Source organism: Cervus elaphus, chromosome 17 (genome assembly GCF_910594005.1).
Source record: "Cervus elaphus chromosome 17, mCerEla1.1, whole genome shotgun sequence".
In the NCBI taxonomy this organism is placed as follows: domain Eukaryota; kingdom Metazoa; phylum Chordata; class Mammalia; order Artiodactyla; family Cervidae; genus Cervus; species Cervus elaphus.
The window spans coordinates 58,530,594-59,067,551 of record NC_057831.1 but is presented as its reverse complement, the minus strand read 5'-3'; the positions used below and the strand labels follow the sequence as shown (position 1 = coordinate 59,067,551).

Below are 536,958 nucleotides of genomic sequence, written 5' to 3'. Positions count from 1 at the left end.
AGAAGATAATGGTGGAGAGTGATACATGCTAAACAGATAAAAGAGGAGAAGATCAACTATGACCTGGGAAGAGGGTATTGCTAACTGCAGATTGCCTCTCCACCTTCACCCGGGAGGCTGACCTGTGGTCCAGGCTCTGCTAAAGGGAGGGAGGGCAGGAGGTCTGCAGACTGGAGGAGAGGGCCATGGGGATGGTTTAGGTACCTCTTACTGCAGAAGGCTAGGGGATTGGCTGCTCTGCTCCACTCTGAGGAAGGTTGCCAGGCTGGGGCCCCTCCTTGGGTTCTCTGACGGTCTGTCTCCTCTTGTTGCACTCCACTTCCCCAGGCCCACTTCCCCATCTCATTCTGGTGTCTCGCCTGCCCACTCCCTGTTAATTGTCTCTTTTATTTATTTAGCTGCGTGAGGGTCTTAGTTCCAGCAGGCAAGATCTTTGATCTTCTTCGCTGGGGTCATGTGAGCCCTTTAGTTGCACTATATTGGATCTAGTTCCCTGACCAGGGATGGAACCCTGGCCCCTTGCATTTGGAGCACAAAGTCTTAGCCGCTGGACCGCCAGGGAAGTCCCTAATGGTCTCAATAAACTCTTCTCAGCCACCTTTATTTGAGCATGCCTTCTGTTTTGCACGAGAACCCGGCTGACGACCAAGGAAGGTTTTTCTGTCAAGATGACATGATGAGGTGACATGAATGAGAAAGACGTTAGCCATGCAAAAACCTGGAGAAACGGGTCCAGACAGGTGCAGAGGCCTTCAGATGGAAAGAAGTTTGGTGGAGGTCATAGGCCCACAGAAGACCAGTGTGACTGGAGTGTGTTGAGGAAAGAATCAGGCAGAAAAAACAGCATGGGAGAGACAGGTGAGAAGCAGGGTGTCAGACCACGGTGGACAGAGCAAGAAGTCCATGGGTGTCTCCGCAGCCAAGTGTCCTCCCTGTTCAGAGTCCAGGTTTCTTCTTTGTCCAATTCTGCTGCTGTAACAGGGGGATGGAACGAAAAAGCAGGCCTGAAATTCTACTCTTACTGGCTTTGGAGTCAGACAGGCTTCGGTTTATTTACTTTTAGAACACTCATATGGTGCTTGAATTGTGCCAGGCACTGTTTTAAGTGCATTACAAATAATTGACTAATTCATTCCCTATTCCAACCCTGTGAGATAGACTATTACCATTCCTAGGAAAAAACCAGGGGACAAAGATGGGTGTCACACAGCTGGTGAGCAGTGAAGCCCTGATTCAAGCCCAGACAGCCTGGCGCCAGACCTGCTCTTAACTGCACACCAAGCAGCCTTACCAGTCCCAGTCCACGCTCTGCCGCTGACAACACGTGCCTCAGTTTCCTCATCGCAGATGAGGTTGGCATGGCAACATTTCAGCAAATCATTGTGAGGAGCAAACAGAAGTTCTGAATGTGAAAGAACCAAAACCATGCCCGGCATATAATTAGGACTCAGCAAAAGCCAGCTGACCAGAAAGAACGGGAGGGAGGAGAAATTACAAAAAAGAGTGAAAACGGCAAGCAGAGGAAAAGGGTTAGTAAAATACGGTCAGAAGGTGACCTTGTCTCCACGAAGAAACATGGTGAAGTGAATAATTGAGAAAATGACCCAGCACACTGATACGAAACGCCACTTTAGGCAGATGCCACTGCATGGAGTGACTAGGCATTGAGAAAGCCCCTTGACCCAAATGACATAGCTGAATCCATGGACAACAAGCATTAGGAGTAAATCCACCATATCTCTGAAGTATCTGCTATCAAACTTGGTATTCAGACTAGAGCATGTTTTTTTTTCTTTCAGTGAAAATACTTTTTAAGTCTTTTAAGGTTTGTAATCAAGAAGTAACATTTGTTTTTCCTGAACTCTGTTACCAATAACAAAGTCAGGTAAGTTACCAAAGGACTTTAAGGACTTAAAACCATAATAGAATTCAAACCTAGTTCCATTATCAATAGTACTTACAAATTACTGCTAAGCACCTACTATGTGTAAGAGATTGTACTAGCATCAAATGAATCCACAAAGGGATTTCATTTCTGTATAGTCTGTTTTTCATATATAAAAGTAATATGTGCCAGTTGGAAAAAAAATCTGAAAAATATAATGAAGAAAACTAATCTGGAAGAAACCCTACAATTCAGAAATCATTGCCACCATTTTGGTGATGTGAAGCAACATTTCATCAGGAAAAAAAAAAAACTGTTAAACAATATACTGTATAATAAATGCCAAATTAGGGATATAAGGTATTTGAAGAGCATGGATTTTTGGTGGGGGAACAGATTTCTTAAAGTATCATTCACGCACCATACAATCCACCCACTTAGAGTGTATAGTTCAGTGTTTTTTAGGTATATTCACAGAGTTGTGCAACTGTCACCACATTAATTTTGGAGCACTTTAATCCCTCTAAAAAGAAACCGCATACCCTTTAGCAGTCATATGCCTAAACTTCCATGCTCCCAAGACCTGGCAACCACTAATCCACTTTCTGTACCTATAATATTGATTATTCTGGAAATTTCAAATAAATGGAATCATACAATATGTGGTCCTTTGTGTGTGGCTTCTTTCACTTGGCAGAATGTTTTCAGGATTCATCCATGTGGCATGTATCGGTACTTCATTCCTTTATAAGGACAAATATTAGGTTGATGAAAAAGTAATTGGGGTTTCAGACTGTGAATTTTAAATCATTATAACTAGGCTCAAACACATCTTTATTAATCAAAATAGGAATGATTACAATCAACACATTTTTGCCAATGAGAAATAAGTAATTTTATTCCCATAGCATAAAAAGTTTGTGTTTCAGGATTCCATGAACTCTTAGAAAGCATTTTCTGCCTCCTGCTGGCTGTGGAAGCATTTTCCCTGCAAAAAGTTGCTGAGATGCTTGAAGTAGTGATAGTCAGTTGACAAGAAGTCAGGTGAATATGGCAGATGAGGCAAAAGTTCATCGCCCAATTCGGTCAACTTTTGAAGCATTGGTTGTGCGACGTGCGGTTAGTCGTTGTCATGGAAAAGAATAGGGCTCTTTCTGTTGACCAGTGCTGGCTGCAAGCATTGCAGTTTTTGGTGCATCTTTTCAGTTTGCTGAACATACTTCTCAGATGTAATGGTTTCACCAGGATTCAGAAAGCTGCAGAGGATCAGATGGGTGGTAGACCACCAGTGCCCTTGACCTTTTTGGGGGCAAGTTTGGCTTTGGGCAGTGCTTTGGGGCTTCTTCTTGGTCCAGCCACTAAGCTGGTGGTCAAAGTGTATAAAATACACTTTGTCACACATCACAATCTGATCATGAAATGGTTTGTTGTTGTTCCATAGAATAAGAGAAGATGACACTTCAAAATGATGATTATTTTTGATTTGCAGTCAGCTCATGAGACACCCACTTATCAAGCTTTTTCACCTTTCCAGTTTACTTCAAGTGCCGAACAACCATGGAATGGTCAATGTTGAGTTCTTTGACAACTTTTCATGTAGTTGCAAGAGGATCAGCTTGGATGATCCGCTCAATTAATTGGTCATTGTCAACTTCCCATGGCTCACCACTGCGCTCCTCGTCTTCAAGGCTCTCATCTCCTTGGCAAGACTTCTGGAACCATCACTGCACTATACGCTTGTTAGCAGTTGCTGGGCCAAATGCATTGTTGATGTTGCAAGTTGTATCCACTGCTTTATGACCTATCTCGAACTTGAATAAAAAGATTGCTGAAATTTGCTTTTTGTCTAACATCATCTCCATAGTCTAAAATAAATATAAAATAAACATCAAGTAATATCATTAGCAAAAAATACATAATGCAAGAAAGTTAAAATAGCTCAGGCGTGTCTGACTCTTTGGGACCCCATGGAATATACAGTCTGTGGAATTCTCCAGGCCAGAATACTGGAGTGGGTGGCCTTTCCCTTCTCCAGGGGATTTTCCAAGGGATCTTCCCAGGGATCGAACCCAGGTCTCCCACATTGCAGGTGGATTCTTTACCAGTTAAGTCACAAGGAAAGCCCATAATGCAAGAAATGCACATTAAAATTATGTATAACATAATCACATTTAGTTAAGAAAGTATTACAACATCAAACCCAGAGTTCAACAATGCAAAACCGTAATTACTTTTGCACCAATGTACTAATATGCCATTGTATGGCTATACCATATTTTATATATCCATTCATCAGTTGATAGGTCCTTGGGTTGTTTCCATGTTTTGGTTATTATGAATAATGCTTCTGTAAACATTCATGTATACGTTTTTGTGTGGACATATGTTTTCATTCCTCTTGGGCATATGCCAGGAAGCAGAATTGCTGGGTTATTTGATAACTCTGTGTTTAAACTTTTTGGTAAACTACTGACTGTTTTCCAAAGTAGCTGCACCATTTTACATTCCCACTAGAAGTGTAAAAAAGGTTTTCCACTTTTTCTACCTCCTTGTTAACACTTGTCATTTTCCAACTTTTTGATTACAGGGACTCTAGAGGGTGTGACGAAGAAGGCAATGGTGCCCCACTCCAGTACTCTTGCCTGGAAAATCCCATGGACGGAGGAGCCTGGTAGGCTGCAGTCCATGGGGTCATGAAGAGTCGGACATGACTGGGCGACTTCACTTTCACTTTTCACTTTCAGGAGCTGGAAAATGAAATGGCAACCCACTCCAGTGTTCTTTCCTGGAAACTCCCATGGACAGAGGAGCCTGGTGGTCTGCCGTCTATGGGGTCGCACAGAGTCAGACACGACTGAAGTGACTTAGCAGCAGCAGAGGGTGTGAAGTGGTATCTCACTGTGGTTTTAATTTGCATTTCCCTGATGACTAATGATGTTAAGCATCTTTTCTTGTACATAATGGCCATTTGGACATCTTCTCAGAAGAAATGTCTATTCAGATCTTTGTCTTTTTGTAAATTGAGTCATTTCTCTTTTTACTATTGAGTTATGAGTTCTTCATATATTTTAAGTAGGAGCCCCTTATTAACTATATGATTTGCAAATATTTTCTCCCATTCTGTGTGTTAATATTTCACTTTCTTGAAGCTGTCCTTGAAAGCCCCAATTTTTTTTAATTTTGACAAAGGCCAATGCATCTATTTTTTCTCTTTGGTTGTTTGTGCTTTTAGTGTCATATCTAAGAAGCATTGCCTAATCCAAGGTCACAAAGATTTATGCCTGTGTTTTCTTCTAATAGTTTTATAGTCGTCATTCTTACATTTAGATACTTAATCCATTTTTAGTTATTCTTTGTAAGAGCATGGGTTTTGAGGTTGAACTTAGTATGACAGTCTGGGTCTTCTGAGAAGCAGAGGCAAGATGGAATTTAAAGTGCAAGAATTTTATTAGGGAAACGACTGTGAGAGAAAATGATAGAAAAGCAGTCAGAGCACAATACAAGTCTGACCTGAGAGAAGAGAGGGACCGGAAGGTCAGGTAGAAGCATTGTCGCAGCTGCCTTTCAGCGAGGCCATCAGAAGATCCATGAACCAAAGTCAGCTTCCAAAAGAGTCATGGGTGTCCCAGAACACGCCTGCCTTAGAGGCCCTGCTGTATCCCGGCTGAATTTAGTAACTGGCTGGGGGCAGCCCAGGGGGAGGTGCTGTTCAATGCTAACGTGGCAGTGGGCTTCAGAACACAGCAGCTGGGGCCCTTGGTCAGTTTAGCTCCCTGAAGGGCACATTTCATAGATGCCACATGTTACATAAGTGAAAATGCTATTTAACTTCCTGGAGTCTCAGTTTTCTTGATAAAGCATCTGTTTCTTTGCTTAGCACTTAGTAACCATGGGTTAATAATAGCTCTGATGATACTATGTATTAAAAAATATACCTATAAATATAAGCGTGCTTGCATACTCAGTCACTTCAGCCATCTTCAACTATTTGCGACTCTATGGACTGTGGCCTGCCAGGCTCCTCTGCCCATGGGATCCTCCAGGCAAGTATACTGAAGTGGGTTGCCATTTCCTATTCCTTATTAATATATACGATATGGTCAATCAATTGGACAAAGACTAACTCTAAATTTCACTGTGAATAATACTTTGAACTATGGCTGGTGGTAAATAAATGTGCTACACATCTCATCCTCCAAGATCTGACTCAAGTGTCACCTTTTTGATGACTTTCTTAGCCACCACATCAAAACTAGTCATCTCTTCCTCTGTGTTCCCATAATGTAGTGATTCTCAATGTAACAAAGTAGATATGAGAATCTTTATGAAGGGTTTTGAAAAATAGTCCAAATTCATCATAGTTTGATTTTGAAAGCCATTTGAATATAATGTGAATAACAATTTTAATTTTCCAGATGATGACAGGCTAACTTTCTTGCTGATTATAAAACTCATATAAATGCCACACAAAATATTTTTTTAAATTTTTTACATGACTGCTTGAGCTCAAAAGAAATTCTCAAGGATGCAAAATGGAGAAGAAACGGAAAACTAGAGCAGTGAGCTTGTGAATTAGCTCTCAGCTGTTCTGTGGAGAGACCTAGGAACTGCTTTCCAGTGGTTGCTAGACTAGTCTAGTGGGTTGCTAGACTCAGAATCCTAGGGCTGGGGTTTTACTCCAATATGTCCAGGCTCTGGATCTATGCTATGTAAAAAAAATGAAACTGAACAGCAACACACACATTCACACACACACACACACACACATTCACACACACACTCAATACTCCTGCAGAGAAATACAGACCAGAAAATATTCCACTACCACCATCGCCATAGAAGGAGACAATAAGGAAGCTCCTTTTTCTTGACCTCGTCTCTGGGTGGGAAGTGGGTGAATCTCCCCTGAGAATGTGTAAATAAAGGCCTGATCCATTTTTTGGACAACTTACACATGATCTGTGACCTCCCATGCTTAGAAATTAACTTAGAATGAGGTCTAGGACCTCTTGGGTACCTAGAAGATGCAAATGTAAAATCCTTGCAGAAGATATGCCTTCCTTCCAAGGCTCACAGGGTCTCCCAGACAAACTGCTGAAATGGAGTTTACCATCTAAAAGTACAAAATGCATGCAAAAACCATGCAATCTAAACAAAACTCAAGAGACTCAACAAAGAACTGATTAGTTTCCCCAGAACAACTAGAAAAATAAAGTTGTAAATGTAAAAGTCAAAAGATGTGTTACAGTACAGATTAGACACAGTGAAAAGAGAATTTGTGAACTAGAAGATGGATCTTTAGGGGAATTCCCTGGTGGTCCAGCAGTTTAGACACTGTGCTTCCAATGCAGGGGGCACAGCTTCAGTCCCTGGTTGGGGAACTAAATCCCACATGCCTCGAGGCGGCTTAGCCAAAAAAAAAAAAAAAAGTGTAGAAGAAGAATCTTTAGAAATTATACGGAATGAAGCATGGGAAAACAGGAAAAGGTGCTAAGAGAATATGAATATTCCATAAAACAGTTCCTAGAAGAACAGAATGGAGGAGAGCCAAAAGAGAATGGCTATAATCTTATAGAAGTAATGAAGTACATGAATCATCAGGTCCAGAAAGGATAATGTGTCCAGGATAAAGCAGTAGAAATTAAATTTTTCTTCTGGGGTGATGAAAATGTTTTGCATCTTCATGGGTGGTGGTTATAAAGTTATATAAACAGAAGTGAATGAGCTAAACACTTCAGATTTGTGCATTCTACTCTGTAAATTTTACCTTTAAAAATAAAATGACTTAAATAATACTCTTCCAATTGACAGTTCTCGTTAACAATTTTCCCATCAACATTCCTGTGGTAGTTATGTATTGCGTTTTATATTAACCTTTGTCATCAGTATTTCATGATAATTCAGCTGGAAATTTTAATCATAGAGATTCTGATAATGCTATATTTAAAATGATAACCAACAAGGACCTACTATATAGCACATGGAACTCTTCTCAATGTTATGGGGCAGCCTGGATGGGAGGGGAGTTCGGGGGAAAAGAGACACATGTCTATGTGTGGCAGAGTCCCTTCACTGCTCACCTGAAACCATCACAACATTATTAATCGGCTGTACAGAATAAAATACAATATACAAATGCAAAATTAAAAAGTTTTTTTTAAAAAAAAGAATAAAGGTTTGGAAGTCTCTGTTCTCAAAAAAAGAAAGAAAGAAAAATGTACAGTGTAGGGGCTTCCCCAGTGGCTCGCTGGTAAGGAATCCATCTGCCAACGCAGGAGACATGGGTCTGATCCCTGATCCAGGATCTCCCGCGGCAGGGAGCAGAGCCACAGCTGCTGAGCCTGTGATCTGAAGCCCACGAGCCGCCACTACTGAAGCCCTCGCAGCCTGGAGCCCGTGCCCCACAGGAGAAGCCGCGGCAACGAGGGGCCGGGACACCGCAGCCGGAGAGCAGCCCCGCGTGCCGCAGCCAGAAAAAAGCCCACACAGCAACGCAGACCCAGCACAGCCAAAAACAAGCAAATAAAATAATAACCACCCTTTTAAAAAAATGTACAGTGTGTTTATAATCGTATACACTGCATTAGCAAAACTATTTCTGTTAAATTAGAACTTCCAGGTTGACTAGAAGTCATTGAGAACCAAATCCTCCATCCATAACTTCATGAGTCTGATGATGGAAAGAACTTCCCACAGACTAACTCCTGGCTCCATTTCCATCTTGTTTCTCCCCCACACCCGCATCCCAGGGTGCCAGGCACCACAGGGCATGTCCTCTCTCTCTCGACCCCTGTGTATCACGATGCAGAGTGATTGGCATAGTGGGCAGCAGGAATATTACTGGAAGTTGTCCTTATACCAGGACAACTGCCACCCACATAAACACATCCCACTAAATCCATGTTTAGTGTATCCCTAACTCAACTGCTCCTTACCCAGATCCCCAAATACCCGGAGCCATCTCCTTAGCACTCAGTGGAGGGGACATCTCCTCGGAAAGTGACGCAAGCCCTAACTATTGCAGTTGAAACCTCTTTTATAAATGTTATCAAAATATATGACCAGGTAAACATTCTGAAGGCTCGCCTCAGGGTCTTGGAAGAGGCCAATGTGCAGGAGGGAACACAAAGCTTAAACTCCTCAGGCTCCCAGTTACTCCACCTCTGGATGTGAGACAGACGGAAGTGAATGAACTCTCTTCAGTCATTCATTCCAAAATGCATAGTACTCTCCAGAGTTACTTATTCCTCACATATTCAGACAAAATACATATTAATATCTTTTATCCCTAAAAGAAAACATTGACAGAAAAATCACATTGATTTGAATATCTATTTTTTTATAGGAAATGAAAATTGAAACAGTGATTTCTGCTTATCATGGGCTCACTTAGTAAAGAATATAGTTTTTGTGCTGGAGAACGCTAAAGCTTATTAATGATTTCCAGATTTCAGCAGTTAAATCCTTACTCTTTCTCATATCTGATACTCACAGACACTTAAGTGTATTTAAGCATGTACCTGAGTATCGTTTATAATCCTGTTATAAACTAAAGTTAAAGCACTTTAGGAGGGAATACTAAACATCTCTGCAGAGAATGGCCGAATAGTACAGTCCTTTCTGAAACTATGCTGATGGGGCGCCTGTTTCCTATTCAGTTCAAATGCCAGGCAGTATGGCTGCTTCCTCTGTTCCCATGGAAACCTCAGCCTTGCTGAAGTTCAAGTTAATTTCTTACTGCCATCTGCCTGTTGAGCTACAGGGCTTTCTCTTAGCTAATATCATGCAGAGGCCTGTTAGGAGAACGAAGTTTACTTAGGAACTCCCTGGGCTGTTCCAACAGGAGGTCAAGATTGAAAACAGATCCAGCGGAACCTCAGTGCAGCATTCGCTAGAGGATGAAATGACATAAAATATACTGCGTGAGGTTTTATTTAAAAATTAACCTATGTTTAATACCAACTGACTAGATGGGACATTAAAGAGTTCACTTTACATTGGACCAAGTTCGTGTCATGATTTCTCATCCCTTTAAACTCTAAAATTGCCACATTTCTATGTAAACTCAAATCAAAGGTTACAGACTGGTGACCAGTGAATCAGCTCTGGCCTGCTGACATGGTTTTTTGGCCCACACAGTGTTTTAAAACAAGGCTTGAATTATTTGCAAATTCTAGAAATTAGGAAGCCTCATGAGAGGGGGCAAAAAAAAGTGGATTTCCAACTTCTCTTTAAAAACCTTATAAGATGTGGCTGACTGCATCCCTGATATGGTCAAAGCCAAAGCGCAGTAACGGCCGGCCCTGGGAGGGGCGTGGCTCTCCCATCGGCCAGTCCCTGTCACTCCTTCCCCTTCCACACTTGCCTGCCTCATTCATTGGTAGTAGCTGTCAGGCCTCTATGACATGTGCATTCACAAGTCCTGCCTTAAATTCATGCAGTGCTCACTTCCTAACCCAGTCATGTACTGGTTCACAGAATACAGTATTTTTATCAGCCTAACACATAGCGTGGGGCTTCCCTGGAGGCTCAGTGGTAAAAAATCTGCCTGTCAATGCAGGACGCACAGGTTCGATCCCTGCATCTGGAAGGTCCCTGGATTGGGAAGATCCCCTGAAGAAGGAAATGGCAACCATTCCAGTATTCTTGCCTGGGAAATTCCATGGACAGAGGCAGCTGGCGGGCTGCAGTCCACGGGTCAGAAAGAGTCAGACATGACTCAGTCACTGAACAACAACACATAGGGTATCGAATAATCCATCCTTTTCACTCATCAATGATATCAGTCCCTTTAGTTTGCTTCTCTAGCTTAATTCTCTAGCAGAAATTACTTGATTTAAATAGTGTGCAATGCTGCCCAGCAAGTATCAAGCAGAAGACTGTTCTCTACCGAAGAATGGTTATTACTAATAATCAGCTGTATTTGTTATTTGCTTACTAAGTGGCGTCACTGTACTTTATAGCAACTCCATACAGAGTCATTATCATGTTCTGTGTTACAGATGAGAGAACTGAGGTTTAGAAGGATCAATAATCTGCCCAAAGTCATAACAGCTAATAGTTAATAAATTCCAGCTTCACTCAGTTCTTTCTGACTCTAGCGTCTGCACATTAAACCACTATGGTTTATTTATCCTCATTTTAGGTAAGTGTATTCACCGAGAGTTTCAATTATTCCTGTATTTCTAAATCTGTTTTTAGAATATGTTCAGAATGAAAAAAAAAATTCCGTGACACAATCCTTTTCTTCTAGGAATACAGAATTTCAATGAGAAGCATCACTGTTTTCGCAGGTTTTATTGTCTACACTCCTGGAGGAGGGCATGGCAGCCCACTGCAGTATTCTTGCCTGGAGAATCCCCATGGACAGAGGAGCCTGGCGGGCTGCAGTCCAAGGGGTCACAAAGAGTCAGACACGACTGAGCGACTAAGCACATTGCCTACACTGCCCACAAACAAATAAATATGCAATAATAAATGTTATTTATTATTATATGTTAAACATATAGCATACGTACAGTGTACATGTGTGTACAAATATGTTAAACATATGTACATATATGTTAAACACATAGCATAATATATGTTTCTTAGAGGGAAATAGAAAGACCTATGATAACGCATATCATTGAAACCAGGGATAGCTGGAAGAAAAAGTATGCACAAAGACATTTGGAAGTACATGAGAATATGGCGCTTTGGGAAAGTTGAAAGGAATTGGCCTGAGCAAAGAATAAGAAGAGGCATTTCACAAAAGGATGAGTACAACTGGCCAATAACGTGAAGGGATAACACTCTGAAATATTACCAGGTTTTTTTTTAATTTTATATTGGAGTATAGCCAATTAATAATGCTGTGATAATTTCAGATGGACAGCAAAGGGACTCAGCCATACTTATCCATGTATCTATTCTCCCTCAAAGTCCCCTCCCATCCAGGTTGCCACACAACAGTAAGCAGAGTTCCCTGAGCTGTACATTAGGTCCTTGTTGATAATCCATTTTAAATATAGCAGTGTGTACATGTCCATCTCAAACTCCCTAACTATCCCCCTCCCCTCATCTTCCTCCCCCTGGTAACCGTAAGTTCTTTCTCTAAGTCTGTGAGTCTGTTTCTGATTTATAAATAAGTTAATTCGTTTCATTTCTTTTTAGATTCCCCATATAAGGGATAGCATATGATGTCTCTATCTAGCAGGTGTTTTTAAATGGGTATTTTACTTTCTCCCTTTCTTCTCCCTTCCCAGCATCTCAACAGCTCAGAGTTCCATCCTGACGGCCTCAGGGAAGCGGTGGTGTGACTAGGCAGGCAGGTGGAGCCTCCAACAGCCTCAGGATCCCTCTCACATGCCAGCTTGTCACAGGGCAGCATAATGCCTGTGTCCCAAAGGGGGCCTCGGAAATGGCGGAGTGGGGCGTCAGAACTGAAATCTCTTGTACGGGCGTAAGGGGCACCTTGACATCTTTTTGTCTGATCCCTCAGGGACTGATGACCAAAGACTAAGTAGAAAGATAGCAATCTCATCCCAATAGATACTAGAGGGGAAGTGGCATCCCCAGTCAGCTGGATACCCCCAAAACTCACGCCAACACTCATACCTAACATCTTCACACTTAGTCTCCTGGAGTTCAACTGTGATCCTAGGGAAAAATGTGTGGACTGAGTTCCCATCTGCCCAGTGGAACGAGGCCCCAGAGACTGAGAAAACAGACTGAGCACAGAAAAATAAAGAAGCAGTGCCTTCTGCACGCCTGAACTGAGAAACGAGGGTCATAACAGTTTTTAGAAATCAGTAATAATCACAGAAACACATATTATAATAAAATTCCACTTGCTTTGCCTATCAGATTGACAAAAGCTAAATAGGTTGGTAGTTACTTTTGGCAGATTGTAGCGGGACAGACATTCTCCCTGGTGAGAGAGTAAAACCAACATAAACACTCTTGACATACCCATTTTAGCACCACGGAACCATTGTAAGGAAATCACTGGACATGCACTCAATGCATAAAGAAGAAGACTCATTTCAATGTTGCTTATGATAGTGAATAATTGTGATATATCCAATAAAAGTAGAGTTATTAAGTAAATTATAATAAATTATTAAAGTGGGACAACACATAGCCATTAATAAAATTGAGATAGTTCTCTACTTACTGACATATCTGATGCTTATAATATATAGAGAGAAAAGCAAGTTTTCAAATAATGTGTATATTATGGTCAAATTCTTGTAACCATAGAATTTTACTTGCATAGAAAAAAATCTGTGAGGATACGCACCAATGTGTTAACAGTGACTATCTTTGATTGATGTGATTATGAGTCATTTAAATGTTGTTTCCATCTGACTTCTCCGTGTCTTCTAACTGGTTTGAAATGGGCATGAATTACTTGTGTTACTATTTTCTTAATGCTATTTTAAAAAAGAAAGTAGCTGAGGATGATGATCACAGATAAAAATAAGGGTAAGAAATGGAGACGCGCCCAGGGATCAGATCAAGCAATCAAAGACCAGCATTTGTTCTGCCTTATACATCACATAGACATTTTTTTCCCACATCTCAGTAAACAACATAACTATAAACATGGCTGAGCCATTTCTCTCAACAGGCACCAAGAGACCTTTATAATTAATACTAGAGCCAATACCTTAACATTTTTATTATGGAAATGGTTAAATACAGATAACTTGTTTTCCCTTGACTACGTTGCCTAGGCAACAAAATATAGAGTGGCATGTCTTTAAGGTGATAATTATCTGCTCTCCATCCAATACACCACAATTATTACTTGTACTTCTGGTTCTCCTACTTTTATTCAGAGCCAGCCCAATAGGGCCCTATGGACTCCCAACAAAAAGGTAGTGATTTTTCAAGCAGCACCTGCTCCCCTGCTGGCCCTCTCCTCCCTGGAAAGAAGCTGCATTACATGTGATTCTAATGCCAATGTGATCTGCAAAACTTAATATCTGATACTAGGCTGAAGAATTGAAATCCAGGTGATTTCAAATATGTCTCCCCCAGCTGCTCCGTCCAATCCATACTGTTCTGTTGTAACTTGTCCCATCCTTTTTCTCGGTTTAACATTTGCACTGGTTTCCTAGGGCTGCTGTAGCAAATCACCACAAATGTGGGGCCTTACAACAACAAGAATTTATTCTTTCACAATTCTGGAGGCCAGAAGCCCAAAATCAAGGTATCAGGAAGGGGCTCTCCCTCCGAGGGCCCAGGCGAGACTCTGTCCTTGTCTCTCCCTTCTCAGGGCTTCCTGTTGTCCCTCGGTTGGGTGGGGCAGCACAACCTCTACTTCATCTTCACACGCCTCTCTCTCTCATTAATCTTCAATGAACATCTGTCAATGAATTTAAGACCCATCCTGAATCCAGCCTGCTCTCACCAACACTTCATTGCCTCTGTGAATAACCTTTTTCCTAATAAGGCCATATTCACAGGTACTAAAGGGTAGGATTTGGACATACTTGGCGGGGCGGTGGGGGTGTGTGGGGGGTGCACAATGCATCCTAGTGGGCTTCCCAGGTGGCGCTAGTGGTAAAAAAAAAACATGCCAACCAATGCAGAAGACATGAGAGATGTGGGTTCGATTCCTGGGTCAGGAAGGTGCCCTGGAAGAGGGCATGGCAACCTACTCCAGTATTCTTGCCTGGAGAATCCCATTGTCAGAGGAGCCTGGTGGGCTATAGTCCATGGGGCAAAGAGTCCATTGAGTCTAAAAGAGTTGGACATGGCGGTAGTGACTTAGCACACACATACGCAATGCAACCCAGTATGATGTCACACCCATATATGCACTTCTTTTTAGATGAGGAGCTAACTATCATTACAGCTAATGTTTATTGAGAACTTATTCAAGCATTATGTTTAGCATTTTACCAGCATTATCTCTATTAAGTTGCAAATATCTTTCCCCCATCCCACTCCTCCAATCCCCATATACAACACAAAATCCAGTTTCCATTATTTTGCCTTCTGGTAAGGAGAGTCGCATTTCAAACTTCCTGCAAAGGAATAAAGCAACAGCTTTCACAAGTGGGGAAAAATTGCTGCCCCTGGACAATCACTAGTATGACCCGTTTGGCCACTTTCTGAAGCTGTGCAGCTAGACTTACACGTGATTCTAATGCCAATGTGATCTGCAAAACTTAATATCTGATACTAGGCTGAAGAATTGATGCTTTTGAACTGTGGTGTAGAGAAGACTCTTGAGAGTCCCTTGGACTGCAAGGAGATCCAACCAGTCCATCCTAAAGGAAATCAGTCCTGAATATTCATTGGAAGGACTGATGCTGAAGCTGAAACTCCAATACTTTGGTCACCTGATGTAAAGAACTGATTCATTTGAAAAGACCCTGATGCTGGGAAAGATTGAAAGCGGGAGGAGAAGGGGACGACATAGGATGAGGTGGTTGGATGGCATCACCAACTCAATGGACATGAGTTTGAGTAAACTCCAGGAGTTGGTGATGGACAGGGAGGCCTGGCGTGCTGCAGTCCACGGGGTCACAAAGAATTGAACACGACTGAGTGATTGAACTGAGGCTCTTTTTAGGGCTATAATCTCTATCTGCTTCTCAATATATTTCAAGTGCGTGTGTCAAACTACAACATCATAATGCATGCTGTTTCTTTTTTCCAAAATTTTGTTTTGAAAAATTTCAAACACACACCAGAATTGAAAGAATTTTACAACACCCATATCCTCACTACCTGAAAGATACACTGACATTTTACTTTTCTTGCTTTGTTCTGTAATTAGCCAACCATCTATCTGATCTATCTATGAATCCATCTTATTTTTTCTCCCCAGTACTTCAGCATGCATATCATTGAATCAGAGCAGAACACAGGGTCTTCAATCGCAGACAGATCCCTTCAAAAAAGACAAAGGTAAGAGGTTAGCTGAGCATACCCAGGTTCTTCTTCCAGTGAACCAATGAAGTTGCTCAGTTGAGTCCTATGCTTTGCGACCCCATGGACTATAGCCTACCAGGCTCCTCCATCCATGGAATTTTCCAGGCCAGAATACTGGAGTGGGTTGCCATTGCCTCCTCCAGGGGATCTTCCCTACCCAGGGATTGAACCCAGGTCTCCCGCATTACAGGCTGTCACTTTACAGTCTCAGCCACCAGGGAAGCCCCAGTTTCTTCTTGCACACTGCCAATTAAACCAGGTCCTCCTTTTTCTGTGGGCAACAGTAAGAAGTGGCAAGAGAGGCCAAGGCTGTGACAGCAGGAATTTCTCTCTGCAAGGAAACAGAAGGAATGGGAAATAAATCCCCTTACAAAGAGTACACTGAGCGATTTAGTGGATGGGCATCTTCTGCAGCATCCAAATAATAAACACATCAGTCTTCCTCTTTTTTTAGAGGTAAAGAATCTGCCTGCAACGCAGGAGATGCAGGTTTGATTCCTGTAGGGAAGATCCCCTGGAGAAGGAAATGGCATCCCTCTCCAGCATCCTTGCCTGTAGAATCCCATAGACAGAGGAGCCTGGAGGGCTCCATAATGTCCATAAGGTTGCAAGAGTCAGACATAATTGAGTTACTGAGCACACACACACACAATAGCGGATTAACAATGTGATAGTTTCTGGTGAACAGTGAAGGGACTCAGCCCTACATATACATGTATCCACTCTCCCCCAAACTCCCCTCCCCTCCAAGCTGCCACATAACATTGGGTAGAGTTTCCTGTGCTATGCAGGAGGTCCTTGTTGGTTATCCATTTTATATGTAACACTGTGTACGTCCCAAACTCCCTAACTGTCCCTTCCCCCAACCCTGCCCTCCACAACCATAAGTTCATTCTCTGTGAGCCTATTTCTGGTTTGTAAATAAGCTCATTGGTATCATCTCTTTTTAGATTCCAAATATAATGGATATATGATGTTTCTCTTTCTCAACACAACAGTCTCCTGGTGTTCCTCACCCTCATACCTTGCAGCAGTTTGGACTTCAGTGGCTCTAGTGTCTTCCGTTTCTCACAGTTCTCCTGTGACTACATCCATTTCTGTTTCTCTCCGTTTTTTTTTCTCTCCGTTTTTATTTGCCCATCACTCTCATTCTCTCACACTCCAGAAGCTCTCCGAGCAAAGAGGTTTACAGCCGCCCATGGTGATGGACTTTACATCCCAAAAGAATCACTTATGTTTAGCTCCAAGCTAAAAAATTTCAGGAAAGGGCTGAAATTGGTCCACATTGGACCACATGTCTATTTTGGACCAAGCACTGGGCCAAGAGGCTGTGTGTCAACCCCTGTGTTCAAAGGGATGAAGTCCACTATAGAAAGCAGTTAGGATGCTGGGCCTCACTAGAAACACAAGGGAATTCCAGCATCCTAACTCTAATTTCACTCTTTTACCCCGAGGGCCACTCTGTCTATTAACTTCATTAAAAGTTGAAACTCCTGCGATGTTATAGTGAGAAAATCTCTTTAGCAAACATTTTTTACATTGTGACTTTGGTAGGGGGGCAGTGATCGTTTTTTAAGGATTTGTTTCAGTTGAGTGATTAGTGAAAAATTAATATGCTTTCATATCAAAGAATACTCATAGTTTTTATTCAGACCAATCTTGAAAGTTTTTATTCTTAAAATTTTCATTGAGTAACATTAAAAACTTTAAGGAAGAATTCAAATGTCTAAAGAACTTGGTATGAAGGGGAGAATAAACTGTTTAACCTCTGTTTAACCTTCTCTAGAATGTTTGTTTAAACATTCTGCCAATGTTGATATGATTCACCCAAGAATGTAACTCAGGTTATGTACAGTTAGATAAAATTTATTTACAGATCTGCAGAATTTTGGTTACATCTATAACAAACTTTCAGAAAACTGAATGTGCAACTGCTTTAATCAAATAGGGTCAACATGTAAAAGTAAGAACAAAACTGATACAATTCCAATCCTTAACAAGGACTTTGTTTTTCCAGCTCAGAGATTTGACCAGTAGCCAAACAAAGAGATATCAGAACAAATAACACAAGTCTAGTGTCTCATATCAAAATCTCACCCATTTCTCTAACTTTAATATCAATAATCTATTCCATCAAAATCAAACCAACCAAAAAACTCATTTTTGGGGGTGGGGGGAGGGAAGCTCAAGAAAAAGAAGATATATACATACTTATGGCTAATTAGTATTGTACAAAAGAAACCAACAAACATTGTAAAGCAATTATCCTCCAATTAAAAAAAATAAGTACATAATAAAATAAAACTTTCTCTTTCCCAAGCGGGGGATAAAACATTTTCTTTTGCAAAATCTACAATCTTCTTTTATGAAGTGTTAACAGAACTAAAATTTTAGGACTCATCTTTCCCAGCACATGGGTTTTAAAACCTCAAATACTTTTTTGTACCTTTTTTTCAAAGTACAAGGACTCAGTCCTACAAGGAATTGGAACTTGGGTAAAAATGTACTCTAAAATTCAGTCAAAGAAAGAAATGAAGTATCAAATGGCTCCCCTGTAAGATAGCTTCAGATAGTCAGTTTAGAGTTATTTCAGAGATGCTGAGTAAATGCTGACTTGATTCTAAGCCAAACGCTGGGACTTCACTGGTGGTCCAGGGGTTAAGAATTCACATTTCCGCTGCAGTGAGCACAGGTTTGATCCCTGGTTGTCCCGGGGAACTAAGATCCCACATGCCCCACAGCATGTCCAATAAATAAAGAAGTAAAAAAATAAAGTAAAATAAGAGAAAATCCCTCTTTCTTTTTTTAAAAAAATGCCCTGGGGACTCCCAGGTTGATTTCCAGAGTCCTCCGTAGCACTGTGATTAGACCCTTTCTGAGACTCTTTCCATTAATGCTCTGCTGCTGCCTTGCAGACCGCCTATCTGCCAGGGGAAACCCTGCCTATCAGTCCAAAAGGCCTGGGTGGGGTGTCACCACGACTGAGCTAGCCTGCTTCCATGGATCCTTTAGAAGAGAAGATAGATGAACTGGACAGTTGAAACATAACAGGAAAGCAGTTTCTCCAGGTTCCTGTACCAGGAAACAGCGTCTAGTGCCAGGACTCTAACTCCAATGCCAAGACTACAGTCATATGGAAGTTGACATTCTGTATTTAATTCCACTGCTACTAAAGAAATAATGCTTTGCAAAAAGCCATGATGTCTACAGGGCATCCTGTCCGGCATAGAGCCTTGAGCAAACACAGAAATCTTTGTCCCTGCTTCTGTCAAATGGTGGACAAAGACTACCAGTCTTAATTCTCTTCCCGTTCTCATCTTCTCAATAAATCCTTTTTTAAAAAATGGAAAATTAAAAGTAATACATTAGAACATTGGTACCACTGCGCCAGACTAGAGGGCAAGCCATTCAGGCCAATATTTTGGCTTTTTAAGAGTGAAGATTGACTATTTTAAGGAACAGTGTTGTTGCCCTTCATGATCTAAGCCCAAAAAGTATTGCTAGGTCTCAAATATCTCTAATTGCTCTTAATTACAGCCTACAAATCCTTGTAGACCTAACTCAGGCATATAACACACCTTTCACTGAGACAGATTATCATGGATCACACATAGTCATCACGCAGCATTTGAAGAGCTAACTCCTGAAGTTTCTGCTTCTTTTATTTCCTCCTCTTCAATTCTCCTTGAACATCCTTCAATTTTTCTTTTTTCTTTTTTTTGCTTAACCTTTTCTTGGACTGATGATCACCTCTTTTGGTTTCTAACCCAAAGTTCTGTTTCTTGCTTTGGAAACACTTATGTCCCTCAGACAGTTCTTTATCACAAACTTGATGTTGGGAGCCACGTTAAATATTTACATCACCGCTTCACCCAGGCAAGTCACAAAGAGTATGACGGCCTACCTTCAAGACGTACTCTTTGGTGGGTAAGGCGTTCCCCATAGTAGGGGCCCCTCCCCTTTATATTGCAGCACTTTTCCTTATTCACAGCAAACCACTTGGTTCAAGCATCTAAGCCTATAGTTTCCAACGCGCATATTAGAATCAAGTGAGATATTTTAAAGACCTACCTATACCTGTGTCTCACCCCCAGAGTCTAGCTTAATGAATGGAGGTTGCAACAGGGATTCTTCAAAGGTTCCAAAGTTGAGAACTCTTAGATTTGGAGCATACATTTCAGTTCAAGGCAACTTAACCTTCTCCACATCTGTCTTTACTGACTGAAAAATTTAAATCTTTTTAGTATGACTTCTTACAGAATTCTATCCTCTTGATTATTTTAACTGCTGCTCTCAAGTCACTAAGTTTGTGATGTTAATTTGGACAGGTGAAAAGAATAATTGATACCACCTGCAAGTCACAGCAGCTAGAAGCCAAGTGGATGGAAACAATCATATCGTAAGCTTCTCAAAGAACGGGACATGCCTTATCCATCTTTGTATTTCCACAGCATCCACCACGGTACTTTGATCAAAGTACGTGCCTAATACATATTTAGGAGGGAATGTAGGATAACCTGTATATAGGATCTGCTTCCAATTTTTGAAATATCTGTAATGTGTATGATGTGCATGTAGTTGGAAAATACATCATTTGGTGGGGAGCAACCAGAGTTTTTTCAATTGGCTCACTTTTTTAGCAGATATATTGGGGTATAAATCACATACCATACAACTGACCCTTTTAAAGTGTACAACTCAATGATTTCTCGTATATTCAGAAGGTTATGTAACCAACACTGCAATCAATTTTAAAACATTCATCACCTTCAAAAGGAACCCCAGCCCTATTAGCAGCTACTCCCCATTCCTCTCCAATCCCTTCTCCTCAGACCTAGGCAACCACTAATACACTTTATGTCTCTATAGATTTTCCTGTTCTGGACATTCATATAAATGGAATCAGACAATACTTGGTTTTGTATGTCAAGCTTTTTTCACTTCGTATAAATGCTTCCAAGTTTCAATCATGTTGCAGCATGTACCAGCACACCATTCATTTTTATTGCTACATAATATTCTGTTGTATGAATATAAAGTATTTTATTCATCCATTCATCAGCTGATGGCATTTTTTATTTTCACTATTGACTAGCACGAATAATGCTGGTATGAACATTTATTTTTGTATGGACCTACATTTTTACTTCTCTTGGGTGCACACACAGGAGAATTGCTGGGTCACATGGTAACTCTACATTTAACCTTTTGAGAAACTGCAAAATTGTTTTTCAAATTGGCTGCACCATATCACATGGTCACAGTCTATGCTACCCTCCTCCTCCCCTCCATTCAAGCAGTTAGACCTTTCTTCCATTGCTTCAGGGAAGGATGTAACCAGCAGAAAGGAAAACCAAAGGAGTGTTCCTGACTTTCATTTGCAAAAGCATACACCCTTAGGGGACCAGTAAAGACCAGCAGGACAGACAAAAGGATGAGACACAGGACTTCTGTCACTCCACTCCACCCCATCCTCAACAAGAAGTTTCATCCTCAAAGAAGTTTCCTCCAGGATGACACCACCCTTATGGCAGAAAGAGGAACTAAAGAGCCTCTTGATGAAGGTGAAAGAGGAGAGTGAAAAAGCCAGCTTGAAACTCAACATTCAAAAAAACGAAGATCATGTCATCCAGTTCCATCACTTCGTGGCAAATAGATGAGGAAACAATGGAAACAGTGACAAACTTTATTTTCTTGGGCTCCAAAATCACTGCAGGTGGTGACTGTGAGGCTGCGCCATGACAGGCAGCCTAGATTAGGAGTAGGCCTGGTTTTCCATGGTAACATGATTATCAGGCCACCTGGAGCCAGCCAATCAATATGCACCCAGTAAGGAAAAGGGAACCTATCAGGGGAAAGCTGAAAAGCCTGCGAACGCCCAAGTTTGAGAAAAGCCCGCGAAGGTTTGAGCCAATAAGATTACTTTGCAAACATGTAACCAATCCACTTAAGCCAGCTACCAACTGCTTATGCTCACCTTATAAATTGGGTAACAGCTCGGGCTCAGCGCTTTCTGACCCTGCACCACTGCGTTGGTTGCGGCAGTGAGCCCTGACTCGAGCCAGCAATAAACTTCCCTTTTTTGCGAGTTGCATTGTCTTGGAAGCCTTCTCTCTTCCCGCTCAGGGATTTGGACATCGGGCATAACAGTGACTGCAGCCATGACATTAAAAGACATTTGCTCCCTGGAAGAAAAACTATGGCAAACCTAGGTAGGCAACATATTAAAAAGCAGACATTACTTTACCAACAAATGTCCGTATAGTCAAAGCCATGGTTTTTCCAGTAGTCATGTATGGATGTGAGAGTTGGACCATAAAGAAAACTGAGCACCTAAGAATTGATGCTTTTGAACTGTGGTATTGGAGAGGACTCTTGAGAGTCCCTTGGACTGCAAGGAGATCAAACCAGTCAATCCAGAAGGAAATCAGTCCTGAATATTAATTGGAAGGACTGATGCTGAAGCTGAAGCTCCAATACTTTGGCCACCTGATGAAAAAAGCTAACTCATTGGAAAAGACCCTGATGCTGGGAGGGATTGGGGGCAGGAGGAAAAGGGAGTGACAGACGATGAGATGGTTGGACGGCATGACCGACTCAATGAACATGAGTTTGAGCAAGCTCCAGGAGTTGGTGATGGATAGGGGAAATACTGGAGTCAGTTGCCATTTCCTTCTCCAGGATATCTCCTGACCCAGGGATCAAACTCAGGTCTCCTGCATGGCAGGCAGGTTCCTTACCGTCTGATGAGAGAGCCCCAAACTGAGGAAGACTCAGTTCCTAACAGCATTTCAAAATACAAGCTCAAAGGTAAAGTTCAGTTGTGTTTGGGTAACGTGAAGAAAACTGTGGTTCTGAGTTAAACGCTGAGATGAGTGGGCTTCTCAGGTGGCACCATTGGTAAGGAATCTGCCTGACAACGCAGGACATATAATAGATGTCGGTGTGACCCCTGGGTCAGGAAGATCCCCTGGACAAGGGGATCCCCACTCTAGTATTCCTGCCTGGAGAATCCCATGGACAAAAGAACCTGGTGGGCTACAGTCTACAAGGTCGCAGAGTCGGACACGACTGAAGTGACTTAGCGCACACACACACACTGAGATAAGTACCCACCACATAAGACTGGAAGAAAGATTGAAAAGTCAATGTCCTATAAATATATGAAACAACTCACTGCTGACAATAGCCTGTGCAGCCAGGGTGTGGGACAGAGGGAATTCCTCTGAACTGCTGGTTATGATCAATGAGATCTACCACTTTGGAGAGCAGCTCAGCAGGAGTGAGTCAAATTGAACCCTGTAACCCAGTAATTGCTTTCCTCCGTTTGTAACCGAGAAATCTCTTGCACAGGTGTGCCAAAAGAGATGCAAAATACAAAAAATGCTCACCATAACATTATATTGGCTAAAACAAAAATTTACAGAGAAGCTAAAAGTCCATCAACAGGAGACTAGATGAATGAACCCTGCCGTGTGCATTCAAAGGAATACTATATAGTCCTTTCCCCCCAAATGTGATTCCTCACCAGTCTCATTGGCTCCACCTGAGAATTCCCCAACCAGACCAACCCAACCAGAATCTGTATTTTAACAAGATCCCCTGGTGATTATTGTGCTTGTTAAAGTGTGAGAAGTGCTGTTCTAGACAGCTAAATGAATGAACTAGGGCTGTTTGTGCCAGCCTGGATAACTCTTCAAAGCATAATATTCAGAGAAAAAATATGCAAGTTGCCAAAATGTAGTATAGCATGATGCCATTTAAATAAACTATGAAAACATAAGTGGTAATGCTATATATTTTTATGAGTATATTCATATGTACTAGGCATTAGGGCATGCAGAAAATTTTATAAATACTGAATCTGGATGCTGGTTACCTCTGGAGGGAAAGGGAGAGGGTCAGCAAGCTACAGAGGAGATGACTTCAGCTGCAATTATAATGATGACTTGTTCTTGAGCTCCTTGGCGAGTACCCTTGAGTTTCTTTCATCTATTTTTACAGGTCCCAAAATTTCATTTGAATAAGAAGCTTTTTAAAAATGGTATTCACTGGGAAGACCCAGAGGAATCGGGTGGAGAGGGAGGTGGGAGGGGGGATCGGGATGGGGAGTACATGTAACTCCATGGCTGATTCACGTCAATGTATGACAAAACCCACTGCAATGTTGTGAAGTAATTAGCCTCCAACTAATAAAAATAAATGAAAAAAAAAAAAAAGAATAGATTACGGAAAATAGCTTTGCATTCACCTAGGTCATAAAATGTCAATAGGCCCCAAGGCCAGAAGATAATGTACAAGACCCTCATAAACAAAGAAGTATGCAGAAAACATCCTGGTTTCGTGAAGAACAAGCTGATGTAATGTTAAACTATCTTCCCCTTAGAAATGTACTAATTTAGGGTATAAAAGCCACGGTAAAAAAATAAAGCATTGCCAGACTCTGCCAGACCCTGCAAAAAATAAAAATAAAAATAAATAAAAATGGTGTTTATATCTGGGTGGGTCATGTTTAGTTTTTTCTGAATATTTTAAATATTTTCCAAATGTTTACAATGATTATGCATTGCTTATATGGTCTAAAAGTCTATCCTGAAAGTAATGCTGAATTCTTTGTTTTTGATGAACTAGTCATCTTTTCACTTCAAACATCAAGTGAATTGCCAGTCTTATTGCTTTCTAGCCACTTCCTCCCATCTCCTACGTCACACCTTACTTTAACACACACATTGGGGTTCAGGAATCACTGATACCCAAAGATCTACCCAGAGTGATGGCTGACACATCGAGATGGAAGAGGATTCTGAATTGGAACTCTGGTGGCGGTTCTGCCTTTGTCACCTGAAGCAGCGTGGAATCTGGAAAAACATTTCATTTCTCGGGGCCTCTCTTTTCTTTAAAGTGGGGATAATAATCATGCCTGGTTTATCTTACAGAAGAAAAAAGGAGCAGGAAACTAGTTTTGAGTTTTACAATGCTTTGGGAAAGTCAAGTTCTTCCTCAACTACTCAACTCCATGTATTAGTCACCAGTCCTGGACTGCCGGGAGGTCACCGTAGCTATTCCTTTCAAGAGGGTTCCTAGCCTTCATTCCCTGCCTGGTTGGTGGGGTGGTCTATGGGGCTGCTCCCCAAATTTTCCTGGCTTCCCCCCTTTCTGGGCACACGGTAGGACTGCACTTTCCTGCCTTCTTGGAATTGGATATGGTCACATGGCTTGGTCTCTCCAGTAAACTTGGAGCACCAGTGATATGTGTCCCTTCCAAGAAAAAAACTTGCAGAGTGGTTTGGGGGCTCACCATCTCACTTTCCAATCACCACTCTACAGGGTGATGTGGAAACACCAGATGAGGTGGCCGCAGAGCTCTTGCACCTCTGACTGACCAAGATGAGCCGATATATACATACCTAGTAAACTTGTAATGGTGAGGACCTGAGATTTGGAGACTAAGTCTAGCCTGACAGATGTGATGGCCAAGGGGAAGTGCTATGTAACACAGGGAACTCAATACAGTACTCAGCACCAACCTGGGGGGCTGGGGGTGGGGGGAGGTCGGGAGGAGGTTCAAGAAGAAGGGGTCATATGCATCCTTGTGGCTGGGTCATGTTGCTGTATGGCCAAAGTCAATAATATCGTAAAGCAATTATCCTCCACTCAAAAAGAAATTTTAAAAAAAGAACCTAATACATGGGGGGAGAAAAAAGAAAAGAATGGATGACAATGACACAATTCTTCATCAGAAATAAAAGTAACAGGGGTATAACAGGATGTGGATTCATGATTCCCCTTCAGTTACTCCCTCTGTGACTCAGTAGAGCCTTTCGTTCGCATTTAAGACCAGGACAACAATTTTCAGGCTCTTTTCGACCCTTGCAAAGAAGTGCTCCTATCTCTTTCAGAGAGGGTTTTACACCCTGTAATAAATGGCCAGGTCAAGGATTGGCATGACAGCTATTAAAGCTGTTTGCCAAATATTTCTTGTTTTCCTCCTTTCCAGGAATATGGTAAGATTGTACCTCCTATTCCTCTTGGCACTGGGTGGGGTCATGTAACTAATTTGAGGCAATGAGTTATGACCAATTAGTTACCAGTGTAAAATCCTCCAGTTTTTCCCTCTGGTCTGGTGACCCACAGTGTGAGAGAAGGCAGCCGCTCCATCACCAGATCCTAGGTATGATGAGTCAAGCCCTCTTGCCCAGCCCAAACTGGACATGTAATATTACATGAAAAATTGTTTTAAGCCACTGAGATTGTGGGCTTGTTTGTTCAGAAAGCAAAACCTAGCCTTTTCTGCCTGACACAGGCAGAAATCCTGAGATAAAGTTACTGCTTCCTTTGAAATGATCACAACCACCATGACTCTCAAATGAAGTCATGCATTCCTCTCCATAAACCAGCCAACTGAACAAAAAATGAAACAGAAGAGAACACCAAGTCCTCCGAAGCTTTATAAATGGAGCTGTAGTCCTCGGAGGGCAGAGCGCCCACCCCCGCCCCCTGCTCCTTCTGCAAGCCTTAGGTCTCTTCCGCAGGTACCATCTCACCTGCGGCTTGATCACAGGGGCATCTCTGAAGCTGGGGACACAGAGCTCAAGAAAGAATGTTGCTCTTCCTCCAGCTTCCGGTTCCAAGGCTGAGTTCCCAGATGTGAGTTAGCAAGTGAATTTTCCTTATTCTTTTTTTTTATTATTATTGAGATAGAGTTGACATTTAGCATATTAGTTCCGGGTATATACAACATCATGATTTGATACGTGTGTTAATCGCTCAGTTGTGTCCGACTCTTTGCGACCCCACGGACTATAGCCCACCAGGCTCTTTGGTCCATGGAATTCTCCAGGCAAGAACACTGCAGTGGGTTTGACATTTCCTTCTCCAATGATTTGATATATGTATATACTATGAAATGGTCACCACAATAAGTTCAATTAACATCTATTCCCAAGCATAGTTACAATTCTGTGTGTGTGATAAAAACTTTTAAGACCTACTCTCTTAGCAATACGCAGTACAGTATGGTTAACTGTAGCCCTCACGCTGTAAGTTACATCCCCACGACTTACTTATTTTATAACTGGCAGTTTTCACCTTTTGACCCTCTTCATCCATTTTGCTCACCCTTTATCCCTGACTGGCAACCACCAATCTGTTCTCTGTATCTATAAGTTGGGGGGTTTTTTGTATTTGTTTTGTTTTTTTTTAGATTCTACATGTAAGACTATACAGTATTTGTCTTTGTCTATCAGACTATTTAACTTAACATATTGTCTTCAAGATCCTTCCATGTTGGATTCCCCTTGTTATGGCTGAATAAATATCCCATTGTATATATCCACCACATCTTCTTTATCCATTCATCCTTTAATGGACACTCAGGTTGTGTCCATGTCTTGGCTATTATAAATAGTGCTTCAGTGAACATGGCGGTGCATATATCTTTTCGAGTTAAGTTTTTGTTTCCTTTGGATAAATACCTAGAAGTGGGCATTGTTGGATCATACAGTCTATATTTAATTATACATAGTTCTATATTTAATTTTTTGAGGAATCACCATTTTCCCTGGTGGCTATACCAATTTACATTTCCACAACAGTGCATAAGGGTTCCCCTTTCTCCACAGCAAATGAATAGTTAAGGTCTGTTAGTGCTCATGAGCTTTTCTGATCTCTTTCACAGTATTTACCACTTACTCATTATTCCACACTTACATGTTTTCTTATAAAGGTGTTTGTCCTTCTGAGAAAAAGGGGGAAAAAAAAAACACCTAATGGAGTCAGGTGATCTGTTGCAGGTGAATAGCTGTTATAACTTTGACCTTGGAATCCCCTTAACAGGCCCTTTTTTTTTTTTTTTTTTTAGTTGCCTGTGGAAAGTACTTTATTTCACATGCTTGGAAGAATACCTGAAGAATTACTCATCCCATCAACTAAGGCTTTCAACTCAACCTGAAATACTTTTACCTCAGCCTTTATTTGGTTTTGTTTCTGAGACAACATCTCCGGAACTCTTGATTCATTGCCAAGCACATTCAAACTTTACTGATCCATGAATTTTTAAAAACATTTATTTATAAGTGTTTTCATTTGATTAAGGAGATAAAGAATGTTAATCACCAAAGAATATCCATCCATAGCAGGAGAAATATTTTGAAGTTGATGTTCAGATGTTGACACAAGAGGTAAAGGAAATGGTTTGCAGATTTTTAGAAACTTAACTGAATAGCTACATCGAGAAAAGAGAGAGGCCCCTCCAGATGAGGCTGTGGTGGGCATAGTCAGTTGTCAGAAGAAGCGAGGCTACTGTAAAGTACTTGAGATCTGGAATTCAAGTAGATTTGTGGTTCTTTCTTCTGCCTTCCCTCCCTCCTTCAGCTAAGTTACTCCACTCAACCACCTAGCCCCCTGCTAAATGTTGTTCCCTCAGCAAACCAGCCCTGAATCCTAATAGGCAGGCCCTTCATACTGTCTCTTATAGAGCTCTGTATACATCCATCCTAACTACATAATGACCACTGAACAAGCATTCTATAACTGCTCATTAAGTCTCCTCCATTACATTATAAGCTCTGTGACAGCAGTGATCACCTATGTATTGTTTGCCACTATTCCAGGACCAACTTAAAAACTCAACAAATATTCATCAAATGCGTTTCATGTGCCAGGTAGTGTACTAGTGGCTTGAGATGCTTGGTGAACAAAACAAAGATTCCTGACCTGATGAAACTTACATTCAAGAGTAAGACATCAAACAAACAAAAAAAAGAGTAAGACATCAAACAAAAGATGATTAACATAACAAAGTATATGACATATTAAAAGATGAAAAGCGCCATGGAAAAAAGAGCAAGGTCAGGAAGGGAAGCTGCTTGCAGTGTTGAATAGGGTGGTCAGTCTATTGAGAAGGTGGGATTTGAGCAGGACTTGGAGGAGGGAAGGAAGTTGGCCAAATGGATACCTGGTTAAGAGTGTTACTGGCCAAGTGTTGAGTAGAGTACATTCTTTAAGGCAGTGGGTGGTGCCTGCTTTATTCTAAAAACAGCAAAAGGCCAGTGGGACTAGAATGGAGTAAACAAAAGGGACTTCCCTGGTGGTCCAGTGGCTAAGACCTCAATGCTCCCAATGCAGGAAGCTCAGGTTTGATCTCTGGTCAGGGAACCAGATCCCACATTCCACAACTAAGATTTTGCATGCCACATCTAAAGATCTCTCATGCTGCAAAAAGACCCAGCCAACCAAGATCTGATGCAGACAAATAAATAAAAGTAAACATTTATTTCTTTAAAAAAGAGAGAAAGCAAGAGAGCCAAAGGTAAGGCCAGAAATGCTCAGTAAATGTTTGTCAAGAAAATGAATGAAAAAGCAAACACTTGTTTTTGTTTTTTGTTTTTTTTTGCAAACACTTGTTTTTAAAATGTGCTTCACAGGATTTTCACGTGCTTTACAGGATTTTTACATGCTTTGCATATTTACCTATAGGTGAGAAAAGTCTCTAGATTCATCTAGTCCACAAACTGTAATCTCACGTCTATGCAGACTCTAGAAGGCACTGTGTCCTTCCATTGCCAAAGAGGAAACATCTGGCTGTGTCAAGAGACGGCCCTGGGTCCTCTCAACCCTAAGTCCCTGAAGCTGGATTCACACAGCAGAGTCTGAAGCTGAGCAGATAAAGTTGATTCTATGACTCCACTCAGAAGGACGTGGTGCTGACAGGCCACTCCACCTTCAAGGCTGACGTGATGGGAACCAAAGTGAGACGGAGGAACCACAAAGCGTTCAAAGAGGCCGAGAAGTTTATCTCACTCAGCACATTGAGTAGATGGAGGTAGAAAGGAAAATGGGCTCTTTGTGAACAAATGGCTTCCCCTCACTGAATCTCCCTTTCTGAAAAGGTTCTGAAATCCACATACATTAATGGGATGTATCAGTGGTTTCCAAGCACCACTGCAGGAGCTGTTGTGGAGGAGCCTGGCTCACTCTGTCAGAATCTCCTGGGAAGTTTTCTCACAGTCTGGATTCTGGGAGATTATCTTTGGAAGAGCTGAATCAGTGGGTCCAGGTGGAGTCAGGAATTGGTACTTTTAAGAGCTTCCCAAGATATTATCATGGGCTTCCCAGGCTGGAATCCTCCAGCCAAGCAGGAGATGCAGGTTTGATCCCTGGGTCAGGAAGATTCCCTGGAGAAGGAAATTGCAACCCAATCCAGTATTTTCGACTGGGAAATTCCATGGACAAAGGAGTCTGGTGGGTTACAGTTCATGGGGTTGCAAAGAATTGGACACAACTGAGCACTTAGCAGTAGAAGCAAGAAATTGTCATAGCAGCCACGGTTGAGCAACACTGCCGTAGTGTTCTGATCACAGACCTTCATTGGGCCAGAAAACAGCTCTTGCTAATGGTGTAGGCCTCTAGTGCTGGAACTGCAGGCATCTGTGATCAAAAGAAGTTCTCATGTTGAGGTAATAGGCATGAGAAGGCTGCTTAGAATTTCTGTAATCACAGGCTTGAAAGGCCATCCTCACTGAGCAAATGTCCCAAGGGACAGCAATGGCAGAATCCGTCCTCTTCCCGTGCATCTCCTTGCCCCTGCCAGCAAGTTTTTCCAATGAGGTTATGGGTTTAAAAGCAGTTAAAATTTTTTGTGCTTATTGATAACATTTTAACAGGAGAAATGGGAAGTTTTGGAATCTCAGAATTTCTACACATATTCTAGTAAGAGGTGGTGAGGAAGATGGGCCAGGGCACCAGTCGCCAAGATGGCCCTCAAGGATTTGTAGCTCCTTGGGTAGTCTCATTTCCCCATGCTAGGGTTAATCCATGTGGACAATAGCATACAGCAGCAGTGATGGTATATTACTTCTACACTTAGGTTATTTTAAAAAACAACCCTGTGGCTTTCGTCTTGGACTCTCTTTCTCCACAGCTCTCTTGCTCTGGGGGAAGCCAGCGGCCATGTTGTCAGGATACTCGGGCATCCCGTGGAAACGGCCACATTAGGAGGAACTGAGGGTCCAACCAATAGCTGATGAGGAACGGGGCCTGTCAATCAGGCGAATGAGGGGGGAAGTGGGTCCTCCAGCCACCGTCAGGCTTTCAGATGACGAAAGCCCCAGTCAACAGTTTGAGTGCAACCTCATGAGTCACTCAGAGCCAGAACTACCCGGCTAACTCACCTCTGACCTTTCTGACCCTCAGAAACCATGTGAGATAACGTTTGTTGTTTTAAGCTACAAAGTTTTGGAATAATTGTTATATAGCAGTAGATAATATTATACAACAATGATTTCACAGATCATCAGAAAATTATTCATGTAATCCCAACTTAGACTTATTTCCAATTAAATCATAGAGCATTTCCATAAACTTTTATTGGAAGTATAATATGTATATACATATATATGTAAAAAATAGTATACAAATCCTAAAAGAATGCATTCCTTTATGGAGATGCAGTTTTGATGCCTGGGTCAGGAAGATCCCCTGGAGGAGGGCATGGCAACCCACTCCATTAGTCTTGCCTGGAGAATCCCACAGACAGAGGAGCCTGGAGGACTGCAGTCCATGTGGTCGCAAAGATTCAGACACGACTGAAGTGACTTAGCACAATGCATGCATATCAGAAAATAAAATATTACCAAATCCCAGAAGCCTCTTCAGACCCTCTTCCAGTTACATAGTCACCTTAAAGGTAACCCAGCATAGAACACGGAATAGTTTTGCCTGTTTTTGAACTTTATATGAATGAATTCATATAATATATACATTTTTGTCTGTCTTCTTGAGCTTACCATGTTAGTGAGATTCATCCACGTTGCTTTGGGTATTGAAAGTATTTGTTGAATTGGCGTATTGATTCACAAGAGTTAGTTATATATTCTGGATACCAATCCTCTGTCAGATATATAAAGTACAGGATGTCTTCTCTCATGTTATGGTTCTTACATTCTCTTAATGGGGTCCTCTAATGAAAGAAGTTCTTAGATTGAAGTAGTCCAATTATCACATAATTTGTGGTTTGTGATTTTGTGCCTTGTCTGAGAAATACTTGAAGAAATATATATGTATACTCAAGAAATACTTGAAATACACAAATACTTGCCTACATAATTTTCTTCTCTGTGAATATCCAATTGATTCAGCACTATTTATTTAAAAGACAATTCTTCCCTGGTGGCCCAGTTTATAAAGAATCTGCCTGCAATGCAGGAGACCCAGGTTTGATCCCTGGGACAGGAAAATCCTCCAGTATTCTTGCCTGGGAAATCTCGTGGACAGAGGAGCCTGGCGGGCTACAGTCCGTGGATTTGCAAAAGGCTTGGACACGACTTAGCAACTAAACCTCCAGAGGGAATTGGAAGAACAACAACAAAAAAAAAAACACTTGTATTTTATTGTCCCTTTGGCGTAAATCTAGTGACTGTATAAGGTCTGTTTCTGAACTGTCTATTCTGTTCCAGTCTCTGTCTATGCTTACATCATCACTGTCTTAGTGATGGTAAGTCTTGGTAACAGGTACAATCTCCTTCGGGATTGCCTTGATCACCTTAGTCTTTTGTACTTCCATATAAATTAGAATCATCAATTTCCTAGACACAAAATCTGCAAAAATTTTGGGGTCTGCCTGCAATGCGGGAGACCCGGGTTTGATCCCTAGGTCGGGAAGATCCCCTGGAGAAGGAAATGGCAACCCACTCCAGTATTCTTGCCTGGAGAATCCCATGAATGGAGGAGCCTGGATAGGCTACAGTCCATGGGGTCTCAACAAGTCGGACACGACTGAGCGACTTCACTTTCACCTCTAATCCATAGATCATTTTAGGGAAAATTGATGTTTTTCAAAAACAAAACCCATCAGTTCACAAATATGGTGTGTTTCTCCATTTATATCAGTCTTATTTATTTTGTTTCACTAATATTACTAGTTTCCAGTGACTAGCACTTTGTTAATTTTTTTCTTTTTATTTTGAAATAACTTTAGGCTGAAAAAAGAGTTACAAAGATAGTACAGAGCTCCCACACACCCGTCACTCAGCTTTGTCTAATGTTATCATCATAGTACACTGATCAAAACTAAGAAAATTAACATTGCTAAATATTACTAACTTATTATTAACTTACACTGAATGCTTTACTTAGATTCCCACCAGTTATCCCACTATCCTTTCTCTATTCCAAGATCCAATTCGAGTTACCACATAGCATTTAGGTGGCCAGCATGTTCAGAGAGCAGATTCCCATCTATGGTCAGTGTTGCTCATCTCCCTTCATTCCCAGGCACTCCCATCACCTCTGGAGCTTCGACTCTTCTTCTACAGGGCTTCCCCACATTCCCAGGGTCTATTTCTTAGCTTTGTTTCCCCTGTGTTGATCCCCTTTGATTCTGAGTTCACACCCCATCCCATCCCACCCCAACCCCACCATCAAACAATGGCTGCCAGTAGCTCCTGGAGTTACATACTTCCGATTCACAACCACAGGAAAAAGGCAGGAAACTCCTTCTCTGAGAACTCAAGGAAAAGCCATGAATTGAGTCTGATTGTCTCTGATTGGCCTGACTTGAGCTGTTTATCTGTGAGCCAATCTCTGACGCCAGGTTCTGATTAGTTCACATCTAGGCTGCATGCCCTCCACCGAATCAGAAATGCAGCCCCACCTGAAGAATAGGGGCTAAAGGTGGGAGGAGGGCTGGCCCCTTGGGAGGAATCAGGCCATTTGCCAGATGGTGAATGGATGCTGCAGAATGACAGAATAACAAATCCCCTTGTGACTCAGCTGGTAAAGAATCTGCCTGCAACTTGGGAGACCTGGGTTCGATCCCTAGGTTCAGATGATCCCCTGGTGAAGGGAAAGACTACCCACTCCAATATTCTGGCCTGGAGAATTCCATGGGCTGTATACACCACAGGGTCGCAAAGAGTCAAACACGACTGAGCAACTTTAAGAAGACTGTGCCATGTCTTTGGACCCAATAGTCTTTGTCCTTTTTCCACAGGACAGGCATTACTTTATAAGACTGAAGCCATTTTTTTTTTAATGTTAAGCCTACCTTGCTGGCTTTACTTCTGTAAAGCTCAAGTCTTTCGCAGATAGATCTATTCAGGTTCACAGAATCATTTAAGCATTCTTAAATAAATCTGTCCAGTTGTGCAAAAAAAAAAAAAACCTCTAACTGAAAAGAAGGGAAACAATACAGGAGAAGACAGAAAACAGAAAGAGAAACATAAATTGAAACTAGATGGAGAAAATGGAACAGGGAACAAAGCCCATGAGGAACTCCAACGTCCATTTGAATATTTTCTCCCTGCTTCTTGTGTTGGGTTTCCTAGTAACCAACCCAGGGAATGCTCTCAAGAGAAGAGCAAGGGAAGCAGAGGGCAGGGGGGACAGCGCAGCAAAGATGCCATCTCTCTCGAGACTAGCTTGAGTCTGATCCCACAGGAAAACTCTGGAGCACGAACTGTACCATCTTACACCCGGAGGTCAGGAGCAGCCTCTCACACGTGTGCTGTTCAGTTGTTGGGGGGATAGTTCTATCCCCCAGCTCCTATTTCAGCCAAGAGCAATTTTCTAGAGAACGCCAGCTGTGAGTTGCTATCAGCTGACACTCACAGCAGCTAGGGGATGGAGGACTGGCAGATGAAAAGAAAGGGGGAGGAAGCACCAACAGCACCCACTAGACCTGTGATCTGATTGTCACTACACTTTGCCTGCGACTCTCCTCTGAGCTTTAACACAACATCCCGTTATACGACTAATGCTCATGTTGGCTAACTACCTGCTCCTCTTCACTCAGACCACTGCTAACTGAGTTCTGCTTCTCACTGTCTATTCCCTAATCTCTAAAAACAGCCTCCTGGTTTTGTTGCCCCCCCCCCGCAAGAAACCATGCTTCCCCATAGTCACATCTTTGTGTTGTCTCCACCTGCATGGCTTTGACCAGTCAACTGTGGTAGAAATGACATTATGCAACCTCCAAGGAAGGCCTTGAGAAGACGTGAAGCTTCAGGTTGGCTTTCTTGGAATGTTCACACTTCAGTGTAAGAAAACACGGCCTAGACATTAAATGATAACCAACCACTCATGATTCAGGAGAACAGCATTGAGACCATGTGGATAAAGAGGTCTGTCCAGACCTCTGCCGACCTACTTTATGTGAGTGAGCCCAGGTGAGACTAGTGGAAAAGCCACCCCACTGATTCATGAAATTATGAGAACTAGATCATCACTGTTCTATTTGGGTTTGGGGCCATTCATGATAGAGTGATTGATAACTGAAACACTCACTTCTTGCTTTCATCCCCTCAACTCCATCTTCCACATTGCTTCCCAGTTCTTTCCAGAGCCTCCTACCACGTCTCTTCCCTATTTGAGAAAACCCTGAGGAACTTCTCTTTATAGAATCAGGTCTCAACTCCTCAGCCTGGCGTGTGGCCTCGGCAGCCCCTCACACTGTAGCCTTGCTTCCTGTTCCAGCCTCGTCTTCAAACACGAAAGCTGCCCTCCGGCCACCATGAACTCCCCCCCTTACTCTGGTCCCATCACGCTGTCACACGCCATCCCTTCCACCCTCCTTCACCCCCGACCCCGGTTCCGAGGGTAAACTCTCCTGCAGCCCACCTCAGCTCCTTCAGATGGAGCCCACCACGCCGGTATCTTTGCGCCTTTTATCTCCCTTACAATTCTTATCACGTTTGGCTTGTGCCCACCTCCTGCTCCTGACAAACCCCGTCATTGTAGGAGCCGCGTTGTATTAATTTGCAAACCCCCAGAACCTAATTCGATGCCTGCCATGTCGTTCAGCCATTGATGGCGGCTTACTTGACTGGAGCATTGCCAACTACATGCTTCTTGAGAGCAGGTGTTGCTGAAACAGGCTCGTTTTGCCCACCTCCCGACAAGCCAAAACGCTGAGAGGAAAGGTTTGCAGCAAAGAGACGGTTTGCTTACAAGGCAACCAGGTAAGGAGCAGGGAGGACAAGTCTTAGACCTGCCTCCCCAGGCCAGGGGCTTGGGGTGTTTATGGCATAAAGAACCAAGAAGCAGGGCGGCCAGGAGGTGTGGGGAGCATGGGGGAAGGTGACTGGGAAAGGTGTAGTAACTGCCTTTCTGCACAGGTGTAACTAGGTTCCAAGCCGCTGCATGTGAAAAAATAAAGGCACTTAGCATGATCCGAGGATAGAGTTTTCTGTCCTCTGGCACCAAAAGGTCACTGAGCAGACACTCACACATGCCTAGTTGGAGGGCCAGTGGTCCTAGCCAGTCCTAACCAGGTCAGCTTGAACTAGACTCAGCTGACTCCAAGTTCCCAGAATACAAGTTGGGCAAACTTCTTGTTTAGGTTATATGCTGCTTGGAGGACATGCCAGTCTGTTATAGCAACAATTAAAACGACCCTAATTAGTGAAGGTAAGTGAAATGAATCATTGACTAATGATTACCCACGATTTCACAGGCACTAAATCTTATTCATCTTGTGCTTGGTTCAGAGCCAGGAACATGACAGGTATTCACTGAGGATTTAATTGAATTGACTGATGGGAAATAGAAAAGGGGAGAACTGAGAAAGCCAGTGGATAGAAAACAACAAATTAGAAGGCAGCCAGGAGACAGGGTCTTCAGAAAGACAAAGTCAATAGAAAATCTTAGGGAGGAAGAGTTCTTACATTCGCTAAGCACTTTGACTCTAGCTGGTTCTCAGTTTATCCCTCTATTTCGTTTTGAACCAAGTAGTAAGTTTTAATAGAGGGTGAAGAGCCCTGTCATGTGGTCTGAGGGCTGGTATCACTGACTTTTCTCAGACACTTCCCCACAGAGGCTCTGGCACAGACCCTGCTCAGAGATTGGTTTGAGTGAGGCGGTGCCAAGATAGAGTCCAGGACGGCAGGAACCCACCATTCACACTTATTTCCATATGTTGTCTAATCTGCAACTATAAACTGGAGCCACTTCAGACAGGTCTAGAGCACACATCTTCCTGTCCTGTTGGCCGGGGGGCAAGGAGATGAGAGATTTTCCCAGGAGTTTTGCACTGGGCTTTATTGTTCAGAAAGCTCAAAGTGATTTCCATTTTCTATCATTTAAATCAGGGCTGAGGCATGGGTTTGCACTAATTATAGATCAGAAGAGTCCAAGATTGTGCCATTAGTGAGGAGGAAGATTGGACACTAGGATATATATAAATAAGTCCCTGGACCAGTTGTTCTCAAATGTTAGAATCACCTGAAAGGCTTGTTAAAACAGACCGCTGGGCTCACCTCCAGAGTGTGATCATTTACCTTCCTAACAGGTTCCCCGGTGGTGCTGAGCCAGCCAGCTCAAACACCACAGTTCGAGCACTACTGCCCTGGACCGTGAACTTCTTCTACAGAAGGAACTGGCCTTTTGTCTCTGGATGTGCTATGCCTAGCACGAAGGAGGTGTTCATGTCTGCTTTTTTATTGGAATTACATAAAAGTTCATTACAATTGTTAGAAAAGTTATTCAAAAAAGTCATTCTATCATGTGTCTGTAATGGCATCTTTTTGTATCTCTGGATTAAGTAAAACAAATCTTCATAGAGCTTAGTTCTCCCATTTTATCTTCACCAGCAATTTCTAATGAGAAGAGTAACTCAGATAACAGTTTCTAGCAACCACAGTCGAGAGATACAGATCATTCAAGTAAGTGCCGGAAAAAGAACTTTGCCTGGTGGTGACCATAAACTGTTCTTGATGTTGTTTATTTGCTTGGTTTCAAGTGATAGAAACACTTCTCTAAGCAACAGAGAGAGAAAGAACTTACTGGTTTGCAGAACTCAAGAAGAGGTAAAACAGCCAAACCCAGCAGGCGCCTGGCTGAGCTCAAGGCTGGACCTGGGGCCCTAAAACCAGCCAGTGGTCCTTTCTCTCTCATGGTCACTCTTCTTAGCCTCCCCGTTTCTGCTCTGTGGGTTGTCACTGTGGACTGGTTTTCCTCATAGTACAATAAATTCCAGGAAGAGACCCAGCTCAGCCTAGACCGGGGTGTGGGTTCACAGAAGGAGATGACGCCTCCCACAGTGGCCACGTGGGTGAGGAAGGGCCCCGCCTCTCATAGGAGTGGGTACTAGAGCTGTCAGTCACTGTTTCGGCCAATGAAAACCTATGTACGTGTTGAAAGGCCCTTTAGTAAATATTCTGCTAACCCTTCAGTACCAACCAGACGTAACAGCAGTCAGACACAAATACTAACAGATCACTGGAGCCAGCAGCCAAGAGAGAAGGCCACCCTGGAATTGAGATGTACTTGAGACACACCCAAACTACCAACGGGCTATTGCATCTTGGTGCTTCTTTAAATCATACTCTCAAATGAGGGGGTTATGAACTGCAAGGCAGAAGTTCTCTAATATATACCAGATCCTGCTCACTAGCAAACCATGTTTTAAAGGATGTCAGCACGGCTTTCCTAGCTCTTTGCAAGAGAAGGTTCTTTCTCTTCCATCTCCACATAGACCTGAAGACAGGACAAAAGATTTCCTCTACCTTTAGCTAACCTGCCTGAATTTTCCATATTGAAAAATCCTAGCATGTGAGGCAGATTCCCAAATAAAATGGCAGTAAATATGCCCCATTGTCTTTTGGACATACAAGAAAGTCAGGCCATTCTTTCTACTCTCTGCGAGTTGTGAGTGTTTCCTATTTTAAGTACAATAATGTCAGTTTTAGTTTAGATGAAGGCCCAGGGACAGAGATTCTTTAGGAAGAAAACTGAACTGTAGCAAACACTAGGATGCCACTATTAAGCACATAAAACACAAGTTCAAGCTTACTTTGAAAACGAGTAAGTTCTTTTTTCCCAAAGCGCTGACTCAGGTGCTAGGTTGGAAGGATGCAACAGCACAACAGCTATCTCTGCCAAAACAGGTCACCAGTGCCGATTCCAGCGGGCACCAACATTTTCAGCTGGTGACTGCTATGGTAGTTTCCCGTTGCATGTGGCAGTCAGTCAGTCAAAAACCTCGGAGGTTTCCTATTGTGTTTTTAGGCTGAAATTTAATGTTTACTTTTCTCTGTGCTCCACCTTCATATACTCTATTATTGTTGAAGATGGAAAGCTTGCGGGTAGATCAAAATGTGTTGATCTGAAGAGAAATCAAACTATGGATAAATAAAATTCAACAAATGAAAAATATGGGGGAAAACTTGACAATCAACAAAATAAAGTACATTATGAAAGGGTGAATTTTTTTTCAAATAGCATAATGGACAGTAGAACCAAAACTAATAAAATGATTAATTAAGTCATGTGAAGCAGATCTTAATAATTAACAACAGGAGTAGAAGTAGAAAGTGTTTATTTGATGATGGCGAGACCACTGGAACATAATTTGCAGGATGCAGATATACACACATCAAAATGCCTTGATTATTATCTGTGCAGCTGTTTATATTCCTTTTATAAATTTAGACTTACCATCATGTTTGTATTCCCAAAGAGACATGGTCTATTCCAATCATTAATTTTATCAACAATTATAAATCTCCATTCTCTGCCAAGCCCTTGAGGTAATTGCTGGAGATAAAACAATAAATAAAGCTCCTGTCTCCAGAAGTTCTCCATCTAGCCAGGAGACAGACACGTAAATAAGGAATTTGAAGGGAGATTTCTAATCCTTACAATATAATTGTCTCCTTCACAGCTAAGCACTTTCAATAACCTCTGAACTGTTGAACCCTACTTGCCCACGGCACCAAGATTCTAGGGACCAGAACAGGCAAGCCGTTAATACATAGGTTAATAGATAGGTACTGATGTGCGTTAGTGCTTTGGCTGGACTTCTCTTTGCCTGGATCTGGGATGTATTTGCTCTGAGGACTGTTGAAGGCCCTGTGGGACAACAGCCACGCCTGTGTCTATTTTCTCCTACACGTCCAGCGAAAGAGTATCTGGGGATTCCCTGGCTGTCAAGTGGGTAGGGTCTGGCATTTTCACTGCCGTGGCCTGGGTTCACTCACTGGTCAGGAAACGATGAAATATTATTCAGCCTTGAAAAATAAGGAAATCCTCTCATTTGTGACAACATGACACAATCTGGAAGACATATGCCATGTGAAGTAAGCCAAGCGAAGACAAATAGAGCATGATATCACTTATATGAGGGGGAAAATGTCCAACTCCTAGAAACGGAGAGTAGAAAAGCGGTTGTCAGAGGCTCTGAGGTGGGGAAAACAGAGAGGGAGGCTGGTTTAAAAAAAAAAAAGTACAAGTTTTTAGTTATGAGAAAAATAAGGTCTGAGGATCTGATGTATAACATACTAATTATATTTTTTAACAACATATGTGTAGTTGAAATTTACTAAAAGAGTAAAACTTGTATGTTCTCTCCAAAAAAAAAAAGGAAATAGGTGAGATAATGGAGAATAATATGTTAATTAACTCGAGGGGAGGGGTCCTTTGACAATGCATACATATAGCAAATCACCACATTGTACGCTCTGAAAACCTTGTAATTCTGTCGGTTATACCTCAATAAAACTGGGAGAAGGGAGAAAATAGGGACGGAGAAAGACAAAACAATGTCCACAATAATAATTCACCCTCGTTATTCTTCATACATAGAGGTAGTACCTTAAAGGACAAAGCTGTCTATGTTTAGACCCTACCCCAGAATCAGCATCTCTGGGAGAAGGGAATTTGATTCTTTAAGCCTTCAGAAGTCTTGTAGAAGAGCCAACCAATATCGAGGACTGAACTAGACAGTGCTTCTTAAATTTGCCTGGTTCAAAGAATCACCTGGGTAGCTTAAACCTGCTGAGTCCCATCTTTACTCTGGACACTCCCCCATGTTGGTTCCAGAATCGAGCTTAAGAGAGCTCCAAGAGTTTTTTTTTTAGATTGAGCAACTTTGGGAAGCACTAAACTAGACTGGATTTCCCAAACTTCTCTTGCAATAAGAATCACCTGGGGATCTAGTTGGAAAGAAAATTTCTTCGCTCCCAACAAGACCAACAGAATGGAAATTTCTGGCTCAGCATTCTGGCAGCCTAATTATTTAATAAAGACCTCCACTTGACTCTTATTATCTAAGAAATTGTAATAAAGGCTCACTGATTCCCAACTTTGCTTGTCATTAAAATCACCTGGGAACTGTTTGCATGTGTGTGTGTGAGTGTGTGTGTGTGTGTGTGTCTGCACATGTCCAGACACAAGCATGTGGGTGATTGCACGTATCTGTATTAAAATACACAAACATGAAATTTACACATAAGTGTCACATTTGTGACATTTAATACATTCACAACGTCATGCCATCATCACGCCTAGCTCCAGAACATTTTCATCACTCATCTAGGGATTTTTAAAACATCCAGATGCCTAGTCTGTACCCCAATCAAACGAATCAGACTCCCCAGGGTGGGACTCAGGCTTCAGTGCTCTTTAAAGCATTCCCGCTGATTACAACCCACAGTCAAGTCTGGCACCACTTGGGGTTCCTACTCTCCAAAAGCCTTTGTTAATTAGTCCCACCAGGGTCTCTCATCCTGGTCCTCTGCTCTCTAAGTACATCCTCACTTTGCTCTATGTCATTCTCTTTTTGATACATTTGAGTCTTATGCCTCAACCAGACCCTTAAATTCTTACGTCCTTCTCAGAAATGATGACCAGGTTTCCTATTGCTTTTGTACTCCTCCCAGGGGCCTAGTCACGGGCATGATTTCAAAGATTCACAGTCGAATGAATTTATTTAGAATAACCTTATAATGATATTTATAGGAAGGAATTATTTTTAACTAACTTGGTTAACAGAGATGGAGTACCAATTTGGTGCCAGGCATTGTGCTAGCCCAGGCCCTACTCTCACGGTAGGAACTGAGAAAAAAGGCAGATGTAGGACAAGATGGCCTAAACTGTTGCATTCCATCACAGCAAGATGAAAATGGGAATACTTCAACAGAAGTATCTAAACCAGGATCCAGAGACTTTTCCTGTCAAGGGCCAAGAATAGGTTTCTTTGCTTTTGGGGTTATGTACAATAGTCACACCTATTCAGTCCTGGCATCACCACTTTGTACAAAAGCAGCCACAGACAATACATATGTGACTGGGCATGGCAATGCTCCCAATCAAGTGGTGGGCTGGATCTGTCCTGAGGGCTGACGTTTGCCATCTCCTGATCTAAAGCATGCTAGAAAGGGAGGATGGAGAAGGCAATGGCACCCCCCTCCAGTACTCTTGCCTGGAAAATCCTATGGATGGAGGAGCCTTGTGGGCTGCAGTCCATGGGGTCACGCAGAGTCGGACACGACTGAGCAACTTCACTTTCACGCATTGGAGAAGGAAATGGCAACCCACTCCAGTACCTTGCCTGGAGAATCCCAGGGACAGAGGAGCCTGGTGGGCTGCCGTCTATGGGGTCGCACAGAGTCAGACACGACTGAAGCGACTTCGCAGCAGCAGGAAAGGGAGGAAGGTGTTTCAGGAAAATAAAACTGTTAGATGATACACTGAGACATGTTAAATTTTTCAATTATTTATCTGAGTAAAAATCTATTTGAATTGGGCAGCATCAAACCTGATGTGGTTAGGAGTGCTCTGCAGACAGGAGATGGGGCTAGACTTTACAGAGAAGATGCAGAAGAAAAGCAAGGAGATGGTTTGATTGGCTGTAGCTTAACCAGTTGCCTTCTTTAAGGGAAAGCCAAGTTGGCTGTTTGTGATTGTCTGCCCTTAGATATTGGTTTGCCCTTGTGGTCTGCTAAGGCATCAGAACACTTAGTCTAATGACCTCCTTCTTTAATTAATTTAACAATATCAGAAGAGGTGAAGTACTATTTGAAGTTTACTAGCAGAGATGGGGGAGAAAGATTCCAGGCAGAGAGAGACTGTCCCGCCAAATTTTCAGTTCACTGTAGCTAAGTCTGGGAATCTTGTGAAGAAGTAGGGACGGAGGAGGCTGGAGAAGACAGGGGCCAGATTATTAGGCTACGTATAGATTGTATGTGGAAGCAATAAACAGAGGTTTAAATATTTGTGAATGGACACCCTGGTCAGTGGATGAGAATGGATTAGGTGGGTCAAGGTAAAGCAAGTCTATCATTCAAGAGGTTGTAGTGTTGGGAAAATTGGATATCCACACACAAAAGGATAACACTGGACCCTTACCTAAACCATATATAAAAATGAATTCAAAATCGATCAAAAACCCAAAAGTAAGAGGTAAAGCCATACTCTTAGAAGAAAATACAGGGGGAAAGCTTCATGATAATTGGATTTGGCAATGATTTCTTATATGTGACAGCTAAAGCACAGATGACAAAATAAAAAGCAGAAAATTGGGAAACATCGACAATTTTAAATTCTGGGACTTCCCTGGCAGTCCAATGGTTAAGACTCCCATTGCAGGGAGCATGGGTTTGATCCCTGGCTAGGGAACTAAGATCCACATGCTACATGCTGCAGCCAAAAAAAAAAATATTTAATTCTGCTCATAAAGGACATAATCGACAGAGTAAAAAGGCAACCTCCACAAGCCTCAGGGAGATTTTAATTGTTGAGAATAGGGAATTTTCAGGATGAAAGTAGAGAGTGAGAGTGATATGGGAAAAAGGACAGTGTGGTGTTGATGGCGATCCCGGTCATCAGAGTGATGACGGAGCTGTGTCTTAAATGATGAGACAAAGTCTGTTTTTCAAAGGTACAGAGGAAGAGTGTATCAGATGGAGGCAACTTTACACACAAGAACTGAGGCGTGGATGGTCTCAGTTGGTTTCAAGAATAGGGAAAGCATAAACAAAAAAATGCCAATGGGGCTGCAGTCTTTGGACTTCTTATGTTTGAAGATTTTGATTAGCCTTCTCTATTCGAATTCATCCTCAGAACATGTCAGGGAGGCAGCTGGAGACGTTATTTAAAGATGCATCGGGGCAGAGGCAGTATGGGTGGATCACAGAGAATTTTTACAGCGATGAAACCACTCTGTGTGACACTATGATGGTAGACACATGTCATTACATGTTTGTGCAAACTCTTAGCATGTATGGCATTGACTGGACTCGAACGTAAACTATGGATTTGGGGTGATTATGTCAGTGTGGTCTCTCAGTTATAACAAAGGTACCACTCTGGTGGCGGGGGTGTGGACAGTGGGGGAGGCTGTGCATAGGGGTTGGGCAGGGGGGATCTGAGAATCTCTGTATTTCCTTACAATTTTGCTGTGAACCTAAAACTGTTCTTTTTAAAATATAGTCATTTTTAAAGCAGGTTGGTAAAAAGGGATTTAAGAGGCATAATTTTTTTTTTTTTTAGAGGCATAATTTTTTAAGACAAAATGATAGCATCTAGAGATGCACGCTTTGGTGACAAGAGGCAAGAAGGTGGTTATCTTTAAAGTTAGGATAACGGTTACTTTTTGGGGAAGGCAGAAAGCTGCGACTGAGATGGGGCACACAGAGGACTTTTGGGTGACTAGCAAAGTTCAGTTTCTTCACCTGGCTGGTGATTTCAAATGTGCTTGCTTTATAATAGTGCATCAGTAACCACCCAAGGACTAAGTCTACCTTCAGGGGCTTAGGACTTTGGGGACAATAAAAGATCCTGCTTTTTGACGGACAGCTGAAAGCTGTGCAAGACATGGGTGTCAGCTGGCATTGCATTTAACAGAAAATCAAGGACTCTGATACTTGGTATCCGAAAATATCCATTTCAATGCAAACAAGAAGACATTAAAAAATACTTGATCTGGTCAAGAGAGAAAAAGCAACCCCAGGTTCAGCAGCTAGACTGCTGCCCTTCAGGAAGAAGCATGGAAACGATCACATGTACGATGTTCTAAGGATGCCCGAACTTACTGTCCACCCCTGATGCCTGGAGAGTGATGGAACTTTATCACAGACCATCTCACTCACAGGTAACAAGAAGGGAAGGACCACAGGAAAGGAAAGAAAAGCCATCCAAAACACCTGGTACATCTCAATTTTACCTTGAACGAGCGCTGAGTCAGGTAAATAACATGTTAGAAGGGCAGGTTTGCTGTTAGAAATAAAAGATTAGGAAACCACTCATCATTTACAAATATTTGTCATCAAGTTGGACCATTATGTTATAGGTCTTTCTGTATTATATACTATAATTTAAAAGGTTTAAACAGTAAAGTATATTTATTCTAATTTTTTAAGTGTATTACCAGCACCCTCACCTTTAATCCTCGTAACAACCCACTAGTTAAGTATTCTCCCATTTAGATAATGATCCTGAGAGATTAAGTTGCTTGATCAAGGAAATGTATATACTTAATATCAGAAACAAAATTCAAGTCCAAGTCTTCCGAATGCGAAGTTCTTACTGACCTACACTGTCTCTCACTGTAAATTCCAAATAAAAACAGAGAGCATTCTAAAACAGGGTCTTCTAGATTCTATATATGTGTGTGTTAATATACGATATTTGCTTTTTTCTTTCTGACATTCTCTGTATGATAGTCTCTAGGTCCACTTCAGTTCAGTTCAGTCCAGTTCAGTCACTCAGTTGTGTCTGACTCTTTGTGACCCCATGAACTGCAACACGCCAGGCCTCCCTGTCCATCACCAGCTCCCAGAGTCTACTCAAACTCATGCCCATCGAGTCGGTGATGCCATCCAGCCATCTCATCTTCTGTCGTCCCCTTCTCCTCCTGCCCCCAATCCCTCCCATCATCAGGGTCTTTTCCAATGAGTCAACTCTTCACATGATGTGGCCAAAGTACTAGAGTTTCAGCTTCAGCATCAGTCCTTCCAATGAACACCCAGGACTGATCTCCTTTAGGATGGACTGGTTGGATCTCCTTGCAGTCCAAGGGTTAGGTCCACTTACGTGTCTACAAATGATCCAGTTTTGTTCCTTTTTATGGCTGAGTGATGTTCTGTTGTGTGTATGTACCACATCCGTTCTTCTGATGGGTATTCAGGCTGCGTCCATGTCCTGGCTACTGTGACTATTGCTGCAACGAACATTAGGCTGCATGCGTCTTCTGGCATCATGGTTTTCCCTGGGTGTAGGTAACCAACGAGAACCTACTGGGCAGCTCAGGGAACTCTATTCCATGCTCTCTAGTGACCTAAATGGGAAGGAAATCCAAAAAACAGAGGATATATGTGTACACAAGACCCCCTGGAGGAGGAAATGGCACCCCACCCCCGTATTCTTGCCTGGGACATCCTGTGGACAGAGGAGCCTGGAGGGCTACGGTCCTTGGGGTCACAAAGAGTCGGACACAACTTGACTTGGCAGCTGAGCACACACGTGCTGCAGACTCAGGGCTGAGAACGCTGAGAGTCTTACGCTCAGTGGCAGCCCTGGGGGGAGATGAGAGCTGGGGTGGGGTGGGGCTCTCGGGGCTGTGAACAAGCGCAGCTGTAAATACTGTATTTTCTTCCCACCAGAGAGAGAGATGGATGATCCTCCAGGCACCTAAGGTAGGAAGAACACCTCCCCGTGATGCAGTCAACACACCATCCATGCCTCGTGCAGAGGGACGGATGACTCTTCTATTAACATGGCGTTGGCCTTTCTACCCCTTTAAAAGATCTCTTACATCTTGTCTGTTTCCTGAGCTGCAAGCATAATCCTTGGTGTTGGGAACACTATCAATACAGGGCGCTGCTTGCCGCTCTGTCACAGAGAGTCTAGCAAACAGAAGGCAAGAAATGTGGCCTTGCCCTTTTGCAGCCATATAGAGTCTGCCGTTACTGCATGGAGGAGATTTACCTCGTTCTTGCCCTGCCGAGCCTGGCTTGCATTACTGGAGAAACCACCCAGCTGGAAACGCTCGCAGTAAAGGGCAGTGGCGCCAGGGCCCATTAACTGAATTTGATTCCGAGTCGCCCCTGATGGAAAAGCTGAGGGGCTGCCGCCTCTGTGAGGATCGCAGGTTCCATGGAAAACCAGCTGGGCTCCTTCCTCTGCTTAAAGCTCACAGCTCCCCTCTGCCTAGAGACGGAAGCCAGAGTCTCAAGCGTGGGCTCCCAAACCCTGCTGTTCCCACTGCAGTGGCCTCCCCTGGGCCAGCCGCTCTGCAAGCGCCTGCGGTTTCTGAGTCAGAAGAGCACGACCTCTGTCTCCCCTGTGCCCGGGACTCCGCCCTGCCTGGCCCGTCACCACCTTCTCCACTACCAGCTTTTCCTGGTATTCTCCTTCTCCTCAAGGCTTCCCTCAGCCCCCAGCCCCCAGAGTTAGAGACTCACTCTCGTCTCAAAGCACCCAGCCCTGCAGAGACCTGTGAGCCGTCGGGTCACGTCACCGCTGAGCTCCTACTTGCCTCTCCTTCCCTCCGTCTGTCGCGGTCTCTCTCTGTCTCTCTCAGGGACTGTGAGCTGCTATTTCTGTGTCTCCAGAATGAGCACCACGTTCGTGCATGACTTTACTGAAGATAAGAAAGTCGGGAAAAGGAGGGTGGGCTCCTGATCACCATCCCAACCACACTACCACCCCTAACCGCTGGGGTGTGTGTCTGTGGGAATGTGTGTGTGTTGGGGTGCATCTGTGTGTTGGCCGAAGGGCAAGGAAGAGAAGCAGACGTGAGAGGGAAGGTAGGCAGTGCCGGTTCTGTAACCTAGCCATTCTCATCCCGTTCAAACCTGGATAGCATTCACTGTGCAACTCCGTCCCCTGTTTCTCTCTCACTTCTCTCTGGAGAAGGAAATGACAACCCACTCCAGTATTCTTGCCTGGAGAACTCCATGGACAGAGGAGCCTGGTGGGCTACAGTCCATGGGGTCACAAAGAGTCGGACACGACTGAGTTAGACCTTTCTCTATAGTTCATTTTCCGCTGGGCAATCTGGGGGATTGTTTCACAACAAGAGCATACCATGTCACCTCTTAGCTTGAAATCCTGAAATGGCCTCTCAGCAATCACACAGAATAAAACCAAAGTCCTTACAGCGGCCCACGAGGTCTCCTGTGACCCGCACCCGCCCGTCATGTCTCTCCCCTTCACTCACTAGTACCCCGCTGGCCTCTCAGCACTGGCTCTTCCCTCGGTGCAGAATCTTCTTTCCCAGATGCTTTGGTTTTGCTCAGAGTCATTTTGTCAACGAGATCAACCTTGACTGCGTCATTCAACACATTCAAAATTGACCTTGACCTTTCTATTCAACCACGTGCCTCTCCCCCACCTCCTTACCAAGCTCTGCTGTTTAATTTTCTCTTTTTTCCATACCTTTCATCACCTTCTGGGCTTCCCAGGTGGCGTTAGTGATAAAGAATCCGCCTGCCAATGCAACAGATGTAAGAGACTCGGGTTGGATCCCAGAATTGGGAAGATCCCCTGGAGGAGAGCATATGGCAACCCACTCCAGTATTCTTGCCTGGAGAATCCCATGCACACAGGAGTCTGGTGAGCGACAGTTCATGGGGTTGCAAAGAGTCGGACAGACTGAAGTGACTTAGCATGCACACACTCGCCTTCTATCACACCAGATACTTGACTTACTTGTTTATTGTTTACCGTCTGTCTCCTGCCTGCACCAACTGCCCCCTCCAGATATTTTTGTCTATTTTGTGGTTATGTAGCTATTTGTGAAGTCTTTCCCCTAGTCAGTTATATTGCTTCCTTTTTCACTATAATATTGTGAAGAATAATATTTTACTACATAAATCTTCACATAGGCCTTTGATTATTTCTAAGAATTTGAGTCACTTGACCAGATGTTACATACTTATAAGACTTTTGATGCCTATTACAAACTTGATTTCCTGTCATGCTTTTTGTATAATATATGCTTGTTGAGAAGCAATGTTTTCCTGTTGGGGGCAGCCTATAAACTTAATTATGTGTCCCAGCAATTCCACTCTAGGAGTCTACCCACAAGAAATGAAAACACATCCACACAAACACATGGATATGACTGTTTAGAGCAGCGTTCTTCATCATAGTCCCCAGATGGAAATAACTGAGACGTCTATCCGACGGTTAATGGATAAACAAGAGGAGGTATTTTCATACCATGGAATACTACTCGGCAATAAAAAGGGCAGAACAATTGGTTCATGCTACCAAAAGAATGTGCTTGTGCTAAGTGAAGGAAGCCAGATGCAAGAAACTACATTTGCATGCTTCTGTTTACAAGAAATGTCCAGAAAAAGCACATTTGAGGAGACAAAAAGCAGATCAGTCATTACCTTGGGCTGGGGTAGGAGCAGGGATTCATTGCAAATAGACACAAGAAACATTTGGGGATGGTGGAAATGTTCTAAAACTGGATTTGTGGGGATGGTTTTATAACTCTATACAAATATAATAGAATTGCATACTTACAATGGGTTAATTTTATGGCACGTAAAACTACACCTTAATAATGTCATTAAGGGAATTGGGAATAAATATAATCAGAGGGAAAGATTAGGAAGAAATTTCATATAAAATGCGTGCTGTGATTTTAACAGTTTGAGGGAAAAAAAAGTATAGCATAAGAGAAAGAAAGAAAGAAGGGAAGGTGGGAGGAGAGAAGGAGAAGGAAAGGAAGAAGCGAGGAAAAGGAACGGAGAGAAATATCGTGCATGTACTACAGGGCCCCTTTTGTGGTGGCTCAAGACTACTAGAAGAGTCCCCACGGAAAATTCATGAAGCGAGTCGACTTTGCACAAATAATAACAAACTTACAGCCTCTATACTTCAGCAAGTGTCTTTAAAGAAGAGGTACATGGGCTCATAGTGTCCCACAGAAGCAAATAAAGTCACAGAGGTTAAAAAAAAAAAAAAAAACTAGACCTGGTTTCCTAGCCACTAACTATTATTATTTCAAAGAATTTATGGGTCTTAAATGTTAAAATCATAATTACTATAAAACTCTCAAAGGTGGCTTCCATGTTTTCAAAAGGAATTTTAAAAAGGGAGCCTTCTAGACTGAGGTGGTTCTGTTGGTGGCATTTCTGAGCAGTACTGTGGGGGCAGGAGAGGGAGGTGGGTGCAGAGGATTCCAGGAGGAGCTACAGATAAAACAGTCCCAGAGAGAAGCAGACAGCAGGTCACACTGGGAGGCCTGGGATTCTTCACTGCACACAAAATGAGAATTCTCAGTACCGTGCTTTATTTTTGTTTTTTTGGCTACAAGGCACATGTTGCGGGATCTCAGTTCCCCAACTAGGGATTAAACCCTGGACGCTGCAGTGAAAAAACTGAATTCTAACCACTAGACCACCCTGGAACTCCCAAGTACTATGCATTTTAAGGACATCATTTTAAAAAAATTATATTCATGCAGTTTGGGTTTTTGTGACCTTCTGTAGCAATGAGTAAAATGTACAGGTCAGATTCCAGTAAGTGATTGAGGTTACGCATCACCTTACCTGCTTGCAGGAGTGCTCAGTCATGTCTGACTCTCCGAGATCCCATGGACTATAGCGTGGAAGGCTCTTCTGTCCACGGGGATCTCCAGGCAGGAATACTGGAGCAGGTGGTCAACTCCTTCAGGGGATCTTCTCTTACCTCTTTATGTTTCACCAAACCGGTGCCTCCTGAGGACAAGTACAGGCAGAGCTGCCAGTGTGTTCCCGGGGCAAACTTGGGCTGCAGGCTGAGCCGGGGAACTGACTGACCACACACCCCAGGGAGGATGCAGAATATAAGGGAGGGCTGTCAGTTCCTGGAACATCGGCAGATTCTTCACACCCTTGTGCTCAGAGATGTGAGGAGGGCAAGGAAATGAGAAGAACCAATGTGATTTCTTCCTGGGGGTGGGGCAGGCGCAGGGGTCAGTGGTGGGGACCACAAAGGGGTGGTTTAGACAGGACAGTCAGGGCGGGCCAGAGACTCGCAAATGTGTTGCGTCGCTTATTAAATCATACCTATGTTTCCTTCTCTTGTTCAGTCACTAAGTTGTGTCCGACTCTGCAACCCTACGAACTGCAGCTTCAACTCTATGAACACCAGGCTTCCCTGTCCTTCACTATGTTCTAGAGCTTGCTCAAACTCATATCCTTTGAGTCGATGATGACATCCAACCATCTCATCCTTTGTCACCCCCCTTCTCCTCCTGCCCTCCATCTTTCCCAACATCAGGGTCTTTTCCAATGAGTCGGCTCCTCAAATCAGGTGGCCAAGTATTGGAGCTTCAGCATCAGTCCTTCCAAAGAATATTCAGGGTTGATTTCCTTTAGGATTGACAGCTTTGATTTCCTTGCTGTCCAAGGGACTCTCAAGAGTCTTCTCCAGCAAGATGATTCAAAAGTATCCATTCTTCAGCACTCAACCTTCTTTATGGTCCAGCTCTCACACCCATACATGACTACTGGGAAAACCAGAATTTCGAGCATACGGACCTTTGTCTGCAAAGTGATGTCTCTGCTTTTTTTTTTTTTCTCTTTTGCACATTGTGCAATTGCACATTGCACATTTATTTTGCAGAAAATACTTTCTGCTGATTGTCTTTGGCTAGTTTGTCAAAAGAAAAACATAAACAGTTGTAGGTTTAACAGTATGTCTCTGCTTTTTAATACACTGTCTAGGTTTGTCATAGCATTTCTTCCAAGGAGCAAGTGTTTCCTTCTGCTACATAACAAATTATACAAACTTAGATGCTTGAATCAACACCCATTTCTTAGCTCAGGGTTCTATAAACCCAAAGTCCAGCGTGGCCTGGTTGGGTTGTCATACAAGATGTCTTACACGGCTGAAGTGAAGGTAAGGTCTCACAAGGTCGGCTGTGTTTCTTTCTGGAAACTCTGGGAAAGAATCTGCATCCAGGCTCCTTCAGGCTCTAGAATTTAGACTCTCACTACCCCAGCGCCAGCCTAGGGGCACTCCCACCTCCCAGAGACTGCCCACGTTTCTTTGCCAGGAAAAGCCTAGTCCTTTTAAGGACTAGGTCAGGCCAACTGAGGATAATCTCTTAATGCCAATTAATTTGGGACCTTAATTACACCTGCAAACTCCCGTCAAACAGCACCTGGATTAGTGTTTGACTGAGTGCCCGGGAGAAGGTGCTGCACACCAGGGCCTGGGAGGCCTGGGGGCCACTTCTAGGTTTCTGCTTGCAGCGAGTTACTTAGGGAAGCTGCTCCGTGTAGCTAAGTGATCCTCAGAGCGGGTGGTACCAAGCCCTAATGGATGTTTTGGAAATTCCCATGCAAATATTTTGTTGCGGTAACAGGGGACAGGTTCCACCAGATTTGGTGCTCGCGGCCAGGCTGTGAGAAGACAGCCTCACACAATGAGGAATTAGGCTGCATGTTACTCAGCTTTCAAATGTCCCTCTAGGCTTTCGTGCCAATGGAAAATCTGTGTATTATTGTCTGAACTTCAACTTTTTTTTACACAGTGTGTGTGCTGAATTTTACATAAATACAGTAGTGGATGAGCCAGGGGAAGAATGTAATTGTTTTGTTTGGGACTTTAACAAGATTTCCACCACCGGGGCGGGGGGGGGGGGGGAAACTGCATGACCAATGACAAGGCTACTCGTGGAAACTGAGTCATCAGCGCACCATCCCTGCTCCACCTGCAGCTGTCACCGGCCCTGTCTTCAGGATTCCAAGTACCAGCCTCGTCTCACTTCACCTCTTCTCACGTGGCAATGCCTGAGCACTCACGTGTTGAAGCATTTTCCTGAAATTGATATCTTAAGATTATGTGTGTTGGTAGGTTATATTAGTATGAACCCTTTCGGGACGGTAAACAGGACATTTCAACCTAGTGGTTATGATGAGGGGCCGTGAGTCTGGAGAGCTGAGAACTAAACCTCTACTGCGTGCACCTCCTGAAGCTGGGAACGGCCAGCAGCGGGGATGGGGGCTCGTGATATGTAAGCTCTCAGAGGGGGAGGGACTTCTGCGAGCTTTGAGTCGATTTAATTACTTTATTTAAAAAAAGAGGAAACTAAGGTCAGAAAAGGGAATTAATGTCACCCAACTACTTAATGTTAATGCTGGCCCAGGCCCAGTTCTCTTAATGAAAATGTCAAATCCATCCACATGAAACTACTTGAAAGGGAATTCCCTGGTGGTCCCGTGGTTAGGACTGGGAGCTTTCACATCCAGCTTCAATTCCTGGTTAGGGAACTAAGATTCCGCAAGCTGCCCCACGCGGTTCCAAAAAAAGACAAAAGCTACTTGAAAATAAAATTAACATTCTGTAACTGAAGTATTGAGAAAAATATTTTGCTAAAGATCTATTATAACAACTTAATATTATACAATTAAATCCACTATTTTTGGTTAAAATGTTGAAAGCCAGATTCTACTAGATGTAGGGTTGATTATAGAACTGATTATATCAAATCAATTGTATTTGGGATACTATCTAACTCAATATCAGCAAAGGAAGCATTTATTTAATGAACTTGTGATTTGAAATTATTCCTGCTAATTTCTATTTACTTTTCTGATACAGGTTGATTTTGGCCAATCTATACCAAAACTAAGATCATGGCATCTGGCCCCATCACTTCATGGGAAATAGATGGGGAAACAGTGGAAACAGTGTCAGACTTTATTTTTGGGGGCTCCAAAATCACGGCAGATGGTGATTGCAGCCATGAAATTAAAAGACCCTTGCTCCTTGGAAGAAAAGTTATGACCAACCTAGATAGCATATTAAAAAGCAGACATAACGACAACCCTATATGCAAAACAGAAAAAGAGACACAGAAGTACAGAACAGACTTTTGAACTCTGTGGGAGAAGGTGAGGGTGGGATGTTGCGAAAGAACAGCATGTATACTATCTATGGTGAAACAGGTCACCAGCCCAGGCGGGATGCATGAGACAAGTGCTCGGGCCTGGTGCACTGGGAAGACCCAGAGGAATCGGGTGGAGAGGGAGGTGGGAGGGGGGATCGGGATGGGGAATACGTGTAAATCTATTGCTGATTCATGTCAATGTATGATAAAACCCACTGAAAAAATAAATTAATTAATTAATTAAAAAAAATAAAAAAATAAAAATAAAAAGCAGACATTGATTTGCCAACAAAGGTCCGTCTAGTCAAGACTATGGTTTTTCCAGTGGTCATGTATGGATGTGAGAGCTGGACTATAAAGAAAGCTGAGCACTGAAGAACTGATGCTTTAGAACTGTGGTGTTGGGGAAGACTCTTGAGAGTCCCTTGGACTGCAAGGAGATCCAACCAGTCCATCCTAAAGGAGATCAGTCCTGGGTGTTCATTGGAAGGACTGATGCTGAAGCTGAAACTCCAATACTTTGGCCACCTGATGTGAAGAGCTGACTCACTGGAAAAGACCCTGATGCTGGGAGGGATTGGGGGCAGGAGAAGGGGATGAGAGAGGATGAGATGGCTAGATGGCATCACCGACTCGATGGACATGGGTTTGAGTAGACTCTGGGAGTTGGTGATGGACAGGGAGGCCTGGCGTGCTGCGATTCATGGGGTCGCAAAGAGTCGGACATGACTGAGCGACTGAACTGAACTGACCTGACTGATACCAAGACTGGTTAGATGAATTCAAAACACTGGGCAAAAATGAGGCCAAATCACTATCACACTTCATCTTTCCCAGAGGGCCAGTCACCAAAAGCAACTGGTTTTTCTTTCCCCGCCGGACAGCACCGGACATTATATAAACCTACATGGTGCAGTCAGTAAAGAATCTGCCTGCAAAGCAGAAGACCTGGGTTCAATCCCTGAGGTTGGGAAGATCCCCCTGGAAAAGAAAACGGCAACCCACTCCAGGATTCTTGCCTGAAGAATCCCATAGACAGAGGAGCCTGTGGGCTACAGTCCATGGGGTCACAATGAGTCAGGATTGAGCAACTAACCCAGGGCCACCACCACCCCTGAGCTTTGAAGTTGCCATAAGCTTTCCTTTGCTGCCACCTACTGGATAAGACGAGCATAGTTTTAAACAGCGCGTTAATCTTCCTTCTATTGTTTTAAGGGACTTTCCCAGTGGCTCAGAGGTAAAGAATCCATCTGCCAGTGCAGGAGACACAGAGGACATGGATTCAGTCTCTGGGTTGGGAAGATCCCCTGGAGGAGGGAACAGCAACTCACTCCAGTATTCTTGCCAGGACAATCCCATGGCAGGTTAGTCTGTGGGGTCACAAAGAGTCAGACATCACTGAGAACTCTAAGGATTCAGGTATTGGTCACTCGATTTGAACTTCAATACTGAAGCACTGGACATTTAAATGTTGTTTCTTGTAATGACTAGAGATACTTATATGCGACCATAGTAAATAAACCTATGGATCTTCATTTTCAAAACCCCTCTTCTGTCTTTAGAAAGTTATACTTTAAAATTCAAATCATGCTTCCCTTCTTAAAAATCAGTGGCCTACAAGAGAGTAGACTTGTATTACTCATGTCTTGATGTGAAATAGAATGTACCCCACTCACTGCAAAGAATGAGGCAAAAATGGACGGACACGTGGTTGTCCTGTCTCCCTAGGCAACTCGTGGCTATGACTTATTCAACTAAAACCAATTACATTGATCCAGGTGCTACTACTTCAGCTCTGGCTCTTGACAATCCCCCTTGTCCACGGTCTCCTGGGGCTACTCCCGGCAGCATAGCTTGTGGTTGAGAGCTGAGGGCTGTGCCATCAGCTCCTAGCACATGACAATCCTTGTGAAGTGCTGGAATATAGCAAGTGCTGTGGTTTTAATTTTCATCACCACTTATCTTTGATCCATCTCTCCTTTTCCTCCAAGCTACCAAGTGTCCTTCATTTCCTGGGATAAGACCTTACTTCCAAAGCATAAAATCTTCTTTGAAGTAAATAAAGACTCCTGGCTTCCACTGAAGGATGTGTGTGTGAGTTTGATCCCTGGTAATGGAAATAAAATCCCGTACGCCGCATGCTGTGGCCAAAAATAACTTTTTTAAGGGGGGGGGGAGGGGGGATACTTAGCATCAGGTGGCTTCTCCTGTTGCCTGTTGAAAACACTAAAAAGTCACTTTCATTGTATTCTTGAACACCACATAAAAAAATAAACTCAAAATCGATTAAGGACTTAAATGTAAGACTGGATACTATAAAGTCCAGAAGAAAACACAGGTAGAACATTCTTTGACATAAATCACAGAATTTTTTTTTTTTTTTGGATCTGTCTCCTAAAGCAAAGGAAATAAAAGCAAAAATAAACAAATATGACCCAATTAAACTTAGCTTTAGCACAGCAAAGGAAACCATTAGCAAAACAAAAAGACACCTACTGAATGGGAGAAAATATTTGCAGATGATGTAACTGTTAAGGGATTAATATCTAACATATGTACACAGCTCATACAACTCAACATAAAAAAAAATTCCAATTAAGAATTGAGCAAAAGAACTAAAGACATTTTTCCTAAGAGGAAATGCACATGAAAAGATGCTTAATATCGCTTATCATTAGGGAAATCAAAACCACAATGAGATAGCACCTCAAACCTGTCAGAATGACTGCCATCAAAAGGAACACAAATAAGCCTTGCCAAGGATGCAGAGAAAAGGGAACCTTCATACTCGGCTGGGGGGAATGTAAGTTGGTGCAGCCACTATGGAAAACAGTACGGAGGCTTCTCAAAAAATTAAGAATTCCACTCCCGGAAATACATACAGAAAGGAAAAAAAACAACACTAATTCTAAAAGCTCATAGCAGCATTATTGACAATTGCGAAGATGTGGAAGCAACCTAAGTGTCCATGAACCAGATGAATGCATAAGGAAGATGTGGTGTGTGTGCATAAATATATGTGTGTGTGCTTGTGTGTACACACACATATATATACACACACACTAAAATACTCAGCCATTAAAAAAGTGAAATTTTGCCATTTGCAGCAATATGGATGGACTTGGAAGGCATCATGCTGAGTGAAATAAGTCAGGCAAAAAAAGTCAAGTATTTATAACATCATTTATATGTGGAATCTAAAAAATACAACAAACTAGTGACTGTAACAAAAAGCAGCAGACTCACAGAAAGAGGGGAGAGACGGTGTAGAGGTGGGGGATTAAGAGGTGCAGACTATTAGGTATAAAATAAGCAACAAAGATTCATTGTACAACAAGAGGAATGTAGTCAGTATTTTATAACTATAAAGGGAGTCTAACCTTTGAAAGCCATTCCCTTCTCCAGCATATCATACACCCTTAACTTACATAATATTATACAGCAACTATATACTTCAATTTAAAAAGACCAAAGTCACCTTCATGGCCAAAGATTAGTACCATTTTAAGGAATAAGCCAACTGGACATGATCCTTGATAAATCCGAGTCCTCAATAAAGAAGGCTCATTGAAGAAGCAGAACCTCCGAGTCCCACAGCTCCAGGAGGTACTGCCCTCACACTGAACACAAAGCGGACGGTACCTCCTGGGGTTACACATGGCTGAGGTCTCAGGGAGGGCAGTGGGGAAGATGCTGGTACTAGAAGGAAACTTCTAGAAGCCAGGCCCTTCCCAGACATTTTCACTCTGTGTTGTCCATTTTAACATGAAACAATGAATGAAGATATGGAAGATGGTAATTCCTGTGTCTAAAGTTACCAAGAGGCAGAGTGGAGTTATTGACTCCGAAATGAGGACAACTTCCTCTAGGTGGTCATTCCACAGCCTAAGTCCTGATTTTCCCAGTAATTAGCAGTAAGAACTTGGGCACGTAAACTAATGTCTGTGTTTCCTCAGTAAAAGTGAAATTTCTCTGCACCTTCAGGGTTGCAGCCACCCGCGTACATCAGCTATCATATGACCCTCCACGGTGAGACTTGCTAAGGTGTGTTTAGAGTTTGAGAGCATTTTAATGAATACGCTTCTCGTGCATAAAGTCTCACAGCTACATTTAGTGGTACAATTTGTATTTCTAAGACGAAAAGCAGTATTTTCACCAGCTTCTGTTAACGGAAAGGAGCCTTGTTCTGTTTCCTTTCTCCTAAGTCAATCTAAACGGTGGCCATGAAATTCACACACCAAGTCAGAAACTGAAAATGCATCACCCTGGTTTCAGCTCCAGGCACTTAAAATCACCTGAGTCACTGTGTATTTAGCTGTCTACATTAGAAGAATGTTAACAGCAGTGATCACTTTGTCCTAGGAACCAAAATATCCTTCACTTAGAAGCTGGAATCCAAAGTATCATCACCATAGAATAGTCAGAGCTGAAAACTTTAAGGCAGCTGAGACCCAAGCTACCTGGGCTTCTGGCAACAGACAAGATAAAGTGCTTCTGTGAAGATCAAACTAAGCGGGGATGGTCTAGGGTTTCTTCCCTGAGGTCCTGAATTCCTGCAACTAGAAAGGAAGTGCTATACTCAAGTATCAGTCGTTGAGAACAAATGTCATTTAACATTAATCCAAGCTTGTAAATTAGTGTACCCTTATCTACAAATTAGTTAAGGTTTCTTTTTATTTTTTTTTCCTACCAGGATCCTCCGTCCATGGGATTTTCCAGGCAAGAATACTGGAGTGGGTTGCCATTTCCTTCTCCATAGTTAAGGTTTATTAAAATGGCAAATACATTAGTTTTTTTTAAAAACCTCTGAAAAGAAATCACTAAGAAAAAAAAAAAACGTCATTGATTGAGGTATGTCAAAGGGACACAGGAGCCAACTGAAATAGCTCTCAATGCCCAAAGCTAGAACAGTTAGAACACGAGGTACTAGATGATAACCCAGAGTATAAAATATCCAGTTCATACTGATTACATAAACAGGCGACAAGAGACAAAGCTCCCTTACAAAAGAATTCTGAGTAATTTATAGATACTGCACCTTCAAGGAGAGACAGAGCTTAATCCAGCTCCCTGCTCCTACAGGGGGCGCTGTGCAGACCTTCTTCTACTATACAGTGGGGTCGGAGCGGGAGCTTTACTATGCACAAACGCAACCACTACCCAGCCGGGTGATCAAGGCCAACATAAACATGAGGCAAGCTGGTATGTACTCTTCATACGACATGATGAGACCAGCACTTTACCTGTGGTGTTCCACCGCCCAAACTCATAACCTTAGTTATGAGAATACTGGGCAAATCCCAAGAGGGGCATCCTACCAAACACTTGACCAGTACTCCTCAAAACTGTCAAGTCTGAGACACTGTCATAGCCAAGAGGAACCTTAAGAGTATTTTGGGTGCGATCCTCAAAAGGAAAAAGACAGTAAGTAAAAACAAAAGCAATTTGAATCAGGTGAGAACTTCAGTCAACAGTATTTTCAACGTGAAGTGAAAACCGTTCATGTCCTACTCTTTGCGATGCCATGGACTGTAGCCCACCAGGCTCCTCTGTCCATGAAATTCTCCAGGCAAGAATACTGGAGTGGGTAGCCGTTCCCTTCTCCAAGGAATCTTCCTGACCCAAGTCTCCGTATGGCAGGCAGATTCTTTACCAGCTGAGCTACCAGGGAAGCCCATATTATCAATCAGTTCATTAACCGTGACAAATGTGAAGATGAAATGGGGTAAATGGATGAGGGGGTATGTTAGTTGCTCAGCTGTGTCCACCTCTTTGCGACCCCATGGACTGCAGCCCACCAGGCTCCTCTGTCCATGGGAATTCTTGCAATACTGGAGTGAGTTGCCATTCCTTTCTCCAGGGGATCTTCTCCACGAAGGGAATGAAGCCGGGTCTCCGGCATTGCAGATGTTTTAGCATTTGCGCCAATGGATGAGGGGTACATGAGAACTCTAATATCTTCTGTTTTTCTTTAAAATTACTTATAGCATAAGGAACATGATCACTAACACTGCATTAACCTTGTAAGGGGACAGGTAGTTACTAGTCTTATCGTGGTAATCACTTAATGATGTATTTAAATGTTGAATCACTATGTTGTACATCTGAAACTAACAATGTATTATCAATTTATTTCAGTAAAAATAACTGCTCCAAAAGGTCTAATTAAAACAAAAAAAAAAACTATAGGAACACACAATAACATATACATTTGGGTAAACTCCAGGAGTTGGTGATGGACAGGGAGGCCTGGTGTGCTGCAGTTCATGGGGACACAAAGAGTCAGACACGACTGAGCGACTGGACTGATAGGAAAAAATCTAAAATCACACTGAACTGATAATATTTTCATGGTAATTTTATTCCCAGTACTGTATAAGTTCTTACACGGAAGGTATATATGTAATTGCTATGAAACTTTGGGATACATTGGTGGGAAGAAAAAATGAAAACCAGTTTAGGCTTATCTCTTTATCAGCAGAAAAATTTTATTCCTTTCAAGGACAAACCACATCCAAGGCCTTAACTTACAGACACAAACCAAAGTAGCCATTAAAGCGTGAGATACTGAGGTACAAGACACAGGGCGGGGAGCGCTTCGCCATCGCAGGCTGACGCCAAACTCGCTCCATCCACAGCCGAGCTCTGCCGGCCGGGGGCGCGGTGGAGGCTAATTGCTGATCTGCGGACCCGAAGGAAGACGCTGTGGTCTACAAGTACTGAAGCATTGCATACCGGCTTTGGGGGGAGACGCGTTCACAATGGAGGGAAGAGGGGTGAAGCAGAGTGCCCCCGCGGGCATTAGGCTGCCTTGCAGAGGGCCACAGCAGAGAAGCGAACCTCCCCCTGCTCACGCGCAGTGAATTCTCTGCAGACCTTGGCGGCGTCCTGAGGAGGAGAGTTGGGAATTCAGTTCCGAACACCACCAGCTCACAATGAACACTTCAAGGGAAAACGATCACTGAGACCCGCAAAGTGCACCCTGACCGACTTTAAACCTCCCAACAAACTTGAAAACCAGGGCTTAAGACAAGAGGGAAAAAAAACATCAGGTGATGGGAAAGACAAGGACCCACCCACATCACAGACGTGGCTTCGGAAGCTCTGATTGTTACCACGAGCAAATGCTCTGTGCGCCTGCCACCGTGGGCCTGGTTGTGACAAGTACGCCCTCTTTCCCTCAAATCCAGAGACAGAAAATTGGTTTCTCTTCATTAGGGAAAAGTAAACATTTTGGCGGTGGTATTGTGTCCCACTCTTGCGACCCCATGGACTGTAGCCCGCCAGGTTCCTCCATCCCTGGGATTCTCCAGGCACGAATACTGGAGTGGGTTGCCATTTCCTTCTCCAGGGAAAAGTAAACATTCTACAAAATTTAAATATCTGGTATTCCAGGTACAGGTAAATGATAACTGCTTAGATATTTAGGGAATGCCATGAATCACTAATTTTAAAACCCAAATTACAAAGAATAAGGACAGAAAATTGATCCCAATGTTACCTGCTGAATGCTAGGGTTTAAATGTATTGGAATCAGAATATCGATCATTGTTCAATTTGTAAAAAGTCCAGTAGAAAGCCCAACCAAAATATTAAATATAAGACCTTTAAGAGGCTATTGGATACCCTGACAGAAAACAACCATGGAACATCAGTTCCCAAGGTCTAAAATATCACCAACTTGATGAGTTTCGGCCCTTAAAAAGCATCAACCATATCCTGGTTTTCTTCCAGGTTTTGCACCACTCAGAAAAACTGTAGGGGATCTAAAGTAACATTCTATCAGAATTTTTAATACACTGGTATTACAGACTGCCTTCCCCAAGTCCACTTTCCTTTAGGACCCATAGTGTTCATTAACATGAAGAGTGTGCCTCTAAAGACAATAGCCAACTGCTACATACACAATAAGCAGTGACCTAATTCACTCCAATTTAAGATACTTGGGTTAAGTTTATGTATTTTCTCACCAGTTTAGCAAGTTTATTTGGAGTATAACCTAGGGCTTTTCCCTGACAGCTCGGTTGGTAAAGAACCCCCCTGCAACACAGGAGACCCCGGTTCGACTCCTGGGTCGGGAAGATCTGCTGTAAAAGGTAGAGGCTACCCACTCCCGTGTTCCTGGGCTTCCCTGGTGACAGTAAAGAACCTGCCTTCAATGGGGGAGACCTGGGTTTGATCCCTGGGTTGGGAAGAGCCACTGGAGAAGGGAAAGGCTACCCACTCCAGTATTCTGGCCTGGAGAGTTCCCTGGACTGTAGAGTCCATGGGGTTGCAAAGAGTTGGACACGACCGGGCGACTTTCACTTTCACTTAGATAACCTAAAACATCTTTAACCATATAGGACCAGTCTTAGGAAAAGAATTCCCACTGATTAAGATGCTGGCTGACTGTAATATAGCTTTTTTTTTTTTTTTTTTAACAAAAAGGTTTTTACCTTCCCCACACCTCATAAATTCTACTCGCAGAACAGTTTCAGGTACTCTATGAAGAGCACGTTTTATGGTACAGGCATACCGCATTTTATTGCACTTCACTTTACTGGGCTTTGAAGATACTGCCTTTTCTTTTCACACAAATTGAAGGTTTGTAACACCCCTACATGGAGTCAGTCTCCTGGCAGCACTTCCCCAGCGCATTTGCTCACTTGGCTGTGTGTGTCACATTTTGGTAACTCTCATAGTATTTCAAACTTTTCATTAATATTAAACTTGTTATGGTCGTCAGTAATCTTTGATGTTCCTATTGCAAAAATGCTGACTCACTGAAGGCTCAGATCATAGCAATTCTTAACAGTATTTTAAATTAAGCTCTGCATATTGTTTTTTTTTAGACATAACACTATTGCACACTTAAACATAGTTTTTATATACACTGGGAAACCAAAAAAATTCAATTTTATTTACTGTGATGGTCTGGAACCAAACCCACAATGTGAGGCATAGGATAACCTTAGGCAGGAGTTAAGTATACACCTGGGAAACTTTAATCCAAATAGGATCCAACGAGAATTACTGCCCCTATTCTTTTTCTCTCCCATAAGTGAATCCTAACTCTCATGCAAACCCCCATCCTGTTTCTCTAGGTCTATTTCTCATTCCATATCACCATTCTCATGTACCCCTGGTATATCCAAGGATTAGCTCTGACTCATCTCAGGTGTATATGAAAGCTGGCTAGAGAAAGTGACCCTCCCTCCAAGAATGGCATCATTTGGTCCACTGACACCTGGAGGTCAGCAGGCCATGTTCCAAAGACAGGTCTATCATAAAGGCAGTATCGTACAGTGGCTAAGAGCACAGACTCTAAAGACAGACCAACTAGATTTGAAGCTTGATTTGACAGCTTGTCATTGACCGTGGGCATCACTTACCTCTGCACTTCAGCTTCCTCATCTGTAAAATGTGAGTAACTACCTCAGAGCATCATTAAAAGGACTCTGTGAAACAAGTAATGTAGAACAGCATCTAGCCTGGAGTCGGCAAACTGCAATGTGTGGGCCAAATCCAGCCAGCTGCCTATTTTTGTGAATAAAGTTTAAGTGGAACACAGCCATACGCATTCATTTAGACATTGCCTATGGGCTGCCTTGGAGCCGTCACAGAAGTGAATACATGCAACAGAGCCCATATGCCACAGGAAGCCTAAAATATTTCCTGGCTCGTCACAGAGAAAAGTTTTTGCCAACTCCTTGTCTGCACATAAGCACGCAGAAGAGTTTAGCTTTGATTACGACAAATGAAGAAATTACATCTTAACATCATGTTCAATTTTATTACAATTAAGCAATTTCCCTTTATAAGAGCAAACTGAATCAACTCTAGATTCATTTTTAGGGTGAAGTGGACTAATCCGCCAGCCCTGTTTTAGAATTAAGAGCTGTCTGCAGTCACCTGTACCAGGATAGTTACACAGTGACCCTGGATCTTCAAGTTCTCTTCAGGCATGTTGTGAATTTGCTTCTTTTGACCTGTTAACAGTGGAGCGACCAGGTGGGAAGAAAAAACTCCAGAGTTAACTACCTAACCAGAATTCACAGTTCAAGACCGACCCACACTCAGCGGTCAGAGAGGGATAAGGCAAGGCTTGGGTTGCTGTTCCCTGAGTCTGAGTCACTGGCTATGATGTAATCTGACAAAAGGACAATTGTCACCTTAATCCCACAGGAAGTAGAATGACTTTCAGGCTAATTCTAACTGTGGGCTAAAGACAGAACTCGAGACAGATTATTAATCAGTGCCACTCTGAAGCATAAAATGAGGTAGAAAGAATTACTAAGATGATCTTTAAGCCCTAAAGACTGCTCTTATCCCAGATGATTGATGCTGGCTGTACCAAAAGAAAGCCTGCCTTTCAGAAGAGACAACTGGCTAACACAATGTGGGCCCCAGTGGAAATGGATGCCGAAGATTACCTGCAGCAGCGAGTCCTCTGAGCTGGTGCCATGGTTCACCGGGAAAGGCATCCGTCCATCTGAAACAGAGAAGCCAGGCACGTCGGTTCTCTCTGCGTGTTTTCTGGCCACTGGGCTTGTCCCACGTAAAGGCTAGCTTTAGATTCTTCCAAATACAACTACCCCTCCCACCGAGGGAAGGCTGCCTACAAACAGGCTGGAAATGAGGTTCAAGTGTTCCTAACATCCATCCCAGACATTCTAATCTACAAGCGCCAGGACCACACAAGCCCAACCTAGCGACCTAACATCTGGGCTTGTGGCCATCTCTTGGGGAGAACCACAGTGCAAAAGTTAGATGCAGTCTGTGAGATACAGGGAAGGTGGAGGCAAGACAAAGGGATCTTTGAGATTTCACGTGTCCCTCAACAACTGCTGAGTGGCCCAAGTTTTCTTTGCCCTTGCTTGCCCACAGGTAGTATCTTGACTTGAGATAACACAGGTGCAAGTCTTTCCCCATTAATAAAGGGGATGACTCCTAAAACAGAGTTGGATGATCTTCCTTGTTGCCTGTAAAACCAGCTCGTAGGAATTACCCCAACATATCTACATTCTTTTTACACAGATCAGGTCATGTTTAAGTATTTATTTCCTTCTAAAATCCTTGTCCAAAAAGGATGATGGTGGAGACTCTATACTGGTGATGCTACAGTAGAAGGTAGAAGACAGAATCTGAATGCGTATCTTAAAGCAGCTGACCAATTCTCTTCACTGGTTTGTGACTAAATCCATTCATTCTACTGGTCAGCTGCCTGAGGGAGGTACTCTGGGCATGACAAGGGTTAAATGCCCCCATAAGAATACCATGGTGTTCCAGCTTCTTAAAGATATACTAAGTGCGGCCATAAAGGCCCACACCAGTACTGTAAGAGGAACTGTGTGTGAGAATGCATGCAGTTATATTAGATTCCAAAAGTGAAACATACCAAGTTCATAGAGGTGGCCATCCACATTGTTAAACAGAATAAAATGGAAGTTCACTTTGTCATCTACCTGAAGAGAAACAAGACGTATTTTCGAAAATGAGAATTTTTATTGTTATATACTGCATTTAAAAATAAAGCTGAAAGAAAAAATTAAGATATAAATGGCATAACATTGCATAGTTTAAGGTGTACAATCTGTTGATCTGATATCTGTATTTTGCAATATACAATAAGCAGGACCTAATCTGTTAAAAAATAAAAGTCCCTAAGTGGAATATGCTTGAACCAACTTGCCTGTGTATTATTTTAAATGATTAGAGCTAATATCTATTTCCAATATATTAGGTTTTATTCTAAGACCATTAAAGTAGATACACAGTAACTAACAGAACTCTTAAGACTTGCTTTTTACTGAGGAGGAAATGAAGACTTCAGGAGGATAAGCATCTCACCCAAGGTCAAGACTAGATAGTGGCAGAGCCAACTAGGGTTGAACAAATTTAAATCTAACAGTTGACTCGAAGGCTCTGTTATTATTGGTACCTAAGTCATCTAGAAACTGTGAGTCCTTGCTGGTCTAGCTTGCTCTCCAACTAAGAGTATCTAAAATGTTCATTACTAAGAAGGGTGTTACTCACTCTACTAGACCCATTTGAGTCTACATAAAACATTATCAGCCTCAATTTACTCAAGACTGTGTCAAGTGCCAATCAGAGATTTTGCAGAGCCATTTTTATGAACAGGTCTGGTCAAGGCATTATTCTGGTAGAACTTTCTGGCATTCCTCGGCCTTGAGTAGACACATGTGCTGGATCCTGGGGAGAGGTTTTTGCACATGTTTCTGGGGAAACACAGAGGTCACCTGGATCGCCTGGCTTTAACTTGTATTTACCCGACATTGGCCTTCCTGTGCCACGGCATCGTGGGCTGCCTGAATGGCCTGCGGAAAACAGAGAAGAGTCAGCACAGAAACCTCCAGAGGACTAAAGATCAATGTTCTAGAAGTTCCCTTCCTACCTCATTCTTTTCAAAGCACTTTGCTCTATCTTCAGGGGACAACTTCTCTGTCTCAGAAAGAAACTGTTTCAGAACGGACCCATCCTCTGGGGAAAAAACACAAAATCATCATCAGTACAGGTATAGTGTGAACGGGTGCACGTTTACTGATGACCGAAGACATGGCATCCTTGGTCATGTTTGGCAACCTGCGATTTTACCATGGCCTCAAAAGACGGGAATGAGCTGTCCCCTCCCCAGCCTCTTTCTCCAACCACTCCCTTCTCACTGCATTCAAACCAGAGCACTCTCCCTTCTTCTAAGGTTCAGGCTCCTCCTTACATCTTCTCCCTGGCTCCCGAACCCCTTCATCTTCCACCTCACCCTCATCTCTTTGATCACATCTGTTATGGCACTGATCCAACTGTAGCACGTATCTGTGAGATTTTTGATGCCATGAAGGCAGAATTGTCTTGTCTAGTCCTCTGTCATCTACAGCAGCTACCAACGCATAATGCATGTTTACTACATACATGATGCAACATTCAAACCTAGTAATGGTTCTCAAACCAAGACTTATTTCAGGGCAAAGAAAAGCAATCTTAGTAATAGGGTTATCCAGATAGACATCAACCTAAAGACCTGAAATGCGCCTAACAGTTTGGCCTAGAAGAGCTGACTGGCCGATGGCTGGTGTAACATTTTTCCATTGCTCAGTGTGTATGAAGCAACAACAACTGGCATTTCTAAAGACCTTGCTTTCAATTTTCAGCTCTAAACTTCATCAGATTTGCTAAATGCACACCATTCAAAATTAGGAAGTCATAGGAAACTCCTCGTAACTTTATGAGGAGGACTATGACTCAGATTAAGCCTATCCGTCAGGACCACGTTTACAGAATGACAGTATGTGCAGGTGAGGGAATACAGCTTTCTAAACAAAATGATACTCACTGCAGAAGAGATAAAAAGGACCAAGCTACAACTTCTTAATATGACTATGCTGAGTCAATTATTTGAAAAAGTAGCTTCTCGAAGATCTGGTCCCTTTATGGCTGGATAACCCCCTCCTTTTTAATTTCAAAATTATACAGAGAGTAGAGAGTCTGGCCACAATTCCTTTGTTAAAAAAGGATCTGACCTGCGACAAACAACAACATGGACTCTTAGATGAAGTTATTCAGTTCTCAGCCACCCCCACCCCCCGTCTAAATCAGGAGTTGGCAAACTGCTGCTGCCTATCTTTGTAAATAAAGTTTTACTGGAATACAGCCGCATCCACTGCTTTACATCTTGTCTAAGGCCGCTCTTCTAGTGCTACAAGGGCAGAGAACATAGGGCCCTCAAAGCCTAAACGACTTACTCTCCAGCTTTTAAATGTGTTGACCCTCGGCCTAAATCATAATACAATGCCATGTACTTTAGCATTGTTAGCAGTTCAGTGAGCTTCTGCCCACTTCAGGGCTAAGACTCGTCTCTTCTATGCCCTCCACAGCACCCGCTGGAGGCAGGCTAAAACCCCTGATGCAGCTTTGTTCAGAGACGGACCTTTCAAGGTGCTGGGCTGTGGCTATGCGTCTGCAGGCTCTCCTGCTGCTTTAGGCCATGTTAGCTCTCCTGTTGCTTATGAGACACTGCACCAGTAAACAAAGGCCCTAAAGGCTGGTATTTTATGGCTTAACACCAACTCTAGCTCTTTAGAATTGTTGAGACTAGACCAGGAGCACATGAGAATCACAACAATTTGCTGTCTGTTCATGGGAGAGCCCAAGAGTCTGCCACTCCAGGTGGAGGAAGCCACACCATGCTTCTTAGAAAAGGAGCTTCCCTTCCTCAAAAGAGAAGGCACAATGAGAATTCACCTGCTGATCCTATATGCCTAAGTAGGTTTTCAAAAAAAAAGGTTAAGGCAATGGTTTTGCCGAGTAGACCCTTGCGAGTGTTGGAAGGAGGCACTGTGGTTAACTGAAGATCAACTAGAGGATAACTGGCCTCAAAACCCACTCACCGAACTCCAGCTTGTCCCGATTATTGGCCACCGCGTGAATGAGTCCGATGGTTCCACAGGAGTTGCCAATGGTCTGCTTCATGAAGTACACCTTGGGACTGACTTCTTGTCCCTTCAGCTCTTCAATTTGTTTTTTCCTGAAGTTCTCATGCTGTGAGTTCAAAAAGACATTTTTACATCTCAAAATGCAAACGCAAAGCACAGACGGCAGCACAGTGAGTTACAGGGCCTAAACGGAGACACAGGCGGGATGTGTGACCAGGAGTCTCGGTCCGAGGTGCTGGCCGGCACCCGGAGGATGGCCCGTCTGCCTCCCGTACCAAGTCAGCGCGTGGGGTTCTGAGAGGGGCAGACACCCCACCCCGCGGCTGCACCGCAGCAGCAGTCCTGGATTGTAGCCCAAGCTTGTCTAGACACCACTGCCACCTTTTAGCTTGAGATGGATGGCGTGATTAAGTCAGAAAAACAGACAAGTTCATTCTTTCCTTCCTTTTAACACCAACAACTGCATCTCACACATGCATTCCCATCAAGCACTGGTCAAACTGAAAGCCCAAGAGCACCAGCTAGTTTATACCTCGTTATTCTCTGAAGTTATTCTAGTCCAAGTACGTGTCACTTCAAAAACAAAACAGAACTATAGAAAGGAACAATTTAAAGAAATTCATGACTCCTTCATCTTTTTAATAAAAAACTGCCTGCAGTGCAAAGACACGGGTTTGATACCCAGGTCAGGGAGATCCCCTGGAGAAGGAAATGGCAACCCATTCCAGTTATTCTTGCCTGGGAATCACATGGACAGAGGAGCCTGGTGGGTTACAGTCCATGGGGTTGCGAAGAGTCGGACACGACTGAGCAACTAAACAACTTTTAGGGAGGAAAGACAACTGGTCTAGCATGCTGGATTGTGAGTTCACAAAAATTTCTCTGTAAGAAATCGGAGACACTTGTTTCTTTGCCAATTATACACTACAGAAACGCTAATTTTTACAACCAGTATAAATCGTACAGAACCCCAGAAGTCCATAGATTTCTAATTCTAGTAGCCTTACATTATTTCACATGGAATTGAAGTTTCAGCTTTGTCTGTGGTACCATCAGAGGAATAAGCTCTCTTGTCACATAAGATCAACAAACTCCAAGTAGTAGGAAGTTCTAGCATCATGTATCTACCTACTGTACTTGAATTGAGCTTCCATCGACTGTTAAGGATTTTCACTTTTCTAAAAAAAAGATTTAATTTTTCATAACGGGGTAGCATCATCCTTTATGGTTGTCTGAACTCTGGCATGGTGACACTTCTGTAAATATTTCATGATCATTTAAAATGTTTTATAAGTAGTCCATTTAGGATTTCACAATATTCTTGGACAAAATTAGATGCTTTCTAAATTAACATTAGCTTTTTGCAAGTCCACCTATAAACCTCAACTGGTTTTGAATTTGCTTCACTATTTAGCCCAGGAGGTGTTTTGCTTAGCCCAAGTGTTCTGCGTTGCAAAATAGGCATTCACTGAATCTGGTAGACTTAACTAGAGCTAAAGGAAAAAGTATCAAGCTCTCTCAAGTACAAAATGTTCAATCCAGAATGTTCTCTAGCCAAGAGCTGCTTGATCCAGCAAAATGAGACCAGTAGGCTTTTGTAAGACAAATACGCTTCTCCACTGCCTCCCAGAGGCCTTGCCTTTGAAGGCTGCTGCTCAAAAACCCCGAGTCATCATGGTTCCTCTAATAAGAACCCTCTGTGAGAGGCTCCTATGAGAGAAAACTGCATTCGATTTGATCTACAGGGAGCATACTTTGACTTGCAATCATCCGGGAACTCCATTTTCACCTAAGTGAAAATTCAGTAACAAACATGTCAGCGGGATTATCCTAATAGCTCTGAATAACTGTTTTTGACCCCCAATACTTGGCCCATTGGACGAACGCCTGAACTTTCCAAAGGTTTAATTTATGCTGAGGATGTTTCTAGAAATGTCGCTTTAGGACGCTGCTTGAGTTAAACTCACTGTTTGGAATGATGCCCCATAGGCTAATGCCCCCGGAGTGTCAATTAAGCAAAATTCAACCACTCCTAAATCAGGGATCCAGCGGCAGCACTTGAACACAGACAAAGCCATGCTCATTAGTGGGGTTCCGTACATCCAAGACCATCACCCTAGCTACCTTTTTATATCTGATACTCAGTCTTTGAGATACATCCATGCACACTTGCAGGAGGAAGACCACCTAAAGAGAAATGAAAAAGCATTTCCAAGACAGGCCTAATGTCCACCTGTTCAATGAGCTACAAGGTCAGCGAGTTAGAAGGTGATTTCCACACAGGAACCAGGCACAGTGATTAAGCTTTAGAAGAACACATAAGAGGGACTGAAAAACACAAGTGCGTAAGTTGTAGGGAGTGGAGGGTTGGGAAGAAACCCCTGCATCCACCGAAGGTCCAGGCAGAGGGGCGTAAAAATTAAAGAACCTATTGTTTCCTCGGGGTTTAGGCATGCCGGGATCCCTCCATTTTACACCAAGGTGGGAGTCTGAGACAGAACCCGACAATAAAACGACAGATCACAGGCCTTAAAGGCCAACAATCGGCCAGCCACTCCTTGGCGTGAAAAGCTAGGAAAAGCCTAGGTTCAACCTGCCTCACGAGTAGGATGAACAATCTTCCGGGATAATGAAGATGATGGAACTGAGATGCTGTTTCTCTTCCAAGTTGAAGGCAACGCGGATGGACGCGAGACAACGCAATAAACTCAATCAACAGGACCCCCAGGGAGTAGAACCACGAAAGTGTGAGTTCTCCCTCCATCCCCGACAAGGAGAAGGCAGTGTGCCAGGCCTGGGGGGCCGGGACGGGAGGAGACCCTGCGCCGTCCTCACCGCCTCGCTCGGGTTCGGGGGCAGCGCGGAGCCTGCGCAGCCGGGGCCCCACGCCCTACCTGCGCCGTGAGCGGGAAGAGCAGCAGCAGCGCGCAGGCCGGCGCCGGCACCGAGCCCAGAGACTCCTCCTCCAGGCCCAGGACGTCCTCGAAGCGCCACTGGCCGGCGACCCCCAGCCGGCTCAGCACCTGCGGAGAGGAGAGGCGGCGGCCGAGTGCGGAGACCCGCCGGGGCGAGCAGCGCGGGAGGCGGGGAGGCGGCGCAGCATCCCGCGCCCCGCCCCGGGCCCGGGAGGAGCGCGGCGCCGCCCCGCCCCGCCCCCGCCGGGCGCAGTGACACAGCACAAAGCGCGGCCCACACGTGGCTCCCGCGACGCCCGGGCATCCCAGCCCGCGCGCCCCGCGCCACGCCCTCGGGAGCGCGGCCTGGCGCTCGCCTCGGGGCCCGGCCTCCTCCAGCCCACCTCCCACCGGTTCCGCAGAGTCACCGCCGCCCCCCATGCAGCAGCAGGAGGACGGCGCCCGGGCCGCGCCCCAGCCCCGCCGCCTCTGGAGTGCGCAGGGGGCCGCTGGGTCTCCGCGAAACAGCCGAGGGCGCCTCGGCGCTCCCGGGGGGAGGGGGACAGAGGCAGCGCGAGACGTCACTCACTTTGTTCAGCATCTGAAAAGCAAATGCAAAGAAAAAAAAAATGCAAAGATAAAAGCAGTCAGCGATACGCTACCTAGCGAGGGCTGAGCCTCGGCCCTGCGCTCCCCGCCACCCCCGGGTAGCCGTGCACCTGGCGCTCACCTCGGGGTTAATCTCCATCGGTTTGAGCTGCATCTTCGCGGACCTCGAAAGGAGCACAACCCAGAGAAGCGAAAAAACAGCGAGCGGAGCCGCCCAGGCTGCCGCTATAAGGCGCCGGCCTGACGCACTGTGGGTGCCTGCGCAGGGGGAGCAAAGGCAAAACCAAGCGAGGGGAAACGGTCAGTCGCAGCCAAATGGGCACGAATCCCCCCATGCGCAGCACGAAGTGGTACGGCCTAGCCCCCAAACCTTGCAGTCTCACTTGCTGGTGAGATAATCTCGTGGTTGTGAAGATGGGTTTTGTTGGTAGGTGTTTCTTGCATGTGTGGATCAGTCCTTTTGATGCAGTCTAATTTTTTGCGAAGTTTCTGGAAAACCACGCTTTCGACCATCCCAATTACCTGAAAGCTTAGAGTCTCTGAAGCATTGAGAAAAAAACCAAATTCAACAGGTATATATTTAATATGAATATAAATATGTCTTCCAAATCTAGCTGCAGTTTGCATTTGACCTTAAATAATTCATCCTCCATGTTAAATCAAACAAGCACCGAGATTCGTTTTTAATTGACCTCCTAGAAGAAAACATAGTCTGTAATATAGCATTTATTGCATTAGTAATGCTGATGTAATGTGATTCCCGGGGAGGAATTGGTTGGTCTTGGGGAAGGGGTAGAGACGGGGGAATGTGACTGTAATACAAGACACAGAGAAGGCAGGCTGTCGGAGGCTTTAGAAAACAGATCCAGTGAAAAGACAGGTATGATTTGACGACAGGAGGCTGTAAAAGGAAAGGCATTTTTTTTTCTTTCAAGGAATGGGAGGCTTTGAAAAATAAAATGTTAAGTTCATGATACAATAGAAGAAGAAAGGTAATGGCAGCTAAAGAAACCACTGTTCTTTAATGATCTCAAGTGGGGTTTGGGTTTTTCTACCAGCATATTCAAAAGATGGAGACTACATATGCCTAAGAATGAATAAAAAGTGGAACAAAATCTGTAAGAATAGTACAGGAAAGCTTAACCTCAGAATGAATGAGGGCTTGCTGAATAGTAAGGAAACAAGAAGATTGGGCATTTTTTCATTTATGCTCAGAACAAAACAACGATAATGGTGAAAGAATAGACTTACCATTTAGGGAATTCAAGGTTAAAAGATGAGAGAGAAGGGAGGGGATCTGCCTTTTTTTTTTTACAGTTTTTTTAACCTTTACAGTGGATCTGATTTTTTGCATGTCATCTCACTTAACCCTTAGAGGGGACAGTGAAGAAACTCTTTTTAGTGCAGTTTTACAGCTCAGAATCCATGGCTCGGGGAGGGTAATTTCCTTTAAGATCACAATTGAAAGGGAAGACTCAGAAGTAAACCCTGGTAAACTGGGCTCAAGGAGTCCATTCACTATCCAAAACTCTACTACATTCCACTTCTATTTTCTTCCCATTTTTGCCATCAGAAAAAATTACCTTCACATGGGTAATAAGAGAGGAAAAGATATTTGTAAGAAGAACGTAATGGATGAATGTTCTTGTATGTAAATTATGCCTCAGTAAAGTTGCTTCTTTAAAGAAAAGACTTGGAAGTCAGGACAGATGAATGGTAGTGCGAGAAGAGCTGACTACATTAAACTCATTCTTGCCTTTAAGACAGGACCAATTACATCCCAATTTGCATCATTTTTTTCAGCAGGCACTGATTAAGCACCTACTGTGTGATGGGGATACATAGGTGAACAAAGTAGCTTCTGACATGGAGCTCTTATCAGTTAATAAGAGGGGTGTGGGAGGAAGTTGAGCTCAGGAGCACTTAGCCTAGGGAATCAGGAGGGCTTCCCAAAGGAAGCGACATTTGAGATAAGGCTGATGGACCCATACAAGTTAGCAGATGACAGTTATTACCAAAGTAAATAGTAAAAGAAGTAATGGTAACGTTTTGAGGAATCTTTATTAAAGGTATTCATTCATTCATTCAACAAATATATATATATCAGGGCCCTACTATGTGTCAGGAAGCATCAGAGCCATGAATGAAACAGCTCCCTGCCTACAAGAAGATGCCATAGGCTGGACATGAACAAACTGTGTTCTGATCTTTAAAAAACAAACAGTGATGATAAAGGGAGAATATATTTAGCTCTGGAGATTTAATATCAGTAGTTAGCCAAATTCTCAGACTCATAACTAATGAACTCTTAGGAAAAATAGAATGGGTGCATCTGGAACAAGTGACGTCCACCAGCCCTTACCTCCTTTTCTTTGGACTTGCTAGCCACATGGACTGGTAGAACCCTGCTCAGTGTCTTCTTTCTTCATACTGCCTGAGTTGCCATCCCTTGATATTGTAGCTGAAGTGGTTGTATAGCTTATTTAAGTTACTTTACCTTTAAAAAAGGAAGTACTGCTGAATGGAGTAGTCTCAGCCTGCAGCCACTTGGCAATCGTTCTGACCCCATCTTGTGCAGTTTTACTGGAGCCGAGAGAAAGTGCTCACATGCAAGCAAGAGTAAGCAATCTAAAAAAAAAAGAATAAGCAATCTAAATAGCAGAATTGTGAGGCTAAGAGAAATAAGTTAAAATGGTGACATCTGATAAAGATTTTTGGTTGTACAAAATGTTGTACACCCTATGAATATACCAAAAAACTTTCAATGGGTGAATATATCTTAGCAAAGCTGTTAAAAATATAATGGGGATATGTATGAAGCTCTGCACATCGATCATCACCATACAGTTGGCCTTTATAAATAGTCACTTGTTTTTGATTCTGTGGTTTTAAAAGTATGTAATTGGAAAATATCAAGTGAAAAATAAGTCCACAACATTTTGTTTATAATCATTAAAAGTTAATAGACAAAGATGAGAAGGAAAAATATGTTTAAAAATCAATTAAACATGCAGCATAAACATGGAACAGACCTGTTATAGGTAGAAAAATAAAATCAGTGAGTGGATAAGTTGTCCTTAATAACTAAGGATGACATTTCTGATTCACCAGAAGTAGGATTTTTATAAGTGGTTTTTGTTTTTAGCAACAGTGAAGATTTCGGGTGGACACTTAAAAAAATAACCTCTTTTTTATTTTGATCACTAATAAGACAGATATTCAAATGACCTTGGTAGAACAGTTCTAGAGTGTATGGAAGTCAGTCCTGAAGGCTCACCCCTAAGGTTAGTCCTTCAGCACTCCCAGTGATTTTGTAAACAGGTATTTCCCTGTATTAAGTCCCATTCTGCCTAAAATACCTACAGGAGTTTTGGACTCCTGCGTGGTATACTGCAGTCAGTAGCGGTACATGAAGTGATTTTAGGTGAATCACGAACATGGAACAGTTATTTGTTTTCAGGCACATCATAAAAGCTGTATGTTCTTGTGAAAGTGTAATGGTTAGTCGAAAGTGAAAGTCGTCAGTCATGTCCGACTCTTTTCACCCCCATGGACTATAGCCCACCAAGCTCCTCTGTCCATGGGATTCTACAGGCAAGAGTACCGGAGTGGGTTGCTGTTTCCTCCTTCTGGGAATCTTCCCAGCCCAGGGGTCGAACCCGTGTCTCTTCTATCTAACCTGCATTGGCAGGCAGGCTCTTTACCACCAGCGCCACGGGGGAAGTTGAAGGGGTAAAGTACACATTGTCTTTATGAAGGCACGTGGCTTGAGCCCTGGAGCAGTACTCCCCAAATATTTTGAGAAGTGGGTATTTCCGACTGAAGTCAGAAGTTATCCAAGGAGGGAAATGAAGATAGAAAGAGCACTCGCTTTTTTTGGTATACAATGGACATTGTATTTGTCATCCCCATTGAATCCTCAGGCCAACCCTCTGATGTTCATATTTCTACATAGATTTTGCAGGTAAATAAACTGAGGCCTTGGAGAGGCTGCTTACATTGCTAGAAGTCACACAACTACTAAGTGTCTGATTCTGGGTTGCAGCCCAACTTTATTTGGTTTAAAAACCTGTGCATGTTCAACTCTCCTGCCTACTTTCTTCTAAGGGCTAGCCTCAGAGCCTTAGCCATAGTAAGTGTGAAGATCAGCCTCTGAGAAGGAACTTAACTAATTTCCACAGTGTCAGGGCCAGAGCAAGTCACCCAACTCTCTGAAAAACGTGGCTCACTTTGAGGTCTAAGAGTTTAGTTTGAATTTATAATTAGCACATGAATTATTGACAGAGTACTGCCTCAACATTTTTTTTAACTTACTTGGCAATTCCTCTGTCAATAATGTTTCCCCTGAAGCAAAGTTCTGATATCCAGATATTTTAAAGTTAAAAATAACACAATAGAATTATATATAATGCAAAGACGTTACTGCAGTTAGTCCCTACGGTAAAGTCAAGTTTCCTCCCGTTTCCTAAAAGCAGTTCCCTAACTCTGTATTCACAAGTGTGTCCGAAGGGAGAGAAACATGAGGGAGGAGCATGCATGTCCTCACTGAATTATCCCTTCCTTCATAGAGTCATATTCATTCAACGCAGGTTTTCTTGAGCACCTACTATGTGTCAGACACCATACTAGGCTTACCTGGTTTGGGGGTTGAGGTTAGCAGATAATAGCCATAAGGCATAGACCATGCATTCTGGGCTTTTAAACATCATCAATTTTAAGATAAATTATCAATTTAAGAGCTTCTTTGGAGAGGGAGGGGGGATCCAGTGCATCAGATGCATTTATCAGTTGTCAGGCATCTCTCTTTTCAAAAATGTTTAAATATGAAAAACAAGTGTATCTTAGACACAAGGAAACACTGGCGTCTTTCCTTTCTTTTTTCATCAAGCTCTTCGTGATCAGTTTGTGTTCTGGAGAGCTCGCAGCATGCACTGTCCACAGTGAAAAATAAATGCTTATGTTCTTAAGGTATAGAGGAAGGGCTTTAGTACACAGGAGTAATAAGACACAGCTAGCACCCGGTAGCGGAGGACACGAGGACCTCAGGACCAGTGAAACAGAGACCTTGCCCTCCGGTTCCTCAGCCACTGTTTCTTGCGGAGCTGTGAAATCAGCTGGCTTTGGTGGGTTTAGATCAGCCATCAAATGTGTAAATAGTTTAATTAACTTCTTTGCATCCCAGTTTCCTCAACAGTAAAATGAGCAAAAAAAAAAAAAAACCACTAAAATTACATGAACACTACGATTTCTCCCAATCCTAGCATCCCAAGGAACTTGGACAGCAGAAAATGAAAGATATATAGTCCAAATCCTGTAAAAGCCTGGACTAACTATAGTTTCATCTCCAATTCCTTAACTTTATTATTATTATATTGATTTTATTTTATTTTAGGCTGCGCCGTGCCCTCCTTGCCGCGCTGGCTTTTCTCTAGTTGCGGCGAGCTGGGGCCGCTCTGGTTGCGGCGCACAGGCTTCCCACTGCTTGGCTTCTCTTGTGGAGCATGGGCTGTAGGGTGGGAGGGCTTCAGCAGTTGCAGCTCCTGGGCTCTCGAGTGCGGGCTCAATAGCTGTGGATCAGGGGCTTAGTTGCTCTGCGGCATGTGGGCTCTTCTCGGATCAGGGATCGAACCTGCGTCTCCTGCATTGACAGGCAGATTCTTTATCACTGAGCCACCAGGGAAGCCCCTAATTCCTTAACTTTAGCCATTAGGCCTGTTTTATGTGGCTAGGATATAATAAATAAGATTTATCTGTTAAAATTGGTTTATGAAGGGTGCTTCAGAGCTATTTGTTACATATATCCTTTTACCATGAGATTAGCATATGAGGAATATGCTAAGCAGAAAAAATTTATATCTATAAATATACCAGGAAGAAATACCTTCTCAAGAATACTGCTGAGTTTTAAGACCTAACCAGGCATCTTTTCCAGAAACTTTTGAGTGAATACATCAATTTATAGATGTCTAGTGTCTTGGTTTTACCTGGACATTTAGTTTCAGTGGCCTAAGTATATGAAGGAATTAAAACAAAAACCCTCAATTCATACATAAATTCAATACTCTAAGAAATTTACAGTTTCATTTCTCCATATATTCCTTCTGATACTCAGGCGTTTGTGTAGCAAACCCTGTTCCTACTGAAATTTATTCTCCTCTTCTTTCTAACTTGTATGTCCACTGTTTTAGCCCCAACTCCATACGGCTCTCTTATTAGACTCCAGCTCAGATCTATACTCTTCTGGGGGATTGTTGAGGGCAAAGAGGAGGAAGGGAAGCTGTTCTTGGAGAACTCCTTTGCCTCGTATGAGATCAGCAGTATTTCATATAGTGTTTCCGCGTAGTGTATCAGTAGACCTTCACTGGTAGGGCGTAGGTCAGCCATGATGCCAGAAGCATATACTCTGTTTCTTTTTATCAGCTGCCAAACTTTTATCAAGAGCCCCTACGTCTTGAAACCTGCCCTTGTGAAAACTGACCAAAACTGAACCTCACACCTATCAGTAAGAGCACCCCAATCACTTAAGGAGAGTGGGAAGCACACTGTATCTCAAGAAGGAAAAGTAAAAAGAAATCCACATTGTATCTCAAGAAGGAACAAAGAGAAATTTTTTAATCACCCACAAAGAAAGCATAAATGAAAATGACATCAGTCTCTTCAACCAAGAAAACCAGGAAACAGTGAAATAATACTTGACTCCAAAGTGCTGAGAGAGAATGACTGTCATCCTTGAACTTACTCAGCAAAACTGTGTTTCAAAAACAAAGGTGAAAAGTGAAAGTGAAAGTCACTCAGTCATGTCCAACTCTTTGCGACCCCATGGACTATGCAGTTCATGGAATTCTCCAGGCCAGAATACTGGAGTGGGTAGCCTTTTCCTTCCCTAGGGGATCTTCCCAACCCAGGGATTAAACCCAGGTCTTCCCGTATCGCTGGCAGATTCTTTACCTGCTGAGCCACAGGGGAAGCCAAGGTGAAAAAAATGTATGTATTAACATAAGTTGAGTTTACTACTTTGAGACTCATGCAAAATAAGCTTCTAAAGGATGTAATAAAAGAAGAAAGAAAATGACCCAGTAGTTGGTTTGAGATCCTCAGTGGGGGACTTTCCTGGTGGTTCAATGGTTGAGACTCTGAACTTTCATTTCAGGGGGTGCAGGCTTGATCCCTGGTCTGGGAACTAAGATCCCACATGCCACACTATGTGACCAAAAATAAATAAATAAAACCTGTCTTTCAAAAAACAGTATTAAAAAATAATAGCATACATGTAAATCTAAATATCAATAGATAGAATAGTGCTAAAATTCTATTTTGTATAATTGTATGATGTGACAAATGCAGGAAGAATGAAAGTATTCAAAGCTTCTTTATTGTTCTGGCAGAGGTTAAGAAATTATTTGTTAGGCTTTGGTAGGTTATTTAGTCATGGTAACATCTCAAAGAAAATTAATAAAGAAAATTTTAAAAAGCACATAAATCCAAATAATTAGAGATAAATGAAAGAAAATGATCCAGTAGATGGTCTGAGACAAGGGATTAAAATAATATGTTGCCCCCAACAAGCAACATATGAGGGGAAAAAACATGGAAAATCCAAGATAAATAGGAATAACAAGGTAAGATATAAAAATAGAAAAAAAGCCCCAGTTTGAAAATCATATTAAATATAAATGGACGAAACTTAGGTGTTTGATCAAATTAGGTTTTTAAAATCTAGATATGTGTCATTTTTAAGAGACATATCTAAAGCCTAAGGATATGGCAAGATCAAAAGTGAAAGGAAGGGAAAACTTTCCAGCAAAATTATTAACCAAAGAAACCTAGTCTAACTATATTAATAGCATAATGTATTGCTAAGACATAGCATGATTAGAGATAAAGGTTATCATTAAAATTATTAAATTCAGCAGGAAGATACAACAATTGCAAAGATGCATGCTCCTAATAAAGTGGCCTCAGATGTGTAAAACAAAAATTGATAGAACTACAGGGGAAAGTAGATAAATCCACGATTACCATGAACTCCCCTTTCTCAGTTATTTATGTCCAGCTGACAATATAGTGAGGAGTATGTGTGTGTGCTCAGTCGTGTCCAACTCTTTGTAACCCCGTGGACTGCAGCCCGCCAGGCTCCTGTGTCAGTGGTATTTTCCAGGCAAGAATACTGAAGTGGTTTGCCATCTACCCCAAGGGATCTTCCCAACACAGGCATCGAACCTGTGTGTCCCCTGTCTTCTGCATTGTGGGCGGATTCTTTACCACTGAGCCACCTGGGAAGCTAGCAAAGAGTGAGGAGTATAGTATCTGGTTTGATTTTGCAGGTCTGACCACAGGCAGTTACCAAGGCTTTGCCTGGCAGACCTCTTGGGGAAGTGTGCCATCCTACATCAGACTTGGGGCAAAGCCAGTGTATTTATTGCAGCCTCTGAGAGGAGTCACAGTCAAGGACTTGGGCCCCTCTGGCTGATCATGTTCTTTCGCATATTTGCATTCCTACACCTGAGCCTTTGTTTCTAAGCCTTTATCTAAGCCTTGGGCAGAGGTCTTTGGGTGCCTGGATTGAGGCCTCCTTATGGGGAGCAGAGGGGAACCCTCACAGGCGCTCTTGCTTAGGCTAACTCAGTAGTTTCCATGTCACACCCTTCCGTCCTCCCTCAGCCCTGACCCCAGGGGCCATAAACCTATTGGAGGCTTTTGTTCTAGGACTCGATCAGCAGTGGGATGATCCCCACATCGGCACTGACCCAGCTGCCGTGGACCAGAACCGGAGGAGACTGCGCTTGGTCCAGTTTAACCACTTGCTTGTACCAAAGCCTGAAGGGGTTAAAGGCTTACCTCTTTTATTTTTGGCTTGTTTTCATCAGCCACTCTGACGCCTAGCAGCTCTCTCCTCTCCCTCTCTCCCTGTCTCTCTCTGTCTGTGTCTCCCCCAGCTCACCTGAGTTTGTGACATATAGAAGATTAAAAAGCAAAATTAAATACCACAATAAATAGTCTTAATCTAATGGATGTATGTAAAACTCTGTACCCAACAATTTAAAAATGTGCGTTCTTCTCAAGCATTTGTGAAACCTTTACAAACACTGATTAAATGCCGAGTCATAAAACATGACTCAACAGATTTTAAAGAATCAGTATCATGCAGACCATGTTTTCTAATTGCAATGCAATTAATTCAAATACGAATACTAAAATGACAAGGGAGAGTTTTTAAATTAACTTTGGAAATTAAATGCACACTCTTTAATAAATCATGGGTCAAAGTCATCCTTGAAATTTGAAAATATTTAGAACTAAGCAGTCATAAAAGTTTAATGTCAAAATTTAGGAGATGCAATGAAAGTAATGTTTGAAGAAAATTCATCACATTAAATGCTTATATTAGAAAAGAAGAAATGTGGAAAAGTAGTGAGCTAGGCATCCAACTGAAAAGTTAGAAAAAGAACAACAAAATAGCCTCAAGGCAAGTAGAACAAAGTAAGTAATAAGGAGCAGAAATAGATGATGTAGGAAAATACAGTAGAAGTCACCAAAAGCCCTAACCCTAACCCAAAAGCTTTTAAAAGAGTAATAAAATCATCTGGATTATGGGGGTCAAAGAGATAATGCACAAAAAGACAATATTAAGGATATAGAGTGGGAATCACATATACATTATAAATTTAAAACAGAGGGTATACTACTATGAAAAATTTTATGCCAATATATTTCAAAACAGAGAAAAATTTCAAATACCTAGAAAAAAAATAGAAAACTGTATTGTGAACCCAAATAAAGCTGTCATTTAAAATCTTTCCAAGAAGAAATACGCAGACTCCCAGACTTAAATGCTTTTGTGGTGAGTCTTACCAAATATTTGAGGAAAAGATCATTCTATTCTTACATTAACCATTCCTGGGAAAATAAAAGAGGGAATGCTAGCTGATATATCAGGGAAAATGACAGTGTAAGAATGTCTGAAAATGTGCCCGTTTATAAAAGTGATTCCCCACATCTTCACCAACACTTATTTCCGTGTTGATTGCAGCCATCCTCAGATGTCAGGTGGTATCTCATTATCGTTTTGGTGTGTCTTTCCCTGAGACCAACTAGTGTTGAGCATCTTTTCATGTGCTTATTCTTCTTTGGAGAAACTTCTATTTACCGTGAACTTTTTGAATCCACTCCAATAATAGGTTGGCTCATAACACTCCACCAAAATTGACCTTGATACAGCCATTCCTTACTTCAAGAATGATTTTTTTCTCCCCACCTCTTACTTGAATGTCTAGCAGCATTCTCTCTTAAAAACATTGTGGTCAACCAGCTCTCTGGGAGTTCCTCTCTCCTCATTGCTACTCCTTTTCTGTCTCCTTTGCTGATTGCTCTTCAGCTCCAAGATCTCTGACTCTAGATGGCCCCCATGACTCAGCAGTTGAACCTCTTCAGTTATTTATACTCATGCCCTTGAAGAACTCATTCAGCCCTAAAGCCTTAAAACCCATTTTCCTACTGAAGACTCCCAAATTTTTATCTCCAACCAGACCTCCCCTCTGATCTTAAGTCCAACTATCCATTCCACATCTCCATGTTGATATTTAATACCTAAATTGTCCAAAACCAAATTCCTCATCCTCTCCTCAAATCTGCCCTTTTCACACTCTTCCACATCCCAGAAACTTCACAGAACTTCTGGCTCATGCCAGAAACCTCAGCCTCATATCTGAGTTCTCTTTCTCTCATGCCCCAACTCAATCTGTCAGCAAATCCTAGCCACTCTGTCTTCAAAACATATCCAGAATTCTTACCACTGAAAAAAATTAAAAGGCAGTCATTAAAAACAACATACAAGACATTTTACCATAAAACAGGGAGTGCAAAGTAGCGTGCAAGTCTTACATCCAATGTGATTCCAACAATGAAAATGTGCTTCTAATAAATGTTTGAAAGAAAGCCACAGAAATAATGTCCTAAAAAAGTCACAGAGTTATTTTCATGTTGTCCCCTATTTTTCTTTGAAAATATTTATCTGGCTGCAAAACTTCTGGGAAGATTTCAGTGTTGATAGAACTGGTGGATGTTTATGGGGTACAGTACCATTTTAAATGGCCCTCTGACATCAGTGGGGAAGGGAGCTCATATTTCTGGAGACTTTTACTTGTACCACATGCTGAGCTAATTGTTTTGTACATACTGTCTCATTTAACCCTCTCACCCTTTTAAAAAAATAGCTTTCTTGAGGTGTAATTGACAAACGGTAAATGTCCACAATGTTTAATGTGTAACTTGATGTTCTGGCGTACATGTACACTGGTGAAACCATCACCAAATCAAGATCACGGGCAGGTCTACCAGCTCAGAGTTCTCTCTGTTCCCCATCTTTCCCTGCTTCCTAGCTCCTCAAACAACCATTGATCTGCTTTCCGTCACTGTAGATCAGTTGGCATTTTCTATAGCTTTATATAAATAGAATCATACATTATGTACTTTTTTTTTTTGGGTCAGGCTACTTCTGAACCATTTCTTTATGTTTTATTCACATCTTATGGCTGAAGAAATCAATTCATAGAAGTTACGTAACTTTCCTAAAATCACAGAGTAATGAGAGGTGGACCTGGAATTCACCCCATGCCTGCTTGTCACCTCAACATGTAAAAAGTGAAGCTCCAGATGGTTATATGAATTGCCGAGAGTTATAATACCAATGAGTGGTCAAAGTAGGACAGAAACCCACTGTGCCACATGCCTCTTGATTTATGTGGCTATTGGAAAGAGCATTAAGTCTCCTTTTAGATTTCACTAAGACCGCATTTTTCAGAAGTCCTGGCCATTAACTTGACCTTGATGATGGCCTTGGACAGAAAATCCAATGTGGTATGTCTTGGCAAAAGCTCCCTTCAACACAGCATCTTTCAACTTGTCAGAACAAAGAAATATGTTTCTCTAGAAACTGCCTTTGATTTTCCTTGAATTGCTGTCCTCTTTAGAAGATACCTGAACTGAGATTAAAGGGAACTGCTTGTAGCTCGGGTCCTTCCCCTTTCATCCCTCCCTCCCTTCTCTGCTCCTTTTTCGTCCTTCCTTTCTTTTTTCTCCCCCCTCCAGTTTTATTCTTCAGAGTGTTCATTTGCAGTGAATCTTCATCATCACTTTTGTTACCACTACTTCCTATTCTAAGAGGCCTAGACTGCCAGAGTAATGCGTGGAACTCCAGTCAAGATGCTTGGTTGGTGATTTTCTAAAACTGCCACATAGTTACAGCCTGGTTTCCAATTAATATATTTATATTTATTCTTTATTTATATTTATTAGGCTTATGTGATGTCTTTGTATCTAAGAGCTCACATAAGTGTTAGTATCTGCAAAGTTTAGTTAGTCGTTTAGGAGTTGTCTACATATCAAAAACAAGCTTAAAAAGATGGAGAAGAATTTATATAATAAGCAATAAGATGATACCCTGAAAAATGTATTGAAATTATTGAACGCTTGTCAGAAAGACCTTCCAAGTGATGTTTTAAAATTTTTGTTGAAGTATATTTGATTTATAATATCATGTAAGTTTCAGGTGTGTGTATGTGCTCAGTCGTGTCTGACTCTTTGCGACCCCATGGATTGTAGCCCACTGTGCTGCTCTGTTCATGGGATTTTCCAGGCGAAAACACTGGAATGAGTTGCCATGTTTTCCTGCAGGGAATCTTCCCGGGGATCAAACCTATGCCTCCTGCATCTCCTGCATTGTAGGCAGGTTCTTTACCTCTGAGCCATTGGGGAAACCCAAGCTTCGAGTATACAGCACAGCAATTCATATATAGATATATTCTTTTTCATATTCTTTTCCTCTATAGATTATTACCTAATACTGAGTGTAGTTCCCTGAGCTAAGTCCTTGATGGTTATCTATTTTATACATAGTAGTGTATATATGTTAATTCTAGCCTCCTAATTTATCCCTTTCTTTACCCCCCTTTCCCTTTGGTAACTGTAAATTTGTTTTCTGTGTTTGTGAGTCTCTTTCTGTTTTGGAAAGAAGTTCATTTGTATCTTGTTTTCTTTTGGATTCTACATGTGAGCAACATCATAAGATTTCTGTCCTTCTCTGTCTGACTTATTTCACTTGTATGATGGTTTCTAGGTTCATGCATGTTGCTGCAAATGACATTTTTCATTCTTTCTTTAACTTTTTACTTTGAATTGGGGTATACCCGATTAACAATTGTTAATTGTTAGTTTCAGATGAACAAGGAAGGGACTCAGCCATACTATCCCATTGTGTGTATATATATACCCTTCCAGAGACTGTTCTTCATGGTGGCTGTAGCAGCTTACATTCCTACCGACAGTGTCAGAGCATTCCCTTTTCTCCACACACTCTCCAGCATTTATCACTTGTAGACTTTTTGATGAGGGCCATTCTGACCTGTGTGAGGGGATACCTCATTGTAGCTCTGATTTGCGTTTCTCTAATAATTAGTAATGCTGAGCATCTTTTCACGTGCCTCCTGGCCATCTGCACTTCATAGTGTTTTAAATCATCTGTTTAAAATTGATTTTAATTGTGTGTAACTATTGTACTGTATGCATGTAAACTTAAATGTTAGAAGCCATATGTTTTGAGAAAATTTCTGAGGATCTTGGCTAACTTACCTATGAAAAAAATAATGTTCTGTATCCACCAGGGCAAATTATTTAAGGAGATACAAGAAAGTGTGACAGCAGCTCCCAGATCACAAATGCAAGCTAGAATACTCTGGGGAAATATATCAATATGAACATTAATTGATACATGAGACTGGCTTATAAAACTGCAAGCTGGAAAGGAATAGAAATCATCTTTGGAGTCTAGCTAGATATGCCTCATATTCCTGGATTTATGCCCAGCAACTCAGCAGGGTAGGAAGAAAGTACTGAACCATTTTTTTAAAATGATATTGATGAGGGAGAAACAAGTCAACCCTCCATCCTTCCTCCTGTAAGATTTGAGGTTATAAGTTTGAGATTGTATTTATGAGATCTGAAACAGCATTTAAATCTTTTTTTCACAGGCAGATGAAAAGTATACATTGAACCTGGCAAATTTTTAAGAAAGAAATAAAATATTACCTTTACACAGAGATTCTTTATGACCTCTAGACTTGTGAAACGTGCTTATTCTTATCTCTAATATTTTCAAACTTATCTTTATTTTTACATAATATACCAGGCCTAAGAGGTTATATCCAGGGCAAAATTGATGCTGATGATAAGAGAGAACTAAATACAGCAGGGCAAGAGAAAGAAGGCAAAGCTTTCCATTTAAAATACCCAACTGAAAAATATAAAACTGAGAGAACAAAAACATCAAGTGATCATTAGGGTAAAAGATAGGAAATGAAATGTTCCAATTCAGGCAGGATTTCAGCCCTTTTTGAGTTCAGTGAGTGACATTTTATCCTGGGAAATATCAAGTTCCTGGCTCTCTCTATTTTTATATGTCCCACATTCTCAGCACAAAGAGTGGAGAAGACACAGCATGTGGAGGTGGATGCCAAAACCCACATATTTTCCAGTTCCCCTGGTGGTGATTTCACCTGACTGAACTTCCCTTTTCCCACATGTAAGTTGAGGCTGCTCACAGTACCCACCTCACAGAATGTTGCTGGGATTAGATAAGTTCATGCTTGTAAAGTGCTGAGCAAATAAGAAGCCCTCAAGCATGTTGGTCATGATAAAGGGAAGGAAGAGAAACATAAATTGGTTTGGTGGAACTCCAGTTCCTTTCCTTTTCTTGCCTTGTTCTGAGGATTGAAGGCTGTTTCCTTCTCTTGTGGAAAGTGAAAGTTGCTCAGTCATTGCCGACTCTTTGTGACCCCATGGACTATACAGTCCATGGAATTCAGGCCAGAATACTGGAGTGGGTAGCCTTTCCCTTCTCCAGGGGATCTCCCCAACCCAGGGATCCAGGTCTTCCACATTGCAGGTGGATTCTTTACCAGCTGAGCCATAAGGGAAGCCCCTTGTTGAAAGTAGCCATCACCAATTCTGCTCATCAGACTCTCTGACCTGCATCAAACTTTCCCACCTCAGCACCCCCCATAGAGAAGGAACTTGAACATGGAGGGGGGGCCTCATTGCCTGCTTCAGGAGAGACATGCCTTTTAAGGTCATATATTACATCTAAAATTTTTGCCCATCTTGTACTCTACTTCATAATACACGAAAGTGGAAATGTTAGTTGCTCACTCGTGTCCGACTCTATGTGACCCACAGACCATAGCCCGCCAGGCTCCTCTGTCCATGGAATTCTCCAGGCAAGAATACTGGGGTGGGTTGCCATTCCTTTCTCCAGGGGATCTTCCTGACGCAGGGATCAAACCCAGGTCTCCTATATTGCAAACAGATTCTTTACCATCTGAGCCACCAGGAAAGCCCTCATAATACATGTACATAATGTAAAATATTTACCCCAAATTTTCTAGTGACATTTGTCACTCCAGGAGGATGTGGGTTTATCTATGATTATCAACAACTCCTAGAATGTGGTTCTGTGTTCCCAGAGTATAAAAACCCAGATAGTGAAACAGACTGGCCCCCAGCCCTCAGGATCTGGTTAGTTAGAAAGAACTGATGAAGGCAGATCCTTCATCAAGAGCAGGAATTCAGCCTCTTTAGTCACCTGAGCAGGCACGCTTTCATTTCCTGATACTGCCTCTCTCAAGAGCATTTTCTGATGGGAGTGGGGAGGTTGTCTTATGTTGGGTTCTAAAAGAGCAGAGCCAGGAAAAGGAATTCAGTGCACCATAATTTGTTGATGGAAAAGCATTTCTCCAGGAAAAGCTTTTCAAGGAGGGAAGGAAGCAAGATAAACAAAGGGAAAGAGGGGCTTCCCTGGCAGTCCAATGGTTAAGACTCCACACTTCCACTGCAGGGAGCATGGGTTCAATCCCTGGTTGGGGAACTAAGATCTCTCATGTCTCAAGAAAAAGAAAGAAAGAAAGAAAGGGAAAGAGCCAGGCAAGGATGTGGTCTCAGGTAAAGTCTGACTCGGCCTGATGCACAGAGGAGAAGCTGGGGGGCATGGACCACCCTGCAGAACTGTTTGCCCTTTGGGACAAGAGCGGTCTTGGCACCTCTTGGGTGTCAGCTGTGCTGTCTGGCTGGGCCCTGTGAATGCTCCAGTTGGCCGTCAGCTTCCAGGTGTGGGTTGGAGCACAACCAGGGGGTCTCGCAGTTTTGACCTCCCTCCCACATTTCCTGGGTCTCCTGGCCTGCTGTCCCCACGCCAGGAGAAATCAAGCCACCCGTAAGTCCTCAGGCAGTGATGTTCAGTGAAGACTTGCCAGCATAAAATACCAAGGCATTCCAGTAGTACATGTTTGTTTCTATTAACATGAGCTCCTGGCGCTCTCAGGATGGAAGGGGTTCAGTGTGGTCCACATTCTGCCACCATGTGACTGGTTGGTCTCTGTTGGTAAAGGCACCATGTCAGAAGCTCATCAGAGCTTTAAGCCTGCCAGCATCTTGTGGTCATCTGGCCTTGTCAACATAATGTTGTCACTGTAATGGGTCAGTATGATGTCCTCTGGAATGTGCACAAAGTCTTCCCAGACCTCTTCACACTATATTTATTATGATGGAAGATGAGGAAGCATAGCCCTGAAGCTAAACCATAAGTATGTATTGTTGCCAGTTCTGTGTGAGTGCAAACCATTTCTGCCCTTCTTTTTTGGACTGAAATAGAAAAATACATGTTTGTCAATCAGTGACTGAGCACCACATACCTGAGGCCATGTTAATTTGCTCTAGCCGAGATACCACACCTGAGAGGCAGCTACACATACTTGTGGTCTTCCAGCATTCATTTGGTTTTTGCAGGGGTCGGACCAGTGAACTGGAGATAGGATAGGGACCTCCACTCCTGCACTCTTTGAATTCTGAAAGTGTTCGTTGTCCAGTCGTGTCCGACTCTTTGTGACCTCATGAACTGTAGCCTGCCAGGCTCCTCTATCCATGAGATTTCCCAGACAAGAATGCTGGAGTGGGTAGCCATTCCCTTCTCCAGGAGATCTTCCCTACCCAGGGATCGAACCAGTGTCTTTTGCATTACAGGCAGATTCTTTACCATCTGAGCCACCAGGGAAGCCCTTGAATCCCAAAGCATGCTGCTAGTCTATACCATCCCCCTCTCCCAGGCTATGCCACTGTTTTTGATTTACTATCTTAGCCAAAGATTATGGTTTCAGAACTCTTAGCCCACAGACCAAGGACTCCGTGAGGGGATTGCATGAGCAGCCAAATATATTAATTCCTATTTTGCATTTCAGAATCAGAAGACTGACCACTGGGTAGGTTTGCAAACCTAGTAGACCCACTGTAAACCAGGCCTTGGCCTGAACTCCTTTTATTACTCTAACGGGGGCTGCGATAAGGTAGCAATTCAATTCACACCCTGTGTCCAACAGTCCTTGAAATGTCCGGGTGTTACCTTTCCCCCAGTATACATTCATGTGTGTAAATATCCACGGGTCTCTTCTGAGGGACTTGGGTTATAATTCCCATGCATACTCACTGTGGTGCTACAGGAGCCTCATTCCTCAGCCTCAGGGTCTGAGTAGAGGTCTAAAGACACTCTGACCCTGAAACCAGACGAGGAATTGTAATGTCTTATTGTACCCTCTCTTAGGCTCATGCTCTCCTATCCTTGATCTCTTTTACTAGTAAGCAGTAGTCCCTGTCAATCATCCATCTATTTTGCTCCTAGGGAACACCATGTCCCATTGTCTCCATAAATCACTGCGAGTCAGACTGCTTCTTTACTGCCAATCTGAACTTACTAGTTATTATAATTGCAACCCCTGGCTATATACCTAAGAGTAGAATTGCTGAGTTAAGTGGTAATTTTCTGTTTAACTTTTTGATGAACTGTCAGACTGTTTTCCAAAGTGGCTGCACCATCTTACATTCCTGGCAGCAGTGTTGGAGGATTTTAGTTTCTCCCTGCCCCCACCGATACTTCGCATTTTCTTTTTGGTTTCAGCCATCTTAGTGGGTGTGAAGTGGCATCTCCTTGTGGCTTTGATCTGTATTTCCCTAATGGCTAATGATGTTAGTTACCTTTTCCTGTGTGTTTTGGCCGTTTGTAAATCTATGCAAAAATGTCTGTTTGGATCCTTTGCTGATTTCAAAAATTAGGTTGTCTGTTTATGATTGAGTTGTAAGAGCTCTTTATATATTTTAGATACAAGTCATGTATCAGATATATGATCAACACATATTTTCTCCCAACTTGGGGGTTATCTTTCTGCTCAGTCAACTAGCAGAGCCCTCACTTTAAAATCTGTTTATAGAGCATCTGGCAAATGACTAAAACTATGCTAGATGTCAGGAGTATGCAGGTCAAGAAGACATATTCCCTGCACACAAGAAAAGTGGAATAACACAAAATCAGGAACCTGAGGTCAGTTTCCTGATTGTCCTTAGTCTTCTGGCCACTGTTCATCTCTTTAGCCCTTCCAGCTGCCTCAGAGCTCAGTTCTGAACATTTTCATTTCCAATACTCTCATTCCCTCAATGATCCTATTTTTGGTGTGCATGCTCAGTCGTGTCTGTAGTCCACCAGTCTCCTCTGCCCATGGGATTTCCCAGGCAAGAATACTGGAGTGGGTTGCCATTTCCTACTCCAGGGGATCTTCCCAATCCAGGGATTAAACCTGTGTCTCCTGCATTGGCAGGCGGATTCTTTACTACCTGGGAAGCTTAATGATCTTACCTACCTGTAAATGATTCCAAAATGTGTAACTCCACCTTGAATCTCTCCCTCAAAGGCCTACTTGACATATTGCCCTACAGATCTAATAGAAATAGCAAAGTTAAATGACTAAATCTGAACTACTGATGTTACTCTCAAAATATATCTTACCCCTTGCCTTCTCTGTTTCATTAAATAGAGACCCCATTCTTTGTTGCCCAAGTCAAAAGCCTTGCAGTTATTTTTGACTCCTCTTTTTCCCTCACAATATTCCATCTGATGGCAAATAATAATATCTCTATATTCAAAATATATCTTGATTCTAAGAACTTATCACCTCACTCCATGCCTACAGCTGGATTTGAGTCAGTAACATCTCTCATCTGGATTATTACGTCAGCCATTTAATTCATCTTCCTGCCTCTGCCCTTATCTGCCTCCTACAGTCTGTTCTCAACATAGCAGCAAGAGTGAGCTCATTAAAAATAAGTCAGATCGTGTCACTCTGCTTATAACCCTGGCTTCCAATCTCAAGCAGAGAAAAGGCCAAATCTCCTCCAGTTATCTACAAGGCCCTACATGACCTTGCTGCTGTGGACAAAAAAATGTTGCCTGCCCTTTCAGTGAACAAAGGCTGTTGCCTGCCATTCTGGACACAATAAGTTACGCCTGCTGTCAAGCTATTAGGCACTGCAGCTACCCCAACACTGTGCCCAGTGGGGAACTGAAGATGCAGAAAAACAGGATCCTGGCCTTAGATAGTTAAGATGCACATCAAAGGAGTAATTTCAATGAGCCTACATCTTCCCATACGTAGAAAAGCATTAAAATCATTACTAGAGATGTGTGTGTGTTTTGTGATGTTTGATTTTTGTTTTCAGCAAAAATTGCTGGAAAAAAAAACAAACCAAAAACTGCTGTATATCCTGGCTTCTCCCTGGCTTCTTTAGAACAGCGCCTCAGAGCTATCTGGGAGGATATATTCCAGGTGATATAGTCCTCAATAATGTCCCCAGATAAAACATAGTTCTTAACTTTTAAGTCGTATATATTTGTTTCAGTAGATACTCTCTTCCCCTTACCTTTCTGATCTTATTTCCTCCTATTGTCATACATGCTCAGTTGTCCATGGACTGTAGCCCACCAGGCTTCTCTGTCCATGGGATTTCCCAGGCAAGAATACCGCAGTGGGTGGCCATTCCCTTCTTCAGGAGATCTTCCTGACCCAGGGATCGAACCTGGGTCTCCTGCACTGCAGGCAGAGTCTTTACCGTCTGTCCCCAGGGAAGCCCCGCTCGCTAACTCCACTAAGCCACACTGCGTCCTCACTCCTGTTCATGCCTCAGGACCTTTGCACTTGCTGTCCCTTTTACCTGGAACGTTCTTTTCAAGGTAGCCTCATTACCACTCCCTTGTCTTCTTCAGGCCTTGGCTCAAGTATCTTGGAACTGTCAGGGTTTAGTCATGGGAGAAGAACCACTGTGAGTGTTGTGAGACAAGAGATTTGTTTTAGAAACTGGATCTTACACGGCTGCGGGATCAGCTCAGGAAGTGAAAGTCTGGAAGGCTGGATTTGGAGGATCAGGCAGTCACTAACCAGTTCTCCTGAAGCCCTGGTCCAAGACAGAGCCTGAGGGGAGTCTGAGAAGCCGGGAACATTCAGCCACTAAAGTGGACCACAGAGGGGGAGTTTGTGAGGAGATGGATGGGAATCTGTTTTTTTCTGTGTAGTTTACAGCCTCTGTGATTTTCCAGCCAAGGGTCTGGTGGTGGGCCTGGGGCCATTCCTGGCTGTTCTTCTAAGCACATTTAATTTTCACATAATGATGGCAGCAAAAACATGCATCTGTTTAACTTAGTGCAACTATTTCTCAAACAACTGAAAACACAAAATTATACTTTATCCATATCATATCAGAGTTATTTACATCATTCTTCTTTCAACTGAGTCAAGCCCCTCTTTTATATTCTGTAACATAAATCCTGAGATTTACAGTTGACCATGATTAACATGGTTAACATGGTTACATTTAATAATAGGAAAATGGGACAGAAAAAAAAATATACACACACATATATTCTTATCAAGGTAAGGAAGAAATATTCATAACAACTACAGTCCTTGTTTCTGCAACTGATCATGTGAGCATTATTTGTAGCATTATGACTTCCTTCTTCTGTTCTTACAGTCCATAAGCACAGACTGAGCGACAGGAGGAAGTAGAAGCCATGGGATCTGGGTCACTTGCTCACAGAACTTACTCGTGCCTACAGGACCCACTAGAGGCCAGTCTTGACATAGCACTTAGACCTGATGATGGGGTGCTGCTGTGTGCATCTGTCACTGTGGCTTGATGGCTCAGCAAATACCCAGAGCATGATGGACAGCTCAGTTTGAATGGTCCAGTCTTTTCTATGGCCCAATAACAAGCCAGAAGCTGTTTCTCAAAGAATAGTTAACTACAGAGGATGACATAGCTTTCCTCAGAGTCCTAAAGGTCTGAGTTGAGGAGCCAGCCACAGACTTCATGGTGGTGGTGGTGGAGGTTTCGTTGCTCAGTCATGTCTGACTCTTGCAACCCCGTGGTCTGTAGTGCACCAGGCTCCTCTGTCCGTAGAATTTCCCAGGCAAGAATTCTTCATACCTCATCCCTATCTGTCACAGACCTGCTGATCACCTTGAGATCTACTGGATCACACAGCCCAAGTGGACTTTCACAGCAGCCTGGGCTTGTTGGAGAGCCATGTCTTTGTCTGTACTCCACTCAAAAATGGGAAAGACTTTTTGGTTGTTGGATAAATGGGTCAGGTAGCAATCCTAAGTAAGTATATTGTGTCTAAAATACTCTAGGAGGCATTCTGTTTTTTTCTCATTGATAAGGGGGCCATACCAGCAACTTGTCCTTATCCTTGGATGTCTTGATGTGGCCCGCACCTCTGGACTCGTAGAAATTTCACTGAGATGGCAGGCTCCTGAATTTTTGTATTTTCTACCCACCATCTGGCCCCATGTGCTCTTCCAAGGTGTCTAGGATGGTTGCTACTTTCCTACTTACGCAGAAGTCCAATCCCTGTGAAATCACAATCATATTCCCATTGCAGATTGAGACAATATGAGCTTCCTTCTCCTCCTGCGCCACCCCCGCAAATCCGAAGTTCTAAAAACACTCTCCTTTTACCGTTCTCTAAAGATGCGATGCCCTTACAGGCTTCTAAATGCCAATAACACTCTCAATATTGGATGTACCCTCCTAGTAAATTTCTGCTCTTTGTCCAAGAAACAACGGTAAAATGTCTCCTCTGTGAAGCCCATCTCTCACCCTCTTCCTCTGTGCTCCTGTAATCCTCTTTTATTCCTTGATGGTGCATTTATCACACTGTAGGAGAATGACCTGCTTCCATGTGAGGGCTTAGTGGCAGAGTCTGCCTTACTGCTCTTCCTATTGTAACCAAGCAGGACCCTGTGGGGCCTTCCCTGGGACGGACCCCCCCCTCCCATCCTCCACTTTAGCTCCTCTCTGAAGCACCTGGATAATAATATCTGATGCATAATTCCTGAGCTTTTATGTGCTTTCAAATGGGAGAAATTAACTACTTGATGACGATGAGCACAAAGCCCTGGACCCTCTGGCACCTAAGAACTGACTGCCATCAACCAATCAGAGAGCTGGGAGGCCCCTCTGTCACCTTGCTTTGAAAAATGCTTTGCTGTAACCCTTCGGCGTGTTGGGGTCTCTTTTCTCAGCCCTGTGATAATCCTTCTCTGCTCCAGACTCCGTTTCGGTGTGCTTGGCCTCACTCTGCGTCTGGTGTCTGGTAACACTATCTCCTCATCTGAGCATGCTTCAGTGCCCCAGTCGGAGCTCAGTCAATGTGTGCTGAATTAATTAAGCTTCCTTCTTAGCCAGCTGTCTTCAAAGTGACTGTGATTAGTACAGGGCAGTGCGAGGGATCTTAATTAACCCTTATCTTGCATAATTAATATGCTCAATTTTCTTCTTCTCATACGTTAATTGATAACTGCACTTATTACACATTTTGTAGACAATGCCTGGGAATGAGATCCCCACCATCTCTATTCCCACAAAGATTTCAAGATAAAATTTTACCTTATGTTTAAACAAGAGAAAACCCCGCATGTAATTCATCTTATGTTGGAAGAAAGCCAGATATCGTCCATAAACGTGAGAATGAGGAATGAGTTTGCCCAGAACTTCAGTTTAGGTGACCAGCAGGTCAAAGGAAGGAGACAGGATTAGAATTTGATTGTGATTAATATGAGCCTGGTATTCTGGTAAATTCAATCTGGGAAGCATGGCCTCGCATAGACCAGGAAGCCCCCAAAGGCAGAAGCAGGCAGGACTTTCCTAGCCCTGCCCATGCTGACAGCCTGACCCCTAAACTGGAGTCCTCCAGGGCCTGCGGCCGGGGTCCCCTGCTGCAGTTGCATACACACAGAGGCTGCTGGAACCTCGGGTCCTTAAGTTCTCACATCACACCACTCTGAACCTTTCTCCTGCTTCCCCTAGAACTAGCCAGTGACCTTCTGGTTGTAATTTGGTTTCTAATGCTCTGTCCTGGATGTGATAGTTGCAATTCTTACTGTAGATTAAGTTATCTGCCAGGGTGATAAATGTCGTTTACTTGTTAAGTCGTGTCCGACTCTTTGCAACCCCATGGACTGCAGCTGGCCAGGCCTCCCTGTCCCTCACTGTCTCCTGGAGTTTGCCAAAGGTCATGTCCATTGAGTCAGTGATGCTATCCAGCCATCTCATCCTCTGCCACCCTCTTCTCCTTTTGCTTTCCATGTGTGGCAAATATGAAGTATTAATTATAAGGTATTCTACCAAGACCCTGAGACTAACAGCTAAAACTCTGACCCAGGTTTGGCAGCCAGCCTGCTTCTACCCCTGGGAACATTACCTTCCCCTGTACCATCTCTCAAACCACTGCATGTTTGATGGTTTCCTAAGCCTTTGTTCTGTGCAGGCTCCCTTAAGACTCATATATTACACCGTTGTATTACTTTCTTTTTGAGCATCCATCTTGTCTCCTCCTTTAGATCAGTCTGCTTTAAGTATTTTTGACTAGCATGGACTATAAACAAGGTACCCGCCCTCACACATTTTAAAATTGACATCCAAATTTTTTTTCTCAAGTTTAAATCAATATAAAGAATATAATTTCTGATGCATTAGATTTATCTACAAAGTATTATTCTTTTAAATGTATCCAACAGAATTACATACCACAGCGATCTGATCCTCACTATCATGTATTTTTAAAATATGTAAGCTGGCTGTCCATTAGTAGATGGAAATTTTATATTGTTGCTTTTTGCTCTTTATCTCACATTTCCATTCTGTTTCTCCTAGAAAATTTTATCCAAATATAATGTATTTTTGTGCCTAACAGTATTTCATTTATCATTCTAGCATAATTCTCTACAATATAGAAGTTAATTTTTATTTTTATTTCCAGTGACCTAAGTCTGTAAATATTTTAAAATACCTCCTGGACGGAGGAGCCTGGTAGGCTGCGGTCCATGGGGTCGCGAAGAGTCGGACACGACTGAGCAACTTCCCTTTCACTTTTCACTTTCATGCATTGGAGAAGGAAATGGCAACCCACTCAAGTGTTCTTGCCTGGAGAATCCCAGGGATGGGGGAGCCTGGTGGGCTGCCGTCTATGGGGTCGCACAGAGTCGGACACGACTGAAGCGACTTAGCAGCAACAGCAGTTTAAGTTACTATCACTACCAGCAGATAGTTAAAGTATGTACACATGTTACAGATCTCATGGATAATTATTAAACACAAAAAAAATCTACAAAAAATAGAATAAAATAAATCTGTTTAGAAGTCCGTCTCAATGAGATGAAGGAGGCTCCATTCTTTAAAATTAGCTTTTGTATTTGAGGATGAATAAAGGTACTACCATTGTTAGAAGATTTAATAGTAATGATAATAAATCTTTTTCTTCTACTATTGAGACAGGGCTTAACATCAATTCCACTCCTGTTTGTCAGTGTTACAGATATAGCTAGGAGAAATCTTGTTCATGTGAAAAGAATACATGGAAATAGAAAGAATTTTGTTGTACCAATGCCACGACATTTTTTTGCGTTTCCTCTAAGTTAAATGCCAAAATCGTGTACAAATTATGTTCGGTCATCTGTTAGCTGATGTCTTCATTCCTTCTACCTTCAATTTTGTTCATTGCAAAGAGTCAGAATCCGCAGACTTGTGCGCCAATACGGCCTTCATAGACGTAGCTACCTCGGTGCTGTTGGCAGCATGTTGAACTGTACCTTTGCTTAGGTTGACACCTGAGGCGAAACATCAGCATTAGAATCAGCCTGGGACAGACATGTGCCTTGCTTCCGTAAAGAAGATGAAGCGTGGCTGTGAAAGGGAAGGTGGGAAGGTGGGAAGGAGGACCGGCCTGGCCCAGCTGCTCTCCCAGGCCGATATAGGAAAGATCTTACTCTCACCGAAGTGGCTGTGAGGATGAGGAGTGCAAGCACCTGTGCTCATCACAGAATTGCTAAGCTACTTTTGTTTTGTTTTGTTTTGGTTTTTTGCTAAGCTACTTTATGTGTTGACCCTGATTAAAAGAAGTGACCCACTTTAATTTTTTTTCTTTTTTTTTTTAACCTTTGTGTTAATCTCTCCTAATGACTACTTGTGTTTTCTCTAGTCTAAGAGAATTGGACGTATCTGTACATTAATATAACCAGCTAGGGAGACATTTAGTAGCTTGAGAGTATATAGGCTGTTTCTTCGTGTTTAACAGATGTAATTAGCTGACATTACTTTTAGAGGACGTTCAATTGTTTCATGTTGTGGACAGCGGTTGTTTTTGCCTGCTCAGCATTCATTCCCATTTTATTAACAACACATCCTTTTTAGGGAGAGGGGAAAGACCCTCACTAGTTCCCAGGCTTTGGCTTTAGTGGGGCTGGGCTCCCTCACTCCCCTGATGTATCTAGCTTCAAGATGGGCAGGAACCTTAAGCCAGGCTCTCAATTCTAGGACTTTGGCCAAAGCTGGTGGGGTTACTGGTCAGGAGAGTGGTCAGTGGAGTGGCTGGTGGCCACAATGGGAAGAGGCCCCATGATGAATTAGAGGGTGATTCATCCAGACAGAATCAAGGAGGCAGGACGTGGAGTTGGAGAAAGACCCAGGTCTGATGATATTCTTGGAATCCACTGGTCCCAGTCTTCACCAATCTGGTCCCCATCATCACCAACCTACACCAATCAGCCTCTCTAGTTATATGTGCCAGTGCCTTCCCTTTTCCCTAGCCTGCACTGGCCCTATAACTTGAAGTACCCTGACTAATAGGCTTCCCAGGTGACACAGGGGTAAAGAATCCACCTGTCAATGCAGGAGATGCAAGAGATGCAGGTTCAATCCCTGGGCTGGGAAGATCCCTTGGAGTAGGAAGTGGCAACCCACTCCAGGATTCTTGCCTGGAGAATCCCATGGACAGAGGAGCCTGGCATGGTCCATGAGGTTGCATAGAGTTGGGCATGACTGAGAGACTGAGCTTGCACACACACACACACACACACCCTGACGAATGTAGTAGGCTCTCATCTTTAATGTCTTTCTACTTCCCAACACCAATGAAAAAGGGAGAATTATTTTGTTAAGTATAGATTACTGTATTTATAGTATATATATATATATATACACACACACACACATTCTCAGATACAGTGAAATAGCATTATTTCTTATTTATTTTCAGTGTACTTCCTTAAAAAAAATTTTTTTAAACTGGGGTACGATACGCATAACATGAACTTTTCCTCCTGAACTGTATTGAAGTGTACAGTTCAGTTGCCTTAAATACGTTCACATTGCAGTGCACTCATCACCACTGTCCATCTCTAGAACTCTTTTCTTCTGGCAAAAATGAAACTCTGAAAACATAACTCCTTATTTCTCCCTCCTTCAAGCCCCTGGCTGCAGCTTTCATTATATTGTAGATATAGAAGGCTGTGTGAGGCTAATACCAGAGGGCAATTTGTACTGTAAATATGAGACATTTCTTGTGCCTCTCTTGTCACTGCAGATGACACTGGGGGATCCATTTATCAGATTTGCTGTTCATCCTACATATTGTTACAAAATCAATACCAAAATAAAATGGAGGTAAAATAACTCTGAGTACCTCTGGACCTAGAGAGGTAGCTTTTTTTTTTGGTGGGTCATCAATGTGTCGCCACAGAAAATGAGAATTGCAAGCCCTTTTTAGGCTTTATTTTTGTCTTTGATACCTTTGACAATCTCTAAAGTTTCAAGATATTATTTTACGTTCATAAGAATGTTTCTATATGGTGTTTATCTGTTCTGAAAGGTCTTTATTTGCAGTGGAAGGTGTATTCGTTTCTTAGGGCCACCATACTGAAATACCACAAACTGAATGGATCAAATCAACAACAGTTCTGGAGGGGAGATGTCAGCAGGGCTGGCTCATGCTGAGGTGGGCGGGGGCATGTGGAATCTGTTCTATGCTTTCCTCCTAGCTCCTGGTGTTCGAGGCTTGTCGATGGTCCCCTCCAATCTCTGTCATGTGTTTTGTTGTTCAGTCACTTAGTTGTGTCAGACTGTTTGTGACCCCATGGACTGCAGCACGCCAGGCTTCCCTGTCCTTCACCATCTCCTGGAGCTTGCTCAAACTCATGTGCATGGAGTTGGTGATGCCATCCAACCATCTCATCCTCTGTCGTCCCCTTCTCCTCCTGCCTTCAATCCCTCCCAGCATCAGGGTCTTTTCCAACAAGTTGGCCCTTTGCATCATGTGGTCAAAGTATAGCTTCAGCTTCAGCATGAGTCCTTCCGATGAATATTCAGGACTGATTTCCTTTAGGATTGACTGGTTTGATCTCCTTGTTGTCCAAGGGACTCTCCAACACCAAGAGTCTTCTCCAACATCACAGTTCAAAAGCATCAATTCTTTGGTGCTCAGCCTTCTTTATAGTCCAGCTTTCACATCCATACATGACTACTGGAAAGACCATAGCTTTGACTAGATGAACCTTTGTCAGCATCGTCTCTGCTTTTTAATACACTGTCTAGGTTGATCATAACTTTTCTTCCAAGGAGCAAGCATCTTTTAATTTCATGGCTGCAGTCATGATCTGCAGTGATTTTGGAGTGCAAGAAAAAGTCTTTCACTGTTTCCATTGTTTTCCCATCTACAAGGCATGAAGTGATGGGAACAGATGCCATCCATGATCTTAGTTTTTGAACACTGAGTTTTAAGGCAGCCTTTTCACTGTCCTCTTTCACCTTCATCAAGAGGCTCTTTAGTTCCTCTTCACTTTCTGCCATAAGGTGGTTAGGACTCAGTGTTTCCACTGCCGTGGGCCTGGGTTCTATCAAAGCTAGTGCAGGTGATGGAATTGCAGCTGAGCTAGTTCAAATCCTAAGAGATGATGCTGCGAAAGTGCTTTTGTTCTCATGTGTAGTTGTTTTTAAAACAGTTAAAACAGGAGCCGATGTGTTTGTTTTCTGATGACTGTACTCCAACGGGAGCTTTACCGCTCTAACACAGGTAATGTATAATGTTGGCTTTCTTTACCGTAAGCTCTGCCGACTTTTGGGAGTTTGTGTTCCAGCTTAGCTGACACAGTGAAGAAGAGTCTTCCTGTATTATTATCATGCATTTATTTTTAGTTGTGCAGGGCCTTTGTTGCTTCGTGGGTTTTTCTGTCGTTGTGGCGAGCAGGGGCTGCTCTCCAGTTGCCATGTTCGGGCTTCTCGTTGCAGGGGCTTCTCCTGCGGATAACGGGCTCTAGGGCGTGGGGCTTCCACAGTCGCGGCACATGGGCTCAGCCTCCGCGACCTTCGGGCTCTAGGGCACAGGCTCAGCTGTCGTGGCTTATGGGCTTAGTTGCTCCATGGCATGTGGGATCTTCCCGGATCAGGGATTGAACCCTGGTCTCCTGAATTGGCAGGCGATTCTTTACCACTGAGCCATCAGGGAAACCCAAGAAGAGTCTTAAAAGCTAACAAATCCCTTCAGTTCCAGGGATGCCAGTTAATAAGCTAAGTGCTAGCTGTAGGTACCTTTGGAAAACATAAACTAGTAATAGAGTTCAACAAAATGTTTACACCACCCGCCTAGGGTGTTTTTTTTTTTTTGCCTGTTCCTTGGCAGCTTGCGGGATCCCAGTTCCCTGATCAAACCCAGGCCCACGGCAGTGACAACAGAGTCTCTACCATCGGCCCAGCAGGGAATTCCCAATAAAATGTTTTCTGCACTAATGTTTCATCGGTATCACAATTTTAAAATACGGTTTGGAAACTGTGCATGATCGTCCCAGAGAAAACGGATTATTTTGGGGTAACAACCCCAAAATCCCAGTGGCCTGAAACAGCAGCGGTTTCCTCGGTGATCACACCATATGTCCACAGAAGGTCAAGAGGAGGCTCTGCCCGTGATAGTCCCTCAAGGATCCAGGCTGAGGTGGATACCACTTGGACATGAGCAAAAGGCATATTGGTTCTTAAAGTTTCCACCGGGCCTGGACCCACATCATTTCCACTCATACTTCATCAGACGAAGCAAGCCATACAGCCACTCCTGATTCAAAGGGGCATGGGAAGTGCAGCTCCGCCATATTCGAAGGGAAACAGCTAGAATATTTGTGGACTGGCCTAATGTCTACCACACCCCGAGTGGCAGATGGGTGTCTAAAAGCCAAAGCAGTACTGATTATTGGAGACATTCCAATTTAGTACTATAGAAAACGGACTTCAATGTCAGTTGGTCAGACTTTGGCGATGGGTAGCAGGTTCTCTAATGTCTTTCTTCTGCTTCACTATACTCTTGCCAAGTTATCTACGATCTGATACTTTATGTTCACTTTTTCTGTAAGAACTATAGGTGATTTTTAATGGTATGCATTATAAAATGTGTTCTACTTGTATATTCTTTTACAATAACTTCTGAAAAATTACAGTGGCTTATGAGTTCTTTAATCTAGATTCTACCTTCACTTTTCATCTCTCTCTTCCCACATCTGAGACTTTTTGTTTTTTTTAAGTAACCTCTAGCCAGAGAATTGCATAGAACTCATTTCTGCCCCTCATTTGTGTGCATTTAGGTAAATTACTTAATCAACATTATCAAAGCTCAACTGCCTTACCTATAAAGTCAAATAATAATTGTTCTTACCTTCCAGAGAGTCAATGATGTGATATTCATAAATTCTTCCTAATATCGATATTAGTTAAATCTTACAAAATGCTTATTAGATGTCAGCCCCTTAGTGATTCCTATATTATGACCCACTTAATTTTCATAACAACTGTAGGAGGTAAATATTACTTTTACCTCCATTTTATAGAGGAGGAAACTGAGGCATAGAGAGTTTGGTAACTTGCCCAGTGGCACATAATCAGTAAGTGGTGAATTAGCAAGGCAACACCTGGCAGTCTGTGCCAGAGACCATTCTCTCGATCTCTACGCTCAGTGGAATGCCTGGGACATGGTAAATGCTCAAAACATTTTGCTTATTTTTATTTTATGAATATTATTGTCATTGATATAAAATGAAGGCCTATAGTTTTCTCACGGAAAAAAGGTAAAACCTCTTCTTTCTTGAAAAACGTGATATTTGATAAAAATGCACGACTTCTGCTAATACTATTTACACAGAGATGAAAAATAAACGCCAAGAGACACCAAGGCATCTGTCTTGGTCCCTCTCACTCTCCCTCCCCACTTTCTCTTGGATCACTTGCTCCAGGGGATCCATCAGCCGTGTTGTGAAGATCCATCAGGCTACTCATGTGGAGGAGGAACAGAGGTCTCTGGTCAACAGCCAGTAAGAAACTGAGGACTGCCAAAAATCATGTGAGCAAGTGTGGAGGCAGATTTTCCCCCAGCCCAGCCTGGAGATGACTGAGGTCTCAGCTAACAGCGTGACTGAGAACTCAGGAGACACCCCGGCTCCCAGACGCTTGTCCTGCAGAAATGGGGAGACAATGCATGTTTGTGGTTTTCAGCTGCAAGGGGTCATTTGTTACAGAGCAATTCATAGCTAAAATAGATATTGGTACCTGGGAATGGGGTGATGCTTTAATAAAAATAAACTTAAAATATGGGAGTGGCTTTTTAAAGAAATTAAGTCCTTTACCTTCCTATATAAATTTTAAAATTAGCTTGTCAATTACTTTATATAAGTATGCTAGGATTTTGGCTGAGATTTCATTGAATCTATAGAACAACATAGGGGCCATTGCCACCTTACCAATGTTGATTCCTCCAATCCACAAACTTGGTAATGTATCTCTTCATTTAACTAGGTTTTCTTTAATTTTCTTACCAATATTTTGTAGTTTTAGGTATAGAGCTTTTATATATCTCTCATCATTTTTATTCCTGATATTTTATGGTATTATACACATTAAAAAAAACTTTCTATCATTACTGATAAGAATAAATAATTATTTTTTGATACTACCATAATTTAAAAAATTTTTCAATTGTTCATTGCTTTTTATAAATAGAAATTAAGAAGTTTTTGTATGTGTGTTAGCCTTGTTTCCTATGACCTTTTTACATATCCTTTTTGGTTCTAGTGGCTTTATCTGTAATAAATTCTATTAGTTTGGCTATATAAATTATGTCATTTACAAATTTTATTTCATTCTAATCTGAATTTTTTAATATGTTTAACACACATGCATAGATGCAGGTACAATAATATGTGTATGTGTAGTTGTAGTTGTATTCAATTTGCTAAAATTGTATTAAGAGATATTATACATATATTCTCTGTTTGATATTAGAGTGATTCTGGCTTCATAAAATTAGTTAGAAAGTTTTTCTTCCTTTTCTATTTAATGAAAAATTTGTTTAGAAGTTTAACTATTTCTTCTTTTAAAGTTTTAAAAGTTTCACTAGTAGCTTGAAGTTTTCAATTTCTTTAATGCAGATAGGGCTTTTCAAGTTTTCCTTTTCCTCTTGGGTCGGTTTTTGGCAATTTTTGTCTTTTAAGGAATTCGTCCATTTCACCCAGGACATCAAATTTATAAGCATAAAGTTGTTAATATTCTTTTAATTAACTTGATATTGGTAATTTGTAAATTTTATTTTTCTTTGATCAGTCTAACTAGATGCTTAGAACCCAGGTCTCCTGCATTGTAGGCAGATTCTTTACCATCTGTTCAGTTCAGTTCACTCACTCAGTTGTGTCCGACTCTTTGTGACCCCATGGACTGCAGCACACTAGGCTTCCCTGCCCATCACCAACTCCCGGAGTTTTCAAACTCATGTCCATTTAGTCAGTGATGCCATCCAACAATCTCATCCTGTCGTTCCCTTTTCCTCCTGGCTTCAATCTTTCCCAGCATCAGGGTCTTTCAAATGAGTCAGCTCTTCGTATCAGGTGGCCAAAGTATTGGAGTTTCAGCTTCAGTATCAGTCCTTCCAATGAACACCCAGGACTGATCTCCTTTAGGATGGACTGGTTGAAATCTCCTTGCAGTCCAAGGGACTCTCAAGAGTCTTCTCCAACACCACAGTTCAAAAGCATCAATTCTTCAGCTCTCAGCTTTCTTTATAGTCCAACTCTCACATCCATACATGACCACTGGGAAAACCATAGCCTTGACGAGATGGACCTTTGTTGGCAAAGTAATGTCTCTGCTTTTTAATATGCTGTCTAGGTTTCTTCCAAGGAGCAAGCGTCTTTTAATTTCATTGCTGCAATCACCATCTGCAGTGATTTTGGAGCCCAAAAAATAAAGTCAGCTACTGTTTCCACTGTTTCCCCATCTATTTCCCATGAAGTGATGGGACCAGATGCCATATCTTAGTTTTCTGAATGTTGAGTTTTAAGCCATCTTTTTCACTCTCCTCTTTCACTTTCATGAAGAGGCTCTTTACTTCCTCTTTGCTTTCTGCCATAAGGGTGGTATCATCAGCATATCTGAGGTTATTGATATTTCTCCCAGCAATCTTGATTCCAGCTTGTGCTTCTTCCAGCCCAGCATTTCTCATGATGTACTCTGCATATAAGTTAAATAAGCAGGGTGACAATATACAGCCTTGACATACTCCTTTCCCAATTTGGAACCATCCCTAGAGTTTCAGCATGTTCCCAACTCCATCATCCCTAGAGTGGTCATGTCTTTAATGATGTTCTTCTGATCTCCTGTAAGTAAGTCATTATTGTTTCCCAGCTCCATTTAAGTTCTCACACTTAAGGACCATGTTTGAGTATCCTGTTCTGTCCCCTGTTAGAGCTTCCCTGGTGGCTCAGATGGCAAAGAATCCGCCTGCAACGCAGGAGACTCGAGTTTGATCCCTGGGTTGGGAAGATCCCAACAGGGAATAGCAATCCGTTCCAGTATCCTTGACTGGAGCATTCCATAGACAGAGGAGCCTGGTGGGCTACAGTCCATGGGGTCACAAACAGTCGGACATGGGTGAGCAACTAACACTTTTCATAGTAGATTTATAATGTTCTGTTAATTTCCAGATCTTTTATATCCTTGCTGATTTTTTGTCTACTTGTTTTGCCCACAATGGAGAAAGGAGTGTTGAAGACTCCCTGTATAATTGTGTATTTGTCTGTTTATCTTTTCACCTCTATCAACTTGTGCTTTGCGTATTTTTGATCTTGGATTTTTAGGTAGACACACGTCAAGGTTGTTCTATTACTGACAAATCCATCCATTTTCATTATATAATGTCTTTGTTTAACCTTGGTGATTTTCCTTATTCTGAAGTCTGCGTGTCTGCCAAGTCGCTTCAGTCATGTCTGACTCTCTGTGCCCCTACTGACTATAGCCCACCAGGGGAGTTGGTTGCCATGCCTTCCTCCAGGGGATTTTCCTGACCCAGGGATGGAACCTGCGTCTCTTATGTCTCCCAAATTGGCAGGCAGGTTCTTTACCACTAGTGCCACGTGGGAAGCCCATTCTGAAGTCTACTTTATCTTACATAAAAGTAACAAGTCTAGCTTCTTTTGATGTCATAGAGTGAATTGTGCCCCAAACCCCCCAAATTACATGCTGAAGCACTAACCACCCCCAGGACTTCAAAATGTGACTGTATTTTGGAGACAGTGTCTATAAAGAGGTACTTAAATTTAAATGGAGTCATGTGGGTAGGTGTCAATCTGAAATAACTAGTGTCCTTATAAGAAGAGGAAGAGACACTGGGCAGGTACTTACACAGAGGAAAGGTCAAGTGAGGACAGAGAGAGAAGGATGTGATCTATAAGCCAAGGATAGAGGCCTCGCCAAGGCTGCTGACACCCTGATCCTGAATTTCCAGTCTCCACAGCCGTAAGGGAAATACATTTCTGTTGTTTAAGCCACCTAATCTTTGATATTTTGTCATGGCAATGTTAATAATGTAATAATAAAATAATGTATGATTAGTGTTTTCATCATATATTTTTCCCATTCACTTAATTTATCTACATAGTTATATTTAAATTGGCTTTCTTATATTTAAATAAGCTTCCCAGGTGGCTCAATTGGTAAGGAATCTGCCTGCCAATGCAGGAGCCACAGGCTTGATCCCTGGGTTGGGAAGATCTTCTAGAGGAGGAAATAGCAATCCACTCCAATATTCTTGCCAGGATACTCCCATGGACAGAGGAGCCTGGTGGGCTACGTTCCATGGTCACAAAGAGTCAGACACAACAGAAGTGACTGAGCATTCATTCTTATAGATAACATATAACGTATAACTATTTCTATAGCTAATCTGAGAGTAACTGTCTTTTAATTAGAGTGTTTAGAGAACATATATTTAATATAATTATTCATATGACTGGACAGGCCCATGATTTTATTATTTTTGTGTTTTGGTTCCTTCACCATTTTCTTTTGGATTATTTGAATACTTTATTCTATCTTACTTTATGTATTGTATTTTTAGCAGTGTCTCCCTTTCTCTTTTAGTGGTTCCTCTGGGAACTGTTAAATGTAAGCAGTGTAAACGCACTGGTTAAAAGAAAGAAATTTGTTTATCTTTTCTTTCAGTCTCCCTTTGCAAATTTTAGGAGATTAATATAAATGAGAGACTGTCATCTTAAATGTCATTGGAATTGAGGCCAATAATCCTAACCACACTGGATTTATATAAACACCAGTCACTTGACAAAGGCAATGTGCTTGACTGGCTTTCTTCATCTCACTGACTTTTTTCAAGATAAAATCCAGGAAAAATAAAGTGAGAACAATGAACTTCTGTACAGGAGTTTTGTCTCAGCTGAACTAGCATCAGATTTAGGACACTGCAGACTGGGAGTTTGGGATTAGCAGATAAAAACTATTATATGTAAGATGGATAAACAACAAGGTCCTACTGTATAGAATAGGGAACTATATGCAGTATCCTGTGATAAACCATAATGGAAAAGAATATATAGAAAAGAATGTCTATAGGTATATAATTGAGTCACTTTGATGTACAGCAGAGATTGACACAACATTGTAAATCAGCTATATTTCAAAAGCAAAAGTAAAATTAAAAATAGAAAATATAAAAATCAAGTCCTAATATCATTCTCAAATTTGAAAAGATGCATGGGTTTCATGGGCTTATAGTTTAGTAGCTTAGAGAGTAATTTGTTAAAACAAGGAAGTCTTAGATGGAAAAATATAATGCATTTATGTATGAGGTTACTCAATAAAGCAAAAATGTCAGTTCTCAAATTAATCTATATGAAATATAATATTAATCAAAATTCTAAGTGTATTTCATCAAAATGATTTATTTATTATAAATTTTATAAGGAAGAGATACTGTGAGTGAAGGGCTAAGGCAGATTTAATAAGGCAGAAGAAAGTACAGAAGCCCATCCTTCCAGGTATCAAGATATATTACAAAGGTAACAATGCTAAAATTGTGTAATATTAAGCATGGTAATAGAAATATTAACCACTAGGAGGGAATAGAGAGCCTAGGAACAGATCAGTGAGATCTTGGTATGATAGAAGTGGCATTGTAGACAAGGATTTTTCAATACATTGCATTAGAACAGTTGGCTCTCGTCTTGTAAAATTATATTTGTATCTTATACCACATTAGAAAAGAAATTAAAGATTTAAATATAAAAAAAATACAAAACTTGAAATCTTCAGAATATAATAGGGAAAAATATATTTCTTGCCCAGGGATTAAAAAAAATTCTTAAGACTATTGTTGGCCAATCATGTTTTTATTCACAGGAAAAAAAAATTTATCCAAGTATGTAGATAGAAATGCTTTGAAAACCATAATATATGTAAGGAGAAACATGTATATCTCCTGTTTCACTTAGTTCCCTTTTTTTTCCAAGCAAAATGTTCTCTAAGAAAATTCAAAGACTTTAGGCAAAGTTTTTTCTAGCACATTTCTAATTTAGCTCTTTTCTTACAATAAGTTACATGTACATGATGATATTGTCCCCATATCCTCAAAAGTGCTATCTGATTCTATAATACAAAATTTGATATAGTTTCAATGAAACTAAATGTTTTTCTCTCAGTGATAACTTTCTAGACAGAACATGAACTAAAAAAACAGGTAAAAACTGATAGAATATTTGCTTGCTACACCTTTCCTGTTTTTGGACTCTATCCTATTCCTCCACTTCTTGAGAACTTTTTAAAAAATTGAACTACAGTTGATTTACAGTATTTCAAGTGTACACCAAAGTGATTCATATATATATATATGTATGTGTGTGTGTGTGTGTGTATATATATATAGGAAAAGAATCTGGAAAATAATATATATGTGTGTGTGGGTGCAGTTTGTCCTAGGTGTGTCTTTATACTGCTTGGAAACTGCAGGGAAAGTTGCTTTTGTGAGCCTGAATATTGGGACTTGATGGAAAAGTGTAATATACACGTATATATTCTTTGCCATTATAGGTTATTGCAAGATATTGAATATAGTTTCCTGTGCTATTCAGCCATACAGTGGGTCTTTGTTGTTTATTTTATATATAATAGTATGTATCTGTTAATCCCAAATTCCTAGTTTATTCATTTCCCACTTGGGTATTTTATTCCAAGACTATTGCTAGTACACAGGAAGGAAATATATTGTATTTTATCATGTTTACTAGTGTTGTGACTATGATTTTTTTTTCCTTTTAATTAAAATATAGCTGACATAAATATTATGTTAGTTTCAGGTGCCTGCAAATTTGATTTTTAACTTTTATAACCTAAATAACAACTATTACTTGCAAAACCATTGTCTTCGAAACTATTTTCATGAGAAATCATAACTCATTTCCTTAAAACAAAGACAGAAAGTTCATCCTCAAAGAAAACTCATTTGTCTTCTAAGAATAGCATTTCAGAGATTCAAAGAAATTAGAGGTGGAAAAATCAATTAGAGCTAATCTACCAGCTTGTCAGAAAGGATTGCTTTCTACAAAATATATTCTAGTTCTTTGTCCAGGTTAATTTTTAAGTGTCTCAAGGGATGGAGCACTTGTTATAGGCCTTTGAAGTCTTCCCTTTTATACAATTGACCTTCCCAAGAACCTTGTTTTTTTCTAATATCTAACTGCCATGTTAGTTATTATTTCTGTGCTATCGCTTTTAACTACCCTTCTTTTTCTTATAGTAATTCCTCTTCTCCCAAATTGTTTTTATACTCTCAGATATTTGTAAGAAGCTAGACTTCATTTAATTTAATGACATAAGTTTACTTATAATAAAAATCTCAAGTCAAACAGATCATTAGATCTTCTTCTCCATTTTCCCTTTTTGTCTGTCTGTCTCTGATACTCTACCCTCCCTCCCTCCTTCCTTCCCTCTCTCTCTTCTTTCCTTTCTTCATTTACTTTCTTTTTGTAGACTGGGCAATTGGTTGCTTAAAAGTGGAAAGTACTTGACAGGAACAAGTAGAGACCAGAGAAAACAAATTTTTGATCCAGGAGACTATCAATCCCTTTGCAAATTAGCAATATAGTTCTTGTCTGTCTCTGGTATGAGCGGAGCATTTTTTCCTCTTGTGGTTCTTTTATAACCTCTTTAATCTTTCAGCATTCTTTATTTCAGATTTCTTCCTTTCTATTTAATTATGCTTTTACAAATTTAAAATTGAGTACTTTTCCAGATTTGGATGGTATTATGTATGTCATATCCTTTGAACATGAAGGTGATGGTTTTCCTCCATTTATAAGATTTAAATTCTTGCCCTTATCTGTGTAGACAATTAATGTTGAGACATCAGATACTTTGGTACTCTGGACTCAAATTTCTTCTGTCTGAAGATAAGCAAACCAAGGATTTTAGAAGGGGTGAGAGGATATCATACAGCCAGTGAAGGAAATTGCCCTGAGCATAAGAACATAAATTTTTTTGTAGCCAGAGCCAGTTCAATAAATGCTGGTGTCTGCAGAGCAACAACTCATGGTAACCTGGAAGAAAGGCAGAGACAAAGAATGTGATGAATTTTATCTTGTGCTTATGTGCTCATAAATCGAGTTTCTAAGTAAATGAAGAAAGGAAGGAAGGAAGAGAGGGAGGGAGGGTAGACTATCAAAGAGAGACAGACAAAAAGGGAAAATGGAGAGAAAGACCTAATGATCTGTTTGACTTGAGATTTTTATTATAAGTAAACTTATGTCATTAATGTAAAGCCCATCCATTATCATTGTTCAAAAATCATAGAATAAGTGTTCATAAGATTTACTAAATATATTTTTAATAGTGAAAATTTACAAAGAGATGTAATCAGCTTTCTCCTCTTACCAGGAAGCTGTTAGCACTTTAAAAACAAAAACAAAGCTTGTAGTGGAATTCCCTAGAAAAAGGACCATGTACTACATTTCATAGGGTTACAACATTTCATTTAGATAAGAGGTAAGATCTGGAACAAGCCTTGCAGTCTGGAACAAATTCTGCCTCTGTCTTTTAATAGCTGTGTGACCTTGGAAAGGTGACTTAACTCTCCTGTGCCCGTTTCCTTTGTTATAAAATAGTGATACAGCCTGAGGAAAAACTGAGTTATAACTTGAGAATAACTGAGTTAAGATTGTAAGGTGCTTAGTTCAGCACTTTAATGAAAGCTAACTTTCCTTCATTCATTAAACAGATATTTATTGTCTTCTATGTGATAAGGCCAGAAATGTAAGTTCACAGTATAACAACAAAGAATGACACAACATCTAACTCTATGTATGCGTGGGTGTGCGATAAATCGCTTCAGTCGTATCCGGCTCTTTGTGACCCCGTGGACTGTAGCCGGCCAGCCTCCTCTGCCCATGGGATTTTCCAGGCAAGAATACTGGAGTAGGTTGCCATTTCCTTCTCCAAACTGTATGTAAGGGTGCTACAAAAATATATGTCATCCCACCCTTGCCTTCTCCCACAGAGTCCAAAAGTCTGTTCTGTACATCAACTAATAAAAATAAATGAAAAAAAAAATATATGTCATGCTCTGCAGTCAAGAAGCAAGCAATTAACTATTACCGAAAGGAACTTGGGTCCACTCACCGGCTGCACAGCCGGGACATCTGGGTTGTAGTAAAGGAAAGGATGGCATTTATTTGCAGGGAGCTGAGCAAGGAGCATGGGGGCGGCTCGTGCTCCAAAGATCAGAACTTCCCAGTAGCTTTCAGTGAGGGGTTCTGAAAGGCAACATTTGGGGTGAGGGCTGCAGTGTGTGTGACTCTTTTCTAATTGGTTGGCGAGATAACAGGGTGATGTTTCCAGAATCTTTATCATCCACCTTCTGGTTCCACCCACCTGGGGGCCACATGCTTATAGTCACCATCCTCCACCTAGGTTTGTGGGGGAGTGGTCCTAGTTCCTGCAGAACAACTTCAAGATTGTCAGATTGTTATGTATATCCATCTTCCTGGAGGAGGAAGTAGGACCGTTTTATCGCTGAATTCTTGTCATTATATTTCTTGTTTAACTGCTTTTTCTTTGTTTCTTCATTCTCTCACTTATGTAATTAGTAACTGCTTGGACTTTGTCTTTGGAACTCATGGAGCCTAGGAGTCTGATGCATTTTTGTATAAACAAGAAACAAGGCACTTGGAGGTGCTTTTGAACTTGGGAGGGTCCTGCAGGGTCTGTCTCAGTTTCATAACTTACTGTGTAGTAGATTCAAAAAGAAATCTTGGCCTTTAAGGAAAGTATGATTTTGAAAAGTGGACAAGGCGCATGTGTAAAACAGGGAGTGTAAAGTAATCAACATAAGGAAAGTCACAAAAGCATGGAAGTACTTGATGTTTGCCAATGAGTGAATGAAGCATGAGAGAGGGGGAAAGACTCTCCTTCCATTTTTGGTGAATCCTCTATTGCATGAATTTGGGTTGTGAGAGGGCCCCGCCTCCAATAGGGAATCTGCAGGGAGGCAAACATTCCCTCTGCCTGCCTTTTGGCTGCTGAGGCGTGGGCCTGTGACCTTGGATAGTTCCATCTCTGAACCTGAGTAGGGAGGTAGTGATGCTAAGTTGCTGAGACCCTGGAACAGCGGCCACAGCAAATGGCCAGTGCAGTGGGGCGTTGGTGACAGAGTGTGCCATAGTCTGGTCTCTGTTACATGCTGCCAGCCTTACACAGATCCTGACCCTTTTCTGAACCAGTTCTCCATCTATTTGATGATATAGTGGGCCACTTGACAACCCTCCTATATTTTTTTTCTGGATAAATTAACTAGAGAGAGTTCCTTTTATTTGCAACCAAGAAGTGTCTTAAACAGTAGAGAGTGTCTTTTTCTTTTTTTGGTTTGTCATCAGTGTTACCTAAATTTTGTTCAATGAATATCAATTACTTTAGTAATAAAACATTTTTATTTAATGTAAAACCAAATATAAATGTGAAATATAAAAATTCTTGAAAGTAAAAAATTTAATTAGAATGTAAGAAGAGCCACATAATGATAACAGGATAAAATGGATAAATATTAATCATAATGGTAATAATTTTAAGGTAATATATATTGAATGCTTCCCTCTGAGCCAGGTGCAATATTATGAGCTTTATCTGCATTATCTGAGTATAATGATAACATTAAGTTGTGCATACTATGATTATTAACCTTTTCAGTTAAGAAACTGAGGTTGGGGGAGGGTAAGTCAAACCACTTGTGGCATTGTAGTGTAGCTAGGATGTGAGCCTGGGTAGCCTGAACACAGCACCTATTCTTCTTAACCTATGGCATCATGGATAAGCAAGTCAATTTTTCATAGGAGAGTTGACTAAGCTTTTGTACTGGAGGTAATAAGAAAAATTTTGCCAGGTAAGGGATACATAATAGGGTCGGTTTAGCCTGAGAAGGGAGTGTGCAAGGCAAAGACAAGAAAGGCCATTACCTGTTCCAGGAATGCCTCAAGGAGCACTGATGATCAGTGTAGGGGGTGGAGTGGACGGTGGGGTTTGGAGGTGGGGAGGGGGTGGCTGAAAGGGAGGTTGGTAAGAGGAGTCCCAGTAAAGGTTTGAAATGGAATGGCGAGTGATCCTGTGAGTCCTTAGGTGTAGTAGTTTTGATCCTTAAGCAACTGAAAGTCATCAGCAGTCTTAAAGAAAGGGAGTGACGTCATCAGCATCTTTTTTGGAAGGCTCTCTCTGACAGCAGCACAGAGGAAGTACTTGGGCTGGGAGTGATGACTGTCACCAAGGTCAGCTGGCAGGATACTGACACAGCGCATGACGAGTCGGTGAGAACAGTGGGAGTGAGACAGCGAGGAGGACCCAGATTCGAGAAAAGGCCCTAAGGTGGAAGCAACAGGGTTTGATGACTAATTTGTTGCGGGTGGTTGAGGGGGAAGAATTAAAGATGACTGAGATTTCTAGTTTGGAAACCTGAGTAATTGGTGATGTTATTAACTGAAATAGGAATGGAAGGAAGGAAGTCTCTGGGAGGCCTATGAGTAGATTTACATGTGTTATTTCATTTAACCCTAGACAAACTGATGATGAAAAGACTAGGATGCTCATTTGCTAGATAGGAAAATCAAGATTCAGTGAGGTTGAATAACTTGCTAAGGTCACATAGATGGCAAATAAAAAAGCTGGGATGTGAAATAAAATTTTACTCCAAAGTCATATCTTTCCATGATGGTATTCCACACTCTGATAATAATTTTTAGTTTGGGAAAATAGGACTAAAGCTCAGGGGAAAGCTAGATAGAGCTAGAAACATGGTTTGTCTTAGAGTCGGAATGATGAAGAATGAAGAGAGAGTAAACTCTCACACTACTGGGATAAAGAACTAGAGTGGTACTGTCCAATAACATTTTCTGCAGTGATGGAAATATTTCACGCACTGTCCAATACTGTAGCCATTAGCCCACACTGCTATCGAGCATTGGAAATGGGGCAAATATGACTGAGGAACTGAAATTTTAATTCTAATTTTAGTTAATATAAATAAAAAAACCGTATGTGGCTAGTAACGACCCTATTGTATAATTTAGGACTAGAGGACCCAGCTAGACATGAAGGCAGTTCATCAGAGAAGAGGCCCTGTTGGTAACGCCGCCAAAGCACTAGGTATTAGATCATCTGCTTTCTGTCTGTGAGGAAGATCCGTCCTGGGCTTCCCAGGTGGCACCAGTGGTAAAGATCCCACCTGCCAACGAAGGAGAAGAAAGGAGATGGGCATTTGATCCCTGGGTTGGGAAGATCCCCTGGAGGGCAGGCATGGCGACCCACTCCAGTATTCTTGCCTGGGGAACCCCATGGACAGAGAAATCCAGCCAGCTCCAGTCCAGGGGATTGCAAAGAGGCGGACATGCCCGGGAGACTAAGCACCGCCCAGCACACAGCATGCAAGCATGCAAGCCTGGTCCTGAGACTGGGGGCTGTCATCCATCAATGAAGAAAGGGTTCCTTCCCAGTGCAGACAGCTTAATTTTACCAGCTCATCTTCGAAAAGAGAGTAAGTCTAACACTCCATCTCTTCTTGTGGTTCCCTGTTTCTGCTGTACCTCACAGCCTGTGGCTGTCTTAATATCCCGACCAGGGATTGAACCCAGGCCCTTGGCAGTGAAAGTGCAGTGTCCTAACCAATGACTGAACCGAACTGCCAAGGAATCTCTCTTCTCCTGTATGGACAAAAATCACAATCATTTTCTCTGTATTTACATTTTGTTGTATAGAGTGTTACTTAAGCTCAAGCTCTAGGCCAACACCTGGGTTCAAATTGAAATTCTGCCATTGAATTGGTTTGTTGTGTCTAGAGTTAGTTACTTCACATTCTCAAACTTCACTTTAACACAAGGATAATAAGTACCTAACTCAGGGGGTAATTGTGAAGATTAAGTTACATAACCTATGTAAAACTCTTAGCCAGTATGGGGCCCTGGCTTAGCACCCAGTTAAGGCTGGCTCTTCTGTAACTGGTACCTTATTGTGATGAGTTTGTACTTTGCACCTCTGTGTTTTGACATTTACTTGACTCTATTTTTGCATAAGTGAAGGTGTTCTCCCAGATCTCTAAATGTCAGAACATTCCAAAAAAGAAGTACACATTCATCAAGATAAAAAAGGTAGATATGGTTCTAAAAAATTCTTATTGTAGTAGTATGAATTTTGCAACTATTTTTGTATTTCACTTTGATTTGTTTTGATATTTTAAATCAATACAGTGGAAAATATTAACTCTGATATTTTGTTGTGATCGTTAAAATTCCCTTTGCTTAACCTAAACTGTTCATACACCACATGATCAAGCGAAGCTACTAGAAGCTGTAAATGTTGATTCAAAAGATTTCTTGATGTTTGGAAGTTCTGAAGAATTTCATACCACTGTAATTGCAGTATTTAATGCCTAGTTTCTGGTTATCTTAAAAGTAGTTGGATAGACTGTACAGTGGTTGGATACATCAAGGACTATTTAAAGACCAAGGACTTCAGAAGCAGGAATAAGTAATAGGATCTCTTTTGTTGCCACCAATTTTGTACTTTGTAACCTTTGGACTAAAAAAACATTGTGATGTCTTGCATTTTGTGTGTTATTTGTGCAAAAAAATTTATTTTTTCATTAGATTGTGATGTCAAGAAATCTGTGTTCAAGTACTAGTTCTGCTGAGTAGTCTGTCAAGTAAGAAAAAATCATTTACCTCTTTGGACCACAGAGAGGTCCTCGGTAACATCTAAAAATTGATCCTGACTTGATTCTAGAATGATCTCAGTATCCTTCCAACTAAAATTCCTTGTATCTGCCTTTTCTTCCCCCTTAAAGTCTTAAATGACTTTTTTTTACTTCCATGCTTTTATAAACCCGCTTTTGGAATACTTCATTTCCTTGAAAAACAATTCACTGGCGAGTCAGCATGAAAAAAAAAAAAATCCACTCACAATAGATATCAAAATTGCATGAGGTGATGAAACAAAAAATGATTTTCTTTGTAAACTGAAATGATGATGCATAGAGAAACCAATTATTTATAAAATGCATGGTGGAAGGTTTTATGTAGCAGAGCTAACGTGCTGTTACATATCAAGTAAGAGGGGGGTGGCAGGGGGTGGCGGTCAGGGATTTCTCTTCTTATTGCCTTAAAACGGCTCTTACTGCAAACGTTCCTTTCCATGAGGGAGAAAGAAAATGTGTCGAGAGCTGGACGAAAGAAGCAACCAAGCAAGGTTAAAAGCTCCCCTCCACTCTTCCACCCCGCCTATCCTCTCTGGATATACACAATTAAGGGAATTTCCTCCTGCAGCTACGGAGCGTCCGGTGGCCGTTTCCTCGTCACTATTAGGGCAGCCAGAGATTCTGCTTTTTCTGGCGGAGATTTCCCAACGTCTGCTGGTCCCCTGCGGGTCGCCGACTGTCGCCCTCTACCCCGGGCGAAGCCAAGTGGCTAGGAGGCTCGGAAGCCGGCCGGGGACACAGCGGCCGGGTGAGGGCGCAGGAGCGTTTCCTGCGCGAGCGCGGCCACTGGGCCCGTTTCCGGAAGGCTGATTGCATCAGGTGTGGAGCGTGGCGCCTCCTTGGCCCAACCTGGCGGCCACTGCGCCTGCGCGCGTCGCCCCGCCCCGCCCCGCCCCGCCCCGCCCCGCCGCCGAGGGTTCCACCGCGGGTTTTCCTCTCGGTCCGCAGGAGATCGATCCGGGAGGGGTGGACGGAGATTACCGCTCTAGGACCCCGGAGAGAGGGGATGGCAGGGATGGACATCCGGGGAGCCGCGGGGAGCTAAGCCCGAGGGAATAGAGTACCTGCGGAAAGAGGGCCTGCCTGGAAGGCTGATGGTGGTCCCCTGCTGATGGGCGGAGTGGTCCTGGGCTAATTTCCTCGCTTTTTTAGACCAGGAGGACGTAGACTAGAACTAGAGAGCTTTCCGCATTTTCCCAAAGTGGGTTACACGGCAACCGTCGACTACCTGGGTGGTGCACGAACTCCATAGACAGAGACAGCCCCGGGGATGAGCACGTCCATGGATTTATAGGGAATTCTTAGCGGCAATATTGTTTTTCTTTTGCGGAAGGAGTGACATAATTGTTGGCCTCCAGATTGGTCTGAGGGAAATTGTTTATGGGAGAGGTTTGGGGGGTGTAAATGCCAGAAACTCCTATTCCGCAAGGCAGCTTTCCTCCACTATTCATTTCTTCCAACCCCATCCGAGACTGCATCAGGGTCCCATTATACACCCTTTACTACACACCTAGTAGATTTCCCTCCTAGCACTCTTCATGTTTGAAGTGACATTTTTGAGTGATTATTTAATGGATTTCTGTCCACCTCGCTGGACTAAGCTCTATGAAAGCAGGGGTCTGTGCTTTTTTATCCACTGCTATCCCTAAGCTAACTGTAAGATTTTGTGGGTCCTCAATAAATTAATGATGTTGAAGGAAAAAAGCAATGCGGGCCCCCAACCACATAGAGTCCTCTCATGAAGAATAGGGACCAGTGAGTTTGCTGTTTGAAGAAGGACTGCATTGTGGAGGTTTAGGGAAAAGGATGACTGAGGAGCAGCCATTACCTTGTAATTATTAGTCAATTACTTTTAGCATAATCCTCCTGAAGGAGATGGTAAGAAAGGCTTGTGTGTATGTGTGGAGCAGCAGTTCCCAAAGCGTGGCCTTCAGACCAGCAGCAGCACCAGCATCACCTGGGAAGTCGTTAAATGTACAGATGCTTGGGCGCATCACAGACCTGCCCATTCCGAGATTCTGTTCAGTAGTCTGACTTTCCATAAATCCTCAGGCTATTCTGATGGAGGCTCAAGTTTGACAGTCACTGCACTGGTGAAGCGCCCAATCCTAAAGATGCTTTGGGGATGTTACGCAGTGTTTGGGGGCAGAAAACTGATGGCTCCTTGGTATTCTTTCTTATCAGGATCTTGCTTGTCTGTCTGAGTTTTAATTAATATTCCTGGAGGGGAAAGGGAGATTATGCTTTGCCTCTCTTGCAGGTGTGTTCCTCCGTTGAGGTGATCTTGCTGTGATCTTCACATGGAGAAATGGTGTGTGTGCTCACGCACCATATGCCTGGGTTTCTAGATAAGGAGGCAGAAGGAAGGAGAAGGTCTCGCCCACAAAGTTGCAGCTGGGTGGGCGTGGGCCGCTCTCCTCTGAGGACATTTTCCCGTTATAAGGGAATGCAGACGTGTGGGAGAAAAGACTAGCCAGGGATAAGGTTACCCAGCTGCCTTTTGGTGCAGACAGACACCGAGCCGCAAGGAGGGGATGCCGGGCTACATCGCGCTGGGGCTCGACGTTCTGGCCCGCGTTGTCTCCCTGCCATCTTCCCGGATGGTTAGGGGACTGAGTTCGAGAGGCCCCGAAGCCTCTGCCTGCAGGGGTCGCACGAGGCGCGCGGCCCGCCCCCGCCCCCGGCCCCCGCCCCCGGCCCCGCCTTTCTCGGGATCGGCCCCCGCCCGGTCAGGCCCCTCCAGCCTCTCCGCGCAGCCGCCGCCAAAGCCCGGAGAAGGGGAATCTCGCCGGCGCCGCTCCCTGCGCGGGACTGGCGGGGCGGCACTGGGCATGCTCAGTCGCCGGAGCCCGTCCTGGTCTCAAGTAGGAAGCTCGTGCGCTGCTCCCGCAGCTGATCCTGGCGCTCCCGGCAGGGCGAGACTGGAGCAGAGCTGCCGGGCGCCGGAGCCGAGGCGAGCGCCGCGCACTGCCGGTGAGCCCCGCTCTCGTGCTTGCTTCTGCTCTGGATCCCGGGGCGGCCCGGGAGTGCTGGGGAGAGAGCCGATCCGCAGCAGCGGCGTGGGGCGAGTGGCGGCGCGCAGCCCGGGCGGCTGCTCCTCTTCTCGCGGCCCCGAGGGCAGCGCGGCCACTGCCACTCGCCCAGCCGCAGCCACAGCATCTGCAGCGGGCGTTTGCCGCGGAGTCTCGCGTGCCCGCTCCCGCGCCGCAGGGCCGGGAGGGCTCACTCCTTGACTCCATCCCTTTGGCTTCTCGGCGCCCTCCTTCCCTCGGCAGCCGGGGCTTGGCAGGGCCTGAGGCGGGGGAGACGGGGTGAGAGGGGGTGCGCTGGGGGTGCTGCGGCGGGGAAAAAGCGAGGGTGGGCGCCGGCGGGGAAGAGCGCACACCCCCTTGCCCTGGCACCGGCCTCCGCTGTGCGGCTGGGCTCTCCCTCCACCGGCGGCAGCGCGCTCCTGCCGGGGACTTGAAGACTGGGCTGGATTCTAGGGGGTTCAGAGCCTAGCCGCTGGGAGATCAAAGGGGGAAAAGTTCATTTCGCTCTCGGAGGCAGGGAGCGTTTTAACTAGAAAATGGCTGTGCGAAGGGGACCGAAGCAGGGAAGCTGATCCTGAAATCCACTCTGCTGCCCGCCGGACAGAATGGAGGGTTGGACGCTAGAAATGACATTTGTGTGTTGAAAACATTGCTGGACGGAGGAGGGATGGAGGAGTGCCGTAGAAACAATCAAAGGTGATCTTGACATCGGCGAAGGGGGCTAGAACTGAGGGGTCAGGGGCTAAGAGTCGAAGGAGCGCGGGACCTGAATTTAAAAAAAAAAAAAAAAAAATCAGAGTTGTGGCCGTTTTGTAGTCAAGTTCAGGGCAGCTTAGAGCCATGGCCGTCCCAGACTGTTTTGGATGGATTGAGTGGTTGGGGAGGGCCAAAGTCTGAGAGGAGAATAAGGTCAGTGTCAGACGCTCAGACAAGACAGGGTTCAGCTATGATTAGAAGTCCCTCCGTCACTGGCTTTACGTTGTGCCTGATGACTTAGGCAAAATACTCAAAGGATTCTCTTAAAATGATGCCAGCAGTCGTGTCTGAATTCCAAGAAATGGGGAAACTTTGGGAGGTTGGCATTGGTTTGTCCTTTGTTTTAATATTTCACTGATTTAAAAAGCAAACAGTGGCATCCTGATCTGTTGTTCTGGATTTGGGTCTCTTGAGTCTTTGGTTTATTTTTCTTGACATGAATTTATACTTCACATCTTGTCCTCAAATGGCCGTGATCATTAAGAGTGTCTGCATTTGGGTAGCTGAGCGTTCAGGAAGGGTGGTTTCTTTAGGAACCCACATCGTGGTGTTTTCAGTTTGTAGCTTGGAGGCAATATTTGTTGAGCAGTTGTTTATGGTAACTTGCAGAGTCCTAGAAATGGCAGTTTTGAAACGGTGGCATTTGTTAAGAGGATGAGGGACCTCGGGGTGGGGGGGTTGGTTTTGGAATGCTGAGAGAATACAGGTAGGGTACAGTGGGCTGGCAGTCAGAGCACCTGGGATAACAGATGCAGGTCTCAATAGCTGTGCCTTGGTCATTGGCTAATTATATGACCTGGAAAAATCGCTCAGGGACTCCATAGGCTGGAGTTGGTCTAGATATTTGCTCAGAGCCTTTGAGAAGGAATTCTAAAGTTAAGATCCTTTTCCAGGGAACTGGAAAGGAAAGAAATGTTTCTTTCATTGTCTCTTCAAAAGGATGTTAATACTTTTAACTAAGTAATTCACCTGTATGGAGCCAGCACAGTCCCAGTTTCTGAAACTTTGATAAAGTGCTAGTGGAAAAACGCACGAGCTGAAGTTTAAAAGACTGACTTCTTACAGTTAACGGGAGTAATAAGAATCCTGACTACAAAATCATTTAGGAAAAGTCTGCTAAATAGTGGAAGAATCCACATGTACAAAGATAAAATACTTTAAATCTGTTACTCTTTTTATGTCATGTTTCAAAGTTTGATGACTGTGTTTTTTTTCCTGCCACCAGAGAAACAACAAAAATCTTTTTTTTTTTTTCTTTTCTGTTACAGCAGGAATACAGGAAGGCTTGCCATTGTGTTGGAACAGTATTATGTTGACTATCCTGATTTCAGGATATCTAAATTTGTGTCTTAAAAGAAATGGGATGTTGTCTTTATACCTTCTTCAGTTTTAAAATATTCAGTGCCCTGTTGTAGTATAGCCCCTTACATTTTTCACGGGCACAGGACAGACTTTTAGAAAAGTATTGTAAGAATATTGTAAGATACTACTGCTTATGAGGGTGATGCTTATTTTCCTCTCCCAAGTTAAGGAAAGTAGCATTTGTTCATTACTTACTATGTGTCAAGTCTGATATTCAGACTCTTACACATCTTATATGTTGTTATCTCTGACATAAATGTCAGCGTCCCAAGAAAATCCCTCTGAGGAGGTGGACAGTTCATTGCTTGTAAAGCAATAGAACTTCCGAGTTTTATTTTATATGAGACTATGTTTAACTGCTTTCATTATTCAATAAGCATTCTCTTGTAAAACATATTTGATTTGTTATTTGGAATTAGATTTGATTGGAACAGCATGTCTTCAGAATGATTTTAATGTTTTTAAGAAGCTTCTATTCAGATTTAAAAACTTTTATGTTCATTTATTTTCAACATTGCTGTACTACCAACAAATGAATGTAAGGAAGGTAAGCCCAGATTACCCATTTTAATTTTGTATGTTATTAGCGCATATTCTGGGGCTTCCCGGGTAGTTTAGCTAGTAAAGAATTGTCCTGCAATGCAGGAGACCCCGGTTCGATTCCTGGGTGGGGAAGTTCCCCTGAAGAAGGGATAGGCTACCCACTCCAGTATTCTTAGTCTTCCCTGTTAGCTCAGGTGGTAAAGAATCTGCCTGCAATGCAGGAGACCTGGGTTTGATCCCTGGGTTGGGAAGATCCCCTGGAGAAGGGCATGGCAACCCACTCCAGTATTCTTGCCTGGAGAATCCCCATGTACAGAGGAGTCTGGCAGGCTACCTCCATGGAGTCGAAGAGTGGAACACAACTGAGTGACTAAACACGATGCATATTCCGCATGTTGTTACGTGTTGATGGTGTGAAGTTTGTCATAGGCAGAGTGACAGATGCTCCATAATAAATGTCTAGTGGGATTTCACAAAAAGACCACCAGCCAGGGAATGCCAAGACTTGCCTTCTGGGCCAGGGTTGTCTGCTCCTTAAATTTACTGTGTGATCTTGGGAAGCTCAGTTTCCCCATCTGTAAAATGAGGGTGTTGCAATAGAAGGCACCCTCATGGTGTCTTTTGAGCTTTTGGGTCCCAGTCCAGGGGCCGTTTGAAAAGGAGGACTACAGGTGAAGCCTTAGAGGAAGCTGGTTTTGTTCCACTAAGTCTGAGCCGTCCTGCTTTATGGAATTGTTGTTCAATTGCTAAGTTGTGTCCAACTTTTTGGGACCCCATGGACGGTAGCCTATCGGGCTCCTCTGTCCATGGGATTTTCCAGGCAAGAATACTGTGGTGGGTAGCCATTCCCTTCTCCAGGGGATCTTCCCGACCCAGGGATTGAACCCGGGTCCCCTGCATTGGCAGGTGGATTCCTTATCACTGAACCACCAGGGAAGCCTACTGTGTGGAATGCCCTTCATTTTGTTGACCATTTCCTACATCCCTTCTAGTTTTTGATTGTCAAAGAATGATTGTCATAAAACTAACTCTTTGTGGGGCTGCAGTTTAGGTAGGAGATAAGGTAATAATTAGATTTGGGTAGAGCACTTTAGGTATTTGAAACTGTTCTACAGAGACTTCTGAAGAGATTCTGCTCCAGGGCGTGCAGGTGGTCTAAGTAGTAAGTCTCTTCAGGGGCTGTAGAGGAGGCTATCCTGTGCCCTGGTTGCCGGGGCACCTGTATGAACTTCGGGCAAACTTTTCCCATGTCCCTGCCTGTCTCTTTAGCTCTTGGTCAGAGTTGTAGCCCTTGGTCTCTGGAATAAACTGATCATCATCATTTCATGTTGGCACCATCATTGTATTGAGCAGATACCCATGCTGTGGTACCAGGAATGATGGCTGTCCGAATGTACCTATGTGAACTTTTTTTTTTTTTGGTAATCTGTGATGGGTCAAAGGAAACCTATCTAATTTGATGTTTGTAATGTACTTTGCTTTTAAGATGCTCTCAAAACTCAGCCTCATTAATCTTTAAGTGGGGCAGGTGAAGAGAAGCCAGATTTGTTACCAGGATTTAAATAAGTGATAATAAGTAGACGGTAAGTCTAGCGCTTCTGATCATAACTAGGCTCCAGGGCTGCTGGGCCCGTGGTAGGAGTAGGGCAGTAACTGCAAATGCAGATGAGAGATGGAAGAGAGGCAGTACATGGGGGTAGAAAGTCAAGTCATCACAACTTGGCAAGAAGTTAGAAGCCTTGGTCTGTTTCAAGGTATGAGGGGGCATAGGGTGTAGAGTTACAGGAGATATTCCCTCTCTACATAATCTTTTGTCTGTAATATTTGAATCTTACGTGGTCCTCTAAGTATTGAACAAATGCTAGGACAGGCATTATTTTTGTAATCAGGGAAAAGTCACAGCGTATTATTTATTGGTATGTAAAATGTGTAGATTCACATGAACAGCCATGGAAAGAGAATATGGAAATAATGAATGATATGGAACATGAATTAAGGTTTTTCTTTATTGTTTGTTGATGATTTGGTCACTGTTGTAAATAAAGTGAACCATTCTGTCCTTTGCTGCTTGTGGAAGTCTTACAAAATTTTATCTCTAGGTTATAACTAAAGTTTTTGAAGTGTAACTCTCTTGGAAAGTATGCTTCAGGAATGCTTGAAGTAGGAGGCAGAGTGATTTTGTTTTGATTTTTCCTTTTCAAGTTGAGTAAAAAGAATGCACTTTTGGAACTGAGCTGGGGGAAGTATGCACTTAGGAGGATGAGGTTGAGGAGAACTTACGGAGCTCCAGAGAGTGAAGGAAATGCCGTTGTTGAAGAAGGAAGTCTTGGCATGACTGGTGGTCTGGAATGCAGCGTTTCCCAAATTGCGGCCATGTGAGTAAGAGCTTAGTGGAGTGTCTACTATATGCACATCACGGCGCTAGGGCTGTTGTCTGTCCGTGAGGTTTCCATGCTCCTTGTCCGCGTGATAATGATGACCATGTAGTGAATATTTTCTGCGTGTGTTCAAATGAGGAGATCTGTCCTCTTCTCTGACATTATGCCATTCTGATATGGGGGTAAGATTTCTTCTGTGAACTGATGGGAATATTTTTATTTGGCAGCTTAATGGTCCATGAAATTGATAAATCTGGGAATCTGGGCCTGAGATGTAGGGAGCTCTGCCCTCAGGATCAAGTTGACTAGTGGAGGCCAGACACATTGGAGCTTGTGGGTGAGCTGATGGGGCCTTCCAGGAATGTGGAATCATTGGTACAGACTCAAGGTCCTAGGAGCCGAGAAGAAGTTAATTTCGAAAGTGCTCTGGGAACCAGCAAGTATTTTTGAATTATAGCCCAAGAATGACAAGGAAAGTGCCAAGATGAAAGATGAGGTTCTGAGAGAGCAGAAAGGACAAGTGACTAAAATGTGAATTTTAGCAGGCGGGGCCTCAGAATGACAGATTGTGGGGTTTGTTTTTTTGCATGCAGACTTCTTTCTGCCCAAACGGCATGCTTTAGCGATTCAGGGTGGGTGATTCTAGGAAATGGTGTTGGAGTTAGAGCCACAGAACTGGGAGTTGTGTTATAGCCGGCTTGGTTTGCACCTCTTCAGCATCACACCCTCCAGGGTGAGCCTTGATGAATCGCTGGAGGTTTATGGATAATGTGCTCATGGAATTGGTATTGTTCACCTTTAGTTTGAGTAGCTGTTAGGAGGGTGGGAGGTGAGGAAAAAAACACAGATTACTTCTGAGTTTTAAATAGTAGCTTAAGAAAATAATTTTCAGATAATACTTTAAAAATCTGTACTTACTAATATTTGGATCTCACTGGTCTTAATAATATATTATTGTGGAACTCTGTGCAAAGAGCTTGTTTTACCTGTTACCCTATTTAATTCTTACAGGATACTGTAGTGCTGTTCCCATTTTAGAGATTAGGAAACTGAGGTCCTTTTCACTAAAGGCTACGTGTGTGTACGTGCATATGCTTACTTGTGTCTGACTCTTTTGAAACCCCATGGACTGTAGACTACCAGCCTCCTCTGTCCCTGGGATTTTGTAGACAAGAATGCTGGAGTGGGTTGCCATTTCCTTCTCCAGGGGATCTTCCCGATCCAGGAATTGAACCTGTGTCTCTGGTAGCTCCTGCATGGGCAAGTGGATTCTTTACCACTAGTGCCGCCTGGGAACCAAAGGCTACATGGTGGACAGGAATGCTTGCCTTGCAACTGTTGTTAACCCAGAAGAGTCTGTGGGTTGCTGAGGAACTCAGGAGGTGAAGAAATTACATTTGTCAAGGGTGAACTCTGCCTGGTGCTATATAGGAAACACTTCACTTTGTTTTTTGGGGTATCCTCTTTTTTCCTTTTTTATAGATGAGGGAACCTGGTTCAGACACTGTCAAGGACTTGCCCAGGCCCTAAACAAAGCCTGCACTATTCTTTCCACCACAACATGAAACTTTCCTAGACTCAGCCTTTGGGAAGAAGGTGAAAATTTCACCTTTCATCCATTTACAGAATCCCGCTAACCTCAATCTGTGTACTTAGTGATGGAGCCATTGCCTCCAGATGATGGCCTCATGTGCATTGCTTTCATCTGAACACACGTTGAGTAGTAGAAAGATCCAAATATAATTTCTAAATATGTCTGAATCTAAGGGTTGCTGTGTTGAATCTCTCTGGGCAGATTCTGGTCGAGGATATTTCTGTTGTAAGTAAAATGCCCCAGAATCTGATCAGTTGTCACATGTCAATCATGGGCAGTGTTGGGGTGACTAGGCCTTTGATGACTGGAGGAACCTGAGGATTTCAGGGGCTTTCCAAGCAGATCTGAGACTTCTGGCTGCTGGAGAGAGGGTGGTGGGCGTGCCTTCCTTCCTGGGAGCATCCTGCGTGCTGCTGGCTGCTGGCTCTGTTCTTACCTTCTGATCTGCATTTGGTTTCCCAAGTAGACCTTTGTCCTGGGCAATAGAGTCGGTCAGTGGACCTGCAGTAACGAGTATCTCTGTTTGCTTGGCAGACTGTGTATCAGCACAAGTTATAATATGAATAAGTAGAATTTCCTTAGCACGAGTTAGGTTTCTTGAGTTCGTTCCCCAGTGAACAAAATACAGCTGAATTTCTGAACAGAACTGAGGCATGGCCTGGACGTAAAGTGAACTGAGAGGGGTGTAGATACTTTGAAAAGCACTGATTCAACCTCAGATTCTGACCAGAGCCTCTCATCCTCCCCGCTCACCAAACTCTATTTGTTTATACCTTTTCGAGATTGCTAGTGCAGACAGACAGGCAATCATTAAGGGACACCCAGAGACCTCAGCATCGTTTGTCCATGCCTTTGTTCAGCAAGTGTTTATTGAGTACAGACTTGGTGCCAGGTACAGCGCAAAGTGTTGAGGAAGACAGGAATGTCCTGGAGTATCATTATAAGGTGCTTCAGTAGAGGCATTTGTGAGGCTCTGAGGGAGGGGAGAAGGGAGAGCAGGAAGACCTTACAGGCTTTCTAGGAGTCATGGCAAAGGACTATAGTAAAACTCACTGCTACAGAAAGCCCTTCAGCTGTCTCCTTTTCCATTTTACTTTGGTTTAGTGGCAGTGTGGTAGCCTGTTTCTTCTATCCAAGAGCTGGTATTTGCTATTGCTTCTATAAAGGACCTAGAGATTTGGCCTTTCAAATCTCTATAGTTGTGGTTCTCCGTGTGGGGCGGGGGTGGGGGGTGGTGGCGATTTTGCCCCCTAGGGAAAGTTTGGCAATACTCCTGGAGACGTTTTTGGTTGTTGTGATTGTCAGAGAGGTGTGACTGGCATCAGGTGGGTGGAGGCCAAGGATGCTGGTAAATATCCTGCAGTGCGTGCACGGGACAGCCCTGGGGAGGCAGTCGAGGTTTGGTGGTTTGCCTCCCAGCATTCCAGCACTGCTCTCCGGCTCCATAACCGTATAATCTTGGACAGCACAGCTGGACCGCAGAATTACACAGTGCCTCAGCTTCCCCAGAACATGGTTGTTATGAGGGTTTCGTGAAGATGATAAGGGCGTACAACAATACTGGGGGAGTTCCCTGGTGGTCTAGGGGTTAGGATTCGGCGCTTTCCCTGCCCTGGCCTGGGTTCAGTCCTTGGTTGGGAAACTGAGATCCTGCAAGATGCGTGCTGAGGTCAAAACAAGGCAACCCCCGCCCCCGCCCCCCAAACCCAAACCAACCAAACAAGAAAACAGCACTGGGTCTCTAGTAAGGCCTTATCAATTATTATTAATTTTAGTTTCAAGCAGAAGCTTTAACTTGCGACTCTGAAGAGCTTGAGTTTGGAGAATCCAGGAGAGTTGAGCTTGTGTGCCGGCTGTCAGTATGCTCTGGGGTAAGAACTGGCCATTGTTTTCTGTTTCTGTGCTTCCTTTTTGTCTGTGGGTCTTATTTTCCACTGTTTCCACCTCTTGATGCTAGGACTTTGCCTTTCATCCATTTTTTTTTTCCCCAGGGACCCAAATTTCTGCCCTTCATGAACTTTCCCCCTAGAGGGCTGAGAAATATACTTAGGATTTTCCTTAGCTCGGTCTATTTTGGGAATGGTGAGAAAACGGGAAGCAGGTCAAGGGAGAAGTTGCATTGCTTCTGACTGCCACAGCTCCCTCTCCATAAAGTTCTGTGCAGGACTGAGGGGCAGGTGGTACTGTCTGCCCACCAGCCCCACCCCCACGTTAGGTGCCTGCTGTTTCCAAAATACCCTGTAATTGGGTCACAGCATTATCTGCCTGCTGGAAATCATTTCTAAAAATCAAAGCAAACTCTCAGTCCGTCTCAGCGGGCTTTGAGATGTCTCTGTCCTGTACTTTGGGGCCTTGCAGAGTTATTCTGAAAACGAAGCAGACTTGTCTCAATTAGGTGGCAATCTCTCTGTGACCTGCAGCTTTGTCATGTCAATATTTTCACTTGCAAGTGTGCGTCTGACTTCATGGTCATTTCTGACTTTCGGCAGGAAGGTGAGTTTGTGAACTCGTGTGTGTGTGTGTGTGTGTCTGTGTGTTAGTCACTCAGCCGTGTCTGACTCTCTGTGACCCCATGGACTGTAGCCCACCAGGCTCCTCTGTCCATGGAATTCTCCAGGCAAGAATACTGGAGTGGGTAGCCTTCTCCAGGGGATCTTCCTAACCCAGGGATCGAACCCAGGTCTCCTGCATTGCAGGCAGATTCTTTATTGTCTGAGCCACCAGGGAAGCCCTGTGGACTATGCAACAGATCAGAAACTGTTGAATTTTCATAAGGCGGTTGACTTGTAAAGGTTTTCGTTTAGTGTTTTGAACACTATCAACAGACTAGAGAAAAATTAAGTTCAATTGATACAGCTTTCTAATTCCTTCCGCATGACATGGTCCTCTTTCTGCTGAATGAGAGCAGTGGCCTCTCAGTGGCCTCCTGGCTTGTCCATCCTTTCAGTTTGGCTTCTCAAGCCCTGGGCGCTGTTCCAAATGATGCACGTGGAAACTGACCACGATGGCCCCTGGCTCTGACAGCTAAAGAACAGCTACATAAAACGTGATGTGTACTTCCGGGAGAAGTGCTCGGTGCTTCCCTGACGAGCCCCTGCCCTGCTGGGGTGTGGGGTGTGGGGCAGGCCCCACCTCCCAGGAGGAGGGGTGCGCCATCCGGCCCCTCCATCTATGCCACAGAGTGAGGCGTCCCTGACCCCCGGCTCCCACTCCGAGCCCGCTGTTTCTGACAGCATGCCTCCACTTCGTTACCGTTGCTAGTCACCTCTCACCTAGGAGCCTGCAGCTCCGTCTCCGGCGCCTCTCCGTGTTCTCAACACTGCCTCCAAGGTGAAATCTTTAGAAATCTGCAGGTCTGGGCACGCTCACCGCATCCTCAGGGGCTCCTCGCTGCCCTCGGGGTGAAGCCCTGGCTCCTTCGTGCCGCACCTGCCCCGCCTCGCGGTCTCCCATGCTCTCCATCTCACGCCCTGAGCTCACGCCTCACGGTTTTTATAGACGCCGGGTTTTCTCTGGCCTTTTATGCTGTTCCCACCGCCTGCAGGCATCCTTACGTCGCTCTGTTCCTTACCTGCTTGACTTCTGCAACTCTTCCGGGAAGCAGTTGAATCATCGTGGGCGTCAGTGTGCGTCAGGGACCTCCGGGCGTTTTAAAACACAGGGCCGGCCCCACCACAGGCCGATCCCACAGGCTTGTTGTGGAGCCTGATGAAAGTCTGACTTCTAACAGCGTCCCGGGAGATGCTGATTCTGCTGGTCTGGGGTCCACGCTTGGACGACCACTGGGGTGCCCAGGACAGGGCGGCTGGCTCTTCGGGCTCCCACAGGGAGCTCCTCACCCCCACCTACAGCCCACCTTTGTTACCACCCAGAATTGTATCCATTTACTTCCCTGGCCCCTCTTCTGGTCTGCAGGTCCTTGAGGGACAGCACTGTGACTTCTCCATCGTCGTGTTCCCGGTGCTTCAGAAGTCCTGGGGACTCAGTTAACATTTGTCAAAGAATGAGAATGTGAGTGTGACCATTGGCGGCTTTGGTAAATATGCCCCAGGACATTTTCAGCAGCTAGTTGAGAGTTTATCCCCAGATATGATGATATACACTTACAGCATGATGTTAGTGGGGTTGGTATGTGTTCATGTAAGAGCTGATTAACTTTTGTGATTTTTGTGTCTAAATTCTAGAGAGGTCTAGGGGAGGGGCTCAGTTTAAACTCATTGTTGTTTCTAGAAGGACTCAAAAGTACATTGTTTTCTTATCGTGGCTCAGAATGAAAACACGTCCACAGGAAATGGAGATATTTAATTTTGCAACCACAGCGTAAGCATGGCCTCTCTATTTGAACTAATAAATCATATTGAACTGAAATTAAATATAACCAGATGTTTCATCTTTTCTGCAAGCCAGAGGGAGGGATAGTCAGAATACTTCACTTCCTCATTCATTCTGCAAATGTTTATTAAGCACTTACTGTGTGCTGGTGGGACCTAAGGGTACTGCAATGATTAAAACACTCTCTGCTGCTTTCATGGGGGGCTCTGCGAAATAACAGAGATGGGTGATGTGATGTGGAATCCTAATGGGCTCCTTTTGATCAAGTGGCCCTAATGGGTGACTACTAAGCTATGACCCGAGTAGCAGTAAGTGATGGTCATGGCAGGATCATGAGTGAAAATCGCTCAGTCGTGTCTGACTCTTTGTGACCCCATGGATCTGTACAGTCCATGAAATTCTCCAGGCCAGAGTACTGGAGTGGGTAGCCTATCCCTTCTCCAGGGGATCTTCCCAACCCAGAAATGTAACCGGGGTCTTCTGCACTGCAGGCAGATTCTTTACCAACTGAGCTATCAGGGTCAGGATCATGGAGATGAGCAATTTCAGGCCAGGAGAATGGTGCAGAGGGCCTCACTTTAAAACATCTCTTTGGTGATGGAGGGTGGAGTGGGGAGGAGGAGAAGTAAGGAGTTCTGGATTAACAGATATACACTGCTGCTGCTAAGTCGCTTCAGTCGTGTCTGACTCTGTGCAACCCCATAGACGGCAGCCCACCAGGCTCCGCCGTCCCTGGGATTCTCCAGGCAAGAACACTGGAGTGGGCTGCCATTTCCTTCTCCAATGCATGAAAGTGAAAAGTGAAAGTGAAGTCGCCCAGTCATGTCCGACTCTTCATGACCCCATGGACTGCAGCCCACCAGGCTCCTCTGCCCATGAGATTTTCCAGGCAAGAGCACTGGAGTGGGTTGCCATTGCCTTCTCCGAGATATACACTACTACGTATAAAATAGATAAACAAAAACAATTTAGGAAACTACATTCATATCTTGTGATAACTTACAGTGCAAAAGAATCTGAAAAAGAATACCTGTTTATGTAAAATTGAATCACTTTGCTGTCCACCTGGAACTAAATAGATCAGTAATTAAAAAAAAAAGATAAGGAATATATCCCCCCAACAATAAAAAACTCTTAAAGGAGCCCTAATGCTCCTATTGTCCAAAAACTATATTGATGTTGCCTTATTATTTTTTCTGCTCATTCAGGCCTCAGCTCTAGCTTGTCTTGCTTCCACAGCCTCTAAAGTAGTGTTTCTCAAAGTGATTGGAAACCTGAATCATTGGAAATACGTTGTGAATAAAGCCTTCTGTGTTAAATTCAGAAACCTGTGTGTACCTACTCATCAGCGTACTCAAGATTTCCTGCTGAAAAGAAGTTTGTGAGCTTTCTTTAGCCCAGCACTTGCCTGTGGGTGTATTTGCACGGCCTCTTCTGAACAGGTGTTTCTTGGTGCACACCTTGAACAGGCTGCTCTCAAGGTTCTGCTTTGCATGCACCTGAAGGAACGCTTCATGTGAGGCAGATTTCTCTCTGCTTCCCCCTCTTCTCCCTGTTTCTCTCATTGTAGAGGACTACAGGCTGGCTTAGTGGTAACAAATCCGCCTGCCAATGCACAAGTCATGGGTTGGGAAGATCCCCTGGAGAAGGGAAAGGCTACCCACTCCAGTATTCTGGCCTGGAGAATTCCATGGACTGTATAGTCCATGGGGTCACAAAGAGTTGGACACGACCAAGCAACTTTCACGTTCACGCCGGTGCAGCAGATGCAGGAGACAGGGGTTCGATCTCTGGGTCGGGAAGATCCCCTGAAGGAAGGGAAGGTGACCCACGCCAGTATTCTCACCTGGGAAATCTCATGAACAGAGAAGCGCGGCTGGGTGCAATTCATGAGGTCTCAGAGTTGGACATGACTGACCACTCACACATGCAGGATCTTCAGTTGGGACAGGATTTCTTTTACTGATTTTCCTCATGCCTGATCAGTTGATCAGTCCCCCTGGCTTGGGTCCAAAGATAAATGGCATTTTGAGCCTGAGAGATTGTTGCTCGTTTGGTGCATTTAGGGGAGGAACTGGCTCATGGAGAGTGGTTTTTGACTTCCATTGTTCAAATTATGACTTTATCCTATCTTCTTTGGGGTACAGAGATGTTGTCCTGGAGGTCAGCTGACTCCAGGTGGAAAGAGAGAGAGGAGTGACCAGTTGGAGTTGCTAAGGCTGAGCATTTGGTATGAGAAAAATAAATTTGGGGTCATGACTTGGTTAACCTTGACCTGGGTTTTTGCTGAGATGTTGGAATCTTAATTCCAACTCAAAAAACTGCTGGCTTTGGATTATTTTTCTGTTGAGGTATGTTTAGTTTTGGTCCTCCCTGAAGTCAGGGAAGATGGACTAGGTCTATGTTTTTGGAGAGTTTTATTCTCTAATCATGTTTATGGTTCTAGTTTGGCACAGAGGCCAGGAAGCTCACTGAAAATTTTCGCTGGAGGGAGAGCCCAGAGTGAGTCTTTTTGAAAGGATATTAGTGTAGATAGCATAATTCAGAGTGAAAGCGTTTGGCTCCATTGTCAGGGGTGGGGAAAGGCCCCTGTCCCATGTCGCTGACTTTTCTATATTTGGGGAAACTCCCAGAGAGATGCAGTAATACTTCACTGAGAAGAGGGTTAAAGGAAGCTGCAGCTGGAGATGGAAGAGCCCACAAAAACCCTCCCCCCAAGGAAGGAACCTCCTGGAACGTGAGGAGGATTAGGGCTGGGGGTCCCTGAGGGTCCCTCTTAGTTCTGGGGATCGGTGCTTTGGGGTCTCTTGTGTCAGGGGGCTGTTTTCTTGGCACTGGTGCTTTCCCTAAATGGGGTGGGGAATTGAGTGTGACCGGTCTTGTTGGATACCATCACTATGGTCAGGCTTCCCAGGTGGCGCTGGGAAGTGGTCAAGAATCCACCTGCCAATGTGGGAAAAGCAGGAGACGTAGGTTCGATCCTTGGGTCTGGAAGATCCCCTGGAGAAGGAAATGGCCACTTGCGGCAGTATTCTTGCCTGGAGAATCCCATGGACAGAGGAGCCTTGCGGGCTACAGTCCATGGGGTGGCAGAGAGCCGGACACGACTGAGCATCTGAGCACAGTTGCTGTGGTCAGGAGCTCCATGTCTTCAACCATCTATTATCCTAAAATTCAGGGAGAAGAAACTCCCACATCTGAATTAAATGGATTCCAATGATTTGAGCAGAAAATGTATGAGCAGTGCTGCAACAGAAGTAACGCTCACCACTCTTATTCATGAGACTCAGCAATTGGGTCAGTGTCATTTTCTAAAAATGTCTTTTTTTCCAGGACTTGAGGTTATTTGTACTAAAATAAATAAAGGAAGTCTTGCATTCCATCAACTTACGTATAATGGTCTCCCGATCAAAGCCATCTCCTGCTGACTTGAGTTTTATTTTAGCTTAAATCATTTTCCTTTACTGGTACTAGATCCTGCTGTTATGTATATATTTTACAAGCTGCAAGCAGAAATAAGAAGCAAAAATAAGATGTAGTATTTTATTGAATTTTGTCTTTTTTTTTCCTCTTTTGTTCTGAGAACATGTGGCTTGCAAGAAAAACCAATAAAAATAGACAATAAGGGAAAGTGTTGATTTGTGGCATTATTATCTTTATTTCTTGTAAAGGAAACAAGATTTTCATTAGATGCTGTTGTGCTGTTTTCCATTGAGAGAGATAACAGTGGGATGGATAGCCCATTCAGAGTTAACATACATTTTTGCTCAACATTTAAATGATTTTTGTATGAACACTTATAAAGGTATTACTTTCTTTTTGCAGCACCAGCTATTAAGCAGTGTGGTACTAGCATGCCCAAAACAGTTTCTTTGCATTGGAGAGCTTGGTGGATACATATTTTCATGAAATCACATTTGCTTTACCTTCAGTGTTGACCTTGAAAACTAACTTTCGAAATGCTTAGAGATATATCTTTTTGATAGATGTTTAAGTTAAAGGAGGAGTATACCTAGTGTGATGCAGTTTTAAACATTTTATTTGCATAGAGTGAAAAATTTTGAGAGAACGAATAGAAACAAGTAGAGATTTCATGAAGCTGGGGGTGGCTTTGCAGGCTTATTCTCAATGCTTCCCTAGCCATTCTTAGTGTTTTTATATCCTTTTGTTGTTCGGTCACTGAGTAACCTCTGACTCTGGAGCCCCATGGACTGCAGCACACAGGCTTCCCTGTCCTTCACCATCTCCTAGAGTTTGCTCACACTCATGTGCATGGAGTTGGTGATGCCATCCAACCATCTCATCCTCTGTTGCCGCCTTCTCCTCCTGCCCTCAATGTTTTCCAGCATCAGGGTCTTTTCCAGTGAGTTGGCTCTTTGAATGTATCCTTTTAGCAATGAGTTAAAAGGGAAATGTAATTCTTGTGTATTCACTTTTAATTCATCTAAAGAGTGTGAATTTCAAGGATGTTTCGTCAAGGAGAACTGGGAGCAAAAAGAGAACTGGCATCATGCTTGGTGAAATAAACCAGTCCTAAAGGACAGGTATTGTACGAGTGTCCTTACATGTGGTGGCTAGAGAAGTCAGATTCATAGAGACAAAGTGGAAGGTGGTTGCCAGGGCGTGGAGGGAAGGGGTAACGGGGAGTTGTTGTTGAATGGGTCCAGAGTATCAGGTAGGGAAGATGAAAAAGTTGTGGAGATGGATGGTGGTGATGGTTACACAACAGTGTGAACTTGCTTAGGTTCCACAGTACTGTGCCCCTAAAAATGGCTAAAATGATGAATCTTGTTACGTACATTTTACCGCAGTTAAAAAGTTTAACAAAAGAGAACTGATCCCGTACGCGCACCAGCCCAGGTACTGTGACCTGAGGAATTCTGACTTATTATCAGTTTGGAACCTGGGGGCCTGTTCTAACATCTGTGTAGTATGCCACCGGGGCTGAGACTCTGAGGGTTGGGAGGCGGACAAGGACCCTGGCAGCTTGAGAGGGAATAGGTACCGTTCACCTGAACCTGATCCCGAAGTCCTGTGTTTTCAAAAGCTTTCTTCACTGTGGAACTAACCCTAACACAGACAGATTTGAAATAATCAGTTGGGTATGCCTTATGTGGATCAGGGCTTCCCAGGTGGTGCTAGGGGTAAAGAACCTGCCTGCCAACGCAGGAGACTGAGAGACGCAGGTCCCATCCCTGGGTCAGAAAGATCCCCTGGAGGAGGGCATGGCAACCCACTGCAGTATTCTTACCTGGAGAATCCCATGAACAGAGGAGCCTGGAGGGTTACAGTACATGGGGTTGCAAAGAGTTGGACATGGCTGAAGTGACTTAGCATGCACGCACGTTATTTGGGTCATGTTTTTGGCCATGTATATTACTGACTTCTACTTTGGAGATGAAGTGATTTGATAAAAATTAATCTTCATTGGGGTGTCCTCAAAAACTGTGGTACCTTTCCCATTTATTTAGTCGATTATGCCCTCATAGCCAAGTGACCCGCTGGCCTAACCCTTCTTTTGCCGTGACCGTTTTGTTCTAAAGAGGACGTAGACTTTAGAGCTAGACAGAGCCAAGTTTCAATTTGGGCCTGGCCCTGGGGTTGCTGGATATAGGTAGGTGCCCTGCCTGAGCCACCGTTTCTCTATGAAATATCCAGAATGATAACTACCTGGGTGGGACGGTTTACTGTGATCACGTGAACATGTGTGCTATAAAGTGATCAACTTATTTACTTTCTTGATTTCCTCGTGTGGAAATGGTTGGTAGGTGGACCAGGCATTTTAGATGAACTCCACATTTGTTACTGTGCTATGGAAGATGGTCCTTGATCAAAAACTGACATAGTGTTTAGGATTAAAGTGTTTAAAAAATCATTCTTTTAAACAGAGGCTGGTGGGGAGACATTCATAATTGGTAGTAGTAGGCTTTTACAAAATTTTAAATTTTATTTAACTTCTTGGCTGCACTGGGTTTGCAGGGGCTACTCTTGTTTGTGGTGTTCGGGCTTCTCCTCGTGGGGTTCCTCTGGTTTCAGGGCTCGGGCTCTAGGCACGCGGGCTCAGTTGCTGTGGCTCTTGGACCCTAGAACACAGGCTTGATTGTTGTGGCTCATGGGCTCCATTGCTACGAGGCATGGGGACTCTTCCAGAATCAGGGATTGAACCCGTGTCTACTGCATTGGCAGGCCAGTTCTCATCCACTGCACCCCTAGGGAAGTTCTATAGTTGGTTTTTAATGCTGTGTATTCAGCTACATGGCCTTGGGGTTGACTGTTATCTCCCCTGTCCCCTTTTATTGTCTAAAGAGAATGTGGATGACAGTTCCTTAGTGCGTTTGCTGCCTCGTATTATAGTTTGATAGATTTTGGAGACCTGCAGATTGGGATTTGATCCTGGGTCAGTCTCTATCAGAAAAGGTCACCTCCTTTTTCTTACAGGAAGAGGGATCGTATAGAAATTATAAGTGAAAGTGAGAGTGTTAGTTGCTCAGTTATGTCCGACTCTTTGCGACCCATGGACTGTAGCCTGCCAGGCTTCTCTGTACATGGAATTCTCCAGGCAAGAATACTAGAGTGGCTTGCCATTCCCTTCTCTCGGGGATCTTCCCAACCCAGGGATCGAACCCGGACCTCCTGCACTGAGGGGTCATTCTATACCATCTGCGCCACCAGGGAAGCCCAGAAATTAATTAGGGTTAATGTTTATTTATTGAGCATTTCCTGTGAGACAACTCATTTCCTGTGAGTCACTGTGATGAATGTCTTAGGTGGAGAAAATCATTTGGCCCTGCTTCTCTATGAGGCAGCTACTGTCGTCATCTGCAAATACAGGTGGGGAAGCTGAGGCTCACCCAGGTTGTTCCAGGGCACACAGCTGGAGCAGGTGCTGGGACTGGGCTGAATGTAGATTATGAGGACAGAACTTGGCATGGGGAAGGCACTCAGTAAATGTGAATGCTAATGCTTGCACACGCACACCCCCCCTCCCCCAAATGAATATTTCCCTGAGACACAGAGCTACTAGATTGCAAAAATTAGGAACTTTCCCAGGAGAATGGAGAGAGTCTAAGGACCAACCAGTGTGAGAAAGCTTGTGTGAGAAGCACAAGCTGTTGTAATTGTAGCTGTTTTGCATTTTTTTTTCTAATTGCTGTTTTAAACAAAGAAAATGTCTATACTCTCTGTAGGGTGATATATGCTTTTAAAGGATGTAACTGGGGTTGAGATGTTTTTCTTTAGGAAAAAAGTCAGTTATTTCTCTAATCATTGAGCATTCTGTCCTGAGAATGCACTCAATATAATTAGAGAGGATAAGCTCCAGCCTCCAGGGGTGAGCAACTGGCCGTCTCGAAATGTTCTGTAAATATATTAGTCTGAAAATTGCATTTTAATGTGGTGTACTAGCAAAATTGGATTTTATTTGCCAAATTATTCCATGTTAATAGTGGTCTTTTTCTACAGGAAGTCTGTTACTTTGTTTAAAAAAAAAATACAGGTCATTTGTTTCTTCCAAAATAATTGAACCATCCTCTGGAATAATCTATTACTACTTTCACTTCTGATTTGAGTTAGGATACTGATGGAATACAAAAAGGCAGATAGAATTTCCGGTCAAGAATTTGATTTTAGAGAATATCATTTTGCCTGAGGTGTTTGCTTTGACTAACTTTGGCATACTGTGCATGTGCATCCTGTTTTAAATGCTATATATTGATATTTAAAATGAGTTAAGGCAGCTTTGTGGTCTTTTTGTCATCCAGGTGATGCTAGTAAAAATGTATTCATTTAATTAGTTATCAATGATGTCATCTAAGGAAACCATCTCAAAGAATAATTCTTGAGTCCTGAGCTGGTTAGCAATTATTCTTGCCAGAGAATCTGTTTAAAGGACCAAAAAATTGTGAATTAGCCTGTTTTGGAAATTTCTAGTTGTTTCCTTAGCATACAGAGAAAATCAGGCTTCCACTGTGTGGTGATTAACAGATGAAGAAATCACAGTTGATGTAGGGTGAATGCACAAGTTTGACACTAGACTCCAAGGATAGAGGGAAACTGTCAATGGGTTAAATTTGAAATACATCCATTTACTTGCAAAAATTTTGTACTTCATTTACATGTTTCCTTGAGCACTAATTTTTGTTAATGAAAATTTGAAGGCTGCATGAAATCTTACACTGTTAGCTGTGGGCCCCAGAGAATCAAAAGAAATGGAAACTTAGGAGTTTTAAAAGAAAGTATCAAATGATTATAAGTCACTGTTATAGAATATTGTGTGATGATTGTCCATTGTCAAGATTCAGAAGTATTGCTTTGAAGGAAGAAAGGGTGGTTGGTGTATAGCAAATTGAGAATGGGAAAGTAAGCAGACTATAAGTATTTTGCTTTGAATTTTTCTAGTATATTAACTGACTTCCATTCTGGGGAAATACTGTTTTATGATAAACAAAGTTTCTAATTTACTTAAAATATTTTTACATTTTGATTGTGTTCTGTTTATCTCGTATGTAAAGAAATCCTTGAATCTCAAACATTTAACCACTTCCTTCTGTATTCAGGGCTTCCCTGATAGCTCAGTTGGTAAAGAATCCACCTGCAATGCAGGAGACCCTGGTTTGATTCCTGGGTCGGGAAGATCTTCAGGAGAAGGGAGAGGCTACCCACTCCAGTATTCTTGGGCTTCCCTTGTGCTCATCTGGTAAAGAATCTGCCTGCAATGTGGGAGACCTGGGTTTGATCCCTGGGTTGGGAAGATTCCCTGGAGAAGGGAAAGGCTACCCATTCCAGTATTCTGGCCTGGAGAATTCCATGGACTGTATAGTCCATGGGGTCGTGAAGAGTTGGACACGACTGAGCAACTTTCACTTTCATTTACTGTGTTCAGGGGTTTGCTGGTGGTAAAGAATCCACCTGCAATGCAGGAGACCTGGGTTTGATTCCTGGGGATCTTCCTCTGGAGGAGGGCATGGCTACCCACTGCAGTATTCTTGCTTGGAGAATCCCAAGGACAGAGGAGACTGGTGGGCTACAGTCCATAGGATTACAAAGACTCAGGCAAGACCAAAGTGACTCAGCATGCTCGTACTCTGTATTCATAAGTGATTTGAGAACTAACAAATCTTGTTCCAATCAAGAGAATTAACTGGCTACAAAAACGGAGTCATTTCCTTGCATCTCTGGAGTCAGTTCTGTATAGTGTATTTGCCTCCCACCTCCCAGCCAATACCTTGAAGTCTTAAGCTCTGGTACTTGTGAATGTGACAAGTGGTCTTTGAAAAGTGGTCTTTGAAGATGTCCTTAAGTTAAGATGAGGTCAGATTGGAGCAAAAAGTGAGATTGTTCAGTCGTGTCTGACTCTTTGCGACCCCATGGGCTGTAGCACCAGGCTCCTCCATCCATGGGATTTTCCAGGCAAGAGTACTGGAGTGGGTTGCCATTTCCTTCTCCAGAGGATCTTCCCAACCCAGGGATCGAATCCAGGTTTCCCGCATTGCAGGCAGATGCTTTACCGTCTGAGCCACCAGGGAAATCCTAGATTGGAGCAAGGTGGGCCCTTAATCCACTGTAACTGATGTCCTTATCAGAAGAGAAATTTGGACACAGAGAGGGAGAATATCATGTGAAGACAGAGATACACAGACGCAGAAAAAAGATGACTGTACGGAGATGAAGGCAGAGATTAGAGTTTCACCGGGACTCCTGGAAGCTGGGGGGCTTCCCCAGTGGCTCAGTGGTAAAGAATCCACCTGTGATGCAGGAGACCCGGGTTTGATCCCTGGGTTGGGAAGATCCCCCGGAGAAGGGCATGGCAACCCGCTCAAGTAGTCTTGCCTGGAGAATCCCATGGACAGAGCCTGATGGGCTACAGCCCATAGCGTCGCAGAGGAGGCTAGGAGGGATCCTTCCCTAGATGCCTAGGAGGGAGCATGGTCCTGCCAGTATCTTGATAACAGAATTCAAGCCTCTGGAACTGTGAGAGAATCCGTTTCTGTTGTGTTAAGTCAAATAATTTGTGTTGGTTCCAGTAGCCACAGGAAACGACAGGTCTTCAGAGTCAGACTGCTTGAGTTTGAATCTTGGTTTCACAGTCTAATGTTGTGATCCTGAACCTCGAGTTTTTGAAACGTGTCGTGCCTCAGTTTCCTCATCTGTAAAGTAGGGCTTAAAAGGATACCTTCCTCACACAGTCATTAAAAAAAATTTGTCTTATTTTTGGTTGTGTTGTCCATCCTAAAGGAGATCAGTCCTGGGTGTTCACTGGAAGGACTGATGCTGAAGCTGAAACTCCAATCCTTTGGCCACCTCATGCGAAGAGCTGACTCATTGGAAAAGACCCTGATGCTGGGGGGGATTGGGGGCAGGAGGAGAAGGGGACGACAGAGAATGAGATGGCTGGATGGCATCACCAACTTGATGGGCATGGGTTTGAGTAAACTCCGGGAGTTGGTGATGGACAGGGAGGCCTGGCGTGCTATGATTCATGGGGTCGCAAAGAGTCGGACACGACTGAGCGACTGAACTGAGCTGAACCGAGTCTTCTTTGCTACGTGGGCTTTCTCTAGCTGTGGCGCGTGGGGGCTGCCCTGCGGTTGTGGTACATGGCGCTCCTCGTTGTGCTGGCTTCTCTTATTGTGGAGCACAGGCTCTAGGGCGCATGGGCTTCGGTAGTTGTGCACATGGGCTTAGTCGCTCTGTGGCATGTGGAATCTTCCTGGATCAGGGATTGAACTCGTGTCCCCTGCATTGGGTGGATTCTTATCAATACAGGTGGATTCTTATCCACTCTACTACCAGGGAAGTCCTCACATAGCCATTTTGAAGATAAAATATGTGTTTAATACTTTGACCAGTTCCTGGTGCTATTACATGTGAAAAATTCAGTCATTCTAAGGAGATCAAACCAGTCAACTCTAAAGGAAATCAACCCTGAATATTCATTGGAAGGACTGATGCTGGAGCTGAAACTCCAGTACATTGGTGACCTGATGCAAAGAGCTGGCTCATTGCTGAAACCCTGATCCTGGGAAGGATTGAGGGTAGGAGGAGAAGGGGGTGACAGAGGAGGAGATGGTTGGATGGCATCACCAACTCAATGGACATGAGTCTGAGCAAACTCCAGGAGATGGTGATGGACAGGGAAGCCTGGCGTGCTGCAGTCCATGGGGTCGCAAAGAGTTGGACACGACTAAGTGACTAAACAACAACAGTATTCATATATATATGAATATATTATAATTATAGCAACTGAACAACAGCAGCAAAGTATATGGAAATGATTTTTGATCATTCAACTAATATCTACTGAGCTTTTTAAAGAGCAAGCTTCATGCTAGACAGTGAGTGTTCCGGGTGAGCATAAATCCTTCAGGTGATCACTCCCCCCATTAATGTGAAGAAGAAAAGTAGATTCCGTGTGGCATCTTTTTGGGCAAGAACTATCTCTGACCTTTCCTCTGGACCTTGGGGAGTCCCGTACAGGACCTGTGTCCTGGGGAGGCAGTGGCATGAAGCCACACTGCCTGGGGTCAAATTCTGATTCTTACTAGCTTTGACTGTGGGCAGTAATAGAATCTTTAACATTGTCTCCAAAGTGTTGGCAGTAACTGTACTTTTGTCAGTAGAGTTATGGTCAGAATTAAGTGGCTTCCCAGGTAGCGCTAGTGATAAAGAACCCACCTGCCCATTCAGGAGATCTGAGAGATGCAGGTTCCATCCCTTGGTTTGGAAGATCCCCTGGAGGAGGGCATGGCAGCCCACTCCAGTATTCTTGCCTGGAGAATCCCATGGACAGAGGAGCCTGGAGGGCTACAGTCCATAAGGTTGTAAGAGAGTCAGACACGACTGAAACAACTTAGCATGCAAGGTTTAAGTGAATTAAAATACACGAAGTGCCTGGGATAGTAAGCATGTAATAAATGTTGTTATATTACTAAATAAACCTCGAAAGTTTTCTAATTTGTAAATTAATTCATTCTTTTGATATTAAGTATGGAGAATTGAGCTGTGAATCAGATACAGCCCTTTTCGCTTAAGTGAATAGTTAAGTCAGGGAAGATTAATTTATTTACATTTTAACAAAATAGTATATAAACAAGGCAAAGGGTGATAGAGCACGATTAATTCTCAGGGTTTCAGGTTTTGGAGGTTGAATTGGAGTTTTCTAGGCAACAAAGAAATAACATTAGGGGTAATGGGAGTAGTATATCCAGAGGCATGGCATGCGAGGAGATAGCCCCAGGGGTTACTCACAGAGGTACAAGACTTCCTCTGGTGCCTGACTTTGGTCCTAGAGCCAGGGTTTGAATTCTGCCACTTCACTGCTGTGTCTCCTTAAGGTAATTTCTTGACCTCTCAGTGCCTCTGTATTTTCATCTTTTTAAATGGGGGTGAAAGACTTTGGGAGGATTAAATGAGCATATTAACTTGAAGTGCTTAGACTGGTGCTTGCCCAAAGTAAGCACTGAAACAAACAGAAAGCACTGGCTCTTGTTAATGTTGTTATTCTTCAGTTTGCTAAAAGACTACAAGGGCTGAGAAGGTTCACTTAACATTAAGTTTCAACGATTCCTGTGGGCTTGGATCAGTGCTGCACTATTGGGTCCATACAGTCTCTTGAAAATAGCGTTCACCATTTGAACATTTGGATTAGGAGGTGAAAAAAAAATCACATTGTTTAAATAGAGGGAAAAGTGATTAAAATAGGCCAGACATTGGCACAAAGCTTTGTGCAGATTGCTGATTAGGCAAAATAAAAAAAAAAAATAAACCCGCATGTTGAGCCAACATGGTTTTGTTTTTAAATCTGGTGAACCACCTGTATCTTTAAGTAATCAATTTAAAGATGGGTTTGTTAATTGTTTCCAAATTACCCAGTGACGTTAGTCTATGTTCTGAACCTGCGTACCTTTAGAAAAAGCACCCCCGGAAGGCGGCCCATTGGTGGTGCCTCGAAGCTGGCCGATGTTCAGAGGGGAGAGGAGGCGTGTGGCCTCAGGATTTCTTTGGCTACACTGCTCAGAGCTGTGATGGCAAGTGCATGAATTATTTCAGCTGTGGTCCAGTCTACTCTTATTTTTAGTTTTAAAGGGGGGAGTCATTTCCAACTGTGGTTTTCTTTCATCATGAGAGTCATTCATTATGTATTCATTATGACAAGGCTTAGGCAGAAGGAAAATAAAAAATAAACATCACCAGATATGTCAACATCTGGAGATAATAATTGTTAACACTTGGGGCAAAGCCTTTTAAGTCTTCTCCCACTTGCAAAAAAATTAGGCCTTTCTCCACCGCAAGGGCAGGCTAGCATTGGACACAGGGCAGCCTGGTGAGGGAGACCTTTGGGGAGATGTTTAATTAGAAAATTCAGGATGGGAACAACATAATGGTGAGCATGGAATTGTTTTCCACTAAACTAGTTGAAGATGGCGGTGAGAATAAGTGGCTGAACAAAGGTTCTATTTACTCATTCACTGTATTTATTGAGGGCCAGTGAGATGCTGGAGACGAAGCAGGGAACACAGCAGATAGAAATCTGAGCCTTGTGGAGCTTGCTTCCATTGTCAGGATTATAGACAGTAACTAAAGGACATAAGTAATCGACGTTATAAGGTGTAAGTACTGTGGAGCACTGAGGATTGTTGCTTTTGAACTGTGGTGCTGGAGAAGACTTTTGAAAAGGAAGGGATCAGACTAGTCAGTCCTAAAGGAAATTGACGCTGAATACTCTTTGGAAGGACTGATGGTGAAGCTGAAGCTCCAATACTTTGGCCACCTGGATGTGAACAGCTGACTCTTTAGAGAAGACCCTGATGCTGGAAAAGATTGAAGACAGAAGGTGAAGAGGGCGACAGGGGATGAGATGGTTGCATGGCATCACCGAGTCAATGGACATGAGTTTAAGCAAAAGCTCCGGGAGATGGTGAAGGACAGGGCGGCCTGGTGTGCTGCAGTCCATGGGGTCATGAAGAGTCAGACTCGACTTGGCGACTGAAAAAGAACGACTGTGGAGAAAAATAAGTCGGACCAGAGGGATGGTGGCGGGGATTCGGGAGGGTGAGAAGGGGGGGATGTGATTTTAGTTTTTATTTTTCTAATTGAAGTGTAGCTCATTTACAGTGTTGTGCTAGTCTCTGCTGATCAGCAACAGGAACTCAGTTATATACATTCTTCTTTTATATTCTGAGTGGTTTTCAACAGGCGTCAGTCAGGGGAGACATTCCAGAGAAGGTGTTCTGAGTCAGCCCTTGAAAGAGGTGAGGAAGGATGGTCTGTGCTATGCATACTTCGGGAAAGAGTGCTTCAGGCAGTGGTGTTCGTGGAGCCGGAGAATGTCAGCATGGCTGGGGTGAGGTGAGACGAGTGGACGGGGGCAGGTAGATAAAAAGGTGGGGTGAAGGTGGTGAAGCGTCCTGTGGGGTTGGCTGGGCCATTAGAACAGCCTTGACTTTAGAGCTAAGTAAGATGTGAAGCCGCCGGAGGGTTCCCAGCCCAGGGTCACTGTCTGACTTACGTTTTACATGGGTCGTCTGGCGGCTCTGTGACAACAGACTTTAGCAGTGTTGGGTTGGACTCGGGGAAATCAGTCCCAAGGTGACTGTGGTAATCTGGTTTGAAAGATGATGGAGAGTTGGAAAAGGCCAGTAGCAGTGGAGGTGACTGGATTCTTAATATATTTTCCAAGTGGAGCCAGTAGGATTTATTGATGGGTTGCATGTGGGGTGTGATAGAAAGGGAGGAGTCGAGGATGATTCCAAGGATTTTAGTCTGAGCGGTTGGAAGTATGAGGCTGCTCTAATGGGGAAGACTGTGATTCGTGAAACAGGTTTGGGTGGGGGAGTGTCACGGACTGAATGTGTTCCCCCCACCAAATTCGTGTTACTCCCTGATGTGATGACATTAGTATATGTGGGTCTTTGAGAGGTAATTAGGTTTAGGTAAGGTCATGGGAGTGCACCCCTCATGAATGGGATTAGAATGCCTTGTAGGAGTCACGAGAGCGCTGGCTAACCCTCTCTGCTCTCCGCCACGTGAAGATACGAGAAGTTGGCAGTCTGCATCCGGCAGAGTGTTCTCACCAGACACTGAGTCTGCTGGTGTCTTGATACTGGACTTCCAGCCTTCAGACTGTGAGAAATAAACTTCTGTTGTTTTTAAGCCATCAGTCTATGGTATTTTGTTATAGCAGTCCAGACGGGCAAAGACAGGGTGGATCTGGAGTTCAGCTTTGAATAGGACCGTTTGAGGTGCTGAACAGACATTGATTGGAGATATGAACCCAGCAATGGGAACTTAGGGGAAAGAGGTCTTTACAGATTTGGAAGTACAGTAAGTCCCCTACATAAGAACCTTTAAGTTGCAGGCTTTCAAAGATGTCAGCGTGCATTCCATCAACATCAGGCATTAGTGAAATTATAGCTTGCCCTCGGTTTTAGCAGGCTAATTTTGTTGGACTTATGAATATGCTCTTACAACAGGACGCATTTGTCTGTAGACTTACTGCATAAAGATCATCCAGGAAGGGAGTGACGTTAGAGAAGGCTTGCACTGGCATGTTAGGGTTGGAGACAGAAGAAGACGCAAAGGAGACCTAGAAGGACTGGGCTCTGATGGCGGGCTGTGATGTCTTAGAAGCCAAAGGAGGATATCTTTCAGGGGAGCGGTGTGATCAGCTGGGTCAAATCTAAAATTACATCTCCACGTAAAACTGTAGTAATTATTGAAAACTTATGTTTGTTCTTTAGGTTTTATCTTGTTTACCTCTCAAGATATATAGAATTAAGTATAAGTGCCCCATTCTTTCTTCCTGCTCCTTGTGTGGTAGCATTGTTAATAGTCAGGGTAACCTTCCAGATGTGTCTAATTATATACATCATATTGATATCTATGCACCTATATCTATCTGTAAAGTTTTGTCATAACAAAATGTTTGAAATATTCAAATATCCCACTAAGTATTAGATCCTGAAATGCTGTATTAAGGAAATATGACCACTCTTCTGTATGAATTAAAACTTATCTTTACTTCCTTTTTTTTTTTTTAACAGTTCCACCATCCTTATTTTTATACGCACACATCCACCTGCTGGCTTGCATGCAGGCACGTGTCTGTCCCTCTCTCTCTCCCCATTCAGGCTCAAGGCTGTGCTGTATTTTTCAGACTGCTGCGGTAACAAGCAGCAATGGTGGGCCTGTTCCCAGCTGGGTCCTGGGAGAGCTGCAGAAGTACTGATGCAGAAAACGGCAGCCTCCGCAAGGAACACGGGAAGCTTGCTGGTGGAAGTCGCCTTGGGGAGGCCCAGGATTCCATTTGGCGTGCTCAGGAGTGCCAGGGGGAGGATCACGGTCTAGGGAAGGTCTGAGGCGTCCTTTGTCTTTGCCTCAAATCCTGGCTCTGCTGCTAACTGTGGTCTTGGACACGTCACACCTCAGTTTTCTTCTACGGGCTGGAGAGACCAGTTTCTGCCTTAAAAGGCTGTGAGGTTTGTAGGCTGTCACATATATAAATAAAGTGCCTAAGAGGGCCCATCACGTAGTATTAATGAGTACCAGTGACATTCATTCTTTCCCCCAGGTCTTTCTCATCTTTTTCCTCTTTTACTGTTAAGGTAATTGGTGGATGAAAAAGGCTTGCTGGTATATCATCTAAGTAAATATATTCTGGTTATCTAGAAAGGAATACAGAGTTTAAAGAATTTTAGTACATGAAGTAGTTGAAGCAAGACTAGAATTCTACTAGTTTTTTGTTTTTATTTTGGTTTTTGTAAATCCAAGTTTCTTAACCAGTAAGCTTTTAAGTTTCACTGTGAACAGGTTCACTGTCAAGCTCACTTTCAGAGGTTTGGAGGTCTTCTCGAAAAAACTATCTCATAATCTGGTCTTACTACTACTGTGCCCCACCTATGCTGTCCTCCTGCCTCAGGGAAGAATAACACTTCAGAAGGCCCATCTCAGCATCAGATGGTGTGGTCTCCATTGTCAAAAACATCATTTGACTAATGCCACCAGCTATGGTTTGTGAAAACAGGTCCCTAATTTTGGTGGTGAAATGAGGGAGTTGAAAATGAAGAAGTGAGAAAGATAGCTTCATTTGTTTCGTCATTGAAGACAAGTAATCAGTCCTGCAGGGGCTTCCCAGGTGGCGCTAGTGGTAAAGAACCCTCCTGCCAATGCAGGAGACTTAAGAGATGCGGGTTAGATCCCTGGGTTGGGAAGATCCCCTGAGGAGCAAATGGCAAGCCACTCCAGTATTCTTGCCTGGAAAATCCTATGGACAGAGTAGCCTGGCGGGCTACAGTCCATGGTGTTGAAAAGAGTCAGACGTGACTAAAGTGACTTAGCACGCACAATGAGTCCTGCAAAACCAAATATTCACTGTGATGCCTTGGCCGCTGCAGTGGAGGGTGTGGCTGAGTCAGGACTGCCCAGCACCCCAGAGGCACAGTCAGTGGTTGCCCACTTGTACTTCTCAGACTGGTTAACCCACTTGTGAGGGGTAAGAACCATCTTTTTTGACACTTGGGTATTCTAGGGAGGGTTGGGGAAAGAATAAAAATAAAATGAATGTTTGGTAATAAACTTTAAAAAGAACTGAAGAGCTATTGACATTTTCAGTGGATCCTGAATTGAGCCGATGAACTGAATAGGCTGTTGCTGATTGTTCATAACCATGGTTTGATCATGGGAGTCACACAGGCATTAGTAAGGCAGAGGGGAGGTTGCTCACTGGCCAAAGTGGGCTGTGTTTTCCATCTCCTAGTCCTTGGTCCCCCAACTTCTTGCTGCTTCTGTCCATCAGAAAGAGACCACTGGCTCCTTCTCCATTTCTCCAAAGCTCCTTAATCAGGAGTGGGAGATTAGCACTCACTGGCTTCCTTTTCAGTTCCTCTTAGAGAAAATTCTTACTTTTTTTTGGTTCAACTGCTTTATCTTTCTTAGGAGGTGAATTTTCGTTACTTTCAGGAATGAAGCCATATATTAATGGCCAACTGTATAAGACTAGTATGAAATTGTCTCTGATGCATAACCTGCATGACGACATACTGCAAAACGTAACACATCCAGTAGCCAAACCTGATTATATAAAGGAGGACTTGTAGCCTTCTTTTCATGACTGGCATTTGCTTTTTTCTCACTTCTTCTGATGAGATGATCACAGACAGGACTTTAAGAAATAGCCTGTGTAGCAAAACATTTTCTGACATAAGTAGTAACAATATTTTTGTTTAGTACAGTCTCCCAAGGCAAAGAGAAATAAAAGCAAAAATAAACAAATGGGACTTATTCAAACTTACAAGCTTTTGCACCACAAAGGAAATCATAAAAGGAAAAGACAGCTTATGGAATAGGGGAAAATATTTGCAAACGATGTGACAGCAAGAGCTTAATTTCCAAAATATACAAATAGCTTATATAACTCAGCATCAAAAAAACCATGTGACCAGCAAGAGCTTAATTTCCAAAATATACAAATAGCTTATACAACTCAGCATCAAAAAAACCAAACAGCCACAAATCAAAAAAATAGGCAGAAGATCTAAGTAGACATTTCTCCAAAGAAGACATACAGGTGGCCAACAGACACATGAAAAGGTGCTCAGCTTAGCTAATTATTAGAGAAATGCAAATGAAAAACAAAATGAAGTATCACCTCACACCGGTCAGAATGGCCATCATCAAAAAGTCAACAAACAATAAATGCTAGAGAGGGTGTATAGGAAAAGGAACTCTCCTACATTGCACCAACGTAAATTGGTGCAGTCACTATGGAAAGCAGTATGGAGGTTCCTTAAAAAACTAAAACCAGAATCACTGTATGATCTGGCGATCTCACGCCTGGGCATATATCCAGAAAAGACAAAACCTCTAATGTGAAAAGATATGTGCACTCCAGTGTTCCTAGCAACACTGTTTACAGTAGTCAAGATGTGGAAGTAACCTGATTGTCCACTGAGAGATGAATGAGTGAAGATGTGGGGTGTGTGTGTATGAATATTGTTTTCAGCCGCTCAGTTGTGTCCGACTGAGCGACCCCATGGACTGCAGCACGCCAGGCTTCCCTGTCCTTCACCAAATCCCAGAGCTCGCTCAAACTTTGTCCATCGAGTTGCTGATGGCCTCCAACCATCTCGTTCTCTGTTGCCTCCTTCTCCTTCTGCTTCAGTCGTTCCCAGTATCAGGGTCTTTTCTAATGAGTCAGCTCTTCGAATCAGGTGATCAAAGTATTGGAGAGTTAGCTTCAGCATCAGTCCTTCTAATTAATATTCAGGGTTGATTTCCTTTTGGATCATCTGGTTTGATCTCCTTGTAGTCCAAGGGACTCTCAAGAGTCTTCTCCACCACCATATGACTATTACTCAGCCATAAAAAAGAATGAAATAATTCTGTCTGTAGCAACATAGATGGACCTAGACATTATCATCTTAAGTGAAGTAAGTCACCTACATATGGAATCTAAAAGATAGTAAAAATGAACCTATTTACAAAACAAATAGACTCACAACATAGAAAACAAACTTATGGTTATGAAAGGGGAAGGTGGGGGAGGGATAAACTAGGAATATGGGATTAGCAGATACTTACTACAATATATAAAGTAGATAAACAAGGACCTACTTATAGCACAGGAAACTATATTCAATATTTTGTAATAGCCTATGATGGAAAAGAGTAAAAAAGAAAGAATATATCCCTGAATCACTTTGCTATACACCTGAAACTAACAAAATATTATAAACCAGTTATACTTCAATAAATAAAGAGCTTATGTAGGAAATTCTTTTGTTATGATCTGCTTTAGAAAACAAAAAGTATTGCATGAAGTCAGGCTAAGCTATATGTGCCATTGTGGAGCATTTTTATTTCTCAAGGATGATAATATTAGAGGATTAAATCAACTTTTTTATGGAAAAAAATGGTAGCCGGTGTAGGATTGCATCTACTTGGATTATTATAAGGGAAGATGTGACACATGATCTTTAGTTGTGAACTTTTAAGGGAATTTTACTGAAGGCTTGTTGAATTATTCAAACAAAATCCAGTACCTGTTGCTCTGTGCTTAGGAGACAAAAGTGAGTGAGTCCAAGCTTGACTCCCTGCGGCTCACAGACATCAGTGTCAGGATAGAGATCCCTGTTCCTTCAACACAGAAAAGGGACCAATAAATTATGTCTGGGCGGGTTTTAGAAAAAGTAGGAGAGAGGAATGACATACTCTGTCAGGGCCGTACAGTTCTGCATCTGAAGAATCTGAGCCACATCCAGAACATTTCATTCATGACTTCCTCAGGAAAGCTCAATGATGGGGATTTGTTGTCTCTGTAAAGCTGAAGGCCTATAGGTGAATTTAATTTACTCATGAAATGTAAAAATTAAGGTGTTGGACTTCCCTGGTGGCTCAGACGGTAAAGAATCTGCCTGCCAATGCAGGAGACCCAAGTTCGATCCCTGGGTCAGGAAGATCCCCTGGAGGAGGGCATGGCAACCCCTTCCAGAGGTCTTGCCTGGAGAATCCCGTGGACAGAGGAGCCTGGCAGGCTATAGTCTCTAAGGTCGGAAAGAGTGGGACATGACTGAGCGACTGACACTTTCTTTGTAGGACAGTGCAGAAATCTTCAGTGAACTGCTGGGTGAGTTTTTCCATAAGTGTGCACCTGTGTAGCCATTCGTCAGATTAAGATAGAAAGTGCTCCATCCTTTGTGCCGCTTTCCTCTTGTCTTTCAGAGCAGATCCCTCCCATCGGACCTCTGTCACTGTGGCTGAGTTTTCTGTTTTGAGCCTCACAAACATGAAGTCATACAATATGTCTTCTTTCATATTGGTGGGCTAACGCTCAGCCTCCCATGTTGTTGTGAGTAGCGGTAGTTCACTCTTCTCCTCTGTGCGTGGTCTTGCACTGTGTGAATGTACTTCCACTTACCGACGTGCCTGTTGACGGACATTGGGTTTCCCGATCGTTGGCTGTTGAGAATAATGGTAATGGTGCTGTGAGCATTCTTGTATGTACTTTTGACACGTACCACGCATTTCTGCCAAGTGTGTTCTTAGGCATAGGATTGCTGGGTTGTCCAGCCTTCATGGAGTCTGTTAAAGTGGTTGTTCCGGTTTACACCCCTGCCAACGGTGTGTGATGCCAGCACTTTTTAACCCTGTTCGGACTTGCTGTGTTCCCCGCCATAGTGAGCAGCGCGACCGTCCCCACAGACACCAAAGCTGGAAACCTTCCTGCCTCTTTGAGATTCTTTTCTTCTGCCTTATCTAAGATCATCAACAGGAATGGCCAGTCTTCTGAAATGTCCCAGGAATCTGTTTTCTGTTTTCAGTCCCTAGATGTCATGAAGTGGAGAGCTGAACTTCAGCAGTAATAATTATGAGGGACTCATTAGGATTACATAGAATCTTCATTTTTTGTGTGTGCTTCGAATGTTGGCATAGTGATCGGGGATGGCACGTTGCATTTTGGAAGTTCCCAGATTCTGCTTAATGGCCGGTAGGCAGCAGAGAACTGAAGCTTGTGGTTTGCAAAATGAGCGTGCACACGTACACTGCCAAGTTAGGTGCATACCAGAAGGATGAATAACATGCTAATTATTATTATTATTCTACCTTGGAGAAAGTCTGGTAGAGTTGTAGCTTCAGGCACTATGTAAGACTTAGCTTTTTAAGCTGGTAAAACATTGATTACTATTTTTAGTTCAACTTCTACCCTTAAAAAATTGGATAGTATATTCTTTGCTACTCCTGGATGGTTTTATGTATTTTAATTCATGTTATCTTATTGCATTTGTGTCCTGGGACTGCTTCAGTGAAAGATGTAATTTCAGAAGGTTGATGAAATTAGATAGGTTTGACTGGGAGGACCCTGTTATTCATATTTATGGTTATAAAATATTTCTATGAAGAAACACCTGCCTCAGGATAGAACTTTCTTTCTCTGCTGACACACGCCACAGCCAGGGCCTTTCCAGGTGTTGGCAGAAGGCGACACTTGTTGGAAAGCCGTCATATTTTCTGATCTGGGCTCTTTCCAGCCTCCATGGCATCTGCTTCCTTCCTGTCCCTCATCTTCAGAGATCGACAGACTATGGCTTCTGGGTCAAATTTGTCCTGCCACCTACGAGCAAAGAATGTTCTTTATTGTTTCAAATGGTTGTGGGGTGGGGAGGGAAGCAAAAGAAGAATAACAACTTGTAAGATGTGAAAATTACATGAAATTTAAATTGCAGTGTCTATAAATAAAACTTTATTGGAACCCAAAAAAAAAATTTCTATGTATGGAATATTTATGTTTATCTATGTGTACATACAACTATGTATGACGTTTCTTTCCTATAAGCACAGTGTTCTGAATCCATTTGTCTTAGAGTAATTCAGACCAGCAGAGTGATAGTAGCTCTAGTTTAGTGGTGATTTTGTTGTTAAACATGTCTTTACATTTTCCCCTTAGAATCCCATCATGTAATGATATGTAAAGAAATGGAAGTGATTCTATAAATCAAGCACACACAACCCTCTCAGCTTTGTTACTTTGTAGTTAGACCTCGCATATTCTTGATTGAATTGGCATGAAGTATGTGACCAGGTGGAAATCAGCCTTATTTGGGTCCAAACAAGTAGCCAATTATGGAGCATTGAAAATATATTTTATGTCATTTTCCAGAGCTGAATGCAATTAGTTTTGCAATAATGTGAAAGGCAGTTCTCTGAGGGGGAAAAAAAATACATTGAGTGAGGCCTGAAATAAGACACAGTCATAAAGAGAAAGGCTATAATATACTGTTTATCACCATCAAATGCCAAGCAGAGTTTCTTGTTAGTGGGAGTTAAGAATTAACATATAAGATGTCACAAAGCTATTGAACAGTAATTACACAGTATTTTTCCTACCTGAAAGATTCGGGTACTGATATCCTCTTGATGGTAGACCCTGAGGTTGCAAAATTTAAAATCCTAGGAGGAGGGGAGGAGGCAGGAGTATAAAGATACTAAGTGAATCTCAGAAACTTTGTACACAAGTTTTTTAAAGTTTCTCTGAAATAAAACAGCCACGTGCACTTTGGAAACCTCATGCACAGTTTCATTGTCATAGCATATATTCCTTTTGCTCTGTGACAGATAATGACCATTTTAAGAGTTTACTTTATCCAGGGTCTAGTCTCCTATCCACAGAGTCAGTGCTCTCCCTCTTTCCCTCTCTCCCTCACTTTCTGTTTTCCTCTCCTTTTCTTCCTTCCGCCATCCCCATTCAGTTATTTCCTATCCCTACCAGGTAGTGTTCTAGGCTTTGGCGACACATTGAAACAAACTCTCTACCCTCAATAAGACAACACTCAAGTGGCGGAGGCGGGTAAGTGCTTCAGGGTTGGGTTTTCTTGAAGTAGGCGCTGAGCTGGAGGTTGGGGAACAAGGTGTTGGCTTGGGATCAGCGCAGTGAACAGAAGCGGGTGGGAACGGGATGGGGCAGAGGCAGAGGGCGAGCTGTGGCGCGGGTTTGACGGAGCCCCAGCGCCCTGAGCACCCTGGGGTGAGCACGGACCGCCTGGCGGGCTGAGGCGCTCTGCGATGAGCTCACTGCCCTCAGGTGTGTTCCCTGGCGCGCTGCCCCGGAAGGGGCGTGGCCTCCGGCAGGAAGTTCTCCGGCCTCCGAGGAGCTGGGCCCTGGGGTGCTCCCACCTGCAGCGGCGCCACAGGCCTTCGCAGTGGCTCTCCCGGTCTGTCACGGTAAGTAGTTAGAAGTTTTCCGGAGGGGACACCATTGTGGAGAAAGACAAGACTTGGTGAGGGGCGTGGGAGTGTTGGAGGGAGGAGAAGGCCTCATGGAGGCCCTGAAACAGACATCTGAAAGAATGGAGGGTGCCGGAGCCGAGCAGGGAGGCTGCAGGACGCGCCGTCGCAGGGCCCCTGAGACATGCGCCTGGCCTACTGGGGGGACGTCGAGGGAGCCGGGGTGTGGGTCGGGGTGCAGTCAGGTGGGACCTTTCTGCCGTTGCAGAGTTCACCTTTTGTGCTGCGTGAGATACTGTATTACTTTTCTCGGGCTGCAGAGTACCGCAGACTGGGTGGGAAAAACAGCAGAAATGTATTGATTCACGGTTCTGCATGTCACGAGTCCCTCAGGGTCCTGCAGGGCTGGTTCCTTCTGATGGTGTTGGGAGAGTCTGTGCTCCGTCTCTCTCTTCTAGCTTTTGGTTGTTCGCTGGCAGTATTTGGTGTTCTTGGCTTGCAGGTCTCAACCCTCACCTTCCCATGGCGTTCTCCCTATGCGTATGACTTTGTGTCCAAATTTCCCTTTCTTATGTGGACACCAGTCATATTGGTTTAGGGTCCACCCTAATGTCCTCATCTTAACTGATAAATCCGCAACGACCATCTTTCCAAATAAGGTCACGTTCTGAGGTATTGGGGATTAGGACTTAAACATGTGAATTCGTGGGGTAGGGTGGGGGAACACTTCAACCCATAGCAGGTGGGAAGCCCTTAGAAGGTTTTGAACAGGTTTATAATATAATAATCAAATTTATCTTTTACAAATGATCACTCTTTTGTGGGGATGAGAATGAAGAGAGGAAGCAGAGGCATTACTATAATCAAGGCAGGAGATGATGTTCACTGTGCCGGGTGCTAGAGAGGGATGTAGTGAGTTGTGAGGTTTGAGATATAATAAGGAAGAGCTGTTATCCCAGTAGATTAGATGTGGTGAGGAGGAAGGAGAGAGAGAGAAAAAAAGAAACAAATGAAGAGGCAAGGATGACTTCTGAGCTCCTGGAAGAAGGGAGTTGCCATTTGCTGAGATGGGCAAGGTTTTGCAAGGAGCCAGTTAGATGGTAACAGCAGGAGTTTGATTTAGGACTTAAGTTTGTGATGCCTGTTAGACACTCATGTAGAGAGGTTGAGCAGGCAATTGGATGCATGAGAGGTTCTGGAATCCAGAGTTCAAAGATGAAAGGGACCAGCAGAGACAACCCTGGAAAGAGGAGTCAGTGAGGTAGGAAGTGAACCCAAAGAAAGAGGGCAAAGGGGTTTCAGAAGGCATGTAATGAATGTGTTTCAAAAGTAATCATCCAGTAGAATATGAAACAGGTTGACCTCTAGCTTTGGCAACATGGAGGCCATTGGTGACTGACAAGAGCGGTTCTGATAGAATGACGGCGATGAAAGCCTGATTGGAGTGAACTCGGAAGAGACAACGTGGAGACTAAACGCAGGCAGCTTTTAATTTTATGACTAGCTTGCTGGAGGTGAGGGTCCATGTTCACAGCAGAGATGAAGAGTCACTAGGATGCTGGAAAAGGGAAAACCTTTGTGTCATCGTCTTAGGATGGAGGTCAGGTATTGATGCTTCTTAGGCAGCCCTCCTCTTTTCTTTTACAGGGTTATTTAGTCTTACCTCTGCTCAGTAATAACAACTTTGTGACAAAGGATGTAATGTTAGCGCCCTTCAGACAAGTTTTAGCTCCTTTCCTCCTAACAGGATATGTAGTAATACTGAGTTCTTGAGGGTTGAGTAAGGCAGTGTTAGGGTTATATAGGCTTAGTCATGAATTTTTCAAGGGAAGAAAAATTTGACCCAAAAGGAAATTTATCTGGAATTCATTTGCTTGAATAAAGAAAATGAAGAAATTATACATAATTAGTCCACAGGATAATTTACCTCCAAAAACAATTTTAGTAGCATCGCAATTTTCTGCTTTGCATATCTCAAAATCAAGAATTAGGAGCAAGGTATAATTAGCAGACTTGAATTTTATCTCATCTTCCCAGTCTGCCAAGGTAAGGGAGCAGAAGACCTAAAAGGGCAACTCAGTGGAGTTAAACAGAACGACCTTGGGTTTTACTCCAACTCCCTCAATGGCTCAGTGAAACTATTAGGAAAAACTCTATACGCTTGCTGGGAATTGAATGTAGGTGAAGGTGTGAACTTAAACTTTCAGGGAGACTGGTATAGTTTCAGAATCAAAGGAGATAATTAAATGCTTTGTTTCTATAAGGCCAAATTAGGTCTGAATCTTTTAAACACAAATGATAGAATTAAATTTGATCATTGATGTCTTCCCTCCTTTGAGGGGCACACCTATTAGCTATTAACTCATAGAATTCACACATGTGATTATTTTGTGAGATGAAAGGGATTTTTTTTTTCTTTCAAAGATTTATTCCCTTCTCCTGATTTCACAGAGGGAAAAAAAGGAGGGAAATGGAATTAAACTGTACAAGGAGAAGAGCTTTAGATTTAATAAAAGGAAGTTTTTCCTCATGAGGCTCCTCTCTAGAGGTTGGTGATGGCTTCTCTGCGGGATTTATTTATAAATCCACTGCCTTGTAGATGGTCAAGGTGTGGGAAAGGCAGAGTGATCAAGAAACTTAATTGGAGGGGGTGTGTGGAGGCCACTTGATCTGTTGGAAGACAAAAGTAAACAACTGGACAAGTTTCATTCTACTTTTAAAGACCCTCAAACAAGAAAACTAGCACAATCCCACCGTTCTGCAGGCTTGCTTAGGCTTGTTCAAAACCTGTGGTCCCATGGTGTTCGAAAGCAGTTGTGTCCTTGTAGGAGACGGTGAGGTGGAGACAGACGGTGAGGTGGAGACAGATGTGCAGTTTTATACAGATTCACAGACCCGCACCTTTACCTTGAGACAAACAATATCTCAGATTTTTGTCTTTTCCTCTCGTTACTGTGTTCTTGCAACTTTCCTTCTTGTCTTATCTGAGATTGAACTCTTAAATTCAGCAATGAAATTTAGATGGGGAAGAAGGAAGAGGATTAGTTGGGTGGTGTTTCTATCAAATCCTGTAATGAGTTAACATTATGGAATACTGTTTTGTCTTCTTTCCCCTGAGGCAGTAAAATATTGTCATTTCCAAGATAAGAAAAATTCACAGGCTGCTGCCTTTCCTTTTCCTGAATTCATACATAATCTGTCACTTTTAACCCTTTGCAGCTCTTTTTGATGCCAGTGTATGTCTGCTATGGGAAATTTTAAATACAGCCAGCTGTGTTAAATATTCATAGAATCGATTTGCACTTGTTTAAAGTCTTTGGTGATTTATCTCCAGAGAGTGTTAATACGGCAGTAATTCTGCGTTACATTTCTTGCACCAACATTTAATTGATACTGTATTTCACGAGGATTATTGTAGGTTTATTGCTGTGGTATTTATTTTTTTTTTAAATTTTTTTTTTTTTTTTTTTTGCTGTGGTATTTAGAGTTGTGGTTCTGTGCTGGTAACTCAGGGGAATAGGATTCCTGAATTTCTTGCTTCCATTTTAATTGTGTGTGCTTTTGAGCTGACAAGTGTGAGAAGGACTGTTAAATGTGTAACAGACCTTATGGACAAAAACCATTTTGATGGAGTAGACCTGGGGGTACTTGGCTTGTGGATGTCGTTGTATGAGTAGTTTTCTTTAAAATGATGGTAAATTAATTTAATCTATATTCTTTTTCAAAATGATAGAGAAATTGATAAAATCTACTTAGTGGGAAATAGCAGATACTTTGCTTTTTAACTAAGGTACCTGGGATATCTCAGGCTGAGTGGCAGCTATGGTATTGCTTTTTAAAGCATGTTGATTTACATTGTTATTCTCTTCTAGAAACTTCAGTGGTTTTTCTAACCACCAGGACAGGAGTGTCCTAACTGTGCAATTCTCATTGCAGTTTCATACAGTCGAACACTTAGTAGGTGCTCATTGTTATATTGAAATGTCTGTACATTGAAAAACATTTTGGTGAGTAAATACACAGATGTCCATGCACTAGAAATGAAACATGTATGACACCCGAGGGAAGGTGGACCATTTGCCCATCAGTCACTGTCCTTAATAGAATGAAAATCAGGAAAGGAGGCAGGAGAAGTTTTAGATGGGTGGAAGGGAAGAGTAAAAACCATAGACACTGAAAAGCACAAGGAGAGGTCAAAGCCTTAGTATGATTTGTTGGATTTAACTTGGGAGAATGTTCTGGAAGGAACTCCAGATTGGATGCACACTGAATGTGACCTTCGGTGACTCTGAATTCTGGGGCCTCTGCCTTCCCTAAAGGCTTACTGTGAGGCTCAGGTGAGAAAATTATGTGAGAGTGTTTTGTAAGCCATGAAAGGTCACTCCAGTGGGGTGTTCTGTGAGCCTTGATGGATGCTGAGGGTCATCCATCAAGTGCATAAGGCACTTGCAGCAGGCCATGCCCGTGATGGACAGTGGTGGGTAAAATGCAGGCCTTACCTGGGCTGTCAGTCATTCTAGTGATGAGAAGGGTATTGACCAAACACTCAAGTGTATAGTCACAGCCTGTTACAAACTGGTAGATGTGGTGAAGTACAGGGCGCGAACGGCTCATTTAGCCTAGTTCTGGGGTTTACCCTGGACTGTGTGGAGTCATTGGGGTTCTTGGAGGGACTGACTCAAGCCCAGCATTGCTTTCGGAAGCTTCATCTAGCGTAGGATGAATTGGTGAAGGATTGAAGCCTGGGAAAATACTTAAATGAAGGTACTGTCATATATAGCATACATCCATCATAGGACGTTATATATGTCATTAGATTCTTGGAATTATTTTAATGTTTTACATGTTTAATGTTGACATTTTTATGTGAGGTTTTCTAGGGTCTTGATGTTTGTTTGGTTTTCATGTGGTGTGTTAGGGAGCATCTATTTTTGGTTAAACATGAAAAAGTCACCGTAAAATATTAGTGAACACTTGTATAGGTGCTTTGTGTGTGTGGAAATGCTGTGTGTAGTGCTTTACGTGTATTAACTCCTATTAACTCCCAACCGTCGTGTACGATGATGAGACCGTGTTTTCCTCATTTTGCAGATGAGGAAACTGAAACTTCCTCCAGAATGGACAGCTGGTAAGTGGGACTTGGATCCAGGCCACCTAGCTCTGGGTGTATGTTCCTAATTACTTCATTATCACCTTTTCACTTAAAAAGAAAGAATTAATTTAACGTCTGTAAGAGCAGATAAAGATGCCAGTAAAGCAGTCTTTAAATAACCACTGTGAATCCCTAGTCTCAATATACTTCCTTCTTGGTTTTTTCCTTTTTTTCTTGTTTTTTAAAAATAAATTTTTGCTAATTACAAAATAAGGAAGAAAACCTATTTGAATGCAAGAAAAAAATTCTTTTTTTAGAAGTTATATTGTGGTTTTGTTCATTTTCCCAGAAGGGATTATAAAAGTCTGGTTGTCCTGGACATTGCTGTCTGGCTTACATGTCTCCTTATGTTTTCCTTTGTTTCATAACCAAGGCAGTGGTTGTCCAGATCTGCCACTCTAGTAGATTTTAGGTTTGCCTCTTGCCTTTCATTGCCCATGAGAGCCTCATTCCATTTCACTGTTGCGTTTAGTTCCACAGTAATAGAAGCTTAGCGTGGGTAGCACCTGTGGTTACACATAAGCTGACTCCCTGAGGTCGCAGATGGGGACCCCAGAATTAAGGGTCATGGTGCTAATTATTGGCAGAGCCACGGTTGGAGGGCAGGGCCTGGAATATGCACCTAGCGTCCACCCCCCATCGCCTGCGCTTCGTGTGTGGAGGGTAGTAGCATATGCTGCCCCATGGCTGGAGGAGTTTAGGACGTGCCGCCTCCGAAGATGCCACTTTGATACGTTGATTATTTTGAACTGTAGGCCCTTGAAAAGTGAAAGTGAACGTCCCTCAGTCCTGTCTGACTCTGTGACCCCCTGAACTGTACAGTCCATGGAATTCTCCAGGCCAGAATACTGGGGTTGGTAGCCCTTCCCTTCTGGGGATCTTCACAACCCAGGGATTGAACCCAGGTCTCCCGCAATGCAGGCAGATTCTTTACCAGCTGAGCCACAAGGGAAGCTCTCAGCCCCGTAAATTCAGGGAGAGGCTTTGTCTGCCTCCTGTCCCAGGTGCCTCCTTATCTGCCTGAAAACAGATCCTCCAAAAGGAACTCAGTTGTCCTAGAGCCCCACCCCAGGAGTTTTCATCACCCAGAAGGGATTGACCCTTATCAAGGGAAAGGGGACTAGGAGTCAACACCAGGCCCAGACAGACTGTCACAAACTATCATTCATCCCTCCTCTTCTAAAGACCCATTCATCTTTCCGCTGAGATGCCAACTTCCCCCTCCCCTTTCCCTATTATCATGGTATTTAAGTCTGAATTCTAAGCCACCTCTTCAAGTTATTCATTTTCCTCTGGGTATCTCCCATGTATACAAAGTATACATGTTAATGAGTTTCTATTTTTTTTTCTTCTTGTTAATCTGTCTTTTATTACAAGAGTTTCAGCTAAGAACTGAGAAATGTGGAGGGAAAGTTATTCTTTCCTCCCCTGCATTTATTCCATGGATAAGCTCTAAAAGGTTTGATTCAGAATTAAGCTAAACCTGTGGCCGTGGATTAGTTTGTTTTATGGTTCAAAACAATTTTCTGTATTGATAGTAAGAGGAAAATGTTTTGCAGTATGTCATAAAGGACTTTTATATATTACTTTTTGATTCTGCATTTGTTTCTTGACCTTTGGAAAAAAGTCCCCCAAGGGCTCTGCTTTTATTTGGTTAATGCTGTTAACTGCTAAAAAGCACATTCTCTGCAGGAATTCAGTATGGATAGAGTGTTACTAAAAAAGAGACATATGCTTTGCAATTTCACAAGTTGTTTCATTTTCTTTATATGGTTAGAATCTCTCTTTGGACTCCTTATGCTTTTTGTGACTGGTGTGTCTTTCTATACATTGTATTTCGTCCCTGTTTTGTCGACTACCAGTCAGGTCTCAGTAATAGAGCCAGGAGGTCAGAATCTCTTGAATATTCAGTGCAGAATTTTGTGTTTATAGGATAAGTTGTCTTATCTGGGACTATTATGACCAGCAACTGCTCAGTTGAAGTGGAGAAGTGTAAAAAATACTACATTTATTTATATCTTAAACATTTTATGTAAAATTTAGACACATAAATGTACGTCCATGTTGCTGATTTCTGAAGTAGGGCCTGATAAGTGGTTTCCGTATGTTTTTTGGCACATGAACCTTAACCTGTAATGCCTGATCTACCTGGTCTTCAGTTTGGCTTGCTTAAGAGTATTAGGATACTTGTGAGCTATGAGTTGAGAATCCTTCCAGGTTCTTCCGACTTGCATCCCCATCCTTTGCCACTTTTTCATGCCTAATTTGACAGCAGTTATTTTAGTGTTACTCTTTCATTGAATTATTCCACAGTATTCAGATGTTCAACTTCATTTTCATAGAAACATTTTTCTGAGCTCATATTTTATGTGTTTTTATACTGTTTATTATGTGTTTACATACAATTAAACAACTAGCATAGATAGAAGTGAACACATCTGATCGTAGAGAAAGGTCCAGCTTTACTGGGCAGCTGACCTCTGCTTCTCCGCCTGTATGTGGTGAAGGTCTAGTCTTTTTATCCAGTCTGTCATGGATCTGTTCTTTTACTAACAAAAAAAAGGAAGAAATAAAAAAAGTTATGCAAGCCTTAGGGTTTTTTAAAAAAATATTTTAGAAACAACATAAATAAAATTACATTTTGTTAAATGTAGACACAGCAAATATCGGAAAGAAAATTACAAAATCTGTGCATCTCCTTCAAAAGCATGAATATAGGTAATTCATATAACGACTCGCTATAGCTTGCTAATTTGTTAATCCCGTTATAGCTGAACAGAAAATTATGAGTAAAGTGGTGATTCTCTATATTAAATAACCCTGTGGCTCAGATGGTAAAGCGTCTGCCTGCAATGCGGGAAACCTGGATTCAATCCCCAGGTCGGGAAGATCCCCTGGAGAAGGAAATGGCAACCCACTCCAGTACTCTTGCCTGGAAAATTCCATGGATGGAGGAGCCTGGTAGGCTACAGTCCATGGGATCGCAAAGAGTTGGACATGACTGAGCAACTTCATTGGTTCACTGGATGTAATTAGTGTTTTAAGATTTTTGATGTCATAGATGAACTTACTCTTCCTTGTTAACCTATCTATTCTAGGCTGGGTTAGTGACAGCTTGTCTCAGGGTTAAAGAACAATGTATGTCTCAGTTGATTATGATTTTGTTTTAGTAACACCCACGGTGGAGCAGCTGGCCTGTAGAGGGATGTTGATGAGGATGAAAAAAGCTCAAGATCTTAATTTTTCACTTTTCTCCAAAATGAAGCAAGCGATGCTCGTGTCAAAATTCAACTTCAGTTTTTCCTCAGTGGCCAACTCCAACTTGTCCCTTAAATTTATGGTCAAATGTAAATGATCTTTCAATGAAAGAAGTGGGTTTTGATTTTAATACATTTTATATTACCGTTGAGAAGGTAACCTTGAACTATCACTTGTGATCCCATGGTTCTACAACACTCGACAGCTTGCCTCACAAGGTCATCATCACCAACACTGGTCACTGAGATGAGTCTGCTATTCATGCACTTGGGTGTGGCAACTGCGTCTGATGACTACGCACATTTCTGTTGTAAAAGCTCAGTTTCCATTTTCTGGGCGGCTGATCACAGTTTGCAGACTGGTGTCTATCTCTGGACCATACTCGGAGAAGCTCTGGGCTCTAGTAGCGCCTCCTACTGGTTGTGAGCTGTTGGTGTGCTGAAACATCGGTCATTGTGCTGTGGAGAGGGAGTGGGGTGTGCTGGTTAGTCTGGCAAGGGGATTAAATTAAGAGAGCTGTTTTTGCTTAAATATCACCCCCCCACCCCGCCACCCACACAGGTTCTTAGCTTTCATGAGATTCAAAGTATCAGATGCATGCACAGTTTTGTATGTATTTTGTGTGTATCAGTTTATCCCATGACTGAGGATACCGACCATGCTTCCATCTGAAGGAGTTCACCGACATGCCCCCCAAAATGTGCTGCTTTGATATATTTATTGTTTTAACCTAAAGGCATTTGAAAAACAGCAAATACAGTGAGAGGCTTTCTCTGAACTCCCCTTATCTACCTGAAGACAGATCCTCCAGAGGGAACTGGAATGTCACAGATCCCCTCCCCACGACTTTCATCAACCGGGGAAGGATTGCCTCTTCACATACACCACACCCAGACAGACTTCATGACAAACTATCATGTCTCCCATCGATTCTTCTAAGGGCGTATTCATCTTCTGAAAAATCGTTTACTCTCTCCAGAGAGGCTGATATCCTTCCCTTTCCTTCCCATGGTAAGGTGGTATATAAGCTCTCAAATCTCACTGCTTTTTTGGGGTAGTCATTTTATTTTTCCTGTGATGTCTCCAGTGTGTGTTATATTAAAAATTAATACATTTGTGGACCTTTTTTCCTGTTAATCTGCCTGTTCTCAGTTTATTTCATAGACCTAGCTTTCAAACTTAGGAGGGTAGAAGGAAAGTCTCCTCCCACTCCCATCTTTGTCCATCTTTGAATTACCCACTGGACCTTGCATGCAGCTGCTAGATATCACGGCATATCATATATAGATCTGGAATTTCAGTGGAGACATTTTCTTTAAAGTGTAGTTTACTTCTAAGGTAGTAACATACTCTTGAATTCTCATTTCTCTTCTGGTCAATAGGAATTTGTCTAGTTATCTCCTAAGAAATCTCAGTATTTGGACCCTGTTCCCTTTGCCTGAGCATATTGTCTAGGCCTAGGAGAATTTTGCTGCTGTTACAGTGAAACATATTTTGAAAAAATGATCAGTTTGGGTGTTTTAGTCCCCTATTTTTATCTTTTCACTGACTTACCACTGTAAATGATTCTAAATCCTATGAACAAGGACTGCTCAGGATAACTGATTTATCCTACTTTCACGAGTTCGTAGTTGAGGTAAGCAAGCTTTTCATGTTTTTAAAGCAGATGAAACTTTGGCCATAGTTTTAACTCCTTTTCATGAGAGTTATTAGTAGAGTCTTTGAAAAAGGAGCAAATGTCCTTGTAGTAATAACCAGAAGTTTAAAAGAGGTGGTGACGTTGAAGGCTATAGAGGGAAGTAAAAATGAACTGATGATGAGTATAGATTTATCTCAGAGTAACAAAAGTGTGGTGTGTTAATTTTAGAAGCATTTCTTTTCTTGATGATACCTTGCAATTTGAAGTTTTTCAGTAATCCTAAAATGAGCTGACTTGGCAGTCAAGAAATATCATCAAAAAAATGACAACTTGGCATCTTTTGCTGGGCTGTTTTCCCCTCCATCAGGTGAAAGAAAAAGCAGTGGTAAATTTCAAGCATATTTGGAGCAAAGACCTTTTGACGTAATTCTTGTAGTTCTCATTGATGAGTGCTTACCATATCCATATGCTTGACATACAGTGCTTCATTTAATCCCTGAAAAAAGTCAAGGACTTGGGCAGGATCATCCACCTCTCTGTCCGAAGTGCAGAATGCTGTGCTGGACTTTAGGGTGTGGTGGTCTGCAAACCAGACTTAATCCCTGCCCTCTAGGTGCTCCTACTCTAATAGGAGACCAAGAGACTTTACATATATAGTTGGAAATGGTGGTAGGTTCTATGACGAGAAATCATAGGCTTCTGTGAGAACACCCTCCAACAGAGGACCCCTGTTGATTCTCAAGATTGGGCAGTAAAAGCCACCCTGATTAAGTGATATTTAAGCTGAAACCTGAATGATGTTGATGAGTGGATCAAAGTTAGCTAGGCTGGGTGTGTGTGTGTGAGTGTGTGTATATGTCAGGGTGATGGGAGTGGGAAGACATTCTAGACAAAGAGCATAGTTTGCACTGAGTCTTTGGAGTGAAGATCAAGACTGACTCAGCATGCAAAGCAGAGGGGCCTTGATGAAGAGCTGGGGTGGTGGGCAGGGCCCAGGACACTAGGCTACTCCCAGGATTTTGCTTTAAATGCAATGGAAAACTATGTGTGAGCTTTAGGTTGGGGAAAGACATGGGTAGGATTACCTTTTATAGGGATCATTCTGGGCCACAGTGGATATAGGGTCTATGTGCGAGCTTTAGGTTGGGGAAAGACATGGGTAGGAATACCTTTTATAAGGATCATTCTGGGCCACAGTGGATATAGGTTTTATGTGCGAGCTTTAGGTTGGGGAAAGACATGGGTAGGATTACCTTTTATAAGGATCATTCTGGGCCACTGTGGATATAGGTTCTAAGGGAGTCTTATAAAAGTGTTATTCAATTTAAACCAACAGTCTGCTAAACCTTTGCCGAGTTGTGTATGAGTTTGGCTCTTGGTCTTTGGCTATTTTGTCCTCCACAATCCTTTATTCAACAAGATTCAGAGTTGGCTGCTGACATCCTCTCTTGCTTTACAAGGTGACTGTACATTCTTTTTGTTGGGAGCTGCGTATTTTCTTTGTAACAAAGTGTGGAACAGTAAGGAACTTTGGGTGTTACAGTCTTGCAGAATGGTCATTGGGCAGCCCACAGGGCAAGTGGCTGTTTATCACCAAAGTCTGGGGTCTGGCTTTTACCTTTAATAACCTGGGAAACCGGTCTTTTCTCAGTACACCTATAAAAGGATTGGACTCTGGGGAACGGGTTCTTGTTAGTTCAGATCACAAGAGCTTCACATAAAATAAAAATCAGTTGGTTAATGTTAAAGACTAGAGCTGGAAAGCAGTCCGGACATGCGTGCTGGAGGGAGACCTGCCTGAGAAGCCAGGTGAGAGTCTGACATCTTGTGTCTGTTCATCTCCATCAGGGCCATCTCTGTGGAGGAGACGGGCCGCTTGGTCCATTGTACCTTAATAGACATTGCACAGGTTTTGCTGTTTTGGATTTCTTCTTTGTTGTTTCATACCCTTCTTTGTCTGTTGAAAATTTTTTAGTGTTCAAACTTTTTTATTCTGAAATAATTTTAGGCTTTCAAAAAGCCTAAATTTTAAGTGTTAAAAATATAGCGAAAAGTACAAAAAATTCCTTTACATTCTTCATCTAGATTTTCTAAAGGTAACAATCTTACATAATCACTGTATAGTAATCAAAAATCAGGGACTAAACTTTGGGCTAATATTACTATGCAGGAACCTTATTTAAATATTGCCAGTTAAATGCCCCATTAATGTTCCTTTTTCTGGTCTAGGATCCAATCCAGGATTACAAGTTACATTCAGTTGTCATAGTGCCTTAGTGATCTTAATATGGAGCAATGCCTCACCCTTTCTTTGTCTTTCATAACTTTGACACTCTGAAAGGTATTGGCCAGTTATTTTGTAGAATGCCCCTCATTTTGGGTTTGTTGGTTGATTCTTCATGTGTTACACATTTTTGTTAAGAATATTATGAAAGGGATATGAGTGCTTCTCAGGGCCTCATATCATTACTCTGTTTTAACTATAAAGTAATTTATTTGTTCTTCCTTCTAAAGGGATGTGGTAGAATTAACTAGGCTGAAGTTCTTCAAACTTGAGAAGATATGGACTTCTGAGACTATGTCTGGGAGCATACATTGCAGCTTGAGAAATACTAATTGGAGTTATATGCTGTCATTCGGAATGATCCTGGTACAGCATGCTTATAAATACTATTGTAGGAATTGAGATTACTTGACTGTAAGAGGGTTGGGATGTGATGGTTTAAAGTATGCTTATATTATATTTTAAAAACATCAAAAAAAAGGGGAAAAAAACCCAGAATGTTTCTAAATCTCAGACTCCTGGGGGAAAATGTCCCCCAAATAATAGTAATATAAAACCTTTTTTCTAACTTTTCTGCAAAGATATGTACCTGCTTGTAGATTTTTAAATTTTTCATTATTTCTTTATAGGGCTTCCCTGGTGGCTCAGATGGTAAAGAATCTGCCTGAAATATGGGAGACGTGGGTTCAATCCCTGGGTCGGGAAGATCCCCTGGAGAGGGGAATGGCAACCCACTCCAGTATTCTTGCCTGGAGAATTCCATGGACAGAGGAGCCTGGCGGGCTATAGTCCATGGGTTCACAGAGAGTCAGACACGACTGAGTAGCTAACACTTTAATTTTCACTTTCATTCCTTTATAGATAAGGGAAAAAAAATTGAAAGAAATTTCATTACTATGCCATCATGGAATGTGTGTCAAATGGTATGCTGAGTGGATAAGGTAGCAGTTTTGAGTAAAACACACCCAGCTCAACTCTAGCTCTGGCAGTAATGGAGGACTCTTAGGTTAAGTGCTTAAGCTAACTCTCCAGTTATTAACTTCTAAAAATGTAGACTGCAAAACCTACTTTTAAGTTTGCCACCAAATAAAACAAGATCTAGGTAAAGATCTGAGCATGTCATGGGACCTCAGGGAATGTCATTTGTTTTTCCCCTCTCTTTCATACCCTGTGCTTTCAGGATGAAAGAAAGTGAAAGCTTTGCTCAATCGTGTTCGGTTCTGTAACCCCATGGACTGCAGCCCGCCAGGCTCCTCTGTCCATGGAATTCTCCAGGCAAGAATACTGGGGTGGGTTGCCATTCCCTTCTCCGGGGGATCTTCCCGGCCCAGGGATTAAACCTGGGTCTCCTCCATTGCAGGCAGATTCTTCACTGTCTGAGCCACACCAGGGAAGCCCCATGTCAGCACAATATTTTCTAATATTACCTTGTGAAAAATAAATGATGATTTTCATTCAGACAAGAAAGATGTATTTTCAAAATAGGTAGGATTTTCTATGAAAGTACAAATGGTTGATATTCATTGTCTGCAGTTTTGACAAAAAGTGCCCATCCATTCACAATAAATATGTTGTGAAGATACATAGCTAAATAAATAGACCCCACAGTGAGGGAGGTTTTGGAGGAGGCTGTGACTCTCCCCTTCCTAACTGCCTTACTCATCAGAGATTGTACTATCCTATTAAGGGTTTTAGGAGTTGCCTGGCCTTGAACTGATTATTTAGGGTGGGTACTAACTTGCCTCAATGGATGGGTAACCCCTACCCCATAACCTACTCACCTCACATGTTATACATAGACTTTCTAACTTAGAGTAACCTTGGGTGGTTTTAGATTAATAGAAGAAATAAAACTAGTCTACAGTTTTCTTAACAAAGTTCTTTCTTTCCTAATTCCTTCCATTTCTAGTTTTATCTTTACTTTAGGTGGCTCAGACATAAAGCGTCTGCCTGCAGTGCAGGAGACTTGGGTTCAATCCCTGGGTCCGTAAATCCCATGGGGAAGGAAATGGCAACCCACTCCAGTACTCTTGCCTGGAAAATTCCATGGACAGGGGAGCCTGGTAGGCTACAGTCCATGGGATCACAAAGAGTGGGACACGAAAGAGCAACTTCACTTAAAACCAACAGTAGTATTTTCTTTTCCTTCCCCCCCGCCATTCATTTTTGGCTTTTCACCCTGGTAAAATACTACTAAAATAAATCAGCTAAATTTTAGCATAAATACAGTGAAAGCCAGCAGTTGAAATGATTGCAACTTGGAAAGTGTTAGATGGAGGCACTTCAGAAGAAAGATTTCTCCATATCACAGGCTGCTGCTTTGAAATAACTCATGTTTCTTTCCCACCTCTAAATTGTCATTTTTCCAGTTCTCCTTTTTTGGAAGCTTCAGTATGCAAAGCTTTGACAACAGTTTAGGAAAATGAACTCACTCCCTACTGTGTGTGACATTTGCTTGAAGATAATTTGTTTGGCTCAAAATTGGCAGTTGCTGAAATGAGTGAAACAGTGAGATGTTTCCATGGGTTCATTGTTTAAAGAAAGGAGATCCTCCAAGGTGGCCATTTAATTTCAGGGCTCTGAAACCTTTATCTGATTATACATCTTTGAATGGGTATTTTCTTCTTCAGTTTCATGTAATGATTGGAATTCTTTGTACCTTTGTCTGCGCTGTGTCCTACCTCCATCTTTGTCCACTCTTCCACCTTACTTTGGGTTGGTAATCAGTAGATTATCAGGTAGAATATATTCTATTGTAAATGGCAGAAAATTCAACTCAGATTTGTTGTAATTTTTGAATTTACTTAAGTAATTCAAAAGTAAATTTTGGAATTTACTTAAGAAGTAAAGAGTATCTGTTGGCTCACTGAAGTAAAAAGTAGAGATGAAGCACTGGGTTTAGGTAAGATTTGATCAAGACTGGTTTCACTGCTCAGATTTTTAGGCCATGCTTATCAAGCTATCTGAGAAAAGGAACTTTTTTAAGGAAAAAAATCTGAACCAGTACAGATCAACACTTTCATAAAATACAGTACAAATACAAATGAATTACTAGAAGAAGGAAATTTTAAAAGACAAATATATCCCATATCTTTAAATTCAACAGATAGGAAACTGTTCTGCCAAGTTGCTGTAAATGTTTCTCAGCAGCTTATTTCAGTCTGAGCTTGTTATAGACCGTAACAGGCTGTTGATCAGTGCTGCCCTGGGACTGGCCTCTTCTAGCTTTTTTCACTGTGGAACATGGCTGCGAGTAGCTGCCGGAATGGCTTAGATCCTTGTTCCCATTACAGGGAAAGCGTTTGCCTAACTATTGTTCAGTGTTGCTCTTCATACTGATTGGACCAGCTCAGAGGCCTTCACTGTGCTCAGGGGAATGCCACTGAATTCTTGTTCATAGGGTTTATCCATTTTAAAAAGCAGTGTTTATTTGGCTGTGCCTGGTCTCAGCTGAGTATGTGGGGCCGAGTTTCCTCACCAGGGACTGAACCTGGGTCCTCGGCATGGCAAGTGCAGAGTCCCAGCCACTGAACTACCCAGGAAGTCTGTTACTTGTTCATTCCTGAGCCCCTAACTGTTGGAAGGGCGACAGGAACACGGGGTTGCGGGTGGGCAGTCTCACTTAGGCCATACGCCTGCCACTCGGTGCTGGGGAAGCATCGGCAGAACTGAGTGCTGTGTAGTATTAATAAAAACACGCATGGCCACCGTGTGTGTTTACATGTAGTCTGCGGTGTAACAAAAAGCAAGGGTTTGGTCTCTGTCCTAGGTCGTTGGCACAGAGCTCCTCGAATCGTTGGACTCTCTGCGTGCTGAGGATGTCTTTGTCTGCTGATGAGATGACTCCTGGCTAGCGGGTGGGAGGGCAGTGCTAGGGAGCTTCAGGATGAGGGCTGGGCACCAGGCCATCAGTCGATGGTCGAGCTTTCAGCCCACCCTGGACTTGGGGTAAGGGGAGGAGAGAGGGCCTGAGTTAGAGCTCGGTCAGCAGTGGCCAGTGGCTTAAGCAGGCATGTTTAGGTCATGAAACCCTTAAACCCCCAGTGACTGGGTTGGCAAACACTGCAGTGCTGGGAGGGTGGGACGCCTGGACAGGGCCGTCAGCCCTGGTCCTCTGCAGCTCTGCCATTTAGCTCTTCTTAAGTCACGTCCTTTATGCTTGCACGCTCAGTCTCTCGGTCCTGTGGACTGTAGCCCTCCAGGCTTCTCTGTCCATGGGACTCTCCAGGCAAGGATACCGGAGTGAGTAGCCATTTCTTCATCCAGGGAATCTTCCTGACCCAGGGATCGAACCCACATCTCCCAGACCGGCAGGAGCCACCTGTGATAAACCATTAAATGCAAGTAAGGAGTCTTCTGAGTTCTGTGAGCTGCTCTCGTGGGCCGGAGGCAGTTGGCCTTGTGGGTCTGCTGTTCATCACTGGCACCTGAGGGTGGTCTGTTTTCTAGGGCTGAGCCCTTAATCCTGTGGGTCTGGTGCTCCCTATGGGTAGCTGGTGTCGGAATTGAATTGTAGGTCACCCAGTTGACATTGGAGCATCAGAGAACCAGATCGTTCTTCAGCATTCTCCAGAGACAGGCGCTGATGTGACCCTGATATACAGTGAAGACATAGACAAGTGACCTGCCCAGTGGTGAGCAACTAAAATCGGCACACCTCAGGTCCTTTGGCTTCCAAGTCTCAAACTGTATTCCTTGACGTGCGTGTGTTGCAGCCGTCTCAAACAGTCAAGTGAAACACAAAATTCTTGATCTTTTTGGGAGAGAGTTATTTCAAATTTAATGGTTTAAGGAAGTGGTTTACTACTTTGATGGTGAAACTTTCTGAAAATGGGGCTGAAGGGAAAATATACCCACTTAAAATCCTTTATAGAATAAACCTTAAAAAAGAGAGTGAAAACCCAAAATTACACCTTAGAAGGTCGGCATTATGTTAACCTAGATATGTGCTAAAACACCTGGATTTAATGTTGTCCTCCAAAGAACAGGCATGTTTTAAGGGATCATTTAGGAACATTCCTAAGTGGAAAGAATCAACCTCTTAAGTTATAACTTTCTCCAGGTTCTAAAAGCATCCAGAGTTTACTTTTAGTGCCTAAAGCTAGTGTGATACATGATTTGGAATCCAGGGGATAAAGTAACTATTTGAGGACTTCTGGTGGTCCAGTGGCTAAGACTCTATGCTTCTAATGCAGGGAACCTGGGTTCACTCCCTGGTCAGAGAACTGGGACCTGAGGCCTAAGGACCTAAGGCCTGGCACAGCCAAATAAATAAACAAATACAAATAAATATTTAAAAAGATGTTTTGAAATCCATTGGGTAAAATAGCTATTAGAGTTACTTAACAGTTAATGTGAGAAGTGATATTTCCATTTTTTAAACAATATATATAAATGGTAGGTTTTTTTGGTTTGTATTTTCAGGGGATTTATCATCACAGAACATATCTATTAAGTACTTAATAGGGTTTGTGCTGTCTGGTACTAGAAGAAATTAGTATGTTCTCTAATTAGATAAAGGGAGATTATGTGTTTTGAAATTGTCTCTAAATCAAAGGAGGCTTCTTTTGTGCCCTGTGTCCACCTTGGAAATTTATGACCCTGAAGTACTGATTATAATTTGTGTGTGCATTCAAATTGGTTGAGAATTCGGACATTGAGGTTGTGATTTGAACAGTTGTTATACCTAGATAAAATAAGTATAGAGGTCTTTAGGACTTATCTTTGCAGTTACTTTTCTTCCTTCCATGATCCCTATTTTTGAAACGTTAGAGAATGTTTATATTGATGTGAATGTTAATACAAAGCTCTGTGTGTGTGCTGTCGGTCAGTTGTGTCTGATTCTTTATGACCCCATGGACTGTAGCCCGCCAGGCTCCTCCATCCATGGTATTCTCCAGGCAAGAACACTGGAGTGGGTTGCCATTTCCTTCTCCAGGGGATCTTCCCGACTCAGGAATCGAACCAGGTCTCCCACTTTTGCAGGTGGATTCTTTACCGTCTGAGCCACCAGGGAAGCCCTGCAAAGCTATGAAAGCATGTGACTTGCAGTGTTATGGAGATACTCAAGATCACTGTTTCTGTTTTCTCAGATCACCTTTCATATCTTCCACTTTTCCTGCCACATGGCCCCTGGGCTGATCATGTCACTTCCTTTTCTTTTTGATTGGCCTAGTTTGGGCTTTGCTGGTGGCTCAGACAGTAAAGAATCTGCCCAGGGTTTGATACCTGAGTCAGGAAGACTCCTGAAGGAGGGAGTGGCAACCCACTCCAGTACTCTTGCCTGGAGAATTCCATGGACAGAGGAGCCTGGTGGGCTGCAGTCCATGGGGTCGCGAGGAGTCAGACACACTAATGGTTGTTTGACTGATTAGTCAAACACTAATTGGCCTAGTCAGGGCCTGTTAACTGGATTGGTGGAACCCATCCTGCATTCTGGCCTCTCACACATTCTCAGTGCTGATGCTAATCCTGTCTAATAGGGATCTAGAGCTCCTCCCCTCATTTGATGATCCTCAGATCCCCAGCAGACATTCAGAAACTTTTCCTACCAAACTCTTTTCCTGAAAAATGTTTTCTCCACCAGCACTGGCTGTCTGTTTAAAACTTGCCAGAAACATTCCCACCTTACTGACATCCCTCAGGTTATCCTCTGCATCATATTGTCCTTTGTTCTAAATGGACCCAAACCATCTTTTGCAGAGTCTAGCTTAGATCCCACCACATCCTTGAATTTCTTCTAGGGCCTTCTCAGATAGTTCTCATCTGTCCCCCGTGAGTTAACATGATGGCCTTTGTTGTGTCTCCTCAGAGGTAAGGATCTTGTCTCATTCTCCTTGGTCTTCCGTCAGCCTTGCCTTCCTGGCACTCAGAAGGTAGTTGTTGAGCTGAATCAACGATTAAATGGAGTCTGCTGTTTTAAAACAGGGAGAAGGAGGGAGGGAGCGAAGGACAGTATAAAAATAAATTCAAATGCCTGTGGGTGAGCCCAGGCATATTCCCTTTGTACAAGGTATGGTGTGGAGCATTGTGGGGAGATGAAAAGAAAGCTCAGCAAAGTCCAGACTCTGGGAGAGCCTACGGGACAATCGACCTGGTTTCTTCAGTGAATAGATTGTTAAAAAAGAGAGAGAGATGAATAGAACTTATGAAATGTATCAACCAGTTGCAATGTGTACACTTTATTTGCATTCTTGATTCAGACAAACAGTAAAAAACATAATACAATTGGGGAAATTTGAGCAATGGTCAGATATCTGGTGTTAAGAAATTATGGTTAATTTTTATAGGCATGATGTTAGTGTGTTTATGTTTTAGAGTATCCTTATTTGTTAGAGAATCACATTGAAATATTTGTGGATGAAAGGATGTGGTACCGGGATTTACCTTCGGACAGCCTGGAGTTGGCGTGCGTGGTGGAGAGGAAGGGAGTGTGTGGGTATGAAGACGAACTGGATTGGGCATGAATTGATAATTGCTGAAGCTGGATCACGGGCGCAGAGGTTCATTCATTCTTTCTACTTTTTGTGTGTTTGGAAGTTTCCATAATAAAAGGTATGAGCTAAGGGGTAAGACATGAAGCTTGTTTTTAAAGAATTGAAAGGACACGAAGTTGGCATCTGGGAGGCTCAGGTTCTAGCCCTGGCTTGCTCTCCGAGAACCCATGTGACTTGGAGTCACCCATTCCACACTCCCGGGCTTTGCAGGTGTTCTGAGTTCGTGAGTTCCCTGGATGGGTCCTCATGGCCACTGGTCACCTGGAATGCTGCTCTTTTGATAGAGACTTGGAGCCTGTGCTCAGGAGCCTGGCATCAAGGAGCTGTGTTTCTGAAGGGCATGGTTGATTTCACTCCAGCTGTGTATTTACCGGATCCTGCTTCTGGACTTGTCATCTCCTTTTCCCCAGGGAAGCTGGCGGCATTCTGTAGTATGTATGGTCAGTTTGAGTTGATAGAACTTCAGGCAAAGAACAAAGCAACCTCCTGTCATGAGCTGACAAGTCTTACCCATGAAGTTGATGCTGCCTGTGTAGTGATTAAGGTGAGCTCAGGTTCTGTTCCCTGGACAAGTGGCTTAACCTCCCTTCCTCAGAGGGTTGTTGTTAGAGTTAAATGCGTCAGTACCTGCTATGTGTTGTGAGCGGCGCCAGCCCGTAGTAACGGCTCAATCAATGGTGGATACTTTCGTTGGCTCCAAGATTGAGTGTTAGTCACTCAGTCGTGTCTGACTGTTTGTGACCCAGTGGACTGTAGCCTGCCAGGCTCCTCTGTCTGTGGAATTCTCCAGGCTAGAATACTGGAGTGGGTTGCCATTCCCTTTTCCAGGGGATCTTCTCGAGCCGGGATTCAAGTCTGCCTCTCCTGCACTGCAGTTAGAGTCTTTACTGACTGAGCCACCAGTAGTTCTGCTTATATTTCGTATTTCTAGTTCTCATAGGTTCGTTGAGGCTTAAGTACATTCATTATGCTCAGCTTCTTCCTTTTCTCCCTCTCTCCAATGGTAGGAACACATTGGAGAGCTCACCCCAGCCTATGGGACATAAGAGGGTAGTCTGGGAAGGGAACTAGTGATCAGAATCGGCTGCTTCGACGTTATCCTATCTGCCCTGCCCATTACCTGCCTGCTCATGGGCTGAGTTGTGGGGGAATTCGGCTGAGAGGGCCGAGATGGGGTGTTAGTGGAGCCGCCTCTGGAATCCACTCTCCTGGCTGCTGGTTATTTCAGTGGCTGTGTTCAGCTTCCTCAAGTCTCCTTTGGTTCCTCATTGATGATGGGGTAGTGGTAGGGAGAGAGGAATTCTCCCTGTCTTTCTGATCTGTCTAGTATTTTTTAGAAATCCCCTGTGCTGAGAAGGAAACCTGGTAATGCCCTAGCACTCACAGGGCAGGGAGATCAGAGGAAGTGTGCTGTTCTCAGGCATGCTGACTAATTGCTTAAGCAGCAGGGAATCCGTCACTTCCTTTCTAAGGCCTGGTGATCTCAGACCCTTGTCCTCTCCGTCAAGGCCGGCAGCACCTGGGAAGCCCCTGCCGGTTCCTTACAGCCAGCTTGTCCTGGGCCCTGGATCACTGCCTCGCAGCTGTCTGAATCATGTCCCCGTCTTTGTTTTTCATCCTTGATGTTTCCCAATAAATAACATTGTTTTCCAGCACCCACACAGCAGCATCCTGTCTTTTTTTGTTTTTATTTTTGCCCTTAAGCCTATTGCTTTCCTCCTTAATGTTATTTCTTGATTGCCTTCATTTTCTTTGGATGCTTGTATTTATTTTGTGTTCATTAAGCTGAAAATAGGTTTACAAGCTTCTCTTGTTTATTCCCTGGATGAGATTCCAGTTTATAGATTATTCATATCCCTTTTCTTTTTTCTGCAGTGTTGAGGCACTTAACAGCTCATGGAAATTTCCTAATGACAAGGGAAGTAATGTCTCTATAAAACCTGACAGATGACATAGCGAGCCCATAGAGAAAATAACATACTAGACTTAAGAGTTGAGAAGGCTAGATTTTACCCTGGTTTGAATTTCCATTAACAAATGGTGGGTCTTTGGACAAGTTATTTTTACCTTCTCCTACCTCCGTTTTCTCATTTGAAAGATGGAAATCTCTAGAGGTTGTTGGGAGATGATGTATTATTGGTACTGATAAGATTTAATAAATACTAGCTAATATTACTGTGGATATTGTGGTCTTATTGAGCTTCACAGTATAGTAATTTTTTTGAGGTAGATCAGGTCATTTTCTTTATTTTCCTTAATGCATCTATTCCTTTCCTTTGCTTAGAAAAAAGGTGGGGGGGGGGAGGGGGAGAGAGAGGGAGAGTTAAGGCTCATACATTTCTTTCATATAGATGTAGCATGAAGGCTTGATGAGTTTGAGATCTGTCTAAAATCCTTTCCTCGAGGAAGAGTTGAGGTCTAAGTGGAGGACTCCTCTCTGCATCCTTATACTCCGGCTTAGTCTGGGTTCAGTACCGCCTGAGAAGACCTGGGGGTGGGGTGGGCTGTGTGTTTGGAGCTCCTCCTCCAGTCCGCTTTCATTGTCCTTGATTTAGAGCCATGTCTAGGCCTCCTGAGAGCAGGCAGTAGGCCAGGTGGCAGCGTGGTCCGTGGGCAGACCTGCCCGCTTTCCTGCAGGACCTTCTCGGCTCTGCTGCGAAAGCTCTCTGCCCCTCCGTCTCCTCCTCCTGTGCGGGAGCTGTGCCGGGAGATGATGTTGAGGAGCGGGACTCAGAAAGGTGCCTCCCCAAGGCCAGTTCCTTTCCTGATTTAGAATGTGTCTGTGAGTTGTGCAGTGGAAAGCTCCTGCTAAAGGAATTTCAGGCTGCAGCACTCAGGTTGTAGAGGCATTTTTGTGGGCAGCGGTAGCCTTGAAGCACCCTGGACCAGCGCTGCCCTGCCAAGAAAGGCTGGTCTGGTAGAGCTGGGACTTGATCTCAGCCAGTGTCTCTCACCTCCGGGTGGGCCTGAGAAGGACATGATTTTGCCAGAATACACATTCTGGGCTCTAAACCAGACCTACTGTCCAGACACGTACCTTTTGGAAAAGCTTCCTAGGTGCTCCTGAGGCCGACCTGGCTTTGAGCCATGGTTTGAGACAAACCAGAGTGACTGTTGATCCTCCCAGCTCTCGCAGCGGCCCTGCGAGTTCTGTGCTGCTGTGATGTCCTTCCGGCGTGACATGTCCGCGGGCACACGGCCAGGGTGGGACGGAGCCAGGTTTGAGCCCCGGCCACCTGGCCTTGGAGTCAGCGCCCTTGCCCCTCCTCCTGCAGACAGAACGGCCTTGGGAGTGGGCTTTGGAGCGTATAGCTCCTATCGAAGGGCTGGGGAAACTGGCCCGAACCATCTAGTTTCCTCCTCTACTGACACTTTTATTTCTTGGTATGTCCTGGCTGGGTTCAGGTTTCAAGAGGACTCATACATTGGAGCCCTTGTGTGTCCTGGTATGTAGGGGTGAGGGCAGCAGAGCACGTTTACAAGCCCACCTCGCCTATTTGCTCCTTCCACTCCCCTACTTACTATTCAGTAACGGTTAGCTTGCTCCAGGGGTGAAAATTTTGGGGGTCATTTCTTTGGCTGCTTTCACTATAACTAAAATGCTCTCCTAAGCGCCCTTCGAGGGTGCCAGGTTGTTTGAGAAAGCCTGAGGAGGGTGGCTTTCATTTTGTCTGTACTTGGGGAGAGCAGAACATAGTTCTGAGGGTCTGCAGTCTCTCGGCTTTAACAAGCCTGGTGTTGGATGGTTGTTCAAGAAAGGCTTTCGTGTGGGAACCCTTTCAACTTGGAACTGAGAGCTTGATAGTTTAGAGAATACTCACTTCAGACTGACCTGCCCAGACAGAAAATTGTGGAGCCCTCAGGCAAACGCAGCAGGTGTGGAAGAACAATTGAAACAGGCTCTTGCTGTGTGCCAGGAATGGTCCTTTAGGATGCTGGCCCTCATCCCATGCTATCCAGGAGGCAGATGCCATGTGTATGCTCAGTCATGTCCGACTCTTCACGACCCCTGTGGACTGCAGGCTGCCAGGCTCCTCTGCGCATGGCATTCTCCGGGCCAGAATCCTGGGGTGACAGCTTGGATGCATGAGACACGTGCTTGGGGCTGGTGCACTGGGAAGACCCAGAGGGATGGGATGGAGAGGGAGGCGGGAGGGGGGATCGGGATGGGAAACACATGTAAATCCATGGCTGATTCATGTCAGTGTATGGCAAAAACCACTACAATACTGTAAAGTAATTAGCCTCCAACTAATAAAAATAAATGGAAAAAAAATAATAAAATGTTGCAAACCAATGAGCTAGCTACACTGAAAAAAAAAAAAAAGAATACTGAGGTGAGTTGCCATTTCCTTCTCTAGGGGATTGTCCCAAGCCAGGAATCAAACCCGTGTCTCCTTTGTTGGCAGGCAGATTCTTTAACACTGCACCACCTGGGAAGCCCAGATGTTATGGCCCCCATTTTATAGAGGAGAGGTCAGACTCAGAAAGTTAAATGATGAACCAGTCTCCAGGTCACACAGATAAATGAGCGATGCAGTCGGGACTGGAACCCATCTCTCTCAAGACTCGAAAGCCTATGAACTTTCCTAAAACTGTGCACTCAGCTTCACAGTGGACAGTAACTTGCAGATGAAAGTTTTCTTTCCTAGTATAACATCAGGATTTACTTTTGGATAAAGTGAATAAAATTAACACTGCTAAATGTTATCCTGAAATGAAAAGAGGAAGAAGGGATGAATGAATGGGTGGATGGATTGGTGAAGCCGGACTGGTGATGAATTTGGACAGCACGGGGATATTCCGTGTCCTCAGGGGCTCTGGTAATTTCCTTTAGAACAGTGTCTTTTGGGGATTTCTTCCCCTCCTTTTGTTAAAATAACAGAATCTGGATGAAGAAGCATTTGTATTCTTAGCTACGTTTAATTCCTGACTTACTCTTGAATTTTCCTCCTCAATTAATTGTATTCCTGTTCCTCCCCTTTTGTCTTCTCCCACTTCTGGGAGTAAAAAGAATCTACTTTCTAATAGATTTTACTTGCCAGCATTACTTGGTTTAAAGTGGATAATGTACGTAGTTTTCTTTTTTTTGGCTGTACCACACAACATGCAGGATCTTGGTTCCCCAACCAGGAATCAAACCTGTGCCCCTGCATTGGAAGCATGGAGTCTTATCCATTGGACTCCCAGGGAATTCTCATAATGTGTATAATTTTAATAGTTCAGATTTCTCTGAAAAAGCCTGAGAAGAATTAATAGAGCCATATCTATCAGTGTATGAGCTGTGAAGATATAGGATAAGCTTTTCAACAAATGTTATTTTTATAATAATGCTTATGATTCCATTTCCACGTCAGCCATTACAGATGCCCCGAGGAAGCAAACACAGGGGGAAAATTAGATATAATCATATTAATTATGATTTCAGTTCTGTGGTTAAATAGATTTCCAGCTAGAGTTGGAGTTGCTTCTTAATTAAACAAATATTTCTTGGGGGTCTGAAATCTGCCAAACCCTAATTTCACCTATTCTTTGGGTAATAGCCCCATTTATACTTTGAGTTGGTTTTTTAAGTTCTTAGCAGCCACTCTCAACATAATTTATTAGGTCAGAGTTTAGGAATGTTATTCCATGAAAGCCCGTTTCCCACATGCTCGAAGGGTAACAGCATGTCTGTGTGTGTGTCTGGCTGTATCGCATGTTCCTGCGTCCTCTCTTGCTCGTCTTCCTTTCTCCTCCTCCTCTCCTTTCTCTTGCTTTCTTGACTGAGTAGAAGTAGTACCAACATTAGTTTCAGTTAAAAGAAAATGGAACGGATCAGTGTTTCCCTTTCAGACCAGCAGCTGTATAATACTTCTTGTTTAGAAGGCATGTTCTTGTGCCCCACCCCGGATCTGAACTCGAGAACTGCTGAATTAGAGTTTCATGTGATCACTGATATCTTTAAACTATCAGTATAATGTTGTATTTCTCTCTTGAATGAAAAGGTAATCTCATCCCCCACCCCCCACCACCAAGTTAATATACTCTGGTTAAAAATAAAAAACGAAAGCAGCCACTTTCAAATAAGAATCTTGGAATTAGAATTCAGCATTCGAGAAACTTTCATTACGAGTTTATTGAAATATGAGCTGTTTCATACACTGTGAATATCCTTGAATTATTGCTAGTAAAATATCAAATTACCTGACTTAAAAAAAAGTTTAATGATGACCAGAGGCATCACTGTGAAGTTCTAGTTCAAACTACGAACGATTTAAAATGAATCAGACGACAGGCGCACAGACTTGGGTCTTGGTGGCAAGACTGGGTAGAACCAGGTTCTGGTCACTGCCCGTCAGCCGTGTGTCCCTGGTAAGCCTTTCACCGTTCCGGACTCCGGTCTGCTCCTCTGTCCAGTGACGGATCGCTGTGACCTCCTTGTTCTGAGTCGAGCTCTGTGAGAAGAGAAATACAAGATGTTGATACATGCGCCGGTATGTTGGGAGAGGGAGTTTTTTTTCTCAGTAGGGGGACTTTTAAACTGAAATACTTAGAGATTGAAGAAACTACAGCCCATTGATCCATCAAGAATATACAAATTAAAAAGAAATGATCAGGAGTTTCTTATACTCATTCAGAACAACAGTGCTGTCCTCAGCCCAATTCCTGGCTATTGAAACCTAGCCGGGAAAGGGGCTTCCTGAAGGCAAGGCCAGCCCTTGTTGGACACACTGCATTCGACACATTTGTGCTCCGGTTGCAGGTATGTTTGTGCCGTTTCCTACTGTCCCGTATAAAATGGGTGGTGGTAGGAAGTGGCCTGAGCAGTGTGTTTGCATATTAGAAGCCTATTTCTCATCTGTTAGAGGAAAGAAGCAAAGCGTGCTGCCTTAAAAGATTCCTCGGTACTGAGCCGTTTCAAACAGCTGGAGACTTAGGGGAAGAAATTGTAGTTTAGTAAATGACTTCTTGCTCGTGCTGCTGTTTTCCACTTCTCTATTCATTTATGGAGAGAATGAGGAATATATCAAAGGTGGCGAAGTATATAAAGACCAGTGTTCCTTAAACCTCAGTAATTTATGGACCTCTTCATTTAAAAGAAAAAATAACTCACAAACTCCCAGTGCTGACATAAATATTTTTATTATGAAGTAGCTTAAATATGCCTGAACATAAAACTAGGTATAAACTCCTTATGCTTCCAGCTCTTATGTAACTATAAAACAATGACAGATTTATAAATTTAAGCAAAATCAATAACACTCAAATTAACATTAATTTATCACGACAGATAATTTTTTGGACTAACATTAAACCTTTCATTGGTAATGTGATCATGGTGCTGTCAGCCAAAGTCCCAGTTCATTTCTCCTTCCACTTCCCTGAATTCAGACCTTCTCTCATATAAAGCACCTTTATTTGGATGGAATGTATGGTTTTGGTTTTAATTTAGCTTCATTTAATTTGCTTCCTTGTCCTTCGTGGTTAAATTTATACTACTAGGCACTGCGATGATCAGAAACATAAAAGCAGACCCACTTTTGATCAAGCCAGAAGTTGGGACTTGGAGCCTCGTTTTGTTGGGCTGGGGGAGGAAAGACTGGGATCACTGGTCCCTGCTACACTGACTTTCAGATCTGCGTGAGAGTGAATGGTGTCATTCATCAAAATGTGGAAACAAAGGAAAAGTAGGCTTTGAGAGAAGATGATCAGTTTGAGGCTTAGGTTTCTAGCACTGTGGCTAGAAATCAATCACATTTCCCAACTAAAGCATTGTAATTTGGATAAAACATTTTTTATGTACTTTTGGGATCATGGAACTAAGACAACTCCAGAGTCTCAACCAACCACCAGTTAGTAAGGTAAAACCCAAGCTGGGAGCTTTCTGTGTAAACAAACACGAAAGGCGGCTGCCTTCACCATCGGGGTTGAAGGCTGAGCCTTGGGTGAGGGGCAGTGTCAGAAGAGCCTGTATCCCATTAGGACCTGTGAAAGAATCTAAAGTGGCCAGGTAGATAGTGCCTATGGGCTTTTGGCAGAACCAAATAAAAATCTTTCTGGAGGAAAACATCCCTCCTCTATACCTTAGGATTCTCCTGACCAGTATCAACCAAATAAGAGTTCAGGATCAAAGATAGCTAACTCTCCTAGAAAACAAACCACCGGGGGCCAGAGTCATCAGAAACAAATGAAGAAGAATAGACTTTACCCTGAAGACTTCAGATATTGCAATTATCTGATACAGAATATAAAATTACCATTTTGAAATACTTTAAGGGATAAAATATAATTACAAATAAGTGCAAAGAGCGTGAGATAAAAATTGACTAGGTGGGGAGGAGTGGGAGAGGGATAAATTGGGAGTATGAAATGCACACTACTGTATATAAAATAAGCAAGGATTTACTGTATAACACAGCTAACTATATTCAGTATCATGTATAAACAATTATGGAAAAGAACTGAAAAACAGAATATGTGTATATATGTATAACTAAATCCCTTTGCTGTATGTCAGAAACTAGCACAATATTGTAAATCAACTATACTTCAATTTTAAAAAAATGATCAGGCATATTATTCAGCCATAAAAATGAAGGAAATTCTTCCATTGACAACAGCATGAAGACATTACGCTAAGGGAATAAGTCAGAGAAAGATCTCGCTTGTATGTGGAATCTAAAAAGAAAACAATAGCAACAACAAACGCCAAACTCTTAGAAACAAATTAGGTGCCAGAGGTCAGGGATGGAGGAAGGGGGTGAAGGTGGTTAAAATACAAATTTCCAATTACAAAGAAAATAAGTTCTAGGTAGATAATGTACAGCGTGGTGAGTGTAATTAACCAAACTATATTGTATATTTGAAAGTTGCTGTGAAAAGTGTACGTCTTCAAAGTTCTCATCGTGAGAAAAAAATTTGTTAACAATGTGAGGTAATTGATGTTATGAAACTGACTATGGTTGTCATTTTGCAATATATACCTATATCAAATATTGTTGTATACCTTAAATTAATACAGTGTTTGTCAGTTGTATCTCAGTGTGGTGGTGGAGAGGAGCAATATAAATGTAGGTGTTCTGTTTTTGTTGAAAACATTTTGACCAGGTAGATTTGAGAAAAAAGAAACAAGAACAAAATGGAAGGGAAAAAATTATAACTGTTAAAAACGCAATAAACTAGATTAGGAACAACTAGAGAAGCAATTAATGAACTAGAAAAAAAAGATGTGAAGATATTAACCAGAATGTAACTTAGAAATAAAAAGAAAAACATGAAGGTGTAGTTGAAGGATATAAAAGCCATGATGAGATCTGTTCAGAATTGCAGAGAGATAATAGACAAAACAGAAGGAAGTAATATTTGAAAATCTAGGTTACAAATAATTTCCAGAGAGTTCCTGAAGTACACAAATGACCAGCGTTCCTTAAATCCAGGTAATTTCTGGACCGATAAGGGAAACACAGCAAACACCAATCAGGATAAATAAATAGAAATTCATATCTAGACATAAGGAAACCTAAATATGCCAAAATAAGGAAGGTGATCTTAAGAATACCCAGATAGGAAAGATAGATTGTTTAACAAGGGAATAATAGACCAACAGCTGACTTCTCAACAGCAGTATGGATGCTGGAAAAATATTTTCAGAATGCTAAAAGAAAATACTATTGATAGTATATCAGCAAAACTGTCATTCAAGAAAAAGGCAAAATATACTTTGCAAAAAAATAAAAACTTAACTGTGGCACATTTTACTAGGAAACTTAAAGGATGTACTTCATGAAGAAGAAAGTGATTCCGGAAGGAAAGTCTGAGATGCAAAAAAGGAATGATAAGGAAATTGGTAAACATGTAGATAAATATCATTAAAATTAAATAAAAATAAAAATTTAGTGCCTTGGTCATACTAGTCACATTTCAAGGTACTTGTGGATAGTGACTGCTATATTGGACAACACAAATATGACACATTTCCATCATCAGAGGAAGTTCTCTTGGACAGCACTGTTGTAGAATAATGGGAGGGAAATATACTAAGAGCGTCTCTGGGGTTCATTGACTTTAAGATGCCGCTGTTGATAAGAGCCACTGTTTTGGTATGTGTATAAGATTTAAGAAAACATTGCCAAAAGTGTTTAAGATGCCATTTTTTGTAAGATACGTATCACTATTACCTCTGTGAAACTGGAAGAAATGTGCCTGTTTTGTAAGACGCATGTCCCTGTCACCTCTGTGAAACTGGAGGAGATGTGCCTCAATGGATGCAGTCGGGAGCGAGAGCATCAGTGAACCAGGAGCTGTGATCCTCGTGGGCTGGACAGAGAACAGCCAAGTGAGCGGTCTGACCTGGAGAGAACGCCTGGTGCTTACTTGGCATAGAGTCTGTCTCAGTCAATGTTTGATGAATGAGTGGATGATTTTATTGGATGGGTGAAGGGGAGTCATCAGACTCTGCTGGTAGCTGGACTTGGCAACATGGCTGAAGTCACCCAGAAGGTTTGTGTGAAGTTGTGAGGAGAGTCAGGATGAAGCCTTTGTGAACCCCATTTTTAATATTCTAGTGATCATATACAAAGGAGCCCAAGAAAGAACATTAGGAAAGATGGGGAAGACCCGGAAAGAGCTCAGGCCCCCTGAGAATAAAGGGTGAAGGGGTGAGATGCGGCGAGGCCTCGGTTAAGATAAGGCCTATGTATTCCTGAATAAGCGTCAGCCTGTCCTATGCAGTAGGAGAAGCATTGAAGATCATAAATTTTCAATGTTACTATTTCTGCCAGAGCGTCTGAGAAGGCTTTATGACGGAGGTAATATTTGGGCTGGGCCTCAAAGGACAGATAGCTGGCACATCAGAGTAGTAGGGTGAGGCAGTCTAGGCAGATGGAATAACACCAAAAAAAGCACGAAATTGTTGAGAAGATGTGGAACTCTTGGCAGTAATTCCTAATGAACCTGACTTTGCTGTGTCCAGCTTTTTTCTAGGAAAAAGTCTAATGTTGGTGAAGGAGCATATGTTCCTTAAGATCATAAGCATTCTTTTACTGATCTTAAGATGGAATGGAAGGTAATTAAAGTAACTACAGACCTGGCCAGGTACCTCCCTACTACTCTGAATAGAGCACGCTTTATGTATGATTTTCCCAGCACTCTCTCAGATTACACAGTTTATTACTGAATTTGGGGATTTAAGTTCTGTATTAATGCCTGTAGTATATTATTAAGATGATTAGTTACATGACAACCTTAGACTAGAGAGTGGGAAGCAGATTTAGCTTGCTAAAATAAAGTTCACCAGATCAGAGTGCTAAGAAAATACGGGGCAGATAGGACTTGGCCAAAAATCCCAGGTTCTTGATTTAAAAGCTGTGTAACATCCGTCATGTCATTTGACCTCTTCATGCCTCAAATTTCTCCATTTAAAAAAACAGGCATAGTAATCGTTCCTCCTTCAGGATGAAAGATTAGTGGAAGCACTTAGCAAAAGAATTATCCGTTATTATAATAAAACGTTCCAGAGCTTTTTTCAACAAGGAAATACAGTAAGTAAGTGGTTCCCAGCTGTGGGACTGTTGTGGATCAGCATCGTTTGGGGCCAGTTAGAAAAGTGAGGATCCGTGGGCACTTCCACAGCCCTTGTACATCATCTGCACACCTGTGCTTTGGACTTTGTATTTTTTGGTAGGAACCTCCCAGTTTAGGAACCCTTGCTCTTGGGCTGAGTAGCATTTTGGTCTTTTTTTTTTTAAACCTTTTCTTTGCTATACAGTATTTTGAACATTAGCTCTTGGTATTTGTTGAGCATGTGAACGCTTCAGGTTTTTAATCCTAGAGATCATTGGGTAACTTTTCACTCCTGTACCTTCCTTTCCTTTCTCTTTCTCCTCCTCTCCTCATCCCCCGCACCTCCATCCCGTATTGAATTTTTAGACTGTTGGGCTAACTATCTTCTGGACAGCCTGGTTCTCATGCCCTCCCCTCCGCTTAAATAGATTTTTAAAGGAAACTTTGTGAGGGCAGACGTTTGGCATGTTCCGTTTAGTTTCTAAAAAAAAATATAGAGTTCATTTTTTTTATCCTTTAAAAAAATGACTACAGGAAATGATTCTAAAATAACTGATATTCCCCTTGTAAAAACTGAGGTTGTGTTTGGATGGATTCCAGCATATGTTCGTTTTCCTTGGGTGGGGGAGGGGGGAGGTATGGAGAGTGTTCTCCATGCCAAAAGACACAAATCGTAATCCCTCAGACCCAAGAGTGCCCTTCATATGGTGGCAGTTATTTGGCATATTGTAAAATGTAGCCTGGAGATTTAAGAAATAAAATGTTTACTGTATTTAGGTCAATTAGAATATTCCTTTTAACTTTTGTGTGTGGCTATTTTGGTGGAAAAAAAAACCATTATATTGCAGCAGAAGCATCCTTGCTGCTTAACTCTGTTTAGTTCCTGTTTCTTACATTTCATGTGGATGAGGAATATCAGCTAAATTAGGGCAGAAATTTTGTTCAGTGCCAGATCTCCAGTACCTAGAATAGTGCCTGGCACGTTGTGAGTGTTCAGTAAAAATGCACTAAGAATGAGCTAACAATTAACCCGAACTAAAAACTGCATCTCCTGCTACCTTTACAAGCTCTTGAGAAACTTCCTCAAGAGCTTGTGAAGGTAACAATATATCATATTTTTCTGATATTCGGATTGGAAGCCGCCTGCATGTCCCATAACTCCCGGTGCCTCTTACAGATTTAACTGCATCTCATCACCTAGGTCTTTGCAGGAAGGGGCTGGGTCTCTTGTTTGTGGTTGAATCCACAGTGCTGTATCTGGCAGCTTTGTAGTTTCTTAGTAAATATTTGTTGAATGAATACACAGTGCTTTAAAAACTTACGTAATGCCTTCCTATTTGGTTTCATTGGTTGAGAGTCCCATGAAACTGGCCAGTAGTATCATCCCACTGTTAGAGATGATGAAACAAAAGGTAAAGAGTGTATGTTAGTTATCCCAGAAAGCCTCGGGTCGTAAGTAGCAGAGCTGGGACCACGACTTCTACATCTGTTGGTTTCTTCATCCCTTATTTTTTCCAGAACAGCTTTTGTTGTTGTTCAGTCACCAAGTTGTGTCCAACTCTATGTGACCCCACGGACTGCAGCACACCAGGCTCTCTGTCCTTCAGTATCTCCCAGAGTTTTCTCAAACTCATGTCCATTAATCGATGGTGCCACACAAGCATCTCATCCTCTGCCACCCCCTTCTCCTTCTGCCCTCAGTCTTTCACGGCGTCAGAGTCTTTTCCATGAGTCGGTTCTTTGCATCAGGTGGCCAAAGTATTGGAGCTTTAGCATCAGTCCTTCCAATGAATATTCAGGGCTGGTTTCCTTTAGGAATGATTGGTTTGATCTCCTTGCGGTCCAAGGGACTCTCAAGAGTCTTTTCCAAAACTAGAATTCAAAAGCATCAATTTTTCCTCGCTCAGCCTTCTTTATGGTCCAACTCTCACATCCGTACATGGCTACTGGAAAATTCAAAGCTTTCAGTAGACAGACCTTTGTTGTCAAAGTGATATTCCTGCCTTTTAATACATTGTCTAGGTTGATCATAACTTTTCTTCCAGGGAGCAAGTGTCTTTTAATTTCACGGCTGCAGTCATTGTTTTCAGTGACTTTGGAGCCCAAGAAAATAAAATCTGCCATTGTTTCAATTTTTTCCCCATCTATTTGCCATCTGGTGATGGGACTGGATGCTGTGATCTTAGTTTTTTGAATATTGAGTTTCAAGCCATCTCCTTCACTCTTCTCTTTCACCCTCATCAACAGCCTCTTTAGTTCCTCTTCACTTTCTGCCATTAGAGTGGTATCATCTGCATATCTGACGCTGTTGATGTTTCTCCTGGCAGTCTTGATTCCAGCTTGTGATTCATCCAGCCCGGCATTTTGCATGATGTACTCTTCATATCAGTTAAATAAGTAGGGTGACAAGTATACCGCCTTGTCGTTTGTATTCCTCTTCCAATTTTGAACCAATTTTGCTTCCGAAGAACAGTTTTTAGAACATCAGAAAGCATAAATTCCGCCCCTTCCAAACTGTTGCAACCCTCTTTACTTGAGAGCATGACAGGGGGCGTTGCTGTGTGAAACCTTTTCAAAATTGTCATGTCTCCACAGACTTCACTGGGTGCCAGTTTCGCTTATTTAGAATAGATTTCAGTTGCTGGTGATGCGTGATTTAAAACACAACCCTCATTATTTCAAATAACTTATACTCTTCTCTCCCAAATATTTTAAGATGTGAAGTTACCAATACTCTCATCTAAGTTTTTAAAATAAGATTCCCGCGCCGCGAAAGGGGTGTTCTCTGGCATGGTCTTGCCTGGTCCTCCTGGTCGTTTTGAGAGAGAGATTTCAGAAGTATTGAGCTGGCTAGACTAATATTCCTGGATCAGGCTCAGGAAGGACCAGCTTTCCCTGTGATATTAAAACGGGTAAACAGTGCTGACCGTACATTTAAGATTCTCAGGCAGTGGCAGTACTAGGGGCATGTTTTGCCAAAGACATTGAGTGAAGGTAAAGAGCCAAGTAGCACGCAGTCAAGGTTCCCAGTAAGACAGGATTTCAGAATCAATGAATCTGATCTAATTTCTGCTTAGTCTCTCATTGAGAAAGATAATTTTGTGATTTCAGCAAGATTGTGCCAAATTTGATTAGCAGGTCAGAGTTCATTCTACCAGACTGCTAAATTTAAACTTACTGTTCTACAAATGACTTTCCAAGAGTTCCTAGAACAACACTCACTACCAAGCTTTGATTTCATTGTGAAATAGCAACAAGAATCTGATTCCTTTTGCCCTCTGTGGATATTAACCTTTAGCATCAGAGCAGAAGCACAGAAGGGAATGAATAAACTGTCAATATTGTCTTTCCTCCAGGGTCCAGCCATGGAAATAGATAGTGGGGAAGGAGCAGTTTGGGGTGGAAAAAATAAGCGTTTTTTTTCGGGCGCCTGACTCCTGAGACGAGGCGGGACGGGGCTGTTGTGTTGGTCCCGGCGCTCACAGAGCCGGCTCCCGTCGTCCTTGGATGCAGCTTTTTTAGCGGCTTCACAGTTCTGCCTCTGTGGTCCCACTGCCCAGTAGGCACGGGGTGACGGGAGGGAACTCAATGAAGGCTTTTCAGGGAGCATTTCTGAGTTCGTCACTGCCATCTGTCCTCTGCTCTGCCTTGCTCGTCAGGCTGCTCACATCTGTGGGACATACAGGTTTCTGACTGGTGTGGATGCTATAGGTAAATGCTGAGAAAGAAGTGAAGAGGAGCAGTGTTCGTACACTGTCACTTAGAGTCACTTAGAGGAAGTGAGGAGAAGTCCTGCTTACCCCCACACTTGTATCTGGCATATGAGATGAAGCGTTAGGATTATTTTGTTTTAGTTATTGGTGACTCTCTTCTCTCCTTTCCCTTCCTGTTCCTTCCTTCCTTTCTTTTCAAACAATGTTTTATTAAAGTATAATGGGCCTACAACACTGTTAGTCCTAGGTACATAACAAAGATTTGCTGTTTCTGTACTTTACAAAATGATCCCCACCCTGTTTCTTAATTTTTGAAATCAGTAATATCTCTTCCCTAAAACTTGAGTTGTTTTGGAAGGAGGCGGCTCAGACTCGGTGTCTGGTCATTTAGTAGATCGTTTACCTCCAACAGTGGGGTGAGCACGCGTCCCTATCTCACCCACAGGCAGCTCACAGGGGCCAGTGTTGTGTTCTCGTGTTGAAAACCTCTTGTCCTGCTTCAAGCAGTGGAGCCCTGCTGTCTTCAGCAGGACAAGTCCCAGGACCAGAGAGCCTTTGGCCTGGCAGGCGGTTTCCGTTCGAGGCCCCTGCTGCCCGCTCACACTGCAGCCGCTGTTTCTCCGGCAGAGCGGGTTATGGGCAGAGCCTCGTCTAGTTCAGCGCAGCTTTGGGTCTCTGCTTTTCTTTTCCTGCGTGCGTTTCATTTTTGACGGGATACATTTCTTGTCTTGTTCTACTCGTTTTGCTAATGTGAATTTAACCCATGGTGGAGATGTGCTGAGACGTTGTAGTGGTGGATTGAGCGCTTGATCTCAGTCGAGCCGGTGGTCTGGACTTACCCCTGCCCCACCAGCTGTGTGGCCTTGGAAGAGACATTTGACCTCTCTGGGCCACAGTGTCCTCGTTTGTAACCTGAGGACGCTGGCTTCTTAGAATGATGGGCTGCCAAGTACCCCAGTGTTAGTCAAAGTGATAGGTACTCAGTCGTGTCCGACTCTTCGCGACCCCACGGACTGTGGCCCACCAGGCTCCTCTGACCATGGAATTCCCCAGGCAAGAATACTGGAGTGGGTTGCCATGCCCTTAAGATTGCACCATTGAGTTTTGTGTTTTCCGAGATGCCAGGAGTATCAGGAATGGCGTGTGGCAGTGTTTACTAAGGGCTCTGCTCCTGTGAAATCTTAAGTAACATCAGAACGTTTTTCATTAAGTGACAGTCGTATAGCATGGCTAGTGACAGAGAAATTTAGATGCATTAGTTAAGAGAGAGGAATAAGTACGTTCTTGTTTCTTTGTGACAGGTTTGCAAAATCAGTAAAAATTTCTTGTTCCTAGAAAAGAAGTTGTTCAGCCCTGGGGTGTTATTGGACACGTGGCTTTTGAACTTCTAAATGAAGAATTACAGAGTTCAGATAAATGAAGTCTTTTTAATTTTAGCTTTTATTCTTCAGATAAGAGGAAGCCCACAAATGAGGCTAATATATTATATTGGTATCCCATTTCTGATTCACGTCCCCATGTTGTTTAATAAGAAAAACCTTATTTAAAAATATTCTAATTCTAAAAATGATACATATTAATTGTAGAAAACTTGGAAAAACACAAAGATGTAAACACAAATATGTCTAATTCCATGATCCAGAAATAGCCATTATTGTTCATGCTTTGAAATCTTTAGATTATATACACTCAATTTGTAGAACAAAACTGGGATTATACCACAGATAGATAACTTGATATCTTGCTTTTTTCCTGCTGTGTTCCTTTTGAAATTATTTTTGCCACAGAGGTTTCAAATGAAGATGGAGATTAATGTAATATTATGCTTGGCACACTTGTGTCAAGGTCTGTGACTTACAGAAATAGAATTGTGGACCATCTGAAAATAACATATGTTTCATTCTCTCTTGAATCGATATTTGATGTATATTGATGCTGTCACAACTATTACTATAACTAACAAAAGACTTTTTAATCTGTTCTTAATTGTTCACTAATTGCTTTTATAAGATTCCCTCATTTTTCTGTTTCTGAATTCAGTGAGCCTAAGTTATTTTAGCAGTTTTTCTGGATGCCTTGATTCTTCCAGCTGAAGCATAGTAGCTAGTGTGGGCCAGGCTGCAGGTTTGGCCTGAAGTAGGATAGTTAAGTGATTCCTTTTGCCTGAACATATTTTACATTTGATAATATTTATGATTCACTTGAATACTGGTTTTCATACATCATTTTCCTCTATTAGGAAATGAAAGATGATTAGTTTCTCCTTTGGGTTATTTAGCCTGTGAGCTTTTCTGCTACACTATTCACTTTGCATTGAAAATACATTCTAAATCCTGAACCACGCTGGAATTTTTTGTGACCTTTCCCTTCGGTGTCTTTTGGTGGTGCCCTTTGAAGTCCTGAAATGCTTTTGTATTTGGTTGAGATTAAATCTGGGTTTCATTTTACTTTTCTAAAACATATTGAGCAAGTTAATTTTCTGTTCGGGTTCCTAAGGGGAATGATCCCAGCCCTCTGTGTCCCAAGAATTCAGTCCAAGCCTTGCCAGAACATTCCTGTGGTTTTCCACAGGGCAGATCAGTGTGTTCATGAAATTTTAGTTGTAGCTCGTGTTTTCTGTGGTTAATTAAAACATCTGGCTTTTAAATTTTCCACAAACAGAGCATAAGCATTTGGCCAAACCTTTTTAGTAATAATTAAGCACTTCAATCCTCCCCCTCAGAATAGCCCACACTTGTAAGGTGTCTTTAGGAGACCTTATAAACTCTTGTCTCTGTTCATTAATGATTTTAAACGTTTGGGCGATGCTGGGGGTTCTCCTGCCAGACACACAGTCCTGAGAGAGAGAGTGTGTGTGCCTGTGAATTCCTCTAACGGGTTCCGGCCTTCCCCCCCTCCAGGTTGGAGCTGCTGTGGGTGAGCTGCTGCCGTCCGTAGCCAAGCATGCTGTGGTCAGATCTGCCCAGCCGGGGAACAGAAACGTTTGCTGGATGGAAAATCCATAAAAGAAAGCTCCTGTGAAAGCCTGAGACAGACGATAACGTAAGCAAGATCAGGTTGGTATAAGATCAGAGAGGCTGGGTAAAGTGGATTGGATCACACAGGGAAGGTGGTTTTGTTCATTTCATGGAGTGTTTTTGAGACAACCCCTAAATAATCATTCCCAGTTATCTGAGGGACTCCTGGCCATCGTACAAATGGCAGACAGCCTGACAAACTTCTGGATGCGGTGCATTTTATCCTCCTTTCTTTCTTTTCCTTTCCTCTCTCCTCTGTCCCATCCTCTCTCTCACAGAGACGAGAAGGAGGTCTTAAGCTTAGCAAATGTACAACAAACCACAACCAGAGGTCACCCATAGTTACTCTCTGATCTTGGCTTTATTTCGGGGAGAGAGCGTGGGCTTGCCCCGATGCTCTCAGAGACTTGCCCTCGTGTGTTTCCACACCAGGAAGGGTGGGTTGTGGAGGCCTGCCACGTTCTGGGGGAGGCGGGGTGCTTCTGTGTGTGCTCCTTTGGTTTGCTTGGCAAGCTCTTCAGTTCAGTTCAGTTCAGTTGCTCAGTCGTGTCCGACTCTTTGCGACCCCATGAATTGCAGCACGCCAGGCCTCCCTGTCCATCACCAACTCCCAGAGTTTACTCAGACTCATGCCCATCGAGTCAGTGATGCCATCCAGCCATCTCATCCTCTGTCGTCCCCTTCTCCTCCTGCCCCCAATCCCTCCCTGCATCAGGGTCTTTTCCAATGAGTCAGCTCTTCCCATGAGGTGGCCAAAGTATTGGAGTTTCAGCCTCAGCATCAGTCCTTCCAATGAACACCCAGGACTGATCTCCTTCAGGATGGACTGGTTGGATCTCCTTGCAGTCCAAGGGACTCTCAAGAGTCTTCTCTAACACCACAGTTCAAAAGCATCAATTTTTCGGCACTCAGCTTTCTTCATAGTCCAACTCTCACATCCATACATGACCACTGGAAAAACCATAGCCTTGACCAGACGGACCTTTGTTGTCAAAGTAATGTCTCTGCTTTTTAATATGCTGTCTAGGTTGGTCATAACTTTCCTTCCAAAGAGTAAGCGTCTTTTAATTTCATGGCTGCAATCACCATCTGCAATGATTTTGGAGCCCCCCAAAATAAAGTCTGACACTGTTTCCACTGTCTCCCCGTCTATTTCCCATGAAGTGATGGGACCAGATGCCATGATCTTAGTTTTCTGAATGTTGAGCTTTAAGCCAACTTTTTGACTCTCCTCTTTCACTTTCATCAAGAGGCTTTTTAGTTCCTCTTCACTTTCTGCCATGAGGGTGGTGTCTTACTCTTAAATCTCTCTCCAAACAAAAGCTCGCAACACATTTGTTTTCAACAGTGTGTGCATATGGTGTTAAGATATCCAGGACGAAGGAGAAGAAATGTCCTGCAAACAGTAGGAATGTAACTAAACGCAACACAGCCTCACTGTGAAGCAGGAGGAGGAAACTGCATAATCCGCCTCACAGGTGGCAGTAAGGTGGGAAAGGATTCATTCTGAGAAAGAAGATCAGACAGGGACAGGCGCTGAAAACACTTTGTATTCAGTGTTCAGTGGTACATGTAGTAAGCAGAAGGGAATTACACGTAATAATCAGAAGGGAATGAGTCAGCGGTCTTCAGAGCCTGTGAAGCAGTGAGTGTCTGTTGGCTTTGCCCACCCAGCATCTCTTTCCTCCTCCTTTCAATAAATCACGCGGCTTTCCCCTGGGCCATCAGTCACCCTTGCTTTGTTCTCAGCCCCTGTAGTCAGAGGAGGCGATGACTCCATTGCTTCTGTCGTGGGCATGTGACATCAGCTTGGCTAGTCAGGGTCACAAGGACCCGTTGTGGAGGTATGGAATTATGAAGCTGCTGCAGAGAGCTTTTTCCTGTCTGTGGGTTTGTTAAGCTGGAGCTGCTAGTGACCCTCTTTGCTACCACGTAGGAAGAGCCTTCCTGAGAGTGAAGTCAACATAGAGGAAATCAGAGTAGGCTGATGGAGGAAAGGGAATGGGGGCAGGGGGACACATGCACACATACACCCACCTTACACCCACCACGGGTGGGCCCAGACCCAGCAGCCCCAAAAGCCAGCAACTCCAGTTTCACTCTCCCAGAAGGTTAGCTAGGTGGTTTGAATTACGGGTCAATCACTTCGTTCCAAAAACATCCTGCTTTGCCATACCTTTCAGTGTGAAGTCTTCGCATGACGTGACTGTGGCTCTGCCCCTGTCCTCAGGGGCTTGCAGTGATCAGCCAGATCAGATCAGTGTGAGGCTAGCTGACCCCCAGAGTGAAAATGTATCACCAGAGCTAAGAGCAAAATTCTGTGGGCGTCAAAGGAATGCGGAATTATTATTATTATTCTGCTGGCTTGGGAAGAGGCGATCATAGAGAGCTCTTATTTCACAGAGGAGGAGCAGGCACATATTTAGAACTATATTTAATTCAATTACTTGCTTTTTTGAGTCTGAAAGAAAGGGAGGCTTTCCAGAGCCTATAGTTAATTGCAGATAAGGAAGATAATTTCAGAGTTTCACCAGTAGTAGAATCTTGGTGTTTACTGTAAACACAATTGTTTCGGGAGCAGCCAAATGAGAGGTTATCAAAAAGTTGTCCAGAGTTGAACACCAGAGGGGAACAGCTGCTCTTCTCACCAAAAACAAGAGTTGGCTTTCTGGTGTAAGCAGAATTCCAAATGCGTCATGAACTTTACCGATTTGTTTCCTCTTCTCAAGGTTGGGCTTTATGATGATTACTTTGTGTTTTTTATACTTGACCTTATTGGACTTAAAAAAAATTAATAGTCTTTGTTAGATGGAAGCAGTTTTAGGTTTCAGAAAAGTTGAGCTGAAAGTGGAGTTTCCGTGCTCTGTGCCTTATTGTTGTTGTTTAGTCTCTAGGTCGGGTCCAGCTCTTTGTGACCCCGTGGACTGTAGCACGCCAGCCTTCCTTGTCCTTCACTATCTCCCAGAGTTTGCTCAAACTCATGTCCGTTGAGTCAGTGATGCCATCCAAGCGTCTCTTCTGCCACTCCTTTCTCCTCTTGCCCTCAATCTTTCCCAGCATCAGGGTCTTTTCCAGTAAGTCAGCTCTTCGCATCAGGTGGCCAGAGTATTGAAGCTTCTGCATCAGTCCTTCCAATGAATATTCAGTGTTGGTTTCCTTTAGGATTGACTGTTTTGATCTCCTTGCTCTTCAGGGGACTCTGGAGAGTCTTCTCCAACACCACAATTCAAAAGCGTCAATTCTTTGGCACTCAGCCTTCTTTTTTGGTCCGACTCTCACATCCGTACATGACTACTGGAAAAATCATAGCTTTGACTCTACGAACCTCTGTCGGCAAAGTAATGGCTCTGCTTTTAAATACTCTGTTTAGGTTTATCACAGCTTTTCTTCCAAGGAGCAAGTGTCTTTTAACTTCATGGCTGCAGTCAACACCATCCACAATGATTTTGGAGCCGAAGAATATAAAACCTGTCACTATTTCCATTGTTTCCCCGTCTATTTACCATGAAGTGATGGGACCAGATGCCATGATCTTAGTTTTTTGAATGTTGAGTTTTTACTCAGCTTTTTCACTCCTCCTCTTTCACCTTCATCAAGAGGCTCTTTAGTTTCTCTTCACTTTCTGCCTTTAGAGTGGTATCATCGTATATCCAAGGTTGTTGATATTTCTCCCGGCATTCTTGATTTCAGCTTATGATTCATCCAGCCTGGCATTTGGCCACATGTACTCTGTATATAAGTTAAATAGGGTGACAATGTACAGCGTTGATGTGCTCCTTTCCCAATTTTGAACTGTCCATTGTTCTATGTCTGGTCCTAACTGTTGCTTAATGGCCTGCATACAGGCTTCTCAGGAGGCAGGTAAGATTACGTCTGTCTTAATCATTACCAGTGATTACTGACTGAAGGATTTACATGTTTGGTATATTATTTCAAGAATTTAAAGTGTTTTCATTAATGATTATACGAATTGAGTCTTTATACAAAGAAAGATAAATGTTATAAGATGATTATTTTACTATATGAAAACTGTCAATTAAAATGTCTTGGGTTTGGAGGTTATAGTATGGTTTTACGTTTTATGCAAATTGGACCTTTTTTGTAATATAAAGTGCTAGGTACACTTTTATCTTTAAGTGTGCTGTTTTTGCCTTTTGTTGGTATGGTTCTCAATAGACTGCTTACTGTGAAGACATTAATTACATTAGAAACATAAGGACTGCACATTTTTGTCTCTTCTTTAGTTATGACTTTGTAAAAATTGTGAATGCATAAAGATCAGAAAAGGAAAAAAAGTGCTTTATTGTGATGTTTGGATTCTAGTTGGCCATTTTATTTTATTTTGTAGTAAAGTTACAATTTTGACTTTTATTTTTAATGTGAAAAAATATTAATTTTGTCTTGGTGAGATTCAGAGACATTTCTCCTCCCTGTCGTATAGCTAAAAGCAGACATCTGTTATTGGACTTTAATCAGATTTTAAAATCACACGATTTGATTTAGAACATGTTTTCTGCAATTCCATTAGTAGGTCAAGCCCTGCCTCCTGTTTTCCGGAGGGCTCAGTGCTCGAGAATGGCTTATCTGCTTCCTGCTCTTTCTTTGTAATCTTCTCATTTCCACCTGTGTGGGGTTGACGTGTTTGTTACCTGGCCCCTTTGCTTTCCTTGCAGTCCTTTGGTAGATAAAGTCACTTCATAAAAGGACATCCACGGAGCAACATGGAATTACCCGTTCTATTTTCATTTAAGAGAAAAAACAGTCGGTGAGCTTTTGTTTATTTCTCTGGGAGCTGGAAATGGGTGTCGTGAATTTTTAACCCCGTCTCTCCTTTCAGTGTTTTCTTTCTCTTTGGTGTCCTTTTAAAAAATCCTTGTGACCTAGTGACAGAATGATGAATGACCCTCTGAGGAGTGTAGTATAATGTTCTAGGAGGCTGTGGTCCCGTTGGCCTTGCTTTTCTTAGGGAACTGAAGCACAGTAGGGCTGAGTGAGGGTGGCTTCTGAGCTGCCCCTTCAGTTTGAATGGGGCCTTATGCAGTCTGAAGTTAGAGATTTGCAGTGAGTGAGCTGCTGCAGGTGGGGTTGTGGTGAGTTACATTTGTGACGGTTCCTGCTTGTTTATAATAATATGGTTGCAGATAAAGCCAAAATCAGGTCAGTGTGGCCACATTTGGTGAGGCTGGTGCAAGAATAAAGAGCTTGTCTGGAACTGGCTTTCATTAGGAGAAACCATATTCCTGTGAAACCTTTAATGAGGATGTTTATGGTAAATGTACGTATTAATAGAGTTTGGAATGTTGCATCTTTTGATTTTTTGCGTGTCTTTATATTTGTCTTTAAAAAAACCTGTAAGGTACTAGGTTTCCCTTAAAGGCCTTCAAAAGTACCGTACTCCGGGGACATGTAGTCAGTTGTCATTTATTTTAGTATAATTACTGATGTAAGAACAAGCAGTGGTTTCTCAGTCCCATAATGATCTATAATGAAGAAAACATTTAATCTGATGATACTGTCCGAATGTGACCTATATACATGATATGGTAACTGTTTAGAAATTCTCAAGTTTCCAAATTGATTATTACTGTTCAACAAAGAATTGTTCTTCATTTAGAAACAAAAATAAGTCTATTGGATGTTTGCATAGACAGTGTCCAAGCCAGTGATTTATTTTGAAAATGAATATCAACATTAGTCTAACTTTCATTAGGAAATTGCTCTTTATAGTTTGCTACTGTGTTCTTTTTAGGAATTAAAGGAAACAGTTTTTCTTGCATTCTTCATGCTGCTGAGGCCCTTTGAGGACAGAATTTAGATAGCAGCTAGTCCACGCTTGGTTTCTTAAGGCTGGTTTTCTTGACGACTTCAGGCTGTAAATAGTTTGTGAGTGCTGTGGCTCTTTTCTGGTGTCCGGTTCAAGCACGACAGCGGCAGCGCCTGGGCAGGTGAGAGGCAGTTAGTGGCTTTGCCAGAGACACATCTCAGAAACAGAAAGTCTGGAGTTCCAGCCGTGACTTTAGGCCCTCGATGATTCTAAAGTTGGAGGAAAAATGAGCACCGATCTTGAGGGCGGCGTTAATTTGTGAGTGCTGAGAGATGCTGAGTTAGTTTTACTTGGTTCAGTGTGATTCAGTTACATTCCAAATGAACTTGTTAACAGTATTAACAAAGTCAACTTCGGTAGTTGCTGGAGGGAACGAAATAAAGTATCCTAGGGGAGAGATAGCCAGAATACGAGCCCTCGTGGGAGAGCTGACATTTTATTGAGCTTGTCTAGTATGCCGAGAACTTAGGCACTTTCTCAGCTCTTGGTGGGACTGGATGGGGTGGGGAGAATCCTCAGAAGCTCCTATGAGAGAGACAGCACTACCTGTTTTACGATGAAGATGCTCTGGAGCTGAGAGATCGAGTCTCCCAGCTACTGATTTAAATTTGAACCTAGACTTTTTTCTCAAACTTCATGATATACCTGTATAAATAAAAGGCTTTGCACAGCTTACAAAGTGGTTGGTCTGTACAAAAGTCTGTGTGTGTCTCTTTGTGTATCTTGCATCGTTATTATAACTAATGAGGTAGTAAAGGCCCAAAGTACTATATGAGTAGGATGCTCTGGAATTGCCAAGTAGAGAGTGGTTAACATGGATGTAGATTAATCTGGAGAAGTGGCATTTCGTTAATTTTGATAAATAAGTAGGTAGGAGGTTGTCAGTGGATGGGGGTTTTTCAAGGCTTTTTACCAGAGGAAAATACCTAATCAGACCCTCAGAGGCAGAAATAAAAACGCACAACTGTTTGGGGGTCTGTCGCTGATTTTACAGCCAAGATACGTGGCCCAGCCACGTGCTCGGTCAACCTGCCATCAGCTGCCTGGAGGCGTCTGGTTGCTGAGGGAATCAGACAGGCCCAAGCAGCTTACTTAGAGAAGGAAGGAAGAATGTCATCCTGGGCTTCCCTGACCATCCCCGACTATCCCTGACCCTGACTCTGCATTTCTTGTCTGGGGAGCTTGGAGTTTCTTGGCACTGTCTGCCATGGAGGCCCTGTGGCATTTGACCTTGAGGAGGGATCAAGGTGTTCAACTCTATGATGGTCTCAGACTTCCAGTGTTTCCATCTGCTAGTGTTCATAGTTGAGTAACGCTCTGGTCTCCTTGGACTTTAGCCTGCCAGTCTCCTCTGTCCATGGAATTCTCCAGACAAGAATACTGGAGTGGGTTGCCATATCCTACTCCAGGGGATCTTTCAGACCCAGCTATTGAGCCTGAGTCTCTAGCATTGCAGACGGATTCTTTTACCACTGAGCCACTCGGGAAGTCCAGATAAATGTGTCCCCTCCCCAAATGCACATGGTGAAATCCTAACCCCCAAAGGTGATGGTATGAGGAGGTGGTGGCTTTGGGAGGTGCTTCAGTCAGGAGAGTGGAGCCCTGATTACTGCCATATAACAGAGGCTCCAGAGACATCCTGGCTTCTTCTGCCATTTGAGAACACCGTGAGCACTCCAGCAGTGAATCGGGAAGAGGGCCCCTCACCAAAAGGTGTCTGTGCTAGCACCTCGAGCTGGACGTCCAGCCTCCAGGACTGTGAGAAAGAATACATTTCTGTTGTCTGTAAGCCACCCAGTCTGTGGTGGTTTATCATAGCATCCCGCGTGCACTGGGATAAACACCGAGGAGAGGGTGATCTCTCTACCCCTACCCGCCCATTCCTGCAGTTGTGTCTTAGACAAAGAATGGAGAAAAATGAGAAAGGCCAGCAGCACGGCACTCTTCACGAAGCTGTGATTGGCAGCCTCCAGCTTTGATCCATGGTGCGTCTGGTTTGGTGTGTAGAATCTGTGTTGTTTGGAAGAGTGTGACTTGTTCTGTGATGGGTTGATTGTCTGGCAGTTCTGTGATGTGGTTTGAGACAAAGCAGGTCAGTTGTGATACTTACATTATATGCAGAAAAGGGACTGCTGTTTGAGATTGAATTATCTTATAAAGTAGATGCCACGGGAGGGCAATTTGGTAACATATTTCAAAATTTAACATCACCAGCAGTTTCATAAATAGGTTTTGTTAACTCTGTGCCAAGATATTTGTACAAGTTTTACTCTCATAGCTTATTTGTAAAGAATGAAGGAGCTCTATATGTGTGCCAGTTTGGAATTATATCATTTATATATATATACACACACATACACTTGTATATATATATATATGTGCAGTTATCTATATAAAATGAAAGAAGTCTTTTCCAAATCTTGTGAATACCATTTCCTTTTGTATAAATGTTTTAATGAAGATATATATGCTGGTACTTATATCTTCTTCCCCATGGAAAAATATGTACTGTTATTACACCGAAAAACTTCTCTTTCTTTTCTGTATTATTTGAGTTTTCTAGCCATTTTCACTTATTTATTTTCTTTCCTTTTAAACAAGAATAAAGAGCTAGCTGGGCAGTGTATGATCATGACCATAACCATTCACAGTATTTTTAGTACAGTTTATAAAACCTTACTGAATGTTTTTAAAAACACTGTAAATTTCCCCCTTTTCTTGCCTCTTTACATGCAGAAGAGAGAGGTAATTTTTATGGGCAGAGTAGTAAAGTATATGCTAAGCCAGTGAACGTTCCCTTGAAAGCTTTTTAGTTAAAACGTTGAGTTGAGAATGCGAAAAGAGAAAGATATTTACCAAATGTGGTTTGAAGGACAAAGAATCCCATCGTGCTGAAGTGTGTCTGAAAGTGTACTCTTATGTTCAGTTTGTTTGCTTTAAATATGAGCTTTGGACTGAATTGTATTTGCTTTTCAGACCACAAGGCTGGAGGTGGCTGTGGAAGTCTCCAAAATCTGATTGCTAATCAGGAGAGCTGTTTGCTGAGAAAGGCCTGCCTGTTTGGACTAGAAGTAATGACTGATGCACAGATAAAGCCAGGGTGCCTTTTAAGTAACTTCTGTGTCTGGATTTTGCTTTCCTCTTAATTAAAGCCCCCCAGACAGGAGTCATAGGTCAAAGGAGGTGACTCCCCTCAACTCTTCCAGTAGCAGTGACTGCTGACTCTTCTGCTGTTGGTAAGGTGCTCTGGAAACCTTTGTATCCATTTCTTTATGGTATGACTTACCCCAGAGAAGGGATAGGCTACCCACTCCAGTATTAGGCTTCCCTTGTGGCTCAGCTGGTAAAGAATCCTCCTGCAATGCGGGAGAGCTGGCTTCAATCCCTGGGTTGGGAAGATCCCCTGGAGAAGGGAAAGGCTACCCACTCCAGTATCCTGGCCTGGAGAATCCCACGACTGTATAGTCCACGGGGTCACAAAGAGTCGGACACGACTGAGCGACTTTCACTTTTCCTCCTCTGCTCTTAGTTTGGATGCTGAAACTTAATAATTTAAAGATAGCAGTTTTTCTTTAGCATATAGGCAGTTGTGGTCTGGAGAGCAAATCCATTGTAACATCCCTTAACTGTACATATTTCAGTCTCTTATCCTTGATGTTTTTATTTTTAAAAATCTACAAAGCCATGGACATTTTTCTAGTTTCCACAATAATTTTAGTAACTTTTTCCCCCTAAAATGACTTGATGAGTAGCTCATTGGTATTATTTATTTTTGCCTTGTCTTCCTTTCTTTCTGTATGGCTTCTGTGTTGACGTCTGACCCTCTTATACTTAATTACCACAAGAATTATACCCCCCCCCCCATATTGGAAGGTATTTGAACCAGAGTATGTGAACTGTAATCTGTTAGAAGGTTAGTACAAAGTACATATGTGTATGTATTTGTGTATGTATAGAATGAATGTCATTTTTTAAAAATATAGAAACGTCCAAACAAGTTTGTGCCCGTGGATCGTGAGTGAGAAAAACCGATACTACCTTCAGTTCGTACTCAGCTCCCAAAGGAAGTTGATGTTTTAAAAATTCAGGGTGGCCAGTGCCTGGTATGGGGGTTGGAAACTCACATGCCTGCCAGGACCTGACAGAGAAGAAAGCAGGTGGACTGGAGCGTAAAGGAGGAAAAAGGCACAGTTACCACTCAGCTATTCAGGAGCAAGGGCCAGTGCTGCCTGATCTTCCAGTGACCTTCTCATAGTTTGAGAGAAGACAGACCTTTGGATTTTTATGTGACTCCTCCCACTTTTCAGATGTTACCAGTGCACCTAAAATAATTTGAACATTGTCCTCTTGGACTTTGCCCTGTGATGATCTTTGTCAGCAAGGGTTACAATTGCCTCCTGTAGAGTAGGTGATGGGGGGCCTGGGAAGCCTGTGGCCTGGCGCTTGTCTTCTCAGAGCACACAGTTTAGATGGGCCAGTGTGATGTGGATGGTTGGTACAAGTGCTAAGGACCACAGGAACCCCAAGGAGGTGGGAAGCAACATGAGCCATCCCGTCCTGGGGAGAAGTCCTAGAGGAGAAGGACCCTGCAGTGACCCTGAGGGGGCGGCAGGGGCCGGAGACCCGGGGCCCTGGGCGGGGCAGGCAGGGTGATGGAGGGCAGAGGCGGGTGGATGGAGAGGTTTGAGGCCTCGAGATAGGGCTGAGCTCGCGAGGAGATGGTGGGGGGCCGTGGAGCAGGTCTGTGCCCTGAAGGGGACACCCTGTGAGCAGGTGATGCTGTGATGGGGCCGCACTCTGGGCGCCAGCCCCCGCCGCTTGAGGGTGACAGGAGACGAGAGGGGTGAGCATGCGGAGAACGAATCCCGGACCCCCACGGCCATCGAGGGGCAAGCAGCAGGGTCTCGGCTGGGGCGCTGGTATTCTCGGTGAGGTGAACCGGCCTTCTCAGGGAGAAGTGTAGACACTTTTCCAAGGTCCGGTCAGCCCGTCAGAAACCTTATTGACTCGGCCATCAGAACACATCCACATGGCTAACTTGACCCAAGCCGCCATTCCGTTTTGCCTGAGTTGTTCCAGGGGCCGCCTCACTTCTTCCCTTGATTCTGTCCTCACCTCTCTCTCTGTTCTCGGGAGAGTGATCCTGTTCAGACTCACGTCACTCTAGGGCACCCCTCTGCTCAGAGCTTGCAGTGATTTCTTTGTCCTCACAGTAAAAGGTACAAGTCCTTCCAGTTACCTGACGGACTCCGTAACAAGCCCCCTCCTTCCCTCTTGGACCTCATCACCTCCTGTTCTCCCCGGGCTAAGTCCACTCCAACCACACTGGCCTTTGAACACCCTGAGGACATGTCTGCCTCGGGACTTTTACGTTTGCTGTTTCCTCTTCCTGTATCCTCTTCCCCAGGTGCCCACACGGTGAGCTTTCTCTCTGGTTTAAACCTTTGCTCAGATGTTACTGTCCAGTGAAACCTACCTGCCTAACCCTGATGGCCTTGAATATTGCAGACTTTCCTGCCTCTCCTCCCCAAATCCCTCTTGTCCTCCTTTATTTTTTCCCTGTAGAGCTTATTCTTTTATTACACATTGCCTACTTACATTTTAAATGATTGTCTTTCTATCTCACTCTCACATAAATTTGCACAGTAGGAATTTGTTTAAATATAAATTGCAAAAGGCAGGGGTTTGAGGGTTTGTATTCACTTATATATCCCCATCGTCTAGAAGCGTTACTTGGTGGGAAGTGGGTGCTTGATACCTACTTGTCGCACGAATGAATACGTGGCTTTCAAGAGGCACACAGCGTCTGCTGGCCTGTCGTGTTTGTCGCTGAGAATTTAGAAAAATAAGAAGCCTTGCCCTCAGGGCACATGGTCTAGTGGGGAGATGGCCAGGAGTACAAAAGACTGAGTTAACAAGTGTGTCCAGAGTTCTGTGCAAACACAAGGAGCATTGCAGAGACGAGGGTGAGAAGATCACTTGTTCCTGCTTTACAGGTTTCACCTTTCAGAGAGGATGTGATGTAAGTTGAGAAGAAGAATGACCAGGATTGTGGTGATGGAGTGGAGAGGTCGGAAGCGACTGGGGAGGGATCCCAGGGGTGGGATTAACAGGATTTGGTGAAAGGCGAGGAGCACAGGGCTGATGGCCTGGGCTTGAAGGTGGTAATATTGTCTGTATTAAGAAAGGCAGGTAGAGGAGGCAAGGTTGGAAGTGGCCACTGGAGACCCCAGGAGGGATGTGATGGAGAATGAGAAATACAAGATAGCGCCAAGGTTTTGTATTTGGGAAGTTAGGAGGCTGCAGATACCCATGTCCTAATCTGGGAAGTTGGGAAGGAAAATGGGTTTGCATAACAGTAAGGGAAGTGCTGTGTCTATCTTATCAGACTCGGTTCCACGAGGGCAGGGATCTGGTTTAGTGACGTATCTCTAGCACCTCAAATGGTGCCTGCTAAATAGTACAGTCTCAGTAAATGTTTATGGAATTGATAAATAACATAGTTAAATTTGGAGGACGTAAATGGTTATAAGGTCAGAAATTGTGGAGGCTTAAATTGATGTTCAGTTCAGTTGCTCACCTTTAAATGATACTGGTTTTGGTATTTCTTTTAAAAAGAGCTTTGGTAATCATTTTGTGGTTTGCCAAATTTTGGTGGACAGGCTCCTCTGTCCATGGGGTTTTCCAGGCAAGAATACTGGAGTGGGTTGCCATTCATTTCCTTCTCCAGGGGATCTTTCCCACCCAGGAATCAAACCTGGGTCTCCTGCATTGCAGGTGGATTCTTTACCAAGTGAGCTGGTAGCTGGTAGCTCAGTTGGCAATCAGTTAGATACAGGATTTTTAAATGTTACATTTCACTGATGATATTCCTGGCCACACACCTCATTTGAATAGAAGTCTTGATTTCAGTATGTGTCTGGGCATGTGTGTTTTATTGAAGTATAAGTTGTCTTACAATGTTAAATTAGTTTTAGGTATACAACACTTAGTGTTATTTTTCTAAACCCATTTGATATCCAGAGTTGGCAGCACAGATGAACACAGCAGTAAGTAATCCTTCCTGCAAAGACATGAATGTCTGCATGAAAAGGTATACATGAAATAAGTGAGAACGTATTTTTTCACACTTGCCTTCCATGATGATAAATGTCAGCTGAGTGTCCTGATGTTTTCTTGTGGTGATCTTTGTTGCAGTGCAAATTGCTTTAAAAAAAAAAAAGAAAGAAAAGAAAGCAGCTGAGGCTTAGCGTGCCCCGTTGCCAGTGACTTTTCTTTATAATTGTATTTGGTATGTGACAAAGTATTTTATAAAGGCAGTGAAAATTACATACTGTGTTTTTTTTTGTTGTTGTTGTTATCAAAATTAGAGTGGTGTTGGGACGTTGTTGAATGTAATATCCTTTCATTATGAAAAAAGATAGTTAATTTTCAGAATAGTGAGAGCTGAGTTACCAGTTCGTTGTCAAGCGTCCGGCACTGGTCAGAATGAATGGAAACAGAGCCCTGCCATAGCAGTGATTCCAGCAGGGCAAGAGGCTGACTTGTGTCCCCCAAGATCCCTGTGTGGAAGGCCTAATGTGACTGTATGTTTGCAGATCGGATCTTCAGAGAAGCAGTTAAGTTAACATGAGGTCATGGAGGTGGACTTGAATTCGTTATGACCAGTGTTCTTAAAGGACAAGGGAATCTGGACACAGACATGTGTAGTGAGAAGACCAGGGCAGGAAACAGCAGGAAGGCAGCGTCTCCAAGCTGAGGAGAGAGGCCTTAGAGCAGAACAGCTTTGTCAACACCTTGATGGTGACACCTCGATGTAGGGCTCAGAGATCTCTGTCGTGTAAACTGTGCCATCTGTGGTGGTCGGTTAGGGCAGCCCTAGCAAATGAATACAGGCAGAAGCCAGGCTTGTTCAGGGAGGTGTCCTCATCGCCACTTCATCCATCACCTGGTTTCAGCATCCCAGTCTGGATGTATGGAAGAGGGTGACTCCCTGGGGCCCTGGTTATTCCCCAACAGAACGTGTCGATATAAGAGCCCATGGGATTGCCAGGCAGCTACAGTGGTGATTCCTTGGTGTACTTATTCACTTCTGATTATTTTTGCTGGAAGCTGCCTGCCTCATCTGCATTTCCATTTCCCTCAGAAACTCAATGAAGAGCGTGAGATGAGGCGGAGGCGCTTATCTTACAACTTTCCGTGATTTGATGTCTCAGCTTCCATTGATGTGTGTATTCCAAGCTTTGCAGAATGGAGGAGAGGTCTGGGAAGATGGGGAGGCTTTGTGGACAGCCGTCTTTGCTGTGAATTGGACCATGCGTGTGAGACACCGGGGTTTCAAGCCAAGTCCTCTTTCTCAGGAGACCGTCTCTGGCATCTTGAAATTCAAGTGAAGCTTAATTTAATCCATGGTTTTCACAGTCTGTAGACTGTGTTGCTTACAGTAGGAGTTGGAAAACCACTGGCTTCCTTTGGCCTGATTATTTGAATTTGATTTACTGGGAAATTTGAGAAGCAAGAGCACCAGAGGCATTGCAGAAAACTGAAAAAATTTTCACCCCGCATTCCAATAGATCTCCTTGCACGATGAGTAGGGCAAGAGGAGTATGTAATCAGTTAGGTTAAAATAAATTGGGGTTTTGTTCCATGTCTCCTGTGCTTAGAGAACACAGTTGGGGGTAACTTTCCTCTTGAATTCTTTCTTGATTGGGTTTCCAGGACACCCAACATCAGGATGTTGAGAGCATCTGAAGGGCTATTGTGAAGTGTTCCCATCCCCTAGAGTGTGTCCACGGTCCAGTAGGCGTGTTTGATGTTAATATCCCTCTTCCCTATGTTGGCCGACTTTTCTGAGTCATACCATGAAGAGTGCTTCTTCAAATTCCGTATTTTCATATATTGCTGTTCTGGAAGAGAGATGAGGCTACTGTTATAAATGAGAGGAATTGAAAACCTTCTGCTTTAAGTTATGAAATAACATGTTTTGGCTATGTTACTGCCAGCCTGGCATTTTCAGCAGATTTTTATGGCGCATGGGGACAGGTGACCCCGAGTGCTAGTAGCGCCTGCAGTCTAAGTCGTTCTCATTCCAGGGCCCACCCAACAGAGTGTGTCTGAGAGTACTTGGAAGCAAAGTCTGAGCAACACATTGTACACTTAATCAGGAAACACTGCACTGGAATCCACCTTCCCAAATCCTTGGGAAGCCACTCTCCCCTCTGTCCTAAGATTTCGTTACAGTTCCCCCCTCTATAAAGGAAGAAAGAGCAGATTGAAATTTCTTAAACAGGCTGAAAAATGAAAATACTTAGATAAGGGAAAAGATGGTGACAGACATTTGAAGATGACCAAAATCTGTGTAGAAAGACAGCCCTGAAAAGGTGCATTAGTATTGTTTATTCACCTAAATAAACTGCTTATCCAGCTTATTACTCTTTAGCAAAAGCTATTCCATGCTTAATTAATTGTAGACTATATATCCAAGAGATTCATGGGCCAGAATGTATTTCATTTGTAGAAAAACGAAACAAAAACCACCCTTAGAATGGATGTAAATTGGAAAACTTATAGCGTAGAGGTCAAATCTTGGTCCACAGCCTATTCTTATATGGTTCACAACTCTAGAATGGTTTTCACATTTTTAAGTGTTTGAAAAAAATTAAAAGAATAGCAATATTTTGTGGCATGTGAAAGTTACACATAGTTCAGTGTTTATCAATAAAGTTTTATTGGCACATAGCTGTGCTTATTCACGGATGTATTGTTTCTGGCTCTTAACGTCCTGCAGCAGCAGAGTTGAGTAATGGTGACTGAGGTTCTGTGGCTTGCAGAGTGAAAGTTACTTATTCTGGTGCTTTACAGAAACCCTTTGCCACTCAGGTTTAAACCGTTAGGTTTATTTGTTTTTTTTTTTTATTATTATTTACTGCAGCTTTGATGTGCAGTGTAGAAAATCCTCATGTAGACTCACCTTTTAATTTACACAATTCCTTCCATAGCATCTCTAAAGATGGCCATTGAAAATCTTGGTCACTGGAAATTTAGTTGCAGTCACTAGGAAAGCAGACCAGCAGTTCTTTTTTTTTTTTTTTCTTTTCTCTCTTTTTTTTTTTTTTTTCTTTTTTTAATATGGAACGCTTCACGAATTTGCGTGTCATCCTTGCGCAGGGGCCATGCTAATCTTCTCTGTATCGTTCCAATTTTTTTTAGTATATGTGCTGCCGAAGCGAGCACAGACCAGCAGTTCTTTTTGTTTCTCCCTAATAACCAAATCACTTATTTGACAAAAATGTAGTGAGTGCGGACTGTGCAGTGCCCATCTCTCAAACAGTAGGCGTGGGACCCTGCGTTCTCACGGGAGGAGGTGGCCATGAACAGGTGGATGCATCGTGTATCAGGGTAATGAGCACGGTGTAGGGAAGGTACGGGACCGGAGAGAGCTGAGGCAAGGGAAGGCCGCATGAGAGGTCCTGTTTTGGTTGTTGCTCAGTCGCTCAGTCCTGTCCGACTCTCTGTGACCCCATGGCTGCAGCATGACGGACTTCCCTGTCCTTCACCATCTCCCAGAGCTGGCTCAAACTCATGTCCGTTGATGCTATCAACCACCTCATCCTCTGTCGTCCCCTTCTCCTCCTGCCTTCAATCTTTCCCAGCATCAGGGTCTTTTCTAACGAGTCAGCTCTTCGTATCAGGTGGCCAAAGTATTGGAGCTTCAGCATCAGTCCTTCCAATGAATATTCAGGGTTGGTTTCCTTTAGGATGGACTGGTTGGATCTCCTTGCAGTCCAAGGGACTCTCAAGAGTCTTCTCCAAAAGTATCAATTCTTTGGTGCTCAGCTTTCTTTATGGTCCAACTCTCACATCTATACATGCCTATTGGAAAAACCATCACTGTGACCATATGGACCTTTGTTGGCAAAGTAATGTCTCTACTTTTTAATACATTGTCTAGGTTTGTCATAGCTTTTCTTTCAAGGAGCAAGCGTCTTTTAACTTCATGGCTGCAGTCACCATCCACAGTGATTTTGGAGCCCAAGTAAATAAAGTCTCTCACTGTTTCCATTGTTTCCCCATCTATTTGCCATGAAGTGATGGGACTGGATGCCATGATCTTCATTTTTTTGAATGTTGAATTTTAAGCCATCTTTTTCACTCTCCTCTTTCACCTTCATCAAGAGACTCTTTCGTTTTTCTTTACTTTCTGCCATAAGGGTGGTGTCATCTGCATATCTGAGGTTATTGATATTTCTCCCAGCAATCTTGATTCCAGCATGTGCTTCATCCAGCCTGGCGTTTCACATGATGTACTCTGCATATAAGTTAAATAAGCAGAGTGACAACATACAGGCTTGAAGTTCTCCTTTCCCAATTGTGAACCAGAGGTGGTGAAGGTCTAAGGCCAGCAGATACATGAAAATTGATCACCATCACTAATGATTAGGGGGATACAAACCAAAATCACAGTGAGATAATCACCTCACCTCTGGGGAATGGCTGTTATCAAAAGAGGAGCACCAGCGGGTGTTGGTGAGGATGTGGAGGGAAGGAAACCCCGTGTACTGTTGGTTGGCATGTGAATTGGCGCAGCCACCATACAAAACAGTGTGACAGTTCCTCAACACATTAAAAATAGAACTACCTATGATCCAGCAATCCCACTTCTAGGTATATATCCCAAGGAAATTGAAACAGGGCCTTGAAGAGATACCTACATTCCCACATTCATTGCAGTATTATTCACAGTAGCCAAGATATGGAGTAACCTAAATGTATGTCATCAGAGGAATACCTAAAGACGAGAAGATGTTTTACATGGATTACACATACATACACATATATGTGTATCCATGCATATACACATACACACATACACATACACCCTGTGGAGGAGTATTCAGCCTTGAGTAAGAAGGAAATCCTACCATTTGTGACAATGTGGGTGGACCTTGAGGGTATTATGCTAAGTAAAACAAGTCAGACAAAGAAAGACAAACACTCTGTGGTATCACATAAATGTGGGACCAAAAAGAGAAGACGAGAGTAGAGCGGTGACTGCAGGGCTGAGGTTGATTTCTGGGCTCCCCGTTCTGTTCGTTTATCCTGGTGTCTGTTTTTAAGCCAGCACTCTGCTGTTCTGATTACTGTAGCTTTGTAATGTAGTCTAAAGTCTGGGAGGATTACGCTTTCAGCTTTGTTCTTTTTCCTCAGTATTGCTTTGAGGAAGCACGTTGTCAGCTTCCTGGAGCAAAGAACAGAGTGGAAAAGTGGAGGGGCAAGTCGAATTTTAGATCTTAGGAGACACCTGTGACGCTTTTTAAGAATGCCAACTTTGTTGCTTGCCTTCCTCCGCTCTGACCCACCCACAGACATACTGTGGCTCAGTGCTTGGCGTGCACACACACACACACACCCCTTAGTTCCCTCTGGTATTCTCTGGTCACTTTTCTCATGAATGCAGAAGAGAAAGCCTATATTACATGCCACTGGACACACAAGAAAGGGTTCGGAGAGACCCACAATCCTATCTTTAATTTCTGAAAAATTCAAAGCATATTATTACTGATGGTAAGATTGAACATTTTATTAGTTTTTTAAAAGCCTCTTGTATAGTTGGACACAGAAGGAAAATTACAGTGAGACAGAAATTTAATACTCTGGTGAACTATATTCAGTTTTGGTTATTCTGGTTAAAAACAAACAAAGGAAGCATTGATTTTTTTTTTTTTTTTTAGCCTCTTTGATCCAAATGGTTTTAGTTTTCCACTGTTAGACATATTAAAACTTTGAAGACACAGAAGTACTATTCAATAAACTGCTTCTTTCAGCAGCTTCTGTGATGTCCTGGGGCACTGGAAGCCTTTGGTTTCCTTTCAAGGCAGGAGCAGTTAACTCCAAATCAGTCCCTCTCTCTGCAAAATCAGAACCTTTATATTTTGTACCAGGGGAGCAGAGAATTTTTTTTTTAATGATTTGATATTTTAAAAATATTTGACTTTTCATTCAGCTTAGAGAATCCAAGGTTCTAATAACAGAATGGTCAATTTGGCCAACGAAGCTATAGAAAGAGGAATGCACCCAAGTCGGTTTTAGGTGTTACTTTGTAGAGGGTGGTTCCTGTAGGAGGAGCTCACACTATATCGCTGCTAAAACTCACTTTCTTCCGCTCCTTTTCTGGGATCTGGATGGGAACCATTCCCTGAATGTCCACAGCCCCCAGTTGGAGGCCTAGCTGAGGACTCATTGGGGGAAACAACACCCTCTCTTTTCTGTTTATGGTTATCAGCCATGTTGTAAAACTTAATTTATTTTGCTTTAAGGTCAATGAAAAAAACGTTGTCTTGAACTTCTAGTTTTCAAGCCCCAGAACAGGGTATGCTTTTGTTCCATGGCTTTGCTCGTGGATCAGCTTTGCAGCTCAGGACGGTTGATGTGGTCAGGGGCCACTGGGCCGAGGGAGCACCCGGACTGCGAGGCCTTGTGTCAGCACAGGCCAGGTGACGGGTGAGTGCGGCAGGGCCCTCGTCCTGGGCCGGTTATGCAGCTCTCCTCCGGAGACTGAGTGCGTGAGCAGGCACGTGGCCTGCACAGAAGCAAGCCTGCAGAGATGAGGCAGGCTCTGTGGGCAAGTTCAGGGAGCGGCCCCGGCTTTCTGACTGAAGAGAGCTCTGGCATAGTTGGCTGTCAGCCAGGCCTCGGAGAGTCCCCAGGGGGACAACGTCACGCAGCGCTGTCTTTGAGTGAATTCTCACTTCAACTGTAAGCCTCAATCTTCCTCGTTTATAAAATGGTGCCACTTCTTTTTGACTGCACCATCTGGTGTATGGGATCTTAGTTCCTTGGCCAGGGATGGAACCTGTGTCCCCTGCAGTGGAAGGCGGAGTCTTAACCAGCCAGGGAAGTCCCTGGTGATGGTATCTTTACCATCCATATTGCAGTACTTTTTATGAGACTTCCAAAATGTACCACAGGGAAATACTCTCAATCTTGTTACATCTTACTGTGGTTAATATTGTCAAATGGTGTCTGTTAAATATTTACATAACTGTGATGATCTGTAGTTTTCCAGGAGTTAGATCTAAAAAAGGAGATACTGTTACTCATGGTGATTTATTAGACTAACTCCCCATAGGAAAGTTTTTATATATGGAAATGTAGCTGATATCACACATGCAGTGAAGAGAATCATTGATTAAAGTTGAGAGACGTCTCTGAACAGGATCTGAAAGGCCGAGTTCTCTTTTTTAGGGAAGAATCAGGCATAGGATGGTTAGGGTATGTTAATGTGTAGGTGCCTAAAGTTCTGGATTTGAGATGGCTATATAGCATGGGACTTGAAACTGTAATTCTTTAAGAAAACAGAAACCCATACTTAAAACAGAAATTGAACTTCGTAGGGTTTTTCTGAGACTTTAAGAACTTGAGTTGACTTAGAGAAGTAGGAGGTGTGGTAAATTCCTTCCTGGGTATGTTCATTAAAACATTGTGAATTAAGCTGGAGAACCTGGAGCCTGAAGCATGTTAGTGTTCTATGAGGAGAACGACATACATGTATGATATTAGGTTTAAAAAACACGTTCCACACATTCAGTTGGAGATCCTAGTCCTGATTCGCTCCCCAAATCACATGTCATTAATACAGTATTGATCCTTTTGCTAGAATGGCCTAACCACTTTTCTTTGAAATTGATGATATAGGTAGTTTATGAGCCAATCAAGAAAACTGATCTCATAGTCACACTCTCTTTTTCCTTTTCTAAAACAGACTATCTTTTTGTAGAACAGTTTTAGGTTTGCAGACAGACTGGGATGGTAGTGCAGAGTTCTCATTAACCCTCTCGTTCTATTTCCTCTATTATTAACACCTTTATGTTCCTTTTATTGTTGTTCAATCACTAAGTTATGCCCAACTCTTTGAGACCCCATGGACTGCAGCACACCAAGCTTCCCTGTCCTTCACTATCTCCTGGAGTTTGCTCAAATTCATGTCCACTGAGTTGGTGATACTATCTAACCATCACAACCTCTGCCACTCTTTTCTCCTTTTGCCTTCAATCTTTCCCAGCCTCAGAGTCTTTACCAATGAGTTGACTCTTCGCATCAGGTGGCCAGAGTATTAGAACTTCAGCATCAGTCTTTCCAGTGAATATCCAGGGTTGATTAAAGTCCATAGTTTGTTCAGATTTCCTTTTACTTAAGTCGAAACTGTCCTTTTCGCTCAAAACTTTCAGTTCAGTTCAGGCGCTCAGTCGAGTCCGACTCTGCGACCCCGTGGATTGCAGCACGCCAAGCCTCCCTGTCCATCACCAGCTTCCAGAGTTTACTCAAACTCATGTCCATCGAGTCGGTGATGCCATCCAACCATCTCATCCTCTGTCGTCCCCTTCTCCTCCCGCCTTCAATCTTTCCCAGCATCAGGGTCTTTTCCAGTGAGTCAACTCTTCGCATGAACTCTTCAGTACTTCGCCAAAGTACTGAAGTTTCAGCTTCAGCATCAGTCCTTCCAATGAACACCCAGGGCTGATCTCCTTTAAGATGGACTGGTTGGATCTCCTTGCAGTCCAAGGGACTCTCAAGAGTCTTCTCCAACACCACAGTTCAAAAGCATGAATTCTTCGGCACTCAGCTTTCTTTATAGTCCAACTCTCACATCCATAGATGACTACTGGAAAAACCATAACCTTGACTAGATGGACCTATGTTGGCAAAGTAATGTCTCTGCTTTTTAATACGCTGTCTAGGTTGGTTGTAACTTTCCTTCCAAGGAGTAAGTGTCTTTTAATTTCATGGCTGCAGTCACCATCCGCAGTGATTTTGGAGCCCAAAAAAATAAAGTCAGCCAGTGTTCCCACTGTTTCTTCATCTATTTACCATGAAGTGATGGGACCAGATGCCATGATCTTAGTTTTCTGAATGTTGATTTTTAAGCCAACTTTTTCACTCTCCTCTTTCACTTTCAACAAGAGGCTCTTTAGTTCTTCACTTTCTGCCATAAGGGTGGTGTCATCTGCATATCTCAGGTTATTGATATTTCTCCCGGCAATCTTGATTCCTGCTTGTGCTTCATCCAGCCCAGCGTTTCTCGTGAAGTACTCTGCATATAAGTTAAAAATGCAGGGTGACGATATACAGCCTTGACGTACTCCTTTTCCTATTTGGAACCAGTCTGTTTTTCCATGTCCAGTTCTAACTGTTGCTTCTTGACCTGCATACAAATTTCTGAGGAAGCAGGTCAGGTGATCTGGTATTCCCATCTCTTTCAGAATTTTCCACAGTTTTTGTGATTGACACAGTCAAAGGCTTTGGCATAGTCAATAAAGCAGAAATAGATGTTTTTCTGGAACTCTCTTGCTTTTTCTATGACCCAGTGGATGTTGGCAATTTGATCTCTGGTTTCTATGCCTTTTCTAAATGTAGCTTGAACATCTGGAAGTTCTCGGTTCATGTATTGCTGAAGCCTGGCTTGGAGAATTTTGATCATTACTTTGCCAGCATGTGAGATGAGTGCAATTGTGCAGTAGTTTGAGCATCCTTTGGCATTGCCTTTCTTTGGGATTGAAATGAAAACTGACCTTTTCCAGTCCTGTGGCCACTGCTGAGTTTTCCAAATTTGCTGGCATATTGAGTGTAGCACTTTAACAGCATCTTCTTTCAGGATTTGAAATAGCTCAACTGGAATTCCATCACCTCCACTAGCTTTGTTTGTAGTGATGCTTCCTTAGGCCCATTTGACTTCACATTCCAGGATGTCTGGCTCTAGGTGAGTGATCACACCATCGTGGTTATCTGGGTCATGAAAATCTTTTTTGTACAGTTCTTCTGTGTATTCTTGCCCCCTCTTCTTAATATCTTCTGCTTCTGTTAGGTCCATACCTTTCTGTCCTTTATTGTTCCCATCTTTGCATGAACTATTCCCTCGGTATCTCTGATTTTCTTGAAGAGATCTCTAGTTTTTCCCATTCTATTGTTTTCCTCTATTTGTTTGCATTCATCGCTGAGGACGGCTTTCTTATCTCTCCTTGCTGTTCTTTGGGACTCTGCATTCAAATGGGTATGTCTTTTGTTTTCTCCTTTGCCTTTTGCTTCTCTTCTTTTCACAGCTATCTGTAAGGCCTCCTCAGACAACCATTTTGCCTTTCTTTTTCTTGGGGATGGTCTTGATCCCTGTCTCCTCTACAATGTCACGAACCTCCATCCATAGTTCATCAGGCACTCTGTCTATCAGATCTAGTCCCTTAAATCTATTTCTCACTTCCACTGTATAGTCATAAGGGATATGACTTAGGTCATACCTGAATGGTCTAGTGGTTTTCTCCACTTTCTTCAATTTCAGTTTGAATTTGGCAATAAGGAGTTTATGATCTGAGCCATAGTCAGCTCCCAGTCTTGTTTTTGCTGACTGAATAGAGCTTCTCATCTTTGGCTGCAAAGAATATAATCAGTCTGATTTTGGTGTTGACCAAAATTTTGACCAAAATCTGGTGATGTCCATGTGTGGAGTCTTCTCTTGTGTTGTTGGAAGAGGGTATTTGCTATGACCAGTCTGTTCTCTTGGCAAAACTCTATTAGCCTTTGCCTTTCTTCATTCTGTACTCCAAAGCCAAGTTTGCCTGTTTCTCTAGGTATTTCTTGACTTCCTACTTTTGCATTCCAGTCCCCTATATTGAAAAGGACATCTTTTTTGGGTGTGTGTTCTAGAAGGTATTGTCAGTCTTCATAGAACCATTCAATTTCAGCTTCTTCAGCATTACTGGTCAGGGCATAGACTTGGATTACTGTGATATTGAATGGTTTTCCCTGGAAATGAGCAGAGATCATTCTGTCGTTTTTGAGATTGCATCCAAGTACTGCATTTCGGACTCTTCTGTTGACTATGATGGGTACTCCACTTCTTCTAAGGGATTCTTGCCCACAGTAGTAGATATAATGGTCATCTGTGTTAAATTCACCCATTCCAGTCTAATTTAGTTCACTGATTGCTAAAATGTTTATGTTCACAACTTGACCCCATTACATAGGGCAGTTGTTTCTGTATAATAGTGGCTTTTCAGTGATTATTGGTTGAGTGAATAAATAAATAATATGCTTTACCTGCCCTTAAGTTGTCATTAGGGAAGGATCAGGCCACCGTGCTGATGACACGCACACGAGGGCCTCAGCGTTTGAATGCAGTGGGCTGTGTTTGAATGAAGCCGGGCACTGCACTTACTAACCCTGTGAACGAGTCACCCAGCCCCTCATACCTCTCTTCTCACCTGTGGAAAGAGGATGATGGCAATTCCTACGGCAGTGGGGTAGGAAAGAAACAAAGAGAGGAAAGAATGCATGTGAGAGCCTGTGACCACGGCCTCACGTGTGGGAAGCACTCAGTAAAGGTCAGAGTCAGCGTTTATCTTGCGGGATGGAATGTGGTAAGTGTGATGAGAGGTACAAGGTGTCATAGGCAGTCAGAAAAGGGGAGATGCATCACGTTGGGCAGAGGTTAGGAAAGAGGAGGTAGCATTGGAGATTGACCTGAAAGAATGAATCAGCCTTCACCAGAGGCAGAGTGACCAGAGGGAGAAATTGAGAGCATGTAATACACAAAGTTACAGAGGTGGAAGATGGGAGCGAGGTCTTCTGGAGAAAAGACTGTGGTCTAATATGGCAAGACAGGGTAGATAAAGCTATTAGGGCCATGTGTGTTTTTGATATAAATTTAAACTTTTCTTCTAAAAATTTTCAAATAGAAAAAACAGTATGAAGAATACTGCAATGAACACCCATAGAACCCCTGTCTAATTTCAGTGATTATTAACGTTTTTATTATTTACTTCATGTGTATAAATTTACATATATTATTTTTTGCTGAACCATTTAAAAATAAATTTTAGAGTTTATGGCATTTTACCCCTAAATACTTTAGCATGCATTTCCAAAAAATACAGAAGCTGCCTTACGTAAATGCAGTACTTTTATGATGACCAGCAAAATAAATAATAATCCCCAAATATCATTTATTATCAATCCATAGTCAAACTTCCCAGAGACTTAGTCTTTTAAGTCTTTAGCATTAAAAACATTTTTAAAAACCAGAATCCAAGCTAAAGACCATGCATTGCATTTTATTTGTCATGCTTCCTAAGTCTCTTTAAATCTAAAATTCCAACTAAGATATTAGGACTTCTAGGCTTTGGATCACTAAGAAGATTATGGTGCTTTCTCCCTTGCCATCTACAATTCCTGTAATTCAAAGTAAAAACAATTTGAATTTCAATAAAAGAACTATAAGGAAGTCCAAGTAGATTTCAGATTTTTTTTTCCTCCCATCAAGATGATGACTTTGACATTACTTTTGAAATCTCAAATGATCACAATTTTAAAAAACCTCAGCGTATGTTTATTTGCCTCGAATGGGTCCAGCTCTAGACTCACAGGATTCAGCAAAGAAACAGTGACTCACTGTTTTCAGTTGAGCCGAATGTCTAGCATGTCTAAACTTTACAGATATGAAACCACATTCTTAATTGACACAGAGAAGTGATTTTTAGTCCTGGTGTATATATAAGCCTTCCAGACTCTAAGTTCCCGTCCTTTCAGGTAATTTCACAGTGAGTTTCGCAATATTTCTTTACGGGAAAAAGTCATCTAGAACTGTGGGTTGGAAACAGAGTGCAGAACCTTGTCCATCCTGCTCTGAGCAGGAGCACTCTGGTGACAGAGGAGCGGTGCTTGGACGCCTGCCTTGTTTTTGTCACTTCACAGACACCGGGGGCCTGGGCAAGTGTCTGGAATAGCTGCAGGTACAGAGTGGTTATGAGGGGCCTGCCTGCCAGGGCTGCAGCTTCGGCAGCTGGATAGACTAAACCTGGCATCCTTTGGAATTCCGTGGAAGAGAAGGAGTCAGGTCTTTGGGGAGTGCTTTCCTGCAAACAGGCGTCCTCTAATTGCCTTTTCCCAACGATCTCCCCTTGTTACGCTTTGGAAGGGAGGTCCTCTGAGGACCATTTCTTTCCACCTCACTTGCAGGTGCCTGGTGAGTGCCACTCTAATTTATTCCACTTAGCCTTGGCGGGGAACCCAGCCCACTCTGCTTCTGCTGGGAGAACGCGTTTCCACCTTTGTTTCAACTTCACCAGGTTCTGTTGACGAAGTTCAGTGGAGCGCCTGCCTGGTTTTTCTCCTGTCCTTAATTTGGTTTGCCTTTTATTGTCTTCTACCTGAATGAGTTCTTTCTCTTTCCTTTAAGGGAAAGGAACCTGAGCAAAACAATGCTTGTGGTGGTGACTGCTTGTTAAGGGTAATTACTATTTTATGTTAATTTACATGTTAAAATGAGCAGACAGAGAATTGCTAAATTCACCATCTTGTTATTTCCCAAGTCTGGTCCTTTTAAGTATATTTGTTGCTTAAACAAAGATGTAGCTGAGCAGAGTAGAAGTGTCCAAATGGAGAGTTTTTTATGCGTGGGTATATATAGAATTTAAAGTTTTTATTTCCATCAGCAAGAGTCATTATAGAGTACTTGGAAATTATAGAAACGTGGAAAGAAGAAACCCGGAGATAACTAGCATTAACACTGTGAATTCATGTCTGGTCATTTAGCCTACATGCTTTTTCTCTTAAAATAGGAACAGCTTCACTGTTACAGTCTAGGACTTTTGTTCCTCAAGAGTGTGGTCCATAGATGAGCAGCACAGACATTTCCTGGGAGCTTGTTAGAAATACAGAATCTTGGTTAGCCTCTTGTTTGCATCCTTTACCCACCCCCCCACCCCCAAAAAAGAAACACAGAATCTCAGACTGTACCACAATATGCTCTGTGCGTGCTGAGTCGCTTCAGTCGTGACCGACTCTGTGTTGTCTACACGGACTGCAGCCCGCCAGGCTCCTCTGTCCATGGGATTCTCCAGGCAGAATACAGGACTGGGCTGCCGTGCCCTCCTCCTGGGGATCTTCCCACCTCGGGAGCAAACCTCCATCTCTTAGGTCTCCTGCGTTGGCAGGCGGGTTCTTTACTGCTGGTGCCACCTGGGAAGCCCTATGGTATACTGAATTGTAATTTGTATTGAGTGATACTTTGTATATGTTAAAACTCAGAAGCACTCCTGCAGAGCACAGTATACCCGGGACAGCAGATGAAGTGAGAAGGACCCGAGGACCAAGCCTGTTTATCTCCATTTTCCCGCTGTCACTCTTTCTCAAAATGATTTCCTCAGTGTGTGATAATGATAAAAGTGGAGATCAGCTTTCTGGCAAGGCGTAGCAGCCTTGATAAGGAACCCAGCTGTCTCATACATAAACATTTCTTCGGGTGAACATGCATTAAGTGCCTACTGTGTTCCAGGGCACACATATGGCCCCCACAAGCCCCGCAGTTAGGGTGTGCCTACACTGCCCGAGAAGCCTTCAGAGGGCAAGGGGGAGGGCACAGGGGGAGTCTGGAAGTCAGGAAGAAAAATGGTCTCTGAGCTGAGTCTTGAAATATAATTCTGTGAACATGAGTTATGAGGGTTGCTAGACTCTGGAGAGAGTGCAGAGCCAGATAAAATGATCCCCTTCTTCAAGGAGTCTGCCCTTGATTTAAGGATAGGGGGCAGTGTTTAAAATGATAAATAAAATCTGAAGCACTTTGGTATTAGGGTAGATCAACTTTGTGACCTCAGACAAGCTATTTCGCCTGACTATCCATTCTGTAAATAGCAAAATAATAAAGTACTTCACAGAATTACAGTGTTGTTTTTTTCTTTTTTTTTTTTTAAATGAGGTGACATAATAAAGCTCTTACCTACAGTGAGTGTAGAATCGGTTCTGTGTGGCAACAGTATTGTAAAAGTGCCAAGTAAGTGCCATAGATAAAAATACTGAGGAGAAACAGAGAAAAGAGAGGCCGTTTCTTCCTGGACTGCGAGAGGCCTTGTGGCTGATACGGCCCTGAGTATGTGAACGAGGAAGACGGGGCAGGTGGGAACTGAAGTAAAAGATGAAACTGCACTTCTGAGACTGGATGGACCAGAAAGTGGAGAAGGAAACGGCAACCCACTCCAGTACTCTGGCCTGGAAAATCCCATGGACAGAGGAGCCTGGTAGGCTGCAGTCCATGGGGTCTCGAAGAGTCAGACACAACTGAGCCACTTCACTTTCACTTTTCACTTTGATGCATTGGAGAAGGAAATGGCAACCCACTCCAGTGTTCTTGCCTGGAGAATCCCAGGGACGGGGGAGCCTGGTGAGCTGCTGTCTATGGGGTCACACGGAGTCGGACACAACTGAAGTGACTTAGCAGCAGCAGTAGCAAATGCTGTAATTTTTGTGTTACAAGAATTAATCTTTTTGTGTCAGTTTCAACCATAAGCTCCTATATTATCTCTTTATATGGAGTAGGCCTAACCTATAAGTAACCATAGTTACTGGCTTTTATAGGTTATAGCCTGCCATATAAAATGCTTACATTTTGCCAAATTTGTTTTCTCTCTGTTTCTTTCTGTCTCTGAATACATATACTTTAAAAATACTTTCACTGAACCATTTGAATTAATTATCAAGGTCACGCGTGACCCTTTACCTCAATTACTTTCACATGTTATTTCACAAGCACAAGAGTGTTCTCCCACACAGCCCATAATACCGATTCAGATTTCCCCAGTTATTCCAATAATGTCTTTTATAACCCTTCTCCTCATCCAAAGTTCACCAACAGTCATTCATTGCATTTTGTCTCTTTTCCTTTCATCCAGAACAATCACCCTGTTTTCATTTATTTTTGTTATTCGTGGCACTGATATCTTGGAAAATTCCAAGATAATTTTCTTATAGAAAGTACCACAATCTGGACTTGATTGTTAGTTTATGATAAGATACAGATTAAGCATTTTGACAGACACATTACATAGTGGAGAGTGACGTTCAGTTACCCTATAAGTGCTTATACCAGCCATCACTTGGGTAAGGTGGTCTGCCAGAGCTCTCCATTGTAAGGATACCTTTTCCCCTAGGTAAGTGATACGTAATCCAAAGGGTGATACTCTGAGACTGTGTGAGTATCCTGTTCCACAGGAACCCTTCCCCTAATGGTCTTGGTGTCTATTAATGAGCCTTGACTGAATCAATCATTGCCTCAGTGGTTGCAAAGTGGGATTTTCTGTTTCTGCTGTCCCTTTGGTGTTTGTTAGCTGGCTGTCTTTGTAAGGAGCATTCCAGGATCCCCCTTTGCATGAAGATCCGTGGATTTACGGTTCCTTTTTTTAAGTTGAACGTGTTACAGTTTATCCATATCATTCTTTCCCTTGCTCAGACTGTTAGTGGGGGCCCCTTCAAGGCAGCTCCTTTGTCCGTGTCATGTCTGCATTAATATTGGAGCACTTCTTGCTTTCTGGCATAGTGAGATGTTTCTAGGCTTGTATTGTACTTTCCTTGCCCTCCAGGCCTGGATTCAACTATTTCTCCAGTGAGTTACAGTACTGAGAAAGACAGGATCTGGGTATTCAAGCTTTTCTCTAAAAATGCATAAAATCCAGAGAAAGTTGAAATTCATGAATCATTTGTTTAAAGTCCCTCAATCCCCAGCTTTGCTGAGATATTCACATGGAGTCAGCCGGAGTCTAGAAGTTGGAAGAGAAGAACCAGTGAAAGGAAGAGGCCATGGAAATTGAAGGTCACTGGGCTTTGGACCAGAGGTGGCTCAGTGATGCAAAAGCGGGGGGTGAGATAGGGCCAAGACCAATTTAGATTATGTTGGAATTCTGCCCAGGGAGTGACTGGAGAGCCTGAGAAAATAATTTCCGCTTATTTTCCAGGTAGACTCTGAAAATTGGTTGCCCTTTTTTATATCCAGTAATGCTGAGAGAGTGTATCCCCCTGAGCTACACGTATGCTAATTCTTCGAGCAGTTTAAGAAATATGGTTTCCATACTGAGAATCCCTTAGTGTGAGGTGTGTATAGGTAAATGTATATTTCAGCATGTCTTCTTGTAAAAATTAAAACTCATAGTTTTTATTTTCAACACTCCTAATTGAAAGCAATATTTGAATTTACTTGTTGATTATAATATCTGGTTGCAAATTATTAACGCTGCATATGTGCAGCATTTTAGGCAGCAACTTACAAAACGTAGAAGCCAAGAATTTCTAAGTTATTTTCTAAAGTAATCAACATGCTTTTGATAAAATGAAGCCTTTGCTCTTGAATTTGAACCGATTGATTTTTCTAGAACTCAGTATCACCTCCGTGATCTCTTTGTAGATAGCGTAATTAAAATGTTCAATTTGCCTTTTCTATTCTATGAAACAAAACAAAACATGAAGCCAGTAGTTAATTGTCTCCATGCGATGGGGAACTTTCAAAAATGCTTAAAAACACAAACGCAAATTTGAAACAGAAGGGTGTTGTTTTTGTTTGTTTTTCATTGGAGTCAGCATTTCTGGAAGTTAAAAAAAAGAACAGAGACTAGTACATCTATGTACAACAGGACTGTGGTTCTTACTCAGATGTATACATTACGTGTGACAGATGCTTTGTAATTTTGTGAAACGGCACCCCTCCCGCCCCTGATTTTTAACCCTCAGTGCATTCTTGAGGATGGAGAGTGGTACTAAAGCAGTTGCTCTGCACCAAATCGTTACTTGGTCTTTGATAAGCTAGTAAGGTCCCACCGATAATGAAAAGGGGCGCATGGTTTAAATGTGCTGCTGGCGGACATAAGGACGTGAACTCAAGCGTGCGGTGGCCAGATTGCCCCACGTTAGCCCTTGACTCCTGAGTACTTTGTCCATTCAGGTCTGACGGGATTTCAGTGCACGGGATTAACCTAAGCGGACTGGTGACTAAGGAATCACCATTTTTGGCAAATGAGTTATTTTCAAAGCCCAGTTTTATCGTTATCGGGGAAATTGTAATATAACAGTTCTTTCGGAGGTCATAAAGATCCAGCTCTCTTTTCTTACTTTCTGTTGAAAACTCCCCGTGGTGAGGCATTCATCCCCATAACCAAAGCCATTGCTTCTTGTATTTCTTTAATCTTGATCTTGTTTGAAAGGAGTTATATCCAGAGCACAGTTTCTTCATTGATCACTAAATTTCTTTCAGACATTAAAACAGCTTATATGTAATTATATAATTAAAAATCTTCCTTAATCTGGATTTTACTAAATCCATAACTCTTCTAGCCAGTAAAAGCAAATTATATTTTGGCTTTTATAACTGATCTATATACTTTGAACATCTCTTTTGGGAATGTATTTGCCTTTGATTTATGAGATGGAAAATACTTTCTGTGACTGTTAATGCTTGTGGAAGTAGCATCCGGTGTCCTTGTTCTTGGGCTGGTGTTCATTTTACTGGCTGGATTCACATTTGAAATTGAAGTGGGATAAAAGAGTTTTTTCCCACCAGATGCCTTCGTCCTATTTTTATATAGCATATTGTTATTTCTAACTGTAAATGTAGACTTGATTATGTGGAAAATTTGGATACCACAGGAAAATGCGAAGAAAGTAAAAATTATTCTACTCTATTTTTGTTATCTTTAATTAGCAACTATTCAAATATTGACTTGTTTTCATTATAGTCTTTTTTTCTAGATATAGATACTTTAAAAAAATTGGGATCACATTGAACGTATCATCCATCCTATAGCCAGCACTCCCCAGTGAACACTGCTTAGAAACATTTTCTCATTTTGTTAAGTATCTTACAGATTTAAAAAAACTGTTTATCCATTGCCAAACATTTGTTTTAAAATTGCTTAATATGTTATTGTAATGGAAAACTTTTTGTACATATCTTTGTGTACATCTTGGACTTTTTTAAAGGATAAATTCAATCTTTTAAAGATTTATTGGTTTCAAGGAATGACAAGTAATTCAGTTTGTCCTCTCTAGCAATTCCGGATGAGTCCTCCTCTGCGAGAATCTGTCTTTATAACACCATCATGTTGGTCTCTCCAGAATGGTACAGTAACGCCTTATTTATTAATAAGACCATCAGGGAACTTCTAATAAATAAATTTTTCATGTAGCTGAAACACCCTTAAAAGTGTTCATACTAGGTTACTGTAAAACCTAAAATGTGAGTGAGATTATTTCTAAAATTGTATGACATATATTGCTATTGTCTTTAACATAATGAAAATATATGAAAATCCTAATTTAGCTCCTCTGATTTAAATCACAAGCATCCTTATAAACAGTGGTTATTATACAGTCAGTTCTGCTAAAGTGCAATGCATGTGTTTCTAAAAACCACCATGCTACGCAGAATCATACCACGCTGCCTCGCCGCCCCACCCCACCCTCCCCCCACCAGTGCTCAAGGGAAAAGTGGGATTAGGGACATACGCTCCAAAACCTTTGTTGGTTAAAGGTTAAAAAAAATAGAATGGGAACTGGGTAAAAATTGGAGCACGATTTTACACATATTTGTTGGGTTAAGAAATAAATAGATAAAAAGTACAACACAGCACTTTACCTTGAGCAAACCCTGACGTTTCCTGTGGACTGAGTGAGGCCCTGGAAGGGTCACGGCTTGTGAGTCACTGTGGGGTGATGGCGGGGCGGGTAATCTGAAATCAGAAGCAAAGTCGGGACAGCCGCTGTGGAGGACCGGGGCTTGGCACCCTCGCGGGGAGCTGCGGTCGCTGGCAGGTGTCTGAGGTGCGGCTTGGTGCATTCTCCGCAACCTTGGGCAGCTGGGTTCCGCCCCGTGCAGCCTTCTGCTGTTGCCGTGTGAAATCATGCCTAAACAAATGTGAAAGTCGAGTTATGCTCAAGTTGTTCCCTGTGATATCAAACACGAGAGTCAGAGGAGAACTGAGTGTGCCATGTGGTACTGCACTGATGTCTCAGGGATATTCGTGTAAAAACAGAAAAACCTGGCTTGAGAGTCCACACTGCGTAATGTAACGCTCTAAACTGTAACCGTGGCCGTAATCACAAGTGATGCCTGGCGATGTCTGTGGGTCTCTGACTGCCTGTGGTGACCGTACCTCCTGCCTCCTCCTCATGGACCTGTTTCTCAATCCCTTACAGAGTTTAAACAAGTTTATCACACTTCTTAAAATAACGTCTCTGTGCAGCCCGGTCAGTGCGGGAGAGCCTGACAGGTTTAGACTTCAGATTAATGTTTACCTGTGGCGTCTGTTACACCTACTGAAACTCGTTTATCTTATGAATGAGTTACTACCTATGTATTCATTTGCAAGATTGTGGAAGGAAGTAACTGATGTTTTAAGTGGGATCATCATCACACAGAATTTTGAGATTTTCTGTTTCATTAGAAATAAGTTAACAAGACTCTTCTCATTCCCACCTGCAAAAGTGAAGTGTGCTTAAGTGGGTACATCTGACGGGCATTTATAAGTTGTTGATGAATTTCTGAAGTTGTTACTGTTCATGTCTATTTACAACCCGCTTCTGTGTTTGTGAGATGAGCTCATCTTTGGAAGGTGGGGCAGGCAAGTGTGATTTCAGAAGACCTTCCCTCCCAAGTCGCAGTATAATTAGAAGTCCAGATCCTCCCTCAGTTGCTTTTTATGACTCCCCGAGAAGGACATTTTTACCGTGAATGGTTGCCAAGAGCCTTGCTGGTTCCCGCTTCAGTAACTTTAATAAGGCGACAAGTCAAAACACCACCTAGATTTAGCAAGTCTTGTTAGTAATGTTCTGAAAGAAAAGTAGATAACACAGTTCATCATTTAGATATTCCAGTGAAATCTGTATTTTAATTATGCATAGAGACTCTGAATAGCTATGTGGTATTTTGATTTTTAGTTTGTAATCTGACTTTGTTAACTTTTTGTCTCTACACAATTTCTAGATATATTGGGGCTGCCTGACCTCCCTCAGTCATTGCTGGTAATTAACAGGACTTTGTGGGAAAAGGGAACTTGCCTTCTGAGCTTCGCACCAAAGACCTGGGAAAAGTAAGTGTTTTTCTAACTTGTTTTTAAAAAAAATTCTGTTACATTTCTCTCAGAAAGTTAACAACATGTCTGTCGCTTTTCTGCTTCCTTTCTTTCCTGGCTTTATAAGTTTTATATGCGCTTATGGGCTTGAAACATGGAAAGGGACTCAGGAACCTTTAAAAAAAAAAAAAAGAAACCTTCGAAGATATTGGGATGACTTTCTGCGTTGTATCATTTCTTTTGGATTTCACAGTCTGAGTCCTCAAGGTTGTGATAAAATCTTTTACCAGGTGTTCAGAAGATAAATTCCAAAGGTAAGAGTGTAATATGGTATGATAGAAAAGCAAGTCCAGTTTTCTGAGCTTCAGGTATTTTAGACTTTTAAATAAGCTCTTTGGTTCTGAATTCTTTAGGATAAGAATGAAATCCATCTGGTTCTTTTCTTGTCTGGAAAGGAAAATGAAATTGAAAATCACTTGTTCAGTAAGTCCCTCATGTAGCTTGGCCTTGGAAGAATTGATGCATCTGTCAGTTTTATTATTTTACAACTTAGAGAAACTTGAAGATAGTTTGAGACACTTGTAGGAGTGCCTTGACCGAAAAACTTACTTGGTGCCATAAAGTTCAGTTTTATTCCCTGATCTTTTTGAAAAGAAAGGTAAAATGGGCCCTAAGAATAGTAAAATGAGTCTGCTTTCTTGTAGATATTACTTGGAAATATGAGTGGCCCCTAAGAATGTGAACAAAATGGCACACACACTCAGGCTTACTCATGTGTGCTCACCTACACCTCCTTTCTGGTGTGTTCCAAAAGCAATATCATCGACAATAGGAACTGTTTGCTCCTTAAATCACTAGAAAGTTTTCTAAACTTTGTATTTTTTGTGTATTATAACTCCTCTACATTTCTGACAGTACAAATGAGATAGTTGAAACATTCCTAAAACAAAACAAGATGAAAGAACTTTAGAAGGTTCATAGAAGCATTAAACAGTAAGATCAGATCTTATCTTTATGTTGTTTGCCGTGTAGATTTATTTATAACTAAATTGTTTGTTATATGGAAATAATTACAGTAAGGTAAGTTATGACTCTCTTGAAGTTAAGTAAGACAGTCATACTGAAAAAATATTATACACACCACAGAATATACACACACCACGAAAACACTTTCTGAGAGCTATGAAGTCTCTGCTGAAATATAAATCCATTAAAAGCAAGGACTTTGAAAATTTTCTCCAAAAACACTCTTCTGTTTATAGTGAAATATTGGCAGTAGTGATATACTGTGGTATTTTTAAAAAAAATTTCAGTGGAATTTTTAAAAAAGAATAGCAATATGTTTATTAATAGTTGAGTTTTCTAGTTTGTATTCACATATTGACCTTAAAATAATGGAAATCCTATGTGGTCTAGTTGTTATTCCATCCTGGAAGGATATTTGAAAGAGGATTATGTTGCAAGTCACCAATCTGTTCACAGAAGTGGAACAAAAAGAGCAAAAGATTAATTCTCTGGGCTTTAGGATCTCAATATTTGCAGTGGTGTTTGGATTGGAAATATAACAACCCCAGAAAGTGAGCTACTTAGACTGCATTTCAAATGATTTAGCATTTCTTTAAAATTTTACATAGTCCCTGGTGAAATATTTTTCTTCTGTTACACCAAAATGTTCCCTTTGTGACATTGCTGTAAAAATTACTTTTCCCTTTTGTAGAAGCAAGGCATTGGTAGGACCTTTGATCACCATAATAAACTAAAGACAGTCCCTGTGTTACCAGAGGGACCACGGCAGAAGAATCCTTGCTTACTAAAACTGATGTCATAGGTGAAAATTTGTATGCACAAAGGATGTTCACAGGTGACTCTTAAGTGTAAAGAAAAGGTGATTATAATGTGGATGCTACACATAAGTCTAGTCGTGAAGAACTAGCTGTGTGGAGGTCAACAGCGGAGAAGGCAGGGCAGGGGAAGGGAGAGGCGGGTCCCTTCTGAGGTTTGCGGCCGTCACAGGTGGATGTCTCTGATGGCACTTTGGAGGCCGTGCACGCGTGCACTTGTGTCCGAGTCCGTGTGACTCTGTGAACTGTAGCCTGCCAGGCCTCTGTCCGTGGGATTCTTCAGGCAGGCATACTGGTGTGGGTGAAGGCCCTCCCGGGGATCTTCCCAACCCGGGGGTCAAACCCGCGTCTCCTACATCTCCTGCATTGGTAGGCAGGTTCTTTGCCACTAGCACCGCCTGGGAATCCCTTATAAGAGACACTTAAATGAATTAGTGACTTATCTTGGGGGGGTAAATGCACAGTTTTAGGGGAAATTCAGAACCCTGAACAACCAGCCTACTTCCTTTGAACTCCCACTTGTCCTGGACTTTTTATTTTTTTCCTAATCACAAACATGTTTTCAAAGTCTTCCTTGTTTCAAGTATTAAATTATTTGAAATAGGTTTCTGAAAACTTGAGTCTATGACAAGATTAGATGCACTTTTGAAAAATTAGGCATGGATTATTTAAAAGAAGTAGAAAGTAGCTTCTATTTTATTTTCGTGTTTAATACATATATGTGTTTATTTTTGTGTTAATACTGCCAGTGTGGAATATGCTATGAATTATTTGGTACCTTTTCTTTTCCACTTAATAAATCATGAATTCCCATGTTAATAAATGTTTGTCTACAATATCATTTTTAGTGAAAGAGAAACAAGTGGATCTTAGCCTTTCGTTTAATTTGAGGTGATCCTGGCTTTCAGTTAGAAGGGAGTATAAATATGTGAAGTATATGGTGAGAGTTTTTCATCTGCAAACAGGTAATAGACTAGAATTCACCTTCTACAATCTCTAGGGTGTTTACTGTCACCAGACATGTTCTGAGTAGGAGGCTTGTGGGACTAAATATGTGTTCAAAGTGGTAAATGTCACTGTTTGACAGGCCCTGTGTATAAAGCTTTGCGTCTTCTTGGTCCCTTTGTTATATTACAGGAGCACGGGTGACATATTCCTCCTGCTTAGCTGTCTTCATCCATATTTCTGTGCCTAAGGAACGATTCTACCTCACTCCCAAGAAGCTCTAAATATCTCAGATGAGGTGATGGGTACAGAAGGAACATTTCGTAGACTTTGGGATATAATTTATTGGAACAGATTGAAATTCACGTCAGTTGGAGATGCAAAATGTATTACAGATCTTTGTCTGCCTTCTCAGTGTTAGGTTCATTTATTAAACCAATATTCTTTGCACGACTGCCGTGTGCCAGGTACTGTGTTCAGAGCTCATTGTTCAAAGATGAATGAGATGTGCTCTTGCTTTCAAAGAACTTAATTTGAGTTTCAAATTCAGATTCAAATTACATTTATTCAGTGTGTACTATGTGACGAACAGTGAACTGGATATTCTTAAATGAGGTGTTTGACCACTCACATTCAGTAATGATATTCATTGATCCATCTCTTCCAAAATAAATCATGAATAGAAGTTTCTCATCTTTAAGTTTTTTGTTTTATTATTTTTTCCTAAACTTTTGGTATCCGCTACTACTTATTAAGTTAAATTAGCAAATGGGAAAAAAAGTTAGTAAACAAGAAGCATTTAATTGATCAATTTAGAACAGTGATTTAAAAAACATATATGTGTATATATATCTATACACATATGTGCATGCATGCACGCACACACCCACGTAATATTTGGGAACCAGTATGCGTATAATATGGGGCTTCCTTCATGGCTCGGCGGTAAAGAATCTGCCTCCCAATTCTGGAGATGTGAGTTTGATCCCTGGGTTGGGAAGATGCTCTGGAGAAGGAAATGGCTACTTACTCCAGTGTTCTTGCCTGAAGAACCCCATGGACAAAGGAGTCTAGTGGGCTATAGTCCATGGGGTTGCAAAGAGTTGTCAACTAAACATCACCAACAAAACAACAATGCATATAAGGTGGTTGTCATTTCTCCTAGTAGGATAGTTCTTAGTTCACGTGGTACAATTAAATATACTAAGAATTCTCATCTTCTGCCCTTAGACTGGTTCCACTGTCTGAACGAGTATGGAAATCAAAGGATTGAGTCACTGGTTGTCCCAGGAATTCTTGGGGTAGAGATCATTGAAACTCAGGGGAAAGGAACTTGCTGACATTCACACAGCTAAAAAATGTTTGAGTTAGGATTCTAACTGCAATCCGTATAACTTCAAAGCCCAGGCAGTGCCCATCCGACTCCGGAGAGCTGGTAGAGAAGATAGACTCACAAACGTCATGAGCCCGTGGAGGAGGGGCAGTCATTCCCCGAGGAATCAGGGATTTATATGGCCTTGGGCATGTTCCCTATTTTCTCAAAGTCCATTGTGCCGTTTTTAAAGGAGACTGGTTAGTAGGATCTAGCAGGACCTTGGACCAGAGCAGTTAAGGGGCATTGGTAAGAGAAGAAATAATAGGTTTGGGACTGAAAGCCAGTGCTAGCAGTTAACCCTGGGAGTGTGCTGGGAACCGTACTAAGAATTTTACATATTTTATCTTACTTACTCTTATATCAGTTCTGAGAGGTAGATGTTATTGCCCCATTATAAGGATTTTGAAACTGAGGCTACATGAGGTTAAATAACTTGTCTAATGCCACATTAGACATTAGACAAGTTAGCTTCCCTTGTGGCTCAGCTGGTAAAGAATCCACTTGGAATGTGGGAGACCTGGGTTCGAATCCTGGGTTGGGAAGATCCCCTGGAGAAGGGAAAGTATTCTCCAGTATTCTGGCCTGGAGAATTCCATGGACTGTATAGTCCTTGCGATTGCAGAGTCGGACATGACTGAGCGACTTTCACTTCACTCACAATGTCACATAGCTGGGGAGTGGAGTGGTCAAGACTTAAGCCCGATTCTCTGTGACTCTCACATTTATGCTCTTAACCCCCATGCTATGCTTAGAAGTAATCTTTTCTATGTGTCAAAACTCCCTTAATACCCTACTTGAATCTCTCCGATGATATGTTCTGATTTTATCTTTTATAGTGTTTAACTTGGGTATAGTTAGTTACATAATGTTTAATAAACTGTAGTCTTGAGGGGGACTTCCCAGGTGGCACAGGGGTAAACAATCTGCCTACCAAGCAGGAGGTGTAGGTTTGATCTCTGGGTTGGGGAGATCCCCTGGAGGAGGAAATGGCAACCCACTCTATTATTCTTGCCTGGAAAATTCCATGGTCAGAAGAGCCTGGTGGGCTACAGTCCATGGGGTGCCAAAGAGTCAGACATCACGGAGCTCTGAGAGTGTGTGTATGCACGTACATGTGTACACACACACACACTCTCTCTCACACACACACACACTCACTCTCTCTCACACACACACACTCACACACTCACACACACACTCACTCTCTCTCTCACACACACACACACACAAGGTCTTGAGCACTGTGATCCAGTCCCATTCACGTTTTTTGTATGTTTTTCATAACTCTTTGCTCAGTAAATTTAGCAATGGTAAAGTAAATAATCTCTAAGTATTTTGTCTCCTAAAATTCAATATTTTAAAATTATATATGTAAAGCTTCTGTTGCAGTTATGTCAAGTGTAACTTAAAAGGGGGGGGAGGTCATTGGATTTTAGTGTGATATTTATCTACCTACCTATTTAATAGTTTGATATCTAGGTTGATCTTGAAAGTTTCCAGAAATTCCTGATTGCCATTTTATCTAAAAATTAATTTATGACTTGCTGTTCAAAACTAGATTAAGTTTGGAAGCTGAGACTAAAACACATTTCTAGTGTCTTTTGGAGACTGTAAAGCTGTCTTGCTGCTCCTCTGCTATGGTATGTATGAAACTGTCTTAAATGATATTTTTGAGTCCATAAAAAAATACTACCCTATCATTCATGGAGGTGAGGACCTCAGTTTCTAAAAATAAGTGGAGCCCTTGTGTTGATGGTCACTACCGTTGAGTGACTTGTCTGATGTCACCGAGCTGGGGAGTGGCTGGACTCAGATTAGACAACAGTAGTACTTCTCTGGTTCAGGCAGATTATGGGAGATCCTGGAGTCAGGCACCCTGGTTTCTTGGCTTACGAACTCTGTGACTCATGGCAAGAAAACATCTGTAACATGAGAATAGATAAGGAAACAGGTTATGATAGTAGGTTCGTGTACCTGGTTCATTGGGTATTTGGGGAAAAAATACCTGTATTCAGATGGGAGCCACTTTTGCTCAGATATTCTTGAAAGGCCAGAATTGTGAACTTGTAAGACAGAACGTGATGGTTCCGTATTAGAGCGCATGTTTATCCCACGATGACCCTTGGCTGTTTTTAAGCCAGTGTTCACCTTCTCTTGTAACTATTGTGTTTACTTCTGTGTGCTCCAAGGAGGTAGTTTAGACTGCTTCATGTTCTGTATGCTGGAGGAGAGTAGAAAAGAAAACATTTTCCAAAGAAAATGGAAAATGTTATGTGAGATCAACATTGCCACTGGGATTTGAAAAGCTCTGGGGTTTCTTTCATCTTCCAAGCGAGTAGCACAAGTGAGCAGTGAGGGAGGAAGCAAACCCTGGGGAAGGTTCATAGCTTCTCCGCCTCGGTTCCTGGAAAAGAGGAGGGTGAGGGCCCGTAAACAGCTCTCCTGGCAGGCCCAGGTGTCTGAGAGCACAGGGAGCCATTCCCCCGGCTGCTGCTCAGCCTGGCGGGAAGGAGACCACAGGAGAATGGGTCTCAGAGCCTGGCTCTACAGAGACAAATATGTCCTTGCCATCGCAGACATGCATTTCATAAATTTCAGCTTGCACAAAGATTTGTGAGGTCACTCCCTCTTGAGGTTTAATGTCTTAGATTGCTAGAAGAGCGAGCACATTGGATAAAAATACTCCTCAACCTCAGTCTGATTCTTGCACTTCTTGACTGCTAAGTTTTGCACTTCGAAGGAAGGGCAGACTTGGCTGGTACATTCTTGATCATGAAAGCAGGAGCTGTCAATAAACACTGAATTTAAAAACCACTGCCAGGGTTACCTCCCCCAACTATGTGACCTTGCAAAAAAGCTTCAGCCTGCTGTAAGCTGGTAGTCCCTTAATACATGGATACCCTGGCAGGGAAAATAAAATCCCGTCTTATCCCTTTCCCTTTTACTTGTGGACTAATTGTTGTTTTCCTGCAGTTAAAAGCAGATGTTAAACTCCCCCTTTGATGTTCCACAGTGGACAGACTCCAGTTGTGTGTTACGACTCCAAATGCATATCTGTGGTTAAATGAAGACCAGCTTTGGCAAATTACATTTTGATGGTTACATTTTGATCTGGAGCCAGAGAACAGAATGGCAATTTATTCTTTCATCTGACACACATTTATTGGGTTCCTGCCTGGACCTTTACGTAAAGTGTGTTCAGATCTCACAAATATCACAGAAACCTTGCAAACGTGATAGTGCTATCTCTATTTTACAGATAAGGAAAATAAGGCCTAGAAAATGATGAGAAAACTTGCTCAGGGTTGCATTGCTATTATTAAGTGACTGGGACTTGATCTTGGATTTTTGGCTGACTCCTTAGAAAAGACCCTGATGCTGGGAAATATTGAGGGCAGGAGGAGAAGGGGACGACAGAGGATGAGATAGTTGGACAGCATCACCGACTCAATGGACATGAGTTTGGGCAAGCTCCGGGAATTGGTGATGGACAGGGAGGCCTGGCGTGCTGCAGTCCATGGGGTCACAAAGAGTCGGACACGACTGAGCGACTGAACTGAAAGCTGTTTCTACGGCGGGGAGATGGAGTTGGTGGGATAGGGAGATGGGACTGACTTTTCCGAGGAAATGATCAATGGAGCAAAGATCTTGAGGATTGGAATATAAAACAGTTGATAAATCATGAGCCCCTGATTCATTCCTTTATTCAGCAGATATTTATCATCTGTTTTGTGCTGGGCACACTCTGCAAGGTGCTGGACATTCAGTGGTGGGCAAGTCATAGTCCTTCACCAGCTTCAAGGAGGAACTAGGGATGCAGGAAGGAGTGTTTGTTGCCCCAAAACCTCAGTGTCTTGGGTGGGAGAGCAGAATAGCTTTTATAAAGTTTTTTAAGATGTGGAAATTTTGAGGCCTTAACCGAAGTTGTAGAGTTTATTCTTCTTTTCTTCAGTATATATACTGGTGAAAATTATCCACAAATAAACAGAGGGGTGGCTTCACTAGGAAGCTTGGCATCTGTACGCCTTGGTTGGGCTGCTTAGGACATGCAGGAATGGAGGCTGGAGTGAAACTCAATATTGAGTTTTAAACAGTGTGGTGAACAAAAGTTTGAGCAGTGAGCTGGCGAGGACTGAATCTAATTAACCTTTGGAATCCCCTTTTTACGTCGGAGAACTTAGCACAGTGCCTGTGCTGAGTTCCCAGTAACTCTGGTTTATTGGTTCAGTGACGGGACATAAAATAAGGAAGAGAGGGGAAAGAAACTCGGGTGCTTGGTGGGTAGGAGGGTTGAGATAAGGTGGTATCAAAGAGGAGTGGGAGGGTCGCAGTGAAATAAACCGATAAATGAGCAAGGAGAGCACTTGCCATAAGACAGACTTGATTCACGTGTACAAACCGTGTTAATATCTGAGGAGGGGAGGAGTTGTGTTTAGGGAACCTGGAAATGCCGTTGGGTGTGGATGCTTGAGAGAGGCTTCGGCTTTCTTGTCACCTTCTAATTGGACTCTTCTGACTTTCTGTTCACGTGTGAACCCACTCTTGTCCCCTTTCCCATCACGAACTTTATTTCACCTTTTTGAGACTTTCAGCTTTTAAGTACGGTGGTGGCTCTTTAACAAGTAGGGTGGCCGATAGGTGTGAGTTTGCTGGGTCGGTCCTGACTGTGCCCGCTGCCTGGTATTGTTTTTGATGATGCCCCCTCTCAGTATCGAGTGTTCTGGCCACCCTACTGATAAGGGGATTTGGTGGCATTCTGTACCTTAAAAAAAAAATCTTTACAGTGTTCAGACTGCTTTGATGAATTAATGTGGATGTAGTACTCATAAAGTTATGTTAGACTGCTGTCTGATCTCTCATAAATAGAAAGAAGAGAAAATGAGCAGTACCTGAAAAGGTTCGGGTGTAGAGAGGTATCAGCCAATTTTAACAGAAAGAACTTTAATTAATGTTTGGCATGTGCTTAATCACTCAGTCAAGTTGGGTCTAACTCTTTGCGACCCCATGGACTGCACCCTGCTAGGCTCCTCTGTCCATGGGGATTCTCCCAGCCAGAATACTGGAGTGGGTAGGCATTCCCTCAATCCGGGGGATCTTCCCAACTGAGGGATCAAGCCCAGGTCTGCCACCTTGCAGATGGATTCTTTACTTGACTGAGTCACAGGGAAGCCCAAGAATACTGGAGAGTGTACCCCTTCTCCAGGGGACCTTCCCAACCCAGGAGTGTAACTGTGGTCTCCTGCATTGCAGGTGGATTCTTTACCAGCTGAGCTACCGAGGAAGCACCAGTAGCTGGCATAGCCATATGAAAATGGGCATTTACAGGTTGTCCTGAAGGTGAATGGTGCTGGGGTAATCTAGCATCCTTTGAGAAAATTTTGTCATGATCACTAGTTTTTATTTAGAGTTTCAGTGTTTCCACAACAGTGGTAATTTAATTTAGATGCATTTTCATTTGTTTTCCAAGTAGATAGTAGAAATAATTTCTTACAACAGAGGTTTAGTCAGAGGTTTAAATAAATGAGTGGAGGGGAAATTGTTGAACTCAAGTTTTTTTCTTAAGTCTGTTGAGGTGTGTCTTTTGTTGAAAATCAAATGAGGCATTCACATAGGGACTCAGCATACTAATAGAATATATATTGGGATTTTTCTCCTAATAAATAGGATTAAATTGGTTCGTATACATAGATTTGAAGACATGAACTAGTATTTTGTCACACAGATGTACGTAAAAGCCTTTTAGGTATTCAGGAAATGCTTGACAATAATTGCAGTATGAGGGTTGGATAGAATTAGAATCATGCTTATTAGGACCAGTCTCTTCCGTATTTTATGAGATGATGACGCATTTACCTTTAGGTCCCACAGTTTCCTTTTCCCTCCAGGGTTCTCTTTCATGCTAGTCAAGCTCAGTTGTGTCCTACTCTTGGCAACCCCATGGACTCCTTTCCATGGGGTAGCAAATGGGGGACTCTGCATTCCCATTTTACACCACACCTCTAGCTTGGGAGCATGTCCTTAATTCCCTATAGTAGATAAAAGTTGAGTTTATGATTTTTAACAAAACCCTGAGAGTCCCATAAAATTGGCTGATAGATGTGGCAGAATGAGACCAACCCTCACGAGGCTGCCTCTCTGGCTTGGACACTGCCCCCCATCGCCCCCTCCAGAAGTGACTGTCAGCATATTAGGTTGCAGAGCCCAGGCATCCAATAGATTAAGGCTCTGGAAGAGTGAGGGTTTCTCTCTTCCTTCTGCCAGGTCTTTCCTTTCTCATATTAATGTCTTAGCTCTGCCTCTTTCCAGGATAATTGACATTGGCAAGTCCACCTCTCATAGGGCAGATCCTAACTGCTTTCGCCAGGAATGGGATGACAATGTTGGAGAAGGAAATAGCCCACTCCAGTATTCTTGCCTGGAAGATCCCATGGACAGAGGTGTCTGGTGGCTACAGTCCATGGGGTTACAAAGAGTCAGACATGACTGAGTGAGCACACACAGGATGACAAGCACCACAGCTATCAAAAAGTCCAGAGTCAATACGAAGGCTTCCATATAATCCTAGGAGGTTCCTTTCCTAAGGCAGGGGTGAGTTGGTTTAATCATATTGGGCACAGACTGATGTGGTCAAGAATCTTAAAGAAAATGTTTTGTGATCACTTCATACCTATTAGAATGGCCGTCATTAAAAATACAAGAGATATTGACTTCCCTGGTGGTACAGTAGGTAAGAATCCACCTGCCAATGTAGGGAACATGGGTTTGATCCCTGGTGGGGGAAGATCCCACTTGCCTCGGAACAGCTAAACCTGTGCATCACGACTACGGAGCCTGCGCTCCGGAGCCTGTGAGCTGCAACTGCAGAGCCTGTGTGCCACCACTACGGAACCCTGCATGCCCTGCGGCCCGTGAGCGACAACCGTGGAGCCTGCCTCCCACAGCTACTGAAGCACACACACCCTTGAGCCCTGTGCTGCAACTACGGAGGCTGTGTGCTGCAACTGCCGGAGCCCACGCGCCTTAGAATCTGTGCTTCGTAAAAAGAGAAGCCAGCACAACGAGAAGCCCATGTACCACGATGAAAAGTAGCCCCCACTCACTGCAGCTACAGAAAGCCTGCATGCGGAATGAAAACCCAGCACAACCGAAAGTGACATGAACAAACTGTTAAGAAAAATGCAAGAGATGAAAGTGTTGGTGAGGATGTGGAGAAAAGGGGCTCTTGTGCACTGCTGATGGGATTGTAAAATCATGTAGCCACTATGGAAAACAGTATGGAGGTCTTCAAAAAACTGAAAATGGGGCCACCATGAGACGCAGCAGTTCCATTTGCTGAGTATATGTCTGGAGGAATTGAAATCACTATGTGGGAGAGATATTTGCACCCACATGTTCATTGTAGCATTGTTCACAATAGTTAAGACATCCAAGTGTCCATCAACAGCTAAATGGATGGGTAAAGAAGCTGTGACATGTATATCCAGTCGACTATTTTTTCAGACATCAAGAAAAAAGAAAATCTTGCTACTTGTAATAGAATGGATGGACCTTGATGGCATTATGCTAAGTGAAACAAGTCATACAGGAAAAGACACATTCTGTATGATCTCACTTATATGTGGAATCTAAAAAATCCCAGAACTTAGAGAAACAGAGAACAGATTGGTGATTGTCTGAGGTGAGGGGTTTAGGGGTAGGGAGAAGTAATTAAAAGGTACAAACTTCCAGTTATAAGATAAATAAGTCATGGGAATGTAATCTGCAGCATGTGACTAGTTAACAATACTGTATTATGTATTTGAAAGCTGCTGAGAGGTCCTAAAAGTTCTCATCCCAAGAGAGAAAAGTTTTTAACCTTTTTATTTTGTATTGGGGAATAGCCAATTAACTAACTTACTCTGGTGATCATTTTGAAAACTGATCAAGTAAATCATTTTGTGTGGAGACTTTTTCTGCCAGCAGACTAAAGTGATACTCCCAACCTTAAAGAGTTTTATTAGGAAAGATGGAGGAACGCAGGAAACAGAAGTTCTAGGCCTGGTTTTGCTCATTGCTAGTTGTGTGACTTTGCATTATTTAAGCAAGCATTCCTTCCAGGGGTCGTCATTTGCTTATCCTGAAAATGATTTTCACATGCAATATGATTTTAAAGATCCTTGTCAATCAGGAATTCTGTGCATCTATAACTCCTAAAAATACACAGTACAATTTTTGAACAAATTGAACCTCTCTGCATCTGATGATGGTGATTACCTTTCTACACTCCACCCTAGTTTGTGACTCTAGCTGTTCTGTGGAGACCCAGGCATTGATCTTGCTGGAAAAAGCCATCCCACCCATTATCTGATACTATTCTGTTCTGTTGGTGTGCTTTTCACGTGCATTGGCAAACAGGCTTTCCAAGTGATTTCCTGTGATTTCCAAGTGATTTCCCTGTGATTGTCTCATGCAAAAAGTTGTGAATTTGGTCCATTATCAGCCTGAATGTTAGTGTTGATGCCATTATATTTTAAATATTAGATCTTCTGTGTAGCTGAATGGTGGCTTTGAATTTGCAGTGCTCAATATGTTACTTTATGGGTTGATTATTTAATTATTATTGCTTGTTGGTAATTTGGAGCAGTTCACCGTTGAAATATATTAAAAAAGAGAATAGGTATAAATTTCACAATTTCTGGAAAGAAATATATTTGAGGTTTTGGTAAGGATTCCATTGAATCTGTACATCACTTTGGGTAGTATTGACATAAAATATTAAGTTTTCTGATCTAGGAATATGGGATATCTTTTCATTTGTTTGACTGGAATTTCTTTCAGACATTTTTTTGTAGTTTTAAATGTATAAGCCTTTTGCCTCTTTGGTTAAGTTTATTCCTAAATGTTTTCTTCTTTTTTGATTCTATTATAAATAAAATTGTCTTTTAATGTTCATTTTGGTTTGTTTATCATTAGTGTATAGAAATGTAACTGGTTTTTGTGTGTTGGTTTATATTGTATAACTTTGTTGAATTTGTTTATTCTACCATTTTTTTTCCTGAAATTGTTAGTGTTTTTTACATCTGTGATGGGTTTTAATGTCGTCTGTGAACAGAGATAATTTTACTTCTTCCTTTCCAATTTGGATGCTTCCCCCCCCCCCCCCCCCCCCCTTTTTTCTCAATTGCTCTAGGACTTCCAGTATTATATTGAACAGAAGTGGCAAGAAAAAAAAGTGATAAGAGTGGGCATTCTTGCCTTGTTCTTGATCTTAATGGAAAAGCCTTCAGCTTTTCAGCGTTGGGTATATTGTTAGTTGTGATCTTTTCATATAAGTCTTTTATTTTGTTGAAGTAGTTTTCTTCTGTTCCTAATTTGTTGAGTGTTTTTTTTTATCATGAAATAGTGTTGAATTTTCTCAGATTTAGTTTCTGCTTCAGTTGAGATGATCATGTGATTTTTTTTCCCTTTCAATGTGGTGTATTACACTGATTGATTTTCATATGTTTAACCATCTTTGCATTCCAGCAATAAATCCCACTTCTAATATTCTGTTGAGTTGTTTATTAATATTTTGTTGAGGATTTTTCCATCAATATTGATAAAGAGTAATGGTTTGTAGGATTTATTTTTTAAAGAGCACTGTCTTTGGTGTCAATATAATACTGGTTTCATAGAATGAGTTTGGAAGTGTCTTTATTTTTTTTTTTTAGGAGGACTTGGGAAGGATTGATGTTAATTCTTCTGTAAATGTTTGATAGAATTTACCAGTGAAGCCATTGGTCCTGGGCTTTTCTTTCTGAGATTACTGACCAATCTTGTTATAGGTCTGATTTTCCTTCTTCTTAATTCCATCTTGGTAGGGGTAATTAGAAAGATACCTATTTTGTGATATCTAGGTTATCAAATTTGTTGCCATACAATTGTCCATAGTACTCTTTTATAATTCTCTTTAAATTCTCTTTTATAATTTCTTTAAAATTGGTAGTGATTTCTTTTTCATTTCTGATTTTATTTGAATCTTCTCTGTTGTTTTTTTTTTTTATCTAAAAGGTTTGTCAGTTCTGTTGGGCTGTTAAAGATCCAACTTTTGGCTTTGTTGATTTTTCTGGGGTTGGCTTTTATGATTTTTATTCATTTATTCATTTATTCTTACACTACTAACCAAATTGATATTTATATTAGTTTAATATTAGACTTCTGTATTTTGTCATTTTGGCAGTGAATAAGACCCCTTTACCTTATATATATAGGTGTATGAAGGGTTTAAATAATTATTGCTTTTAAAATAATGAACTTGCCTTTTTTTTTCTTCTTGGGTGATATTTTTCTTTCACTGCTTATGGTACGTTCTTAAAATTTGTTGCATTGTTGTGGTTACTGTCTCAGGGATAGTTTAAGTACTGTCCCATGATTTGGTTCCCAGCTGTAAAGTTCCTTATATTTTCTTCATGCCAAACTGATAGAAGTTCAGATGAGATTAGTTTTCATTATTTTAAATAAAAAAGCCAATTATTTATGAAATGGGTGAACCTAGGGAGGAAAATTTAGAGGGCTAGTAGGTGAAAAGTTACAAATTTTAATTCTGCTTTTGTGAACCATGACATTTCATTCTCTGATGTGAACTTACTGCCTCTTCCCATCCTACCCCCTCATGCATAAATTTGAGATTACCAAAATTCAATCAGTGGTCCTCTCTGTGATTATAAACCAATAGAAAATTTCAGCATTACTTTCAAGGGAATGCCACTCAAAGCCAATCATTGCAAAGCCCCCATTCCAAGCTAAAAAATCTTGTTTAGGCCTGTTGGTTTACCTTAATTACTTCTTGACAATCTATTTACTCAAGTCAAGGCTGTGGTCTTTCCATTGGTCATGTATGGTTTTGAGAGCTGGACCGTAAAGAAGGCAAAGTGCCAAAGAACTAATACCTTCAAACTGTGGTGCTGGAGAAGACTCCTGAGAGTCCCTCAGACAGCAAGAAGATCAAACCAGCCAGTCTCAAGGGAAATCAACCTTGAATGCTCATTGGAAGGATTGATGCTGAACCTGAAACTCCAGTCATCTGATGTGATGCTGTCTCATTGGAAAAGTCCCTGATGCTGGGAAAGATTGAGGGCAGAAGGAGAAGAGGGTGTCAGAGGATGAGATGGGTGGATGGTATCACTGATGCAATGGATATGAACTTGGGCAAACTTTGGGAGATGGTGAGGGACAGGGATCCTGGCGTGCTGCAGTCCATGGGGTCGCAAAGAGTCAGACATGACTGGGCGACTGAGCAACAATAATCCATTTCCATTTGGACCAGAGATATTTGATCTCAGAAGTATGATGACGACTTGACTCCTGTTGTATGATGTCCTTGTTCCTTTTATTATCCCAGTCTCTATATAGCCTTATTTGAGTCACAAATAAAATAAAAATTAGGCAAGAAACTAGCAAATCAGTTTCCTCATAGATTTGCTAGTTTCTTGCCTAATTTTTATTTTACAGTTGCTTTATTCTGTTTATTCTTTATTTTTTCATTGATTCTAAGACATAGGTCTTTCACATCTTGACATTCTTGAAATTTGATGTATCTTGCAGTTGCTGACCATCTACAACTATTGTTGGCAGCACTTCTGTTTTTATTAGTACATAAAATAGCAGTGTATCTTCCAATAGCAGTTAGATTGATGAAATAAGTCACTATTAATAATCATTGTAGCAATTACCATTGGACACAAGGTTAAAATGCTACAAGAATTAGTAAGTGGCAAGATAGTTTTACAGTAGGATCTATAAATGATTATATAAATATTAAGTATTACAAAATGTTTAGAGTGGAAAAATCACCTATAAGCTCCAAGTCTAAGTACTTAAGCAAGTGTTTTTGTGTGCATTTCTTTCCACTCTTCTTTTACATATGTATATATTTTTATTTGTTCATAGTTGTAGTATACATCTTATTTTGACCTTTTATATTTTATTATTGTTTTATCTTAATTTTCCTCTGATACAGGCCTTCATATTTGTCATTTTTAGCAGTTGCATAATCTATCCCATGTTTGACCGTAATAAAACAGCACATTGCCCATTTGATGAAAACTTAGAATATTGCCATTTTTCCTATGATAAACAATGCTTCAGTGAATGCCTCTTTTGTGTATTTTTTTATTCTTAATTTTGACCATTTTCTTAATGAAATATAGCTTTGTAGAAACCTCCTGAACTTTGTTTTATTGTCAAGAATCAATCTTTGTATTTAGATAAATCACCAAATAAATATCTACTGTTGTAGTACCTACCATTCATTCACCCATTCATCATTAATATATTGGTTATTATGTGTTCAGTAATGTCAAGAGCTAAGTACTTAAAAAGTTCTGTAGGGCGTAACTCTGACCTATATTGTCTCATACTCTAGTGGGAGACTCAGACTGGTCAAAAGTAAATACAGCAATTTAATGAGTGAGGTCGGAAAGGTGCGGTACAGAAGATATGGTAAAGTTTCTTAGTTGCATGAAGTTACTTTGACAGTATTGTTGACTCATATCCTTTGATAAAAGAAGAGTGGATATAGTCATGTCACATAAGATTTTTTAAAGTGTGCATAATAGGCTTAGTAATATGACAGAAATTGGTCCCATTTGACCTATCCAACCTCCTGCACATTTAAATCTCTTTGGGGGCCTGTGATCCAGGGTTCATCCGTGTTCCATGTGTTGTGTTTCTGCAGGATGTTGAGTTCCCTGTTGGCAGTAAGTGAGTCACATGCCTCATTCCTTTTCCATACCTACTGCAGACTGCTGTGTTTGTAGTAACTGTTGGAGGATTGATTTTCATCTGACTTGCTGTCAGTTACAGTTTTTCCAAATGAGCAACAGTGTTTCACCATTTTATACTTCCTTTAGAATGTGATTGGCTATCAGTTTACACTGTGCGATTCTGGTTTATTCAATGCCCTTTTAATTATACCTTGCCATATTTGTTGTTGGGCCTTCCCTGTAGCTCAGATGGTAGAGAATCTGCCTGCAGTGCAGGAGATCTGGGTTCGATCCCCGGGTCGGGAATATCCACTGGAGGAGGGCATGGCAAACCAGTACCATCTTCTTGCCTGGAGAATCCCATGGACCAGAGGAGCCTGGCGGACTACATACAGTCTGAGGGGTCGCAAAGAGCTGGACATGACTGAGCGACTACCACCATATTTGTTAAAAAAATTTAGATTAAGAAGGTATTTGAGAGATTATATAATCATATAGAGATTCTTTTTTTAAAGAATTATATTTATTGTGAGGACTTCCCTGGTAGCTCAGGGTAAAGCGTCTGCCTACAATGCGGGAGACCCGGGTTCGACCCCTGGGTCGGGAAGATGCCCTGGGGAAGGAAATGGCAGCCCACTCCAGGACTCTTGCCTGGAGAATCACTGTGCTGGGCCCTTGTTGCTGCATGGGCTTTTCTCTAGCTGCCGTGAGCAGGGCTACTTTCTAATTGCGGTGCGTGGGCTTCTCCCTGCGGTGGCTTCTCTTCCTGCAAGTCACGGGTTCCAGGTGAAGAGCTTCAGTGGTGGAGGTGCCTGGGTTCCGTACTTGCCGTCTCCAGGCTCTGGAGCACGGGCTCGGAGGTAGTGGCCCAAAGCCTTAGTCGCTGCACAGCATGTGGGGTCTTCCCAGGCCGGGGGTCGAGCCCGTGTCCCCGGCCTTGGCGGGCGGATTCCTATCCGCTGTACCCCCAGGGAATCTCTATATAGAGATTCTTACTGTAAAAGTTTTAAAAAATGTGCTACTTACCATGGTTGAAAGCATAACCAACACAGGATGAAACAGAACCCCTCAGTGTGAATTTCTGGATGATCCCTTAAGCCATCAGAGAAGGGGAAGAACAAAGAAACACTTCTTTAATTCAGGCTTTGGACATGGTGGGTTTTGGAAATAGCAGAGTTTCACCGTTCTGAAATTCATTAGCTAGCTATGAATTTGCCTCCTTTATATTATCTATCAGAAACTGACCCTTATATCAAAATTTCTCAAAAAAGTAGTAGTGGAAAAAGCTTTTGAGACTGATTTCTTGGCATCCCCCTGCCTTTCTCTTTTGATTTCTGAAAACCGCTTTGCTGTGTCCAGAGCTGTGCTGATTAGGTTGCATATTTACTCTGATACGTACACACATTGCCGTGTGGCATCACTGTCCAGTGTAATCCCAAAGAAAAACAGGGAGTGGGGGGATGGCGAGGTGGTTGATCTGGGATTGACTAAAATAAATTTATCTCAGCTTTTCAAAACACTGCGTGAGCACAATATAATTCACTTGGACAACTGTGGAATGAAACTCTTGTTTTAGCGGCCATTAGATATTTCATGGGAACTGACGGCACAGGAGAAGAATTTATGGTAAAGATGCTTTGGCAGTTGAGAGAATTTGAGGTAGCATTTACATCACCAACTGAAATACAGTTAATTTTTTCCCAAGGTGACCTTATAGCCTGACTTCTGTGACTGAGGGATTGATCTCTTGGCAAGTCTTTGTGAAATAACACCACAGAAAGGAAAGTTATGTGCGTACATCCGGCTTTGAATTTATTTTGTAAGCTTTCTTTACAGGGTGGGTATAATCTTGTTCTGTACAATTAACAAAAACTGTAGCTATACTTTGTCTTGAAGCACTTTCTCAATTTCCAAAAACAATGCCCACCACAGAAAGAGCCTTTCTTTCTTTGCATCCACATTTCTATTAATGTCATCATTGCATTTGACTCTTTTATGAGGCCCTTTTGGTCACATCAACAGTTCGTTCCAATCTATCTATCTTAACTTCTGGCTTCATCTGCAGAATTTGTGTGGTTAGTCTGATACACATGCATATAAATTGCCTGGGGTTCAGCTTTCTCAGTCTTGGGACTAAATATGCTGCAGTAGGCTGAGCTGATGGATGTAGCTTTTCAGCAATATTGATGTTTCTACCGTTGAGTATAAATCTTTGCATGCCTTGGTTTGCATTTTCATATTCATGTGCAGTTCTTGACCACTGGTTTTCAAACGGCTTCATCTCTCAAAGAAAGCTCTGTGTTGAGTAGAAAGACAAAGAAAATTGTTCTACCTCACCCACTGCTCTTCTGCCCACTCACAACAACAAAAATCGTGAGCACAAGTCTTTTGCCAAATGTGAGTAGTGACAGTTCACAAACTGATTACATTCTCATGGCTTATTGTGAAGTCAGCTTGTGATTTTGTACTTGGAGTGTGTTTTCTAGTGGGAGAAAATAAAGAATAGATGAGCCCATTGAAACTTTTAACCCATAACATTCCAGCATTTAACATTCCAGTTTTATTTGTAACTTAAAGCTTAACCTTCCCCCCATGTTTCCCTGTGGAAAAATGTCCTTAATTCTGCTTTAGTATCATAAGGAACATAAATGTTTCTTTCTTAACCTCAGTAGACGGTCACCTATCTCCACCTGTGTATTCTGGGGCAGTGGATCAGGCAGAGTTCTTAGACAGATGCAGTAGAGACTGGCTGAATGGTTTACACAGGAAAGTAATTTGTTGAGAAGATAGTGGGTAGTTTCTAGAACTGCTGGAAGTTGGGAACAGGATGGAGCAATTAGACACTACGCAGCCAGATTCATAGCCAAGGTCATATGCTATGATTAGTTCAATGCAGGCTGGACTCTTATCACAGATCCTGAACACAGGATCTTGCTAGTTTACACTGACCACACCCCTGGGACTAGACTTTTGCTACCAGATCTGTCGCCTTACCGACCTCGGGGCACTAGATGTTGCCCTCACCTATGGTAATTTACTCCTGCCTCTGGGTCCAGCTCTCAATGCAGGGCTGGCCAAAACCAGGTCCCATGCCTTAGCTGCAAGGGAGTCCAGGAAGGTCCAGCCATTTTTGTCTCTGTGTTGAAAGATGTGTCTTTTCAACACTCATATGATGAGAAATTTCCCGAATATAGGAAAAGAGTTCTGATGTTGAACATTCTCCCTTCTTCTTCCCTCTATAAGGACAAATCTTCACTGTAAGAAAGCACAGTTGGATCTCTGGTAGATGAGGAGCAGACAACATGTTTATCCATTTGCAGCTGTGGTTAATGATGCTATGATCACAAAGATGGAGGAGCCCCTCTTGTGCTGTGGTATCCAGGGACCTTTCACCACATGTTGACAATTTATGTGTAACTGATCTCTCATGGAGTTCTCCTTACTAGTTTAAGGTGAAATGCATTCAACTGAATTTTTTAACAATTTGATTAACTAGGAGTAGACTAAGATTATGTTTGTTTTTTTTAATTTATAGTATAAAGTGAAACTTCACCTTATCAATTTGTCTTTGATTAGGTGGTTTATATATTTTATTCATAACTTTATACCCTTTTAAAAATGTACTTTTTGTTTGCAGTAATATTGGGTTGGCCAAAAAGTTCATTTGGGTTTTCTGTAAAATCATATAGGAAAACCTGAACTAACTTTTTTATCAACCTAGTACATGTATATAGGTTACAAGTTCCTGCTCGCATACTTGCTCTATCATTTCCTGTTTCTCAGAAGCAACTGCTTTCAATTCAGTTAGCATTTCTTCTGATATTTACTTCCATGTAGCTAATATCTTTATATTGATATTTCTAGAATTTTTTTTTCCATTTTTAGACACTAAATATTGAGTTTCTACAAAGGAAGAGAAGGAGTTAGCTTTCCTTTATACTCCTTCCCTCAAATACCTGCTTCTCACTCTCTGAGATAGTTGTATCTCCGTAAATATTTTCTGTAGCCGAGCTATGCAGTGTAACGTGGCTTTGTTTTCTTTTCTGTCCAGCATGTTTAAAAAATCTTTGTGTGTTTTTTTTTTGGCTTTCCATTCTATTTCTGTGCTACTTATTCATCCCCAAATTCTCAAATAAGGTCAGACGCAACGGCTGGGCTCTCACTTCTGTGTGTGTGTGACGTTTTTCCGGGAGCCTTCTGTTTGCCTGCTCCCTTCTGGACTGTTTGCTCTTGAGGCCTTAGGCACAGCTGCTGACCTGGAACTTTCCTTTACTGCCACGTTGGGAATTCTTGATTGACCTGTTTACTGAAGAGCATCTCTTCTAGTTTCCTTTTTCTTTGACGGTGGGGGGCGGGGGGGGGGGGGGGGGGGGGCACTGCCCACTTGCTTCTGGAGAGAGAAGAGTGTATATGATGTAATTTTTTTGAGATCTGGCATGTGTGAAGATATCACTTAGCCTCTCCTCACATATGATTGATACAGAATTTAAAGTTGGAAATGATTTTCCCCGAGACTTTTGGAGTCCTTGCTTCATTTTCTTCCACTTCCAAATTTGCTCTTGAATTGTTGGATGCTTTTCTGAGTATGGTTATTTTATGTGACCTTTTTTTTTTTTTTATGTAGGGGGTAGCTTGTAGAATCTTTTACTTTTAATCCCCTAGTGTTTCATATAACGTGCCTTGGTGTGTAACTTTTTTCATCCATGATGATTGTTTTTGCAGGAGGTAGTGGATGGTAATTTTCTTACCACTGTTTTCTGTATTCTCTTTTCTGAAACTTACTTGTCAGACACGCTGGAACTTTTGTATTTTCCCTCCAACTTCCTTATTGTTTAAAAAAAAAATTCCTGACCTCTATCCTTCTCTTATTTTTTTTTTGTTGTTGTTCTACTCTTGGGGAGCACTTATCTCTATTATCTTCTGTCCCTTCTATGATCTTTAATTTCCGTGATCACAATATTAATTTCTAGCAGCTCTTTCTTGATCTCACAATATTTCTATTTTAAAGCATCTTATTCCTTTTTTCTTTATGGGTGCAAATATCTTTTTAATAATGGATAGGAAGTGTTTTCCATTTTCAGGAGCCCCCTTTCTCCCTGGTTTTGGTAACTGTAGATCTCTTTTCTTGGGCTGGTTAGAAATCCAGCAAATGAAGTTATTTCCATTCGGAGTGTATGCTTTTGCTCAGTCCTCTGTTTCAGAATGGCGCTCCACTCAGCCACTCCTCCCTGTGGCCCTGAGTCCCAGGCTTCTCGGCTCAGGATGGATCTGGAGGTTTACTCCTTAAATGTCCTACAAGCAGTTCTCCAGCTTTCACTGCTGCCTCCATGCTGCCTTCTCCATTCATGCCCCCGCTTTAGATGTAACTGTGCCTGGACTAGTACTTTTCTAGGGATCTGTGCCCCACATTCTACCTGTCAGTTCTACCAGTACACATTTAGTTTTGTCTGTCCCTCTCTGAAAATTCACTCATCATTAGCTCATCTGCTTTCCATTTTCCAAAAAATTTTCCCATCAATTTCCCCCTCTTCCATTCTCTTGTGAGTTTATCCCTGACTCTTATTTAGTGGAATCTGGAGGGAATGTAGTTAAGAACATAATTGTAATCCACCACTCAATCCTGAAAATCCCTAATCATTAACTTTTCAAGTTTGGTCTTCCTACCTAGAGTTTGCCAAATCCATTAAAAAAAAATGTTTTTTTAAAGAAAACTGTTGTTTACCTTCACTTGGTAGAATTAATACTTCTCTGTTTCAGATACCTCATGTTCTTTGTTGACAAATCAAGACTGAGAGCATGCAGAGCTTCTGAGAGGAAACATTTCTAGTCGAAGGTTCCTGTTTTCATCATCATCAGTAAAGAGTACCAGGCATCTGTTTTGTGCTAAAGCTTCCTAGAAGTGTTGCTGCCTCCGGAGCAACAAGCAGGAAGTACTTCTGCCCTTAAAACCAAAAATAGATGCTCTTTCTCATTATCATAGCTTAAAAGATCATCTTTTTTAATGAGATGGACGCATCCCTTGTGGTTTGCATAGATTTAATGATCAGATTATTTAATGCAGAGCTTGGAGAAAAATAGGTCTGGTGAGACAGATTATGGAAATTTTCCTGAAAGTTAAAGCAGCATCAACTTTGTTCTTTTTCTTTCCATAAATCTTTTTACCTCTTCTTTTCTCTTTTATTTTTCATTTACTATTTTTGATGGTACCTTAATTTATTAAAATTAATAAAATTTTAACATGTTGGTACATATACATAATTTTCACTATTTTAACTTCAAAAGATCATCACTAAGGAAGAAAAAAATTATTTGCAAGAAGATTTGGATGTGTCAGGATTTAAGTATACAGTATATAGTTTTTGTTTTTGTGTGTGTTTTTTTTTTTTTTATTTGCTTTTATTAGTTGGAGGCTAATTACTTTACAATATTGTAGTGGCTTTTGCCATACATTGACATGAATCAGCCATGGATTTACGTGTGTTCCCCATCCCAATCCCCCCTCCCAGTATATAGTCTTAAGTTGCTTTTGACAACTTATTGTATGTTAATGTGTTGGTAGTCAGAAGGAGAGAAGTGGCTTCTTTGCTGATTTTAGGAAGTTCTGTTTGTGTTTTGAAAAGTGGAGCAAGGGAAAATAAAGGGAAGAATAAGGGAAATAATGTATATGAAAGTGCCATGTAAATTGCTAAATAACATAAAGATGGTAGTTACTATTATTGCAGTGATATAACTTCCAGTGAGAAAGCAAAGATTTAATAAAGAAAAATGGGAAAGGGAGAAAAGAAATCACTTGAATTAAAAAAAAGTAAAGAAATAAAGTGGGGATATCATAATTCTGGGGAGCGGGCAGAATTTTTTTACAGTCTGGTTTTTTTAACCTGAAAGTGCAATAATACTTGTACTTTCTGGTTAAACAGTTATGTTGAAAACATTTTATTAACAGGGGCTTTCCTGTAGCTCCGAGGGTAAAGAATCTGACTGCAGTACAGGAGACCTGTGTTCAGTCCCTGGGTCAGGAAGATCCCCTGGAGAAGGAAATGGCAACCCACTCCAGTATTCTTGCCTGGAGAATCCCATGGACAGAGGAGCCCTGCGGGCTACAGTCCATGGGGTGGCAAAGAGTCGGACACAACGAAGCGACTAACACATGCGAAGAAAGGTTGTTGAAAACAATTTGGGAAGAGGATCTGATCATATGATGTGGTAAGAGTTGGATAGAAACCACCAGCAGTTGAGTTTCTCAGCTCTAAATAAAGATCTGTGTGTCATAGGGCATTAGCAACTGTGTTTCCATTTAATTAAGGTTTCATTCACATTTGCTTATATTGTTGTTTGTTGTTCTTCATACCTTTGCAAGATAGGCATCATTAACCCATTTTACAGATGGGTGTAGAAGGCTAATTGACTTGCCTGAAGCTACTTATCCAGTGGCAAAGCCCTCCCTTCTCCGGGTTTTGAGTTTATTTACACATTTCCACAGATACTTCACATCAGAGCAGTTGATTTAGTTGTGTTCCTGGATATTCAACTTACTACATGTCTCTAAAGGAAGTCCTTGTTAAATAACCGTGTATGTGTGTGTGTGCGCGCGCGCGTGTTAGTCACTAAGTCGTGTCCAACTCTGCGACCTTATGGACTGTAGCCCACCAGGCTCCTCTGTCCATGGAATTCTCCAGGCAAGAATACTGAAGTGGGTTGCCATTCCCTTCTCCAAGGGATCTACCCAACTCAGGGATTGAACCCAAGTCTTCTGCATTGGAGGCAGATTCTTTACCCCTGGTCCACCTGAGAAGCGTCATAACAACTGTAGGAGGTAAATATTACTATTATTTCCACTTATGAATAAGGAAATTGAGGCATGGTCACTTACTATTAACACCCCAGGGCACATTTTGAGTTTGGATGTGTTTCTACTAAAGGACTTCCTGTGAGTCTTAAGGAATTAGGAGTTGAATTCTATAAGAACCAAGGAATAAACAAAAAAGACATCTTGGCTGCCCTAGTATGGGTTCAGAATGTGAACTGTGTCCTTCAAAGCTTATCTGGAACTTGGTATTTTAAGTTTTAGTTCTCTTAGGCTTTTTAATTTTATTTGGTTTCCAGACTCATAGCTGACTTGAGGAAGGGAAAGATTGATACTTGAACAGTAATGAAACTCACCTCCTGATAGCCAGGGAGAGGAGATAACCAAACTTGGCAGGCAAAACCTCTCCCCAAAATGTAACATGCACGACCCTTGAGTGGAGGAGCAGACATCCCTCTTGCCCCGGCCGCTCTGGGTGGGGTCAGTGGGTTACCAGCAGCACCCACATAGAGCCAGCCTTTCACCCTGCCCCTCTGTCCCGTCCATCATCTTCCACTCAGCCTGACTCCACTTAGCCCGAGACCTGGATCTGTGGCTCAGATTTCACCTTTGTTCTCCTTTTTCTTGGTGTTTGAATTTCAGCAGCCTCTTCCTTTTGGTTCCCAGAGTGTCCTGTTGCTTTGGTAGGAACTCCCCATCCAGCTCATGCTGGTAGAGACTGAAGATCTTGTTAGTATCCACCGGGCCCCCGTCTTTTCCTCAGCCAGTGTTTCTCGTGTTCTAATAGAGCAAGATAATTGATAGTCATATTGATGATTCTGTGCCACCAGAGACTAATCGTTTTCTGGACTCTCTGAGAAGGCATTATCTTTTAGGAGGAAAAAAAAATCCAATATGATTGAAATGAAACCCATTTTATTACTTAAATGGGTCGTCTTTTAGCTATTATGAAAATCTTCATCATTATCATGTCTTACTCCTTGAGGTTTCTAAAAAGCAGAAGTTATACAGTATTATAATGCAGGGTGGTACCAGAGAATTATGAGTTATAGAATTTAGCATAATCAACTTTCTAGTAGCTTGAACCCTCTTTCATAGCAAAGAAGATGTTACATTGAACAAAGCCCTTTAGGAAAATATTTCGCTTACAAATTTGTCTTTTAGGGCAGTAGCAGCAAGTACTTAAGTAGAGTGGTTATGTTATCATAAAATAGTTAGAAAGGGAGATAGCAGAACAAGTGGTTGTTGACGTGGAATGTTTATTTCGGAGAGAATTCTTGGCATTTTTGCCACATGTCAGCATAATAAGAATTTGGGGGAGAGAAGGGAAGCGTTAATGTATTTGTTGAGGATTAATGTCCCTGTAGAGAGCATCTGTGTTAGTGAATATATTATGGATTGTATCATAAATGTAGTGATTAGAAAGTTGCACCCTAAACACTTCGTGTACTGGCATAAGTATTCCTTTCCTCTCCTTGGTGGCTTGCATTCAAGTGAATAGTGTATTGTTCATCCTGGTCTCCTGGATTCCTTTTTTCTGGTTTTGAATAATCAGTTAACTTTTGGCTGTGCAGGTTTTGCTCTCGTTGCCGCGAGCAGGGGCTGCCCCCTCGTTGCGGTGCTCTGCTTTCTCACTGCGGTGACTTCTTGTTGCAGGCTCTGGGGTACTCAGACTTCAGGAGTTGCAGCGCAAGGGCTCAGTAATTGTGGCTTGTGGGCTCCTGAGCACAGGCTCATTCGTTGGGGTCATGGGTTTAGGTGCTCCACAGCAGGTGGGATCTTCCCGGAACAGGGATCGAACCCGTGTCTCCTGCATTGGCAGGTAGATTCTTCACCACTGAGCCACCAGGGAAGCCCTGGTCTCCTAGATCCTTAATCAAGAATAGAAAAACGGATGGCAGTGTTCTAGATCTGTTTCCTTCTCGATATATTGCTGTTCAGATGGGCGGAGACAGAGTCAGTGTTTCAGGACCGAGTGACCGAGTGATTTTTTAACAGTTCAGAAGCGTGGCACAGAGTGCGTTCTAACAGACAAAACAACCACCTACAGTTCCTTACTTTTGGGGACTAAGTCCTTAAAGTTGTCTCCAGACAATACCACAGTGTGCTTCTTGTCGTGTGTGAAATGTGTTCACTGTGATCGGCGATGCCTCAGAGCTGATGTGCTGTAAAAGAAGTGAGATGATGAATAATACAAATACATGTCGGGATCAGAATTTTCCAGGAAGCGAGACTTGATTATCTCATTAGGGTCTGTTGCCCCAGTGGGCTGAGCTGAGCGGGTGGCCGTGTGGATGAGCAATAGCAGGAGAGGCACCCTGCTGTTGAGAGTAATGATGTTCTGTCCTCGGTGAAGGATAACAAAGAAGGCGGAGGGATGTAAAGTGGGCAGTTTCTATTTCTTTGTATGCACAAAATGTTCGCACCTACTTATTTTCCCTTTTAAGAGGCATATTGTTTTTCATGATTTCTGAACTGTCTTACTTACACAATATTTATGAGTTCCTAAAGAGTTTCTTCTGTGAAGAGCAAAGTCGGTGCAATTAAAAGCGATTTGCAGCTTGACTCTGACATCAGGGTGGGAAAGGAAGGAATAGAAAGAGTAATTCTGTCCTCACCATTTAATTGGCCTCTTTATCTCCGGGTTGTGAGAACTCTTCACTTATGTATTGGTTTATCGATTGATTCCATATTTATGGACTGTTTGCTGTATCCCCTGTGCCCCAGGGATGCGGAGATGGGTGGCACAGTCCGTAGGCATCGATGGCTCTGGAACCTTCTCTGTCCTGGCTGACTTTAAGGATTAATCATGTGTTTATCTACAATTCTGAAATTCTGTCATCCTCCAACGATGGCTGGTAGATATGGTCATGTAACCAAAACAGGCTAGTTCTGGAGCAGCCTTGGAGTTTGTGAGATCACAAAGGTTGCTCGGAGAACAGAAAAGCTGCTTTAGACTTTCTAATAATAAACCTGCTACGCTTGGCATTGTTGGAGCTCTTTTCAAGAGCCGAGTTACTCCACCCACTTCTAGGCTCGCCAGAAGCTGAGGTGGAAGCGTGGGCAGGAGCCTGGAGCAGGGTGACATCTTCAGGGACATTTCAGTGGGGAGTCACGGGCAGGTGCCAGCTCCAGTCTCCCCCTCTTGCCTTTTCTTTGAGGTGCCTGACTTCACTCTCGTTAGATTGGTCATGTTAGAAGGTGTCCGAATGGAAGCATCTTAAGAAGCCTGTAGGGCAGTGGGTCGTGGTTTCACTTAATGAAACTATGTGTAAATCTTTGGAAAGGTTGGCCCTGAGATCAAAAATCATTTTAAGAAGGGCGTTCGTCTGAATCTTCTGCCCCTGTGCTGTTTCTTTCAGCACTAGTATGTTCTGCTGTGGATGTGCTGATCTTGCAAACGCCCCTTCCTGTCTTGATTCGTACTGGCTGTGTTTATTTACCTGAAAACAGGGTTAGGCTACTTTAATTTTAGAGGATAGCCCAATACCAAGATTTTCAAGATCTGTGGCATCAAACCATTTGTGTGTCAGCTTATCCTTAGCAAAGAGCCTTGGCAACTATTTTGTCTACAGTGTTGATGTCATTTGGTCCATTGCCTCTAATATCCCACCAATGCTGTTACCGTCAAACTTACTATAGCCAGCTTTGTTTTATTCCTTTAGTTGTAACATTCTCTAATGTCAGAGGGTTGTGGATTCCTTCACTGTCTGGCTGACCCCTTACCCACCTCCTCTGGGTCACTAGCCTGTTCTTACCGCTCCCTCGTGAACTCTCACCCTTTCTCTCTCTACTGATCCCTTCAGCTAATCCGTGGACTCCCATTAGCACCAGTCTCTTCCAGCAACTGTTCACTCTCCTTTCTCTTCTCTTACTTGCTCTGTTATCTCTGCCTCCACCACCTTAGTGAAACCACCTTCAATCGAGGTGGCCCGTGACTGCTGAAGTGTCAAATCCAAAGCTGTATTTTTCATTTATCTTTAATTATCTCATTGTCTTCCATGGTACCTCTCTGACTTTCTTCTTTGGTCTTTTTCCTCTCCCCATTCTATCATTGTGTTCTCTGGCCTTCTGCTTTTAGCACTAATCCTCCAGTCATCTCTCTCTACCCGTATTCCTTCAGTGATCTCACCCGCAAATCTAATTTCTGCTACTGCCTATGTAATAACCACTTTTATGTTTTGCTCAGGTTTCTTTGCCAACCCTCACACTCAAAAACATCTGGAAGTCCTCACCCGGATCTTCTACATCTCAATTTCTAATGCACAAACTAAGCCCATTGTCTTCCTTATTAAACTTGTCCATTCACTAGTATTCTCTACCTCTATCATCACTATCATCCACCCTCCTGGAGTCAAGTACCACGTTGTTCTGCTTTTAGTGTCTGGATGGTTCAAGTCCTAACCCTTCTCCCCTTTTTCCTTCCCCGCCTACCTCCGTGCCCTAATTTTGCCCGTTCCTCTCCTACCTGACACCCAGACTGGCCCACTGGTCTCCTTGCCTCTGCTCTGCCCTCTGTGAATCCACCCAGTGATGTGTCTGAGGCTCAGATCTGAGCCGTTTGTGGCTCTCTGTAGCCGGTTCAGAGGTTTAGAATGTGTGTACAAGGTTGCGGTCTGGCCCCAGCTTCTTTCCTGGCTTCACCCGGGAGAGTCTAGCAACGCTGAATTACACTGCGCAGTCTCTTCCTTCTGCCTTTTCCGTTGTCCGCTCTCCCACTCCCAGCCTGGCCAAGTCCTGCTCAGCCCGAGGACATGCTAGGCATCCCTTGTATTTGGAAGTCTTCCCTGCTTCTCTGGAAGCAGGGCTTCCATTTCCGGGCTGCTTGCCATGAATCCGAGTCACTGTGTGCATCCCATTGCCCTTTGGGGATCATTTCTGTGTGTTTCTCGGTCCCAATAGACTTTGCTTTCCTTAAAGACAGAAACAGTGTCTTATCTCTGTAGCTCTCAAGCCTAGCACAGTGCTTCGCATATAGGAGGCGTCCAGCGAATGATTTTTAAGTGAAAAATTGATAAGGACAGTGAATCAATTTGTCTACAAAACTGGGCACAAGTAATCCATGCAGAGTAGTACCTTTACAAGGGGGCACAAGTGGGGCTTCCGGGGTGCTGATAATGTTCTGGGTTTTGATCGGGTGTGTTCAGTTTAGGAGAATTCATTGAGCTGTCCATGTGTGGTATGTGTCATTTTCTGTATGTTTTACTTCAATGAAAAGTTTAAAAAAAATTAGATATTTTTGTTGCTTAATACAGAAAATCTCATGTCTCCTTTCAAGCTTTTCAAGTTTTTATAGGTATGAGTTTAGATGTGACAGCAAAGAGCCAGGCTAGTGCTATTCCTTGATGTGAAGAATCCTGAGATGAGAAAGCATCAGCGTGGGTGGGGTCGTCTGGTCTTCTCAAGAGGGCCAGTGAGGGCCAGCACTGATGGACAGACTTGTGGTCACCTGTGCTTCTGTTACACTCAATAGAGGGACCACATGCTAATTATCAGCATGCTCTGGGCCTTCCGGCAGTGGCAGGGAGACTTCATCTTGGATGTGACCATGAATAATTCATCAACCTGGTTATCTGGAAATTTGTGGTCATCATTAGCATTTTAATGAAAAAAAAATGCAATCATTATCCTAAATCTGTTTTTTTTTATTTCTGCTTTTTTTTCTTCTTTTTGTCTCCCTCCCGTAACAGCTTAACCATCTCAGTCTTTCCTGAGTACTTGGAAACTGCCGGGGTCCCTGACAATGTGCTGACTGGTCGTCGCTATGGGCAGACGGTACCCAGAGGCTCACTGTCATCCAGGCAGCTCATGTACGTATGGGATTTGTCTCTCTCTTTTTTCCCCCCTTTAATTTTCCCTGTCGAATATGGCAGGGTACTGAACTGCTGTTGAAGGTTAATAAGATATACATGAGAGTATTCAGAAATGCAGGAGAATGGATTGCTCTAGGGTAAGTTTTTAATATTGAATGATGGGAAATGTTATCTAAATTAGGGTTTTTATAAATCAGTGGCCCTATAAGACAGACTAGAAGTGTGTATCAGCAGTCTCTCTTTTCTGTTTCAGTATATCCACTTACACATAGTTTTTTTTTTTTGCTTGTTTGTTGAAGCTTTCCTTTTTAATGCAATATACAACATTTGAAACAATAGCAATGCCATAAATTATAAACACTTCCCAGTGACTTAAAAAATAGCTTTGAAATAAAAAAATTCATGGACCCAGAAGAGGTCCTCAGGGTATGTCATGGTTGAATACATGTTGGCGAGAGTCCCCAACTCTAATATCTTACCATTCTCCACAGGAGGAAAGTGTTGATTCCCCCAGTGATGACTTACTGTGTCTCACAACAGTTCCTTTTTCCAGTATTAGTCTTTTGGGAATGTCCACAAACGCAGCCTTTTCCTGTTTGATCCCACTCTGATTAACTTAGGAGAAAAATGGTCATTGTACATTTAATGATCTCTTATTTCTATAAAGTATAGTCTGTCTCAGACTTATTTGTTTCCCCCCCTTTAGTCTCTAAACCTTAGGCCAGCTCTTTAGGTATTTACTTATTTACTTATTTATTTATTTGCATCCCTTTGGACCTCTGGAATTTTGGCTTCAAATCAGGGATGTGTGTTGGGTCATTCCTCGGAATACTTGTGCTCCCCATCCTTCCGTAGTTATGTTTATTCATAGTCACCCTTAAGCCCCATTTCCTTGCACATTTCTCTGCCCTTTTTTTTTTTTTTGCCTTCATAGAAAAGTTAGAACCACCCTCAACCCTTCCCCCAGACAGTTGCTTCTAAAATAAGCCAGGTCATCAGAAGAAGCAGTGGAAGGGAGAGCTGACAGCCTCAGACCAAGCTCGCCAGCGGTAGAGCCCCTGGGTGGGAGCCATGGCCTTTGCACCTCCACTTTCGTATCCTTCAAGGGCATCCCTGTACTACCCTAAAATCAGCGATTTTCACAGTGAACATAATCAGAGAAAGCTTGCCCTTGTGATACTCTGAAACGGAGATTGGCAAAGGGTGGCCCGTGAGTTCAGATCCAGCCCATTCCTGTTTTTGTAGGGGCTGACAGAGATTTTCATGTTTTTGAACGGCTACCTGCCTAAGCTGTGGTTTTTGCCTCTTGGCGCTCAGAGCCTGAAATGTCTACAGTTTGACCTGTTAAGAAGAAATTTTGCCTATCTCTGCTATAGAAATACTTTGAAGGCATGTACTACGATTGAACCATATGAACTTGCTAATATCCAACTGTTTTTGACCTACAAAATTGCTGATTGCTTATGTGGTGGTTTAGTCGCCACATGATGTCTGACTCTGTGGCCCCATGGACTATAGCCCGCCACGCTCCTCTGGCCGTGGAATTCTCCAGGTAGGAATACTGAAGTAGGTAACCATTCCGTTCTCCAGAGGATCTTCCCCAGCCAGGGACTGAACCTGAGTCTCCTGCATTGCAGGCGGACTCTTTACCAACTGAGCCACCAGGGAAGCCCATGATTGCTTATGGTTCAGTCTAAGCTATTTCGAGGAAATTCTTCCTTTAACATGGTTAAAATTTTAAAATTTGGGTTCTTGGAGCAGAAGGAGTGAGTTACCTTGGAAAATTCACAGGTGTTGGCCTGCTCGTCTGGGCCAAGCCCAGGAGGGTGTGATCAAGGCCTCGAGGGCCGTCAGTGTGCCGGGCCCCGCACTGCTCACCCGCCCTGGCTGTCCTGCCCTTCCTTCTCTCCCGCTCACGGGGTGGACATTTCCTCCCTTTCTTAAGAAATGGCCGTAAGCTTCCACAGTACTAGGCACATACGATCATTTCTGCTGGCCTTCTCTCCTTGACTTCCTCTGTTCTCAGTGATGAAAGAGGTGGCTTTTGTTTGTTCTCCTGTTCTGTGCCACTCTCTGTGTCCTGAATTTACTAGAGATTCTCCACTTCAAGTGGGATATGCTCTGGAAAGTTCGTATTATCATCCTCAAAACTGAGGCTTGAAGCCACAAAGTAACTTGACCGTGTAGAGTTGCAGTGTGAGCCTCGATTTACTGCCTTCTGCTTGTGTCCTCTCCTCCCGCCAGACTTGCTGGTGACCCGGTCATCACTGGGGTGATCACTTGTTTAGATATTGTCCACTTCTCTGTTCCCCACGCCATATCTTTTAGTAATCTGGTCTTAGAAACCTAGAAGATTCAGTCTCAAATCTCCTTTTTTTATCCATTATTTGAACCCAGTTACTACAGGTAATCTGAAGGCCCTCAGAGAGAACTTCATAGAGAGAGAGTATAATAATATAGTAACAGTGCTTTAAAGATCATGCAAGTAATATATGTTTACTATAGAAAAATTTAATTTAATTTTTATTTTATATTGGGAGACAGTTGCTCTTCAGTGTTGTGTTAGATTCTGGTGTACAGCAGAGGGAACCAGTTATGCATATACGCAGAAATCCATCCTTTCTCAGATTGGTCTCCCGTGTCGGTAATCACAGAACACTGCACAGAGTTCCCTGCGCTCTGCAGTATTATCTAGTTTACATACAGTAGTGTGTTTGCATTGATTATTTTATATATAGTAGTGTGCATGTGTTAATCCCAAATTCCTAACTTATCCCTCCCCGCGTCTTTCCCCTCTGGTAACTAGAAGTTTGTTTTCTAAGTCTCTGAGTCTGTTATTGTTTTGTAAATAAGTTCATTGGTGCCAGATTTTTAGATTCCACATATAAGTGATATATGATGTTGGTCTTTGTCGTCTAACTTCACTTAGCATGATAGGTTCATCCCTGTTGTTGCAAATGGCCTTATTTCATTCTTTTTTTTATAGCTGAGTAATGCATGGGTGCTTAGTTGTGTCCAAATCTTTGTGACCCCGTGAAGTGCAGCCCACCAGACTCCTCTGTCCATGGAAGTCTCCAGGCAAGAATACTGGAGTGGGTTGCCATTTCCTTCTCCAGGGGATCTTCCCAACCCAGGGATCGAACCCCCACCTCTTGCAACTCCTGTGTTGGTAGGCAGATTCTTTACCATTTCGCCACCTGGGAAGCTCATGGCTGAGTAATATTCCATTGTGTATATACATCATGTCTTCTTTAGCCATTCCTGTGTTGATGGACATTTAGGTTGCTTCCATGTCTTGGCTATTGTAAATAGTTGTGCAGTGAACTTTGGGGTGCATGTATCTTGTAGAATTAGGGTGTTCTCTAGACATATGCCCTGAAGTGGGATTGCTGGATCATATAGTAACTCAAGTAGCCTTTAAGTCTTCAAAGCTTCAGCTTTCTCCACTGACTCTGATTTCCATTTTCAGTTCTGGCCAATGATTTATTTCTCATGATTTTGACTTGTTTTCTTTGTATTTAAAAAGTTGTTAGATCTTATTCAGTTTTTTCATGTATTTGAAACAGGCAGTCTTTTTATCATCTTTGCTTACTGTATTGACTAGAAACTTTACCGCTGCAGTCTGATTAAAGGATTTTTAAGCCTTTTGAATCATCTGATTATAATCCCTGATTTCCGTAGAACTTTAAATAGAAATAGGTGATAAATAAATATTCCTTCAGTGGATGGGTGTTCTGTGGACCCTTTTACTGAGTTGCCTTGCATCTGGGTAACCACACTTGGGTAGTTTAGTGAACTGCAGTCTCAATGACGGACACCTCATTCTTCGTGGAATACCACCTTCCGTGCACAACTCGAAATCAGTAGGTTAGGCTCTAGGTTGTCAGATGTTATGTGAACCGAAGCTGTGAAATTGTTTTATGAGGCCTGTCTCCTAACAGTATTTTTAGGTTATTTATAAATACAGAAACATATTTCATGTCCTAGTAAGTAAGGGTCTATCTTGACTTTACGAGTAATAAAGAAAGGTTGCTTCTATATATTTATCTTTCTCTGAAGAAGAATCATCCAAAGTTCAGTCGTCCAAGTTAAAATCCCTTCTCTAAATTTTTTTCTTTTTAAAAAAATCCTTCTCTCATCTGTTTCTTCTGAGCTAGAGATTTGAGGTCTTGTTTTGTTGTCATTAAAAAAAAAAAAAGTTCTCCTTTTACGAGGATGCTGTGGATCTAGTGCTTTCCTCTGCAGGAACAGGGAGAAGGGAGCGAAGTAGCCTCACGTCAGGTCTTCAGTGTTAGGAGTCAGCATCCTGGAAGGCAGCCCGCCTGGTGTCTCTGCCAGCTGCAGAAGGAGACCCTGAAAAACACAGCAGGATAGTTCTTGGAGAGCTGAGTATGCGTCCCTTTTCTATTTCCAAACACTGGCTTTGTTGCTGCAAGGGAACCTGTTGGTAGAGTGTAGTGAGTACCTGCATTTCTAGGATAACTGTAGGGGTTCTGAGCAGCCTTTTCCTCACACCCCATGTGAAGAGGATTGGGTTGGTGGGGATGGATAGCCTTCTGGATACATGGGTAGGCTTTGACTCAGGGAGAGATAAGAAGGGTGTGTTATCCTTGGGGAGGTGGCCACAGCACTTTCTGCCAGGGGAGTGACTGGGTGAAAATGTCCCAGCCAGACTGGGGCTTCCCTGGTAGCTCAGACGGTAAAGCTAGTCTGCCTACAATGTGGGAGACCCGGGTTCGATCCCTGGGTCGGGAAGATCCCCTGGAGAAGGAAATGGCAACCCACTCCAGTATTCTTGCCTGGAAAATCCCATGGGCTGAGTATCCTTGTAGGCTACAGTCCAAGGGGTCGCAAAGAGTCAGACACGACTGAGCGACTTCACTTTCTTTCACTTTCTGGGAGCCTCTGGAAAGGAAAGAACAGAAGTGAGCAACTTTATGGGGCAATTTTGAAGCCAAAGCAAATAGAATTGTTTTTCCAGGTTTCTTGGACATTGGCTCGTTGATGCAAATTTGGAATTGTTCTTTGGGGAAGTGTACTTGGGTGAACTGAATGAAGGTCATGAAAACCAGCGTGGAATGAAACCCATAGAATTCTGAAAGGAATGACTTGGTATATATCAGACTCACGAGATAGGTCCGTTTGTTGTTAGCATCTGTACCTTCTAGACCTTCCTTGTATGAGAATGTGGATGGATGGATGGATGGATAGATATAGAGTATATAGAAATAGAAACTAGCAAGCTATTTGAAGAGTCTGTTAAGAATGTTTTGTTAAAGCTATATTTAGACTTTTTAGTCATTTTCTCTCTCTCAGTTTTATGGAAAATACTTAAATCCATGGGCTTACTCTTGATTTCTCCTTTGAATTCTTTCTTGGGACTGTCCAATTATGGGAAAGTTGATTCCTATCTCTTAGGGTTCAAGAACATTCCTCAAAAAGCTTAAGTTATATATTGCTCATTTGGAATTTGATACCAATAAATCCACCATGACTTGGCTAAATCATGCATACCTGCTACCATCTTATCCTTGTGACTGGGGCCTGGTTAGGGGTGAAAAGGATTTCCTGATCATCAGGAGATAGAAGATTTTTTTTTTAAGTCACTCTTTCTCACACTGAAGGGTCCAATTTAAGCAAAACTTTAGTCACTCATTTGTGTCCGACTCTTTGCAGCCCCATGGACTGTAGCGCCCTAGGTTCCTCTGTCCATGGGGTTCTTCATGCAAGAATACTGGAGTGGGTAGCCATTTACTTCTCCAGAAAATCTTCCCGACCCAAGGATGGAACTTGGGTCTCCCTCATTGCCGGCAGATTCTGAGTCACCAGACTAGACTTCTGTTTGTTTTCCTGGTTGAGTGACAGAGTGGAGTTAAGGCTGGCCAGGTGATCGGAGCCAGTCCACAGATGCATGATGCTACACTCGTAACGCTGTGCTGGCTTTTCTGGAGGGTTGAGAAGAGTTACATGTGGTCCTTAAACAGTTGATGTTTTCATAGGTAGACGTGACTAAAGGTAGTAACTACACTGCTGCTGCTGCTAAGTCGCGTCAGTCGTGTCTGACCCTGTGCAACCCCATAGACGGCAGCCCACCAGGCTCCCCCGTCCCTGGGATTCTCCAGGCAGGAACACTGGAGTGGGTTGCCATTTCCTTCTCCAATGCATGAAAGTGAAAAGTGAAAGTGAAGTCGCCCAGTCGTGTCCGACTCTTAGTGACCCCGTGGACTGCAGCCCACCAGGCTCCTTCATCCATGGGATTTTCAAGGCAAGGTACTGGAGTGGGGTGCCATTGCCTTCTCCAAGTAACCATATTAGGTAGACTCAAATTGTGTGATGTAGCAGTTTAGAGGAGAGGAAGGCTAGTAGAGATATGTGTAATCAGTGAAGTTCAAGATCTAAAAATCAAATGTAGAGAACATCTTTCTCCAGTCAGACACAGAGGTTTGGGAATAGGTCTGATTCCGATCGTGTAGATGGCAGAGCAGCTGTTGCATTGCAGGTGCCATGGGTGGGTGTGAAGGGCACATGAAATGGGGTATCAGGGAAGGAGCTCACGGAGAGCGGGCTCACACCGCGCGGGTCCACTGGAGCGCGTAGCCTGGTGAGAACAAAGCATGTTCATGATAACGCCTACGTTTGTTACTGTTAATGACTAACACGTACATAGCCAGACACTGTTCTGAGCGCGTCAGGTGTGTTCTTGGAATCCTCCAACAAGTGTGTGTCACGCAGATGGCTCTCTTATCACTCCGTCACAGACAAGGGCGCTGAGGCACAGACGAGATGAGCAGCTTTTTAAGGGCACATAGTAAGTGGTGTGGGTGGGGTTTGAGCCCCAGAGTCAGGCTCCTGGGTGTGTGCTCTTACCCGCTGTGCTGCCTGCTCTGGTCAGTGTGAGAAGAGTAGGAAACGGTCACAAGCGAGAGATGTCGTTGGTGAGAGAGAGAAGTCCAGGGTCCAGATTGCCGAGGAGCAGGTTCTGAGGACGCAGTGTCTGTCTGGTGGCCACATGGACGTGTTGGGCTTCCCAGGTGGCTCAGCGGTGAAGAAGGAGATGGGTTCGATCCCTGGGTCAGGAAGATCCCCTGGAGAAGGGAATGCAAACCCACTCCAGTATTGCCTGGAAGTCCCATGAACAGAGGAGCCTGGTGGGCTACAGTCCGTGGGGTCACAAAGGGTCGGACATGACTGAGCGACCAGACCACCACCTGAAGTGTTAGCGATGCAGACGGGAGTTAGAGGTCACCCGCATCGGCCCGTCCTGGAAGCAGGGGCAGAGGCAACGGTCTGGAGCACTTGCTGGATGCTGGGCTCTGGGGCTACAGCCCTGAATAAGGTGGGTGAGGTCAGCGCTCCCTGGGAACTTCCATTCATTCTGGTGATGGAGGCAGAGAGTGGTGAAGCTCCCTGACAGGAAACATAGTTATGGACTGTAGAATGTGCTGTGGAGGCGTCAGTAGCGTGATGGAGTGTTAGTGAGCAGGGCCCACGTGACACAAAGTGACATAGGAAAAGCCGTCCCTGGAGAAGTGGCATTTGATCTGTGATCTGAAGGAGGGGATGAGCCACGTGGATAATGGAAAAGCCTGGTGCAGGCTGTGGGAGCATGCACAGTTCACGGGGCGCAAAGGGAGCCTGGGTGGGCCTGGCACAGGGGCGTGGTGGGGCTTGGAGGGTATGAGGATGGGGAAGGAGGCGGGGCTAAAGCAGACTCCAGGGCCTTGGTGAGGGGTTTAGATCATTTCCTCAGAGCAGTGGGAACCCAGTGAACATTAAATTGATGGGTGGCCTGGTCCCATGGGAGATCCAGGGCGGCAAATAGATGCACATGTTTGAGCAGGCAGGGGAAGCAGGGAGGCTGAGAGCAGAGGGGAAGTAAGGTGGGGAAAGAACATTTAGAATGCTTTCCCCCCATCTGGTACTTTGAATGTTTGAGCTGCAGCTAATATGGCCTTTCTGGCTCGGGGAAGATGAACCCCACCTGAGATAAAGCTTTTGAGTGTTTGGGTTGTGATCAGGCTTCACGGCAGCAAGACTTGATGGCTACATTCCAGCCTTTTCACTGCCGATTTATACCTGTTTACATATAGGGAGAAATTCCAGAGCATACGAACCTAAAGATGAGACAGTTTTTGTTTGTTTGCTTTTATATAGGCCTTGAATTTATAATTTTCAAATTTACTTTATATGTAGTAGATGCTTTTGGGGTGGAGAGCAGAAGACACTTTGGAAATATTGTAATTCATTATCCTCTCTAGTCCATGAATGACTTTTATTTCTGGGATGGAGACTCAAAATGGAGATGCAGTGAACTGCTCACTCACTCAGTACCTGTCTCCTGCTCCACTTTCACTGTCAGAACCTGGGTTTAATTCAGGGTGGTGTGGTGATCAGCCTCAGATACGTGTCAGTTCCGACCCCTGACTTCTGAGCGTTCCTTGTAGCCAGTGTGTCCGTGTGACGTAGTCCTGGTCAATGGGACCTGAGAGTTATTCCACTGGGATGGGGATGGGATTGTTGGGAGAGACTGATTGTCCTGATAAAACCTGACGGATGAGCCTGTCCGTGCCAGCCCTTGCTTTCCTCTGCTTTCTGCCTCAAGTGCTGGGAAGTCGTGTGAGTGCCCAGCAGCTGTTAGGTCGCCACGAGGCAACAAGCGGAAAGGAAAAGCCAAGAGCCTCAGATACCGGCCCTGACACCGTGCTGGTCGGACCAACCCTAGCAGCCCTGAGCCTTCCGCCACTTCCAGCTTGTTGAACCCAGTGTTTGTTAGGTTGCTGGTACTTGAAAGTGAACTCAGTGCTGACCGAAGCAGATTTGAAGATGCGGTGTTCTAAGCTGTGTCCCATGCGCTGTGACAGCTGGTAGCGCCCCTTGATACGACCTTTAGCCTACGGGAAAGCAGTTTCTGAGAAGGACATTTTAACTTCTGTTGAAAGTTTGAAAGTGATGAGTTGTGGCCTTCGAAATGTAATTTTCAAAATGAATGAACTTGTCTGTGTGAACCTGCTGTAGCGAGTATCACGGAGCCATACTTCATGGCCAGTATCTCCCTTATGGTCTTTTTTATGATCCCCTTAGTCAGTGTTCTGGTGAACTCCATTGTGTGTATTTATGGCTTTGTAGGAAACTATAATAGTACTAGAGGTAATAGCATAAATAGTCTGATTTCTTAAAAATGTGAAGCTCCAACAGGCTTTATTGGATTTCAGGGTAATGGTCTTATTAAATTTTCTGCTTCTTTTCAAACTTTTTTATGGCTAAGTTCCACCCTGGTGGTTTCAAGAAATTTGGGGGCTGTTCTGTATTTTTATGGGGGGAACAAAAACTTACTCTGGAATTTTCGATAGCTGAATTGAGGGATAGGGGAAGTAATTTGGATTTTATTTTTAACTGTCTTGGTCTTTGGGTGTAGCACATTGTTTTCCACGGGGAAAATAGAAATGGCCCTCTGGTATGCATCATGGAGAATAATATAAGTTATAAAATGAAATTGTTTCCTAAGCAGTTAGGAAAGAAAGGGACTATAAGTCATAGGGTCATCAAATTATAACAGGAAAGGAATTTTAGACATCATCTAATACAATCCCACTTTTTTCATAATCTTAGAACTTGACCTATAACAATTAGTCATTCATTCAAAAAATAATAATGCATGTGGTTACCCTGTGCACCCTTTTCTTTAATGAAAGATTTTCCCAAAGAAACAGGGACACCTTGTTTGCGTAATCCAAGGGCCTTAAGAAGAAGGGTTTTTAAGCCATCTGTTTTGACTTCTTCATTTTACAGGGAGAAAACTGAAGCCCAGAAAGGACAAAGGTTGTTTCTTTCAGGTGGACTAGAAAGTATTAATAACTCTTGGGCAGGTAGGATCAGGACCATGAAACTTTCTAGACTCTCACATCTTCAGTGCTGTATGTTGGAATCCAGATGGCAGATGGATGACCTTGGGTGAGTCTGCTTCTGGCTCATCCTTCAGTGCTGGTGAGGGCTTGGCAGGCACTGGTGGGAGGCAGGGAGTCCCGGGCAGGGCACTGGTAGGAGCCTGGGGCTGTGACGATTTCAGGCAGTTCAGGAAAGAGCCCAGAGCCCAGCCTGGCAGCCCTTTGGGGCCAGGCGGCAGAGGGGATCGGGGCAGGCTCAGGCCAGTTTGGGCCAGTGCGTGGAGTACCTCGAGAGCCCATCAGTGCAGTGGGGGTTGTATTTGGGAGCCAGTGGGGTGCTCTTAAAATAATACTGATGATGCTGACAGCTAACACTCACATAGCCCTGACTCTACCACCAGCCTTGCCCTCGCCTGTTTAACTCCTACGAGAAGCCTTTGATATAGGCACTCTCATCTCCATTTTACACTTGAGGAAACTGAGGCACTGGGAGGTTAGATGACTTAACCCAGAGAGACCCTGATGGGAGGACGTGATGGAGACAGGATTCAAACCCATGTCTGGCCCTAGAGTCCTACTTTTAGTCGCTGGGAATGTGGTCTGATGGTGATCAGGGGGATGAATTCTCTTTGGAAGATGGGTCTGTAGCAGGGGGCAGGAAGACTGGAGTGAAGGCAGAAGGGCGATCAGGAGATGATTGAACGCTTCTGGGAGAGGAATAAAAGCTCGGCGTGGAAATGAAGGGAGGGGAATTCCAGGAGCTTCCGCGGTGGATCGGCGTTGCCAAGTCCCCAGTTGCACATGGGGACTGGGGAGCGACAGAGTCACAGATAACTGAGAGATTGCTTGGCTGTCTGCCTAACTGGATCAGGGAGGTTGAGAAGGAGATTTGATGGGAAGGCGATGATTGATTTGTGCAGAGCCCTCTTCTCTCCCTGCTAAAACTGTCTGGGGAAAAAGATCCATGTTAGTGTGTCCAAGCAAATTTCAGAGTTTATGTACCCTCCCGAGCTTATCTGTGTTAGCCTGGTTTTGGGTTCACGGTAGGTCTAAGTGGTTATTTTTAATTCACTTAGTGACCTTCACAATTCTGAGGCTGCTTGTCCTCTTCCCAGCGTAATAATATAGGGTGGGAGAACAGGAGAGATGATGGGTGGGGGTCACCTTTGTTTCAGCTTCCCCAGAAGTGATCTTTGCCTTCCGCTTTCCTGTCTGCCCTTAGGTTTTGATGGGAGGGTGGGTCACGGCTGGAGATGGAGGAGGCGGTGGTGTTCCTTTGTGAACGGGCATCCGGTGTTGGGAGGCACACCCAGCTCTGGTCTCCGTCCACGGGTCAGGGCTGAGAGCAGTGTTCTTTCCTCCTCCCTTCTGGGAAAGGCCATCGTGGCCAGGCAGGTCTTGTCTGAGACGTCTAACTGCAGGTCCCAGCTGCAGTTGGGACCAGTGCCCCCTTCTGGGGACAGCAGTTGTTGAAAGATCTGTAGCTGGATACCCTTGTAGGAAAAAAAATATCCTGAAGTGGATGAGAGAACATGGCAGTTGCCATTTGGGTTTCTGTTTCATCACCGTTTCTGCAGTCTGGGGTGTTTTCTTCTTCTTTTCTTCATCTCCTCCCTCCCTCTCTCCCTCTCTCCTTCCCTCTATCATTCCTTCTCCCTCCATCCTTCTTTCCCCTTCTAATCGGAGGAGTTGCTAATTGTGCTGGGTCAGTAAGTGTGATTGGCATCTATTGTATTTGATTTTGGTTTTCCATCTTGATTTCCCACGGAAAGGTAACCCTGGCAGGTCAGATAAGCATTGGTTGTATGTGGAATTCATATAGGGTGCACTGCTCAGGGTCTGGCTATAAGGGGAAGATGAAGGGACTAGAAGACTGGACTGTCCCTGTCCTTAAGCCCCTTAAAAACCTTAGAAAGGCAGGATGCACATGTGAGTTCAAAGTCCGGTCTAGTCATTCATGAAAAGTCCACGCGTAGGTTCTCTTGTCTCTCACCTGTAAAATGGAGGAGGTAATATTTGTATCAGAAGGGTGTCGTGATGCACAAATGGAACTGCATTTCTGAATGCTGAGCTCTTCTCTTCTCTCTCTGTTCTCATCCAATTAAGGTTTTCTGGGTTGTACCTTAGAATGATCCCAGAAATGCTGGAGAGCGAGGAGGGAATCTAAGTATTGTGTCCAACTGTTTTGTGCATGTTTATTTCACTTCTGTCTAGTAGCCATGTTTCTACTGTTCGTATTTTCAAGATGAGAGAGCTGAAGGTCAGAGAGGTTATAAACAAAGTAGCATCACTGCCTGCTTCAGATGTGACCTGGAGCAATTATTCAGTATGTTACTGCCTGTCACCCTCCCCAGGTGGCGCTTGCGGTGAAGAACCCACCTGCCGGTTCAGGAAACATAAGAGACGTGGGTTCAGTCCCTCAGTGGGGAAGATCCCCTGGAGGAGGGCACGGCAACCCACTCCAGTGTTCTTGCCTGGAGAATCCCATGGACAGAGGAGCCTGGTGGGCTACAGTCCACGGGGTCACAGAGTCAGACATGACTGAAGCAACTTAGCACACACGCGTGCTCCTCATCTGTAACGTGGGGGCGATGGTTTCCTCCTCACTGGGTGGTTTTAAGGATTTAAGTGGTTAATATATTTGTCCTAAAACAATGCCTGGTAAATAGTCAATGTGATAAAAGTATTAGAAATTACTCAGTTTGCAAATCTCTTCTAAGCCACTCCATGGTGAAATCAAGATTGACTCATGCGTTATGTGTTGAAATGGGATTAAATTACAGCTTTTGAAGTGTAGAGCAGATTTGGTTTTCATGGAGAGAGATTGGGGAAGTGATGCTAGAACCATCAGGAAAAGTCCAAAGGAGAGACGGGGAAGGAACCAAGAATTCAGGGAGAAAGAGAGCTCCAGAGATCATAAGGAGACGGGTCAGGAGGAAAGCTCTATGTTGCTTTTGTTTTGTGGTGGGAAAGGAGCCATTTCCTAATGGTTTGGTTAAGATACTCACCTTATCCTGGAACCAGCAGGTGAGCGATCAATAAACTCTGTAAATGGGGCCTTTGGAATCGCTGCTTCATCAGCTTCCTCTTTCTTTTCACTTCCTGGAAGAGGCAGTAAGTAACTATTAAGCCAAGGATTCTGCAGTCAGTAGATCAGGCTTAGAGCCTGAGCTCTGGAGCTTATTCACTATGTGATGTTTACAAGTTTCTTAACCTTGATGTAGCCCCATGGCCTACTCTCAGAAAGAGGAGAAGGCTGGTATTTCTACCTCCTAGGGCTTGTGAGTCTGAGAACAGGAGTGCATGCTGCGTGTGTGTAGCTCGGAGGAGGCCTTCAGCAGTTGCTGGTTCCTTCATGTTACCCAGTGCTTAATGTTATCCTTGGAGCTTTGGTTAGAATTCAGGCTCAGTCGGCAAACCATACATGGTGACATTTGGGGGCATGGCCTGTTCTGGATGAACCCCAGCCAAAACCATAAAAGACCTTGGCTCTTAGCACTCTCCGTCAAGAATCTGACATGGAATCTTGAGTTGCCTTTGGGGTATGCTTTTATCTGCCTCTCCTTTCCCTCAAAAAAGGGTCTCAGAGCTTAAAAGAGAACAAAAATGGACACAGGCTCTTCTACTGGGTTCAAAGTACCTGACCCCTCATTTCCCTTCCTCTGATTTTGGTGGGTTTTTGTTGTTGTGGTTGCCCTGGGTCTTTGTTGCTGCACAAGCTGTGGCAGGTGGGGGCTGCTCTAGCTCCAGTGTGTGGGCCTCTCACTGCTGGCTTCTCTGGTTCTGGAGCGTGGGCTCACGGGCTCACAGGCTCACAGGCTCACGGGCTCCGTAGTTGCAGCTCTCGGGCTGTAGAGCGCACGCTCAGTAGTTGTGGCATATGGGCTTAGTTGCTCCCCAGCTTGTGAAATCTTCCCAGACCACGGATCACACCCATGTCCCCTGCATCGCCAGGCAGATTCCCATCCTCTGTACCATCAGGGAAGCCCCTTTCCTTTGATTTTTAATTTACAACAATACCCTCCAGGGACTCTGATGTTTTAGCAATTGAGACAAAATCTCAACTGATAATTTTGCGCTTATAGTCTTTGTTAAACAGATTTTTCTCATTACTTCCTTTGTTCTCACTGCTGAGGTAGGATATAGGGGAATGAATAATGGGCTTCTCTAAAAAATAAAATAGCAGGTGGCAGAGTGAACTAGATTCCTCAGAATCACAAGTCGAGATGTCAAATCCATGTGCCCTCACTCCCCATTCCCGTGCTCTTCCAACAAGGCCACAGTCCCCCTCCAGCCTCCCTCTTGCCTCTGTTAGTAGGGGCTGCCAGGGCATTCCACACCGTCTAGAAGGCAGTCACCCTTGGAATGGCTTCCCTTTCTGAAGTACGTATTACCAAATGACCTGAGTCAGCTCTGTCGGGAAACTTGAAATCCTTTCTTCCAAAACTCACTCATTCTATTTCAGATGAAATCATTTTCCTTGGCCAATTTAACAAGATCCTTGCTCTTGCGTTTCCTTTAATTATCTTGTTTAAAAAAAAAAAAAGAAAACTGGAGAAGACCATCTGCTTTATGAGGCAGTTCATCTCTCATGTTCTAATAGATACACGAAGGCCCAGTTAAGCCAGTTGCGTCTCCATCTCACTTGTTTGGGGTTGTTCTGTTTGGTGCTTTGCTGTCTCTGCCATCGGCATTTCTCGGGTGTATATTTGGCATGTCTTGGAGTGTAGATTTATGAGAAGATGTTATCTTTGTTCCGTGAACTGCAGGCGCTGTGAGCCATTTCCATGTTGTGCCAAACTATCACAACAGGGTTCTTTGCTTTTTTAATCCCTTCCTCTCACCACGAGAAGTTCTATTAACATGTTTTCTGAGATGCAGAGTAAAATCTGTCAAATATAGCATGGAAAGCAGATGGGTGGTGGCTGTCTTCCTTTTCACAAACTCTAAACTCGTCTTCCGTAAGTAAAACTCAGCCTTATCGCCGGTTACCCCAGAGCCTTCGTTTGTGAATAGGAGACAGAGGTGGTGCAGGTGGGGGCCTGGGCTGGGCTGCTGCTGCTTTACATATTTGTTTTTAAATGTTTATGATGTGTGGGTGGCTCAGTGGGAAAGAGTCTGCCCACCAAGCAAGAGACACAAGAGGCATGCGTTCAATCCCTGGGTTAGGACGATCCCCTGGAATAGGAACTCACCCCCGTACTCTTGCCTGGAAAACTCCATGGATAGAGGAGCCTGGAGGGTTATAGTCCAGTCCATAGAGTTGAACACAAGTGAGCAGCTGAGCACACTCATGTATCTCCATGTACACACTTTATTTCTTTCAAGTTAAAGATAACTCTTTTGCTCTGAATATGAAAACGCTTCTTACTCATCATAAAAAAGTTTACACAGATCAGCAACATATGAAACATGAGAGACACTTTCCTAAATCCTGCCACCCAGAGATTACTGCTGTTAACATTTTGACAAATTTGTCTATTCAGTCCTTAATCAACTATGTATTAACTTTGCCAGTGTTCTGTACCTAACATGAAATTTTATAAAACGTTAAGAAGATTAAATCCTATACAGACTTAACATTAAAAAAAAGGAACACAGTAAACACAGTAATATCTTTTAGACTATGAGGAGGTGCCAAAATGGTATGCTTAAAAAAATAAAACTAATAACATTATTTCAGAGTAAAAGAGATTATTAAAACAATATAAAACATGAAAGAACAGCATAAACATTTGAATTAGAAAAACCTCAGACAAAATGAAAGAGCTCAAAGAATTTGAAATTAAAAAAAAATCACTTTAGGAATAAATTCAAGTTAGAACACAAAATCAAGTAAATACCACAAATACTGCCCTAAGAGAAATCAAGGGTGAAAATTCTAGGGTAAAAAGGAGAAAGAAGTTAAAAATTGAAAGGAAATGAAGAAAGAAAGAAAATTTGGGGAGAAGTGACAAATATTAAAATTAGGAAAAGAAGATTGAATATACCATAATAGGAAAAGAAAGCTGAAGCAAGGAAACAGACAAATACTGAGTTGCAAGAAAATTTTCCTGAAAAAAGATTTTAAACCACAGTTTTTAAAAAGCAAATCATGTATTTTACGATATCAACCTAGAACAACCAATTCCAGGATATTTTAGTAACATTACTGGATTAAAAAGAAGAGCAAGAAAAGTCCTTTTAACGTCTAGAAAAAAAGAGGAAAACAGCAACAGAAGAACTAGATTGTCCTCATAACTTTTGACAGAAACTCTTTATGTTGGAAGAAAATGGCATAACATTTTAAGGAAGGCTTCCCTGGTGGCTCAGAGGTTAAAGCATCTGCCTGCAATGTGGGAGACCTGGGTTCGATCCCTGGGTCGGGAAGATCCCCTGGAGAAGGAAATGGCAATCCACTCCAGTATTCTTGCCTGGAGAAGCCCGTGGATGGAGGAGCCTGGTGGGCTACATTAGTCCATGGGGTCACAAAGAGTCAGACATGACTGCGCGACTTCACTTTCACTTCACTTCAAGAAAAGAAAATGTGAGCCTGTACTTTTAAAAAAAAAAATTTATCTATTTATTTATTTATTTGGCAGCACCAGGGCTTAGTAGCAGCATGTGAACTCTTTAACTGTGGCATGTGAGAGCTAGTTCCCTGACCAGGAATTAAAGCCGGGCCCCCTCTGTTAGCAATGAGGAGTCTTAGTCACTGGACCACCAGGAAGTCCTGTGAGCCTATACTTTTTACGTCTAGCAAAATTGACTTGCACATGTGAAAAACACCAACATTACTTTCAGGTGCAAGAAGTGAGAAGAGGAAATAATTGTTCCTATGCACTCTTCTTAAGGAATCTCCTGAAGAGTGAGCTTTAAACAACAAAAATAACTGGTGAGATGTAGCATGAGCCTGGACATCTCAAGATAATAGCTAGGAAGGACATTATCAAAGATTATTAGGACCATGTCAAGAGATCTCAGAAGCCAACCTGAAGAGGCTTCTACTGGCATGGGGCAATTAGAGCTTCAAGAATAAGAATTGCAAATATATTTAAATCTTCGAGGGTTGATGATAAGGAAAAAAAAGATTATTGGTTACCTGAGGTTAATGGGACACCTATTCATTGTCTGAAAAGTAGTCAAGAACCAAATGTGTACCCGACCTTTCTTATATGAATGGATCACTGGATAACCACAGAAAAGGTAAGGGAGGCACTTCCTAAATCTCTTTCCACCAGTAAATGAAAATGAAATGAGAGGATTAGACTATCATTATTTTGCAACCCCCGTCAATTTAACAGATTCGGGCATTGAGCGACAATGGCTTCTGACATTAAAAAACCAGATATCGTGTGCTTCCTAGTGAAAGATCATATAACCAAATGGATTGAACCTCAGTTTTTTTCAAGCCTTTGAGTCCAGCTGCCAATTTGCAGGAAATTTAGAGGATTAGGGACATGCTCACCTATACCATAGACATGCAACCATCAGAATTCATGCTGTGGAAACTCCATAGCTCAAATGCCCAGATTCTCTAAGGATAAATTATAAGATAAAGATGATGGGGGGACATAGACTGTAACCCACCAGGCTCCTCTGTCCATGGAATTCTCCAGGCAAGAATATTGAAATAGGTTGCCATTCTCTTCTCCCGGGGATCTTCCCAACATAGGCATTGAATCCAGGCCTCCTGCATTGCAGGGGAATTCTTTAAAATCTGAGTCACCGAAAAGCCCCGATGGAGGACATAGAATCACTTAAAATTACTTAAAATAACATGTCACATTTTTAAAAAATGGCTAAGAATTAACTGTATTGACCAGGGTTGTGACCTTGGGTAATGACATTTAAAAAAAAAAAACAAACAAGAAAGTGGATATAATAAATTCAAGATAGTTTAGTTTTAGAGGAAAGGAAGAAATTCATGGAATACATTTTGAGTTAGCTAGAAAAGTCTTGTTTCTTGATCTGGGTGATAATTACAAACTTTTTTCTTTATAATACACTCTTTGTTTTCTGTGATTTTCTAAATCTGTTTTAGTTTACCATAAAAGTATTTTTAAAAATTTATGAGTGAATGGCACTGTACATGCTGCCTTTTTTCCAACCTTTTGTTATAATTTTCAAACAAGCACTGTGTGTGAAATGCCAGTATACTCATCACGCTGTTTTATCATTAGTTCTTCAATCAGTGTTTAGCAGAGATCTTTCTGTAAAACTAAATAGAGAAATATCCTCACTTTTAAATACATGATGCATAGTATTTCATTGTATAAATTAAATTATTCTCCTATTGATGGACAGTTAACTTGTTCCTAGTGGAAATCCTGATGCTTGTACATCCTCCTGACAAACTTGCTAGAATTTGCTGTTGCAGAATATTGTGATGCGCAGTGTGTAAATGGTTTTGTGATATGAACGGACGGCTGTGGAAACCAAAGATGCAGCCTATATTGATGAAGACAGCCCTGTGTAACTGACAGAGGGCATAAATCTCCAAGAAAGAACTTGATTCCCTGAAGCAGGATCCTCAGATAACATCATGCCTCCCCTGGATCAATCCAGGCTTAATCCCAGTGGCTCTTCAGTTATCTCACTTTGGTTGCTGTTGGTATAGTTAGTGTTATCTTTTGTCTGTGAACCACCCCAAAATTCAGTAGCTTAAACAATAGCCATTAGTTGCTACAGAATGGATGAGTCATTCTTACAGCCTCTACTGGGTTCACTCAGGGCTCAGCATCAGCTGAAGGTATAGTTGCAGAGCTCTGCTGGGCTCTCCCACCCGTCTGATGGGTCAGTGGGCTCAGACTGATCTCAGTGGCCTGACCTGGAGGACGCAGCTCTTCTACCCAAGTCTCCAGCATCCTTCCGTCCGGCCACCCTGGGTGCAGACTCATGGCAGTGGTACAGCTCGTATCTTTCTCGGGGGGCTGGAGATGGGCCGTGCTTTGTGAATTTCTCTGCCACCCCACTTGCTCACCTGCCATTGACCAACGCAGGTGACAGAGCCAGGCCAGAGTCCGTGAGAAGGGACTGCGCCCCAGCAGAGCAGGGGGTGAGCACGTGGAGAAGTTGTTGGCTGAGGCCGTTATGCAGTTCATCGGCGTATTTTAGGTTGGCGCTTCTGAGAAGCCTTCAACATTGCTCTTATTTCTAAACTGCAGATGTTATGCCTTTGAAATATGAAAAATGGGGATCAAGTGTGTTTGTAGAAGAGCATAAAAATTTTCTTGTTTAGAGTAGTCAAGGTAACATGTAAATGGAAAAACCTACATTTATTGTTTTGTCTTGCAAATATTTCTTTTCCAGTTGTTGATGTTTTCCCCTGAGATATAGTTCAGGAAACAGGGTTTTCGCTGTTTGTGTTTATTTTTCTTTATTCTTGGAGTTGGGTTTTTGAATCTGGCTTTGAGACCATTGACTCAAGTAAGATTGAAAAGCTAAAATCACAAATCAGCCTCTTTGTTTTTGCTTAAGATATAGACATGAGAGATATAATTAGTCCTTACACCTTTATTGCTGCATTTTCCCCCTTGTTTTAAGTTGTAGTAAATTTAGCCTCTTCCGTAACAGTGATTTTTAGCAATAGATATCCTGCACCGAGATGTATGGATAGCAAGAAATTATTACTAGTAATTATATCTCAAATTTAAAAGAAAAATTAAGTTTATCTCCATAGTTTGCAGTATTACATGTCACACCTCTCTTCTCTGTGGAAAAACAAAATGCTGCAATAAAATTTGCACATACATATTGTATTAATATATTATTATAGTATTAGAGTTTTATTAAATATTCTTTATTGTGTATGCATCATAAAATTGCACACACTAATTGTTCAAACTAGAGGGAGCGGCTGGGGTCTTTTTTTGAGAGGCCCTTCATTTTCAGTTTACCTGTGTATCAGAAAGTTGGACATAAACTTCAAAAGAATAACAATGTGGCATGAATTATCTTGCCGAATTAATTAATTTCAGACAATTCAAATCAACTTCAAGAGAGAGAGTCCTGAAAAACGTAGCTTAGTGGTCATGAGCCTGGTCTTTGGATGCAGACGGATATGGCTCCTGAAAACAGCTCTGTCACTTGCCTCCCGAGTGACCTTGGGTGGGTTACCTAACCCTCCTTGCCTGTTTCCTCATCAGAAAATTGATGTAATAATAGTTCCTTTCTCATATGATTGTCGGAAGTGCTAAACGAGAGAATCCTTGTAAAGTACCCACTTAGCACAGTGCTGGGTACATGGTAAGTGATGGGTGAATGGGTACCTAGCGTTGGTACCGGAAAGAACCTGGGTATCTGGTGCAGCTCCTCCACTGTATAGATTGGGAAACAGAGATTACATTCTTTAGGGGAAAATACTTAAAACCTTTAAGATTGAATCAGTGTGAATTTGGAGACAGGTCTAATCCTGCAATGCAGTACCTATTTTATGTAAGTGTTTACCAACGAGGGACTTCCCTGGTGGGCCAGTGGCTGAAGCTCCACACTCCCAGTGCAGGGGCCCGGATTTGATCCCTGGTCAGGGAACTAGATTCCACATGCCGCAGTGAAGATCCTGCATGCCACAGCTAAGACCCAGCACAGCCAAAATAAATAAACAAATACTAAAAATAAAAGGTATTTATCAACAAATACAACCCTGTAGATTTTCAGCAGCAAGGCTAAGATGACAGTTCTTTGACAGCCCTTCCTGTGCTCAGCAGGTTACAGAAAAGATTTCAGTAATGGCAGGAAAAAACCTTCCGTTGTAACTACAGTGCTTTGCTTCATTCTTGGACTCAGTTTATTCATTATTTGTGAACATCTTCACAACAGGGCAAGATGGGGCGGGAAGAGAAGTCAGAGGCCGTGGACCACTAAGGTTTATTGAGTATTTATGGTGAATGTGCAAAGATCTCCAAGACACTTTGCTTTTCTTCAGAAAGCTTACAACCTCGTTGAGAAAAACAGGTCCTATGTGTAAGAAAAATAAAAAAGTAATAGATCAGTTAGCATTTACTGAATGTTTAGCATCTGCCAGGCTAACTAAGCAAAGCAAGCAGGCAACCTATCTATCATACATCATTTGATCCTCATAGGAACTTTCAGGTAGATGTTAACTGCAATTTGCAGTTGAATAAGACACAGTTCAGATATTAAGTACTGGTTCAGAATCATATAGGACCGAGATATTGAATGAGTTAAGAAGAGAGAACTCTGTGCTGAGCTTATAATTTTCAAAGTTGGAGGTTGGCCAGTATCTAGAGCACCCCTTAGGAAAAGGGCCCCCTACTTGTATTTTTTGGGTGGAGACCAGGGATGAAAAATGTCTTGCAGTCCCCAACAACCCTGTACATTAAACAGTGTCTTAACCCTGCAAAGCTTACAAGTACCCTCACCAGATTTTCATGTAGGTGAACAGCATGCTTATAGTGATCTGAGCCAGAAGTTCTAGGCATAAAGTATTCTTTATGGCTTTAATGTATACTGTTTATTCCAGAAGTGGAAACTCCTAATTGAGAGATAATTGTATTAATATTTGTTTGAATTTTCTTAGAGTTGTTCAACCTTTTGAAATTGGCATCACTAACAGAAGTGCATACAGGTGGTATATGGGATGACAGCACAAAGGCACACTTCCGTCAGTTTGTACGCGTCGCTGTTGCCCTCACAGTGATTCTTCCCGTAGATTCGAGCATTCCGTGACTGCTATTTTGTTGTTGTTGTTTTTGCCCTCTTGTGTTGTCAGGCCTGAGATTTGCTCGCTGGAATGTGTCTCTCTCCCTTTATTTCCCCTTTTCTGGAATTTATCCATGTAAATAGGTTACATTATATATGAATTGCAGTTTAAGATAAGAAAGGGGACTTCATAGAATACTTGTTATCGGAAGAGACTGTTACAGCAAGGATTGCGTTGGGTCAGAGTTTCAGGAAGGTAGCTGTTTGAAGTTAGTGAAGAGTTTGAGAGGTTCTAGAATCAACTGTGTATGAATGTCAGTGGCTGAAAGAACTTGGTTCTGGAGGCCTTTGAATCAGGAGCGATTGTGAACAGAGCGGTGTTTATCTGGCTCTGTGCAGCTGGGGTGGATTTGGGTGGCGGGGGATGGGGGGCTGTTAGGAGGGATTAGACGGAGGCCAGGACAGGATTCATGAAACCAGGTGAAATACTAAGGGTCTAAAGAATGAGTGGACAGGACAGAGAGCAAAATAAGCTGAAAGGAATTTGTCAGACTTTGTTTTTTTTTAATTCTATTTGGGGAAGACAGAGTGAAATTCTTTATTTTTTATTTCTCTTTGGCATCCTTTAAAGTACACAGAAGGTTCTCATTGCAAGATAAAAATAAAAAGTTTTGTAACGGTGATGGTGATTGTTGTTAACTGTACATATTGTGGTGATCATTTTACAGTGTATAAAAACATGAAATCATTGTTATATACCTGAAATACAGTTTTATATCAATTATACCTCAATTTAAAAAATAAAAATAAGGGAGTCTTCTCTTCAAGTTGTTGTTCAGTTGCTAAGTCGTGTCTGACTCTTTATGGCCCAGTGAGCTGTATGGTGGCACACCAGGCCTCCCTGTCCCTCTCCATCTTCTGGAGTTTGCTGAGGTTCATGCCCAGTGCATTGGTGAGGTCACCCAACCATCTCATCCTCTGTCGTGCTCTCTTCCTTCTTTCCCAGCATCAGGGTCTTTTCCAGTGAGTCGGCTCTTCACATCAGGTGGCCAAAGTAGTAGAGCTTCAGCTTCAGTATCAGACCTTCCAGTGACTATTCAGAGTTGATTTCCTTTAAGACTCGCTGGTTTGATCTCCTTGCTGCCCAAGGGACTCTCAAGAGTCTTCTCCAGCACTCTTCAAATTATTTACCCTCTATAGGCAAGAAAGATAAAAATAAAAATTTAACGTCGTGTTAAGTGTAATCATAGAAGTTTGTAGAAAGTTTAATGGTGGGGTAATAGTGATGGAACAAGTAGATAATTCAAAAAACATATTATCAAGGATGTAATACTTGAGCTGGATCTAAGTGGGTAAGCACTTGTGCATTTTTGTTTCAGTTCAGTTCAGTCGCTCAGTCGTGTCTGACTCTTTGTGACCGCATGAATCGCAGCACCCCAGGCCTTCCTGTCCATCACCAACTCCCGGAGCTTACTCAAACTCATGTCCATCGAGTTGGTGATGCCATCCAGCCATCTCATCCTCTGTTTTTCCCTTCTCCTCCAGCCTTCAGTCTTTCCCAGCATCGGGGTCTTTTCCAATGAGTCAGTTCTTCGAATCAGTTTTCGTTTATTCCTTAGTAAAAGAGGAGTTAACACACCGCTTTAGCTTACTAAAGAAGAATTTCTCATTCTTGTAGTCAGAGGATTAGGCTGTGAGGCACAGTTTTGTACCGGACTGCTGAATGCTGGCTGTGGACCTCAATGCAGGTGGTGGTGGTAGGCAGTACCCACCCTACACACAGCCCTGTTCCTTCAGAGCAGGGGTGGCAACTTGCTCTTATTAGCCCTGTAGTCTGTGTTATCCCTTATGGTTTCCCTACCCTGCCAACTTTTTTTTTTTAATAGTTCCTTAATTAAATCCTTCTCAAAATACTCAATTTGAATGTTCTCTATTTCCAATCTGAAACCTGTTGGGTACAATGTGAAATTACATATTGAAAAAAGGTAAAATACACAATAAAAATAAGGAGAAAAGTCTTTTTATTCTAAATAACAAACACAGTATTACAAATAAAAAAATAGTAAGTCAAATGAAGCACATAAGAACCTGATTATAGTGAGATAATTTACTGTAGCATTCTTGGTCAGGGGTATCATACTGGCAAAAATAAAGGCCTTGAAGATTGAATTGTTATCATATAAAACATTGAATTAATATATATGTGTATAATTCTGAATTTTTATACTTACGTCCAGTGGATAAGGGGAAGTACGTAGCATCTTATACTGAACCAAAATTCCAGCGGGCATTTAATTTACTAGATCACTTCTTCGGTTACGGGTGCTTTCATGATTTCCACTTAGCCTGCTTCTCTGTGGTCCTCTTGGAGGTTTATTGAGCTCCAATGGCATTGTCACAGGCACATAAGCATTATGGATTCTCATTAATGGTACGCATGAAAATGCTGCTGAAAAGACAACTTGTTGCTAGATTGATTCTAGCTGCTAGTTTTAGTGTGTATTATCCTTAAAATATTCCTTTTGCCCCAACACAGGGGCATATTTTAAGGATAATACACAGTAAAATATGCATATTTTCAGTTTCTGTTCAAGTCGTTTCAGAATACTTCTGTAAATAAGCCTTTTCTTAGCTTCTTTTCTACTTTATGGACATTCATTATCTTATTAGTTACCACCTCACATCTGCTATACTTATATCTGAATGTATATTGCAGGCAAAAACTAAAAAAAGGAAAAGTGAATTGTGAAATACTTTTAAAGAGTTGAGAAAAATATAGGGCAGAAGCGAAAGTGCATACAGGAAACATCTCTTGGTGTTTCAGGGCAGCTTAAATTAAGCCCACCCTTTTAATTATACCAGAGTAATGAGCCTTACCCGTGATATGTGAAAATATAATTAAAAAATGTACATTGGGCTGGTAAGCCAGGTTGTCAGGTCATGTGAACCATAAAGTTGGAAGGTAATGCCCATTACAGTTTACTAGTTTGGAAAGGTTAGATTAGAATTTAGTCTTTGCAAACATAAAGTTTCTCAACTTGAATAATGCTATAGAAAACCACTAACATTTGACTCTCTTTTTTTTTTTTTTAACATTCTATGGAAGTGTAGTAAGCATACAGAAATGTGCACATAAGGGTACATCTTGATAAATGTTCACATCTGTATCAAGAAAGTGTACACCACTACAACATCCTAGGGGCTACTTTCTTGCTGCTTCCCCTTTCCTGCCCTCCAGGGCAAACTACTATCTTGACATAGATGGGCTTTTCCTGTTTTTGTACTTTATATAAATGAAATCATGCAGTATCCACATTTGAACTAATATAATGGATTATTATTCTAATTGACATTCCTGATACCAACTCACTGAAAACAAGGTCTGTTTTCAATTTTCCTTATTATGTATCTAATTTGGTAAACTGGCAGTTTACCAGTGTATCTAGTTCTTTATTATTCCTTTAAGACATTTTCCATGTAAATACAAGTATGTATGTATGTGTATGCATGTATCTATGTAAACACAAGTATGTACATGTGTGTACACACATGTATGTGTGTATATATATATATATATATGTTTTTAAAAATTTTACTCAAATTCAGTCCTGCATATTATTCACCTCTTTGTGATATGTCTTTTCATATCAGCTGACGGAGATTCAGTTCATTTTATTTAGAGGGGGCGGTAACGGCAGCACAGTATCCCACTGAATGGCTGTATTATGATTTAATGAAGCAGTTTTCTACTGATGAACAGCTAGGTTGTTACTGATCCTTTGCATTTAAAATAATAGAGCCTATGAAAGTTTATTTGTAAAATAAATTCTTAGGAAAAGAATTGCTGGACAAGAAGGTCCATGCATTTTAAATTTGCTCACGTATTTCTAAAAGGCCCTCCGTAGAGTTTGGCCAGTTTTTACTCCCACAAGCAGGAACTGAAAATTTCTATTTTCAATGTCCTTGCCTTAGATTATTTGTTATTGAGCCTGTTAATCTTTGCAGTCTGCTATAGGAAAAGTAGTAACTCCTTTACATTTGCATTTTCTTCAATTTTGAGTGAGGTTAGTTATTTATATTTACTGGACATTTGTGTTTCTCTTAAGATTTGTTTCTGGCCTTTTCTCATTTTCCTTCAGGTCTATTTATATTTTTCTTAATAATTTCAAAGAGTTCTTTCTATATAAAGGAAATTTACCTTTTTATGTCATCTATAGTATGAGCTTTTTTTAAAATTGAGGTATAGTTGATTTACAATGCTGAGTTTCAGGCATACAGCGAAGTGATTCAGTTATATGTGTATGTGTATATATATATATATACATATATATATATATATATATGTATGTATGTATGTATTCTCTTTCAGATTCTTTTCCATTATAGATTATTTCAAGATATTGAGTATAGTTCTCTGTGCTATATAGTAGGTGCTGTTGGTTATCTTTTATACATAGTCCTGTGTGTCCGTTAATCCCAGACTCCCGATTTACATAGTCCTGTGTGTCCATTAGTCCCAGACTCCTAATTTATATAGTCCTGTGTGTCTGTTAATCCCAGACTCCTAATTTACATAGTCCTGTGTGTCCCTTAATCCCAGACTCCTAATTTACATAGTCCTGTGTGTCCGTTAATCCCAAACTCGCTGACCTTCCCACTTTGGTAACCATAAGTATGTTTTCCTTGTCAGCGAGCCTGATTCTGTTTTGTAAATAAATTCATTTGTAATGATTTTTTTTCAGGTTTTTTTTTTTTTTTTTTTTGTCTTTGTTGTGTTTATAGCCATTTTTATCCCCTTAAGGTTTTACCCCCAGAAGGTTTAAATTTTTTTGTGGTGAAATTTGCCAGTTTTTCCTTATTGGCTTCTGAATTGTGTGTTCTTAATGAGAAAAATCATTGGAAAGTTGAGAAAGATAACTTAAATCTGGTATGGAAAAAAAAATCTCAAGAAATGTTTGTGGTTTCTCAAGAAATAAATGTGATTAAGCAGGAATTCAAATTTTAGTCAAAAGTGGTTTAACCAACTCTAAGTAAACCAAATCTGGACATTGTTGAGATTTGTTTAATGTTTTTAACAGCTTTTAGAAGAATTTTCAATGCTATGTTTTCCTTTAATTATTTGTTATTTGGGGTTTTAATTTCTCAAATGATCCTTCTTTTCAGATTTCAAACTATAACCTATTTCCTGTACCATTGCTGACGTCCAGAGACCCATGTCAGAAGTACTTCCAGGTCAGATACACTTTCACATGTTTCAGTGCATTGTACTAGTTGAGTATTAAAGCTTTAGCATATATATACACTGGATAATTGTTTTAATGTTAAACTTATGATTTGCTACAATAGCATGTTTTTTGCTTTTTATTGTTTTTCACTAATGTACTAGAAAAGTGGATCTTTACAATAAGAAGAATTAATTGAACTTAACTGCATTCATCTATTATTTGCATGATCCTACTAATACTGTATTGTGAAAATATTTTAATTGACTATAATAGAAAATTAAGATTCTGTCAGCTTTTGCCATCTACTGTTGCACATTATAGCCTGTTAACTGTTAAATATGAACAAAGGAGACACTGGTGTTGAGTCTCCATAAATAGCCTCTTAGGCACTGTGGGATTTGCCTGTAATAGGCTCCCAGTTCAGTATTCTTCCTGAATCTAATGCTGATTAATTTCAGGCCTTAAGAATACCAACCTAATTTTATTGTATGCCCCTTTCTTTGTGTCATAATGGATGCTAGTCTACATACAATGTGGTAGGAATTTAATTCTTAGCCTCACAGTAATATAATAAAAATAGCAATTGCAGTGACATTTTGAATTAAACATAATATAGAATTGCAAGTGGCAGATCTGGGTAGATTCTTTGTTAGGACACCTACCACTCAGCAGATTGCTTTTAAGTAAGTAAATTCAAACCATGCACAAATAGATGTTAATGTCCCTAAATTCAAAAGTTAAACTCAGCAAGTATGTCCCAGTCCTTTTCTCCTTTACATAACACTGCATGTTCCATCTTCGCAGAGAGCTAAAATAAAACACAATAAAATAAACACAGCTCAACAGAGGTAGATGAGGGGCAGGAAATATCCTTTTATTAAAAACAGCTAAAAACAATTTGACAAACCTAAATTCATACAAGAAAATTAGGAACTTAGAGGCAATTTTCAGAGGCCAATTTAGGGACAGAGTTTAGGTTTTCTTTGTAAATACATATTTGAATAAGTATGTTAATTTTGCAGAATCAAAACAAATACATATGTCCTTTAGAAAATGCATGTTAAGTATTGAGATGAATTCCTTCTAGGAATTCTTTAGTATTTAAAGTCTCTTATTACACTGTAAGATAGACTCAATATGGAAATGTAAGAATAAAGCTGGCAAATATATAAATGATGTGTTTTCTGACTTCCTCTGAGTAGAGATAAGCTAATCAAATAACCTATAGAAATTTCTTACTGTTGCCATATTTTGTCATACCAATTATGTATGTTTCCCGTTGTGAGATTGCTTTATTCATTGGTAGTTATATAAGAGATAATGAAACCATTATCCAGCATGGCTTTTAATAACAGCTACTGCTGTCCTGCATTTGGTGTAGGACATAACACATTTTATAAGGAGAACAAACAGTATTCTTATTTCAGTGGAGTATCATTCCAGCCATTTTTTACCTGAAAATACAATAGCAGCTAATGGAGCGCATGGGATAAGACTTGGTTTTCATTGTTTTCCAACTCTGAGGAGTTGTGACTACTGGGAGCCTTTTAAAAAAAAACAAAAAACATACCAGAATATATACCTTATATACCTGGAAAATTCCTGATGAATCTTCAACATTCAGCACAGAAGTCCCTGGTGAGGAGGTCTCAGCCTGTGACATAGTCGGGTAATTATCCTATTCCAAGGATTCTGCCATTGTTTAATGTTTTTTTTTTCTCTTTTGGGATTGACTTGTCAGTTGTTCAAGAAAACCTGTGTCCTTACTTTAGCTTACCTTTTTTTTTACTTCATCTACACCAGCTTGACCACTGATTATATTCATCAAACTCCACCATATAACTCTAAGCTATATTTTAAAAAATACAGTCATCTTCAGAAAAAAACACTATTTAAAATAAGATGAAATGATGAAAAGAGCTTAGAAATTGAGCAAAGAAAATATGCTTGGTACAAGCGTATAATTTCCCAAGGTGACTACATATGCCAGGCTTGATGCTGGAATGCCTGGGTTTCCCCTACTTGGAGTAAGCCTTTCTTTTCCTTGTGACTGGTGGAGTCCTACTTGCGTATCCTTTAAGACCCAGCTCAGCTGTTAGTTTTGTGAGAGTCTTCCCTGCACCTCTCTCTGCGTCCCTAATACCTTCTGCTTGTCGGCCCCTCTGCCTGCTCTAACCATTGGGAGGTTGGTTAGTAACTTCCCCTTCCCACTGCCCTGTCCGCCCGAGTTTCTTAAGGGAAAGCTTTTGGTCCGTCTCTCTTGACTTTCCTCAGATTCACTTGCGCTGTTGAACGGAGTGAGCCCTCAGGCAGTTTAGCTGAACAGGGCATGGGAAACCCTTAGGTGGGTCAGAGCTGCAGGTTGAAATCACCCCTTCATGTCAGTGCCTGGGGAAGGTGCCCCGTGAACCAGCTGTGTGGGGTTGTCCTCCCAGTTTGCAAACGTCCAAGCTTCTAATCCTGTGACCTCTCTGACCCAGGAACCCTGGCTGCTTCCCAGTAACCTTTTGCCTTCTTTGTTCATAGAGAACTTCTTATCATTTTTGCCACATTGAGAGTTTACTTTCATGAGTAATTTCAGGAACCAGCTTTATTTTGCCTCTCCTTCCTAAAAGAAAAAAAAAAATCTGAGTTTACTTCATTTCCTTAATACTTTGAGGTCTAGTTCAAAAGGCAGCATTCCTCAGGGTAGAAGTTTTACTGTTAACCCCTCAGTGGAAATGAAATTGTATAGCAGAAAACAAAAATGAAGAAGACGCGAAATCCCATTTAGAAATTAGGCAGACATCGGGCTTCCCTGGGCCCATTTGCCAATTTCCAATTTTGTAAGCATGTGACAGGAGCAGGGGAAGAGCAGTAGGTTATTGAAGAGACGTGTTTCCTGCCATTACTGACAAGTTTTCTTCGACAGGAGGCTAGAGGTCTCAGCAAAGAGAAGCGGGGAGGATGGGTTTGTATTAGGATGTCATCTGAGTTACAGGGGTTGCATCTCAGTGCTGGGACCTTTGTGACTCAGGGTTTGAGGAAAGCTGTGTTAGCCATGAAATTAAAGTGACCCTGGCTTACCTAATTTTGGTCAGGCTTCATAAAAAATACTTTGTGCATTATATTAACTTAAGCTGAAAACCTATTTCTCTAAAAGAGAAAAGAGCACACTTCTCTTCTGATTATTCCAGAAAAAGTCTTAGGATTGTTGTTCAGTTGCTCAGTCATGTCCAACTCTTTGTAGCTCCATGGACTGCAGCACGCCAGGCTTCTCTGTCCTTCACTACCTTCCAGACTTGGCTCAGATTTATGTCCAATGAGCCAATGATGCCATCCAGCCATCTCATCCTCTGTCGCCCCCTTCTCCTCTTGCCTTTTCCTAGCATCCGGGTCTTTTCTAGTGAATAGGCTCTTCGCATCAGGTGGCCAAAGTATTGGAGCTTCAACTACAGCTTCAGTTCTTAGTGAATATTCAGCGTTGATTTCCTTTAGGATTGACTGGTTTGACCTTCTTGCCGCGCAAGGGACTCTCAAGAGTCTTCTCCAGCACTCCAGTTCAAAGGCATGCTTTTCCTTGAATCAGTCACCATAGCCATGGGGATTTGCTACTCTGATTGGCTGGGCTTGGGCCAGAGACCTCATGAATCAAGGGTAGGGTCATCTCTGCCTGAACACGGGGGCTGGATCTCTAGAATGTAAGCTCCATGAGAGCAGATATTTTTGTCAGTTTTGTTCACTGCTGTCTCTTCAACAGTTAGAATGGTGTCTGTGACTAGTGCATGAAAAAATACCTGTCAAATGAATGAGTGAGCATGGAGGACAGCTGATTCTTGAGAAAGACTGTGAAACTTTTATTAGATAAGAGGGAAGTACTTGCCAGGCCGTCGTAGATGTTTGTCCATCGTGCATGCAGGAGGGGGACAGCGGTGGTAATAGCCCTTTGCACGCTCTTAGTTCTGAACGTATACTTGGCTCTGCTGTAGGAATCCATCCTCTTGAATTGATGTTGAATCTTTGTGAGTTACGCTCAAAACAGCATGATGAATGGATGTGGAGGTGATGGCACTATCCTGGGTCCCATCCGCCCTCCAGACTAATTGAATCAGATTGCTGGAGTGTCTTTGGGGGTGGGAGCTAGGCTTCTGTGCTTTTTAAAAGCTCCCCAAAGTGTGCATGCAGCTAGGATTGGAGCGGTTCCTTGTTCCTGTCACGCCTACTTCTTATCTGTCAGTGACCTCTGACCCCTCAGCCTCTTCCCGCAGCTCTTCACCCTCCTCCTGGCCCCATCTCCTGTCCCCCACCCCAGACGAGATCCTGGAGTGCATTCCTCACTGTTCACATCTGACCCCTTAATCATGTCCATTTCTGTGCCTATTTCTTCCCTATTTAAAAATCCCATTCCATAGGTTGCCTTTTCATTTGCTTGATAAGTTTTTGTTTTTCTGAGCAAAAGCTTTTTTGATGTAGTCCCACTTGTTCATTTTTGCTTTTGGTGTCAAATGCAAAATACCATTGCCAGGATCTGTGTCAAGGGGCTCACCCTGCTATATTTTCTTGGATGACTTTTATGATTCCGGGCCTTAATTTCAAACCTTTAGTCCATTTTGAGTTCGTTTTTGTGTATCATATAAGATAGTGTTCTAGTTTCGTTCTTTCACATGTAGCGGTCCAGTTCTCCCCAACACCTTTATTGAAGGGCCTGTCCTTTCCCCACTGTATATTCTTGGTCCCTTTGTCATAGACTAGTTGACCGTATATGTGTGGGCTTGTTTCTAGGCTCTCTATTCTGTTCCATTGAGCTATGTGTCTGCTTTTGTGCCACCAGCCTTCTTTTATATGTTTCTCTATTTTGAAATTGCTTATTCTGTTTTTCTCTGTTGTGACTGTTGCGAAACTTTGTCCCTCTCCTCATGTTCCCCCTAGACTGCTTCCCTCAGGGAAAGACTTTATCTTTACGGAGAAACTGAGGTTCTCAGGTTTGCTTCTCCTTGGATTTGTGTCTCCACAGTGACGTATGTGCCACCCTATCCTGACTCCTGCTCCCCACCCACCCCACCCCCCCACATCCTGGACAGGGCTGACGTTTCCACATCTGTTCTGCGGGGTCCCCCCAGTGGTCCCTCTCTCTGTTGTGTTTCTACTCTTCCTCTCTGTGCCGGCTTCAGCTTTCCCAGCCTGTAAAAAAATGAAACGTGGCTTGGACTCTCCCTTTAAAACACAAAAGTTCCTTCCCATATCCCCAGATCATCCTCCAGCCGTTCTTCTTTCTCCTTCTGCTCATTTTCTAGTGAAGCTCCTTAAAGGTCACTGCCTGCCCAACTCTGCCATCCCCCTGAAGCTGATCTGACAGGAGACACCGCAGTCCTTGTAGTGACTCACCGCACCTGGCTCTTTTCCGGCCTTATCTCTGAATCCAGGTGGCTCATGGAGCCCTCACTGTGCAGCCTGGTCAGGAGCTGAGCGACCAGAGCCGGCACTGTGCCGCTGGGAGTGCCTCCCCATACCCGGGTCTCTCGGGCCCCCCTCGTCCCCTCCCTGTCTTTTTCTCACATGGGAACAGAGTTGTTTGTAACGTCGTGTTACTTTCCGCTGCACGGCGCAGTGCCTCAGTCATTCACACATCCGCTCTTGCTTAGCTTTCCTTCCCACTTCAGTCACCACACATCGGAGTAGTGTCCCCTGGGCTGCTCAGGCTGACAGGCGTCCTCCCTGCCCCCTGCCTGGACTGTCCAGCGGCCTTCCAGCGAGTCTGCACGCCAGGGCGCTGTGCCCCCCAGGTCAGTCTCTAACGCCAGATGGAAGAACATGAAGATGGAGTCAGCCTCGCTCTCTAGCTAGGGAGACACCCTCTGTCTACCTTACTGTGCTCTTTGCCTGACAACCACTGATGTTTTAATGCCAGATTTTCATTGCTTCTGTATTGCCTTTTATCAGTCATCTCCGTCTTGCAGAATATGTTGGAGGAAAGCAAAGAATACCAGCCTCACACACACACACATGTGAGCCTCATTCATTCCTCTTGCAGCTGTTGAAGTGCTTGATAATCTTCTCTGCTTCAGGGTCCAGTCCATCTCTTGGAGCAGGTCTTACAGGACTCTCTGCCTGATCCCTCCCCCTCTCTCTTTACCACCTCTCCTCTCACATCTTGATTTGCTCAGATTCCCCCGATGGTATCAGATCCTCTGCAGTGTGAAGTGGGAGGATCACTTACCCCTTTGGACCCTGACTGCTTTCTGTCACCCTGTCTGTGTGTCTGAGACTGAAGGCACTTAGCAGGCGGGACCTTTTGTGTCTTGGTTTCCGAATTCCCAGCCACAGCACCAGGCGGGAACGTCCTCAGTATGTGATGGCTGGAGGTGTGGTGGTCAGAGGCCGAGAGTGTGGTCCAGGACGGAGCTGGGAGGTGATGGTCCTCCCTAATGGGTGTTGGCCTCTTACAGGCATTAGGTTCAGTGCTTGACGGCTGGCTCTCAGTCCTCAGCAAAGCTCAGGGATGTATAGATACTATTAAGTATTATCCTGGTAAGAAATGAAGAGTTTAAGCACCTTTTTTGTTATGTCAAGGAGATTGGACTTAACCCGTAGGCTCTTTTGACTGTAAAGAAAATAACTAAATTTTGGAAGATTTAAAAAGACGTTATAAGATTTTCTTTCCTTTAAAAAAAGAATCACATACCTCCTTTCTCTTACATCTGAGGGTTTTCTTCTGTGATTAAACTTCTCTGGACTCGGCTTCTCTACCCCTTCTTATTAGTCTGTGTGCCCGCTGTGTCTCTGCAGCAAGACCATTTTTACAACTCAGATCAAATGCCTGATTAATCTAGGGGCCCTACAGCAGACAACTTTATGCTGAACTCATATTTATTGTTTATGCCCTCTGCTAACCTCCTAGCACCATTTCACGTTTTAATCCTTACAACAGCCAAGTACTATTATCGTGCCCATTTTTCCGACCAGGAGACTGAGAGTTTGATGTCCTGGATCACTTAACTAGGAATTAGCATGGACCAGGCTTGTACCTCGTGTCTTTGACCTGAGTTCTGTTCAGTCATCCTCATGGGCTGCCTCCTCACTTCTGGGAGCCTCCTTTCTGCTGCCTTGGCCTTTCTAGGAAGCTGCTAATCTCTACCTGCTTCAGGACCCTGTGAGCACAAAGGACTTGCTGGCTGAGGTATTAACATCTAGGGACAACTGTGTACTTCGTAGGGTTAACTGACTGTCTTAGTTCTAGATCTGAACCTTTTATTTTGCTTCCAGATGATACTATCATTTAATATTTAAAACACACTCAAATTGTGTTCAGGCTTTGATCTGTAAAAACAGCATCTACAGAGCTATTTTTGGTCCTGTTTTTCTAACTTAACCCTCCTAAATTTTGCATTTGTGATTTCTAGCAAGCAGGAGAGTTACAGTGGGCATAGAAGGGGTGGTAGGATCCAAAAGGCTGGTGAAAACATGGCTCAAAGGTTTTGTCTGTCACATCTAAGATATAAAAGCTACTTAAGTATTAAATCACCCAAAAATTTTGATGGTATTCTTTGTGAAAGTGTTTATGGTTATAAACAAAGTAAATAAAAATTTCTCCCTAATAACATTGCTAGAATATAGTATCTAACATCATAAAACAAGCTCATAGAAATTTTTTTTGTCACACCTTTTTAAAAGCCAGCAGATCGCCAGCTTTCTCATAATAGTGTCACTCCAAATACCCGAATCTAAATATAATTTTCTCTCCTGTCCTATGTTATGGGTATTATGTCTCAGGGAAAACTTTATGTGGGTTCAAGGTGGACGCTTTTCACACCAAATACTGCTCTGGAGTGAGGTTAAATTATATATTAAAACATGTTTTCTGTAAAATGGCAGTACTAGCCAAAGCAGCATAAAGAATTTTTTAAAATGTAGTTGTCAGCATTGTTTAAAAGATCCTAGACCCTAGAGCCTCAGTGAAGCGCCAGTGCTGGGGTAGGTGTGGGTAAGCAGGGATCCTTTGGGCTGCAGCCTTAGCTATCCCTGTGGGCCACGTGGTCATTCATTGTAAATATGGACAAGGTTTGGAGGGTACAGATATTGCCTAGCTTCAGAGAAGCACCCAAGGCTCTAGTGGGGACTCTTTCCTAAAATATCCCATCCTGAGTGTTGGACCGTGGAAAGGGATATTGCTAAGCTCCCAAACTGGAGAACATTCTTACCTTCCTCCCCTGCAGAGGCCTCTGTTTTGCTCGATGGAGAAGGAGGGGGTTGTCACAGTGCAATTTCAGGAATGTTAGGAGCTGTGCTGTGGTTCATCTACTGCCAATATAGAGCCCTTGGAGGTCTCTGGAGGGCAAGGGATCAGATAAGGAAGAAGTCATTCCTCATAGGCTGAGAAATCTGAAACTTCAGGAATTCCCCCTGATGAAGTTTGTTCCTCTCTTGTTTGAGGAATCTTTCTGTCTTCCTAGCAAGAGACACATGGAACAAATCACTGATGGTGTGAACAATATTTGAGATAAATGCAACTGCTAGACAGTTTCCCAGCAGTTCTGCAAGGGCACGTGGTGCCTGCAAACTGCTGAGTCTGTGTTTTAATTCAGTGGAATATATTCAGACTCCTTTGGGGGCTCTAACACGTCTGTAGCCTCGGGCTCAACGCTGCATTATTATAAATTGTTTTATCTGTATGTTCTTGAGTAATTAAGCCATTTCTCCAAAATTCACGGTTAGTGCATACAGTAAGCCCAGGTGAGAAATGTTCACAAGACATTATCAAACTCTAATGCAGGTTTGGTTTTTCCTGGCATTCAGAACATGATTCTGAATATGGTGGAGAAAAATTACCTTGGATGCGTGGTGCCTTACTGAACAGTGACCTTTCAGGTTAATTAAGAATGCTGGAGCCCTAGAGGCTTTCTGAGCAACCTTTTTGTTGCCTGAGGTAACGACAAAATAGAAATGTGGTGTAAATGTTTAGAAAGCAGATGATTTTCGAGGTTGTGAAAAAAATGAAGACCAGCTGTGGGAAGAAAATGCTTTTATATGAATTCAAAAGAGAGATGCATTTTAATTCTAAGTAAAATTTGAAACCTCAGACCACCACGCTTTTCTATAAATTGGCTTTTGTGTAGCCACGTTAAGCCTTTTATTTGCTCCTGGTTAATGTATGAGCACATGGTGAAGAGAGAGAGGAAGATGGGTCAGTTCTAGAAAACTGCAGTGGAAGCATTGATTCTTTCAATTTTCTGTATAGAAATGTTTGCTCAGTCTGTACGCTAAGTCATTTGATCATGCCAGGCATCTAATGACCAGCTTTCTTCTTTTTTCCCAGCTGACTCAGGTGTAGACACTTTGGCAGTGTTTATGGCCAGCAGCGGAACCACAGACGTCACAAATCGGAACAGCCCAGTCACACCGCCAAACACCCTCAATCTCCGGTCTTCCCACAATGAACTATTGAACGCCGAAATAAAACACTCAGAAACCAAGAATAGCACACCCCCCAAATGCAGGAAAAAATATGCACTAACTAATATCCAGGCGGCCATGGGCCTCTCGGATCCAGCCGCACAGCCCCTGCTGGGAAATGGCTCTGCCAACATCAAGCTGGTGAAAAATGGGGAGAACCAGCTCCGGAAGGCCGCAGAACAAGGGCAACAGGACCCTAACAGGAACATGAGCCCCACCGCGGTCATCAATATCACTTCTGAGAAGTTAGAGGGTAAAGAGCCCCACCCTCGGGATTCCCCGGACTGTGAGATTTTACCCTCCCAGCCCCGGAGAACCAAGAGCTTCCTGAACTACTATGCAGACCTGGAGACCTCCACCAGGGAATTGGAGCAGAACGTGGGCAACCAGCCTGGGGCTGTGGGAGAGAAGGCCCAGCCCGGCCAGGCCTCCCCCACTGTAGGAAACGGCGGCGTGCTGCTGCAGAAACCAAACAAGCCCCAGCCTAGCCCCGAGGAGGGCCACACAGCCACAGTATCATCCAGCCCAGAGACCAAGAAGGATCATCCTAAAACGGGGGCCAAAACCGACTGCGCACTCCACCGGATCCAGAACCTGGCGCCAAGCGATGAGGAGTCCAGCTGGACCACTCTGTCCCAAGACAGCGCCTCCCCCAGCTCCCCGGACGAGACAGGTACCCGGGAGAGGTGTGGCCTGCGGTGGCACTTTCCCTTCTTGATGGAATTAATCTCTGCAGTGACCCCCCTCCCCCAAAATTTTCATTTGCAGGTGGAGAAGAACTTGAGCCTCTTAGGGAAAAATTGGGCTATTTATGTGAAAAGTACCCAGCCTTTTCATTTTGATTCATACATAAGTTGTTTGTCCTGGGAAGCATTTTTATAAAAGAAATAAGTCCCTGGTGTTAAATACAGTAAAACATCACTTATTCGGAAATTATACTGCCAGTGGTTAGGTGAACCGTTTCTACATACTATCTCGAAACAATGGGTTTTGTAAGGAAAATAATAAGCCAGTTGCCAGGGGTGGATGCAACCTGAGAAAGAGAACAACTATTTTTAAAATTCTCAGGAAAACGTGTTTATGCTCAAGCTAATGAAAAGTTTAAAGTTTAAGAAGTTGAAAGTCTATTCATTAAAGACATTTCCTTTTTGACCTTTACTGGGAAATATGTTATTAACCTTGTGCAAGTGATATTTGAAAGTGAGAAAGTGGTGTTTCTTTTAATATATTTTCAGAAGTTTTGGATTTTAACTAGTCTAGTTGAAACCAGTCTTTCTTGACTTTTGTCTATATTTGTAACATCTTTGGATCTTTCACAGAACTGAAAATTGTCACAGAAATGAGCAGGGTCCTAAAACTGAGCCACTTTTTGTCTTATCTTCTCCTAGTCCCCTTTTACTGATCATAAGGTTAAAAGATTGGAGAACTGAATTGTATCTGAGTTCACTGTAAACAAGCACACACAAAGGCTTCTTTCTTTCCCCTAACCCTGCATCTCATGGTTCCCAGGGCTGTGTTAATGTGATACAGATGCTACAGATAGAACCACCAGGGAAGGAAATGACATTTTCCCAACCTATAAGGCAGAGAAATTACACGGACTACAGATAGGAAAAGAGAAGGAGAAAATAAGACATTACCTTGTTTAAAAAAAGAAAAAAAAAAAGTTTTTTTCCAGTGCCCTTTATTTTTATTTTTTTTATTTATTTTTTATTTATTTTTTTTATTATTATTATTATTTTTTTTCCAGTGGGTTTGTTATACATTGATATGAATCAGCCATGGATTTACATGTATTCCCAATCCCAATCCCCCCTCCCACCTCCCTCTCCACCCGATTCCTCTGGGTCTTCCCAGTGCCCTTTAAAATCACAGTGCTTTACATGATAGATTTCATCAGCTTGCTGTTGCTGGGTATATGGCAGTAGGGAGGTTGAGATGAGCCCATTTCATCTCATAAATGTCTGGGCTTGCACATTATTGGAATTATAATTATGTTTAGTAATGTCACTGAGTTCACAACTCTCTATTACTTTTTACATTTAGAGAATTCATATCCTGTAGCCGATGGAAACTGTCGCCTGCTAGCCTCTGAATCTGTATAAACGACTCCTTGAGTATCTCGGTTCAGACTTGACCTCGTGTGTCCAGCGTCCTCCGCTGAGGCCACACTGCCTTCCTCAGGTCACGGCAGCCTTTCTGGGTCTCTTCTGAGCACAGCGCTCCCTGTTGTAGTTACACTTCAAATCTTACTGAAATGTTTTAGGTAAAGTCTCCCCTGTTCCTCACTCTGTTGGCCTTTTTTCCAATGAAAACCACTACTTTTTTTTTTTTAAAGCATTTTTTTTTTCAGGAGCCATTTTAGGCATATACCCACATTTATAATAAACTTTAAAATTTCCCCCCTATTTCATAATATTTTTAAAGAGTCTTTACCTTGTCGAGATACATACTAGAATATCGTAGAATAATATATAGTGTAATACATTCTTATTGAAATAATACGTGTATGACATTTTGTCCATAAGCTAATCCTTGCTAAAGGTGGGTACATAAGGCTTTATTATTACGTTCTCTCCACTTTTGTGTGCCTAAAATTTTCCATGGTAAAAAGTTTAAAACATGACTGACATGATTTTATGAATGTTTCGCTTTTTCTGCCGAAGTATGTATTTTGCAGATCAGTCCATATCAGGGCATAGCAGTGTTCTACCTCAGGCTGAGTTTAAGCACTAAGCATGCTGTTCCACCCTCTTAAAGCTCCGTGGTTTAACAGTTCCCCTGATGCTGAATGTTTAGGGTAGTTCTGTCCCAACCCCTTCGCTTGTTGAGTGCCGGTGTCAGTCAGGGCCGGCGGAGAGCAGGGAGTTTAAACTGACCGCGTGCGCTGGCCCGGCTCCCTGCTCTTCTCTCCAGGGATCCTTGCCAGGTCTCCTCGGCTCGCTGCTCATTTGCTCAGTGTCTGGTGTTACTTGCTGAGTGTCTCTACAGAACCCATTAGAGTGCTTGGCGTGTGATGTGTACTGGGTTAGAGTTTTCTGATTTGTTGAGGGGTTAGGTTCATTTTTCATTCTTCAAGTCACTTTTGACGACCTTGAGTTTTAGAGTTAAGGATGACGGTATGGTGATGGTCCATGATGGGTTGCTAAGGATAGACGTTTTGATTTAGATGTGCTTGGAAAAATGTGTTAGCTGTGACTCGACTCTAAAGCTGTGAGATTGAGGGGTTTTTTAAAACAAATATTAGAAGCCATCCCTTCAGAATGAATATTTGGGAATTCTTTTGGAATTTCTTCAGAGCCCCTTGTGAACTCCCATTGAGAAAATACCTCTTGGGACTTCCCAGGTGGCCCAGTGATTGGGACTCCACACTCTCACTGCTGTGGGCCTGGGTTCAACCCCTGGTCTGGGAACTAAGAGCCCACAGACCATGCAGTGTGGCCATAAAAAAAAAAGAAGAAACTTGATGACATTTCATAGGGGCTTAATAGAGTATGAACTTACTGGGTCCTATGGAATGGCCATTTTCAAAGTTTGGTTCATTCCTAATGTGTACAAAGGCAGGATGTACACAGAGAAAACCAAATCAGATGGTGTGATAGCCTGATGCTTCACTAACTTAGCATTAAGGGGACGGGCTCTTGAGTCAACTGCCTGAGTTCAGATCTCCGCTGGGTTCCACATAGGCAGTTTGTGTAGCCTCTCAACTGTAAAGTGGGGGTGCTCGTAATGTTTTAGCATAGATCTGCTGTGAAGATTAAATGAAGACATCTTTGAAGCGCCCTTAGAACAGTGTCTGGCATATACTAAGAACTTAATAAATATTAGTGCTTGTTTTTATTGACGATAATCATTATCAGTGCAGCAGTGGGACATAAAAGTTTACTTGTGTCTTAATTGTGAATTACTTATATTTTGGTCTCTGATTTTAGTTAGGACTTTCTGTACCCTAAGAGAAAGGATTGGTGATTTGTCTTCATCTTTGTACTGTCATGATGTGCCTGAAATATAGCAGGTGAACTTAGTAAGTAAATACTGATTAATTGAATGAAAATGGAGGTCATCTACATATCCCCAAATGGCCCTGATGTAGTGAGTAAATCATTTGATGTTATATTTTAATCAATGTCTGATTTTGATATCAGGTACTTATTTTATTTGATATTGATATATTACTGATCATGGCCCCACCCATCAGAACAAGACCCAGTTTCCCCCTCAGTCAGTCTCTCCCATCAGGAAGCTTCCATAGCCTCTTATCCTTCTCCATCAGAGGGCAGACAGACTGAAAACCACAGTCACAGAAAACTATCCAATCTGATCACATGGACCACAGCCTTATCTAACTCAATGAAACTATAAGCCATTCCATATAGGGCCACCCAAGACATATGGGTCATGGTGGAGAGTTCTGAAAAAAACTGGAGAAGGGAATGGCAAACCACTTCAGTATTCTTGCCTTGAGAACCCCATGAACAGTATGAAAAGGCAAAAAGATAGGACACTGAGAGATGAACTCCCCAGGTCAGTAGGTGCCCTTTATGCTACTGGAGATCAGTGGAGAAATAACTCCAGAAAGAATGAAGAGATGGAGCCAAAGCAAAAACAATACCCAGTTGTTGATGTGACTGGTGATGGAAGTAAAATCCAATGCTATAAAGAGCAATATTGCATAGGAACCTGGAATGTTAGGTCCATGAATCAAGGCAAATTGGAAGTGGTCAAACAGGAAACGGCAAGAGTGAACATCAACATTTTAGGAATCAGTGAACTAAAATAGACTGGAATGGGTGAATTTAACTCAGATGACCATTATATCTACTACTGTGGGCAAGAATCCTTTAGAAGAAATGGAGTAGCCTTCATAGTCAACGAAAGAGTCTGAAATGCAGTAGTACTTGGATGCAGTCTCAAAAATGACAGAATGATCTATCTCTGTTTGTTTCCAATCAAACTATTCAATATCACAGTAATTCAAGTCTGCCTCGGCCAATAATGCCGAAGAAGCTGAAGTTGAACAGTTCTATGAAGACCTACAAGAAAAAAAAAAAAGCAAGAGAGTTCCAGAAAAACATCTACTTCTGCTTTACTGACTATGCCAAAGCCTTTGACTGTGTGGATCATAGCAAACTGTGGAAAATTCTTCAAGAGATGGACATACCAGACCACCTGACCTGCCTCCTCAGAAATCTATATGCAGGTCAAGATGCAACAGTTAGAACCAGACATGGAACAACAGACTGGTTCCAAATCGGGAAAGGAGTATGTCAATGCTGTATATTGTTACCCTGCATATTTAACTTATATGCAGAGTACATCATGAGAAATGCTGGGCTGGATGAAGCACAAGCTACAATCAAGATTGCCGGGAGAAATATCAGTAACCTCAGATATGCAGGTGACACCATCCTTACGGCAGAAAGTGAAGAAAAACTAAAGAGACTTTTGGTGAAAGTGAAAGAGGAGAGTGAAGAGTTGGCTTAAAACTCAACATTCAGAAAACTAAGATCATGGCATCTGGTCCCATCACTTCATGGCAAATAGATGGGGAAACAATAGAAACAGTGACAGACTTTATTTTGTGGGGGGGGCTCCAAAGTCCCTGCAGATGGTGACTGCAGCAATAAAATTAAAAGACGCTTGTTCCTTGGAAGAAAAGTTATGACCAACCTAGACAGCATATTAAAAAGCAGAGACATTGCTTTACCAACAAAGGTCCATCTAATCAAGGCTATGGTTTTTCCAGTAGTTGTGTATGGATGTGAGAGTTGGACTATAAAGAAAGCTGAGTGCCAAAGAATTGATGCTTTTGAACTGTGGTGTTGGAGAAGACTCTTGAGAGTCCCTTGGAAAGCAAGGAGATCCAACCAGTCCATCCTAAAGGAAATCAGTCCTGGGTGTTCATTGGAAGGACTGATGCTGAAGTTGAAATGCTAATATTTTGACCATCTGATGCGAAGAACTGACTCACTGGAAAAGACCCTGATGCTGGGAAAGATTGAAGGTGGGAGAAGGGGACGAGAGAGGATTAGGTGGTTGGACGGCATCACCGACTCAATGGACGTGAGTCTGAGTAAACTCCGGGAGTTGGTGATGGACAGGGAGGCCTGGCGTGCTGCAGTCCATGGGGTCGGAAAGAGTCGGACATGACCGAGCGACTGAACTGAACTGAGCTTATTTTATAACTTAACTGAACATGTTGCTTCATGATGGGGAAATACTGATGAGTCAGTCATTGTGGAGGGCACAGTGAAATTCTGGGTTCCAGATCTTGTTTGGGGACTTCCTCACACTCGGCGACCATGCTGGGGTGTGAACCAAGGTCTCTAGACCCAGCATCCAACATTTTCCCACTGGATCATGGTTTTGAGACCTTGGCTTGTGGCACCAGTGGCTGAATACATCAGACTTTATACACTTCAACCAGAGTATCTTTATAATCTAGAAGATGGAAAATTATATTTTAGAGGATCTTTTCATTCTTATAAGCAGTTTCAGCTTATAAGAAGTTTCAGCTAAGAGTTTCAGCTCAACTCTTAGCTCCTCTGTGAAATCTTTCCAAGCCCTCTGAGCTGTTGAAAGTCCTTTTTCTGTACCTCAAGGCAATGTTTCCAAGTCTCGGATTATCACATTCCTCTCAGCAGTTTGTAACCTTACTGAAAGGTTTTTGTTTGGACTTGGAGCTCTGTGAAAGCAGGGGCCAAGTCTTTATCATGTGTGGATACGAATCTTTTCTCACAGTAGGTAACACATAGTGACAAGCTCCGTCAACGTTATCTGTTTGCTGGTTGGGTAGATGGAGCTGGACCACAAACATGCATACTCTCTGCGGTTTGCTACATCAGTCTAACTATAAAAACAGAAGAAGGAAGGGGCTTTCCTGGTGGTCCAGCAGTGAAGACTCTATACTTCCTCTGGAATAGGAAATGGAAACCCATTCCAGTATTCTTGCCTGGGAAATCCCATGGACAGATGAGCCTTGCAGGCTATATATAGCCCATGGGGTTGCAAAGTCGGACGTGACTGAGCATGCGTACACTTGAGCGCCACAGACACACACGCGCTTCCTTCCACTCCAGAAGGCATGGGTTTAATCTCTGGTCGTGCTGCATGGTGAAGCCAAAACGAAAGAAAAAGTAAGCACAACTTATATAAAATAGTTGTTCAGAACACCTGGATAGGGTGACTCTTACAGGGTGATTCTTATTTTATTCTAGGCTCCAGGGAGAGATGAAGAGTTGGGACCAGCATTTCAGTCCATCACAAACATTCTTTGTATTAGACGTCTCTGTGCTGCGCTCACTCAGTCATGTCCAGCTCTTTGCGACGCCATGAACTGTAGCTCGTCAGGCTCCCAGTTTTCCAGGCAAGAATACTGGAGTGGGTTGCTGTGCCCTTCTCCGGGAATCTTCCCAATCCAGGGATCGAAGCCAGGTCTCCCGCATTGTGGGCAGATTTTTTTTACTGTCTGAGCCACCAGGAAAGCCCATGAATACTGGAGTGGCTAGCCTATCCCATCTCCAGGGGATCTTCCCCAGCCAGGAGTTGAACAGGGATCTCCTTCATTGCAGGCAAGTTCTTTACACAGCTGAGCTACAATTCAGAGCAACCAGAGAAAAGAACCATTTTGTTTTCACTTGCCTGCATACTTTGTGAGTTGATTTCATTGTGAGTCGATGTGTATTGCTTAAGAGTTTAAACCCTTTGATGTCTTAAATTGATTGGGTTCCAGTCTTAAGGCAAGCAAAGTGGAACTCTTGAAAGTTGCATAGCTGCTGAGGGCAAAAGCCAAGGCACGAACCTAATTATGTCAACACAGTTGGCTGCACTAATTATTTCTGGCCTTTGCTAGCTTAAGAGTGTTAGAGCTTCGGACGAGTTGATATTATTAACACTTTTTAGAAATTTTTAAATTTTCTGTCAATAGTTTTTGGCAATTTCAAACATAAAGTATTTTTAAATTGCTTTTTGAAAGCTCTCATCCCTTAAAGGAAAAAAAACAAAAAACCAAACATCCAGAATATAGAAAAGGCCCAGTGTTCAGTTGGTTTGTCCTGCTGCATTCATTTTAATCTTTTAAACACCCTGTAGTGATTCACCCGCCTTTCTTTCTTGTCATCTCAATTGAGAGTTCCCAGATGTGACAGGAGGAATTGAAGAAGACACATGTGAAATGTTTCCAAAATAACTCTGACGGATTGTGTTCTGGGTGGATGGTGTGATTTCCAAATTAGATTTTAGTACCTCGGGCCTCAGATGGATAAAAAGACTTTTTTATCTGACCCCATGAACTTAAGAAAATTATTTTGCTCAATTAATTATTTTTGGAAAGTTCCAGAAAAAATATATATATTCAATTGAATGACAAGATAGATTTTGGTTGCTTTCCATTATGAAGTATTATTCGAGGTACTTCAGGGCACATGCTAAAAATAGATACAATGAAGTGAGTGGCCACAAAAGTTGTAACAGTCTAGTCATGAACACAAGACTGTTGGTATATTCAAGATGGAACCAGGAAGGAGCTATGAAATGCTGGCATGCTATGGGATAGAGGGAGCTTAGAGGAGAAAGAAACTTTAATTGTTTGGGATATGGAAGTTCGGGCATTAAGTTGTCTGTGCTGAAGACTGAATAGATTTTTGACAGATGAAGACCTGCAGGAGACCATTGCTCTTCAGAGCTGATAGAACATAAGGAATCCTTTTCTTTTCTTTTTTTAGATTAATCACCATGTGTGTGTGCTTACTCGATCAGTCATGTCCAACTTTTGTGACCCCCATGGACTAAATAGCCCACCAGATTCCTCTGTCCATGGGTCTCTCCAGGCAAAAATACTAGGGTGAGTTGCTCTTTCCTCCTCCGGGGGATCTTCCTGACCCAGGGATCAAATCTGCATCTCCTGCATTGGCAGGCAGATTCTTAACCTCTGAGCAACCTGGGAAGCCCATTGAAGAAGTGTAATTCATGATTTTTTCCCCCTCTCTCAGTCTGCTTTAATGGCATGTTGAAAATAAAAATTTTAGAACCCAGTTTCGCAAGTTGCTTAGTATCTGGGGAGAGGATGTGGGCAGAGACAGAGAGTGGCTGCTTAGGAAACGACTGGATGGAGTCCTCTAGTAGTCCTGTGTGAGGAGCTCCCAGAAGTGCCAGGTGATGCCTCCTTGGAGAAGGACACGTAGCCTCTAAGATTGTGATTTAATGGATTATAGAGACAACAATACTACTGTAGGCCACTTTCAGAAGCTTTCTGGTCAAATTTCATCATGAACATTCTCTCCTAACCTATTGTTCTCACAAAAGAACCTAAAGTTAATAAACTCAGACTTATGGTGAGTTTGTTCACCATTGCTTTGTTTTAATTCATTCATTCATTTTTTTCATTAATCCATATATACAAACACAGAACAGTTATTTTTTAAAAGTTTATCTGTGGACTGTGCTAGGTCCCCTAGATATAGAATTAAATTAGAACCAGCCTGTAACCTCAGATAGCTCACACACAGCTTCTTGTCTCCCTGGAGGAAGCACCCGCTTCTCACACACACACACATACATGTAGTTGCCTTCTGGGATGTGTCCCTGGGTTCTTTGTCACATTTTACATGTCAGGCCTCAGAAAATATGGAAAGATAAAGCCCATTCTTAGATCCTGGGCAATGTAAGTTTTCAAGCAAAGAAGGGGAGAAGTTTAGGTGTTTTATCAGTTTCTCAGGGCTCCTGCAACAAATTGCCTTACACGTGATTGCTTAAACAAAGATATTTATTCTCTCACAGTTCTGGATGCTGAAAGTTTGAAATCAAAGTACCCGTCGAGTCGTGCTCCTCTGAAGGCTCTTGCTGGCCCTTCCAGGCTTCCGGTGGGTCCTGGCAGTGCTTGGCGCATCTTGACTTGTTGCATCACTGCAGTGTCTGCCTGTGTCTTCCCACAGCCTTCTTACAAGGACAGCAGTCATTGGATTTAGGGCCTGTGCTAGTCCAACATGGACTCACACTTTTAACTGATTATATCTGCAAAGACTGTATTTCCAAATAAGATCACATCCTGAGAGTCTGAGTGGATATGAATTTTAGGGGAATTCTGTTCAATCCAGTACAGATGCTTTTGTAGGTGATTTCTTAACCTCTGAGACCCAGAGGAGCCGTGAAGGGATGTTTGCAGGAATTACTGTATTCAAGTTTTTCGGGAAGGAAAATTAGTACTTGCAGATCTTGTCAGAATGGATAAGTGAGTGGAGTATGCTGCAAAGGACTTCAAGATAATTTGGGATAGCTTTCGTCCAAATTCTCCCATGAAGTAACTTAAGTGTGGACCTGATACTGGTGAATCTGAAACCACAAACCCAGCCAAGATTGGTGGGTGACTGTGGAAAGGGCAGGAAAAAACCGATGACAACATAGTAAAGCTCTACATTCAGCAGTGTTGCTTGGTTCTGAACAGGATAGTTCAGGGAATGTGGCGATATGGAGATGGTGTTATTCCTTTGGGTCCAAACTTAAAATCAGAGACACAGGGATGTCAGTAACAACTATGCTTTTCTTCCTTTTTTTTAAATTGGGGTACAGTTGTAGCCATGCTTTTCTTACCTCTGTTTAAGAGACACTGCTTACCAAACATACAGTATGCTTTTAGGAGCTGGGCAGAGTATAAAAGAAAACCTGTGATCCTAACTTTGAGACAATGCAAAGGCAATATGATGCCATGAAAGTTCCAGAAGTCACAGATGGGTCGTGCTAAGGAGCACACAGGAAACCCATAGACAGGTTTTGTCTACCAGACGGTGTTTTGAGTTAGATGCCAGTGCTTAGAAATTAGTAGCTTTTACATAGAGATAGGAGTTTCCCATTTCTTAATCCAGATGTCTCACAATGCTGGACTCAAATGCCTTGGAGTCCCAGTCAGCGGCAGCCTTCAGATGGGTCCTGTCTTCTGGGGCTGAAGACGTTAGGCCTGTGGACCCCTGCTCTGAGTGTTGGTGGACTCAGCCACAAACATTCACGTGAAACTGTTATCGTAGAAAGAACTTAGCTGCAGTCGGTCTTGCCTGTTGCAGCTGCATGCATCTGATGTGGTAGTAGCAGCATGCCTGCACCCACAGACTGCTTTTAACCATAGTCGTCCTAAGCACGGTCCATGCCTTCTGGTGGATTTATAAAGTGTGACGTGAACTGTTAAGCAAAACATGCTTAAAATTTCCAAAGACATCTTCAGATGACTCTCAGAGCTCTCCATCTGTTAATCTGGTTAGAGGAGGGGAGACATTAGCTTTTCAAGAGCTAGGATGTGGGTGGTTCATAAATTTTTTGTGCTTCAAGTCTGGCTCAGTTAAACACCCAGTTTGCTTTCATAAATGTGAGTGTAGTTACCAGCTACTCTTAATTTTTTTTTTTTTATTAGTTGGAGGCTAATTACTTCACAACATTTCAGTGGGTTTTGTCATACATTGATATGAATCAGCCATAGATTTACACGTATTCCCCATCCCGATCCCCCCTCCCACCTCCCTCTCCACCCGATTCCTCTTTGTCTTCCCAGTGCACCAGGCCCAAGCACTTGTCTCGTGCATCCCACCTGTGCTGGTGATCTGTTTCACCATAGATAGTATACATGCTGTTCTTTTGAAATATCCCACCCTCACCTTCTCCCACAGAGTTCAAAATCTGTTCTGTATTTCTGTGTCTCTTTTTCTATTTTGCATATAGGGTTATCGTTACCATCTTTCTAAATTCCATATATATGTGTTAGTATGCTGTAATGTTCTTTATCTTTCTGACTTACTTCACTCTGTATAAGGGGCTCCAGTTTCATCCATCTCATTAGGACTGATTCAAATGAATTCTTTTTAACGGCTGAGTAATATTCCATGGTGTATATGTACCACAGCTTCCTTATCCATTCGTCTGCTGATGGGCATCTAGGTTGCTTCCATGTCCTGGCTATTATAAACAGAGCTGCGATGAACATTGGGGTGCACGTGTCTCTTTCAGATCTGGTTTCCTCAGTGTGTATGCCCAGGAGTGGTATTGCTGGGTCATATGGCAGTTCTATTTCCAGTTTTTTAAGAAATCTCCACACTGTTCTCCATAGCGGCTGTACTAGTTTGCATTCCCACCAACAGTGTAAGAGGGTTCCCTTTTCTCCACACCCTCTCCAGCATTTATTGCTTGTAGACTTTTGGATAGCAGCCATCCTGACTGGCGTGTAATGGTACCTCATTGTGGTTTTGATTTGCATTTCTCTAATAATGAGTGATGTTGAGCATCTTTTCATGTGTTTGTTAGCCATCTGTATGTCTTCTTTGGAGAAATGTCTATTTAGTTCTTTGGCCCATTTTTTGATTGGGTCATTTATTTTTCTGGAATTGAGCTGCAGGAGTTGCTTGTATATTTTTGAGATTAATCCTTTGTCTGTTTCTTCATTTGCTATTATTTTCTCCCAATCTGAGGGCTGTCTTTTCACCTTACTTATAGTTTCCTTTGTAGTGCAAAAGCTTTTAAATTTCATTAGGTCCCATTTGTTTAGTTTTGCTTTCATTTCCAATATTCTGGGAGGTGGGTCATAGAGGATCTTGCTGTGATTTATGTCGGAGAGTGTTTTGCCTATGTTCTCCTCTAGGAGTTTTATAGTTTCTGGTCTTACATTTAGATCTTTAATCCATTTTGAGTTTATTTTTGTGTATGGTGTTAGAAAGTGTTCTAGTTTCATTCTTTTACAAGTGGTTGACCAGTTATCCCAGCACCACTTGTTAAAGAGGTTGTCTCTTTTCCATTGTATATCCTTGCCTCCTTTGTCAAAGATAAGGTGTCCATAGGTTCGTGGATTTATCTCTGGGCTTTCTATTCTGTTCCATTGATCTATATTTCTGTCTTTGTGCCAGTACCATACTGTCTTGATGACTGTGGCTTTGTAGTAGAGTCTGAAGTCAGGCAGGTTGATTCCTCCAGTTCCATTCTTCTTTCTCAAGATTACTTTGGCTATTCGAGGTTTGTTGTATTTCCATACAAATTGTGAAATTCTTTGGTCTAGTTCTGTGAAAAATACCGTTGGTAGCTTGATAGGGATTGCATTGAATCTATAGATTGCTTTGGGTAGAATAGCCATTTTGACAATATTGATTCTTCCAATCCATGAACACGGTATGTTTCTCCATCTGCTTGTGTCCTCTTTGATTTCTTTCATCAGTGTTTTATAGTTTTCTATGTATAGGTCTTTTGTTTCTTTAGGTAGATATACTCCTAAGTATTTTATTCTTTTTGTTGCAATGGTGAATGGCATTGTTTCCTTAATTTCTCTTTCTGTTTTTTCATTGTTAGTATATAGGAATGCAAGGGATTTCTGTCTGTTAATTTTATATCCTGCAACTTTACTATATTCATTGATTAGCTCTAGTAATTTTCTGGTAGAGTCTTTAGAGTTTTCTATGTAGAGGATCATGTCATCTGCAAACAGCGAGAGTTTCACTTCTTCTTTTCCTATCTGGATTCCTTTTACTTCTTTTTCTGCTCTGATTGCTGTGGCCAAAACTTCCAACACTATGTTGAATAGTAGTGGTGAGAGTGGGCACCCTTGTCTTGTTCCTGATTTCAGGGGAAATGCTTTCAATTTTTCACCATTGAGGGTGATGCTTGCTGTGGGTTTGTCATATATAGCTTTTATTATGTTGAGGTATGTTCCTTCTATTCCTGCTTTTTGGAGAGTTTTAATCATAAATGAGTGTTGAATTTTGTCAAAGGCTTTCTCTGCATCTATTGAGATAATCATATGGTTTTTATCTTTCAATTTGTTAATGTGGTGTATTACATTGATTGATTTGTGGATATTAAAGAATCCTTGCATTCCTGGGATAAAGCCCACTTGGTCATGGTGTATGATTTTTTTAATATGTTGTTGGATTCTGTTTGCTAGAATTTTGTTAAGGATTTTTGCATCTATGTTCATCAGTGATATTGGCCTGTAGTTTTCTTTTTTTGTGGCATCTTTGTCTGGTTTTGGAATTAGGGTGATGGTGGCCTCATAGAATGAGTTTGGAAGCTTACCTTCATCTGCAATTTTCTGGAAGAGTTTGAGTAAGATAGGTGTTAGCTCTTCTCTAAATTTTTGGTAGAATTCAGCTGTGAAGCCATCTGGTCCTGGGCTTTTGTTTGCTGGAAGGTTTTTGATTACAGTTTCGATTTCCTTGCTTGTGATGGGTCTGTTAAGATATTCTATTTCTTCCTGGTTCAGTTTTGGAAAGTTATACTTTTCTAAGAATTTGTCCATTTCATCCAAGTTGTCCATTTTATTGGCATAGAGCTGCTGGTAGTGGTCTCTTATGATCCTTTGTATTTCAGTGTTGTCTGTTGTGATCTCTCCATTTTCATTTCTAATTTTGTTAATTTGGTTCTTCTCTCTTTGTTTCTTAATGAGTCTTGCTAATGGTTTGTCAATTTTGTTTATTTTTTCAAAAAACCAGCTTTTAGCTTTATTGATTTTTGCTATGGTCTCTTTAGTTTCTTTTGCATTTATTTCTGCCCTGATTTTTAAGATTTCTTTCCTTCTGCTAACCCTGGGGTTCTTCATTTCTTCCTTCTCTAATTGCTTTAGGTGTAGAGTTAGGTTATTTATTTGGCTTTTTTCTTGTTTCTTGATGTAAGCCTGTAATGCTATGAACCTTCCCCTTAGCACTGCTTTTACAGTGTCCCATAGGTTTTGGGTTGTTGTGTTTTCATTTTCATTCATTTCTATACATATTTTGATTTCTTTTTTGATTTCTTCTATGATTTGTTGGTTATTCAGAAGCGTGTTATTTAGCCTCCATATGTTTGAATTTTTAACAATTTTTTTCCTGTAATTGAGATCTAATCTTACTGCACTGTGATCAGAAAAGATGACTGGAATGATTTCAATTTTTTTGAATTTTCCAAGACCAGATTTATGGCCCAGGATGTGATCTATTCTGGAGAAGGTTCCGTGTGCACTTGAGAAAAAGGTGAAGTTGATTGTTTTGGGGTGAAATGTCCTATAGATATCAATTAGGTCTAGCTGGTCCATTGTGTCATTTAAGGTTTGTGTTTCCTTGTTAATTTTCTGTTTAGTTGATCTATCCATAGTTGTGAGTGGGGTATTAAAGTCTCCCACTATTATTGTGTTACTATTAATTTCCTCTTTCATACTCATTAGTGTTTGCCGTACATATTGCGGTGCTCCTATGTTGGGTGCATATATATTTACAATTGTTATATCTTCTTCTTGGATTGATCCTTTGATCATTATGTAGTGTCCTTCTTTGTCTCTTTTCACATCCTTTGTTTGAAAGTCTATTTTATCTGATATGAGTATTGCGACTCCTGCTTTCTTTTGGTCTCCGTTTGCATGACATATTTTTTTCCAGCCCTTCACTTTTAGTCTGTATGTGTGTCTTGTTTTGAGGTGGGTCTCTTGTAGACAGCATATATAGGGGTCTTGTTTTTGTATCCATTCAGCCAATCTTTGTCTTTTGGTTGGGTCATTCAACCCATTTACATTTAGGGTAATTATTGATAGGTGTGGTCCCGTTGCCATTTACTTTGTTGTTTTGGGTTCACGTTTATAAAACCTTTCTGCATTTCCTGTCTAGAGAAGATCCTTTAGCATTTGTTGAAGAGCTGGTTTGGTTGTGCTGAATTCTCTCAGCTTTTGCTTATCTGTAAAGCTTTTGAATTCTCCTTCATATCTGAATGAGATCCTTGCTGGATACAGTAATCTAGGTTGTAGGTTATTCTCTTTCATTACTTTCAGGACGTCCTGCCATTCCCTTCTGGCCTGGAGGGTTTCTATTGATAGATCAGCTGTTATCCTTATGGGGATCCCTTTGTGTGTTATTTGTTGTTTCTCCCTTGTTGCTTTTAATATTTGTTCTTTGTGTTTGATCTTTGTTAATTTGATTAATATGTGTCTTGGGGTGTTTTGCCTTGGGTTTATCCTGTTTGGGACTCTCTGGGCTTCTTGGACTTGGGTGGCTATTTCCTTCCCCATTTTAGGGAAGTTTTCAGCTATTACCTCCTCAAGTATTTTCTCATGGCCTTTCTTTTTGTCTTCTTGTTCTGGAACTCCTATGATTCGAATGTTGGGGCATTTCACATTGTCCCAGAGGTCCCTGAGGTTGTCCTCATTTCTTTTGATCCTTTTTTCTTTTTTCCTCTCTGCTTCATTTATTTCCACCATTTTATCTTCTACCTCACTTATCCTATCTTCGGCCTCCGTTATTCTACTCTTGGTTCCCTCCAAAGTGTTTTTGATCTCATTCATTGCATTATTCATTTTTAATTGACTCTTTTTTATTTCTTCTAGGTCTTTATTAAACATTTCTTGTATCTTTTCAATCTTTGTTTCCAGGCTATTTATCTGTAACTCCATTTTGTTTTCAAGATTTTGGATCATTTTTATTATCATTATTCTAAATTCTTTTTCAGGTAGATTCCCTATCTCCTCCTCTTTTGTTTGATTTGGTGGGCATTTTTCATGTTCCTTTACCTGTTGGGTATTTATTTGCCTTTTCATCTTGTTTAGATTGCTGTGTCTGGAGTGGGCTTTCTGTATTCTGGAGGTCTGTGGTTCCTGTTTATTGTGGAGGATTTACCCAGTGGGTGGGGTTAGACGATTGGCTTGTCAAGGTTTCCTGGTTAGGGAAGCTTGCGTCAGTGTTCTGTTGCATGGAACTTGATTTCTTCTCTTTGGAGAGCAGTGGAGTGCCCAGTAATGAGTTTTGAGATGGGTCTATGTGTTAGGTGTGACCTTGGGCAGCCTGTATGTTGACGTTCAGGGCTATGTTCCTGCGTTGCTGGAGAATTTGTGTGGTATGTCTTGCTCTAAAACTTATTGGCTCTTGGGTGGTGGTTGGTTTCAGTGTAGGTATGGAGGCTTTTGGACGGTCTCTTATTACTTAAAGTTTCATGTAGTCAGGAGTTTTCTGGTGTTCTCAGGTTTTGGGCTTAAGTCTCCTGCCTCTGGATTTCAGTTTTATTCTTCCAGTAGTCTCAAGACTTCTCCAACTATACAGCACTGATAATAAAACTTCTAGGTTAATGGCGAAAAGATTCTCCCCCGTTAGGGACACCCAGAGAGGTTCACAGAGTTACATGAGGAAGAGGAGAGGGAGGAGGGAGATAGAGATGAGCAGGAGGAGAAAAAGGGGGACTCGAGGAGAGAGACAGATCTACGCAGTTGTCTGTTCCCAGAGTGTTCTCCATAGCCCAGACATCTACAAAGATTCACAGAATTGGATTGGGAAGAGAAGGGGAAAGGAGGAAATAGAGGTGTTCTGAGGTAGAAAACAGAGTCAAGATTGGGAGAGGATAATCTTCGGTTTAAAAATAGGGCTTCTCTTCTTTTTTTTTTTTTTGTAAGGTTATAGTGTATTGAAAATGAAAATTAAGGAGCAGTAGAGGAGTACTAGAGGACTTTAAAAGAAATAAGAGAAAAAGAAAAATAGAAAATAGAGGAGAAAAAGGAAAGAAGAAAAAAAAGAAGAAAAAAGAAAAAAAAAGGAAAAAAAAGAAAAAAGAGAAAAAAAAATTTTTTCCCTAATTAAAAAAATTGTAAAAATCTATGAAAATGAAAGTTAAGGAGTAATGGGGGAGTAATAGGAAATTTTAAAGGAAAATAAAAGAGAAAAAAAATAAAAAAGAAAAAATTAAAAAATAAAAAAAAAAAAGAAAGTAAAAATATATCTAGGAGTTTCTCTGGAGCTGTTGCGGTCAGTGTGGGTTCGGCTCAGTTTCAGATAGCTCCTCGTTCCAGCTTACACTTCTCCATATCTACAGGCCCCTTCCGGTGTAGTCGGTGTTTTCTAGAGGGATTTTAATCTGTTGCACCAGTCCCTTCTGAAGCGGTTCCCTTTGTTTATTTGGCTTCTGTTTGCCGTTCTCTTCAGAGCCTCATTTCCGCCCTGACACAGGCGGGCGGAGGTGGACTCTTATTCAGGTAGCTAGTTCCGTCGCTCTGCGGGGCAGGGAGGGGCTGGCGCTGCTTTCTCCGTCTGCGCTGCTCAGGCTCCCGGCTGTTCTGTATGGAGCGCGCCCCGCGCTGCGCGAGGTTCCAGCCCTCGGGTGTTCCACAAAAGCGCGGAGCGAAAAGCTGCGCCCGCTCTCTGTGCCTTCCCCGTCAGAGCGGTCCAGGCAGCGAGGGGCTTGGTGGGCGCACTCTCCCCAGGTGCGGCGCGCCCACTCCCTTCCGCGGACCCAGTCTCAGTTTCCGCTGGCGCCAGTCGGGTGCGCGCGCCTTCCGCCCTCCGCGTCCCCAGCCCCTGCCACGCCGGTCGGGTGCCTGCGCCCTGTGTCTCGCCGCTACCGTCCCCTCCCCCCTGCCTCCTGCCTCCGGAGGGGCTGGGCCGGTCCGCAGCCTGCGAGCTCTTCTCTGGATTTTCTCGGTCTCTTTGTTCTGCGAACGACCGGCAGTGTGTTCGGGCCGGTTAATTTACTCTCTCTCCTTTGGTCTCCCACAGTTCAAATTGGCAACTCACAGAAGCTCCCTCCGATTGTCCTCAGGGCACTCAGGCCCGGACCCTCCTCCAAGCAATACCTCCTAAGATTCCCTTCCCAGGACGGATCTCCGTCCGTAGCTCTTTTGTCTCACTTTTTATCTTTTATATTTTGTCCTACCTCCTTTTGAAGACAATGGGCTGCTTTTCTGGGCGCCTGATGACCTCAGCTAGCGATCAGAAGTTGTTTTGCGAAGTTTGCTCTGCATTCAGTTATTCTTTTGATGAATTTGTAGGAGAGAAAGTGGTCTCCCCGTCCTACTCCTCCGCCATCTTGAAATCTCCTACTCTTAATTTTTATATTGGGTTTCCCTCTGAGATTCCTTGGGTTCAAAGCAGTTAAATAAAAGCTTCCTATTCAAACAGATTTGACTGGAAGATTGAATCATTTAACTATTAGAAAATCATATGTAGTCAGCATTCCGTGTGTAAGGGTCAGAAAGTGAGAGAATGGGACTCTAAAACATTATTGTCAGTATCTAAGAAGGGAGGTGATATTTATTAGTACTTGAGTTTTCCCTTTTTTTTTTTCCATTTTGTTTTGCCATCTGTAGATTTACTCTTGAATATGATTGTGTTTAATCTTTGCAAAGGCTCTTCTTTAATATCATTAAGGACATTGTTAGGCAATTATTTCTCTTCATGAGCATAATTTGAAGAACTCTCCATATAAAACTGTACTCAGTTGGTACATCTAGGATATTCTAAAGCTGGATCTCTATCTTGTAAATGGCTTGCTTAGGAAGCTGATGTTGGCCAGTTATTTGTTTGTTACCAGAACACTTTTTTCTGACACAGGATAGTGTATGTGATGGCTGGGTATACAAGATGACTGGCTCATGTGAGTCTTCTTAATCCCTAACTGATGTGTGGAATGGTGTTAATAGAACTACAGAACGTTTTCTCAGGGTATTCCAGAAGAAAAGATGGTTGCAGTTCCATGTAACATTCTCAGAAAGTAAGAGAGTAGAGATGACCTCAACTCCAAACCATTGGGAAAGGGCTTTTGGGAAGTGCAGAAAAGGAAGCTCAAGGGCTGAGGGGAGCGCGATGCCTGGTATCAGAAGCCTGCAGGGACACTCCTCTGTGACGGGCTAGCTCCTTTAGTTTCTGCTCCAGGGATGTGTTTCTGGGGGGACCTACCTCTGACCAACATTTTCTTTCATCCTTTGCTCACTATGGACAAGAAAGACATTCTGTGACCTCCTGCTCTTCTTTCTTGCCCCGGAATAAGCATCAGCTTCTTCCAGGATTCCTGAGCGGCTTTTAGTTGTTGTCTTGTCCTTCTGTCTCCTGTTTATTTTTCCTCTACATGCTGTAATATAAGAACGCAGAGTCAGAGAATGGACTCTTTGTATCAAATATCAGAGAGAAGCATTTTCAACCTCAGGCCCATTGTATCGTCAGTGTTCATTTCAGTTCACTTCAGTCGCTCAGTCGTGTCTGACTCTTCGCGACTCCATGAATCACAGCACGCCAGGCCTCCCTGTCCATCACCAACTCCCGGAGTTCACCCAAACCCATGTCCACTGAGTCGGTGATGCTGTCCAACCATCTCATCCTCTGTCATCCCCTTCTCCTCCTGCCCCCAATCCTTCTCAGCATCTTCAGTGTAGTTAAGGATTATTGGATTGGTAAAATCTAGACTGTTTATTTTTAGGATACTGTTTAGTAAGGGTGATAGGTTAACCTTAGTGTACCTTTAGTAAGGATGGTAGGTTAACCTTAATACTTCCAGTTGATGAATGTCTACTGAGTTCCTAATATGTACAAGGAACCAAGCTAGTTCTCTAGGTGATTCCAAGATTAAGGCATAATCTTGCCTTCAAGGAACTCACAGGCTCCTTCCTCAAGATTCTTTTAAATCTTTAACTTCCTTACAGCATTCACCTCTTTCTGGGTTTGACAGTCAAACATCCTGTTTCATCCCAGTTCCATCACTTTCTTAACCTCTGGGTGCCAAGTTTCTTTTCTCTAAAGTAGGAGTAATAATAGAATTGACCTTATGAAATTGTTACTTAAAACCCTTGGCACAATACCTGGCTCACAGAAAACATTTTTTGAAATGTTAGCTGTCATTATAATTATTGTCTTATCTTTGCTATGAGATTGAAACCTCCCTCTCACAGCAAAGATAAGACACTAATTGTAATGACAGCTAACTTTTCAAAAAATGCTTGCTATAAGATGGAGGGCTTCCTTGGGCTTCCCAGGCGGCACAGTGGTAAAGAATCTGCCTGCCAATGCAGGAAATGCAGGTTTGATCCCTGAGTCAGGAAGATCCCCTGGAGGAGGAGATAGCAACCTACTCCAGTGTTCTCGCTTGGAAAATCCCATGGATGGAGGAGCCTGGTGGGCTACAGTCCATGGGGTCGCAGAGAGTCAGGCACAACTTAGCTACCGAGTGCAGGCGCATCTGAAACTTTTCTTGGTGATAAAAGCTATTTTGCCTTTGTTGTTGTCTTTAATCCCCAGAAATACGATGGGTACTCATGAAGGAATGAATGATTAGTGTAAGTGGTAAACTGTATTATTTCTCTTTGCATCCACATAGACTGTAGCCTGTCAGGATCCTCTGCCCATGGAATTAACCAGGCAAGAGTACTGGAGTGGGTTGCTGTTTCCTTCTCCAGGGGGTCTTCCTGACCCAGAGATTGAACCTGAGTCTCCTGCATTGCAGGCAAATTCTTTTCCGCTTGAGCCACCAGGGAAGCCCCTTCATACTAGCAATGCAACAAATTAAAGATATACTAGTTTACATCTAAGAAGGTCAGAGTAATTAGGAGGATGAGTAAATCCTCTGCTTCTCAAAGTTAATGTACAGGAAAATCTCCTAGGGATTGTGTTGAAATGCAGATTGTGATTCAGTCGGTTTGGGCTAAGGCCTGAGATTCTGCATTAAAAATTTAAAAACAATTTTTTTTTTCAATATTGGAAATTCTGCCTTTTTAGTAAGCTTTCTCATAACTCTGGCTGACCACTCTGAGTGGTAACATCACTGGACTGTAAGCTGCAGGAGGAAGGGATCCGGTCTGTTTTATTCACTGCTATATCCTGAGCATGCAGGATAAACAATCCCTGGGATATGCTTGTGTTAAACAAACAAACAAAAAATGACGTGGAACAAATACACTGACCTCAGAACTTATGTTTTTGACACCAGGTAGATTTTTGCCAAGCATGTAGAACAGATCAGGGTCATGAAGTTCCAGATGAGGTATTTCTTGACCTGAAGGGCTCTTGTGACACAAAAAGAGGACAGAATTGAAAGGTGGGAGCTTAGAGAAGTAAAGAAGTAGTGGACACACAGGAAAAACTGGAAGAAATCAGAAGAAATGTTGGTTCTAAGGTGCTGTTCTCCCAGTTTTGGTCTTGAGGACGTCATTACACTTTGAAATATTATAAGAACGCCAAAGGTCTTTTGTTTATGTGGATTATATCTATCAATATTTGTTATATTAGAAACTAAAGCTGAGCTATTTTGAAAAGTTACTCATTTTAAAAAAGAATTAAGAAACCCTTTAATATTAACAAAATAGGATGTTTTATGAAGCACAACCATTTCCCCCCCAAAATCAACAAGAATTTATGAGAGTAGTGGTATTGTTTTATTTATTTGAAAATCTCTTTAATGTGTGGCTTAACTAAAGGCATCTGGGTTCTCTTACCTGCTTCTATTTTTTAGTGTTATCTTAGTAAATTGTTTTGGTTGAAGGGGATAAACAAAATCCTGCTGATCTATTACAGATATATAGGTAGAAATAACCTTTTCAGGCAATTATGGATTTTTTTTGGTATTACATCAAAGCTTGATAATTGGTAATTTCAATGTAGAATCTGAAACCATAATAATAAACTTTTTGTACTCTGTTTTATTAAAATCCATTGGTCTGTCATACATAATTTTGTAACCATGTATTGGTGGCTTAGAAACTGTCGATTCGAGTTATGAAGATCTTCCAAATGTTGACACATTTCTTTATACAATGTAAACCCTTACATTTGTTAATCTCACCGCCTATCTCATCAGAAGAGCCCTTAATTATTGAGAAGCTGTCAAGCTCTCAGTGGTGCTTCCGAGTTTTTCCAAAATTCTGATTTTTGCTTGAAAGCTCATATGTCATCATTGGCAGCAAATACTGTCAGTTGTTTTCCTTGAAGTTCCAGGCTCACCTCATTTGTTTTGAGGAAATGTCTGCCCAGTACTGAAGTTCGAATAGCCATAGCTTGTCTGTCAGTGGTTCTGTTAATTTAAAGTGTGTTCCTTGTGCTTTTTCCTGAAACAACAGTCACACTACTTTGTGCAGCAGGAGTGCTTTATGAATAATTACATTAAAGAAATGTATAGAGGGGTTGAGATTTAATAAAATTAATTATCTCTACTCCTTCAAGGACATTCTTAGGTGAAGCTGGCATTGTTTTCAGTAGGCGTGTGTATAACATTATTGGAAATATGGTAATTTCTAGTACAATCTGTGCCATTTTCCTGCTTCATGCTGAGATGCCAGCAATTTCATCCATATTTTTTGCACACTCTCAGTTACATGTCAACAATAAATAACCTCTTAATATTATGAAAATAATTTTGACCTCAGAAGTCCCCTGGAATCCCTTTTGGGAACTTTTGCTCTCCATGTGAGGGTTAGTGCCTGCAGCAAATTTGTTGGAGAGGAGAGTCTCTGAAGGATTAATTGTGAGAGAGGTCAGATGGGTAGGTGGTGGCCATATTGGAGGATGCTAATGCTTAATTCTGAACTTGCTTTTTGTTAGTGAAAAATAATTGATAGTTATTTGAAGAGGAGTGTCATTTGCAAGGTGGGGTTTGAAGAAGGCACATCTGACATTGGTGCTTAGAATATGTCAGAGGGCAAAGGGGGTGGGCAGTTGTGAGAGTTTCACAGTCATCCACTAGAGACCGTAAGGAATGGACACTAATAGCTTTGAAAACAGAACGGAGGTGGAAGAAAGGAGTCTCTGGGCTTTAGTGATTCCGTGGATATGGGTGATGAAGGGGAGAGCAGCATCAAAGTCAGATCTTCAGTTTGAAGACTAAGAAGATGCTGGTTTTCAGAAATAGTGAGGCTGGGTGGAGGAAGTTGGTTTTTGGAGAAAGATGCTGCTTTTGATTTTGTGTGTGAGTCTGTGACACTGTAGCAATAGTGACAGGGTAATGCCCTGAAGTTAGAGTTTTGGCTCTACTTGGACACAGTTCTTCCACTAGGTCTGGGACTTTTACACGTTCTTTTGCTGTGTTGTTTTAACCATACTTAGATTTAGAAGAGTTAGAGAATAAAGATGGAGTGGGAACATGGTGTCTTAACCAGGTTGAGTGGTGTTAGAGGACTGCCTTCAAAAACACACCAGTGAAATAGTTATGATGCTTTGAACCAGTCTGCTCTTTTTCCCGTTTCAGATATTAAACCTGATTTTGCCATACTTCTGGAATAGTGGCTAGATATCACATTTGCTGACGATTGAGCTGTTAAACACAGGGATGATCCATTCCATTTCTTATTTTTACTTCTCTGCACTAAAGTGAAGGAGCCACATGTACAAAGACAAGCATTCTTTTCCACTGACAAGTTAACGTTGAGAGTCTGTGCCAGGTAAGACACCCAACAGGCCTTAGTTCAGTTTGGTTCAGTCGCTCAGTTGTGTCCGACTCTTTGTGATCCCATGGACTGCAGCACGCCAGGCCTCCCTGTCCATTACGAACTTGCTGAGTTTACTCAAACTCATGTCAGTTGAGTTGGTGATGCCATCCAACCATCTCATCCCCTGTCGTCCCCTTCTCCTCCTGCCCTCAATCTTTCCCAGCATCAGGGTCTTTTCAAATGAGTCAGCTCTTCCCATCAGGTGGCCAAAGTATTGGAATTTCAGCTTCAGCATCAGTCCTTCCAATGAACATTCAGGACTGATTTCCTTTAGGATGGACTGGTTGGATCTCCTTGCAGTCCAAGGGACTCTCAAGAGTCTTCTCCAGCACCACAGTTCAAAAGAATCAATTCTTCACTGTTCATCAAACAGTCCTTAACCAAGTAGCATTTTTGACCTTTCTAGCTGATAGGCTGTAAAAGCAGATCTGTCTCTTAGGGATGGAGTTCATGAGACTGAAATACTCCAGCAAAAATAGCAATTTACTAATTTCTGATAAGAATGGTTATTTTTCCGTGAACTGAATTTCTTGACTTTATACAACCAGTGCACACTCAGTGCCAGTGTTTTATTTCCTAATTAGAAATAATAATAACATGATCTGATTTGCCCTAAACAACACAACTCGTCACCACCATCTCAATAGACGTGAGTTTAAGCAAACTCCGGGAGATAGTGAAGGACAGGGCAGCCTGGTGCGCTGTAGTCCATGGGGTCGCAGAGGGTCGGACATGACTTAGCCAATGAACAGCAGGACTAAGCATTCTCTCCCTCTTGGCAAGCTTTCAGGAAAACCAGGCAGAAGTGGAAGGTTGCCTGGGGAGCATGTCTTGGGTGAAGCAGAATCAGATGAATGTTATGTTTAAATGGTATCAAACTAGAATAGCCTGCTATGTCCTGCTTTTCTCCTTGGGTTGATGCTTCAAGGTACCGAGAATCCTTGAAATGCCTAAGATTCTCCTTTGAAATTTGAGTCCATGCTTTTTGGAAGCTACCTAGGTTTCTGACACAGACTCTGCTTTAGTCTGGGCTTGCACTTGTGTTTAAAATGCCATGTTCCTCTTAGAGTCAGTACTGGTCTGCCAAAATTTAACAAGAATTATAATTCTAATGAAAAGCATGTGTAAAAATACATTTCCTTTTAAAAACAGTGCTTTGTTTTGTTTTTGGTAGACGCAAGAGGCGTTCTTAATTAGTACAGGCTCCAGAAATTAAGCCACTGGAAGTCTTTTCTCTGGTTCTTGACCCTGAAATGGGTCTGTGACACAAACTTTGATGCTGCCTACAGGTTGACTATATAAAATCCCAACTCTGTCCTTATTTAACGGATGATTGTGCTGAGTCACTTCGCATCGTGCATTTCTGCTCCTGTAAAGCTGGGTTCACGGCGGCGCCTGCCTCGTTGGCGGCTGGGAGGATTAAACGGACCCAGGCGTGGGGAGCATGTAGCACAGCTCTGGGTGTGCAGTAAGAGGGACCAGGATTGTACACACAGCACAGACTAAGTGCGTGGGCAAGAACACAGTTTTAATGAAGTCCTGGCAAACTGAAGGCTGGCCGGCTTTCCCCCACGGCCCTGTAGAGTTTGGTTTGTCAGTCTTTGCCCGTGAGAACCAACCTTGATTGGAAAGATGGGACAGAGGCGTGCATCCTGGGGGTGGTGAGGTCACCTGGGTCTGGGCATCAGGAGGCGTGGGTTCTGCCCTTGACCGTCCCAGCCGCACTCCAGGGTTACTTGCCTGGAGTCCTGGTGTTGTTACCCAGCCGTCAAACCCTGCTCCTCGTTGAGACAACTTCCCAGGTGTCAGTTTGCTCCTACTCCCACTGTGCTGGGTGCTTAGGCGCTCAGTCGTGTCCGACTCTTTGTGACGCCGTGGACTGCAGCCTGCCAGGCTCCTCTGTCCATGGGGATTCTCCAGGCAAGCGTACTGGAGTGGGTTGCCATACCCTCCTCCAAGGGATCTTCCCAACCCAGGGATCGAACCTGGGTCTTCTGCATTGCAGGAAGATTCTTTACCATCTGAGCCACCAGGCAGGCCCAAGAATACTGGAGTGGGTAGCCTTTCCCTTCTCCAGGGTATCTTCCCGACCTAGGAATCAAACTGGGATCTCCTGTATTGCAGGTGGATTCTTTACTAGCTGAGCTACTAGGGAAGCCTCTTATTATTCTCACTATATATTGATATTTATGAGTCATCCAAGAGTACTTTACAGGAGATATTGAAGATGTTGTTGAATTGTATCAGGAGTCTGTAGCTGCTAAAATGAACTGAAAATCTGTGTTGATAACCAGTCAGATGAAGTATCATACTTTTCATTTCCAAAAAGGTGTTCTGAATATTAGCTAGGTTAGCAAAGGTGTTCTGAATATTAGCTAGGTTAGCAAAGGTGCTTTATTTTTTATTTTTTTTTTACCTTAATTGACAGTTTTCACACCATTACTTTCAGTATGAATTTATGGTATGTGCTTGTGTCAGAGAGAGACAGAAGTAGAGAGAGTCGGGATTAAAACAAATTTCTCCTGGTTGTAGAGTGCTATCATCTGGTAGGGTTTATAACTTTCTAATTCAGACCATCCTGAACATTCTCAAAGAAGATTCTTAAAAGAAGCCTCAGTTCACCTTATGAAAAGCTGAAATGAGTAGAATCCTCAGCTGAAAAATACTTTCTGTTGTTCTGAAGATTCTAAAAGAAACCTGGAAAACCAAGGGATAAGCTATAATTCAGGAAAGAGAATTTTCAAAGCTGTAAATTAAAAAGTGCGTCTATCTTGGAAAGAAGTTTAAAAGCCTAGAGCTTTTCTGTGCGTTTTGCTTTTTTTCTTCCCTCATTTACCAAAAATGAACAAACAAAATCATATCACTTCAGGCTCAGTACCAAGAAGCAGGAGAAAATTACTATAGTTAGAACTCCATGTGTATTTTTTTCCTGTGTTCTTGGCATATGTTTTTAAAAAACTAATCAGGATCATTCATTATAAGTTACTCTGGCCTACTATAATTTCATTTAAAGTGTTTTGTAGGTTGTATTCTTAAACTTAAGAAAGAACAGGTTAAAGTTAATAGGGGTATGAACATTTCAGAGTGCAAGACATTCTCCAGAGGACTCTATCAATACCAGGTAGCCAAAGAAATCTAAAAATCAGAACCTGATTTAAAATTACCAGAAATCTGTTTATAGTCAGCCAACTAAACCCTCCAACCCTCCCCTCACTGTTCAGAATTTCTTCTTGCTTATTTTTTCCTCCACCTGTCTTCATAGAGCATATAAACCCTACTTAAAGCTTTATGAGCTGAATCTCAGAGTCTTTGCTTTCCTTGGCAGAAAGGGAAGAGAAGATGCCATATACAGTTTGGAGTAACATGGTGAAACATAGTTTTAAAATGATGGATGTAGTTTGGGCTAGAATAAATCACTGTTTAACCTGCCTTACTTTGCCCACATGGATGCCTTTGGACCCATTATGCATTTCCTGCGTGATGGCGTGTTTGGTCTGGAGTCTGTCTAGCCAAACTATTTCCCCCAAGAGCTTGCATAGTTCTGTCAAGAGCCTTTTGGGAATCTGGAAGGTTTGAAATGGTAAGCAAATGAAATTCTGAGTTGTTTGCTAAGTTCTTTTTTTTTTGGTATAAAATGGTATGGCACAAGTTTGCACGATTAATGATCAACTTTGGATGAATTTCACTACTCATCCTTGGCACTTTTGTAAAATGAACACTTGTCTCAGGTTAGATACCTAATACAGCTAGAATGTTTCTGTGATGCTGAGTAATAATCTAATCAAAGTCTATCATTTTAGGTTAAGTATTATTTTGCGAGACAATTTTTACAGTTGGATAAATGCATGTATAGCTACTGGATTTTGATGAGAAAATGCATTTCTTACTCTCACCACACTCTGATCAGGTAGTGGGAATAAAAGTGGTATACGGGCTTCCCAGGCGGTGCCCACAAAGAACCCACCTGCCAGTGCAGGAGACATGGGAGAAGTGGGTTCGATCCCTGGCTCAGTGAGATCCCCTGAGGAGGGCACGGCAGCCCACTCCAGTACTCCTGCCTGGGGGATCCCGTGGACCGGGGAGCCTGCTGGCTACAGTCCAAAGGGTCGGACACAAATGAAGCAACTTAGCATGCACACACAAGACTTTTTAGTTCCTTCACTTATAAAGTGAGTTCATGTCACTGTCCTCATAAAACTCCTGTGATGATTGATTGAGCTAATAATACGTGGAAAGTGTATGTGCTAAACTCCATGCAAGTTGTGTATCTATGTAAAGTATATTCCTGGCACTTGGTAGGAATCAATAAATGCCTAGTTTCCTAAAAGATTCAGTATTGCTCCCTGGGGATCCCTCTGACTTGGTGTTAGCATGGTCTCAGGTATTGGTTTATGGCCGGCAGAACGGAGCTTACACTGGAGTGGATCTCACGGCGGGAGGTCGGTGTGCGCTCCGCCAGACGAGCGCCCGGTGCTGCTCGGGTTGCTGTGTGCCGCGCGCCCCCTCCTCCCACAGCTGCCTCCTCCAGCCCGCAAGCTTGGCTGCTTCAGGCCCGCCTCCCAAGCTGGCGTTGGGATTCACACTGCTTCCTAGGGAGTCAGGTATGTTCCAAACTTTTTTCACTGTCCTCTCTGATAGTTAAATATACATTGTGATCACATGTGTCTGTGTTTGTAAACCCCACACATTTACAACATACTAATATGCTTTATGCATAGATTCAGCATGACCCTGAGGGATGGGATGGGGAGGGAGGTTGGAGGGAGGCTCAGGATGGGGAACACATGTACACCCAGGGCTGATTCATGTGAATGTATGGCAAAAACCAAAATATTGTAAAGTAATTAGCCTCCAATTTAAAAAAAAGTACAATTAAGTATAAATAGAAGATATATTTTCTTTATAATCCCAGTGGACTATCTTACACAATCCCCACTTTAAAAAAAATACACATAACACAAAGTACGCTGTCTTAATCATTTTTAAACTTATAGGTCAGTTATATTGAGTACACTCTTATTTTTGTGACTTTCACTGCCTCCCGTTTCTGGAACTCTTGTAAAAGTGAAACTCTGTGTTCATTAAATAGTAGCCCCCTTAACTTCTTCCCCCAGCCCCTGAGGACCACCATTCTACTTTCTATCTCTGTGATTTTGACTCCCCTGGTTGCCTCATACAACTTGCAACACACCACATCTGTATTTTGTGACTAGCTTATTTCACTAGGCATAGTGTCCTCAGGGTTCAGTCATGTCCAGCAAGTGTCAGAATGTCCTTACTTTTTAAGGCTGAGTCATATTCCATCTCGTGTGTATTCCCCGTATTGTTTATCCAGTAATCTGTTGATGGATACTTGGGTTGCTTCCATACTGTGCCACTCCCACACGTGAGACTATTGGTGTAGCAGGTGTAGCAAAGACGTATGATAGATAAGCATAGGATGAGTAATGAAAAAAGATGTGGCGATGTCCTTGCTAAGGAATCAACTCTGTGACTCTCTCTCTGGCCTACAATATAATCTCTTAGCTTTAAGAATTATTTATGCTGGGGCATTCCCAGCATGGACTCTGATTTTTCATTGGTCTGTGAACAGTATTTATTTAAAGCTATGTTATCAATATTTTTTAAGGCTCTCCAGATAATTCCATCATGCAGACAAGGTTGAGAATCACTGATTACCTTTTAGGAATTTACTCTCTTCATTTATGAAATACCATTGACAATCCTCACTTTATGGGAGTGTTCAGTTCAGTTCAATCGCTCAGTTGTGTCTGATTTCTTGCGACCCCATGAACTGCAGCACGCGAGGCCTCCCTGTCCATCACTAAATCCTGGAGACCACCCAAACTCATGTCCATTGAATCAGTGATGCCATCCAACCATCTCATCCTCTGTCGCCCCCTTCTCCTCCTGCCCTCAATCTTTCCCAGCATCAGGGTCTTTTCAAATGAGTCAGCTCTTCACATTAGGTGGCCAAAGTATTGGAGTTTCAGCTTCAACATCAGTTCTTCCAGTGAACACCTAGGGCTGGTCTCCTTTAGGATGGACTGGCTGGATCTCCTTGCAGTCCAAGGGACTCTCAAGAGTCTTCTCCAACACCACAGTTCAAAAGCATCAATTCTTCTGTGCTCAGCTTTCTTTATAGTCCAACTCTCACATCCATACATGACCACTGGGAAAACCATAGCCTTGACTAGACGGACCTTTGTTGACAAAGTAATGTCTCTGCTTTTTAATATGCTGTCTAGATTGGTCATAACTTTCCTTCCAAGCAGTGAGCATCTTTTAGTTTCATGGCTACAGTCACCATCTGCAATGATTTTGGAGCCCAGAAAAATAAAGTCAGCCACTGTTTCCACTGTTTCCCCATCTATTTGCCATGAAGTGATGGGACCGGATGCCATGATCTTAGTTTTCTGAATGTTGAGCTTTAAGCCAACTTTTTCACTCTCCTCTTTCACTTTCATCAAGAGGCTCTTTAGTTCCTCTTCACTTTCTGCCATAAGGGTGGTGTCATCTGCATATCTGAGGTTATTGATATTTCTCCCAGCAATCTTGATTCCAGCTTGTGCCTCTTCCAGCCCAGTGTTTCTCATGATGTACTCTGCATATAAGTTAAATAAGCAGGGTGACGATATACAGCCTTGACGTACTCCTTTCCCTATTTGAAACCAGTCCATTGTTCCATGTCCAGTTCTAACTGTTGCTTCCTGACCTGCATACAGGTTTCTCAAGAGGCAGGTCAGGTGGTCTGGTATTCCTGTCTCTTTCAGAATTTTCCACAGTTTGTTGTGATCCACACAGTCAAAGGCTTTGGCGTAGTCAATAAAGCAGAAATAGATGTTTTTTTGGAGTGTTAATTGCCACCATTTCTTGAATACCTACTGTGTGTTAGTCTCTATCCAAGCTTGAGGGAATTTAATTTTCATCATAATCCTACAGGGAAGATCTCCCTCCCTCCCTCCCTCCGTTCCTTCCTTTCAATGAAGCTCAGAAAGCTGTATGAATTACGACTAAAATTACATAGTTGGGCAACTGGAACGATGAGGATTCACACCAGATCTGTCTTTTCGAAGTGCATGATCCCTTTTGTTTCCCTTTTCCTGAAAATGTGGTTGAAAGTCAGGTGTTTGAGCAGGGAACACTAAGGGGGATGGGGTCTGTTTCTGGAGCACTAATTTCTCAGGTCAGTCTTTTGGACCTTTTCTTTGATAATTGACATCGTTTTAGCATGTTGTGTGTATAAACTACTGCACAGTTGCACTCACCTCACGCTAGCAAAGTAATGCTCAAAATTCTCCAAGCCAGACTTAAACAGTATGTGAACCATGAACTTTCAGATGTTCAAGCTGGATTTAGAAAAGGCAGAAGAACCAGTGATCAAATTGCCAACATCCACTGGATTATTGAAAAAGCAGGAGAGTTCCAGAAAAACATCTACTTCTGCTTTATTGACTATGCCAAAGCCTTTGACTGTGTGGATCACAGCAAACTGGAAAATTCTTCAAGAGATGGGAATACCAGACCACCTGACCTGCCTCTTCAGAAATCTGTATGCAGGTCAAGAAGCAACAGTTAGAACTGGACATGGAACAACAGACTGTTTCCAAATAGGAAAAGGAGTACGTCAAGGCTGTATGTTGTCACTCTGCTTATTTAACTTATACGCAGAGTACATCATGAGAAATGCTGGGCTGGAAGAGGCACAAGCTGGAATCAAGATTGCTGGGAGAAATATCAATAACCTCAGATATGCAGATGACACCACCCTTACGGCAGAAAGTAAAGAACTAAAGATTCTCTTGATGAAAGTGAAAGAGGAGAGTGAAGAGTTGGCTTAAAACTCAGCATTCGGAAAACTTAGATCATGGCATCTGGTCCCATCGCTTCATGGTGAATAGATGGGGAAACAGTGAGAAACTTTATTTTTCTGGGCTCCAAAATCACTGCAGATGGTGATTGCAGCCATGATATTAAAAGACATTTGTTCCTTGGAAGAAAACCTATTACCAACCTAGACAACATATTAAAAAGCAAAGACTTACTTTACCAACAAAGGTCCCTCTAGTCAAAACTATGGTTTTTCCAGTAGTAATGTATGGATGTGAGAGTTGGACTATAAAGAAAGCTGAGTGTCGAAGAATTTATGCTTTTGAACTGTGGTGTTGAGAGTCCCTTGGACTGCAAGGAGATCCAACCAGTTCATCCTGAAGGAAATCAGTCCTGAATATTCATCGGAAGGACTGATGCAGCAGCTGAAGCTCTAATCCTTTGGCCACCTGATGCGAAGAGCTGACTCATTGGAAAAGACCCTGATACTGGGAAAGATTGAAGGCATGAGGAGGTTGGGACAACAGAGGATGAGATGGTTGGATGGTATCACCTACTGGATGGACATGACTTTGAGTAAGCTCTGGGAGTTGGTGATGGACAGGGAAGCCTGGCGTGCTGCAGTCCATGGGGTCGCAAAGAGTCAGACATGGCTGAGTGACTGAACTGAGCTGAATGTGTTCTTTCATTATCTTCTTTTCTACTTGAGCAGACAACCCACTGAAGATCTCTTTGAGGCCAGGATTTTCTCTTCCTGAATACCCAGTGATTGTTAGCTTTGTTGCCGTTGGATTAGAAAGTGCGATGGCATGCTGTTTCATCCGTGGATGTGGCTTCCGTGACAGCACCCCCAACCCCCACCCCGAGAGCAGACACGTCCCCCTTCAGATGAGGCCTTGTGACACAGTGATCACTACCGCTCAGCACAGCAGAGACCAGGATTCAGGGGGAGGCTTCGTAATGTCTGTGATGCAGGCACTTCTGTGAGTCCCTCTAAATCATTTACTAGAGTAATGAGAGGATAAATAAGCAAACAGGCATATTAGCAAACAAAGTAAACATGTAGCTAGTTTGAAAATCCAACACGCTTGGGATGGCTTTGGGGAAAAATTGTACTTTCTAGTCAACTCAAGGGAAATTAAAACCTCTTTCATTTTATTGATTTCCATTAAGCTCATCTGCACATTGTTTTTTTTTTTTTTAATAAAGCTAAATAATGAAAGGAAAGCTATAAATTTTAGAAGCATAGATTTTGGATGCAGAGATTTTGGTTTTGCTTTCTGGAAATGAACCCTTTCTGCAGAGAAAAATCCACCTCTGAAGGCATCTTTCATATGCATTCTGGTGTGCTTCTGTGAAGAGGTGAGGAGAGGAAGCATCTTGTCTGAGCTGAGTATGACTTTCCTTCTGCCCCAGAGCCCTGGAAAACGCAGGGAAAGGCAAGTCGTCATGGGTTAGCTACCACCTTTGAGAATCCGAGCAGGTAATAATGGTCACATGACTCTTAATCCTGGGCAGCAGTAAATGAGGTAGAAACGGTGGCTTCATCATCAACCTCCTCTCTCTTTTCTGTATTACTGAAAAATCCATTTGTTTCTCATCTGCTATATAAACATTGACAAACCTAGGGAAAGATTTTGAACAGGAGAAGAAAACTTCATTTATTTAGCATTCTTTACAGTAATGTTAATTGTATGTGTATCATGTCTGGCATTTACAAGCCAAAAAAATGGATTGTTGGGAGGAATTAAGCTGTAATCATTTGCGTTCGAATATAGTGGTATGGAAACAGGAGGACTTTCAGACTTCCCCCGTAGTCCAGTGGCTATGACTCTGTGCTTCTGCTGCAGGGGGCACAGATTCAGTCACTGCTTGGGGAACTGAATTCCCACGGGGGAAGGAACAGAAATAAGGGTTTTCAGCACAAATGCAATGGGATTATCACCCTTGGGTCCGGTCTGGTCCTGCAACTAACTATTGGATTGTGTGTGTAGCTGTAACACGGCTTTGAAATTCTTGTTGGAACTGGCTTTGAGTCATCCTGGGGGCACAGTCACTCAGTCATGCTGACCATTTGTCGCTCGCCCACTGTGTGAACTGTGTGTTCACATCCAGCATCTCATTGAGTCCACAAGACATTCCTGGATATATTTTTTGCCGTTTTTTTCAGACATGGAAACTGAAGTTTGGAGAGAGTCATTCTGTGTGATGAATGCTAATGTCTGAATGTAAAGTCTCATTTTACTGTAGTGAAAGACCGAAAAACTTGGAATTTGAAGGGACTTTAGATTTTATCCAGTCTTAATTCCTTTCTGTTCCATCCATTCATCTCCATCCAGAGAGATGGTCATTAAGCACATGCTTAGGATGAATCCACCAGGTTCTCGGAGAAATGCTGCATGGCTCACAGGATCATTCTTCTTTCTTCTGTTTTTCCTTAAATTGAAGTGTGGTTGATTTACAGTGTTATGTTCGTTTCTGGTGTACTGCAAAGTAGATCTGTTTTCTTTTTGTGTGTGTATCTTTTTCCAGGTTCTTTTTGGTTATAGGTTATTACAAGATATTGAATATAGTTCCCCCATGCTATACAATAGATCCTTGTTTATCTGTTTTTGATAAACTAAGGTATTACACATTAATCCCAAATTGCTAATTTATCCCCTGCTTCCCGTTTGATCACCATCAGTGTGTTTTCTGTGTCTGTTGGTTTTGTAAATATATTCGTGCTGGAATCATTTTTTAGATTCCACATGTAGGTGGTATCATATGATATTTGTCTTTCTCTGTCTGATTTACTTGTAATCTCTAGGGCTACCCCTGTTGCTGCAATCAGCATTGTTTCATTCTTTTTAATGGCCGAGTGATATTCCCTTATATATGTTGATATAGATAGGTAGATACACACACACCCTCCATTCCTCTGTTGATGAACATATAGGTTGTTTCCATGTCTTGGCTTTTGTAAATAATGCTGCTATGAACATTGGGGTACATGCGTCTTTTTGAAATAGATCTTTCATTTTTTCCAGATACATGCCCAAGAGTAGGATTACTGTATCATAGGGTAACTGTATTTTTAGGTTTTTAAAGAACCTCCATATTGTTTTTCATTGCGGCTGCACCCATTTACATTTCCAGCAACAGTGTAAGTAGGTTCCTTTTTCTCCACACCCTCTCCAACCTTTATTATTTGTAGACTTTTGAATTGATAGTCATTCTGACTGATGTGAGATGATGTCTCATTGTAGTTTTGATTTGTATATATCTAATAATTAGGTTACCTTTTAATTTTGTTTATGGTTTCCTTTGCTGTGCAAAAGCTTATAATTAGGTCCCATTTGCTTGTTTTTGCTTTTATTTCGTCTTGGGAGACTGACAGAATCATTTTTAATAAAGAGTTCTAGAACCAGGGGCAGTCACAAACATGGTGTTACGTATCTACTTGCCAAAGTTCAACTTTTTCCATTTTGTGATCACCAGTCAGAAACACCATGAGAATTCTCATTCCCTAGTTACAGATTGTACGCAGAGAACTATGTTCAGTCCTTCATTTTGAGAAGTGATGACTATCTTAATTTTAAAGACGTCTCAAAGAATTAGTCATTAGAATGGAATGTCGGATCTTAAAAAAAAAAAAAAAAGGCCTGTGAAATATTAAATAGACCTTCTTATCCCTCAGGGTACAAATCATTACCTAAAGAGAACAAGGAACAGTAAAATAAAGAACTGGCTCAGGGTAATTTGTAATCACCCCATCAGAGCTTCCTGCTGATTGTTTTATAACTGTAAGAAATTTGCTGAACTGAGGAAGGAAACAGGTTTTTATCATTACATGGCCAGGTTCTGAAGTCTGTTTTCTGCCATCAAATTCCAAATCAACTTTTTAAACTTTGATAGTAAATCAAATGTCCAAGTAATAAAAAAGATAAATTTATTATTCTCTTGATCCATATACTTGGTATCTTATTATTTAGCACCTGATACATATACTTGATATCTTATTATTATTTAACACTGAACTTTTCAAGTTAGTATATTGGCACACTGTGAAAGAGTTAATATTTTTACCTAATAATTCTCTTAAGAGTAGTAGTTTCTTAATGGACACTAATTTAATTTTACTCCTACGTTGTGCAAAAAAAAAATTTTCTTGGTCATTTTGGCTGACATGATTTTTGGCTTTGCTTTAAATTATTGATTATGGTTAAAAAGGGGAGGGACTTTCTGATGAGAACACCACTCTCTTTAATAGCCTTTCACAAAAATCAATTTCTACCATTCCTGTTTTGCTCCTGTGAAGTACTGAAGTTTAAGAACCCTGGGAAGACTTGTGTCTCCTAAATTTGTCTTTATTATTTTTCATTACTTCTTCCCTTTTTCTCCTCCATGCTCAGCCAGACGATTTGCAGTGAAGGTCTTCTCTTTGAATGGCTTCTTTTGCTCTAAGAGGAATGTGTATGTGAGCAGTTTTTGCTGTTTGGGTGGCTACTTGGAATCAATCATGTGTGATGGATTAATATAATAGATTCATAATCCAAATGCCCTGGTTCTTGATCTTGTCTCTTAAAGGAATAAGTCAGGTCATGCATCAGTGTCTTTCAAGCTGGAAGCAGCTCGGTGGTGAATGCACTTTTCTTAGCTGCTGTGTTCCCAGCCCATCCAGACAGGGAGGCATTGATGCCATTTCATGTTGGAGCTTCAGCAGTGTGATGTCCAGGCCCAGGTGCATGGGAGAGGTGATTTCATTCTTCCCTACAGAATGGATTCTGCTTGAGCTAATTAACACAAAACGGTGTGCCTTACTTAATGAGGAGCTGATCTGGAGGCATGAGAAGGGTAGAAAGCTGCTGAGAAATGTAGCTCAAAAACCTGAAGGATGCTGGTTACAGATCAGCTGGGAGTGGATTTCATTTTCCCAGCGAGAGATTGTAAGTAACCTTTTATTACCTACGGTATGTTGTTGGTTAAAGCTTGCTTCTGGATTGTTTTGGAACTCTGTTTTTTACCTTATTATTTTGTTGGGCTGGCAGTGAGGGAATCATAAAAAAAAGGAAATGAGCAATTTTGAATTGATGGAGTAGCTTTAAGAGTGGTCTCAAAATAAAGTTCTTAGCTTTCCTGTGGTCTGAGTGGTGAGGCTTGGAAATTGTGATCCATGGAGCCTGAAGGTTTTCAAACAGAACTAGAGTCTTTTAGAAAACTTCTTTTTTCTCCTTCATGTGTCACTAACTTCTTCTCTTGGACAGCCTATTAAATTATCCAAGTAGAAAAAGTTTGTACTCAAGATAATATGAATCAGCAAGTTCATTCCAGCCAGACCCACTAGTGCAGGACAAAGTAACTTTTTGCTGTTAATGGAATATCAACTGGATCTGAAGATCATCATTACCCATGACCCATCTCTCAATTTGACATGTATCTATAAATGCTACTTTGCTCAACTTTCCAGAAATTATTAATGTTCATCATTTTACCCAGCTTCACTCTATCTCAAATTAATTAATCTTATCTTTTTATTGTTTTAATACTTGGAGATATAACGTGGTTAAATTGTAGCAGGATGAAAAAAATATTACTATAATTTGAATATATCTGGTAAGAAATCTGCCTTTAATAGTAACAGAAATTGCCATGATTTTTATCTTTTCTTTTCTTGTGGTTTGTAGAGTAGTCAATATGTTGAACATGAAATTTACTGTAACTAAAGTGGCTTTTACAAGATAATGAAGTCAATCCTAACCTGAAAAGACCGGTCCCGATATTAGTTATCTCACCATGGACACTGTGCTGACTCTCAGGTATATATTTGGGTTCTGCAGTCCTTTATTACCCTCATGAAGAGTTTTGCTCGTCTCCTAAGATAAATCTTGCTGATATGGATCCTAGTTAATTAAACATAACGTACCACCTGTGGGTTGTTTAATTATTTTAAAAAAATAATAAGCAGATAGTTTGAAATTTTAAAAATTTATTAAGTGCATAAGTGTTCATTAAAGACAGGGTTAGATAAGGAGACACAAGGTAGACATAAATGTACAATTTAAAATCTTTTCCAGCTCTGCTACCCAGAGGTAAGGACTATTATGTATTTATGACTGTCCTTTCAGGCTTTGTTCTGTGGCACTGTCTTTTCATATGTTTACATATCTGTTTTTTCCCTTCTTAATAAGGATGAAATTGCTGAACAATTGCTTGGTAGCTTGCCCCTTACAATTATTATTACATTAAGTATTAGATACATTGATAAATTTTCATGTCAGCAAATATACTTCTACTACATTATTTTTAAAGGCTGCCTAGTAACTTGGGTTGTGTAATGCCATCACCTATTTAATTACTTTCATCATTGGATATTTAGGTTGGTTTTTTTCTGCCACTCGTTCATTTGACGGATGTTAATTGATTTTCTAGCAATGGTCTGCAGTAAAGTAGAGCCAAAGCACTCATGGTTCCTGTCTTGTGGAACTGATCTCTTCACAGAGGAGAGTAGGTTATACTCACTGTGAAAAGTGCTGTGGGGAGAAAGCTCTGGTAGCCCTGAATGTAGAGCCAAGGGAAGGGATGGCCTTGGGGCCCCAGGAGGGCCTTACTGAGGAGGTGTTTAAGGGTGATCTGAAGATGGGAAAGGGTTAGCTGTGTCAACAGGTGAAGGCAGTAGATAGGGGTGAGTGGGCAGAGAAGCAAGTCTCTGGGGCAGGTGGAGGATGGCAAACTTGAATTGCCTAAAGGCAGCTAGTGTGGCTACAGCCTCAGCAGCAAGGGGTTGATGCCAGGAGAGGTCAGAGAGGTAGGGAGGGGCCAGATTATTGAGTAGTTTTTATTAGCAAGGGAGGGGGAAACCAGGTGATGGTGACATTGACAAGTGAAGGTGATAAAAGGTTTGTGTTTTGAGAGAAGAACTTGACCATGGTGTGAAAATTAGCTATCGGGAGTTCTTGACTTTTATTGTGCTATTGATAGTTTAGGCTGTTTGGTGATGCTCAAGGAAAACTCTAAGAATAATGTTTTAAAACCTGTAACATAAAACACAAAGGGTTACAAAAGGAGACCAACTCTATTGAAATATAATTGTCAAAAAATTAAAGACACATGTGATGTCATGGTGTGTGTACAATACATAGTCAGATTTAGTGGAGAGTCTAATAGCTACCGTAGTTTCAAAGTAATAATGACAGTGAACAACATATCTAACAATTGTCATGTTATACAAAAATACCTGATTTCTTCTGTTGGCAAAATGACAGCAGTATTTGGAATATTGGTATTCTCCCAATACTATTTAATATTGCTAATATTAATACTAGCATGGTTTGTTGCTAATGTTCATGACTCATGGAAATGCTAAATTTCAGTCTGAGATTAATGAAAATAAAAATGTAATATTTCTGGAGTCCCTGGACCCTGGTTAAGAACCTCTGGGAGGAAGGGTAAAATCTGGAATCCAGTTCGGAGGCAGTCACAGAGTCGCAGGTGAGAGATTGTTTTGGCCTGAAGAAGGTAGTGATTGAGATTGGAGGGAGGCGGGGAGATGGATGAAAGGGGGATAGAGTGATCCACTGTGAAGAAGAGGGATTTGTCGGGAGGGGCCCTGAGTATGTGGCTTCCGTAACTGGAGGGATGAGAGGGAAGGATGGAAGCCGGAGGATTGGGCCTCAACATGATAACTCGTTCAAAATATCCAAACGGCGATGCCCAGTGGGCAGTTTTTGTCCTCAGGTGCTCAGGAAGGATCTGCAGTGGGGGCGTAAGTGTGAGAGGGATGTCCCCAGAAATCGTAACAGGAGCCCTGGGCACTGAGGAGGTTGCCTACAAGTTGATTCAAGCGTTAGAGAAAGGGCCCAATGCCGCCGTGGGGGGCAGGAGAACGCCGGGGAGACCGCGGACCTGGGGGCGGAGCAGAAGAGCCAGGTGTGGCAGACAGCAAGGTGTGGCTTCCTGGAGCCTGCTCTTAAAAGAGTGTTGAAAGGCATAAAGACGTGGGATAAAATGAGAATTGAAAAAATAAATTTTCATTTTACCAGTAAGAGGTTATTAACGACTAGAGGAGAGTAATTTTGGAGATGTGATATAAGCAGAATGCAGTTTGATGTAGCATTAGGAGTGAGTAGGAGGTAAAAACTTGGAGAAAGCCAGTATAGATGATTCAGGTTCCAGAAGATTCAGACAGTTCTGAAGGCTAGACTTGTCAGAATTTCTTCTCATACCCATTCCTATTCCCCCATCTCTCTTCTGTCTGTGTGTGTTTTGGGGTGGGAGGAGAGCAGGGGGAAGAGGAGAGCTGTGTTGGGGCTTATTGGTTTTATTTTGTATAAATGGGATAATCTATAAGTGTTTTTCTCCCCTGCATTCCCCTTGGACACACAATATGTATTGGGGAATAGTGCTACTAAAAACTAACACTTAAATGACCCTTACTCTATGTCAGGCAGTGTTATAAGCACTTTACTTATAAACCTCCCATGAGCCCTATAGGTAGACCACTGTTATTATTTGCATTTTACAATATGAGGAAATTGAGTCCTAGAGACGTTACAGAATTTTCCTAAGGTCATGTAGCTGGTCTCTTAAACCGGGAAACAGCGATTCATGGACCACTGCTTGTTACAGCCTCATTGACAGCCATACACCTTGTAAGAGGCATCTGTGGAGCTGGGATTAGAATACAGGAGGTCTAGTCCAAGGCTCCACGTTCAGTGCAAAGACCTCCTCATGCTGCTGCATCATAATCTCAAATTTAGGTCCATTACGTTTATTTTATTGTTCCTTGTTGCCAGGCCTTAGGTTTGTTCTTGTTTTCCTCATAACAAACTAGTCTTCTATGAATACTCTTACACATCTCATGAATATGTGCAAGTGTTTTTCTAGAGGAGTTATTCAGATAAAGAATTTTTGACAGATCCCACTGCCAAGAAGGTTTGCTGTTGTAAACAAAGCTGTGACAAACGGTGGGTCCCTGAGTCTGTTTCCTTGTGTGTGAGTCTCAGCAAGAATGTTAAATATGGCATTCATCACGATGGCAGTGTCTTTTTAAAAAATCTATTAAAATGTATTTTATTATTAGTTTCTTGTATTCCGTATAATATGAATACTGCAGCATATTAACATGTCTACTAGAAACTATTCCTTCTACCAAAAAAAAAAAAAAAAGAAGGAAGAAGCAGCAACACTCAATTCCCAACTTCCTCTGGGCAGATTTTCTCTGCCTCTTTGCTACTTGTTAGCTGTCATTTCACCTCTCCAGGCTCCAGGAGACTGGACAGTGTGGAACCCGTCACTCACTCTGCAGTGACCCACATGGACTTGTAGCCTGCAGTGTTAGAGCAGAGCGAGATGCCCTTGAGCAGGGGTGTCAGGGAACACTACCTCCTCGACCCCCACCTGTTGCTCAGCCCTCGACTTCCTTGGTGGAGCAGTTCATTTGACCAGTGACCATATACCCTCTTCCAAAACCCTTAATTCCATGCTTAATTTTACCTAATCTATTTTGCCCCCCATTCTCTCATCTTAAATAGGCCTCTAAGATCCCTGAAAGGAAAAGACAGCTCTGAACTCACCCAAAGATACCTGATTCTAGGTTCAGTGACTTGAACTTTTACTTAAAAAAAATTTTTTTTTTTGCCACACCACACAGCATATGGGATCTTAGTTCCCCAACCAGGGATTGAACCTAGGCCCTTGGCAGTGAAAGCGCCAAGTACTAACCACTGTACCACCAGGGAATTCCCCGAACTTTTATTTTTGTTGTTGTTTGTCGCTCAGTTCAGTCTGACTGTTTGCAACCCCACGGACTGCAGCATGCCAGGCATTCCTGTCCTTCACCATCTCCTAGAGCTTGCTTAAACTCCTGCCCATTGAGTCAGTGATGCCATCCAACCATCTCATCCTCTGTGGTCCCCTTCTCTTCCTGCTTCAGTCTTTCCCAGCATCAGGGTCTTTTCTCATGAATCAGCTCTGCGCATCAGGTGGCCAGAGTCCTGGGGATTCAGCATCAGTCTTTCCAATGAATACTCAGGATTAATTTCCTTTAGGATGGACTGGTTGGATCTCCTTGCAGTCCAAGGGACTCTCAAGAGTCTTCTCCAACACCGCAGTTCAAAAGCATCAATTCTTTGGTTCTCAGCCTTCTTTATGGTCCAACTCTGACCATCTTGAGATGGGCAGGCTTCCCAGGTGGTCGGCCCCCCTGCGGGTTTCATGCTTGATCACTGTCCTAGCATGGCTGGGAAAGACCTCCTGGGTGTGTGATTTATGGAGACTGACGAGCCATCAATTTTCCAGCCTCACCCAGTGATCCCTTACACTGCTCGTTCTGCACTGCTGCCTTCTTTTGCCTCCAAGGATCAAGACCAAGTTATGAATCTGTGGACTAGTCCACCCCCAGCATATTAACCAGATGCTTGTCGAGCCAGGGCTTTCTTTGGATCATTTCATTAACCAGTGAATTCACCAGCGGTGTTGCAAAGTAAGAATGCCTTTTTTTCCTTTTCTTACAAGAGACCTCATGATTCAGGGATCACAACATCAACAGTGTACAGGACTCTGGATTTGGACTCTGACTTAGTGACATGGTACTAAGTCAGCTCTAGCTGCTCTGTTTATTACTGCGACAAAGAATATTTACCTGCCTCCTAGAATAGGAAGAGAGTATTTGCGAAATGTTTATTAGTTCCTCATATGTAAGATTTGCAGAAATGTGTGTTTCATTCTTTTTTTGGCTTAAACAACAGAAGTGAGTTTTCTGACGGTTCTGCGGGCTGAGAGTCCAAGGTCAAGGTGGCGGGAGAGTTGGGCTCCTCTGAGGTCTGTCTCCTTCGCTGTAAATAGCCACCTTCTTGCTTCCTTCTCATATAGTCTTTCCCCTGTACATGCACCCCTGGTATCCTTCTTATAAGGACACCAGTCCTGTTGGGTTAGGGCTCACCCTAACACCCTCATATAACCTTAATTACTTCTTTGAAGGCTCCATCTCTATATCCAGTCACATTCTAAGGAACTGGGGGGCAGGATTTTAACGTAATGTTGAAGTGCTATCCTAATGAAGGAATACATATAAATCCACAGCAATAGCTTGTGGTTAGTTGGTGATTGAGTGAGCTTGGGGATTATCTTAAGGCAGACTCTCCTTTTCTGCATGCTCTGCACCTAAGGAAGGGTGGTCCCAAGCCCAAACGTGACTGCTGCAATGGAAGTGCTATGGGGACCGCACCTGGAGAGGGTAGGGGCAGCCTGCACACATCATTGTGATAGCCTCGTTGTCTGCCGGGAGCAGACACCACGCCTAAAACCAGAACGGACACTCATTGTTCGGAGCTAACGGGTGGTTGGAAGATAAGGTTCAATGAGGAACCTTCGTCCCAAACCATTCCGATGATAACTCAGTGTACTGTCAAATTTTGCACCAGCCACACCATGCCAACTAATCACAGATCTTGGTGAAATGGAATTTTTCCCTTAATGTGTTTACATATTTCTGTCATTAGAGTCATTTTATCTTCAATGCTTAATTATCTCTACTAATCGGGGAGAATATTAATGTGGAAAACACAGGGACACTGATTCATTTCCAGCTTCCTAGTCTGTGTTAGTAGATTTTACATTCCTGATTTTAATTTTAGCTCTCCTCCTTGCTCGCCATGTCTCTGTAAACAACTTGCTTAGGCTTGTGTTCCTCATCTATAAATGGATGGAATTAGCCAAGTTAGATTGCTGGCTTGCAGAATGACTGTGCAAGACTCAGCATGTTGAAGTATATGTTCCCTGGGTCCTTCCCCACAGAGGTTCCAGTTCTTGGCTCTTTGGGGCCCAGGAGTCTCCGTGTTGGCAGGTATCCTTGAGTGAATCTGACACAGGTGGCTCTCCCATCCCACTTCAGGAACCTGAGATTTCTCCTAGTCGAGAAAAAAAAGACTAGAAGCTGGAATAGACTTGAGAAAAAGTCTGAGTTTAAGAAATAGTAAATTTTGGATACTTCTTGCTGCCTTTTTGGTCCTTATCCCAAAGCTGCACAATTTAAAGTATTATTCTGTGCCCATATGCAGCTATCAAGCTATGAGACTGTAAATACTGTCTACTGGATTGCACAAAATGGAGAAGGGATCTAACTTTAGGCCTATAATTTCTACAGTTTTTGAAACTGTACCAAACCTTCCCCTCTACAGTGTCACATATCTTTGAACTGAATGGTCATACTTTATTGGACACTCACTAGCTCTGCTGTATCCCTTTGTGGACCACATGTGGACCTTCTTCTTTTTATCTCATGCCCACAGTGGAATGGCTACTGGTCTTTCAGGCCAAGGTTATACAAGACTCAATGAATCCAAAATGGATTCAGAAGAAAAAAGCAGTGAGGAAGCAGATAGTGCCTTCCAGGAAAATGTGGACTAGAAAACCCTGGAAAAGGTCTACTTGGTGGTAAAATGGAGAAACACCCCTTAGTTTTGTTCCCCAAAGTCTAGTGAAAGTTGCTCAATCCTGTCTGACTCTTTGCAACCCCGTGGACTGTAGTCCATGGAATTCTCCAGGCCAGAATACTGGAGTGGGTAGCCTTTTCCTTCTCCAGCGGATCTTCCCAACCCAGGGGTCAAACCCAGGTCTCCTGCATTGCAGGTGGATTCTTTACCAGCTGAGCCACAAGGGAAGCCCAAGAACCCTGGAGTGGGTAGCCTCTCCCTTCTCCAGTGGATCTTCCCGACCCAGGAATCGAACCGGGGTCTCCTGTGTTGCAGGCGGATTCTTTACCAACTGAGCTACCAGGGAAGCCCTCCCCAAAGTCCGAGTGTCCTATGTTAGTTTTCTGTCGCTGACTAACAGATGCTCACAAGCATCTGTAGGTCCTGTGGGTCTGGGTTACGAGTAAGGGTTAGCTGGGTCTTCTGCTGAGAGCCTGTAGGCTGTAGGCTAAGGCCAAGGTGTCAGCCAGGGCTGCAGTCTCGTCTGAGGCTCAGGATCCTTTCCCCAGCTCACTGCCTGCTGGCAGAGTTCATTCCCTTGTAGTTGTATGACCAGCACCTTTGTTTTCTTGGCAGCTCTCGGGCAGGACCGCTCTCCGCTCTGGAGACTGGACTGAAGTCCTTGCCATGTGGTCCCCTCCTTTTGCACATGGCAGCTGGCTTTTTCAAGGCCGGTCTGCGCTGCTTGTCTCATTTAAGGGCTTGCCTGATTAGGTGAGACCCATCCAGGATAATCTCCCTTTCAAAGAGTGAAAAAGCTGTCTTGAAACTCAACATGAAAAAAACTAAGATCATGTCATCTAGGCCCATCACTTCATGGCACATAGAAGGGGGGGAAGTGGAAGCAGCGACAGATTTTATTTCCTTGGGCTCCAAAATCACTGTGGATAGTGACTGTAGCCGCGAAATTAGAAGACTCTTTCTCCTTGGAAGGAAAGCTATGACAAACCTAGACAGCGTATCAGAAAGCAGAGACATCACTGTGCCGACAAAGGTCCATGTTGTCAGAGCCATGGCTTTTCCAGCAGTCACATACAAATATGAGAGTTGGACCGTAAAGAAGGCTGAGCACTGAAGAATTGATGCTTTCAAATTGGGGTGCTGGAGAAGACTTTTGAGAGTCCTTGGACAGCAGGAAGAGCAAACCAGTCAGTCCTAAAGGAGATCAACCCTGAATATTCATTGGAAGGACTGATGCTGAAGCTCCAATACTTTGGCCACCTGATGCAAAGAAGAGCTGACTCATTGGAAAAAACCCCGATGCAGGGAAAGATTGAAGGCAAAAAGAGAAGGGGGCAGCAGAGGATGAGATCGTTAGATAGCATCACTGACATGATGGTCATGAATTTGAGCAAATTACAGGAGATGGTGGAGGACAGAGGAGCCTGACGTGTTGCAGTCCATGGAGCTGCAAAGTGTCAGACATGACTGAGCAACTGAAAAACAACCAAGTTAACTGGTGAGGGATCTTGATTAAATCTACAGAATCCTTCACCTTCCAATGTGTCCTAATCACAGAAGTGATAACCCCTCATATTTCTCAGTCTTGCCCATTCTGAGGGGAGGGAACTGTCCAAAGCATGTATTACAGGAGGCAGGAATCTTGGAACCATCCTAGAAATCTGCCTACCACATGTCCAAAGATTGTTTATTGTATGTTGGGCACCAAATCTTAACTGTTAATTAGCTAGAAACTCTGTAACAGTGTTAATTTCTAGAAATCTCTGACTAGGTATATAGATTCTGATGTGCAACTTTTGGGGAAATGTTAAGCAGAATAAAATATCTAGCCTTTCTTTTCCAAATTTAAAATCACAGAGTGTTAGAAAACCGTGGAGCTCACTCATCCAGTTATCTGAACTCCTTGTACAGATGAGAAAACAATCTCCGTGGAGACAGCTTGCCAAGGTCATGGAGTAGAGGAAAGAGGGGTGTCTGCTGGCCCTTTTTGTCTTGTCTTTTCATGTGTGTCTCTGAATTTTTCTAAAGGATAAGCTTCAAGTACTCTTACTAGTCAGGGACGCATTGACTTTAATAGACAGTTTTCCTTGTTTGCCATTATTATCTTGAATTTGAACATTTTTCTTCTAATGTGTTTATGAATTAGTTACTAAATGAAATAGAATCTTGGATAAAATGAGCTTTTGGTTGGTTGTTATTTGTCATCTTCGTAATTTTCATAATGACTCATACAGTCAAGGAGTTGTAGAGCTGAGGCTGGGGAGAGGAACCAGAGAAAGCTTTTATGAGTCAACTGCCTCACCAAAAAACCCTTTAACTGTGATGGACAGTTGGATTAATATGCATTAAGTAATTTTCCATGCTTTTCCCCCATATTTAGTGATACTAGTTTAAAAAAATCTATTTAAGTATAAAGATATTTGAATATTTTCTCCATTTCTTCTCCTGTAGTAGAATCTTAACACTGACAAGGCAGTGTTTCTGTGTAGCTGTTTGTATTCAAGCTTCCTTTTCAGACTGCCCACTGCTAAGTAACCTCACAGGTGGATAGACTCACCCGTAGCTTGAAGATTGACTATTACCAAATCAACTGGTTTTTGCCCCAGCCTGGAGATGGTGGATGTGTTGACGAGAAGCAGAATGGCCTTCCCTAGTGGGTAAGGCTTAGCCCAGCCTCAGAGCTGCCTGACTTGGGGTGAAGCATTGGACTAGTTGCCAGTTTGGGTCGGAGCACACATCTTTGGCTGTTGTCAAGGAATATTGGCGGGCAAAATCTGCCAAACAGAGAAAACAGGGCAACCACAGGCTATTTCTGAGTCCTGTCTCTTGCATCTTCATGTGTATCAGCCCTTGGTTATGGGCACGCACAAGGACATCTGTAACCTTCACAGGAGAATGGCCGAATCGTTCTGTCAGAGCTTCTCTGAAGCCTCTTATCCTTGGCCACGCCCTGCTGGGCCTGGGTTTGTGTTTCACTTTCCACCTTATCTGAAGCCTTACTTTTGAGGTTTGTTAAATCTCCACTGGAAAGCAGGTTCCTTGAGGGCCGGGACGGTCCAGTATCTTCCTGGCGGCCATCTTTCTGTCTGTCACAGACTGTAGTCATTCCTAGGCTGCGGGCCTCAGACCTCTGAGAACAAGGAGACATTTCAGACGCTCCATTTCCGTGTGTCCCGAGTATATATTTATATGTGTGGGACTCATTTTCAAATGTATTTAGATGCTCTTGAGGCAAACAAAGCACGCATTTCATTAAAGGTACACTGGCTTCGTTATAATTTGGGCCTTTTCCCCGACGAGTGCTTAGTAAGAATACAAGACACCCTCCTGCTGGCATGTTAAGAGCTGCTGCCTTTCAGCATCTAGCAAGGTGCTTTGCATTTGGAGATACTTGGGGTATTTTCCTATGGTAAGGCTTCTGGCATATTTCATCTGTGAGGTGTGTAAAGAAAACTTACAGAGGTTCCCCTTTGTAGCACAAATAAAATGTTCAGTTCTTTAATTCTTTGAGTGACTATCTAATTAATATTAACCCCCACCCTTAGACTTGAAAGCCTGTGATGCCCAGACCCACTGCCTAGCAGAATGGCCCTCACATGGTAGGTTCAATACACATGTTCGCAGCCAAAGGCTTTGTGACCACAACTGCTAAGTGGTCTTAGGACCACTCTTTAGTATGGGGACACTTTGGGAATTCCAATAGTAAGTAATGTGGTCCTCAAAGGTATGCAATCTCTGAATCAAAGGATTTAGAGAAGTACCTATGAAAATAGCTAATTTTAATGTTAAAATGTCTGCCACCTGGTGTCAGATGAAGAATTAGCATCTTGGTTAATTCTCATACCTAGTGAGTCCCATTAATGTTATAATTTTGTTATTACAGTAAATTATACATTTCACATAAAATTGCAATAAGCACCATTCTGAAATTCTGTCTAATTTGCTACTATGAAGCTGGAATTTTTGGATTTGAGTTCAAATTTTTTGGATTTTTTTCAGATGTAAAAAATAATTTGGAATTAAAGTCTAAATGTAGTAAATTTTCTGTATACTGTTAACGCTATAGCACTGAATTGTATAGAAGAGAGAAAAGAACAACATCTATGTGAAGCAAAAATAGCCTAAACATTGTTAATATTTCATGAGTTTGCATAGACTTTATTACTGCTGATAGTTTTCCTAATTTGTCCAGAAGAAGGTATAAAAATTCATAAAAAAATAAAGACCCCCAAAATTAAAATCTTGGACTAACTTAAATTTACTGTGTGTGATTAGTCGCTCAGTCATGTCTGACTCTTTGCGACCCCATGGACTGTAGCCCATCAGGCACCTCTGTCCATGGGATTCTCCAGGCAAGAATACTGGAGTGGGTTGCCATGCCCTCCTCCAGGGGATCTTTGCAACCCAGGGGCTGAACCCATGTCTCCCACTTTGCAGGCGGATTCTTTACTGTCTGGGCCACCAAGGAAGCCCAGACAGGAGAGAGTCCACCTGCGACTTAAATTTACTGATTTGGATTAAACAGGAAAGCAGATATTTATCAGATTCCCTTGAATAAGTAAAGGGAATCTTTACTTGAATAAGTAAAGAATGTCTGTCTGTTCTGTAAAGAATGAGGTTTATTTAGGGGAAAGTAGGGTTTCTTTCTTTTCTTACTGCACTCAAATCTCTTATTTACCTGAAAGCTGTTTCTGTGCACTATACAAGACACCTCATGGCATAATGCCCTTCCTTCTAGGCCAGCCGTAAGATTATATGAGATAAAGTGTATGGTGCTTGGAGCAACAGTATTTGTTGTTTAGTCGCTAAGTCATGTCCGACTCTTTTGAGACCCTATAGACCATAGTCTGCCAGGCTTCTTTTTTCCATGGGGTTTTCCCGGCAAGAATCCTGGAGTGGGTTGCCATTTCCTTCTCCAGGGGACCTTCCTGTCCTCGAGATCTAACCCATGTCTCCTGCTTGGCCGGTGGGTTCTTTACCACTGAGCCACCAGGGAAGCCTGGAGTAGCAAGAAGTCATAAATGTTAGGCGATGAACATGCTTATTAACAGGGTGTAGTGTATACCAAATATTGTACATGATGCTAAAGGTATGCCATTAGATCCATCTACCCCATTTATAGCCTCAAGGAGCTGAAATTCCATTGCAGGAATCAGACAATAATAAAACCATGTAATTAGGTAGAATTAGTTGTGATTACTGCTCCTTGTAGAAAACCACCCTAGTGGAGAGGTGTAGGGGGCAGGACTACATCAATGATGAGAAGCTGAAACAAGGGCAGAAGCCTGTTGAGAAGTCACAAATAGAGGCTCCTTTGTCTCTATACTGAACCGCTTTCATTTCACTTACTAAGAATATCCAGGTGCTTGCTCCAAGCCTATTTACTGTAATTTACACATTTCTAACATGGCTTTGTAGTAGACAAGGGGTTAGATTTAATGGGTTAGAAGGGAACTGGGAGGTGGAAAGAAGGATCAAGGGAAAAAAGAAGCTGATAGAGCCACACCTTCCAATATTAGCAAGGTGATAGCTCAGCACTGGGGCTGGGTGGGGAGGAGGGAACCCAGAACAAATCTTAAGTGCTCAGGAGAGCATGTTGAATAGCAGGGATACAGGTAAAATGTTTAGTGCCTCTCATTGTGGTAGGCGACATTTGGAGTAATGGCCTTGAGTCACCAAAAAAGAGGTATAGGTCTGCTTGGGTGCAAGAAGAAAGCAGAGAAACGTGCAGTGAGCATGACAGCCTCAGCCCTGGTGTATGAAGTTGTTCTGACTTCATTGGGATGTAAGCTCCTTGAAGGCAGTGACCATGGCTCATTCATATCTGTTTTGTCAGAATTTATCTTAGGGTCCAACCCAAAAGCGTGAGTTGTTCAATAGATGTTCCCTGATTGTATTAAAGAGGGTTACTTCTCTAGACAGATCTTCGTGGAGATGTTAGAATTAGGTATATCTAAAACTAGATGTTGTAATCCATACAAAGGCTTTAGCGTAGTCAAGAAGCAGATTTTTTTTGGGGGGGGGGGGGCGGAATTCTCTTGCTTTTTCTATGATCCAGTGGATGTTGGCAGTTTGATCTCTGATTCCTCTGCCTTTTCTAAATCCAGCTTGAACATCTGGGAGTTCTTGGTTCACATACTGTTGAAGCCTGGCTTGGGGAATTTTGAGCATTACTTTGCTAGCATATGAAATGAATGCAATTGTGTGGTAGTTCAAACATTCTTTGGCACTGCCTTTCTTTGGGATTGGAATGAAAACTGACCTTTCAGACCACCTTACCTGCTTCCTGCAAAACCTGTATGCAGGTCAAGAAGCAACAGTTAGAACCGGACATGGAACAATGGACTGGTTCAAAATTGGGAAAGGAGTACATCAAGGCTGTATATTGTCACCCTGCTTATTTAACTTATATGCAGAGTACATCATGAGAAACGCTGGGCTGGATGAAGCACAAGCTGGAGTCAAGATTGCCAGAAGAAGTATCAATAACCTCAGATATGCAGATGACACCACCCTTATGGCAGAAAGTGAAGAGGAACTAAAGAACCTCTTGTTGAAGGTGAAAGAGGAGAGTGAAAAGATGGCTTAAAGCTCAACATTCAGAAAACTAAGATCATGGCATCTGGTCCCATCACTTCATGGCAAATAGATGGGGAAACAGTGGAAACAGTGACAGACTTTAGTTTTTGGGGCTCCAAAATCACGGCAGATGGTAACTGCAGCCATGAAATTAAAAGATGCTTGCTTCTTGGAAGAAAAACTATGACCAACCTGGACATCATATTAAAAAGCAGAGATATCACTTTGCCAACAAAGTCCATCTAGTCAAAGCTATGGTTTTTCCACTAGTCATGTATGGATGTGAGAATTGGACTATAAAGAAGGCTGAGCACCAAAGAATTGATGCTTTTGAACTATGGTGTTGGAGAAGACTCTTGAGAGTCCCTTGGACTGCAAGGAGATCAAATCAGTCAATCCTAAAGGAAATCAGTCCTGAATCTTCATTAGAAGGGCTGATGCTGAAGCGCCAGTACTTTGACCACCTGATGCGAAGAGCCGACTCATTGGAAAAGACACTGTTTCTGGGAAAGATTGAAGTCAGGAGGAGAAGGGGATGACCGAGGATGAGATGGTTGGATGGCATCACCGACTCAATGGACATGAGTTTGAGCAAGCTCCAGGAGATGGTGAAGGACAGGGAAGCCTGGCGTGCTGCAGTCCATGGGGTCTCAAAGAGTCGGACATCACTGAGCGACTGAACAGCAACAGCAAAGCTAGATGTACAGGCAAACTGTAAGCTCAGCACCCCTCCTTAGAATGCTCTGACGCAGAGGAAGTAGTTACACAACTCTTAGGCTCTATTAACATGATGTTTTTAGCTATAATAAAACCACAATTCTCTTTTTAAATAGCTCTTACATGCTGTTCATTTACCAGTTTACTGTTTTGCTGGGTCTGTGCAAGCACACAGCGATTGCGCCTTCTGTGGGCACAGCCCTGGGCTAGGTCCTGCGGAGCAGATTGATGAGGGTTTCTTCCTGCCCTCCAACAACTCTGGGTATGGAAGATACTGCTGATACATTATATATTGTTGTGGGTTGAATTGTGTCCTCCAAAAAGATGTGTTGAAATCCTAACACTTTGTGCATTTGAGTGTGATTCTGTTTGGGAATAGGGTTCTTGCAGAGGTCATCAAATCCGCCCTTCTAGGACGAGGGGAATTTGGACACACACCCAGGGAGAAGACCGCATGAAGACGCATACACATAGATACAGAAAGAAGGTGGCCTTATGAGGATGGAGGCAGAGATCGGAGTGATGCTTCTACAAACCAAGGAACATCTGGGGCTAGTAGAAGCTGGATGAAGTTGGTCAAGATTCTCCCCTAGAGGCTTGGAAGCATGACTCCCTCAATACCTTGATTTTTGAATTTCGAGACTCCAGGACTGTAAAACAAGTTTCTGTTGTCATAAGTCATTCACCTTACGGTACTTTGTTATAGCCCCCCTAGGAAAGGAATACAATTATAATACATTTCTCTGTGAATCAGGGTTCTAGATGGAAACAGGTGACCTCTTCAGTGGAGTAACTGAGGAGAGTTTAAAAGGAGGCACTGTTTACAGAAGTTTGGGCAAGATCGAGAAGAATTTCCAAGGGTTGGGGAAGCCTTCTGAAGTCGGCGGCAGCCAGGTTCTTATCAGCATATCCAGGTTGAAAAGGCCAAGAGGAAGGAAGGTTCTTGAAATCCAGGCAGAGCTACATTTGCAGCTCTGAGCATAGGAGAGCGGTGGTGGTAAAACTGCATAACTCAGATGGACTTGAAGCCACAGGCCAGGACTCAGACCTGGCCACAACGCAGACTGGGGACTTGAACCCACTGCCTTTCAGTTGAGATGATACACCTGGTCTCAGGACTTAATGAAGCTAAGGTTCTTTATGTCTTGTCACGGAAAGAATTTAATGAGAGATAAAAATGATAGGTGAGAAGTGGGTTTATTTAGAGAGGTACACATTCCATAGCCAAACGCAGTCTAGAAGGAGAGAGGGGCCCCGGCTGTGGGGTCCTCTCAGAAAGGGAGAATGGCTGTGGGGGGAATTTTTTTTTTATCGTGTCCTTATGGCTGTGTCACTCTTTTAAAGTCCGTGCCCTGCCCTCTCCCTCCTGTTGTGGCCTGACTGCTCCTGCAGAGAGGGGGCGGGGAAGTCATTCTCAAACCTCTGTCCTCCCACACTCCTCTCACCTGCTAGGCCTTTCATTGCCAAGTCTACAAAGGGTCTATCTGACTATTAGTGCCCTGAGCAGGGTAGAGAGAGTGGCTAGTAGATCTAGCAGGGGAACTAGAGACTATCTCATACATTTGGGCTAAGGGGTATGTGTCTCACAAAGGTATCTGTTCTCTGTGAGAAAGAAAGAATTTAATGTCTAAGATGGTATGTGCATACCACTGGTTCTCAACAAACACTGTGATTTCCAGTATAGGCTACCCAGAATTGTTTATTTTGGAGTGTAAGGTTTAAGGTGGTGGAATTCATTCAACAAATTCTTATTAAGCACCTAATATAGTGTGGGATACTAGATTGCTCTGGAGATAAGCAATGAGCACATTAGACTCTGTCCTTACCCTTAGGACCTGGTAGGCCACTATATTAATAAGGGTTATAACTCCCATACACCTCTGCTTTTCTTCTAATACTCAGTGTAATTTGAAAATACAAGCTAGATGCCACTCTTTCCCTGTGGACTGCAAGCTCCGTGAGGCCAGTCCTGAGCGTTTACTGCTAGGTCCCGGCACCCAGCCCGTAGCCCGGCTGCTGGCAAGTGTTCACTGAGTGAACTGGTGAGTGAATGACACAGGGCCCTGTATTTGCCACAGTGGAAAAAAAACTTTTCCTTTACTCTCTTAGAGTCAGTGATTGGAGCCTGCGAATTAAACTGACCTCAGACAGATTAGCAAGAGAAAAAAGATATAATTACCTGCTTACTTAGGAGAGTTCACAAAGAAATGTGACTCAAAGAGGCTGTTAGAATTTGGGGCTTATATACAGTCTTAGTAGAGGATGGGAGGAGCAGAGGATACTTCCAGAAGAAATGACTTTAGAAGAAGGGAGAAAGGGAATCTGGAAAAACAAATAATTTTTGAAAGATAAGTTGGTTCTTAGGAGAATAGACAGATAACGATAGTCTGATGACAGTTGGTTTGGGTGTGGATTTCTCATCTCCCAGAAGAGATTAAAATTGCTCCCAGGGAAGGGATTTATGTCTACTGAGTTCTTTTGGGAGGCTCTGCTTTTAGAAAGATAAAGGATTTCAAAAACTAAAATGCCTTCAGCTCAAAATTATTTCTGTGCCACTTCAGCTTATTCTAGACCCTTTCATTTCACTATTTAGGAGTTTTTGGAAACTAGTGGGTGACTTAAAATATACAAAATTAGGCAAAATAATTTCATTAGGGAATATTTGAAAGGATTATTTGGATGGATCATTTACAAAGCAAATGTGCTGAAAGAAAGCAGTCTACAATTTAATAGCTCTAGTTTTTGAAAGTTTTATTTTTTGCTGAGAGTGCTTTTGTTCATTTTTAGAGATTGAAATCAAGTGTTTTCTTTTTATTTTCTTTGGTCACTGTTCTCATAAACTGATTGGTCCATAAGAATATAGTTGTTGTTTAATCATGTTGCTAAGTCATGTCTGACTCTATGGTGACTCCAGGGAGTGTAGCCCACCAGGCTCCTCTGTCCACGGGATTTCCCAGGCAAGAATACTGAAGTGGGTTGCCATTTCCTTCTCCAGGGGATCTTCCTGACCTGGGGATCAAACCTGCGTCTCCTGCATTGCAGCCGGATTCTTTACCACTGAACCACCAGGGAAGCCCAATAAGAATATTAAGTGAAATTCAAGGAAACCTTCAGGACTTCCCTCGTGGCACAGTGGATAGGAATCTGCCTGCCAACTCAGGGCACACGAGTTTGATCACCAGTCCAGGAAGATCCCACATGCTGTGGAGCAGCTAAGCCCACGTGCGTGCCGTGACCACTGAAGCCTGTGCACCCACAGGACCTGTGCTAGAGCCTGTGCTCCCCAAGACGAGAAACCAGCATGAGAAGCCCTGCTCACTGCTGCTAGGGAGAGCTGGGGTGCAGTAATGAAGAACCAGTGCAGCCAAAAATAAATAAATAAAAGCTTGAATGTGAACATGAAAAGATTTGCTATTCAGTATAGTCTTTTCACATCTACGTCGAGAGCATGGCAACTCACTCCAGTATTCTTGCCTGGAGAATCCCCGTGGACCAAAGCCTGGCGGCTACAGTCCATGGGGTCACAGAGTCAGACACGACTGAGTGACTCAATGTAGCTAAACATGTCGATGGTTTAAATCTAGACCAAGAATTTGGAGGAATGTTACCAAAAAAAAAAAAAAGGGTTTGCCTATTGATTGGTATCAAGCCAAAAGACACACAGCCAAGCCACAGATCAAGAGAAGGAAGGATTTATTACTTGCAGCAAGTAAGAAGAACACTGGGGATTTTTCCCAAAGCCATATCTCCCCAACAGCAAAACCAGGGAAGTTTTAAGCTAGGGGTACATGCATATTCCTGAAGGGGCTTGAGCAGAGAAGAATTCAGCATAGACTTGGAGCAAAGGTTAACAGAGTCCAGGCTTTACTTGACTGAAGTCATGACAGTCAGAAAAAGTCAGCACCCCTAAATGGGAAGGAGATCTTAAAAAAGAATGGATGTATGCATACGCATAACTGATTAATTCACTTTGTTATTTAGCAGAATCAAATACAAGATTGTAAAGCAACTATACTCCAATAAAAACTTCTTTTTTAAAAAGAAAGCATACACAAGCATCATTCCATCCTCCACCTGAATAGGACTGTTAGTTCCTGCAGAACTCAAAGATAGGTATCAGATTGTTTTGTATTTCCCTTGAGGAGGAACTAAGACTCTGGTTTATGCTGAATTGTCGTGTCTTACTTGGTTTCCCTTTGTTCCTGCATTCCCTCATTTTCCTCGAGGTCACTAATTTCTGAGACCTGTTCAAGGGCAAGTGTTGTGGCCAGGCTTAGAGCCTAAGATGGCTTAGGCCAATAATGGCTTCTCTCGTGTCAAGAGAGCCATGCCTGGCTCTGCTTCTTTGGGGATCCCCTATCCTATCTGCTTACACAAATACCTTTACTAATTTTAATGCAAAATATCTGCCACCAGGTGTGAGATTAGAGCACCAAAAGGTGTCAAGGGGAGCAGTTATGTGACAAACTTTCTTTTCCTGCTACTGAAACGTTTTCGGTATTAAATTAGGGGTATTAACTCCTTTGGGCCTCCAGAGGAACATCACTAAACAGAAAGCAGCACTCCTTTGATTCCCATATAAGGAAAACACTTCTAGGAAAAATGTCATAGAATCCTTGAGCAGCTATGGTATCTAATAGCCTCAGGATGAGGAAATTTAAAGAGAATGAAAAGTGGCTGACTTAACCATTTTCCCACAGCGAGTGTCTGCTATTTCTGCATAAAGATGTATAATGTTATCCCTAGAGAGTCTCACTCCATTATTGAGTCCTTTATTCGAATGAGTAAGTACAGGATCTAGTTCTTATAGTTGTCAGTGGTATAAAAGGTTCTCTATTTAAGAGTGATCGAGGAAATTACTTGTCAAAAAAATTAATGAAGGAAGCCAAAGGTAAGAAGAGGCAGGTTCAAAAAGCCACTGGTCTGTTTCTCAATGTGTAGTCTGAGTTTTAGGTTTTGGAAGCATAGAGGAGATAGTGGACCGCCACCATCACCCCGATCCTGTCTCCTTGGAATCAAAGCGTCAGCTTCTAATAAGAGTACATCCTTCAAAAGAGATGAGACAGAAGAAAGGTGACCTCTGACTGGGAACGATGTAGGAGAACATCAGTAAATGTAAGGACAGAGTATGTTTTGAAAAATCCCTCACTAATTACAGGGCTAGTGTGTGGAATTTAAGTGCATGTTGTTATTATATGTAAAGAATGTAGGTGCTAAAGCATGGTTTTATTGATTCAAAACTCCCAGCCTGGTTCTCTTATTAATGGGGTTTAAAGAGATAATACTATATTGGGTAACCCTGGTTGAAACATCTCAAAGTTGGTCAGTTTATTCTTTATTTAACCTGATTGATCCTCATTCTCTCCCTTTAAACATATAAGCTTGTTCACAGAGATGCAGCAGGCAATCACGTTGTCATGACAACACTTACACGCTGGGAAGAAAGACTCTTTCAGATGGCCAATGGCTGCTTTTTTAACCACTGATTTATACTGATAGCAAAATTGAATAGGGATGGAGAACTGCTAATTATATGTTCTTTTGGCTCAATATTTTCACTTCTGTTACTGACATATAATTTTTGAACATGTGTTATAATACAAAAATTTTATACCAATACATATAATGCTATATCTCATTTATTTTCTATCTTGTCAATAATAATATTCTCGAAATATATGGAGTCTCCTGCTCAAAATTTTTGATCGCACTTTGTTGCCTGTATAATAAATTCTGAACTTAAGAATGTGGTTGTGTAGGGGACCCTGTGAAATAATTTCCGCCTCACATTCAGCATTCTCTCTCAACTGCAGCCGTTGTAGGTCCCACACATGTATGACCCTTGACTCCAGTCTTCAGGAGCTGGGAAGAAGACCAGGGTGTCACACTGGAAACTATAATATTCACATCGAATGAAAGAAAACCCACAGCGTCAGAGCTGTGAGCTGAATTTTATCCGGGGTCTTACTGAAGAATAGCTCTGAGGAGAGCGGGGCGGAGGGCGACCAGTGTGGACACAGTTTGGGCCGGCGGATCTGTGCAGTCAGGGATCCATCTCGGTGGGAGCTGTGGGGATCGGAAAGCTCAGTTCATGCTTTTAGTGCTTTCTGTGTATGGGAAGATGTGGGAATCTGGGTTCATGAAAAGAATTATTTGGGGCAAACTTGCGTGGTGGTCCAGTGGTTAGGGCCCAAGGGCTTTCACTGCCATTGCCCCAGTTTCAATTCCTGGTTGGGGAGCTAAGATCATGCAAGTCTCACGGTGTGGCCGTTTCTTTGTTTTTTTTTTTTTCCCCCTGAGATATCTCCAGCCATCTTAGGGGCCTATTTTTCCAAAGTACAAAGTGCCTTATCCTGTTTTTTCTGTCTTGAATTCCTTCCAGGGTATACTGTTTCAGGCAGCAACTGTAGTGCTTAATGATTTGATCCTTGGAGAACTGGATGGTGGGCAGTGTTCTTTGTTTTACACTAAGTAGAAAATTGCCCTAAATGATTTTGTCACCAAAGGGAGGTAATAGTACAGGGCGGAACTGGTTAATTTTGTTTTTTTTTAATGGATGATTAGGAAAAATTCCATGGAGGAAAGATGACCAGGTTTTAGTTTGGAGGCTGTAGAGAAGGAGGAGATTCCCGTCCAGGGGAACAGCACACACACAAGCCCAGGGGTGCAGAAATGCACGGCATGTCGAGAGACCGCTGAGTGTGCAGCTGGCCTGGACTGGAAGAGGCAGCAGGGAACGAGAGGACAGAGGGCATCGCAGAGGGCGTTGGTGCACGGGTGTGCTCAGAGAGGTCAATTTCTTTTGTGCAGGAAGAGGGGCAGAGAGTGGTTGAAGTGGGTGTTCTCTGGGAAATTGCCAGCTGGGGTATGATCAGCAGCAGTGTAGCCACAGAAGTTGATCATGAACCGTTTTCAGATCCCGGTGAGACTCTTGAGAGCTTGGATGGATGCAGTGCTGTGGGGTTGGAATGCAAGCCGTGAGAAGAAGAGCCCTGCATTCCTCCCAACACACTTCCTGAAACAGATAATTTTGTGTGTTGGCTAACAGGTGCCTGGGAGCGTGGGTTCAGCTGTGGGACTGCCTGCCTCCCAACTCTGCCGTTACTAGTTCTGGGACCAAGGGTCAGTCAGTTACCGTGTGTGTCTGTGTGTGTGTGTGAGCACTCGACTGCTGAGTTACGGGGTATGCGGGTGTGTGTGCGCACTGGGTTGCTCAGTTGTGTCCGACCCCATGAACTAACTGTAGCCCGCCAGGCTCCTCTGTCCATGAGATACTGGGGATCTGTCTAACCCAGGGATTGAACCCGTGTCTCTCACATCTCCTGCATTGGCAGGTGGATTCTTTACCACTAACACCACCCGGTAAGCCCAATTACCCTCTCTAAGCATCCCCTATAAAATGAGGATAACCCAACCTTAAAAGGTCCCAGTGAGGAGTAAATGAACAGGTAGTAGAGTGCTTCGGGCAGTGCCTGGCACATGCTCGGCACTTCAGCAAACGTCGCTGTGAATGCTGGTGTTAATGAGGAGACATTGCTGAGTGTTTGTTACTTTCTTATAATTTTAGTAAGCAAAATAAGTTATCTGACTGTTTCCCTCTCAGCATCTCAGTCTTCCCGTCTGGAAGCTTTCCAGCTGGTTTGGGGTAGTTAGTGACCCTCCGTCATGTGCTGAGCGTTGGGCTCGGTGCCAGGGATACCAGGGTAAAAAGGCAGGGGTCTCGTGAAGGAGCCTGGAGGCCTTTAACAGGTGGCCAGTGCCCCATACAGGAGAGTGCGGGGGAAATACTGACAGTCCATGTGCAACATGTGACCACACGTGTCAGAGAGAGCGTGGGAGAGAGGGGGATTACTGAATATGTTATCTCTAAATTGTTACTAGGTCATTTTCATTTTATTTTTAAGTAATTTGTGTGTGTCGGGGGGTTGGGGGCTGTACCTTGAGGCTTGCAGGTTTAGTTCCCTGCTGAGGGGTCAAACCCCAGCTCCCTGCAGTGGACATCCAGAGTCCTAACCACTGGACCACCAGGGAAGTCCCTCATTTTGATTTTTGAAAAGCACCTCAGGGCTTCCCCGGTGGCTCAGTGGTGAAGAATCTACCTGCCAATGGAGGAGACATGAGTTTGATCCCTGATCCGGGAGGACCCCATGTGCCACAGAACAGCTAAGCCCGCGCTCCACAGCAAGAGAAGCCCGCGCTCCCCACAGCTGGAGAAAAGCCTGTGCAGTGACAGAGACCCAGCACAGCCAAAAATAAGATAAATAAATAAAAATAAAATTATTATTTAAAAAAAAGCACCTCCCAGGAGTGGGTGGTTAAATCATGTATTTGTGCAACTGTATTGATAAATTATATCATGCTTTTACAACTGTATTTTATTATTCTAAGTCATAGCTTTGGGATAAGTTCTATAGTCTACTTTCAAGGACTGGGTGTGAAATTCTGAGGAGCCTCATTAATCCTAGAAAAGTTTTAAAACGAGAGCAATGGAAGGTTGTGAGTAGTTCAAAAATGTTGGCAGTTCCAGACTTAGGATTTTAATATTTAATTTTGAACTGCGTTTATATCCTTCTAGTTTCGTAGACAGAATGCCTTAAGAACTATGGTCAGAGATTTGTAACATTGTACAGGAAACAGTGATCAAAACCATCCCAAAGAGGGGAAAAAATGCAAGAAGGCAAAGTGTTTGTCTGAGGAGGCTTTACAAATAGCTGAGAAAGAAAGAGAAGTAAAAGGCAAGGGAGAAAGGGCAATATATACCCAGCTGAATGCAGAGTTTCAGAGAATAGCAAGGAGAGATAAGAAAGCCTTCTTTAGTGAACAATGCAAAGAGGAAACAATAGAATGAGGAATTAGAGATCTCTTCTAAAAAATTGGAGATGTCGAGGGAACATTTCTTGGGCATGGATAGCAGGATAAGGACAGAAACAGTAAGGCCCTAACAGAAGCAGAAGAGATTAAGAAGAGGTGACAAGAATACACAGAAAAACTGTACAAAAATGGTCTTAATGACCCAGATAACCATGATGGTGTGATCACTCACCTAGAACCAGACATCCTAGAGTGTGAAGTCAAGTGGGCCTTAGGAAGCAGTTCTATGAACAAAGCTAGTGGAGGTGATGGAATTCCAGGTGAACTATTTCAAATCCTAAAAGATGATGCTGTTAAAGTGCTGCACTCAGTATGCCAGCAAATTTGAAAGACTCAGCAGTGGCCACAGGACTGGAAAAGGTCAGTTTTCATTCCAGCCCCAAAGAAGGGCAATAACAAAGAATGTTCAAACTACTGTACAATTTTTCTCATTTCACATACTAGCAAGGTAGTGCTCAAAATCTTTCAAGCTAGGCTTCAGCAATATGTGAACCAAGAACTTCCAGATTTACAAGCTGGGTAAGAAGAGGCAGAGGAACCAGAGATCAAATTACCAACACTTGTTGGATTATAGGGAAAACAAGGGAATTCCTAAAAAACATTTACTTCTGCTTAATTGACTACACTAAAGCCTTTGACTCTGTGGATCACAACAAACTGTGGGAAATTCTTAAAGAGACGGGAATATCAGACCACCTTGCCTGTCTCCTGAGAAAGCTGTATGTAGGTCAAGAAGCAATAGTTAGAACTGGACATGGAACAATGGACTGGTTCACAATTGAGAAAGGAGTATATCAAGGCTGCATATTGTCACCCTGCTTAGTTAACTTATATTCAGAGTACGTCATGTGAAATGCCAGCTGGATAAATCATAGGCTGAAATCAAGACTGCCAGGAGAAATATCAGTAACCTCAGATATGCAGATGATACCACTCAAATGGCAGAAAGCAAAGAGGAACTAAAGAGCCTCTTGATGAAAGTCAAAGAGGAGAGTGAAAAAGCTGGCTTGAAACGTAACATTCAGAAAACTAACATCATGGCATCCAGTCCCATCACTTCATGGCAAATAGATGAGGAAAAAGTGGAAGCGGTGATAGATTTATTTTCTTGGGCTCCAGAATCACTGTGGATGTTGACTGCAGCCATGAAATTAAAAGACACTTGTTCCTTGAAAGGAAGGTTATGACCAACCTAGAAAGCATATTAAAAAGCAGAGACATCACTTTGCCAACAAAGGTCTGTACAGTCAAAGCTCTGGTTTTTCCAGTAGTTACGTAAGGATTGTGCGAGTTAGACCATAAAGCTGAGCCCCCTCAAAATTGATGGTTTCAAATTATGGTCCTGGAGAAGACTCTTGAGAGTCCCTTGGACTGTAAGGAGATCAAACCAGTCAATCCTAAAGGAGATCAATCCTGAATATTCATTGGAGGGACTGATGCTGAAGCTCCAATACTTTGGCCACTTGATGCTGAGAGCCAACTCATTGAAAAAGATCCTGATGCAGAGAAAGATTGAGGGCAGGAGAAGGGGCTGACAGAGGATGAGATGTTTGGATGGCATCATTGACTCAATGGACATGAGTTTGAGCAAGCTCCAGAAGATGGTGAAGGACAGGGAATCCTAGCGTGCTGCAGTCCATGGGGTTTCAGAGCGTCAGACACAACTTAGCAACTCAACAACAAGTCATTTCATCAGTACCTTCTAACCTGAGACTCCAGAGAATTTTTATGGATAGACGCCCTCTTGTACCTCTGGCTTACTGGAAGCCTCTGACCACTGCCATCCACTAGAAATACAACGTGAGCCACATATGTAATATAAAATATTTTGAATAACCACATTACAAGAAGTTTTTTTTTTTTTCTTTTAATATCAGACTTTATTTTTCCAACACAACTGAAAGTTTTATTAAATAAAATTTTATTGTCTACTGTTTACACTCATGTTGCTGCTGTAAAGTACAACAACATAACACAAATTCCTAGCATGAATTACTCGTTCACCCCCCACTGAACTGCAGACACTGCTTGAGAATTTGGTGTTTGCTTTAGGAATTTAAGAAAAAAAAAAATTGGGGCATAACGCATTGCTGTTTTAGTATGTGTGTGTGTGTCCTTAATTTATTTACAGGATTTTTTCCCCCATGTGCCGTGTTTTAAAGATCTGTCCATTGGGCTGGGCGGACATTTAATGTATTGTTTCTAGCTGCTGACTGCGTGGCAGTCTGGGGTCCCCCTCTCCCCTGGTAGAACGATGGACTCCCGGGACGCTCCTCTTCCCAGCCCTGCACATAATCTCACAAGGAGCCCCTCCTCCAGTGTAAGGATGTGAGGAGGTGTATGAGCTCTGAACATAGTATTGCTGGCTCGTAGGATACATATTATTTACTTGTTTAAAAAAAAAAGATATCTTTATCTTATTGATGGATATACTTTAATTTTGTTCGGTGAAAATAGAGCATTGCAGTTGTTTGTTGAGTCAGATCCTTTTGACTGGTGTGTGTGTGAGTCACTCAGTCATGTCCCACTCTTTGCGACCCCATGGACTATAGCCCGCCAGGCTCCTCTGTCCACAGAATTCTCCAGGCAAGCATACTGGAATGGGTTGCCGTTTTCTACTCCAAATTATGGCTTTTTTTTTTCCCCTAAGTTGTCGCTAACCAATTCAGTTCTTGTAAATGTGTTTCTCAAACAGACCCAATGACCATGAAAAGAGGTCAACTTTCCCAGGGTGACCAGTTAGAATTTAGGCCAAGTGCAAGTAGCCTTTATTTGCAATAAGAAAATTAAAAATTCTTGCTTTATCAGAGTAGAATATATTTTTTAAAAAATGAGCCAATCATCAAAGCAGCAAGTGGAAGAAAAATATTATTACCCTTAAGGAAAAAAAAACCCATGGAAAATTTACACTGCAAATGTACTCTTGCTTTCAAAAGTAATTAATACTCTTTGTTTCTCCAAAGAGAACTAAACAAAACCAAACAAAAATACAATGTGTTCTTTTACTCAGCTTCTTTCTGTTCCTGGCTTCAAGGTTTGGTACTTTCCACTATAATATTTTCTTAAGGGAGGAGTAGATGCTCTTAGTTCATTCATCAGAGCGCATCTGTGACCCGGAAAGACACACAGTTTGTTTCTGCAAGGAAGGAAGCACAGCAGCTGTTTAGGGTGAAGTTCTCCACATAGTCGTCCCCTTGTCCCTGCTGATCTCTGCCTATTTGCCTGCAACAAGGATAACTTTGACATAGCATCCAATTCATTTGCTTCCAAAGAATGTTCCTCTGTACCCACTTCTGAGATCTAAGGATCACTTGTGTGTGATGAGCAGTCTTCTCTCCAAAGGCCTAAAGGTTATAGTAATTTCTTTCAGAGAGGAAGTAATGGGACGGAGTTGAGGAGGAAGATACTTATTAGAGCATCCGAGGATTCAAGAACGGATAAACCATCCTTTACAAGCAGACACTAAACTGCCAGTAGATCTAGAAAGAAGGAAATGGAGCTAACCTAGAACAGAAACTTTGTATGAACCAGAATTTTCACAAGTGAGCGGCTTAGATTTTGAGACTAGGGAAAAGAAACCTATTTCTGTAGCATAATAAATTTGGACTCCTTCCCAGACACCCTGCAAGCGAGAAACCTCTAGTGCTTTGGGAGCATTTTTCTAGTAAGAAGATAATTTTAGCATATTGCCTTGGATTTGAGACCTTGTGGGTTAACCAGTACATTTGTGGGTGAATAAAAACTAGCAAACTGTAAATCTACTTTCTTTTTGAATGTCAGTGTAAAGTAGGACTCAACTCAGGAGGCTGGCAGCCCTCCCTCACGTTCCCTCCCTCCCTTTCTTCCGTCCTCCTTTCCCTCTCTGTCTTCTGCTTTCCTATAGTTCTCATTTGTATAATTGTTATCTCAGCAGCCTCTGGGGTTTCAGAAGATAAATCCCTGTTGCTCTGTTGTGTCCAACTTTTTTCGACCCTGTGGACTGTAGCCCGCCAGGCTCCTCTGTCTGTGGGGCTTCCCAGGCAAGAATACTGGAGTGGGTTGCCATTTCTTTCTCCAAGGGATCTTTCCAACCCAGGGATCAATCCCGTGTCTCCTGCCTTGCAGGCAGATTCTTTACCCACTGAGTCATCAGGAAAGTCCTTCAGAGAATAAGATATGGAAAAAGGGAGCCACTCCCAGCTACATCCACTTACCTTCAGAAAACTTACATTGCACACCTACTGTGTGTATGACATGTTTGCCGTACATTGGTTGATTAAAAAAAAAAAAAGAGGAGCAAGCTTGATCCTGACTTTAAGGAACTTTGATCTGTTTAATTTGTGATAAACAGCATCTCTAGACACTTTTTCTAAACTTTTTACTGCTGAGGACCCACAACTTAAACACCAAACAGTTCCACATCCTAATCTCTAAAGAAGCCCTTCTAAACTAACTGTGAGCACTAATTTATTGTTTGAGGTTTCTAAGAATAATTTTTCTGTTTGCTTGTCCTTTCCTGGAATTTTGGCCCAAATATCTAATATTGTCTTATGCTACATTCTATTTTGAGAAAAGTAAAAAAAAAAACGACGACACTCTGTACACGTGCATCTCTGGCAGATGGGATCCACAAATACCCCTGCCTCTTTTCTGCCAGTAGCCTCAGCATCTCTGAGAAACTCGGGGCTCTGTGTACCACACTTTCATTTGCTGGAAAAGAAAAACCAAGCTATTGCACAGGTGTGCTTCAGCTAATTGGTTTTGTCATTTTGTTTTTCCCTGAAGAATCTTTGCTTTTCTCTCCTGACCTAGAATTGAAAGAAGTAGGGGAGGAGGATGGTACAAGTCAGAGAATCAGAAGCCTTGAATCAGATGGACGGCTGAATGTTGCTTGTGGTTGGTTGAATCCTGATAGACACTTGTTTTGAGGTTTGTGATAAATTAGACCCAACATAGAGTCTGCATTTGGTATTTTTACAAGAGTTGGAGATGCGGTTAAGATGCTTGCTTGCACTGGTGGTGGTGAAGATGAATGAATGATAACCAATGAAGTTATATTCCAGCAGTACACGGTTTTGGGAAATGTTGAAGAAGTTGGGACTCAGGAGCCTGGGTTTCTGAACTCAACTTTATAATTTATATGCCTGTAAGTTTGGTATTGAATATGGGGTTGCAAAGCTAATCCTTGGTACTAATTTCTTTCCTAGGTACCAGGTCTGGAATTCACTTGCCTGCCATTAGATGGATGAATTAGGATCAACTTCAGCTGTTAGTAATGTAAAACTCTAGAATATCAGGGGCTTATTTACAATAGAAATGTATTTCCCTTTCACATAGAAGCCTGGTAGTAGCAGTTCACTGATGCAGTGGCTCTGTTCCACACAAAGACCTCAGGAGCCCAAGTTCCTTGGCCTTCCCATTCCAGCATCCCTAGGGGGTAACCAGTGTACTGATGGTCCAAGAAGGCTTGTCTGTTCCAGACAGCAAGAAAAAATGTGCCTGCAAGCTATTTTATGAAGAAGGTTCTTAAAAGCTGCTATACAGTCCTTGAACTTACCTCCCAATATTAGAATGTAACCTGCATAGCCATACCTAGCTATGCTTGGGAGGCTGGGAAATGTATTCTGAATGGCCAAGTGTCTGATAAGAAGGAAAACACTCAGAAGTGATGAACAGTTTGCAGTGTCTGCTACCTTATTTGAGAGACCCAGACACAAGGCTTCTCATGGACAAAAGGAAGATACAGAAGAGTTTGCCCACTTTATTATTTTAAAAAGTTTACACGTGATTACCTATTGTATACTGTGATTATAATTTATAACAAGATTAGAAAATAAAACCACCTAGATGCAATGTGAAGCCATATCATTTACTGCTTTTCTTCTTCCAGTGCTGTTTACCATATGCTAAGTTCCTTTTAGATTTGATGCTTAAGGAAAAGTTTCCTTTTTGGTAAACTTCTATTAGATAACTAAAACTTTGTAAATTTTAGGGGCATGAAATTAAATTTCTTCTCAACTTCATGGCTCTTATTTTCTCATGTTATTTTACTGTTTCAAATATATTTATATCTTTTATATAAGCTTCTTCAAATTCTCTTTTAACTTAGATGGAGAACAAATACCTCAGAGGAGTAATAAAAGAACAGCTTTTACCCTGATCCTTTACGATGTGTATTTTAGAAGTTAATCTCCAAAAAACTTTTCCCTCTTAACTCCCCCACCCAATCTATTGCCTAAAAATCCTGTTTTACATTTTACATCAAATATTAAAGCTTGTCCACTAACAACTCAGGCATACTGAACAAATTACTTCAGTTATGCTGATTTTTTTAAGGACACAACCTTTAAAAATACACATAACAAATAGAATGGTTCGCAAACAAAAAAATGCACTGAGATTTCTCCACTGTCAATGACAACCAGGTTCTCCGCCTCTGCTAAAATCTGTTTGTTCACCTGTAAAATGGGAATAGCATGTCTCCTGTCTCCTTCTCAGATGGTGTGGGATCAAATGAGATTGGATTAGTTACAGGACTTTGAAAATTCTGTAGGGTTCTAGACGTGCTTGCTTTTGTTTTTATATCAGAAATAAAATATACACATTTTAATCTATGGGGGTATAGTTCTGTGTACTCCCACACAATAGATTTTGATTTTAGAAGAGATGGCATCCACTTCAGCGTGCTTTACCAAAAAACAATTAATCGAGGCTGCGTGGGGTCACTTCATTGCTGAACGCAGGCTTTGTGTGGTTGTGGCGAGCAGGGCCTGCCCTCAGTTTGCAGGGTGATGACGTCTCATCGCAGCGGCTTCTGTTGCAGAGCACAGGCTCTTGGGTGCATGGGCTTCGGTGGTTGTGGGACAAGGGCTCAGGTGCTCCATGGCTTGTGGGATCTTCCCAGACCAGAGATCAAACCCATGGACCCTGTTTTGGCAGGGAGATTCTTTTTTAATTAATTGATTGATTTTAATTGGAAGCTAATCACTTTATACCATGGTGGTGGCTTTTGCCATGCATTGACCTGAATGAGCCACGGGTGTGCATGGGTCCCCCATCCCGAGCCCATCCCATCACTCTGGGTTGTCCCAGTGCGCCGGCTTTGAGTGCCCTGTTTGATGCCTCGAGCTTGGGACTGGTCATCTGTCCCACATATGGTAATATAAATGTTTCAGTGCCATTCTCTCAGATCATCCCACCCTCGCCGTCTCCCACACAGTCCAAAAGTCTCTTCTTTACATCTGTGTCTCTCTTGCTGGCAGGCAGATTCTTAACCACTGACCACCAGGGAAATCCTCGGTTTGCCTTTTTAATCTGCTCACAAAAGACCAGATGATAGTTTGTTGTCAAATATAGTTTGTTGTCAATTTCGTAGCTTCTCCCTAATCATCTTTCGTCCTAATACTTAATGTAGATGAGGAGTCAAGTCCTTGCATGCCGCCATTTAGAGTAACAGTGACCTTGAAGTTGGTCTTGGCAGCTCTGGAATAGCTTCCACCTTGTCATCAGTGCTCTTGTCGTCAGCCTCAAGAGGACCACAGCTCTAAGGGAAGAGTGTATTGAAGACCCTGCCAGAACAGTGGAGGGCTGGAAAATGGGCTTCATTTAATACACTTTCAGACCTGTCTGCCTTGAAAGAGTCTGGTGCTGGTAGTCATTGCGTCTGACTGATTGAATGGAAGCCAAACAAAGGTTGCTGCCCGAGGTAGATGTTTGTCTTCTCCTCTCCAGCTGCTCACTGTGAAATAATAATCAAATGAGGAAGGTGTGTGGTTGGATTGACTGCTGGCATGGCAGCTGGACACGTTCTCTGAATGTTGTTGCTTAATCATTTGGTCAGAGATATCCCTGTTACACTGTGTCCAGGCACTAAATGCCCAAACTTGCAAAGGATGTTAGGGCTGACTTGTTGATCAGCCTGCCAACCTGAATAGTCCCACCTGCTGTTGAGCAGGGGGCACTGCTGCCCTTCAGTGTACAAGTGGTCAGACAGCTGGGGGGAAAGTGATAAACCTGCCTGGCGGTTTTCTGTATGCTGCAGCCTTTACTTTTAAAATCACCCAACAAGTTGCTGGTTCAAGAGCACCCCACCTGTATACATTGTTCATTTTGTGTTGTGATTAAACTTTTGAATTTTGGAGGTTGCGTTGGTTTCATCACAGGTGTTTCCCAGTGCTTCTTAGAAAAACAAAATTGAGGTTATCACAGTGGTCTGTAGCTCTCTTAAAATATAACTCTCCATTCAAGTTTTAATGCTTTATTTTTAATTTTTTGGAGAGGGCTGGGGAGTCTAAGCCTGTGGCTTCTCAGTAGCTACTGTAAATTATGCTACTTTGTACTTTGTGCACACGGTTAAAGGAAGTACTGTTCCTAGGTTATATTTCATATCTTAAAATTTTAATATCCCTTTTTATAATTTGTAAGAAAATGCACATTTTATTGTGTAAGTGTGTCGAATGAGATCTTCTTATGATATATTAAATATTCTGCAGCCAGGTCATATGATTAACTTCAATCATATGTATTGTATAGGTGTGAATGGATGAATTCATATTTACAAATACCAATTTTCCCTCTGGATAATTTTTAGTGGCTTACATCTCATGCCCTTTAGTCTTTAAATTTGTCTTTGCAGAGTCCCCTGACTCTCTTGATTTTGGTTAACAGTCAGTGAACAGGGAGGCATAATTTCCCTTTTATTTTCCACCATCATCAGATCAGTTCCTTTTGCATACTTTCTTGAGGAGCTGAGGCAGAGCAGTCTCTAAAGAAGGGTGCCTGAAATAATACTTAGACTTCATAAGCTATTTTGTTCTCATTTCATTTCTTCTTCTTTAACGGCCTAGCTGCATGAGATAAAGCAGCCACATGCTGTTTTAAAGAGATGCCACAAACTCAAGCCAGCGTGTCCTCATGTGATGCTTTGTTTCTGAATGGACACGTGAGTGGCCAACGTCCTCATCTGCTTTTCTTGATCTAAATAAAACCTACCTTTTTAGTAAAAAAACACAACTTGGTGGATGCAGACTCTTGGGAATCTTAGTTTTTCAGGGAAATGCACTGTGGTTGATGCCATTTCGAAATGTGTTTTTTCCAGCGTCTTTTCCCCCAAAGCCACATTTGAGTGAAGTAATTAATAGTGACGAGTAGCCGAGACTTCCTGAGTGGTTGTTACGTGCCTGGCTTCGTGCTGCGCGCTGTGTTCCGCGTCAGCTGCGTGGTGCAGAAGCTGCCATCAGCTCTGTCATAGTAAGCAGACAGGCCATTCGAAATTAAGCCATTTGTCTGAGCTGACACGGCTAGCCAGCGTTGGAGCTGAGATTCAAGGCTGTTGACTGACTCCAGAGCTCCTGTCTGTAATAGTCATATAGCCTTGAAGCAAATTTAGTTGAGTAAGCCTAGCAAAGACTTATGTCCCCAGTGAGTTTAAATTAAGAAATATTGTGTTGACCTTATGCCAAAATACTTGATAAAAATACACAAAGTATGTAGTATTACAAGGCCCAAATTTAAGAACTGTTTAAATTGTGAGTTCTTGGAACATTTACCCAAGAATCTTTAACAGGAAAATCCTCAGTTACAAAGAACTCCCTATTTCAAAAACATTAAAAATCTTAACTTTTTTAAAAGAAAATACAGGAGAAAGTTAGAAAATCAACACTCTCAAAACTGTTAGTTTTATTAGAGCTGTCAGAAGACTGCAGCCACGGGAAAGCTCAATGGAGTAAAATGTATAATTTTTCTGAGGCTGTGATAGACACTTCAGAGGCCTAGATAGACCCTGCAAATAAATACAAGAAAGAGCAGAGGCACTTAAACTACTTGGGGCAAGCTTTCCTCCCCTCTGTCTGGCAGCCCAGCAGATCAGAATTCTGAGAACTCACGGGTTTGGGGCATTTGGGGCTCATCCCCTTGTCTCCATAGTCATCATTTTTGCCAGTTCCTTTGATTTAGGACAGTTTCACACCGTGTTCTAAGCAGCCTCTGGATGCTGCCTGGAGCTCTCAGCAAACCTATAATAAATGACCCTGACCTGGAGTCCTGGCTCTGTGCTCTTGTTGCCAGAAGTCAGTGATGAAGCTGGAGGGGATGAAGAGCCTTCTTACTGTTTCCTGACAACAAAGTTCTAGGTCCAGAGAAAATAAAGGGGCTAAGTAGTGAGTTAGAGAAGAAGGGAGAGAGAGAGGCAATGGAAGCAGGCTGCCGGTGAGCAGAGAAACGATTTTAACGCTGAATTTACATACAGCAGTTTGGGCCTAGGCGCTTGGCTCCTTTGGGAATAACATTGCTCAGAAAGAGTAGCCAGCAGCAGCTGCAGCTGAGACTTCGGAAGAGAGAGGTTTTTCTTCTCCAAGAATGGGAGCATTGTGCAGATTGCTCCTCTGATTTCGAAAACACAGACAACAAAGAACTTCACGAGTTTTCCTTTGCATAGAGGTTGAATTCTTAGCTCTTACGGAGTTAAGTCTTATTCTGGACCACTCATCTCTCACTCACGTGACCTTCTGTTGTAATGACATGACAGCCTCTTTCCTGCCATGGGGACTTTGCACTTGAGGTTCCCTCTTCCAGGAATGCTGTTCCCTAGTCTCTTCCCAAGGCCAGCCCCTTCTGTTTGGGGGTGACATTGTTCTTTCTTCAGACTATCCTACCAAATAGCCCATCACCAGACACAACTGACCCCATTATCCCTAAATTGCCTCTTTTATTCATTGCTGTATTCTCAGCTTCTAGAATCGTGCTTGGTATGTAGTAGAGTCCTTCTGTGCAAGAGAATGCGTAAGTGGGTGAATGATGAAGTATAATTCACATTTTCTGTTTTCTGAAGCCAGCGGTCAGATGGGATTTGGTAGATAAGAATGACTACCTTTTGTTTTCCCAGACCAGTTGTTCTTAAAAAGTCTGGTTCCCAAAGCCAACAGCGTGAAATCCGTAGCGCCTGGGAACTATTGGAGATGCAGATTCCCAGGCCCCACCTCAGAGCGACTGAGTCGGAAGCTTGGGGGTGGGGGGTAGAGGGTGGGAGGATGGCACCCAGCGATCTGTGTTCTAGCAGGTTCTCCGGGTGACTGATGCTTGAGAACCCGGGTCTCGGATGCAGGGTCTGGCTCGGTCTATCTGATGACCTCTGTGGCCCCAGCCCTGGAGCAATGCCTGGCGCAGAGTAAGCAGGAAATGTTTGTGGAAGGAGTTCATCTGTCTCCTCTTTGTTCACAAGGTCCTCACCCCCTGCCTCGCACACCGAGGCGCTGGGCACACAGCAGCTGCCGAGGAAGGGGGTGAGGGCCGCTCGGAGGACCAGAGGGAGGCTTTTGTGCTCTGCGCTGCAGACATTACCAAATTTAGAATCCCGGCTCACCCATGCCTCCTTCCTGTGGCCTCCGGAGCAGAAAGGGAAATTTCCAGCTGCTGCTAGATGCTCATTTGTTTCCATTTGACCCTTCGGTACCCGCTAGTGAGCCCAAGGGAGAGGGTGAGGAGAGGCTGGCTTGCCTCACTCACAGACCCAACTGCGGAGGAGAGCCCAGTCGCAGGGGTGGAGCCAGCCCAGCGCACTGGCGCCCAAAGGCGGCTGGAGGGGCGGCTCCTTGCCGCTCACAGACAGGCCCCTTGTTCCCAGGCCAAGTATGGCTCTTGGCCCAAGAGATGCCCAGCACAAGAGGGACTTTCTTGGGGCTCTCAGCCTTGCTATTTTTACACTCTGGTTTGCAGGCCCTGCTTCTGGGACAGAACCACACACAACGAAGTGGGCCACTTGGAAAGGATGCCTGTACCTTTCCACTCCTACCACTGAACCTCTTCTCCTTGAAGGCACCTTCAGTAAGAGGCAGGGATGCGGTGATGACAGGACAGAAGACCATAAAGCTTCTTAGGTGTGAGATCCTGTAGGGAAGGGCGGGGGGGAAACAAGTGGGATCTCAGCCTCCGCTGTGTGTCTGGGGGTGGAAGTTGAAGCTCAGGCTTCTAACGGGAGAGGCTGCAGATCCACAGACCAGCTGAGGTGGCCTCAGTTTACTGGATGCAGATTTAATGAGGGAGGTGAAGGAGGGAGGCCCCTACGCAGAGCCTACAGTGGAAGTGTCCTGGCACTGATGTACCCAGGCTCCAGGCTGGACCTTGGCGTGGTCAGTTACCAGCTCCATAACCCTGGTCAGGTCAGCAGGCCTCAGACTCGAAGCCATTGTGCTCTTTCTTTTGTCCCCATCCCCATATACTCACGTTCTAAATTCCCCCAAGCTGACTATAACTGATCTTACTCAGGTCTCTGAAAAAACAGCATCCATTTCTACATTGGGACCTAGTTGACCCCCTTGGGTTTAAACCAAGCTGCTGTCCTCTGTGGCCTTAGACATGGGGTAACGGTGGTGTATCCTCCATAGGCCGCAGCGGACACGCCGTGAACTCCTGCAGTGGAGGGGCTGGGTGGTCAGCCCACAGTCCGCATCCGCGCCTGCGGCTTCTTACTCCTGTTAACAGGGCTGTCATTACCAGCCCCTGAGAACTTCATGGCAGCATTAAGAGAACTGGGGTTTAAACCGCAAAGCCTGACTTCCTATCTTGGCTGCACTGTCCTTGCCTTCTGGCGGGGTTGATGTGAGCATTAACTGATCCCTGTTTTTTCAAGGAAAATCATACATACAAGACCATTATTTAAAACAGGTAAAAATGGTGCTGCTATGGTCAAAAGGGGCTTCCCAGGTGGCACTCTCAGTAAAGAACCTGCCCGCCGATGCAGGGGATGTAAGAGACGCAGGTTCAGTCCTTGGGTCGGGAAGATCCCCTGGAGAAGGGAATGGCAACCCACTCCAGTATCCTTGCCTGGAGAATCCCATGGACAGAGGAGCCTGCTGGGCTACAGTCCGTGGGGTCACAGAGTCGGACAGGACTGAAACGACTTAGTGTGCACGGTCAGAAGACTCTGGACAGGCCTGGAGTTCCACCTGCCAGCAACCCTGTCCTTCCTCCTAATCTAATAACATTTGGAAACCACCGACCTATTGAATAAGGTCCAGGGTACTTATCTAAATGTGCATATAGTTCTATATCGGAGAACTAAGCAAATCGGGGCTTTGAAGATTAAACAAAATGAAGGGTAGTGGCACTGACGTGCCTCAGAAGGCATGTTTCTTACGATCCCTTTGGAACCTATCAATGAAAAAAGAAACACAATCTCAACTCCAGCTCAGAACTCTTCCCAGTTTATCACATCTTATTTCTTTTTGTCCACAAGAACATTCACATACACCATCAAAGGAAGTATACGTTGCTCTTAATGAGAAGCTCATTTTCCGGAGTTGCACAGTTGCTCAACTGTGAAGTTGCTCAGTTTTATGAGATTGCACAGAACTGATTTCTTCAGGATTCCTCTCTTGCCAAGTTCAATTCCCATCATTTGGGACTTCATTCATTTATTTCTCCCTCCTCCTCTCTTCATTCTTCTTTCCTATCTTCCTTTCTTCTGTCTACCCCATCTGTCTATCCATCCATCTGCCATCTCTCCACCATTCATCCGGCTCGTTGTTATTGAACACCTACTATGCTAGGTGTTGGGAATAGGATGGTGAACCTGACAGGGATGCTGTCTGCCTGCCCTCATGGGACTTACATTCCTTACAACCAGTATAGAGTGATGTGGAAGGGATTCTCTAAATGGCTCTGAGCTGCTAATTGCTAATTGTATTGTAAACGTTCCCACCTCACTTCCTCCATCATCATCTCATCATCAATTTTTAGCAATGAAATAACCCCCTTCTAATTTTTATTCACCTGATGCAAAGAGCTGACTCATTTGAAAAGACCCTGATCCTGGGAAAGATTGAGGGCAGGAGGAGAAGGGGACGACAGAGGATGAGATGGTTGGATGGCATCAGTGACTCAATGGACCTGGGTTTGGGTGGACTCCAGGAGTTGGTGATGGACAGGGAGGCCTGGCGTGCTGCGGTCCATGGGGTCACAGAGTCGGACACGACTGAGCAACTGAACTGAATTTTTATTCCAACAAAATGTCAGCAGAAACTCAGCATTTAAACCAAATATAAGTGACTGGGTCTGATTGAAGACCGAACAACCCAATTCCTGCCCTGTAGCCCCAGGCCCCTTTCCATCACCTCAGACAGCCAAACTAGAAGGCTGCCGACCTTGGTATCTCCCGCTGGTCTGACGTGGTATCGTGTTCTCATAGCTCATGTGGCAGGTAGCTGTTCTTCATGGGTGCTAGTGTCCCAGCTGTACAGACAACCAGGACATGTGTAAATTCAGGCCCTCGGACCTTAAAAACCACAGAAATGCTTACTGGCGTCCTCCTTTTGTTCTTTTGTTAGTTACCATCTTGAGCTTGTTGTCTGTGAGCTGCTGGAATTCGAGAAGGGGACACCTTTGGTAGGGTTTTCTCCAACTGACTCCCAAGACCTGTGTATTTTTTCCCCATCCTAGTTGAAATACTGACGATAAAACAACAGCAGAAACAACCCTCACACCCCCTAATAAGGAGACAAGACAGAGGAGTGTATGCACATATTTGTTTCAAGTTGTTTGTGAAAGATGTGGGTAACTTGAAATTATTTAATCATGCTTAATTTCCTGTAGGGGGAGGGGAAGTTTCCATCATAATTTGAGAAAAGCAGCAGTCTTGCCTCTGACAGATTTAAATGAGAAAAGCAAATGCTGGGTTGCCAAACACCCTCATGAATGCACATCTGTGTCGTCGTCTTAATCAGCTTCTTTGTCTGGCTTCTTTTTCTCATCTTGCGATGGTAGCAGTCTCAGTGACCTGATGTGGTGACATTCGCACAGGGCAAGGCCAGCCTACTTTCTTTGAGTTCGTGTACTGGCTCCAGACTCTTATGAATGACACATCGGAAAGGGCTTCTCCTTAGAATAAAGTGATCCCCAAATGTAGAGTGCAAATTGATTATGTTTTCCTACCTATGTATATTCATCCAGCTGCTTGCAATTTCTCCATCGTGCCTCTCTCTATGGATTTCTTACTGTGCTTCCTGTTCTCTCCTCTCTTCTCTAGCACTTTAGCCCATTTTATGAGAAAGCCCAAAATGAGATATTTAAAAGCAAATAATTATCCAGTAAACTAATAAAATATTGATATGGTCCAGAGATGGCAGAAATTGCCCAGTAAATATATTTTATTTGTCCCACCCTGTCCCCCCCCACCCCGACCCTGCACACACACACAGTGCCTAAAGAATTATTTTTTTAATGTAAAGGCCTTTGGACTTGTACATGCTTACTGGTTTGCCACATAGCTCAGTTGGTAAAGAATCCTCCTGCAATGTAGGAGACCCCAGTTCGATTCCTGGGTTGGGAAGGTCCACTGGACAAGGAATAGGCGACCCACTCCAGTATTCTTGGGCTTCTCTTGTGGCTCAGCTGGTAAAGAATCTGCCTGCAATGTGGGAGACCTGGATTCAATCCCTGGGTTGGGAAGATCCCCTGGAGAAGGGAAAGGCTATCCATTCCAGTATTCTGGCCTGAAGAATTCTGTGGGCTGTATAGTGCGTGGGGCTGCAAAGAGTTGGACACGACTGAGTGACTTTCACCGGTTTGCCACAGTCCCCGCCATTCTCTATTGTGTTCCACACTACGCTCCTTCCTGTATTTACATTACTGGTCTGTTTTTTAGAGTTCCTTTTTGAATTCCGAGGCTGTTTCAGTCTGTCTGCTCTGGGAATCTTCTGTGTACAGTTTGGAATTCCAGAGTGTTACAAAGACATGGCTGCTTTTAGATGTTTTACCATCAAATGGGAGGAGTTGTTAAAGCAAAGATAACAAGTGCAGTACTCATAAATCCAGCAACTCATCCAGAAAGCAAAGAAAATTAGAATTGTACTCATTGCTGAGGGTGTGATCCCAAACAGTAAATCTTACTAATTTACAAAGGGGTTCAGTAGATTTTGTTTGTAATCTTGCAAATTTTGTTTGAGTAGTTGATTCTGACTAATGGAGCTTTAGCCTGTTCATAGGGTCCTTGGAACTATAAAATGACGATAATGGGCCCTTTTATATCCATGTTATCAAGTGTCAACCGTCCAGTTCTCTCTTCCTTTCTGTATTCTCCTTCTTACCATCCTTGGTGTTTGTGAGATGGCTTTAGTTCTCATTTGGGCCATGGACACATCTGCCTGCGGAATTCTTCTCACTGTTGGAACTAAGACCAGGAGACTGTAGTTGTTTCTTCTTTTAATAAAACCAACTCTCTCTCTCTCTCTCTTTCTCTCTGTTCTCTTCCATTTTCTAGCAGATATATGGAGTGACCACTCCTTTCAGACTGATCCAGATTTGCCACCTGGCTGGAAGAGAGTCAGTGACATCGCTGGGACCTATTACTGGCACATACCAACAGGGACGACTCAGTGGGAACGCCCTGTCTCCATCCCAGCAGATCTTCAGGGTTCAAGGAAAGGGTCCCTTAGTTCTGTAACGTCATCTCCCACCCCAGAGAACGAGGTAAAATGGAGTGTCTTTTTAATCCTTAGTAGAGTGGATGTAACTTGTGATTTCTCTTTAGACTCATTGCTTCTGCCCCAACAGGTCATCAAGGTAAGCATTCCGATTTTTATGCATGTTGCATTTGAAACCTCTGAAATGCTTCCTCTTCGTGAATAGTGTTAATATCATCTTTCAGGGATCTTTTTATTTTCTAATGGCTTTTGGTCTCTTTAAATACCATTCCAGGTACAGAAAGTAAGAGAGGCTGATTAATGAGAAGTGGTTAAGATTCCCTGGGGCGCACTGAGGCAGTACTTGACTCTGTAGGTACCACTTCACACTGCTGGTTCCATAAAATATTTACAGAAGGAAGAGCGTCTCTTGGCCTGACGTGTTATAATTACCGCACATCTTATTAATATCCATGGGCTCATTTGATTGCACGGAGAGAATGTCTGCAGGAATAACCCTTGAGAACCCTTAAATGCTTAATTCCTAATAAAAAAAGAGGATTCTGTTTATTTAGCAGAAGTGACATTATTTTAGACATAATTAGCAGCAGAAATTTGTTCTATCCCTGAGGAAGAAATCTGATGTTTAAACAAAGAATTGAGGCATTAAAAAAAATTCCATCATGATAGTTGTTAATATGGAAACTCCTGCAGTGAACCTTTGTAAATCCTGATAACAAAATATTCAAGAGAATTACAGTGGGAAAAGGTCACAGTTAAGTAATGGCTTTTTTTTTTCCTTTTTTTTTTTTTTTGAGAAAAGAGATTTGATTCCTGGTACACAGGCACTTCTGCCTTTTCCCTGACCACAGTCTTATTTTGTTCTTTAAACAACTTATTTTCTTTTACTTTGAGGACATGGAAGGAATTTGAACTGTATCTCTTACCCGAAAGCCTCTCTACGTATTTGCTGCTATTATTACCCTTCCTGTCTTTAAAAGTAAACAACATCTTCCATTATTTACTTGCTCTTCTCTAGGAGGCAGGAAGACCTACATTCCAACCACATTCTTGCTGTTGCTGGGCTTCAGCATCTCACTCACTCCACCTGGGCCTCACACTCTCCATCTTTCAAGTGCCGGTTAGGGCGAGCTACAACCCCCTGTTGATAGACTGGGGCTTCGGTTTGTTGGTACGGGGCCCTGATGGTCAGACACCCGCTTCAGTTACACTGAACCACTTAGGATTTCATTGCTTATCACTGAGCAATGTTGATCATTTTTTTTATTAGCATAATATTCCTCCTCCCAGAGCAAATCCCATTCAGTCTTTTATTCACCTTGTGTGAGGTGTGCAGGGAGGTGGAGATGAACCAACTTCAGCCTACCAGGAAGTGGAGTCCTCCTCCATGCCAGCCCAGGTGCCTCTTGGCATTTCTCCCTGGACCTCAGAGCGGCTCCCAGGAGCCGAGTGGACCCGGACACCCCTGGGCCCTCAGTGAGATGCAGAGGTCCTCTCTCATCTTCCCCTGCACTGCTTGGCATCTCTGTTAGAGACTCTCCTATTGCACCCCTTTACCATCCTCACCTCCAGGGAGAGCCCTGCAGGCTGAGAATGCCAGGGTGGGAAGGGGGCATCTGGCACCAGTGTCCGTCCATCACAGACAGGGAAGCCAAGGCAGAGAGGCCAGTGACCAGCAGCCACACTGGGTCTAGAACTCAGGGTTCCCAAATCCTCCTGAATTCCAGGCCAGAGCTCTCCTCACGGGGCTTCCCTGGCTCTGAGATTTCAGCCCACCTGCTTTCTCTTTGTCCAGAGGTGAGATGATCAGACTGACTTTGAGAGACTGTTTCCATTCAGCGAGCCTCTCGTCTTCCGTATATGGAAGAAATGAAGTTTGTCCTGAAGCCCGCATCCTGAGGCTGCGGCGTGGGTGGGGTGAGGCCCAAGGTGGGCATCTTGGGGTTTAAGTGGCTCAGATGTTTTGCTTCTGTGATTAACGTGGAAGACTTTTTGTTTTCATATTTTCTGCATAAAGTCTCGGGAAGCAGCGCAGGTGGGCTGCTGACCTCGGGGAAGATGATCAGGTGGCAGAGTCCACATTCACATCCCTGAGCCTCCTTCTGACACCCACTGTCACCTGCTCTGCCCCGGACCTTGCCTGCTTCCCCCCCACCCCCCCCACTGCCCAGCCCCCGCCTCCCAGCTCAAACTGTGTCCCAAGGCCTGCCTGCCTGCCCACCCAGTTCCTCTCCTGGAATTCAGTATTTCCATCACATCTGCACTGTTCAGCCTCCCAGTGGCTACTCATGACTTATTGTAGCTTTCAGGATATTTTCATAAATGTCACTTCATTTGTTCCCTTTAAGACTCTTCATGTGGCAGAGAAGACAGCTCTTCTGTTTCCCACTTTTAAGAGGTAACTGGGACTCAGTGAGCTGAGTAACCAGGTCAGGGTGGGCAGATGCCCAGTTCTCAATTCCAGATCCTGTGGTCTGCCCCATTACTGGGTGAATTTCCACCTTGAAGTTGGCTCTGTTCCTCTCTTCTGTAGCCATCATGTTGGATAAAGTCTTATCCCTCCAAGACACATGTTAACAGATGTGTAGCTTTTTGACATTTCAGAGACAGGCTCATACCCAGCACTTTAATAGACCAGTGGGATGATGTTCTTCAGATCAACCTTTCGATTGTTTGCTTCATACACATTGCTCCCTGTGCATACGGCCATCCACAGAGTCAAAGAACCAAGCAGATATAAAAGGCAGTACATTGAAATCCTAGGGGCAGAGGGATAAGCAGGTAGTAGAGAGAAGAGGTTGGGGGAGACCCAGCCTTCCCTGTTCCCAGGTGCTGACAAGGATATTAAAGCAGAGGCGCTAAGGGAAGTCAAGTATTTACAACACCAGCTTCATGGCTTATCTCCTTACTCCTCAGAAAGCCCTATGTATCTGTACGATAGTTGTCATTCCTTTTTTATATTTGAGAACCCACATGGAGACGTGAGGGAGCTTACCCAGAATTACACCCCTACCCCCTGGTGGAGTCAAGCCTGAGTGGAGGTGTGCTGGTCCCTGGCCTCACCCCAGGCTTCACCCTGTGTTTATCAGGGGCTTTGGAGAGCCTTGGATGTCTTCATCTCACTCCAGGGGAGGGTGGTTACATATGCAGAGCCCTCTAGGAAATGACTTCTTTTCATAACATTGTGGTGTTGTTCGGTTGCTAAGTCGTGTCTGACTCTTTGCGACCCCATGAACGGCAGCATGCCAGGCTTCCTTGTCCTTCACTGTCTCCTGGAGTTGGCTCAAACTCATGTTCATTGAGTTGGTGATGCCATCCAACCACCTCATCCTCTGTCATCTGCTTCTGCTCCTGCCTTATGTCTTTCCCAACATCAGGGTCTTTTCCAATGAGTCGGCTCTTTGCATCAGGTGGCCAAAGTATTAGAGCTTCAGCTTCAGCATCAGTCCTTCCGGTGAACATTCAGGGTTGATTTCCTTTAGGGTGGACTGCTTTGATTGCCTTGCTGTACAAGGGACTCTCAAGAGTCTTCTCCAGCACCACAGTTCAAAAGCATCAATTCTTTGGTACTCAGCCGCAGGTGCTAATAACAGTTGAGAAAAAATGGTTATTTCTCTAATGACATTTCTTGACTAATTTGGAAACATGAGAGAGAGCAAAACGTCAAGGGTGAGAAGAAACTTGTAATGTGTCGTGTTAGAAATGCATGTTTTTATACAGCTTTTTCCTGAGCTGGCTTAAAAAAAAAAGTAAGTGCCAAATCTGTTGACTAAGCTTCACAAAAGCCTAGGACTGAAGGCTTCCTTACAGTTTGAAAATCGTACATTTCACATTCCAAAGTTCACCAGGGAAGTGTTAAGTGCAACGCATAGTGTTTCCTCTGCAGACGCCAGCAGTATTTTTGCAAGTTTATAAACTGGACGGGAAGCACTTGCCGCTGAAATTTGGCCCAGCGATGGTCTCCCCCTAATCCATCAGTTTGTTCCAACTGACTTAGATGTTGCGTCTTAGAGAGAAGAGGGAGCTCCACAAAATATTTTAATGAGTAACTGTTGGCCCGTGAGCAAGTCTTCCCTAGACTCTTCCCAGCTGAAGGCGTTCCCAGTTCCTTAAGAATAAGGGCAAGGAGGGAAAAGTGGCCGCAGAGCACGGGGGGCCCAGTCGTTTCGGGACTGTGGTCTCTTTGTGTTCCCGCTGCATCACTCCTGGCGTCTGGGAGGGGCCTGTGCAGCTAAGTCCCCAGGAGAACAGCGTCCAAGCGTTGCTTTAGAACCTGAGGATTTTCACGTCCATTGAGAAGACGGCAACATAAAGGGACCGGTCTGTCATCATTTTCCTGAGCTTCTTGACCTGTTCACGGAGCCTTGATATTTCAGAACTGGCAGGAACCTTCGAGAAGGGGCTAGTGAATGCTATGGCAGTATTTCTCAGCCCACTGAACCAAGGACTGTGGCCAGGGTAACCTCTGGGGCTTGCAGAACATGCTGACTCCTTGGTCTTACCCTAGGCCACTGAACTAGACTTTCTAAGGCTGAGGCCTGAGAATCTGCCTTTATCACATGCTTTTGCCCCACCCCCAAAAGGAGGGGTGCTTCCCTGGTGGGTCAGATGGTGAAGAATCTGCCTGTGATGCAGGAGACCCAGGTTCGAAACCCGGGTTGGGAAGATCCCCTGGAGAAGGGAATGGCTCCATTACTCTTATCTGGAGAATTCCATGGACAGAGGAACCTGGCAGGCTATAGTCCATGGGGGTTCAAAGAGTTAGACACAGCTGAACAACTTGCACTTTTCCAAAAAAGGGGGGAAAAAAAAATCTTATGCTTTCCAGGAAATTTTATGCCGAGGGATTACAAAAGCTGGTCTTCTAGTGAATCTAGTCTGTTTTTATTTATGTGTCACTTCTGCTTAAATACTTTGGCCTCATCTTAGCATCTCCTGGGAATCATTGCTCTCGTTTGCCTACTTTCTGAGCCCTTTGATCTTCATTGCATTGTGTCTCTTTGTAGTATTCTTACTTGAGGCATGTCAGCCTCCCTTTTTGAGGGATTGGGACCTACCCCCCTCATCTTGCATCCTCAGCACTTGGCCTGTGCCTGGTATGTGGCAACGTTCATTAAATATTTGCTGAATGAAGGAATAAACTGGCTTCGTAGCAGGAGGGAGCTCTTCGCTGACTTACTGTAGCCACAGAGCCGGCACTAGAGCCCAAACTCTCCTGATTTTTCTCTGGTTTATAGTTTCTAAACTGTGCTGCTTCTCACGCAGACTAATTTAATTCCACAAGCATTTGTCAATCTGTTTCCTAGTTAGATTTTTTTTAAAAAACTGCTTGTATTATGTTTGCGTGACAAACCATAACTGTTCTTTTGATAGTGTTGCGTCCAACAAAACATAGAAAGCAGTTTTAAAAGAAGGAAAAAATAAACCCATGTACATGGATACAGTGCTCATTAACACTGAGTGGCCTATTCAGAATTCCAGGTGCTCTGCCATTTATGATCAAGACCACAGCTCAGATCTTGACAGAAGAGGATTATAAAGCATAACTGATAATGCTCTCTAGTCTTTGGGCTCTCAAACATTTTGCTCTTAAATGCCTTTATTTATTTTCTCCATGGCAAGAGTATAGGACAAGGACAGTGCTGTTTCCTGGGCACCTTCGGGCAGCCAGCCCCTGCGCTGAGGGCTCACGCTCTTGACCTCCTGGCATCCGCGCCCGGTGGGGAGTCTCTTTAGCCCTGTCTGATGTGTGGGGACTGAGTCACAGAGCAGGTGAGGGCAGAGGCAGCGTTTGGACCCGAGCTTCCCGGACGGCCGTGTTGACTTCATAGCTTCTGAAGAGCATGCGGAAGTGAGGTGATCGTGGCTTCATCAAGACCACTGTGGAATGTTCATGTGCTTTCTTGTCCGCCCAGCCGTCAGCGGGCTCAGCCCTTCACTCTTTCGCTCCAGTTTGCATGTTGATACCACTTCATAGAGACGTTCATAGCACCTCCAGGGACTTTCTCATCCCCTTGGACCTCATCCCCGGGAAAACTCTGTTGACCTTGTCAAAGGATCAACTCTTAGTTTTCTTCCAGCAGAAGGACAGTGCATCATTTTTGTTTGGTTTGAGGAACTGCTTTCTAAGATCCTGGAAGAGAAATCTGGAAGAAGAAAGCTCTCAGCAGTTGAAGTTTAATACAGTCAGATTGCCTTAAGGGGTTATGAAGAGCACCATGCTGAAAGGTCATGAAGGGTCACAGCAGGTGCCAGGTCAGTCCCCCAGAGCTCAGATTTTGGGGCTCTCGCAGACCTGAGCGTGATCACCATAATCAGGATGAGGGCTGCTGCAGCCTGGCCAGGGTCATGGCAAGCACCAGGAGAGTGTGTGCCCACCACGATGCTGACACCAGCGTCTCTCAGCTGTGCAGGGCCCTTCAGCTGCTTTCCTGAGAGATGATCAGGTAGAGGCTGTTGCTCACGGAGGGTGCTCTCTGTCCCCCTTTATCTCTATCCCGTGTCTGTCTTTCCTAGGGCATGTTACGCCACCTGCCTTTTCCCCTTTTATTATCTTTCTCTTTTCTTTCATCCCTCACTGCCATCACCCAAACTACAGACTTTCTGTAGAACCCAAGCATCTCTGTTGGTTTCTTTTTTCTTTAAATTACTAGCTAAAATGGTGTATTCTCTCTTCATCAAAAAAAAAAAAAAACAGATGAATAGGCGATATCGTTCTTAAAATTTAAGGCAAGTTGTTTTGTCCTTCATTGCCCTTGATTTTATTTATTTATTTATTTATTTATTTTTGCCCTTGATTTTAAAAAAGAAAAATTATGGTCACTTACATGAAGGAGAACATTTCTCATCTTCATTGTCAGTGAAAATTTTAAATTTAGGAAGGAAAAAAAGACTGGCTTGTTCATAGTAAATAACACTAGTTTCCATTTTTCTTTGCTTGAGTTCCGTGCTAAAGGGTTTATTTAGGAATACTTACATGTTATTTTAAGATTTTGCAAAATCACTGTATATCACCTTTGTTTATTTAAATCTATGAAAGGTGATTGTAGGAAGTTTGCCCGTTGACTTATGTCCCCGTAGCATGAGAGCTGAATTCATATAGTCTTGGACACATAATCAACTTCTACTTTGCAGGGACTCCTGCATCCAAAGAGTAAATATAAATGTAAAAAAATTTAAACACACGCGTACAAAGAAATGTCTGATTAAATGCCAGAGCCTTTTCTGAATACTTGCTTTTAAAAATGCTCTTCTTTCACTCTCTATAATCCCAACACAGTGTTTTTGGAGTATGATTTCTGATTTCAGATTACTTTTGTCAGACACGTGCCTTTTTAAAAATTTTCTTCACAAGAATGCAGTTAGGGGTAGAACACAAAACCCCACACCCATGTTAGGGGGTTCACAGGTCCCCCCAACTGACAGGTTGAAGATTTTCCTGTAGTATTTTCTCCTCAGTGAAAACCGAATACTTTTTGGAGGATGGAGTGAGGAAAGAGGTGGGGGGCTGGACAACTTTCCTGTTCTGTGCTCAGTAAAAGAGATCATTTTAAAAAATAAATAGACACAGTGGTCTAAGTTTAAAAAACTGCAGGTCAGCTGCCTAATCCAGAAAAGAAAGCAACAGTAACACCAGCTGTGCAGTGATGATAGATCCAAATTTGCGATGATTTTTCCCATAGAGAGGCCTTCAGAGCCAAGTAAATGCATTTGTCAACACCCGGGACATTTGAACTCAGCCACTTCTGTTCTGAGTGGCTTTGAAAATTGTATTCATTGTGTGCCGAAGCTATGGGTCAATACTACCATCTCATTTTCAAAGAACTTTAGTTGAAAAGTTACTTAGTGGAAGAGTTTCTCCTGTTGGCTTATTCAAGAAAAGAGATCTGCCTGACAAATCAGTGGAACAAGTTCATGAGAGTATACCTGGGTGTCTTATTAGTGTCATTTAATTCCCCAAACGTCACATGGAAAATATTTGAATATTCAGTTAATGGAGTAGAAAGAAAAAAGTTGTTCCCATGTTATCCAAGGTTAATAAAGGAAGGAGTTGTTTAGATTCTAGGTCTATTGTAAGAGGTTTGCCAGCAAGGCAAGGCTTCACGCTTTGTCCTATAACTATGTTTAGGAAAGCATTTTGTGATCGAATATTAATTTGTGAAGAGGCTTGGGTGGCAAGGAGGTAGAGCTTTGTATGAATGAGGGGAATTTACATTAGATTGTCTAGACTCTTTTTATTAGATTAAATCTCAGCAAGATGAGGTCAGGCAGGGTTCCTTACCCTCCTTTATTATTGTTTTTTTCCTAAGTGGAGATAATTTGGCCCCTAGTTTTGTTATGCCGCTAGCTATGGACACTCCCCAGTTTTCAACCAGCTCATTGACCAGCATACCTCAAGAAAACAGTTCTTTTGGTCAATAGAAGAGAAAAAATTCTTACGGAATTAGGTATGCTAGGCCTTTAATACTTTGATGCATATTGTGTGCTTTTAAGACCACATGTAGATAGTAACTTTACTGTCTGGTAATAACATTCAGCCATTTGTCTTGGTAAGTAATTAAAGCGCCCCCCTGCCCTGGGCCTCTAGTGACGATGTGGATCTAGGGAGAGCAAGCTACGTGTTGCTGTCAGAGTGAATTTGTTCCCTAACCCATCTGTGAATATCAATGCTAACCACAGTGTCTTGTGTGTGTGTGTGTTTTCTTTTCTTTTCTTTCCTTTTCTACCTTTTATTATTTTCTTTTTTTTTTTAAATCAATGTGCTTTTTCCTATGTGAATAATTACATGTCTAGAAACAGCCATGGAGTGATTTTGCTGTTCTGAATGGGGGAAAGATTAATAGTGACATTTGGAAGGCAAGTATATGGTCAGATTTTAGCTCATTCAATATTTTGTCCTTTTTGCATGGCTGTGGCTGCATCTTCTTTGTGAACATCACGCATTCCGCAGGGACGGACTGAGGGGCTTCTGGCTCAGGCGGTGGGGCTCACACATGGTCGCTTTTTTTGATGTCTCCCATTGTGAATGACTTCAGACTGGTCGCCCCAGGTTCCTACTGTCTTTTAAGAACCGGCATTTGCACTGAGCCGGCATCAGCAGCCCATGCATGCCTTTTTTTCTGCCTGAGCTCACGTACAATCTCTGCCTCGCGCTGGGAGGACCTCTCCCCCCTCTGATATCTGAGGCCGCATGCTAGGCCTTCTGCCTTTCTGCATTAACAGGGATCTCATTTCCTCTAGGATTTGCACGCGGCCACAGTCAATCCGGACCCCAGTTTAAAAGAGTTTGAAGGAGCCACCCTGCGCTATGCATCCTTGAAACTCAGGTAGGGCGTTGGATGCACCCGCCATGAGGTGTGGCTTTGTGCAGCTGGAGATTGCAGTAGAATCCTAAGTCCCATTTTCTGTTTTTCTTTCTAGAAACGCTCCACATGCCGATGATGATGATTCTTGTAGCATCAACAGTGACCCGGAAGCTAAGGTTTGTAAGAAGTGTGCTTTCAGTGACCAGGCTATATTCTTGCATCAGAATAATGACTTGGGATAACGGCCCAGTTTTTACAAACTATCAACCCAGAGCCACTTAATAAGCAATTATCCCTGAGTCCTCTCTCGTTCCTAATCTCCCTCACACTTAAAGTAAATCCTTTTGGCCAAGTTAGGTTTGGGAGGGTTTCTGTAATCATCACAACTCTGCTTGTATCTCACTCCATCAGTTCTTTGTGCAACGCGATAAGATTATTGTTTGAACAGGTAGGCTCCAGAAGCCTTTGAAGATAAGCCAGGCTCTGCCCTGTAAGGCAGAGGAAGGGGAATTGAACAGGTGCTTGGACCCCTCACGCCCGTCTCCTGCAGGGCAGCCTCATCCACATGCACAGTGGATGTGCATCCCTTCGTAAACACCGGCCTGCTTTGTGTGGGGCGTGAGGGTGAGCTCACTCTGGACTTCTGGTGCTGGTGTGAGCTGTCACAGTTGCCCGCTGATCCCTGAGTCAGGGCCCTGTGTTTCTCTGTGCAGTCGCTCACCGGATGCTCTTTAAGCTTTTGCCTTTGACTTCGTGTTCTCTGAGCAACGTCCAGTGAGGCGGTGGAGCGTGCGCTGCGGGGCTGGAGCCTTGGCTGAAGCGCAGTCCTGCCACCTCCCTACCTCTGCTTCTCGGCTGCCTGTTCCCCTTTCCTTGGCACCTCAGGCTCTGCCAGCCTCCCTATCCCTGCCCCTACCCACCCCTTGCTGTTGCCTTCAACCCCTCTATGGGGCTGAGTGTGAGCCTGGGGAGGGTTGTGCCAGGCACGCGGTCTCCATAGTGTCTTAGGAAGGAGCCAAGGAGTGACCTGCCCAACCTGGGCAGACAGCATAGCGATGTGTTCAGTGGGTGACACCGTGGGCCCCCGCCCACCCCCAATCCAGGTACCTAGCATCCCCCAACACAAGTGTTGTAATAGACTGAGGGTCGTCCGTTTACTGTGAGCTAGGGTGGTGGGTCCTTGGGAAAGGGGATTCCTGGCTCACTTTCCCCACTCTTGGCCAGGGCATGGTACATCAGCCCAGCAGCTGATGGTCTATAGGGATGAGCAGCCTGCAGTGGTCTGCACTCACCCTGTAAGTATCCCCATTCTCGAGAGAGCACAACACTGAATAAATGTAAAAAAAAACCATTAGGAATCTAGAGAAAGAATGCAGAAGAAAGGAAAAAGCTTCATGTCAATACTTTTTTATAGCTTTTTTATAGCTTTTATATACTTTTTTTTTATAGCAAACACATTTTCATTTGCATCTTATGTAGCAGGACCTAGATATTCTTCTGAACCCCAAAGCAGATCTATGTCTATGCATGAAACAGCAAATAGGTTCCTGTAGCAGTAGTTAAGTGGGGAACACCACTCAGGTTCAAAACCTTGGCTCCTAGGCTGGAAGCTGCCATATTGCCATTGGTTCTGTGAGAATCCCAGGGCTCGCAGTTGAAATCTCCGTTGCTCTTAATTTGCGGAGCTTCGTTCTAAGCACATCCTGGTTGGATGATGGCTGCTCCAGAGCCAGTGGGGTTCTGAACAAGTTCTTGGTCTGCTGCTGACACCCTGACCTTTAAAGATAAATTGTATGGTACGGAAGGGAAGGAACGCAGTAACACAGGAAGGTGAGCTGTGAATAATTTGCTTTTCTGCCAGGTGTTTTACGAGGGCTGTCAGCAAAGGCCGGAGGAAGAAGGGTGAGCAGCAGTATTATTTTGCTTTACCTGGAAGGGCTGGACCAGTGATGTCTGTAAAGCTGAGTGTGAGACTGAGAGGGACCAGGAGGAGGATGAACAGAGCACAGATCAAATTAGTAACAGGAACAGGAGGCCTGGCTGAGCTGTTACCTAAGATGACACTTTCTCTCCACCCGCCCCCCCCCCCCCCCAGTTTATTGTTTACTGAATCCTTGATCTTCTCCTGTTCTATCGCCAGCATGTCTGTTCCAGCACCTGTTAGGAATTTGTGTGTATAAGGAGGCTCAGCTTTCTCATAAGTAACTGAAGTCGTACTTAGTTCAAAACAAAAAGTGTGTGTATAGTATTATTTATTTTATATCCTTCTTTGTTCCATAAAAGATCTGAGGAGACTTATAAGAACACTTAGAAGCCACAGAAAACATAATGGAATAATCAGTGCATCTGTCTGTACTGGGACAGTAGATGGAGTTAGGACAGATCAGACTGGGGAGAAGGAAAAAGTGTGGTTTTTCAGCATATAGGACTTGGCAGAGTTGTGAACATTGACCTTTGGGTTCATTTTTGTGCCTCCTGGTGATTATTTACATTGAGGATTCTGACAGTAAATGGTATGAATTCCTGTAAGGGCATCTCAGAATCCTGTAAGAACTTCTGCAAACAACACATGCTTCTAACTCCCCCACCCTACCCTAGATTCTGAAGGTCCCCCTGCTATAGAGAGTCACTGGCACTCTTGGGGACCCCAAGCCTGTTGGGAGGAGAGAAGGGTTTCAGACCCCTGCCTTCTGTGCCCGCACTGTGCATGAGGTAGAAGCATCTCAGGTCCTTATGGAATGTAATGGATTTTCCAGGGCTCTATTATAAAACACTCGTAATAATGAATGTTTATTGAGTACTCGCTTTTTGCCATAGTCCTAAAGACTTCATTGCTGTTAACTCTCATCCTCACAAAAATTTAAGGGACTCAGTATCATTATTGCAGATAAGGAAACTGAAGCATAGGAAGTTAAGCAGCCAGTTAAAGAGCAGAGTCAGGATTTGGCTCCAGAGCCCATGCTCACTAGATTGCCCCCAAAAAAGTCTCAATTGGAGCTTCACTTAGGGGCCACCATCAATTAATGTGATCAGTGTCCTCAGAAATATACTCCAAATATTCATATATATATTTGAAGTCTGTATATAGATACACACACACACCTTGGAAGGAAAGTGATGACCAACCTAGATAGCATATTAAAAAGCAGAGACATTACTTTGCCAACAAAGGTCTGTCTGGTCAAGGCTATGGTTTTTCCAGTGGTCATGTATGGATGTGAGAGTTGGACTGTGAAGAAAGCTGAGTGCCGAAGAACTGATGCTTTTGAACTGTGGTGTTAGAGATGACTCTTGAGAGTCCCTTAGACTGCAAGGGGATCCAACCCGTCCATCCTAAAGGAGATCAGTCCTGGGTGTTCATTGGAGGGACTGATGCTGAAGCTGAAACTCCAGTACTTTGGCCACCTGATGCCAAGAGCTGACTCATTTGAAAAGACCCTGATGCTGGGAGGGGTTGGGGGCAGGAGGAGAAGGTGACGACAGAGGATGAGATGGCTGGATGGCATCACCGACTTGATGGACATGAGTTTGTGTAAACTCTGGGAGTTGGTGATGGACAGGGAGGCCTGGCGTGCTGTGACTCATGGGGTCACAAAGAGTCGGACACGGCTGAGCGACTGAACTGGACTGAACACACACATACGTACTTATGCACAGAGAGAGAAATTTGAATTTTGCTCATTGGAAGCAAAGGGCAAACCCATTTCAAGTAAATTGGTGGAGAATTATGACAGTGTGGACCAGCTTTCTGGTCTGACCTGAGTCAGAGGTGAAGTCTAGAAGTGAAATGGATGGGCCACAGGTTTTTTCAGACCATCCATCAGTGGTGTCATTTCAACCAGGCTTTTGATAAAAGTTGGGCCGAAACAGGAGGAAGGACGGGGGGGCGGGGGGCGCCCGAGGTGGCGGGAGTGGGGCTCATCTAGTGGCTGGCAGCTGGCAGAGCCCCACACATGGAGCCCTTTGGGGAAACTGAGGAGTCTCGCTGTGCCCCTCGGGATGCAGGGTCTCGCCACCCTGCGATGGAAGTGGGCCAGGGGGAGCCCTGCAGGGAAGACTTAAGATAATCCTTCAGTGCTGTTTCCAACAACACTAAATGAAATTATTTTTTTGCAAGTTGGGAATAAGTCCATTGGTTTAGAACGGACATTGATGAGGCCACTTTGGAGGGCTTCCCCGTCGCCACCACCCCCGGCCGGTCCCATCTGCCTCTTGGTGTCTCCTTGCCTGTTCGTACTGCTGGGGCCCCTCAGGAGGCAGAGGTGGCAAGGTCTAGGCTCCCAGACGTTCAGGCTTTCCACAGATCTAAGGGTGTCTAACGGGTATCTTTCGTTAACCCTTTCCAGTCTTTTTAATTTGCCAGCAACCCAGGAACTGAGTGCCTTGTAAACAAGCAGAAGGTGTCCTTTCTTTAGGGGAAAAAAAATATTTAATTTCATGTACGATGGAATTCTAAATACAGTCCCTGAGGAATAAATAGATTGTTAGAGAAAGTGTCTTCCTTACTCCCTCAATGAAACCTAGTTGCTGGAAAAATAAAAGTTGTTTTTAGGCCATCAGGATGTGAATACTTCAAAATTCCCTCCAGCCATTCTGAGTCTAAACATCCTGATAATCAGTTGTTCAGTGAAAATCTAAGTACCAGCATAAATGATCTCTTCCCACACCACCTCCCCCCTCCCACAAGAGCAAAGTATTTTTATAACTCTGACAGTGTTTTATGAGCTGACCTACTTTTTTATACAGTGAATGTGTTTTTTAGCTGATTGCCATGTATGCATAAGTTTGTATATAATTCTGAGCTCTTTTAACTTTTTCTTTTAAGATAATTATATATTTATACAAAGGTCACCAAGACTGAATTCCCATATTACCTTCCACCTATCTTCCCATAATAACATCTTCATAATCATGGACAATTATCCAAAGTAAGAAAATAATATTGAGACCATATTACTAACTAAAATAGGCTTTGTTCATTCCCATTTTCCAATTTTTCCCACTGATACCCTTTTTTTGTTCTAGGACCTAATCCAGGATACTACACTGCATGTACTGAGCTCTTAAAAAATTATTTTACCTGTTCCTTTCCACAGTTCTCAGATTTATTATTCTTTATTCCATTATATTAGTAATATTCTACTTAATTAATTGCACCATAATCTGTCTAGGCACCCAGTAGTCATATAATTTCCAGTACTACAGAGCAGAGCTACAACTTCATAAAAATAGGTGGCTTTTTTTCCCTTTAAGTCATTGCTTTCGTACGGATTGCTGAAACCAGTATTACCAGGTCAAAGGCTATCGGCTTATGGCTTCTGTCACTTACTGCAAAATTGTTTTTCAGAAAGGCTGCAGCAGCATGTAATTCCATCTCTAATAGCCCAGAAGACACCTTTGTCCGCTGCCCACTGCTCTCTAGGCTTTGTCATTTTTATTTATTCACATTATTAGTTGTATTGCATGTGCACTACTACCTTCTACTTTAAATTTCCCCCTAAGTTACCAGCATAGGACATTAGTTTTGTCCATTACAAAACCCTGCGTTTATTATGGAACTCCATGTTTCTGTCCTTTCTTGGCTGTTTTTTCCTCTTGCTTTTCTATCCATTTTTAAAATGAAGACTTCGGTTTGGGATAATTTGAGATACACAGAAAAGAGGCAAAGATAGCACAGAGTTCCTCTGTCCCCGTCACCCAGCATCCCTTTCTTTTGCATAAATAACCATAGTGTCCTTGTCAAAACTGAATAGTGGTACAAAGCTGTTAACTAAACACTATTCTGATTTTACCAGTCATTCTTCTACATCGTTCTTTGGTTTCAGGACAGCACAGGGTGTTTAATCTCTCTGCATTTTCAAATTCAAAACTCTGTTTGTAATCTAATTATTTTTTTCTTTGTCTATTTTGTGTCACTTTTCCATGTGAAGATGCTTTTTTTAAGCTTCTCATTTTATATTGGAGAATAATTGATTAACAGTGTTGCGTTAGTTTCAGGTATACGGCCAAGTGACTGAGTTATACACATACATGTATCTCTTCTCTTTCAGATTCTTCATGTGAAAATGCTTTTTAAATATTTGTATATCCAAACATTTTGTAGATAATTGCCTTTTGTGCTTCAGTTTGTCAAGAAGGCAATTAAGAAATTGTTTGGTCATGTTTGGGTGGCCAGGTAGCTTGCACTTGTAAATCTCCATCATTCTGCAGTCTGCCCACTGTGCTCCTCCTACTTTCGTACCTTAAAATCCTAATTTAGCCCTTTACAACTTACCTTTTCTCATGGCATGTGGCTTATTGCTGGCCAAATGCTTGACCAGAATGAGTAACACTAAGATAAATCCAGTTATGATTAAATTGTTGAAAACTGAATGCTTTGAAAAATATGTACTAATTCCTTAGAATTCTTCCCTTTGTATCACTGTGCTGGACTTCTCTAAAGGAAGTGTTCTGCCATCTTGTGGACAGTATTGAAAAATACATCCTTAGAGAAATTGGCATTTCGTTTGGACTGAATTGCTTGTAGCTTGTTGTTCAGTCGCTCAGGCGTGTCCGACTCTTTGCGGCCCCATGGACTGCAGCGTGCCCAGCTTCCCTGCCCTTCACCATGGTCCTGGAGCTTGCTCAAATTCACGTCCATTGAGTCAGTGATGCTTGTAGCTAGAAATGATGTTGAAGATGATCTGATGGGCCTCCTTTACAGGTGAAAGGGTAAGCTCCAGAAATTTTGAGTATATAACTTTACTAGGGTCACATAATCAGTGGTGGAGACGGTATTCGAAGGTGGTCTTCTGGGCCTCTGATCACCCCATCCTACTGTCTTCTCTGAGTGTATAACAAATCATTTTCAGGATACTTGTGAGGAGAAGTAATTAGATCTGCATTTAGAACACTGCTCCTTGGCATCCACGACAGAGAAACTTGGTAAGGAAGATGGTTTTGTCCCAAGTATTAAATTATCTGGGTTTCAGCTTCCTTGGCTGTAAAATGAAAGTGTTATTAAGTCACTTCTGGTTCTGAGGAATGAAGTCTGGTTCTGAGATCTAAAGTGAAATGAGCAGTCCTGATCTCTGGCATCTGGAGATGAAATAGTTCCGTCTGCTCTGTCTCCAGATCCAGAGAGAGGGCTGGTTGGAGGGTTGGAGGCAGGGCTGGCTCTCTTTTCTGACCTCACGCTCCTCCCGCTCCCCGCACTGTGTTGGGCACTAACATGCAATTTTCCTGCAAATGCAAGGCACCATGGTTATTTCCCGCATATTACAGATGAGAAATTGGTGCTTCAAACAGGTTAAATAATTCTTTTATCACAGCCAGTAACCTGTGGAACTGGGACTCTAGGTTTGTTGCATTTGACTCCACAGAGTCTGAGTTGGTGTCCACCCACTCCCAGTGACCATTTCCGTCAGCTTTCCGGTCACTGGCTGTGTGGCGTTTGGAATGGAGGTAGCCGGAATATTGGAGGTAAGGCAGGGTAGGGGGACCAGAGAGCCACTGCTTCAGGACGGACCCCCTCCCTGCCTTTCCGCCGCCCCCACATTCACGTGGTCTCGTCCTTTTCAGTGCTTTCAGACTTTCCTGCCCACGTTGGCAGATTCGAATTCAGTTGTCCTGCGGCCAGACTGCAAGGTATTGCAATTCTGCTAAGCTCCAGCGTGCTGCTGATGCTGCTGGTCTGAACACAACATGTCAAGTAGCAACAGTAAAAAGTGTGAAATCTGGTCCACAAGGCTTTGTGTTCATGCATCTCTACAGTCTTTGTATACAGTGCCTCCCGGTTCCGTCACGGCCACTGCAGCCAGTTCTCAGCATATCAAGCATGTTTTTCCTGGGCATCGCTTTTTGGGAAAGCTTTGCTTGTCTCCTTCCTCTTTTGTTGTAACCTGCCCCAGATGGAGAGAAAGGGGCAAGAGATGATACAGATCAGCAGGTCTGGTAGAGACACTTTCAGAAATGAATGGTGAATGAACTTGAGATTCCAGTATTTGTATGTGAGCTTTATTTATCTGTGTCCTCCCTTGGTTCCTATTAGAATAGATTTTCCTGAAGTAATTATATTAGTGGCTACTGACTAGATTAGCACTAACAGATAAACAGGAAGGGGTAGAGAGTATCTTTTCTCATTCGGGCTTATTTCTGGTCTTTGTAGCAAATTTGTTATCATTACTTAGCATTTATATGGGATTTTTTATGTGTATGTATAGTTCTTAGAATTGATTTTTGTTCACAGGGCACTGGTTTTTTTCTTCCAGAAATCCTCATCTGTGTGAGAAGCTTGGGTTTGATTTCTGTTGTTGATTCATTAACTGAATCAAAAACATTTATTGAATCCTGAATGTTAAAGGAGAAGTTGTGTGTTATAATGGCCAAGAGCATGGACTCTGCACCCCAACTATTTGGGTTCAAAGCCAGACTCTGCTGCTTACTTAACCGGGTAACACTAGGCAAGTTACTTAGCCTCTGTGTACCTCAGTTTCCTCATCTGGAGAGTGGGCGTGATAATAGTACCTACCCCACAAAGCTATGGTGAACATTAAGTGAATTGATGCACACATAAGATAATATGTCAGGTGGCTGGAACTATCTCAGTCATACTTTATGCATTAGCCATTGTGATTCAACTCTTACAAGGAGGAATGGGTATGACCCCCGCCTTCAAGGGGCAGACAGCGAACAGGCAAATTCAGTGCGTTGTGCTCAGCGCTGAGCTCTGGTGCCATGAATGGATGCTATGCCAGGGACATCTACCCTGGCTGGGAGTAAGGATGGCTTATGTGGCTTTCCAGGAGATGATGCCTAAACCAATGAGTGTACTTGGATTGCAATGGGATTTGGTGATTCTCTTCCCAGATTTACTTGTGGCTGCACTGGGTCTTTGCTGCTGCGTGAGGGCTCTCTTTAGCTGCAGCATGCAGGGGCTACTCTCTCGTTGTTGTCCGTGGGCTTCTCCTTGCAAGGGCTTCTCCTTCTGTTGACGCAGAGCATAGGCCTAAGCATTTGTGGCCTGCGAGCTCAGCAGACCAGGGATCGAACCCATGACCCCTGTGCATTGGCAGGTGGATTTTCTTAACCACTGGACACCAGGGCAATCCTCCAAAATTTAAATGTAAATGCAGAAGATTAAAAAATAATTTCATGTGTAATTTTGTGTTGATTTTCAGCAAATGCTTCTAGGAACAGGTCTGTTAAAATGAGACCATCTGTTTTTGTCCATGACTGCAGATAACAATTTTTCCTCCTATCTTTTCCTATGTACATGTGTAGTAAACTATACCAAAACATGGTCGCTTAAGACAACTATTTTGCTCATGAAACAAATCCGGTGGGTTCCGGAATTTGGGAAGGGCTCAGTGGTCCCGTTCCTTTTTAACCCACATGGGGGCACCTGGGGGCCGGCGAGGCTGGAGAACCCACTTCCCAGATGGCTTCTTCACTCACGGGCCTGGTGGCTCGGTGTTCCTCTGCCGCTGGCCCTCTTCACGCGGCATCTCCTCCTCCAGAGTCTCTGCTTGGGGCTCGGCGTTCTCACAGAGCGGTGGTCTTTGGGGAGGCAGGAAACCGCCCCACGTCACTTCCGCCCTCCTCAGTGGCTCAGAGCGGCCCCGCCCAGAGCCAGGAGCGAGACGCGAGCTCCGCCTCCTCAGGGAGCGCGTCAGGGTCTCGCTGCTAAGGGCGTGTGGGACGGGGAGCTTTATCATTGGCATCTTTGGGACGGACAGCCCACGTCATTCTCGTGTTTTAGTCGTTCGGTGAAAATGCCCTCAGTGAAGGGCAGGGCTGTCAACACCGGTGAATCAAGAAAGCAAGGCGCAGAGCCAGTGATGAACATACCAGGTCCTGGCCACATGCGATGGCTTTCAGGTTGACATTCACAAAGAGGAAACGAGGACCATGCCATTAAGCCTTAGGAGAGGAGGACGGAGGGCCACATGCGATGGCTTTCAGGTTGACATTCACAAAGAGAAAAGGAGGACCATCTCATTAAGCCTTAGGAGAGGAGGGCGGAGCTCCCAGAGCCCGCGTCATCTGCCCAGGCGTGTCCAGCTGGTCTGGCGGGAGCAGGCCTCAAGCCAGGCTCCTGACTGGGGACCCGCACGCTGTTCTGCGGAGCGGAGCGACCCTCGCTGCCTCCTGGACTCTGAGCCAGTGGCCTTGGGTTCCCATTTTGTCTCCCAGCCCAGAGGACAGCTTTTGTGTTTCTAAAGCTGCTTTCCTCTCTTTATCTGCCAGCATGACCACGCATAGTGCTGTGTTTCCAGCAGAACCACGTCTCCTTTTCCGTTACTAACTTCTGGTCACTTCACTTGCCTGCACGAGCAGTCGAGGACTTGGCAGCCGTGTGCGCGCTGGGTTTTGAAAGGCGCTGTTGAAACGAGCTGCGTTGTTATCCTACTGTTGGCAGCTGCGCCCTGCAGGGGGCAGGTGCCTGGAAGGCTGATTAAGGAGAGGCAGACTTCTCCTCCTCCTGAAGGAAGGAGGCCAGGGAGGTGATGGGCGGCCCCCAGCAGCAGTGGCAGAGGTGGACGTCCTGGCCCGGTGAGATCCTGGCCGAGAATTCTGGGTTGTGGGTGGTCGCAGAGCTGAACAGCCTCCGGCAGAAACAGCAGCGGCAGCACTGCCTTCATCCAGCGCGGCCGGGCCTTCCGGGAGAGCCAGCTGCTCAGGACCTCGGGGTCCTGAAGCTAGCGTTCCAGGCAACACGTCCTGGGCATTAGCTTCTCAGGACTTCATGCTGGTGCCAGGAATGATGTAGTACCGTGGCTATTTCTTCTTTATTTTCAGTTAATGAAATTGACAAAGAAACAGTGGTTCCTCCTAGAGCACTATTAGAATGATTCAGACACTGAGGCATTTTAACTAAGCCACACTGTTCTGTCACTCTTTTGCCTCCTATTTAAAATCTCATCAGAGTATGAAGCCACAAGAATCAAAGACTGAGATCTTTCTCTGCTCCAGGTTCTGGTGCTTTTAAGGAAATGGTTTTAATAGTCAGGCTGGTGAATTTTCGGTCTCTAAAATTGACACCAAGAGTGACAGCCCTCAAATTGTCTGCAACCAAGTCATCCATCCAGTCGTTCTGTGTATGCTATACTTAGTCAACGACTGTGGTGTGCAAGATGATATAATCAATCAGATCAAGGAGGGGAGCAAAAGAAAATAATAGCAGAGACAATGGTGGTCACATTTAAGAACGACAGTTACGATGTTATTGAACTTAAAGAAGTGAGAGATAATTTGCATCTATAAGTGGAATTTCAGTTGCTTTATGTTGAAGGAGACATTTGAGATCAGTTCACTAAACATAATCCATAAATAGTTTAAACTGACAGCGTAAGCGTCCATCAGGAGATGGATGAAGAAGATGTAGTATATCTATGCACTGGGATATTATTCAGCTTGTCACTTGTGACAATGTGAGTGGACCTTAAGGGTGTTATACTAGGAGAAAGACAAATACTGTATGATGTCTCTTATATGTGGAATCTAAAAAAGCTGAACTCATAGAAACAGAGTAGAATGGTGGTTGCCAGGGGCTGGAGAGCAGGGAAATGGGAGATGTTTAAGGGTACATACCTGCAACTAGGAGGTAAATAAATGCTGGAGGTCCAATACAGTGTAGTGATTATAGTCAACAATACTGTATTGAAAATGTCAGAGTTGCTAAGAGACTAGACCTTGGTTGTTCCTACCAGAAAAGAGAAATGATAAAAATGCAACATGATAAAGGGGTTAATGAACACTACAGTGGTGATCTTACTGGAATATATTAACGTATCAGCGTGTTGTACCTTAAACTTACATAATGTTATATATCAATTACAGCTCAGTTTTTGAATACTTAAAAATAATTCAGTTTGACCTTAAGAAATCCTCAGACTGAAAATCACTTCAATAAAACTGAACCAGCACATTCTTAACCCAGATCTCCAGCCAAACAATGCTACGGTTCACCTCCTGTGGACACAGAGCAGAAATGTGTCCCTTCAGGTTCCTTTCCAGTCCCTCATTCTCTCAGCAGACCTGCTGCTCAAGAAGGGGGCCCAGGTCCCCAGCTGAGGCCCACTCTTCTGCTCCAGCCACATTCCCAACAGTCGGTTTGACCAGCATATCACCCCTCTCTCTAACAAAGCTGAAACGTTGGCCTATTGTAAATGACACGTGGACCCTAGAAGCCAGAATATATGATTTCTCAAAAAACCTTTCTGAGAGCTGTGATTTTGTCAGAGCTGTGAGTTCAAATGAGAGCGATAGCAACCTAGAGCTTATTTTTATAGAAAATGTCAGTTTTCCCTCTTCACCTAATGCTATGAGGCAATGCCACTTAGTAAATAAAATACCTTATAAAGAAGACATCTCTCCTGCTTCAGGTATTCTAATACATGTCTGCCACGTTTTGCTTGAGATGTGGAAACAATGAAATGAATGGATACCCAATGTAGACCTTCATTGTTTGGCAGTGGTAGAGGGTGGGTGGAGAAGGTAACTAACAGCTCTGGCTCCATCTGTGTGCTGGGCGCTTTACTTGCAGCAGGCCATCTGATTCTCGGAGCAGCCCTGCAAAGGAGGGTGACATTGTTCCTCCCATCTTATGGATGAGCAAATTGAGGTTCGAAGACCCCAAGTCACTTTCCTGAAATGACAGATCTATTCTGTGGATGAATTTGAACCTGATTGAAGCCGACTCTAAAGCCTATGTTCTGATAATACCAGTGATGATCGCTGATGTTCATTGAACATTTAATGTGTATCAGTTCAGTTCAGTCGCTCAGTCCTGTCCTACTCTTTGTGACCCCATGGACTGCAGCATGCCAGGCTTCTCTGTCGATCACCAACTCCCAGAGCGTGCTCAAATTCATGCTTAGTGTGTATGGGATACACATATACCAAGGTGGTTTGGGGCTAAAGACAGAAAAAGCTCATTTTCTGCCTTTCAGGCTCATCTGGCACCTCTGTGAAAGGCAGTTGCGAACACCCACATCCTGCTTCCACCGCCTGCTTTTTGCAAGGCCCATGAGCTGTGTTCTCTTATTTCTCCTATATTTAGTTGAAACTGAGGGACAGAGTCCTGCCCACAGCTCCATGGCTGATACATGGCAGAGCTGAGATGTGAACCCAGGCAGCCTGACGTCAGAGACCGAGCTTTTCATTTCTGGGCTATGCTTCCTCTCATGGAGGAGGGCCTTCCCATGGCCTTGCAAGCGTGCCATTGGAAGATTGAGAGGAAAAAAATTATCTTTTATGTGTGTGTGTGTGTGTATTTGTTTTAGTGGATTGTCGAAGCAGCTGACTCCCATTGAATGACCAAAGAGGAAAGAACAGCCAGAGCCTTGGTCCCTAATGTAGGCCATGTTGCAAGGGGAAAGGGTATGAAATAGGAGCGAGAATACCCAGCTTCTGTCCCCAGTACTATTGTGTGACTTTGTTAACCTCTCTGGACATCACTTATCTCACATGTAAAATGGGATGGTGCCAATGCCTAGCCTGGGAAACTCATAGTGTTACTATGAAGACCGAGTAAGATGTTATAGATATGCTTTGATGTATATGACATGTGATTTTGGTCTTCCAGGAGTGTCGTTAGAAAATCCTGATGTGATGGTTCCCAGCAGACCAATCGGTGACGGTAAATTACTGGGTTTTGGTGCCGGGCAGGTCCCGTCAGCTGGAGGCCGTGTGGGGCTGAGGCCAGTCCCAAGTGTGCCATCTTTAGCCCACCCTCCCTCTCTCTCTAATCCAGCTGCTTTGGGAATCCTTTCAGCAGTTGGCATATTATAACATGTTGTAGCTTAAGTGAAGCAGGATTACTTTCGTTTTTTCAGACTTTAGAAAATAAAACAAATAATGTATGGTAACACACTGGTTATAAATGAAAATGCAGACAGTACCAGCTTATACAAGTTATATGAGGGATTTTTTTTTTTTTTTTTTTAGGGATTTTTTTAAAATCTAATTTTCAGAAAGGAGGCAGTGATGATAGGAATAAAGAATTTCCTTTGTGTCAATGGGGCTGAGTGTGTGGTGCCTCATTTAATAGACAAATCCTGAAACCGTTTTTTAACTGGTTACGGTTGTGTGTGTATGTGTGTGATTTCTCACTTTACACAGAGCATATCACTCTCCCCTTCTTCTGTATGTTAAGGCATGTTTATGTAAATCCTGCATCAATGCAGAATCCCTCGGTGGTTCAGCCCGGATGGCAGTGACTTGAGTTCAGTAATGAGAGTCTTCTCTTTCCAATGCCCAGGGAGAAGCCAAGCCTGAGGTCGGTCTCAGAACTCTGAGTTCTGGTTGAGAAGCTTTGGGCTTCAGCCACCAGGAGCTCTAGATTAGCTTTAAAACAAAGCAGAAACAAAAATTCCAAGGTTCTCTGTATTATTGACATCAGAGTTGCCCTCCTTTTACAGGAAACTCTAGATTGTTCCTCCCATGGTTGCTCCTTCTCCCCAGTATTTGCAGTGATTTCAGAGATTACAAAGACTGCCAAAAAGTGGGGGATTGCCGCAGAGTCTGGCCTGGAGTCTGGACTGCTGCCGTTAACAGCATTAAAGCACTTATATTGTCCACAAGATAAGTGTTGATAAATAATGTAGCACCTGTAAAACATTTTCCCCAAAATCTTTTTTAAAACTTATTAAAAAGTTAACACATGGGGGCGGAGGGTGGGGTGGAAATTGACACAGGAAGCTCAGAAATTCACCATTGGCCCATAGTTTTTTTGGCATCACATTTATGCAGAACCTCCGCGTTCCTCTGGAGTTCTTTGCAGACCTCTCTCTGTGGAAGGTTCAAGTCTGCTGAGATGAGCACGTGCCAGCATGCTAACTTCGTACTGGCCGGGTGGGGTTGTGCCAGGTGAAGCTGGTCCCTCTTTGCCCCAGAGGAAGCTGTGTAGAGTTAAGGTAATGTGATTTTGCCAGCACTGGGGCCCTCCACATTGTTAATAAGTGAAGAGATTCTCCAGACAGAAATAAACATTTTATTTTGTGTCCTCTTTTATGTGCTTAAGTGGAACTACCTTCTTCTCCTTCAAGATGTAAAGATTCTTGCCAAAGCAATTTGAGAAATGGGACGGTTGAGGTTCTCATGTATTATTGGGGAATAAGTTTCAAAGAGGTTGCATTTTGCATGCAGAATCATAACTTAGATAGCACCTCTGAGCTGGTCATCTCTGTTGAAACAGGAGCGTCACTGGGGACAGTTCATTCAATATCCTGCTTTTAAAATTTTGCCCCGGGGGTGAAGAGCCCACAGCCCCCTTGGGAGAGTTTCCTTGTTTTATCCCTTTATGTTGAGAAGTTCATCCACCTCGTTACAACTCACTCAAAGGCGTTCCTTTTTATGGCTGAGTAATATTCCACTGTGTGTATGTGTGTGTGTGTGTGTGTGTGTGTGTGTGTGTGTGTGTGTGTGTGTGTACACATCACAACTTCTTTATCCATTTATCTGTCGATGGGCATCTAGGTTGCGTCCATATCCTCGCTGTTGTAAATGGTGCTGCACTGGACATGGGGGTACATGTATCTTTTTCAGTTGTGGTTTCCTCAGCGTATGTGCTGGGTAGTGGGACTGTTGGGTTGTACAGTAATGTCTCTTTCTGGCCGCACTGGGTCTTTGCTGCTGCCCTTGGGCCTTCTCTAGTTGTGAACAGGGGCTGCTCTCTGACTGCAGTGGGCAGACTTCTTGTGGCGGCTCCTTCTGTTGCAGGGCACGGACCCTCGGGTGTGCGAGCTCAGCAGCTGTGATGCATGGGCTTAGTTGCTCCATGGCCCATGAGATCCTCCAGGCCCAGGGATCAAACCCATGTCCTCTGTGTTGGCAGGCGGATTCTTAACCATTTGACCGCCAGGGAAGCCCCGTATGGGAGTTTTATTCCTAATTTTAAAAGAAATCTCCGTACTGTGCCCCATAGTGGCTGTATCAGTTTATATTCCCACCAGAAATGCAAGAGGATTTCCTTTTGTCCACACCCTATCATACAGAGTGAAGTAAGTCAGAAAGAGAAAGCAAATAGCATGTATTAACACTTAAATATGGAATCTAGAAAGATGGTACTGATAAAACTATTTGCTCGGCAGTAATGGAGATGCAGAAATAAAGAACAGACTTGTGGACACAGTGGGGAAAGGAGAAAAAAGTGAAAGTGAAAGTCGCTCTTTGTGACCCCATGGACTCTACAGTCCATGGAATTCTCCAGGCCAGAATACTGGAGTGGGTAGCCTTTCCCTTCTCCAAGGGATCTTCCCAACCCAGGGATCGAACCCAGGTCTCCTGCATTGCAGGCGGATTCTTTACCAGCTGAGCCACAAGGGAAGCCTGGGAGAAGGAGAGGATGGAATGAACTGATAGCCTTAAAACATACATATTACTGTATGTAAAATAGCCGGGGAATTTGCTGTGTGACGCAGGGAGCGCCAATCAGGTGCCCTGTGACCTCGAGGGGCGGGATGGGGTTGGGGGTGGGAGGGGGGTCAGGAGAGAGAAGACCTATGTACACCTGTGGCTGATGCATGTTGCTGCATGGCAGAAACCAACACAGTACTGTAAACCAATTGTCCTCCAGTTAAAAATAAATTTATTTTTAAAAAAGCACAATCACAAACTATAGAATTAAAAAAAAGTTCATCATTCCCTCTCTCCAAGTTCTTGTCGTTCCAGAGCCCCTGCTCATTACTTGATGCCCCGTGTAGAATGAGGACTTTGGGTTGCGTCTTCGCCAACACTTGTCCAGCTACTTCTCCATAGCTTTTCTCATTCTCCTCTGAGAAAGTTAATCCAGACTTCCTCCACCTTTCTTTATAATTTATATTGCTTTGGTTAGCTTTAGTGACTTTTCTTAGGAGACCCTGCATCTTCTCATTAGAAGAAAAAGATGAATCAGCAGATATTAGGTGCTGCTGACGTGTGTGGCACTTACCTAGGCATTGTGGGAAAAGAGAAGAAGCACTCATAAGAGGTCTCATCTCAAGGGGCTCCTGGGGGAGGTGGCAAGGGGGAGAATCAGAAGACCCCACTGCCCACCCATACCTGCCACTCATGGGCTGGGAGAGTGACATACCCTGGGTGAGTCACCACCCCCTGATGGGCCTCATCCATCAAGCAAAAGGGACAAGCAGAGCTTTAACTCTGGCTCTGAAAACAAGGCTCAGAGGCTAAGGGGGCCCTAATTCAAAGAACAGCAGAGCATTAAGAGCTGAGCTGCTGTTTCTGCAGTGGAAACCCAGCAAAGAGGGAGGTGAGTTTGGGAATGAGTCTTCTCCTTGAACTTGGACCAGCAGTCTGGCCCAAATCACTGGACCTCCACCCCAGGTCCCTTCAGGGGGCTCAGCTGCAGCCGTCACACAGATGGTGTAATGAGCTTCGGGCAACATCCGGAGCTGCGGAGACCTGGGGTCCCCTGCCCTGAGGCTGGGTCCCCTGAATAATGCGAAGTTCTCTGTCCCTCCTCCTGTCCTTTCCCACCAGGAACTCCTCTCTGCTCCTCTCTGCTCCTCTCTGTCACCTTCCTTACTACCATCTGAAAGCTTTGTGACAGCATCGCCTGCAGAGTCACTCCTCGTAGAACTTTGGGGATCCATTGCCTTGAAGCATTCTCTGGGCCCCTCCATGGTTATTTCATGTGATCACCAGGGTTCATCCTAGAGTAGTTTCCAGGTTCTGAAGTTACAGGGTTCCTTAAGGCTCCCTCTTCGCTTGTGTCACCACACTCACAGGACACAGTCTGAGTTATTTGAGACACTGGCGTGTTACCTGCTTGTGAGGAGGGGCCACAAGAAGTCCTTTTGGTCCGTCCGTCTTCGGCTATAGTCCTAGACACATCTGTTCCTCAGGTGTGTTGTCATCTCTGGGAGTAGGTTTTTAGCCTTTATTCTGGTCTTTGTTGGAAATTTGCTCCTTTTTAATTCTTCAGCTCTGTGTACATGCATTCCTACCCTATGAATTCAATAGAACTAATTTGAAGCAAAGCCTTTAAAACAACTACTTAGAACTCTCTTTTCTTCTTGAATTGCTGTAAATGACTTGGAAGAGCATCTGCTCACACTCCCTTCATCTTTGCAGCGGACTCTGGTGCCAGTTGGCCAGGGACCATCTCAGCAAATGGCGGTGACTAAGGAAGACTTTGATGAACGACCTTCCATGCCCACGACTCTCCCCCCAAGGCAGAAACTCGTTCTTGATCTCAGCAGCTCTGCAGCGCTCTCGGGACTCTAGTTACTTGTTCGTGAAATGAGGTGGCTGGGTTCCAGGTCCCCAGGGCCCGTATGCGCTCGGCCTCTATGCTGTGGGCAGAGGCTCTTCCATGTGCTTGCTGTGTAGACTTCTAGGAGTCGGCTTTGCGCGCGAGGATCTGGTAAATCTCCCTTTAGGGCTGACCAAACCAATAGCTTTGCTTCTAACTGCGGTCTTTGTAAGTCTTCACACTCTATGAGTTCACTGTGTTCATCGCAGACCCTTTGTATAAACAGTTGCAGATATTTTGTTTCTTGGTGAGCAGTGCAATTTTTAAAAAACCTTTCTTCTAAGCCAACAATAAAAACTACAATCAGTCCCAATGATGATGATGAGTATAGCTTTTGCGTGCATGCTAAGTTGTCTGACTCTTTGCATCCCCATGGACTGCAGCCTGCCAGGCTCCTCTGTCCATGGGATTTTCCAGGCAAGTATACTGGAGTGGGTTGCCTTGCCCTCCTCCAGAGGATCTTCCCGACCGAGAGAGTGAGCCTGCCTCTCTCGTGTCTCCTGCATTGCAGGCAGATTCTGCACCGCTGAGCCACCAGGGGAGCTGGAGTGTAGCCTTTACCAGACACCAAATCCTGTGCAAAGCCTGTATGACACGTGTGAACTCATTTAACCCTCAGAGCGATCTTATTCTGTGCTTGGGGCGGAGAAGGCTGCAGAGCAAGCCTCTGCCTTCTTGTCGTTTGTGTTACGGTGTGGGGGGAGAGAGAGAAATAGCAAAACACAGCAGTGTCCCAGCCCTGCCTCGGCCCGGGTCTCCAGCCCTCAGCCCGGAGGGTGCAGCTTGTCTCCTGACCTCAGGCTCTCTCTCTCTGCACTTTCTGTTGGATCAGCAACCCCTCAAGAGTTCACATAGTTATCTTGCTTTCCCAGCAAGATAAAATGGCCAACTTTACATGCAGAACTTGGGTATTCATTATGGTTTTACTCTATGCTTACTCTGTAAATAAGGCTTCTCAACTCTGCAGCAGCAGAAATAAAATCAATAGTGTAAATCAACCATGTGGACCATACAACTTGCCTCTCGATCTTTTCCAAGACTCCCATAGGGGAAAACTAAAATATCATTCACGCTCCTGGGGAAGAAGAATAGTTTCCCAGGAGTGAGGACATCTGCCACTTCTCTGCAGAAATAGGAACGGCTCCTGCCAGCCTCGCTGCTGGGCCTGGATGGGCGTGGGCTCTGACTCAGGCTCTGAGCGTGTGGGCTGTGAGCCGATGTTTACTGCCATAGACTCAGCTTCTGTTGGCATTCGAGTGTCTTCAGCGGCAGAAGTTCCCTTTTGTCCCACTGTCCCACCAGAAGAAGTTTCTGTGGTTACTGTCAGATCAAGGTTCTTGGAGATGCTTCGTGGTGACTCTGAGGTCTCCCGGGCCTTGGGTTGCAGCAGGCTGGGCCATCTGCAGGAGGGTCTGACTGGGTGTTTGGCTGGTGGGAATTGAAGGTGCTCTAGCTAGAAGGGTCAGGCAACAGGTTTAAGAAGTGCCCCCCTTCTGCCCATATCCCACCTCCCTTTGTAAGAGATACATCGTTTCATAGCATATTAGAAATCATCTTCTGTGGAAGCTTTTGAGTTTTTGAGTGGTTGAAGTATTGAGTTCTTGTCCAGGGTTGCTTGGATGAGTGCAGGAATGGTCCAGGTCTTACTCTCTAAAGACTCAACAGGCCTGCTTCGTGTCTGAGGGACCCATCTCAGGAGCCCATCCCTGTAGGGTCTCGGTGGTCTTCAGCTCAGAGTCAGGATTGGGATGGAGGGCCTGCATGACAGGGAGGTGTCCAGGTCCCACTGATGCCTAGAGGGGACGTAAGCACCACATACTGCTCTGGGACAGGACTCCCAGACCTGCTGGGAGCCCAGGGTGTCAATCAGGAACCAGCTGGAGGCCCGGAGAGAAGGGCTGCAGACACAGCCAGGACTCAGGTTTCTCCTCGGTCCGTGTGTCCCGGAACACTTGAATGTGGGCTGCGGTCTGCAGGGCTGTGTCCAGGCCCCACCAGGTAGTGAAGATGGGGCTCCTGTTAGACCAATAAGGATGGATCGGACACTGGGCATGGATTAACCTATGGAAGGATTGACCCTCTGATCTCAGAATGGAGGCACTTGGAGGCAAGTGATATCTGACCCTAGCTCACCTTACTGGCTAAGTGGATATTTTTATATGACTTTTATGTTGGTGTTGGTGGTTTAGTTGCTAAGTCATGTCTGACTCTTGTGACCCTATGGACTGTAGCCTGCCAGACTCCTCTGTCCATGGGATTTCTCAGGCAAGAATACTGGAGTGGGCCGCCCTTTCCTCCTCCAGGGGATCTTCCAGACCCAGGGGACGAACCTGGGTCTCCTGCATTGCAGGTGGATTCTTTACTGATTAAGCCTCCAGAGGAGCCCTTATGTCACCAGGCATGGCCTAGATCAGATCTGAAAATTCAGATAATCATAGTAATAATAGCTGACACATCGAACACTTACCAAGTGCCCTTCTAAGCACATTAGAGGTATCGTTCCATTGCTCCCAACATTCCTTAGGTCATACGACTGTCCTTGTCTTCATCTTGCAGATGAGAAAGCCGCGTCACTCAAGAATTAGGTGGGGAGCTGGAATGCAGACATAGGTGCTCAGGCTTCAGAGTCCAGGCTCAGAGCCCTTGCTGTAGTCCAGGCTCTACTTGCTCTGTGCTAGGCTCCCTGCCTCTGCACACACCGCCTTGAATTCTCACCAGCACCTGTGGGGTTATCCCTCCAAAGAGTCAGACACTTAGATCAGTTAACTAGCCAAGGGAACAGCCGGAGAATAGCAGCCCAGACTTCCAGGCAGTTCCGTCGCGCTCTTGCCACCGTGCTTCAGTCTGTCTCCAGCTCGAGTGTCTTCATTTGACAGATGTTTACTGAGCGTGTAGCACGTGTCAGGCCCTCTTTGGGGTGGCGGGCATTCAGAGGTCCACAGAAGGGGCTTGTTCTTGGAGGCCCTCCTATGGATGGAGGGCTCTGTTTCCAGAATAGCTGATGCAGACAGTGGGGAGGTCCAGCCAGTCCCCAGATGTGTCCCTTTGCTGGCCTTCACTGCGCTGGTTTCCTCTTCTGTAAAGTCAAGACAACACAGCAGTCTGCCTTGAGAACTCACCCTCAGATCGCACTGTGGCTGCTGCTTATTTACTGTGTGGCCCGGGGTGATTCTGCTTGGTTCTCCAGACTCGATTTCTCACATGTGAAATGAAGAGCTGCTACTCTAGCATTGTGAACACGTGTTGGGCTCCCTGTCATAAGCCATGAAGTATTGTGAAAGTGATCTATAAATGTCAGGGCTGCCTTGTTTTCCCTGCCAAGCCTGGGCTCTTAATTTTATATATTAATACAAAATACTCAGCACAGAGAAGGCGCTGGCTAAGTGGTGACTGCTAGAAGGACGATGGCGACCACATATAAATCTGTTGGATGCACTGTGCTTGCAGGTATGTTTAAATATGCACGTATGTCCAATTTGTTCTGTGACATCATGGAAACACTGGGCCAAATCTCCTGGTTGAACCCACCTCCACTCAACTTTTCCATTGATAAAAATAGGCCTCCAAATGCCAGGCTGGCTCCTATGCAGGAAATGACTAATACAGTCAACTGTTTACGTATTATATCACAGCCCGGAGGCCTGTGTCTCGCACTAGCCATCAGTCTCCAAGGATCCTAGCCATTAGGATGTGGAAGGAGGCTCCTCTGCTTGCCTCTCTGCTCAGCCTGCGGTCAGCAGGTGGTCAGAACTGAGTGGATTTCCTCCAGAGGACGAATCGTCTTGTGAGCCAGGCTGAGCAACCAGTGAGACGTACACTGCTCTCCGTAAATGAGTAAATTGGCGTTCCGGTGTTTGTTTTTAAACGTATTTAAATTCCTCATAATGTCATAAGTCACCCTGTTCAGTAATAGATTAGCGACTGTCACTGTGGACATCCCCAGGAGATGCTGTCCTGTCCTCATCTGAAGGGACCTTTCATGTGAGAGAAAGAGGAGGACCCCGGCTGAGGGCCCCGGAGGCCTCAGCCCCACACTGCCTGCCCCTTGCTCCCTCCCACAGGTTGTTGCTGAGTCTGACCACCCTAGGACTTCCCAGAACACAGTGTGAGCAGCAGTAAGTGGCCTGGAGGGATGAGGGCACAGTCATCAGGCAGTTGATTACATTATTTTTTTTTTTTTTTTTCATTTATCTCGGTGGAGACTCCTTACCCCAGGGATCTGTGACCAGGAGTGGGGGGTTGGGAGGCAGATGTGCGATGGTGCCCCCTGGCGGACAATGTGAGCAGGAGCACCTGGACCGCCTCAGGACTTGTCCGGCTCCCCTAGACCTCTGAGCCGTGGGAGGCAGAGCCAGCTGGAAGCCATAAATCTAGGCCTGAGGGGGCTTGAAACCCTCATTCTCTGTTCAAGGAGGTTTTCCTCCTTCTCTGCATGTTCCCGCCCTTGAATTCTCTGGGGCCTGTCAGAGTAGGACCAGGCCTCCTGACCTCTGGTATCAGCCTCCTCTAGCTGACCTAGGACTGAGATGGAGGGGATGTGCCCAAGTGCACGCGTGGTGGGTTGCGGGAGGGGTTGTAGGCCCTCTCTGAGGTCCCAGGGTGTAGAGTGAGGCATGCCTGACCCCCCTCCCTCTCGCCACTTCAGGAAAACCAACATTGTTGCCGCTCCTAGGAGACAGCGTGGCGTGGTGACAGGAATTTATTGGTACATAAACTGATGCTGAAGCTGAGACTCCAATACTCTGGCCACCTGATGCGAAGAACTGACTCACTGGAAAAGACCCTGATGCTGGGAAAGATTGAGGGCAGGAGGAGAAGGGGACGACAGAGGATGAGATGGTTGGATGGCATCACCGACTCAATGGACGTGGGTTTGAGTAAACTCTGGGAGTTGGCGATGAACAGGGAGGCCTGGTATGCTGCAGTCCATGGGGTCACAAAGAGTCAGACACGACTGAGCGACTGAACTGAACTGAAACTGGGGTTTGAATACCAGCTTCACTATATGCCATCTGGTCGCCTGAAGTTTATATACCACTGTATGAATCTACTTGGGCTCCCGTAACAAAATACCACACAGATCGAGTGTCTTAAACAACAGAAACTAATTTTCTCACACTCTGCAGACTGGAAGTCCAGCGTTAAGGTGTTGGCAGATTTCATTTCTCCTGGAGCCTCTCTCCTTGGTTTGCAGACGACGGCCTTCTTTCTGTGTGTCCTCACTTTCTTGGTGTCTCTTTTTCTTTTTATAAGGACACTAGTCCTACTGTATTAAGCCTACTTTATGATCTCATTTAATCTTAGTTACCTCTTTAACTGCCGTGTGTCCGTATACAACCACATTGGGCCTTAGAGCTTCAATATATGAATTCTCAGTTCAGTTCAGTTGCTCATATCAGGTATGACAGTTCAGTTCAGATGCTCAGTCACGTCCGACTCTGAGACCCCATGGACTGCAGCAGCCAGGCCTCCCTGTCATCACCAACTCCCAGAGCCTACTCAAACTCATGTCCATTGCGTCAGTGATGCCATCCAACCATCTCATCCTCTGTCATCCCCTTCTCCTCATGCCTTCAATCTTTCCCAGCATCAGGGTCTTTTCTAAAGAATCAGTTATTTGCATCAGGTGGCCAAAGTATTGGAGCTTCAGCATCAGTCTTTCCAATGAACACCCAGGACTGATCTCCTTCAGGATTGACTGGTTGGATCTCCTTGCAGTCCAAGGTACTCTCAAGAGTCTTCTCCAACACCACAGTTCAAAAGTATCAATTCTTCAGCGTTCATTTTTCTTTATGGTCCAACTCTCACATCCATACATGACTACTTGAAAAACCATAGCTTTGGATACAATTCAGTCCATAACAACCTCTCTGTGCCTTAATTTCCCCATCTGTAAAATAGGAATAGTAATAACATCTGTCTCATATGTTGCCATGAGTTGATTAAATATTGTAAAAGAAAGGGCCCCCACTCCCCACCCCACCCACCCCCACACACACATCTAACCCTGGTTCCTGACACAGAGTTCCTAAATCCTTTTCAGTTTCCTGGATGATAGTAATGTCTTTTGTTCTAATGATGTGATTCTACGTAGGCTCCTGGGTAGGGGCTGGTCACCAGAAAGACCAAGCCATGATTAGAAGCTTAGAAGAGGCGATAGAAAGGAAGTTAATGAGCAGTCATGCCTATTGGATGACGTTGCTATAAAAACCCCTAAAGTGCAGGGCTCAGAGAGCTGCTGAGCTGGTCAACATGTGGAGGCGCTGGCAGAGTGGCCTGATCCAGAGAGAGCCTGGGAGCTCCACGCCCTCTCACATACCTTGTCCTTGTCTCTCTGCATGTTCCGAGTTACATACTTTTATAATAAACAGGTAATCTAGTAAGTAAACTTCCCCCAAGTTCTGTGAACCTCTCCAGCAAGTTAAACCTGATGAGGGGTCAGGGGAGTCTCCAGTTTATAACTGCTTGGCCAGAAGCGCAGGTGAGAACCTGGACTTCGTGATTGGTGTCTGAGGGGTGGGGTAGGGTGGGGGCAAGCGGCCTTGTGGGTCTGAGACCTTAGCCTGTGGGATCTGACTGTCTAAGCAGAGGGCGTCAGGCTTGGGTGAAGCCGTAACAAGCCCTCTGGTGTTGCAGAGACGTGCGTGGTGTGCAGAAGGGCTCCTGCACATTGGATGAGTACATGGGTCAGAAGTGACGTGTTCTGTGTGGGTAGTGAAAGAGAAGTGGATTTTCCCCACTCAGTATGTACACACAGACACTCATAATAAATGCCGCATGGGACACTCCTGTCCCGCACCTCAGTCCCCCTGCTCCCATCCCCTCCTCACCCCCACGTCACAAGCGTCAGCATCATGTGTGATGACCAGAGTCAGACTTTGCAAAATGTTTTATGTAACCTTAGACTTGCCAGGGTTCCTTTGGGAGTTTATTTCTTCTCAAAAACGGTGGAATAACTCATTTACTTGGTTGTGAGAATTAAACTAAATTGAATTAGATAACTAATAAAAAGTCTCTAACATAGGAGTGCAATAAACGGGAATTCCCTCCCTTGCTCTGCAGTCCCATTTAGGCACTATTGAGAATATTGCTCTTCAAGATAATCATACTTGGAAATATGTTAAAAGCATATGGATGTCATGATTTCATTGCTGTGTAAAAGTGCACATCTTAAGTGTTAAAAGCAAGACACGTTGGTTTCATGATTTCAGTGCTGCTCACGTGTGTTTTAAGGTAAAAGTCGGAATCCAGCACAATAGTACTGTCCCATTCTCCAGAATGAATCCTCCCCCACCCCCGCTTGAGGGGACAGGAGGAGGCCAGGCTATGGCTCTGCCCATTTGAACTGGCTCATCTGCCAAAGAGACCACTCGGTAAGGAAGAATGGGAAGATTTTGCTTCCCCTGAGTAAGAGTGAGGATGCAAAGACAGCCCAGCAATGGTTGAATATTTAAAGTATTTCTCAGCCCTGCCGCCCCCCCCCCCCCTCAAGTGTGACCTTCCCTTGAGCCTGCTCTTCAGCACGTCCGTGGTTCAAACCTGGGTTCCCTTAAATCTCAGGACGATTGCTTTCTCCATGTGGTAGAGCGGTGAGTCAGCAAGCACTTTTTATAAAGCCAAGGGAGCAGTTGCAGAAGAGTCATCACCTGCTGGAATGGCATCCAGAGGGGGCGAAATCAAAGCTCGGGGCTTTGAAAGAACCCTTACATTTTCATTTAAGGATTTAAAGTCACCGAAGCCTTAAAGCTCAGAAACCTGCATGACGCACGCTGTCCATGAGAGACGACTAAGGGCACCGCCTCTAAGCCGCGCACGTCTTTCCCCTCTTCTGTTAGGTAGCTTAGCTCTGATTCCATCACTGTGCGTGCTCTGAGCATCTCCCGACTGTAGGGAAGGTGGTTGGTGTTCCTGCCCTGACCTCGCAGGTCTCTGGAGTGTTTACTAGGGACAGAGCCTGTTGTTTACTAGAGACAGAGGTGAGCCGGGCTGGGAACCCCGCTCCATGAACTGGCCCCCGGTAAGGGGTGGCGAGCAGGCAGGCAGGCAGGCAGGCAGAGAGGTGGGCGTTGTCGCCGATGCCTCAGGGACAGGTCAGTCGTCAGTGCCTGGCCCACTGTCATCACCGCATGCGTGTTGGTCATTACGATGAGGGTCCACTTTGACAGCAAACGCGGTCAGCATAGGGCGTTAGCATAGGGCGAATCTTCCCACTAGGGTGATCTTGCTCTGAAAAGTAGGAAAGAGGGAGAGTTAAGTAAGCGGTGCTCGCAGGCCCGCGGCCCCAGAGGGCGGGTGTCTTGTTCTCTGCTCGATTGTTCTCCACGTTGCAGACAGTCTGGGGAGGAACAGCAAGAACAGCCAATGTGCTCATTGGGGTCGGTGTAGAAATGCTCTTTGGGTCCTCCCTGGCTGCCCAGGCTGTTGCCTGGCTGAATAATGAATCAGGCTGACGCCTCGCTTCAGCGGATGGAGAACTAGGTCAGGCTCCACTCCAGCATCCCCAGGCACCTCTCTGGTGGAGCCCACCGAGATGCTGAATTTAGGAAGCATTTCAGTGTTTCCAGGAAAACCAGTGGCAGGTGAAGCCTAATTTTGTTTCACCCTGTGTCCATAATGACATTGGTCTACATTCCTGTGTATCATGACCACAAGCTCTGATTTGCTGAAGACTTCCCTGTGTGTTATGGAAACCACAATCTAAGGAAGATATTTGGAACCCTGAAAAGCCTGTGCATTTTTAGAACACGCTCTGAAAGTCATTTGAGGTCACAGCCCTTTGTTTATTACTGGCTGCCTTATTTCTCAGCAAAATCTGGACAGTCCTGTAGGCAAAAATCAGGTCCGCGCTGTTTCTGATGCAGTAACTGGGGAGGTGAAGGGCAGTGGACAGTTCCAGATTCTTAGGGAGACATCCCAGGATGTAGGCTGTCAAACGTGATGACTATATTACCTTAACGGCAGCCACCAGTATGAAGTAAAATCGGATTCTCTCTGTTTCTCTGCAGGCTGTATGATTATTCAAAAGGTCCTTCCTCATAGTCACATACAACAAGGCTACATATATTGTTTTCCCACCTGACCCCAAGAACACAGATATAAACAGCCTCCGCAGAGCAGCTCTGCGTAGCTCAGGCAGCCACGGGATCTCTGTGTTCTTAGGATGCAGGCAAGATGGGCTTGAGCCCCTGTCTCACATCCTGCAAAGTTCGTGGGTCCCCCCCCCGCCAGCACCCCCACCAGTTCTGCCCGTCACCTGGGCTTATGTTTCTCTTGTGTGGACTCCCAGTGCTCCACTCTTGAGGGCTTTGCCACCATTCTCCTCTGCCAAGCATTTACCCAGGGCCGGAGTTCACCCTTCCCTTCATTGCTGACGATGTCAGCCGTCTCTCTAGCAGGCTTTTGCTGGAGCATCAGGGATAATATAGAGGGGGCTTACGTTGCATCAGAAGTTAGTCACTGGTTTTCAAAACTGAGTGTTGGACTTCTTTCACCTTCATATGTCATCCAGGCACTGCCTGCCATTTCAGAACTTCCCCAGAGGCTCTCCAGCCCTTTCTCACTGGCCCTCCCCCATTTCCCTTTCTCCCCTGAATTCCTGATCCTTTCTCATGTAGAGCCGTCTAACCATTTTCCTCATCCACTTCTCAAAAAAAAGAACTCAGAAGCCAGCTACTCAGCTTTTTCTACCCTGAACACATGTTACCTTAATTGATGTCTTGATGAGTTGGGTACTCTGATTTCCAAACTCCTTGGTATTCTTTTAAAGTGTTTTGTATTCCCAAACCCTTTGGACAGCTTTGGATCCTCTTTGGATTACATGCAGACACACATGATCTTGGATATATTTGTAGGAGATTTAGAACTTCTTAAAGCCCATCAGTGGATCTGAGGGGTCTGTGGACTCTTAGGTGGGCTCATGAGATGATGGAGCCTGGGGGCTTTCTTCTCCTCCTTCTCCCCAGGCCTCGGGCCTCTCCCCATCCCCAGCCACCCAAGGTATAGCCGTAGTGATGTTTGATCATAAGTTGGAAAAAATGAAACAGAATTGACTGACTGACTGGTGGTGGAATTCCCCAGTCCTGATGGTTTTGACTGGGCTTCCCAGGTGGATCAGTGGTCAAGAATCCACTTGCCTGTGCAGAAGCTGAAGGAGACACAGGTTCCATCTCTGGGTCAGGAAGATCCCCTGGAGGAGGAAATGGCAACCCACTGCAGTCTTCTTACCTGAAAAATCCTATGGGCAGAGGAGTCTGGAGGGCTGCAGTCCATGGGGTCTCACAGAGTCAGACACAGCTGAGCGACTCTGTGCGCGTGCATGACTCTTTAGAAAGGGATCAGGGTGCCTTCCTGTTCAGTGGCTCTGTCTGGTCCGACTCTGCGGCCCTTTGACTGTAGCCCACCAGGCTCCTCCGCCTGTGGGACTTTTCAGGTAAACTGGAGGGGGCTGCCAGTTCCTCCAGGGGATCTTCCCAACCCAGGTATTGAACCTGCATCTTCTGTGTCTCCTGCATTGCACGTGGATTCTTCACCCCCTGAGCCAGAGACCTTGTGAAAACACCAGCCACTTTTGAGCATCCGCTTTGGGCCAGGTCCTGTTCTTAGCCTAAGGCTTCCCGTTGGTCATGCCAGTACCCCCAGGCGGTGCACACCACCACCCTCACTGCAACAGGTGAAGAGACTGAGGCGTACCGACGTTTAGCACCTTGGCTCCAATCACACCGCCTATAGTAGCCAGCGTGGGGTTTGATCCCATGTCAGTGACTGGAAAACCTAGGCCCTAAGCCCCTGTCCCACGTCCCCTGCCCCCGTACCACTGTACCTCACTCCTCGTGGTTTATGTCAGCAGAGCCGTGCGACCTCTGCTGCCACAGCAAGTGATTACACCCTTCCAGTTTCTTGAAATACTCAGAGCAGAGCGTTCGGCCCCTGAGGTTCATTGGTGTGCCTCCAGTACTTGGCGTGTCACAGTTGTCAGTAAATCTCTGTTAGATGAGTAAGCCCATCCATCCTACGAGGCTCAGCTCAATACCATATCCTTCAGTAAGCTGTCCACGATTCCGTCTCTCTGCGTTAAGACTCCCAACACATACGCGTGCCTCTCTGTCCCCATATTTCTCATTGCCATGCAGCAGATTCCTGCTTCATGTCTGCTCTACATCCTGCTCATTTCCCGTGTCTCCAGGAACCAACAGGCGCTCAATAAATGTTTACTGACGTGTATACACTACACAGTTGTTATTGTGCTGCAGCGTAATTGAGCTTAGTGGTAAGCACTTCCAGTAAATGAGTATGGATTAGGATTACACTTGCAGTGTAAACTAAATTGTAGCTTTTCTCTTGGATGTTCTTAGTTTTTTTAATATCTATAATTTAGTGTTGCTATCAGTTCTGGTATCATTGACTTTTTTGTCATCATCCTTCAGGACTTAGGCAGAGCATGAACTGTGTTCTGGGCGTCCAAGGCGCCGCTCGGTGGATTACGCTGGTCTGAGCGGCAGCGTCTCTGACGCCATGCACAGAGCCGGCTCAGCTGGCTGGAGGCGAGGCTTGCGTCTGACTGTCGCCCCATCGGCTCCCGTGCCCGCGTCTCTCCCCTCCCCCAGTTTTCAGCCAGTAGGCTCTCATCTCGCTTGTCCTCGTTAAAACTCCGGAGGAGGAGGAGAAGAAGGCCTGTGGGAGAACGGAGGAGGACATGAGAGGGTCTCCTGGAGCCAGAGAGAGAAGAAGGGAGCCTTTGCTGAGGGCCTGCAGTGCCCCTTCCCTGAGCGTCCTTGCTCACTTTGGGTCTCCTGGTGCTCTGAGCCTAGTGTTACTGTCCTTTTCCAACTGAGGAAGCCTTCAGGAAGTAGATTCCTGGAGGCTGAGCCACACTGATGGGTCTAGAGGCATGCGGACACATGACTGACGGGCCCCAGAAACCAAGGCTTGGCGCTATGTTCTTCCCCTCGACGTGTGTCTGAGGAAGAGGTTCCCCGCAGGCATTGTCTCTGTTACTGGAGGACTCTAACAGAAGGCGAAAGGGGATGTGTGTTTCCAACCAAGACACGACCGTTGGTTCCAGTGCAGGGGGGAGAGAGCAGGTGGGAGAGAAAGCAGCCCCAACCAAGAGCCGCATCCCGCCCGGTTCAGCCGGGACCTTGGTTCCCTAAACGCCCGTGATAACCGATGGCGGCAACGGGCCCAGCAGCAGACTCTGCCCAGCCCGTCCTCACAGTACGCGCAGGCTACTGTCAGACAGGGACTTCAGTGCCCTTGTTCTACAGGCGAGGAAACTGAGGCACAGAACCGTGAATGAGCATGCCCAAGATCACACATCGTAAGTGGCAGTCCTGAGATTTGAGCCTAGATCTGCCTTTCAGGATCAGCCGTGGGAACCAGCATGACAAGGAGTAAGGAGATTCTCCAAGTGTGGTCCCCAGACCTGGCACTTCAGCATCACCTGGGAGACTATCCCAAATGCAGGTTTGAGGGCCCTACCCTGGCCCACGGAATCAGAAACGGCGGGGATGGTGTCTGGTTTTCTGTGTTTTAACAGAGCCTTCTGAGTGTTTTAGCTGTGGCTGACATCAGTTAAACTAGAGAAGTCTTTAAAATCCACACATAAAAGTTAAAATTTATCGATAACATGATAAATGCTTATTGAGTTCTTATTATATGCCAGATATGCTAAAAGTCTTACCTATATTATCTCAGTCCAACAACAGTACTATAAAGTAGAGGTACTATTATTCTCCCCATTTTACAGATAAAAAAACTAAGTCTTAGAGACCGGTAGTGATTTCCCCAAAGTCTCTAGCTGGTAGGTACAAAGTCGTGACTTGAATCCAGATCCTCGTGATCTAGATCCTCCTGATCTAGATCTAGGGTACAAAGTCGTGACTTGAATCTAGATCCTCCTGATCTAGATCTAGGGTACAGTCCTTACCTGAACCAACCATTCATGACTCATTTTTACCCTTTTAGTAAAGAGCTATTGAAGAATGAGCATCAGAGTACAAATGTTGATTTTTTTTTCTTCAAAGTCTGAAAAAAGTGTTTAAACAGTCAGATTGGTTAGATATTTGATTACGTATTTGGATTGACTATTTTGAGTTCCTCCTCTTCTGTGAGTGTTTATTGGGAAAGCTGATTATATATTCATGATTTCCTGACTTGATGGGAAAGCGGTGGCTATAAACCTCCCTGGCCACACGGGGGCAGCACCACGTCGCGCGCCTTGCTCTTTGCCGCTCGGCTCTTGGGGAGGAAATGGAGCCGGCTCCTTGGTGCGGCTTCTCCCACGCGCGTCCACGTCCTCTCACTGTGGCCGCGGGGACCAGTGGTGGAGTTTTTCAGACCAGAAACTAAGTTACAACAGCCGAATGATTGAATACATACAGGAAATTAGTTGTATTGTGAGGACTGTTGTCTTTTGAAACCCATGCATTCTTGGACTCAAAGACAAAAAACAGCCGGTATTCTTTTTCACCTTCCTTAATGTTAATAAATTCTTTGAGTCTTCACAGACTATAGGATTCTGTAATAGGCTGTGTAAGAAGTGGGGAAATGTGTTCCTGGCTTCTAGTTTTGGAGCATAGCACCATCCCACAGTACTGCTGGTGTATTAGGGTGTTATCCCCTGTACCCACCCCCCAACACACACACACAGCCTGCCCTATTGAACCCATTTCCACCTGGGCATGTCTCATGCATATGATGCATTCAAACCTCAGTCTCTGTGCCAGAGGGTGAATTCACTGGAATTTTGACTAGAATGACTATAATTTATTATGCAAACTAGGACACTTTCGAAAAGAAAGGGAGCTGCTCTTAACGATTTTGCCAGAAAACAAACATAAACCAAAACCATCTTGGGGGTCATTGGAGCAGGGGGGTCACACTAATTGCAGATCTCCCAATCTCCTTTCATTTTCCCCCTTGGATGACTCCCTTCACGGTGTGTGCGGCACTGTGATCATTTGCACTTTCGCTCAGCAGTGCTCATGGTGTCTTTTCTACCTGTATTATGTTGTTTTCTCCTCGTGAGAACCCTCTGATGTAAGTATTGCTGTTATTCCCATTTTTGCAAATTAAAAACATGAGACTTTGTAAGTTACACTGCCAAGATCACAGTACCTTTAAGTCAGAGCTAAAATTTTAATTTAGGCTGTCCCTGCTCTTGGGCTGGGCTTCCTTGGTGACTCAGATGGTAAAAGAATCTGCCTGCCAATGCAGGAGATGCGGTTCCATCCCTGGGTCAGGAAGAGCCCCTGGAGGAGGAAATCACTACCCACTCCAGTCTTCTTGCCTGGAGAATTCCATGGATAGAGGAGCCTGGCGGGCTGCGGTCCATGGGGTTGCAAAGAGTCGGACACGACGGAGCACACATGCTCTTGGGCCTGATACGCTTGACTGTGTTGGCCTTTCTGACTGTGCTCCTGGCCTCCTGTGGGCCCAGCCCAGTTGGACTCTGCTCCTCCAGCATCAGCTCAGGCATAGGGCAGAGCAGTAAGAGAGAGAGCCCAGAGGTCCAGCTGCCTGGGCTGGGAACCTCGGTCCACCATTTATCAGCCTTGCGCTTCACTCTCCTTCCTCTTCTATAGAATGGATACAGTAACTTCGTATCAACCTGGTAGGGTTGAGGTGAGGATTAAATGAGTGAATATCTATAAGATGACTTCTAGAACTCCCCTAAGGGTGGGACCTGGTTGCCAGTAGAACCCACTGGGTTCTAAGGGGTGGAAACTTTCAGTCCCATGTCCATCCCCAAAGAAGGGAGAGGAGCTGGAGGTTAAGTTCAGTCACCAGTGGCCTGTGATTTAACCAATCACGCCCATGTAATGAAGCCTCCGTAAGACCCAGAGGACAGGACTCAGAGAGTTTCCAGGCTGGAACACATGTGGAGGTGGGGAGAGTGGTCCCTGGGAAGCGCATGGGAGCTCGGCACGCTTTCTCTGCTCCTTATCCTGTGCATCTCTTCCTTCTGGCTGTTGTTGAGTTATGTCCTTTTATCTTAACCCTCTGGGAGACAGTGGAGGACAGAGGAGCCTGGCGTGCTACAGTTCATGGGGTCGCAAAGACACGACTTCATGACCAAACAATTGCATCAGTGATCTAGTACATAAAATGTTTCTCTGAGTTCTGCTGGCCACTCTAGCGAATAAAGCGAACCCAATGAGGATGGTCCAGCAGAACATTCAAGCTGTAGCTGGTTGGCTAGAAGCTCAGGTGATAACAGGCTTGCAGTTGGCAAGTGAAGTTGGCAGGGGTGTGGGGGAGGGCATCTTGTAGGGCTGAGCCCTAAACCTGTGGGATCTGATGCTCTCTCCAGGTAGATAGTGTCAGAATTGAGCTGAACTTTCAGACACCCTGCTGGTGACTGAGAACTGCTCTTTGGCGTAGAGGAAAACCTCCGCACATTTGGTGAAGGTGGAAAAGGTGGGATTTTCCATTATAAGGTGGTGCATAACAATATCAAAATGGCACATTGGAGCCGGGAGATTGTGGCGTTGTGATTTTACTCACCAGGGACTACGTTGGGAGCCAACAAAGAAAAGTTACTGGGCTGCACGGCGCCGCCTGCAGGAAGCAGAAAATGCGTCTTTACAGGCATGGCCCTTGAAGTTGTGGGTCTTAATGAAACGTGGGGAGATGCGCTGTGGTGTCCTCCTGCGGCGTTTCCGACACGCCCACTCGCAGGATAAAGGGAGCAGGGCCTCAGAAGGAGCAGCCCCGGCTCCGGTGGCATCTTACCCTTGGGCAGTGTCTCTCCCACAGATACACATGCGCACATGCACTGTGAGGGCATCTCCCAGAACCTTTCCCCAGGGCCCGGGGTCCTGAGTGGCTTTTGCAGTTGTAGCGACGACCTTCTCTTTTTGGTGTTTCTATAAGAGGCCTCACGGGCACCGTCAGTGTGTGGGAGCTGTTCCATTCCACATGGGGTCCGCACCGGGGCCCAGGTACCTCTAGGACCTGAGGGTCCACATTCTGTTAACGTTTTCAGTATTTTGGTGGGATTTTTTTTTTTGAGAAAGTGATTAACAGTTCAGGATGGAGGCACCCCGTCTGGGAATAGGCGCTGAGACACAGGGAAGGTTAAACTGGCCTGAATGTGGCCACTTAGGGACACTTCGCTGCATTTCTTCATTTTGTCGTGAAGTGCAGTTTTGGAAACTTGAGAAGATGCTGAGAGGCAGCCTGCTGGCTCCACAGGGGTCTGGCACCTTGCTTGCCCCTCCTGTCCTGGGAACGTGGTCTCCTCCGTTGATGTGCAGCTCAGGAGGGGACCTGCATCACAGGTTGCCACGAGAGAGTGCAGTTCCAGCCACCTGGTAACCCTGGCGATTGACAGCTAGATAGATGCTGCATCCAGATTGCCCTCATATGTCCCATGAACTTCTCTGTACATTTTTGGATTTTTTATTTGTTGCAACATGCGTGTGATACTTTCCATATTTAAAAAAAATTGAATATTGAATACCTGAACTAAATTTTAAAAAGAAGATGAGGCGCATGATCTCAAGTTGAATACCTCTGAATGATAAAAGAATAAATTGCATTTGTGCTCTGTTTTCTTACAGGTTAATTATTCTGTAGACTTTTGAGGATTTGGTGCTAATAACAAACACTGAGATTTGTTATGGTGAACACACACCCCCACCCTCTGTTTTCCTTCATTTCTGGATATTAGAGAATACATTTTGCCCTATTAGAAACAAGTGCCAAACATGTATTTAATTCTTTCTCCCTTCTATTGTCTTTTCCTAGGTGCTTAGCAAGTAACAAATCTCATAGAGGTTACTCCTTGTGAGAACCCTCTGAGGTTCTTACTATTGAAAAATCCTGCCTGATACTAGATAAAAGATACTGATACTGCCAGACACTAGAAAAAAGAGCTTAGAAATGCTGAAACCCATTAGCCCTATCATTCTACTTCTAATAATTGGTTCTAAGAAAAAAACTGAACACACACACAGAAAGGTAGGCAAGAATATAGTTACTACTACATTTTTTAGTAGTAAAAAAGAGCCACAATTAAATTTTTCAGCAGCCGAGAATTAGTTATTAAATTCGATGACTGAATATTTTGTAGTCATTGAAGACACATTAAGCGCATTTTGTAGAGGATCTTGGGCTCCGTGTGGCCAGCGAGTAATCTCCAGTTCTCTGATTTCCTCCTAGTGTTTCGCTGTGCGCTCTCTGGGGTGGGTGGAGATGGCAGAGGAGGACCTCGCTCCCGGCAAGAGTAGCGTTGCCGTCAACAACTGCATCAGGCAGCTTTCCTACTGCAAAAATGACATCCGAGATACAGTCGGCATTTGGGGAGAGGTAAGTTACGGGTGAAAATAGTTCATGTCAGACTTGCTTGCATTCCTGCTGTGCCTCATGAAAGCCCAGAGCCCCAAGAGCCGAGAGACACAGTACTGAGGAGCGCTGAAGGTGTTTATTGGGTACCGGGGATATTCCACGCTCAGCCAACCATTCTCACTTTAGGTTATCAGCCAGCAGTGGTCCCTGGTTCTGTCCTGTAACATGGAGATTGTTGGTAGGGTTGACTGATGAAGACGGCCTCTGTTGCCTTTGTGAGGACCCAAGGAAATGCACTGTGTGTGTGTGTGTGTGTGTGTGTGTGTGTGTGTGGCAGGGAAGGGTGGGGTGGATTTGATCTCCCTGTTGGTCACGTCCTACAGAACGTATTTAACATGGGTGACAGTGTCAGCCCAAACCCTTTTAGAGTCTCTTAGCACCGTTGAGGTATTTGCCAGGAAGCCGCTGCAGGAGGAGTGGTTACCAGGCGGGGATTACGCTGGGGGCCACTCCCCACTGCGTCTGGCTGCAGATTTCTCTTAGGCTGCAGCCAATGACCCAGGTCCTGGTGGGAAAGGACAGAGAGAGACAGAAAAGGCTCCAGAGATTCCCAGTCAGCTCTCAGCTATCCGAAAGCACGTCGCCTGACTGGCCCCCGGGGGCCCCAGGACCTGCCCTGCTCACGGGGCCCCAGCTCCTCGGGACTCTGTGATGATGGAGCTCCTGAGCACGTGGCAGCCCTCAGCTGAAGGCGGAAAGAAGGGAGCCTGGCCTGCACTGGGGGGACTGCAACCCTCCCCTCAAGCTTGGCCTGTCCTCTTGGCTCTGCCAACCATCGCTTAACTGCTCACCGGCTACCCAGCCTCCGTGAGGTGCTGGGAGGCAGAATCTCTCCAGGACCTGCTTCTCAATCCTGATTAATATGCAGGCTGGTTAATTAGCAGCTGGCTCTTTGCCCAGGGTCTGGACACAACTGTGACCTTAATGTGTCCGTAGAAAGAAACCCTGCCCACAGCACGTCACGTGAGCTGCAGTTCCCCCAAAAGACACACTGGGGGCCGCTTCAGGTCTGAGGCGGCCTGCTGTCTGTTGCCCCAGGCTCTGTAGGGTCTGCAATTACAGCAGCCTGCACAAGTTTTATTTACTGCCGGTGCTCTCGCCTGGAAGTGGCTCTCTTCTCCTTTCGGAAGATTTCCAATCATCCTGGATCTCAGTTGTAGACGCTTGGCTTAACTAAACACTGGCGAGCGGAGGCATTGCAACACCCATGTCTGCCACCCCCGCGGCAGAGCTTATGTTCACTCTGAGAACCTGTGATGGGACATCGTTCTTAAAACCCAGACCAAGGAGCAGGTTTTCTGTCCCGCTTTGGAATTTGAAGATCGGCCAAGAAGCCTCACCGTTCTTCCCCGCCAGACCATCCTGGTGGAGAAGAAAGTGGTAACCCACTCCAGGATTCCTGCCTGGAGAATCCCCATGGACGGAGGGGCCTGGCAGGCTACAGTCCAAGGGGTCACAAAGAGCTGGACATGACTAAAGCGACTCAGCCTCGCATAGCGTAGCCTAGACCTCCCTGGCATCCACGCCACGGCATCTGGGCTGACCGTGACCTTCAGTGGACACAGCCTTTCCGTCAGGCAGCAAACATTTAATAATTTCTTAAAATGCCTGCGGGTTTGCAAGGGGAATGAAGTTGGATAGGCTAGTGTTCCTGCCCTCAAAGAGCCGTTAGTATGTGGGGAGACAGGAGACCAGAACCTGAACCGTGATGCTGGAAACCTCCTCCTCCCCAGTGTTGGTATCACCGCAGCACCGCCCCCCCACCCCCCATGGCTAAAGGCATCTCGGCCTCTGTGTCGGATCATGAGCAAGTCACTTACCCTGTAAGCCTCAGTTTCCCCATCTGCTAATTGGAGATAATAACAAACCAAGCTCTGAGGCAAGTGAGAGCGTTCATGAGCCAAGGAGGCTGAAGCGCGTGCTGTAACATCTGAGATGTCACAAAGGCACATCAGCAGAAGCTGCTGAAGCCCCGAGAAGTGTCACCAAGCCGTGCCTGCTGTTTACCGGGCAGATCACACAGATCAGAGGCGGTGTAAGAGCCGAGAAGAGACAGCCCTTGTTGTGGGTCCAGGAAGGCCATCACGGGGATGGCTGGTGGGGTCTGGGCAGAGGGGAAGGAATGGGGACAGAGGTTACAACAGGCCAGCCGACCCGGAGTTAGTAAGAGACCAGATTCTCCAGGGAACCTGCCATTAGCCTATTTTCTTAGAGTAAAGATTCAAAGTGTAAATAATTAAAAATAAGAGCCAGCTCGAAAGCAGGCTAGGGACACATTTCAGAGGATTTGGAGGAGAGAGAAATTAGGCATGTGAGGGGAAGATGAAGGATTTATAAATATTTTAATCAGGAGAGGAAGTTTCTCCCTTAAAAAACAAATTTCAGACCCAGGGGGCGATATTTTGATCATTGAACCGACATCCCTTGGTAGCCACAGTCGTCCTGAGGATGCACGGCTTTGTTCAGAAGGTAAGCGGTCTTCTCGTTGAATCCCAGGGGAAGGACATGTACCTGGTCCTGGAGAACGACACGCTGAGCCTGGTGGACCCCATGGACCGCAGCGTGCTCCACGCCCAGCCCATCGTCAGCATCCGCGTGTGGGGCGTGGGCCGCGACAACGGCCGGTGAGTGCGCGTCCTCCGTCACCTCGCCGGGTGGCCCAGTTTCAGCGCCAGCGCGGAGCCTTGCTGTTGCTGCATGTCAGTGTATGCAACGCGGCAGTGAGCCCTCGGCAGAGACGTAAACAGTGAGAGCACGTCTCTATCCCAGCCTCGCAATCCAGCTGCTTCCGCTCGCGGTCTCTGTCCCTCGGGCCTCTTTCAGCTCTGGACCCTGCCCCTGGTTCTGCCGGGTTCTCCACCTCCCCATCCCATCCAAGTTCCCAGCTCATCCAGACTCTCGGAACTCTGACCTCGTTTTTTTCCTCTTCTCTGCAGTCCGTTTTAAAGTAGAGTCTCAGCTATTTCAGATGCTCTGCTCTTGGTATTTTCTTCATAGAGGGCTTGTTGGAAGCGAGAGGTTGAACCGCCTCTAACCACGAGCTTTATTTTTTTTAATTATTCTATTGAAGTATAGTTGATTTATAATGATGTGTTCATTTCCACTATACAGCAGAGTGATTCAGTTACACGTGTGTGATTTTCATGTTCTTTCCATTGTGATTTATCACAGGATATCGAATATAGTTCCCTGTGCTATGCAGTAGAACCTTGTTGTTTATCCCGATCACAAGCTTTAGGTCATTAACTCATGCTCATCAGGAACTCCTGGAGTTTGAAGCTGGCTGAACATTTTTAACATTTGAAATGTCTGGTCATACCAACGTTCCATTCAATGTGTATTTTTCTGAAATCCTACTGAATGTTTGTCATTTCCAGCAAGTACTTCTTACTTAGATGTGTTGTGAATCTTTTTGTTCTCCAGAGTGACTGGAAACAGGGAAGTTCTGGTTTTCAAGTACCTGTTCTAAGTAATAAAGTGGCAGGTATCACAGACATCAGACTTTGATACTTTATTAAGTAAATTAGGCTGCATGAAATGCATCTAACTCTTGAATTATAATTAATCTTTGGCAACTCTCAAGGTGCCTGCAGATCTCCTAGCATTTAGGGACAAGCTGTAGGATGATTTATTACTTGGTTGAAAATGGACAAGAGCATTGCGGAAGCTAGGGAAATCCCAGATGACAGAGAGATGGCTCTCTGGAGCCTGTGACTCCATTCCTGGGTTTTCTGGTTTATTGGGTTGTGTGGTCCTCTAGGGGGTTCAGCCTTGGCTTCACCCAGCCTCAGGCAGGAGCAAATTCAGTGGTGTTTTGATTCAGTTCCAAATGCTAAGCCTGAAAGGAAAGTGGATAAGCATTCATCAAAGAACAAGCATTTTTGCTGGAACCAGACATAGAGATGGTCACAAAAGAGGGAGGTGGAGTGTCCTTTGATGGCTGATTGGATAAGCCTCCCTGGGAGCACGGCTGTATCTGGAGCGTTTGTGACAGTGATGATCCGCGACAGCGGTACCAGGTGCTTTGAAGGGAGTGAGTAGCTCGATTATGCACCCACACCTGTCATTCACTCGCTTGGCAGAGCCGGAGCACTGAAATTAAAGGAAAATACGTGATGATGTTTGTACATATTCAGAAATGTTTAGCCTTGATGGAAGAGTGTAAGATGCTTGATCCCTCCCTACTTCCTATCCTCCATGTTTGTTTTTAAGACAGGAGCCGAGATGAAGATCATTGTATGCATGTCCAACTGGATGGGGCTGTGTTTTCTTAAGGTTGGCTTTTGAGTGGATTTCATCAATGAGGTTTTCAGGTCACCCCACCTCTTTAAGGCCAAATGCTGTCTGTTCAGGGTGAAAAATATGATTCAAATTCCAGTAGACAAAATTATTCAAGCCCTGGGTTCAGTTTCTCTCGTGTGTGAAATGGGGGTGATAACAAGGACCACACGGCATGTGTACGTTTGTGCCTGTGTGTATGTATAGTAATTGGCATGGTGATGGGGATATAGAAAATGCTTAATGCATGTTAGCTTTGGTTTGTTAAAGCAACATCCACTCAGAGAGATAGCTAATTACATGGTTTCCTTTCAAAGACAGAGAGGGTGAGGGAGGGATCGGACCTCAGGGAGGTTTTGAGTGCAGTTTATCATTTGATAGCAGAGGGCCAGAGGCTGTTCTAGATGTGGTGTTCAGTTGTCCTACAAAGTGGAAAGAACTCCCCACCCCTCCACTGCACCCAATGATATCGGTGTAAATTAGGTTACCTTGCCTTGGTTATGTTTCTGAAACGTGCACTGAGTTACTCATGGTTTTTAAACCCCTTCTTGTTCTTACTCAATGTTAGCAGGTAAGTGTAATTTAGAAATACACTGAGGGTTCCACATTAGCGTTCAGGACCTCAGAAGCTCCTATGTTGGTTGGGGGCCCTTGGGCTGGGCTGCTTTTGGAAGCAGTAAATAAAAAATATGTCTATCAGGGAAAGTTTCAGTTTCTCCCCATTGCAGTTTTCATTCTCTGAAAGAAGGAACCTCTGTATTCCTGATTATTATTCTTTTTTTTAAAGATACTTGGTTTTGCTTTTGATTCCTTTTTTTCTTTTTTTCCTTTACAGCAATTTACAAGAGCAAATTCAATTTGTAATGCTGCGAAGGGACTTACACTTTGCATGAATAAAACATAAAAGTGTTTCATTTTGCTTGCAAAAACAAGTCCATTTCGAATTCTCTTTTGTAACTTCCCTTGCTGAGAAAATGGAATCTCTTAGGGGATTTCTTGATGTGGTTAAAATGAATATGAAAAGTATGTATACCAGAGGCATGAAGGGCAGTTTCTCATGAAATTCTGAGTGCTTCACTGAGCCATGTAATTTCAGAATTTATAAAGTTATTTGGGGTTTAGCATTTTCTTAAGGCTTTCAAGTGGGTTTGGTTTGCTCTGCAGAAATTCCTTATGGAGGAAATTTACTTTGGTAGGGAGGTGATCCAGCTGTGACACCCCCCTACTGATCCCTCAGGTTGATTCAGAGCAGCCTCTTATTATGATTAGCTAAGAAGTCTCCTTGGCACCAGAGGCTGGTTCTCTGCGGGGTGTCAGTGGTTGCTGGATGGGACTGAAGTTTTTGTCTTGTTCTTGAGACTCACGCCAGCCTTAAGGACGGTGCTTCTTGGAGTCCATTTGCATTATGCAGCCATACGCTCAGACGCTCGGTCATGTCCAATTCTTTGCGACCCCATGGACTGTAGCCCACCAGACTCCTTTGTCCATGGTATTTCCCAGGCAAGAATACTGGAGTGGGTTGCCATTTCCTTCTCCAGGGGATCTTCCTGAGCCAGGGATTGAACCCATGCCTCTTTATGTCTCCTGCGTTGGCAGGCAGATTCTTTGCCACTAGAATCCCCTGGGAAGCATGATTACTAAGCAGAGGGAGGCCTCCCTCCTCTTTCTTGACTGTTGTGTGCTTTTGTTCTTTGTGACCACAGTGAAATAAATGCTAAGGCTCCCAGAGGTGCGGACTGGGGAAAGGGGTTTCACAAAGAGCCCTGTATTTCCAATCAAAGTTGGAACTGCAGCCCCAGGGGGCACTCAGGTTGACCTGCTCCCGTGGGGAGGCTGTCCCCATCCGTGCCTGAGTCGTAGAGCTGGCATTTTGCCTCCAGCAACTGGAGCAGGTGACCCCAGTGACACCTTGCATCTTGTTTCTGTGGACCTACAGGCTTCTCTTCCAAGGATGAGTTGGGAGGGACTTAACAGTTTCAGGGGCTCTGCCAATCCTGGCCACAGCTCTCCTGTTTACTCACTGGGCCCTGGGAGAAAGCACGCTCCTCGTTCTTGTAAAGAGGTGTGAGCAGCAAGCAGACACAACTTCTGAACACAGGAGACCTTAGAGAGGGACTCTCCTCGCCTCCTGCGGCAGGTCTAGGAAGGGGCGCACAGATCCTCTGGGTGTTGCCGATAGTCTGCTAGTCCCGTTTGTTTCCCACGAGAAATGAAAGTGGTATAGCTGCAGGGTTTCAGACCCCATGAGTGGGATTTTCCAGGTTATGTAGCGTGGAGCACTAGTCAGGTCAGATGTTCATAGACTTCCCTTGAAATGGGGGGGAAAAAAAGGCTCTAGAGTCAGTTGCAAGAGTGTGTTAAACCAAGTGTGACAAGCCCCTTTGCTCCGGACCCTCTCACAGGTTCTCCTATGCTGATGTGGACTAGGACTCTTTTCTTCATGGAGATGTGATCAAATGGAACACACTTTAGGAAATGCTGCTCTGGTCAATAAACTTGTTAAATTAGTGGCAATGCTAGGTCGCTATTTTTGTCTTTAGGAAGAATTGGAATTCCTTGTAATAAATAACCATTATAAGTGGAGACCCCCGCTGGGCCTGCTCTAAGGAAATAAAATTCCTTCCTGACTAACAGCAGCCCTCGCAGCCACTGGGCCCAAGCTCTTCTTACAAAGCACTTTCGTCTGCAGGTGAATCTCGGCCCTGAGATGCTGTTTGTGCTTTTAGTTTGTATAGCGGAGCCTTTCTTCTGAGAGTGTGTTTTATGCATCTCTTTTCTCTTTTTGATGAACAATTTTTACCTTGTGATAGATTATTCATAAATTTTCAAATGTTTATCTTTGGCTTAGCTGTTTGATCTAGTTAAGATCTCAGGGAACTTTTATCTAAATAACATAGTAAGTCTCAAGTGCACTGAGGTTTCTTTTTTTTTTTTTTTTTTTTTCATTTTCTCTTCTCTTGGGATATTTCCAGCTGGTTTTATCCACCAAGCTCCTGGCTTAAGTTGCTTTAGAAGTCCTTCACCACACAGAGTTCGTGCTTTTGTTTTCCTGCCAGTGTTGTTTTGTGTTGATTCTTTTGAAAGATACTACTTAATTTCGAGACTTGGGGTGGGATGGGGTTGGGGGCAGATGCATGGGGCACCCTGACTGTAAATTAGTTAAAATATGTAAAACTGTAACTTACAGGCTTTTAAATGTAAAAGATGGCTGAGTATAACCAATGTCTTTAAACCCTTTTATTTTAGAGATTAACTGAGGTCAGAGAGTGTGATTTGCCTTAAGTGACCCAGCTAACTGGGCAAAGACAGGCTCCTGGAATTGTCCTCTGTCCAAGCAGGAGCTCCTCTGTTAATCTGGACAAGACATAATGGATGGTCCAAAGTAACCTGGGGTCAGCAGGGAGACTAAGAACTTCACACTCTAGGCCTGGTCCCTTTCCTCAATGAGATAAAACCAGGGGTGTGAATTAAAAGTAGAGGCCCCCTGAGCTAAGAGTGTCTTTCCATCGTTCATGGATTATTTAAAAAAGGAAAAGTAAAAAACAATATGAGACGCAAATGCGGTGGACCCAACATGGCCTGGTTCTTTACAGAAAGAGTGTTGAAAGTAATAATGCGTTCATTGTTACTGAGTCAGGCAGTCACTGTGACTTCTGAGGGAAGTCTGTGGAAACGGCAAGTCCTGTTCCGCTCTCCGCTGTCTTCCTAGTCTGACCGGCCAAGGGACTTGTCTCTAAGTTGGTGGCGACCTGGAACCTTCACGCGTCGTGTTCCGCCCACATTCTGGTCACATCCCTCTGGCCCCATGCCGCTGCAGAAGATTCTGGGAAACGGAGTCTCTGGCTGGGCCAACAGTTGCCAAGTCAACATCACCATCACCGAAGAAGTGGTGAAGCAAGTAGGCCTCTGACAGTCTGGGCACGGATCACCTCGGTGTTGCCAGCCTGTGACCTGTTGCTTCCGGCGCCGGTTACCAAGCTGCTATCCCTGAGCTCCACGCCCACCGTCCTCTGCCTGCTCTGTGAGGCTGGAGCCGGGCCCGGCAGACCACACTGCCGCTTCTCTGGTTTGCTGCCATTAGGCGCTGACTTGACAGGACTGTGTGGCTGGAGGAGGGGTGGGACTTAGCTCCTGGGTTGTGAGCTTCGTCCTGGAACAGGGTTTTTATCTTGGGGCATCAGTGGTGACACAGTTTTCCCAATACAGAAATGCAGAGCCACCAGCATGACTGGCTCAGGCACCCCCTGGAAAGGTCCGGGTCCCTGGCCCTCCTTCAAGTCCAGAGACACCAGCCCAGCACACCACCTCCTCAGTGTCAGAGGTCTTGCTCCATGGGGCTTCTCCAGACTTCTGGGTTTTACTAATTCCAGCCTCGGCCTTTGTTCTCTCCACCCTCCGGGTCACAGCCCCCTCTTGCAGTGGCTGCCTTCATGATGACTTCTTCCTATTCCCTTTTCAGCTGTGTAGTCACCATTCTTCATATGATCTTCTCTCTCTGTTCCAATAACTGGTGTGGTTCCGGTCTCCTGTCTGTACTCTCTGGTGTTGACCCTTAAATTGAATTAGCCCTGACTGCAGGAGGCAGTGTGGAGGGCGTGCCTGCTAAGAAGAGGGCTTTCAGGCAACCAGGTTGAGTGCAGTGATTCTTTCTGTCCAGCTTTGCACACCGTGGGTGCCAAGGAAACATCCTTTCTGAGTTGGTAGAAGTTGTCATTGATAAAGGGCAGTTCTCTTTTAGGGGCTTAGAAATAATGGGCCTCTTGGTTTCCAAGCTAATCAGAAACTTACCTCTATTTTCACTTTGCCATTGTTTCTTTTCCTAGGGGTGATGGGGGGAGGCGGGTCCTCACCAGGAGGATGGAAAGCCTCCTAATGACAAGTAGTCAGAGGGTTCTCTGAGCCAGCCGGTAATGAAAGATTGATGGAATTCCAAGATCTGCTGATAAAAGTTTAATCTAAGGTATATGCTGTCTTGCCTCAGGGAGAAAAGTCTTCAGGGAGACAGCAGTAATTCTCTCCCTTTGCTCCAATATTATCTTGACCTCTAGAGTTAATTTCTTTTTAATACAGACACACAATAAGCAGAGGCATCAGGATTTACTTGAACCATTCTGCTGACTTACACCTTGGTTGTATTTTATCTCTGTGAAAGTGGCCTCCTTGCCTTCTATTAATCATGCCAGGATGCTAGCTAATACTTTCAGTCTAGAATAACCTTTACAGAAAGACACTGTAAGTGATTGTCTAAGAGGTCCCTCAGAGGAGTGTGTGGAGGCTGTTTGCAAGCCGATCCGTCTTGGTGGTGCTCTCCCTGTTGGATGTATGAAAGACAATTTCTTCTAAGGAACGCATCTTCTGTTTTGATAACTGGTCCACTGTTTCTCATAAACATGTTTCATCACCCAGGCAGTGAAACATGGGGGCTTGAGGCTGTCATGTCAAAGGGAAGCAAAAAATTGTGATGATGATCCCTGAGCAACTTCCACCTCTCGCACTTCCCCTGACTCCCAAGTCAGATGAGGGATGGCCCTTTCTGGATGCAGCAGAGGGGTGATCCATCATGCTAGGCTCCAGTGGTTCACTGTCAGTCTGGAAAGTGCCACAATCTTCGTGGAACACTGGAGCCTTCCGAAACCAGAAGGAAGTACAGTATCAGTGACAACATAGCCTAATGACCCACACCAGCATGGATTCACGTCTTAGCAGGAAGAGTTGTAACTGTTGTAACCCAGAGTGCCACTCAGTTATTGGACTGTTGTATATAGATGGTGATTGCAACCATGAAATTAAAAGACACTTACTCCTTAGAAGGAAAGTTATGACCAACCTAGACAGTGTATTAAAAAGCAGAGACATTACTTTGACAACAAAGGTCCGTCTAGTCAAGGCTATGGTTTTTCCAGTGGTCATGTATGGATGTGAGAGTTGGACTGTGAAGAAAGCTGAGCGCAGAAGAATTGATGCTTTAAAGGCTTGTCTTTTATCTTTTAAAGGCTTGTCTTTGAATTGATGCTTTAGAACTGTGGTGTTGGAGAAGACTCTTGAGAGTCCCTTGGACTGCAAGGAGATCCAACCAGTCCATCCTGAAGGAGATCAGTCCTGGGTGTTCATTGGAGGGACTGATGCTGAAGCTGAAAGTCCAGTACTTTGGCCACCTCATGCGAAGAGTTGACTCATTGGAAAAGACCCTGGTGCTGGGAAAGATTGAGGAAAGGAGGAGAAGGGGGGACAGAGGATGAGATGGCTGGATGGCATCACCAACTCAATGGACATGAGTTTGAGCAAACTCTTAAGAGATGGTGAAGGACAGGGAGGCCTGGCGTGCTGCAGTCCATGGGGTCACAAAGAGTCAGACACGACTGAGCAACTGAATAACTATTTCTTTAAAGTATTACCCTGGGTCAGTCATAACAGATTATAAAAATCAGTAGTAATTTTAAAACGTGGGATGTTGGCATGATTTTGTCTTTGACTTTAAATATCTAAAACTCATCTGGTATTGGTTCCTTGTGAGTCTTGACTTGATGAGATGATGCCTCTTCCAGGCTAACATTAATGTTACGAATCCCCTGGCCCCCTGCCACAGCCAAGTGGCTTAGTGTGTCCCTAACCCTCTTATTAAACTAGACTTGATGCTTACATACCACAGCTGTGAATTAAAGCCTGGCAATGAATTGCTCATGCGGAAGTTGTTTTTTTAATAGAGAAAAGTGAGAATTTGTCAAAATTATCCCGTAATGAAAGTTCAGTCCGGTCACTTGGGATCCATGACCTCCTTCCATCCTTCCTTCCGGCATGAAGGCGCGTTCATGCCTCTGTTGGCATAAGTCACCCCAGCTGCCTCTGGGGTCCATGCTTCTCGAGTTCGCTTGCCTCTCTCCTTCGGCAAGAGGACAGCCGAGTTACACTCCCTTCTTTATTAACATGTTCACTGCTTTTCCTCTTAGCAGCACACGCCTTTGGGCCCCAGCACCGGGTCTCCTGTTGCTTTGTTATAACCTCAACTGGGAATTCTTCTTTTCCAGGCAGTTCCCAAAGAGTGCTCTTTAGAAACTACTCTTTAGAAAAAGGAAGAGAAGGAAGGAAATAAAAAATAAGAATTAGGAAATTGAAGTCAGGGTCCTCAAACAAGGACTCATTTCTGAAGGTAAAGTCCTCAGAGCAGAGTCAGGCAGGCATGGTTTCAGTGGTCAGAGATTAGAAGTACCAGATTAGAAAGTGAAAGTGAAGTTGCTCAGGTGTGTCCGACTCTTTGCGACCCCATGGACTGTAGCCTACCAGGCTCCTCCATCCAGGGGATTTTCCAGGCAAGAGTACTGGAGTGGGTTTCCATTTCCTTCTCCAGATTAGACTTGGGGCCAAATAAAAATACATGAGCCAAAGAGTTCATTTTTAGTGGAAAGGGTAAATCTTGATAAACCCAGGAAGAATCATTTAGATTATAAATAAAGGAGCACAGAGGCAGTGACAGGCTCATCTGGCACCATTCACATATCCAGCGAAGTTGAGTGGAATGGGGAGAAAGTGGGGAGTAAGAGAAAGAACACCTATAAAAGTCTGTTATTTTGCCTGTATTTTACACCAGAAACATGCCAAAGGGGTAGAAGAGTCTGAAAATGCTGGGGTGGGGTAGGTGGGGTAGGGGTGTGCTGATATCACAGCCTCTGCAGGAGCCCAGGGCTGCAGGAGGCTGCGTTCAGGGCTTGCTGGCGTGGCGGACAGACCAGTCAGGCACTGGGACAGGGGCTGGCCACGAGTAGAAGGCCACCGTTCTCTGAAGGCAGTGCCTTGTGCTTATAATTGCTTCTCTGGGCCCTGTTTGCCAAGTCTGCCTCTTTGGATGAGTGGCTCCAGCTGCATTTTCAAGGGCTCCTCTTTTCTTGCGCACAGAGCACCCTGGCCCATTAAAGATCCACATTCGGGCAGGACTCAGGCACCCAGGCCCCGGATCCCGGACCACCCAGCTGAGAGCAGGGCAGGTCATGGTAGAGTGGAGGGTCGCTTTGTGACTGGGAAATTGTGGCCCCTGCCTCTTGATCCCTGAATCTTTTCTTGGCACCCCCCCCAACCCCCAGCCAAGGGAGTACTCCTATGTATAAATTTATTGAAAGCAAAGCCAGAAAAATCGAAGTCTCAGTTATTAAGCCCAGTAGAACCAAATGTTTCTGTGAAGGCACTGAAAGCAGGGTCAGTCCCAGGAGACAAACTAAATAGGGAGCGACAGCCTTTAGGGTGGGGTCACTTGTGCAGGAATTTTGCACATGGCACCGGTTGAGGCCCCCATCATTTCTTTGATTACCGAATCTGTGAAATAGGTATTTGGCTCAGATTGAAAGTATCTGATTCTCCCTGGCCCTGACCCCTCAGCAGCCCTCCCACCCCTCAGTCTCTGAACGTAACTGGAATGCATCGGGATGGGGATAATGATGAGAGAGCACAATTTCATTCCTGAATCTGTAAGCATCTGTCTGGGTTCCAGTGAATTCATCCGCCTCATGAAGGAAGCTTCTCTCCTTACTGCAGACCTTGAGGCTGTGGACAGTGGTGTGTGCGTAGCACATCCTCGGCCCACCTGCAGCCAGGTCACTTTGGCCCGAGGTGCCCTGCGGCTCGTGGTTCTGCCGTCTAATCAGCTGCACAGTCAGCCACCCGCTGCCCCCACCGACACGTGGGGGATGGTCAGGCGCTAGCGATTCTGTCCGTCCCCCGGCATGGCGGCCAAGCGCACGTGTCCGCTGCGCTGGGCTGAGGCCTCACCCTGCCCGTCCCTTACCTTATCTGCTGTCGTTTCCCGCTTGCCCACTTTCTCCTCATGAAGCCTTTCTGCTTCTTTGGATTGAACCAGCCATCCCCTCCTCCAGGGCACAACCCAACCCAATGGGAACTTAAATCCCAGCCCCTCTGAAGGGAGCCTTATTTAACTTGATGATTATGCGTGTGTGTTCACTCATATGAAAATAAATTCTGCAAGGAGAGTTGTTAGATTTCTTGTTAAATTTGTTGCGTGAGCCCCCGCATTCTTTGTAACCATCTGTTTACTGTGTCATTGGCTTTCAAGCTATTTTGTCCTAACCCGTAAGAAATACAGTTTATGACACGATCTAGTTTTTCCCCTCCCCGCCTTCCCTTTACTCACACAAAAATTGCACACAGCAGTACTTACCTTTGCAGTGTGTTCCGTGCCTTGTTTTTTTGGGGTTTGTTTTTGTTTTTTTTTTTTTGGTTACACTCTGTTTAACTTTTTGAATGCTGTTTGTTACCACTAATTGATTATGGTCTGAATTACACTGATCTTTGGTTACCGTTTCCAAAAAGTCCTTGAACTGACCACTCTACCAGCCTAATACCTGGTGTTTAAATTCAAAAAGATTGCATAAACAAATAATTTTGGGAAACATCTTATTCTCAGAGAGCCCCAGACGCACAGCTTACCTGTTTAAGGCTCTCAGCGCCCCTGTGTGCATGCTCAGTTATGTCTGACTCTTTATGACCCCATGGGCTGTAGCCCACCAGGCTCCTCTGTCCATGGGATTCTCTAGGCAAGAATACTGGAGTGGGTTGCCAGTTCCTTCTCCAGATCTTCCCCACGTCTCTTGCATTGGCAGGCAAATTGTTTACCGTTGAGCCACCGGGCTTCCCAGGCTTAACACTTCGTGAGCATAAAACACATTATTTACTTCCCAGCAATGAACTTCAGGGAACCAGCAGCATTTCTGAGGCCCACCAGATTAGAAAAGGCCGCGGTGCACTGATTTAGGGACTCTGAATGATGACTGTGTATCACAGTCATCACAGACCTCTGGTGTAGATTTTCGTTTGCCTAGCACGCCACCCGCCATGCCTGCACGGAGAAGCGTGGTATTGTCCGAAGCCCAGCTTTCCGTGCCATCTGCGGATTCTCCTTAAAGGATTTGGTTTACCAGGGCACTCAGAGCCGGTGCTCTGGGACACCCCAGAGGGATGGGATGGGGAGGGAGGTGGGCAGGGTGTTCGGGATGGGGACACATGTACACCTGTGGCTGATTCATGTCGATGTGTGGCAAAAACCACCACAATATTGTAAAGTAATTGGCCTCCAATTAAAATAAATTAATTAAATAAAAAAGAATTTGGTTTACAGTGAAAATTGCATAATTTGTCATGTTTCTCTTTTTGCCAGGAAGTTTCGAGTTAAAGCAAACTCTCAATTGCAGTAATATTCCATTGAACCATATGACTGCCTATTTTGAGGATCTGAAATGGTTGGATATAGTGCAAATTAATATTCAGCCTGGCTGATTTATAGAATCACTTCCTTCTTTCATTTGGTTTTAAATTTTATTCTAATTTAAGAGCCTGCCAGAATATGTGTCTTCCATTGTAAACCACTTTATTCTTTTGGAAAGCAAATGGATATAAACTTTAATAAGTAAATAGAGCCCAGCTGTAATGTCCCATTAACCAATAGAGTGTTTAAAATACAGATATTTTCCTGATCTCCCTATTATTCAGTAGTTGGTAAGCGCTGTGCATTCTGCAACCAGAAGTATTTTGAGGGTTCCCCGCCCCCCCGTACAATCCCTGGGTGGTTATGAGAACAACAAATTAAAAAATACATCTTTGGAGGCAGTGAATAATTTATTGACCAGTCCAAATGACACTTTTGCTTTTTCTGCATGAATTAGAGAATAATAGTGTCATAGAAGCCACCTCCGCCCTCAAGGTGCTTGCTCACCAAGCTAGTCTTCGCCACCAGAGATCTCATTACAAAGATAAGCAGCAGTTACTAAAAACATTACATCTAATGGATGGTGTGGAATTTCTTAATATATTTCCTCCATAGAGTCGGTGGCCTAGAGTAATGGGTGAGCCCTTTATTATCTAGAGGAAATATTTTGATTTATCTCTGTATAGCTTCTAGCTTAAGAGTTCCTTTGGGTTTCTTTGTTTGTTTTTTTTAAACTTAGAAGAAACTATAGAAGATATTTATTAAAAAAGGTAAAACCTAATCCTATTCATTAAATTCATTAAGTCAAAAGGTTGAAATTAAAGGGAGGGAAATTTTTTTAAATAAAAGATAAGGTTTTAATATATCTATACTGTACAGTTTAGAGTGCCTCTCTTTTAAAAAAAGAGAAGGTGTATATCTTGAGTCTTTGATTCTTGGGTCACTTTTAATGATCATGTTAATCATTGTCATCAGCCTTGGACTCATTAGAACAGATTACAGCAAAGAGGTGTGTTCATCAGGGCAGGAGGAGAGTAGAAACGGCTGTCGTCATCCAGAAGGGGCACTGTGTCTTGTTTTGTTTTTTTAACTTTATAATTTAACCATAATTGTACCTGTGTATTTTTAAATGATCTTTCAGGGTGGCTTTCTTTATGCCCAGGGCCACAGCATCCTTGTTCCTGCCTTGAAGTTTCAGACTGAGGAATTTCTTTTCTCCCTCCTTCTTCCTCTCTTGTATGGTCCCATCTACCTCTCTGAGAACTTATTAGACACCCATATATTAAGTCCCCAATATGTGTCAGCCACTGTGCTTGGCACCAAGGATGTAGCTATGAACAAGCACTTCATGGTTCCTGCCTTCATGGGTGGTAACTAAACGAGTAGTAATAGTAAGTATTAGATGAGTTCTTAAGTCCACTTTGTAGTATAACTCTCAAGAGCTCAAACTATCAAAGTATATGACCTGTCCTCATCACTTAGCCCAGGTCCCACCTCCTCTGTTCCCCTTTTTGTTACGGTTTGTATCAGTCAGCGCTGTCTAGGTTATTCTTCAGTAGCGATCAAGACCCAGCAGCTTAAAACAGTCCTCATTCTACGAAATGCCCGAGCCTTGTTGGCTGGGGGTGCTGCTCCTTGTACTTCTGTCCTCCTCCTGTATCCAAGGCAGAAGATGGTACCACTCTTTAGAGCATTGCCAGCCGTGGTGTTGGGAGGAAAAAATGCACTGACTCTTAAAACTTCTGCCTGGGAACAACACCTAACACTTTTCCTCACATTTCTCTGGCCAAAGCAAGTTACATGTCCAAGTGTGACTTCAGGGGATGGGGAGATATACTTCCCTAGGAAAGGGACTGGATATTCATATCACTGCAGTGCCTTGTGATCTCTTTGATCTCTCTAGTCATGTAGATCTTAAATGACGCTTCATCTTTCAACCCTGTGTAGTTAGTTAATGTAAATGTGTGCATCTCCCCAGTTAGATTATAAATTCCCAGATAACTAGCACATGTTTTATACTTCCTTATGTGTAACTCAGCATGATGCTGTCCTTATGGTAGGTTCTTAAAAATGATTTTAAATTGTATGAAGGAGAGAAGAGAGAATAATCAGAACTCTTTCCATGCTTTAATATGATGCTTTATAGTCTACTGAGGATCTGTGTACACTGTCTCTCCTTTAATCTCTTCAAGGACCAAAGGACATAATATTATGCCTTTAACAGATGAGAAAAGTGAGACCCAGACGTTGTACATGACTTGCTTACTATTGCACCAAAAAAAATTAAAAAGAAAGTGATTGAGCTATATCTGAAACCATGAATTCTAAATCCTGGGCCAGTGGTTTTTCCTACTCCCGTAGTTGTTAATGTGAACACCCCGATTTTTAACTTCTGCTGAGGTTCACACAGGGGAAGGGAGAAGGAAACTTCAGAAAGAATTGAAAGCCCGAGATGTATCTCCTGGCATTTGGGGGATAGCAAAGCTGAGGGGGACACACAGCAAAACTCCCGGCTAGAATTCAGCAGGCCAGTGTATTAGTTTACCTATAGCTCCTGTAACAAATTATTGTGAACTTGCTGGTTTAAAACAATATAAATTTGTTCTCTCACAGTCTGAAAGCCAGTAGTTCAGCATCTGTTTCTTGAAGCCCAAGTCAAGATGTTTGTAGGCTCGCTCTCTCCAGAGCCCCTGGGAAGAATCCATTCCTTGCCTTCCAGCTGCTGGTGGCTGCTGGCATTGTTGGGCTGTGCCATCACCCCTGTCTCCACATCCTCTTTCTCTAGGCTTCTCTTCTAAGTTTGTGATCTCCCTCTGACTCTCCCTGGTAGGAATGTGTGTGATCAGATTTAGAACCCACCCAGATAATCCAGGAAAATATCCCCATGTCAAGATTATCAACTCTGCTCAATGTTACAGGGCACCCTGGACGGGAGGGGAGTTTGGGGGGAAATGGATACATTATATGTATAGTTGAGTCCCTTTGGTCTCCACCTGAAATTATCACAACATTGTTAGTCGACTAGACTCCAAAATAAAATAAAAAGTTTTTAAAGAGAGATCATCAATTTAGTCATATCCGCAAAGATCCCTTTTCCATATTAGGTAACAATGACGGGTTCCAGAGATGAGGGTCTGATGTTGATGCCTTTGGGACCATTAGGGTGGCGGGAACCTCCTGCTTCTCCAACACTTTTCTCCCCTGCCCTGCCCCTCTTGCATCCTCGCCCATCTCTGTCTCCCCTCCAAGTGGTACAGGTTAAATGGTATATGGGAAGGATCTCTGGAGTCTGATACACATCCAGTTAATTCCTGGATCTGCCTCCTCTTGGCTGTGACTTTGGCGAGTGCATTACTTACCCTGAGCCTCAGTGTCCTCCTGTGTAGAGGCAGAGGCCTTAGAACCTGTGTGCAGCCTGGTGTGAGGTGATAAATGAGAGGGGGCCTGGCAGGGGCACCTGGCCCCAGTGGGCGCCGGCCCGGGAGCCCCACCCCGCTCTGCGCTGTCCCTCATTTTAGGCTCCGCATCCTCTGCACCTGCAGGGCTGGGCGTGGTGGGCTGGGGGAGAGGATGCTGCCCACTGACATTCCTGGAGCGCCTGCTCCCATTTATTTTTCTTAGTGAATCTAAAAATACACAATGTTTATTAAATAATTAATCATCCTTTCCTGGAAGGGTTATTTCATTTCATGGGTGAACAGTTTATTGCCAGAGAAACTATGTCTTCCTCCAAAATGATGTATAACATGATTTGGTATCTACATTTTTAGACACTTGAATGTTTTTTTTCTCTCTGCCAATTAAACTTGAAGGTAATGTAGTGCATATTTGTTTGTGCTTTTTTTCTTTTCTAGAGATACAGATGCGCATAGTAAAGCAAGCTCATATTTCTCCATTTCTAAAATAGTGTGTAAAACCTGATATGTTAGTGTGTGTGAATGCCAATAAAGTTTAGTGTTTAGTAAATATTGAGTACTAATAAATACCATAGGTAGCAAGCCTTTATAATATTAAGCCTATGGAGAAAATTAAACAGTTATATCATTGGCAAGGAAACTAATGCAAAAGTAAAAAGAAAAAGATGCGAAAGCCGTTTTTTCTCAAACCCATCTTTGTGGTTTTACATACGTGTCTGCCTTCAGAATCTAAAATGCTAGCCTAGTTTGTTTATAAAGCAGTCCCTTTAGACATTTGCCTTATTTTTAGGAGGTATTGATCCTAATGCTAGGTTGGTAAATAGGGATTATTTGCCATCTTGTCTCTAATGACACAAGGGGTCTGAAATGCTGGGTGGAGAAGAACCAGGAAACCAAAACCAGCTTTGGGTGAGGGTGTCTTTGATCTGCTAGTCATGTCTGCCAAGGCACAAAACAGGCGCGTTGCAGCATGGCTACAGAACAAGTCATTATCGGAATGTGCTCCGTCTAGGCCATCACAGTTAGCTTGACCCAGAGTCATTGGTTAGCATCAACTTTTACACAGGAAAGGCAAAGAAATGGGGGAAAAAAGAGAGTGGTCAGATATTGAATACTCTGAATACTTATCCATTAAATCTGCAACTTGATTTCTTGATAAATATCTGTTGAAGGAAGAAAGGAGGGAGAGAATTATTCTAGAGTACTGGGACTGCATGTGCCGTGGGAAAACTTGTTTCCAAGACCTGACTGAGTTTGTAGCGGCTCCCGGCACAGAGAGGTTTGCAGGGTTCAGAACGACCAAGAACATCCTGTAACTTCATTTGTGGATAAACAGCATAAGCGCGGTGTTTGAATATTAACTCCTTAAAGCATTTGCATTGTCTGACAGCAGATGCACGGTGCTGGCAACAGTGTGGTCTTTTGTTTTTGGTTGCCTCACCGCTGCAAGGAATAAGATGGACTTTTAAGATTTGAACCCCAGCCCTGCCACCCACTGTTAAGGTCTTCTTGTGCAAGTTATGTAACCTCTTCAGTGCATCCATTTCCTCGTCAGAGAATAACACTGCGTCCCACCTAGGATTAACCAGGTGACACTTTTTTTTTAATCTGTTGTTTTAAACTTTTTTTTTTTTTTTTTTAAATTTTTTTATTAGTTGGAGGCTAATTACTTCACAACATTTCAGTGGGTTTTGTCATACATTGATATGAATCAGCCATAGATTTACACTTATTCCCCATCCCGATCCCCCCTCCCATCTCCCTCTCCACCCGATTCCTCTGGGTCTTCCCAGTGCACCAGGCCCAAGCACTTGTCTCATGCATCCCACCTGGGCTGGTGATCTGTTTCACCATAGATAGTATACATGCTGTTCTTTTGAAACATCCCACCCTCACCTTCTCCCACAGAGTTCAAAAGTCTGTTCTGTATTTCTGTGTCTCTTTTTCTGTTTTGCATATAGGGTTATCATTACCATCTTTCTAAATTCCATATATATGTGTTAGTATGCTGTAATGTTCTTTATCTTTCTGGCTTACTTCACTCTGTATAAGGGGCTCCAGTTTCATCCATCTCATTAGGGCTGGTTCAAATGAATTCTTTTTGACGGCTGAGTAAAATTCCATGGTGTATATGTACCACAGCTTCCTTATCCATTCATCTGCTGATGGGCATCTAGGTTGCTTCCATGTCCTGGCTATTATAAACAGTGCTGCGATGAACATTGGGGTGCACGTGTCTCTTTCAGATCTGGTTTCCTCAGTGTGTATGCCCAGAAGAGGTATTGCTGGGTCATATGGCAGTTCTATTTCCAGTTTTTTAAGGAATCTCCACACTGTTTTCCATAGTGGCTGTACTAGTTTGCATTCCCACCAACAGTGTAAGAGGGTTCCCTTTTCTCCACAGCCTCTCCAGCATTTATTGCTTGTAGACTTTTGGATAGCAGCCATCCTGACTGGTGTGTAATGGTACCTCATTGTGGTTTTGATTTGCATTTCTCTAATAATGAGTGATGTTGAGCACCTTTTCATGTGTTTGTTAGCCATCTGTATGTCTTCTTTGGAGAAATGTCTGTTTAGTTCTCTGGCCCATTTTTTGATTGGGTCATTTATTTTTCTGGAATTGAGCTGCAGGAGTTGCTTGTATATTTTTGAGATTAATCCTTTGTCTGTTTCTTCATTTGCTATTATTTTCTCCCAATCTGAGGGCTGTCTTTTCACCTTACTTATAGTTTCTTTTGTAGTGCAAAAGCTTTTAAGTTTCATTAGATCCCATTTGTTTAGTTTTGCTTTTATTTCCAATATTCTGGGAGGTGGGTCATAGAGGATCTTGCTGTGATTTATGTCGGAGAGTGTTAAACTTATTTTTTAATTGAAGAGAGTTGAATTACAATGCTCTGTGAATTATTGCTGTAAGCAGAGTGACTCAGTTACACATATATACACATTCTTTTCATATTCTTTGATTCACTTTTTTTTTTAATTGGAATATAATTGCTTAATTTTCGGTAAGAGTTGAGAACAGTGTCTGGCACATCCGTAGTGAGAGCCCCAGGCCTTTTCCCCTCAGTTCCACGCCTCTCCTCCCCCGCTGGCCTCTGACCCTGCAGGCTGTTTCTAGCTTTCACCTGAGTTTGGCCACTGGAAGCGGTGAAGGCTGGGGGCAGGGAAACCGTGGTACCTCTCCCCTCTGTTCGCCCCCAGGCTGTGTCTCCTCATGGCTCCAGCCACCCCTGCCCAGGCTGCCAAGGCTGCGGCTCTACTGGGAGCCTCTTACCACCTCCTCCGTGGGCCCTTCAGCCTGGAGGTGGTAAGTTGCTTCTTGCTGTTGCTAATTCCGAGTGCGTTCTGTCTCCTGTTTGCTTTTCAGCTCTTCCCCCACCAGTATGTTTCAAATATTTAGAGCAGTCTTGGTGTTCCTTCTTGTGCCTTTGCTGATAGACTGTAAACATCTACTGTCGTCGTTGTTCCTGCTGTCCTCACTGTCTCATGCTTCAGAGGCAACTCTGGAGTAACCTTGAGGCTCAGGAGGTGAAATGAGTTAACCGGGATCCCACAGCCGGTGGGTGACAGACTTCAGCATAAAACCCTTCTCACTCGATCTCTCCTACCAGCCTTTGGATGGGCTAGTATCTCTGACTCTTAATTAGTCTGAACATACAATGTATGTCTTGCCCAGGGGCCCGCTTCCTTTTTGACTCCCACATACTGGAGTGACATATGCTGAGGAACAGCCATCCTCACCACCAGCGATTGCTTTTGGGATCACACATCACCAAGTCAGGACTGACCTCAGTCTTCATGGGAGGGGGCAGGTGCCACCACAGTAGAGGGTGGGGTGTTACTAAAGATCGTTGATTACAAGCAGCAGAAAACAAATTGCGTGATCTTAGGCAAAAGACACGGCTCCCCAGCTGGTGCACTGGTGAAGAATCCACCTGCCGATGCAGGAGACACAGGTTCAATCCCTGGGTCGGGAGGATGCCCCGGAGGAGGAAATGGCTACCCATTCCCATATTCTTGCCTGGGAAATCCCATGGACAGAGGAGCCTGAAGAGCTGCAGACCATGGGGTTGCAAAGAGTCAGAAGTGACTTTGTGACTGGGTGCACACAACCACACAAGCAAAAGACAGCTTGGTTGTCTTCTGAAACTCTGAGGCAGGGAGGTGACCAAGATGATAGAGAAGGGTCTGAAGAAGTGTCAGGATCATATCTATCTTCCATCTCGATTCTTGGCTTCGTCCTCTCTGCTTCTTAATTCTTACGGTAGAAATGACCCCGCGTACTCCTTTTCCAGCCAGTGTGAGTGTAGTGTCTCAATTACAGATTCCCTAAGGAAAGAGACTCATACTCAGCATAGACCATCCTGGTCACACTGCCTGGCCAGGTCACTTCATACAGGATGTCAGCCAGGGGCCTGCCGCTGCCACATAGGTTGGGGCGGTGTGGTGTTTCCCAGAAAAGGGGGTCACAAGTGTGCACTAGAGAGCTCACTTCAAGATTTCCAACATTCTAATTCATAATCACAGGAAGCCACATTTGAGTGCCCACCACCTACCAGACACAGTGCTGATCGCATTATATCTTGTTTTGTTTGTTTTTTTAATTTTAATTCTTAATAACAGCGTTAGGAGTCAGATTTGATTAGTTGCATTTTGTGGGTGAGGAGAGGACAAAGGGAAAGTTATGCATTTGTGCAGTGTAAGTGGCACAGGGCAACTGAAATGGTAAGGGACTTTGCTTCCAGAAGGAATTAAAATGCATTAACTCAGAGTGGCAACACTGGTTTGCTCATGCTGATCAGAAGTTATGATTAGTGGCTAAGTGTAACTTTGATTAACAGAGAAAAGTGGCGTGGGGACAAATCAAAGTAGCTTGTATTTGTGTGAGAAATGTGTGTTAAAAGATCTTAGGTGGTTAAAATTATAAAACAGCATGTTGGATCAATTTGGTCCAACTCCCACTCTTTGAAAATGAGAAATTTTGCTTGAGGTAAGTAATTTAGCTCTTTTGTGGGAAAGTTTCTTCAGCTTCTGAGATGATTCAGGGCTTGAAATTACTGACTTAGTCTTCTGACTATATCAGGAGTGTTTAAATATACATTTTTCCACTCAGTTAATAACTCATGAATATGTTTAAATTTATCATCAGTGCACTCAGAAATCATCAAAGTAGATTTTGAGCTGTGAACATTTGCTTCTGTCCTTCTGGTTAATCCTGACACATCTCACATGTCATAGTTTTCCAAAATCCTAAAAATGAGATTACCCCCTATTAAAATTGATCATTAGATTATTGTGTTCTTGAAGATAAAATTTTAACTTGCTTCAATGATACCGTCTCCCCTCTTTTCCTGAAAAAATGTTTGTGAGTGGAGAAGGTGGACTCTATAGCCTCGTAGACTAGTGATGCTCAAATCTGAACACATATCAGAATCAGCTGTAGATCTTTATGAACACAAAGAAAGCTGAATCCCTGATGGTCCAGCGGTTAAGAATTCACCTGCCAGGGCAGGGGACGTGTGTCTGGTCCGTGGAAGATTCCGCTTCTGCAGAGCGACAGCCCACGTGGCGCCACTGCTGCAGCCTGGGCACCTGGAGCCCGTGCTCCGCGGCGAGAGGAGCCGCCGCCGCGGTGGGGAGGCGCCTCCGCTCACAGCTGGGGAAAGCCCTGCGGCAACAAAGGCCCGACACACCCAGAAAAGAAAGCTGAGTCCACCCTCAGAAGGGTCTGGTTCAGTCGGTCTGGGGGGGGACCTGAGATCTTACGTTTCTGAAAAGTTCCCAGGTGAGGCTAACTTTAGCTCCAGAAAACCAGAGCTCTAGGCTGAAGAAAGAATTTGCTGAGAATAATGCCCACAGTTCTGTAGCTTTAAGAGAAAGTGGTGAGGCTGCCAGGTTTAAATAATTAGTCTCTCTAGTCACTAGGCTCCGGCTTTTTGCTAGGAACTCAGTTTGGAATATATGATTTTCCTTTCTTTAGGGGGAAAGATAAAAAGCAGAGGAGGATTTACTGTTATGATAATGAACCTTAAAATTTAGGGCCCCTTTCAAGGCCCTGGGGAGGGGGCCTAGGGATGAGTTCACATGGTGCTTATAAAACTTGCAAAAGGAAGATATTTTTGTATTCATTTTCTTAAAGACGTCCCCAGAAATTGTCTCAGTGTTAGGTCCCATAAAACCGGAATCAACTCTGATAATTAATTAATATAATTAACTAACAATGTATAAAAGGAACATAGTTTGTAACAAAGAGCAGGTTTTTTTTAATAGGTTAGGCAATCTCTAAACGTGTAGAAATAATGGTAAGTGGATAATCATCTCAGAGGACATGTGAACTTTGTGTGGAACTTACTTTAATTGAAAGAGTTAGATGGAACATTAAGTAGATGAAAATCCCAAGTTGGTCTTAGCTTGTGAACTGTTTGATCAGCTTGTGTGTGCTATATTTTATTTATTGCATGTGTGCATGTTAGTCATATCCAACTTTTGCGACCGCATGGGCTGTAGCTTACCAGGCTTCTCTGTCCATGGGATTTTTCAGGCAAGAATACTGAAATGGGTTGCCATTTCCTATTCCAGGGTATCTTCCCAATCGGGGGATGAACCCACGTCTCCTGCATTGGGAGGTGGATTCTTTACCACTGAGCCACATGGAAAGTCCATATTTTATTACATTTTATTTATTTGTGATGAGAGCAGAGTTTTTGGAGAAATGAGTTAGGTCCCAGTCTGGCTTCACCTCTTACAAATAAATTCACTCGTTCTTTTTGAGCCTATTTTATCTGTAAAGGGAGATGTTAATAATAATAATAATAGTTGACTTAATAGGGATAATTGGATTCTGTAATGAAAGGGTAGATATGAACAGACATTTGTTCTGATCTGAAGATATAAAATGCTGCACAGTGTTAGTAACCAGTAGCTGTACAATGCTATTACCAGTAGTACACTAATAGTTCATACTAATTGATTGACTGAATGGCCATTCTGCTAGATCAAGATTCGGCAAACTTTTTCTATAAAAGGCCAGACTATAAATACATTAGGTTGTATGGATCATTCTGTCTCTGTCTCAGCTACTTAACTCTGCCCCTGTTAGGCAGAAATAACCATGGAGAAGATATAAATGAATGGGTGTGGCTATGTTCCAATAAAGCTTTATTTTTATTTATAAAAACAAGGGCAGCTATGCTAGATGATGTACCAAAATTGACCCAAAATGCGACAGTCCTTCCCAATTGGGGATTTCCAGTTGAGCAGAAGGTAAAACAAATATTAGCAATTATAAATGATGGTTTCATTTAAACTCAATTTTGGAGGATCAAAATGCTGGCGCATTTTATCTGCTTTACTTTCCATAGTTCCCTGATGTATCTGATATCTCTTTGGGGGATGAGCAGAGTGAGGTGAAGGAAGGAGTCAGGGTTAAGAAATTAGGGGTCAAAATGCCACCTTCTTTCTTTTTCTGCTTCGTGGCTCTGAAAGTGGTAATAACAGGGTGAGCTCCTGTTTGATCCCTTCTCTGGGATTCAGACTCAACAGCAAGCGCCTGAGAATAGAGATTTTTAACCACCAAGAAATTAGGTGGTTCTGTTTTTTAATCTCTTAATTATTTTTAAAGATCACTGAGATGCACAGATCTGTGAACTTTGGAAAACTAAAATAAAGGAGTTTTCAGTTCAGTTCAGTTGCTCTTTCTCTAAAGAAGACATATAAATACCCAGCAAGTGTGTGAAAAGATGCTTAACATTACTAATCATCAGGGAAATGCAAATCAAAACCACAATGAGGTATCACTTCATACCTGTCAGGACGGCTGTTATCAAAAAGACAGGAAATAATAAGTGTTGGCAACAATGTGGAGAAAAGGAAACCCTTGTGCACCGTTGCTGAGGATGTAAATTGGTGTGGCAGCTATGAAAAACAGGATGGAGATTGCTGAAGAAATTAAAAATAGAACTAACCTATGATTTAGCAGTTCCATTCCTGGGTATTTATCTGAAGAAAACGAAAACAGTAGTCAGAAAAGATACGTGCCCTCCTCTGTTTATTGCAGCATTATTTACAGTAGTCAAGGTATCAAAGCAACCTAAGTATCTATCAGTAGATGCGTGGATTAAGAAGATGTGTGCATATATATGCATACAGTGGAATATTAGTCATGAAAAAGAAATGAAATCTTGCCATTATGTGACAGCATGGATGTATGTAGAAAGTTTATGCTAAGTGAAGTAAGTCAAAGACAAATGCTGTATGATTTCACTTATATGTGGAATCTAAAAAAATGAAACAAACACAACGAAATAGAAACAGAGTTACAGATACAGAGAACAAACAAGTGGTTGCCAGAGGTAAGAGCTGGTGGGAGAGAAGTGGGTGCAGGAGATTAAGAAGTTCAAACTTCCAGTTGCAAAATAAATCAATCAGGGGTATGAAATGTACTGTGTGGGGATAATTGGTCAATAACTATGTAATATCTTTGTATGGTGACATAGTACAACTAGACTTATCTTGGTGATCATTTTGAAATACATGGAAATATCCAATCGCCTATGTTGTGTAACAGGTACTAAGGTAGTTTGAAGGGGCAATTATATTAATACTTGAGAAATAAGTAGACTCGTAGAAAAGAGAGATGAGAGGTGTGGGAGCGCAGAGAAGGGGAACTGGATGAAGGCAGTCAAAAGGTGCAAGCTCCCAGTTATAAGAGCAATGTGTCCTAGGGACGTGACGCATGACGTGACAACTATAATTAACACTGCTGTATGCTATATATGACAGTTGTGAAGGGAGTAAATCCTAAGAATCATCAGCATGGGAAAAAATTTTCTCTCTTTACTTTTGTATCTGTATGAAATGATGAATAGTCAGTTAACCTGTGGTAATCATTTCATGAGGCATGTAAGTCAAATCACTATACTGTACACTTTAAACTTACACAGTGATGTACGTCAATTATACCTCAATAAAACTGGAAGTAAAAAATTTTTAGAGAAAACAGGTTGAGTCTTATAGTAAAATTTATCCTCTTCCCCCAAAATTATGCTAAGTGCGAAAAGCAAGATTCACAGGCTGTATATGACATGATTACACCGATACGATTTTTTAAAAGACAAAACTGTAGAGATGTAAACCAGACCAGTGGTGGGCTCAAGGAGAAGGAAAATGTAATTTCTTTCAAGAACTTGGCTTCCCCCCACCACCCCCTAACCTCTTACCCCTGCCCCCATCTTCCCTGTCATGGATTTAATATCAATTTAAGGTAGAGTTTATATTGCAAAACACAAATGTGATTTTTCTCTAATTTTAATCATGGAAATTGCAGAGAGCAGGCGTTGCCCGTGGCCCCTCGTGTCACTGCCGAGCGAGCGCGAGGGCGGCCTGGCTGTGTCCGCCAGCCTGCTGTCAGCGCCCCGCGCCGCCTTGCAGCTCTGTGTCCCAGAGGGCAAGCCAGGGGGGCTCAGAAGGGAGACAGTGGAGCAGATGCCGTGTAAGAGTTGAGTGTAGTGCTGCTGCTGTTAGGATCCTGAATCATCAAGGTAACGATTGACGCTCAGCTCCCACCCCTAGCAGTTGGGAACATGAGGACTGTTGGGTGAGGTCGGGGGAAGAGGGATAAGTCAAGTCTCTTCATAATCCACTGAGTGCCAGGAAGTTGCCCACGGTCTTCAGTCTAGAGGGAGGTTCTGTCTGCTGAATATTACATGAAGAAAATGGGCTATGCTCCCTACCTAAGGCTTGGGAATGTCTTCCTCTTACAAAGATTTTTATTGTACACATTTATTATACATAGCCTTTGCATTTTTTAGAGCGGGACAGGAAGGTTCCAGGCCATTGAGCATGATAATTTTTTCCCCCAATATTTTCTTTCTGTGTATCTGATGTTTCATGCAGCAGTGGAGGTTTTCTTTGACAAATGCACATTATAGTTTCTTCCGAGAGCAGCCATCAAGTACCCTGTCCTTTAAAATAAGTTGGGGAATATTACTCTTGGTTTTCGTTGCCTGGGTTCATTGTAGATCTGAAGTTGCATTCTTTTCTGCTGTTTCTTTGTCACTGTGGCCATTGTTTGGCTGATTTATCTCTGGGTTCTTGCCACTCAAAGTGGAGTCTTTGGACTAGAGCATTAGAGTCGCCTGGGAGCTTTTTTTTAGACATTCAGGCCCCACCCCAAACCTACTGAATCAGAATTGGGATTTTAACAGATCCTCAGAGATGCATTTGCACACTGAAGTTTGAAAGGCTTCCATCCTGCCCAAATCTCCCACCTGCCCTGTTGATAACCTTGTTAGGACCACGTGTGACCCTCAGGAGTGCACCCCTGGTGAATTATCTTGATGTCTGGATAGGTGTGAGGGTGGGTGCATTGCACTTTGCTATGAACTCAATTTAGTCAGTGCTCAGTGCCAGCGTGGGCCCCAAAGGCACAAACCCGCAAAAGGCATCGCTGAGCTCCCAAGAGCTCGGAGTCTAGCGGGGACACAGAGTCTAGTGCTCTAGCACCGCGTTGTGGTGTCGTCTGCCTTCCTTCACCCGCCCAGAGTTCCTGCCCGCTTCTCTGAAAACAGTTTCTCAGGGTATAGTCCACAGGCCACCTGCCTCCCAGTCCTGGGATTCTGGGAAAAGAGCACAGGGTCACTCCAGACCTTCTGGATCACACCCTTGGAGTGAGCCCAGGCATCTTCATTTAAAAAATTACTAAGCACATTATAATCTGAGGGCCACTGACATGGGTACGGCTTTGATATCCTCGATGATTACACATTTTGATAGGAAGGGATGTTTATATATAATCTCAAATGTTCAAGGACTCATTCAGAGCTTTCCTTATCCTAAGTTCAGGGGGAGTTTCACATGGCCTCCAAACTCAAAGCTGCTTTTATCTTTGGGTGAGGCAATGTCAGGACCTTGTGGATAGTATTTAAAGATTGTTCAGATCACATGTATATATTTTCTAGCAGCGTGTTTTCCAGGAGCAAATTAAAATCTTTTGCTCTATAATGAGTTAACAGCGTGAACACTGTTATGACAATCCCGTGACTTTCTTGTTTAATGTTTATACTCATCTAATCAAACAAATTGAAATTGGATTATGGCTGTTGCACATTATAGCAGTTATTATCCAGTTTAAATGCAGGTCTGAAGGAAATAAAATTGATTTTTCTATGGTACTTGCAGACACTGTAGGTTATTGGTGTGCTGTTTGAATTTCCAATTAGGTTTGTACAGAGGAGAATAAGATTAGTGCTTGGACTTTTAAAAAAATATTCTTAATGTATTATGTAAATAAACTGATATTTCATTCTAATTAGGGAGGTAGATGACTTTAAAAAGTTTGGTGATCTGCTTTCATATTTTTATTTAAAGCATGTCAGGTTTTAACATGGATAATAATTTTGAGGAACGTTATTTCTAGAAAGAAAAGAAAATAATAGAGTCGAACACCATTATAATACTCAGTCACTACAGTAACAGCTACCCTGTTTTTCAGGGAATGAGCTGTAATATGTGCCAGAATTTCACAGATAACTGAACCTATCTTTCAATAAACCAAACCCTTATTTGTAGAAAGCTGCCTTTATTTTGCAAACACCTTCTGTATATCTGTTCTGTGTAAGCATCATGCCCAATGCTAGGGGCTCAGAGTTGATCCAGCATAGGTCCTTCACAACAAAGATATGTCCTACCACTGACAGCCCTGAAAGCAGAGCTATGGGCCAGAAAACACAGAAGCAAGAAGGGCAAGCCCTGGAGAGTGGGCAGAGGCTTCAGGGAAGAGGCGACTTTGGATCTGGACCTCAACTCAGAAGCAGGAGTTACATGGATATTTAAGTAGTAATACAATTTATTCCTTAAATCATAAAGGCATCACATGCTGATTGTGTCCTTGTTTTAAAAGTACCCATAAAAAGATTAATTATTAAGTTCTATCATTAGTAAATGTATTAAGCACTTTGTGTCAGGAAATGTGCTTGCCTCTGAAAATATAATGGAAAACAGTCCACAAATCCACTCTTAGGTTTGGTAGTCTGCTATAATGATTCACAGAACTCACTCACAGCTAAAGGATACAATTAAACTCAGCCACGAAAAGAGGCACAAAGGACGAGTCCAGAAGAGACCCACACGTGGTGCTTCCGTGTCCTCTCCCTGTGGAGTCGTGGACAGCATAGCTTTCCCAGAGTTGATGTATGACAGTGTCCATGGAGCATTGCCAACTGGGAGAATTCATCCAAGCCTTGGTGTCCAGAATTTTTATGGGGGGGCCCCATCACGTGGGTATGGTTGACCATACATGTGACTAAGCCAGAGGTGGAACTAATGCTCAATGACCCAAAGCCCTGACCCTAAGCCACGCTGTTAGACTATCTAGTCTGACCCAAGACCCCTGGGGGAACAAAAACACTCATATCAGGTATGACATTCAGTTCAGTCACTCAGTCGCATCAGACTCTTTGCGACCCCATGGACTGCAGCATGCCAGGCTTCCCTGTCTATCACCAACTCCCAGAGCTTCCTCAGACTCATGTCCATTGAGTCAGTGATGCCATCCAACCATCTCATCCTCTGTCGTCCCTTTCTCCTCCCACTTTCAATCCTTCCCAGCATCAGGGTCTTTTCCAATAAGTTGGTTCTTTGCATCAGGTGGCCAAAGTATTGGAGTTTCAGCTTCAGCATCAGTCCTTCCAAAGAACACCCAGGACTGATCTCCTTTAGGATGGACTGGTTGGATCTCCTTGCAATCCAAGGGACTCTCAAGAGTCTTCTCCAACACCACAGTTCAAAAGCATCAATTCTTCGGCACTCAGCTTTCTTTATAGTCCAACTCTCACATAGCCAGGTGAGTAGTGCAGCAAAGAGCATTTCAAGAGGAAGGGGTGGCTGGTGCAAAAACCCTGAAGTGGGAAGTAGCTGAGCATGTTCCGGAAACTGGAAGGAGAAGAGGCCAGAGCAGACAGGAGGAGGAAGGAATGTGGTTGCAGCACTGACTAGAGAGGAAGTAGGAACCAGATTCCAAGTAGCCCCAGAGACCCTGACAGTGATTATGGACTTTATTTACATAATCGATGGAAAGCCACTGTAAAGTTTGAAAGCAGGAGCATGGGTGCTCAGATCTGTGACTTGTCTATTTAAAGGGTCATGTGTGTGGCTGCTGTGAGAATGGCCAGTTGGGTCCAGAGTGAAAACAGGGAGACTCAAGACTATTGTGACCATCCCAGCAGGAGGAGTCAGCGGCTAGCGCCAAGGGGTGGCCGTGAAGGAGGAGAGAGGAGGAGGGCTTGAGACGGTAGCAGGAGGGAGAGATGGAGGGCTTGTTAAGCACGCAGACCCTTGGCTGTGGCCCTGTGCTGTCACTGTGCGCGCCTGGCAGTCCTGTCTGATTTGTGGCTTCCGTTTGGCAGCAGGCAGAGAAGCAGATAACCACACCGACCAGAATTGCGTGGACGGCAGGAAGGGCGTCCTCTGACAGGATAACAGGTGCAGTCCTGTGAAGTCGGTTCATCTTTCTAGACTTGGTGGGACCTGTTCTGACTGCTGAACCCTAAGGCTAAATCCCCCCCCCTCAACTTCTAAAATGGGCCGTGTTCCAAACAGTTGTGTTTGCCAGAAGTTCATTGTAAACAGTTCTTTGTAACTGAGGTATTACTGGTCATAGATTGAATACACCATGAATTAAATCATCCTCCCCTTGGGAGACAACTGCTAACCAGAGAAGCCTAATATAAGATTGGCAGCCCAAAGCGTGACACTTAGGAATTCATAAATGCTGAATGAGTGAGGTGTTTAATCCTCTTTTAAAACAGGAACATTAAAGAGTTTCTAGTATATCTGTGGTGTTTTGCTAAACCCAGACAAGCCCTTTCAGTTATATACTCCCTTGATTTTCCATGTTTATCTTGTATTTTCTGTTCCCTACAAAAGGAGTGTATTGAACTTTGAATTTGGCAGAAACCATGGCTGATGTTCCCTGCCTGTTTCATTTTGTAATTGCTCAATCAGATAACTTATTCTTGCCCAGAAACAGAGAGAGGAAATATAGAACACACTCAGTAAAAGACCTTGGGTTTTCCTTTCAAAACTAGTATTTTGGCCAGCAGCTGGCAAGCACTCTTATTTAAAATACTGTTATCTAGCCAAGGGGACACTTTTCTGCTTCCATATGTGTAGGGGGAGGGGAGCTCTCAGTTAAAGATGACAGTATTGGAGTACCGTGGAGAAGGAAATGGCAACCCACTCCAGTATTCCTGCCTGGAGGATCCCAGGGACAGAGGAGCCTGGCGGGCTGCCATCTATGGGGTCGCACAGAGTCGGACACGACTGAAGCGGCTTAGCAGCAGCAGCAGCAGCATTGGGATACCAGTGTAATCTTGGCTTTTAATCAGCAGTGAACAAAAGGCATCTTAAGGGAGGCGGGAACAAAAGGTGCCTTAAGAGAGGTACCACGGGATGAGGAAGATGGGGAAGCACTAACCACTGTTAGTGCTTCTTGTAAATTGGCAGGGGATCTGTTTTTAAGAACAAACAAAAACAAACCTTTTACGCTCGGTTCAAAACTTGCTGCCTGATGGATCAAACTGCAGTTTGTTTCTGCTTAGCTGTGGTATTGCAGAGGCTTTTTGACTGTGCGTTCAGTATGGCCCCGCTCCCTGGCATCTATGAGGCAGATCTGTGAAAAAATCGGAAACCCAGGCCCGGGATGTCAACTTTCCAAAGAGGTGGGGTTCGGAGGCATTTTCCAGGTCCTGGAAGTCCCAGAAGAGGAACACCCAGCGTCGAATGGGGCTGTGTTGGGATGGGGGACTGACGTCAGAGGCTGAGAGCACCTGCCCGGAGGCACCTGCCCGCGGGGTGCAGGTGGGCGCGGCCGGCGGCCACGTGCCTGCCGGGCAGCCAATGGGCGGCGGCGGCGGCGGTGGCGGGCGGGCCGGGCGCCGGGAGGCGCGGACGGCACTCGCTTCAACTTGAGACAGAAGGGCCCGCGCTGCTGCTGCTGCGAGGACCGCCCCGGGGTGGCCAGTGCCCGCAGCCTGGTCTCGCCCCCTGCACGGGGGGCGGCATCCGCGCCCAGTGCCAGGGCCGCCCCGGAGCCCGAGGTGAGGGGTGTGAGCGCGGGGCGGCGTGCCTTTGTCTGCAGGTAACCGGCGGGGTGGGCGCCGACCTCGCGGAGACCCGACCCGCGGGACAAAGGCTGCACGCTCCCATCCCTAGAGGCAGTGCTTAGCGAGGTCGAGGGCGGCCGGGAGGGCTGGGGAGGGGTCTCTCTGCCTCGCTGGAGGCCGGGATGAGGATGGTATGAAATGAGGGGGAGGTGGAGGAGTCTTTTGATGCAGTTTACAGGAAGCTGACGGGCGAGCTGTTGAGATGGTCTGCTTTGGGGATTTCTGTTGTGTTATGACTGAATAAATGAGTGCATTCATCTCGCGTGACCTCTGAATCCACGTTTATGTCCTCTTGTTTGTGTTAGGAGTGAAAAATACTGCAGGATCTTGGTGATCCGATTTTTTAATGGAAAGCAGTATCTTTGGGTGTAGAAAGACTGTGCAGTTTGAAATAATTTTAGTTGTGTGACTTACAATATTGTTGGACTTGCATGTGGGAAAATGTCTCAAATTCCCAAAATGTGGAAAAACAGCCAACTTATCACGGGCTTGTTTTGGCACCAAAAAGAAGTAGATTTTTGTTTGTTGAAGAAAAATGTGATTTAAATATTGCACACAACACTTAATTGTATTCTCAGGGAATCTGCATCTTTCCTGTTATCTATTTCCCTGTACCAATATCGGATCCAGGCGCGCCTATCGATTCCCCAATTAATGTGTTAGCTGTGAATCTTCATTACTGCTTTGGATGAGAGAAGGCCGGTGAGAAGGCAATCCCATTAGTCTTTTCTTTCTTTTTATAACCGCAGCTGCAGCCTAGCTTTGACTGGCGTCCTGAATGGTGGGTTCCGCCTGCCTTCCTCATGTTGTTGTCCTTCTGGTTTTCTCAGGTCATGGAGCAGTCAGCTCCTCCTCCAGCCTTACTCGGACACAAAAGCAGTTTCTAAGTTTTCACCTTAAAGTTCCCAGTCTTTGCGACTGCCTTCGAGTTGTTATTTGCCTTGTGAAGCCTTTCAGGACAAACGTGTCCTGAGGCCTTTCTCAAGAAGTTAGACACACAGTGCATTGTGAGGGGAACAGCCCTAAATCTCTATTTATAAATTTCATCTGTAATTTTTCTAAGTTATCAATGGCTGTGTTTTCCAAAGTGAGATGTGTGTAGCAAGCTTAACAGGGGAAAGACTTTCTACAAGGGATCAGCCATTGTCGTCATAGAAGATGCTATTGGACTTGGCTCAGAGTGAAGACGTGGGCTTTGGGCTGATTTGGTCAGGAACCCCATCTTTCTGACAGCTGCTGGTTCATGTATGAGTTTTTCTGTCATTCTAGCAAGCCCTGGCTTTTGAACAACGGGGACAGTTTATTTAACAAATATTTATTAAACACTTGCTGTGTGCTTGGCTTTGGCACTAATGGTGAAATGGTAAATGCATCAAGTACCTTCTTGCTTTTTTGGAGCTCGTACTGTGCCAGCATAGAGCCCATTTCGGGCTTCCGAGTTGGAGCATCCCTGGGAGCATTGTGGATGGATTGACCCTGATGTGAACCAAGATGTTGCTGCTGGCTGCTGCCCTGGAGGTTAGCTGAGCCCAGGATGTAGATACAAACAGGTGGGACCTAAGTCACCTCTGTCCCAGGAGTGAAGGTATTAGTCATGCAGTGGGTCATTGTGCACTGGAATCTGTCATCTTGAACCTGTTCGCCATGATCGTGGATACCTTTCAGAGGAGCCTGGGACTGCAAGGTGGGCCAGAGCTGAGTTCTCAAAGAGTTTGAACAGTGGCATTGTTTAAGATGTGGTAATTCCAGGCTGTTTCAAAAACTATTGTTCATGCAGTCTCCTAGTCTCACCTCAGCAGCTTTCATCTTGAACAGCTCCTCGGGGAAATGAATTTCTTTCTATACCACTGACTGAGCAAAGCTTTTTATCTGGCCCCAGTCTCCCAGGTGTCGAGGTGGCTCCTAGGTTTAGAGACCTAGAGCGTGGTTGGAAAACACCTGTCAAGCTTGCTCTACTTTTTGTGGATTTGGGAGAGTGTCCTGATAATATGTACTTTCTTACTTGTCTGTCTTTTCAGGCTTTTTCACAAATCCCTAGAATCATGTGAAAACATACTAAATAGTAATGTAACTTGTTCTTTTCAAGTGCCTGTTTTAAACACAAATAAATATTTTTTAGAAAGTCTTAGCCCTTTGAATTTCTCTGTCCTTAACATAGTGCCTAGGATAGAATGCTCTCCATAAATAATTGAAGTGTTTTTTAAGATTTAACTGTGATCATCACATGTACTTGATAGATTTAAATAAGATCTATAGATTAATTTGCCCTTCAGCAGACGTGGAACATCTGTGTGCCAGGTGTCTCGTGAGGTACATGAAGGAATGAGACAGACAGGGTTCAAACAGGCAGGAGATAAGCTGGAAAAACAATTCAGGAAGCAAGATGACACGGATTATGATAAGTGCTGTGAAGTCAACAGCACAGTGCAACAGAGAGAGTATCTCGATGGGGAAGGGGGCCCCAGGGGGCAGCCCATCCTCGCAGGTGACCTTTGAGCTCAGCCGAAAGCTGGGAAGAAGCCGGGTGTGTGGGGGGAGCTGGAGGAAGAACAGGGGGTGCTCAGCATGTTCACGGATACGAGAGCGTCCAGTGTGGCTGGAGGCTGGAGTGGGAAGGCCAGCGATACATGCTGGATGAGAGAGATGGTTGGGGGCAGGGGGACAGGGTCACACAGGGCTTTTGGGTTATCGTTGAAGGTTTCCATTTTCTTTTCTTTTTTTAAAATATGTTTTTAAATTTATTTTGGCTGTGCCAGCTCTTAGCTGTGGTATGTGAGATCTTTTCGTTGTGGCACACACACTGTTATTTGTGGCATGTGGGATCTAGTTTCCCGACCAGAAATGGAACCTGGGCCCCCGCCCCTACATTGGGGGTGCAGAGTTTTAGTCACTGGGCCACCAGGGAAGTCCCTGAATTTTCTTTTTAATTCCATGAGAAATCTCTGAAAGGTGGTATCTAGGAGAGTGCCATTATCTGTCTTATTTCATAAAGACAGATGCCAGTGAATGCTGTTACGGGGAATGGAAGTTGAAGGTTCAGTTAGCGAGTCCTGGTCCAGGAAACAGCAGCGTGGTAGCAGGGGGATGGAGAGGAGCGGGTTGTGGGGATGGGACCTGCACGGTTGGCAGTGGAAGGTGCAGGAAGAAGAGTCGTCTAGGACCCAGCTGGATTTTTAGATTCATTGTTTTGGGGGGTTTTTTCCCTGTTGGAAAATAATAACTGTATAAAGACAATTAAGCAATGAGCAACTCACTTTCAGTTTCTATTATTCCAAGACCTTGACTTATTTCATCTGTCTCTCCAGTGTGGATGAGCAGCGCTGCCTATAGGAGGACAGTGCATTTGGCCATTTTTGTCCAGGACATTTCACCCTTCCGTGGCCTATCAGACCTTGGAGCATTTTCTTTGCTCTGTCATAAAAATAAAGGATCCAAGTAAGAAAGAAGGCAGGTTTAAGCTTTAATCCATATGGAATTACTCTGCCTGGGCTTCCAGGTTGATAAGATACCGTTGATAATTACATTTGAAGTTGTTAGTTTCATATCCAGTATCCTCTGACTTTCCGACAACAGATACTCAGTTGTAAATAAGCCTAGTTCTGTATCTGTTTAAACTCAGCAAGAATAAAATTCTTTAATAGCGCAAGAAATTCACTGCATTTCCGAGAGCTAGAAAGCCATTTCCTTGTATCTGAAAAGTAGAGAAATGAAATACTTGGTCTTTGATGGGATTTTTTTTTTTTCTTTTTGGCCCCTCTTTCTAGCTACAGATTTGTGAACATGAAATCTTACAATGTCTTTGTCAGTTAACTTTGGATTTGAAGCCAACTTTGGTTTGGGTTTGCAAAATTTTGATGCAGAAATTACTCCTTCTGCAGTCAGAATTTTAGGCAGACGAAAAGGGGCAGAAGTGGTAGAGACTGCCACCCCTTCTGCTCTAGAAGCCTGGACTGGTTACCCTAGAACATGTAAGCGTGTCTGGAGATGAATAAATTATGACAGTTGAAATAATTATGATAGAGGAAAAGCCTCTGCGAAGAACACAGTTGACAGTTGGGGCTGATTTGACCTGATTCTGTCATGGGAAAGCATGCATCTGTTTGCCAGGTTACATGAAAATGCTGTTTCCCCAAGAAGTCTAGTGTGTTTTGTTTGTCTATCCCACCCCACCCCCACCCCCAAAAATGGAAAAACATTCTAAGCAGAGTCATAGCCTGCTAGTGATTCTTTCAAAATAAAGTGGCTGGAGCAGAGACCCATGTTGATTCTGGTTCTCATTCTGGGCATCCATGTAAGATTTTAGTTGAGCAAAAGGCATTCTGGCTCTAAAACTACAAATTGAAAGAGCTCTTACTCCTGCTTCAGGGTGGAATAGTTTCCAGCTGGCCCTGGAGTTTATCACCTGCAACAAGGATTATTCCAGCGTCTCAGCCAGTTGCACAGGTTTAACACACACTTGGTTTACTGCTCTGCTGTTACCACCTTGAAATTCATAGTATTTTTCATGCAGGCAGAGCTTTGAGTTTTCATTTTGCACTAGGCTCTGCAAAGTTACTGAACTGGTCCTAGTCTCACTGTTCATGTTGTGTGTTGCACCCCTGAATCAGGCTGACATCTAAAGTGGGGTCCCTGACTTGTTCTGTGAAAGGTATTAAATCTTCGTGGGGTCTGTGGTTTCTGTTGCAGCCCCTCAGCTCTATCCTGGTGGCTCCGAAGCAGCTGTTGACAATAGAAGTGAAGGAGTGCAGTTGTGGTCAGTGACGCTGTTCGTAAGAGCAGGCAGGGAACGGATGGACTGTGATCCTCAAGCCATCAGTTGCGACCCCTGACTTAAATGACCTGAGTGGAAACCACAGTGATGACTAAAATAGAAACCTTGTCCTTTGGAAGCAAGAAGGCTTGGTCACCTTTGGACAGCTTTATGGTATTCTGAAAACCAGTCTTCAGAGAGCGTTCCTGAAGAGGTCTGGCTGGTAGGAGTACCTCTGTGACAGACCATCATTCACACATCCCCCAGCCCACACTTGAGCTTCTTCTGGATGAAGACATGTTAATTCTATTTGTCAAGTATAAAGACATATGGACAATAAAAGGAAGGTAAACTCACAGTAAAAATAAGATGCCACCATGATGGGATTGTGATTTTGTTTTTTTTAAAGACTTACCATATTTGAGGGAAAAGAAAAAATATGCTAGCTGTGTATAAAAAGTAACCTTACCAAATAGGAAAGGTGTGTCTTCTTTCAAATTGTATCAAGAAGTTAACTCCTGCTGTGTGTGTGTGTGTGTGTAGTCCAGCTCTGCATCCTTCTTCTGCCTCAGCATGCATGGAAATGCCTTGTCTGGGGTCTTTTCTGTAAATGATAAACAAAAGTTTATTTCTCAAAGAATACAAATATGAAGACAGTTATCTGGGGAGTCAGTAAATCTTGATAGAAATCAACGTACAAGAGAAATTTATATATTGATTTCCTTAGGAGCAGAGGAGCCGTGTTTCATTTAGACAAATGTTCTGAAGAAGGAATCTAGTTAGGGGCTCTGGAAACACTTTCTGTGGAGATGATCAGGGTATAGATTTGCTTTGCTTTCATATTCAGTCACAAGAGATTAATAATCTTCTCAGAACTCGCCTCCTGCCCATTCAGATAAAATATATGTTTTATTAACATTGTTTCAGATGACGTGAGAACTGAATGTGAACTAAAGTCATTTTTAAAGCGCCAACTGTAATAAACAATAGCAGGAGAAGAATCCAGCCAAGTCCCTATTATTCACAGCATTATTCCCTTATCAACGTGATCAGGGATAAGGGGGAATGACCTTTGTTTACACTACTTATTGATTCAGAAATATTTGATTATTTGTTATGTGCCAGGCAGTGATGAGTGAACACTTACCCAGGTGGTGAGTAAGCAAGGCAGAAAGGTTCCCCGTGAACACAGATTTTACCTTTTTGTCGGGGGGAAGGAAGGACAGACAGTAAACAAATAAGCAGGGTAGTTTTAGATGCTTTGAGAGTCGGCGGTGACTGGGTGGTCTGGAGGGGTCTTCTCCAGGTGATGACGATAAGAAGAAGTCCTTGGTGGGAGATCTAGGGGACTGAGTGTCCAGGCAGCAGGAACAGTGGGCACAAAGGCTCCAAAAGCAGGTGTGTTTGTGGACAGGGTGAGCCAGAGCCCCGCAGCTACGGAAGAGGCAGGAAGTGAGGTCAGAGAGACAGACGGGGTGGGCTGGGGGCTGGGGCAGAGCAGGGGAGCGACGGGATAAGTGTCTGGTGTGTAAAGAAGGAAACTCTCAGCGTTCGCCCTGGAAAGTTATTTAGACCAAGCACAGCACTTAATTTTTGTTATCAGGTCCAGTTGAGGCGGAACCAAAGCTCCAACAGCATTGGAGACAGGATCGGAGAACTGAGGCCGTCTTTCTTCATCAAGGGGTGGGATCCTGGGGAGGGCCCATTCATTGGCAGGGAGGCAGGCTCAGGTGCCAGGCGCCCCCCACCCCCACCCCCAAACACAGAGCGATGAGACTGGCCAGGTCAACCTGTCCTCCATTTGTGGATCCACCACTTTTTTCGCTGTGTGGGTTTTGAACCTTAGAGTCTCTTATAAAATGAGAGTCGTGAGGCTCCCATGAAGGGTTATTGTATGGCCTGGTGATGATGTGTACGGAAAACAGAGCCTGGCTGGGTGGCAGGTTGAATAATGTGGGAACCACTAGTGTTATTTGCTTTTAGCAATCAATCACCCTAGTGTCGGTGTCTGTTTTTATGTAGGTATTATTGAGTTTACAGAGCATCAGGGATACTTGTATCTACAGTAAGTTTCCAAAATTCAAATGACGGTAGAATGTCTCGGCTTTTTGTGTTATCTATACTAGTGTTCCAACAGAGGAGCCCGCCTGCTTACAGTCCATGGGGTCTCAAAGAGTCAGGCATAACTGAGCAGACAGACAGACATACTAGTATTCCCTCTGTCTGCACAAAGGAATTGGGATTGTCTGTATAAGTATAGCCCTAATACTTTGGCCACCTGATGCAAAGAACTGACTCATTGGAAAAGACCTTGATGCTGGGAAAGATTGAGGGCAGGAGGAGAAGGGACGACAGAGGGTGAGATGGTTGGATGGCATCACTGACTCGATGGACATGGGCTTGGGTGGACTCTGGGCATTGGTGATGGACAGGGAGGCCTGGCTTGCTGTAGTTCATGGGGTCGCAAAGAGTCGGACACGACTGAGCGACTGAACTGAACTGAACTAAAGCCTATCCTTGGTGGTTCAGACGGTAAAGAATCTGCCTGCAATGCAGGAGACCCAGGTTTGGTCCCTGAGTTGGGAAGATTCCCCTGGAGAAGGAAATGGCAGCCCACTCCAGTATTCTTGCCTGAGAAATCCCATGGACGGAGGAGCCTGGCGGGCTATGGTCCACGGGGTTACAGAGAGTTGGACATGACTGAGCGACTGACACTCTCACTAAAACCTCTGGAAAGTTTAGAAACAGGTTTAAGAATGTACCTTCCCCGCCAGAGGCTCTCGATGAGGCTGGGTGCGTGGAACTGAAAGGAATTCACCCACAGGCTCACCGTGGTTCATTTCTGGGCTTTTGTGTTTGTGTGTGTTGGCCACGCCTTGCGGCTGTGCGGTATCCCGATTGTCTGACCAGTGATGGAACCCTGAAGTGAAAGTGTGGAGTCCTGACCACTGGACTGCCAGGGAGGTCCCTCGTGGTTTTAGCTCAGAGCCTGGTCTGTACCAGCCGGTGGTAGGTGCCCTCATGGCGCTTTTTGCATGAAAACCACTTGCCTGGTGTAGGGAGCTGTCATCTTCCCCCAGAGTCCCTTGTTCTTGAACTTTGACAGGGGCTTTCTGGATTTCAAAAAACAAAATCAACTGTTTTGCTTTTGTTTACCATCTCTGCTTTCAGGAAGGAAGCCAGCCCATGGCTTTACAATTCATGTATATTTTACATTAGTTTTATCCTTTGATTATGCCCTAAACTTTATATCTTGAACATGGCATGAATTATCTCTCACTTGACAACTAAACATAAATATGTGTGTTCTCTTTTTGCTCAGATATTCAGAGAAGCAAGGTGGTTGTGTTTTGTTTTGTTTTTTGAATTGTAATACAGCACAGATGCAAGCAGATGCTCATTAATTCTTGCTCCCTTCAAAGATGGACTTTAGAAAATTTCTCATTTCCTGGTTGCTCTCAAATATCCTTTTTTGCCTCATTAGTAAGCTGACTGGTAACTATTGTGTCTTCTCTCTAGTGGCATGAGAAAGTCCTTTGTTTAGAAAAATGTGCCTTGAATTTCAATACTCTTAAATCACTTTAGATCCTCAGCTTCACACTTATTCCAGTTGGAGCGTCAGCCCCTGTGTCTGCCAGTCAGCAGTTAACAGGCTGCGTGGTGCTGGGAAGGGAGCTCGTTTTGCAGAGGAAGGTACACTTGTCAGAGGTATATTCCTGTTGCCGTTTGGTCTTGGGAAGGAGAGGCTTTCCCTGAGCTGGATTGCCTGAAACTTCGAAGACACCAGATGGTGAATTTGCATAAATTCAGAATTCAGTTCAGAGATCATTCACCTGCAGCATGTGGATTCTAAAGGGGTCTATGAATGAGTTTCTGGGGTTATTGAACTTTCTCCCTCACCCCCTGAGATGGTGTGTCAAAGTGGGGGCCTGTAGACATTTCTTTCTGGAATGTTTTCATCAGAGTTCAAAGGTTTCATGATCCAAAACAGGTTAGGAACCTTCCTCTTGGCAGACCTTCCTCCCCTCCTCCCCCTCAACTGGTAACCACACCCGGCGGTGTACACGTCAGGTCCACACTGCGGGCCGTCCCACCGTGAGTCTGACACTGATTAACACGCACCGTCCCTCCAGCACGAATACCTTAGGAGGTGAGTTACCAGTATTGCTCCTGTTTCACAGAAGAGAAAACTGAAGAACCAAGAAGCTCGGGGCCTTGACGGAGGGCAAGTAATGAATAAACATCAGGGACGAGAAGCCTGGAGCTGGAGGAAAAGGGAAACTGTTAGCTTCAGGAGTTGGCACGAGAGTTTTCATGACACGAAGTTTTGTGTCTTTACTTCATTGCCGTGTGGCTAATGCTGGTTTGTGCTGGCGCTCAGATGGCTCAGAAGACTCTCAGTGACGAAAGACGAGCATCAGAAAGTGGCACGAACCAGCGAGTTCTACAGACACAGACCGAGAAGCACCCTGGCAAGCCTTTGCTTTACGTGCTCGGTTTGTGAAGCACGGACCGTGTGCGCTGCATAAGAAGTAGGTGGCTGTGCTGGGGAGATCCGTCTTCTTCCAAAAGCCAGAGTAGGCATTGTGATTCTGGCATGCTATTTGGTTTTTTTTTTTTTTCTTTTAGGAATTTTCTATTCATTGGGATGCCCAGTTACACATGCCAAGTAGTTCTGCTATTTCAGGCTTTTTTAAATGAAAACCTTGCCAATTACCTACTCCGTTCATTTTCCCAAGAAACCGTCGCTGAGAGCCTTGATCAGGCAGCGTTCGCCTGTGTGGCTGGTGTGGAACTGATCCTGGGGTTGAATTCTTCCCACTGGCATCTTGTACTGTGAGAAGGGGGAGTGAGCTTACGCCTGACTCTAAATTTAGCCTTTCCCGCTCTCAGAATGGCACGTCTCACACAGAAGGCCAACTTTGGGCTGATGTTTCTTCCCCAGCACATTGCACGGTGTGGAGCTGGTGAAGCAGCTGCCACCCGGACTCTTATGCATTTTTTGCATGACATTTCAAAGATCGCTGTGAAGTGTCCCCAGTTACGGCTGGTTCTCTCTTCAACCCTTAGGTCAAGCAGTGTCTATTAACCTCAAATAAACAGACCTTGTTAGAAGCTCACAGTGTCATTTTTCTGAGTCCTGCCTTCAAGGGAAAAACATAGTAGGTACATATAGATGTATCTCATTAAGTGAACCACTAGTAATAATTCTGATTTTAAATAGCCAAGGCACCAATAATATACCCAAAAGAAACAGATTGCATCCTCGGGTGTCTAGACTTAAGGTTACTTAAGCATAATCCGTATACTAGGCATAAACTTTTTATCAAGAACCAGAAGTACCTGGTGTAAATCAAAAGTTTGTCAAGGAAATGCTGCCCGTGCATCTTTGTATTAAGAGTCAAAGCACTTGAATCCTAAAAATCTGAATATCAGGAGAGTTCACATTTTCCTGTCCCTGGTACTTATTCACTGTTTGCCCTCAGGTGAAGGCCTTAGCCTCTTCGCTCTCCATTGTCCCTGTCTGTCTTAGATGAAAAACCCAGGATTCAGATTAAGTGACTTGTCCAGTGTTTGCTCAAACCGGGACTAGAAGCCAGACCTTTGGATCCTTTGCTGATGAGCTAAGTTGCCTACAGACATTGGCTTTGATAGGGGGCAGTGCAGAGGGGCAGAGGAGGTAACCTCTTGCTGTGGTAGGTGGTGCCCAGCAGATCCGAGGAGAGACCACAGATTTACCCCCAAGTGACCTCCCTGCCATGGAACATGTTTTGTCTCAGTCGCTGCCCAGCCCCACGCAGCTGGGACATGACACCATCAGATGACCTGGTGACGATAACCGTGGCGATACAGTCTGTTCCACTTGTGACATAGCAGGTGTTCTTTGCACACAGCATCTCACTGAACTGGGTTCTCGTGATTACCCTGAGCCGGGGGTCCTTGTCCCTTTTTCACTGACTAGGAAGCAGGTCCCGAGGGTCACAGAGAGGAAGCCCAGGATAAAGAGAGGGTAAGTCCCCAGCAGGGTTTGAACACAGCTCTGACCACTCACTTAGCTAAAGGGCTTCTCTTGGGAATTTCCAGCTCCTTCTCTCGCTGCAGAAGTTCACAGCCACAAGGTGGCGGGGGGTGGGGGGGCTTGCTCCTCTGTTTACCTAAAACCCCAGTTGCAAAACCATTTGCCCCGCTTTGAACACTTGTGCATAGTAACCTGTGGTTCATTCGGGAGACAGACCGTGAGGCGGTTCTGCAGGACTGTGAAGAAGCGTGGGGTCCGTGTCTTAGCTGCATTCTCAGAAGACCAGAACTGAGTCCTGCAGGCCCACAGTCAGATGCTGACCTCCCTAGTCCTGCTGTGTGACCTTGGGCACGCCCCTCAACCTCTCTCAGCTCGTTCCCCTTTCTATCGGGGAGAACGTGGTGGTTACCTCGGCAGGTCGCTGCCAGGGCAGCACAGGGCCAGCCCTCAGCAGACGGTCGTCTGGTGGTTGCTCCTGACTGGAGCGTGACTGGTCATCCCATGCACCGCAGTGTGGCTACCTGAGACTTAAGAGTGTGCGTACCACAATGCTTTTCTCAAGTGCTGAGGCAGATGCTTACAGATCTGTGTTACAAAAGTTATATGTTCTTATTGCATAATATTCAAATGACTATATTAAATACATTCCTCTGTAATCCCGTCTCCAGATCAGAGGTGATGGCTTGGATGTTAAGCTGTTCTGAATATTTGGCCATGTATATATTGAAATTCACACTCAAACTTTTTTTGTGGCTTTTCCTGTAAGACTGTGTATCTGTGACTTGGCTTTTTTGCTTCCACCCCGTTGAATAAGATGCCACAGTCTCTGTTCAGAATCAGGTGGACAGCCCCGCCTTTCTGCCCAGGGACCGTACCCCGCTGTCTCTCACCTTCTGATTTCAGCTCCTATCTCCTCAGGGTCCTGCTGGCCGCTCCGTGACCCTGGCCACAGGGCCCCTGCGGAGGCAGGCGTCTGGCTGTCCTCCTCTCTGTTATCCAGCCTCTTCAGCTTGGTCAAGTGTGAACCTGCCTGTGGCCAGCGTGGGGCTCTGCCCTCGGGCCCCTTCACGCTGGCGGTGCCCAGACCAGACAGGTGGTGAGCACTCTGGGTCGGGAGGTTACGTGGCTTCATCAGGGTCCCCGTGGAGGCTCAGAGCCCCTCCAGGGGTGGAATTCAAAGCGTTCAGCCCCAAACCCCAGGTTGCCACCGGCTGCTCCCCACGTTCCATTCCCTGTCTCCCCTGGCACAAACCTGTCTTCTCACCCTTGAGCTCGTTTCCTGGCCGGGCCGCGTCCCGCCTCTGCCCTTGGCCTGCTGCTCTGCCTTCGGCTGTCCTGCTTGGCCGCCCTCTCTGGGTGCAGTCCTGGGGAAACCCCTGGATTGTGACGCTGTAGCTCCACTAATCACGTGTCGGAAGTGCTAGTGGAGCGGGTCAGGCTGTTGCCACGCCATCGTTCCCGTGTGCTTTTTATCGGGAGCAGGTGGAGCTGGAAGAAGATGAGCACCCTGCTGCTGTTCTCTGCAAACGGTCTCCCGTGTTTCACTGTGATATTTCAGGCTTGATTACCTCCCTCGGTTGATACGAGCCTCTGTCAGCTCAGCTGGCATCTTTTGGCTCCATCGTGAAGTGGCTCAAAATACACGCTTCTGTGTGAGGGGGTTCAGCTAAGATAAGCACCGAAAGGCTATTAATTACAGCCAAGCTGGGAAATAAGGTGGAATGCCAGCGCTTGGAGTCGATGTTAACGGGCCTGTGTTATTTACCGGATGCCGCGTGAACGCTAACGTGTTGTTTCTGCTCTGTTCCCTCATGCCTGCCCGGATTCAGAGAGAGGTAACCGGCCGATTTTCACTTCTCCCCCTCTTCGTGCTGTCTCCAGTGTCTAGCGAAGCTCATTTGCTTTCCTCATGCCCCTGTCGCCTTCATCACAGCCATCGCTGTCTTTGCAAGGCAGAACTTTTGTGTTAACTTTTTCTCATCATCATTGTTATGTGTCCTGCGTTCAAAACAGTGTGGAAGTGCCTCTGGGTCCATGAGCCTCTGCTGCTTGACCCTGTCTGGGGGAGGTGATGGGCAGAGCCGTGACTGGGTCCCTCTCACTGCTGGCTGAGCAGAATCTAGCCAGCATGCAGGGGAGAAGACATAATAGAAATATCAGGCTAGGCACCGGGTTGTGTAAGGAGGCTTTTCGTGCTTTGTGGAGATCTAATACTAGGACTGGCTTGTTAGGACTTCTCTATGGAGCTTTGTTGGTAAGGTTTGACTCTAGGACAACAGCCAGAAGGACTGACTCAATTTCAGTCTGAATTATTAGCTAAAATATATGGAATTCTTCTCCTCTCTTCTCACATCTAGAAGAACATAACGATGGAAAGGCTGCACCTCCAATGAATGGTATCTGTACCTCAGATGTGTGTATTTTCGGTACTCTGAATGTCAGCCTGACCACTGGCCGACTGGGGGCTTTTAAGCCCCATGATTCCTCAGCTCTGCTGCTGCTGCAGCTGCTAAGTCGCCTCAGTCGTGTCCGACTCTGTGCCACCCCATGGACTGCAGCCCACCAGGCTCCCCCGCCCCTGGGATTCTCCAGGCAAGAACACTGGAGAGGGTCGCCGTTGCCTTCTCCACTGCATGAAAGTGAAAAGTGAAAGGGAAGCTGCTCGGTCGTGTCCGACTCTTAACTCTATAACTTCATAAAAGCTCCGTTTTTGCTGCAAGGAGAACCTTTGGGGATTTTTCCTGTTGAAAGAATGATGGTCAGTGCTGCTCGGCAAGGTGACGAGACCCCAGCTGGAGCCTGTCCCAGGCGCCCCCTCGGGAGGAGGCGGGGAGAGGCTGGGCTCCACCCGCGGCCGCTTCCTGCTTGAGGCTGAGCTGCGGTCATCGCTCAGCAGCCCGAGGGGAGGGCGACTGGACAGGCTGGCTGGTGATATTTCCACCGTCCGTCTCCCGGAGGGCATGCTTAGGAGACTGGGGGAGCTGGATTGACTTTCTCACTCCTTCTGAGACGGCCCTGGCCCCTGGAGGTGGTGGGAGTTTCTGGAGGATGAGGGCCGTGGGTTTGGACACCAGCTCCCTGGTCTAAAGTCCCCACCAAGTCTTGTGGGAGCCAATGGTGAGAATGTGTTCACGTGTTTGGTAGGTCCTACCCTCCGAGTTTATTCAGGGCTCCTCTCTGGGAACCAGTTGCTCTGAATATTAACAGCAAAGGCCGTTCTAGAGAGGGCTACAAACTCTGGTTTGCCCACATCAGCTGTAGTATTTATTTGCAGGCGGTCGCTTTTCAGATTTGCTGTGTGCGCAGCCTGTGTGGCTCATGAAAGGATTCCCTGTGGAGAATGTGTGTTTACGCAGGTGATGAGCTGCTAGAATGCCCCTTCCAGAGTTTACAAACTTAGCATCTTCTTAAGCTTGCAAAGAAAGTTGAGTTTACCAAATCGGAGCCTGAGCTTTGTGAAATTAGTAATGCCTGCATATGGCGTGTGTGCCACTGGGTGAAATAAGAAAAAGCAAAGTGGCTCGTACATGTGTGTAGCCAGTATGTATGTGTAACCTTCTGGATTAATTAGCCATTTAGGAGGAAGGCATTTCTCATCCCCTTTCCCTCTCTTCCTTTCCCCAAGCCCCCAAAACAATAGTTTCAAAGTGCAATAAGAAAATAAGAGCCATCAGGCACAGAAGAGCAGGCAGCCTTGAAAGCAGGACTCCTCCTTTTAGGCCCTTTGCAGGTGAGATGAAGAGAGAAAGCCCCTTGTCCTAAAGGGCTGGAGATGGGATGTTTGGACCAAATCTCCTTGCTGCTCTCTTGTCCTTGTTTGCAGGTGGGACCTGTCCTCTGCAGGGATAACAACTCTGTTCGCTTATCGCCTCTACAGAAAGATAAGCTGGGAGCAGAGGGTCTTAGGAACATTTCAGCAAGTGTTATTATATTCGTACCCCTGCGAGGATTTATTAAAATGTCCTTTGTGGATAAGGAGACTGTAGGAGACTGTATTTCAAAGTGGACTTTTTTTTTCTTTTTACTTCTTTTTTCTCACTTATAATAACAACAAGTATTAATCTATGTCTTCCATGTGCCAACGTGTGTCAGACATAACGTGTATTTGACCTGAGCAACCAAATTGTGGAGACTTCTTCAGGAGGGCTAACAGGAAAGATTTAGCGGGGAATCTAACAGAAAGGAGAGAGCTGCTGCCAGACACGTCCTGGCTGTCTCGTGGGGGACGAGGGCCGTCTGGAAAGCAGAGCCCAGGCCCATAGGCACATGTTGTGGGGAGGCAAGTTTTCATTCATCATTAAGAGAAAATCTGTGTTGGTTTGTGGGAGTGTCCCAGAAGTGGAGCGCCTCCTGATCTGTTAAGTAAGTGGGGTTTTATACACGACCCGTTCTAAGTAGCCCTATCCGCGTTGCTGTGGGAGGGAAGAAACCTTAGCCTGGGTAACCAACCACGGAGAGGTCTGTAAAAGCCTCTTAGGTTCCTTTAGACGAGGGGTAAGGCATAAGCCAGTTTTCATTTATGTAAGAGTTGCGAGGGGAGGCATTTAGGGAAAGGGTGAGCAGTTCTGTCTTGGCAGCTGTTTAATAGAACCCATTTGAATAAAGAATCATTGATTCATTCATTCTACACAGATGGATTAAGCCCCTGCAGGGCGGTTAAAATGCTGCTCAGCTGAGGACAATGAAAGCGCTCTTTTGTCCTTTCCCTTTGCCATGAAGAAGTTTGAGGCTGTTGTGTAAGATGTCTTGGCACTGACATTTTTCCCTGGCGGAACTCACCGCTTGTCCGCTGGGGGAGTCCTTACTGGGGAGCAAAAGAAGAGGAACAAAAAGAGCTGGAAACACACGGGTTTCCAACTAACGGTGAAAGCAGCTGATTCCTGGTGTTCCCTTCTGTTACACTCTAAGGAGGAGACACAGCTGTGACCCTCCCACTTCCTGGTTGATGGAGGAAACGCAGTGATCCCCTGACTGCGGGAAATAGGCGAGGCGAAACTCCAGAGGGGACCAGCACGTCTCTCGCAGACGTTCCTCACTCCAGGAGAGAGCTGCAGCAGAGGACAGAAGCGGCGCTTGCTGCTCAGTGTCCACCCAGTGTCTCAGATAGACGGGCATCTCGGGGGATGTGTTAGAAAAGACGGCCTGCGCTGACTGGGCCTCGGGGGCCATCTGAGCCAGTGTGCGGTTTTGTGGGTGACCACGCCAAGGCCCTGGCGGAGGCATGAGCCCCCTGTGGGGCAGGGAGCAGAGGGACATGGAAGCCCATCCGAGCCTATCTCAGCTCTGAGACGCAACACTCTCGGGGCTGTGACCCCCAGGTAGCTGCAGCCCGCGTGCCGCGGGGGGCTCTGAGAGGCAGAGTCGGGGGCGGGAGACACTGCGGGCCGCAGGGAGGAGGCTCCTGCAGTGTGCTACAGCTGGCTGACCGCACGCTCACAGGGTCAGGGCCCGACAACCCCCAGCTCCCGGAGCGCTTCCCTCCCAAACCCCCATCCGTGGTGCTGGGCTGATTGATCAGGAATCCTGTAGCTGTGGAGCTTGGCAATTAAAGCAATATCTTGTCCCCTCAGGATACAGCAGAAGCTCTAGAAAATGTTGAGGTGCTATTACATACGGGTATAAGGACTTTTAGGATCATAGCACTGATCAGGAAAAATGTCTGAAGGGCTGAGTCAGGCCATGTCTGAGTCAGCGTGAAACTGGGTGTACGTCATTGACTGTCCTCTCTGCTTTAATGTGTGTTTGAGAAGCTCCAGGGTGAGAAGTTTAAGAAAGGAGAAGGAAAGGCAATGCACTCCCAGCTGCTTCACGCTGAAGCTGGGACCCAAACACCATTCTCCAGGGGTGGCCCGAGAGGCTGAGATCACCACAGACGTCCGTGGCGCTGAGACTGGGTGGCCTGCTGCTCAGCCTCTGTGGTCCTGGGGGCTTCTTCTGAAACCCCTTCCCTTGTGTCCTTGGAGCCAGCCTGCCCTGGGCTTTCCTCCTTCCCAGCACTCCTTTTTTCATCCTTTCATTGGGCCCTTGGCCTCAGACAGGCCTTCAAATGCCTTTCCTCCCAGCACCCAGGCCTTGTTTTGTTTTCTTACTCCCTTCCCTTCCACCTCCTTTTCTGTCTTCAGCCGCACACACCCCCCACTCCACCCGCCCAGCTCCAGACCTGGCCTCAGCTCAGGGACTGAGCGTCCACCTGATCGGTGGGCCCCCAAACCCCTCACGCATCCTGTCCAACCCAGAGCTCACCAGCCTCCTTCACCAGATCCTTCCCTCTCCCATCCCCAGTGCGAGGGCGCCCAGCTGTCCCAGCAGGGACTCCGGGGCTGTTCCGGACTCTGCCTCTCAGCTCCCACACCCGGCAGTCCTGCAGGATCCTTCCAACGCCCCTTACCCACCTGTCTCCTCCACCTTCCTGTGACCCACTTTGTTCTACCAGAAGGAACGTTTTAAAACACACGTCAGGTGGGGTCACGTGTCATATGACAGACTTGATGGCTCAGAGTAAGAGCCAGATTCTTGCCAGGACATGGTCCGACCTCCCTGCAGCCATGGACCCTCACCACAGTACCGGGGTCCTGCCTCGGACTGGGAGGTCTTCCGGACCCTCCGTGGGCTTGCTCACCTGTGTGCCTTTGCTCACGCTCCTCTGAGTGTTCCTTGAACCATCGCTGCCCGCTCACCCTGGGGAGCTCCTTGTGCTTAGAGATGCAGCCGAGATCTCACTGAGCATCTCTCACTGAACAGCTGGCTGCCGAGGCCAGCGCCTTGTCTGTCTGTGTTTGCATCTCTGCTGTGTCATAGTGGCTCAGAGGTGTTTGTGGAAGTGAATTGAGTGTTACTTTTAAACGTAAGTTCTTATACTGTATCACAGTCTGGTTAGAATGTAAAGCCTACTGCCAAGTGTATTAGTTCTATATTGCTGCCATAATAAATTACCACAAACTTCGTGGCTTAAAGTCACACAGGTTTATTCTCTTAATAGTTCTGGAGATCACAAATCTGGTCTTAGAGGTGAAAAATCATGGTGTCAGCAGGGCTGTCTTCCCTCTAGAGAAGCCTCCCCACTTTCCCAGTCTTCAGAGGCTGCCTGCCTGCCTTGGCTTGTAGCCCTTGTGCCTGTTCTTTTACTGATAATTCCCTCTGTGAGGCAAGTGCCTCCTCTTTCCCTTGGAAGCGTGTCAGGCCCACCCAGGTAATCCAGGGTCACAGCCCCAACTCAGCATCCTTCCCTCAGTCCCACGTGCAGAGTCCTCTTTGTAAGGTCACCTATTCACAGACTCTGGGAGTTGGGACAGGAATGTCTTGGGAGGGTCGTTATGTTGTCTATAGCTGCAGCCGTTTTCAGAAATCAGGTGCTGAAAAGGCAAGATTTTACAACAACCAGTTTATAGGTATTTGGATTTCATCCTGAACAATGATGAGATTAGCTCAGCCATATATTTCACTCACAAGAAGGAAGTTGTCCGACTTGTCTGTGCTCCAGGCCTGAAAGTGAGTTCTTACAAATCCTCATTCTTGGGGCTTTTTGCTCTTTTAGGGTGACTTTTAGGGTGACATGCAAATCTCCTGACCCCTCCACAGGGAAGAGACGAGGGAACTTGTTTTCTCTTGGGAGGTTAAATTACCAACAGATTTCCGCCTCCCTGATCTATTAGCCTGGTACCTAGGAGGGAACAGGAAAAGACAAAGCTGTTTTTAAAAAAAAAAAAAAAAAGTCTCAGAATGCCCCAAACAGCCTGTGCTGCTAAGCTGCCCCTTTGGGAAAATGTGGATCAGATGGTCGCCTTAGGCCTTAATCACTTTCTCCTGAGCCAGAAGAAGATGAAGATTAATGATAATAATTTTAAAAAATTACTCCTAAGGGGTTGCATCTGGAAGAGCAGAGGGCCCAGAGCTGAAGCGTGATGGGAGGGATCCATTGCTCATCGATCGGGGCCGGCTTGGCCCTCCCTGATGGTGGCCTTACTACACTCGTGGGCCAGCCGGCAGTCACAGGGCAGGGTGGGTCTTGGGTGCTTACATCATAGATTATCAGAGCCAGAAAGGAACCCTGGAGAATTCCGTCTCTTTCAACTTCATGCCCGAGACTGTATAGCTCGGTGGAATCAGGAATGGGGCTAGAAGTTGGGGTGCCTGGGTCCTGACCCGTTGCCCTCTGGCTGTCCCTTACTCTCTCAGAGAGGACCGATGCTGGTGAGGTCTCTAGTAAAGGTGGGGTGTAATGAGCTGTAATCCTTTGTGGTCCAGAACGCAGACCCTGTCAGCATTCAGACACAGGCAAGGTGCTGGGGGCCAGAGGGCCAGGGGCTTTTGAATGGGGCCATGCAGAGCAGATGGTGTAGTGAGCTGCAGACCACTCAGGATGGTGAGTGCACGCCTGGCCAGGCAAGGGCAGGTACTGTGCGTAGACATGGAGACCCAGCTTTCTGGGGCAGAGGGGAGAGCTGCTCAGTTGGCCTAAGGATGCTGGAAGAGTTGGTGGGACACACTTTGGAACTCCAGAAACCCAGACAAAATTTTTTGGACTTTCCATGGGTGACCACAAGAACTTCAAAGGCTTAGCATCAGAAAAGTGCTGACTGACCATGGAATTTTGAAGGGGAAGAGCAGTGTGTGGCAAGACACTGCGTGTTATCACTTTAGGACCTGTCCAGAAAAGAGAAGTAGCCAGAAGGAGGGAGGCCTGAAATGACTTCCCTCGAGCATGGTCTCCAACCAGAGTGATGCCTTCTCATCGTTTCTCAAGTCATGTGCTGTCTCGATGGGGGTTGGGACCAGGAAGGGCCCCGGGAGCACAGTGTGGAGCGAGGCTGTCGGTTCAGTCGCTCAGTCGTGTCCGACGCTTTGTGACCCCGTGGACTGCAGCACGCCAGGCCTCCCTGTCCATCAACCAACTCACGGAGCTCACTCAAACTCGTGTCCATCAGGGTGGTGGTGCCATCCAGCCATCTCATCCCTGTCGTCCCCTTCTCCTCCTGCCCCCAATCCCTCCCAGCATCAGGGTCTTTTCCAGTGAGTCAGTGCTTCGCATCAGGTGGCCAAAGTATTGGAGTTTCAGCAAGGCTGTGCTCACCCCCAGAGTCTGGGTCCAGCTTCTCACCCAAACCCAGCCTCAGCCCACGGTCAGAGCACCCATTGATACCTCTGACCTCAGGCCAGCTTTCTCAGTGGATAATAGGGTGCCTGCCGCTTGCCCTGTGCTTGAGAGAGGGGGGCACTCAGTACCAATTGCAGCCGGGCCCAGAGACTGGATGAAATGAGGGTGAATAAGGTGAATAAGGCACACAGTCATCTTCACAGAGCTGCGAGGGGGTGTGGGGAAGACAGAACTCACTCGTGAGAAGCAGACACTCATGGTACTCAGTGGTGAGTGTTGTGTGTGCAAGGAGCACGCCGGCCTTGGACAGGGAGCTCACCCAGCTTCATCCAGGTCTTCAGCGGTGGCCAGAGCCTGGGGACCGCGTGAGCAAAGGCAGGGAGGCGAGACCTGCCTAGACATCCTGAGCGCTGGCAGGGCTGGCAAGGGAGGGGTGGATTCAAGACACTGTCCGGAGGAGAGTAGGCTGAATGCGGGGGTTGGGTCCAGAGTGCGGGGGCTAGGGATGACGGGGTGGGGATCAGGATGGCCCCTGGTTGTAGCATGGAGGATACCCGCTGCGATGGAAGGTGTGGACACGGGAAGGTGGTGCCGAGCAGGTCTGTGGGCCGCTGTGCACACGTGGAGATGCAAGTGCCCGCGGGTGGCCAGGAGCCGCCGCACGGTCGCCCGGGGCACAGCGAGGCGATAGGACAGGCTTTTCCGGCCAGGCCTTCACAGTGGCCAGTTGCCTTCAGCAGATAGATTCCTGTTCCTTCCCAAAGAAGCCAAATCGTTGTTGGGGAAAATCTGTCCTAGTCTGCAAGAACATCACCAGCTCTTGCATTGAGAAATGATTAATAAATTCATCTGTAATTATGCCGACAAACGGGGATCCAGGGTTGGCAACACTCGCCAGGAAATGACTGTGATCCATTACCAGATGGGGAAGTATGAGCGTCTATTTCTCACAAACCCTCTGATCTTTTAAACTGCTGTCCTCAGTAGTAGCAGTGAGAAATTCGGTTGTGTGGTGTGGTTTTTTTGAAGGACAGGCACTGTCCTCTCCATCAGTAAAGCAGATCCTGAAATCCAGTGCCGGCCGCAGGCTCACCGCGGAGTCTGAGCTGACAGTGTATGGGGTGATGCTGCCACCGGCACCCCAAGCCCTGGAGTGAGAGGCGTGATTAGCAGAATCAAGGGTCTCTGACGGGACTTCGGGCTGTGGTGTCCTTCCGTGTCCCCGTGACTGCCTGTCAGCCTGCTCTGCAGCCGTGGGTCGGATCCAGTCTCTGGGCACATGTCTACACGTCAGAGCCTGTTCTGCTTCTGCTACATCGTTGTACGTGTCACAGTATCGCGCATACAAATCCATGCTCCGCTCAAGCCTGTGTTCTGTTTTGTGATCATAATATTTATAACCATGACCTTTGTTGTTACTAGATAGAAGGTTCCCATAAAGTTCAATTTTCATTATGTGCTGTTCATTAAGATTCCAGAAGCTCAACAGACAGAGCCTGGGGAACACTGTAGTTATTTTAGTCAGAAATGAATTCCTCACATCCGTACAACTGTTCCTCCATTTGAGGTGGCTGCTGACACTTGTTTATTTTTTTTAACCACTGCATTCTCTGTTGCCTCTGACACGCCGACTCCTGGCTCAGTTAACACTCGTAACTAGAGTGTGTGTTGTCAAGGCTCCTCGTTCTGATGTACGCCTAAACTTTGTTTGCACAGAGATTTTGCTTATGTAGCGAGAGACAAAGATACCAGGATTTTGAAATGTCATGTGTTTCGATGTGACACGCCCGCGAAAGCCATCGCCACCAGTCTGCACGAAATCTGTTCCAAGGTAAGCGGGTCAGGGCGCAGGCGGCCAGCCTCCTCACTGCCGAGCAGGGGAAGGGGTGTGGGACGGGGGTCGGCGCGTTCCGGTCGAGCTCTGGGAGCGGCACGCCGACCGCCAGGCCCTCCAGTGCGGTTCATCGTCTCTCCGAGGTCGGCTGTTGCTCTAAACGGCGCTTCACCTACAGAGGGAGCAGGGCCGTGGTCCCCCCACAGTCCGGTGGGTCTGATAAGTCGAAAAGTGGCCACGTGGCAGCAGCCGGGGGTTATCACTTGCTCTGTGTTCCACGGACGGCTGTGGGCCCGGAGGTCTACAGGAGACCAGGGTTGTTGTGGGGGTGGTTACGTTAGCGATGGAAGAAGGCGGCATTCTGAACAATCAGGAGAACGCCAAGTCCTCTGGGGCGCCGTCACTCACCATCCCCCCCGGAGAAAAGGGCACAGTTCTCAAAGTGGGCGGCCCGGAGATGGGGGTCGGGGCCCGGCCGTGGACTAAAGCTGGTTTAACCTGGAAAGGAAGCAGACACCCCACTGCCTGGAAGAGCTGAGGACGCAGGGTCCAGAACCGCGAGCCAAAGCCCCGTTTTCTCTTCGTCAGATTATGGCCGAACGGAAGAGTGCCAAGGCCCTGGCCTGCAGCTCCTTACAGGAAAGGGCCCACGGGAGCCTCGACGTCCCCCTCCAAGGTAGGTCCGCGCGCACCGCCCTGGTGCTGCGCACCGCGTCGGAGTCGCCGGGCGCAGGGTCTCAGACCCGTGTCCCCCAGAACCACGCGGGACCCACCAGACCCAGGCCGAGCCTGCGCTCGGGGCCTCGGGTGTGGCTTAGAGCTGACTCTGTGTCACCAGGGTTAGGTACTAAGAACCAGGATGAGCTTTGCTGTTGGGCAAAATTGAAGAAAATGACCTTTCGTGGCTTTGTAACTCATGTACAGCCTGGGGTAAGGACCAGCTAGTTTAAAAATATGTGGGTTGATATTTTGGGGGGCTCTGTTTAGTCATTCTTCCTGTCTCTGATTGCACCCCTTTGTCATTAAATTTCCTCCGGGCCTCAGCCTCCCCTAATAAACCGAACACCCGAAGTTGCTCCTTAGCACACTTCCAAGAGACCCTCACAGCTTAACCCATAGATTCCAGTTCCTTCTTTGAATTGCTTGCCTACCTAGAAGTGAAGGTGAACGGGGTTTTATTTTCTATCATATACAGCCGGTTAACAGTATTATGATAGTTTCAGGTGCATAGCAAAGCGACCCAGCCGTACACACACACGTGTCCATGAAAGGTGAAGGGGGTTTGATTGATGGCCCCGGTGTCTGGCAGAAGAAGCGGCTGTTCCTATAGAATGATTGTCACATTCACCTCTAGAAACAGGATGTTATGTGTATGTTGGAACCATTGAGAAAGATGTGTTGTTTTCTTCCCTGTAGTAGATTTTCCAACACCAAAGACTGAGCTGGTCCAGAAGTTCCACGTGCAGTATTTGGGCATGCTACCAGTGGACAAACCGGTTGGTATGTGAAACCTTTACGGTCTTCCCGCCGGGCAAGTGTTTGGCGTTCACCCCCCCATGAGGGCGGCATCTGCTGTTTCACTCCTCTGCCTTGTCTTGAGCCAGACCCTCGCCCTGTCACCAGCCCACAACAGTCCTGATCCGAAGAGCAGCACAGGGCTTCTCTGGTGGCTCCGCGGTAAAGAATCTGCCCACCAGTGCGGGAGACACAGGTTTGATCCCTGGTCCAGGAAGATCCCACGTGCTGCAGAGCAAAATAAAATGATAACCAAAGAACAGGACAGGACAGACTAAACTCCTCCTGCTCATTCACCCAGCAGTTCAGAGGTGCAGAAACCAGGGTTGTGGAAAGGCCCTGCTGTTCTGAATCAGAGCATCTGTCTCAGGCCGGGGCACCTGCTTCAGTCCTTGTCAAGTGCCGGGCGGGGACGGGAGGCCTCACGCTGTCCCGTCAAGGTGTGTTCCAGAGCTGCACCCAGCATCAGCAGTCAGCTGCATTTCGTGGGTGGAATTTAGTTGCTTAGCCATACCACGCTGGAAGGAGACTGAGGGATGTCGCCTTTTTCTGGATAAAAAAGGCTGTGGAGACGTCAGAACCCTCACGTACTGCTGGGGTGGATGCAGAATGCTGTGGCTGCCCTAGAAATCAGTCTGGCAACTCCTCAGAAGTTAAATGTCACATTATCATTTGACCCAGCGGTTCTACTCCTGGGCATATACCCCAGTGAAATGAAAACATCTGTCCGCACGAAACACCTCATACAGGAGCGTTCACGGCAGCATCACTCATAATAGTCAAAAAGCAGAAACAGCCCAAATGTCCATCCGCTAAAGAATGAATAAAAAACATCTTCATACAGTGGTGATTATTTGGCAATAAAAAGGAATGAAGTGTTAGACTTGCTGCAACATAGCTGAACCTTGAAGACATCATGCTAAATGAAAGCAGCCAGTTATAAAAGGCTGTACCCTTTACAATTCCACTTATATGAAATGTGTCCAGAGTAGGCAGATCTCTAAAGATAGGACTAGAAGGCTGGAGGTGATGGAGGGTGATTCCTGAAAGGTGTGGGGTTTCTTTTAGGGGGTGATGAAACTATTCTAAAACCATGGTGATGGTCACACAATTCTGAATATACTAAACACCACTGAATTTTGCACTTTACATGAGTAAATTGTATGGTATGTGAATTACATCTCAAATGAAGTTATTACCACCCACCAAAAATAGCTGTGGGAACACTCAGCCAGAAGGCCCCACTGAACAACACATACTCTCCGTGTCCAGGGGCCATCTAAACTTGGCCTTACTTAGGTAACAAGGCACAATAAAACATGATGAGGGCGATCTGGCAGAGGCTGGCTTCTGTTGGACACCCCCCCCCCCCGACCCTTTTCAAGGTTCCTCGCTTAGAAAAAAGGTAGCAGCATTTGAGTACTGTTTCTACACTTGGAACTGGGGAATCTTAGGAGAGACAGTCTGGTTAGACAGGACATCACACACTACACCTCTGGAAATTCTCCGATGACCGTTTTTTCTGTTGAAAACGCTGGCATTTCTTTTGAGCCGTGAAATGCTCAAATGAAACGTCTGGGGCTACAAAAAAAAAAAAGTCTGGACATAGCTGCTACTGGGTGATTTGGGTCTATATTTGAGAGTCAGGAATAGCTTTAGGGCCTTTTTTAATGATCCCTTCCATCCACAGGAATGGATACCCTGAACAGTGCCATAGAAAGTCTTATGACCTCCTCTAGCAAGGAGGCATGGCCGTCAGTGAACATGAGCGTGGCCGATGCGACTGTGACCGTCATCAGTGAGAAGGTGAGAGGCGTGGCAGGTACAGTCCGCCTGTCTGGGATAGAGGGCGGGTTTCGCGTACGATAAGCTTCCCTGAAACTCAGGCACCTGCCAAAGCTTGGCCTCTGGGGAGCTGTGCTTGCTTGTGATTAAAATAACTTAATGAAAAAAAAAAAAAAATCACCCTTTGTGTCTGGATCTATGCACACATCTCAGAGGACTCTGTTCTAGCGCTCCTCATTCTTCCTTTGTCCAGGAGATGGGAATCATTTGCTAGAGGTGACTGTATGATGTTAGCAGTAACTCGCTAATGGGGCTTGGTTTTCTGACCACTCTGCAGGCTCCAGCATTGACGGGGCTGTGTTCCCTGGGGGCTGGGGTGCAGCAGACGCGTCTGTTGTGGAAAGGTCCTGTGTGAACAGGGGCCACTGGTCATCTGGAGAGAGGCCAGCATTAGCCTCAGACACAAATTATCTCCACTTTGTGGTTGAGGAAACTGAGGCATGGAGGGGTTAGCAGCTGCCCCCAGGCACACAGCCAGACGTAGCCGGTCAGCTGTCCATTCTGCCTCTGTGCGGCCCCTGCCGTGGAGAAATCACACATCCCGTCTGCTCTGGCTTCTGTCCACTAGCAGCCCACCTTCACACCCAGTGCAGTTTCTGCAGATGCTCACTGAGGCCTGCTCCGCTGGACTTTCTCCAAGTCTGCAACACGAGGTGCCTTCTCCTACCCCAGCGCCTTTGCAGACGCGGCTCCCCTTGGCCTGCCCAGATCTCAACAGGAATGTCTTTCTTCCGAGAAAGCTTCCCACCTCTCAGACCTGCTTAGTTTGCCTGATAAGCAATCCCACAGCACCTGAGTGAACAGTTCATAAGTCCAGATGTTCATGAGCCAAAAGTCAACCTTCTAGACGTATTTACTAATTTTCACAAATTACAAATGGCTGTTGCAGAGGATACAGGCTTCATTAGAATGAGTTCCGAACATTTCTTTAACTCACCATCATATGGATATCAGTTTGTGGGGAAAAAAAAAAGCATTTGGTAACTTTCTGTTTTACACAGTTTTAGACAGAAGTATGATTCAGTGGTTCCCTGGGGGCTCAGATGGTAAAGAATCTACCTTCAATGCAGGAGACCAGGGTTCAGGCCCTAGATCCGGAAGATCCCTGGAGAAAGGAATGGCCACCCACTCCAGTATTCTTGCCTGGAGAATTCTTGGACAGAGGAGCCTGGCGGGCTACAGTCAGTGGGGTTGCAGAGTCAGACACAGCTGAGCAACTAACACTCAGGATTCAATGTGCTGTTGAGTTGGGAAGACCTGGGTGGAAATAGATCCCGTGAATCCTCTCCTCTTCGTGCTCTGGGGTTTCCAGTGGGTTTGCAAGGGCAAGTGGATTCTATGTATGGGCAATACATAAAAAGTGTCCATGACACCGTTCCTACCCACAGTGAAGTCACAGGCTTGGAGTGGAGTGGACAGAGGCCAGAACACTCACCCCTGGTTGCGTGTGGTTCAGAGTAGACTCAATGTCAGAATGAGGCACCCACAGCAGTGTGTCTCCAGACACATTTAGAAACTTCCCTTTCTAGAAAAATACAAGTCCATTCTAAATTCAGTCTGGCTGTATGTTTTAAAATACCATTTCCTCCGTGCAGCCACTGTAAGCCAGTTCTATGACTTACGGTCCGAACGTGTCTGTGACTGCGGCCGGGCTGCTGAACAGGGTCTCTTGCAGAACGAAGAGGACGTCCTGGTGGAGTGCCGGGTGCGATTCCTGTCCTTCATGGGCGTCGGGAAGGACGTGCACACGTTTGCCTTCATCATGGACACGGGGAACCAGCATTTTGAGTGCCACGTCTTCTGGTGTGAGCCCAACGCCGCTAACGTGTCGGAGGCGGTGCAGGCTGCCTGCATGGTGAGTGAGCCCGCCGGGGGGTTCCACCCTCGGGCCCTTGCTTTGTCTGATATGCCGCAAGTTAGAGCAGAATTTCTGACTTAAAAGAAGCCAAGTCACAGCTCTGAAGTAAGGCCTTGCTGTCTGACACCCCCGTTCCTGTGGACAGAATCGATCGTGATGAGCAGTTTGCTGCCTTAAGAGGCCAGGACACTGGGAAGCAGCAGGACTGGCTGGAGCCAAGTTCTTAGAGACTCCAGGAGCCCTGAAAACGATGACCTTCAAAACCAAGGATCTGAGGATTATCAATTCTTGATCCCTAGTTCATTTCAGTGTGTGATCAGGAGATGCTGGTCATGTGTGAATTGGGGCCATTTTTGGAACCAAACCAGTAATTTTTTAATTCAGTGTATTGGATGGTCTTTATTTTAGATAGTTGGTCTAAGTGCATTGTTCTTGTTTACTTTATGAACTCTATTCTTAACACAGCCCTATTAGGTAGTTCTTTTTTATTTATAACAAAATAGAGGCTCAGAGGAAAGCACGCTGCTGGGGTGCTTGCTTATTTGTTTGGGATGGGGGCAGGCCCCGGGACAGAGTTGTTAAGTGACAGAGCCTGTGTCTGCCCCCAAGTCTGGATGGAGGAGTGACCCAGAGCAAGAGGGGGCCCTGAAAAGAGCTCGCTCCCAAAGTTTCAAGTGAAGGAGTAGCTGGAAGCATGCCATCGGGGCACTTGGTCACCTCCTTGGGAACGGGCCAGCCCCAGGGTGGCATTGGTGAGCGACAGAGCCTGTGCTCACCCCCAGGCCTCCAGGCAGTAAGGCCAGTGCTTCTGTGCACATGTGTGATTTCAAGCAGAAACACTGTGGTATCCATTCCACAAATGCCGTTTGAGCTCTGTTATTCCAGCCACCGGGAAAGTTCTGGTGAGGAGGAGGGAGCCGTCTGAGTGGAGGCCTCCAACCCTGGGCCGCACGGCGTATCTCCAGCAGCAGGCGGGGTGGGTGGGACCGGGTGCAGGGAGGTGAGGGCCGGTCACGAAGGGCCTGTGGTCTCACGCCACGGTGTTAACCTTCAGCAGAGTGTTCAGCAGGAGAGTGAACAGACCACGCTCCCAAAGAGAGAGAAGAAAAAGTGGGGAGGGCTCAGAGGGCGCGGCTGAGGTGGGGAGCTGGCCGGGAGGCCAGTGAAGGCCGTGGGAAAAGACAGAAGCCAGTGATGGAGACTCACGGGCTGGCGATGAGGAGTGCTGAATCTGAAGCACCTGCGCTTCCCTCCGCTCAGCCCGCGCAGGGGGGCCGGACTCCGGGAAGTGCAAGGCCTAGGATGCGACCTTGAACTATGGAGTCTGGGACCGTGGGGAGGTGCAAAAACCGCCTCTTGTGGCGCAGAAAGCGCTCTAAGTGTAAGACTGCGCTGGGTGGAGGTGACCTGGCGGAAGAAAGCGGCCCTGAAGAAGGGTCGCTCGTCAGGTCGGAGGTGAAGGGGTAGCTGGAAGTACGCCGTTGGGGCGCTCACTCATCTGTTTGGGATGGGAGCGAGCCACACGGTTTTGAGGCTGAGGGAAATGAGCCAACAAAGCCGGATTGAAACGGGTGTCCTGTTTGTTGTTGGGTCAGGGTCTCGGTGGCAGTAGAAGATCCTGCAGCTGGGCTTAGCCTGCCCAGGGGGTTGGAGTGACTTTGAGACCCGCCAGAAGATGCCAGGAGTCCAGAGCAGCCGGAGCCAGCCAGGGGCGGTGCAGGGCGTTCGCTGTTTCTTTGCAGACGGCACGTTGCTAGGCTAAGGGGCAAGGAAGGGGTGGGTGGACGGCAGGGGCAGAGGCGGGCGCCTCTGAAAGGAGGGGGCGGGGGCACGGAGGTCTGTGCTGGGCACTGGTTATGTGCCCACCACCGTCCTTTGTCAGAGAAGTTTCCCCTCATGTACTGTGGGGCCAGGACTCCATCTCAAATCCACCTGCATATAAAGACCCAGGGTCCAGTGGAGGGGACACAGGGAGCTGAGGTGGGCTGAAGGGACTGTGTGGAGAAAATAGAAATTGGAAGAATCCAGCCAAGCAAAAATGGATGGTAACTGTTTGTGTGATTGTGTGTGTGTGTGTGTGTGTGTGTGAAATTATAAACAAATCGTAACAGATGATTTTAGTCATAAAATGAATGGCTTTTAGTCTTAATTATACATTTTAAATGCTGATGACAATTAAATAATTAGCTTTATCACTGGTTATAGTTTGTTCTGATTCCAAGACTCACTGTCTCTTCTCTAGAAATAATTTCTACTCATTTACTATTTTAATTGTAGGAGGGCCACCAGCTAAAGTGACTCAGCCAGTCTGGTGTAGGACATTAGGGATAAACCTTCCTTATACTCTGGGTCCAGCATTTCTGACTTGGTGTCTTTCCTCTTGATTCAGATCTGCATGGTTCCCCACCTGAAATACCTATGTGTGAATGCATGCAATCTGGAGTGTCTCTGGCATTAACACATTCTGAATTTACTTAATTGTTAGGCATATTTTGCAGCTGAGTGGTAGAGGCCCAGTTGAAAATGTTTTCACGGAGCTCAGGGTGAGAGGGAGAGGGGTCCTCTTAGTGAAGCCCATCAGGCACAACTCTGACCCGCGCTGGGTGTAGCAACACCCATAACTGGGAACCCCCCGCCCAGTGCCCCGTGGGCCACACCTGCCATTTATAAAACTGCGCTCTGGGGCTGTGTGCTTCTGGTTGCGATGCAAACCTAGAGACAGAGACGCGATACACTGCTTTTCACGTGACTGGCTTGAAAGGGGCTAATTTTGTAGCCCGTGGGCTGTGGCAGAGCATTGTGACGAGAGTCTCGCTGTAGGAAAGTTCATGCTTCTCAGAGACATCAGCCTGTTTCACAATTGTTCTGAGGAACCTATTAATATTTGAGTAGATTTTTCAGAATCACCTTAAAGTGCTTGGATTTTAAAGTGGTGCTGGGATTAAAGAGGAAAACTGATTCATTTTAACCTTCTAATCTAATTTTGAAGAACTAGTTATCTTTTCATTGATTCAAAAACAGGTGGATTGTGTCTTTATATTTCTGAAGGATAGACCTGTCCTTGGTACCAGTGCTAATGTATTTTTAAAAATTAATCTATTAAGATTAATGTATCCTGAAATCTTAATACAAAATTTTTTTCAGTTAAGGCAGGAAACAGGAATGAGAACAAACATTTATGAATGCCTTCTGTTTTGCTAGGCCTCTTTGAGGCATTCTGCAAGTATTTCTTAATTCTAATACTATCTTTTAAGGTCCCCATTCTTCACCCGTTTAACAAATGAAGAACAGGAGGCTCAGAGAGATTTAGTAACTTGCCTGGGGCCATACGGTTCACGCGTGAGCACCAGATCCAAACCCTGCCCTTTCTACTACTATGCCTCTCAATTAGCTAGGAGTACCCCGCTTCATTACTTGCCTAAGGAAACAGTTTATACTCTCCCAATCCTTTTTCTTTTTCATCAGCTCATCCTTTGACTAGGAGCTGTATTAATCACAGCCTATCAATACAGAGAACGTAAAGAGAATTTAAAACACTCTACATTAAGGAAAAAACTAATAAACTGTTGGATTCATGTTTAGGAGCTAGGTTGTGAACCTCTGGGAGTAAATATATTGACGAACTAAAATCACATTAAACAGGAAGGAATGATACATTATTAACAACCATAAAACTTTTTTTGTTTTCAGTTACGATACCAGAAGTGCTTGGTAGCCAGGCCACCTTCACAGAAAGTTCGACCGCCTCCCCCGCCAGCAGACTCTGTGACCAGAAGAGTCACAACCAACGTAAAACGAGGGGTCTTATCCCTCATTGACACTTTGAAACAGAAACGCCCTGTCACAGAAACGCCATAGCTGCATACGTGAGAGGACTCTGTGCTATTTGCTGAAGGTTGAATAGCTACACTAAAGAAGAGGAGCTGATCTCTGGCCTTCCATTCAGTTGCTGATGCTTTGTCTTCAGAGAATTTATCCTTAACCAAACAGTGTTAGACAAGCATGTTCTCTCGTCTTGCCACCATCGTGTGATATGAAAAGAAGCATGACTAATTTTTTTTGCTGTTGGTAAGTTACATCATGAGCAGTGGAAGGTCCCTTTCTTATTGTAAATATCATAAACCTTACGTAATTTCACACACACACACACACGGGGAAGAACGTGGCCACATCCCTCCCAGTGAAGATGCTGAATCCTTGGAGTGAATGACACCTGAGTTAGTTTCGCTGTCTTCTTGACTGGATCTGTCACAAGCAACTGTTCAGCCCTGCAGCACCTTGCCCTGTTTTCAGCATTGGATTAGACACTGCATACTGGATACCATTGAATGGCTATAAAAATTGGATGACAAATTTTTGTTTTAGTTTTTCATAAAATCGAACCTTTGGTTGACAGAACTGGCTGTTGGCATCAGAAGAGAAGCCAGCTGGCAGCTTTCCTTGATGAGCTTCTTGACACATGGACACCATTTCATGTCTACAGCTGTTTGTGGGATATTGTTGGGGGGAAGTGAAGCTTCACAATAGAAAAACTAAATTTCAGAAATTAAAATCGAACAAAAATAGCCTTTCTGTTTAGGTGGCTTTCAAACTGATTAAGAAAAAGAAACAGATTTCTAAAATCAGAATACATTTTGGGTGGGACATTATTTCAAACTTCTGCCTTATATTGTACAATGCAGCTACAGAATTATAGTTCACTATGGCCATTCTTTACATAAACAACATTAAAACGAAATATTCCTCGTAAGCCTTTCATCCTTAATTTGATAATTAGCCAATATGCAATTTGGAGTTGAGGAAATGCCATTTTCTATCGTAGATCTCCTCCACCATGTCATGTTGCAGTCCCCATTCTAGGTAAACGTTCTGCCAGGATTCTACATCTAGCTCAGTCTTACCCTAATGCTTTTTGCCCAGAAAGCTGTCTGTCCATCATGTATTGTCCATGGCAACAAACTGCATTACATTGAACCTTTCTGCATTTATGTGTTTAATATTAAAATTTGTTGAACTTTAGATATATTTTTAAATCTATATTTTTTCCACTTATCTTCAAGATTTAAGAATTTCTTATCAGAGCAAAATATACATAGGAACAATGTACTATTTAACAGGTTTCCCAAAAATAGCACTTTCCTGCTTCTTTATCAAGACAAGAGACTTAGCTGTAAAGATACACAGATTTAGACTCTTGTTGATACTGTTTAAAAGAAGTTGCTAAGAAGCTAAATCTAAACATGTTTTGTTTACTTTTCAGTGATAAAATTATCATTTTATAGCATCATCCAGTTATAAAAGCAATGCTTTATGTTTATCTACTGCTATGTACTTGTCAGAATGGTTTCCACATTTTTATCATCACATTTGAGCCTTATGAGGTAGAGAAGGTAATAAACACATTTGAGAAATAGAAAATATGAATTAAAGGGGCTCAACCACCTAGCCTAAAACCTCAGGAAAGTGAGTGAGAAAGCCAGGACTAGAACGCATGCATCTCAACTCCCAGTTATTAAAGTTACACTGCTTCCACGCAAGTCAGGAGGAGTCTTTTCAAACTTACTCTGAGCATATCCAATTATTGTCAAGCAATCTTAAGATTCCCTGAATAAGCAGGAAGTATGGCCAGATTACTTGTGCGGTAGAATTAAGTATAAAACCAATGCCCTCTCTCAGTCCAGGACTTTTCCTGCATTGTGCCTCAGATGTGTTGTGAAGACAGGATTCTGTGTGCAGCACAACCTGTTCAACCCACAGACTATCCAGAGATGATGTTACACGCGGTAGAAATATTCCTAATTCATGATCCTTAGCCACCAGACAACATGATGGAGTGGGTAGGTGGCCTCCCGCCCCTGTTCCCTCTCAGAACTCTGGAGTTGTTTGCTAGCACCCTAGAGTTATGACAAAAAAGATGCCACTCTAGCAATGAAGTATACTTCTCACCAGCCTATATACTATTCTATGGAAGTTACCAGTAACATCCTAAGAAATTACATCATTAAAGGAATCCTTACTGTGCCCTTCAGAATTCAATCACGATGATCTTTCATCTTGACCTCCATAGTGAAACATTTTCGTGTGATAAACTTCAAAATTCTTAACTAGTGAGCCACTTTTATATTGGAAATCTCTACCAGAGCCGCATTCATTGTTAAGGCATATGTTTGTTTTCAGGATCAAGAATACTGAGCTAGCTTTAAATAGCAAACTGATTTATATATGCAATTATAGGATACATTAAGATGAATGATAGCCTTTACATACTGAAAACTTTACTGCCGATATTTTGCTTTAAAAATAGCTTTGCATAGTAAATGCAATTACTTTTGTAAAACTAATTATGTTAAGCCGTATGTTCAGACACTTTCTGCCATGGCCAAAAAGTATGTATGAAAGTGTGTGTGTATTTTCTGTGAAAGGGTGCCAGTGTTTTATCTGATATTGTAGTGACTCTTCAGTTATCTATGCATTCTTTGTATCTGTGATTCGGTAAACAGGCGGCCATGTTCACTATGCCTTGTATGTCTTATCATTTTTTTAATTAACCTGTTAAATACAGCTTAAAATATTTTTATTTTATTTATTCTATTTTTACTGAAATATACTGCATTATTGTGTTTAATGTATTATTATCTTTACTGGATATTATCTCTCAATGTATCCAGGTCTAAGTAATCTCAGTGAACTATACATTGCCTCAAAGGTGGTTTTGTAATGATTTGTAGTCACATTTTTATTGGAATATGTAGAAGAAACGGCAAAATACTTAGAAGTTTCTTTTTATTTTTTAAAAGCAGCTAGATAGACGCATACTTGCCACCTCATATGTGTGCTCCTTGGCCACATCAAGGGGAATAGCCAACATGCCTATGGCTGGGAGCTTCACTTTGCAAACTAAAAGCACTGCTTGCTGCTCCATTCTTACACCCTTCACAACACGTGTGAACTTATCCAGAGACACACACATGTCCTCAAGCCCTTGAATATATGATCAGCCTTAGCTAACTGGGACCGTTGTTTTTTGTTTATGTCTGTCTGACTGCATGAAGCAACATTAGACCCATTCTCATTAAAATGAGTTCTTGGTGATAAACTGTTGGCACCGCTACTTTTTAAAAAATGCCACGTTCATGATTTTATGATGAGCATTTGTGCAAGCCTACACAAGGTCATCTGCTAGAGGCCCCAAGTCTGTCCTCCTTTTCTTACATGACCCACTCACTTCATAGGCACTGCAACACAAAGTAGAGATTTCATTAACAATGTGAAAAACATTCCCCTAGCTGATAATAGCACAGCCTAACTAGTAAAAGCATTAGCTCTCTAGTTTGTCAGGCTTACTCCACCCAGTACACAGCTAACATGTGTTACACAGCCTGTAAAATGAAGTTCATTTCAGCTTCAGAGAAAAGACACTGCACACACTTTATCAGTGAGAGCGCCCCCTGCCATCCAGAGCAGCTTGTTTATCCCAAAAGAACTTTTGGTTTTGCTTTTGGCCACTTGTGCTGTTGACCACTTTTACACATTTAAATGTAATATGTTGTGAGAATAAACTTAGCTGCGTGAAATGTTCGGCTCATTTATCTGACATCAGTTACACACATCCAGGCACAGCGATAAAAATCTCCACGCCAGCCATTTTATTTTCAAATTATTCTTAAATTTAAAACCATTTTAGTAATGTAAGATTTTGCTTTGATTAGCTGTTGTATATTTCTACCTGGTAAGAACTAGAAAGTAACTTTAAATTTTGAATAACTCATCACACCGTCCTTATCTGTCACTCGGGAAGGACAGACTTAGCGGCCTGTTCAGTCGCCAGCTTGATGCTCGTGTATGCACTCTTTCTAGTATTAAGAAAGTCCATTTTTACTTTAAGACCCTGATGTCAAAGAATGAAAGAGTTGTACAGGCACTAAATCCAAAACGAAAAGTAACTGGGAAAACAGTATTTGAATCTGGTTTAACTGTTAGGCATATAGAAGAAAATAAATGGAATTTAAAGTGTATACCCATTTTTTTTGTTCATCTTGCATTTCCTCCCATAGTTTATCTTTTTTTCTCAAAGGCAGTAACTCTTCAAAGAGCAAAATTTCAATTGGTTTCAGTTATTATACAGTGGTAAATAATTACAGGTTAAAAATCTGAATTTGCTATTGGGATATCTAAATACCAGTAATTTCATTATTTTAGTTTTTGCAGCATTTTTCTCTTATGCTAAAGAAAGAAAAATGTCACTGTAATCAGTATTTTTCACTAGAATTCTAGCATATTGTTTTTATCCCAAGTTTTTTTTCCCTTTTTACTCTACTAAAATATTTAAACAATTGATCACATCCTTCTTAGAAGATTCTCAAAGAAGAAAACCACAGGCTTAATGAAAGAATGGTTTAATACAGAATCTCCATATACTTATAAAGAGAAAAATAATTTATGACAAGATTCATGTTACGAGATACTGAAGTTGCTAACGCTGTGACACTGCTATAGAGTCAGAAAAACACCCTCAACTACTCCATAACAGGGTGAGTTTTCTTCTTATAACTTATCACAGAAAGTAAAAATCTCAGACCTGCTACTTCTGGACAGTGGCGTGCTCTTCAGCCTGGGGCAGAGGGGTGAGGACAGGAGAGGGATAAAAGATTCCCGGGATAAAATATCAGGTCTTTACTGAACAAAGTTCAGTTCGGCTGCACTTGCCTCCCAGAGGCATGAAAGGCTCTGAGCCGGTGGTAGTAAGAGGAAACCATACTCTGATATCAGAGCAAAGATTATATAGTTTTTGATTTTTGAAATTAGTAAAATAAGCTGAGCATTTAAAACATTTCCATAGTTCTTAAGTCATAGTTAACATGAAAATTCTTTTGGGATTTAAAAATAATATGGTTCAACTATAAAAAGTCATGTTTCATTGACATGCATTACTGATAAGTATAAATCCTCAGCTAAAGAAATTTATTACTACTAAATGAAATCCACCATTTTTATCCTCACTTCAAGTGAGGAAATTAGAGCTGAAATGAACACTAGAGCTGAAACAGACCTAAATATTCATCTTGAAGAAGATAATATTCTCCTAAAATCATGACATCTGAATTGAAATTTAGGAATTTATATAACACTATTCAACACAACTGGATTCTGAAAATAGAACTTTAAATTCAAACTTTATAAATGTGTCTATGAACATGTTCTTAAACAGCAGGATTTATAGTTGTAACTTACTTGATTTGATATCAATTTCTGTTGCCATGATGAAAAAAAAGTCAATAGACCCAGAAATAATAACCATAACCAGTTCTTGGAAGGCAACTGATAATAGTCAAGATGAACTGACTTTTAATATAATTAAAATAGTGCTACAATATATTTTAATTGAGCATCAGAAATGATTTACCAGGGCTTCACTACTGTGTGCCATTTGAAATGACCATTTCCACCTGATCTTTGAATAGACCCAGAAATTTGTATACATTTCTTTAACAGGTGTGTCACTTATATTCAACAGTTTGACCTTGTCCTCAGAATTACTACTTAGATGGAAATTTGCTTATAGTCTTTTTTTTTTTTTTTTTTACAACAGTATTTGGCATAAATACTCAGAAGGGAGAGCTTTATGTTCACTATGCTTAGGATCCTGGAAGCTCTTCCAGTGAGAAAGTTTTCACCCTGAATGGACATATGAACTAAAACATTGGGCCTTTCTGTTTTTCCTATTTCTACTCAACCTCAATCACATTACAAAAGATCAACCTCGACAGTGATTGAAACATTTAAACTACAGCTGACTCGATACTGAAGAGTGATCTAAGGTCTGTGCAAGAGCATCTTTTCCATACTTACACTTGCTAATAAACCACCTCACAAATTAATTTTGAAAAGAAGTCTGTTACAAGGCACACACTGTTTCCCTTGTGGAAAAATTGTTGCAGCTTTAAAACCAGTGTCCTAAGTCCAGACTGAAAGTTACCAAGAGTGAAACCAGTTCTAACAGCTGTCTAACCTGCAGACTCGGGGGGGAGAAAAAAAAATCTATTCCTGACCCTGTAGAAAAAATGCAAGACACTCACAGCTATGGTCGAGGATGCCTGGGTAGAGAGGAAGGTAAGTTTTCTTTAGGTTTTTCCCCTCTTCTGGGTATTGATGGTGTGGAAAGATAGCCAGGTAAGACAGTCTTGGGCCCAACCCAACGATAATAAAAATGCGGAGTTGGCATGTGAGATCTGATCCCTTGCGGACTGGGAAACGGCAGGATGACTGGAGGCAGGGCAATCTCTATGGGTTTCAGGGGAATCATTCTGTCTTCTGGCCGAGGCCTCACAAAGTCTGTTGGCCGTTCATGTGGTCTGGCAGATGTGTTCTTCATAATTGTAGGCACTAAAGGATTGGCGGTGGGCTTGCTGGGTTTTCTGACCTGTGAGGAAGACCCCACTTGATTTGTATTTTTCTGTGGAAGAGATGTTTTTGTTGTTAATGTCTCCGACTGATTAGCACTCACATTAGTTTCTCGACTCAGGAACTCGGCAATTTTCATTTGGATGCCACTGTTATCAGCGATGGAAGATTTTGGCAGTGACATCCTTTGCTTCTTCTTCTTCTTCTCCCGTTTTGAAGATTTACCCAACTCAATCCCCTCCAGGAGACCCTTTGCTGCTGCGCGGGCCAAAACATCTTTCACAGACACTGTCTCAGATGGGTCCCGCTATAATTAAAGAAGCCGTTAGTAAATGGGGGAGTTAACTGTTACCATGTATATCACAAGTACTTATCAGTGTTTCAGTAAAGATAAAACAGTATCATTATTGTACTAAAAGAAATAGTTTTTAGGCTTCAGTCCCTATTATATCCCATAAGCTTCAGGAAATTACTCTCATTGTACTTAAACCTCCCCATTTGTGAACCTGATAGAAAAGAAAACAAACAAACAAAAAAAACAGAATACAGTTTATTTCTTATCTGTGAGCTAAAATGAACTAGGTGTTGACAAGTGCTTAGAGAGGTGGGGGTAGAGAGTAAGCAAGGGAAGAACACTCAGGAGAAGCATAAAGATAAAAAAAACAGGGATTTTGGCCACACAGTAATAATTCTTTTTCATGCCCTTTAGGTATTTACGAAATAAGCATGCCATTATGAAATGTTCATAAAGTTCCTAGGTTCCTTGTATGAGGCTTTGTTGTTTCTTAATCCCTAAGTATGAAATGGATTGGGGTTTTATCCTTACCTCCCTTGTTAGAACAGAAAGAAAACAACCATTGGTAATTTCAGATGGTTCCATTCTAAAAAATTTGTCAGTAGACAAATGTATTTCCTTTAAGGAGCACAATGGAAGGACAGGGGGACTAAGCCTGCAATAGATAACAGCAAATAATTAACAGTTAGAATGCTTTATTTGCCAATCAAGGGAGACAGTAAATTGCAACAAAGCACGCATACACGCACCATTTGTTTAAACAAAAATCCCAAATAAGAATAAAATGTCAAGGGGAGCAAAGAAAATGGCAGAGTACAGCATGACCTCCTCTCACAACTACGCAAAAAGGAAAATCTACATGTGGAACGATTCTCACAGAATATCTACTGAACACTGGCAGAAGACTCAGACATCTGAAAGGGCAATAAAATCTCCACATAACCAGGGAGGACAAAAGAAAAAAGAGGGAGAAAAGGATCAAAACGGAACCTGTGCCCCTGGGAGGGACCAGCAGGGAGAGCCCCTGGGACAGAGAGGGAGCTTCCCCGGAGGAGAGCGCAGAAGCTGCTGCAGCAGGCGGATAGCCAGAGACCGGCACAGATGGTCAGCGCCTCGGCTGTGCGCTCCCGGCCTGAGACACACGTCCACTGGTGCAAGCAGGGACTGCAGGCTGGAGCTCGGGCTTCAGAGGGCCAACCTGGGGACAGGACCGGGGCTGGCTGTGCAGAAACAGCCTGAAGGGGCTGGATTCTGGTGTGACTGCAGCCAACAGGGTATGCAGAGGGAGCCTGAGCCCGCCACAGTGGTGATTGCCACTGTTGAGGGCATGTGAAGGGAGGGGCGGAACCTGCCTTAGCAGCCTCGTTCCCGCACACGCACTCCAAGACAACAGGACTCGGCTACAGGAGTTCCAGGAGCAGGCGCCAGTCACTGCGTGAGCTCCAGGAACTGGCGTGAGCCACGGACAGCATCACAAGTTCCAGGGGCGTCAGCAAGCTGCCACTGAGAGCTCCGCGCGTGGGACTAGGTGCTCCTCTGAGAGGATGCCAGCAACCGCATCTGCACACACCCCATCAGTGGGACGATGGGCAGCACACGCTGAGGAAAGAGGCAGCAGGCGTTCATACTGAAAACAACCCGCACTCAGAAAATACTAGACCCACGGAAGCTACACAGGGCTGCTCCCACAGATAAACAGCCCTCTAAGGCCACAGAAGATAGTTCCTAAAAGGGAAAAATATGCAACCGGGATACTATACCCAGCAAGATTATCCTTTAGAACAGAAGAAGAGATAATTTCTCAGACAAGCAAATACTGAAAGAATACAGTAATACTAAACCTATCCTAAAAGTAACATTGAAAGGTCTTCTCTAAACAGAAGAGGAGCAAGAATTTATAAAAAAGAGAAAATCCTAACTGGAAAGTCAGTCACGTAAGCCAGCTAAAGGATAAACATGAAGATGTAAAAGAGACATCCAAATCATAAAATGTTGGGGAGGAGAGTAAGAAAATGTAGATTTATTTTTTTTTAGAATCTGTTTGAGCCTGTATTACCATCAGTCTAAAGCAAGTTGATAGAGAAAGGGGTAAACATACTTGAAAAACAGAATAACCACAAGTCAAAAACATACAACAGAATTACAAAAGACAAGAGAACACAAAAGGAAATCACAAAAAGAAAAACAAAAGGAAAAAGTAACAAAGAAGAAACATAAAATCAACTGGAAAACAAGGTTTAAAATGGTAATAAATATATATCAATAATTACCTTCAATGTCAACGGACTAATTGCTCCAAACAAAAGACAGAGTGGTAGACTGGATTTTTTTAAAAAAAGAGCCTACAACATGCTGCCTTCAAGAGCCCCACTTTAGGAGAGACAACACACAGATTCAAAATGAGGGGATGGAAAAAGATTTAATGCAAACAGAAATGACAAGTGGGGGTTGCAATAACCAAATAAGACAAAATAAACTTGAAAACAAAGGCCAAAAAGAGATATATAATAATAAAAGAATCAATATAAGAAGAGGTTTCTACACTCATCAACATATATGCACCTAATATTATCATTGTTGTTCAGTTGCTAAGTTGTGTCCAACTCTTTTGTGACCCCATGGACTGTAGCCCGCCATGCTCCTCTGTCCATGAGGTTTCCAAGGCAAGAATACTGGAGTGGGTTGCCATTTCCTTCTCCAAGGGATCTTCCTGACATAAGGATTAAACCCACATCTCCTGCATTGGCAGGCGGATTCTTTACCACTGAGCCACCAAGGAAGCCCTGCACATAATATAGGAGCACCCAAATATATAAAACAAATACTAACAGACATAAAAGGAGAAATTGATGAGAATACAATAATAGTAGGAGATTTAACATCCCACTCACATCAATGGACATATCTTCTGGACAGAAAATCAATAAGGTAACAGATCCTAAATGATAAAAGAACAGTTAAGAATGCACAGCCAATATTCTCTAGGGGTGATCACATACTAGGGCACAAAACAAGTCTCAATGAATTTAAGAGTATAGAAATTATCTCAAGCATCTTTTCTGACCATAATGGCATGAAGCTAGAAATCAATCACAGAGAAAGAAATGAGAAAAAAAATGACCACATGGAGCCAAACATGTTATCTTAAAAATCAATGGGTGAATGATGAAATCAAAGAGGAAATTTTAAAATACCTTGAGACAAATGACAATGAAAACACAACAAAATTTATGGGATGCAGCAAAAGCAGTTCTTAGAAGTTCATAGTGATAAAAACCTTCCTCAAGAAACAAGAAACATCTAAAACAACTTAACCTACTACCTAAAAGAATTACAAAAAGAACAAACAAAACCTAAAATCAGTAGAAGGAAGGAAATAATAAAAATCACAGTGGAAGTAAATAAAATAGAGATGGTGGTTCCTTAAAAAACTAAAAATAGAGCTACCATATTATCCAGCAATTCCACTCCTGGGTATATATTCTGAAAAAAGATGAAAACTCTAATTCAAAAAGATACATGTACCCCAATGTCCATAACATCACTATTTACAATAGACAAGACATGGATACAACCCATGTATTGCCCATCAACAGATAATTGGCTTAAGAAGATGTGATGCTATATACATATATAATGGAATATTATCCATAAAAAGAATGAAATATTGCCATTTGCAGCAACATGGGTAGACCTACTAGAGAATATTATACTTAGTGAAGTCAGACAGAGAAAGGCAAACACTATATAACTTAAATGTAGAACCTAAAAGTAATACAAATGAATCTATATACAAAATAGAAAGACTCACAGACATAGAAGACAAACTTAGGGTTACCAACGGGAAAAGGGAGCAGAGGAAGGGACAAATCAGGAATACAAGATTAACAGATCTGAACTATAATACATAGAAACAGACAAGCAACAGGATTTACTGCATAGTAAGTACAGGGAGCTGTATTCAATATATTGTAACAATGGAAATATATATATAAATAAATATAATGGAAAATAATCTGAATATATATATTCAGTTATATATACAAAATGTGAGCTTCCCAGGGGATCACATGGTGAAGAATCTGCCTGCAATGCAGGAGACCCAGATTCAATCCCTGGGTCTAGAAGACTCCCTTGGAGAAGAAAATGGCAACCCACTCCAGCATTCTTGCCTGGAGAATTCCATGGACAGAGGAGCCTGGCGGGCTACAGTCCACGGCGTCACAAAGAGTCAAACAGGACTGAGTGACTAAGCATGCATATATATACATAAATATATTTCAGTTATATATAACTGAATGATGTTACTATATACCTGAAATTAATATAATATTGTAAATCAAATATACTTCAACTTAAAAATAAAGAAAAAATCTAATGAAATATAATACATACAGCTTTTCCTCTATTTTTGCCATATTACATTCTTAGAAACATCATTCCTGACAGACAAATCAAATCACTCACACTGATGAATTTGGTTATATTGTGCAATAATTCTCTTTGCTACTAGATGGTGATTTAGTTTCTGGTATGTTAAGAAGCTGGCAGAAATAAGGTTGGCTGTTAACTACCAAGAAGAATTATTAAGTAAGGAAGTAAAGAAAGAAGGGAAATATAGATGTGGTTAACATGTCCACCTGTGAACTGGCAAAGGAAAAACATCAAATTAAAAGGAGGGAGCAAACCATATACCTATTAAGATCCTACTGTAAGAATTACAGGGACAGCCCTGGTGGTCCAGCGGTTAAGAATCTGCCTTGAAGTGCAGGGGACGCAGGTTCGATCCCTGGTTGGGGAAGTAAGATCCCACATGCCTTGGAGCAACTAAGCCCACAGCACAACTACTGAGTCCAACACAGCCAAAGAAATAAATAATTTTAAAAAAAAGAATTACAGGAAGAGTTCAGAACAAGGGAAATAAGTTAAAAATTGGAGACATTTTAACATACCTTATTAATTGTCACAGTCTTGAAGAAATAACTAGTGTCATATATTATTAATAGACATACCCCTTATCTTGATGTCCAGAGTTTGGATGGAGTATTACGGTTTTTCTTCTCTACCCCTAGTTTAACATATCATTTTACCCAGACGCTATTATAGTTATTCAGGCTATTTTTATTTCAGTCCTTGTGGGTGCCAAAGGCTAAACGGGTCTGAGAAACATATATTTTCAGATATTAAACATCCAATTTTCTTGCTACTTTCTAAGGTTATTTTATACTTTCCTTCTATTGAAGCATGTATCTAAGACTCAGGATATAAAGTTTATGTTCAATTTACCCAGAAATCAATCAAGTCGAAGCTCAAATGCCTTTAGCCTTATTTGACAATAATAATAACAACAACAAAACAAATCTTTTAGTGTACAATACAATTCACATACCAAGCCATTACAAAGCTTTTACAGAATCTAACTTTAAAGTTGCAAGAAGTTAGGCTATTTGGTCATATTAAAGTCTAATACAAAAGAAATGAAATGCCTTCTAACTTAAAAAATAGTAATTTTTCACTTTCAAAAATATTTAGTTGAGTTGTTTAGAAGAATTCTTTCTTTCTTACCTATAAGGTTGTACTTTAGTCCCGTGGTCTTGAAATTCCAGTGCTTTCTTAACAATAGCTTCATTTTCCTCTGGATAAACTGAACATGTGCAGTAAACAATAGCTTGAGCTCTAGTAACTATATTTAAAGAAGATGGAAATAATATAATGACTCCATTACAATCGTGAGCCAATCTCTTGTGTTTTCAGTGGTGGTGTGGTTTAGTCACTAAGTCGTGTCCAACTGTTGCAACCTCATTGCAACCTCCCAGGCTCCTCTGTCCATGGAACTCTCTGGGCAAGAATACTGGAGTGGGTTGCCATTTCCTCTCCAGGGGATTTTCCTGACCCAGGGATCGAACCTGGGTCTCCTGTGTTGCAGGCAAATTCCTTACCAACTGAGGTATGAGGGAAGCCCAGATATCCGTACTAATACCACACGGTTTTGATGGGTATGATGTCTACAGATGCTTGCATGGCTCCCCTTTAAAGCATGTATTAGTAATATAGTCTTGCCAATAAATGAAGTAAATATAACTGGATCAAATAGAAATTGAAAATCCAATCCATGTGACCAGCCTTATTACAAACACAAGCAAATAAATACTGCAGATTACCATACCTTGACACTTCTAGCCATTCTTCCAAAAGCCATATCGCATAACTAGTTAAAAGGACTCTAGAGACAGACTTAGGTGTGAATCCCAATTCTGTTATTTACTGATTTATGAACCTGGGAAAGTTACTTACCTCTCCAATTCTTCTACTCTAAAATGAGGTAATATTACTACCAGCAACTCGCTCACTTATTCACATTTACCAAGCACGTACTACATGCTAAGCACTGTTCTTACTATTCAATACATACACACAAAAACCCCGGCCCCAGGGAGCTTATTTTCTATGTTTCATTGACATAAACAGGGCTTCCCTGGTGACTCAGTGGTAAAGAATCCACCTGCCGATGCAGGAGACATGGGTTCCATCCCTGGTCCAGGAAGATCTCACATGCCGTGGAGCAACTAAGCCCGTGAGTCTAACCTGAGCTCTAATGCCCATGGGTTGCAGCTACTGAACCCATGTGCCTAGGCCCCTACTTCACAACAAGAGAAGCCGGTGCACACCGTTAGAGTAGCTCCTGCTCTCTGCAACTAGAGAAAAGCCAGCACAGCAATGGAGACCCAGCACAGTCAAAAGTAATACATAATTTCGAAAAGACATAATAAATAAGAAATTTTGTAATTCCTGGGTGGTCCAGTGGTTAGGACATAGGCTCTCACGGCCAGGGACCCAGGTTCTCAGTTCCCATTAGGGAACTAAGATCCTGCCAGCTGTGCAGTGAGACCCCCCCCCCAAAACTAAAGCATTAGGAGGTGACAAATGCTATAGAGAAAATCAAAGCAGATATGGAGGATGGTTAGTTTCAAGAGATTAGCTTGCAATTTTAAAGAGTAATCATAGAAAGAATTTTTTAAATGTATTATTTATCAGCTCCCTAATCTTCCAACCAACTCATTTCATTGATCATATACATACTATCATATTCAAAATAGTATTTATTAATAGCATCAGTTAAAAGGACAGAACTCCTCCGTGTTTTTCTACTTTGCCTTATTTCTACTTCATATATGCTATATCTTTATATGTTAAATCATCTATACCCTAAACTAACCTTTGAGCCTTTGGAGGTCAGGATGTATCCAAACTCATATTCTTAACAACCGACTTAATACCTGACCCAGAGAGACATTTGATAAACATGCACTAAGTTAATAAAAGTTAACGCAATTTCTCAGACTTCTAGATTTCCATATATCTAAGTGTGAAAGGGCATTGGTACTCAAAATCTAAATGTAGGAATTGAAGCAATAATATAAACACTTAAATGGCCTTGTTACTCAGACTTTAAGAGATCTAGGCTTTATCTTTAATTCATCTATTTTCTTTTTAGTATTAAGAAAAGCAAGAGTTTGATTAAAGTTGGGATTATAGAAGAGTTGTTAGGGCAGATACAAAACAGAAAAATTACATCAAAAAGCCAAACAAGAGAAACAGAGAAGATGGAATTATACAACAATTGATGTACATAATTATTTCATTTCAGCATTAAAAAGCTGATAATTCTTCTTGCTAACCTATGTTTAAAATGATAGTAAAGCATATATTTTTGAGACTTAGATTGGTAAAAATAAATATTTTGTTATTTTAAGGAACTATGACTAAGGCTTCTGGAAAATCCACTTATGGTTCACACATCATTGCCTGAATATGATAAATTAAGTATTAACGTTTCTAAGATTTACAACATATTTTCAGTTTGTGCTGACAGCAAACTTACATTTCATGGCATGTGTTAGCTGTTCATATTGCTGTTGAGCAAGAACATGAAGTTTATCTTCTGATGGGCCTCCTTGAGAGAAATCTTTAAGTAAATCTGTATCTAAAAACAAATAAATGCTTTTAAATATATCACTATTAGATTTTTCATATATTGCTATGATCACATTATTTAATATTTTAATCATTTTCCCTATTAATGAATTTTCATAGAAAATATTTATTAAAAATACAGTATTATAAAAATGCTGACTTAAAATTTTAAAATTGAATTTATAATTTTGCTTAGTTTTAATATTACTTTTCTTTTATTCTCCAGATTCTTATCATAGAGTTATCTAACCAGCCAAAATAAGTTATTCAGGCACAAAAGATAGAAGGCAGTCAGCCTGAGTATGAATAAAGGGAAAAAAGATTTATTTTCCAAGGCAGAAGCTCATGGGTAAGATCTGAGTAAGAAAGAATACAAAAGAATACAGTTAAAAACATTAGCTTACTAAAAGAAATCTTGGAAGAAAAAACTTCAGGGAAGCAACTGTATGTCTTCATAATAGATTAAAAAAACAAAGGATCAAGAAATTCTTACAGTAATCTTTTAAATTTCTAAAACTATTTTTAACATATTTCTTGATAATATTAACTAAGATATATTGACTACTACTCTATATAGATTATTTTATTCAACAACCCCTTGAAGCATTATTATCCCTTTTAACACTGAGAAAATTGTTCAAGCGTACATTAAATAACTGGTCTAAGGTCATACAGCTACTAGATCAAAGCCAGGTTCTAGCCTGGCAATCAGACCAAACCTCCAAGCCCTGTTTTATTCTGCCTCTCGGTAACTCCCTGGAATATGTGCTAAGTCACTTCAGTCATGCCCGACTCTTTGCTACCGCCAGGCTCCTCTGTCCATGGGATTCTCCAGGCAAGAAAACTGGAGTGGGTTGCCGTGCCCTCCTCTAGGGGATCATCCCGACCCAGGGGTTGAACCTGTGTCTCTTATGTCTCCCGCATTGGTGGGCAAGTTCTTTACCACCGAGCCACCAGGGAAGCCCCCTGGGAATATGAGAGGCAATTATTTATACCATATATTGGGCTGGTCCCCATTCCAGTAATACTACTAAAGGTTAATTAAACTTCATTTCTTTCCAATTTAGTTTTACACTTCACATTTTTCTAAGTCTTTAATCACTTTTTAAAGGACTATTTATACATTATTATACTCTAAAACCATATCAACTTACCTTTTTCACCCCACTTTAAAATAATTTCAAGTGGTTAACAAAGATCAACTTCATATATTCCTCAAATACAGGACATTTTTTAATCATTCTAAAAATGGTTGTAATGTTTTTCAATATTAAAATGTTTGTCAAACTAATTCATGATTTCTCATGAATCTAAGTTTATGATCACTAAATTTATGACTAATATTTTTACCATAATCACTAGGTCAGCAGCTCCTTATTTGCTCTGGCTATTACCTCCTCAAAGAAGTTTCCTTCAAAACCCTCCTTTTTTCCAAGCTTGCCAAAGACCACTTCTTGGCTTAGCTGGTCACCTCGTCAAGGATTTCAAAATATTACCACATCTAGGAAACTTCATTTCCCCTTTTGTCATCTGTGGTTCCCCTTGGTCTTTTCTCCCCTAGATTCCAGATTATTTTTGCCAACGGTTTATTTTGTTCTGCATTCCCACTTCAAGATGGCTCAGGAGGCCAGTCTCACAGGAGTGCTAAGCTGGAGTTCTCTCGACTGCAGAGCTTGTTGTAGCTGCTGCTATTACTTCCTCTCTTCTTTCCCAAAATTTAATTCTTCTCTGATCATTTTCCAAAGTGAGTGTAGGAATTTTCTCAGTCTACCACACTCCCCTCTGAGCTGGTTATTCTTCTGTTTAACTCTCGTGGGAAGAAATTTTCTGTAGCAAGACAGAATTCCACATGGTTCAATAAAAGCCCAGTTAAAAATTGTGTGGTATAGTGGAATTCTTTCTACAGTGTAGTATAGTGGAATATGCTAACTAAGCTGAATTTGAATTCCAGCTTTGAATCTAGCTACATGACCCCAGGCAACTTGCTAAATTTGTCTGCATCTTTGTTTTTTTGTCCCCTTTTATAAAACAGAGGTAATTAAATAACACTATCCTCACAAAGTCATTGTGAATATTAAGTTATAATGCACGAGCACTTTCTGGAATACTGACTGGGGCACAGCTGTACTCCATAAATATTACTTTCCCTCAATTTCTTTTCCTTCATTTTAAATTCTTTCCTTGCTAGAAAAAACAGTTACTCAACATATTCTGAATGTTAGTGGAATGTCTTCTCTGTTTAATATCCAGTTAACCTTATCTATGCCTTTTACTATAAACAAGGGAATAAAGTAAGAATCAATTTCAGTTAACATACTGTGATTAACAGCATGATTCAAAGGGCCAGAGTCAGAGCAGTAGTATTTGAATCCAGGCTCTGACACTTACAAGTCAAAACTCCAAGAGGCTTCAACCTCTCTGAGGCTTGTAATCCATATTTGTAAAAGAGAAATAGTAAGAGTTAACCATTTCACTGAGTTCTTGTGAGTTCTTGATGAAATAACCCAAGCAAAGTGTTCAGTTCAGAGCCTTATATGTAACTGCTCAATAAATGTTAATGCTAAAAATATTTCTTAATTTATTAAAGAAGCAAATAAAATATTCTCAGAATTAATATTTGAGATATATCATAAAACATACATACTGCAGGTTAAAGAAGTCTTGACATTGAAAGTCTGTTTACAGTTTGATTAGAATCATCTTAGGGCACAGCCTCTAGAGTTAGGCAGATCTAAATCTTAATCCTGACTCTGTTACCAACGAGTTATGTAACCTTATAAAAAAGAATCAATGTCTCTCAGTCTCAGTTTTATTTATAAAATTCTCATAAATTTTAATGCCTGTATCTTGAGCTCTGGTATATATCAAAATAGTATACTGGCCAGCATCTGTTCTGATTGCCTGCATCTCTCTATTTACTAAATATTTTGAATATCCCCCTTGTCCATATTTCACAGAACTGGTGTAAAGATTAAACGATATAATGGTTGTTAAATACTTTCTACATATAAGCTATATATGGTAGCTATTCATTGATCAGATGTATCTATCATTTTAATGATTTTAAATAATTTCATTTTTAAATAATGATTTTAAGTAACTTCATTTAAAAAATATTAACAAATTTAAATAATTTAGAAATTAAAAATCAAAGCAAGTACCTTCATGCTCATTTAAAATAAATTCTACTGGGTTACTAACACCCACTCCTGAGCAACGAGGTAGCAGCAGAATCACTTTGACTTTCTGTAATCGATGATCCTTTAACTCAAGACTCATAAATGTCTCATGAAGTATCTCAATATCTGGGAGAAAAAACACAGAAAATGTATGCAATATATTCATTAAAAAATCTTAATGCAGTATGTAGTTGTATCTGTTTATCACTATTCATTTTTAAATCCTCAACCACACAAAATGCCATCTTAATGCAGCCAGAAAAGAGGATTATTTTTTGATAAGTCCTGAAGTTAACACATGAATTCTCTCAATAGAGTCCTTCCTCCTTCACTTGAATGCTTTTGAAGGTTAAATATCTTCTACATAAAATATAATTTAAATTTTTCCATCCTGAACTTCAGATTCCATTTAAAGCAGTATGGTGTAGTGGACTTCCCTGGTGGCTCAGTGGTAAAGAATCCGCCTGCACTGCAGGAATCACAACCCACCCCTGGGTTAGGGCGATCCCCTGGAGGAGGGCCTGACAACCCATTCCACTGTTCTTGCCTGGAGAATACCATGGACAGAGGAGACTGGTGGGCTAGAGTCCAGAGAGTCGCAGAGTCAGACACAATGAAGCGACTTAGCAGGCACGCCCAGTGTAGTGGAAGGAACAGGGTTTTAGAGGCAGAAATACCCAAGTTTGACTCCCAAATTCACTATTTACTGTATCTGTGTGACAAGCCTCTATTTCCTTATTTGTAAAATGGGATATTATTGTCCACACCTCATTTACTTGTAGTGAAGATTATAAAGTAGTTAGGCTTAGCATTGTGCCTAGTATACAATAAATGCTCAGTACCGGTTACTTCCCTTTCCCATTTTTTTTTTATCCCCTTTTATATTCTATTTTCCCTGGAAAAAATTTTATTAGCATTTATACTTTTATTAGCATTTTATAATTTTTACTTAGGCGCAGTCTAAAGGTCCTTGGGGACCCTGTAATTTAGGACCGTCTGCCTTCCCTCAGGTTGTAACTGTCTCTGACCCTGTATTAGGGCAACCCCTCCGGTCCTACAATGGCTCTCATTCTCCTCATCTGCTGAGGAGTCACTCCTGAAATTGCGAAACCCTACCCCTTTCTCTTGTCTGATCAATCTTCTACTATGTCTCTTTTGAAAAAAAAATTTTTTTAATCAAGTGCACCTTTCTCTTTTTTCCCCATTTTTAACTCTTCATTGCAAAAGTTCAAACATTATGTCAAAAAAACCCATAATATATAGTGAATTCTCAAATGTTCATTGTATTGCTTCAACAGTGAAACATTGATGCCCAATCATGTTTCTTTCATCTATATCTGCACACACTTCCATCCCCCCCCCCATATTATTTTGGAACTATGAAATATTTCACCATTTATCTAAAAGATAAGAACTCCTTTAAAAATATAACCCCATACATTTTAAAAAGTAATTCCTTATTGTCATCAAATTATAATAGCATCCAATCATGGCTCAAATTTTCCAAGTCTCACACATCAAAATTTTTTTAGTTTGTTTAAATCAGGAGTTACATAGGTACACACACTGCAATGAGTCAATGTCTTACTTTAAATTTTTTTGTTGACAGGTACCCTTTCCATTTTTTCTTACCATTTATTTCTTAATGTAACATTGTCACTTGTACTACTAGTTTCCCAGAGGCTGGATTTTGTTCATTGGTTTCCTAGAGAGTAGTTTAACACGTTCTTGTCTTCTGTACTTCCTGTAAGTTAGTAGTTGGATCTTTAGAGCTTAATTTAGGCTCGAGTTCTTTTTTCTCTTGGGAGGTGGAGGGCACAAAGCGAATTCACAAGTGGTGTCGTATTCATTCACTGAATCGCCTTTATGGTATGAGTATGGGTGCTGCGCAATAGTCATATTCTAACTCTGTCTCCTTTTTATCGTCTATCAGTCGGAGTGCTTCTAGAACGAGACACTTCTCTTCCTCTACTTCTTGGTTACCCAGTGGTTCCTATTCTCTCTCCTTAACTAGGCAAAAATGCCTAGGGGTAATAAAACTGGAAGTGAAATGCTGCATCATAAGGCATGTATATTTTCAATTTTAGTGATCAGTGCTAGTTTTCCAAAGTCACTGCACAAATTTATAATCCAACTAGCAGTGCTTGAGCATTCCTAGTGTTCCATACCTTGCCAGGACATGGTATGGCCGTCTTTGAAGAATGAAAGTTCTCATTTAGATGAAGCTCAATTTATCTTTTCTTTTGTTGTGCTTTTGGTGTTTAAACAACCACTGCCAAATTGAAGGTCTGAAAGTTTACCTGTGTGTTTTCTTCTAAAAGTTTTATAGTTTTACCTCTAATAAATAGGTTTTTTACCCAGTTTATGTGTATGAGATGAAGTAGGGGTCCAACTTTATTCTTTCACATGTGGATATTCAGTTATCCCAGCACCGTTTGTTGAAAAGACTATTCTTTCCTTGTTGAATGGTTTTGGTACATTTGTTGAAAATCAGTTGACCATAAATGTAATCAGGGGTTTACATTTGAATTCTCAATTCTATTCCATTGATCCATGTTTATCTTTTATGCCAGTACCACATTGTCTCGGTTACTGACGCTGTGTAGTGAGTTTTGAAATCAAGGAGTATGAGTCCTACAACTTAGTTTTTTTTCCAAAGCTATTCCACATCCCTTCGATTTCCATGTGAATTTTAAGACAGAATGTCAATTTCTGAAAAACACCACCTAGGGTTTTTTAATAGGGATTACATTAACTTTGCATTTTTTTCATGGATTCCTTAGAATTTTCTATATACAGAGCATTTTATCTGCTGATTCTAGATAATGTGGCTTTATATATTTTGAGACTGTATTAGTCTTCTTTAGTACTGATGAATTAAACATGTTCTAACTGTATTTCTAGTAATTTTTCTTGAGTTAGCACTGCTTTCCTGTATCTCTTTTCATTAGAATGTTTACTGGATATCTTTTTCTGTCCAATTTTTAATATCCTTTTATGTTAGGGGTATCTCTTACAAACAGCATTTTACAGTTGATCTTTAAAAATCCAGTACTGATGCTGTCTTGTAATTTAAGTATTAGTCATGCATAGTTAATATGTTTACTAATTGATTTATATATTCATATTTTAAGTTTAATTTACATACTTGTTTTCTATTTATTTTGCCTTGTATATGTTAATACGGTGTTTCCAATTCCATACTCCACATCTCCACATTAGCTATTATTTTTACATTCTTTATTGATTGATTGCCTCCGATATTATAACACATTCATTGTTGTTTTAGTCACTAAATTGTGTCTGACTCTTTCGCAACCCAATGATATGATACCTTTATCATATCTTAGACAAAGCAAGGATGAGAGAACACATTAATTCATTTCCTTCTCTAAATTATATACCATTGTTTTAATTACACATGACCCATATTTTTACCTCCACAAGACATTAGTTTACAATCCCACAAGATATTATACTACAACTATTTAGATTTACCTAGGTACTAACCTTTTCCATTGCTCCTTTCTTCCAGCACCTGTAACTTTCTGTATGAGATAATATTCCTTCTACTCAAAAAATAATCTTTAGTATTTCATTTATTGTATCTGCTGGTGACAAACTCAGGTTTTCTTTTCTGAGAATGTATTTTATGTTAAAGGAAATTTCTGCTAAGTATATAAACCTAAGCTGGCAGTTTCTTTCTGCACTGAAGATACCATCTTTGGCCTCAGCTGTTTCTGTTGAAGTAGCTAACTCTATTTTTATTTCTATTTCATTAAAGGTAACATGTGTTCTCTCTCTCACTGCTTTGAACATTGTTCTCTATCTTTTGTTTTCAGCAGTTATGCTATGATGTGCCTAGCATGTTTTTTACACAATTTTTTTTGTTGGAGTTCATAGGCTTCTTGAATCTGTGACTTTCAGCAATTTTTAAACACCGCCCCCCTCCCACCCCCGCCACCTGAATTTCACATATTGATTCTTCTCAACTCCTTTTTTCCTCTCTTTCTGGGCTCCTAATCACAACATACATGAGATCACTGGATCACTGAGTCTTATGTGTATTTTATGATCTCTTCCATATTATTCATCCTTTTCTCTCCTGATGTTTCAGACTGGATAGTTTCTTCTGACTCATCAGTTCACTGATTCCTCCTTTTAGTACTAATTTACTGTTAAAATCTATCTATTTCTTAATTTCACATATTGTATTTTCAGTTCTAGATTTTTCTTCTGGCTTTTTAAAAGCTCTAAAAGTTTTTAAAAGTTCTGGCTTTTTAAAAGTTTCTAGTTCTTTGCTGGAATTCTACAACTTGCCATTTATTCTTTTCAGCATACTAATCATAAATCCACATCTGGTATCTCCAGCACCTGGAACTTCTGTGGGCTTTCTTCTACTGCAGTATTTTTCTTTTTATTTCACCCACATCTTTCTTCTATCTTGGGTTTTTGTTTTTTTTTTTTTTGAGTGCCAAACACTGTATTTGAAAAAATTTAGGAGATAATATGAGACTCAGGATATTGCTACTTTCTTCCAAAGAGAATTTACTTTTGCCTCTGGTACGCAGCGAAGCCTGGGACCAGCAATCTTACATCACCTTAATTCAATTGGGAACTGAGATGACTGGAATTTGGGCTTTAGTTCATCAAAGGACTGATCACTACTCAGAGTGTACTTCTGTGCTCCAATGAAATCCTGGGAATTTACAGTCTACCTCTCCACGTTAAGCCCTGAATTCTACTTACTGTCTCTCTGACCCTGTGAATCTGTCAAAAGATTAGGTTTCCAGCTCCACTGAACCTATAATAAAATGTTATCTTTTGTCACAGCTTGATCCAATAGAAACATTTTTTAAAAATAAGAAGCCTAAGGACTTAGAAACTGGTCCTAGATATTAGCTTTATCCCTTAAGTGCTCCTGTGATTGTGTTCTTATGTTTTAAGAGATGACAATTTCTACCACTTACTTTAATTATTGTTTGAACCTCAAATTATGTAGTAGCTCAACATTAAGCAATATACCAAAGTGCCAATATATTCATTAATTTAAACTGCAGTTGTTTAACTAATATTAAGCAACAGTAGTCTGATGTGGGGATATAGTCTGATATAGTGGGGATTTTAGGAGTATATTTCATATACAGAGTTTTGCATTACAAAAAAATAACAAATTCAAATATTTTTAACATTTCTAAGTCTTACAGAACATAACACCAAGGAAATAAGTATTTGTACATACTTTTACATCCCATTTTTGTGAAAAGGTTCTTTAGGTCAGGATCCTTAGCTTGTGATCGTACTCCACACACAAATATTTTTGAAGTATTGTTATTTGTTAAGATTGACATATGGGCAACTGTGTACCAAGAACCTGTATTGACCATTAAGATATCATCATCCATATTTAATAAAGCCTTTACAGAATGGACAGCGAGACTTCGAGATTTGTCCTACAAGATAAGAGTGTGATTAGAATTTCAAAGGGTTTAGGTAAAACAAGGTATTGGCAGAAATCTTGAGGTTCTCTAGCTCATTTTGAGTTTAAAACACCTTAACTATATGTTAAAATATAAAGTTAGCAGTTTATATTTATAAACTTTATAAATTTATATGTTTATATTTATAAAATTAACAAACAAAATTGGTTTAGCTTAAATTATGACTGTTATCATTTAACTGTTATATAGTGATGGAACAACAGACTGGTTCCAAATTGGGAAAGGAGCACGTCAAGGCTCTATATTGTCACCCTGCTTATTTAACTTATATGCAGAGTACATCATGTGAAATGCTGGGCTGGATGAAGCACAAGCTGGAATCAAGATTGCTAGGTGAAATATCAATAACCTCAGATATGCAGATGACACCACCCTTATGGCAGAAAGTGAAGAACTAAAGAGCCTCTTGATGAAAGTGAAAGAGGAGAATGAAAAAGTTGGCTTAAAACGCAACATTCAGAAAACTAAGATTATGGCATCTGGTCCCATCACTTCAAGGCAAATAGATGGGAAAACAATGGAAACAGTGACAGACTTTATTTCTGGGGGCTCCAAAATCACTGTAAATGGTGACTGCAGCCATGAAATTAAAAGATGCTTGCTCCCTGGAAGATAAGCTATGACCAACCTAGATAGCATATTAAAAAGCAGAGACATTACTTTACCAACAAAGGTCTGTCCAGTCAAAGCTATGGTTTTTCCAGTAGTCATGTATGGATGTGAGAGTTGGACTACAAAGAAAGCTGAGCACTGAAGAATTGATGCTTTTGAACTGTGGTGTTGGACAAGACTCTTGAAAGTCCCTTCGACTGCAAGCAGATCCAACCAGTCCGTCCTAAAGGAAATCTTTGGCCACCTGATGTGAAGAACTGACTCACTGGAAAAAAACCCCGATGCTGGGAGAGATTGAAGGCAGGAGGAGAAGGGGACGACAGAGGATGAGATGGTTGGACGGCATCACCAATGCGATGGACATGAGTTTGAGTAGGCTCCGGGAGCTGGTGATGGACAGGGAACCCTGGCGTGCTGCGGTCCACGAGGTCACAAAGAGTCAGACACAACTGAGCAACTGAACTGAACTGATAGTGATAAGGCAATGCCAAACTCCCCAAATGTGACTAATAGATTACTGATGTCCTGCCTTAGCTCCCATTCTTAAACCTTCATGAAAATGTACTCATCTGCCACTGCCATTCTTTCTTCCCCATCACATTGTCATCTAACTGGCTGCTAGCTCACAGAGATTAAAAGTGAGATGGTTGGCAAGTTTAAAAAGGGGGCTAAGCAGATGAGTTTATGCAGCTGATCTCAGTGCTCAATAAGGTGCCACCGCAAGATAAGGCCAAGAGACACCACCCAAGAACGCAGGTACCGTGAAGGGATGAACCTTACAAGGTCAAAGGGAGTCTGAGGCAAGAACTGGAATCTAAGGACATAAAAATTAATTTAACTCAATTTCTTGAACCTTTTATTTTTCATTCTACTGAAATACCATTATAACTCACATTCTCTTCCTGTATTGATAGCCATTATACGTATCTTACAAATCAAAGCTGTAAGACTAATAAAGAGATAATGGGAACGTATTACACATTGCATTTTCAAATGCAGGCTGGCACTAGCATCTTCCCCAGAAATGAAGAGAGAAAAGGGAATCACCATGCCTTCTCTTGAATCCTCCCTTGGGAGAGAAAAATATAGCTTTTCAGCTATATGCAATACAAGATCCCCCATCTATGGTGTCTTGGAAGGAGAATATGTTCCGTGCAATATGCCCACTTCACATGGGGCAAAGATGCCAAAGTACGACAGGAACACTGATGTAGCAGTATTAATTTTATACTTCTATGTGGAAATTAGGCCTTATAAACCTTGACAACCTATACAAAATATAATCAATTTCTTAGGTTTTATTTTTAAGTAGAGGAATTCTGTGAGTGAGCAGGATTATTGAGAGAATCACAATATTGAGAACCACAGTGAAAGTAAAAATTTGTTTACCTGAAATATAAGTTTATAATCTTTAAAAAGATCTATATTTAGAAGATCACTTTTAAGATGAGATGGAAAAATTAAGACATCAGAGCAATGCTGATCCACAGCAAAGACTTTACTATCAATATGCAATACAGATTTGACTTTATTATAGCCATTTTTCTTCAAAGTGTAATAAACTTCTTCAGGGCTGTAAATACAGGGTTATAATTACAAATGTAATACATAAAAATGTATTTAATATCAGCATCTTGTTCCTACAATAAATACAAGTATCATTGCATATATGGCACCTAATGGAACTTATAATTTAAGCCATCAGTAAGCTGGAAAAAAAATTAGAGACAAAAAAGTTAACACATTTATTAAATTACTTTTGGTAATCTGGTGATAAAATCCTGAATGAAACTATAATTCCCACTCACTCCCTCAGATGAGCCCCTCATCCATTAAAAAGGTAATACTTTTATCATATTATTTTGAAAGGCAAGTGACTTGAGTAAAGAAATTGATTAGAACTCTTACCTGATTTTACAAGTATTTATCCAAGCATAAAGCGGCAAAGTGGAGGCCCTTAATTCTTGGTTCCTAACTGTTTCTGGAAGAATGTGGTAAATTGAAAGGGCATCATGTTTGATTCGACATCTTGCCAATGCTGCAGCCAATTTTGTCTTAAAACTAGAGATAGAAAATCCATTCTTGGTAACTACTGCATTGAAGACAAGACTATCAATTTCCCACTTGAAAAATTAACAATTAGATTTAGAATTATAATACTCTATAATTCTATTTCAAGTTTTTGAAGTCTAAAGTTAAAATTTGCCATATTTGAAAATGGGAATCCCCCCCAAATTTTTAAAAATGGAAACCCAATAATTCTGCTTCTTTTTTTTCAGGTTTTGCTGTCTCTCTATTGTTGTATATCTTAATTGTTTATAACAACTGCTGGTTGAAAGACAAATTTTATGTAGCAAAGATGAAGGGCTTGGAGTCAGACAAACTTGAAGTTAAATTCAGGCTCTGTCACTTACTAGCTGTGTGACCTCAGGTATGATGCTCTCACCAGCCTCAGTTTTCTCATCTGTAGAATGTGACCAGTTTACCTTGCTATTACTGTGGGGATTAGCATCATGGGGCTTCCCTGGTGGCTTAGCTGGTAAAGAATCTGCCTGCAGTGTGGGAGACCTGGCTTCAAACCCTGGATTGGGACGATCCCCTGGAGAAGGGAAAGGCTACCCACTCCAGTATTCTGGCCTGGAAAATTCCATGGACTGTATAGTCCATGAGGTCGCAAAGAGCTGGACACGACTGAGTGAGTTTCACTTGATACCACGCGAGTCACCAAGCACCGTGCCTGGGGCACTCTCTATAGGTCAGTCTGTGTTTTCAGAGATGGCGAGAGTGCAGTCTTGACAAGATCAAGGAGCTTTCATGAACTGGTATCAAGTCCTTCCCAGTTCTGATTATCTCATATCTCGTAGTTACAAATAACAGGAAAGAAAAACAAGAACTGGTTAGCATAAAATGAAAACCCAATGATTCTTTTTTAATCTTATGGCCTAAATCACTGGGAGGTATTGTGCACTGACTCTGTCTCCTTGACCACAGCGGATCGGCAGAGGGTGGGCACTTGACCCAAACCAGTCAAGTGAATTTTTGTATGTAGTAACAGAGCGCCAAGTCAGTCTTTCTGGTTTGTGGTGCTGAGTTGACAGCAGCCAAGTTTCCCACTCTACAAAGAGAAAGAGGAGATGTAAGAAGGAAGCTGAAGCGAGGCAGAGACCAGAGTGGAAGAGAGTCCCGAGGGCGCCCGAGTCACAGGGCGCAGGTGGGAGAAGCAGCCACGTCCTTCCCGCAAGCCTCACTGTGCAACTCTTGGGTGAGATACTTTATAATAAAATTTCTCTTTTGCCCAATCTAGTTTGAGTTGGACTCCTGTCTGGTTGTCAAAAAGGAATCCTACCTAGTACACCATTTTCTGTTAGTTTATTTTTTAAAAGAAATGGGTTTTATTCCTTTTTAGCTTAAAATTATCAGAAATTTTATATACAAAGAACAAATGATCTCAAGGGGTTTTTTGTTTTGTTTTGTGTTTTGCTGTTGGTGGCGGTGGGTTTTGTCTTCGTTTTTTGCTGTGCCACGTGGTTTGTGGGATTTTAGTTCCCCAACAAGGAACTGAACTCAGGCCTTCCGCAGTAAAAGCACTGAGTCCTAACCACTAGACCACCAGGGAATTCTCAAAATGTCTCAAGTTTTGAAGTGCCATTAGTAATGCCTAACACAAAAGAAATGTGGCTCTCTTTAAATATAAATCATTTTCTTAATGCCAAAAGATAATCTTCAGTGAACTGCTTGAATTTCCCAAAGGGGGAAAAAAAAAAAATCAGACATCATACTGAGAACTGTTTCACAATATTCACTAAGTAAGTAAAATGGGCTAAGAGTTTCCAAAGAAGAGGTGGAAAGAATATGAGAGATAAAACCCCATGAACAAGTGTTCAGAAGCATTTTGGCATATGAGAAACTAAAGCATTATGTGAATGAGAAAATTGGGAATAGAAGAAAAGGGATATCTTAGCAAATGTAATTTATCCCCCAAATCCATGAATTAACATTCATGAATCATTCAAGGTAAATAACCTTACCACATTAATAAAATCAAGAAGAAAAATGATCATACCAAAACTCTGATCTCTGTTTTGTTAATTTAGTAAGACTACAGTTTTCTCTAGAGATCCTCCTTCCTGCATTGCAGCTGGAAAGTACCTGTAAGCATAAAGCCAGGACTATTCTAGGGCTCACCTCATTTGTTTTCATTTTCTCAAGGATTAAATTTCTGTGCTGCTTTTTGTCTAATGTCCAAAATCTTTGCCTCATATATTTTGTCCATCTAGTTATTTATAGGGGCTTCCCAGGTGGCTGCTAGTGCTTAAGAACATGCCTGCCAATGCAGGAGATGTAAGAGATGCGGGTTCGACCCCTGGGTCTGGAAGATCCTCTGAAGAAGGAAATGGCAACCCACTCCAGTATTCTTGCCTGGAAAATGCCATGGACAGAGGAGCCTGACAGGCTACAGTCCATAGGGTTGCAAAGAGCTGGATACAACTGAAGCGACTTAGCATGCACAGTTATTTATAGGAGGAATGAATAAGTTTGATCCAAGACACTCTGTCATGACTATATAACTACGTTTTTAAAAGATCACTTTATCTATGGAAGATACTGTGAAGAAGGAAGAGTTACAGGCAGGGAATGAAGAAGCTAGCGCAGTAGTCCAAGTGACAGATGATAAATGGCCTGGGTTTGGACAGTAGGCGTGGAAACGGAAACAAGTAGCCACATTCAGCATACGGCCTCCAACTGGAGTCACAGACCTCGATGTAACAGGTATGGCCGGGGCGCCGGGGAGGGCAGGAAAGAAGAATCAAGGGTAATATCTAAGAAGCTGGTGGTGCCTTGACTGTAACAGGACAGTTTTGGGTGATTTCGGAGGAAGGGCTACTCAGTTCTTCCTCTCCTATTGCTTCTCCAGTCTTTCACTGCCCATTTTCTAATTTCACTGTCCATTTTCTAGTTTTGCCTCACCAAAGTCCAACAAATTATCTGGCAGAATCAGATTCTTGAGGTAGTATGAGGCATGCAGAGAAAGAAAGGAAGAAGCTGCGGTCTCCTTTTATTTAATCCGGTCACACTATTTCAAAGATAGTTGCATTTGTACAAGAAATGAGTTCTTAAAGCCCTTGCATGTATCAAAAAGATAGGGCTTCCCTGGTAGCTCAGCAGTAAAGAACCTGCCTGCCAATGCAGGAGACATGGGTTCATCCCTGATCTGGGAAGATCCCACATGCCACAGAGCAACTAAACCCACATACCACAACTGCTGAGCCTGTGCTCTAGAGCTCAAGAACTGCAATTACTGCGCCCATGGGCCACAACTACTGAAGCCTGAGCGCCCCAGAGCCTGTGCTCCACAAGAGAAGCCACCACGATAAGCCATCAAAATGAGAAGCCCGTGGACTTCTGAAGAATAGCCCGTGCAGCAACAAAGACCCAGCACAGACAAAAATAATAAATAAATGAATGATAATAGGTTCATCTTGGGCTCTATCCCTAGAGCCATAAACAAACGAAGAAAAAGATACCGGTTCGTACACAGAGGGATAAAACACAAGGACCTGGGGTAGAGACAACAACAAAGATCAAACACAATTTTTATAAGGAGAAAGTGATTCTCATTCAGTTTCTTGTTAAATAACTGCTTCTTCTATCACCTCTTAAAATTAGTCTTCATCGTCTTGGTAGAAACATACTAAGGTATACTTCAAGCTTAAAATGATTCTACTGCCCTGGGGACAATACTGCCCAGCCCTAAGACCTAGATGATCTATAGAGGCTGGCCTCCAACATTCTGAGTTCAGAATTCTACTCCATTAGCTATGGAGGACTGGCCCAAGGGAGTGCACTTGACCCACGAGGAGTCAAATTCCCTGGAAGGGGTAGAATTTAGAATTGGGTGTAGAGATAATAAATTAATCTAAGTGAAGAAACTAACATACAAGTGTAATAAGTAAGCTTAAGACCTGGGGTACAGCAGTAAGGCTTTTTCCTTGTAGGCTAGAAACAGAGAAGGCAAATCAGGAGAGAAAAGGAGAATGAAGCAGATATTAAGAGAGAAGCAGAAAAAAAGAGGCAAAGAAAATCCTGACATCTTTCCAGTTCCTGATTTCATCCTCTTCCTGAGTCTTTGAACTGCATGAGACATTCCAGGATCTATTTAAGAACATTTTCCATTTTTGCTCATGCTAACTGAAAATAGCTTCTATTACTTGAAAGCTGTGATTCTTGATTAAAACCTTCTCGGTTATCTTTATACATGTATTTTCTCAGCATTATCTTTCTCATTATACATGGATTTTCTCAGTGTTACCATTATACTGGCATATTACACTACTATTCTCTTCAATTAAACCACTAAATACACACATTTCTCCTATAACATACTATGAATTGGATATAAAATAACTAATGTGGGAATAAGATCTGTATTATATGAAGCTCGATTGGTTCGGGTAGTTTCTGTTGCACTGACAGGAACGTAACCAGATAACCTCCTCCAGGCAGGAGATAGCACGGTATGTATTACAGGGAAAAGTAAAAATCTGAGGAATCAGGAACCTTAGACAATAGTATCTTCCGGTTCTTCTGGCCTCGTGAGCCATGGTCTTTGCTTGTCCTATTTCCTACCTGCCTTGCTAGCATTCTCAGCTAAGAATCTGCTGCTGCTGAAACCACAGTCTGGTCTTTCTTGCTTGGTTAGAGCTCTGTGGCTTTCCTGGCTGCTTTAGCCTAACCTCAGCTCTCATTACGCACACTAAGACTAAGCTGCTATTTCCATGAGAATCGCCTTAGTCCTAAGTCAAGTGGAAACTGAAAGCAGTTCAGGAAAGCTGAAACTCAGAGCTCGTCTCAAAGCACAATGCCCCACCACTTTTTCTCCAGTGTATCTGCACCCATCCTAGGTACCCATCCTCAAAGGCAGGTTCCCTAGCACTGGTATGGGGGGTGAAGTGGTTGCCCAGGAACTTATGTAGTAAACAGGAGCAAGATCCTTGCTTATCTAAGGTACCTACATTCAATTGCTTTTGCTTTTCTCCATCCCCAAATTTCTCATGGCTACAACTGACATATTACTATGTCATATATGTCATCGTCTAGCATACTTTACCCAAGATTCACCAGCTTAAGTGGAAGGAACAGTAGCATATAAATGGTTAAATCTTGAGCTCTGAAGTGAAAGTGAAAGTGTTAGTCACTCAGTTGTGTCTGACTCTTTGGGGCCCTGTGGACTGTAGCCCACCAGGCTCCTCTGTCCTTGGGATTCTCCAGGCAAGAATACTGGAGTGGATAGCCATTCCCTTCTCCAGGGGATCTTCCTGACCCAGGGATCGAACCTGGGTCTCCTGCACTGCAGGCAGATTCTTTACCGTTTGAGCCACAGGGAAGTTCTCTAGAGTTAGCCTTCCTGAATTTGAATTCTGGCACTTCTCTTTCTAGCTCTATGGCATTAGACAGGTTCCTTTAACATGTCTGTGCTTCAGTTTTCCTCTGTGTAAAAATACAGGTTGGTAACAATATTCACTTCGAAGAATTATTATGTGAACAGCTTCTTGTAATAGTGATTGATACATATTAAGTGTTCTTCAATAAAGGTAAGTTATCACTATAACTCCACTCAGTGACTCTTTTGGTCTCAACCTTCAAAATGAAACTGCTCGCGTGTTCCCTAACAATATAAAATGAGACATGAACTGTTCCAGACCCTTCACCAGGTAACATCTCCCTACAGGCCTGCTCGCTTGCCATGCTGTGCTCTCTGTTAAGGCGTGAGAGCACAGGAGACTTCTCTGCTGGTCCGGTTAGGACACTGCGTTTCCACAGGAGGAGGCAGGGGCTCCACTCCTGGCCGGGGAGCTGGGACCCTGAAGCCCTAACAACAGCGGCTTTCATGAATGGCCATCTGCTATCATCCACTGTGTGTCTGGCTCTGGCTCAGCATTTTACACACGTTACTTTCATTAGTTCTCCCAACCACCTTTTTAGGTAGGTGCTATTATCGTCCTCATGCTAGGCTTCTGTTGATGTTTAGGGTGAAAGGAAAACAAATTTTAAATATGTTAGTTTTGTTCTTAACTACTGACATTAAGTTGTAAAAGCTATAGATTCTTCTTTTCTCAATTTGGCAAAGTGGTGGGTTCTTATCTAATTGGAATTTTCTTGTTTGATACGTTAGTTTTTTTTAAGAGCTGTAAACAAAGCCAAGTAAATAAATAATAGCTGTTTCAAATGAAGTATAAGTTATGCACGTGCTAAGAATTGTCGGAATTTTTCATGATTTTCCAAATACTTACAAGTTGGATCTTACAATTCAAGCTTTTAAAACAACTTGAATTTAAGTAGAATATTTACTTTGTTCAAGATCTGTTTTTAAAGGAACTCAAGAAACTTATGAACTTATACATTTTTTCTCTATAAAATTTTAACCCTTATCCACACATTATATTGTATACTATTTCACCAGTGAAATACTAATCACAAATTCATATAAAACATCCTTTTAACCTTCACAGTTACCTGTTAAGAAGGTTCTCCACTTCTAGAACTTCTGCTATAGATGCTTCATTATCAGAAAGGAGACGAGCTTGAAATTTTCTGTCTTGGAAATCATATAGCATCACAATGATAAGACTGTTCAAATGATGTGGCTACCAAGGGGAAACACAAAGAAGAAATAGCATACAAATAATATCTAACAGCAATATTTCCCATTCCATTATTTTTCAAGAGAGCAGGAGTATGACTATTTTCACATCATCTGATTAAACTGGGCGACAGAAAAGGACTGCAAACTAGAAAAAAAAATTCAGTAAAAAATAAGACTTTCAAAAAGGACAATTTCTGGCATGTTCATCAAAATGAAAGGAGTAGGATCTATATTAGAAACTTAGAAGTAGGAAAGAGTTAAGGCTGTGTTTTGAAGATGTCTTAGCATTAAACAAACTAGTTATTTAAATCCCAAGGCTTATTTTTAGTACTTTCTAAATAACACTCATGAGACAGCTAATTTTATAAAAGTTATACACTTACTATTGTGGTACTTGGGAAGATATAGCTGTCTATTAATATAGTTTCCAAAATATCTTGATCTACAAAACAAAGAAAATGTCTGTTATGAAAATACCAAAGCTGAAAATGAAAACTCTAGAATCAAAACACACTTTAGCCAATACTGCAAAGTACTTTTACTTTCATATCCAAAATAAACCTTAATTCTTGATAAAGACCCAAATTACAATGGCATAATGAAGTATCTGTAATCTTTATGAATCCTAGACCCCTGTGACCCAGGCTCCACATGGTGGTGGTGTTGTTTATTGTTTACTTGCTAAGCTGTGTCCGACTCTTTGCAACCCCATAGACTCCTCGGTCCATGGGATTTCCCTGGGCAAGGATACTGGAGTGAGTTGGCATGCCCTCCTCCAGAGGATCTCTCAGATGAGGGATCGAACTCACATCTCCTGCCTTGGTAAGTAGATTCGTTACCACTGAGCCACCAGGAAAGCCCAGGCTCCACATGGAGTCATAGTCCAAGGAGCATTATCTGAATAACTGAGGTAGTGATAAAGGAATTTCAATCTCTAATTTATATCCTTGAAAAACATTAAAGAGGATCTAATTAATAATGTCTTATCCTTTTATGTACTGTTGAATTTAATTTGCTAACATTTTATTTAGGATTTTTGTTCTATGCTTATGTTCATGAAGGATATTGGCCTATAATTTTCTCTTCATAATATCTTTGTCAGTGTTGGTATCGGGGTTATGTTGGCTTTTATAAAATTTGTGGGAAATATCCCCTCTTCTTCTAGTCTGGAATAGTTTGCACTAAATTGGTGTTACTTCTTATTTAAATATTTGATAAAACTCACTAGTGAAGACACTGATAAGATGACACTTAATCTAACACCCAAATGATAAGGAGTTACCCATGTAAAGATTCAGGATGAGACAGCATTCTGGTCACAGGGATAATTACAAAGGTAATAAGTAAAAACATACAGACATATTTTGAAACCTCCACAGGGCACATGAGTGTTCCATTTGTTATAACGACAAGGATTAAATGGCAATTAGTACATACCTATCCATAATTACCTCAAATGTCAATGGACAAATGCTCCAATCAAAAGACACAGAGTGTCAGATTGAATGGAAAAACAAAACCAAACCAAGAACCTGCAATATGCTGCCTACATGAGACTCACTTCAGGGTGAAAGACCTACACAGACCAAAAGGGAGGAGATAAAAAATAAACAGCTCAAGAAAATGGAAACAATAAGAAAGCAGGGATAGCCATATTCACATCAGACAAAATAAATTTTAAAACAAAGCCCATAAAGAAAAGCAAAGAAGGGCATTATATAATGATAAAGGGATCAATGCAAGAAGATAACATGCTTGTTAACATAAATGCCTTCAATAGAGAAGCACCTAAATAGATATTAAAAAGAAATACTAACAGACATAAAGGGAGAAACCAACAATAATACAATAATAATAGACCTTAACACTCCATGATGATAATACAATAATAAAGGACCTTAACACCCCACTGACATCAATAGAGAGATTATTCAGAGAAAAAACTCAATAAGGTAACAGAGGTTCTAAATGACACAATCATTTGAACTTAACTGATATCTACAAAACACTATATCCAAAAAAACCAGAAGACAGATTCTTTTCAAGGGCACATGGAACATCAGAATAGATCACATACTAAGTCATAAAACAAGACTCCATGAATTTAAAAGGGTAGAAACTATTTCAAGCAGCTTTTCTGACAAAAATTCTATGAAACCAGAAATCAATCACAGAAAGAAAAATTGGAAAAGAATGAACATATGGAAACTAAACAACATGCTACTAAAAACCCAATGAGTTCAACAATGAAATCAAGACTTCCCTGATGGTCCAGTTGTTGAGAATCTGCTTCTAGTGCAGGGGGCGTGGGTTCAATTCTTGGTCAGGGAACTAAGATCCCAGATGCCATGGAGCAACTAAGGTTTTGAGCCGCAACTAGAGAGTCTGTGTGCCACACAAAAGACCCCCATGATTCAATGAAGATCCTGCACGCCACAACAAAGACCCAACACAGCCAAATAAACAAAGCAAAATGTATTCAAATTGGAAGGGATGCAGTAGAACTGTCACTACTTGGATATAATATGATACTGTACATGGAGAACCCTAAAGTCTTCACACAAAAACTATTAGAATTAATAAATGAATTCAGCAAGGTAGCCAAATACATAAATCTATTGTAGTTCTTTACACGATGAAAGAGAAAGTTTAAAAAAAAAAAGTTATCTCATTTATTGCATTAAAAACAGCTAAGAATAAACTTAAACAAGTAGGTGACAGACCTATACACTGAAAATTATAAACACTGATAAAGGAAATTGAAGATAATTCAAAGAGATGGAATAATAGTCCATGCTCCTGTATTGGAAGAATTAGTATTGCTAAAGTAAGTGGTCAGTCTACCTAAAGCTCTGCACAGATTTAATGCAATCCCTATCAAAATACCCATGACATTTTTTAAGAACTAGAACAAATAATCCTAAGATGTATATGGAACCAAAAAAGGTCCAGAACTGCCAAAGCAACCCTAAGAAAAAAGAACAAAGCTGAAGGTATAACCCTACCAGATTTCAGAATATACTACAAAACCACAGTAACCAAAGTAGCTTAGTATTAGCACAAAAACAGACATAAAGATAAGTGGAATGGAACAGACAATCCAGAAAAAAACCCACATACCTATGGTCAGCTCGTCTAAGCTGACAAAGAAGGCAAGAATATACAATGGAGAAAAGACAGCCTCTTCAGCAAGCAGTGTTAGAAAAACTGGACAGCTATTTCTATCAATAAAATTACAGCACTCCCTCACACCATCCATAAAAATAAATTCAAAATGGCCTAAAGACCTAAATACCACACATGACACCATAAAACTCCTAAAAGAGAACTAAGACAAAACATTTTTGGACATAAATAGCAGCAATATTTTCTTAGGTCAATTTCCCCAGGTCAAAAAAAAAAAAGAAACCAGACCTAATTGGTCAAAAGATTGTACAGCAAAGGAAACCATTCACCAAACAAAAACACAACCTATGGAATGGGAGAAAAGATTTGTAAAAAAATGACCAGCAAGGGCTTCATATTAAAAATAAACAAAGAGTTCATAAAACAGGTAGCAAAAAAACAAACAATCCAATCAAAACAGGGCGGAAGACCCAAGTAGACATTTCTCCAAAGAAGATATACAGATGGCCAACAGGCAACGAAAAGATACTCAACTTCACTAATCATTACAGAAATGCAAATCAAATCCACAATGAGATATCACCTCACATTAGTCAGAATGACTATCATCAAAAAGTCTACACATAACAAATGCTGGAGAGGGTGTGGAGAAAAGGGAACCCTTGTACACTATTGGTGGGAATGCAAATTGTTGTAGCCATTATGGAAAATCATATGGAGGCTCCTTAAGAAAATCTATATCATCAGTATCCCACTCCTGGGTATATATCTAGAAAAGACAAAAACTCTAATTCAAGATGATATATGCACTCCAGGGACCTCTCTGGTGTCCAACGGCTAAGATTCTGTGCTCCCAATACCTGGGAGGGGCCTGGGTTTGAGCCCTGGTCAGAGAACTAGATCCCACATGTCACAACTAAGAAGAGTTCACATGCCACAACAAAGATCAAAGATCCCACGTGCCAAAACTAAGACCCAGTTCAATCAAACAAATAAATAAAAGTTTTTAACATTAAAAAAAAAAAATACACACACTCCAATGTTCATAGCAGCATTATTTACAACAGCCAAGACATGGAAAAAACCCAAGTGCTCATCAATAGATGACTGACTTAAGATGCAGAATATATATATATATATATATTGTTGTGTGTATACGTATGTATATATACACACAACAGAATATTACTCAGTCATAAAAAAGAATGAATGTTACTGCCATTTGCAGCAACATGGATGGAACTATAGAACACTATACTTAGTGAAGTCAGATAGAGAAATACAAGTAAGCTATCGCTTATATGTAGAATTTAAAAATAATGCAAATGAATCTATATATAAAACTGAAACAGAATCACAGACATAGACAACAAACGCTGGTTACTAAAGGGGCAAGAGACGAAAGGAGGGACAAGTTAGGAATATGGGAGTAACAGGGATTAACTACTATAAGTAAAATAGATAAGTTACAAAATTTATTGTATAGCATAGGAAACTGTATTCAATATCTTGTAATAACCTCTAATGGAATATAATCTGAAAAAATAAGTAACTGGATAATTTAGCTGTAACCTGAAGCTAACAGGATATTGTCCACCAACTATACTTCAATTTTAAAAAGGAATAATTATATAGGCACATGGGGTTTTTGTATCCGTGGAAGGAGGGTACTTTGACAACCTTCATTCATGTTGTCAAACACTGTTGCTAGGAGAATTAAGTACTATCCCTAAGACTTCCCTGAGAAAGACAATAGAAAGCTTGTACCTGATCTCTTCTGAACTTTGTCCTGTGTACATTTTCCCAGTGCTGACCTTAATCTTAATCCTTTCATTGTAATAAACTGTAACTATGAATATAACAGCTTTGCTGGGTTCTGTGAGTATTTCTAGTGAATCACTGAACCTGAGGGTGGTCTTAGGAATCTGTGACTACAGTTAAGTGATTCCCAAAGCCATAACTCAATCATACATAAAGCATTTGCCAGGTTTTTCACCGACAGGTTACATGATTCTGAAATGACCAGATTACTGACACAACCAATTCCTTGGACTGAGAGGTCACCAATTAGTATATACACCTGAAGAGGTTGGAGAAAGAATTAAGCCAGAAATAAGATCAACATTCAGAAAACTAAGATCATCGCATCCGGTCCCATCACTTCAAGGCAGATAGATGGGGAAACAGTGGAAATAGTAACAGACTTTATTTTGGGGGGCTCCAAAATCACTGCAGATGGTGACTGCAGCCATGAAATTAAAAGATGCTTACTCCTTGGAAGGAAAGTTATGACCAACCAGGACAGCATATTAAAGAGCAGAGACATTACTTTGCCAACAAAGGTCTGTCTAGTCAAGGCTATGGTTTTTCCAGTGGTCATCTATGGATGTGAGAGTTGGACTGTGAAGAAAGCTGAGCATTGAAGAATTGATGCTTTTGAACTGTGGTGTTGGAGAAGACTCTTGAGAATCCCTTGGACTGCAAGGAGATCCAACCAGTCCCTCCTAAAGGAGATCAGTCCTGGGTGATCTTGCAAGGACTGATGTTGAAGCTGAAACTCCAATACTTGGGCCACCTGATGCGAAGAGCTGACTCATTTGAAAAGACCCTGATGCTGGGAAAGATTGAGGGCAGGAGGAGAAGGGGACAACAGAGGATGAGATGGTTGAATGGCATCACCGACTCGACGGACATGAGTTTGGGTGAACTCCGGGAGTTGGTGATGGACAGCGAGGCCTGGAGTGCTGTGATTCATGGGGTCGCAAAGAGTCAGACACAACTGAGCAACTGAACTGAACCGATGATCAACAATTTCAGGAATACCTTCTTCCTCAATTTTTTTTCTTAATGAGTTGTTCATTGATTTATTTTTTAAGAAATCATTTTGCCAGTTTTTCTTCTGTTTTAATATTTGGTAGTCCTTGAAACATCCAGAGATTCTTTGAAAAAATAAATTAGCTGCTAATACTCTACTTCTCTGACATAAGTCAAACAATAGGAATAGGTTACTCTTCATTACTACTCTTCATTACCTTTAGTAGAAAACTGACCTTGAGTCTTATTTAGCAGAGTAAGAATAGTGGTTATCATTTCAAAAATCATTATTCTGAACCCTTTAAACAATTAATCAGAAAAACACACTCTGCTTTGAAAGAGCTTACACACAAAGGACATCAACAAAAGGGCAAATAATAAAACTGGAAATCATAAAAATTAAAAAAGATTATCATTACCCAAGCTCTCTTTAGTTTGTGCATTAACCTTTTCAGCTTTACTGCTCCCATAAAACCTTGGAGAAGAAATCCTGAATTTTCTTTCCTGAACCGTGATTCCCTGAACCTATGCTATAAAAGCCAGATGTTCAGTTTATAAAATATCACATGTGAAAATACTGAAAGAACACTGATAATACAAAAGACAAAAGTGGAATATATAAAAACCTCCAATATTTTAAAGCAAAATTCAGGCTCTTAATTACCTTGGAAATCTACTGCATTTAGGAATTCTAGCTTTATTCCATATGAACATTCAGAAATTATTCAGATGATAATTTAAAGCAAGGTATTATTATCATTAAACAACCAAAGCCATCTCATCTTAGAATTTGAACTTATAAAAATGAACATTTCAAGGAAAAGTAGGTTTATAAAGGCCTATGATGAAGATGAAAGAGAGTGAAAAAGCTGGCTTAAAAATCAACATTCAAAAAACCAAAATCATGGCATCCGGTCCCATCACGTCATGGTGAACAGGTGGGGAAACAATGGAAACAGTGACAGGCTTTTTCTTGCACTCAAAAATCACTGCAGATGGTGACTGCAGCCATGAAATTAAAAGATGCCTGCTCCTTGGAAGAAAAGCTATGATCAACCTAGACAGCATATTAAAAAGCAGAGACATTACTTTGCCAACAAAGGTCTGTCTAGTCAAAGCTATGGTTTTTCCAATAGTCATGTATGGATGTGAGAGTTGGACTATAAAGAAAGCTGAGTGCCGAAGAATTGATGGTTTTGAACTGTGGTGTTGGAGAAGACTCTTGAGAGCCCCTTGGACTGCAAGATCAAACCAGTCAATCCTAAAAGAAATCAGTCCTGAATACTCACTGGAAGGACCGATGCTGAAACTAAAGCTCCAATATTTTGGCCACATGATGTGAAGAGCCGACTCATCTGGAAAAGACCCTGATGCTGGGAAAGACTGAAGCCAGGAGGAGAAGGGGATGACAGAGGTCGAGATGGTTGGACAGCATCACCGACTCAATGGACATGAGTTTGAGCAGACTCCGGGAGATAGTGAAGGACAGGGAAGCCTGGCATACTGTGGTCCATGGGGCCGCAAAGAGTCGGACACAACTGAGTGACTGAACAACAACAAATGACAATAATTTATCCAACTGGGATCTGCGTTTTTAAAACATGTCAGTCACAAGACACTTTCATAAAACAGAAATAAAGATTGAGAGAAAGAAAACAGTAATCTACCATACACATTATTACAACATGACCATCTAATCAATGGATTAATTTTACAAAGAATAATCTCAGTAATAAATAATTTCAGTAATAAAATAATAATTTTATTACTGATTTCTAAAGGCAATCCACTCCAGTATTCCCGCCTGAAAAATCCCTTGGACAGAGGAGCCTGGTGGGCTACAGTCCACAGGGTCACAAAGAGTTGGACATGACTGAGCAATTAAGCACACACAGCACACACAAAGGTAAGATTCAGTACTCTTATCAGGAAAAAATTGTCTATAATAGAGTTTTGGCATTAACATTAAACATCAATTAATTGACACAGATGCCTAGTGTGCATCTCACTGTTGCAAGGAGAAAATCTTCAAATGTTAATTTGACTCGTGATTTAAAGTACAACACTCTGGTTGGTCTTTAAGTTTCAAAACAGAAGAGGAGGGAAGGGATGAAATAGAATCTGAAAGTTTAAACTGGAGGAGGGAAAAATGGCTAAGACAGATTTTTTAAGAAAAATATCACAAGCCGAAACTAAAGAAATGAAACTCAGAGAGAAGCTGCCTCTGAACATCACACAAATTTTTCTCTGTGATGACAAATTGCTGGCTTCAGAGCTGAGCTACATCATGTCTGTAGACAACCAAAAACACACATTTATAGCTGAGTAATTAATGGGACATTTTAATTCAACTGAACAATTGTTAACCAACTCTGAGCAAGGATGTGCGAGGCCCAAAAAGTACTAACAGTAAGTAAATGATGCATATAATGCCCTTTCTAGGTGTCTCTTTAGGAAGTTTTATCATTTTAGCCATGCTGCTAACACTCCAAACATTTCTGGAACTTCTTTTCAGTCAGTATACAAATCAATACAAACTTTAGTTTATACTGTATTACAGTTGATAGCTAGTCCTAAAACCTGTCTCCAGGCCCTTTGACTGCTCTCATGGCAAAAATATTTGGTTCTGTACTGGAATCAATTCCATACTCAGAAGTTGATAATTACCCACCACCGAAGAAATCTGAAATATTACACCTCAAATCCTGGAGGCAAATTAAAAGGGATTTCTACAAAAATTTGGAAGAATAAATTTACAAGCTTCCAAAACTAAACAAAAGCAAATGGCAGTGAAAATGATCATCTTAATTTTGACCCACCTAAGCACAGGGAAATCTACAGTGGAAAACATATCTGACTGAGAGAGATTGTTTTGGAAACTCTCCTTAAAGGCTTGACATCTGCAACGGACCAAAGATATTCAGAAGCCTAAAAACAAAAGCTGGTGTATGTGTGTGAGGGTGCGAGGAGGATGCACCTCACAAATTCTCTCATTATTCTCTTTTAGGGCTGTCAAAACTGGTACTACTCACACTTAAGTGCACTGAAAGCCAACTCATAGGACAAACGCTGAAAGGATTCATCCTTGGATTCCGTTGAGGACGGCAAGGGCTCATTCCCATACTTTATTAAGGCTTTCTCTGGTGACTTTTCGAGTCTAGTGCCCTGAAAAATGTTCGCTGCCAGAATGTAAACGGAGTCCGGATAGCCAGTTTTTTCGGGTGAACCACTTGAGCTGTGGTCGCTGCATGCTGGGTCCCCTGCCAGTGCCAGCGAAGAGAGTTGGGAGAGCTCCGCAGTTGTTTCTTCCAAAAACTCCAGTTCATTTGCGGAGTTAAACATGTTTGCCCCCCTGCCTGTCCTAGGTAACTCAAGCTTGAATTACAGTTCAGATGTTCCGGGAAATGGTTTTCCCTGTTCAAGCATCGGCTCTGTGAAAACAAAAGATTATCCCGCTTAAACCACTATTTCCGCAAGACCACACTTGGTGACCCACCTCGTGTGGCCCTAGAGACCTAGCGGCGGCATTCCCTGGCCGCCCCGAGCATCCCTTACGTCGAGCCGGGAAACCTCCACACACTAACAAAGGGAGAGGAGTGGAGACGGCTCCGAATGGCCTCCGAAGCGACGAGACCTTAACGGAGGCCCGTTTGGGCGCAGCGCTCCCCCCAAGAGCCGCACCTGCGGCCCCTCGGGCGCTCCTTTCACTGGCTCCCGCGAGTCCTCCCTTACCCCAGAGGGCGGATGTTCCCCGGGGCTTTGGGAACAGAGACGCGGCAGCCGCGGCAGCACTTCGGGCACGGGTGGCTGGTATCTCACACACGCCCTCGGCGGCCCCGGGACTGCTGGGCTGCCGCGGTGGTCCGCGCAGGCAGTTTGGTTCAAATGAGCTTCTCCCACCCGCCGGGGTCGGGGCAGGGGGGTCGCGACCCCCGGCTCTCGCTTCGCTCGGGTTCCTGAGGGAGGATGCGCCTCAGGGCTTCGCCCGCCCGCGCGGTCGTCTCCACGAAGGCGGCAGCTGAGCCGGGTGGAGCACGAGGCTGGTGGGCCCGCCGGCTCCGGCCGCGGAAAGGTAGGCCTCCCCCGTCTGCCGCAGTCAGCCGGCCCAGGACCCGGGTCTCCGTGGCAACCAAGGGCGCGGCGGGGGGAGGAACGCTGCCAGAGGGCAGTTCCCGCGGGATTTGGCCCCCGCTTCCTTTTTTCCTGAGTTGCTCCTCCTCTCGCACCCCGGACACCTGTGCCTGCCCCTCCTCACGTGGAAGGGCCCTGCATAATTGGACTGCTTGGAGATCCTCGACTTCCCCAGAATCAATCACAAGGGACCCTTCTTCTCCAACTTGTCCCCTGTGATCTCCTTGAAAGCAAGAATTTTGTGTTGCTGATAGCACCCAGTTTAGCGGGTTAGCGGGCACGCAGGAAATGTTAAAACGGCTCAGTGTAGAACTATTGAAGAAAAAAAAAAAAAAGGTAAAAAAACTGACGAGTCGACTGTATTTCCACGCTTTTTAGAACAATAGATACCACAGATATCACATTAGATGGCCCCTTCTAGGACTGACTGTGCTGCGCTTAGTCGTGGTGGACTCTCTGTGACCCCATGGACTGTGGCCCTCCAGGCTCCTCTGTCCGTGGAATTTTCCAGGCTAGAATACTGTACCGGAGTGAGTTGCCATTTCCTTCTCCAGGGGGTCTTCCCAATCCAGGAATGGAACCCCCACCCCGTCTTCTGTTTTCCTAAATTGCAAGCAGATTCTTCACCCGCCGAGCCACGGGTGAAGCCTTCCACGGCAAGTTGCGTAAAGATCTTTGTCAGCCTCCTTCCCAGGAGTTGCCTGCAAAGAAAGATGTTGCTGAAATGGGCCTACAAACAAGCAAATTCACACCCCTGAAAGTATTGAATGGAACTGGGGATATGTATAAACTTCCCCCAAAGGGTTTTAATACGGCTACTTTAATTTTTGAGTGGCCTGGAGAGAAGTCTGCATCCTAACTCACCAAGGAAGAGCCAGCTGTGCTCAGTCTTAAAGCTAGTGGAAAAATAATTTCTAGAATAAAAACCAAATGACTGAGATTTAAATTTATGTGCATCTTAAGCTTTTCATTGATTGCCTGTTAACCTGTCTCCAAAGTGCATGTTCTAAAACTGGAGAAAAAGAAAAGATTGCTTTTTTCCTCTACTGTGTACCATTTGCGTTGCTGCTTTGAAACTTCTCCAACAGACTTCAATAGGTCTAATAGTCTAATGACTTAAATGCCAGTCGTAATAGCTACAGCTTTTCTGTATGCTCTCAAATTTTTCTTACAGTAAGATTCAATGAACAAATGCAAATATGAATATATAAAGATCATGTGATGAAAAGTAACATGTATGTACTTCACATTTCTTGCCTGGTTTAGAAAAGTTCCAGGTTTTAAAGCAGAAATGGGCACTGGATTGTGCAACTTGACAAATTATGTTTCAAGTTTTAAGTGAAAAAAATCATGAAATCATTTTAAAAATAAGATTTTATTTTATTGAAAATAAAATAGATGCTAATATCTACTTAAAAGAAAGAAAAATCTGCTAGATACTTGGTCTCCATTTTCTATATGAAGCAAAAACCAAAGCCTGCAAGTTGAATGAAGTTCTTCATTTTGGACTGAGATCGAAGTCACAGGAAAATCTTGCAAGTACAAGCCCCAAATTCAGCAAGAAGTGTGGTAAATATACTTGAGTAAATACCTTATTTGCTGCTGGTTGAGAATCTCAAATTTGGTTCATCTTCTTTGTAGAAGTGGTCCAATCTGGAAAAGAAACATAATTTATGTAACTAAGATCAGTATGGTCACTCAAGAGATTCTAAATTTTGTTAGCTATGTGTTAAACAGGAAGGGCTAGACTTTGGCATTTGGTAAGTTTATTATCTATGTAACCTTAGGCAAGTCCTTACATCCCTCAGCTTCAGTTTCTGGACCTATAAGGCTGAATAATAATGCTGCCTCTGAGGAGGTTTGTGAGTATTTAGTGGAATGATGTATGTCAAGATTGTCTGGAAAGTAGTAGCTCAATAGTTAATTCCTCCTTCCCCCTCTATTGTTAAGAAGGGGAGAATGGATATTGGGGAACTATTAGTAGCAATTTTCTACAAATCTGTTTGCCCTGACCCCATCACCCACCAGTTCACTCACTCCCATTAATCTCAATGTGGAGTCTCCCCTACTTTATGTTCCCATAATATTTTGTGCATGCATATATGCATTCATTCATTCATTTATCAGATATATATTAAATTCTTACCATGTGCCTCACACTTTCCTCAGTCCTGAAAGTTAAAAAAAAAAAAAAATGTATAGAATGATCGGGGACCTTACCCTCAGGAAATTAATGGATATGTATACTTGTATTTTGAGATACTTTATTTTTTATTATATATATTTATGTGTATCTCTGTACTCCCCTCTTCTGCCATCCTTACTTGCACAACCCAAACAATACACACACTCTGAAAAGTTTTATTGTGTCTTTTAAGTTTTGTTATATCTTTTTATTCCCAGAAAGAGCAAAATATCACTCTTTCACATGCACAGATTATAAATATGAAGGTGTCTTTAGGGGTCATGGTATATTTTATTATGCATCACACAGTACACAGTATGATCTGTGGAAAATGTGAGATAAAAAGCTATCTATAAATTTTAAAATACTATTGTCTTTCAAAATATAGTTTGAGTAGCTCTTGTTTGGTTTTTTGTTTGTTTGTTTGAATGATATATCAGTGTGACAACTCACTGTTGAAAATGAGATTTAAGGAGAGTCTTTATCCCCAAAGTAAAGCTTAGGCCAGCAGTTGTGGGTTAGTGAATTCGTGGTTACTATTTACTCTAATCCTGCCTCCTTACCTTTCACTCCTGGTTTATGGGCTCATTGTGGACACAAAGTATTGGAGGGGAGGACTAGAGGGAAGCATATCGAATCTCAGTGAGCACTCTACAAAAGTAACCAGAGAGATAGGTATGTGGATTCAGCTGTTGTGAAAGCGAGTATGAAAAAATCCAGCCTTTGTTTAAATTGCACTCTGTAATATGATCAGAACATTAAGTCAGAGATGATGTAGAAAATTAAAGGTTAGTTACCTGGAGCTTTCTGCAAAAGGAACTTAAAGGAGTGATTTTCTTTCCCCAGGGGGTAGAGTATTTTTAAATATTTGTAAATTAACATTCCTTGTATTTGAATCAGAGCAGCTTCTGTATGTTAGTCAAGTAGGTATTCAAAAAACATTTGCTCAATGTCTGCATCTCCTTTGCTGCCCTGCAAATAGGTCCATCCATACCATCTTTCTAGATTCCATATATACGCGTTAATATCCGATAATATACCCATGGTTGAGTCATGTTGATGTATGGCAGAAATCAGCACAATATTGTAAAGCAATTATCCTTTAGTTAAAATAAATAAATTAAAAAAAAACAAACACATTTGCTCACTTGCTTCAGTTTGATCTGGGCATAAAAAGTTGTGCTCAGTTCCACTGCAACTTGTTATAGAAATGTAAAAAGTGTATGAAACAAAGAATTTTAACTTATGTTCTTAAACATTACAGCACAATTTATCATTATGGCTACTGAGAAATAGTACTACTGATTTTTTTTTTTTTTTGTACAAAAATTCTTTCCCTTACTCTTTTTTATTTGACACAGCTATCTAGTGTTCCAGCCTGGACCTAAGCTTTTCCCAACTCTGAACTTTAGAGCTGATAGATACTGAAATAGCCCATTCCAGAGGAGGGAGGAGGGATAGATAACCCAAGAAGGCAGGAAACTCACTCTGAGGTAAAGAGTATCAATCCTCTGATGCTGTGTGAGTGTCAATGTGAAGGAATACTTTGCATTATTCAAGTATTTCCTTTCCTAGTCCTTATGGAAACTTGTCCCAAGCAACTTGAAAAGGAAATGCAAAGATCCCTCTGGGAAAAATCAAAATATGATTGTGGGTTCTTTACTACAAGACAGTCAAAGATTAACCGGAAGAGCCATAACCGTTTGCAAAGGGATGGGGTAATCTTCCTTAATTTGGAAGCAGCAGAAGACTGAGATGGAGCAAAGAATATTGAAGGGTAGGCAAGTGAAAAAGAACAAAAGTCCAATTGAGCAAAAATGCCATTAGGAATAACTTTGAGATTTAGAAGCCAAAAATGACAACAGCAGCTAAGGAGGAGTTTGTTACCTAAGACGCAAGAGGAAAAGAGGATTTGGGAGACGTGTAACCCTAGCCCTTGATTGTTCTTGTGGCCCAAGAGAAACAAGGGTTACAACAGACAACCATTGTAATAAATTTCAGGCATACAGTAGTTTCCCAGAGTTAGTCATTCAAACACCACATTCATGAATTATTTTTACATATTCATATACTACCATTTATATTACTTACCCAGTATTTTAACTCAGAATCATGGCTTTTCTTAAATAGAAAACTTGTACATGGAAAATCATAATCATTTGCCATAAATGAAAATAACCACAACAAAAGCAAAATAACACTATTGAATTCTAGTTAGAAATGGTTGTACCAAAGCTCCAGGCTTAAGGTTGACTGTTCTTGGTTAAAAAGGAAAATGGGTGGGCTTCCAGGTGACTCAGTGGTAAAGAATCTTCCTGCCAGTGCAGGAGACAGGGGTTCAATCTGATCCAGGAGGATCCCACATGCCACAGAGCAACTAAGCCTATGTGCCTTAATAGAAAAAAAGAAGAAAGAGAAGAAAAAGGAAGATGGGCAATGTTAGCAGGGTGTTAAACACTAGTATAAATGACACTTTTCTCCTTGACAGAGGGAATAAAAGAGAATTGGATAAAGCAACTTTCTCATTGTGTGTGTGTTTTTCAACACTAGATTGGCATATCCCTTCAAATCATTTCTCGTACTTTTGATGGTACTGGCCCCATACTTGGGGAAATACCATATTAAGAGATTTGAGTTCAAGAATTAGAGAACCAGTGCTGTCTCTGAAATAAGAGGAAGAAAATGCAAGTAATTTGAAATTGATCAAAAAAGAATTAGAAGGATCTAATGGCACAGCGTTCTTGCCTGGAGAATCCCAGGGACAGGGGAGCCTGGTGGGCTGCCGTCTGTGGGGTCGCGCAGAGTCGGACACGGCTGAAGCGATGTAGCAGCAGCAGCAGCAATGGCACAGTGGTAGTGGGACTTTGAAACCAGAGTCAGAAGACCTGATTTTAGTCTTAATGTGTGTGTGTGTTCAGTCACTCAGTCGTGTCCAACTCTTTACAACCCTATGGACTGTAGCTCTCCAGGCTCCTCTGTCCATGGGATTTTCCAGGCAAAAATTCTGGAGTGAGTTGCCATTTAGTTGCGTAATCCTAGGCAAATCTCCATCTTTCTATTTGTTCTTTGACATGTTCAAATCAGGCTTCCCTGGTGGCTAAGAGGTAAAGAATTCGCCTGCAGGAGCCACAGGAGACACAGGTTCAATCCCTGGGTTGGGAAGATCCCCTGGAGGAGGGCATGCCACCCGCTCCAGTGTTCTTGCCTGGAGAATCCCATGGCCAGAGGAGCCTGGTGGGCTGCAGTCCTTGGGGTCACAAAGAGTTGGACATGACTGAAGCAACTTGGAATGTGTGCATGCTCAAGTCTGTGATTTATTTACTAAGAAAAAAGTGAGTGGGGAAGGATTTATTGAGACTGAAAAGATTGGCAGCTTATAGGGGAAAGATATTTAAATATCTATTTTAATATTTACTTAATATCTATTTAAAATATCCATTTAAAAGTTTATTTTGACAAAAAGTGCAGAAATGGAAGGATAAAAGAACAAAGATATACAACATATAGAAAACAGATATAAAAATGGTTGATATAAATTCTACCTAATCTGTATTTACATTAAATGTAAAGGGGTTAGTAAAATGGATTTAAAAGTCCAACTATAAGCTGGCCGCAAAAGACATGTTTAGATTCAAAGATTCAAATGGACTGAAAGTGAAAGGATGGGAAACTAGCCTTGCAAAATAGAACCAAGAGAGCCTCAGAGACTGGCTATACTATTATCAAACAAAATAGACTTTAAGATAACAGTTGTTTCTATAATATGTTTTTCTTAGAAAACATACTTGAATATATCAATACACTCTGGCATTTGCAAAATGTTAGTAAATTTGTGGCATGTCAAAAAATTCCATTGAATCAATGATTTCATTGGGAGCACTGGATATGTATTTTGGGTCACAGTACAGCATGTATGAAGTGGTATCAACTATTACATATAAAATAAACTACAAGGCTATATTATGCAACATGGAAAACATAGTTAACATTTTATGATAATTATAAATGGAATATACTTCCCTGATAGCTCAGTTGGTAAAGAATCCTGGAATGCAGCAGACCCTGGTTTGATTCCTGGGTTGGGAAGATCCACTGGAGAAGGGATAGGCTACCCCATACCAGTATTCCTGAGCTTTCGTTGTGGCTCAGCTGGTAAAGAATCTGCCTGCAATGAGAGAGACCTGGGTTCGATCCCTGGGTTGGGAAGATCCCCTGGAGAAGGGAAAGGCTATCCACTTCAGTATTCTGGCCTGAAGAATTCCATTAACTGTATAGTCCATGGGGTTGCAAGTTGAACATGGCTGAGCGACTTTCATTAAGTGAAATATAACCTTTTAAAATTGTGAATCACTACATCGTACACATGTAGCTTATATATCAACTACACTTCAAATTTTTTTTAAAGTATAAATAAATTAAAAAAACAGCTCGTAGGGCCCCGCCCCCGCCCGCTGTGCGCGCGCTGGCCGGGCAGCACGGCGGCGGCGGGCGCCCCCCCCCCCCAAAAAAAAAAAAAAAAACAGCTCGTGCCTCAGTGCAACTCCATGGACTGTGGCCCACCAGGCTCCTCTCAGTTCAATTCAGTTCGGTTGCTCAGTCGTGTCTTGACTCTTTGCGACTCCATGGACTGCAGCACACCAGGCTTCCCTGTCCATCACCAACTCCCAGAGCCTACTCAAACTCATGCCCATCGCATCGGTGATGCCATCCAACCATCTCATCCTCTGTCACCCTCTTCTCCTCCTGCCTTCAGTCTTTTCCAGCATCCAGGTCTTTACCAATGAGTCAGTCCTTCACATCAGGTGGCCAAAGTATTGGAGTTTCAGCTTCAGCATCAGTCCTTCCAATGAATATTCAGGACTGATTTCCTTTAGGATGGACTGGCTGGATCTTCCTTGCAGTGCAAGAGACTCTCAAGAGTCTTCTCCAACACCACAGTTCAAAAGCATCAATTCTTTGGCGCTCAGCTTTCTTTATCCATGGGTTCCTCTACCCATGGGATTTTCCAGGCAAGAATATTGGAGTGTGTTGCCATTTTCTTCTCCAGGGGATCTTCCTGATGCAGAGATTGAATCCACGTCTCCTGCATTGCAGGTGGATTCTTTACCACTGAACCATGGAGGAATCCAGAGAGACTCAATGCTAGAATATTCTAGCAAATCAGACTGCATGAAAGAGGTAAAAGTTTAGTTTTCATGGAGATCTTTGCCCTAAAGCTCAGGATACATAATTTAATTGGTATGAAATTCCTTTGTGAAATGTCAGAGTCACTTTACACTGAAATTGTATATGTCGCCTTAGCGTTTAAATGCTTGAGCAAATATAAAAGAAAGATATTAAAAATGAATTTTTTTTCATTTTAATTCTAAAGTTAAGGATTATGAAGAATCATATGAAATGGCTGGAAGGGATATTTTATGTTTTCATATAACTAAGTAAAAATTCCCATATCCCCACCCCCCAACAAAATAACCCACCCACAACAGACCAATCAAACGAGTAAACACTCATAACAACAAAAACCCTGAAACAATGACTCCTCACTAGGTTTGCATGTACTATTTAAAACTAGATTTAGGGAGCCATCTGCTGGTAAATTGATGAGCTGTCTGATTTTTTTAAAGAATAGAGTTGCCAGATAATTCACAAAATGCTCAGTTAAATTTGAGAATTCCATGGACTATATAGTCCATGGGGTCGCAAAGAGTCGGACACGACTGAGTGACTTTTACTTTCTTTCACTTCGGTTAGATTTGAATTTCAGCTAAACTGCAAATAATTATTTTAGCATAAATATGTCAGGGCAGTACTTGCTTCATATTCCAACACTACTTTGTTTTAAGTTTGTAACTATACTCTTTTAAGTGATTCAGAAAAGGTTGTCTTGAAATCCAGATAGTATGATTATTTAGGAATGTGTGTGTGTGTTAGTTGCTCAGTCATGTCTGACTGTTTGCAACCCCATGAACTTTAGCCTAATAAGCTCCTCTGTTCATGGAATTCTCCAGGTAAGGATACTGGAGTGGGTTGCCGTTCCCTTCTCCAGGAGATCTTCCCGACCCAGGGATCAAAGCTGGATCTCCCGCATTGCAGGCAGATGCTTTACTGTCTGAGCCAATGTATTCGTTGCTATATTCACATGCTCCAGCATGATGTGTTTGTCTTCCTCTGTTGTATTTTTATCTGTCTCTGTTATTTTTCACTTGAGTTTTTCCTAGTCTGTGTATTTCTTTCCTGCTGCTGCGGTCTCATATTTAAAGAATCTAGGGAAAAAAGAGAATCTAGGGGACTTCCCTGGTGGTCTGGTGGTTAAGACTCCACACTCCCAATGCGGGAACATGGGTTTAATCCCTGGTTGGGGAACTAAAATGTGGCATGGTGTGGCTTAAAATTTTTTAAATTTTTAAGAAAAGGAATCTGGGTCAATTACAGCTGAAAAATGGAAAACCAAAAGAGAACTCATCTTATTTTCTGTAGTACCTCAGTTGCAGGTTCCACTTATCTTTTAAAAAGTAAAAGGGTATACATGTATATTTTATTTTTGACCTTTAACATTTTAATTTGTGTTTAATTAGTAATTTATTCACATGGTTTTAATTTTTTAAAAAAATACAAGAGAATATTCAGTAAAAAGTCTCTCTCACTCCTGTCTTTGACATAGAGACAACCAATATATCTTATGTGATCCTTAGTCATCTTAAGAAAGGTCATTTATTTTAAAGTAAAAGAAGGCAATAGGATTGTCTCTCAAGGGAAAAAAAGTATTGTAGGTGACAATAAAAGACATTTCTTTCTTCATAAGCTATAGTTTTTAATTGAATGGCTCAATTTTACTTTGTCTATGGGGCAAATATCTAGAAAATGTATTCTCTTAAATCTTGGTAGCATACGAATAATTGTCTATAGTTGCAAAATTCAAATTATTAAAAATCCGTGTTATAAAATATCACAAGAGGGAGATATTGCTTCATGAAGATAGTAGTTAAAGAGGGCGAGGGAAAAAAGTCTTTTGTCTGTTTTGGACACTCTTTTCCCTCACTATCTTGTCTTCAGTCATTTGAGATAGTGACAAGCATTCAAATGGCCCGTATTGAAATCCCTGTTTTGTCTCATTCTGTTTGTAGTTCTGGATTACATTGACCCTTAGGAGTCTTAAAATCATCTGTAAATTCAGGCTTATGCTCTTGTTTTGCACATTACATTAAATAATATATAATATATTTGAAATGGTGATGCCCTCCAGCCAAAGCTAGGAACACACCTGCAGTTGGACAAGTTCGGTTTATCACTTATTGCAGTAAGGCAGAATGCATGCCAGGGCTGGAGGGAGGCCTCTCAGTGGGAGGAAAGGACCTGTTATAGGATTTGGGCTGTGGTTGGACGGTTTGTGGGAAGATCCGATGAAACAGGGTTTCCTCTGGATTGCGTGCTGTTAGAATGCAGGGACAATTAATGACTTGAAATTTGTTTATAAGGGAGGGTGTATGCTGTGTGCTTAGTCGCTCAATCATGTCCAACTCTTACCAACCCATGGGCTGTGGCCCGCCCGCCAGACTCCTCTGTCCATGAGGATTCTCCAGGCAAGAATACTGGAGTGGGTTGCCATGCCCTCCTCCAGGGGATCTTCCCAACCCAGGGATCAAATCCAGGTCTCCCACATTGCCGGTGGATTCTTTTCCATCTGAGCCACCAGGGAAGCCCCATAAGGGAGGGCAGAGTGAGGCCAAATTCTTACGGTAAAGAAGCAGTACTGAGTCCTGTGAGCTGGGAAAAGGGCTATTTGGTATCTTGTGGCTTGTAGAGTGACTTTGTTTTTGCCCATGCTTAGACAAAATTAAGAAGTTGTCTTGTTTTGTCTCACTTGCTCATGGTCCCAGAGCGACCTTGGCTGATTTGGGTGTTTTGTGAAGTGGTATATATCCAAAGGAGAATAACTTGACCTAGCAATGAGCTCCAGGCCAGCTTCTGAGCACACGCAAGTCTAGCTAAAAGTTTAAGGTCAATTGTTGGATGTCAGGGGTTGCTTTTTTCCTTTCTTAGAAATCATCTGGCACTTAGCTGATGCTCAATAAAACTTGATTAGATCTAGACTGTATTCAGATTCTCTGATGATGTATTCTTCTCGCCTGTCACTAGACAATGAGCTTCAACAGGACAGAGGTAATGCTTCGTTCAGCCCCTCTCTCTCATGAAGCAGGTACTAATTCTCCTGATACAATGAGTGTCTTCACAGCCTTGCTCTTGGTACCTCTGCTCCTCTCTCCCTCCCTCTGTGTTCGCCCTTTTCACTCTCTCAATCAGCTGTAATAAACAAGTATATGTAAGGTTGATAAAGCAGTGATTTCTGTAGCACAACCATAGAATGCTATTGTTTGAAAGAAGTCAGCCAACACAGAAATTTTCTCTTTGTTCTCCCAACCATTTAAGGGGGTCTATAGTAGCTCATTTAAATTTGTCACTATTTTTTAAAAGTTTAGATAAATAATCTTCACTATTTAAAATTCTCTTGTGCTTCTAGGAGCCCCTTGTCTTCCTTCAGCACAATTCCATACACTCGCTTTGTGGTTTGTGGTCCCCTCACTTCTCACCTTTCTGCTCTGCACAGTCCCACACAATACACTTGGAAGGACCTGCTGCTTTTCATAGACTCTGTTTGGTTTCCTCTGGTTCTATTTCCTCCTTAAAGAGTCTGGGTGGGTGTGGGTGAATTTTCATTTCCTGTAATGGTAGGCAAGGTTTTTCAGATCAGTGTTCTCATAGGAAAAAAAAATATTCCTGGAAAAATATGAAAACAGTAACTGGATGCTTCAAAATAGTCAAGAATCAAAAGGCTAAAGCTAATGCAGGAACCAATAAAGGTGATCAGAATACAGAATCTGCTTTTACTCTGAGAGCATTTGTTGATCCCAGCAAGTCTGAAACTTCACTGAGGCAGCTTTGATTGATGAGGAGGTCAGAAATAAAAGCACTGGGTCTACAGAAGATGCAAAGTCTAGTAAGAGACCATTCCCACAGTAGGCTGAGAGCCCAAAGGGTTACACTCTTAGGGTCAGGCTGAACCAGAGGCAAATGAGACTTCTAGCACACTTCCTGTGTGAGTTGGGCAAGTCTTGGACCCACTGGTCTCATGTTGGCTGTGCCCCCAGGGACCTGGAAAAAATAAATCCACTGGAAGATTCCTCAAAATCTTCTTTTGAGGAAGGGACCCTTCATCTAGGCTTCAAATCATTCCTACAAATAATATAAGATGCATGTTTCCTTTACATTAACATTTATTATATTTTCACTGTTATTTTTCATTACATATTTCTGGAAACAAAACATCTAAAACAGTTCTTAAAAGACAGGCTTTAAATGGGAATAGTAAAACATTGTATGTACAACAAGTTTTAAAATAGTTAACTCATAGGGATTCAAGTTTCATGAGATCAGAGTGGAAGAAACTCATGTTTCTAGAACAGAGAGGACTCTAGGCAGAAGGCAGGGACCTGAGGAGCAGCCATGGCAGAACAGGAGGTTTTTGAAACAACGAGAGGTTTCACTTCTGGGAACAGAAACCAACATTCGTGAAATTGAAAATTCTATAAATTGATCAAAGAAGTAGATGAGAAACTGAGCAATGCATACTTCATTAAAAACTGTAGGTCGTCTTATGACCTGCCTCCTTGCATGAGTAGGCATCCTTTCCAAGTTAAGGAAAATAAAACACAAGAATGTTTAGTAATTTGCCATTAGTCACTATCTTAATATTCTTATTTTAAAAGCTAGTAGCTAGGGACCTCCCCTGGTGGTCCAGAGGTTAAGAATCCGCCTTGCAATGCAGGGGTTGGGGGTTTGATCCCTGGTCGGGGGGATAAGATTCCGCATGCATTGGGGCAAATTAACTCAGGCACCTCTGCACCTAGAGAGGCCCTCACACTATGACTAAGACTTGCTGCAGCCTACTTAATTGATTAATTTTTTTAAAAAGTCCCCCTAAACATCTATTTTTTTAAAAGTTAGGTCCAGGCTCAATACTTGTCACTGTGAACTTGCTGAGAGAGATGAATTTCGTAGAGAAGGAAAGTAGGTCAATGTTTGCCAGGGGCTGGGGTGGAGAGTGGATAAGGAGTGACTATTAATGAATATGGGGTTTTATGATTAAAATCAATGGGATGGTAATGGGACTAGACACAGTTCCTGCCCTCATGGACATTTATTTATGAAGGAGACAGTCAAGTAAAACAATCATTGCAGTACAGTGTGTTAAATGAAACAGTGGGAGCAGTGAAGGAAGCAAAGTCAGTGGCATTTATTCAGGAAGTAACTTCTAATAATGACTAAGAATTAGTCAGAGGCAGAAGGATGGGAGGCAGCAGAAAGTAAGTTATGGTGTTCCCAGCCAAATAAATATTCAAAGGCTCAGAGATGAAACACCTCATTGCATGTTAAGGAATCTGAGAAAGAATTAGACCAATGGGAACAGGGGAAGCAGAGAGAGACCTGGGATGGGAGTCAGAACGACTACACGGGGACTCATAGGTCATATCAGGGAGTTTCAACTCTATCCCCTAAACAACGGAGAACCATCACAAGTTTTAAAGGAGGCAACTGACATGATCTGATTTGCGTTTTTGAGGGATGGAAAAAGGTATTACAGAAGGCAGGAGACATTGACTTCAGATAGGAGAAAAGGACAGACAGCTCTTTCATTGTTACTGAGAGGGAAGGAGAGAATATTTTGGATGCGTTTAAGTTTCTGAGCTTCAGGCAATGTGTGCTGGAGCCAGCTTCTCCGAGCTAACGGGAGCCAGCTGTTAAATTTTCAGGAATTTTGAGATCTGGTTAACTTATGCTAATAGCTTGGATTCAGTCATAATGGGAATATTTATCCCATGGAAGTTGGCAACATTACAAATCAGAACTCCCCCGCATCCCACCCTGCAGATTATCAGCTATTAGGCATCTACCATCACACCCCTGGAGGGCAGGAAAGACAAAGAACTCCCATCTAAACATCACTGTCTTCTCTGTTGGATAAGAAGACAGATTTCATGCTAATGTCAGAAGTTTGAGGAAAGTGAATAGGATTCGAATCCTATGAAGCATGGCAGACAGAGAGAGCCACCTAGGAAATATGAAATGACTACCAGGCTGTATTGAGGGACCAACTCAGGTTGGAAACCATTAGTCTTCAGTGGAATCAATCCGTGCAGCTGTATTTCTCCTGCAGACTAAGCCACATGGGGAGGTCAGCAGAGATGGGGATAAGTGGTTTGATCCAGAGCCAGCCTTTTGCCTGGCAGTTGTGATGGAAGAACTAATGCAGAAAGGATGACAAAGCTGTTTACAGAGAGTAGCTGCAGAAGTGGGCCATGGGGCCTAAATGGTGAAGGGAAAGGGAAAGTGTAAAGTCACTTAGTCATGTCCGACTCTGCGACCCCATGGATTGTAGCCTGCCAGGTTCCTCTGTCGATGGAATTCTCCAGGCAAGAATATTGGAGTGGGTAGCCATACCCTTCTCCAGGGGATCTTCCTAACCCAGAAATCAAACCCTGCATCTCCTGCATTGCAGGCGGATTCTTTATCATCTGAGCCACCAGGGAGAGAGGTGGAAATAGGTGATAGGTAAGAAGAAGGTGGAGGAGTTGTATTTTCCTGGTATCATATGCTTTGGGACCTCTTCCTGTAGCCTGGTCTCACCTTTGTAACTTGGTCCTCCCATTTGACAATGCCACTTTTAGAATGTGAATCCAGATCCTGGTCCCTCAATCTTATATGAAACTCTGGCTTCATCTAACCACCCAATGTTATATTTGTGTCCTTATTTTGGGCTTCACGTGTGGCACTAGTGGTAAACAATTTTCTTGCCAGTGCAGGAGACACCAGAGACACAAGTTCGATCCCTGGGTCAGAAAGATCCCCTGGAGGAGGGCATGGCAACCCACTCCATTATTCTTGCCTAGAAAATCCCACGGACAGAGGAGCCTGGTGGGCTATGATCCATAGGGGTGCAAAGAGCTGAACCTGACTGAAGCAACTTAGCTCACACACACACACATCCCTATTTTAGACATCATATTTTAAAGATTGCAGTGCCCAGTGTCACTGGAAGAGCCTAACAGCATTATTAACCACACAAGATAAAGAAACTGAAGCAGGGATAGGCAGATTTTTACCATTTTAGGGGGGATGATCAGATATTTGGAAATCTTTGCTCATCATTTTGATGCATATCACCAGTGAACAATGACTAGTATCCTGTCCTATATACAATCACTCTAGGTCAATAAAAATCATGAGGACATCATTTTGCAAATTATTAGAACATAAAAGTATTAAGTAACATGGGAGAACTTCAGAGAGTTAATGTGAAATTTCTAAATAACCTTCAGCTAAGCTTATTTTCTTACAGTAATCTAACCACCAGCAGGAAAATCCTTTCTGGATTATTGTTTATGGGATATGACCAGAAGCTGACTTAGTGATGGGACTAAGAAAGAACAAACCGGCTATCATAAGACAAGACTCAGGGCATATGAAATACAAATGTAATATCAAATGACAATGGGTTTTCCTAGCTGACACCTGTTTACGTCTTCCCAAACATACTAAAGAGTATAACTGTCTAGATTCAAACCAAGCGGCTTTGACTGAGTGGTGAGGATTTACCACGTTTGCATGTTTTGTCACTTAGATGTCACCAGGACTCAGACAGGGGCAGGGCAGGCCACTCTGTGTGGTGGAGAAGGGGTTGGGGGGAGCAGGCCCTTTCAGGGATGTCCCTCACTCTGGAAGACCATGTTGGGCTCTGGGTCACATTCCTACATGTGACAGACAGGAAGGCCCTATGGGTCAGGCACCTGCTCACCTCTGACCTCAGAAAAAGAAATTTTAAAGAAAAAAATAAAAAGAGTATAACTGTCAAAAATCTATGACTACATTTGCCATGTCGTCTTTCCCTAAGATTGAATACATTGAGTGGAGTGCCCGTGTTATTTCTCAATACGTGTATGTTACAGGAATTTTCTGCCTGAATTAAAAATGTCTTTTCAATGAGATAAGTGAATTCACGGTACTCTTGTGTTTGTGATTCATCATGATTAGTGCCAGATTCAAGAAATAAAATTCATTTTCACCCACTACCTTGAGATTAGCTGGATGTCATGGCTTTGAAAAAGCTAGACTCCCTGGTGCTATAGATATAAATCTTGTCCAACGTAACTTAGGTTCTTTTTTATGAGATAAGTGAGGGTGAATGGCATGCAGTTTTCATACTGAGGATGGCACTTCCTTCTCCTTCAAAGTGATTATGTCATTGCATTTCCCACTGGAATAGCTGAGCCCTCAAAAACATAGCAAACAAAACTATTGGTTTTAGTCCCCTCATACTAGATTTTTTTTTAATCTTTTTTTCCCCCACCTGACCTTTTTGTCTTTTCTAACTTTGCGGTATTTGGATACGCAGTAAGAGGAAGAAATATCTGGGAGAGCAGGAAGTATACAGATGATTTTCTGTCTCTTGTTACTCTCCACGTTGGCCAGCAAGGGGAGTTATGGGAACAATTTCAGGGATTTGAGCTGAGACACTTGCTTCCCACAGTGAGGTCACCATGTCTCTTGCACTGGACTTTCTTGTGTAACTCAGCGAGAATTGTTTTCTACTTCCGTGTACCCGTATAGTTTTTTCTTTCATCTAATAGTTTGCTGATGAAAAATTGTGAAATTCAAAGTAAAAAAATCTAACAGAATGGTGGAACACTGGAAATGAAGTGAGTTTCTATGCCCAGGTGGCATAAAAATCTAATTGTAGCCGGGAGCAGCCCAAGCCCCCTTAATGCGGATAAGGCAGCATTCAACTGGCTTCAATAAAAAGGGACTTAAATGGAAGGGAGGTGGCCTTGAGGAGAGTCGCCCAGGCTGCCAGGACTGAGAAGGCCATTGTTCTGAGTTCTCCTGGGGCTTATGGAGATTGAAGAAGCACCTGCTGCCTTCCAGAGCTGAATGTTTCAGGCCAGTCCTGAAAACACCCAGGGCTGGAACACTCCCCCGGGCCTCTGGCCCCCAGCCAGTCAGGTGCTAGAGATTCAAAGACATGGGGAGAAGGTGTGGAAAGAGCCCTCAGGAGGGATCAGGAGAAACAGTTTCCACTCTCTGAGCAACCCAGGAGAGCTCTCTCCCTTTAAATCACATTCCATGATTCTTGTATGACAGCATGAATCTGTGCTCTGTTGTGTTCAACTGTTTGTGACCCATGAATCGTACTCCACCAGGCTTCTCTGTCGATGAAATTTTCCAAGCCAGAATACTGGAGTGGGTTGCCATTTCTTCCTCCAAGAATCTTCCCAACCCAGGGATTGAACCCGCGTCACTTGCATCTCCTGCATTAGCAGGCAGATTCTTTACCAACTGCACTATTAGTTCCAACCAAGCCTTCTGTGGTCTTCAGTGGAATCCCTCTACTAATAACATTTTAATATCTGACCACTCTCACAGGTAATGGTTCACTTCATTTGCTTATTTTGGGACCAGAAGCAATGATCATATACCCTCCTTAGTGCCTTGATTCTGCTTTCCCAAACCCCACCCTGACTATAGAAAACAAAACTTTGCTGTTAGTGGCAAAATACACTAAAATTCATAATCACTAGTTTTCTCTATGTGAAGGTCAAATTCTAAGTTAAATTATTTTAAGTGTATATCTTGAATAAATTATGATCCCATGCTTTGCTAATGAACAAACATTGCATAGTATGGAGGAAAGAATCTAGTCCTGAGAGGAGGAGATGTAGATTTTAGTTTTGACTCTGCCATTTAATAGCTCTACAGTCTTGGACAAATCACATGATTTGGGGGAATTTAAGTATTCTCACTACAAAAATGAGGAGGGTGGACAAACTCAGTGGACAAGATTCCAGACGTGAGAGTCAGGCTGAGCAGGA

General features: G+C 43.1%; 3 protein-coding genes and 2 non-coding genes across 20 annotated transcripts; 1 reads left to right on the top strand and 4 right to left on the bottom strand.

The window, feature by feature from the left end:
- Positions 1-59,882: 59,882 nt before the first annotated feature.
- UCHL1 (ubiquitin C-terminal hydrolase L1) lies at positions 59,883-71,627 on the bottom strand. The gene is made up of 9 exons (XM_043871239.1): positions 71,480-71,627; positions 71,339-71,350; positions 70,750-70,878; positions 67,811-67,961; positions 65,824-65,909; positions 65,699-65,746; positions 64,807-64,873; positions 63,842-63,900; positions 59,883-60,314 (listed from the first exon to the last, which is right to left on the bottom strand). Exons 1-9 carry the CDS (start codon positions 71,510-71,512, stop codon positions 60,228-60,230), a joined length of 672 nt encoding a protein of 223 aa, XP_043727174.1. The 5' UTR covers positions 71,513-71,627; the 3' UTR covers positions 59,883-60,227.
- A 46,280-nt stretch (positions 71,628-117,907) lies between these two features.
- On the top strand, positions 117,908-480,749 carry APBB2 (amyloid beta precursor protein binding family B member 2). 16 transcript variants are annotated; one of them, XM_043871209.1, is made up of 20 exons: positions 117,909-118,132; positions 157,963-157,999; positions 190,858-191,013; positions 224,586-224,691; positions 255,051-255,170; positions 281,864-281,932; positions 291,218-292,027; positions 368,147-368,355; positions 377,103-377,165; positions 377,550-377,635; positions 377,730-377,790; positions 413,013-413,159; positions 415,695-415,822; positions 458,859-458,864; positions 467,840-467,954; positions 468,546-468,633; positions 469,374-469,457; positions 471,163-471,278; positions 472,993-473,172; positions 476,866-480,749. In XM_043871209.1, the coding sequence occupies exons 6-20, from the start codon at positions 281,914-281,916 to the stop codon at positions 477,031-477,033; spliced, it is 2,280 nt and encodes a 759-aa protein (XP_043727144.1). In that variant the 5' UTR covers positions 117,909-118,132; positions 157,963-157,999; positions 190,858-191,013; positions 224,586-224,691; positions 255,051-255,170; positions 281,864-281,913; the 3' UTR covers positions 477,034-480,749. The 16 variants fall into 16 exon arrangements, with proteins under 16 accessions (XP_043727149.1, XP_043727150.1, XP_043727154.1 ...); XM_043871214.1 differs by lacking the exon at positions 157,963-157,999 and having other exon boundaries at positions 117,908-118,132; positions 368,150-368,355; XM_043871215.1 differs by lacking the exon at positions 157,963-157,999 and having other exon boundaries at positions 117,908-118,132; positions 469,377-469,457.
- LOC122673699 lies at positions 206,921-207,031 on the bottom strand. The gene has a single exon (XR_006334809.1). It is a non-coding gene; the product is annotated as a U6 spliceosomal RNA (small nuclear RNA).
- Positions 332,982-333,054, bottom strand: TRNAE-UUC. Its single transcript has one exon. It is a non-coding gene; the product is annotated as a tRNA-Glu (tRNA).
- A 1,747-nt stretch (positions 480,750-482,496) lies between the features above and the next one.
- On the bottom strand, positions 482,497-519,918 carry NSUN7 (NOP2/Sun RNA methyltransferase family member 7). The gene is made up of 12 exons (XM_043871225.1): positions 519,454-519,918; positions 518,754-519,152; positions 510,165-510,223; positions 509,652-509,782; positions 503,046-503,198; positions 502,527-502,710; positions 500,267-500,477; positions 495,007-495,150; positions 491,754-491,855; positions 489,437-489,554; positions 484,403-484,526; positions 482,497-483,883 (listed from the first exon to the last, which is right to left on the bottom strand). The coding sequence occupies exons 2-12, from the start codon at positions 519,061-519,063 to the stop codon at positions 483,254-483,256; spliced, it is 2,166 nt and encodes a 721-aa protein (XP_043727160.1). The 5' UTR covers positions 519,064-519,152; positions 519,454-519,918; the 3' UTR covers positions 482,497-483,253.
- Positions 519,919-536,958: the final 17,040 nt, after the last annotated feature.

What these genes read in the sequence shown, in the direction of transcription:
- UCHL1 (XM_043871239.1), bottom strand. Translation starts at nt 71,512, where the DNA reads ATGCAGCTCAAACCGATGGAGATTAACCCCGAG. An exon ending in AGTGCTTTGAAAAGAATGAG is followed by an intron (nt 65,747 to 65,823) that starts GTAGGAAGGGAA and finishes TGTTTTCCGCAG; the next exon opens with GCCATTCAGGCAGCCCACGA. An exon ending in CAGAGGACTCGCTGCTGCAG is followed by an intron (nt 60,315 to 63,841) that starts GTAATCTTCGGC and finishes TCTCCTCCTCAG; the next exon opens with GACGCCGCCAAGGTCTGCAG.
- APBB2 (XM_043871213.1), top strand. An exon ending in CTCCCACCCCAGAGAACGAG is followed by an intron (nt 368,356 to 377,102) that starts GTAAAATGGAGT and finishes TTACATGTCTAG; the next exon opens with AAACAGCCATGGAGTGATTT. An exon ending in TATGCATCCTTGAAACTCAG is followed by an intron (nt 377,636 to 377,729) that starts GTAGGGCGTTGG and finishes TTTTCTTTCTAG; the next exon opens with AAACGCTCCACATGCCGATG.
- NSUN7 (XM_043871225.1), bottom strand. Translation starts at nt 519,063, where the DNA reads ATGTTTAACTCCGCAAATGAACTGGAGTTTTTGGAAGAAACAACTGCG. An exon ending in GTGGAGAACCTTCTTAACAG is followed by an intron (nt 503,199 to 509,651) that starts GTAACTGTGAAG and finishes TTCTATCTCTAG; the next exon opens with TTTTAAGACAAAATTGGCTG. An exon ending in ATAAATACTTGTAAAATCAG is followed by an intron (nt 502,711 to 503,045) that starts GTAAGAGTTCTA and finishes CTGTATTTACAG; the next exon opens with CCCTGAAGAAGTTTATTACA.